We start from the raw sequence: 576716 nt of genomic DNA, 5'->3' as shown, positions 1-576716 counted from the left end.
TATAAATAAAATAGCAGTAACTTGTGTGTTATAATTTTTTTTAATTTGGTTTAAACGTCGTATATTTTATCTAGTACTTGATATAGATGTCACTATTTCAGCACTGTACATTACTGGTTAAAACATTACTGCTTGTTGGTGAATTTTGGCAAGAAAATGTTTAATTGAATGCAACAAAATGTGGACAACCATAGTATGTGTTGTAATGTTGTGCAGCTGTCCTGTAAATTGCGACGGTAAGTAGCAAGGTTTTTTTGTTTTCCTCATAGCAATATTTTTAAAGGTGCAAATGTGTTGCCAATGGCTTATTGTATACTTTATTAATGAAAGATGCAAAGGAAAAGGAATGGTAGAAGAAGGTAAAATGAAGCAAAACGTCAACTTAGTAGAAGTAGCTATAGACGAATCTAAATTCACGCATTCCTACACCTGACTAGCAGCCTTTAGTTGGGTAGCCGTCGGCTACAATGCACTCAAAATGTGAAATGATTCGGCCTTGGCGGAAATTTTAAACTGCATTCCATCACCCGTTTTACACCTTTCATAATAATCGGATTAACTACACGCGGTATCTATGCTTTGATGTACTTCTCGTCCTTGCATCTTCTCTAGGTGTTAGGCGACTTTTATTTGCACAATTGGACGCTCAAAACACTAGGTTGGTGCTAGCGGCTACCCAAAGATGTCCGACCAAATCCTGACCATGACTTGGCTCGTTGGATTCGTCTATAGTATAACGTATAACAAAATAGCAGGAAGTTGTGCGTTATAAATTATTATCAAATTTTGTTTAATCGTCGTATATTTTATCTAGTACTTGATATAGATGTCACACTCTTCGATAATAATCCTCTGGTGGATACATCATCATCCACTGTGCGATATGAATACCGCGCCTATGTGCCATGGAATCAGAATGATGCAACCTACGTAGTTGGAAGAGCAGCGTACACGGGTACTGGGGAAGTTGGTAGTAGCCATGACGCTATTGAAAGGACAGGGACGGCTTACAATGTTCCAGAAGGTCGTGGATTTCCTAAATGGACACAGACAAGATTTTATGAAATACCCCCAGAGTCAACACCCTGGTGGAAATACAATCGACTTGATGTTAAATTCCCTGCAACAGCTACAGTTGAAAGAGTTGGTGTGTTTTATATAGACACGTACCGCAATAACAAAGTTATTCATTTGTCTACTATAAAAATTGCTGATACAGGTAGGTAAAAATAATTATTTATTCCTAACTCTAATATAGATTAGCTCACAATACTGTTAAGAGCATATTATACCCGAGTCCACCATATCCTAGTCCCGAGTCCTAGGGCTGAGTCCATTGGTACCCCAAGTCGGAGCCAGGTTTGAACTATTTTATGTCCAAGTCCCGGGTGCCGATTCCCAGTCAAATAAAACTATGATCCGAGTCTGGGCTCGGGTACAGACTCGGCCATACCAAGGGGGTGACACTAAATTCACGGTTGTTCTATTAGCAACGCAAAACCTATGAAAAATTCCGCTGGTTTACTAGCTAGAAAGTGAGGCCAGTTATCGATCCGTTATGAATAATTCATGTTCGACCCCTTGGATCATGTTAATTGATATTGGCAAATAACAACGTTGTTAGTTTTGCGAACTTTGCCTGTTCAATGAGAGTCTAGCGCGCCCCCAATACATCTGGGCACAAACCAGGCGAAAACGATCCAGTTTAATGAAATGGCGGACGGATATTCCCATCAGGCACCAGTGATATGTTTTTTTCAAAGAAAGTCTACTAATTTGATATGAAATGACATTTTGCAATAGCAAAGTCAAAATTAGGACTTGAGGTCAATAATATGAAGGAAATACGTGACAGAGGCAAGGTGTGAAACACAAGTAGTATTTGAAGTTAAAATAACCTTTGATACCCGACCTGACCTTGCATACCTTTCCATCATGGCGCCTTATTCGTCTTTATGTATTTCTATATGCTCTCAAGTAAAATAAAATACCAAACTGCACTAAGGAGACAGAATGTTACTTGGCTCCCAGCATGAATTATTGATTTTATACGGAGGTAAAGAAATACACAGTTGCCTGCAAGCCGTGCACCATACTCTAAATACTTCGGTAAATCTGAATAATGGTCACATGTAGACATATCACGTGTTCGGGAAATCACGTGGCAACATTTTAAGATTTTAGACTTGTTTACTAGTTAAATTGTCATTTGTACTATTGATTATTTATCTTTGTTAATTAATATATATTTTAAATGCTGATAAATCGTGGTTGGCTGCCCATATTATATGTTAAATTCAATGTTTTATGAATATAATTCTACCACGCAGAGGGGCTCACACAGCATAATTTCACACTACACGATTTAGCTAGATTTGGAGCTCTGCATTTCAAATTCATGTCAATTTCAAAGTTTATACACTTAATATATTTAATATAATACTTATTTTTTTGTTATAACAAACTGGAACACGAAATATACTAGCTTATTACCTATACAGAAAGGGGATTTATACACATTCACTCAGCAATTTGACATGCCTGGCGCATCAAGACATTTTCTGTCTGGATAACATGACTGTCGCCCTCAATACGTCTGGGCGCAAATTTAAATAACAATACGCTATTTACATATGAATGCGGCTTCATGCTAATTTCTAGCGCCGCTTCCAGGCCTATTCCGTGGCCATACTCCTTGTTTAAAATGGCAAGTTATGCATTTTATATCAACGGTTAGAGAGAATTTTAAACCAATCCCATTATACTTGTACATATACATGTACACTGCCACAATGTATAGTTTCAAGAATAATAGCGCCTCTTTTTTTTTGACTTTTTGTATTTGTTGTTGAAGTGTTTAAAAACAAATAATAGAGAATGGTAAGAGGAAACAGAGCTGCAACTTTATTGCAAACACCCTCCCACACCTCCTAGTTTACACTTCAAAGACACACACCTAACAACAAAGAAAATAACAAAACAACCTAAATATTGACACAGTGGTCAGAGAGGTATGTTGAGACTTGTGGGTTTATGCCCGCGTTGTATTATAAAATCCACGTTTCTGGGACATCCTGTATAATACTGTGACGGGACCGAGCGGCTAGGTACGTAGCAAGTGGTTTAATTGGTGGGTTTGCCGGAGCTGGAATCCAGCTAAGCACTGGAGGAGACTGTGATGGACCACAAAGAAATCTACGGTGATACCTTGTTTTTACTTTCAACTGGTACTTATTTATTCTTAGCACTACTATATCTATAACATTCTACTGGTTCTCAATCTACCACTATCTTCGAAACCCATAGTCATCACACGTACTAATCAAAACAGGCTGTCAAGATCTGTCAAGGAAGGCAGCAGTACAAGTAAACACGAGCTACTGCGCCAGCAATAGTACACGGGAGTGAAACAGGCTAACAGACCCCCAGAACAGCAGGCGAGCAATAACAACAGCAGAACAGGACATGTTCCAACTTACATCTACGAGCAAACATTAACAGGCTGTTGATATAAAGAGAAAATAAAGACTATTTAATATAATAAACTACTTAATATCTACACACATTATGATATAACATTGCAACACGAGTGACTGAATGACTTGCTGAACAATCTAGTGTGAAACTCCTTGCTGAACTTTTTGTTAACTCCCCATCGAAAACTCATTGAATCCTACACAGAGTGCAACCGGCTTCACCTCTCTGAAGCGTGTATTCTCTCCGAACTCCATATCGTGAAACTCCCATGCATAACTCTCCTTTTGGTAACTCTCCATATATAACTCTCCTTAGTAATGACTGTCCAGCACAAGCGCACCCATGGTCACTATTGAGCATTACACATTATGTTGCAATATTACAAATACATTTATTACTGAGAACATAGATAATTAATTACTTTGAGTACCTACTAATTGTGCACCATGTTAAAAGCACTATGATATACCTCGGCTATCATTAGTCACTTCACAAAGAAATAATAAAATGAGTTAATTTGGGTTCATGTGTGTATTTCCCCACAACATGATAGTCTAAACCAACTCGCTCAACAACTCTACAAAGAAAATCAAAACTCGCCAACACACGACTCGTGGCATGTGAGAACTTTTGAAATAGAGCAATTGACAAAATAGTGCACATTAATAGCAAGGATTCATTTTTATAACACACAATTTCAACAAACCATGTAAAAGTATTTTGTGCTACCTGTATAATATATCAAAACATGGTTAATGAGTTACCTTTCTTTTGGAATGTACTACTAACTAGTGAAGGCCTACTGGGCTCACAAAATAAATAATGCTTTAATAACTTCCAAATAGAGGACCTACATATTTGGTTGAAATAAAAGGAATAAAGGATAACTCGCATGAACTCGACTGATACCTCGACTTCAAAAACTCACATTTTGGAGTAATGTTTTGGTACATGAGTTAAAATCACAACAATGGGCGAGCAATCACTTAATTAGGAGCATCTGACATAATATAACAAAGTACAAACATTCAATCTATTTTATACATCATACACAATAGCCCAATGCTTTGTATTGCAAACCGTACTTGTACATGTACCGCGGCGGCATGTACCTTGCCCTATGACCTATTGCCTACGTGCGAATTGTAAAATATTAATTTCCAAAATGTAAACGATCTAGAAAATGACGAAGTTTACGGCCAATCACTCATGTCCTACTCTAACGAAGTTAACATCATGATAGATACACATTAGTGATGACCCTTGCACGCAATTTAGCACCTGATATTATGTCAACAAAGAGGATTTTGAGCCCAAACTCAAGATGGTCATGTCAAAATACGCAAAATCTTGGCGACCATGTTTTGTTTACATGTAATTTTCGAATGCAAATCTGAATACACAGCGCACCAGAAAACGTTAATTTCTATCATTTGAGAGCACTTAAACACACGCCAGCGGGCTCATCATGTGCTATCGATGTTTGTTTACTCAAATCTTAAAGGATTTTATAAATACCTGAATCCCCAGCACTGTTTTAGTGATAAATATCACTCGTTCCGGGTTGTTTACCCCAAATTCAACAAACCGCTGGTCACTGCTTTTTCCGGATTGCGTCACTTCTCATGCCATTAGGGAGCGCGCCAATCAGGGCGGCCCATTACCAGTTAATTGATTGATTGATAATGACGTAATGCAATTCGTTTAAATTCGCCTTTAAAAAGGCGCACTACGTGATTTGGATAATAAAATTAAAGGATACTAAATAATAATATTTAATATTTCGAATCCCGTCACACAGCCCCCTCCCAACATTATTGACGCTCCGTCAAAATGTGATCTTTGAAACACTAACGGGGTTCGAAATTGTCTTACACTACACATGTATATACACATTTTACTCTACAACATTTTTAAATATATAGCGTCCTATGCTCCTTCCGACTCAGTCATGGCAATGGTAGATCAGCTTAATCATCTGGCATGCCTGAAGCCAACAAGTTCCTGGCAAAGGTAGTCAGCTTGATCATCTGGCATGCCCGAGGCCAAAGTTGTTCTTTCTGTTTCCTCCTGTTCATCTATTCTTCCTCTACTTGACGCTCAATTTCTCAATTTCCACTACCTTGTCACTATCTGTTGCACCTCCACTCTCTCCTAAGTGGGTCAATTCCAGTCACACTAAATCTCTTGTAACCCTTGTTACAATACTCTTAAGCTCGCCTTGAGCTTCTCTATAGTCGCCAATCACCCTATTGCCAACTGATTCTTCTGCAACTTTCCATGACAACATCTACTAATGTCTTGAAACCAGTATCTCCCATTCGTCCAACATGTGCTACGATCGATTGGTTCTCCGACACAACCTGACATCGTATGCTATTGCAAGACCATTACTACCACTTACACAGGCACTGTAAACACCATGCTCTGATGGCATAGTAACTCTCGCAAAAACTGTCCCCTCGACTTCTGGGAAGAATGGTTAAATTATCTAATTCATCTTCTTCTGCAGGGCACCACTGAAACACATAATCAGCCTAAGTCCTGCATATTCAGCGTCACATTCACTTGCTGTAACTTCCTGACCATTTGTCCAACTTTAACATCTACTTCAGGTCTCAAATTTCTGGAAATCCATTCCTTCCCGAACAAAGACTACATACAACACCATAGTCAACACATGAGGACTCTGCTCAACCTCATCCTTAGCATAAGATCATCAACTCAACTTTGGTAACACAACTATTAACTCATAACGTATTTACAACTGCAACTGATGCATCTCACTACTCTGGGCTTAATAGATCTACATGCACTCTGCACTGCACACTTGTGTCTGTGCCTCCGCAGCCTGCATTACTCTCTTACATACAGCTGACCCTACTTCTCTTGTTACACTTGGTTTCACTCTTGCCCTACGAACTATACTACTTCCTTTTTCTGTCTCAATACAGACGGCACCATTAGGCAACTGAACTATCACCTGATATGGCCCTTGCCAGCATAATTCTTGCCCTGTACCACTCTTTTGGCTAGCATCACCACAAATATATACCAGATCACCAGTCCTATAGACGGTATCTGCTACACGAGTGTCAGAATTCTTCCTCTTTTCCCCTACTCGCTTGTTTCCTACATTACTGTCACTCTTCTGACCCTTGTCAGTGTCCTCTTTACTTGCTCCTTCCTGGCATGCTTTCCTATCCACTTCCTGTACTCGCATATCCACCACACTATCACTATCCGCCTCCATCTCTGGTACCTCTCTTTCATATTGAATCTTTAATCCTCTCATAAACTCCTGTGCTCCATCACTCTCCACTTGAGGTGATCTCCTGGCAACTTGAGGATCACATTCATCGTCAATTCCTATCCTCTTTCTCTTCTTGACATTATCTCCTACTTCACCTATGCCTATAGTGTCCTTGTCTACTACACATTCACAATAGTCATCTTTCAACATCAACCTCTGTGTAAAGTCTGTGACACTAGCAGAATGCATATTACCCTCACAATCTTGGTAATAGTCTTCCATCTGCTGACTCTCATCCTCACTTTCACTGAGATGCCTCTGTCCTGACATTCCCCTCACTTCACATTGCTCAAACAATAGCCCACTTTGTGGAGTTTCCTTACCCCACCGACTCTCATTGGGTACCTCCACCTTCATCTCTTGTCTACTCTGTTCAACTCCCGGCATACATGTCTGTGAACTCGCCATAGTTAGACTCTCTTCTAACCTGATAGGCTCTGAGCTAGACCAATTGTCCGCTGCTACTGTCTCACTAATACTACCACAGGCACGCAACTCTTGAGCACGATTAAATGACTCTAGTGCCTCAACAATCTCAATTGCCTCTTGCAAGGTCTCTGGATTCACTCTAAACAGTTCTTCCCGAAGCTCTGAGTCTGCGACGGATCCGGCGAAATACTGGGTTGCAACAAGATCTCGCTCTTGCTTACTCATCTCTGGAAATGACAAGGCTACCAGATTCTTAATATCATGCCCCAGATCACGTAGGTCTTCTCCTACTACTTGTTCTCTTCTTACTAACTGTTCAAAGTAGTACTCCCTACACTCTTTCGGTCTGAACTCTCGACTCATCAAGCTAACAAGCTCATCATACGTCATCTCCTCCAGATCAATCTCATGAACACTCAATGCTGACAAAGCCTTTCCCGTACAGCTTCCTATCAACCGCAACATTGCTTCATGATCCTTCCATTCATTGAACTTCCTACATGCTTCGAAATGCATGTAAAAGTCCTTCCATGGCCCCACGCCATCAAACTGAATTGGACTTAACACTTCTCTTTTGTGCAACTCCATCTCCTCTTTGTTCAACTTAACCAGTCTCTCCCTCAAAGTATTCTCACATAGTTCACGCTCAGTTTTAAACTTCGCACGTCGGCGTGACAGTTTTGTTTCTCTACCCTCTAGCTTTATCTTCCCCATCCTTAATTCTTCACTTTGCCGCTCATTGTCCACTCTTTCACGGTCATTCTCCTCTTTCTGACGGGCATTATCTTCTCTTTGACGGTCTAGCATATTCATGTCTCTGCGTTTCATCTCTTCCCAATCTTTTATATCTCGAACAAGCTTTCCACAACAATCCTTCAACTTGATTGCTTCTTCCTCTTGTCTTTGCTTCTGCTCCTCCAATTGAGCAACTTCTTGTCTGTAAGACTCCCTTTGCAACTGTTCATTATGCTCCCATTTCTTTGACTCTAATTGTTCACTGTTACAGTTTGCCGGACTTGCCTTGATTCTGGGTCTTGCACTCTCATATTCTTTACTCCACTCAGTACAATTAAATATCTTCTCCTTGTGCATTGACTCACTCAATCTTGGAACATCATAAGTGTCGTCAAAGTCGCTGTCATCACCATCATAGGAACTTTCTGACACACTCTCGTTATCATCATCATCCTGACACACTAAACTGTTTGCATCATCAAACCCCGAGTCTAAACTAGGAGAGTCTAAGCCATGGCAATCATCTCTGCTGAGCTCAGAGTCAAATTTCGTAAATTTAGGGTATTGCCTAAATGCATAACTAGGTCTATCAACTGCTTCAGTTACATGTCCAACTATGACCTCTCCCATTCTTCTATCCTCTCTTGCATTGGGTGCCAATCTTTCATCTACATCACCTGTCTTGCCCCCTCCCAAGACTAGGTCCGTATTGGGTGTATTATGATTACTCTGAACTCGTGCTCTGTCAGACTTTAACAAAGTTTCTCTAATGTAATTGTTATGTTCATCCAATTCGCTCTTCTTTACTTTCAATTCTTCTATGCGTTCTTCGAGTTGCTCCCTCCTGTTGGTCATCTCTCGAAGTTCTCCCTCCTTTACCTTATTTCCCCTGGCCATCCCTTGAAGTACTTCGTCCATATCATGCAGCAATCTATCTTGTTCCTCACGTATTTTATTCATCTCTTGAATTTCCGCAGTCTTTATCTTAATCAAGTCTCGATGCCTTTCTTCCAAATCATGTAGAAATCTAACTTTTTCCTCAAATCTTTTGTCCTTTACTGATACGGAATGTTGCATTACAGAGTCACTATCTGTCTTGCAGGTTAACAACTTCTTTTTCTGAATCAGTTCCTTCCCTTTTATAATCTTAGCCTGTCTGTCTTCATTGGAAGCACTTTGCCTAAGTTTCTGAGCCATACACTTGAAATGTGCAGCCTTCCGCCCTCTATCAGCAGCTTGACCTGGAGTATCTGTGTCACTACCAGTGTCTGAACTACTTCCGGACTCACTCTCAAAATCACTTTCATCACTGTCTGCCTCTTCCCATTGCTCTGATTCAACCTTGCCTTCTGTTGGCTTTAACTCCAATGCACTACTATCACCAGGCCGAGCCCTTTTCCACTTCTCTTTCCATCCAAGGCTACCTCCATCTTTCCCTATATCACTCCCCGACATTGCTCAGTACTTCCACTGTTCCTGTATTGTTACTCCACCTTCTCCTTTCGACTCTCTTTAAATTCACGGCCTTCCACGGCTTCTGGTTTACTACTTGCTCAACTTCTTCGACTTGTTACTCTCCGTTCACACCACAGTTGTTTCCGGGTCCATCTAACTCACAACTCCTCCTAATCTCAAAACAAATCCCACCGCTGCCACCACTTGTGACGGGACCGAGCGGCTAGGTACGTAGCAAGTGGTTTAATTGGTGGGTTTGCCGGAGCTGGAATCCAGCTAAGCACTGGAGGAGACTGTGATGGACCACAAAGAAATCTACGGTGATACCTTGTTTTTACTTTCAACTGGTACTTATTTATTCTTAGCACTACTATATCTATAACATTCTACTGGTTCTCAATCTACCACTATCTTCGAAACCCATAGTCATCACACGTACTAATCAAAACAGGCTGTCAAGATCTGTCAAGGAAGGCAGCAGTACAAGTAAACACGAGCTACTGCGCCAGCAATAGTACACGGGAGTGAAACAGGCTAACAGACCCCCAGAACAGCAGGCGAGCAATAACAACAGCAGAACAGGACATGTTCCAACTTACATCTACGAGCAAACATTAACAGGCTGTTGATATAAAGAGAAAAATAAAGACTATTTAATATAATAAACTACTTAATATCTACACACATTATGATATAACATTGCAACACGAGTGACTGAATGACTTGCTGAACAATCTAGTGTGAAACTCCTTGCTGAACTTTTTGTTAACTCCCCATCGAAAACTCATTGAATCCTACACAGAGTGCAACCGGCTTCACCTCTCTGAAGCGTGTATTCTCTCCGAACTCCATATCGTGAAACTCCCCATGCATAACTCTCCTTTTTGGTAACTCTCCATATATAACTCTCCTTAGTAATGACTGTCCAGCACAAGCGCACCCATGGTCACTATTGAGCATTACACATTATGTTGCAATATTACAAATACATTTATTACTGAGAACATAGATAATTAATTACTTTGAGTACCTACTAATTGTGCACCATGTTAAAAGCACTATGATATACCTCGGCTATCATTAGTCACTTCACAAAGAAATAATAAAATGAGTTAATTTGGGTTCATGTGTGTATTTCCCCACAACATGATAGTCTAAACCAACTCGCTCAACAACTCTACAAAGAAAATCAAAACTCGCCAACACACGACTCGTGGCATGTGAGAACTTTTGAAATAGAGCAATTGACAAAATAGTGCACATTAATAGCAAGGATTCATTTTTATAACACACAATTTCAACAAACCATGTAAAAGTATTTTGTGCTACCTGTATAATATATCAAAACATGGTTAATGAGTTACCTTTCTTTTGGAATGTACTACTAACTAGTGAAGGCCTACTGGGCTCACAAAATAAATAATGCTTTAATAACTTCCAAATAGAGGACCTACATATTTGGTTGAAATAAAAGGAATAAAGGATAACTCGCATGAACTCGACTGATACCTCGACTTCAAAAACTCACATTTTGGAGTAATGTTTTGGTACATGAGTTAAAATCACAACAATGGGCGAGCAATCACTTAATTAGGAGCATCTGACATAATATAACAAAGTACAAACATTCAATCTATTTTATACATCATACACAATAGCCCAATGCTTTGTATTGCAAACCGTACTTGTACATGTACCGCGGCGGCATGTACCTTGCCCTATGACCTATTGCCTACGTGCGAATTGTAAAATATTAATTTCCAAAATGTAAACGATCTAGAAAATGACGAAGTTTACGGCCAATCACTCATGTCCTACTCTAACGAAGTTAACATCATGATAGATACACATTAGTGATGACCCTTGCACGCAATTTAGCACCTGATATTATGTCAACAAAGAGGATTTTGAGCCCAAACTCAAGATGGTCATGTCAAAAATACGCAAAATCTTGGCGACCATGTTTTGTTTACATGTAATTTTCGAATGCAAATCTGAATACACAGCGCACCAGAAAAACGTTAATTTCTATCATTTGAGAGCACTTAAACACACGCCAGCGGGCTCATCATGTGCTATCGATGTTTGTTTACTCAAATCTTAAAGGATTTTATAAATACCTGAATCCCCAGCACTGTTTTAGTGATAAATATCACTCGTTCCGGGTTGTTTACCCCAAATTCAACAAACCGCTGGTCACTGCTTTTTCCGGATTGCGTCACTTCTCATGCCATTAGGGAGCGCGCCAATCAGGGCGGCCCATTACCAGTTAATTGATTGATTGATAATGACGTAATGCAATTCGTTTAAATTCGCCTTTAAAAAGGCGCACTACGTGATTTGGATAATAAAATTAAAGGATACTAAATAATAATATTTAATATTTCGAATCCCGTCACAATACCAACTGTACTCCGCTGCCTTTATTCATTTACCATTATTTTGCTTATAATTTTATAATTAAATAGTTCTGATAAATGTGCCTATGTTTTATCGTGCATTTCACAACTTATATTTGACAAAACCATGACTACTTCGTACATTTAATCATTATGATGACATTTTATTTCTCCTATCAGCGAATGTCAAGCCTAAACAGTTCACTCAAACATCGAGTATCGGTGATTCCGTAACGTTGCATGTACATACAGCACTGCCTGATATAGGGAAATTGAGGTGGATTCACAACAATGGACCAATTTTGGAACATTGGAATGGTCAGACTGTTGTAACCATCAATAATGTGAAGCTTGCTGATGCTGGTATTTATGAATGCTTTGAAGAAGGAAAAAGACAATATGGGCAACACAGTATAATGATTCTTATTGTACGAGGTAAATCATAAGTTCGATTTTATTGGAGCAACAGCTTCAAATCAGATTATATTGTGCTTGTCAAATTTCGAATGATTTTGAATCTAGAAACAAACCTTGAAATCACATTAAGCAATAAATATGTTTGTTTAAAAAAGGTAGAGGATGATGAGCACAGACACAGTATTACAATTATGAAACCTGAACAATAGTTGCCATAATTATTATGTAACTGTAGATGGAAGCCAACAAATAAAATATGGAAAACAACACTCGGTTTTTTTGACGCATCATTTATTGCCGTTGGCGGCGTTGGGCTCTCTGCTAAATTAGGAGTTAGCGAAGAGGAAAACTGAAAGCGAGGCCAAAGATGCAATTTACGTACGCCCAAGTATACAATGTTAATTTGCCAAGTAATATAAGGACTATCTAGCTGAGACTTGGTACATAATGAAGTACAAGCACAATAGATTGTATTTAGCATTTTGGCCAATTTTATCTGCAAAATTAATAGGGTTAATTTTTTGAAAAAATAAATGAACTCTAATAGTCTCTAATTGATTATGAAGATTAAAATGAGCAAAGTGCTAAACGTAATATACTTTTAATGTACTTGTACTACATATGTACCAAGTTTAAGCTAGATAGTCTTTTTCGTTACTTTAAAATTAACTTTGCTTAATTGGGAGTACATAATTTAGGGCCTACATCTTTGGCTTCGCTTTCAGTTTTCCGCTTAGCTAACTCTGGCATAATTGGAGTTACCAGAGCCAAACGTCGCCAACTGCAGCGAAGTGGTCAATTACGAAAAAGGTAGATACTTCTTTGTTGCAAGTTATTAGTTGAACCTATGTTTAGGTATTTACTGTTGTTCCTTTATGTGTCAGGTAATAGTGGTAAGACATTTCCTAACTGCTTGACTATCAAGATTTGTATCATCAAAAATTTAACTTAAACTTGCAGCTTGTTCTGGTCGAAAATATGGTATAAATTGTAATCAGAATTGCCTTACATGTTGGAATGGCGGGAAGTGTGAAGAGGATACCGGCAAATGTGTCTGTCCTCCAGGATTTAAGGGAACGCAATGCCAACATTGTGAGTATATTTCGCAATCATATATGAGTAAGTCAGTCATTTTTAGTCAATATTATGTTCCATAATGTACTACGTACAGTGTGCGTCAAAATGAAGTAAACTCATGTCTGTGGCGCTTTTGTACGAAATCTAAAAGGAAGTGAAAAGATCATTGAAAAAAGCAGATTCTGAACGGCTAAATTAAATCAAGAATTGTTGTATTTGCTTTCTGCAACGCCCGAGTTATACTCATTTGAATAAAATCACACATTTTTGTAGCTATAATGTTTAAAATATTGTCTGATAGTTTCAGACCGGTATATAACTGGCATCTTGTATTTTTCAGACATTTTTAAAGGTCAAGTTTTTACTCTCAACATTGTCTATAATATATTTAAAGGCCGATATCTCAATTTTATAATACCGGAATTTACGAACTCAATTTCTTCGCTTAGGAATGTCCGATTTCATTGGGGAAAACGGTGTTGTGGAGCAAAATATCTCTTTATTTAAGATATGTAAAACACTCAAAATTGATAGCCCGCCAAAAAGTGTCCGATTTTGATATACCACGTCACATTTATAAAAAAATAAAGATAACAATGTTGCATAAATTTATTACAACTTAAAAATTACGGATAAGTGGTCAATGTTATTCAGGGGTATTTCCGGTATTTTTGCAAATATCTTGCACATACGCATTGACATTTAGCCGGCGTCTATTGGGGGAACGCATCAAGGTCATGCAGGGTCTAATGGGTTTGATTATTTACATATTTAGAATGACAAAGACTTGATAAATTCATCTGTGAGGTCAAATTTGGGCCAAAATGCTCATTTTGGCCCCCCCCCAAAAAAAAACAGGTTTTTGGTCCACTTCTGTTTCGTTAAACAAAAAATATTGGGCCAATTTTTTTTTATTCATTTTAAAACCAGATAAAATATCTAGGAACCGTTTTTAATTTTTTTTAAATTTCGACCAACTTTGAGAAATTTGCACCAAAAATGGTCAAAAAATGCTTAATTTCCGAATATTTTTGGTGAAGTTGGTCAAAATTCAAAATTGCATCATAATGAATTAACATATTTTCATAGCAGCAAATCAAAAACACGGTTAGAAAAATACGCGGAGGTTATTATAGTGTCTATCAATAATGCAACTATTGGCTATAGCCATGAGAGCTCGCCAGCTCATAGATATTAACCAATGTTTCGAATGCTTTCGCAGTATTTCGAACACTTCACGTCGCGCAGGGTTGATTGTTTTTCCTTGATGTATTAGTATTTGCGCGTATTTTCCACCATTTTTGTTATACGAATACAAGCACGGGCCCGAGCACGGGATTGTCTTCTTGTGTATGAAATATGTTAAAAACTGCATGTTACGGGGTTGTTCGAGAAAAATAATGTACTCCGCGAGACGCTGATGCGTTTAACGTGGCTGTGTACTCTAGGCATTGTTTCTTTCGCGAAATTGAGCTTTTTTGAAATGTATTTACTTTGTTATGTTTTTTATTTTTTACTCCAACTGCTCTATTTGATGGATTTTATTTCACTATTTCACTCGTTTCCGCAATTTAAAAGGAAAGAAAATCTTTGTTGTACCATCGGGGTACACCCGCGCAACAACGCATCGCGTTTTGTAGTCGTGCAATTTGTTAACGCACAGATACGCTACGCATACGCAACGCTTATCTGCATGCGCGGCGCATCTTATGGAAGCACCACGGAAGCACTGATTTCACAAAAACCTAGCGGTCAAATGGCTCCGTTTTAGCTGATAAAATGTGAATTTTTTCAAGTTCTTTCCCCGATTTAAACATCAAGATATGAATAGATTTCGCCCAAACTTTTCAAGGGGCTGTGGATTTCCCCGATGTTCACGTAATGCAAGGTAGAAAAACGAGAACTGCCGCATTCTCCTGTGAGCTTCGATGAAAGTGCAAAATGTGACCACTTTAAACTTCAACGGCCTTTATTTTAATGTTCATTTTCTCGGTAAAATGACAATTTAGGTACACGATAACTCAATAAATGCAGCATCTACAGGTAAGCAATTATGCTCATCATAAAAAGCATGATCGACTCAAGAAACGGTTTTCTCATTTTTTTATATTTTGGTCTATTTCCGATTTTATGCATCATTTTGTGCAAATAGGTGTTTGTGAATTTTAAAAAGTTCATTTTGATACCTTATATGGTCAATATCTCAAAAAATAAGGCCAATATCAAAAAAACCGTTTTTGGAATGGTGCCTCAAGATTACGAAAAAAACAAAAAAGTTTTGGAAAGAGTGTTTTTTTTTGTTATTATGTATCGAACAAAAATTGCCAAAAATTCACCTTTTTGTGATTTTCTTCATAATTGTTGTTTTTACACCAAATCTGTATTTATATTGAGATTCATTGATGTCTTGCCTTTATAAAAATGTATACTTTTATATGTCTTGCGTGAATAATTACAAAGTTATGGCACTTTTACTACATGCATGTCTGAGAGTACACAGCCTCCTTAATGCACTTCCCCTGCATTCGACCCTGGTATTCGACTTTCAACATATCTGCACGCGTGCATTCATTTGTACAATCGTTTTCACTCTCATCAAGTAATACGCAGTTATTAACCTCTACGTCATGTAATATGAATATATCATACCATATCAAACTCCACACTTTCTTTGTCTTTTCATTCTATGCCACAGCATGTGGAAACAACCGTTGGGGCGCTTTATGCACTCTTCAATGCCGTAGAGCAGGAACCTGCCAAGGAAACTTGATGCGTCCTCCAGACCCAATTGGTTTGACATGCATAGCAGGTTTCATGGGTCTCGATTGTGAAGACGGTATTCATTTAATATACATGTTATGAACGTACCATTCGATTCGATTTGGGGAGGACTATACTATGATCAGCTCTTAATAGGCGGGAATTATTCGGTTTTTGTTACTGCGCGAGTCAATAAAGTTCCAACTTACGCACGCGTAAATTCACAAAAGCACGCGTCATTCACGCAAAACGCAAAGCGCAGTTCGCGTAGGTGCTGCGCCTAGCTGTGTGTACGCCATTCTGTATCAATCCACGATGTTATGAGTCCCGCCTATTAAGAGCTGATCAGAGTATATGTAGGTTTCTTGAACAAAAAATGTTTTGTCACGTCATCTGAGGAAAACACTAATTTGATCCATAACATGAAAAAACATTGATAAATGTTATGGTAAGCAAAATGCCACGGTAGTAAAGAACCAAAAAAAAAACATTGTGCAAAAATTAAAATGTGAACGCATTTCCCGCGTATCTGTCCCAGTAAAACATCCAAAATGACACCCAGCAGGATGTTTTTTTTCTGTTTGTCATCAATAATAATGTGTATCAATAATAGCTAATAATAGTGCATGGCGCAATATGTTTGGGATTTTATTCTGCTACATTAGTGGAACCAATGGATTTGGCATCCTTACACCTGAAATGTATAATAACAATTTGATTGCTCCAAATTTTTGCTAAGGTCACAGCGGGACCAAAACTTAAAAACATGTTGTAAGGTATCTCAAATTGTTCCTCTCATCACAAGGAATAAAAAAAGTCTTTTTTAATTGTCATATTTGTCTACGATGCTTAGTTCAGATAATGTCAAATAGGTCAAATGTCAACAATTTCATAAACAGAGATCAAATTTTTTAAAAAAAGATTTGATTTCATCGAAACTGATCTCAAATTACCCCTTTAACATAAGCCCAGTTTCAAGATAGGTCTCAAAACCTTCATGTTCCCAAAATAGTCTGGTAGCTTTGTTTCCTACTGCAAACCAATTGTTGGTGTTTTTAAAACATACAAATTTATAGTTCAAACATTTTTGAAGCAAATAATATTTTGAATTAGGTGGAAGATGTACTGTTGGATGTGAAGACTTAATTCCAGGAATTTTTACCATGATTCTGAATAGAATAGATCATACTTTCTAACACCAACACTACTTTACCCTAATAGAAGAGCATTTGACCCTGTTTACTTTATTTGGACTGTTTTGAAAGAACTTATTTGTTAAGGAGTGCCTTTAACACAGCTGGTTTATTTCAGTTATATTATTTACTGGAATAGATAAGTTGACGATAATTACCTAGCTGGGGGGTTTACACCCCCAAGCTAGGTACTGTAATGATATCCGTTTCCGCTTCTTTCTTCTTTCTGGCGACAAAACTTCAAAATGCTTCTCCTCCTACATGTTACACTCTACAATTACGTAACTTGCACACAGCTATATCCAGTACCCATAGGATGTAAACATAATTGGAGTCAAAGGTCATTAAGGGGGCATTTCTTGTATATAACCAAATACCTTCAAAATGCCTCTTCTGCCACATATCATATATAGTACAATAATGTCGTTTGCACATATGCATCGGCTATACCACACGCCTATAACTTGTACACATAATTGGGTTCAAAGGTCATTAAGGGGGTGAAATCTTACAATTGCATTATCTGGACATATGTAAGGGGTATGGGGCTCAAACTCGTTGACAACAAATCTCATGACCAGCGAAACATTTTGCAGGGGTCAGGTCAAAGGTCATACAGAGGTCAAATTTTAGAACTGCATTTCCTTAACATCTGTAAGGGGTATGGAGCTCAAACTTGGTGACAACAAACTTAATGATCAGGGGAACATTTTGAAACACTTTGCAGGTGTCACATGTCTGGGGACCATGGGAACATTTTGCAGGGGTCAGGTCAAAGGTCATACAGAGGTCAAATTTTCAAAATGCATTTTCTGGACATCTGTAAGGGGTACTGGGCTCAAACTCCGTGACAACAAACTTAATGATCAGGGGAACATTGTGGAACATCATGCATGGGTCAGGTCAAAGGTCATCTGGGGTCAAATCTTAGAATTGTATTATCTGGACATCTGTAACTCGTATGGGTCTCAAGCTCGGTAACAACAAACCTCATGACCAGGGTAACACTTTTGGAACATTATGCAGGGATCAGATACCTCCAATACACCAACATGCCCCAGCTAGGTTTGTGGTCTATGACCACCATTTGCCACTAGTTTCAGTTGCTGTTTTGTTTTGCCTTCCAAATGTTTTGTTTTCTATCTTGGCGCCGTGGTCTAGTGCTGCCGAGAGCCATTACGGGCCTGGGGGTAAAATTAACGCCATGCTTTTTAGGGGCCATGAGGTCACTTTTATGGGCCATCAAGGCAGGTTTTCTTTGTTTTGTCAGGCCCCCTAGGACTATGGGCCCGGGTGTAACACATGATTGGAACCAACATCATTTGGAGACTGCGAAACAGGCTCGCCAAAGTCAATTAATTCTTCCTGTTCATTTTCATGTTGTTTTTAATTTATTCTTTATTATTGAATAAAAAAATTCGTATGTCTGGAGGTAGAGGTGTGTGGGTGGGGGCGTTTGTATGTATGTATGTATGTAACATCTGCGTGCAACCCGCGCGAAACATATTCAATTTCAGACTAGCTTAGCCCCGACTGAAGGTAAATGGGAGAATGCGCACGAAGTGGGCAAAATTTTGCAGGCTTCCACAATTTCCAGGATTTCGTAGACCGGGGGCGCAAATTAGGTTTGTTTTGTGAAATACAATATAGCCGCGAAGCAGGGGGTGCCCCCTTCCCTCAGAAGTGAGAAACTTTTGCAAAATAAAAACCTTATTGATTCCATTTGGTGGACCTTTTTGGCACTATTATTGTGTAAAATTTTAGTTTGAAAAAGGGTCCAATTGAAGCCATTCGTGAACACGGTTGTTTGATGTGATCATTTATTAATATTTCTTACAAAACATTATTATAATGTTAAATTATAGACCTGAATAATACCAACAGCTATCACATCTAATAAACTGTATTATACATATATTTTGTAGCAATTTGTAACATCGATTTTCGTTTCTATATCAAATTATTCATCTTTTTCTGCCTTTTTCTGGTAATTTTAATTCTATAAACTGTGCATTTCTGTGCAAATTGAGGGCGCTATTTACATATATTTTAAATTTAAATTTCCAAATAATATGAGTTTTACCTTACATTTCATGATAAAAACTTTTTGTAAAAATCCCCTCTCATTTGTTAGTCTGTTTGCTGATATTCTAATATCATTTTACAAGGGTCTACCCATTTTAAAGATGCAAGCAAGATTTTAGATAAATAGCGCCATCATTGGTCAAATTTTCTTGAAAATGATTCAGTTTTACATGCCATTAAACAACCGTTATTTTTGCAAATTCTTGCTTTAAATTCACAATTGAAGCCATTTGGTGGGCGATTTTGACACTATTATTGTGTACAATTTTAGTTATTGTTTAAAACATATGGGTGTCTAATACAGAAGCCAAAACGGACAGTTGTTTATCCATATCGCAGGGGGAGTATTTGAGGGGGATGATCAAGTCCCCATGAGAAGATGTGATAAGTTGCAAAATAAAGGTGCAATTGAAGTCATTTTGGTGCATCATTTTTACACTATTTATGTCATTGCTTTCAACAACAAAAAACTGGCTCGAACTCAATTTGCAAAATTGTTACACTGGTCCACTGATACATAATAAGACTTGAGTCTCGCAATTAGGACTAGTCCTACTATAAAATAAAGCAGGCAATGATTGATCATGTTGATGTTGAGCATTGAATCCGTCTAAATACTGACTTTGGTGACAAAATGTGACGGGCCCTGCATATCGGCGGACTTCACTTGCTTTTGGGCCGAGGACTCGCCTTCATGCCTAAAATAATCACAGGCCTATAATAGGCCTGTATTATACTTCTGATCGACCTTACTGTGCTTTGTCACCATTTACTCGGGGGGGGTGTCGAGACTAACATTTCCTGGTAGGGCCTATGCCTTTTTGCCGGATTTACCTTTTGATGACCCCTTGGCACGGCAACATGATTGCCACCTCTGGATCTTCAGATAGAAGACACCCCTTTACCCCACAACTATTATACTATACCCCAAGGTTTTTTCCAAGCTGTCCCCGGGATTCCTTTACCGGGAAAAGCGCACGAATATTTGATAAAGTGCGCGCGTAGCGAGCGAAAATTTGCTATTTCAATGCTAAATTCAAAAGGGGATGTACCGGAGTCATCGAGCCAGGAGGCAAAATATCCAAAATTGAGGACAATGTGCCCTAAAATCGTGCCAAAGGAAGATGCATAGGCCTTTTACAACTTTTGGTTAATTTCTTCCCGATATTTTGATCCAGTACACAAGTTGGGAGGGGGAAGCTGCACATAGGTAGTTGACCTCATAGGCTACACAAAGATGCCTGATAGCAATTGAAACAATTGAAGTAGCTTTTGGCGGGGAAAAGTCATCGAACATTACACAGGGTCCAATTTCAAATTTCTTTAAAATTATATTAAAAACCAGTACAGAATAAATTTCCTCTAGTTATGATAAGGAATCAGAAAATGTATAGAGTGACCTATCTTGGACGCACCCTTTTGAGTTATTGTCAAAAAGGTCAAAGTCACGTTTTTGGCTCTATGGGGGTCAAGCACGTCAAAGCGCTCCGACCATGACAAAAGAGGTGTCAAAATGTTTGTTTCGATACAACGATAAAATGAACATAAAATTGCAAACTAAGATGACCCCCATAGAGCAAAAAACATGACCTTTGACCTTTTCGGGAATAACTATAATTGACAAGAAGAATACATTGGTGTGGATTTTAAAACATTTTTGAGAAATTTTGACCCTGTGTAAAGTTCGATGACCTTTTTTCCGCCAAAATCTACCCCGGTTTGATTGCAATCATGCATTTTTGTGTACCCCATTAGAAATTATATGAAGTATCTCTGGCAGCAGTGCAGCATTGACACCCCCTCCAATCTGAGTGAGTCGTCGGGCTCATACACTTTACCCCAGGTAAGCCAATAATGAAAACTAGTGTATTGGTTTAATTGATATAATTGGCGCATGCGTAGAAGACACAAATTTATAATTAGTGTTTGGTCAACTTTAACAGTGTGTCCACCTGGGAAATACGGAGCCAATTGTGAACAAGATTGTCACTGTGACAATTGTGATGGAGCTCTTGGATGTACGAGTCAGTCTACATGTGAAGCAAGGTACAACAGTAATGGTGTGATGTGTCAAGGTACGAGTTATATACATAAAAATGAGGTTGCGATTCTCAAACTATTCAAAATTAACTTCCTGTGACGGAATGAGGGGTGGAATATAATGCAGGGGTGGAATTTCAAAGTTGGCCAAATCCTGTTAAAACCATCACTGTATTGCTCTCTTTACAAGGATTCAGCAAAAGTATAGTTTGACCTATCTCCGACATACAGTTCTTGAGTATTAGGCAAAAGGTCAAAGGTCAAAAATGGGGTCCACGGGTGTCCGCAATTGATAAATGCTTCAATTTTAATCTAATTGATATCGAATTGTTCCGTTGGTATAATAAATTAAAATGAAAACAGTTGCATTGTTTTGGATGTTTTGTTACATAGGTAACATCAAGAAATAGATCAAGGTTAGCAGGACTCAATGGATTTTGATCTTTTTAGCCACGTTACCAAAGCCAGACCACCTGAGATATGGCAAACTATTCTTTTTAAAAATTGTTTTCGCAAGTGGAACAATCTGACACTATTTTTCATAAACTAAATTCAGACAATTTGTTTACCTTGTGGATTTTGACATTTGACCTTTTCCCCTATAACTCAAGAACTGTACATTAGAGTTAGGTCAAACTGTACTTTTTTCTGAACCCATATGACGTGATGAATACATTGGTATAGTTTTTTTTAACAAGATTTGGCCAACTGGAATTTCATCCCCTGCATAAGCGGTCATCGAGTCAAGCAGATTAGGCACTGTTCCGCTACTTTTCGGGGACTATTGATATATTTCCTGCGAGATTTCGGAGATGGACGCATGTGAAATGGATTCTGTTGCAATTAGTTAAAAGCCAGGGCCATCGACAAGAAGTCAGTGGTACATGCATAGGGGTATTTCTAGGGGTCGGGTCATAGGCACAGCAGCTGATAGGTGTATCCCATCATGCTCTGCTGGACCATAATAAAACTGTTTGTGCCATAGAAAGTGTACACAAAATCCCTCAATTCAACTTCCTTTCACTCGCTTATATCATACATACATTATAAATATTTAGAACGTAGCGCTCAAGGGGAGCTTAGACTTTTGTTTGAAAAAATAGGATCTCTAAACTATTGTGAAACTATCCATAGCTCTCAATATCTAAGCGCCCCTTGTTTATATTTTTATATACATTTGCTATAATGGAGCAAGTAGATATACTGCAATGCATGAAGGGATACTCTGTTTAGCTGCTGTGGGTCATAGGCATGAAATTACACTACTAACGGATTAACCGTTAAAATCAATGAGCACATGCGTTGCAATTTGTCATCCCAAGAAGGTAGAGAGCGGGGTGTACACCTCAGGGGAACATACGCTCACCATGCGTTCCTCATTACTACGGACATTCACGGAGTGGTGATGTCGAAATTAGGTCACGAGGTCATTATAAACCGGAATCAAAACAAATACACCAAAACGCAAATGATGATGACACTGATTTATATTTCATTGACAGTACATGAAACATGTGATGTTGGTCTATTTGGTGAGCAGTGTGAGTTCACATGTCATTGTGACGGGAATGGAGGTTGTAATCAGACAACAGGGAATTGTAACAATGGACTGTGTGCAACAGGATGGGCAGGAGCAGACTGTCAGCAGGGTAAATAGAGTTGGATCCTAATATTCTTATTTGGAAAGATATACACTGCTGTAAAATATGTGTTAACAATCAGACATGGTGCATGTCTTCAACAATAGAAAACATATATACAAAATAGAATCGTATATTCGTATGTCATGCCTGAAAACACAATCGAAAGCACGTCAAATGAAATACGATTTTGAGACGCTTCCCCATTAAGACACGCGGTCATGTATGCAAGACACCCCCTCCCCCAAAAAAATAATAATAAAACTCCAAGTCATGTCCTTATGCAAGACAAGTGTCAATTTAAGCTACTTTAGATAAACATCTTGATTATGTGTCTTTTAGCTTCCTGGGCAATACCTCTCAATTAAGCATACTTTTATATTTTATGTCTTCAGCCAACAAATATGATGTTATTTCAAGTTTTCAATTCTTGAAGATAAACAGTTTCAAAAATGTAAGCCCCCCCCCCCTTATTTTAGAATAATCCAAAAACGGCTTGATCAATTCTCTTGTTTTAAAGTTTGGAACATAGACTGATTAGTTATGCATCAAGTGAACGAGTTTTTGTTGCTACTTTTTACCATCTTCATTGCAAAATGCAGCCATTTATGAAATTGTCGGCCAAAAAAGTTGCATTTTCTACATAGGCTTTTTAGGCTTCAATTTGTGTTTGACAATTTGTTCCCTTTAAGTGAGTAATTTAATTTAAAAGACGCATAATTTAATTTAATTAAATTTAAGCTTTTCCTGATTTAGGTGTCACACATTCAAAAACAGTTTTTATGGTTCAGTGAATAAATTAAAATGAATGCTGCAGCTTGTTAAAGTGCAGGTCTATTGCAAAAACAAGTTGATCTCTATTCGAAGAGAATAATTATTACATTACAAGTTGACACTTGTTGCAATTTTTTATGCGTATTTCTCCTGAAAAAGGAGACATTGTGTGGGCAAAGTTCAGCCTCGTACGTGTTCTTCCCCCGTTTGAAGCGTACGTGTTCTCCCCCGTTTGGCTGATGACGTAGGTAAATGAAGCGGACACTTTATCACGCCATGACGTCACCTTTTTTCTCGGCCGAATCTGTCTCGTTCGAAAGAACTCACCGCTTAAGTTGGTTTTTGCGGAATATCAATTTTAAACGTCTTATTTTCTCAAAAAGGAGTCATTTTCATATATCTCATAATATTAGCTTGCCAATGATATGATGTTGTTTTTGCAGTAGACGTGCCCTTTAATGTCTTTCAATAATGAATAGGTCTTCCTTCATGTGATATGGCTTCCAAGCATCGTTCTTCTCTACTGTTAGTCAAGCTGGTTCCCCGCATGCTGCAGGATTTGCTGCAAAGTCCTTTATTAAGGTGGTGCTGTCCGGCACTTGTTCGCTTGTAACAAGCTGAGTCTTGGTAACGGCCACCCATATAATTTTTTTTAACCATTCAAGGAATGACAATGACACAATTGTACAGGGATCCAGCATAAACGATCTAAACAGGAATCTGTTGGTACATTGGTTAAATTAATCAATGAACACATGATTTATCATTGAAGTTACAGTTGTTCCTTCCTAATAATTTTAATTAGAATGAAAAACTTGTTAAATTTACGCATTGTAATGCATACAAAAAGCCAATTTAGAAAAGTCCAACTTTTGTTGATGAATAAAATTTCATAAATGGCTATATGATTACTCACTGAACCATAAAACATGTATGAAATGTGTAAAAATTAATTCATGAACATCTTAACTTAAGGGATCTAAAATGAGCGTTTATTGCGTTTCGACAGTATTTTTTGTGGGACATGAGAGCACCTCAGACCTATCGAATTGCATTCTGATATGAAGCATGTCTTTCTGATATCAAATAATTTTCATTTTTTGAAAATCACAATATAATACAAATTTTATGACAAATTATAAAAATTTGATATTTTTCATATTTTGACGTACAACAGTCCTCGAAGTAAATTATATAAATCTAATGATATATTCTTAAAGTGTATGTAGCAGGGAGGAAAAGCCGACGGTCAATTGAAAATTATAGTAAACCTTTCCTCATCAAAATGGTTCTTTCATATCAAAAACAAACATCAGTCAACATGAAACATAGACTGGCCCCCAGTCTCGGTTCGGTTCCATCTCTGGATAATGTATATAACAATAAATAATTACGTAATGCATTATAAAAAAAAATGCCACTCCCCCCCCCCTTATTTTCTTCAATGCCAAAAACCCATTCCTCTTCATCCACAAATCGACGCCACTAATTACACCCACCACAGTCAACCATGCAGCAATATAGAAATATACTCGTATTATAAGTGAACGCGAAAGTCCATTGAGCGCTGATTTTTAATGCTATGTAATCTACATTACCAGTCGTTCTCCACGGACCCGAGGGAGGGTCTACATGAAACATCGTATATCGGTTACCCGTCATTTGCATATAAGCCATGCAAGTGAAAACAATGACCCAGTTTTGGAAAGAGAAGGAACTCGAGTACCGGTTGGTGGTGTGGACAATATCAAATACATAAGCCTTAGGCCTACTACATGTAGGCCTACTACACGACTGGGTTTCGAACCCTGGACCTCAGATGAGTTACGGAGATGAGTAAAGTAAAAAATATTCGACCGGGTGTCTCGCAAATGAGGACTACACAAATTGGGATCCAAAAAAGAAGTTGGAAAAGTTCAGACGAAGAAGGCCCGATTGAAGCCATTTGGTACACGCACTCTCATGAATATTATTGCTCGACAAAATGTGTACGGGTGTCCAAAAAGAGACCAATGAAAGAATGAATGAATAAATTAATTGGACGCAAGCATGAAAGAAAGGAAAACATAATATTAAATGTTCAATTGTAAAACGAAAGATATAAACGCAAATGTTTGGACACATTTTTAAGCCATACAAGACCAAATATCTTAGCAAACGAGAAACACGTCGCTTTTCCCGTTATTCCCTACCCTCATTTCTTTCTCAAAATATTCTTCACCACTTTCATCAGAAAAAACAAGAATTTTGAAGTAAAGGAAAAATTAAAAGGGTAGCAAAGTACAGAAGCAACGAAAACAAGTTCCGTAGAGAAGAGCAGGGAAACCCCAGCAAAACCAAGAATGAAAAAGAGAGAAAGAAAAGAGATAGCAGGAACGAACAAGACACAAACAAGTAAGAAAGATAAAAAATAATATAGTTCGAAGAAGAAGCAAAGAATACAGAATAAAGAACACCGAAAGTGCGAAAGAAATACATATGAGGAAGTGAAAGAAGGAAGAGTAAAGAAATTCTAAATTAACAATGAAAGACAAGGATTGAAAAATGAAAGAGATATGAGGAAAGGAAAAGTAATGAAATGAAGCGAAAGTTGCATCATGCAAATTATCGTATAATATCTTATTCAGATCCATTCATATCCATTCAAAGAAAGATGTACATCAAGGATGTCCACTTTCTGCACTATTGTTTATATTTTTATAAGTTTTGGTCTGCAAAATAAGATAAGAAATGATATAAAACATCCGGTGATTCTCTGGCAAGAACAGTGTTGTTGGGTTTTTTTACTATTAGTTATTTTGACAAAGTAATAGCATATGCGACTGGATTATGTTCAGGAATTCAAATAATTATACAATTTATTACGTTTTTCAAATACCGTTGCCATGGCAACGATGGCCACCCTGAATTTTTATAAAAAAATACACGAGAACCCACCTCGCTCTGTAACGGAATGGTGTATTTGTAAATAAAAGGTCCCGAATCGTTTGGAAAGAGTACCTTAGGGCTGTACAATACCCAGGGGAGGGGGCACATCATACATTTTTGGTGGGTAAGCTCCCCCGGAATTTTGAGGTTGTGGGTCTTTGAGCTGATGGCGTACCGGTAAAAGAGGGTCTTTTGGAGCTGCGAGCAAGTAAAAGGGGCGTCTTTTGGAGTTACGAACAGTAAAAAGGGTATTTCTTGGCTTTCTGGTTGAAAATCGCCTGAAATAACACCAGAAATGTGAGGAATGAGCAATTTATGGGTCTTTTAGAGCTGAAATGACCAAAATCTAGGGCCTTTCGGAGCTCTATTTTGGTCAAATCTAGGGGGTCTTTCGGAGCTGCGAAATTTAAAAAAAGCGGCGTCTTTCCGGGGGAGCATACCCTTATGGTTTATTTTAAGTGCCCCCCCCCCCCGTGCAATAATTATGAGCCCTTGGAGGGGAATATTTTTTGCAGGCCAAGAGGGGAGGGGCAAGCAACTTTTGGCAGGCCGAGGGGGGGGACAAGCAATTTTTGGCATACATATACGCCACGGTGCACCTTTTAAATAACACGCTCTAAAGAGGCTTAGAAAAACTCTACAGAAACGTTCATCATAATGCAAAATTTCCTGCTCCCTACGCTCGCATCATATATCTAGACCATTTACAGTTTGCAAACATTTGGCATGTGGGGGGGGTGGAATTTTTGGCAGGCCGAGAGGGGTGCAAGCAATTTTTGGCATTCCAAGAGGGGGGAGGGCAAGCAATTTTTGGCACGCCATTTGGGAATTATTTTACCTCCTTGGGGACTCATAATTATTGCAGAGCCCCTAAATGATGGCCAATCAAGAACTTCATAATTATAGTACAATAAGTATGGTATGTTTCGTGATGTTTATAATGCAGGTTATCACGTTTAAGAAAGTGTTAGGAAATCAGTATACCTGTGTAAAAAGTTGATATGCCGGCTTTATTTATCCATCCACAGCGATTAGATAGTACTGGTAGGGCAATCCTATATGCTATGTCCAGTTTAATATACCTCGTTTAGTATAATTATGCATATATACCTTTAAATACGACCCAAGATTGTCAACATTTCAGGATTACGTTTCTGGCAGGGAGGGAGGGGGTCAGCCGAGAAACGAAACTAGTTACGTTTATAGGACGTCATCTATCTTTTGGTTTGTTCCCTTATGATCATACATAATTCCTAAACATCGATTTGTCTGTTTGCATAAAAATTAAGTATAGGCATCATTTTTTCATGCATAACATCATTTAAATTAGGATAGGCAATCTGTTTCTTTGTTTCCTTCAAAATTGACACCATTGACGGGGGGAGACAATAACAAATGAAGAATAACTAATTGATAATGAAAACGTTCTAGCACTGACCGGGACACTGGCAATAATTGCAAAGAAAGTCGAGGGAATCACGATGCTACATTATTTAACCCGAATTTCCATTATTATAGGCATTGTCAATATTATATTTACCTTACCTTATCAGGTTGTAAATTAAGTAACTACAGGGTGTATCAAAATTAAGTATACAGTTTAAAAAATGCCGTATGAGGTCTGTGGCCAACATTCTTTAGTTGCTATGCTAACTTAATCAACATCTTGTCCTCCTATAGCTGACAAATCACTGGCCTGTGACCAATAATAAGGATTTGGTGGCTACTTTTGTGAACCGAGTACAAAAAGCAGTTGCGCGAAGTCAATTAAAATCAAAACAACATACAAATCACAAAAAACTCTCATCACTTTCTTTACTGTTTACAGTTATTGACAGTTTTAGTCTTAGTCTTCCACGTGCCCACAATTCTTCTGTAGGCAGATTTCGGCTCTTCTCAACATGGTGTTCACACCACGTCTAATGAGAGGTCTGTCCTGCCTGACAATGTAAACTTGTGCAATGTTGCGTCTCTGAAGTTCATCAAGGTCTGCAGATGGACTTGTGAAAACAGTTAATGCAAACTCTGCTTCATCGCCAATGATGAAATCTTCCAGGAAACGTAGAGGACGGGCAAGAAGCCACTGACAGAACACAGTGCAACGTTAGTGATCTGCTTGCTGAAGTTGATGTCTTCTTATCGTCTGATAGTGATGAAATCGCAAGTCATAAACGAGTTTTTCTGTTAAAGGTTGCAGATGGTATTCCAAGTACATTTCGACGGCAGCTAATTTGACCTCCTGGTTGCCCCGCTTGCAGAGTGTTACGGACTGCTAGGATATTAGCAGCAGATCTTCCAGTTCGGTGCGACCACAATGTTCTCTGTTCAGATTACGACTCGTTCCAGTTATTTGATACTTCGCAATATTTTTGAAAATAGCGCCACGTGAAGGGGGACGTGCATTTGGATACTGCTGACGGAATCTCCGAAGCACTTCTGCTGGACTCTGGGTGCGATGGTACACTGCAACAAGAAAGGCTCTTTGCTCTGGCGTGTACTGTGGATGTGGAGTATCCATTTTAATGTTGCTATTCTCCTTGTCAAGTAAAACCTAGCATTTGTAAGGAGATAGTTGCCCAGATTTACCAAAAGTCACGTGTTATGTAACTCACACATGCACATGATTGGAACCCTAACAATGAGGACAAATGATCTGTACACCTGCAGTTTCTCTTGGCTGCACGACAATAACAAGCACCGGTCATTTAAACCCAATTGACTTCGGGCAACTGCTTTTTGTACTCGGCTCACAAAAGTAGCCACCAACTCCAGTGATATTTCAGCTGTAGGAGGACAATATGTTGATTAAGTTATCAACTATTGAATTTTAACCAAAGACCTCATACTTTTTAATCTAGCGGCATTTTTTCATAATGTATACTTAATTGTGATAGACCCTGTAGTCCACATACAGATTATTATAATAATACGTCCATTGATTCACAAAAATATCATATTATATAGGCCTAACCATGATAACCACATTTTCAAAACCATTTAAGGGAAGTACCCGGGGGAAGTATAAGTTCTGTTTGTGTCTATACTGTAGATTTTTGAGACAAAAAGTTATGAAAGCGGAATTACCGGTTAATGTCACCTATAATGTTCTTCTTACACGCTATACTCCGAGATACGCTATACCCCGAGAACTGCTTAACCCACTGACCGCTTTTTCTCGGGGGCAGCGGTTAGTGGGTTGTGAGCTGCCATTTAGTTTTTAGCAGTTTTCAGGATATAACATGGCGTCTCGGAGTATAGTGTGTAAAAAAAGGCCCTGTGGTAGGGCTAAGAAACATTTATTAAATATACTGCCAATTAATATTAAGAGGGGCGTCGTATTATCGACATTTCTCCAGGATTCCAGCAGTCCAAGCTAATTTTTCGTTTAATCCAAAATTTGCTTGATATGTTGTTTGTTTTGTTACCATCAACAGCATTGCCAGTATTGGCTAAACCCACAGGAATTAATCACATTGATGGCTTGACATTCAAGCTGTCATGGGATCCATGGAATTGCACTGAAGACTATGGAATAGGACCAGCAGAGAAGTACCGAGTACAGTGTTGGGAAAAGAATGATCCGACCACTGTACTTTCAGGACACGCAACAGTTAATCCGAAATGGACCATAAAACTACCAAAACCGGAAACTACTTACAAATGTGGAGTTTCAGTATTGAAGACGGTTGAGAATGAAGTTATTACAGGTCCAATAGGACCAGCAATCGAGGAAAAAACCAAATGCGGTGGTATGCCTTTAATATTTTCTACATTTTTATACACTTTTTTATATAACGAGTTTAGAATAATTCAAGTTGTCTTTTAAAGCTAAATATCAGGAACAAAAATAATACATATAACACAACAACAAAATGGAAATATGATTTATTGAATAAGGAATATGGAAATTATATTTTCTTGTTGACTGTGAAATAAAGTACAGTAGGGTTGATTGTTGAACAATATTTTACTTATTTGTTGTTGATGACATAACTATTTGCATGATTTTCCCTCTCAGCTCCATTAATGACTCCCACTTTCAACAAAGAGTTACACATGAACAGTAATTCCATTCAGCTAACATGGAGTGTAAGTCAAATGTATTCGTGATTTCATACATAACTAACTCTTACAAAGAATTCAAACCAGACTATTGTCTTAAAATACCCGTAGGAGTTATTTTAGTACAGTGATAGCGCCATCTGTTGCGAGATATTGGAAATTTCGTTACAGGCAGCACGTCACCCTTTCATAGATTTCATTCATTTTGCTTTCATGCCCTGCGGGGCTCTTATTTATTGGAACTCCATTAGTTGCAAGACTTTAGTTTTGAAGTTGGTCTCAGTACTGTTTTTTGTTTTTAATTTCAAATTTATAAAGCCTTGCATAAACCTTAAATAAAGTTAAAAACAGCAGACAGCGCGTTTACTGCACTAAAATGATATATCATTTTAAGATATGTAGTTTTAAATTTATAAAACCTTGCATAACCTTAAATAAACTTAAGATTTTAAGATTATGTAGAATGATTCATATGTTCCTTTTGGTAAGGTAAATTTAAAACAATAATTTCAACAGTTTAATTAGCATAGCTTAAACTGCTCTTTACGAGTCATATAACATATTAGTTATAAACCACATGGGTTTAGAACAATTGAATTATCGACATGTAGCTATCAGACGAAATAAAGTTATATAGTATTAGACAAAATGACCAGTCAAATAATATCCAGGGGTTAAATGATATGTGGGGCTTCAGCACCAGACTATTATGGGTTACCTTGTTTACCGATATAATTGAAAGGGAGAAATTGTATTTATTTATTTATTTATTTATTTATTTATTTATTTATTTATTTATTTATTTATTTATTTATTTATTTATTTATTTATTTATTTATTTATTTATTTATTTATTTATTTATTTATTTGTTAAATTATCTATTAATTTAGATATTTATTTATTCACATTATGTAGGTTCCAGACAGCTCAGATTGGATACAGTGTTCTGAGGGGCTTACCGGTTTCATCGTACAATACTGGCAGAATGAGTTTGAAAGTGACAAAAATCAGAGTATCATCAATGACAGCAATCAAAGAAGCTATGTAATAAAAAATTTGAGTCCGTGTACATCATACACATTTGACATAAAGGCAACAAATATGCACTCAGCAGGACCGAGTTACCATATAAAAACTGAAACAAGTTCCATAGGTAAGATGAACCAGTGATCTGTTCATGTTTTAACGTTAGTTTATCGGATTCACCAACCAATTCGGAGTACAAGAGTACGATTAACCATCGTATTGAAATATTCACATAGTTATTTGGGTTATAGTACCTTTGGCAAACCCTGAATGCAATCAAGTTAGCTCAATCGATAAGGCGTTCGACAATGGTGTGAGAGGTTGCGGGTTTGAACCTTGGTGGTTGTAAAGTACGCTTTAGTGGAAATTTGAGTTAACTTGAAATTCCCCTGGACAAGGAACTTACTGCTAGTTGTCTCGTTGTAACCCGTACGAAACTCGGGGAGCTGATCCTGGTTGCGATGGTTATTTGAGGAATGTCTAGGGTATACACACTTGAAGCAGCAAAGTCCCTGTGTTGTTGTTTAATGGTTTATGGAATGATATGGTGCCGTAGTGATCAGTGAGAACCTGTAAAGTGTGCTGAGGCTTATGGATCAACGTCTAGTCGTTGTGCCTGTGCGTAGACTTTTTCATGGCCACTATCCAAATACCATTGTTATGTTCATAACAAATATTGTGTTTCCTTTTACAGCACCAGAGAGTCCAAAAGGCTTCAACGTCTCATCTACAGCATCCAGACAGCTCAAAGCATCATGGAAAGAACCAAGTCACCAGTGTGGTCTTACCCACTACCTTGTGTCCTATGAACTCATCAACTTAGACCAATGCAGTGACAAAGTTGACAATGAACATCACGACGTTTTGATTGAAACACGTAACCTGGATAATACATTTTACAACTTGGAGCCATTTTCAACATACGCGATATCAGTGACGGCGGCAAATGGTAATCTACCGAGTGATCCCGTTACGAGAACCATAATTTCTGATATTGACGGTAGGTTTACATATTGATATCAAAATAAACGACCCCCGGAGACGTCCATTTCAAAACATTGACCAACAGTAGGCCTACAGATGAAAAAAAGCTTCGAACATATTGATGTGATTCAGAGAGCTCGTATAGAAAACCAAAACTGTCTCAATATGTGACACATACGTGTGCGTAGTGAAGGGGCGTGGGGTGCAAACTGCCCCCCTACAGAAAAGTTTCAATGATAAAATTGGGACGGCACAGAGTAAACTGTCCTTAAAAATGGGACAAAAGCTTTACAAATGAGGACGAAAATTTGGCTTTGCCCCCTCACACTAAAATCCTGGCTACGCTACTGGACACACATGGCTTTTGTACTAAAATGTTGTGCATTCATTTATGGTAGTCAAAAGTTGATCTTTGTGTTGATGAGTTCAACAAAAATATTAAATTTGTTGCCTTTTAAAACTAATTTTGTTCAGTGCTTTCGTTTCCATGGGTTGTATTCCAGTTCCTACAGCGGCTCCAACCCATATCCAAGCATCTGCATTTTCCCCAGGAAAAGTCAAGATGCACTGGGAACCAGTCCCTTGTGGACATCGCAATGGTCCGATAATCGAGTACGAATATCAGTATGCTGAGAAGCTAAATACCAGTCAAACTAATGGACATACAACAGAAAGGCTGTCGGTGGTTGTTGACCAATTGAGCCAGTACGAGTTCCGCATTGCTGCTCTAACAGCCACAGGGAAGGGTCCATATAGCGAAGTATACCGACCGTTAAGGACTCAATCGGGTGATTATATTATACCGTAAAACCTCGTCTACAAGCATATACAGGTTAAATACCACTAATAGGCCTGGGCGATACATTTAAATACGACGAGTAACTATTTGTTTTCATGGCATCTGAATAGACTGCATTAAAATCGTTGAAATTGGTCAAGTTATATAGCCAAAAAAGTACTTTTTAGGGTTTGATGCTTCAAAATGGTACATTTTCTCTCATTATATGACATTTTTCTTGTAATAGTACCAAAATTCATACGCACGGCTTCGGTTTTAGTAAATATTCGCCCTACCATATTGTAACTTTCAGCTTCGAGGGCGCACTGTCATTTTAAGGTGTTTACGGTTCAGTGCGTTAAAACAAGAAAAGTCTCAGGTCAATCTATGTTGAATTTTTGATCATTTGGCATCTAAATCATATAGTTTCACCTGATATTAGTGGCATTTTACTGTGAGAGTTCTGAATATGAGAAAATTCCACCCAAAATTAGCCATTTTCCCATTGAAACCCGTGTAATACATAATTAGTGGTATTTAACCTACAGTGCTGCTGATAAAGCTAAATTAATCCAGGCGCCATTATGGAATTTGAGCAAATAAATTACAGTTCCAAGCATATACAAACAGGTATTATTGTAAGACCAATCTATTGTATTGCATATTTACGCATGTTTCGTATTAATTTAGCTTTCACCTAAACACTATATGTGCTTGCAGACGAGGTTTTACGGTATTACAGAAATAATGATCGATTTCCATTAAAAAACACAGACAATTTTAGTTTTTACTACAGTATTTGTCCGCCGTAAATTTTGAGCCGGCCAAATGAGCTGAAATGGCACATTATTGATGTTATGTTGGCACATGCTTACCTGAGGAGGCTGGGTTAAGAGGTGGGGGAAGAACAAGTTACTTTACAACGGAGCATTATGAAGTAACTTGTCTTGACTTGACGTGTGTGATGCGTACAATAGCTGTATCGGTTCAATTTACTAATGATGGAAGGACTCCCTCATTTCAAATCTTTAGTTTTGGTTTCTCTTTTGTTCAGAAACCAAAAATCAAGGGATTAAATAATAGAGCTGATCTGGTCTGCAATCATAACACTATTATGCTGGGAGGACACAGTATAGGGTATATAACCAGAAGTATACAATAGCCTATTGTGCTAACATAATTATTATCATGATTGATATCGGAAATCTATCCCGCGGACGACAGTTGATGCTCTCTGTCGAAGGTAGGTGGCATATTACACTCACGAGTTCTAGGCCTAGAAATCATATACATGCGCGTATATTGACGGATGGGGCGGATGGGGGATTTGTTTGTTTGTATGAAACATAAACGATGCATGGAGATGATTTGATTATGAATTAGTTTATTATCCCCGGGAAGCACAACCCATACCTCTTTAAGAGGGGGCCCCTCCCTATATAACCACCTCTTCCCTAAATTACCCCTTTCCCCTCCTCCTCCCCTACATTCGATATCTTCATCTCGAGCTCTCCTCCCCTTCTCTTTCACTTCCAATGCTCTCTCTCATCTGTTTCTCTCTCTCCCGGCCCATATCCCCCTTGCCCTCCAACCCCCCCCCCCCACACACACACACACCACACAATCTCTTCTCCCCTCTCATCTTTGAACAAGTTCATTAGGAATGTTGATATCAACTGTGAATTTTGTTCATTTTGAACAATTCCAAGTAAAACGAAGTTGGTTTACTCACGTTTTAGTGACGTTTCACCACTACACTAGTGGCTTCTTCAGACTGGCAACTCATCACATCTGACTGCTTGCTTTTATAGGCAACAGGACACACCGTAGAGGGCGTGATGAGTTGGTCAAAGATGTCTTTGCATGCTGGAAGCTTACCAAACCGGAAGCTGCACAATTGCGTGCTGAGATTGTTGGCACTTTAAAATCGGCAAAATTGCCCCCTTCTAATATCAGCAAAGATGAGCGCACCGCGATCAAACAACTCTAGAAAGAGGAGTCTATCATGGTCCTCGGGGCCGACAAAGGCAGGGCTACAGTTGTCATGGACAAGTCTGAATATCAAGAAAAAATGTGCTTCCTCCTTAGCGACTCCAAGACATATGAAAAATTAGACAAGGATCCGACTGCAAAACATAAAAGAGAGTTGTTTTCCATCTTGCAGAGACTTGAAAGAGAGGATAAAATCAAGAAAGCAGATAAGCAATTTTTGTATCCTACCTCTGAAAATGTTCCGAGAATTTATGGAAGTCCAAAAATTCATAAAGACGGAACACCGTTGCGACCCATCGTGGACTTTACAGGCTCTATCGGATATAACGTGGCCAAGTCCTTAGCTGATATTTTGAGCCCCATAGTTGGCCAATCTGAGCACCACGTTCTGAATTCGAAAAGTCTTGCGGAAGACCTAAAAGACATTGTGCTTACAGAAGATGAGATCCTCAATTCACATGATGTGGTGGCGCTGTTTACTAGTACCCCCATCGATCTCACTCTTCATGTCCTTCGTGAAAAACTAAACGAAGACAAAGACCTCAAAAACAGAACACTCCTCAACATCAATGACATCGTCGAACTTACCAAATTTTGTCTTGCCACGGTTGCCTACTTTAGCTACTCCGGTGATATTTACCGCCAACGGTTCGGTATGGCGATGGGTAGCCCTCTCAGCCCCTTTGCTTGTAATATATTCATGGAGTGGCTGGAACAGAAAGCTATTTCCACAGCCCCGGTAGCCTGCCGCCCGCGTCTCTGGAAAAGATACGTAGATGACGTGTTGGAAATAGTACGCAAAGGAGAAGTAGACAACCTCACAGAACGCTTAAATTCCATCGACCCTACCAACAGTATCAAGTTTACTTACGAGCAAGAACAAGAAGGTTCGATTCCTTTCCTCGACACCTTAATTACCAGAAAGCCGGATGGATCAGTGAAACTCTGTATCTATCGCAAGAAAACGCACACTGACCAATATCTTCAGTTCTCCTCCCACCACCCTTTACATCAAAAGCTGGGTGTTGTTAGAACTCTGTTAGACAGGAGTGACGCGTTGGTTACCGAGGAAACGGACAGACAAAAAGAGGAGGGTAACATCCGCGAAGCGTTGACCACGTGCGGTTACCCGGATTGGTCAATCAATAAAGTCAAAAAAGACAGATCCACTCCTAAGACAAAACTTTCCTCCAAACGAAAAGATGATAGTGAAAAACCAAAGGCATGGTTGTGGTTCCCTATATAGAGGGCGTATGCGAGCGTGTGTGCAGGGTGTTTAAAAGACACGGATTTTCCACAGCCATGAAGCCGCATCGTACCATCCGCAATATGCTCGTCCATCCAAAGGATAAACTTCTCCCTCAACAGAAAGCGGAAGCCATTTATGAAATACCCTGCGGTGACTGCCCAAGTTCCTACATTGGTGAAACTGGTCGCCCTTTTGGTATCCGACTCAAAGAGCATCAGAAAGAGGTGGAGAAATTTGAATCAAAACCATTTACTCGAGCAAAACGCCAATCATCTGTCACAGACATTCACAAATCCGCCATCACTGATCATGTAGCCTCTACAAATCACTCCATCAATTGGGAGGACTCAAAAGTGATTGATCGTGAAGCAGATAAGACCACCAGGTGGCTGAAAGAAGCCATCTGGATCCGCCGAAAAGGACAAGACACTCTAAACAAGGACGAGGGGGCCTACTCACTCAACAACATCTTTGACCAACTCATCACGCCCTCTACGGTGTGTCCTGTTGCCTATCAGATGTGATGAGTTGCCAGTCTGAAGAAGCCACTAGTGTAGTGGTGAAACGTCACTAAAACGTGAGTAAGCCAACTTCGTTTTACTTGGAATTGTTCAAAATAAACAAAATTCACAGTCTTCTCCCCTCTATCTTCTACTTTTTGCAGTAAAAATTGCTTCAGTAAAAGTCATTAGGTTATTAGAGGTCATATAATGGCCTTCCATCGATTCTGGTACATGGGATTAAGGACATGAATCGATTTTGTTTATAGCACCTATACAATTACAATAGTGGCCCTTTTGTAATGTCGAATGCAAATATTTCGATGGTCTATATTTTTTCACAGGTGAATTAGCCTAGGCTTATTCGCTTTTGTAAACCACGTCTTTCAATGTAGATTACCATGCTCGATTTCTCTCCTCGTGAATATTGCACTGCGAAATTTAAACATTTCTTTTGTATACTTAGAGTAGGTTACTTCAAATCAAATAATTTTACGATTCACACCACTTATAAGAAACTGAAACCAAAACCGAAACTGACTGACACAAATGTTCGGTTTTAAACAAAAGGTAGAAACAATGAGTTCGATATCTTATGATTCAAGTGGTTAGGCAGGACAATAGGAAACCACGTGACCAAAACCAACACCAAAACTAAAACTAAACATTTGAAATGAGGCACTGTATAACTCCTTGCTATCAAGTAATGTCGTTCCTTGTTAATTGATGCTCTACTACGTATAATAGTCAACGCACCCCGACCCCGGCGTATTAACTTCCAATAATAAAAGAACGCCATTTAAATTTGAAATAAAGTTCGCACAAAATTATATTTGTTTTGAAATCGTACATTATGACTTTAAATAAGATGAAGTACCCAACCGGGTCGGTGTGTATTGGTACAAAGAGCAGTGATAATTGTAAAGTATGTTTTAGCTTTCAACCTTAAAGCATTACTAAAAATAGTTATATCCAACATTTGTGTGTTGAACTTTTTCGCAGATACTATCATTACTTTAGCTATTGGTTTGCCATTTGGTGCTTTCGTCATGATTATCGTGATATTGGTCTGTGTATTTCTGTTTAGAAGGTATGATTTATGTAATATAGTTTGTAACTAGTAAATATAGGCATCATCTAACGTAAACGTGTAGAGTAAATCACCTCAAATGGCCTCAAATAAGGGACATGATTGAGCAACTCCAACGCAATTAAAGCCGTCGCATTCCAAATGGTTAGGTTTTTTCAAACCTGTTATTTTGCTATAACTATTTGTAATCTTTACATATGTTCTAACTTACACGTTTTGTTACACGTTGAATTTCAACATTTCGTAATACGACATTAAGCCCTCCAATATAGTCAGTGGGTTTCTTTCACTTTACCTTGTTATTTTGGTTCAAAATGGACATAAACCCTCCCTGACAGTATTATTTTAACAAAATTTAAACGGAAATCGTACACATGGCTTTAAATACTATATTTGATACTGAAGTCATACATCGGAAGTGGATGCCTTTGTTCATCATAGCCTTAGACAACAGTTATGAATGGAATGAAGGTGATATTGGGTGTGCAGTAGGCCAACTCTGTAACAAGAAAGTGAAATTTCTCTAGTTTACAAGTTCGCGTTGCTAGAAAAGCCCATTAACGGTATTACTCTGGGTGTTACACCCTATCGTTCGTTAAAACAAATATCAATATGTTTTGATGGTTAAGACATCCAAAACTATTACAAGCTCAAATTCAGATATTTGCATTTTGTCTGGTGCAAACAATGTATATCTTTATCTCTAAAGGATAGGTCTGCAGACATGTTTCAGTTATATTTCTGTAGGAACGGGTCCTTGTCCTGTGTTAACCATTATTATCATTACTTGATAGGTCTAAGAAACTAAAGGAAGGTCAAAAGGAAGCAAATAACACACCGTCTAATGCGGAGAACACCACGACATATATGGATCTCATCAAGATGGAAAATGGTGAGGAACAATACATGGAGCTTGAGAACGGTATGTGTCTGCGTTAGTAAAAATATAACACCTCACTAATTAATTATTTCATCTGAAAAAGACTGCATTTATTGATACGGCACTTTCTCTACCAAATAAAAAACAAATTAATAGATCCATCCTCAATGTAATCTATTATAGTTGTGCCATTAAAACTTCATGTCTTTGCTTTGCATTCTTTGTAGAAATTGCAACAAGAAACCAGGATGATGTTCTGCCGTCACCTCCCGCTGTTTATGAAAGTGTTCAATAAAAGTGATTTGCTAGACCAGAACACCCAGTAATAATTAATTTGGAAAAAGCACCGAATGTGTTAATATTGCCTTAACTAAAATGATGGTTGTGTCAAATTATGGGTTTTCGTTATCTCGCGAGTATCAAATTCGGAAACTATGGCTAACACTGTGGCTTGGATATCAGTTTACACCTATCTGCAATGTTATATGAGATTCATCGTCATATTTATGATTACTGATCGTTTGGAGGAGCAGTTATACAAAACATTACGAACAGAAAATTGCTGATAATTCCATTAAAGGGGCACTTCATGATCCACAGCATCATCACCCACTGTCAATATTGTATTTTCTGTTAACAGTCGGAAATTACAATACAGTAGCCTAAGGGGTCCCGTAATACAATAATATATGCAATTATGCGTAACTCAATTCAATGACTGAATCAACTGAAAGTTGTGAAATAAGCTTTTTAGTGGATATCTTTTGAACCATACCCTAAAATGAGAATGCTAGAATCATAAAATATCCCTTTCCCTAGAAGTTTTAAACTTTATCGTACAACTTTACTGTAAATAAATTGTAGATATATTATTGTCTAGATAGCGATACTTAAGCCTTGCAAATACTAACGATACTAAAACCTAATGCAAACTTATTCCATACGGAGATAGATATGTATCGCATAAATGTATATTTCATACAGAATAGCTCATAGCACTTATGTACTATTCTTTTCCAACCACTCTTCCGCTTACTTAACCCTTATTTCAAATTGAACATATTGTCCTTAGCTGCGTATAGTATCTCTGCGTTGCAAATATCTGAAATCCGATTTACTTTTTGGTGAGGCATGCATATTTCTCAGAACCCAGGTATAATGTTATAGGCATGAGATGCTGGACACTATTTCTGTTTACAACAGCCTGTGACCAAAAGCAAATGGAAAGGTTGTCTTATTTGTCCTATAAAGCAAGGGCGGGAGAACAATTTTGAAAGTGAAGATCATTCGAATGGAGCAGTTGGCGTGTGTTGGATATATCCCCGGAGAAAGCATTGGGTTATTGACACGGAGCACAAGACAGATTCAGATAAAGGATAAAGGCGGTTTAAAAAAATAAAGGAAGCGGGGGTGTACTATCATGAATGATGGATTCTATGAACTTTCTCAAGTTTTGACGAGTTTTCCGCTATTGTAGATCAGCCCTGATTCAGAAAACCAGTCAGTTTATTCCTTATCAAAAAAGTATTTGATATGGATGTAGCATTTTCATGTTTTCTTAACAATAAAGGCAGTTATTTGATCGGGAGATATTTTGTTCTCAATTGGCTTCAAAAACATTATTGTATCCAACAATCGTCATATAGAAACTACTATCATTACCTACATTTTTGCGATTAGAATCAAAATAATTGAATTCTAATTATTCTTTGGATTATGCAATAAGATGTTTGTATTTCTTTTGATTGCAATGTAAAAGAGGAACAGCGTTCGAATAATTCCCAGCACAGACTGAAGTAAATGATTAGCAATTAACCTAGTTCCTTAAAGTCCAATGCAGTGATCTCAGCGCAAGTGTAAAAAAAAAATTGCTTGAAAGTGAAGGATAAGTCGTTCAAATTATCATTTGGTATTTTTGAAATGAAACATTTGGCAAATAAAAATTCCTTTAAAAAGGAACAGGGCGAACAAATGAGGAAGTGTCAAGATAAAGGTGTAGTTATTGTATTGTTTGAACTGTTTCTATAATTCGCATCGATCATAATGAGTATGTTTTTACGTACCTCAAATGACAAGGACTACGGTACTTAGCCTATGATCTTGCAATGAGACTGTACTCAGTATATGGACAGTGTAGCATATTTGTCTAATCATTTTGGCTATTTAATTCTGACCATTGTGTGTACTGGCAAAAGGTGGGCCAAATAAATCTTAGTTGATTCTTGAACACAATTTAAGCAGGAACCTTGAGGCAGAATTTGAATACATATTATCCTGTAACGTTTACTTAGCCTAACAGTCAATGAACGTTCATTGTTAGCATAATAAGTAGCTTTGGGTATCCTATGTTTATGAAATAAAGTGTTTACAAACGAATAGCATCTGTTATACATACAGGGTGTATCAAAATGATTGGTACCGGGCTATGTGACATTTTCAAAAATATATCAAAAATATAAAATTGCTAATTAATATAGTTTTTGTACAATAAATAGAAAGGATCATATGTTAACTTATCGATCTAATAATATGAAGATGATAGGTTGATGCATCTGGGATCTATTGTCATTTAAACGAAGATCGACGTAATCATGGTTTTACATACACAAAATGAATAGGTTCACTGCTTGAACTATTTATTGCATACATGCTCTCAATCAATATCTCATTTCAGTCTACATAACATAAAATTGCTTTACACATGCTTTTAGAAAGATAGTTCTTGAAGTCCCTGCCTTACGACTCTGGCAGTGTGAGGTGAAGCCCTATCTTGAATGAACTTAACACCTGGGATGGATCCATTCTGTGACTGCCCATATCAAATTTTGAAACATTTCAAGTTATAGCATGTTTGCATGGTATACTCGTTGCTCTTCTAAATCTTCTCTGCACTCTTCCATAGCTTCGTGTCAACCAGTGATTCTTTACTATGAAAGTATGCTGAAATGTGGAATACTATGGAGCCATTCCAATAACTTTTACCAGGTCTAGCCTAAACCTACACTGTCTCCAGTCTATAGCCATTCTGCCACACCATCTACTTAGTAACCTCAATACTACAATAATTAAATTACCGCCCTGGAAGCCATTGATACACAAACTTCTTTTACCCCACCTAAATTATTCAAGTCAATAATATTACTCTCAACCAATGATTAGAACATTTATATATATTATGAATGAAGAAATAGGCAAGGGAAAAGTATTTCCATGATTTTCAACATATCATTCTCACAAGGTATCTGTAGTAAAATAGAGCTTTGAAAATGGTGCGCTACTGATCCAGCGTTGCGATGAAAAGTGTAAAACACTTACTTTCCTTTAGAATCACGTAACTTCTGAACAGAATGTGCTATCTTAATTATCTAAAATTCTTAGAGAAGATAAATCTATTATAATTACAAATATTTAAACAATTAACCCCAAACTGGTACACAAAATAGTAAAATAATTCGGTAAAAAATGAGAAGTCGTCGGTACCAATCATTTTGATACACCCTGTATATACATCTACTTGCTAATACACTGAAAGTCGAATAGAAATGAGGGATAAGGAACAATTACAGAACATTTATTGTTGATTAATGTAGCTATGGGTATACAATGTTTACAAAATAAGAGCGTTAATGTTTTGTACATGAAGTTAACGTCTTTGCTACATAGCTAGTTGTTAATAATACATCGAAAATGTGACTAGAGATTTACAATTTGATGACATTCAAAATAATTTAGTATTGAAGAATTTCAACAAATTACAGAACTTTCATTTGTTGACATACTAGCAATATTGTTAACAATGTTGAAAATCATGTTCATAAGCGTAACATCCTCTATACATCTATTTATTAATGTTCATACACGTCCTTGATACATCTATTTCTATTTCAATGCTATTTTATCTCCGTGTTCTGACAATGAATTTGACCCGAATAACATTTGTAAGAGCTAGGTAGAAACCTATCAGGCGGCGAGTGGCATGATAGAGCCGGGAACTTGTGACACCGCCCGGCCGTACGGCATTTTCCAATATACTCGGTTAATTTTGTGGGGTTCATTATCGAACCCCAACGGTTTTAGCTTGTATTTATATTATTTATTAACATAGGCCTATTTCTTTGTGATATTTCAAGCGTTTTAAAATTTCAAAATAATCCCATTCAATACACGGTTGACGGTGGAAATGTACTGAATTTAGAGAATGCACTGCGACCACCACCTGAAACCAAAATAATATTATTAACTAATCCCATAACTGTTCAAATAACAGCCCTCACTTAACAGACATTAAGTCTCAATTGACAGGATCCATAAGTGGTTAAGTAAATATATTTTCTCTTTATCGCCTGCCTAAGTTTCCCCATTTAAGGGATGGGGTATGAACGTTTGGACAGTATTTATTGTGGGACATTAGAGCACATCAGACATGTTGAATTGCATTCTGAATACGAAGTATGTCCTTTTGATATAAAATAATTTAGATTTTTTTTTGAAATTCGCAAATGATGATTTTTACTTAAAGTGTATGTAGGTGGGATGAAAAAGCCGACGATCAATTGAACATTTTGACCTTTCGTATTGCAGATATGGATCTTCATCCCAAAACACAAAAAAATTAGGTCATTTTGGAAAAAAAGTCCATATTTTCAATATGAAAGGTCAAAATTTTTCAATTGATCGGCTTTTCCTCCAGGCTACATACACTTTAAGAATATGTCATTAGATTTATAAAATTTACTTCGAGGACTGTTATACATGTATATCAAAAATATGAAAAACATCGAATTTTAATAATTTGTCATAAAATTTGTAGGCCTATTACATCGTGATTTTCAAAAAATGAAAATTATTTGATATCAGAAAGACTTCGTAAAGAATTCTTCGTATTAGGAATGCAATTCCATATGTCTGATGTGCTCTCATGTCCCACAAAAAATACTATCGAAACGCCCATTCCAGATCCCTTAAGTACTCTCTTTAATTTACTCAAGGTTGTGTTTGTATAAATGAATTCAGTTATATAAACACAGCCTCGTGAAAAGGTCATGTTGACATAAATTAATTGACTGTGAGGTTAAAGTATCATTAACAGATTATATACGCTATAGCTAAACAACAAGCACATACAGGCAAGTATTTTGCCAGTATCAATAAAACTATAATGAGGCTATTAATGTAGCCCAACTGTACGTACAATCTGGCAACACCGCTAAATCTTAAATAAATGAAAATATCTGTTGCAATTTTCGGATTTGCATAAAAGTAATTCTAGTTCATCCAAGTTGTAAAACAATTATTTCTTTTAATACAAACACGTTCCTTGGTAAGACAACTTTATAGCACTGTTTGAATATCAACATGAAGTAGTAATGACAAATTTAAATGTACACTATCGCCTCTGTATTTTCCTGATTACATAGACAGCACGATTATTTTATTTTTATTCTGCAACGCTGTGAGGAAATAAGTATGCCAAAACCCATCGCAATAAGGACGAAAAATGCTTCGCATTTTTCGCCCAAAAATGAAGAAAACATTAGTATAAACGAAGTTGAAGCCCCATTCAAATACATGTACATGTAGCTAATTTAAATACTGTCAATATATAAATTACAGATTCATGTAATAATGCCTTAGTTTGTCTTAAATACACGGCTTTCAGCTGCACCACAAGCAGGCTATAGTATAAGTTAGCACATCTATGGCAATGACAAACCTACCAAAATCTGAAATGATTTTTTTCGATCGTCCGGATGATCAAATCACTGAATCATCATCATCATCATAAACGCTTCTCTTCAACAATTTGACATACGCCATCAATAAAGTTGATGACATAGTCAACAGCTAGCTAAGCTCTTCAAAATTGTGAAAGGGGAGGGGTTCGGGTGTAGCAACCTATTTTCCGAGGATTGCAGTGTGAGCCCTTAACTGTAATTGCTTACTTTTGCTTATAAACGCATGCATTAATAACCACAAAAACAGACACACCAACCCACACATTCTAAATAGGGTTAGATTTTGTGTACTCGGCGTTGCGCTTGCACGCGTGACGTCAATTTTGTGTTATTTAATCGTGCCGATTTTTCAAACAAATGCAAGTAATAACAAAATGATGTCATGCGTACATGCGTTACGTACATGGACGAAAATCTAATCATATCTAGTGCAAGTATGACCAGTGGCGTAGCCAGGATTTTGGAACCTGTAAATGTACCGACGGAAATATTTTTTGCCGACGGAAGTTGTGATTTGTTGACCCCAATTTTTTTGCATGGTTTGAAAAAGTGAAGAGCAAAAAAAAAAAAAAAAAAAGAAGAAAAATAAGCGGTACCAACTTAAAAAAACCAAAAAATTTATGTCAAATTCAATTTCATTCACAATTTTTCATCATTTTTTTATAATTCTCCCCTTTTGTCTGTCACCATGGGTAAAAAATAGTCTATTGTTAACCCAATTATTTTGTCACCAACGCCTTCCGTCTACCGACAGCCTTACATGAACCGACGGCCATGACGAGCGGGGGGTCACCGGCCCCCCTGTCCCCCCCCTGGCTACGCCACTGAGTATGACTCATGTACATTTCAAAACCTTTTCTTGTTTCTATTGGTATTATTAAATGTGTTGTGTTTATTGGTGGGTCATTGAATGCGATCATTTCCTTGTGACAGTAAAAGGGACGTACAAAGATTACGTGTGGGCTGGTGAGAGTGTGACTACTACTAGTAATACTACTACTACTACTACTACTACTACTACTACTACTACTACTACTACTACTACTACTACTACTATAATAATAAATATAATAACTACTATAATAATAATATATTAAAAAAATTGCTGACGAATCTCAGGATGTCCCCTTAAATGTCGACTTTGAATAATTTGGTATTAAGAAAATTAAGCTCAACGTGGCAGCAATAATATTTACACTGTTCACACGTGAACGAAAGAATGAAGTTTCCTCTTTCTTAAGTATAAATACAGACTGAATAGTTGTGTTGGCAAGTTTTTTTCTAAATTAGTTCCTTCTAGTTTCAGTAAAGCATTGAATGGCATTATTTCAGCACTGTACATTACTGGTTAAAACATTACTGCTTGTTGGTGAATTTTGGCAAGAAAATGTTTAATTGAATGCAACAAAATGTGGACAACCATAGTATGTGTTGTAATATTGTGCAGCTGTCCTGTAAATTGTGACGGTAAGTAGCAAGGTTTTTATTGTATACTTTATTAATAGAAAGATGCAAAGGAAAAGGAATGGTAGAAGAAGGTAAAATGAAGCAAAACGTCAACTTAGTAGAAGTAGCTATAGTATAACGTATAACAAAATAGCAGGAAGTTGTGCGTTATACATTTTTATCAAATTTTGTTTACTCGTCGTATATTTTATCTAGTACTTGATATAGATGTCACACTCTTCGATAATAATCCTCTGGTGGATACATCATCATCCACTGTGCGATATGAATACCGCGCCTATGTGCCATGGAATCAGAATGATGCAACCTACGTAGTTGGAAGAGCAGCGTACACGGGAACTGGGGAAGTCGGTAGTAGCCATGACGCTATTCAAACGACAGGGACGGCTTACTATGTTCCAAAAGGTCGTGGATTTCCTAAATGGACAGAGACAGCATTTCATGAAGTGCCCTCAGAGACGACACCCTGGTGGAAACACAATCGTCTTGATGTTAAATTCCCTGCAAAATCTACAGTTGAAAGAGTTGGTGTGTTCTATATAAACACGTATTACCATAACAAAGTTATTAATTTGTCTACTATTAAAATTGCTGATACAGGTAGGTAATGATAATAATTCCTTGCTCTTCTTAAATCGATATTAGCTAACATTATGTATTACACATACTGTGAAGCGAAGACATGTTCCCGAGTTCATCCCATATGTGACCATCCATCTCAAACCGCTCGTAAAGTCGGCAAATTGTATTTCGAGTTACAGTCCAAAATGTGCATAAAGCTTGTATTCATAATGTACCTAATACTTGTCCTACAAGTGTCTTATTTCAGTCCAGTCAAATACCAATCTTTAATCCTATTGTTGAAGAGGATAATAAGCTTATACTTATAGTAAATAGCTTTAGTCTTTGTTTGCTTTGGCTAAATCCTGTTCAAGTGGTGAGTAAACCAACAATTAACAATGAGAGGACATTCCTGAACCTCGTTGACTTGGGGATGATTTGAAGTGACCGCCAATTATGACCATTTGATATTTAATACCAGCAATGTAGAAAAAGAGATATATTGTAGCATCAAAATAATGTACCTTTTTACTGAAGTAGCAAAGTTTAACAAGCCATAACCCCGCTTCTGGATATTGTTTGAAGTCAAATGATATATCATTGTAAAGCTTATGATATATATTTTCTAAATACGCAAAACAAAAAAAATTTACCAGGGGCCGACTTTACGAGCGTTTCGATGTGGATGGTTACATATAAAGTGTATGCCGTTTGTCTTTTTTGTCTTTTCATTCAAATGTTTAAGAACAAACAAGAAACAGCAGCATGAACAGGCAAGAATCAGCGGTGCTGTAGGCAGACTCGTCCATTACAATCATACATAGAGACAACAAAAACAAAACAACAATAAACAACTCCACGCAGCCATCACCCCCTCCCCCAACACACACCCACCCACTCACCACTCCCCATCCACTCAGTTTACGCTCCAAAGACTAAACTAAACTAAACTAAACAACAATGCAAATAACAAAACAGCCCGCAACTTACATCAACTTTACTAAGTGTGCTGTGGCTTGTTTATGCTTGTGCTATCAAGAGTGTCGTAGCCAGTGGGGGTGCCGGATGGTGGTGACGCCCGGTGGTGACGGTGGCCAGGGGATGTTGGCGGTCATCAATTCACAACTTCCGTCGGCAACTGTAACAAGTTTCCACTCCCGTTCCGTTTAAAAGAGGTCGGGACCCACGTTTCTGGAACACATTGTATAATACCATAATTGTACTCAGCTGCCTTTATCTTTACTCATTCATTGAACATTATTTAATATCAATTTATTTTGCTAATAATCATGAAGTTGGCCTCCTCATAATAGGTCTGATACATAAGACTATGTTCCTATTGGTATTTTATCGTGTTTCTGCACTTGACAACTTGTTTAAGAAATTCAATACTTCACACATTAATTTCATTATGATAACATTGTATTTCTCATGACAGCAAATATCACGCCCAAACAGTTTACTCAGACATCGAGTATTGGTGATTCTGTAACCTTGCGTGTAACTGCAGCAATGCCTAATTCAAGTAAATTGAGGTGGATTCACAATAATGGAAACATTTTGGAAAAATGGAATGGTCAGACGGCTGTAACCATCGATACTGTTAGGCTTGCTGATGCTGGTATTTATGAATGCTTTGAAGAAGGAAAAAGGCAATATGGGCAACACAGTATAATGATTCTTATTGTACGAGGTAGGCAAATATAGTTATGAAAATCCGATTTTGTAGGAACAACAGCTTTAAATCAGATTAAAATATTGTGTTTGAAAATTTTGAGAGATTTAAATCTATAAACAAACTGGGCGATAGATATGTTTGTTTTAAAGTAAGTAGATACTCATGATAAACTGAACGATAGTTATCATATGTGACTCTGGATGGAAGACAACAAAAATAAAATAGAACTAGAAAACAACATTTAGTTGAGTCTATACGTTGTCTCCAGGTGTTGAGTGTTGTTCCTATATGGGCAAGGTGATAGTGGTTTGACATTTCCCAACAGCTTGTTGACTTAATTTAAACTTGCAGCTTGTTCTGGTCCCAAATGTGGTATAAATTGTAGTCAGAATTGCCTTACATGTTGGAATGGCGGGAAGTGTGAAGTGGATACGGGCAGATGTGTCTGTCCTCCTGGATTTAATGGAACACAGTGCCAACATTGTGAGTATATTTTGCAATCATCTGTGGGAAAGCCAGTAATCTTATGTCAAATAATGTTTCCATAATATGCTGTGTATCTTACAATACATCTTGCAAATAATTTGCATGAATAAAATAGACAATTAGCTTATACAGGTTGTCTCAAAAGATCTTTTACACCCGAATGAAGAAAAATGTGAGAAAACGGTGAAATCTACAGGAAAATTTAAAACTGTTTTGTAAAGAGGCACATATCAAGCTTTAATTATATTTGTATTAAAACATTTAAAAATCAGGCCAATAAAAAATAATCAAAAACATTTTTGAAATGTGGAAAGTCTAGATAAAAAACCCGCACACAAGTCAAATTTAAAATTGTTTAAATATGTTTAAAAATAAGGTAATTTTGTGTGTGGGGGGGGGGGGAGGAGGGGTGATTTCTCTAATTGTGGTTATATTTAGGCTAACTTCCGTTCCAAAAATACTTAGCCTAAAATGTGTTCAAGTCAGAGCTACAAAGCTCAGAACGTTTGTTGTCTTTCATTTTATGCTACAGCATGCGGAAACAACAGTTGGGGCGCTTTATGTACTCTCCGCTGCAGTGAAAAAGGAAACTGCCAAGGAAACTTGATGCGTCCTCCAGACCCGATTGGTTTGACATGCATAGCAGGCTTCATGGGGCTCGATTGTCAAGAGGGTATTCATGTAATATAGGCCTACTTGTTATGGACGCAACATTTCATTCCAAGTGGGAAAGGCTATGTATTATTTATTTATTTTTGTTGTTGAAAGAAATCGTTTTGTCAAGTAAAACAAAAATTTGATCCGCCTCACATCATCTTATTATAATTTGTCTAATGTCATGCGGGGGTGGGTATGTATGTGTGTGTATGTAAAAGGCTCGGTCAGTTTTGATCCGAGCCAAATTCGCACGGGGGATGAGGAAAAATACGGGGAGTGTCGTAAGCTACCTTCGGTCGAAATCCGAAGTCGAAGGTCAAAATTCAAATTTTAAACTTGGTCCGATTGGGCTGTTACTCGGTGGATGGAATCTTTGATGCGAGGGGAATGCGGAGGTCACATTTGGTTGAGATCGGTAAAGAATTGGGCTCAAAATCGGCGAAAACTGTGAATTTTCAAAAACTCACAGTGCCCCAATTAAACAATTGCAATTGCTGTCTGTGTTCTATAAATAGCTCTGATGCATTCTGATAGCACTTACATGTATACTTGATGTGGCATTATTTTTTTCCTTATTGAGGGGGTTAAAAGAATTGCTCAAAAGAAAGTAAAAATGGCATAATATAACTACCTTGGTGTCTAATGCAGCGTCGTTTATGGGGGTGCGTGAGTGTGTGTTTACCTGTAAAATCACTGGCGTGTGACCATTAATATGGAATCAGTGGCTGTCTTTGTTAGCCGTTTAAAAATGCAGTTGCGCGAAGTCAATAAATAACATGCCAATCACAGTTTAATCACTTTCTTTAGAGTAATAATATTGATAGAACGTCTTGCAGAATTGTTTGGCAATCGTGTGATTGCTTTGAAGTACCAAGTGGAATGACCCCTAAGATTTCCTGATCTTACATCTCTATATTTCTTCTTGTGGGGTTATCTAAAATCAAATGTTTTGACAACACCTTGATGAACTCCAGAGACAACATTGCACAAGTTGACATCTGCAGGTAGGACGTCTTTCCCCGGGCGTCTCTCATAAGTAGGGGGGGGGGGGACATTAGCACCAACTTTTTTTTTATTACCCATCTTAAAATATGTAGATGACCTCCCTATCTAAACATGAAAACAACAATGAAATTTTTTTTAAAAGATCTAACCCCCATGTACATACACTCTGAAAGTTTGAAATTAAGGTTGCCGAATTCGGCGGACTTGTACTGCTTTTAACACAGGGAACTTCCCAGCAAACACAAAAACGTTTTTAAAACTTTTTAATTAAGTTATATTTTGGGTTTTGGTTTAGGTAAAAACGTTTTAATAACATTAAAATATATATAAAGGTCATGAAATCGTTTTAAAACTTTTTGTATGAAAACACATTACAACAATATTTTAAAAATGTTTTCGAAATGTCATTGTAAACTATTTTTGCAAACATTTTTGGCCAAATATATTGTCAACACTTAAATAACATTAAGTTAAAATATTTGCACCCAGCAACATACAGAAATGTTCTTAAAATGTTTTTTACAAAACGTTTTAATAACATTTAAATGTCGGGTTATATAAAGGTCGTCAAAACATTTTAAAAACGTTATTGTAAATATTTTGGGCAAACATTTTTTGTAAAATATTTTTTCAACCCCAAAATAACATTTTGTTTAGAATGATTTGTACCAAGTTTTCACAAATGTTTTTGGAATGTTATTAAAACGTTTTCATACCCTTTATATAACCCGACATTTAAATGTTTTCTGTAAAACATTTGTGTTTGCTGTGCAGTAAATTACCAACAAATGTTTTTTTAAATTTAAACGTTTTCTGACAACCTTTTATAACCTTTTGCGAATGATGTCGAAAACGTTTTGTGTTTGCTGGGTTATGACCTATAGACTTGTATTGTTATAACATAGGTTATCTCTGATGAAATGATAATTTTAGTGTCCACATATTTGAGCAGTTCATGGGTAATAAAATATGTACTTTTTAGTGGCATAGGGTGGTGTCAATCTTGGGGGGGGGGCAGTGGCCCGGGGCAGTGGCGCTTGAAACATGTCTGTCAACAAAATAATTTGTTTCAAATGTAGGCCTAAATTAACCTATTTGGCGAGTAGGATCTACATGTACAGCAGCATTGAAATCATCATGTTTACATCATCAGCCTTTGATGTGACATTGTTCAAATAAAGTTTCAAGGTGAATAAGTGATTGCTGACAGTTTTTTTTAATGCTTCATCAGTCCAGGGAAAATATCACTTCTTTTCAGTATTTAACTGCTCTCTATTCTCGTGATACATGTCTACACCACCTACACTTGTAAAGGGTCTATTCATAGTTTTGAGTGATTGTAAGTCCTTAATTCTCCTATATGCCTTGTCCGCCTAGCTGTTTCATGTTCCAAATCTTATAGGCCTATTACATTATGCAATTCGCTGTTCTCTTATGGATATGAGCAGTCATGCGGTTACTCTGGTATATCTGCCTATGCATGTAATGTTTCCATTTGTAAATTCATGTTTAATTGTGCTAGTGTGCGATGCGTAATTCTTCTTTCCCTTGTATATTGATTTATTAAGAATACGATTAAGCATCATTAATTTGATCTCGTGCGCTAGTTTGTAATGTTTGAATGTTTCCATGTTCCAGTGTATGATGCGTAGGCCTCTTCCCTTGTTTGCATGATTATATTAGGCCGGCGGGTAAGCATCATTAATTGATCTCGTACACTGGTATGTAATGTGTTGTTTGTACTGTTTACCCCGCATGACTGCTCATATCCATAAGTACCAGACTTGAGTCCTGTTTATCAGGGACAGTCTGTGTAGCTCAGTGGTAAGAGCGCTCGCCCGACAAGCGAGAGGTCTGGGGTTCGAGTCCCCGCACAGGCAGGTATGTCCGGAGTTTTTACTCTGGTATATCTGCCTATGCATGTAATGTTTCCATTTGTAAATTCATGTTAATTGTGCTAGTGTGCGATGCGTAATAATGTTTGAATGTTTCCATGTTCCAGTGTATGATGCGTAGGCCTCTTCCCTTGTTTGCATGATTATATTAGGCCGGCGGGTAAGCATCATTAATTGATCTCGTACACTGGTATGTAATGTGTTGTTTGTACTGTTTACCCCGCATAACTGCTCATATCCATAAGTACCAGACTTGAGTCCTGTTTATCAGGGACAGTCTGTGTAGCTCAGTGGTAAGAGCGCTCGCCCGACAAGCGAGAGGTCTGGGTTCGAGTCCCCGCACAGGCAGGTATGTCCGGAGTTTTTACTCTGGTATATCTGCCTATGTATGTAATGTTTCCATTTGTAAATTCATGTTTAATTGTGCTAGTGTGCGATGCGTAATTCTTCTTTCCCCTGTATACAAATGATACTTAGAAACATATATACAAAGTATTTGGTTTGGTTAATACTATTAATCCTGAAATAGTTGAAACATTGCCATCCCACCCACTACAAAAAAAATACACATTTTATTACCTAAAATGCTTAAAATGTGAACTAACATTATTGTGGACACTAAAATTATCATTTTATCAGTGATTACCTATGTTATAGCACTACAGTGTAAGTCAGGAATTCCCTGTGTAGCAGTGCAAGTCTGCCGAATTCGGCAACCTTAATTTGAAACTTTCAGAGGGTATGTACAGGGGGGTTAGCAATTTCAACTTTTTTTCTTTTTTCTTGACTAATTATCTATTAGGGTTGGTACATATTTTGAGGAGGGTAAAAAAATAAAAAGTGTAATTTTGTAAAATACTGTCCCCCTATCATAAGTGGTGTAAATACTATGTTGAGGAGAGCTGTATATAAAGGAATAGTGGCCATGCCCTGGAGACTATGTGGAAGACTAAGACTGTCAATCACTGTAAAGAGAGTGGTTAAAATGTGATTTTCATGTTGTTTTGATTTTAATTGACTTTGCGCAAATGTATTTTAAATCGGCTCGCAAGAAATAGCCTTTGATTCTTTGTTAACGGTCACACGCCAGTGATTTGACCGTTATGGGAGGACGAGATGTTGATTTGCCTGCCAACGAGAGCATTTTGTGACCTTTTGAATATTTTAATTATCGTCTGCAATCGCGATTGCCGTGATAGAGCCAAATATGGCATTTTTCAAACTGTATACTTTACTTTGATACACCCTATTTAGTGTCGTAACTGGTGTGTGGTTTTGTAGTCGGGCACATTGGACTTTTACGCGTGCCCCAGGTATAAAGTCAAGAACGAAAACCAGTATATTAATTTTTGAACTGATCTTTTTGTTGATTATTGTTGATCTTCAATAGTATGTCCTAGGGGGAAATACGGAGCCAATTGTGAACAAGATTGCCACTGTGATAATTGTGATACAGCTAGAGGATGTACAAATCGGTCTAGATGTGAAGCAAATTACAGCAGTAATAATGGTGTGAGGTGTCAAGGTACGAGTTACATAATTTTACATTCAGTCGGGGACTGCTCTATAATCCGACGCTTCTATAATCCGAAGGTTCTTTAGTCCGAAGGTTCGCTAGTCCGAACATGTGTTCATAGCATTCGCTAGTCCGAATTTTAAAAGAGGTTCTTTAGTCCGAAAAAAATTAAAAAGAGGTTCTTTATTCCGACGCTTCTTTATTTCGAAGGTTCTATAGTCCGAATTTTAAAAAGGTTCCCTAATCCGAATATTAAAAGAGGTCCTTTAATCCGAATTTTAAAAACGGTTCTCTATTCCGAATATGAAAATAGGCTCTATAGTCCGAATTTTAAAAAGGGTTCTATAGTCCGAATATGGAAATAGGCTCTATAGTCCGAATTTTAAAAAAGCTTCTATAGTCCGAAATTGCAAAACGGTTCTATAGTCCGAAACGGATACCGTGTTCTTTAGTCCGAATTGGTAAACGGGTTCTATAGTCCGAATTTTATTTTCATCATTTGTTTCAGTGTCAAATCATCAATTGTTAAAACAATTGATGATTTGACACTGTTAAATACAAATCCGCTGATGGTCAACATGGTTGCTTTTTCTGGATATTTTCCGTAGCATACATTGACGTTTATCTTTATTCTGATGGTATTTTCATAATTTTTTATCTGTTATTCATTCCGTTATAATATTATGTACTAGTAAAATAATTAAGAGATTCAACACTCTACGGTGTATTTGAGCTCTAGTTTTAATAGCGCTATCCTGCGTTTTTGCCTAAAACAAATTAGTTTACAGAATAGTATGATTTTATCTTGCGATTTGAAGGGGGTGTAAAATATCCTGGCTGGCTTTTATCAGGGATGCGAGCGGGTAACATGCATGCAATTGGCAGTGATGGCGGCTGGCCCTGGGATTGCTTGTCCCTTTTTTGTGTTCGTTTTCATTCTGTCTTTCATTGTTTTTTCTTTCTTTCGTATACCTTTTTCCGAATGTTCTTCTTTTGTTCGTCGTTAAGTTTGTTCTTTAATTCATTTGTTCATTGTTTCATTCTTGATTTCGTTCGATATTTTTTCATTCCCTTTCCCATTTTGTTTGTTTGTTCTGTATTTAAAATGTAGTATACGTTAATGTTATAAAAATTCGGACTATAGAACCTTTTTACCAATTCGGACTAAAGAACACGGTATCCGTTTCGGACTATAGAACCGTTTTGCAATTTCGGACTATAGAACCTTTTTTTTTAATTCGGACTATAGATCTTATTTTCATATTCGGACTATAGAACCCTTTTTAAAATTCCGACTATAGAGCCTATTTTCATATTCGGACTAGAGAACCGTTTTAAAATTCGGATTAAAGAACCTCTTTTAATATTCGGATTAGGGAACCTTTTTAAAATTCGGACTATAGAACCTTCGAAATAAAGAAGCGTCGGAATAAAGAACCTTCGTAATAAAGGACCGTCGGATTAAAGAACCTTCGGACTAAAGAACCGTCGGAATAAAGAACCTTCGGACTATAGAGCTTCCACCATTCAGTCAGCCACCTGGACAACCGATTTAGAAATGCTTAGTCGCGCTAAAAGTCGATCGATACATGTTAAAATCAGCACAATTCAGAGATACACCTTTTGCTATGAAATTAATTTTCTCGGTCAAATATAAAGCAATAATTTTGTTTTCTTCAGTAATGTCAGTTAAAAACTTGGTGCTTGGATATACATTTTTTTTTAAATCCTGGTGTTAAAATTAAGCATCAAATTTTGTCTTTTAGTGTGATATTTTTGATTTTTATAGGCCTTGAGTTCGCCCGCGAGCTTTTTACGGAATTCATGTTTTAGCGTCTCAAACTAATATAGTTTGCTAAAGAAAGATATTTCCCACCTCTGTAAGGCACATCGTGTGGGTCTATATGTTATAGTTTTGTCAGAATTTCCGTTTTATTTTACCCTTTTTCCCTTCATGCTCCGAAAATGTCAAACTCAGTACTTTTATCTCGAGAGCAACCAGCAGAAATAGTCGATATTTCCTTTGTTGTTATCCAGGTCAATTTTCCATTGAAAGCAAATTGCCCGACCAGCGATTTGGTAGCCCAAATCCCCAATTGGATGTTCTGGTTAAACATGATCAGTAGGAGCGCTATAGGCCTGGGAATTTCTTTGCTATATTGAAGTTCTGGCAACACTGTAGCCATGCCGGTATTCCTATTAAACCCAGGGATATTTTCAGCCGACAGTAAAATGGTGAAATCAAAACGGAAATTCTGACAAAACTATGATATATCGCTCACGGTGATGTGCGTTAGAAAGTTGGGAAAAATCCTTCATTAGCGAACTATCTTACTTTGAAAAGCTAAAAGGTTGATCCAAAAAAGGCTCGCGGGCAGAGTTTAAGCCTATCAAAATCGAAAATCTTACTTTAAATGACTAAATTTCACGCTTAAGTTTAACACTAGGATTTGAAAAAAATACAGTATCAAGCACTACAATTTTTCCTGACATTTACTGAAAAAATGAAAATGATTGCTTTTCATTTGGCCGAGAAAATTAATTTTACATTGAAAAGGTGTAACTCAAAATTTAGCTCATTTCAACACCAAATTCGATCGTTTGTATTGCCTCATTAAATGACTGAGTGACTGAGTAAGCCTTGCATAACAAAAGAATCGGTTGTCCAGGTTGCTGAGTGCATTGCTATACATCGACCTATGCTATTGTCATTTGTCATATATAATGAGCTATTGTTAAACATCTATAAAGAGATCTGTATTGAATAAATATTGGACCCAGCTAACGGTAGCATTTACTATATGGGAAATTTTCGTGTTCGTCGCGAACTCTTCATCACGATTAACACACTTCCTCTTAAGAAAAATTTTATCAGGGTTCGAACCCACAATTTTTTACTTCATATTCAAGAGACTATGTACACCCAATATGCAATACAGGTCATTTTCAGTGGCGTAGTCACGACGGGAGGGGCAAGGGGGCACGTGCTTGGGCGGCACCCTTTGGGAGCGCCGAATTGACAAATTCAGCATCGATTCTGCGCCCTCCCCCAAGTAATGAAAGTAACAATTTTCGCGCATTTCAGCACAAAATCATTTGAAAGATCAAGTTATGACCTATATTCAACTTCATTATAACCGAAATTAATTAGTGGTAGGCCTTATTTGTGCCAATATTTTTACATAAATTTAATTTACATTTAATTTACAAAAAGCTGCAAAAATCATCACTATTACGTAAAACGAGTGAGCGATATTAAACATAATTATAGCGTTGCTGTTTTGGCATAGTGTCGTATGACGATTTTTGGGCAAAATGAGTTATATAAACTTTCAAAATCTATGAATGAAACTCTATATTATTCACAAAATTTTGAGACCTAAATGTAATTAGTTAATGAGATATGGCACAAATTAGTATGATACGACATGTTTTTTATGTAACACCCCCCCCTAAATCTTCATTCTGTGTTTTGGCATACAGTCGTATCATAGTCGTATCATGATATGTCGCCATAGGCCACCGTGTAACTGCAGTTTCCTATTGTTTTGGCATACTGTCGTATCACATGGCGTATCATATATTTGTCAAATTGTGCATATTTTGGCATACTGCCGTATGAGTTTGCAGATTAATTACTTCTAATTAGTGAATGAATAAAACGTTTGTATTAAGTTGAGAACAAAGTTTGATTATATTCATTGATAATAATAAACATATTTTACTTTGGTGCTCTCCAGTGGGTCTTCAAAAATTGGAAAACCTTTAAATGCGATTTTCTCAAAACGTCATTTTTCGTCATACGACAGTATGCCAAAACAGCGACGATAGAGATAGCACCAAAATGTGTTTCTATTTTATCCGTAGTGCAAACCACATGTGATGAAGGTTTTTTCGGAGAGCAGTGTGAATTTCGATGTCACTGCGCTGAAAATGTACATTGTGATAAGTCAACAGGATCTTGCAGAAATAACAGATGTGCGTTGGGTTGGGCAGGTTCGGATTGCCAACAAGGTATAGTTATAATACGGTAACAATACCGTATTGCAAGAATAATCTTCATTTAAATTTATAAAAGTTTTTTTTTAGATCTTAAAATATCCACACAAACATTAACACTTTCAATAACCAACCGACTTGAGCGATAACAGTCATTTGCGATATTTGAGATGATGTGATTTCTTATGCTTTCGTACTTATGTTGAACAGAAGATCGTAAGCACCATGGCGTAAGAGTTCGCTATTCAAGTTTTTCGTTTGGTCACACATGAGTTATATAACAGTTTCCTTCAAAAATTAACACTTTTTGAGAAAATTTCATAATTTTATTTTACTTTACTGACTCGAGGAAAATCTACGGACTATATGCATCTTTGCTGTGTGGAACCTCAGAAATGAACATCTATGGGAAAATTACGACAGCATTATAGATTAACAGTGCATCCATTAATTGCATTGGGTATTATATATTTGTGTCGTCACTTTGGGAATGTCTGGGAATATATATTTGTTTAATAAAAAACGTTCGATATCTTTCAGCTTTGCCCATTCTTGCTGTACGACCCAGAATTGACAGTGTCGATGGATTGACATTCAGACTCTCCTGGGATGCATGGAATATCCCACGAGACTATGGAACAGGACCAGCGGAAAAGTATCGAGTTCATTGCTGGCAAAATGGCGAGCAAATTGAAAATATATCTAATTCAACCTCCGACTTAAATCTTACTCTCACACTTCCAAAACGAGAAACCGAATATAAATGCGGTGTGGCGATATTGAAGACAATTACTGGAACAGAGGTAATAGGCCCGAGTGGACAAAATATCACTGGAAGAACAAAATGTGCTGGTGAGTACTAGTACTTTCCTCGTATCAACGGTTTGAGTGTATTGGACTGTGTTGATCAGCTTATAATTTCAAATTACCATTTTGGGTGATTCCCCAAAACTTTTCAAAGAAACAACGTCAACGTTTAAAGAGAAAAGGCTTACGCACCGTACACTGGAACATAGAAACATTCCCAATTCATCAGGATCGTTCATAGTTCATTAAAGTAGGAAGGTTCTTTTTCAGATCCAAATAATCTGGTATACTCAATCAGAAACATTTCAATTCCTATCAGGAATCTTGATCACTCTGTCGTGGTGTTTCTAGACTAGATCTACGATCGACTCATCAACAAACGGCAACCAGGAAGTTAAGAAACATCATCAAGACCAAAGAGTTTTCCCGTTTCATCAAACATCTAGAAACACCACAACAGAGTGATCAAGATTCCTGATAGGAATTGAAATGAGTGAGTACCAGATTATTTGGATCTGAAAAAGAGCCTTTCCTACTTTAACATTCCCAACTAGCATTATCAACTAGCGCACGAGATCAAATTAATGATGCATACTCGTAATTCATTTATATCAATAAAGGGGAAAGAAGAACCACACATCGCACACTACCACAATTTAACATGAAATTACAATGGAACTATAACATACATACGCAGATAAAATCATAAAATAGAGAAAAAGCTTCAGATATACATGGTCGAATCCAACGAAAAGTGTACACGGCATGTTCAGGGCCATAACTTAAAAGTATTAACCAATTGGCATTCGTTTTTGAAATGTGTTTAATCACCTTGATCATACGCTTCGCGCCATATATAATAAGACCCCTTCTGTGAAAAACTTAGACACAGAGACCCCAAAACATGCTATTTTTACCCATTATTTCAAAATATTTCTTAAAGTATTTATAAAAACATCTAAATCAGTTATGAAAAGAAGTCATTGGATTGAGTCTAAATTGATTTCCTGAAAGGTGTGTATTCAAAGATTGCCTGTTCAATTTTTCACATATTTGTACATAATTATGAATTTTTGTGATAATTTTTTGAGTGGTATTTTTTACATTACCTACGAATACAATTTTCATAGCACTAGATATATCTTTAAAAATGGAAATCACTAATAAATGCGCAATTGATACAAGCTTTGATATGTCCAATACTGAAATGCATTGCATTCGGACATCTTTATTATTGTGTTTAGCTGCCAGAAATTCTAAATGGCACAAAGGTAGGTTTGGTAAAAATATGCATTACCTCCGAATACATGTTAAAAGCTGTGCCATTTCCACAAAGTGAGAGAATAGTAAACAATAGTTAAGCAATAGGTGCAGGGTAATACATTCTTTATTTCTACCAAGTTTCAATAACCTGCGTTTAAATATTTCTGAGATGTCAACAATAAAAGCAAGTATTCGTAGGTAAAATTCGGTAACCGAATGTTACCTACGAATACTACTTTATCATGACAGTATTGTGAAACACCGCCATTCATGCCAATGCCCATATTGGTACATAACGAAGGCCTGTATGTTTGCTATCAAATCATATGTCAATGAAAGTTGCGAATTCACATACATGCCCACCATGCAAATTTGAATACGGCTTAATTGGTGAAAAATATGTACTGAAATAGACGACGGTTTGCTCATTTGAAAGAAAAATCAGATTCAAAGAAGATTAGAAGGGATAAATACTTGGATTTGTCAACTGTCATGTGTGCTTCATTTTAAATGTTTACCGACCTTCTTGTTTCTGAGTAATTTGTGTCCAAATTGAATTATGCGAAGGTAACTTTTGACGTTTTCGCTAAGGTTACCTACGAATACCATGGAAAAACGACTGTTCTCATTGTCTCATGATCTAGACAACACATTGATGGACCCTGATATAAAGCTAATTGTAGTTGCCCTCAAACGAAAGGCCGCAAGACGTAACTGACTCCAAGATGGACTTCACAAGTCTGCAATAACGGTTTTAAGCGATTTGTGTGCAATTAAGCAAATTAAAGTCACTTTAGTGCCTTTGTTTCTTACTTCAATCCTCTTTCAACCGCTGTGAACCGGCATTATTAATACATGAAAGGGTCTAAAGTACCAATAAACGCGCATAAAGAAAATAATACATTCAAAGTGCTTTATAAAATGAAGTTTTGATTGCGATATCCACCAAAAGTCTAATTCTTACCTACAAAATACTGAAATGTTACTTACGAATACAGCATAATACATGACATGTGTAATAAAGTGTCCCTACCAATGGAAATTAATTGTCAAAAACTTTAAGCGGTACCCCAGGACACTATATACGGATTCATTCAACAATTATTTATTATGTAAAATTGCTGATTAACTACTTGTATATCAAAATGCAGTGGTTAAAATCTTGCTAAAAGCATCCAAAATTTTTGCTAAGGTAAAAGCATTTATTCATTTGGACGTACCATCTGAAAGAGATCTAAAACTACCATTTTATTAATTCATTACCATAATAGCAAAATTTAAACCTATAAACTCAATATAGATATTGTTAAATCGCTCATGTTACCTACGAATACCCGGGTTTCTTCACCTTTTCATTGTATAAAGCGTTAGGTGTATGCGTATAATTCATAATATTCTTGAAAACATATATCATACTCGTTCTTATACAATGTGTAAATTGATTCATACTCATTTGATAAATAAAATACAGAAACTGACCTAAACTTCATTTTCAAAAATAAACTAGTATAAATTGGCTAAGATCATAATGATCGCGTTATAAAAATTAAAATAAATATTTTCTGGTTGAGTTAGCATTTTCCTGACACCCTGTGGTCTACATTACACGAAAAAAGCGTTAATGGGAATATTCCATTTGTTTTAGGTTGATTAGTATTGCGATAGTGAAAGCATCCTAGTGGTATTCGTAGGTAACATTGGGTTTTGATATCACATTTACTATCACACGTCCTGGATTTATTTTTCAAGATTAGTAATGGCACTTTTGGTTCCTATAAGGCCAATATGTCATCAATCAATGGGCAAAAGGAAAAAATTGTGGAGACATTTTTATTTCGGACTTTTATTTTTGGCCCGTGGATACTTTTGGTTGGATTCGACCACATACATGTGTGGGGACTTGAACCCCAGACCATTCGCCAGACCAGCGAAATACGTCAACGTCGATACTCCTCACTAGTTGAGTGTACGCACTGACATTGACGTAGACAATTTGTCTTTCCAAAGGATTTTCGGGAATTACCGAAATAATCTGTTACAAGCCTTTTACTACAATCTTTAACACATTGGCAATACCAAGCAAAAGTGGACATGACTCAAAAAATTAAATTGCCTCTATTATTTCAAACAGATGTAAGGTTCAAGTTAAAACTTTTTTTCGGCATTTTTCTAACATTTCGTTTAAAAAAATAGTTTCTTCGGAGAGTGGAAAAATCCTGTTCAACTTAGATATTTTCCAACTGGGCCTATTTTATTAAACATGCGCACTTTTCTTTTAAATTTAATACATTTTATATCTATGAACTATGGTCTTCAAGAAATATCCATCACATTTTGAATAACCCCCGCTATTTTTTTCCTTTCATTGTGTTTTCATATCACTAAATAAAATTATGGTGTAGCACGAGTTACCGAGAGATGCATTTTTTTATAATATTTACAAAATGTTTAGCAATTATTGATGCCACTTATTATTTATCTTCTACTAGTAGTACTTTGAGTAAAAATAAGAAATTGAAATACATGGCAAACTAGAATTACGCGGTTCGTAATTAAGGTTCCCCATCCAAAAGTGTGTAAGTAACAAAGGTTTGTAAATACAAATAATATGCAATATGCAAATAAGCTCATTTATATTAATAAATATGCAAATAATATGACATAAAACTATACAGCACATCAGGACACCATATCCAATCACCAAACCAAGTTTGAAGTTGATCGGTTATTGCGTTAGAGCTGCACAGTGGCCTAATGAACTTGCTTATTATGACCTTCGATGTCAAGTATACGTTACTGCTTCAAGTGATTTTTTAACGAATGTTTCTTGACGACACATTGATAAAAAAATTGTCCAATAGAGTCCGGACTAGGACTCGGACGATAGCGTAAGCAATCCCGAACTATTATGTTGTAGAACACTGATTATTTTCAAGTTATCTCTTCCAGGCCCTACAAAGGCACCATCGTTCATAGGTAGCCCGCAGACAGGAAGCACCTTCGTTGTGTTGCAGTGGAAGGTAAATGGCGGGCTTTGGAATAATGAACTTTTAACAAATTTCAATGCAGATTGACTCCAACATTTCCCCCACTCTTGACAGAGTAGATATAAGGTTATAATTAGAGAATAAAGGTATTGGTTTTAGCCACTGTAGTGCATCTATTGTCTCATATAACACGGGCGACATCATTATTTTAAGTAAAACAACCAGGCGAAGCCGAGTTGTTTTGCGCCCGTGTGATATCGTGTCATATCACACGGGTAAGAACCAATAAGATTGCAGGAACGTTTTTAAATGTTTAAGAATGCTAACTACATTCTTTCAATGAAAACAACATGGATCACAGGTATCCATACGAGTAGAAATTCAGCGATTTTGTACCGGGTTTTTTAACGATGGGTGATCAGTTTGCATTTTTAATGACGTGAGAGTGTTGAAATGCAGGAGGATCGGCATCTCGTCGCCAACTGGCTAAATGTAAAATAAGTTGAGCTAACAATAATTGAGCTAACATACAATTTTGCAAATTTTTGTGAAAATCCGTTTTGCATATAAAAGTAAATGATATAAGTAGAGTAACTGTTCTATTAGTTTAATTCTTGGGACAACTTTCTGTGTGTGAGATTTGTTATTGTTATTGTGAGGTCGGTACACCACATATAACTTGATCTGACGAAAGTGAAAAAAAACTGTGTCGCATAGGTATATAGTCGGCAAGATTGAACTAAATTTAATTCGGTTTTCATTTTATCCAGATACCATCAGGTAGCCTCGAAACTTGGATCGAATGTTCAGGAAGACTCAGTGGCTTTACTTTGCATTACGGTTTTGCTAATTCCCAGAATTTAACGAAGCAAGAGGTTACGGATCCTGGAACAACGAAGTACAACATTACCAATCTGAGCCCGTGCACAACATATGTGTTTAACATCAGTGCAAAAAATAAATATTCAACTGGAATAAGTGAGCAAATTGCAGCAACCACAGGTGAGATCCGTAAGAATATGAATTTGAAAACATGAATAAACGCAGCCCTACCCCCAGCAAGCACAAACCTTTTTACATAAAATGTTTAAGTGTCGGGCTATATAAAGGGTATAAGAAGCTATATAAAACACTTTTTAAAATGATTTTATGACCTTTGTAGAAACCGACATTTAAAACGTTTTGACCAAAGGCAAAACGCGTTTTTTTTTTAATGTTGACTGGGCCTTTTGTTACCATTTTATTTCTTTTATGTGAAGCTCAATTAACTTAACTAGACTGTCACAGGGTACTAGAATCGCAGAGAATGATCAGAAGCATTATATTACATAATATAACGTCAGTAAAGAGAACCTTCTCGTTGCAGCACATTTCCGCCATGAAAATGGCCCACGCAACGAAAATATTAATGCAAAACATGAATACTATATGAAACAAGAAAAACATGATGTTTTTGGCAATAAAAATTATTATCAAGATTGTGTGCTGTAGTTTATTTGCTCAAAGATATTTCCGGCCATGTTGTCTTCCTTGTTTTCACATATTTTCTTCAAACATGAAGAATGTATTCTCTTCTTTGACTCTAAAGATAGCTACTTATTATGCAATCTTTAAAAAACGCAAACAAAGCACATTATTTCATCCCTTAAACAACTGTCTCATTGTAATACCGTATTTTTAGATATATTGCATCTCTCATATTAGAGCTTCATTTGGGTGAATAATTCATAAGACTTTGAAACTATTGTAACTTTGATTCAAACATATTTATGAGCATTTCCGTGACTGCTCCTGGGATATTTGACAACACATTACTGCAACAACATGTTGGCATGTAAATATTGCAAAAGCAATCTTAAATGATATCCCCCCATTTTCAATTTTACATATCATGGAGGTGAGAACCAAAAACTAACATACCTAAAAAGGTGATGATTTTTTAATTATTTTAGTTAATTCATTATTGTTTTGTGTTATTATATGTCTATGTATATGTTTTTAAATCAAAACCTCTGCAAAAGTTGGCAGTTATTTTATTTAACAGTTGTATTCATATCCATTTATTTCAATTCGTAGCACCAGAGAAACCAACGTGGCTAAATATTACAAAAACATCGTCAACGTCTATGGAGACTTCGTGGCATGAATCTGAACACACTTGCAGTATTACCCATTACATTGTTTCTTACGTACTTACTGATTTGAATCAATGTAACGTGGATATTGCATATCAACGCATGAAAAAAGAAAGTGTAACAACAAGCATGCATCTTACACATTTAAAACCACACTCTACCTATGTTTTATCAGTGGCTGCAGCAAACGGGAAACTTATTAGTGATCCAGCAAGTATAACCATAGTTTCTGGAGTTGATGGTAAGAATATAAAGAACTAAATCATATTTATATTCTATATACAATCATTTTTTGTATAAAATGGCTCACCTAATGATAACAGAGATCCCTTTGCAAAAGCGGAACTTCCGCTCCATCAAACTGATTACGTTAACATTACTTGACTTTGTGCAAGGAATTGGTGAACCAAATAGACGAGTAAAATGAATATATACGAGAAACATTTTAACCATAACCATGTCTTTCTCTTGTCACATATTAGCCCCATCAGGTCCACCAACTGACATTCAAGTTGACATGTCCACTAAGGGTCAGATCATATTTACTTGGAAACCACCGCTATGTGGCTACCGCAACGGTCCAATCATTGGATATAAATATCAATTTGTTGGAAAAGCAATCGAATATACGGATGCATTGACGAAATTCACCTCCATGACATCTGTTAATCTTGACGCGATGAATTATACTACCAACTTCAAGTTCCGTGTAGCTGCAAACACTTCAAAAGGTTTTGGACCATACAGTGACGAGTTCATACCAACAACTAATGCAAACTCAGGTAAAAGTTATGTTATCTTTGTATTTATGTTGAAGTTTCAAATTGATGTGAATAGTGAAAAAATGCTAGTGAGATTAACCCGTGGAGAATAGAGACACTATTCGAGTTTATCGGTAACTTTTGTTCAGATATTCTCATATTTAGTGGTGTTTGTGTTACTACTTTCATAAGGTGTTAATATTTGTCATGCCCAAATACAAGTGATTCGACAAACTCCATTAGATTGACGTATTGTCAGCACATTCAGAACAATATTTGTCAAAATCATTTTTGAGACAAAAAAAACCTGAACAAATCCACTGTTTGTACAAAAACAATTTAATACATAGGCCTACCTAATTTCAGTACGCATGGAATAAATTCACGGTAAAATCGGTGCTAAAATTGACCGATATTGGTCTGGCCTGCGTTTTGCCACACTGTTTGATTGGTGACGAATAAAAGCAGTCTGTTGAGACTGAAACTGACGATACGAGTTTTAAAAACTTGCGCCAAAACAGATACATGACAAGGCTGTTGAAAAGTGGAGTGTTCATAATTATATTGTCACGTTGTTTAGTTATGCATATTGATAGACAATATTCCAGGCTATTTATTTTATTTTCAGCATCTGCTCATATCGTAGTTGGTGTTCTCCTGCCGTTATTACTTCTCGTTACATTGGCTCTTTTGTTTTTTGTCATGTAAGTAACTTACTTCCTCAGCTCCATTCCTGCCCTCTTATTATATTAATAATTATATTAAACAGATAAAAAAGTAGAAAGCAAATTTATATTTCTACGCTACTCAAATATGGTGTACTCACCGGAGTGTTTTCACCGGGTCAACCGGCGTCTTCAGCGGCTCTGAAGATTTGTTGTTGCTAGTAACGTTGTTCGAGCCACCTCCAATGACATCACTAATGTAAATGACGTCAAACAAGGAGATGTTATGGCGCCCCCTTGGTTCAGGGTTTCTATTTACGTTTACCGCTACGTATGAATATACATCATTATGCATTAAGATTTAAGTATTTTAAAAACGTAAAATTATTGTGGATATTCATACCGAATATCAGTGCCAGGTTACATTTTAGCTAACTCATTGGAAAAAAATCGTCACTACATTGATATTAAACAAAAATGTGATGTTCCTATATATATTACCAAAATGTATGCAGGTGCAGATAACTCAGCAAACACAAAATTGTTTTTAAAACATTTTATCTTAACCATTTTGTGACAACGGTCTAATGACAATTAGTAGCAAATGTTAGTAGCAAACGCACGATATAGGCCTATGACAGCATTTGTAAATGTTTTGAAACATTTAATTTAAACCTCTATATAACCCAACATTATACGTTCACTGGCAACCTTTTTGTGCGGCCATTTACAAATGTTACAAAAACATTTTGTGTTGGCTTGACTTTGGAACATCCTCCTTCAAACTGCATTCCGCTCCTTATTATCTACTTGCTTTTTTAATTATTATTACAAGCATACGAAGAAAGCGCCGTGAGAAACGTACAAGTAGCACCAGACCTACAACGTCTCAAAACGTGACAAATATCGGTACCAATACAGGTACGTGTTCAAATAACTAATATTTTGCCATTACCATCTTTTGGAAGCAAAATAGCAGCCATGTTTGCTTACACCATTTAAAGACAGTATGGAGTCAAACATCTTTTATGTGAATATGTCCGTGTCTGTTTCTAAATACACATTGTTGTATCCACACCAAATGTTTACATGTCAACCAAATGTTGACATGTAAACATGATTATAGCAATATTTATTTTTGCATATCACGAACATGAGAACCAAGTGATACATTCCCACAAAGACAACGATATTTGCATTATTTTTAAATCCATTATTTATTGCTTTCTGTTGGTATTATCTCTTTCAAGTTTTTAAAACAAAACCACAGTGAAAAAGGGTTCCACCCATAATGGGACTAGAACCGAGTTTACAGGTCGCAACTAGCTAGAGTGTACTGTTTAAATTATCGTTCTGTTTTCATTATTGTTAGTCATAATTTTAGTACTAATTTGTCAAAATAAAAGTTATAATCGCAGCTATGTTTTAAATTGTGTGGAACTTTATATCTCAGAAATGTCTGGTTCTTCATCGCAAAATCCTGCAAATCGTGTACCGGAAGTATTCGTGAGGCCAACGATAGAGTTAGTGTTACCCGAACCATCATCTGACATGTCTGAGGGAGAACCCAAGCCTCAAGAACGAGTAGATCCAACCTACGCACATATTAGAAAACCATCAAATAGCCAAGTGGTAGATGACACTGTTAATGATTTCAATATAGCAAAGAATACAGAATACTACAGGTCTAACGCCAAAAGCTCCACAGAGTGTTACAGGCCTAACCCAAAAAGTTCAATATATGTGAAGAAGCTACTGGAGTACGTAAAACAGAAGAAGAGAAATGGACCTGAACATGAGCTAAATATGGAACACGAGGTTTGTAATCGTAATCAAAATCTTAACTATATATAACTTAAGCCTCCTTTAAGAATGCGACTTTAAAAAAAATTCTAACCCTAATGCTACCATTAGGCTTTACCAAAACTAAACATTTACCATAACTTTGGTTTAGTACCGCTGCTAAGCTGAAGCATTGTGCACTTTTTAATAGAAGCATGAGAATTTCCAAAGTGCAAGGGCCAATGTTGATTTTAAGATGTAGAGCCATTTTGAATTTGACCCCTGGTGACCGCTAGAAGTCACGAAAGGTCATACAAGGGTAAAATATTGAAAATGCTCCGATCTTGTTGAGAGACCAAATTACTCGTCTGATCACAAGGATTAAAACAATGTATAGTTTGTGCTATCTACGATATATCGTTACGGAGTTATTCCACAAAAACCTCATGTTTAGCTAAAATATCACATTTGTTGTTGTACAGGGGTAAAAATTTCAACTCAATCTCCGATTTTGAGCAAGAATAGTGTAACATTGTTCGCCTTGACATAAGAATCAAGAAATGGTATAGAACTTGCCTTTTAAACTGTTTACTTTACTTGTTATGTACAATGGAAGTCAAAGATCAACAGTGGCCTATGTCCATCCAATGGCCTATGACCTTATTTGCCCTCTATCTCAGTAGGTAAACACAGTACATAGGCAAAACAATTCTTTTTCTGATTCGTTTCAGCTACACGACCAATTTGCCACCGTTTTTTTTTTCAAATTTGGAGCAAGTTGAAATATTTTCACCCCTGTACAACCAAAAAAGTGAGCTTTTACCTAAAAGTGTGTTTTTGTACGATAACTCCATAACGATAGGTCGTCAAATGGTCGTAGATAGCACAAACTATATACACTGTTTTTATCATTGTGATCAGACAAGTAATTTGATATGTCTCTTGTTGTTCATATTCAAGGTTGTTTTTTCGTTTCTAATTACAGACTATATCTGATGTAGGAACCGAACTTCCAGCTGAAGTAGCAGCTAAAGAGATCAATGAAGAAAAGAACAGATACAAAAATATTGTCACCTGTAAGTTTCTAACAATGTTTAAAGATAATTAATGAGTTAAAAAGAAATTACAATTTAAATCATAAGCCCTCTCAAAAGTTATTTCTCTTTGCCGAGTTGGACAATTCGTGTCAGAGCAAATGGCAATGACCTAAATGGCGAGGCAGTTTAATTAAATGAGCATGTTTAATTCAAACCAGCTTTCCAGAAACTGACATTCACCTGAGGCAATTTGATGTCAAATGGTAACAGTATTTTAGCCATAATATTGTTGCCTGAGTTCTTACCCCTTTTTCAGCTAAAACGTTGCAAAAAAGGACTGATCTGATAAATTTTGGCTTATTTGAAGATATTATGCGTGAGTAGTATCTCAAACACTTGTGTATTATTTGTGTGACTTTTACAGACGATCATTCGCGAGTAATCCTTCTCCCTGTGAACGATGACCCTGATACAGATTACATCAACGCTTCTTACATAGATGTAAGTTTAACAATGGTAAATTTTCCATTCCAATAATTCAAATATTTTAGCTTCTCAAATCCATTAAATGAGTATTCACGACTTTATCTTTCGCCATCGGAGCTGATGGCTTGATCACAAGTGACTTGGTCCACTGCCTTTCCTGCGAAACAGCTTTTCCCGGAAGTGAAGATGTTTTTGTTTTGAGCAGTGGATCGTCGTATACGTGATCGAGAGAAACGAGACATTCGTCGCTGTTGATTGCTTTGGCCCCTTCTTACGGATGTAACCGAAAGCGAGACAGAAAGAGAAAGAAGCCACCCCAGGGGGGGGGCACTTCCATAACAGATATGCATCATGTGCCTCAGGATAGACCCCTTTTTCAAACCGGCTTGTACCCAATGACCCCCTTTTTGTGTTATGGTCCTACCTATTACCCAATGACCCCCTTTAAAAAAAATTCATGTACTCAATGACCCCCTTTTTTCTATTTCTTGCTACCCAATGACCCCCCTTTTTAATTCCCAAATTTAGGTGGTATTTGTGTTCTCCTTCAGAAATAATGAGATTTCTCAAATTTCCAAGGTGGCCAAGTTGTTTTTTCGCAGTTTGGCACTTATTTATGTGTACTTAATGATACTCTTTTGGCAATCCTGTACCCAATGACTCCCATTTTACTTTTTGTTACCCCAATGACCATCCTTTTTTCAAAGTTTCATACCGAATGACCCCATTTTTTCAGGTTGTGTACTGAATGACCCCATTTTTGTAATTGTACATTTGACCTGAATGCCCCCTACTTTTAACATGGCCGAGGCACATCCCTGCCATTTCAGACAGGGAGTGTCTCCCCCGGGGAAGCCACACCATCCGGTACGGTAGTTCTACCATATGTTAAAGGGTTGTCGGAGAAACGTCAAAGAATCTTCAGGAAACATAACATCTCTACAGCCATGAGGCTCACCAACATGTTTAAAAGTCTGCTGGTCCACTCTAAGGACAAGAGAAACATTGCGCAGACTAGTGACGTTATGTACAATATTCCTTGTAAAGGTTGTGACAAGTCTTATGTAGGTGTAAAGGGAGACTGGACGTCAGTTCGGTACATGACTAAAAGAACAGAAAGAGGTATCTGAATCAATCGCAGAAAGAAAGTTCACGAGAGCAAACAGAACAGAATCAACCTCAGAACAGCACGCACAAATAAGTCATTAAAGACCACATAGCTCAAGAAAATCATATCACAGAATGAGAAGGTGGAACAATCCTCGATAAGGCCAAAAACAAATCTGGGCAAACACAGATTTTTTTGGCCGACCGACCGACCCAGTTAATCAAAAAACATCAAACACTTTTTTTAACAATGATATAGAAATAAAGAAAATTATGTTTTTCCTATAAACATGTCTAATGACACTTGAAAGTTAATATTCCTGTCAATCACAGCTTTTTTTTTATTTTTTTATTTCCCCTCCCCAACAATATTTTGCCATCAATCAACATCAATATAGAAAAGAAAGCATGACAAGTATGGTCTGGGATTTTGTACTACAGGCTTCCAGCCCATCACCCTTGCAACAAGCATGCATTTATACTAAATTTTATATTGAATCTTTATCAAGATTTTGTTGCCAATAAGATTAAACTTTATATGGTAAGATTGAAATACATAAAAGTTTGACACAAGTACAAAATGTAAGGCTGAATGTCGTATAATTTCTCTTACCCCACACAGCGTCATCATCCGTATTATCTTCGTGTCAAAAATTGCCGTGATAGTACGACGAATCCTCTCGTTTTTCAAAAGCTACGCATGGCGATTTTGTTCGAGATAGGCCGAGCGACTCAGGCTAAGCATACCATATGCACACGATATGAGATACCACATAGCCTTCAACAGAGTTTCTATTATATGTTTTTACGATTTGCGCATGATCAACTACCCCATATGATATTGCCATTACAAGAAAATTCGATTTTTGTCAGGTAAAACCCAGGTTTTGTTTCCAATACACTAACTGGAAATGCAATACACTAATTATCGGGGATTGCTGTTTGCTGTGGATATATTTTACTGCATTTTATCCGTAACGATTTTGAAATCGTTCATCAAAATGGTGATATATTAAACTGTTTGAGAATTACAATTATATAAAGGAACACGTGTGCAGAATACTAAAGGACAAGTCTATACAATGTACATATCAACACATTATACCACTTTCTTTATCTGCGTCAATAATAGAATATTGATTTCAATCGAATTGAATACATCTCTCCATTTTGAGTTTGTACTCCACCACTGAGCGATCTAGCGAACGATTTCTAGCCAATCAGATGGGACCCCTTTTCTTGCGTTCGGTGAAATACCAATCGCCCGTCGCTCACCAACGGAGTATTAAGTTTATATTTATAATATAGGGTGTCGACACTGTGCCCCACTTGATGCAACACGTGTACAGATCTAAGAAACAATCAACCTACTCCTATCTACCCCATGTCTGGGCAAACAAAGACTTTCTTGGCCTAAGGACTCAAATGCAATCAGCAGAAAAAATCGTAGGAAGGGGGCCAAAGCAATCAACCGTGACAAAGGTTTCGATTCTCTCGATTACGTATACGATTCACTGTTCAAAACAAAAACATCACTTCCGGGAATATGTCAACAAGCCGTTTCGCGGGAAAAGCAGTGGACCAAGTCACTTATGATCAAGCCATCAGTCCCGATGGCGAAAGTTAAAGTCGTGAGTACCCATTTAATGGACTTTTAAAGCAAAAATGTTTGAATTTATTTATCTACAATACAAATGCATCTATTTACTGTTTTCTTTCCAATCATACACAAATACTAACAGATGCTTCGTAGTAAATGAAAGTAAACTGTCTGCTTTGAAATAAGATACTGGCATGTTTCATGTTAGTTTCAAAATAAGTTGAATGTCACTTCTATTTTTCTCTAGGGATACCGACAACCGAATGCATTCATAGCAACACAAGGTAAACATAATTATGACAATGTAATTAATTTTTTACTGTAATATGGGCATTATCCATTGCCTCACGGGAGCACGATGGCATAGCAGTTAAGTGATCAGACGCATGGTTGTGTATTTGAGACACCTCTCGGTCAATTTGTTGAGTCCACGGGTAAGGCACTAAAATTCCAATCGCTTTACTTCGCCCAGGTGTGAATTGGTAACGGCTTAGAAGCTGATTATGTAAAAGGATAAAGGAAATGCCTCACAGTTTAAATTCAATTTTTACGCATTATTCACTTTCAAGATAATTTTATTTCAAATCAGCAAAGTTTATAAACATTTTAAATACAACATATTTAAAAACTACGTATTCTTTGCTAGGCCCAAATAAAGAGACCCTGGTTGATATGTGGAGAATGGTATGGCAAGAAAACTCAAGAACCATCGTCATGGCAACAAACCTGAAAGAAGGAGTCAAGGTATGATTTAAAAAAGGCCCATATAAGAGTAGCCATGTATGCTTAGATACTATTCCTTGTTTCGAGTGTGGTAGTGAGCTGCGTATTTCACGGGTCGCAGTATCGAATCGCGCGTTAGGCTTATCATCGCAGAGCGTGTACAGAGCGGTTTGTCGGCACGGTTGCGGCGCACACGCGTAAAATTATTGGCATCGCTACCAAAAATTGAGGTGAAAAGAAGTGTAAGCACAAGCAGAAACATTAGTTTCGAAATAGTAAGCAATTACTATATCCTTTCTGAATGGCTCAACGTGAATTTCTCCAAAAATGATTTATCAGCAATTTCATTTATTGCCTTGCTGCGCCTTCAACTGCAATATACTGCATTGCGGTATCCCAATAAAGTTATATATATTTTAGGAAGTTGAGTTGCGGCAAACTGTAGGCTAATCAATGTTCTTCCTACATGTAGTTCAGGTATAATGAAATGTACTCCCGTAGTTCAGGACTGATAAAGATTGTTTTGTGGACACCAAAACTGTTTTTTCCGCGACAAGTATACTGTCGACAATGCCAATAAATACTCACTCACTTTAATACGTTTCAGCGTAAATGTCAACAGTATTGGCCACAGAGAGGGAAAATAATCCAGTATGGAGATATTTCCGTAGCAAACAAAGATGAGGAGAAAACTAAACACTTCACTGTGCGAACTTTTCTATTGGAAAAGGCAAGTTTAAATGATCTTTCAACTATATAAGTCATTTGGATTATGGTATGTCAAGCAAACTGCTTTTGCATGATTATAATTTTGTTGCCCCCCCCCCCCCTCCTCCCCAGTAATATTTAATAAGCATTTAAAACTCATTTCTGAGTTAATCGGCTCAGAAGGAATATCGCAGTAGCGCCCACTTGACTAGTGTGGAGTCGAACCTGTTGAAAGCTTTTTTTTTTTTTTGAGTTCAGCAGAGGTTTGACCACAGCCCTCTTCCAGTTGGAAAGGAAATCGATTAAAAGATTTGACACTTTGATTAACATGCGAATAAACTCACTTGTTTGGTTCGAAATTTTGGTAGTTTTACTCATTAAGTAACAAAGCTTCTCACAATTTATTTCTTTTTCAACAACAGGATTATCAAGCAAGTAAATCCTAGTCCACATAGAGAGCTAGCTGTCGATCAGAATGTATTGTGCCTAGGTTTAATGTAATCAGCATTAGCCTACATGTCCCCTTTGTCAAAGGAATTCTTTTCCTGTCCCCTGAAATGAACAGCTTGCCAGGTTGTCATACAGCCAATGACAATATGATCCAGATGATCAATTGGGGAGTGAATTACATTTATATGACCTTTTCAGTGAAGAGACAATTGATTGTCAAACGTTGACAGTTTGGTTTGTTATGCTTGAAACAATTTTAGCAATAGTATGATTGAATGAGTTATTGCCCTCTATTTCAGCGCAAAAATTTGGTGCAATAGAGAATATGTTATGTAATTATGAAAGATATGAACCGAGCGATTGTTTTATTGTTTTTTTGTTTATATAGAAAACTGATGCTGATGATGAGTTTCGTGAAGTCAAGCACTTCCATTACACTGGTTGGCCCGACATGGATGTGCCAGATTTCGCTGCACCCGTGCTTCGATTCTTGGACGAAGTCAACACACACAACCCTGATGATGCTGGACCTATTGTTATTCATTGCAGGTAATTTCCTATTTCGTTAGTCATTCACTCATATGTGTATTTAGTGAATAAAACATTTCATTTACTGTTGTTTATTGTCAGGTATGTATCAGGCTTCTGATTGAATCAATTCGCGAAGCTCCCACGTGATCATAATGTTTATGAAGAAAAAGTAGAGAATTAAATCTAATACTGGACCTTACATTTCGTTAACACGACGCGTCGTCCGATACCATCGGATATCGTCGGGTGATTGAATCAGGTCAATAAATTCCTTTCAGTGCCTGGAGAGTTGAAAGCGTAACACTCCTCTCCTAGTCAACTATGGGATTTAGGCTCTCTCACAGACGGCTTCACGTACACCTCTTTCAAATCAGCGGTCTTCCTTGTCAAGAGTGTTGCTCATGGGACTAGCTCTTAATCAGAGCCCTCATGATATTGCGTAAGTCCAGTCTAGTGACTACGGTAAAAGCCACATACAAACCCTCTGATCACCACAAGACTGCCCCCTCTCCTCTGATCGCGAAATATCTAGTGACTGAGTGACCAGCCGAGGCAAAGGCACATCTAGAACAGCTCAGAGAGGGCAGATCATGATTTTCACATTTTGTTTTTAACATGACATATTGAGGAATAATATTAAGGCTCAGAATCTCAGCTACATGGGACCAGTCACTGAAAGGAATTGTACGCCGTCTCTCATATGAGCAATCGACATGATTAGTCGAGTCAACGAAATGTTTGTTTCCAGCATTTGATTTAATTATGTACTTTTGTTTTACCAACTGGATGAATTATGTATAATAAGATTTAGAATAAAGTAACCTATAATGGTCTGAAACGTTAAGCTTATTGTTTTCTTTGGAAAGCAAAAGTGTTTCAAAACATCTGTATTGTTCTACTCATCGTGCCCAATTTTTATCTTCCAGTGCTGGGGTTGGACGTACTGGTACATTCCTTGCCATTGATGCCATGCGTAAAATGGCTGAGGCTGAAAACAAAGTAGACGTGCTTGGATATGCTACGTATATGAGGACGAGACGACCCAATATGATCCAAACGGAGGTAAAATGATATGAGCTAAACTCAACTGTCCCTAGCTGCCCTGTACCAGCGAAGTCCTGGATTTTGCTTTCGGACCTTCCCCGCGCTCTTCCCAGGCGACTTTAAGTGCATTTCCGGTCCATACTCGCTCTTGCCGGTTTCTCCAGGTACTCAGTTTCTTCCAACATCTAAAACTGAACTATCGTGTTGATTGTGGTTAATACAATAAAAGTTTTGGAAAATGGTGCAGATTGCCTAAATAACAGTAGGATAATCCCAAACACTAAACACTTGAATTGATATTGCTTTCGCATACCACTGTGTTTATTGAAAAAGAATGGTCTCTTTTTGGACTTCATGATGCTGTTTGAAGTAGGTATCTGTAATACTCTACATTATTGCATTTATTCAGCCGGCATCATCAGTTTAGAATTAATTAGCATCGTAACTATTGTCTCTATTTATTTGTATAGCACCAATATGTGTTTGTCTACGAAACATTATTAGAAGCTTTCTTCTGTGGCACAACGCAATTAAGTGTTGAAGATGTCGACTACCGGTGGAACGATCTTGTGAACGAAGAATCACTCAAAGGACAGTTACAGGTTTGATTCAGTTTATAACATTTTGTCCTAATACGTTAAAGCTAAAATAGTTTGTTTCCTGTAGGTCGCATTTCGTAGTTTTTTTGGCAATCAAGAAAAAAATTAACTTTCAAGCAAAAGATTGATACATACTCATGCATTTTGTTTACAAACAATATTGATTCACTAAATATCAATCTATAGTTTTCCTACATTTTCACATCAAACCTACTCTGCACTGATTTGATAATAAATATAAGAAATATTTTACCATAAATCTTAACTCTAAAACACACAAAAACCCAATCTACATTTAGGTTCTCATGTCAAAACTTACATTTTAACACTCACCAGCTAAACCTAAAAGGAAAAAATCCGATTGATATGAATATATCTGATGAAGATTATATTTTAATAGGAAAATTTATTACATGTTTTCAGTCTTTACAGGCAATGTTTCCCGAGGTATCACGTGACCGATGCAATGGAGGGAATCAACCTGAAAATGTTCCGAAGAATCGATTTCAAGATTATATTCCGAGTAAGTGTGTGACAATGTACAATCATTATATGGAATATGGACTACACAACATTTTAGTGTAGACCAGAATACTGACTACAACCTTTAATATCTATACTATCCGTTTAATAGACCATTTCGGTCGCAAAGGCTTACATATATGGTGAATTCGCCTCATGAATCCCGAAAGCTCCTTCCACTGATTTGTCACTGATGACGTATCATCAATGCGAATATATTTACTGTGCAATTCCTCAATATTCAACGTGCGCAATGAAAATGTTTGTATCACGATGAATTATGCAATGAGGATGTGCGATAGATTATACGTTATCTGGGATCCAATAATAGTTTTCGGTATTTTACCAGAAATGGCAATTAATGTGCTTGCTTTCTGCACTTATTGCACCCGACAATATTCCTTGCATTCAAGAATCCTAGAACTGTTACAACAGACTTATTGCCAAGATTATTGAAGGCTTCATTTTCTTCTTGCTTGTAAGGTTCATCTAAATACGTTGTACCTGATGTACCTTACACGAAAAAAAGAAGAAGAAGAAGCCTATCGCTATCCTGGCAATAAATATGTTGTAACAAATCAAGCACAATACCATCACATATATATTTATATAAAACGGAATGCAAGTAATGTTGTCCAGGTGCAACAGTCGCAGCGATCACGTAATCGATACCCACCGTATGGGTGACGTGACATCTAATGACAACAGTGTTATGACACACTGGCTATTGCGCACACATATTGCGGTGTCCTCGTTCACTTAGAGTATATTTTATATTTCATATTTCATATTTTATATTTCAGCTGACTCATCTCGGCCATATTTGATGACAACTGATGACCATACGGCGGGATACATCAACGCTACGTTTTGTGACGTATACAATTTTATTTGTTTCAAATAATCTGAATAAGTCTATACTATTCCACTATTTAAAAACTTGTGCGTTGGCCCAGTTTGTACATGTTCAGTGGTGTAGGGACCCGGTGTAGGGGCTGCTCCACTCCGGTGTAATACCCTCTAAGACACTGACACTGTGTTTGTTGTTTTTTCGATAATTTTTGTCCCACCCCTGTAAGTCACCTTGCACAATTTGCCGTTGCCCCTTGTTACATGTTGCTGTGTTTCACAATTTGCCCATGGACCATTTCAACTAGTCTGGATGTAAAATATCTTCAAAAATATAAACTTAAATATCTAACATTACCTGTCAGTTTTTTATAACTTGACCTTTATCCTTGAACATAATTGGCCATTTGATAATTTTGGGATCAAATTTACAATTTATGATTTTAATATTTACGAACTCGTTTATTTGAGATGGGGTTATGGCTTGTGGGTGGTTAAACATTAATTTTGAATACGTCAACTAAATCTACATTTGTATACACATTTGTTATTTCATCATAAAGGGTCACAAGAAGAAAGCGATGTTCGTGGCAACTCAAGTCCCGTTGCCAAATACAGTCGGTGATTTCTGGGCCATGGTGTTTGACTACAAGTGCAATACCGTTGTTGCACTCAATGATCCCTTGAAAACAGACAAGGTAAATTAAAATGAGTAATTTAGGTAAATAAAACAAGATGGCGTCTTCTGATCAATTAAAACACATCGAAAACATTAGAATTTTACAAATCATACAAACATAATATCATGAAATACTGGAGTTTAAATTGTTATAGACCTTATCAAATAAACCAACCGGAACGGTATAACGATTCGATAGGGTCTTTTTAGATAAAGTAATTACATGTATCTAATGCCAGGGTACAAAAGATAATAAGTTGGTGTAAAATGTTCGATCGTAATGAAAGTAGGAAAATTATGTACCGTACGACGGCTATGGATTGACCAATAACACATATAACTCATTTCCCACTCAACTTATACACCCCTTATCCTGGTGAATTCAGAAATCTTTTTGAAGCAGTATACATAGTATAGTTAGGAACCTTAAAGGTACGAGGATGTTTGTTTCTGTGTGGCAACAACGAGAACCTATTTTTGAACAGCGATTTTGAAGTTCATACAAATTAAAGACATAAAGAAAAATCTAGAGGGTTTCACTCACAAAAAAACAACATAATATAATATGTATGAAAATGAAAATTTATGTTATAATAACAAAAAATAGGTAAACTAAATATTATTGAACAATTCCGTTTAAACTGATATAGAAAACGTTGTTGCATTTTATTTTTTAGACGTGTGGTCAATATTTGCCGAATAAGGGTATCATCACATGTGGCCTGTTTACTATCGAGTTGTTGAATACTGATACGTCTGACAACACAACTGAAAGGAAAGTTCGACTAACAAAAACATACAGCAAGGTAACAAGATTAGTTAATTAATGTGTGTCTCAACCACAGAATTAGAGAAGGAGAACCGGGACTCCCTATACCGCCACGTATAATCGCGCCGTCAGTTATGGGGAGAAAATTGGGGGTATTCGGGTCCTTGCCGACAGTGCGCGGAGATGAACGAAAACAATTCTGCGTCTCATCTAATGCGTTTTCGTACTCGCGTGCTGGTCGCATCAAGTGCGTCTCTCAAATTCGCCCATCAACCACGTCGCGCTTGCCTCGAGCGCATTCCGAGGGAAACCGAATACCCCCAATTTTTGCTCCATGCCTGTATCAAGATGGCGGTCGAGTCCTGATTCTCTGGTTTTAATTCTGTGGTCTCAACTCCATTAGCTCAGTTGTTAAAGCGCCGGACTATGGTACAATTTCACGTTTTCAAAAGCGCTTGATAGTAAGCACATATGCTAACTATCGAGTTTTTACGGTGTATATGTAGAAGTATTGCACGGCAAAATATTGAAATATATAAAAATACAATTTTGTTTAAATATATTAAAAGACCAGCGAATAGGCTGGGATAAACATTTATTTTGATAGTTAAATAAACTTGTAGATAAAAGGGATATATCAAATTAATTTCTATACCCGGAAGACCAACTCAATATTTTGATAGAATATTGTAAGTTGAAATTACAAAGCACCTGAAACTGAATTAGACTCGAAACTGTTTTATTCTTCAATTTTTTCTTCTTGGACATTGTCTTACTTGCTTATGTCGAGTGGTGTCCTCGAACTGTGATTTACTTTAATGCAAGGATGTCAAAATTTAAATATATTTTGCGGTCAAAATGATTGTATATCCATGTCCGTAATAAATATACTTTCAACACAACTAGTCCGTCAAGAGGTCCCCGACCAACCGAGCACCCAAGGCATAATACATAATACGAGGTGCACTGTTGGGGCGCTGCCGTACATCTTGAAGGACTAAACCCATCCTGAATGGTCGCAACTTCCATTCAAATCTCTAAACACTCATTGTCCTTGAAAACGTTGTTTTAATCTTTAATTGTGCGGACTTTTACCTTATATGAATGTTAATCATAAGTTATACTTCTCATCCAACTTTCATCTGGACGTAAGCGTTACGATAACGAGAGACCATGATGATTTAATAGAAAAATATTTATACTTAAAATTAAAAATAATAATTTGGATCGTACATAACTTTTGTTTTTTAATATTTCTTGAAGACCGATGTCTTTGATGTCACCATCATCCAATACACCGACTGGCACGCTGATTCCGATTTGCCTGACTCTCCAGCTTCATTTGTGACGCTAATGAATCGTGCTGAATGGAGCCACCAAAACAAGAAGGACGAAAGAATGGCTGTAATGTGCATGTAAGATTTATTATCAAATTAAAATGTGTAATGAATATACGAAGTTATGAAGATCATAAAAACCGCTGCAAATAGAAGGACCTTACATTTGATAAAATTTTCTAAACTTTTGTAAACACAAATTACATGTAACATTCTTGTAAAAGAGAAATTAACAGATGTGATAAATGATGTTTCTTTTCTACAGGAATGGAGTAGACCGATGTGGCCTTTTCTCTGCTTTGATCTCTATAACGAATCAAATCAATGAAACACAACGAGTCGATGTCTTCCGTGCTGTCAAACGACTTAAGAAAACCCGACACAATATGGTCAATTCAATAGTAAGTCGATGATTACAAAATAATGTTCATGTTCAGCACCTACACTAACAACATCGTAGGATATTTTAGCTGTAAGAACCATGCATTGGCTCTGTGGATGTATTATGTGATACATGTGTGTGACATTAATGTGACCCATATGTATCTATTTTTATGCCTTGGGCGTATCTTTTCTATAAGGCAAATGTTGATTATTCATATTAAAACATTTCCATAAGAAATAGATTTGTATTGTTTGGTGTTAAATGTTGATTTTAACTGTCAGATATGACCTCTTTTAATTTGGGCCCAAACAGACGAGGCAATACAAAGACACTCGCTATTTAATACCAGAAAATGTGTAAAAACTAAGATAATTTTGGGTAAATTCGGCCGAAAATTTTGACTTTTGGTATATCAATGGGTCCAAATTTCTTGAAAAATTGGTATATTTATGGGTCTACTTCCAAAATCTCAGCGGCACGTCCCTACCAAAACCAAACTTGAGTACCCCCCCCCCCGGGTCGCCAATGCGAGCCATTCGTTCGAACGTGAGTCGTGTCGGTTCTTTTGGTATGTCACGACTGCCCGCACGCCATGTACATACTGTGTTATGCACATCACGTACGCGTTCGACTAGTATTTCCATCGTAATAAAATAAACCGTATTTCCATCGTAATAAAATAAACCGTCTTACTTTATTCAAAATCTCGGATTTTGACAAAACCACAGCACCTCAAGTCTTGATTTTTGCAGGGTATGTTAGTTTACTATTAATCAGAATTTTGAAATATATTGAGGGCGTTCTCCACAACAAATATTATAATATGGCTTTAACTATCGTGGCTCAAAAGTTGACCACAAGTCATGGAGTGTGGCCCTGTCTCCAATACATTCGAAAGTCATTGTGAATATCGAAACATATTGATGTTAAGACCCGTGTCATGACATAATGCCCATGTTAGAGATCTTAGTGATCATTCAATGACCCAACACCTGTTTTAACTGTCTGACATCTTTATTGTGGCTTGCAACTTTAGGCGCCACATCTAATTTGGTCCTACAGAACTATCGGTGCCCGGTCCCGGTACCGATGACTCTTAACATCACTCCCTGGAGATTGTATCAAGCAAAATAACTATTAAACCGTTGCATAGTGTTACTGTTTTTCATTTAAATAAAATAACGAATGCACTTAACAAATGTAGTGCCAAATAGTGTCATCGGTACCTCTTCGAGCACCGATAGCACTATAGGACCAAAAAAGATGGTGTGCTTTAGCTGTATTAGGTGTTACAAATGTTAAACCCAAATGTTTTTGACGCCCATGATACGAGATACTGTGATTATAACAAGTAACGAGTATCACTTTTGCGTTTCTTTCTTCTACTGCAGGATCAATACAGGTTCTGCTACCAGACAGCACGTGTGTATTTGGAGTCCTATGCCACATACGCAAACTTAATGTAGGAGTGATACATGGGGTATCGAGAAAATTTCTATGATATGATTCGCAAAATGGGCACTTCAAGTATAGAAGAAAATCACGTGATATCTTGAAGAATATTGCACAGATTACAACAAAGGGAAATGCAAATGTCTTGATTTAGTCGACAGGTTGACGTCCACTGTAATACTCAAGCAGCAAACTGCTTGTTCATACAAAAAAACACATCTTGGCATGTTGTGGCATAACGTGTATAGGGCGCTTACATGAGAGATTATTAGGTTACCTGCCTTCAGGAGAGCATGGAGATCAAAACAATCACCTATAAATGCTACATCATGTCTAGGTATAGCAGGGGAATGTATTGTACTCCAGCATTCTTGCAGGAAATTCCAGTAGGAGACCTGATGAGGACATCGTGAATGCACCATATACTGAAAGAGTACAAATGCCAGATGTGAAGCCAGTTCAATATAAAGACGTTATGTGACATTTAGCATTAATGTTGGATACAATTAGGACGTAGTTGATAATTCACACTCTAGAAGAGTGCCAAATACGAAACATGAGTATTTCAGAAAAATACCCTCCTACGACATTGGCTACACTGGGTTAAATTTAATCTCATTATATCCCATGTGGTCAGAACATGATATCCTAGCCAAGATCTACACAATGTTTGTGCCCTATCCTTTACTGTGGGAGCTAACTTTCTGGTTTAATTTCAAATGGATATGGGAGTCACAATTCTACAACTTTATCAAAACAGTTTCACATTTGTATGATCCTACTTGTATTTTTTCAATATGTTAGGGAAAATCAAATTCATCTATATAAAACTACCAACAGAAAAAATGTAACCTTCAGATAATCATAAGGAGAAGAAATATAATAATTATACAAAGCTGTTGTAATTTTGAACTAAAGTGACTATTTTGAGTCTTTAAATAATGTTAACAGAGTCATATTGCATGCACTGTATAATGTAAGGATAGCAGGGTAAACACATTCTCATATTTATAATGAGATAGATATACATCTAAGGTAATAATAAGTATACAATTAAGCAAGTGTGAATAGTTTTAACTATTCACACTTGCTTAATTTTATACTTAATTGTATATTTAAAAATATTATATTCAAAATGAAAATCATGCATTTTGTTTTGTTTTATAATGCCATATTAATTTTACTGTCACTGCATAGTGCGTATAATCATGATTATAATACTTCGAGCGCCAACAGTGGAACCAATCGATTCCTTCGAGATAATTTCCAGGAGTACAGTATACCAAATATTATTACTATTACAATCAAATTGATGAAGCGCATTTTACATTTCTTACAAACAATTTCTTATTCATAGGGCTCGCCTTGCATAATCATAAGGAGAAGAATATAATAATTAGCCTATACATAGCGTTTGTAACTTTGAGCTAAAGAGCCTACAATCTTGGAAATAATACTTGGAACACTTGGCACACTCTGCCGTAAATTCCGTGCAGAATTTCTAATAATCATGGAAATGACGTATATTGTGCTTGGGAACAAACATGACATCTACAACAATGATTTACCCTTCCCACTCCCCATCAATCAATGTTGGACACATTGGGAAACCGCTGAAAACATTGGCATTTCTCAACATTGCATGGGGGAAAGGCGGTGACAGTTTTCTGTTATTTACACGCAAGCGTTCCAAGACTTATTTCCAAGATTGTAGTTTGGGTCATTAAATAATGTTAACAGAGTTATTGCATGCATTCTATAATGTAAGGATATTATGGGAAACACATTCTCATATTTGTAATGAGATGGATAATCTAAGCTTGTAATAAGTAAACAATTATTGAATATATGAATACAAAACCCACCCAAGTCCATACTTTGGCCAAATTGAGTTCAGCATGGGAAATTGTTGCTATACGTAGGCCTGTTATATGTATGAAAGAACAACTCAAATTCATCCTCTGTGTCTATTGAGCATGTGCAAAAATAGCATGTATGAAAGAACCACCCAAGTCCAGGATTTGAGTCTTGTAACACATTGATTGAAATCCAGTATGTATAAAAGTCCAATTGTAAAACATACATTGCTGGAGAGTAAAAAAAAAAAAAAAAGGGATTAATCAAGGAAAGTGCGTGGTTTATATTACATGGCAGTATGTTTATCAACATTATACATACATGTGTGCTTTATTTTGTATTATCTTACTAGTGATAATCTCATTCCAACATTGTTGTCTTTGTATAAAACTTACCATATTGACCAGGTAAATCTAACTGAAGGAATTAAAATGATACACAGGTTTTTCTCAAAATCACTTCCCATGGACTTGGATGGGTTTTGAATCCATGTATTCAATTACTAAGCTAGTAATAAGTATAGAATGTAGTTGAATATATTATTCAGAATGAAAATCATATACTTTTTGTTATTTCATGCCATACGTATTTTACCGTCACTGCATAGTGTGTACAATCATGATCATAACACTCATAGCGCCCAACAGCAGAACTATCCGATTCCTTTTTATAATATTCATCCAATTATTACTCTTACATTAAAATGGATGAAGCTGGTATACCGAAATTATTGTAAAAGAATGGGGTTCCCGAGCGGTCGGCGCGTGGGCTGGTTATTTAAAACCATATTTAGGGGAAAATAATACACAATGCAGAGCATGAGAGAAAAATATATGAGCAGATAAACATTTTTTTATATATATATAAAGAACAACAATAAAAACGTGCGTCATAACCACCTTTAAGCTTCTTAAAATCTACAATGTTTGTCTTACTCTGCTGATTGCTGTCATTGATGTTTACCATTTGAATGCCAAGATTTGCATGTCTTTGTATGCGTGGATCTGCCTTGATTTGTTTACAAGAAAATCTTGAGTCCCAGTGCCGGAAGAATGAGTTCATATTTTATTCACTCACTGCTGTAATTCAGAACGAATGAGTCCAAATGTTGGAAGAATGTGAGTTCATTTATGTTGTACAATACCTGAGGTCATTATGATTTTTAAGTATGAATCTTTTCATTGCGAAACACACAACAAACGCCGCCAATCTCCGCAGAAATGAAATCGCTGAGTAATTTACCAACACAACAGCATCCGCCACAAACGGTATGGGTCAGTCTCATGATTTGTCAAGATCCAGGTATCAAGACGTGTACATGTCTTTAGGCCGACTCCCAATGCAGAGCGTCACTAGTGCTGATAAAACTGTCACAATCTACATTTCAGCTCCATACATTGTATACACAGCGCAATATTAATGATACACCTCACCATGTATCCTCTACTTTTTGCCGTTAAATCTATGAATGGTGGTGTCACCACGTCTCTCTCACGACGGCCCTGCTGTCAATCTGACTCAGCAATATACATAAATAGATACTGATACCAAATTGATACGGAGGGTGTTATCATATTATATAGCGAGGAGAGGTGGTTTGAGTCGAGTACGGGCAGACCGACATTATAACTGTATGAACCATTGTGACGTCAAACCAATGGTTCATATGACTTTCTTGCACTTACCAGGAGAATTGTCATTATATATATATATATATACGACATTTTGTTTTTCATTTTACAAGGCTATAATTTCAGTTTAAAATTCATTCCTGAAAAGTTATATATTTTATTGCTCATAATGATTGTTCATCCCTATAATTATCCAGGTTGGACACAGAAGATTCGTAATAACGAATTTTTAGTATACGACTTTCTTGCACCAACATAGCTTTATTGAATTTTCAAGTAGGTAGTACTATACATACCCCAAAGAGACGTGCACCTAGACAACTGAATTTGGTGCGCGTAGTGAAGTCGACACTGCATAGCAACAAATTTTCTAATGACGCAAACGAGTGCGTATTTCTTTCCAAACATGTACGAGATATTCTCCGCGCCTAGTAACTCCAGTCAATCCGTCATAATCACCATCGTTATGAATGGCCAAGTGGTCCAAAAACGCGTAAGATTAAAAACGCGTAAGGTTACACGTGTAAGATTGCTTCTTACACGTGTAAGATTGCATCTTATACGCGTAAGATTGCATCTTATACGTGTAAGAATGAAGCGGGATTTTTAAATTGACGAATCACAGAGTAAGAAATCACAAACAACCAACCATCTCAGGCGTAGCAAACTTCAACCAATAATATGTAAAGACGTTTTGTAATTTGTAATATTAACGACTTCTTATACCTGTAAGATTTGGATTTCAGTGATGGGCGATACGTGATACTATTGGTGACGTAACGAGGATAAGGAGAGCTCGTCACCAAAATCGTAAACGAGGCATTTTTTAAAGTTTTATGAGTGCTACAATGTCCTGTATTTTATGACGAATCTATGTCAGGAATTATTCCGACTGTTGGTCCGTCATGGCCACATCACGATTTATTTCACTTTTGGCTACGTTTTTCAGTTATCTGGAGTCAATTAATACTCATATCAATTAAATTTCAAGGTGATGGTAAAATAATCACGTTTGCGAAAACTACCGCGGTGCAGATCGATATCGAGGTTGAGATTATTCGACACTCGTCGTACTAGTCAAATCGGAATACCGTCCATCCCTAATAGGCAATTCTTACGCGTATAAGAAATGCTATGGCGAGATTTCATTGGTCGACGATGAATACGCGTAAGATGATAGGTTGTTTGTGGTTTAAATATGGGTTCTTCATATATGATTCGTCAATTTAAGCATCCCGCTAGATTCTAAGACGTATAAGATGCGATCTTACACGCATAAGATGCAATCTTACACGTGTAAGGTTACACGTATAATCTTACACGTTTTTTGGTCCACTTGGCCATTCATACATCGTTACGTGGCTTCACCTACCGCCATGGTTACGGATGTGCGCTCATAGGTCTAGGTGAATAGTGTATGGTACAAAAAATCTTCTTGCAAAACTGTAACAGTTATAGGAATCTTTCAAAAGATTGATACATATATGATTTTCTTTAGCAATTCAAAATTAATTAGATTTATGTAAATTTACTTCTTGCCAATTAAAATAGAACATATCTCACTTAGTCCTGTCTCTATTTGCTATTTTATTGGCCCTGTCCCATTTTGTCCTTTTATATATGAGAATGTCCTATTTAATTGTGGACCCCAAAACCCCATTCCTACTCGATTTTGGGGTCCGAAATAATACTTGGGCGAGGGGCGTGGACCCAAGACACATTATAGTTAATTTCAGTTAATTTGCTCTCTTTAGTTCTGAAGCTTCTACAGATGATGATAATTACATCTGTTTTAATACAAGAACCAAAATGTGGTGTGATCAAGCAAAATCAGTCGGAAGTCTTGTTGCCTATTGTTTTGGAAATACTTTTACTGTTCATATCTTTAGAAATAAATGTTCTATTTCAATTGAGTTTTCTGCAAAATGTAGTTTGGTAATTCTGGGTAAAAACCACATGTGCCTGCTAACGGTCAAAAAATTTTTATTGCATGAGGTGAAAGGGCTTTGGTAGTAGGCTACGAAAGGGCACATCAAGAATTCCTCCGGAGCTTGTTGCCATAGCAACGGCAGATTTTATGATTTTGGTGATTTTTGCTTATTTTTGGGTGAAAATAGGGGAAAATATGCACTTTTCTGAATTGCTCCTGACTTTAAATTTGAGGTCACATTAAAACAACAACCTTACCACCATAAAGTACCAGCTTTGTGCTTTCCCCAGATGCAAAAAATATTTCAATAATTTTTTCCTATGTGCAATTTTAGGGTTGGGCAACATTGCCAATTTAGCACTTTTGAAAAAATGCAATTTTTACCCTATCTTTGAAGTCTAAAAACTAATTTTGCTTGAGCACCGATAATTATTTCCTCTTTGTTGGTACTTGGGCAGACATTGCCGCTTCCAAATTTGGTGAAAAATGTCTGGGGCTATTTGATCTGTAAAGCCAGTGTTGCCAGAAAGTTTGATAATTTTCAAAAAATGCATTTTTCAAAATAATGCATTTTCTACATATTTACTCATGTAACCTTTAATACCACCAACTTAATTGAAATATTTGCACACTTTGCACACATAATTAGACACACACTGCAACGGAAGCAACACTTTGAGGCTGGGGACAAGTCCTGTCTTGCAAAAACCGGTATTGCCAGAAAATCTTACTATGTCAGGAACAACCTTCCACAAAGCTTTCAATTTTCTTGATATACGGACGTTTACGACCCTTAGTTGGAAACTCTTTCTTTTCACAAATATTACACGGAAAAACAGTGGCATGATCGACGGAATTATAAAGATAAACATTACTTTTCATCAGGTTCGCCGTCGCAAATAATAAAGTAGACAAGTAGAAAAAGTGATCCCGCCTGGGACCTCAGGTTTACGAGACCTACGTCTTAACCACTTGGCCATGGGCAGTGATGATGGGAGCTTCATGATTAGGCTGGTTAAAATTCGAACCCATAAGCGGTCACTTAAACTTATCTCCTCCCCGCAAATAGCCCATAGTAGCTAGGGCCGTAAATGCGAGAAATAAATTGCCATCCTCTCTGTGAGGAAATATTACACGGAAAACAGTGGCATGATCGACGGGAATTATATAAATAAGCATTATTTTTCATCAGGTTCGCCGTCGCAAATAATAAAGGAGACAAGTAGAAATAACTGAAAAGGTTACTAGCAACACTGGTGTTGAAATCACAACGAGCAAAGTATGGTATACTACACTTAATTTAAATAGTAAATTTAACCTCAATAATACAAAAGTGAGTTTTCTAGCAATACTGTTGTTGACATGTCAATAATAGCAGTCCAGGACCCACTATAGACGAATCCAACGAGCCAAGTCATGGTCAGGATTTGGTCGGCAATATTTTGTTCCCCGCATGCACCAAACAGGTGACATGAGTGCCCAATTGGGTGAATTAAACCCGCTTAAAATTCGATGTTAGATTCTTTTGTGTTGTAAACTGTTGTCATTCTTTTGTCTACGTGGATGCAAATGCAATACACATTTTATAGCAAAAGAATGATTAACGTTTACAACACAATAAGCCCTACAGTTCGGCAAAACACACAGCTTCTACATGGTCTATTCGCTGTTGAAGTGACATAATAATCGGATTAACTACACACGGTATCAAACGCTACAAATGGATGTACTTGCGAACAAAAGGACTATGTATGAATAGATGCGACGGGATTACCTGCGGACTTATCTCTATTGTATTATTCTATTAACCCTCCTCGTCCTTGCATCTTCTCTAGGTGTTAGGCGGCTTTTATTTGCTCAATTGGGGGCTCAAAACACCAGGTTGGTGCTAGCGGCTATACCCAAAGATGGCCGACCAAATCCTGACCATGACTTGGCTCGTTGGATTCGTCTATATAAAGGGAGAATGTAATGGTCGCATGTCACAAATAGGTCACTCAAAAATGGAGCAGCCGTAACATGAAAACGCTTTCTTCACACTTCAAATTAGATTTAATCTAAAAGTGTAATAGCTATTATAGAAAGTTTGGTGTCATTTTGTAGATAATTATGTTCGTTTTCAAATTGGACAACAACTTTGAGATTTATACCTCAATATGTAAGATGTGTCAATGGAGCAGCCGGTTCGGGGGAGCCCCATAGGGTTGAACACAAAATTGTGAAAATATGGCAAACTTCAAAGGAAAATTTGATGAAGAATTCAATTATTCTATTAGTTTTAGTGCTTTAGGAAAAAAGTTTTGATTGAAAGATGTCATAAAAATTGTGAAATTATTTTACAATTTTTGACCACCCTGTATGTTTAACGCAAGGGATACTAAGCTCTTTCTTCCTAATTTGTTTGAAGGACCCATGCAATGTCTTTCTGAATCCATATTTATTTTGAACTTCATAGCTTTCAGAAAAGGAAAAATATGGGGTTCACCATGACAAGAAATATGCTAATTTTGTTGTTGTTCCACCCTGTATATTTCTCACTCTGTATTATGATGTTATGCTTTGTTGATTTGGCATCCTTGTAATATAAGCTTTTCAGAAATATATACTTATAATGGTCTAAAATGTATTCATTAAAAGTTGTGTTGAATTGAATCAAAATTGGTGATATTTTTCTCATTTTACATCATAATACACAAAAGATGACCAATTCATGATATGCGACCAAGACCGACATTAACCGAACGCTGAGAATTGACATCGAGAATGAACATGGTCGAATTATACAATTCGGCTAGTTTACGGCAGGAATGACTTGCGATATATTTTCTTCAAAGCTACACAAATTGAATGCTGATCTACCATATAAGGAATATCGTAGTGTCATCTACATGATGTTATCTTAAGAATGCCAAAATGACTTGGTCAAGTCTACTTGACAAGTATACATTATAATGAATATGATGTCGACATGTTCAGATTATTTAACTCACCATAATTATTGCTCAGCCCCTAAACCAAGTGTTGGCAGGATCATCAAGTTCATCCTATTTTGCCATTTTTTTTTTTTGCTGTGGTAGAGGTGTTTCTCAGAGCCACATTTTCAGGATGCTGACCCCTTTATATGAGTGTATTGTGGAGGGAAATCAGGAATAGTGACACTCTGGCAAAGAATCAGATTGAGTGTACTGGTTGCCAGAAAGTAGGGGCAAGGTGAGAACTTTTAAGTTCTCACCTTAAAATATGACAATTTTGGGAAGAAGAGCAGAACTTGGCAACACTTGATCACCCACCCAGACTGGTCTGGAAACATGTCTGAAGGATGGAGGCTGGCTGGATTCAGATGTGGCGATTGATAAATGATTATTATTTTATTTTTGATAGACAAATCCAGAGAATAAAACTCACGTTTCTTAGCTTTCGATAGCAAGGTATGCCATCTTGATCAAAGGTGCTTTCCATGCTCACTGTATCTCCCGCGGGAACTGGTAGTCTCGTTCCTACGATGTGATGTATGCTTAATCAGTGAGTCATATGGTCAAGAGAATACATTCCAATGTCTCTGTTCATGGTTTTGTCGCCCCTCTGCGAATCCATATTGCTTCTCGGATCTTTCTGGTGTGTTGATTTGAGTCCTTGTCTATGATTTTCGCCCCTCCCAGTTGATAACATAGTTTTCTTGAGAAATGTGGTCAGTAATGGCGGACTTGTTTTGTTCTGTCAATGATTCCTTGCTTTTTGCTCTGGTGTAATTTCTGTTGCTTGTTATCTTCTCGGCGATCTTTTGATGTTCTTTAAGTCTTGTTGAAAACGCACTACCTGTTTCACCCACATACATTTTTGTCGCATCCTTTGCAATCAACTCTGTATACCACTTCACAAGTCTCGTTGGGATCCCGCTTATCTTTTGGATGCACTAGAAGGCTCTTTAACGTGTTGTGGGGTTTCATGGCAGTAGCGATCCGGTGTTTCCAGAAGATGCGTTGAAGCTTCTCTGAAAGTCCTTCAATGTATAGAATGACGACCATTCCTTTAGATGGATCGTTGTCTGATTTTTTGGTTTTTGTGTCTTTTGTTAGCTTTGTTTTTCATTTGTTGTTTGACCTTTTCAATTGTCCATTTTGGGTAGCCGCAGTTAGCAAGGGCTCTTCTTATTCTTTCCTCCTCTTCCTTTTTGTCTTCGTCTTCAGTCACTATGTTGAGCATTCTGTCTAAGAGTGTTCTTATTACGCCGAGTTTTTGGTGTAGAGGATGTTATGATGCTGTGAGCCTGGAAAGCACCTTTGATCAAGATGGCATACCCTGCTATCGAAAGCTAAGAAACGTGAGTTTTATTCTCTGGATTTGTCTATCAAAATAAAATAATTATTACGAACAATCCTACAGATGAAACTTTTCAGTGTTAGATTATTATTAGTAGTAGTAGTAGTAGTAGTAGTAGTAGTAGTAGTAGTAGTAGTAGTAGTAGTAGTAGTAGTAGTAGTAGTAGTATTAGTAGGAGTAGTAGTAGTAGTAGTAGTAGTGGTAGTAGTAGTAGTAGTAGTAGGAGTAGTAGGAGTAGTAGTAGTAGTAGGAGTAGTAGTAGGAGTAGTAGTAGTAGTAGTAGTAGTAGTAGTAGTAGTAGTAGTAGTAGTAGTAGTAGTAGTAGTAGTAGTAGTAGTAGTAGTAGTAGTAGTAGCATAACTTTAAGAAAAATTAAAGGTTTGGGTATAAAATCATAATTCAAACTGAAACCATTTTCTACGAACTTAGTTTTTCTATCATTCATGATATTTAAGAAAGAAGAAGCACTGCGTCGGCCGGGAATCGAACCCGGGACAATTGCTTGGAAGGCAACTATATATGTTAACCACTACACCACCGACGCTTGAATGCAAAACTTTTGTTTACAAGCCCAACGATTTCTGATTATGCAACATGATTGTGTTCATCAGCTGTTATCAGGTTTCCTGCATGCTGCTGGTGAGTGGTAACCATGACAACCCGACAAGCATTATTTCACAAAAATCTGCGAATGTCTCTGGCCTGCTGCTTTTGTCATGTGAATTTTGAAATTAATATAATCTCCTTAACAATTTTTTCAAGCATCTATCACAGATGATTTTTGACATAATTATTCATATCGTGTTGCATATCAATGGATAGCTATTTTATTCCTCTTTACAATGACACCACACTTGAAACAATCACCTTTTTCTCAGTGACTACGCGTCTTGTGAATGTAGTGGTCTCAAACAGAATGTGCCAAATTGGCGAGGGAGGCGCGATATTGGTCTTTAGCGCAATTTTGCTATCAGTGTTATTAGCGTTATGTTAATGTATAAAGCTATGGTAATTAGCGCTAATTACAGTGCTAATAGGAAAATGCGTTAATTGCGATAATAACCAGACTTTTTTTTCATTAGCAAAGCATTACCAAATCATGCTATTAGCGCTACTAGCGCTAATAACGAATAGTTAACAGTTATTTTGCTAGTGATGCTATACAAGGAAATATTAAAAGGACGCGCAATTAGCGCTAATAACGAAGAGTTAACAGTGTTTTTGCTAGTTATGCTAATAAGGAAATACTAAGGGATACGCAATTAGCGCTAATAGCGCTATAAGCGCTAATAGCATATGATAACACCAAGAACGTTGTTAGCGCTAATATCACCTGTAGGCTGTTAGCACGTTATTTGCAATTGTGCTAAAATTTAAAATACTCCAAGTCTAAAGAAGACGCGCTATACCAAGAACGCTATTAGCGCTAATATCACCTATTAGCACGTAATTTGCAATTGTGGTAAAATTTTAAATACTCCAAGTCTAGATTTTCCGAGAATATAAAATAATATGATATAATACAAATTATTAATGTTTTCACCCATGATTTGATCAGTGCTATTAATATTAGTCCAGTAGGCTATATACCGAGGTTTAATGTGCATCTCCCAGGACTCCACCAAACCAACCATTTTTGTTTCTTTTTATGGTCCTATTTTTGATACTTTCGCTATTAGTCTTGGATAATGGTTATTCATCATGTGGATGACCATGACCCTACGATGCTTCCTTGGACATGGTAAATCAGCATTCAATTCGTGTAGTATTCACGTATTAAGAAAAGACATTATTTTGAAGTTATTCCTGTCGTACAAACTAGCCGAATTGTCTAACAGACCACGTCCATTCTCATCATTCGGTAAATGGCGATCTGTATTATTCTTCGGTTATATACGCCTTTTGATTTTGTCTCATGAAGTCTTATAGGTTAACTCATTAACCAGGGTAAACGTGGGAACGTCATTGTACGTATTATCACTAATATGTGTACGTCAAACACGCTTACTGTCGTAGATATCAGCCAGGGTGTATCATTTTATTCGCATTCATTTGTATGCCAGCTTGGATACCGCGTATGAAAAAATTGCGTGTTATGTTCCAGACACATACGTCAAATATATTTTACACATCCCGATTGTGTTGGAGTCGTATAAATAACTCAACTAACACAATTGTTACTGGAAAACCAGTATACGCGCGTATAAACACCTATTATCAAAACTCGTGTTAAAGTTGAATATCATACGTCATTCGTCATTACGTCACGACGTTTTGGCGTACAGTCAAATTAAACTACCAGCGAATAATGTATTACCTCAAATGGGATTTTATATCGTTGTGTCACATGTGGTGATTTTATTGTATACGTTGAAATGGGAGGTAGGGAATGCTGACCTCCTAACAAATATATCAATTTAAATTTGTCCAGTTTTAACCATTATTTTGATTGAAAAACCTACGGTGTACTCCTTAATATTAATACAATGATAGGAAACTGGTCAAAATCGCATTGAGTATTTGCATAGGTTTTGCGGTTTTTGAATAATGTTTGGACCGTCCCCTCTTCCAAAAGAGAATCATGAACATTGGCGGAAATAACACCTCTTTTATCAATCCTTCGAGTCAATTGCACGAATTTTCAAACAACGGTTCCTATGCTCACGATGATTAAACTTTTGATATCAAATTTGGTATCAACCTTCGAAGGAAAGTGTATAAAACTTATTATATAAATTATTTTGCCATAAACTCATCAGACTCTGATTAAATGGGGATGGAACTAGTGGCGACTTTTTAATTTGGCTATGTTTATATAAAAATTGTGCAAGTGAAAAGCGCCCTCTTTGGCAGTTAGAAAATACCGTTGTGACATAATGCTTACATCTACGTCAAGAGCACAGTCTTAGCTCTCAAATACCGTTTGTTCTGTTCGATTTGCTTGTTTTAATCTCGAGATATGCTTACTTAACAACGAAAGGGTGAAATCACAATTGTGCCACTTTTACTATAGGGAAGAAGGCTGATAGCATCAATGATAGCATCAAGTTTATCGAGAATTCCTTCTTGAAATCAAAAGAATGCACCAACAATTACCCAACAATACAAGATTGTTTTTAATTTACTGTTTTATAATGATTCTCTTTTTCCACTTATGACAAAGTAAAAGATAAATAAATATTTCACATTCTGCTGTAAAATTAAATACATGTGCATGTCAATGATTTTATATCATGGTAAAGACAGTTTTCTTTGTCACTCAAGACACACAGATATTGCACACCTTTAGGTTATTGAACTTAGACAAGTTCATGAAATTTGACAAAATAATGCATCTAATGTACGAGCCCCGATGGGGGGTATTAGAGTTAGACGCATCAACATCAGCTATCATTGATTTACATGTCCTCTAACAGCCATATTCCCTAGTAGGCCTAAAAGTGGCACAATTGTGATTTTACCCTTTCGTTGTTAATTAAACATATCTCGAGATTTAAAAAAGAAAGTTTGAACAGAACAAACGGGATTTGAGAGCTAAGACTGTGCCCTTGACGCAGATGTAAGCATTATGTCACAACGGTATTTTCTAATTGCCAAAGAGGGCGCTTCTTACTTGCACATTATAGGAATGTATATTTTATTTGAAATTCATTTCTTGTATTGTATGGATTAGGTCGCGTTCATCAATCAGCAAAGTCCGTTTGTTTATTCAATAAAATAATCTAGTTTGGCGTTCAAAATATTGCATTTACACGTAACAGTGTTATTTGCTGCCAATAAACGTTTTAGAACAAAGTGTAACAATAATTATCATTTGTACGTTAATATGATATAAATGACGCATGCTGTTATATTTCAACACAAGTTTTAGTTTTACCTAGTATACGCGGTTAAAAAGGTAAACTGGTTATGTGTACAATAGCTGAGTTGTTTATACGACATGATCAAATGGACTCGATTTAGGTAACGTATAAGGCAGTGCTGGAATACAGTCTTCCGTCCACTCCTGAGTTGCGATGCTTCTAATGATTTCAAAAGTTTATAATGATTTCAAAAGTTTATACGACTCTATAATTCCTGAATAACGTACGGAGTATGACTGGAGTACACCGCACCAATGGGTGGCTCATGGCTCGTTGGGCATGTGGGGTAGCTAAAAAGAATTCTCCCAATCAAACTCAGTAACTAGAGTCAATGTTGAGAGCGTAATTTTTGGTATTAGAGCAAAAACAGTCCCACAGAAGACTCGAATATTGGTTCACAAATTGCTTGTTAATTCAAAATAAGTAACATGAGTGATAAATAAAAGTTGATGAATAAGGATATTTGAAAAATAAGGATATTTGGGTCATACATTTATAGATCAAATAGAAAAATAGTGGTCTTTGGGTTTCAGAGCATGTGTTTGAGATATATGGGGTCTTTGGCTGCTAAAAAGGGGTCTTAACACTTAACAGCCCTACATACGCGACACCTCCCAAAGTGGGAGTGCCCCACAGGTACGGTCGTGATCAAGTTACACTGAATTATTATTGAGGGAAATGTTACAAATAGATGATCCATCATTACACCACTCATAGTGCCCATGAGCTAAGCGTACTGTACACTCTGATAGAAAAACAAAAGGCAGGAGGATGAGTTTTTTATTATTCTTTTTTTTTTGTATTGAAAGATTGGTGTAAAGTAAATAGCCATGCCTGGCCTTGAATTTCGTATACAATAATGCGTGAAAAAGGAATGAGGCATTTTTTCATATTGAAAGCATCTCAACTTCCTAGACACTTTTTTCAAAAGTTATAATTAAATTTATAAAAATGAAATTGAAACAGCCTCTTAAAATACCAGTAATTTCTAGATGATGTGGCTACTAATTATTTTCAGTTGTTAATAAACACGTTCATGTGTTTAATAAGTGTTACAGAAGCCTAAACATTTCTATTTGCAGTGTAAAAGTTAACGGTGAGCTTATACATGTGATGATAAAGTCACTCTCAAGTTGTAAGGCGGCTCACTGTCAAAAGTTATTTCCATTCATTATCAGAGATTGTTAACCCCTTGCTATCACTCAGTACACCACTGCACAGTGAACATGGGCTACACCTATATTTAAAAGATGGTTATTGGCTGCCCTTTGTGTATAATCTCAAGTGAAAAGGGTTCTTGAAAATTGAAAGTTTCCCAAAATGAGTCTTCCTGATCTTTATAACACTCTTTCTGACTGAGTTAGCTGTAGGACAAAAGTTATAATTATTTATATAAATGAAATTGAAACGGCCTCTAAATACAAGTAATTTCTAGATGATGTGGCTACTAATTATTTTCAGTTGTTAATAAACACGTTCATGTGTTTAAAGAGTGTTACAGAAACCTAAAAATTTCTATTTGCAGTGTAAAAGTTAACGATGAGCTTATAAATGTAGTGATGAAGTCACTCTGAATTATTATAAGGCGACTCAGTGTCAAAAGTTATTTCCATTCATTATTAGAGATTGTTAACCCCTTGCTATCACTATACACCACTGCACATGGGCTACACCTATATTTGAAAATGGTTATTGGCTGCCCTGTATGTATAACTCAAGTGAAAAGGGTTCTTGAAAATTGAAAGTTGCCCAAAATGAGTCTTCCTGATCTTTATAGCACTCTTACGGACTGAGTTAGCTGTAGGGCATGACTGCACCGACTTGAAATGCCGTTAACACCCCCTCATACAAGACCACATATTGAGGTAATTAAGATGTGATACACAAGAGGAATGGTATGGGTTCTATAAAGAAGATCCGAAGGATTGATATAAAGAGGTGTCATTTCCACCCATGTTCATGTTCCTTTCTTGGGAGAGGGAAAGACTCAAAATTTATACTCAAGAACCGGAAGACCTATGAAAATACTAAATACGATTTGCACACATTTCCTATCAATGCTGTAGGTTCTTTAATCAAATGGTTTATAACTGGATAAATTAGAATTGATATTTTAGGAGGTCAGCAATCATTGATATACATTCCCTACCTCCCATTTCAACGTATACAATACAATCTCCACATGTGACACAACGATATACCCCATTTGAGGTAATACATTATTCGCTGATAGTTTAATTTGACTGTACGCCAAAACGTCTGAATGACGTATGATATTCAACTTTAACACGAGTTATGATTATACGTGTTTATACGCGCGTATATTGGTTTTTCAGTAACAATTGTGTTAGTTGAGTTATTTATACGACTCCAACACAATCAGGATGTGTAAAGTATATTTTGACGTATGTGTTGAATTGGAACATAACACGCAATTTCTTCATACGCGGTATCCATGCTGGCACCCAAGTGAATGCGCATAAAATGATACACCCTGGCTGATTTCTACGACAGTAAGCGTATTTGACATACACATCTATCTATCTATCTATACTACTAAAATAATAAGCGGTCTCTGTCTGTCCGGCTATGCGTTCCGCCGCGCTGCAACGCATCGATCCGATATTTGGAACATGGGTAGGTGCCGGGAAAAGCATGTTGACCGTGTGGTTTTGAAGGTCATCGGAGGTCAAGGTCAAAGGTCAAATTTTCAAACTTTGTCCGATCGGGCCCAAACTTGGCGGGTGGGATCCTTGATAGGAGGGGAATATAATGCACGAAATAAAATCGAGGTCAACCGAGGTCAAAGGTCATTACGGAGGGGTCAAATTTCAAAATTTGTCCGATCGGGCTCAAACTTGGTGGGTCGAAACCATCGTATGAGGGGAGCATGAAAAACATTATATGGAGGTCATCCGAGGTCAAAGGTCAAAGGTCATGGATTTCAAACTTTGTCCTATCGGGCTCAAACTTCGTGGGTGGGATCCTTGATACGAGGGGAATATATGCGCGAAACAAAATTGAGGTCAACCGAGGTCAAAGGTCATGTAGGGGCTAAATTTAAACTTTGCCCTATTGGGCTTAAACTTGATAGGTGGAATCCTTCGTATGAGGGGAGCATGAAAAAAATTACACCGAGGTCATCCGAGGTCAAAGGTCATCTGGGGTCAAACAGTATCGCTATCATGCCAGTGCTCTCACAGCATCAGGGCTCTCACAGCAGCAGGTGCACTAGTCTATACTAATAAAATAATAAGCGGGCTGTATCTGTCTGTCTATCTGTCTATCTGTCTATCTATCTGTCTGTCCGGCTATGCGTTTCGCCGTGCTTCGACGCATCGTGCTGAAATTTCGCATATAGGTAGGTATCGGGAAAAGCATGTTGGGCATGTGGTTTTGAAGGTCATCGGAGGTCGAGGTCAAAGGTCAAAATTTCAAACTTTGTCCGATCGGGCCCAAACTTGGTGGGTGGAATCCTTGATAGGAGGGGACTATAATGCGCGAAATAAAATCGAGGTCAACCGAGGTCAAAGGTCATTACGGAGGGGTCAAATTTCAAACTTTTTCCGATCGGGCTCAAACGTGGTGGGTCGAAACCTTCGTATGAGGGGAGCATGAAAAACATTATATGGAGGTCATCCGAGGTCAAAGGTCAAAGGTCATGGATTTCAAACTTTGTCCTATCGGGTTCAAACGTGGTGGGTGCAATCCTTGATAGGAGGGGAACATATGCGCAAAACAAAATTGAGGTCAACCGAGGTCAAAGGTCATGTAGGGGCTAAATTTAAACTTTCCCCTATTGGGCTTAAACTTGATAGGTCAAAGGTCATCTGGGGTCAAACAGTATCGCTATCATGCCTGTGCACTCACAGCATCTGGGCTCTCACAGCCGCAGGTGCACTAGTACTAATAAAATAATAAGCGGTCTCTGTCTGTCCGGCTATGCGTTCCGCCGCGCTTCGACGCATCGAGCCGAAATTTCGGATATGGTAGGTGACGGGAAAAGCATGTTGACCGGGTGGTTTTCGAAGGGCCCCCTTGAGGTCAAAGGTCATCTAGGGGCAAAATACCCCAACTGGATAGCAAAAGCAGCAGCAAGTGGATACAAAGATGTGTAATGGGCAACTATGGACAAGTTTCATTCAGCTTTTGGCTGTCTGCCCAATTTGAAATGCACTGTAATGTCTACCCAGAATGCATTGCTGCAAAGCTACAGGTGCACTAGTACTAATAAAATAATAAGCGGGCTGTATCTGTCTATCTGTCTGTCTATCTATCTGTCTGTCCGGCTATGCGTTTCGCCGTGCTTCGACGCATCGCGCTGAAATTTCGCATATAGGTAGGTATCGGGAAAAGCATGTTGGGCATGTGGTTTTGAAGGTCATCGGAGGTCGAGGTCAAAGGTCAAAATTTCAAACTTTGTCCGATCGGGCCCAAACTTGGTGGGTGGAATCCTTGATAGGAGGGGACTATAATGCGCGAAATAAAATCGAGGTCAACCGAGGTCAAAGGTCATTACGGAGGGGTCAAATTTCAAACTTTGTCCGATCGGGCTCAAACGTGGTGGGTCGAAACCTTCGTATGAGGGGAGCATGAAAAACATTATATGGAGGTCATCCGAGGTCAAAGGTCAAAGGTCATGGATTTCAAACTTTGTCCTATCGGGTTCAAACGTGGTGGGTGCAATCCTTGATAGGAGGGGAATATATGCGCAAAACAAAATTGAGGTCAACCGAGGTCAAAGGTCATGTAGGGGCTAAATTTAAACTTTGCCCTATTGGGCTTAAACTTGATAGGTCAAAGGTCATCTGGGGTCAAACAGTATCGCTATCATGCCTGTGCACTCACAGCATCTGGGCTCTCACAGCCGCAGGTGCACTAGTACTAATAAAATAATAAGCGGTCTCTATCTGTCTATCTGTCTATCTGTGTATCTATCTATCTGTCTGTCTGTCCGGCTATGCGTTTCGCCGCACTTCAACGCATCGTGCTGAAATTTTGGATATAGATAGGTCTTGGGAAAAGCATGTTGGCCATGTGGTTTTGAAGGTCATCGGAGGTCAAGGTCAAAGGTCAAAATTTTAAACTTTGTCCGATCGGGCCCAAACTTGGTGGGTGGAATCCTTGATAGGAGGGGAATGTAATACGCGAAATTAAATCGAGGTCAACCGAGGTCAACGGTCATTACGGAGGGGTCAAATTTCAAACTTTGTCCGATCGGGCTCAAACATGTTGGGTCGAAACCTTTGTATGAGGGGAGCATGAAAAACATTATATGGAGGTCATCCGAGGTCAAAGGTCAAAGGTCATAGATTTCAAACTTTGTCCTTTCGGGCTCAAACTTGGTGAGTGGAATCCTTGATACGAGGGGAATATATGCGCAAAACAAAATTGAGGTCAACCAAGGTCAAAGGTCATGTAGGGGCTAAATTTAAACTTTGCCCTATTGGGCTTAAACTTGATAGGTGGAATCCTTCGTATGAGGGGAGCATGAAAAAAATTACACCGAGGCCATCAGAGGTCAAAGGTCATCTGGGGTTAAACAGTATCGCTATCATGCCAGTGCTCTCACAGCATCAGGGCTCTCACAGCCGCAGGTGCACTAGTACTACTAAAATAATAGCTGTTGTCTGTCTGTGTGTGTGTCTGTCCGTGTGTGTGTCTGTCCGGCTATGCGTTCCGCCGCGCTTCAACGCATCGTTCCGATATTTCACACATAGATGGGTATCGGGCGTGCGCTGTTTACCGGGTAGTTTTGAAGGTCATCGGAGGTCAAGGTCAAAGGTCATAGGGGAAAAGTACCCCACGTGGATACAAAGCAGCAAGTGGATAAAAAGAATCCAATAGACAATCTACAACAAGTTTCAAGCTGCCCAAGCAGGTGAACAAGGTCATTCATTCATAGATTCCATTCAGCTTTTGTCTATCTGCCCAATTTGAAATGCACTGTAAATGTCTACCCAGAATGCATTGCTGCAAATATGCTATAGTGTCTTCCCAGCATTCATTGCTGAAAATGATTTCTATAAGCGCCCCTACCCCAATAAGCGCCCACATACCCCAATAAGTGCCCACATACCCCCTAATAGCTAAAGGGCTATTACAGCAACAGGCGCACTAGTATTTGTGATAATACGTACAATGACGTTCCCACGTTTACCCTGGTTTATGAGTTAACCTATAAGACTTCACGAGACAAAATCAAAAGGCGTATAAAGAAAGAATTGTCTAACAGATCGCAATTTACCGAATGCTGAGAATGGACATGGTCTATTACAATTCGGCTAGTTTGTACGACAGGAATTACTTCAAAATAATATCTTTTCATCAGTACCCATCTTCTTTTTTTTTTTCTTGCAAATTTATAAAGTACATAAATATGTTCATCACCTCATGTCATGAACTTATAAAATATATCTACATACAAAGTGCTTTTAAACCATTTTAGTAAGTCATTTTAGCCCTATTTATTTTTTGTTTGCTGTATCCTAGTAACGCAGATGTGTGTTTCATTACAAACCATAATTTATTCTATTCAACATTTTCAAGCAAGGTACATGAATAGAATACATTAAATCCTTTGTTATACACTCTATAGAAAATCTAGTGGTGCATGCAAAATGTAACACTGAATAAATTAAATAAACACTTACACAATGGATGCATAGTCATTAGTCAATTTAATACTATAATGTGTTGTTAGGAGAAGAAAAGGCTATTAGGTCACCGCATGTCAGGTTCAATTGGTTCAGGTCAAATTTAAGCATCAATTTTGAATACACATGTGAGAGTCTGTGATATCATAATGAGGCATATTTTGATATTCTGTCTTTAACTGGTTATATATCGAGAAGTGCAAGGTGGATATACTAATATACCTTGGGATGTAAATGGTGAGTATAATTTAGAATGCCTAGTTGAGATGGATTTCACAAATAAATATAAAATAGTTACCAAAATCACAAAAGTTAAGCTTACGGAAAACTACCCAATATGGTGGTATAGGTGACAAGAAATACAACTTTTTCAACATCGCTGCAGTATGGTTGTGGTAACATGTTACCTATGGCTTAATTAAGTATCAGTGAAATAATGTCGCAAGTTAAAAATACAAAATATAGCTCAACATTGAAAATAGAAGCATTTTAACCAGTTCCTTTTTGATAGTTGTGGAGCACCAAGTTCATGAAGTCATAAAAGAAATCAGGAACCACTTATTCCCATTTTACATATCAACTTTATTTCCCTAATCTGTTAGCAACATATATCGAAAATTTTAATGAAATCCGTTGATAGTAAGCTTTCCAAAATGAAGTGAATTTAAATCATCAGTGATGTACCACCTTTTGGCTTCTACATTTAAAAGCATGTAAGCTACGTTGATACCGATGCCACCAATAAAACGAGAAGATTTGCCCCTTCATTTTGCATACCACTTTGTCCAATTTTTTGTTGTTGTAATTTCTTCACAAAATGCAAAAAAATGCAAAAAAAAATCAATGGGTGTAGTACCCCTTAAAACTACACGAATTGAATGCTGATCTACCATGTCTAATGAAGCATCGTAGTGTCATCCACATAATGAATATCCTTGATCCAAGACTAATAGCGAAAGTATCAAAAATGGGGCCATTATAAGAAATTAAAAAGGTTGGTTTGGTAGACTGCTGGGGGATGCACATTAAACCCCGGAATATACTGGATATTATTCTGCTGTGGCTGTTATCGTTTGGATGCTATCTTCATCAGAGCTCTAAAAGTAACTTTGATGTATCTGTATTTGCCGTATTGCGAATAGAGGATGATGCCATGAGAGGTTCTGGTTAAGAGGAACAGGATATTCGGTGAGTAAAAACATTTGGTAAATGTTATCCCTGACAATATCTGTAGGGCGGTAAAAATATTTGACGCGTCTTGGAAAACTAATGCTCATTTTTCTTATTCGTGGTGAATACCCTATGCTATACTTAAGATTTCAATCCAAACGTGCTGTATTATTGTAGGATTACCGGCGCTCCACAAACATTCCACAATGACTTTCTGATGAAGTCCTGTGAGCCTGCAAGTGGTGATGAAGGGAAGTCTTATTTGTAATAATGAGATTAGCAGAGATTTTCTCAATATATCCCCTTGCCAACACTACTCCACTACCCATGGGCTAGGTGCATATTACACTTCCGGAAAAAGTTCTTTGCTGTCCTGTGTGCAGAACCTCAAGAGAAAAAATTCTTGAAATTGAAAGAACCCCAAAATGGGTCTTCCTGGCAATAACGGAATCCTTTTGAGTTATATGCGACACTACGTCACTATAATTATATAAAATGATTTATGCCCCCTCCTACAACTGACACTTGATTATTACCTCGGGGTTTTTGTGGCGCCCTCTGCGGAGGCGCCACAATATAGGCATTACTTTGTGAAACGCTTCTAATTTCACTCTTGCTAGATTGACTTCGCAATTGTTTTGCTAAAATTATGCCCAGCAGCCAGCTCATAAATAAAACCACAATTTGCTTGGATTTTATTTACCTAGCTGGGGGTTTACACCCCCCAGCTAGGTACTGTAATGCTCTCCGATTCTTCTTTCTTTCTTCTTCTTCTTCTTCTTCTGGCAACAAACTTCAAAATGCTTCTCCTCCTACATGTTACACCCTACAATTACGTAACTTGCACATATGTATCACCTATATCCAGTGCTTATATGATGCAAACAGAATTGGGATCAAAGGTCATTAAAGGGGCATTTTCGGTATATAACCAAATATCTTCAAAATGCTTCTTCTGCCACATATTACATAGCACAATGACGTCACTTACACATGTGCATCGGCTTTACCCAGTGCTCATACCTTTCACACAGAATTGGGGTCAAAGGTCATTAAGGGGTAAAGTCTTACAATTGCATTATCTGGACATCTGTAAGGAGTATGGGGCTCAAACTCGATACAATAAATCTCATGACCAAGGGAACATTTTGCGGGGGTCAGGTCAAAGGTCATGCAGAGGTCAAATTTTAGAAACGCATTTCCTGGACATCTGTAAGGGGTACGGGGCTCAAACTTGGTGACAACAAACTTACTGATCAGGGGAACATGTTGGAACACTTTGCAGGGGTCAGGTCAAAGGTTATCTGGGGTCAAATCTTTATAACTTCATTTTCTGGATATCTGCAAGGGGTATGGGGCTCAAACTCAGTGACAACAAATCTCATGACCAGGGGAACATTTTGCAGGGGTCAGGTCAAAGGTCATGTAGAGGTCAAATTTTCTAAATGCATTTTCTGGACATCTGTTAGGGGTACGGGGCTCAAACTCCACAACAACAAACTTACTGACCTGGGGAACATTTTGGAACACTGTGCAAGGGTCATGTCAAAGGTCATCTGGGGTCAAATCGTAGAATTTCATTTTCTGGATATCTGTAAGAGGTACGGGGCTCAAGAATGGTGACAACAAACCTCAAGACCAGGGGAACATTATGGAACATCATGCATAGGTCAGGTCAAAGGTCATCTGGGGTCAAATCTTAGAATTGAATTTTTTGGACATCTGTTAGGAGTACGGGACTCAAACTCGGTGAAAACAAACCCCATGACCAGGGGAGCATTTTTGGAACATTTTGTAGGGGTCAGATACCTCCACAACACCAACATGCCCCAGCTAGGTTTGTGGTCTATGACCACCATTTGCCACTAGTTTATTATTGTTTTCTGATATGCACGGGATAAAATGGTGAGCGTATATTCTTTGTTTAAAATACAAAATTAGGATTTATAAAAACACCTAATAAATCCTGACCTTTGTATGCGTTCAACCAGTTTACCGTGTGCCTTAGAACCCCATAGACGATGACATTTGACCATACACTAGGATCCACAACATGCTCATCTATCATGGGAACAGTCCTTGAAAATTTGGGTACACAAACTCATACTCTGCAACTTGAGGTCAAATGTTGCACTATAATTATGTAATTGAGGTTATTGGACTATGCCATTGGGATGAGACTCTTATGGTCCATAGTGATAAGACCAATTAACGAGGCCTCAATAAACTGATGGCTTTTGTTTGCTAATTACCATAGAATCTATATAGCGGTTATTGCCATGGAGGTAGTACTAGCTACTACCTCCATGATTGGGTTAAGTAAATAACTAAATCCTGTTATCTACCCAGCAATGTTTGCTTATCTATTGTAACAAACTGTAGTGTACAGACCGAAATTTAGAGTTTTAAATTAGAGAGTTGACAGGAAGTTGTAAGAGTTAAATTGTTATGGATAAGATTGGTGTAAGCGCGAAAATGTTGAATTTCAGATCAAAGTCATCCGAGGTGAATTAAGTAATGTCAATCACAAATTGTTACAGGTCATTTGAGGTGGACTAAGTTTATATTTGGATTGTCAGAACACCTTCCCCAATCAAACACATTTCTCTTGCATTTGATCATCTTCTACTCTTCCCTAGAAAAATCATTATAATACCAAATCTACACACCATGGAATTCACCATATCACGTCCAAGTTCACATTGGGCGCCACATTCCTTTTTTAAAGGAATTTTTATTTCGCCTTTAAAGCAGTCGGAGGGGAGCATGACCATGATGACCTGTGATGTTTGTACTCATATAATTATTGAGACAAACAAAGCTGACACACAAGATAAATCGTATGTGTTCTATAAAGGAGATCACAAAGCTTGATATAAGGGGTGTCATTTCCACCCTACTTGTATGATTGTTCTCGGAGGGAAACGCCCAAACACAGGACCACAAGAGCCTCATCCCAATGGCATAGTCCAATAACCTCAATTACATAATCATAGTGCAAAATTTGACCTCAAGTTGCAGAGTATGAGTTTTGTACCCAAATCTTCAAAGGTCATTCAATGAATGTACAAATGTATTGGGGTTAAAGAACTGTGCTCCTGATAGATTAGCATGTCGTGGCTCCTAGTGAAAACGTTCTTTTTGATATAGGCCCTAATTATTATTATTGTCAAGAACCGCAAGAATGCTGTGGAAATATAAATGCGCTGGATTCATTTCCTATTAATATTAAGAATTACACTGACGTTTTTCAGTTAAACTCACTGTTAAATGGCGAAAAATGGGAAAAAGTGTGGCTCCTGCTATCGACTCTCCTTACTCCTGATTTGATATAGGAAGTCAGAGAAAGCAGTGATAGGCATTTCCTATTTCGTGTTACAAGTTGCAACGTATACAATATAATCTTTACATGTGACACAATAGTATACCCATATTCGAGGTAATGGAACTATCGCTGGTAGTTTAATTCGACTGTACGCCAAAACGTCTGAATGGCGCATGATATTTAACTTCAACACGAATTTCGATTATACGTAGTTATACGCGCGTATAATGATTTCCAGTTACAATAGTGATGGTTGAGTTATTTATACGACTCCGACACAATTGAGCCGTATAAATAATAATTAAGCACATATGCTCCTCCTTTGGTTTTCGCGAGTTTACGTGTGGGGTAAGTGGGACCTTATAGAACACTGCTAGTGTATACGACAATATAAACGAATGTCGACATGTATTATGCGGATACAACGTATGCTTTTGCAGCATGGATTTTATTTAGCTCTAGTACTGCCACTGCCCAATAGCACAAGTAATTATGAGGTCTGTACTACTAACTGACCTCGATGTCGGCACTTCGCGCCCCTCGATATCGGCGCTATACGCCTTTACTGTTTGGACATCGCAATCCGAGGGGACTGACCAAGTTCTGCACGGGGTTATTTAATTGAAATCAAATGTAATAACTGAATTCAATTGAGTAGGATTAATAAACCATAATGTCAAAGAGAGCGAGAGACCCGGGGCGAGAGAGGTAGAGAAAGTGAAGGAGAAGCGAGAGAAAGAGGTAGCCTAATTGTTCAATAGAAAGAGAACTGATTTGCAACTTGTCAGACATGCACCATCATCATCTTTCGGCTGTGGACCAGGTGACCACATCAGTCATGTGCAAATGCTGATCAAATGAATATACATGTAGTATCTTATTAGTATAGTTGGAATGTTGTTTTTGTTTCTGACTCCCTCGCATAGTGTGATGAAGTTTCCACATTGGCCTATTTTGTCATCATTGAGCAATATGAAATATTACCAAATTGCTCAACTTTGACCCAAAGTTGGGAAAATGATAATAAACATCTTAAAAAAGTAACTATCCCCCCTTAAATAATGACCATTATTCAAAAACAAGCAATTGTATTACAAATCTGTAAAATGCGTTAGAAGCAGAATTTATTTCTGCACATTTTAACACCTCATTTGTAGCCATTGACTAAATATTGACGTCACAGCGTAAATTGCAGTAAATTGTATTGATTTGTATTCAGTATAATGGAAGAAAATCTGTGTAATGATATCTGAGTGTTTTTGTATTATATGTAAGTGCAACTTTCAAATCTGGACCTCACTACATTAAATTGACCGGTGTTTTATTGTTTTCTGGGCTATCGTATCAAATGAGGTGTCAAAATGCGCAGAAATAAGTTCTGCTTCTAACGCATTTTACAGATTTGTAATACAATAGCCCGTTTTTGACAAATGGCCATTATTTCATGTATTTAAAGGGGTAATTGCTTTTTTGAGATGTTTAGTATGTTTTCTAATATTTTTGTTTGACAATGAACATAACATTAAAAAAACAATTTAAAGTTCGGGTAAATCATAATTCTGCTTCCAACGCATTTTACAGATTTGTAATACAATAACCCCTTATTGAATAATGGTAATTATTTAAGGGGTTTAGTTAATATTTTTGAGATGTTTATAATCATATTGCATGCATCTTGTTCCGGGGTCGTAAATGGTTAAAAAATTCTCTTTCAGGATCCGTGATGATTTGATGTGAAAGCATCATAGTCGATCAATCAATCAATCAACAGTACTTAAAATATAAATTATTTCAAAAAGACTTATTCGGCCGGGAATCGGCATTTGCTTAGAAGGCAACAACGCTTCTGATAGAGAACATGCACATGCATAATAAACATCTAAAGTAATTCCCCCTTTAAATAATGGCCATTATTTAAAAAAACAAGCTATTGTATTACAAATCTGTAAAATGCGTTAGAAGCAGAATTAATTTCTGCACATTTTGACTAAATATTGACGTCACAGCGTACATTTAAATCAATGTCACCCAAGATTTGAAAGTTGCAGTACATTCTATTGATTTGTATTCAGTATAATGGAAGGAAATCTGTGTAATGATATCTGAGTGTTATTGTTGTAAGTGCAACTTGCAAATCTGGATCTCAAGATAAATTGACCGGTGTTTAATTGTTTTCTGGGCTATCGTATCAAATGAGGTTTCAAAATGCGCAGAAATAAATTCTGCTTCTAACGCATTTTACAGATTTGTAATACAAGAGCCCGTTTTTGACAAATGGCCATTATTTAAAGGGGTAACTACTTTTTTTGAGATGTTTAGTATGTTTTCTAATAATTTTGTTTGACAATGCACATAACATTAAAAAACAATTTAAAGTTCGGGTAAATCATAATTCAAACTGGAACCATTTTATACCAACTTTCATCATTCATGATATTTAAAGAAGCAAAAGCACTGCGTCGGTCGGGAATCGAACCCGGGACAATTGCTTGGAAGGCAACTATTTAACCACTACACCACCGACGCTTGAATACACAATGCGAAAACTTTTGCTAACAAACCCAAAGGTTGCTGAATATGCAACATGACTGTGTTCATCAGCTGTTTATCAGGCTTCATGTATGCTGCTGGTGAGTGCTAACCATGGGAACCACCCGACAAGTATTATTTCACGAGCGTGAACATTTTTAGTCGGCACTCCCCAAAAATCTGCGAATGTCTCTTTAATTGACGGGTTGGTCTGCTGCTATCGTCATGTGAATGTCGTGACATGTAAAGTAAAATCATTAAGTATATTAAAAGTATTCGAAAGTACTTTTGGGTCAGCTTCCAGTGAAAAAAAAAGTTTTATTTGAAATTCGTATATATGTGACGTGTCATATCAAAAGGAGACACTTTTGGGCAGGATCGTAAATGGAGAAATCGCCAAAAATCTGCCCGGGGTGATTTTTTCACAATTTGGGTTTGTTGCGTATTTGTGATGTTAATAATGTTAGAAATAATGTCTGATAGTTTCAGACCGGAATATAACTGGCATCTTGTATTTTTTGAGACATTTTACAAGGTAATTCCTACTCTTCAACATTGTCAATAATATTTTTAAATGCCGATATCTCAATTTCCAATTTTATAATACCATATCTTATGAACTCAATATCTTCGCTTAGGAATGTCCAATTTCATTGGGGAAAACGGCATTGTGGAGCAAAATATCTCTATATTTAAGATATGTAAAAACCTCAAAATTGATAACCTGCCCAAAAGTGTCTCCTTTTGACATGACACGTCACATATATGATTTCATTTGAAAGTCGCGGTTAAAGGATGGTGGAGCGGCGGGTGATTAACATCCAAAATTGACATTCATACAAGTTCACGTTGGTATATTCAGTCATCATAATGCTGTATTGCCTTAAAAATGTTGTACGATCTTTTTGTTTGTTTTGTTTGTTTTATTTCTTCTTTAACCTGGGACACTCAATCAGTTGAAAACACAATTAATCATCTGTTCTTCCTTGAGGCCCAGGGATCAATACAACATTTACATAACATAATTATTAAGGTTTTAAAAATACTAAATACATTCAAATACATGATAATATTGCAAATTTAGATAAATACAATGTTTACAAAATAAATCAAATTACAATGTAACTTTACAACATGTTTAAAATACTATTAATACTACATACATAGGCAAAGCATATAGAATAAAGGATCAAATAATATGGGGACCCAATAAGCATTAAAACTACTTAAAAGATAAAACACTACAAAAATCAACCTATGAACCAGCATAGCTATAAAACATTAATATTATTCAAAACTATCGATTGCACCAAATACAAACAAAATAATTCATTTAATGTCAAATACAAATAATTCAATATGGAAATTGATTGCACAAAATAGTAGTAAGGCATAGCATGATAGTATAAATATAACTCAAACAAATCTTGTTTTGCAAAATAAACGAATGAAGCCAAAATATGAAACAAATTTAAAGGCTACTATTTAAGAATCATAACATTGAGAGTTGTATATTGTTTTGAAAGTTGCTGTGCTAATTGGGAGAGGTGATTTCAGTTTAGGATCAAGTGAATTCCAGGCCTTAGCCCCTCTGAATAAGAATGAGCGTCTACCAGCTTCAATTCTGGGTTTGAAATTAAGTGCAATATTGCCATGAGCGCTACCACGTGTATTGTGACGATGACTGGTTTTCACAGAGGTAAAAATTGTTTGCATATACTTTGGAACAAAACCAGCAATACATTTATAAGTTAAAAGACACAGATGGTCTTGTCTAAGGTTGCTAAGAGGCTTCCATTTAAGTTTTTCCCTGATTAAAGAAGATGGTGTCCTGACTGGAACTTTAAGAATGGCCCTCCCAGCCCTGTTCTGGAGACGCTCAATCCTATTCAGAAGCGTGTTATTGCAATTTCCCCATACAGTATCACAGTAAGTCAATCTTGGAAGAATAAGAGCTTTATAAATTGTATTCATGTGGTTAGCAGATAGCCATTCCCTGATTCTGTACAACATACCAATGTATTTCGAAACTGTTAAACAAGTTTGATTAATTTGTGCTTCCCATTTTAGATTTTGGTCGAGAATGACTCCCAGGTATTTACATTGATTTACATTTTCAAGTTGTTCCCTATTCATGTAAAGACTTAGCTCATCAACCCTTGCATTAAAATAACTTGAACAAAAAAGCATGGCTTTTTTTTTTAGCATTTAAGGTCAATTTGTTCACTTCCATCCACGATGTAATTCGTTTAAGATCATCATTAAGATGCACATTGATCTCATTTATGTCTTTTGATGAGCGAAAAACGGCCGTGTCGTCAGCATAAAGTGTGATTTTGGTATCACTGGACACAGTTAGAGGCAGATCATTGATGTACATCGTGAATAGAAGTGGGCCCAAAATTGTACCTTGAGGCACACCAAAGCTGACACATTTGAATGCAGAAATAGTACTACCAATCTTAGTTGCCTGCTCTCTATCACTAAGATAAGATTTAAACCAATCCAGCTCCAGACCCAAAATTCCAAAAGATGTAAGCTTCTGAATAAGAATGGCATGATTGACCGTATCGAATGCCTTTTTTTGAGGTCAATAAAGACCCATCCAACAAAATGGCCAGCATCAATGTTCTGGAGGATGTATTCTGAAACATCGATCAAAGTGGTAAGTGTGGAATGTTTGGGTCTGAATCCGGATTGATGTGAAGAGAGCAAATTATGTTGACTTAAAAAGGCATACAACTGATTATGAATTAGGCGTTCAAAAGTTTTCATAACAACAGGAATAACAGAAATTGGACGGTAGTTGTTGACATCGTCTCTGGACCCCTCTTTGAATAAGGGAGTGACTCTACATAATTTCCATTTTGAGGGACCTGCCCACTGGATAAGCTGTTGTTGAATAACTTAGTCAAAGGAGTAGTAAGGGGACCAGCCCCTGCTTTGAGAAGCCGACTGTTAATACCATCTAAACCAGTTGCTTTCTTTGTATCTAGAGACTTGAGACACTTAAAACCTGCTCCTCAGTTATGGGGAAAATTTAAAATGATTACCCTTAAAAGTAGACATTTGATTAGAATATTTATCATCAACATTGTCAAACTTTTCTGCTAATTTTTCACCAACAGAAGAAAAGAAATTGTTCATAGCATCAGCTACTTGTTGTTTGTCATTAACAATTCCATCCTGCGTTTTAACAGCAGGGATATCACTTTTGGTTTTACCAGGTAATACGGTTTTAAGTGTTTTCCAAAGTCCACGTGGATCACTTTTTGTTTCATTAAGTTTTTGCTGAAGATCCTTGGATTTCAATTTATTGCGCAAATTATTAACTTTGTTTCTGAGAAGTTTTGCCTTCTCCCAATCTGCTGAGGATTTGGATTTCTCAGCAATTTCACGAGCTTTTTGACTCTGCCGTCTCAAATTTAGATAATCATTAGTGATCCATGTGGGCTGTTGGTCAGATACTTTGATCCTCTTTATAGGAGCATGCTTATCACATGCTGGAAGAAATAAATCAACAAACTTGTCCCAACCTTGGTCTGGGCTATCAGCCGTGCCAACAGGATCCCAGTTGATATCTTGAAGATCAGCTGCAAATTTGGTCTCATTAAAATGGCGGTAAGATCGAGCCTCAATAATTTTGGACTGACGTTTGATGGTAATATTTTTTCTTCCAGCATAAATAAGTGAATGGTCACTAAGTGTACAGGTATGTACATCTCTACTTGAGGACATGTGTGGCCTGTTAGTCCAGATATGGTCAATGCAACTTTTAGTGTTCTTAGTTATACGAGTTGCTTTTGTTATGATTTGTTGAAGTTTAAAAATACCCATTGTTTTTTCAAAATTTCTCCATTGAGAAGTATTTGTTTCAAATTGGTTGAAGTTAAAGTCTCCTATCTAGTGAGTTTGATTTACTCCGTACGTTATTCAGGAATTATAGAGTCGTATATACTTTTGAAATCATTAAAAGCATAGCGACTCACGAGCCAATACGCCAATACGCGGCGGGAATAGCTTTTTCTAAGCTATACGTCAAATATTCTTTCCGTCCTACGAGGAAACCGTATTGTATTAGATACCACTTACACCACTTTTTCTCGCGCATATCCCGCTCACGGAAGACTGTGTTCCAGTACTGCCTTATACGTTACCTAAGTCGAGTCCATTTGAATGATTTGATCATGTCGTATAAACAACTCAGCTATTGTACACATAACCAGTTTTCTTTTTTAACCGCGTATACCAGGTAAAACTAAAACATGTGTTGAAATATAATCGCATGCGTCATTTATATCATTTTGACGTACAAATGACAATTATTGCCTGCAAATAACGATGTAACGTGTAGCCTAAATGCAATATTTTGAACGCCATACATATTATATTGCATTGAATGACTTTGTAGAATGATGAACGTGACCTAACCATACAAAACAGGTACTGTAGTACGAATTTCAAACAAAACTTACATTTCTATAAAAAAAATGGTTTTTTTTCACTGAAAGCTGACCCAAAAGTACTTTCGAATATTTTTAATAATTTTACTTTACATGTCACGAAATTCACAAGACGATAGCAGCAGGCCAACCCGTCAATTAAAGAGACATTCGCAGATTTTTGGGGAGTGCCGACTACAAATGTTCACGCTCGTGAAATAATACTTGTCGGGTTCCTATGGTTAGCACTCACCAGCAGCATACATGAAACCAGATAAACAGCTGATGAACACAGTCATGTTGCATATTCAGCAACCTTTGGGTTTGTTAGCAAAAGTTTTCGCATTGTGTATTCAAGCGTCTTTAAATATCCTGAATGATGAAAGTTGTGATATAAAATGGTTCCAGTTTGAATTATGATTTACCCGAACTTTAAATTGTTTTTTAATGTTATGTGCATTGTCAAACAAAAATATTAGAAAATATAGTAAACATCCATTACCAATTTAAATAATGGCCATTTTTCAAAAACGGGCTATTGTATTACAAATCTGTAAAATGCGTTAGAAGCAGAATTTATTTCTGCGCATTTTGACACCTTATGTGATACGATAGCCCAGAAAACAATAAAACACCGGTCGATTTAATGTAGTGATGTCCAGATTTGAAAGTTGCACTTACTTTTTACATACAATACAAAAACACTCAGATATCATTACACAGATTTCCTTCCATTATACTGAATACAAATCAATGCAATTTACTGCAACTTTCAAATCTTGGGTTACATTGATTTAAATGTATGCTGTGACATCAATATTTAGTCAATTGTTACAAATGAGGTGTCAAAATGTGCAGAAATAAATTTTGCTTCTAACCCATTTTACAGATTTGTAATACAATTGCCTGTTTTTGAATAATGGTCATTATTTAAAGGGGGATAGTAACTTTTTTAAGATGTTTATTATCATTTTCCCAACTTTGGGTCAAAGTTGAGCAATATTTGGTAATATTTCATATTGCTCAATGATGACAAAATAGGCCAATGTGGAAACTTCATCGCACTATGCGAGGGAGTCAGAAACAAATACAACATTCCAACTATACATGTATATTCATTTGATCAGCATTTGCACATGACTGATGTGGTCAGCTGGTCCACAGCCGAAAGATGATGATGGTGCATGTCTGACAAGTTGCAAATCAGTTCTCTTTCTACTGAACAATTAAGGCTACCTCTTTCTCTCGCTTCTCCTTCACTTTCGCTACCTCTCTCGCTCTCTTTGACATTATGGTTTATTAATACTACTCAATTGAATTCAGTTATTACATTTGGTCAGTCCCCTCGGATTGCGATGTCCAAACAGTAGAGGCGTATAGCGCCGATATCGAGGGGCAAGAAGTGCCGACATCGAGGCGCGCAGTGCCGAGATGTGAAGAGGCGTGTCAAAACTCAGATTGCTTGTGCATGGTATGGTAGTAGTACAGACCTCATAATTACTTGTGCTATTGGGCAGTGGCAGAGGCTCGATCTATACTAGAGCTAAACCCCATGCTGCTAGAAATATATTCAAGCTTCAAAAAGCATACGTTGTATCCGCATAATTATACATCAAATCATGAGTAAGGAGAGTCGATGGCAGGAGCCACACTTTCTCCCATTTTTCGCCATTTAACAGTGAGTTTAACTGAAAAACGTCAGTGTATAAATTCTTAATATTAATAGGAAATGAATCCAGCGCATTTATATTTCCACAGCATTCTTGCGGTTCTTAAGTACGTTTTGGGCGTTTCCCCTCCGAGAGTTCCGTTATGGCCAGGAAGACCAATTTTGGGGTTCTTTCAATTTCAAAAACCCCTTTCTCTTGAGGTTCTGCATACAGGACAGCAAAGAACTTTTTCCAGAAGTGTAATGTGCACCTAGCCCATGTGTAGCCTATGTGTTGGCAAGGAGGATATATTGAGAAAATCTCTGCAAGACTTCCCTTGATCACCACTTGCAGGCTCACAGGACTTCATCAGAAAGTCATTGTGGAATGTTTGTGGAGCGCCGGTAAGTAATCCTACAATAATACAGCACTATATGTTTGGATATAAAGAAAAAAAATATCCCTATTTGTCAAATAAAACAGCTGAAATAATCCTACCATGCAATTCTGCAATTGTGCATGTATTCTTTTTTGCAGTCACAAATTTCGAAGACTTTACACAATTCAAAATCTTAAGTATAGCATAGGGTATTCACCACGAATAAGAAAAATGAGCATTAGTTTTCCAAGATGCGTCAAATATTTTTTACCGTCCTACAGCCTAATTGTAATGGATAACATTACCAAATGTTTTTACTCAACGAATATCCCGTTCCCCCTTAAAGGAAGTGTCCGGCAATCACAACATTAGGTCTTATATGTTAGAAATATAATTATCAAGCACGAATCACATGGTTTTATTTCAATAAAATTCATATAAAAACAGCCATCTCTCAACACGCGATATTCAAAATTCCCGCGCCGAAATGTTCTAGAGCAGTGACGTCATGGTTATTTGTGCTCATTTGTCGACATGCTTCATTGAACTATTGGGACGTCACTGCTCTAGACAATTTCGGCGCGGGAATTTTGAATATCGCGTGTTGAGAGAGATGGCTGTTTTTATTCGTTTTTATGGTTAATATGAGTTTGTTTGAAATAAAACCATGTGATTCGTGCTTGATAATTATGTTTCTAACATATAAGGCTTAATGTTGTGATTACCGGACACTTCCTTTAACCAGAACCTCTCATGGCATTAAATATCATCCTCTATTCGCAATACGGCAAAAAGACTATTACAGATACATCAAAGTTCCCAGCAAACATAAAACGTTTTCGACATCATTCGCAAAAGGTTATAAAAGGTTGTCAGAAAACGTTTAAATGTCGGGTTATATAAAGGGTATATTAAGAGTAACATTTTTGATAATCTACTGCTCAGCAAACAAAAATGTTTTACAGAAAACGTTTAAATGTCGGGTTATATAAAGGGTATAAAAACGTTTTAATAACATTCCAAAAACATTCTTGAAAACTTGATACAAAACATTCTAAACAGAATGTTATTTTGGAGTTGAAAAAATATTTTGTGAAAAACGTTTGCCCAAAATATTTTCATTAACGTTTTATAAACGTTTTCATGAGCTTTATATAACCCGACATTTAAATGTTTTTAAAATGTTTTTAAAAAAACATTTTTAAGAACATTTCTGTGTTTGCTGGGTTCAAACATTTTAACATAATGTTATTTAAGTATTGACACAATATTTGGCAAAAATGTTTGCAAAAATAGTTTACAATAACATTTTTGGAAAACATTAAAAAATATTGTTGTAGTGTGTTTTCATACAAAACGTTTTAAAACGTTATCATGACCTTTATATAACCCGACATTTTAATGTTATTAAAATGTTTTTACCTAAACCAAAACCCAAAATATAACTTATTTAAAACGTTTTTAAAACGTTTTTGTGTTTGCTGGGTTACTTATAAACTTAGTTGATATTTAGAGCTCTGATGAACATAGCTTCCAAACGATAACAGCCACCGGAGAATAATTTCCAGAGAATATAATATAATATGATATAATACAAATTATTAATGTTTTCAGCCATAATTTGATCAGTGCTATTAATATTAGTCCAGTTACAGTATATACCGGTGTTTAATGTGCATCCCCAGCAGTCTACCAAACCAACCTTTTAATTTCTTTTAATGGTCCTCTTTTGATACTTTCGCCATCAATCTTGGATCAAGGATATTCATCATGTGGATGGCACTACGATGCTTCCTTAGACATGGTAGATCAGCATTCAATTCGTGTAGTTTTAAGAAAAGACATTATTTTGAAGAATAGAATAGAAATAAAGGTGCAGCATTATCCTTTACACGCAAATAATGTGTCCTCGGCAGTAAAACGTTTAAATAATGGGTTCGGCTGCGCCTCACCCATTATTTACGTTTTACTGCCTCGGACACATTATTTTCGTGATAAAGGATAATGCATTACCCTTTATTTCTCAAGTAATTCCTGTCGTACAAACTAGCCGAATTGTATAATAGACCATGTCCATTCTCAGCATTCGGTAAATTGCGATCTGTTATACAATTCTTCCTTTAAACGCCTTTATTCTTCCTTTATACGCCTTTTGATTTTGTCTCGTGAAGTCTTATAGGTTAACGGGTTATGCCATTTTAAATCGACTTTCGAAAAGTTTTTTGATACATTCATTGATTTCTCAAAAAGTAAAAATCGCAGTTTAACAAATAACGGTTCAAATGAAAGCCATTATTGGGGGCTAATTGTTGAATCACTATGATAGGCCTGACACCAATATAAACACTTGTTTCGGTGACCCAAGTTCATGGTCATTTCTGCTCACGCACTTTTTTACAGATGGCCTGGAATTTCATATTTCGGTTTCAGCGATTGCCCGAAAAAGGTGGTATGTTTTTGAAAAGCGTTTCCGCTTGGAATGTAGATAGTTATTGTTGCTATTACTCTTCGCGATTTTAATTTATGCCCTCTTTAGCCGACAATTTTCAATGCATTTTACACAATAGATACGTCGCTTGCATAAACACCGCTATTTTTAACAGTATCGTTTTTGTTAACCAACATAACATCAAAAAGAGTTCTCAAGACTTTGATGAGACCATACCAAATCGGACTACGTGTGATGAACAGATTTTACACTAGAATCAAAAGAACCAGCGTAGGCCCTCTCAAAATGTACTTTTTTTAAATATCGCGTTGTGATAAAAATGACTGCCTTTTCCTTGTTTTTTATAACAAGGAAAAGCTTTACTTACCTCAAACTTCAAACGTAGTGCTGTCTCAGTGTCCGTTACTGGTTAGTATTATTCCGATTAAGCGATTTTCATGATTTAGGCCTACTTAGCCTACATTTGAGCAACTATTTGCCCACACCGTGTACGAATATATTCCAAATTGGCGCTGCATTCAGTATCACACTAACGACAAGGTTATACTAAGATGTGTAAGACTTTCTGACACTATATTCACGGTTGTTCTAATGGCTATTCAAACTTATGACAAATTTGGCTGGTTTGCGTTGTTCAATACCATTTCACCTAGTCTTGGTACCAGCTGGTTTGTGCTCCTCCGTCACTAACGGTGACGGAGGAGCACAAACCGGCTGGTACCGAGACTACATTTCACCCTGATGTGACAGTGACGTCACATCCGGGGTCACGTCAGTATAAAGCTGGTTTCCACAGAGGAGTAAGATATCTTACTCCTCTGTGCTGGTTTCATACTACCATGCCGGTTGCAATGAGCGGCGTGGCGCACGCGCATTGCAGACAAACGGACACAATCAAGACTTGTCATTGGTTGAAACGCTCTGCCGCTTTGCCGGGTGTTCGTGATCGCGCGCCATTATCGTGATGATCGGGGATTCCTTTTTTGTGATGAAGGCACCAGCCGAAATGTCCGTTTTCCAGAATGCAATGAACATAACTCTGTACTCCCCGGGGAGATGATGTATTTTGCGACACTCATGGCGGGAAAGAGATATGAAACGAATTTTATTAGGCGCAGCATCACTCGCTGGAGTTCGATGGCGCTGTTGTACATACGCACGCGCTTAAAGACACCGCATAGATGCGCGAGCGAAACAGCTGTTCACAACGCGTTGACATCACTGCCACATCGGGGTGAAAAATGGTATAGGTAATAGATGACTATGAAACCTCAAACTCGCCCCTCGATAAAGGTTGGCAATTGAAGCAGGCCTCAGTTTAGCGAACTTTGTCTAGTTTAATGCGATGCGAGTGCAAGCGCCGCTCAGACTGTGAAGGTTTCTGGATACCGAATATGGGTTTAGATTAGGCCTATATCATGTCCTCTAGGCCATATAATTTATTTTTGGAAAGGAAAGTCTAATCTCGGAGCCTATTCAATTGAGAAGGGACTGGATTTTGTCATAATAATATAAACATTAATACTTAATGCCTCGCGATTTTTTGATATCCAGCCATAGTATTTTAATTGATTAAACTGAACATAAAGCTATATCTTTACTAGCTTCATGCACTAATTTGCAGACCCGCCCGGCCTTCTACATGTAGTGAGTACCACATTAGATTGTGTTTACAAGAAATAATAAGCGCTGCCTCCTCGAAATTTCTTATGCCATCAGCTTTGATGATTAAATATTATCTACAACTCGGCACCTGTGTTCAAGGCCTTTCTTTTATCTATTGACCTCAAAAGAAAGGATTAGAATGATCAGAATGCCGTCCCTGACCCCTTTCCACACATTAATAATGAGTCGGTAAGGGAACGTGCTACCGTTATACTTCAATGAGTACGTATGGCTACTACGCAGTTCAATGGCCTTATTGTGATCTGGCGGGAGTTTTAAAAGCACGGTCCCTGACTGCGTGGGCATATTTCCGGACAAGGAACAATAGAGACCAATTGCCTGGCAATGACGTCAAATGTAATCCCAGTCTATAGTGTGATTAGAACATTATAGGCTGGTGGTCACTTATAGTACGATCAGTACGAAAAGTCCAATGCGATTATTAATGTATTTTCTAAAATTAAAAGAACCACTTTTTAGCGGGAATTTTTGTAAGTTACACAGCTGTAGTTGTGAAAGGGTTGAAAGACTGCAATATTACGGCTTAAACAAGAATTTCTTTGTTTGGTCGTTATTCATATAGACTCATCCCTTAACTCATAAACCAGGGTAAACGTGGGAACGTCATTGTACGTATTATCACTAATATGTGTACGTCAAATACGCTTACTATCGTAGAAATCAGCCAGGATGTATCGATTTGTGCGAATTCACTTGTGTGCCAGCATGGATACCGCGTATGAAGAAATTGCGTGTTATGTTCCAAACATATACGTCAAATATACTTTACACATCCCGATTGTGTTGGAGTCGTATAAATAACTCAACTAACACAATTGTTACTGAAAAACCAATATACGCGCGTATAAACACGTATAATCATAACTCGTTTTAAAGTAGAATATCATACGTCATTCAGACGTTTTGGCGTACAGTCAAATTAAACTATCAGGGAATAATGTATTACATCAAATGGGGTATATCGTTGTGTCACATGTGGAGATTGTATTGTATACGTTGAAATGGGAGGTAGGGAATGCATATCAATGATTGCTGACCTCCTAATATATCAATTCTAATTTATCCAGTTTTAACCATTTGATTAAAAAACCTACAGCATTGATAGGAAATGTGTACAAATCGTATTTAGTATTTTCATAGTAATAAGTTTTGGGTCTGTCCCTCTCAAGAAAGGAACATGAACATGGGTGGAAATGACACCTCTTTATATCAATCCTTCGGATCTTCTTTGACCCATACCATTCCTCTTGTGTGTCACCTCTATTTACCTCAATATGTGACCTTGTATGAGGGGTGTTAAGCATTTCAAGTCGGTGCAATCATGTCCTACAGCTAACTCAGTCAGAAAGAGTGCCATAAAGATCAGGGAGACTCATTTTGGGCAACTTTCAATTTTCAAGAACCCCTTTCACTTGAGATTATATACATACAGGGCAGCCAATAACAATTTCCCAAATATATATAGGTGTAGCCCATGTGCAGTGGTGTATAGTGATAGGTGTTAACAATCTCTAATAATGAATGGAAATAACTAATTCTGACAGTAAGCTGCCTTATAATAATTCAGAGTGACTTCATCACTACATTTATAAGCTCATCGTTAACTTTTACACTGCAAATAGAAATTTTTAGGTTTCTGTAACACTTTTTAAACACATGAACGTGTTTATTAACAACTGAAAATAATTAATATCCACATTATCTTGAAATTACTGGTATTTTCAGAGGCCGTTTCAATTTCATTTTTAAAAATAATTATAACTTTTGAAAAAAGTGTCTAGGAAGTTGAGATGCTTTCAATATCCTTGCTAATATAATATCTAAGAAACACTTATGGAAGGTTATGTGTTCATTAGAGGGGCCTACCTGTACAATAAATGAAAAAATGCCTCATTCCTCTTTCAGGCATTATTGTATACGAAATTCAAGTCCAGGCATGGCTATTTACATTACACCAATCTTTCAATACAAAAAAAAAGAATAATAAAAAAAAACACCCTCCTGCCTTTTGTTTTTCTATCAGAGTGTACAGTACGCTTAGCTCATGGGCACTATGAGTGGTGTAATGATGGATCATCTATTTGTAACATTTCCCTCAATAATAATTCAGTGTGACTTGATCACGACCGTACCTGTGGGGCACTCCCACTTTGGGAGGTGACGCATATGTAGGGCTGTTAAGACCCCCTTAAAAGCACTCACTGTCAGCCAAAGACCCCATATGTCTCAAACACATGCTCTGAAACCCAAAGACCCCTATTTTTCTATTTGATCTGTGACCCAAATATCCTTATTTTTCAATTTGAGCATCAACTTTTATTTATCACTGATGTTACTTATTTTGAAATAACAAGCAATTCGAAGTCATGTGAACTAATATTCGAGTCTTCTGTGGGACTGATTTTGCTCTCACCGAATACCAAAAATCATGCTCTCACACAGTGACTCTAGTGAGTTTGATTGGGAGAATTCTTTTTAGTTACCCCACATGCCCAACGAGCCGTGAGCCACCCATTGGTGCGGTGTACTCCAGTCATACTCCGTACGTTATTCAGGAATTATAGAGTCGTATAAACTTTTGAAATCATTAGAAGCATCGCAACTCAGGAGTCAATACGCCGATACGCGGCTGAAATAGCCTTTTCCAAGTTATACGTCAAATATTCTTGCCGTCCTACAAGGAAACCGTATTGTATTAGATACCACTAACACCACTTTTTCTCGCGCATATCCCGCTCACGGAAGACTGTATTCAAGCACTGCCTTATACGTTACCTAAATCGAGCCCATTTGATCATGTCGTATAAACAACTCAGCTATTGTACACATAACCAGTTTACCTTTTTAACCGCGTATACTAGGTAAAACTAAAACATGTGTTGAAATATAACAGCATGCGTCATTTATATCATTTTGACGCACAAATGACAATTATTGTTATACTTTGTTCTTGAACGTTTATTGGCAGAAAATTACGCTGTTACGTGTAAATGCAATATTTTGAACGCCAAACTATATATATTATTCGGACTTTGCTGATTAATGAACGTGACCTAATCCATACAATACAAGAAATATGAATTTCAAATAAAATTTCCTATATATATATATATAAAGACGAAAGAAATTTGAACAAATCGAAGCGTAGCATGAAAATCACAAAAATAAACTTTGCTGACAGGAGGACTCGAACCAACGACCTCGGTATTACTAGTCACCGCCCTCTACCACTGAGCTATGACAGCATCTAGTGGCGAGGATCGAGTTTTAGACCTATGCAGTGTTCGACTGTGAGAGTGAGAGAGAAAACAAACACGTAGAAGAATAATTATAATGTCGTAAAAGAATATTTATTACACTTTTACGACATTATAATTATTCTGCTACGTGTTTGTTTTCTTCATCAAATGTCGACGCAGTTAATTTTCTACATATATAAAATATCCGTCTGATGATCGGTATACCCAATGATCGTAAGTGAGGGTATTCCGTGAAACTACTAGTATTAGTAACGGTTGCCTTACCAGAGGTCTATACTTTGAATTTGTTTATATGTACCCATATATAATTTAAATGGCCTTCCTGACTAGATGGTGCTATATCTACTGTATACATGTATATAGATAGGGAGGGTATAATAGCCCTATCTATATGTATATAAGGGCCTCATTGTCCCCACAAATACGGAAATATATCAGGTCTTCATAAAACGGTATATATGCAATGTCAACATAGCGACAGTAAAATGTGTACATATATATAAACACAGCCAAATTAAAAGGTCGCCACTAGTTCCATCCCCATTTAATCAGAGTCTGGTGAGTTTATGGCAAAATAATTTATATAATAATTTTCTATACACTTTCCTTCGAAGGTTGATACCAAATTTGATATCAAAAGTTTAATCATCGTGAGCATAGGAACCGTTGTTTGAAAATTCGTGCAATTGACTCGAAGGATTGATATAAAGAGGTGTCATTTCCGCCAATGTTCATGATCCTCTTTTTGAAGAGGGACGGCCCAAAAATTATTCAAAAACCGCAAGGCCTATGGAAATACTCAATGCGATTTTTACCCATTTCCTATCAATGTATTAATATTAAGGAGTACACCGTAGGTTTTTCAATCAAATGGTTAAAACTGGAGAAATTATTTATTAGGAGGTCAGCAATCATCGATAGGCATTCCCTACCTCCCATTTCAACGTATACAATAAAATCTCCACATGAGACACAACGATATACCCCATTTGAGGTAATACATTATTCGCTGGTAGTTTAATTTGACTGTACGCCAAAACGTCTGAATGACGTATGATATTCAACTTTACCACGAGTTATGATTATACGTGTTTATACGCGCGTATACTGGTTTTCCAGTAACAATTATGTTAGTTGAGTTATTTATACGACTCCAACACAATCGGGATGTGTAAAATATATTTGACGTATGTGTTTCGAACATAACACGCAATTTTTTCATACGCGGTATCCATGCTGGCATACAAGTGAATGCGAATAAAATGATACACCCTGGCTGATTTCTACGACAGTAAGCGTGTTTGACGTACACATATTAGTGATAATACGTACAATGACGTTCCCACGTTTACCCTGGCGTGTTTGACGTACACATATTAGTGATAATACGTACAATGACGTTCCCACGTTTACCCTGGTTAATGAGTTAACCTATAAGACTTCACGAGATAAAATCAAAAGGCGTATATAAACGAAGAATTGTAATACAGATCGCCATTTACCGAATGCTGAGAATGGACGTGGTCTATTAGACAATTCGGCTAGTTTGTACGACAGGAATAACTTCAAAATAATGTCTTTTCTTAAAACTATACGAATTGAATGCTGATTTACCATGTCTAAGGAAGCATCGTAGTGTCATCCACATGATGAATAACAATGATCCAAGACTGATAGCGAAAATATCAAAAATAGGACCATAAAAAGAAACAAAAATGGTTGGTTTGGTAGAGTCCTGGGGGATGCACATTAAACATTAATAATTTGTAATATATCATATTATTTTATATTCTCAGAAAATCTAGACTTGGAGTATTTAAATTTTTAGCACAATTGCAAATTACGTGCTAATAGGTGATATTAACGCTAATAGCGTTCTTGGTGTTATCATATGCTATTACCGCTAATAGCGCGTCTTCTTTAACTTGGAGAATTTTAAATTTTAGCACAATTGCAAATTACGTGCTAACAGGTGATATTAACGCTAACAACGTTCTTGGTGTTATCATATGCTATTAGCGTTTATAGCGCTATTAGCGCTAATTGCGCACCCCTTAGTATTTCCTTATAAGCATAACTAGCAAAAACACTGTTAACTATTCGTTATTAGCACTACTAGAGCTAATTGCGCGTCCATTTAGTATTTTCGTGTAAGCATCACAGTCAAAAACGCTCTTTTGGAAAAAATTAAAAATTGGCAGGTGAGTTTTTCTCACCCATCCCCACATTCTGTATCATTTTCCAGCAAATCTGAGCATGACACCGTAGCCGTTCATACTACCTTAATTATTCGTTATTAGCGCTAGTAGCGCTAATAGCATGATTTGGTAATGCTTTGCTAATGAAAAAAAAAAAATTCTGGTTATTATCATAATTAACGCATTTTCCTATTAGCACTGCAATTAGCGCTAATTCCCATAGCTTTATACATTAACATAACGCTAATAACACTGATAGCAGAATTGCACTAAAGACCATGATATCGGCACATTCTGTTTGAGATCCCACTACATTCACAAGACGTGTAGTCAGCCGTGAAAAAGGTGATTGTTTCAAGTGTGGTGTCATTGTAAAGAGGAACAAAATAGCTATCCATTGATATGCAACACGATATGAATAATTATGTCAAAAATCATCTGAGATAGATGCTTGAAAAAATTGTCCAAACTTTTGTTAATGAGATTATATTAATTTCGAAATTCAGCAAGCCAGAAAGCAGCAGGCCAGAGACATTCGCAGATTTTAGTGAAATAATGCTTGTCGGGTTGTCATGGTTACCACTCACCAGCAACATGCAGGAAACCTGATAACAGCTGATGAACACAATCATGTTGCATAATCAGAAATCGTTGTGCTTATAAACAAAAGTTTCGCATTCAAGCGTCGGTGGTGTAGTGGTTAACATATACTGCGCCAATAAAGTATCCTTACACTTGGAAAAAGCATCACAAATTCAAATCTGAACAATGTTGGGGTAAATCTGTTTTTTTAGATAGATGCAGTAGCTAATCCTGCACATTATGACACCACATTGAATCCAATGTGACCTCAAGAAGTAAAGTTACATGCAATTGAATAGACGAAGGTCCAGTTTTAAAAGTGACAAACTGGCCTACACAAGGCGCAAAAAAATTCCAACAAGCGCAACAAAGAGACAATACAGTTTCTTCAATGAAGCGTTATTTAAAGCAGTCTTTATTTCAGTTTTTACTACTCTGTACTTTTCATAACTTTCATTTGATTTGTCAGTTCTTTTGTTTCAGTTTTCTTTTGTTTTAAATTAAAGCCAAACGCATAAATTAGCCATTTACCACTCTCAAACCAGATGTCTATTATAAAAGATTTCATTGAAACAAAACCAAAAGTACACTCACTATTTGACGGTTTCGCCTATCATGGTCGATAGGCATCATCAGAATGATGATCCTCTCCTGCTGATAAAACACCTCTTCAGTCCTTGGATACGTCCAACTGAAGTATGGATCTGCAATCATCATTCTGATGATGCCTATCGACCATGATAGGCGAAACTCGTCAACAGTGAGTTTACTTTTTGGTTTTGTTTCGATGAAATCTTTTTATAATGTTTATCAACAAACCTGATGAATTTGATCAGATGTCTATTGTTTTGAATAGGCCAAATGCTTGTAACTTTGCTTCTTGAACTCACATTGGTTTCAATGTGGTGTCATAATGTGCAGGATTAAATAGTGCATCTATTAGAAAAACAAATTTACCCCAATATTGTTCAGTTTGGAAATTGTGATTATTTTTCCAAGTGTAAGGATACTTTATTGGCGCAGTATAGTTGCTTCCAAGCAATTGTGCCGGGTTCGATTCCCGGCCGACGCAGTGCTTTTTCTTTCTTAAATATCATGAATGATAGAAAAACTAAGTTCGTAGCAAATGGTTTCAGTTTGATTTATGATTTTATTTCCAAACCTTTAATTTTTCTTAAATGTTATGCTGCTGCTGCTGCTGCTGCTGCTGCTGCTGCTGCTGCTGCTGCTGCTGCTACTGCTACTACTACTACTACTACTACTACTACTACTACTACTACTACTACTACTACTACTACTACTACTACTACTACTACTACTACTACTACTACTACTACTACTACTACTACTACTACTACTACTACTACTACTACTACTACTACTACTACTACTACTACTACTACTACTACTACTACTACTACTACTACTACTACTACTACTACTACTACTACTACTACTACTACTACACTACTACCACTACTACCACCACTACTACCACTACTACTACTACTACTACTACTACTACTACTACTACTACTACTACTACTACTACTACTACTACTACTACTACTACTACTACTACTACTACCACCACACACCACCGTGTGTTGCTATTCATCGAGTTTCGAGTTTCGAGTTCGAGTTTCGAGTTTCGAGTTTGGTTTTCGAGTTTCGAGTTACGATTTTCGAGTTTCGAGTTACGATTTTCGAGTTTCGAGTTACGATTTTCGAGTTTCGAGTTACGATTTTCGAGTTTCGAGTTACGATTTTCGAGTTAGGTTTTCAGAGTTTATAACATATGAATGTACTAAAATCACAAACTATTTGAACATTACAAACAATGTTAAACGAATACGAAAAGTAAAACGATGGTATTCAAATTCACAAACTATTTGAAAATTAAAAACACTGTTAAACGGATACTGAAAGTAGAACGGTAGCATTCAAAATAATAGGCCTACACGCTAGACTTGGCGAAATATTAGAGTCTTATTTGGTGTTACTTTTATGAGATAAAATTAACATTATATTAAAACATAACTTAGGGTCACGCAAACAGCGTAGCCGGGGGATAGGCAGAGTGCCGAGAGGGAGGGCGATGTTATATGCCTACTGGCGTCGCGAAGTAGATCGGTACAAGAAGGGGTGTTACTGGGTACAAACAAAATGAAAAAAGGGGGTCGTTGGGCATAATATTTGAAAATATGGGATCATTGGGTATAAAATTCCAAAAAGGGTCGCCGGATAAAAAATGTAGAAAATATGAAGCAAATTCTATTTCTTGTTCCAAATTTCAATGCAAATTTGCTGAAATAAGAGAATTTGAAAGTTTCCGCATTATTCTTTAGCATTTTGATGATACAATTCTAGAAAAAAAGGGGCTCATTAGGAGCCGTACCTAAAAAAGGGTATGACTTTTAAGAAAGGGGGTCATCGCGATCGTGTATATTTGACTTCAGAAGAGGGGTCTATTGACAGGCACATACCGACATTTCTAAAGCTGAGTGCCCCCCACGTAATGGATCGGATAGCTTCTAAAAGATTTGATTTGTTGAAATTCGCGATATAATGCAAATTTTATTATTAAAAATTGATATTGTGACATTTAGCAGTCCTCAAGTCATCATCATACAGCTGATGCGATTTACAGCTTTTTCGTCAGCTGACATCATAGTTTCATTTAGTTGTTTCAGTTCCTTTTGGATCAAAGACATGCAAGTAGTTTTTAAACTACTTGTATGTCTTTGATCTATAAATAGCTTTAATCTAATTACGCTATTATTATGGGTTATTATGTTCATTGAGATTGATAACGTTAATATTTCACCTTTAAATCTTAACTTTTAGCAGTTATGAAACTATTTTACACCCCTTACTACGAGTATACGTGTTTTAAATAATAATAATAATAATAATAATAATCATTTATCAATCGGCACATCTGAATCCAGCCAGCCTCCATCCTTCAGACATGCTTCCAGACCAGCCTGGGTGGGTGATCAAGTTCTGCTCTTCTTCCCCAAATTGTCATATAAGTTCTCACCTTGCCCCTACTTTCTGGCAACCAGTACACTCAATCTGATTCTTTGCCAGAGTGTCACTATTCCCTCCACAATACACTCATATAAAGGGGGTCAGCATCCTGAAAATGTGGCTGTGAGAAACACCTCTACCACAACAACAAAAATGGCAAAATATGATGAACTTGATGCTCCTGCCAACACTTAGTTTAGGGGCTGTGCAATATTTATGGTGAGTTAAATAATCTGAACATGTCGACATCATATTCATTCTAATGTATACTTGTCAAGATTACTCACCAAGTAGACTTGACCAAGTCATTCTTGTGGATGACACTACGATATGGTAGATCAGCATTCAATTTGTGTAGGTTTAAAGAAAATACATCGCAAGTCATTCCTGCCGTAAACTAGCCGAATTGTATAATTCGACCATGTCCATTCTCGATGTCCATTCTCAGCGTTCTGTATTACATTCTCCCTTTATATACGCCTTTCATTTTGTCTCGTGAAGTTGTGTCATATAACTCAATCACCATAAAGGCTAGCATTGCCTCGCGTAAACGTTGGAACATCATTATACGTAATATCACGAATATATGTACGGCAAACACGTTTACTGTCGTAGAAATCAGCGTGGTGTATCATTTACGCTCATTCACTTTGCGTATCAGGAAATTTCGTGTTATGTTCCAAATACATACGTCAAATATACTTTATACAATCCCGATTGTGTTGGAGTCGTGTAAAATAACTCAACTAGCACAATCATTACTGGAAAAGCAGTATACGCGCGTATAAACACGTATGATCAGAACTCGTGTTGAAGGTAAATATTATACGCCATTCAGACGTTTTGGCATACAGTTGAACTAATCTACCAACGAATAGTGTATTACCTCGAATGGGGGGTATATCGCTGTGTCACAAGTGGAGACTGTATTGTACGTTGAAATACGAAATAGGGAATGCCGCTGACTTCCTATTAATATCGATTCATGTTTGTCCAGATTAAAAAAAAAAAAAATGCAACGCTAAGTTATAAGTTGTGGGCATTTTCCATCTCCCAAGAAAGGATCACGAACATGGGGCGGAAATAACACCTAGCAGTAGTACCTCTTTGTATCAATTCTTCGGATCTCCCTTGTAGAACCCATGCCATTCCTTCTGTGTGTCCGCTCTATTTATCTCAATATTTGAGTGCAAACACCGCTAGTAATCGAGGGTCAGTTGGGGTCTTCAACGAGGGTGGGGGGGTTCAGAATTTCAACTCGGTGAAGTCATGCCCTACAACTAACTCAATCAGAAAAAAAAGTGCTATAAAGATCAGAAAGACTCATTTTGGGCATCTTTCAATTTTCAAGAACCTTTTTCACTTGAGATTATATACATACAGGGCAGCCAATAACCATTTTTCAAAAAAAAAATGTATGTAGCACATGTGGAGTGGTATGTTATTTTGGTAAGGGGTTAACAATATTAACAATTAGTCTCTGATAATGAATGGAAATAACTGTTTGACAGTAAGCTGCCTTATAATATTCAGAGTGACTTAATCACCACATTAATAAGCTCGTCATTAACTTCTACGCTGCAAATAGAAATATTTAGGTTTCTGTAACACTTTTTAAACACATGCATGTGTTTGTTAACAACTGACATGACTGAAAATATTACAGGGAAATATTAATATCCACATTATCTGGAAATTACTGGTATTTTCAGAACGCTATACTCCAATATTAACACTTTCATTCTCTTTTAAACTGCACTCTACGTAAACACACCAAAGTTCCAGTACTGCCTGTTTCATATCCCTGCTAATACGTAAATCGATTTTGATTATGTCGTATAAACAACTCAGCTATTTTACACATAAACCAGTTTACTTTTTAACCCCGTATACCAGGTAAAACTAAAATATGTGTTATAAAATAATAGCATGCGTCATTTATATTATTTGACGTACAAATTACAGTCATGGTGCATAATCAGCAACCTTTGGCTTTATAAGCAAAAGTCTTCAATTTGTGCATTCAAGCGTCGGTGGTGTAGTGGTTAACATAGTTGCCTTCCAAGCAATTGTCCCGGGTTCGATTCCCGGCCGACGCAGTGCTTTTGCTTCTTTTAAATATCATGAATGATTAAAAACTATTAGTTGGTATCAAATGGTTCCAGTTTGAATTATGATTCATCCAAACTTTTTTTCCATAAATGTTCTGTGCATAGTCAATTGAAAATATTAGAAAACTTGCATTCTCTGCTGTCAGAGGCGTCGCGTCGGTGGTGTAGTGATTAACATACACCAGGCACAAAAGAAACTCGTCAGTTATATTCATCCTTGCTGTTCAATAACTTGATAATTTTGGATTATTCTGAAATATACATTTTGTTAATTGGACTTTGCTTTCTCATTTGACACCCTATTTGTGAAAAACGAACAAGAATTGACCAAGATATTTGCCTTCAAAGCCTCAAACCCCAAAATCAAAAGTTGCATTTTCAACGATTTTCAATGGGAACGCATCGTGCCAATCAATAAAGCACACAGTGTAACAGGCACAATTGAATCGTTAAAATTACAACTTTTCATTTTGGGGTTTGAGAGTTTGGAGGCGCATATCTTGGTCAATTCTTGCTCAATGTTCCGAACGAACAGGATGTCAAATGAGAAAGAAAAGTCCAATTAACAAAATGTATATTTCAGAATAATTCAAAATTATCAAGTTATTGAACAGCAAGGGTGAATATAACTTACGAGTTTCTTTTTGTGCCTGGTGTAGTTGCCTTCCAAGCCATTGGCCCGGTTTCGATTCCCGGCCGACGCAGTCTTTTTTTAAGAAGCCGTACTTTGCGTATTGTTGGGTGATTGATCGATTGTATTGCTTTCACATCAAAACGTCGAGGATCCTGAAAGAGAATTTGTAATCATTTTACATGATGCGGTAGTGAATATGATTATATTATCACGTTATTAAGTTTGGGTTAAAGTTTGGTAATTTTTGGTAACATTTTATATTGCTCAATGATGTAACCAGTGGTTAAATTATCCTAAATAAAATAATAATAATAATAATAATAATAATAATAATAATAATAATAATAATAATAATAATAATAATAATAATAATAATAATAATAATAATAATAATAATAATAATAATAATAATAATAATAATAATAATAATAATAATAATAATAATAATAATAATAATAATAATAATAATAATAATAATAATAATAATAATAATCTATTCCAATCTGCACATCTGAATCCAGTCAGCCGCCATCCTTCAGACATGCTTCCAGACCAGCCTGGGTTGGGTGATAAAGTGGTGCCAAGTTCTGCTCTTCTTCCCCAAATTGTCATATAAGTTCTCACCTTGCCCCTACTTTCTGGCAACCAGTACACTCAATCTGATTCTTTGCCAGAGTGTCACTATTCCCTCCACAATACACTCATATAAAGGGGTCAGCGTCCTGAAAATGTGGCTGTGAGAAACACCTCTACCACAGCAACAAAAAATGGCAAAATAGGATGAACTTGATGCTCCTGCCAACACTTAGTTTAGGGGCTGTGCAATATTTATGGTGAGTTAAATAATCTGAGCATGTCGACATCATATTCAATGTAGTCTTGTCAAGATTACTCACCAAGTAGACTTGACCAAGTCATTTTGGCATTCTTAAGATAACATTTGCAAATGAATCTTTAAAGGTCCATCCGGACGATCATAAAAATCATCAAAATTTAGATTTTGGTACCTTTGTCATATGTGTTAACCATATAGCCTGCTAGTGGTTCAGCCGAAAGCCGTGTATTTAAGACAATAAGGCATTTACATGAATCTGTAATTTATATATATACTGACAGTTTATAAATTAGCTACATGTATTTGAAGTACCATCTCCTGGAGGGCCGTGAAACGGCCTTAGGACTGGCGGATAGACTAAATCCACTCTCCTAACCTTCTCTGTTTTAATTCATGTTTTCTGTAATCGAGAGTAGGTTTATTATAGTTTTCACATTCGCACTTCGAAAGAATGACATCAAATTGTATTAGTATGATTTACACCCAAATTGGCATTCAAATTATGTGTAAGTTCACATTTGCATCGAGTCATGCTGCTGTGTTGCCTTATTGTCGTACGATCTAATGAGAAAGATTGGGAGAATATCTATAAGCCGCACATTGGTGCTGTGTGTTTCAGGTCTATTTCATACGTTATTTACAAATTGTGGAGTCGTATGATCTTTGAATCTATTGTAGTCATCACGATCTAAGCGAGATTCGTTGGATAAAGAAAAATGTTTATTACTTTTTTGAAGTATACGTCAAATATTCCTATTGTATACCACTTCGCGTATCAGAGGATAGCATGATAGCATGAGATAGCATTCATTGCCTCGCGTAAACGTTGGAACGTCATATTCGTAATATCACGAATATGTGTACGTCAAACACGCTTACTGTCGTAGAAATCAGCGTGGTGTATCATTTACGCCCTCATTATCTTTGCATATCAGCATATCAGAGCATATCAGGAAATTGCATGTTTATGTTCCAAGTACATACGTCAAATATACTTTATACATCCCGATTGTGTTGGAGTCGTATAAAATAACTCAACTAGCACAATCGTTACAGGAAAAGCAGTATACGCGCGTATAAACACGTATGACCAGAGCTCGTGTTGAAGGTAAATATTATACGCCATTCAGACGTTTTGGCATACAGTTGAACTAATCTACCAGCGAATATTGTATTTATACCTCGAATGGGGTATATCGTTGTTTCACATGAGGAGACTGTATTGTATACGTTTAAATAGGAAATAGGGAATGCCGCTGACTTCCTAATATCGATTCATGTTTGTCCAGATGAAAAAAAACTGCAACGCTAAAATTGAGTACTATAAGTTGTGGGCATTTTCCGCCTCCCAATAAAGGATCATGAACATGGGGCGCAACTATTAAACACCTCTTTATATCAATTCTTCGGATCTCCTTTGTAGAACCCATACCATTCCTTTTGTATGTCCTCTCTATTTATCTCAATATTTGAGTGCAAACACCGCTAGTAATTAGTAATCGAGGGTCAGTTGGGGTCTTCAACGAGGGTGGGGGTGTTAAGAATTTCAACTCGGTGAAGTCATGCCCTACAACTAACTCAGTCAGAAAAAAGTGCTATAAAGATCAGAAAGACTCATTTTGGGCATCTTTCAATTTTCAAGAACCTTTTTCACTTGAGATTATATACATACAGGGCAGTCAATAACCATTTTTCAAAAGAAAAATGTATGTGTAGCCCATAGGGAGTGGTATGTTATTTTGGCATGGGGTTAACAATATTAACAATTAGTCTCTGATAATGAATGGAAATAACTGTTTGACAGTAAGCTGCCTTATAATAATTTAGAGTGACTTAATCACCACATTAATAAGCTCGTCATTAACTTCTACGCTGCAAATAGAAATATTTAGGTTTCTGTAACACTTTTTAAACACATGCATGTGTTTGTTAACAACTGACATGACTGAAAATATTAATATCCACATTATCTGGAAATTACTGGTATTTTCAGAACGCTATACTCCAATATTAACACTTTCATTCTCTTTTAAACTGCACTCTACGTAAACACACCAAAGTTCCAGTACTGCCTGTTTCATATCCCTGCTAATACGTAAATCGATTTTGATTATGTCGTATAAACAACTCAGCTATTTTACACATAAACCAGTTTACTTTTTAACCCCGTATACCAGGTAAAACTAAAATATGTGTTATAAAATAATAGCATGCGTCATTTATATTATTTGACGTACAAATTACAGTCATGGTGCATAATCAGCAACCTTTGGCTTTATAAGCAAAAGTCTTCAATTTGTGCATTCAAGCGTCGGTGGTGTAGTGGTTAACATAGTTGCCTTCCAAGCAATTGTCCCGGGTTCGATTCCCGGCCGACGCAGTGCTTTTTGCTTCTTTTAAATATCATGAATGATGAAAACTATTAGTTGGTATCAAATGGTTCCAGTTTGAATTATGATTCATCCAAACTTTTTTTCCATAAATGTTCTGTGCATAGTCAATCTACCAAAAACGTTTCAAAACGTAAAAGCGGCCAAAGTTTAAAAAATCTTTCCTGTGTGGCTTTTCACCCTTTTTTAAACTTGGTCCCATTTAGTAAAGTAGTATTAACATGAAGAATGAGTCCTAATTTTTACATGCAACAATGTACTCTTATAGGTTTAAGACTGTTCGAAAGCGGTGCAATATGACGTTGGCTACCGTATGTATTATCAAAAACATTTCAAGGTTTATGTTTTATTATATTGCGTGATCATAAAGAGTAGTAGAGTATTATATATACTTAGCAAATTGACTGTGTGTCAACCTGCTACATATAGGCCCTACATCTGTACATAAGGCGCAGAATCGCACATGACGATGAAGAATTTAACAAAGTGAGTATTTGCTACAAAATACATTATAACGTCTATACGGAAAAAACTTCAATTACGCACGAACATTAATTCATTTGCTCTACAAAATAAACATTGACAACTAAGAAAACCAACAAGTAGCCTATAAATGACTTCGTATGGGTCTTTAAAACTTTCATAAATGGGACCAAGTTTAAAAAAGGGTGAAAAGCCACACAGGAAAGATTTTTAAACTTTGGCCGCTTTTTACGTTTTGAAACGTTTTTTGGTAGATATTAATTCTTTTTTTGAGGTATAAAAATATTGCGCGCTAAGTGGTTCTTTGTAGCCATGCGAGGTGAACTAGTTGGATATCCATATTTCGCGGTTAATGGTGCTTTGTAGCCCTGCGGGGCAAACTAGTTGGATATCCATATTTCGGGGTGAGTGGTTTTTAGAAGCCGAGGGTCAAACTAGTAGAATATCCATATTTCGCGGTTAGCGGTTCTTTGTAGACCCTGCGGGGCAAACTAGTTGGATATCCATATTTCGCGGTTAGCGGTTCTTTGTAGCCCTGCGGGCAAACTAGTTGGATATCCATATTTCGCGGTTTGTGGTTCTAGTGGTTTTAACGACCCGTAACCACCCCAGTCAGCTGCATACCGCATCCAGCTATTTTAATTATCAAAATACTAGTTTTTTTTAATGCTATGGGGTAACAGAATTATTAAAAAAATTAATAGCTGAACCCAATAGTTCAGCCAAGGACTGGCAACGACATATTGATGACTTTATATAGAGTGTATTCAATAAACCCAAGGCGGAACGAGAGTTGCTAAGTAACCGCTATCCGAACCATAAACACACATGCATGATCAGACAACGAGTATTCAATTTCCTCATAGCATCCCACGTTGTACACACGTCAGTCGAATTTGGCGGTGTTGGTTTGTTAGCCCTCCAAGTTATAACATCGTTCACTTTGTGTTGAACATTGTATGTGGGCCTCGCTGTAATAACATAAAGATCAGTATGATCAGTGTGGTATCACAGAGCAGACCCTTGAGAGGGTCTGATCATTTGGCTCATTTGCATGGTAGTCGGACTCGCCATTGTATTTGACCATTTGTGTATGGAGAGCAATGGCGACCCGTCATTGTATTTGTTCATGTGTGTATGGAGAGCCACTCTTGGAGCCCATGGGACTTAGGCTAGGTCCTCAGGTAGAGTCAGACGCTGTATGTACTAGAAACGCCCATTCTTGATTCTGCGTTCATTCAATGTTAGCATTAAATTTGTATTGCCCGGCGGCCCCGCGTAATGGAAAAACCTGAATTTGTTACATAAAAAGAAATGAAAATTAAAAAAGCAAGGTTCCACCTGAGTACATATTAAATTGGTGTAGAAATTGTTTTCAAATATATATATGAATTTAGACAAACATACGGGATATAATGAACCTTTGACATGACGCCATGATGACATGATTTTATTAGTCGTTTTGTATATTATAATACCAGTATTTGTAATTTTATATTATATAGAACTAATATTTTGCATCATAAATGCGCAGTTCATATGCACAGACGATTACTAATCTTCACGACTTCAAAATAACATGTTACTAAGCAGGTAATAGGTGCTGGCCTTGTCCTATTGTACTTGTTCATTTGTGTATGGAGAGCTCAAATAGAGGTCAATGGGATAGCTTCTTTATGGGGCACTTCTCCATCGGTTTCAGGGCGCAGTTCATTGAACTCAGCGGGATTCTATTGCAAGTGCTTTTATATTATTACAAAACGGATCGTGGTTATTGCCTTGACAAATCTAATACATAATTCATACCAGGGATTAATACATCCAGGGGTGCGGACATTTCATTGGTCGCAAACCACCGGGATTCGATACAAGTTTGCGTTGTAAATGAATGCGTGAATAAGAGTGTCATCCCCTTGGCGCGATATTTGATTTCTGAAAATACTCAAGTTGCCGTTCAAAATGCCTAAAATCATCAAGATATTGCAATACTGTTTAAAGTGATGTAAAATTGTGGCAAATTTGTATGATTTATCGCACATAATTTCTGCGTAGCGTGGAGAATCATTTACATAGGATTTTGGAGAAAAAATGTGATAATTTTAGGGAAATATAGAATGGCGGAAGAAACAAATAAAACATTTGCCTGGAATGTGTAGACCATACTCTTTCTGTTCCTATTGATTTGGATACTGAAATAATTCTTAAAATGAAGCTGTTGGATGATTTATGTTGGCGTTTCTAGAGTGTGTCATTATTGGCAAACATCTAGGGATATTGTTGAGAGGGCACTCGATTCACGAGATTTCTTTTGCAAGAACGCCAAAATAGCACGAATTTTGTTGGTTTGCGACTGAAGAGTGTCCGCACTATAGATTTCTGCCATGCAAATTAGCTAGTGTCAGTGTGTAAGAAAGTGGCATCTTTTGAATCGTTAAGACAAGCCACATAATCTTATGTAAAACTCTGCTGGGTGTTTCGATCATGTATTATGCGTGTTTGGTCAAGTGAGGGTAATTTGTAAAGCATCAACTTGTGAACAAGTCATAGAGGGTTTGATCATGCTGATGATGTTGCCATTTTGGACGAGTGTTTAAAGCCCAAAATGAATGAATAAAATCGTGTATGAGATATTTGCGGGGATATTTGGGTGCATTAGGCACTTATGGGTTGGGTATAATAGATTTCTATGAATACAATTAAGTCTGATATATTTTCGATGGAATATATATTTTCACTTGAAAAGTTAGTAGTTTTCCGAATAGCAATTTCTGAATATTATATAAAAGGTGAGAATAAGACTATAAATGTAAGAGTATGGGATAATTTTGATTGTTAATAAATGCGAAACGCCGGCGGTAGACATCAGCAATATCAGGGATTGCCGCGATTCTTGCAGTAGCTTTTATGAATAGAATACAATAGTGGATACAATAGCGGATACAATAGCGGAACAATAGAGCTCTCTTACGGGCAAATAAACCTCGTCGCGTTTTGCTAAATTTCACTTCTTCTTTTTCATGAACTAACCGTTATTTTTTTAAACTTTTGGCAAAACTTCGACCGAAGTTTTTAATTGAAAATATTAGAAAACTTGCATTCTCTGCTGTCAGAGGCGTCGCGTCGGTGGTGTAGTGATTAACATACACCAGGCACAAAAAGAAACTCGTCAGTTATATTCATCCTTGCTGTTCAATAACTTGATAATTTTGGATTATTCTGAAATATACATTTTGTTAATTGGACTTTGCTTTCTCATTTGACACCCTATTTGTGAAAACGAACAAGAATTGACCAAGATATTTGCCTTCAAAGCCTCAAACCCCAAAATCAAAAGTTGCATTTTCAACGATTTTCAATGGGAACGCATCGTGCCAATCAATAAAGCACACAGTGTAACAGGCACAATTGAATCGTTAAAATTACAACTTTTCAGTTTGGCGTTTGAGAGTTTGGAGGCGCATATCTTGGTCAATTCTTGCTCAATGTTCACGAACAGGATGTCAAATGAGAAAGAAAAGTCCAATTAACAAAATGTATATTTCTGAATAATTCAAAATTATCAAGTTATTGAACAGCAAGGTGAATATAACTGACGAGTTTCTTTTTGTGCCTGGTGAAGTTGCCTTCCAAGCCATTGGCCCGGTTTCGATTCCCGGCCGACGCAGTCTTTTTTTAAGAAGCCGTACTTTGCGTATTGTTGGGTGATTGATCGATTGTATTGCTTTCACATCAAAACGTCGAGGATCCTGAAAGAGAATTTGTAATCATTTTACATGATGCGGTAGTGAATATGATTATATTATCACGTTATTAAGTTTGGGTTAAAGTTTGGTAATTTTGGTAACATTTTATATTGCTCAATGATGATGTAACCAGTGGTTAAATTTTACCTAAATAAAATAATAGTATTATTAATAATAACAATAATAATAATAATAATAATAATAATAATAATAATAATAATAATAATAATAATAATAATAATAATAATAATAATAATAATAATAATAATAATAATAATAATAATAATAATAATAATAATAATAATAATAATAATTTTATCAATCGCCACATCTGAATCCAGCCAGCCGCCATCCTTCAGACATGCTTCCAGACCAGCCTGGTTGGGTGATTAAGTGTTGCCAAGTTCTGCTCTTCTTCCCCCAAATTGTCATATAAGTTCTCACCTTGCCCCTACTTTCTGGCAACCAGTACACTCAATCTGATTCTTTGCCAGAGTGTCACTATTCCCTCCACAATACACTCATATAAACATGATAAAGGGGGTCAGTATGCTGAAAATGTGGCTGTGAGAAACACCTCTACCACAGCAAAAAAATGGCAAAATAGGATGAACTTGATCAGGCCCGTACGCAGGGGGGGTGCGGGGGGTGCGGAGCACCCCCCCAAATCTGGAAAAGTGTACAAAAAGTCCCAAAATTTCAGAAATTGCGAGCATAGCGAGCCAAAAAATGGGGTTTTTTACGCTTTTTTGGACAAAAAAGGTCCAAATTTGGTCCACTTTACACAAAATCGCCCCCCCCCCTTGGAAAAAGGTCCACTTTTTCAAAATCAGCACCCCCCCAAATGAAATCCTGCGTACGGGCCTGAACTTGATGATCCTGCCAACACTTAGTTTAGGGGCTGTGTAATATTTATGGTGAGTTAAATAATCTGAGCATGTCGACATCATATTCATTCTAATGTATACTTGGCAAGATTACTCACCAAGTAGACTTGACCAAGTCATTTTGGCATTCTTAAGATAACATTTGCAAATGAATCTTTAAAGATCCATACTTATCCGGACGATCATAAAAATCATCAAAATTTAGATTTTGGTACCTTTGTCATTATGTGTTAACCATATAGCCTGCTAGTGGTTCAGCCGAAAGCCGTGTATTTAAGACAAAATAAGGCATTTCCTTGAATCTGTAATTTATATATATACTGACAGTTTATAAATTAGCTACATGTATTTGAAGTACCATCTCATGGAGGGCCGTGAAACGGCCTTAGGACTGGCGGATAGACTAAATCCACTCTCCTAACCTTCTCTGTTTTAATTCATGTTTTCTGTAATCGAGAGTAGGTTTATTATAGTTTTCACATTCGCACTTCGAAAGAATGACATCAAATTGTATTAGTATGATTTACACCCAAATTGGCATTCAAATTATGTGTAAGTTTACATCGAGTCATGCTGCTGTGTTGCCTTATTGTCGTACGATCTAATGAGAAAGATTGGGAGAATATCTATAAGCCGCACATTGGTGCTGTGTGTTTCAGGTCTATTTCATACGTTATTTACAAATTGTGGAGTCGTATGATCTTTGAATCTATTGTAGTCATCCGCTGACTTCCTAATATCGATTCATGTTTGTCCAGATGAAAAAAAACTGCAACGCTAAAATTGAGTACAATAAGTTGTGGGCATTTTCCGCCTCCCAAGAAAGGATCATGAACATGGGGCGCAAATATTAAACACCTCTTTATATCAATTCTTCGGATCTCCTTTGTAGAACCCATACCATTTCTTCTGCGTGTCCGCTCTATTTATCTCAATATTTGAGTGCAAACACCGCTAGTAATAGTAATCAAGAGTCAGTTGGGGTCTTCAACGAGGGTGGGGTGTTAAGAATTTCAACTCGGTGAAGTCATGCCCTACAACTAACTCAATCAAAAAAAAAGTGCTATAAAGATCAGAAAGACTCATTTTGGGCATCTTTCAATTTTCAAGAACCTTTTTCACTTGAGATTATATACATACAGGGCAGCCAATAACCATTTTTCAAAAGAAAAATGTATGTGTAGCCCATGGGGAGTAGTCCTTCAAGGAGGACCACGCTCCATTTAGTACGATAGTCCACGCCGTCAGGCGTGGGTCCTTCTAGATTAGACATATCCTGACCTGGAAAGTCGAGGGAAATCTCAAACTGATTAACCACGCCTACTGACAGCTACTAATGATATTCAGCCAATCCGATTGACTAAATATCATCAATAGCTGTCAGTAGGTGTGGCTTGCCTACCTGCTACCAGAACACTAGCTTCCAGCTTGGAATTGACACCAGTATTGCGTAACAAAATTGATTATTAACCCTCTTCAGTTGCATGTGTTAATCCTGTTATAATACTCGGTTTTCTTCTTACCCTCAGTTCACTGACCTGTAGGTTGCACACAATCAATTCCTTTTGTCATCACTACATTTAATATTGTCCTGGTTAACCTCGATTCCTTACTATTTTTGTATAGAGGTTGTGCTTGAAATTATTGATTGCAGTGCAGTCCATTCAATCAAATGTTGTCATAAACCTATTTGATCGTAGTGCATTTGTTATGTGTGTGAGACGAACTGTCTCGGTAGATTGCAATCATGCTTTTGTTGAATGGATTTGAGTATACCGCCATATTTACGGTATGATACGTCATATGCGCAACCTCTATTAATTGGGATAGTTGACCTATTCGTTTAACATGTTTAAGAAAAATATAGAATTGGAGGACACACGCTTCATAAAAACTTTGGGTTTCACTCATTTATTTACTTTAATTCCTTTTCTTGAAAAAAAAAGAAGTTCAGCAAGTTCTTTCTTTCTTTCCTTCTTTCTTTCTTTCCTTCTCTCTTTCTTTCTTTCATTATTTAATACGGGCCTATAATTACATTTATTTCATGTATCATCATTTATGTTTTATTATTAATGTGTGTTCATTAATTATTCATTTATTTATTTTATTTTCGTTGATTGATTTATATATTGCCATTGATCAGGCTTCTATAGCTTATATCGTGAAATTATGATTTCTTTCATTTTTGCTTGCTTACTTTTTTGTTTAGAGATTTTTAGATCAAAGACTAATCATATCAGAACCAGAGTATTAATGATTATTGATGCTTAATCAGTCACTAATGAATGATTATCATGCATATGAATTATAAAGGAATGCAATTTGTAATTGAATTATAGAATGAATGATTGGTAGATTGGTTGATTGAGAGACTGATTAATTTGAGATTGATGAAGTTATGAGCGGTCAATAACTATTTGGCTGACTGATTGAGATTGCCAGATCTAACACTATGGACCACAATGGCCTCATCCTAATGACATAGTTCAATAACCTCAATTAAATACTCAATAGTGCAAATTTGACCTCAAGTTTCAGAGTATGAGTTTTGTAATCCAAATTTTCAAAGGTCATTCAATGACTATACAAATGCATTGGGGTTAAAGAATTGTGCCCTTATTAATTATAGATGAGCATGTTGTGGATCCTAGTGTAAGACCATGAAGAGACAATTGAGAGACTGATTATAAATTGAGTGGTTGCTTGACTACTCGATTACATAATTGATTGATATTTTAACACCAAGATACGGTACATTAATTGCGAGACTACAATGTAATTTGTTAATAATTGATCGATTGATCGAACGAATGATTATTGATTGATACTTGATGAGTAGTTCAATAATTGACTGACTATTATCGATATATCAATCTAATAAGTTATTGTGATTCTATTATATTATATTATTATATTGATTGATTGGATGACCATATCAATTAATTGATTAATCAATCAATTCAATAATGATTCTGATTGTTTTCTTGATTGTTTGTTGAATACTTATTGGACGGATCGTTGGTTGAATGAACCAACGATTGAGTGATTAATCAAAGAATCCCTTGAACTTGAAGAACAGTTTGCATCCATTTTTCGAAAATCGGAGCAACTTTTAATTTTTCACCCCTAGCGTGCAAATTGACCTTGGACCTGTCGTGCGCAATAATGTTGCACTTTTGTGATCTTTAGACCCAGACAAATAATTTGACACGTTTTTAGTGAATTTGGGGCATTTTTGCCCCCCCCCCCATATGACATGAGCATGTAGGGTGTTTGAGGGTCTTTTGGAGGGTCACGGAGTTCCAATATATATATAGCTTGGTAGACCAAAGTTTTGAATTCAGCATACCCGAATTAAACAAAACAATTTGGTTGCCAGCTTTTACGCGAACTTGCCGCTTGATGCTTAGATAAGCACATTTCCAAAATAGAGCCAGACTAAAATAACAACACTGATTTTACAAAATAAATCAATATGATATCACGATTTAGGCCTACACTGGTCGAAACCCAGCTACTTCAAAAGTGTGAAGTGTTTTGATCCATGCAATCTCATAATCAATCGATTGAGATGACTAGCGTACTCGTCCCAGTTACATAACAGATGCGGTTAAATAATGGGCGGGGTTACCAACCATATTTGGAGTTATTACGTTGTCATTAACTGGGTTGGTTCTGGTCACTGCTTATGGTAATTCGATTGCGCTGCTGGGGGTAGAGCACCAATCTATAAGGACCAACGCCTGACGGCGTTGATAATAGTGCTACATATTGCGTTGGTCCTGTATGGACTAATGGGGAGTGGTATGTTATTTTGGCATGGGGTTAACAATATTAACAATTAGTCTCTGATAATGAATGGAAATAACTGTTTGACAGTAAGCTGCCTTATAATAATTCAGAGTGACTTAATCACCACATTAATAAGCTCGTCATTAACTTCTACACTGCAAATAGAAATATTTAGGTTTCTGTAACACTTTTTAAACACATGCATGTGTTTATTAACAACTGACATGACTGAAAATATTAATATCTACATCATCGGGAAATTACTGGTATTTTCAGAACTCTATACCCCAATATTAACAGTACTGCCTACGTAAATCGATTTTGATTATGTCGTACAAACAACTCAGCTATTTTACACATAAACCAGTTTACTTTTTTAACCCCGTATACCAGGTAAAACTAAAACATGTGTTATAAAATAATAGCATGCGTCATTTATATTATTTGACGTACAAAGGATTAATTTTCGTTACACTTCGCCCTACAATGAGTGGCTGCAAATAACGCTGTTACGTGTGTAATATGCAATATTTTGAACGCCAAACATCACAGTGGCCAAACATATAGTTACGCTTGTAAACGGATTTTGCAGAATGATGAACGTGACCTAATCCATACAAAACAGAAGTACGAATTTCAAATAAAATACATATTTCTATTTAAAAAAAATCTAATTCTTCAAAATTATTTTCGAATACTTTTAATATCTTATAGATACAGGGTTCAAAAGAAATACCCCCCACAGTGTCTTCGACCCTATATCTTCATGGCAGGAATCGCCATGGTAGGTTAAATCCACAGCCACGATTAGCCATTTGGTTCAAACCTTTAAAGCTCTTTTAAACTAATAATTAGTCGAGGGACATAACTAAGGCTACTCACAATAGCCGGGTAATCGATCTTGGTTGTGCGTGATTAAGCTTGTATACCCCATTGAGGTCAATGGTCATCGACTTTATACTGCCTACAGTGAGTGCAGCTGTACTACACGCTGCACGCTGTAGTCCATAACAGGACCAACGCAATATAAAATGGTCAAATTTTGAGTTCAAAGCGCACGGCCAATTTTCAAAGCGCATTCTAGCGACTATCATATCTGTTCAACACGTATTTCCAAGTTTATGAGACCAAATCTGGTTTCTTGAGAAAAAAATCATGACGGGAGATATTCATCATTTTCTAACCCGGTATCAGAAGATTTTCGTCTGATATCAAAATCGTGCATAGCAATTCACGTGTATCGATCCCGTGTATTCATTTTAGTGTCCCTTCTGCACCAAATAATTATTAGCCAGGCGGTGTCGGTGTGCCCCCAAAAAAAAAATTACAAAACATTTCTTTGCATAACTTGACATGCATTTCGTTGATTTGAAAAATTTAAACACCTTTTTTTTTTCTTTTTTTTTTTTTTTTTTTTTATTCCCTGTGCTTGGAACTGATGGAGGGAGAAAAGACATACATAATGAGCCATCAGTTCCCAACGATCATGAACAATAATTACATAATCAATATTCTTTTTGAGCAAAGGTACAAAGAGAGACAGACGAGGCAAATACTATGGACGAAGACAACGAACACTCACACTCATACAAAACATACAAAAGGACAGAAGACAAACAAGAAAAAGGATTCATATTCTACTCACACACTTAAAAAAAAAAACTAGCCATGATATATACATAATATACAAAATATAAAAGTTACTTGAAAAAAAAAAAACACGATCAAATTTTATCGATGTCGAAAGAAAACTTTTTAAAGTGCTTGCCAAGATTGCCATTTTCTCAGCAAATTTAAACACCTGTGAATAAAGGAATCATTTTCCTACCCTCCCAAAATTCTTTATTTTCAAAATCTTTTTGTTTTGGCCAAAAATAATCACATTTTCCAAAATTGCTGCTTTAAAAAAATGATGGTTGCATGGGTGACAGAGACAGAAAGGTGAAAGAAAACAAAACAATTAATTCAATCATAACGTTGATATGAGAATGTTTTGGACATTACATGTATGGGATGTTGAAAAATGCAACTTTTTTTAATGCACCATTTTTGAAAAATGTGATTATATTTGACCAAAACAAAAGGATTTTGAGAAGGATAACTTTGATAGGGTAGCAGCATGATTCCTCTATTCACAAGTTTTTAAATTTTTCAAATCAACAAAATGAATGTTAAGTTATGCAAAGAAACCTTTTACAACGTCTAAATTGATTTTACCATTTTGGAAACACCGGCTCAATAAAACCTTCTAGAAAAAACCCGTACATATCAATGAATCATTGTTTTATACTGCAAGATGATTGCATGGGTGACTGGGTTATCGTATACCAAAAAATTTATAGAAAACAAAAACACCACTAAATCAATCAAAACATTGATATCGAGAATGTTTTTACAATACATGTATAGGTGAAAAGTGCAACTTTTTCCGTGAACATCATTTTTGAAAAATGTAATTATTTGCGGCCAAAACTAAAATATTTAGAGCAAAAAGAACTTTGAAAGGGTAGGAAAACAAATCATTTATTCACAGGTTTTTAAATTGTTCAAATCAACGAAATATATGTCAAGTTTTGAAAAGAAATGTTTTGTAATTTTAGGGTTTTTTAAAAACCTATAGATATAATAGATTTTACATTATATCTTTCGAGATTCACATGACAATAGCAGCAGCAGGCCAACCCGTCAATTAAAGAAACATTCGCAGATTTTTAGGGAGTGCCGACTTAAAATATCCGCGCTAATAAAATAATGCTTGTCGGTTTTCCATGGTTACCACTCACCAGAAGCATGTAGGAAACCGGATATTAACAGCTGATGAATATACAGTCATGGTGCATAATCAGCAACCTTTGGCTTTATAAGCAAAAGTCTTCAAATTGTGCATTCAAGCGTCGGTGGTGTAGTGGTTAACATAGTTGCCTTCCAAGCAATTGTCCCGGGTTCGATTCCCGGCCGACGCAGTGCTTTTGCTTCTTTGAAATATCATGAATGATGAAAGTCTATTAGTTGGTATCAAATGGTTCCAGTTTGAATTATGATTTATCCAAACTTTTTTTCCATAAATGTTCTGTGCATAGTCAATTGAAAATATTAGAAAACTTGCATTCTCTGCTATCAGAGGTGTCGCGTCGGTGGTGTAGTGGTAAAACCAGAGAAGATGTATTAGGCTTCTCTGGATTAGCATAGTTGCCTTCCAAGCAATTGTACCGGTTTCGATTCCCGGCCGACGCAGTCTTTATTTAAGAAGCTGTGCTTTGCGTATTCTTGAGTGATTGATCGATTATGTTGCTTTCACATCAAAACGTCGAGGATCCTGAAAGAGAATTTGTAATCATTTTACATGATGCGGTAGTGAATATGATTATATTATCACGTTATTAAGTTTGGGTTAAAGTTTGGTAATTTTTGGTAACATTTTATATTGCTCAATGATGATGTAACCAGTGGTTAAATTTTACCTAAATAAATTAATAGTATTTATAATAATAATAATAATAACAATAATAATGATAATAATAATAATAATAATAATAATAATAATAATAATAATAATAATAATAATAATAATAATAATAATAGGCCTAATAATAATGATAATAATAATAATCTAATAATAATAGGCCTAATAATAATGATAATAATAATAATCTTCTACCAATCTGCACATCTGAATCCAGTCAGCCGCCATCCAGACCAGCCTGGGTTGGGTGATAAAGTGGTGCCAAGTTCTGCTCTTCTTCCCCAAATTGTCATATAAGTTCTCACCTTGCCCCTACTTTCTGGCAACCAGTACACTCAATCTGATTCTGTGCCAGAGTGTCACTATTCCCTCCACAATACACTCATATAAAGGGGGTCAGCATCCTGAAAATGTGGCTGTGAAACACCTCTACCACAGCAAAAAAAATGGCAAAATAGGATGAACTTGATGATCCTGCCAACACTTAGTTTAGGGGCTGTGTAATATTTACGGTGAGTGTCCGGCAATCACAACATTATGTCTTATATGTTAGAAAAATAATTATCAAGCACGAATCACATGGTTTTATTTAAAACAAACGCATATTAACCATAAAAACGAATAAAAACAGCAATCTCTCAACACGCGATATTCAAAGTTCCCGCGCCAAAATTTTCTAGAGCAGTGACGTCATGGTTATTTGTGCTCAAATGTCGTCAGGCTTCATTGAATTATTAGGACGTCATTGCTCTAGACAATTTCGGCGCGGTAATTTTGAATATCGCGTGTTGAGAGATGGCTGTTTTTATTCGTTTTTATGGTTTTAATATGACTTTGTTTTAAATAAAACCATGTGATTCGTGCTTGATAATTAATTTTCTAACATATAAGACATAATGTTGTGATTGCTGGACACTTCCTTTAAATAATCTGATCATGTCGACATCATATTCAATGTATACTTGTCAAGATTACTCACCAAGTAGACTTGACCAAGTCATTTCGGCATAAAGCAAATGAATCTTTAAATGTCCATACTCATCCGGACGATCGTAAAAATCATCCAAATTCAGATTTTGGTAGGCCTACCTTTGTCATTGTCATATGTGTTAACATAGCCTGCTATAGTGGTTCAGCCGAAAGCCGTCTATTTAAGACAAAATAAGGCATTTACATGAATCTGTAATTTATATAGGCCTATATACTGACAGTTTATAAATTAGCTACATGTATTTGAAGTACCATCTCCTGGAGGGCCGTGAAACGGCCTTAGGACTGGCGGATAGACTAAATCCATCAGTCTCCTAACCTATCCGCACGATCGCTTCTCTGTTTTAATTTATGTTTTCCGGAATCGAGAGTAGGTTTATTATAGTTTTCACATTCACACTTCGAAAGAATGACATCAAATTGTATTTGTATGATTTACACCCAAATTGGCATTCAAATTATGTTTAAGTTCACATTTGCATCGAGTCATGCTGCTGTATTGTCTTATCGTGATCTAATCATGATATAGCCTATAAGCCGCACATCGGTGCTGTGTGTTTCAGGTCTATTTCATACGTTATTTACAAATTGTAGAGTCGTTTGATCTTTGAATCTATTGTAGTCATCACGATCTAAGCAAGATTTGTTGGATAAAGAAAAATGTTTATTACTTTTTTGAAGTATACGTCAAATACCACTTCGCGTATCAGAGGATAGCATTCATTGCCTCGCGTAAACGTTGGAACGTCATATTCGTAATATCACGAATATGTGTACGTCAAACACGCTTACTGTCGTAGAAATCAGCGTGGTGTATCATTTACGAATGAATAAAACGCCGGAACTATGGCAAGCCACATCATTCATAAATGCGAGTTTTGCCCGCTATACTGGTCGAGGAGCCCGCTATACTGGTCGAGGAGCACGCTATACTGGTCGAGGAGCACGCTATACTGGTCGAGCAGCACGCTATACTGGTCGAGTTTTCACCACGCCGAACGGCGAGTTTTCACCACGCCGAACGGCGAGTTTCACAACGCCGAACGGCGAGTTTTTCTGACGTCGATCTAAAATACTTATAGTTCACGAAAAATACTACATGTAGGATTATAATAATGTTTAATAACAATTTTGGAAAACTTGTCTGCAATATTGTAACAGCCCACTGTTTTTGGCGCCAAAGTTGGACTCCCTAGCTTACTGAAAATTGGTCGCTCTATACCGGTACGTAAACGGAAAAATGATAGACCCTAAGGGTGGCGCCCGGGGCACACGTATTATTTGTATTGCTACTTGAACAATGTTCAGAATGTTGTATGAACGGGGTTCATTCATAGGATTTCGGGCATGATCGTTGATTTATAGGCCTACGAGTGTTTAAGCGATCATGTCCGAAATCCTATGAATGAACCCCTAAATCAATGTTAGTTGCAAATTCAATCAGTCAGGTTATTTATTAATGTTAGGCCTATTTATTGAAGATCGGGTTAAGTGTCAACCGGTATGCTCTGAAATTTGTTCATTTTTCGTGCGCACTCTTTTGCCCTTTAAACACCCCCCCCCCCCTCGGGTACTCACATGTATACGGGGATGTGCCGCCCATGGTTTTAGTCTCAATGGGTTTTAGTCTCATATAGGCCTATCTTCCTACTTTGTTTCCCCGGATAGTACTGCAGCATTACAAGGAAAGCCGCATTCAAAGACCACAAAAAATGTTTGGTTGTAGGCTACTTGTAGGGCCTACTCCACCGACCGATCCTAATGTGCAGGGCCTACCCATAATAGGCCTATATGTAGGGAGCACGGTGGCCTAGCGGAACGGGCACTGACTCATAATCGAAAGGTTGCGGGTTCGAGCCCCGTCGACGCCATCGTGTTGTGCCCTTGAGTAAGGCACTTTATCTCGATTACTCCTCTCCACCCAGGTGTTTATATGGGTAGCGGCATTCTTAAATGCTGGGAAGGTAACAGACTCGCTGTAGAGGAGGTGTAGCGATCCCCCTATAGCAAGATTACATGGAGGAGTCTGGCCCAATCGCCAATGAAAGAGATATGGGCACTCCGATCGCTGTTTATACAGGATCAACTCCTTTACCTTTACCCTTTTTTTATGTAGGCCTATTACGCCTATTTCTTTTAATCCAAAAATTAAAAGAGTCTATTTTTCTTTTCAAAAAAGAAAAATCCAGTTTTCCCAAAAAATGTGTTTTCCTTCAATAATTCAAAGCACATTCCTGACAAGCACTTTTTATTGTGTAATAAACATTTAGACCACATCAGAGAGGATGCCCACAATTAAGAATTAAAAATAAAATAATGAAAAATCATAAAAAAGTGAAATGTATATGATGATATTATATGATGTTATATAGGCCTACACTTGAAACCAAAATAAAGAAATACTTAAAGGGCCACATAAATAAGAATCACGAGCTATCTGGTCAAGAATGATAAGAGGAATACCGGTAACTAGAAAAGAGCGGCAACATTTTTACGTTAACTTATAGGCCTAATACGAAAAAGAAAAGAAGAACCTTTAAATTAAAACACAGCACAATTTTCTTTTAATTTCATTTGTGATATTTCCAATTTATTTTCCATTTTTACACATTAAACAGAACTTCAGTCACATTTTCAAAGGGCAAAACCTGATATATAAATGTAGGGCCTGTAATTTTTCATAGAGCGACCAATTTTCAGTAAGCTAGTGAGTCCAACTTTGGAGCCAAAAACAGTGGGTTGTAAAACACGATATTGCCTTCATATTGCAAAATTGTTTTTAAACATTATTATACTACGTGTAGGCCTATTATTATTATACTACGTGAATATTTTAGATCGACGTCAAAGAAAACTCGCCGTTCGGCGTGGTGAAAACTCGCCGTTCGGCGTTGTGAAACTCGCCGTTCGGCGTGGTGAAACTCGACCAGTATAGCGTGCTGCTCGACCAGTATAGCGTGCTGCTCGACCAGTATAGCGTGCTCCTCGACCAGTATATCGTGCTCCTCGACCAGTATAGCGTGCTCCTCGACCAGTATAGCGTGCTCCTCGACCAGTATAGCGGGCTCCTCGACCAGTATAGCGGGCAAATCTCGCATTTATGAATGATGTGGCTTGCCATACGGAACTGTCGTTTTATTATTACGATTGAAATATTAGTCGAACACGTATGCACAGTACGTACACGGCGTGCGGGATACATACACACACACCCCAGAGGATCGTACCGTATTACAACTGCGGGAGTATGCATGCATTGGCGTTAGTAGTAAATACCAATTTTCTATGATTTACCTCGCTTGTTCGGCTCAAAATTAAAAGGGCACATATCTGACAGTAAAAGTTAACATCTTATGGAAAATAAATACTAATCTATTTTTTACAGAAATGTTATAATTGGAATCTGCCAAATTTGTAGGACAACACTTCCCACGCTTACACAGAGCAATCAGTTTTGAATGAATGTCGTAAGTATTACGATATTCGCACACTTGTTTTGATCGTCTGAATCAGAGATTGCACTTCCCTGTCTGAATAGAGGGTTTTGGAATTTTTCTCCTATTCATTTGTCGGATTTCAAGGATTTTTGCCACTAGTTGACAAAAGATCATGACTTTCAAAATTTTAATTGTGTATTTTAGACATCTCTATCAAATTGCAAACAGAATCCATACATTTTTTAATAGGGGGGTACTCAATTGAAACCTGAATTGCCTTTTTAAGGGTAGACGAGATATTGTTGGTCAAAGCAACCTAAAAATCGATTTTCAGTATCTAGATCAATATATTATTGAAAATTAACACCTTGATGTTTTGCAAAAATTCATTCTACAAATCGTATACTCTGCAAACTTGCTTAATTTATTGTTGTTAATTAGTTATGTACGTTTTACGAAAGTGTTGTTGTTTCAGCCCTCTTCACAACGTAACTCAAGAACCGCAGCACCTATAAAAGTATATCTGTGATATTTTAGTTCTTCTACACGCTCGCTATGAATTGAGCAATGCAATTTTTGGCAAAGCTCACTACCATTCGTAAGATGCTGTGAACTACCAAATCACAACAGTTTAAAATAATTAATAACCTTAATTAGGAGTCCGAGATGGTTCTGTGTCATAAACTGGGGTACCTTAGTTGTGTTACATAGTAAAAAATTGAAATGTTTCAAATGTTTTACCTACAGGTCTCATTTGAAGCGGTTCATCCTTCTGTGCATTTTTTTGACACTTTTATTTTTATTTTATGAAAATCTGTTCAAAAATGGGAGAGTGCGGGAAATAAACCCCGCAAAGTAGGGGGGTATTTGACCCCCTCCTATTTCCACATATACAATAATTCTAAGCAAGTAGTAGTCTTTTAAATGACCTTATGTAATTAGTTACTTGGTTCGGAGGTCTGGCAGTTCATTTAGACATTTTTTATTAGATTCAAATTTTTAATGGGGGTTTTAGATCAAATTTCAGATATGATTCCCTCCCCCTAATCCGCCTCCCCAAATCCAAAATCACCCTTATTTTAAAACAGCATCTTACATGATAGAACAAATTAGCTTCCTTTTAAGGTGGTACTACACCCCTGGACAATTTTTTGTACCTATTTTTGCATTTTTCTCAAACATTATAGCGCATTGGTGAAAAGTAAGATATGTTTATTATAGGGGCAAGGACTACAACTACTGCACTGAAAATTCAGCAACTCAAGGCAAGTAGTTATTGATTTATTGATCAAATATTGGTTTTCCCTCATTTTTGACTGTAACTCCACAACTGCGGTTTGTGCTGAAATAAAATTTCCAGTGCAGTAGTTGTAGTCCATGCCCCTATAATATACATATTTTACTTGTCACCAATGCGCTATAATTTTTGAGAAAAATGCAAAAATAGGTACAAAATTGGCCAGGGGTGTAGTACCACCTTAAGACCTAAATGAATCTTCTAAGTGAAGGCATACTCAAGAAACAGTGTTTTGAAATGCATGCTGCACATCAAAATGTAACAAAACCACCTTTTTGCGGGGCACACCAGTTTATGACGCAGGACCAGATATATTAGACCGTACCCTCCCTCCTCAGTTCTGGGATTTTTTTAGACTTTGGAATGATTTATGAAATGTTCATACATAAATAAGTTTATTAGAGAACAAGGATCACTTCCAAGTCTTTTTGTGGTACTCTAGGGGGTTTATCCCTCAGAATCTCACATTTGACAAAAAGGGGGCATCACCGTTTCTTCGAGCGCTGTTGGAAAAGACCAAAAACTACCGTGACAGTGCTCATTTTACATTGGATTGGGAAAAAAACCTCTCCCTCATCCATTCTTGAAAATCCTCTGGACGAGAACCAAAACATTAATTTTATGCCTTATAGTACGGTAAGTATATGTTATGTATGAGTTGGACTATGTACCATTATCTTGTTCCGTAGCAGTAAAACAACTAGTACTTGCTTTTAAGCTGTTGTTTTGAGAATTCCCTAATACACCTTCATTGGCATCATTGTCTAACAATTTTCATCATAAATGTCATGTTTTAATTCAAAGTGTACCAAACCCATTTTAGCATTAAAATTGCAATTTTCGCGTGCATTCATCCAGGTACTAGTACTATATGGTATAATTAATGTATATTGAAAATATATTGAAAATATATGACTTGAAAATTTTTATTTAAAATTCCATAAAATCCCTGTCATCAAGAATATCATATAAATTTAAAAACCAAACCATGCGATTTAAAGGCCTACTTTCCATGCTTTTGTATTATTTATTGAAACCTTGAATCTATATTAAATTCTCTCCTAAAAGTCTGGAAGAAATGTGTATTTTATGTGCATGCCTGTGTGAAATAATGCTTGTCGGGTTCCCATGGTTACTTACAAGTAACTTTCTTCCAGGGTGTCAGGTCAATTGAGGTCACCACTCACCAGCAGCAGGAAACACGATAAACAGCTGATAAACACATGCTGCATAATCAGCAAACTTTGAGATTATATACAAAAGTTTTCTCATAACGATTTCAAGCGTCGGTGGTGTAGTGGTTAACATAGTTGCCTTCCAAGCAATTGTCCCGGGTTCGATTCCCGGCCGACGCAGTAGTTTTGCTTTCCTAAATTTCATGAATGATGAGATAAAAAGTTGATTCAGAAAGAAATTCAGATGGAATTATGGTTTATCTTTTTTTTTTTCTTCTTCTTCTTCTTTTTTCCCTTTATTTAGCAAACACGCATTATAGTATTTGCTTGGTCTAGTCTGATCATAATAATAGAGTCGCATATAATTTCTGGACTATGGAAAGCAGCTTTATAATAGTGCATCATACATCTCATGGGGGGGGCATTAGGTCAAATAAAAACGTCCCCTCCAGCTTCCTTTTTTGATTCTTTGAGGTTTCTTCAATTATATTTTTAAGTTTTGAAATTCAGTTCAACTTTTCCAAAAATATGTCTAGAAAGTTGAAATGATTTTCATAGCCTTGCTATACATGACACACTTTTGGAAGGTTTGTGATCATTGTAGGGGGGCTATACCTCTCAGAACAACAAAATAAAAATACCTCTTTTTTCCAGGCATTATTGTTTACGCTAAAACAGCTCTAAGATTTTGCAATAAAAACTAGAAAATAAAAAGCCCCTTTTCGAAAACCCGGACGTGATGATATTTTTTATTGTGGCCTGAGGGACCGTTCACAAACACTTGTTGGGGAGGCTGATGAAAAACATTTCATCGCGAAAATGTTTCAGGCCCCTTTTCAGATCTCAAAATTTCAGCCCCCCCTTTTAACATGAAAAATTATGGGTCAACCCCATAGAAAAGCATATAAACTCAATTTCCCCGGGTGTGGTCAATTTTTTTTTCAGGGCCCCCCTTAGGAGGGTCAAAACTTTTAAGTCCCTCCCCCTTTTTTTGCATCAGGCTCCCCTTAACAAGTGTTTGTGAACGGTCCCTTATGTGCATATGAATTTAAGATATGGTGAAACGTAAACCTGCTTGTACATTTTGTCTGTCAGAAGCATTAGTGGTGTAGTAGTAATTATACTTGCTCAAGAAATTGTCCCGGGTTCGATTCCCGGCCGATGCCAATCTGTTTTTTCATAATTGTTAGTATGTTGTTTTCATAATTTTACATCGAAATGAAGAGGATACAAAGTAATAAAAGATTAAACGCTAAACCGTATTGGTAAATATTTTGTTTTCATTTTGAATAATACAAAATTATAGACGCTCTAAGTTTAATTATAGTTTTGTAACTTGAAATAATATTTAAAAATAAACCACACATAGTCCTACAATAATTTTCTTACTATATATAAGTTTACAACAATGTTTAACCATGAAATTTGTATATGGCCTATTGGCCTAATCCCAGAAATAACAATCATTCAGCTACATTCATTCAATATTTTCAAAGTGCAAATAAGATAACCCTACCCCATTATTTGCATATTGGGGATAATGGAAATGAAGCATCTGCCAAAATTTAGAAAAAATATATCCGCTTCAATATGAAAATGTCTCTTCGTGATTTTGTCGTTTTGTGTCTATTTTGCATGACAGGCCTACTGATGTAATTGCTATGAATAATGTTATTATTGGTAATATACTAATAACATTAACAAAATTGTTAATTAGTCAAATGGTGTAGAGTGATAAACAATCAGTGTACAAACGGTAGCAGGGCGGAGGTAATTTGTGCCGTCAACGATCAATCAAGTCACTGCCATTCACTACTAAATATCAAAACAATAATATACCTATTGTGTTTATATAGCCATTTCTGATTGGCTGGTTATAGTACAATAGGTCTCGGTCTGGCAACCACAAGGAAAACAAATTGAGTCAACCAAAGGTTATGGTGCATGTAACTTGTGCTCAACTTTTACGCCCAATTGGTCAAAAATCCACTGCAGATAAATGAACAATTAAGGGATCTGGAATGAGCGTTTGGACAGTATTTTTGTGGGACATGAGAGCACATCAGACATATCGAATTGCATGCTGAATATGAAGAATGTCTTTCTGATATCAAATAATTTTCATTTTTTTAAATTTACGAAATAATACAAATTTTATGACAAATTATTAAAATTTGATATTTTTCACATTTTGATATATAACAGTCCTCGAAGTAAATTTTATAAATCTAATGATATATTCTTAAAAGTGTATGTAGCTGGGAGGAAAAGCCGACGATCAATTGAAAATTTTGACCTTTCATATTGAAGATATGGATTTTTCCCCAAAAGACCTCATTTTTTTTTTGCTGTTTTGGGAAAAAATCCATATCTTCAATACAAAAGGTCAAAATTTTCAATTGATCATCGGCTTTTCATCCCACCTATACATACACTTTAAGAATAAATCATCAGATTTATAACGTTTACTTCGAGTACTGTTAAATATCAAAAATATCAATTTTTAATTGCGAATTTCAAAAAATCAAAATTATTTGATATCAGAAGGGCATTCTTCGTATTCAGAATGCAATTCGATATGTCTGATGTGCTCTAATGTCCCACAATAAATACTGTCCAAACGTTCATACCCCACCCGGTACCCCTTAAGGCAAATTCAAAATTGCTCAGAACAGAATCTCATTTGCATTCTTAAATATGAGACAAATTGGATGCTTCATTTTGCAGAAACTTGGAGTGTTGCAAAGTTTCTTTTTGCATCTTATCTTCTCTGATTTTAGGCCTACCAGAAAAATAAGTGAAAATGGCTAAAAAGAGCTCATTAATATGAATTTTCTCCAACACTATCAACTGGTAAAACTCAGCCTTTAAAGCAATTACCATTCGTTTGTATCAGTTGAGAGTCTAAAACTTTGTGTCTACCTGTCCCTGTTGTCAGTTTAGTAATTAAATTAGTACAGTTTTAGTCCCATTTGCATATAAATACCTGGCTCAAAATTCAAAAAGTATATTTCTCATCTTGTAAACTTCTGACCTAAGTTGTCTAGCCACCCGCTCTAAGTTCTAATTCGTTAGCAATTTAGCATAATAAAATCTGAGGCTAAATACATATTCAAAATGGGTATAATCAAATTGGGTAAATGTATTCAAATCAGGTAAATATATTCAAATTTGGTAAATATATTCAAATTTGGTGAATATAATATTCAAATTGGGAGAATATTCAAAGTACAAATCGAAATTTTGATTCCAAGATTTTGCCGTTGTTGTTTATTCCAGCGCCTCACCGCGCCCAATTTCGGCAACACTGCTAATTATATTGGTTCTGGCATACAACCATTTGAAAGAGCTCCATTCAGTCCATTGTTGAAGGAGTTCGTATGAATGATTGATCAATGACAGTAGTGTGTTGAAATACTGCATGGGAAAATACCTGAATTTTATATACAGACAATCATTTAATTTTATTGCATTATCGCATTAATATTTCTGCGGAACAAACATATTCAATGTAACCTACGAAAGGATTTTTTATAGGAGATTATAGTTTAATGCAGATGCGTCTGGAAGGAGTTTGAAGGAGATGTTGGACAGTTTGAATGTGTACAATCAAAGGAGGACGAAAACAACGGAATTAGTCATCCACACAACAACTTTATACATTTATCTATTTTCGATAAATCAATATTGATACTATCAATGGGTCAGTTATGTGGAATTTGCACCCATTTAAGAATGGATTATTGATAAGCCAGTTGGCGTGTTGCTCTTGTAATCACATTGTTGACACACGGATGTTTCGGCAGATAATTACATTATTGCAGAAGGACATCAAGCTAGTCAGTAGTCACATCATTCGGAAACCGGCATTGGACAGTATACGTGTGTTTGTATGAACTAAGGATGTGTTTATTCTGCTGTTACTGAGGTGTATAACTTATACAATAATAAATCGAATTTATTACCAGACTGCAGAGTAATTCTTTATCGTGGTAGGACCTCATACTGTGTATAATAAAGAAAGTAACTCGAGTATTAAAGGTTGACTGTTTACTGTTGGCCGCTGATGAAATGGCTCCTGAACACAACATGACAGACGTAATGAAGTCGGAACCAAGCGACGAGATTGAAGCTGAAAAGCCATCCTCACCACAAATGGCGGATAAATCACTTCATCAACAAGACGGTACTACAACACCAAAACAGACTTTACAGATTGATTCTGTAGAACAAGATGATGTTTTTAATGAAACAGACGGTTTGAATTCAAATAGGACAGAAAGTACTGCTACGGACGATAGTGGTATAGCTGCCGAATTCGACTACCAAAATTTATTAGACAATGATGACAATGAATGTGTATTGGGGAATTCTCAAAACAACAGCTTAAAAGCAAGTACTAGTTGTTTTACTGCTACGGAACAGGCCAATGGTACATCTACAGAAAGCAGCCCAACTCATACAGAACATAATAATATTAATGGTGGTCATGTATCTCGGACTCCTACCAAGACAAGGCTATCTACTGAAGACGAGAGTAATCTGTCACCACGTCAAAGATGGTGGAGTCCGCATAGGGCGTTGTGCTCGGAGAGTTTGGAGAGTATTGCTGAAGAAAAAAGAAAAAGTAAGTATAAAAATATTTAAATATATTGATTACGGTTATTTCTGCGTTATAAACACAAAACACGATTTTTTAAAGCCTGTTCTGCTTTCAAAATACATAAACAAAGCAAGTCAAACACGGAAGCAAACAAAAGAATGAAAATATAGCTAAAGTTTATAATCAATTTATGGTAGTGACAATCTTTTCTGTTCATATTATGCTTATCAAACTTTTTTTCAAAAAAAAAATCAATTGTGATGATTCTGAAATGTAATTTTAGTTTGTAAAAAAAACATGTAACATATTTACAAAAATTATATTTAAGGAATTGCAATTTCTCATGTTGAATGAATGATAAGCAGACCTGAAACTTTTCCTCTTTTCAGCTGATTTCCTCTTTTTTTATTCCTGAAATTTACGTGTTTCAAATGGCTCAATTAGCCCAATTTGAGCCATTTACGCTGTTTTTCAGCATTTTCAGCCACCCCCTTTTTTTTTTTTTTTTTTTTTTTAATATAAAGACCCTGTTTCAGGTCTGGATTAGGCAGATATATACCACGTGCATCACGTAGACCTATCATGCTTTATATTATATTGCCTTTTCAATTTAAAATATTCAAACAACCTTGTTTTATTCGTTAATTTTCATTCTGTAATTATCCGAGCATTTTTTTTTTAATGTTCACCATCTTGTCATAAAAATGGTATATGACCATCAAAATGGAATAGGACATTATTTTAATTAAAATGAAATTACTGCTTAACTACGATCATGTGTGGCAGCTTAAAACAAAAATATCACCGTTGTTCTACAAAAGATGAGATAATTTATCAACTGTGACATCTGAAATTTGTAATTTAAAATACTAGATTAATCAAATACAGCTGGTCGCAACAGATAAAACTCGCCCCATAGATAAATAATATTGATATGCATTTTATACTGTAGCCAGAGAAGATGGGAATAGAAAATGTCAGCAGCCAGTAATATGCCCATTTTAATACTTTAAGGGGGTACTACACCCCTCGATAAATTTGTGTCTATTTTTGCATTTTTCTCAAAAACTAATAACACAGTGGTAACATAAGTTATGTATATTATAGGGCAAGAAATCCAATTACTACACTGAATTTCAGTGACCCAAGACAAGCGGTTCGTTATTTATGATAAGAAATAAGGTACCGCTAGGATATACCTCGTTTCCTATCATATATATTGAACCGCTTGTCTTGAGTCACTGAAATTTCAGTGTAGTAATTGGATTTCTTGCCCCAATAATATACATAACTTTTGTTACCAGTGGGTTATTATTTTTTTGAGAAAAATGCAAAAATAGTCACGAATTTACCACAGGGGTGTAGTACCCCCTTAATCTGATTTATTTGCATGGATTCTTGCAACATTTATGATTAAATTGATTAACCCCCTCCTCGAGTGGTATAGATTTTGAGTTGTCTTGTCAAAATACAAAAATGTCATTTTCTTCCAAAATATAAATAAAGTTTAAGCTACATGGAAACCCATTCAAATTTATATAGGGTTTAAGTGGAGTCGGAAATACATGTCTTGAACATGAACAATAAGGCTCAAAATTATTGAAAGGGAATAATATTTTTATTGATAACTAGAGTACCAGCATATGTATAGAGTTCATTGATTTAATATTGGGTGGAGGCCGTTATAGCGTATTGATGACTCAGTGAGAGTAAGTGCATCTTCACTGGTAACCAGCTTTGAAGACATTGCTCATTGGTAATTTGATTGACAATTATGCATTATTATGGCAACGACAAGATGTTGTTTATACATATACCACCCACCCATTTATCATGTTTTATATGTAAAATTAATTAGTTGACGGTGTCATCTTGGCTTTGAAATATTAAAGCCAGTTTAATTTTTGTAGTTGAACGCATGGATCAAACGAGACCAAGAATGAGCTATTCAGAAAATGCGTGCAAACCTCATAGATGAGTACATTCTCAGTAAAAGAAATGTTTGGATTTCCAGTTGCCAATGTTACTTGAAAAGCAGACCCTGTTGAAAAGTTTTGAAATACAATAAAATATATATACAAATCACGGTATTGTCCAAAATTAGCCAATCAAATTTAGGATTTCGAACAGCTATATTTTACAAAATATAGGCCTACATAATATTAGCTTGCCAATGATATATATGATGTTGTTTTTGCAATAGACCTGCCCTTTAAGGATTTATTTTTAAATACTTGTAATTTAGAGTGTACCTACTACAGTTATCATTTGCCAGTGTATCGCCCATTTTAAAAAGTCAAAATAATTTGATATCAGAAGGATCCTGATGTGCTCTCATTTCCCATAAAAAATACTGTGCAAACCTTGCTATCCGATCCCTTAAACAAGTTCTATTTAGGTATGAATCACTTGCAAGTGTTTTTGTGGAACTCTAATCAGGGAGCCTAACCCCAGATAATTTTGAATAAAAAAGAACCTCATCGTTTTGCTGCCAGGTGCCGAAAACTGTTCCAGTGCCAAGAGTACATGAAAATGAAATCTTCTAAATTGTGTTACGGGATGGGGTATGAACGTTTGGACAGGATTTATTGTGGGACATTAGAGCACATCAGACATATCGAATTGCATTCTGAATACGAAGAATGTCCTTCTGGTATCAAATAATTTTGATTTTTTGAAATTCGCAATGTAATACCGTACACATTTTATGGCAAATGATTAAAAATTGACATTTTTTATATTTAACAGTACTCGAAGTAAACTTTATAAATCTGATGCTTTATACTTAAAGTGTATGTAGGTGAGATGAAAAGCCGACGATCAATTGAAAATTTTGACCTTTCGTATTAAAGATATGGATTTTTTTCCCAAAACACCAAAAAAATAGGTCTTTTGGGGAAACAAATCCATATCTTCATTATGAACGGTCAAAATTTTCAATTGATCGTCGGCTTTTTCTCCCAGCTACATACACTTTAAGAATATATCATTAGATTTATAAAATTTACTTCGAGGACTGATGTTATATATCAAAGATGTGAAAAATATCATATTTTAATAATTTGTCATAAAATTTGTATTATAGGCCTACATGATATGTTATGAAAATCGACTTTAATCTTTAGACATGTTTATAGTAGAAAATTGTCAGAATCAGCGTGCTTCACAATTCGCATTAACTGACTTGTAAATTGCTGTAGGACAGACGTGACTCAAATTTTGATTTTGTTAAAAGTCAAGAATTAAGAGACACGAACACCGCAAGCTATGCATGTAAAATGGGAGCAGAAGATTGAACAAAATATTTGCTTCGAACAAATGAACGGTTTTGTGGTATCATCTTTGACAATGCAAGATTCTTGGTCATTATATAGGCCTAATTAGATAAGGTTGATTTAATAAATAATCATAAATGGCTGTTATTTCCTGTTTCCATTTTATGTCTTTATTATGTTGAAGAGTTCAGTAACCGATCTTTTGAATAAAATGGACAAGTGGCATGTACATGCGATCAAAGAAATGGTTTTAATGAATATGGACCAATAAATGCAATTTTTATTTGGTATACATGATGATTGTGCACCACAGTGCATGTACACGTATTTCAGATTTTAGTAACTTCCAAAATAAGGCTAAAATAGTCCTATAAATCCACTTTTTTGCTTCAATATAATTTGTTCATTTCTTTCTTGATGATATATTTTAAATCAATTAATTAAATTTCATTTAATAATTATTTGATTCATGAATATGTATAATTATGTATTTGTTAATTTATTTGTATTTGTTTGTTGATTCGTGTTTTATTTTGTATATTTTTATGTTTTTTGTTTGTATACATGTATGTTTGTAAAGATTATCATATGATCAGGAAGTGCTGTAAAATTTATTTATTTATTTGTTTTCTACAATCAACTTTACGTCCAACTACCTCCTTTTGAAGATATACGTGTATTTTATAATAATAATAATCAAAGATAAGGATTGCCATACTTATTGAATTTGGTATTCCTCTTCGTTTCTCCCACCTCCTTACAGGGTCCAAAGGGGACATTGGAAAACGTACTGCCTGGCTGAAAGAAAGGACGGATTCCGCCTTGGAAAAAAGTGCTTTAGTCCGGAAACGATCAGCAGAACTGATACAGACTGGGAAACGTCTACGCAATGAACAAATGTAAACATGTTAATGATGTGTATAGACGTTAACCAAGACAGGATGCTTCTTGTTGTCAAGGATAATAAACAAGATTTACTCATTTGTTATGCAAATTGTATCCAAACAAATGGACCGAGTGCAATGTCATTGATATAAACAGAGAAGATGGGCGTTTTCTCCGAAAAGAAGACCTGCGAACTTTAATTCAAAGCACATATGCTGATTAAGGGCACGTTTCAAAAAGTAGACGCTTGAATTGAATTAAAGAGACAGTTTCTTGAAGAAGTTAATTTATAACATTCAATAAGACGGATATAAGTTTTTGACCTAGGCACAAAATAGTCTCGGACATAAAAGACAATTCAGCGATTTGCTGAAGCAGAACCTTAACAATAACCAAAATTCAGATTTTTGTATTTTTGGAATATATAGACAGTATATACCGTACCGAAGCGGATAGATGGTGAATATAAATTACCTTATCTTTCTCAAATCAAACCATAATAATCGACATGAAACACATGATATAATAGCTTAATTTAACATTTTGGAAATCTCACCATTTTTCGTGTAAATTGCCAAATCTTCCTCAAATCAAGAAATATGGAATTTAGTTAGGTATAGAAATGTTTAACGCTTTGAATGTAGTGCTATAGTTTCATCAAGAAATTGTCTTTTTTTTAAGTGAATTTAAATAACGATAGTTTTTGTGCGTATAGTTTTTATTACTGGCAAACACTATATGCTTTTAACACGTTTTCTTCTACATCGCTTTATTAAACTATCACGGAACACCTCGGGGAAGATCCCTTATGAAGATTCCTTTTCTCATATGAAGGCACCAGCCGAAATGACCGTATGAACAGAACTGTAAACTCCTGGTGGATGGACATGATGGATGATGCTACTCATCGCGTATTTCCTCTCGCTGAATATTTAGAAAAGTAGGCATTACAAGCATCATTAATTGAATTTTTGTAATTGAGTCAGGTGGGAAGCAGATGTTTAAGGTTAGCAACTATTTTAAACTATTGCGATTTGGTAGTTTACAGCATCTTGCGAATGAGCTTTGGCAAAAATTGCATTGATCATTTCATAGCGAGCGTGTAGAAGAATTCAAATATGACAGATATACTTTTGTAGGTCCTGTGACTCTTGAATTATGCTGTAAAGAGGACTGTAACAACAACACTTTTGTAAAACGTACAAAACTCATTAACAACAATAAATCAAGCAAGTTTTCAAAGTTTATAATCAAAAGTGTTATTTTTCAATAATACATTGATTTAGATAATGTCTACCCTTAAAAAAACCCAGATGAGCCTACATATAAATTTGTTTTGACCAGCATGCATTTTGTAGTGTATAAAATCCGTCTGTTTAAGATGTGTAACGTCTGTTTTGCCGGCCTCTTTTGATATTACGTCATTCGATCATTTCTAAAGTCTAATTATATATAATGTAATTCCATAAGCAGATTACTCTTTCTGATGAAAAAATATTTTTTTCATAAGCAGATTACTCTTTCTAATGAAAAAATATTTTTCAAAAAGAGTAGGCCTATAATAACGTTTAAATCAGAGAAGATGAGAATATGTCTGGTTAAAATCGATTTAACATGTTAACTGTCGAGAAAGACTTTTCAAACGTTCTATTCAAGAAGTCACAATGTATAAAATTAAAATATATATTAGCCTATGTTACAATGCTTTGTGCATGGCTTTTTTCCTTTTTTTTTTTTGAACACGGTTTTATTGGTACCCGTTTTGCGCCTCTTTGAAAATGTTTTATGATTGCTTAATGCTCTATCAACATGATCAAGACCAAAAAGGATTTGGAAAAAAGTTTGCTTATATCTGGTATAAATAATAACATTTTATTAAGCATACAATCTTCTGAAAAACCGACATGGGAGGAATGAGTCTTTGGTAACAGATTTTGATAAAATTCAGAGCTCAAGTGGGAGCTCCGTATCCTAAAACAGGGGTCTTTCCTGGACCGGGTAAGCCATCCACGTGTTACTTTTTATTAGAAATGTTGCGGAGATTTTTCTTGTCGACTACTTTGTATCCATGTGACCACCATCGGCCAAACCCATAAGGCATATTTATATTTTTATATAATATATAGTTAAACATGTTAAAGGTAAACTCAGTATCTGTCTCTGACAAATGATAAATATTGACACACGTTTTGGTTCTTAATAATTAAAACGATTGGATGTCAAAAGACTTAGCGTTGTGTATTGCTATTATTTAAGTTGTTGAATATTATGGTCATGCATTAGGGGCTGTTTAATAATTATGAATCCCCCGGGGGTAACATTTTCGAACGGCCCGCTTTTTCTCCTCTCGGCCTGCCACTGAAAATCGCTAACCCCCTCTCGTCCCGCCAAAAATCGTTGCTTCCCCGGCCCCCCCCCTTTGCACCGTATATGAAAAAGCCTTGGCCACAGTATGAGCATAAAAGTGGTAGCATGAAGAGCAACACTATTTTACTGCATGACCTAAGTTAGGCAAGCATGGAAAAAACCCATATTGATTTCCATTGTTAGGGACCGTTCATAAACACTTGTTAGGGGGCCTAAGGGGGCCCTAAAAAATGACCACAAATTTTCCTTGAAAAATTGAGTTTATATGCTTTTCTATGGGGTTGACCCATAATTTTCATGTCAAAAAAAGGGGGGGGGGGCCCTGAAATTTTTGAGTACTCGAAAGGGGGGCCCCGAAAAATTTTCGCGATGATTTTTTTGCATCAGGCCCCCAAGAAGTGTTTGTGAACGGTCCCTTAGGAATTCCCCTGCACATCGATAAAATGAGTTTTGGTGAGTTTATTATTATCTTGGATCAAAAAGTGCCACCTTTTGCTATCCACTAATAAACATCAATTTTATATCATTAAGATAAATTTCTCAAGTGTTTATTGCAATGCGAAGAAAAATGTTAGCATGTTCCAGTGAAATGTTATGAAATTATTTATCAAATAATTTGCAGCGTAGACCACTCGTGGAGGCAGTCTAAAGCAGATGACCTCATGGCGCATACCATGCTCACTCACACACAGTGAGAGGTCAGTCACCGGGCTATTGTCAGTAGCCTTAGTCGGATGTTCCTCGGCCCATTATGCATCTCAAAACTATTACAGGTCGGAACAAAATGGCCACACGGGGGGCGCATTCACCGACATAAATGTTCAGGGAATAAAAGGACGGTATCGAGTAAGTGTCATTCAAATTACACAAAATGTGACTAACAATTGACAAATGAGGACCGTGGAATTTAGACTTCGGCCCCTTGAAGCTGGTCAGTAGAAACAAGTCACTGCCCTCACTCACCCCCGATGAAAAACTGCAGAATCTATATAATAATACTGGTAGTCTTGTCTGTCCGCCTATTTTCTCGGAGACTGGAGGTCGCACGTTCCTCAAACTTGGTGGGTGGGTGCAGCTTGACCCCACACAGAACAAGTTTGTATTGGTTAGTGGGTCAAGGTCACCCAAGGTCATCTAGGGGTCATCTGAGGTCAAATTAGCAAAAACTGTCGTATGGGCATGAAACTTGGTGGGTACAGTAAACATTTAGAGCCAGAATTTTTGAAGGTCATTTTGGGGTCACCCAGGGGTCATTTTAGGTCAAATAACTTAAAACTATCGTATGATGGGCATGAAACTTGGTGGGTACAGTAAACATTTAGAACCAAATTTTTCGAAAGTCATTTTGGGGTCATCCGGGGTCACCTGAGGTCAAATAACTTAAAACTGTCGTATGGGCATGGAATTTGGTGGGTACAGTCAGCATTTAGAGTCAAATTTTTGGAAGGTCATTTTGGGTCATCAGGGGTCATCTGAGGTCATATTACTAAAAACTGTCGTATGGGCATGAAACTTGGTGGATACAGTCAACATTTAGAGCCAAATTTTGGAAGGTCATTTCGGGGTCACCAGGGGTCATCCGAGGTCAATTTAGTAAAACTGTCGAACGGGCATGAAACTTGGTGGGTACAGTCACCATTTCGAGCCAAATTTTGGGAAAGTCATTTAGGGGTCACCAGGGGTCACATGAGGTCAAATACTAATAAGTAAAAATTGTCGGATGGGTATGAAACTTGGCGGGTACAGTGACTACAGTCACAATCAGTCAGGTAATCCAGCCGAGAACCGCCAAATACGGGTAACCGCCTAGTAATTATTATTTCCTTGGACCGAGTAAGTGGGCATACACTCAAAAATGTTGGCGTAAGAACATTGAATTTACTGTATGAAGCGAATTTTTACCCTATTGCTAGGCACTCTAGGCCGCACCGATGTACAAAAAAGTATTATAAAGAACGATTCATACGATGGCGTCGTATAATGGTACCTCTTTGACGTGTATAGCAAGTTAGTTACAGCAGTAACTGGAACAATTTCACGAAAGGACAAAGCTTGTGTAACAAGGCCAATTTATACTACATCACATGACAATGTCGTATGCATTTATTTATTCTGTTACGACGGGGAGGCTTGACCGTATTTGCCGGGAGCGTAGATGAATTTATTTATTCTGTTACGACGTAGATTTTTATGTATTTTTTGTGTACTTTCAGCCAATTTTTGACATTATTATGTTTCGATGAGTCCAAGTGTGGGAAAATATTGGATCCAAAACATAATAATGATAAAATTGGATGCTTTACGCCCAATATTTATTGGTCTCGCTATGAGTTTTAAAATATTGGACTCGACTACGTCTCGTCCAATATTTTAAAACTCGTAGCTCGACCAATAAATATGGGCTCAATCGATCCAATTTTATATCAATATTTGTCAAATTTGGCCTCCCTTGAAAGTTGCCTTCACATGCTCAGTTCCCCCCCCCCCCCACCCCACCCCTCCCCCTATGATGCTGGCGGCCCAATTGGCAAGTTTCATCGGGCACGATCGCCAACCTAGTCAGTCTGCAAATGGTCGGATGGTGATAATATTTGCCATTTTATAAGAATTTTGATACCTGTTTTGAGAAATAGGCATCTCTTTTGCTTTATACAAATTTCGCTGCTCTTTTGTCCACAAAAAGTTAGAATAGAAAGAAGGTTCAGATTTCACACCACCAAAAAGTATTATATGGTTGTGCGCCCTTAATTTCAGTGACGGTTGTGCGCCCTAAAAATCATTTAGGCCTAAGTTTTATTAAGACAAGCATTAAAATGAGCAGAAATGTGCATAATTTTGGCTAAATTTGGATTGGTCATGATTAGTATAATGTTAAAACCTGAATTGATCGTATGCTTTTCATCCCAGTACATTTAAAGTAGGCCCTACATATCATTAAATTTATACAATTTACTTCGAGGACTATTAAATTTCAAAAATATTAATTTTTAAACATTTGCCATAAAATGTGTACTATATCGCGAATTTCAAAAAATCTAAAGTATTTGATATCATCAGGACATTCCTCGTTTTAAGAATGCAATTCGATATGTCTAATGTGCTCTCAGGTCCCACAAATTTAACACATCTCTACTTTAATTTGGCGGAGTGAGATCTGCAGAAAAATACATGCAACGCGAGTATCATATCAGAGTCGGAGCGGCTAATTATTAGGACCTAATTATGTTTAAATTTATTTAAAAGTGGCACTTCAAGGAATTCATCTGAGAACCCTTGGCCTAGTAAATATACTATGCTTTAATTATTTTGTAATCTTTGGTTTTGTTTTTGCAAAGTGAACTATTCGAAGGTGAGATAGTCGTGTGTTTCCGGTCTGATATGAACGGAAAAAATAAGGTCGAATATTCTTATCACACAACAAAGGACATGAAAATATTAATTAAAAGAGAAACATCCTCCTCATTCGAAAATACTGCACTAGTTTTTTGGATTAAAAAACATTATCCTGTTTTGCCAAGTGAAACATAGCTCCTTTTAGTTAATTTAATCAAATTTTAATATTTGGTCAAATTTTGGAAATCAGGGCTAAAAACACCCGTGTTTAGGGCGTTTTTTGTTTGCTGTGACAATTAAGCCTAAAGACTTGTGTACAAAGACTAATTTCAAATCATAACTTTTAAATTTTGGCAATAAAAGTCAAATTTTAATATTTGGTCATTTTTTTTAAATAGGGGTTAGGGAGGTTTTGTAGGCTGTGATAATCCGCAGCCAAAAGACTTGTATACAAAGACTAATTTCAAGTTATAACTTTTAAATTTTGGAAAACCTATTTTCTAATCTTTTCCATAATCAACTAAAATCATAGCCTGTACTCAAGATTTGAATACTTATTTTTTGTGTTATGCGAACTTGCGTGTATTTGGCTTATTTTCCCTCAAATTGCAAAAATATTAAAATTTGGTTTTCATTGCTCGAGTCGGTAAAGTCAAATCAAATTATGAGATTTTCTCCAAAACTGTTATTTTTTGCAGGAATCTGTTATGCTAGTTAGATTCCTTGCATCATTTCCTTTCTGCAAATGTATACTTTTATATACTTCTCATCATAACATTTAGAGATACAATAAAAAGCAATATCTAAATTACTGACTCGAGAACGGTATACAAAATAAAGGATCAGGATTTAGCTAACACACAGTTTCATTTGGCAAAAAAAGATAATAGGCCTATCTTTTTAATTCCAAAAAAAAAAAAAAAATAGTGCTGTATTTTTTGGAACTGAGGGAGCAGGCCAAGACAAACTTGTTTGTTTGTCCACGTCACGGCTAGACTATGCAATAATTAATTTTTGATAAATTAAAATGTGTTGTCAATCATGATGAAAGCATACAGTTTAACTCGAAATTATACAGATGTTTAGGTTATTTCTTATCACAAGTAGCTGCAACCATGGACTGTAGAATTTGCTGCAACCGTCACATATTCATTTTTGATAACATGCTTGATGTTTCTGTGCAAATTGTGTGCTGCATTTAATATATTTCCAAATTAATTCCATTTTAATTCACTGCTCCTCTTTAATGCCATGAACTTTTGACCTTCGAGTCAGTTTTGCTGAGAGACGCTCTATACTTTCACTTCCGCATTCAACTGTGAATTTACCATGATCATGCAATGCAAACATATAGGCCTAGTAATAATAAGGCATGAAATCAACATGGCTTCCAGTAGCAGAACTTCTCCACCAAAATTAAAGGAAGTTTCCACCCTTCGCGTGGACAATCTACCGTAATTTCTGATATAGTTCAGAAATGTAGCGAGACCAATACTCGTATTGTCGAGCTTTTGGGGCCGCCGGGTAGCGGAAAATCGTACGTTGCTGCGAAGATTGCGAACCACCTTGTGCACGGAGTATGTAATCACAGCGGGGATTTTGGTCGTATGTGTAGTGAAACGGTTGCACACTCAGTACAACTACGTGCTTATTCATCAGTAAAAGAAATAATGCAGCAACTCTCTAATTCACTACAATTACCAAATTCATCAGATGGAAAAGTTAGTACATTTTGTCGATACGCGCTGCAACATCTTAACTGCACCAAACGAAACTACCTGTTCATATTTGAAAATGTAGAGACATTCGTATCTCATCAATACAGTGATCAGCTGGATTTGTTCTTAGATATGTGTACCGAGCTAGCGACATCTAAATCGAACAATATGTTTGTGATTTTCACGACCCAAGTCAGAATAGATTTCGTTCGGAACCTGTCAATGATCGAAAGAAGAAATATACCTCCTTTATCGTTCGAGGAATCTATCGAATTGGTGAACATTGTGGCAGGGACAGACACCAATCTATCAGAAACCTGCTATATGGAGATTTTCAAACAGACAGGAGGACTTCCTCGCAAGCTTATAGAGGTCGGTTGTAAGTTACAACAAATGACAGACCTTCCACGATCTCCACAAGATCCACTTTCTCATTTAAATTTAAGCCCATTGTCAGCAGAGCTATGGATTTTGAACGACATAAGCAAGTATCTCCGAAATGACTTGCTGACATTGTCGTACTTTCCCGGTTCATTTAGCGCCGAGGCAGCAACGGCAATCTTGGGTTCTCAAAAAGCAAGTTTTGCCAAACATGACGTCTTGTCCCCTCTTCATTCTCATTGTCTCATCTCAACAGAAGACACACCAATGCATCGATTTGCCATCCAGCCATTCCTTCGCCATTTTCTTGAAGAACTCTATCTTTTGTATCGGAATTCAGACGCGAAAACCCGGAATCGCTTCTGCGTCTTCTTTGCACATCTCTTGAAACAGATGACGCATATGGAAGTCTATGAGCGCCATGGTGAACGCTTTTCATTGTTCACAATGGAGGTAGACAATATTCAGAAGCTTCTGTTAGAAGCTGTCCATTGTCTTGACGAGAACTATGATCTGTTCTTTGACGTTGCTTACAATGCAGAGTACTACATCACAAATCTTCTTCCGAAGAAAGAATCGGTTGATTTTTATGAGTCGATGTGCAACGCAGCTCGGAGACGATCTAAGCGTCATTATGGTATTATGTTGTCGTCGTTTGGACAAGTGTTAGCGTTTGCGCAGAATCGCAGGGCTGAAGCGTACCAGCAGTACATGAAGGCGTTGGATTGTTTGAGGCCTTCTGGAGAAAGCACAGATCTGGCATGGTTGTACAGCCATATTGGATATGTATGGCATGAGTCGGGGAAGTTCAAGAAAGCAGAAAGGTATGTGGACATGATGGCTGTTGGAGTAGACTTGTCAGATGTTGTCCCTAATGTGTGATCAAGTGGTCAGACTGGAGAGAAAGAGGGAACTCTTATGAGGCTATTGAACCATCCGGTTCATATGGGGACTGAGTGAAAGAGGAGAGTAGAGAGCTAGATAAAAGATGAAGGGAAGCTTGAAGGGAGGAGTATAACGAAGGAGAAGAGAGAGAGAGAGAGGTGGAAGGTGGAAGAGGATATGAGATGGAAGTGAAATGGAAGTGAGGAGGGGGGAGTCATGGGAGAAAGGAGTGGGGGAAGAAAGGGGCGAAGAAAAGAGAAATGAAGAAGAGAGAAGGGAAGGAAGTAGAGAGAAGAAAAGAGGAAGAAGGGAGAGGAAGAAAGAGGAGAAATGAGAGGAAAGAAGAGGAGAGGAAGGAAGGTTCAAGGGAAAGGAACTTGAGAGGAAGGAAGGGAGAAGAACAGTAGAAGACAGAAAGGGGAAGTGATAAGACAGGAAGCAAAAAAGCAGAATAGGAAGGAAGTAGGAAGAATAAAAGAGGACCGAAGTATGTGATGAAGGGAGTAGTAGAAAGAGGAAGGAAGAAGACAGAAGAGGAGAAGAATAATGGAATGTAGAAAAGGCAAAGGGAGAAAAAGACATACAGGATCGAAGATAAACCAAAGTGAATGATAATATTAATTACATTAGCGATTTATCTATTATTCTGAATGAAGTAATTTTCGTTGGGTATCTTATTATCTGTAACTTTGGGTTTGACAGTATGTAAGGGGGGTGGGGCTATTTTTATGTTGACATTGTGCGGCGTACCGGTATTTTATTGCTGTAGTTGTATTGAAACTGAATTTAGGCCAGGGTATTCGGTATACCGGTTATCTAGTCTTCTGAGTACCTCCTCATTGTGTGTCCCGGGGTTTGTGTTTGTTGTTGTATTTAATATTGAATGAAATAAAAGATGAATGTATGAATGAATGAACGAAGAGATGAAGGGAGGTAAGAGAGGAAGAAGAGAGTAGAAGAGAGATGAGAGTACATTTATACATTGAACGTAAGACTAAAACTGAATTCACGACACTTTTGTCTTTCAGGTACTTCACCATATCTCTACGAATGTTGAGACGCCAGAATAAGATGCTGAGTCGTCATGAGAGTCAACACAGTGGGCTATCTTTACCGATAGGATTGCGGCAGGATCGGATCATATTGAATAGGTCTATATCATCTGTGTTATCATCATTGGGATTGCTATACAATCACATAGGTACGATTAGATTGATTGATTGAGTGAGTGAGTGAGTGATTGGGTGCGTGGGGAGTCAGTGAGAGAGTGAGTGAGTGGATGTGTGATTGAGTGAGTGTTTGAATGAATGAGTGAGTGAGTGAGTGAGTGAGTGAGTGAGTGAGTGAGTGAGTGAGTGGGGTGTGTGAGTGAGTGAGTGAGTGAGTGAGTGAGTGAGTGAGTGAGTGAGTGAGTGAGGTGCATGAGTGAGTGAGGAGGTGTGTGGGGTGGTTGGGTGGGTAGATGGGTGGATGGAAGGGTGCATGATGGATTGGGGGATTTAGATACTCCACAGTAATTTTATTTCAAGAAATTGAAATTGGGGTGAAATGTACATGAGTCACAGAGTGATAGAATGATTCAATTATTGATTGACCTATTGATTGATTGATCGATCGATTGATCAAGTGAGTTAGTACGGATGTAATATCATTTCTTTTCACCAATTTAACCATTCAGATAACTACCAAAAGTCCATCGAGTGTCACGAGGAAGCGATGGAAGTACGGAAACAGCTGTTTGGTCTGCACCCTTCCATAGGAGCTGGCTACAACAACCTGTGTTTAGTTTATGACAGAGCAGGCCAGCGTGGAAAAGCTCTAGAGTATGCCAAGAAAGGATTGCAGATCAAGAGAATATTCGTTAAACAGCCATCCAACACTGTGTTAGTTTCACTACTAAACGTTGCCTTGTTCACACACCATTGAAGATGACTCAGATAAATCTCTGGGGTATCTTGACGAAGCTTACCAGATCAGGGAATCACTGGGACTTCAACATTCCCTGACAGGCGTCATCGAGGATTATAGAGGCGACATGTTGTCACATTCTAAACGTTGGCAAGAAGCTGCACACAGTTTCTCCGAAGCAGTGCATTGGTATCGCGTCACTGAGGTGAGTTCGCGGACTATCGCAGAAGCGCTACATAAGTGGGGCGTTGCATTGAAGCATCTGGAACGCTTTGATGAAGCTCATCAGCGACTCACGGAAAGCTATCAGATTTCGAGTGATTTGATGGCAGAAGGTCATAGCAAGCAGAAGGATGGTAAGAATCTTGACAATACTGTCAGAGAACTAGATGACTTGAAAAGGATTCGCATTGAGGAGAGTAGGCGGTAGTCAGATAAAGCGCTAGTGGTGACTACTCCAGTGACGTGACTACTCCTTATAATCGGCACAATGGGGACTGGAAGGGGTACTGAGTACCCCACTTCCGCATATGCCATAAACTGCGCCCGCAATTAGCAGAATTTCTGCCCCTGTACACCAATGCTCCCTCAATTCCCCCAGGAAAAGAAACATTCTAGTTCTACCATCAAAAGGAAATCTCAACAAATTTAGAGAACGACAAAAGTTAGTGACTATTTGTAGGAAATCAACCCAACATGGCCATGATGACTTTCATTATGGACCACAATGAATGGCCTCATCTCAATGGCATAATCCAATAACCTCAATTAAACAATCATAGTGCAAAAATTGACCTCAAGTTGCAGAGTATGAGTTTCTGTACCCAAATTTTCAAAGGCCATTTAATGAACGTACAAATGTATTTGGGTTAAAGAACTGTGCACTAATAGATGAGAATGTTTTGGATCCTAGTGTTTGGGGAAATCTTTAGAAGTAAATACATATGTTGTGCATATGACCACTGATGTTACAATCTTGTTACTGACTTCCTTTACACACAGAATCAGGAAACGATACACACAATTAATAAAACTGCAACCAAATCAATGTTATTTACTTGACAATGGTATATTATGTAGGTGTGCATGTATTTAGGTGTCATGATGCGTTTTAATTGGGATTTATTCAGATCTTTATTTGGAATGGATTGGTCATAATGCTTCAAAATGAAGCAAGCAATATCTAACAAAAGCCTAATTTGATTTAGAGCAACATCGATTGTATTTGAGCAACACAGATTGAACCAAATACAAGATCCCCATAATCCAAATTAAACTGGATCTATACGCATCATGTAGATAACCCACATAAATTACAATCTATTCATGCTATTGGGCTATCTTCCAGGGTCTATGATTCCAGTTGAAATATATACACCCACCATGGAATACACAACCTTAATCTTCCACACTGGGAGTGTGAATTTCAAATGGGGTTACCTGAATGGATGATTCCATTTGAAATCTACGCTCCTTCTGTGGGAGATTAAGGCCATGTCTTCCATAGGGGATATGGCTTTCACCTGGAATAGCCCTTTTGTAACTGATGTGCAATTTGAGGATCTAATCTTTGTATATTTTATTACCCCGTATGTTTTTAACCACAGAACTACGTGTAACTTTAAGTCATACCTAAGTATGGAATACAGTGAATCAGTAATTGAATTAATCACAGGACTAAGTTTAAACCATATACAAGTATTGAATACAGTGAATCGGTAACTTAGTTAATCTCAGGACTAAATAAGTCATACCTAAGTATGGAATACAGTGAATCAGTAACTTAGTCTTGTTTTCAAGGCATCTCTGCATTCAAGTGGTTGATCCCAGTGGCGTAGCCAGGATTTTGGAACCGAGGGGGCACAACTTGTAAATGTACCAACGGAAATATTTTTTGCCGACGGAAGTTGTGAATGGTTGCCCCAATTTTTTTTTCAAAAAAGTGAAGAGCAAAAAAAAAAAAAAAAAAAGATATCAGGCGCTAGCAACCGAAAAACAACTAATTTTATGTATAATTCAATTGTTAAACATTTTTTATACAATTTTCCATTCTTTCTTTCATCACCGTGTATACGCAAAGTAAAATATTAGTCCATTGATCACCCACATTATTTTTCACCAACACCTTCCGTCTATGGCCGGCCTATCATGAACCGACGGCCATCATGAGCGGGGGGGCACCACTGGTTACGCCACTGGTTGATCCCATATTTATATCGCAAGCACCCAGCAATCATTTTTCAAATGGGCATAAAAGTCGCCAGAAAGCAGTTTTGGGTTGATAAGAAGTTGTAAAAATAATGTTTTAATAACATTACCAAAACATTTTACATTTGAAAGTGGCCTATTCCACTGGCCTATTAAATTAACTACAAAATTTATATTGTTATTAAGTCTCTGGTTTTGTTTTTCTATTCGAAGGTGAGAGATTACTATAAATAATACTCCCAGCAAACACACAACTTTTTACAGAAAATCTAATGTCGGGTTAGATAAAGGGTATAGAAACGTTTTAATAACATAAAAAAAACATTTTGAAAACGTGATTAAAAAAATTCGAACAAAATGTTTTTTTACTGTTGACAAAATATTTAGCAAAAATATTTGCCCAAAATATTATTTTTACAATAACGTTTTGAAAACGTATTCATGATCTTTATGTAACCCAACATTTAATTATTATTAAAACGCTTTAAATATACGTTTTAAGAACATTTTTGCGTTTGTTTATTTATTTATTTATTTATTTATTATTTATTTATTTATTTATTTATTTATTTATTAATATATGCATTTACTTATTACACTGGACTTTGATCTGGATTTGATACGGTATTTGTTTTCTTTATGTCAATTGCCCTACCAGTGAACATTATACAATCTGAACTTCAATACATGTTAATTGGTTAAGGAAGTTATCAAGCAATGCAAACAATTATTTGAGCCATGAAATCAACACAACATGGCTTCCACAGGTTCCACTAGTAGCAAAACTTCTCCACCAAAATCAAAAGGATGTTTCCACCCTTCGCGTGGACAATCTACCGTAATTTCTGATATAGTTCAGAAATTTATCAAGACCAATATTCGTATTGTCCAGCTTTCGGGGCCGCCGGGTAGCGGAAAATCGTACGTTGCTGCGAAGATTGCGAACACCTTGTGCACGGAGTATGTAATCACAGCGGGAACTTTGGTCGTATGTGTAGTGAAACGGTTGCACACTCAGTACAACTACGTGCTTATTCATCGGTAAAAGAAATAATGCAGCAACTCTCTACTTCACTACAATTACCAAATTCATCAGATGGAAAAGTTAGTACATTTTGTCGATACGCGCAGCAACATCTTAACTGCACCAAAAAAAACTACCTGTTCATATTTGAAAATGTAGAGACATTCGTATCTCATCAATACAGTGATCAGCTGGATTTGTTCTTGGATATGTGTACCGAGCTAGTTACAACTAAATCAAACAATATGTTTGTGATTTTCACGACCCAAGTCAGAATAGATTTCGCTCGGAACCTGTCAATGATCGAAAGAAGAAATATACCTCCTTTATCGTTCGAGGAATCTATCGAATTGGTGAACATTGTTGCAGGGACAAACACCAATCTATCAGAAACCTGCTATATGGAGATTTTCAAACAGACAGGAGGACTTCCTCGCAAGCTGATAGAGGTCGGTTGTAAGTTACAACAAATGACAGACCTTCCACGATCTCCACAAGATCCACTTTCTCATTTAAATTTAAGCCCATTGTCAGCAGAGCTAAGGATTTTGAACGACTTAAGCAAGTATCTCCGAAATGACTTGCTGACATTATCATACTTTCCAGGTTCATTTAGCGCCGAGGCAGCAACGGCAATCTTGGGTTCTCAAAAAGCAAGTTTTGCCAAACATGACGTCTTGTCTCCTCTCCATTCTCATTGTCTCATCTCAACAGAAGAAACCCCAATGCATCGATTTGCCATCCAGCCATTCCTTCGTCATTTTCTTGAAGAACTATATCTTTTGTATCGGAATTCAGACGCGAAAGTCCGAAATCGCTTCTGCGTCTTCTTTGCACACCTCTTAAAACAGATGACGCATATGGAAGTCTATGAGCGCCATGGTGAACGGTTTTCATTGTTCACTATGGAAGTAGACAACATTCAGAAGCTTGTTTTAGAAGCTGTCCATTGTCTTGACGAGAACTATGATCTGTTCTTTGATGTTGCTTACAATGCGGAGTACTACATCACAAATCTCCTTCCGAAGAAAGAATCGGTTGATTTTTATGAGTCGATGTGCAACGCAGCTCAGAGACGCTCTAAGCGTCATTATGGTATTATGCTGTCGTCGTTTGGACAAGTGTTAGCGTTTGCGCAGAATCGCCTGGCTGAGGCGTACCAGCAGTACATGAAGGCGTTGGATTGTTTGAGGCCTTCTAGTGAAAGCCCAGATCTGGCATGGTTGTACTGTCATATTGGAATTGTATGGTATGAATCGGGGAAGTTCAAGAAAGCAGAACGGTAGGTGAACATGGTGGATGTTGGAGTGCATGCTTTCTCAAATGTGTGATGAGGTTTTCAGACCGGAGAGAAAAAGAGAACTCTTAAGGCTCTAGGAACATTTGATTCATGTGATGGACTGTGAGAAAGAGGAGAGTAGAGAGCTAGAGAAAAGGTGAAGGCAAGCCTGAAGAGAGGAGTAGAGCGAAGGAGATAAGAGAGGTGGAGAGGAGAGGAGATGGAGGTGAAATGTAGTGTGGAGAGGGGGGGGGGGAGAGGAAGATGGAAGATAAGAGAGAAAGGAGAGAAGAGAGAGGCATGGAAAAGAATAAGAGAGGAAGGGGGAGTGGAGAAGAGAAGAACGAACAATGGAGAAGAGAAGGAAGTAGTGAGGAGAAGAGAAGAAGAAAGGTGAGGAATCAATAAGTGCATGCGAATAAGAGAGGAAAGAAGAGGGGATGAAGGAGGAAAGAGAGGGAGGATGAAGGGAAGGAAGAATGAAGGGAAAAGAACTGGAAGGCAGAAATGGGGATGAGAGAAGACGGTGGAAAAGTGAGAAGAGTAGGAAAGTAGAAGGAATGAAGAAGACGGGGGAAGGAAGTAGAAGAGGCAAGGGAAAAGAGAGAGGTTGGGAGCAGGCAAGAAAAAGAGAATAATAGAGAAGAAAAGTGGAATGGTGAAAAAGGAGACGAAGACAGGCAGGATCCAAGAGAGGAAATGAGAAAAGAGTGGAAGGGGTGAGAGAAGAATGGAGATTAATTTAATAGATTAATGGAGAGTAATTTATATATTGAACGAAAGACTAAAACTGAATTCACGACACTTTTGTGTTTCAGGTACTTCACCATATCTCTACGAATGTTGAGGCGTCAGGATAAGATGCTGAGTCGTCAGGAGAATCAATACAGTGGGCTATCTTTACCGATAGGATTGCGGCAGGCTAGGATCTTATTGAATAGGATTCGACCAGCTGTGTTATCAGCACTGGGAATGCTATACAATGACATAGGTATAAATTGATTGATGGATGGATGGATTGATTGATTGAGTGAGTGATTGATTGAGTGAGTGACTGACTGAGTGGGGGATGATTGATTGACTGGCTTGGTGATTATTTATTGATCGGTCGATTGATTGATTGAACAAGTGTGGAATTGTGCATGATGGATGAATGTCATTAAAATGTGACCGTACAGCACGAATGAGCCGTAAATGTCCTCAATTGTATTCTGAGTTACAGTGTAAAATGGGCATGAAGGTCATATTCATAGGTATTTCAATTTGGTGCTACGTGTATCTCATTAAATGAGGTACACGTAGCACCAAATTGAGGTACCTATGAATACGACCTTCATGCCCATTTTACACTGTAACTCAGAATACAATTGAGGACATTTACGGCTCATTCGTGCTGTACGGTCACAAATAGAGGAGATAAAGTGAGAAAGATAGAATGATTGATTTACTGACTGACGGATTTATTGATTGATCGATCGATCGATTGATCAACTGATTGCTTGGGTGGATGGATGGTTGGATGGAAGGGTACATGATGGATTTGGTAATTTAGAGACTCCTTAGTAATTTTAAGTTAAGAAACTGATATTGGGGTGAAATGTGCATGAGTCAGAGAGTGGTGGAGTGATTGAGTTATTGATTGACCGATTGATGATTGATTGATCGAGTGAGTGAGTGAGTACATATGTTATCATTCCATTTCACCATTTTAATCATTCAGATAACTACCAGAAGTCCATCGAGTGTCATGAGGAAGCGATGGAAGTACGGAAACAGCTGTTTGGTCTGCACCCTACCATAGGAGCTGGATACAACAACCTGTGCTTAGTCTATGACAGAGCAGGCCAGCGTGGAAAAGCTCTTGAGTACGCCAAGAAAGGATTGCAGATCAAGAGAATATTCGTCAAACAGCCATCCAACACTGTGTTAGTTTCACTACTAAATGTTGCCTTGTTCACACACACCATTGATGGGGACTCAGATAAATCTCTGGGATATCTTGACGAAGCTTACCAGATCAGGGAATCTCTGGGCCTTCAACATTCCTTGACAGGCGTCATCGAGGATTATAGAGGTGACATGCTGTCGCATTCTGAACGTTGGCAAGAAGCTGTGAACAGTTTCTCCCAAGCAGTGCATTGGTATCGCGTCACAGAGGTGAGTTCACGGATTGTTGCAGAAGCGCTACATAAGTGGGGCGTTGCATTGAAGCATCTGGAACGCTTCGATGAAGCTCATCAGAGATTCACGGAAAGCTATCAGATTTCGAGTGATTTGATGGCAGAAGGTCATAGCAAACAGAAGGATGGTAAGAATCTTGACAATACTGTCAGAGAACTAGACGATTTGAAAAGGATTCGCATTGAAGAGAGTAGGAGGTAGCCTATGACCGGTAAAGCGTTTGTTGCGACTACTCCTTATAATCTGCACAATTGGGGACTGGAGGCAGTACTCTACTTTTGAAAGGGTGTGTAGATTAATTTCTTTAAACTAGGTCTTAGGGGTCGGTCATCCACCTCTGGGCAGTATTTTTTGTGGGCCTGAGAGCACATCAGACACACCAAATTGCATTCTGAATACAAATGGTTAGGTTACTCGTCTTTGGTTCATCAGGTCCCGGGTTCAATCCCATTAGTGGGACTTTCAAATGGAAATTTTGACTAGCACTATTATCAGGCTCTGTTGCTCAAAAAGGTTGTGTCAGCATGCTCGGTCCAGCCCTTCGGGCAAACCTCGCGGTATGTGCTTCGTGCTCACTAAGTGCTGGCATGAAACTTGCAGATTGGTCGTGTCAAGGTCAAGATCATTCAAAGGAGAGTAGCATCTGATGAAATCGAACTATCCACCTGTAACAAAATGTTGGGCTTAGAAAGTTTTCTATCACATGAGTAGAATAATTAAAGGGAGGCAGTGGTGGCGCCACAGGTCTGTCCCCACAAATTTAGGTTCCCCAGCTATTAAATTGTACTAGTTTAAGCAAAATTTGGGGATTTTCCCCTGAAAAAAACATACACCCTGAATAACCCAAGGAAAAAAACATGCTGGTACTACCACCAAATAGGAAATAGGAAATGTAAGGTCTCTAAAACTTTTTTTAGAGAATGCCAAAGCAGGCATGAAACTGGTCTTGAAAAAAAAACCCACCATATTTATAGGCTGAAAAACACTGAAAACAATACGAAAAAACACTGAAATCAGCTAAAATGCTGACAATTTTCATGCATGCAAAAGTTAAGGAGTCTTTGCTATTAAACTGATTCACTAAATTTGTGCATTACTTTGGGAAATCCATAGAAGTAATGCACCAAAGTGTCAGTAATGCATATGGCCAATGGTTTTGTTGTGAGACTGACTTCCTTTACACACAAAAACAGGAAAATATACACAATTGATAAGATTGCAGCCAAATTTATTAACTGATAGCATTTCAATTGACAATGGTATAATAAGGTGTACATGTGTCATGGTGTGCTGTCTACATGATGCGTTTTAATTCAGATTGATTCAGATCTTTATTTGGAATGGATTGTTCATAATGCTTCAAAACAAGCAATACCAAACAATAGCCTAACGTTTCATGTTGCAAATCTATACAACATGCATTCAGACTGAACTAGCACAGATCTATCCAAATTGAAGAGGATCAACTCTACAGGCCAATTCAGTTTGATCTGAGCAACCTTGATTAAATTTGAGCAACACAGATTGAGCCAAATACTAGATCCAAATCTAACTGGATCTATATGCACCATGTAGATAACCCACATATTACAATAAATGTGCAACTAGGTTTATTTTATTTATTGCACACTATGCTAACTGAAATGTTGTCTGCTCAGTGCCTGAAGTGGGTAAGTGATATAGCTGCCATGTGTAGCTGTCATGTGTTAGATGAGTACAATATACAGTGTGTAAATTGCCAAATGTTCACAGAGCAGCTATTACACTTACCACCTCTGTGACTGCTTAGTGCCAGAAGTAGGTAAGGTGAAATAGCTGCATGTGTTAGATGAGTACAATATACTGTGTGTAAATTGCCAACAAATGTTCACAGGGCAGCTATTTGCACTCACCCACTTCTGGCACTGAGCAGTCATGATGTGCAATTTGATAATTTTTGTATATTATATAGCCTCATAATGTTTTTTTAACCACAGAACTAACTTTAAGTCATGGAATACAGTGAATCAGTAACTTAGTTAATCACATATTTAAAGAATGCCTACATTTATCTCAAAATCCATCATCACTGCATTCAAGTGGTTGAACCCCATCTTTACAATGCAAGCACCCAGCAAACACAAAACATTTTCAAATGGGCACAAATGTTGCAAGGAAGCAGTTTTGGGGTGTATAATGTTTTAATAACATTCCCAAAACGTTTTCAACATGCTACCACACATTTGCTCATGGTGACAAAACATTTCCTTTCAAATTTTTCTGTAAAAATATTTTAACAGTAATTGTTTGATAAGCACATTTGTAACCTCACATTTATTTCCATTTGAAAACAAAAACTGTAAAGAATACTTTTTAAAATGTTTTATGAACACTGGGTTTGCCTGGATATCCACCATACACTGTGCATAGAGATGAACGATTTTGAGACAATATTTTTTTAGCAAAGAGCTTACAAGATAGCATTATTTACAGGGGTAACACCACCAGGGTGAAGAGTAGGTCAAAGGTCGTGACCTGCAAGACGCTTTTATTTGACTACTACATTTACCGCAATACACCTTGTACAGGAGCTACAAGCATTTTTTTAGCTGATCACATTAAATTATTTTTTGAAGTTTTTGATCTAGCTGAAATATTGGCTGCTGTTTAAGTGGACAAAAAATGGGCTATTCCAGTTGAAATCCACCCACCCCTATGGAAGACATGACCTTAATCTTTTACACAGGGAGTGTGATTTCAAATGGATTTACTAACTCAAGTAACCCCATATGAAATTCACACTCCCTGTGTGGGAAATTAACATCATGTCTTCTACAAGGGGTGGGTAGGTTTCAACTGGAATAGCCCAATATTATACCAGTAGTATGCAAGTGACATAACAAGTGCTAGTGATCAAACGTCATTAGCAATTGTAAAAACGCGGATTGTTGTGGCTAGCAATATCACTAAAATCTTGCCTTGAAGTAAACAGGTTGTGAGTTAATGCTAGTTCATGCTAACGACTTATGATCGATATATCAGCTTTTCCGATCAAGCGCCGAAAATATGTCATTTAAAAATGCTATGCTCTGTGCGATTGCTTAGTACGACATGGTCTGCTATGGTATAAACACTTAAGTTTAACATTCCCCCAAAAGACTGTTTAGGTGAGTTAAATATCACTATGATTGTATGCTCATCAATCAGGCAGTTCTTTAACCTATATAAATTGACCTTCCAATGTCTTGGGTATAAAAACTCATTCTCCTCAACTTGGGGTCAAATTTCAGCAATGGTTGTTAAATGAAGGTTAGTGGACTCTGTCACTGTAGATGAGATCATTGTGGCTCATACATGTAGCGTATACTGTAAAAGTAGACATTTTCGCTTGATTATTTTTTTGTGCGTTGCCAATTTTGAATGTTTTCCCTTGTTTTTAAATTTGCCACTCTTTGTTTCCATACATTGACCTATAAACAAAAGGAACATATTCACCCATTGTTATTTTCGCAAAAGCAGCTTGAAATGATAAAAGCGCAAAAATAAATGTATCGCAAAAATGACCACTTTTACTGTACTGGTACTTCAATAGTTGGCATAGTTTGGTACAAATTACATATAAAATTTACAGGTTTTGACTTTCATTTCTATTGGGCTACTTAAGTTGAAAATCATACACCCTCTATATAAGATATAACCTTAATCTTCCACACATGGAGTGTGAATTTCAAATGGAGTTACCTGAATGGATGATTCCATTTGGAATCTGCACCCCCTGCGTTGAAGATTAAGGTCATGTCTTCCATAGGGGATGTATGGATTTCAGCTGGAATCGGCCATTTTGATCATTGTTTCAGTAGAAAATAGACTATTGAAAAGTTTTTGTACATTATTTGTCATAAATTTCTTGAATTATTCGATTATTACATTATTTATTCTTTTGGCATTTGAATTTGAATACAATATCTTGATTTCAAAAATCTGAAAACAGTATTAAATTCTGAATAATTACAGAACAGGAATCATGTGAGCTATCATTTTTCATTAATTTTGTCGTTCAAATATTTCTTAGCAACTTGAAAACAAAATGGTTACTGTTAACAATTAATTTCTATCTGAAAATATTTTGAATATAAATCTTTCAATTTTTCGAGCTATAAAATAATACATTTCAACACATAACATTTCAACACAATCTGTGAGTGTAACATTATCTATATAAAAAAAATGTCAAAATAAAACAACCATCAAAATGTTTTAAGTTTGTGTAAACATCAAACAAAATCTGTATTGTACGTAAATTTGCTAACTTTTAATTTGGGGCATCCCACTGGCAAAGTTTTAGATATATAATAGCACCACAAAAGTTGGTTACAAAACAAACAAAAGCAATTTATTGTTTAACATAATTTAACAGCACAATACAGATTTTTCTTAACTTAAAGGCGTCGTTTGAAAATCCTTGTTTCCCATTGAAATGGTCTGCAGAGAGTAACATGAGGTGGTGTAAATTTCAACTTGAGCACATGGATAGTCTTATAATTAGGGTCTGGTTTCCCCTAGGCCCAGGGGTGCAAATTGTGATTTCTTCCTCAGGAGCAAGGTTTTTAGGCTCAAGATTTCCTCAATCATACATGTACCATGCATATAATATATAGCTTTTTTCTGCACTTCAAAAGATGAGAATGTAACATAGCGTGTATTTTAAGAGCGACTGTATATTGACTTCGAGCTTCAAAAAAGGCTTTATGACGACAATGTGCGCGCATAGCGAGCAAAATATGGTATTTTACACTAGTTTTGGGTTCATTTTGGTCAGACAGAGGCTCCTTTCCCCTTTTATTTTCCTTTACCCCATTCCTCTTATTTTTTGTCAGAGCACAACTTGTTTAGTGCTTTATGGTTCTTCTTTTTAAATTTCCTCAATATTTTCTTGTTTGTTCTCTTGTCAGTGGCATTAGTATTGATACACGGAATTCCTTCATGACTTTTGTTCCCATATTTCTAGAACAATAATGATGTGAATTCCTCCAAATTTTGCACAACCAGTGTCTTTAAAGATTTCCTCTCTTCCATTCAGTAGCTTCACTTCCTCACAGCCCTCCCCTATTATCTTGTACCTCACTCATCTTTTTCTTTCCTCTTTTCCCTCTTCCTTTTTCTTTTCTTTTCTCTCCCTCCTTTTCCCTCTTTTCTTTTTTCATCCCATGGCATTATTTCCTCAATTTTGACTCTCATTTCCTAGGAGCGGTGCTCCCCGCTCCCGCACAATTTGCATCCCTGCCTAAGCCACTCAGGGTGCCCTACAATAGTAGGACTACACCTGGTCAGTAAAACTCTCACTTTCACATCTGGTTTTTCAACCAAAGCCTTTAAGCTTAACTTGCATTTTTTGCAACAATATAGAAACACTCATGTACACAATTTGAACCTGTTAACTGTAACTTGCAATGATAATTAACATCAAAATGTTACATGAAGAGAAAAAAATAAATATATAGGCATCTCCTACTTATTAGATGCAGTAATCATGGTAATGCTTACAAACTAAACATTGTGTATGAGATGTGAACAGAATAACTGAGTGCAAGAAGTACACAAGTCCAAAATGAATTAAACCGACATATATTGACAAAACATTCCTAATGTGTATTTTGTCTATTGTTTGTCGTGTGATTTCTATTGACATCTATAAACTTATAGATGACCTATCAAAGAAGTTCCATTTTTTTTGTATTTTGATTTGAAAGTTTAAAAAGCTGATATTTTGAAATGCCAAATTTGGACTTTTGGACTTCTTACACTTCAAAACAATATTGACCATTGATACATATATTTCCTGAAATTTGCTTAAGAAACCAAAACTACATATTTTGGTTTCCTTGCAGATTAATTTTGGAATTGCCAACATGGTCAATTGTTGGGAGTTTTTTATACTTCTAATAGAGCCTAAGAGACTTAACATGATTAACTATGATTTAAACAATTCCTTATAGAACTGGCTCTAGAAAGATAAACATACATATAATAAATATGTACCAAATGATATACATTGTGATTAATAATTATATGGAATGGCAAAAATACCACAAAACATGAATACAAAAAACATAGAATGCATACAAATAAAAGAACGCACAATTAAGCTATACTTTATTTTACTGCTATTCCAGGTGAAATCCATACACCCCCTATGGAAGACATGACCTTGATCTTCCACACAAGGAGTGTGAATTTCAAATGGGGTGACTCCATTTGAAACCTACACCCCCTATGTGGGAGGTTAAGGTCATGTCTTCCATAGGGGGTGTATGGATTTCACCTGGAATAGCCCAATGATATTCAGAATGGTTTCAACTGTAAAATCAAATCTTTACTTCACTACTAATGCAATTATAGGGGAACATATTTTTCGTTTCATTTAACAGAAGTGAACTTAAAAGGAATACACCATGTTTGTCAATTATTCAACACATAAAAACAAAACAACAATAAACACTACTTTGTGTAACATTATAAACACATAACAACCACTCTTATCCTGTAGAATAATATAAACACTTTGTGGCGTTAATATAAACATTTTATGGCGTTATAATATAACACTCTCTCTTTCTGAAGTACTTGCAGTTCAATGAAATATACAGCATTTTTTCAACAAATTTGTACTCTATACTATAATACACACTATTTACAAATACACATGGCATTGTGCATCAACTGCTGACCTCTGACATTAGGTCAAATTTCAAGGGTTAAGGGGCTAAAATAATGAATATTCGTCTGTATAATAATGTTTAGAGTTTATGTGGTGATTGGGTGGAACAACAGGTTGCACTTTTTATAACATAAGAATAAATTTGTGCTACAAAAAAAATGATGCATATTTTTATTTGTCATGGAATTTAAGTATTCCTGAGTAAACTATACAATAAAATCCATGGAATGTTGGAATGGAATAAATTGGTTAAAGAAACAAATATTGGGAGTTTATTATGATTTCCATATGATTTTGTCAGGGCGGGGGGCTAATTTGTAACGTTCATGGTTTTTATCCCTTTACACACAAAATATTGGAAATCAACTTGAAACTGGAATGAAAATTCACACCAAAATATGCAGAGGGGAGTTTGCTGACATTGGTCGTTTTATTTACAACACTATTGTTGATTTCATCTTCAGGTCAGCCTAATCTAAATCACTTACTTTGTTTTGTGTTATATACTGTAGTGTTCCTAATAAATGCCCCAAGGGTGTGACGACATTTTTTGAAAAGAGTAAATTTGCAATGAAAGTTTGTTTCTGGGTTCAAATCCAAGATGGTGGCAGCCATGCAAATAGTGTATTTATCGGCAAATACCGCAAATTACACAACATTGTTATGTAAGAATGTGATTTACTTAGTGAAATTATACTTTAATTTGCCAATGAACTGATGGAAGTTTAATTTAGAAAAGGTTTTGTCCATGCAATTTCACTATATTCGACATGCAACAAATGCTAGTTTTAAGCTAACTCACACGATATAACATGGAGGGGCATTTTAGGACGGGGTATTTATTAGGAACAATACAGTACATACATTATACATAACAGATTACATTAAAAACTTTGGCACTTTTTTCTTCATTTTATTTTTCATTTTGTTATTTCTATTCTAGCTTTATGCAAAAGAGCTACATGTATAAACGACTTATTTTCAGGACTACTATAAAACAAACTTTTTGTGGGAACTTGTTCTGCGAATCGTCAAAGGTATTGCTTGAAAAATGTAACAATAAATGCTTTCTAATCACTAGAGTTTTTATGTTATATTTTTTTCATCAGAAGTATACAACCATCCAAGGACTATAAGGTCTGTATGCATAAAAGGAGTTCGATCAGGTTTAACTTTAGACCTGGTCTAAATATGGAGATTAGACTTAGGGAGGGGTCCTATGATCTTTTCTTTTCCTCCTTTACTCCTAGCAAAGTCCAAAAATTGTCCTTATATTAAGCTGCATGTATTTGCCCTTAACATGATTTACAATGATATAGAATGTGGTATGTAAATTCCAAAAAGTTCCTTCTCCAAAGGACTAATCTCCATAGTTAGACAAGGTCTTAAGTTAGACCTGGTCTAACTTGTTTTGTGCATACAGACCTAGTGCACCATAGTACAATACTGCAATCTGTAAGTCAAATTACCATTGGAATCATACATATCCTTAAATAATGCATGCTATAGTATGTTTAGCTATCTAAATTATAGATAATAACATACAGGGTCACCTGACCAGGAAAACATACATATAATCACCTGATCCCTGAAAATCATTCATGAAAACTTATTTCAGGATAATCTTATTCAGAAAATTTCTTACAGTAACTTGTGTGTGTGTGTTTTGGAATTTAATATTGATACTCAAAAAAAGGCATTACCTTCATGTAAGTATACAGGTCAGAGAAGACATCTCATCCTTCCCAGAATCCTTTGCAACATGATGCATCCCCTCATTTCAACAAATGACACTCCCATTACTTTCTACAGGTTCCCTTTGTTTCTATTTTGAGAATAGACTGACTAAACATGGGTCGATAGTCAAGAAATAAACATATTTTGCAAGATCTGGATGTGCTCTGTTCATTGTGGTACATTTCGTTACTATCAACCCATGTTGCACTAGAAAATCAGTACAGAAAATTAAAATGGAAGAAATGCATTTTGGGAAGTGAAATATATCTTCTCTAACAGGACCCAAATACAACCTTTGTTGGTTTCTGACCATCATGTCATATATATCAATTTACAAACAAACTACCTGGAATCATCACAATACTTTTGGCCCATAAATGTACACATAACATACCAAGGAGCAACTTCCCTAAATAGATGGACAATCAAAAGATGTCACCAGTAATGCAGTAAAATGGTAGACTATCATGGTTATCTTGTGGACAACTCTACACTGCATATTGTAATTAAATGGGCTATTCCAGTTGATATCCATACACCCCCTATTGAAGCCTTGACCACACAGGGAATGTGAATTCTAATTTACTTTTATAGAGGTCGAAACTCACAAATTCTACAACTAACAACCTTGGCCAAGTTTTATACACATGGATACTGCGTCAACTTATTAACGCCATAAAACACAGTTAAATAACGGTTTCTAGTTAAACACAGTTAAATAACGGTTTCTAGTTAAACACAGTTAAATAACGGTTTCTAGTTTCAATTTGCGGTATCCAATCATTTCAACTGGTCCATTATCAATAGCGATAGCCTCTTCTGGCTTAGGTGTCCTTGGCGCCCAAGGTGAGGTCAGAGTCTCACTATTTAAGCGTCTATACGTTGGGGGCGGTTCACGCCGCCTCTGCATCACTGGAGAGCGTGGTAAATTCGGCAAGCTTTGGTTCAAAGTATTGCTATTATCTCTTTGCGGAGGACTGTACGTTGGTGGCGCTGGATACGTTGGACTCGGTGGGTACTTGCGTATTTTCCATGGAGACGATGCAAAAACTAGATCTGGCATGCTAGCGCCCGTTTTATTTTTAATAGTGTCTCTTTTCACATCGGGCAGGAATTCCGGGTATCCATCGGGTTCCGATGGACTGTGCAATCTCAGCGGCGATTCGTTAAGCAATGGCTGCTTCTCAAATCTATTACCAAGCTTGACCTGTGCTGGGGTCACTACAGGGGGTGCCACTACCACTTCCGCTGAGCCATGAGAGCTACTGTTACTGCTAGGGTTGCTATCAAATACATCGGGGGCGGTGACATCATTGTCGTGGCTTCCTACGTCGGGGATCTGCGTCTGGATGTCGTCTATTTCTAGTCCTATGCCCTCGTCAGACATCCGTTGATTCTCCAGCTGCTCCTTTTCCGGTTTCACCACCAGTGAAGTAAACTTTACACCTTGGTATTCCCCTGTGTAAAGAAAAGTAAAGGGTCAAAGGTCAGAAATGGTGAACAGTCAGATTTCACAAAAGATTTGGATATGGTAGTAAATTATTGCTTCACAAAATGTAAGGTTGTGTATGGCAAAGTATTAACAACAAGATGACTCACAACATAACATGACAATAGCATTAGCAGGAATGAAGAATACAAAAAGGAAAATAAAGGAAGAAAAAGGGAGATCAGAGAGCAAGAAAAGAAAGAAAAAAAAACAATAAAGATATAAATATAGAAAGAGAAGATATAAAGGAAAGGAAGAAACAACATGACAGTTAACATTGGCAGGATGAAGGATAAAAAGAATGAAGGAAGAAAAAGAAGGGAAGATCAAAAAGAAAGGAAAGAAACAAGCAAAAGAAAGAAAGACATAAAGAAAGGTATTAAGGAAAGGAAGAAAGAGAAATAAAAAAGAAAGAAAGAAACAAAGAAGGATAGAAGGAAGGAAAGAAAATAAAGAAAAAGTAAGATAGAAAACATAAAAAAAAAAAATGAATACAGAAAGGAATGAAGGACAAACACATTTACAATGAATGCCATTCAGCAATTCACAGTGTTACAAAATTATCATTATCATATTTGACTTACAATTTCACACGATGACAACAAACTTCAAAATTCTCACAAGTATGATGAAAAGCACTAACATTAGGATATTCCAGTTGAAATCCATACACCCTCTATGGAAGACATGACCCTAATCTCCTGCGGTGTAGATTTCAAATGTAATCACTCATAATTAAGTAACCCCATTTGAAATTCACACTCGGTATGTGGGAGATTGAGGTCATGTCCATGATAGGGGGTGTATCAGTATGGATTTCAATTTGAATACCCCATATACAAAGGCAGTCATGTACTAATATTGTTGTTTGGCATGTCACAAATTAATACCTGTTAGACGTTTATGACATCAACACACAGAAAACTCTAGTTTGTGTCATCCTTTTTATTATGTTTCAAAATCAATGTAAGTATATGTCACTATGGGCCACAATGGCCTCACCCCAATGGCATAGTTCAATAACCTCAAGTATACAATCATAGTGCAAAATTTGACCTCAAGTTGCAGAGTATGAGTTTCTGTACTCAAACTTTCAAAGGTCATTCAATGAATGTACAAATGCATTTGGGGTTTAAGAACTGTGCCCTGATAGATGAGCATGTTGTGGATCCTAGTGATAGGTGGGTTACATAAGGGATGGCTTAAAAACCCAACCGATGGTTGACAGGCGAGACCCAAGCAGAACCAGGGTGCTGGCGATCTGCTGACAGTCTACCTTTAAATGGGTTTTGAAGCCTTCCCTAACTGTTTGAATTAGTACATGGTAGTGGAACAAAAGTTAATGAGTTGAATTTACAGCAACTTATTTCACTTCAAATTTGTAATAATGCGGTTAACATTTAATTTGGATGTGAGAAGGTGTGTACTGTAAGTGTGTAACTGCGGACACACAAGAACTGACGACCATGCAGTTCCTGGACAGTCGGCATAAGAATGTAATATGGCCATTGACTGCAGAGCTGTCTGCATTTTTTGGATAGTAAAAACTTCATTATGTCCACATTATGGCAAAAAACCCCTCAAAAATGTGTGTCTGTAATTGGATATTAAATTCAAAAGGGCCAGTTGATTTCCCCGGTTGGCTGGTTTACATGTAGGTAGCGGGGTGTGTGTATCTGCATGTGCAGGGGGTGGGGTGGGGGTGTGTGTGGGGTGTTTGCATGTGCATCACCACCATATCATCATAGAGAGTACAGGTATTTTTGTGTAAACTATATAGGGAAGTGCTGCCCAAATGGTCTCTTTTTCACATAAAGGTTGTGCATAGGTGGCAAACAATTTTATATATATTGGTACATATACTTTAAGGGGTGTGTGAAAGAATATGTGATTGGTAGATATATTTGCCTTAGTTGTGCACAGTGTATACTTTAGTTTAAATTACGGGTGTGAGAGGGAGATAGAGAGGGTGAGTGTTCATGTGATACAATTCTCTTCTGGGTAAGCTGAGGGTAGTTTTGTAAATCATTCAAGTACCCAGATAGAGATATAGTTGTTATATCAAGTTCAATTCAATTGTGTTCTTTTTCTCAAACATAATTTCGCATTGTGCGGTTGCAAATTTGTTACCAGTAAATAATCTGCAAATAACATTTTAATCTGTCGAGTTAAGGTACAATTAAATAGTTGTTAGTTAAATTAATAAAGCCTTCCCATATTAATATCAGTTTAGTATTAGTAGGTGATCGCGGTCCAAGGAAACTTGTAAATACTGCACTGGGTAAGTAATTACTGAAGAATTCAAATTTGTTTGGATATACACTGTATATTATACAGTGTAATTGAAGGTAGAATTAAAAAAAGACTAGTTGCGTCCAACATCATCTGTCAATCAAACTCGGACGCAATTTGTTTGTTGCTGAACGTGGCAGCAATACATAGTGCCTTATGGTTAATTTTGCCCCAGAATTTTGCACCTTCAAATATACAAACTGTCTCTAAAGTCTTTGTAGTGGGAAAGTTTCTTTTACATGCTTTTAACCAATCAATGGTCATAGTGAGTTTGATTGACAGTGACGTCAGACGCAAACTAGTCTTTTGAATTGTCTTTAATTATAGATCATAGCATAGACTGTGAAGACATGGACAGTCATCTGCAGCTATGATTGTCTCACCTGAACACAAATGCTTTCGGTAAATTAGCTATTGGTCTACTATTTTTATACCCAGTGCAACATTTGCCGTTAATTTTGTTAGCAAAAAGGAAGAAGATATCATGAATCTAAAAAGCCCACTGCAACCAACCTTGTATGCGAGCTGACAACAAGCATACGAACTGCAAGCAAAACATGACATTGGTTAATCATGCAAATGGTTCACAAACATCATGCAAATAAATACAGGCCTCAAAAAAAGAAAGTCCTTACTAGTTTGAGCAGTCATACCTTCGAGCATAATGAAATAAAAGTGATGCAATTGATATGAACGTGAGGAGAACTTTGTTAGCTGCAGTATGATACAAAGCTTGTGTAAAACCAAATCAGAATGATCAAGAAATTGATGATTGCATGACATTTGACGGAATTCCAAAATTTGCAGAGCTGTTTATTTTATAACAGGATATTATGCTACAATGGGTATCAACCATATGCACAATGCCCTCCAAATTGAAAAGACCTCGGTCCGGGCTTGACACACGCTGACCACCACTCCCTTCAGTTGTGTGGACATGTTAGACTGTGCAATTTGACACTGCAAATCTATTTGAATATCAACTTTTCAAATTGCACCAAATGTCATTCAATCTTGAATTTCTTGACCATTCCAATGTGTGTTTTTATAGAAGATACAAAATATCCTATTTTTTTAATCTTTGGTATCATACTACAGCTAACAAAATTCTTGTCGCTTTCATGTCAATCTTATTTTATCATATCAATTTATCATGCTAAAAGCTATGACTCCTAAAACATGTTGGGACTTTCTTTTTTTAGGTGTTTACATGCCAATATCTTAACTATGCCAAGCTGGTATTTATCCTGGAATAGCAATATGCTACAACCACATGGGTCCTGCATCGATACCCACCCATATCCTTGCAGTGCATACTGCCAACATAGGTAAAATATCTACAAACAAACTTGGCGTAGTTAAGATGATGGCGTACATCAAGTATACTATCATGGATTTGGTTCTTTTCCAATTGTATAAAAACTTATGTATCATTTTCATTCTGACATAATATTGGCAATTTGAATATAGCCAATAAAGTGTTGAACTTTGCAATATCCATGATAATATTTCCATTGCAGATGGCAAATAATATGTATTTCAAACCAATAAAGTACTAGTTTGCTGTCTCAGAAATTTGCCGATTAGTTTAGGTTTTAAAATCTTGATACATGTTTTGTTATCATATAAAAGTCAAAACCAATACTAGACATTTTACTACTCGACAACACTTGACTTGTTGATAATTCAAATCTAAGATAATATATTTTGATTGCTCAGTGCCAGAAGTAGGTAAGTGCAATAGCTGCCATGTGTTGCTGTCATGTGTAGATAAGCACAATATACTATGTGTAGATTGCCAAATGTTCACAAGGCAGCTATTGCACTTACCCACTTCTGGCACTGAGCAGTTGACTTTTGCATTATCTTGATTTTGAACATACTGGTTTTGCAAAATCATGCAAGCATGTACAAATAATGTAAATAACTTGTACTTTAAAATTATTTGCCATTTACAATGATGAATAAAACTACAACACAATGTAAACTACCAATACTACTAACAACATCAACATCGCATGCTAAATGATTGAATGCAGGAAAATGGGTTGAAACTGAAAAAAATATGAAACACAAGAAATGATTGGTTGATTTACTTGACCGTATGTCTCATGGGCCAATGACATGAAGGTTTAGACGGAGGAGTGGTACTGTACGTTGATGTAGCAAGCTGGTACTGGATAACCCGATTGGCATTGCCAACCCCCTGCAGCAAGTTTTTTATTAAAAAGTACTGGGTGAGGCACAAAGAATCTTGACAAAATGTTACATATAGCAGGGTGAAGAACAAAGTTGAAACGGTTGGGTTTAATTAACCACACTGCAAGCCCCTGCATTTTTTACTTAATAAAGTACTGGGTGAAGCACATTAAATCTGAATAACATAATCTAAATAGCAGGGTAAAATATATAGTTGAAAACTTGAGATCACAATAATTTAGCCCCTGCATTTTTAATGATTATTTTGATTTATTTTGATAAAATAATGCATTATTTCATCTACCGAAAAATTTTATTACAAGAAATCTTGACAAACATTTTCACTTTATATCAATTTAAATATTTGCTAAATTGTCATATGCTAGTTTATTTGCAAAATAATGGAAATGAAAATAAATAAAAATTTAATATGGAGCACATATAGGTGACGGTTGATTGATTGATTGATTGATATAATAATGGTTTGATCTGATGATTGATTGACTGATTGATTGATTTAATGAAATATCATCAATTATTAATATAGTCATTAGAAATATTTACGGTAATATAATTATGATGTAATTTGGAATACCTGTTACGGTAATACAGGTTTGTGGGATATAAAGTTCAGTTCATGATGGGGTTCATGATTGGTCTAGGATTGATTTCAAGTGGCAAAATTGGTTTATAGTAGCCTACTTCTTAGTCCCTTTTTGATCAACAATTCATCTCATAAAATGAGTTGTTATCAGAATATGGATTTCAAAAAGGGGCTACAAAGTATACTAGGTTTACAGGTATTCCAAACGATGTCTGCTTGCTATACAATGTTGAAGGTTTGTTAGGTCAAAATTAAGATATGCTATGTCTAATACGAAATAAGGTTCACTATGTCGAATATGAAATAAGGTCAGCTATATGTTAGGGTTAGGGCTAGCTGTAAAGCTAGGGTTAGGGCAAGTGTTAGATTCGACAATAGCAAACCTTACTTTATATTTGACATAACAAACCTATTTTCTGCAGAGCGAACCTTCGACATTGCATGCTGTAATATTCCCAAATCATCCCATCCACAACACACATTGATAAGCTCTCCCATTGTTAATGTTCCCAAATCATCCCATCCACAACATACATGATAAGCTCTCCCATAGTTAGTCCACTGACCCAAGCACATTCTTAAAATTGAATTTGACCTCATCAGATTATCACAACAATCACATTCCATATAAGGCTGTACGTTGATTATGTGAACTTGATCAACGTGTTATCAAAATTGGGCTATTCCGGTTGAAATCCATACACCCCCCTATGGAAGACATGACCTTAACCTTCCATACAGAGGTTGTGAATTTCAAATGGGGTTACCTGAATGGGTGACTCCATTTGAAATCTACACCCCCTGTGTGGGAGATTAAGGTCATGTTTTCCATAAGGGGTGTATGAAATTCAACTGGAATAGCCCATTCCATCACCATAAATAAGATGGTTTTAAAGTTTTCTTCCCCCCTTGCAGCCCAAATTTTAGCAAGCATGCAAATTAATTAAAACATTTACTAAACAGTGCATGATTTGTTCTTGTGCATCTAAATCTAATACTAATTAATAATTAAAATATTTAAATTCAGAAATCTGTTTTAGTACAATTATTTAAAACAAATCAGCATATCCTTTTACTAGCTACATCATATCACACATTGATTTACTTCAGGTATCTTGATCTCAGCCCTTCAACATAACGAAACTATCAGTACTTTTTGAACTTAAAATAATGCTCTGCATGCTAGCCATAGGCTTCAACATTTAAGTTTTGAGATCTTTTTTTTTCAAAATATCAAGAGCTTATTTAAGAACTACTGAACCAATACTTGTTTGTATAATGCATTTTTCATGTCGATTCCAAATATGGTCATAAAAATTTACAATTCTGAAATTTTTGAATTAAAAAAAAATGTGAAAGTTTATTTCCACTGCCAAGTTACCGATTTTACATTGGATTTTAACACCCTGAAACTACTTTCTTACAGCTTTTTTGATTGGTTAATCACATGACATATTCATTTCAGTGACCAATTAAAATACAGCTCAATTCTCATCAGTCCTACTGCCATGCATTCTTACCCTGGTGCTGATTGGCTCAATAAATCACAATAGCCTTCTTGTGGCCAATCAGCAGCTAGTACTAATAATCTAATCAAACATAATCTTTTACCAATGTTAGTGTTACAGCTACAAACTGAGGGTGCCAGAAAAAAAGCTAAAAACCAAATTGCCGGCAAAACAAAAATCAGAATGAAAATTAATGCAAAACACTACAGTGGAAGTTTAAAATCATTAATTTCAACACTAATCTAAGGTTGTCAAACCACAGGCAAGCATGGGTTTATCAAAATGCAAAGAAATTATTTAAGTGAGCTCTGGATGCATTTAGAAGTACACAACAAATTACCATGGTGTACCAAATTACTTGCTGGTTACCATAGCAACATGTTTGTCATGGTTACTAGTTAACCATCATGCCAAGCTGTCTTACCTGAATTTCTGTAAGAGGATGCAGAGAATTTACGATCTCTCTCAAAGCTTGTTGACCCTGTGGTGGCGCTCATTCGCTTCGCTTCGTCTTTTGCAGCTCGTTTCTAGATAGAAGGGGGATTGCAAGTGGGGGGTTAAATTAGCAACAAAGCTGGATATAATCTTTTAGTACACCCGAATTATAGATAGCATGTCTTACTTGCGGGGGGATAGAAATATATGCATATATCGTACGAAGCAAGAAATATTGCTTGAGAAGTTGTTGTTCATGTTTAAAAACATGAATGCACAATTGCTAATTATGTTTTTGTAATTGCAATTATAAGAAGCACAAACAAAGGAACGATAGTTAAATAGGCATGGAAAATTAAATTTTGGATAGCTCAGAAGAAAATAAGTAAATTCAGGAACTACAATAGACCTTTTTCCCAGATGTCACTGATTAATCGATATTGGGTCCAGCATTCATGTCCTCTGCGCTCAAACTAATACAGTGCCAACAAGCATGTTTAATGTGTGTGATGCACTGTGACCTGCACATAGTGGCAAGAGTGCACTCGTAGTGGCCAGAATGTGCACGGCACGCGATACATTCGTCATGCCATAAAAAGTATAAAATAATCACCAGAAAAAGGTCTATAGATTGCAGGGTTGTATTGTTATTTTGAATTCAAAATATTACCCCTGACATTACCGCTGAGCCTCGGTTGGCTGATTTCTGCTTCCTGATCTGAAAGCCAATTCATTGTACAAAACATGCATGTTTCATTGGTCTGTATGTTTTATAAGAACAATCGCAAATCACTGTTATTTAACTTGTTTATCAAAACAGTTTGCTTCCTCTCATATGGTGGGGGTAATCAGGCTCTAGGATAGCCGATGCCTATTCTATGAAATTCAATTCACTGAACACAACTTGATGAAAGCCTACAGGTGCTTATGACAACACACCCATAGAGAGACTATGTGATGAGGTTCTGTGGCTTAAAGGTTACATAATTGACTCATGATCAAAAGGTTACAGGTTCCAGTCCTATCGTGGCCAATGTGTTGGGCCCTTGGGTAAGGCACTTAATCATGTTTGCCTCACTTCACCTATGAGTAAATGGGTACTGGCTTAAGCTGGGAATGAGTAAATGGGTACTGGCTTAAGCTGGGAATGTAACAGACTCGTTGCACAAGTGTAGCAGCAAACCCTCCACACCAACATTATAGACAGTGGAGTTCCAGTCTGTGAACACAAGCAGAAATCTTTCCCTTTCCCAGGAATCTAGCAGTGAAAAATTTGAAGAAAATGTCAAAAAAAATATGTTAAAAAGTACCAAGAAGGCATAAAAATCCTAAATATCAGGATAGCCAGGATTCCAAGGGGAGGGGGGGGGGTGAGACTTCTCACAGGGCGGCAATCCAATGGGATCCGAATCAAAATCTAGTAATCACATTACCCTTTGACTTTCTTTACATCCTGGAGTGGTATACTTACCCCATTTGAGGAACTAGACCTGTATGACTGTGCTTGATTAGAGCCATATGAGCCGCCATATTTATTCTGTATACAGTCAGGGATCCAGTCATTGTTGCGTACATAGCGACGATATTCCTTACGCACCTGCAAGTTCAAATGTAGGGTTGAGATATTTAGTAAGAAAGTAAATTTATTTGAATTTAATGGTTTAATGGCCAAACATCACAATTTCAGCATTGAAATGTTACATCCTATCCTTATTAAATGAACAAGTTTGGCTTGGGTATGGATGTACCTCCTAGAGTCTGGTAGTGAGACCCATATGATATATTCATACCAGTTTTCACTAAAAAATAGAACCCATTTCTATATGAGACCCAGATTTTGGGTCTAATTTAACACAAGTTTGGGATTTTGGGTCTAATTTAACACAAGTTTGACAATTTTCCCAAATTTGTACGTTTTGGAATATAGTGGCTCAAGATTCACAAAATTGGGACAAACTTGAGAAGAAAAAAATGGTCATCTATATACCAATATTTACACATACAAAATTGCCCATCCTTAAACCAGAAGGCTAAAACTGAAAAATATTTCAGCAGGACATCCCCGTACAGCCATTTATAATGAGAAACCCCTGGGGTCTGTAAATTCCATTTATACCACTGGAAATAACATTTTTAGGGTTAATTTTTTTAGTCTATCTGTATTCTACAAAAGATTACGTAACTACTATTATAACAATCAAGTTCAGTTTGTATATATGCCTATTCCAGTTGAAATCCATACACCCCCTATGGAAGACACGACCTTGATCTTCCACACAGGGAGTGTGAATTTCAAACAGGTTACCTGGATGGGTGACTCCATTTGAAATCTACACTCCCTGTGTTAGAGAATAAGGTCATGTGTTCCATAGAGAGTATGGATTTCAACTGGAATAACCCATTATACTTTCAAATTCTGTTACCATGGTTACATACCTTATCATTCATAAAACAATGGAATATAAATATGAAGAGTCCCTGGAAGGCATTAGCGATGGTGAAGATATATGCAAATATTAGTGAGTTTTCGCTGACGTACATCAGACCAAATGCCCAGGTGATACCAAGCAGACATAGAAGTACTAGAGCACCACGTAACCAGGATCTGAAAAAGACAATGAAAAATGAAAATGTTTATTAGCTAGTATAAATAAGTCGTAACAACCTTTTAGCGACAGAATAAGGTACAAATGCGGACAAAGCATGCACAGTTTTTTGCCACATTGACGCTCAAATGGTGAAATATGGTGCAAAAGTGGAACAAATTCACACTAAAATGGCCAAATATGGGGTTAATTTGGTCAGAAACCCACATACAAGTGTCAGCATTGGGGAGATGATTGTGTGGATCATCCCCATTATCAAAATATTCCATTCCATCTAGAAAGCTTTGAAGAAATTTAAGTAAATAGTGAAACTATATATCTCCCCCACCCCCATGGATTTACGCCTAGGGCATTGATGAATGAGAATATATCAAAAAATTCACCCATCTGGATCTTTCTCTTCCGATTCAGGTTTACTTCATACAACACAGCATACCACAGTGCATGCAAAATGATTACATTATTTTCCACAACAATTCAAACCAATTTTAACGTTTGTGAAAAGCAAAGCAAATTTATCCAGAGAGATAAAAACTACCTGGTAGTGCAGGTAATAATTACACCCAAGAAAAAGGTATAGCCTTACAACACACCATACATGCAAGAGAAAGTCGTTATTGCTTATAACTAGCAACCCAGGGTTAATCATTTATATCCAGGTTAACTTCTGAGAGTAACTAGTAAACCAGAGTTAATCATTTATACCCAGGTTGACTTCTTGCTTATAACTAGCAAACCAGGGTTAATCATTTATACCCAGGTTAACTTCTCAGAGAACTGTACTTAGTTTCTTGAAAAAGAACCCCCCCCCCCAAAAAAAATAATAAAAAAGCCAATAGCAAAGATAAATTTTCAAAGATATATATAATTACATCTACATGCCAAAGATAAAGAAATTTGTTAAATTTATGACAATGATAATGAATTCACATTTAAGAAAATTGACATATTCGTAGTATATATTTGTAGTTTGTTTCTTTAAAAAAAAGACTTGTCCCCTAGCAAAGATAAATTATCAAAGATATATATAATTACATCTTCATGCCAAAGATAAAGAAACTTGTCAAATTAATGATAAAGAATTCACATATATAAGAAAATTGATTTGGTCTATACGCAAATCGCAACTGCAACAAAATTGAGAATAAACACACCATGCATTTACGAAAGTCTAACACAGACTTCACTTCAAAACAATGGCTGAAATGCATTAACCTCCCACACAGTCTTGCCATAATCATCACTATCACAAACTGTAACATGGTTGGTTTAACTTGGGAATTGGTTTTGTGTTACTAAATTGACTTCCTCAGGAAGCTGGTTTCCCATTTTTTCGTTTTTGATAAGTATCCCAAAGGAGGATATATCTCGGCAGCATTCCAAGATCTTTACATCTCGATAACTTTTCAAAATGTTAACATTTTGATAAATGAGTTGTAGTTTTATTTTTGAAACTAGAACAGTGAATCGGCACTGTTGGGTAACACTCATAACACATTCCTGTGCTACACAAGTACAGGCTATATCAAAATGATTGGCACTCAAATCAGTTTTGATGGTTATATTGAAAAGCCTGTTTCTTCCAAATACAACATCTAGGGTCTTCTTGAATGACCTTAATTGATTGTTATATGACTGTTTATGAAATTAATTAACAAATTATGTGGATCCTATGTTACATTTTGATGTGGCAGTCATGTCCATAATTACTGAAAACTAATGGGTACCGATCATTTTGATACACCCTGTATATGCTGCATTGATGTCCCCATGTTTCAGGGATGGTAATGTCGGGACCTAAAAATTGGGTTTGCTATGACAAATTAAAACGAAATAAGGTTCACTATGTTGAATATGAAATTTTGTTAGCTAGGGTTAACGCTACTGGTATCTTTAGGCTTCGGACTAAATTAAACATAGTGAACCTCATTTCATATACGATATATAGCGATCCTTGCTTCCGACATAGCAAACCTTTGGCAAAGTGGCAGGGTCTTAGCTAGAATTTGACAAGTGCCTGTCATTTTCACCAAAGTTACCTGTCAAAATGTGACCCTGAAAACATAAAACGGACCTCTGCCCCTTCTAGCTCCTGGGGGTTCTGTCAGTTTGATAGTTATTGCTATAGTCTTCATTTATTAGTCTGGTCTTGTGCTGAGTTCACAGAACTAATTCAAGAATTATTTTTAGAATTTAGCATATGGCACAGGAATTAATTTGCCTGTCCCAGGAGCAAACTGCCCATCCAAAATGATAGGTAATGGGATAGCTAACACCCTGCACATTAGGCTGTGTTCTAATGTTGATTGGTAGATTAAATAGAGTGTATTAAACTGATTTTTGACAAAAATAGTACATTTACACAAAATGCATGCAGTACATTACAACGTCCACCACTATTAATATCAATTGCACACCAAAACACAGGGTTGACATCCTTTCCACCTAACTTACATTATAACCTCCAGTTTTGATTCCCCCATTCTGCATGGGGTTGACATTGTTAATGCAGCGTGAGAAAAACAAAACAAAAACCAGCAAACGTGGGTAATTAGTAAACCGTATTATATGTGTGCGAATTTGAAAGAAGATGGCTGGGAATCAATACTTACAGACTGTGATTTAACATACCATGGAAAACAAAATAAAATAAATAAGAACAAAATGTCAAATTGCTGGGGTAACAAGAAGAAGTAGATAACTTCAGCTATGCATTAGCCTTTTTGATGTATGGGCTACACAACAGGAGGGCAGTATTCAAAGTGGGCAAATCCATAAATTATTTTGCCCATTCGTGCAGCGCTATCCTATAGAGTTCGCCGTGTCTCTACAGCAAATGTGCTATTCCAGTTGAAATCCATACACCCCCTATGGAAGACATGACCTTAATCTCCCACACAGGGGGTGTAGATTTCAAATAGAGTCACAGATTCGGTAAAACCCATATGAAATTCACACTCCCTGTGTGAGAGATTAAGGTCATGTCTACCACAGGGGGGGTATGAATTTCAACTGGTATTGCCCAACAAGGCCGTAGCAAGCGGAGCGGCCGGGGATGCCATGGCCGCCCCACTTTTTGAAAAATTTGTTATGTTTTTCTTTATATCTTTATTTCAATTTGGGCATACATTTGTAATTTGGCCGCCCCACATTTGTGATGGCCGCCCCACATTTTTTAACCTTGCTACGGCCCTGTTGCTCAATGTGACAGGGGACAGCAATAGGCATTTTGATTGGTGTAGGGGAATTTAGCAAGCTTCAAGCAAGAAGGGATATTTTATTGAATTTGAAAATTATAATTTTATACATAATAAAATTGTGAAACCATATGTACACTATAATATTAATACAGCAATTACTAGTGCACGCATTATTTTGTGTTGGTTGCAATATAAAGCAAGTTGTACTATCTCTCTTCTCTCCCTCTTTCTTGTCCTCCTCTTCTCCCTCTCACTATATCTCTCTCACTCTCTCCCACTCACTTGCAAATTATGCAAATTGTTTTAAATTACAATTATTTAATTACAGCCTCACAAGACACATGTGGTATAAATTTGACAACAATATTTACAAACTGAAAGCAAATAATTATATTAAATTACATGTTTTGCTAATTTATTCTAGCTATATAGACACAAACAACAGCTTTTAATGAACACATTTACTTGCATTTTCATTTAAAACAATAGGTGACATGGGTTGTTCACACTGATGGGGCCACATATAATTTGAAGTTTATGCTTGCAAGCTTGCTTGGATGCAAAGTGCTGTGGGTCAATTATGAGGATTGCAATTATCTTGGATTGATACCCCAATGCTTGCACCAGAGTTAATACAATATAATTTGGTTGACACAACCATGCATTCTCCAAACTGTTGTCTACACAGGACCACTGCTGACACATTGTTTCAATGTCAAGCACTCGAGCATGCACACTTTCATCTGCACTATCAACTCTGGCCCGGGACTCTGACGCAAACCATTTCCAAGAAAGGCGAAAATGAGCTCCTAGGTCGACATATTGGGATATGCATGCCAATAGAGGGCAGGCGTCCTGATGCATGTCATATAATAGGCCTATAATACTTTACGAAGCTTACAATTGGTTAAAGTACACTGAGAAAGTGCAATGGGTAGAGGGCAGGCTTAGGGTGCATGGTAACATGACATTATTTTTTTAGCTCACTGATTCAAAGTAAACAGTGCAGAATGCAGGCCAATGAAAGGCAAGCTTACACTATCTGGTTGCCAGGCAACTGAGGTGCCACATATTGTTGTGGTGGCACATACTCCTTACATCCATTACTTTGGATTGCGTAATGAACAGATAAACGCACACATATGAAAGGTTAGTATACAAGATTAGTAGTCGTACAAATCTAATATACTGACTTGGTAGTTAACTTAATGGCCCCAGTAGTTAATTCATCTCAAATAAATGTAAATTAAATTTAACTGTCAGTTTCTGAGAATTACTCATAAGTGATGCGATCAAGCGAAATCAGTCGGAACTCGGAAATATCGATTTGGAGATATAAATAAATAAAGGTAATATTTCCTTTTGTTTCCTGTTGTTTTGGAAACTCTTAAATTGCTCATATCTTTGGGACTGGTTGTTCAATTTCAATGAGGTTTTCTGCAAAATCCAGTTTTGTAAATGCTTGCTACTATCCTATTGAAAAAAATGAAAATTAAATTTTTCCGAGTTCCGACTGATCTTGCTTGATCACATCACATATGTCTTTGGGCACTGTGAGATGCAGGGATGTAAGTAACCCTGAAGAAAAAATATGGAAAATATGGGAAAAAAGCGTGTAAATTCGGGCTAAAAAGCCCAAAATGGGCTAAAAATCAAAGAAATCGCGTAAATCTGGACTACAAAAAAACCTGAATTCTGTAAAAATACAGGAAACTTACATCCCTGGAGATGATAAACTGATCAGTAAAATGGTGGTGCCATGGGGCATGAGGAGAATTTTTCTCAGACTTTGCTCTCTCCAGTTAAAATAAAAAATTAAAAAACATCCACTTTATGCAACATTTTAGGCAAATTTTTCTGAATCCCCCCTCTAAAATTGTTTTGTAAATAACAAAAATACATGTTCTGAAGCCAAACCAAATATATATATTTATTAGGACATTAGTACATTTATGTATCTACAAACCCAATGAATCTGTTTCTGTTAGTCATGTTGGGGGTATTATGTGATCACTGTTAAAACCAATATTTTACTGTATACTTACGTTATTTTTTCTTTCATGGTTTTCTCCTTAGGGTTGGTCTGCATGGTGCTGTGTCTACACATAATTACTATAGCCATTGTTAGGAATACAGTGTTCACCTAGGATGGGGGCAAGAAACAAAATAATACATTATCAGTCAGTTTCAGTTCTAGGCTTACTGCTTGGCCCAGAAACATCATCCATCTTTGGAACACACCCCACCCCGTGCACATACACAACCACCCCACCCACACCATCAAAGGTAGTATAAATTGGACATGTTTCTAGATTAAATAAAAGTTTATAGATCATAGTTTTAATAAACAGGTTCTGGATTGGATTTGGAATTACTCACTTCTGAACAAATGAGTCGAGTACTAATTGTATCAAACTGTAACTGAAGGCAACATTGTAGAGGTGCTTTTTGTCACTGTTGCTTTTATCATGCACTATAATGCTATAATATCCCAGTCAAGGATGATTTTGTTCTTCTAGATCAACTTCAGGGAAAGATTACTTGTAATCATACCACTGACCTCAAAAACAAAGAAACTTCTAATCATAAATAAAGACTTCTGCCAAGAAAGATTTCATTTTAATTTATTTCTATTCAATTTCCCTACAAACTTTGTTCATAGAGGGCTTTAGGGTTTAAAGATTACTTTAACTAAATGATAAACTTACCATAATAACCAGAATGACTGGTGCTACAAATGCCCAGATGAAATTATTGTCAACAGCTAACCAACAACTGTAAAAAGAAAACAATGTTATGCGATCAGTATAACATGTAATGTGTGGTTAACATATGCTACGTTACTAACAGTTACTTGTATTACAATAAATGTGGATCCAGTTTCAACAACAAAGTCCCCACTGAGCTGGTTTAGCATGATTATAGCATTCCCATTAGTACTACTGGCCAAATTATTAGCCTCTGAACTATTTTCATTGTAAGAAAAAAGGCGATACCACATATTCAGCCAATCAGAGATATGGTAAGAATAGTCAGTAGGGCTGAAAGGAATAATTGAAAGTTCAAAAGATTCATAATTTTAAACTTTCTTTACACTGGATATTTTTACCTTCTGAAATTGATTGTAACATTTTAGCATACAAATTAGAAGCAAATTTAACAAATATACTTACTATTCTTCCGTTCCATAGCTGTGGAAGTCTATGGCAGCAGAGATCCCAACAATGAACAATGGAACACCTAATAGAAAGATAATTATAGTAAATAGTGTCATGATTTTATGGTCTGCATGCTAGCCATATCTGAGATATTTTCCCAAATTTTCAAGAGCTACCTTAAGAATCACTGAGCCAATACCAGGCTTGTTTGTACTCATTCTTCATGCTGATTCCAAATATGGTCATGAAAATGTACAATTTTAATTTTTTTAAATTTTTATAGAAAATTTGAAACTTGTCATCTGCAGTCGACACCCTTGTGGGGAGGGTTAATCTACAGTACAAATGTAGGCACATGCCCTACGAATTTCTTGGATGACAAGTTTATTATAGGTACATGGAGTATTTAAAATAAGGTAGGCTCCCAAGCTAAAACCCTGTGAAAATCACTGTCGGCTTATTGATATCAATCCATGGCATTAGTGTCTTAAGGTCCGTTCATAGTTGCGCTGCGGTGCATTGTGTTCCCGACATATCGATTACTTTTTGCTGCAACTCAACGCAACTTGTTGCATTTCCAAGTTAAAATGTATGTAACTTTATTGCGATACCACAATGCAGTATGATGCAGTGCGGCAATACAACGTAAATCAATTGCGGCGTTGTACATGCATAAACGGACCTATAGTAAGTGTCACATAATATGGACCAATTTAACATTAAAATTTTACAATTTGGGTTTGGGTTCATAAGAGTTGATGAGGCCAGTCAATGAGGTAGAATCCAAGACCCAGAAATTGTTTGTGACTAGCTCATGGAAGCCACTTAATATACCTCTGGATTGTTTCACTATGTGCCAAACAAACATAAATTCAAATTGTGTGGTTGTTTGCGTTCTTGTGTAATGCGCTGTGTCAAAACCCGGGGGAGGGGGGGTACTCAAGTTTGGTTTTGGTAGGGACGTGCCGCTGAGATTTTGGAAGTAGACCCATAAATATACCAATTTTTCAAGAAATTTGGACCCATTGATATACCAAAAGTCAAAAATTTTCGGCCAAATTTACCCAAAATTGTCTTAGTTTTCACAAATTTTCCCAAATTTTGGCTAGATTAAGGAAAAATTGGGCTGTATTCCGAAAAAAATGGAGAAAATTTGAAAAAAGGACCCATTCATATACCAAAATAGGCTTTGAAAAAGGGGTCATTGATATACCAGAAGGCTGAAAATGCTACCCATGTTTGCCGCACGCCCCCGTATGGTCATTTGTACTGAGTACCCCGGTCAAAACCGAGCATGTGCATACCTTGTTCAATCTAAAAAATGCAAATTATTCATACAGTTCATATTGGTTGATTGCGATTATATGTTTTAATATAACCGCACATTTCAGACATGTTTGCTAAATGGGCTCTTCCATATGGAAGACATGACCTTAATCTTCCACACAGGGAGTGTAGATTTCAAATGAGAGTAACCCATTTAGGTAACCCCATTTGAAATTCACACTCCCTGTGTGGAAGATTAAGAACATGTTTTCCATAGGGGGTGTATGGATTTCAACTGGAATAGCCCAACACTTACCATATCCAAATGGATAATAGTATTTCCTTCTGGAGCTCTCTGCTTCAAATACCTCCACCAACATGACATATAGCTGAATGCCTTCCAAGCACATCCAGCAGAACGCTGCCAAGAAGAAGTAGTGTAGCATCAACGCTACTGCTGTACACACACCCTGTATAATGTAAATAGAGCGAGGAGAAATGTTATCATTTTTGAATAGTGTAGCATTAATGTTACTGCTGTAAGCACACCCTATATAATGTAAATAGAGCAAGGAGAAATGTTATCACTGTGGCCTACTTTTCTGAATTTAAAATCACAACCTCTCTAGCAGTGCCATGATTTAATCTATTCTGAATAAATTCGGCAATAATGAAATTGAGATAAGCTACATTAAGGAGGAAAAATACAATAAAAACATTAGTAACTTAATGTATAAAAAGTTGATAACTTTGCAACCATATCTGCCAGGATGTGGAGATTTCAGTATCAGTAAGAGTAGATACAGAGCAAGTTAGAAATGGCAGTAACTCAATTTAAAAATTTGTGACTTTGGTCTGAGCGGGTTGGAATATTTTAGTATGTAGTGTATCATCCTGGTGCAAAGTCATTTGTGATGCGATCAAGCAAAATGAGTCGGATGCCAGATATAGCCAATAATAGTATTTAACTTCCTTTGTATTTTATTGTTCAGAGCACTTCTTTAATGGCCATAATTCTAGAACTAATTATAGTTTAGTTTAGTAATTATGTTGGGTTTTCAGCAAATTTCTGAAAATGGCTCATGCACTGAAATTGAAAACCAAATTTGATTTTAACCGATATCAGACACAATATAACTTGAACGCATAACATTTTAGCAGTTGGACAGACGGGTCACCTTTTTCTTCCCCTCCACCCCATAATGCTGCCTATAGCATATCACTGCTGTTGTTGTAAGTGAAGGAGGTTAGTAGTTCTACGTTGAAATCATAAAGTTACATCATGTATAGCACTACATTTTTCCCCTAATGGGCCCTTCCATTTAAAATCCACACTACCCCTGTGGAAGATTTTTGAATTATCTTCCACAGGAGGAGTGTGAATTTAAAATAGAATGAACACATTACGCAGCTCCATCTGAATTTCATATACCCTCTGAGAAAAGTTCAACCTGAATCTTCCACTGAGTGAGGGCGAGTTACAAATGGAGCTGCTAATGTGTTCATTCCATTTAAAGTTCATACTCCCCCTGTGGAAGATATTTACAAAATCTTCCACCGGAGTAGTGTGGATTTTAAATGGAATAGCCCAATCTAAGTGATCTGTATTGGGAGTATATAGGAAGTTACTCATCTTTTATCTGTTATGAGCATCTTTCACATAAAAGTATTTTGTCTTTCATAATCCATTTTCACATTGTCATGTATTCTTTTATAAATCTCTATCCTAACTATCTGCCATGCTGACAACTTCACAAGTTATCTACCAAATTGGGCTTTTATGCTCTGCATGCTAGCCAATAGGCTTCAACATAATACTATAGTTTCAAGTTTTGAGATATTTCCTCAAATTTGAGCTTCTTTATTGCTCTGCATGCAAACTAATAGGCTTCAACATAAAAAGTCCCAAGTTTTGAGATATTTTCTGAAAATATCAAGAGCTATCTCAAAAACCACTGAACCAATACTGGGCTTATTTGTACTCATTATTATGCATTTTTCATACTGATACCAAACATGTTCATAAAAATGTACAATTCTGAAATTATTCAATTTTTAAAGAAAATTTGGAATCGTGTTGCCTAACATTGTGTTGAAAACCATGAGTTGCCTAACATTGAGCTACATTTGAAAGTGTCTGGATGCAGTGTGTTTGCAGTTTTCTTTTCTTTTCCAAATTTGAGGGCTTCTAAGTCGCTAAAGTTGTGAATTCAAAAAAACAATGAAATCTCACAACCATCACTTGTACCATGACCAGGCAGTAGTAGTTTATCAGTTCAAGTATTCTTTTGCCGCATTGTACAATTGGCCATTTCTTGGCTGGCTGGATTAAGCAAAACCACCAAAATAGTCATTTTTTGGGTGCACTTGATAAACTGATTGGACTGAGAGCTAAATTTTAGCTGGACTGAGAGCTAAATTTTAGCAGGCTAAGTTGCTGCACCTTGGTGCAAATACTGAAGAGTTTTGGCAACACTGATTTTGTGAGTACACATTAACATTATCTGTCATGCTTGTTGAGGTTCAAACAAAAGCCACAGATTATTTGTGATAATAGTCTGTTACAAAATCTCTTCTTGAACTTTTGTGACTACATTAATGTCATGTTATGTTGTTGTTCAGACAACTGCTATAAAAGTTCAGACCTATATTTGGGTTTTTATCACACAGGACACCTGTTTGTAGGTCAAGTCATGGATTTCTGTATTACTAGCACTATGGTTGCAAACATGCTCATCTGTAAGGACACAGTCCTTTAACCTCAATATGCTTCTACATGCATAGAATGACCTTTGAATATGTTGGGTACACAAACTCATACTCCACAACTTACGGCCAACTGTTGAGCTATGCTTATTGATAAAGGTTATTGAACTTTGCAATCGAAGATGAGATCATTTGGGCTTATAGAGTAGTGAAGCTCTGCCTTACCGAAGTGCAAATGTAATATCTATTTGGTTTTCTGCAAAGTGTGCTGAGGCTTGTGGATCAACGTTTAAGCATTATGCCTGTGCATAGTGCATTATAAATGCAATAAAATGCAATCTTACAAAGTGTATTGTGTTTTAATTTATTATACTGTATTATTTATTATTCATTTTCTATTATTGTTGTTGCTATGTAAGATGGAAAAGCATATGTGAATAAACTACTTTGAATTGAATTGAATAAATCACTGTGCTTTTTTAAAACTGTTTTTAGATACTGGCTTTTTTCTCAATTTCGTTCAAACCTGATTTTTTGGCATATTTATAATGTTTATACATGTCCCAACTTACACATTTTGGATTCTGCCAAACTCATTGTGTTTTTAGGACATATAAATCTCCCACAGAACACAACAGTTAAGCAGTTAAGAGAGTGAGTGAGTTTTGTTTCATCTTACCTAATTGTTTCGGCTTAAAATCACCAGATAATTTCTGACAGTTGTTACAAATAATAATTTACAATATTTGGCAAAGAATAACCAAATAAAAATTTGACAGAAATTGTATATTAAGGCTTTAATTCAACATGGTGGTTCATCAACCACTTGCCTTGTCTGCTTTTGAGTTTGATCCCACTCTGCCCCACCATAAGCTACCCCACCTACACTACCCCCAAACATGGGCATCATCAATCAGGGGGGCATGTCTCCCTACCTTTTGGAAAAATGACCCATTTTGTTGTTCTTTTCGGCTACTTTTTGACATTTCAAGCCGACTGTCCCCCCTCCACATTTCAAGCTGGATTGGCACTAATGCCCCCACCACCCTACCCCAATACCTAGTGTTGTATCAAATGGGGCTCATCTAAGCATGTACCCTCCTTGTTATTGTGCATGTGAATTTACATGATCCAAAATTTGAAATTGGATACTTTTAACATTCAGTTCAAGTTTACCCATCCCTAAAATGTACTGCAAGATCTCTGAAGATTATTCGACCCAAACCGCAAATGTACTATGTCAAATATGGGCAACAGTCCAATACCTGATCAAACGTGATATGGTTACTACGGACATTAACATACATGGTACATTTTCCCCATAGCATATGAAACATGGCCGATTATATGTTTAAAAGGTGCTGAAATATTGTATATTAGCATTTGGGTTGGGCCTATGGAATTATTGCCTGCATATCAGGGTTTATTTTGTTTGGATTGGTTTATGTGACCGTCATTTGACATTTTCATAATGGTCAATGCATCATTGGGCTAATCCACTTAAAGTTCACACTCCGCCTGTGGAAGATTTTGGAAATATCTTCCACAGGGAGAGTATGAATTTTAAATGGTATTAGGAAAATCTAAAAAATCAGAGAATTTGGGCTAAAAAGCCCCAAAATAGGAAAGTTTAGAAATTTGGAAAATCCTGAAAACACAATTCATGTTTCAACAAAATAAACAAAATAAACAACAAAAAACAAAACCATAAAAACACCTACCGTTTTTGCAGTTTGACTGATTCCAGCCAAGAACACAATCTCAGCTATCATGAGACACAGCACCAGGTTCTTGTGGATGGTGTTACGATCATTTTGAATGTTCTTGAAGAACGAGAATGTGACAAAGGCAATCATGAGGCAGACCACGGAGATGATAAATCCTGCATATGTGATGACTGACAGCGCAAAATGGTGGCCAAGAGATATCTGAATGAAATCAACATGAATATCAAATTGTTACTGGGGAAATGTTTATTGCGCAATGTGTAGTTCTTGATTCTTTAGTAAAAATGTGTATCACAATAGAATAGTTACAGGTGGTATACCATCATGGGGATGATACTTCCATGTTTTGGTTCATACCATCTCAAGGAAATGTTTCTCAGGCATATATTTTTACTTTCTTCAGTTGCCAACATCTCAACTTTGATGCGATGAAGTCAGAGCAGAGGATGAGGATGTGAATTAGGTCACACTGTAGTAAATCAATGTGTTTTTTATTGACAGACTGACTTGACTGACTGACTGACTGACTGACTGACTGACTGATTGATTGACTGACTGATTTCAACAGCGTACTCACCTCGACTCCTCTGACATTCATAATAATAGCAAAATTTGTCAGATGGTTACATTCACATGTTGTATGAGTCTTGTTTGTATCAACTAGCATGCATCCTTTGTCTGACCATTCACCACGGGTTCTGAAAGGAAAAGAGGAATACATTTTATCAAATTGTTAAAGAATACAATGGCAGATTTCCACTGCAAGATGAAAATACTGGATTAAATTTACTCTTGTCACGGTTCTTATGCAAGTCTAGCAGCAATTATTTCACAAATCAATGGTTGCTACAATATCGATCTCCTAATATAAGTTAACCCCCAACTCACTTCTAATAAAGTAGGCTTCAGTAAAATACACAAAATTACTTTGAACATGAAACACATCAATAACTCATCATACATGTTTTGATTCATCACATTTTACACTCAATAAGTAATACACAGTTCATAAAAACCTATAATCATCTCCTCCCTCCTTTCCTGACAAAAATCCGCCATTTCATTTCTTCCTAGCGATTCTAGCATGCCATTCCATGAGGATATTGGCCCATACTTCCCCTACATCTGATTCTAACTCTCGCAAACTGTCACACATCTAAATGATTTGCGAAATGAATAAGCACTTTAAGTGTTTCCTCCTTACATGCCCGTTTGGAAGTACATTTATTCATGTTACCTGCTCATGACAGATGTACTATTCTCAAAGCACTTCAACATGAGTTGAACATTTTGACTACTACAGGTTCATTTGTACAGTAAATGTGAGAAGCCAGTGGCAGCAACCAGAGGTACATGGGAGGCATTTCCCGGTTGATCCTTGGTGTAATTATTTCTTGTAAGCTAAACCTAAACATAAGTCTAATCTTAATCATAACTCTCATCCTAACCCTAAGTTGTTGTAAAATTACATGAAGGAATAACCCTTTCCTCTTCTTGACTCATCCATGATCAAAACAAATAATAAGGCCAAAAATACATTATTTGGTTGTCCTCCCAAGACAAAATTTTGGAGGGTGGGTTGATCCTTTACGGTAAAAAATTGGCCATTTTTGAACTGAATTTAAATGGAAATACTGCCTGTTTTTAATAAAATATGCATTTAATAAATAAAATGAGTGAGTAACAAATAAAATTTAATACTGTCCAAATTGAAGGTTTCTTCTAAAAAAGTGATTTGAAAAAAAAAAGTTTTATGCAAATTTTTTTATTTTTTCCCCACTCCCTCAATTTTACCCCTTCCCTGGAAAAACAGTCCTGTACTGCCACTGTGAGATGCTCTTGTAACTTGGCTGTAGACCCCCAAGGGTCTGGGATCAACTTGAAACACTGTGCTCCACCTCAAACTCAATATTAACTAATGTGTAAGCATGATCGTTGTTAATGTCAAAAAGAGATTATTTAAAAAAAGGCTATTTTCTTTGGCTCCATATAATTGAAATTTCTTGGCCCATTTTTCACAATTTTACCCTGCCTTTATTTCATTTCAGCAAATTTTCCTAATGTCAAAATGTCACAAAAGGGGTAATTTGATAAAAGTTCCTAAAAACATTGCAATTTGCTGAAACACGTCCTTAGACCAAAATAGGGATCATTTTGAATTTTTAGAGTGATATGATGTGTCATGTTAATTATGAGCAGAAGGCTGACAAGGTGTTTATCTAGCAAAGCTGCAAGACTTTCCATTCAGGATTTCAGTTGCATTTAACCTGGACATATAGTTATATATGATTTACCAACTATCAACATAAATCATCCATCATGACTTTTCATTTCTTATCACTCAAAAATCTTAGACTGTGACATGGGAATTAAATTTCGTGGAAAAAACCTGAAAATGTGTACCAAATTGATGAAAACACCCTGAAAACAAATAAAACACAAAATGAAAATAAACCTTTGCTGAAGAGACATACATACCTATTGATAAACTGCCAGTATGCGCAGACAGGATCAGTGACGTTTTCAATCTGAAAAAAAAAATGTATAAACATAAAAATCATTTAACATGACCACATATTTTAACTTAAACACACAAACAAAGAATTATGGCCTCATAATATATAAAAACACTGTGAAAATAAGCCCTCACAAACTTATTGTACCCAAGATATTTTTGATTCAAAAATTTTCATTGGTTGATGCTTACAGAAGATATCAATTTATCTCATATCATGATTAAGCAATTTTGCAACACATAAAAATTGTGAGAAAACGATTGAAATAATATTTAAGAATATTTATGGCATAAAGATTATAATCACTCACATTACTGTATGAAATATGGGGTGTTAATATCACGCAACTAATAATTATTAATTATTGTCATGATAAACACATTTTGCTGAAATAAGAATTGCAGTTTGTGAAATTATGTGTACAGACAAGCAGAGGGCTATTCCAGTTGAAGTCCATACGGAAAACATGGCCTTAATCTTTGAGGGGGTGTAGATTTCAAATGGAATCTACCATTTGAAATTCATACAAATAACACCTTCAAGCTAAAAATAAAAGGATGTTCACATGTAATGGGTTATTCTTTTTGAAATCCATACACCCCCATGTAAGACACAACCATAATCTGCCATACAGGGGGTGTAGACTTCAAATGAAGTCATCCAATCAAGTAACTCAATTTGAAATAATACTCCCAGTGTGCCTAATTAAGCACAAATCTTCCACAGGGGGTGTGGATTTCAAATAGAATCGCCCCAATGATAAGTGTAACATGCACATGTCCATTCATCATTGTAAGGTGATCTGAAATCTGACTCTTCATTTGAATTGGGTGGTTCCTTTGCCAGGTAAACCAATCTTCATCACATATGGTTTAGTTCTTACTGGTACCGCTATCTGTCTATGACTCTTTCTGCTCTAGAATGTGCCATCCGATAAAATAAATTGGAGTCCGATGTCAGAAAGCTTGATTTTAAAATTATTCTCTCTAAGTAAATGTGAGTCTGATGTTGCAAAACTTGATTTCAAAATGTGGTCATGTCAAGTATGCAATATTCCTTTTGTATGCTTTTGTTTAAAAAAAACTGCCAGTTGACATTCCAGTTAAAATCCATACACCCTCTATGGAAGACATGACCTTAATCTTCCACACAGAGGGTGTAGATTTCAAATGGAATCACCAATTCAGGTAACCCCATTTGAAATTCACACTCCCTATGTGGAAGATTAAGGTAATCCATAGGGTGTATAGATTTCAACTTCAATAGCCCATTTCTTTCATCACCTTGCCCATTGGGCTAGTTGTTAGGATGACAACTGGCCCATCGTAATTCAACTGGATGTTAAAACATTTTTTGTCACAGTATCATGTGCATACCTGTTTATGTTGGAATATCAATTTAGCCGGCTTGACCAGTCCTGCAGAGACCAGTGGGTCATTGATAGATGCAGAGAGTATTCTGGAGTTAACGATGCGCTGACCGCTGCTCACTTCATTGTTTGATTTTGTGTTGAATTTATACGTCCCAGCTGTCCCCAAAAGCTCCTCCAAATTGTTGTAGGCGAGGAAGACAACTTTGGCTGTGCCTAAAATGATGGTAGAAAAAAAAAAAGGCGAAATTAGTATCCTGTGTCCGAGTTGTGTTTTGTTTGGGCATGTGGGTGGGGGGGGGGGTGGTTAGTGGAGTATAGGATGTGAGGCAACAGATTCAGAGTATAATTTCAAGATTTTAGGTTTAGATTCGCATTGTAAATCAACAACTAGTTTAGTGAAAATATTGCTTTTTCAAAATTTTCTCAGGGGCATCATTTTTTTTAATGCTAATTTTGGCGGAGAATGGACCTTTTTTTTATGTTCAAAATTGGAACCCTTTGAACTTTTAAGTTCAAAAGATTCCAATGTTAAAAACATTATATGCATTTTCATCTCTGGGACATTACATACATGTACAGATGATTAAGTTATTTTGGAAGCTTAACAAATGGCTATGAATTAGCTGAATCATAATCCAATCATCAAAACTGTTAATACCATTGCCTCTTTAAATCACCCTTACCTAAGTCTAACAAGTACTTTTTCTAAACGATTAAGAAAGATTTTACGAAAAAGATTTCAATTTTTCATACCTTGAAACAGGACCTGGGATTAAACTTAATTCCGATATACTTGAGGAAAACCATGACTTTGCTATAAGCTTATTCACCTGAATCTATTTTAAACCCGCTAATGTGACTATAAACGTCTCAGCACTGAGAAGGAAATAATCAATCGTATTAGGTTCATTTCCCAGCTCTTTAAATCCATATCATACATCCCGATTCTAATTACCCACGATGCACTGATTACCCATAATGCACCAGAACAGGAAGATGTTTTTATGACCATGGAAACAGCCACTTTCCTTTGACTTTGCATGCACTGCTATGCAGTAATGAATTTCACCCACAAAAAATTATCTTGTTTGGAACTTCAAATATATTAATCAACTGATGGGAAACTCATCACAAATCACTAAAATTGATACGTGATAAGATCTGATCAGACCCAAGTAGGAAATTTTGAAAACTTAGTTATTACCATTACTAACTTTGCTCAATACCCACAGGCATAAATTCTGGGGGATTGGGGATAAATCCCCTGCATATTTGGGATGGTCGATACATACAATTATTCCCCCATGTTGATGCCTTATATTTGGCCATTTTAGCCTAAAAATTACCACATTTTGCATGTTAAGCACAAATTTATTCCACTTTTGCACCATATTTCACAATTTTAGTTCAATATGCCTAAATTTTTCTTGCGCATTTGTACCATAAACTTTATATTCTGTTGCCAAAAGGTGCTGCATTCACTATACTTCAAGAAATTTTCCCCAACCCCATCCCTCCAATGTCAAAAAGAAGCATTTTTGGCACAATGTTTGGAAATTTTACCCCCCCCCCCATCATTATTGCAGAGCCCCTAAGCAAATATCTGAGTGGCCAAATTTTTGTCAACAGTGCCTATCTTTCCAAATAATCATACTCATCCATACTTGCCCATATAGGGGTGGCTTATACCCGAGTGGTTTCAGTACTGGATTTTTACTTAAATAGGCAGCACGCTGAGCGACCACCCAAGTAAGAAGACAGTATCTGCTAAGTAACTTATCAACACACACAGCCTTTTGACTTGGGGCAGCCAATACACCCTGCACTTGTCATCATCCCCATTCACACATATACAATATTTCCTCCCAGTAAGTTTTGCTCCAATGTTACTTGTAAGGCATACTTCCTGCATCTAGTTGGTGTCATGAGTGATTGTACGAGGCACCATAGTGCCTTCACCGAGATAGTTAACTCTGCTGGGGTAAGATACACTTGGGTATGGCACAAGAAGGTTGTAAAGGACAGTAGCTGCCACATGTTGATTCTTGAGAAGTACAGAGACGAGAACATTGAGTTTTGAGATATTTTCTCAAAAGATCAAGAGCATCTCAAGAACCACTGAACCAATACAGGGCTTGTTTGTACTCATTTTAATGCATTTTTCATGCTGATTACTAATATGGTCATTCAAATCTACAATTTTGAAATTTTTGAATTTTCAAAGAATTTGGAACTTGTCGTCTGCAGTCGACACATCAATACTTTGACACAGTTATTTCGTACATGTACAGATGTACTAGCTTTGAACATGTGAGTTCTTTGGGACAAGGCATGAGATTTAATACTATGCGTACTAGAGCACGCACTGGCGTTACTCTATCAAGGAAGCCAAATGTACTTTAGTCCTGCAACATGTAGACTAGAATGCATGCCCTTGACTTTGTATCCACAAATTTCTTGACATAAGGAAGCTTTAACCCATACCATCATTCTGAACTCTCTTCAAGGAAACCCACATCTCATGGCTGCGTATGTGGTGCTACACATGGGTTCATGTTAGATCATAAACAATCGCACGCATAAAATACTACCAATTATCTGTTGGCTACAAATAGCCTATGCAGATGTGGAAATTAATGATGACTACTGTTGAGTTACCCACAACATGTAATTACTTCTACTTAACTAAATGTTCTGCGTTTGATAAGAAATAAATGAATGATATCTTTGGTCTGTCTTAAAAGGGCATTTCGTGATCCACAGCCTCATCCCCCACTTTTCTCAAAAAAAGTTGAGATTTTTATATCACTGGAAACCTCTGGCTACATAATGTTTATGTACAAAATATTTCTTGCAGATTAATTCGTTTAGCAAAGATATCGTGAAATTTGAATTTCGTTCTGGTGCACCAGAATGAAATTACAACGCATTGTCTATATGGAGCAGTGTAATACACATTATCATGCATAACTCATGAACGCAAATTCGAATCAACTGAAATTTTGGGAATAGGTTTTTTCGTGGATATCTAATGAAAATGACATAAATAGAGGATACTAGGATCACGAAATACTCCTTTAAGTTGGATGTTTTGAGACCTTCCAACTGTCAAATTGATGTTATTTTGTAACTTAAATCTAATACTTTTAACTATTGATGATGTTGTGAGGGCCAGACGGTGAGGAATGTCTCGTAATGCCGGGTCCCATGCATGTGACAACTGGAAACATGCATGTGACAGACATTCCTCGCCGTCTAATGTCACAACATCTGACTTCACAACATCATCAATCAGATGCCTGATGAAGTTCAAATTTTTGGATGCAACAGAGCAAAGTGAGTTGCAAATTTTAGTTCCAGTATTAGATTTAATTTACAAAATAATGTTTAGAACTACTGAATGAATAATCTACACTAAGATTCAAATTCATGTTCTTTGTTTAAAGACAAATGTATTGGCAGTGGTATATCCTTTGAGAATGGGGACACAATGAATACAGAGTACAGGATAGTGTGTCCCCATTTACTAATGACGTACCACTGCCAATACAGGTGTCTTCTCTTTATATTTAACATCAGTAGTTCATAGGAAACACACAGACAGACATAAAGACAAACAAACAAAGAAAACTTACCAGATGGACTTCTCTGCTTGATGCTTTCAGTTGGTATTGCAATAGAGTCTGAGATGTTCTCCCATGATTTGGACACCATTAAAGTGTCTGGCTTTGGAAACTGGATGACTGGAGTCTTTAATATGTTGGACACTGTCTGCACATCAACTTCCAAAACTGTGAAGAGATAAATAAGAAATATATTGACTTTTACATTGATCATGTAAAATAATTTACTTAAATTCAAATGTTTATTGACTCTTATGCGCTGGCATACACATTTCCATTGGGATCAGGGCTGTATAGCAAGCTTCAAACAAGAAATAATATTTATTAGGTTTGGCGAAATTGAGGGCCAATGTTGTTCTCCCATCCCTAAGGCCCTGTAGTACAGTAAAAAGAGCACAAGTACTCTACACCAGGAGTAGTTGGCCTTTTAGTGTGGGTGTGTGTGTAGGAAAGGGGCAAAGCTAACTTTTCATCCCCATTTGTCAACTTTTCATCCTGACTGTTCAAATTTCTGTCCCTATTTGCCAAGTTTTCGTCCCAATTTGTCAAACTTTTGTCCCATTTTTAGTCATTGTAAAGACACTTTTACTCTTTACCATCCCCATTTTACCCCTGAAAATTTCTGTGGGAGGTAACCTGCAACCATCTATTCAAAACAATGCTCTTTTCTAGTTCAGAAGGAGCCTTGGATAAGTCTTTACAAAATTTCCTTAAATATATAATACCCAGATCTAAATAAATGTTAAGATAATTATTACACCCCTGCCAACAATTATATCCAAATATGGTGGTCCATATATTGTTCTTGGTATTGCCTCTGCATGCAGCACAAAAACCATCTCATTTTTATATCTTAACTTGCAGCTGAATGCATAGTTTTATAGAGTGTATAATGTAATCCAATTTAAAATCCACTTTTCCACAAATTACCTCCCGGAACTACAGAAATGCACCAGGATTTGTCATAGTTCACTGACTTATTAAAGAATTCATGACTTTTCATTTTAAAACTTGAAAAAGAAAGATTTAGCTTCACATTTTAGAGCAGGAAAAATGAGTCTCTTCAGTTCATGCACCTGTAATTGATCTTCAAGTATAATTTCATTATCATTTCAATTTGTTCTAATTACGATACTATGAAGTGTCTTTGATGTCACATTACTACAAAAGTGCATGCAAAAGTACTTGTATGGCAAGTTGAATAAAACATATATTGAAATAATTTCTCTTGAAATATGACCAAATGTACTGTTCTGTGGATGTGGGTACTAACCCCAACACCTGTTCTGCTTTTTGCCTAAGTGGAAGGAAAGAAGAAAGAAAGAAGATAGAGAAAAGTTGTTTCTCCACTCCTGTTCTGACCTGAGTCAAGAATGCACTAAACAATCAGGTTTCAACCAGCAGATCAGGGATAGCAAGTCAGGAGTCTGACCGTTGCCCAAACAACAATTGACAAAAGTTACTACACATATAGTAAGGGAATGGGCCGTAATTAGGGCAAACATAGTATCATGTCTGACACTTCAAATCCATAAAAACTTTGCCCGCATGTATATATGCATCATACATACTGCATTTGTGTGGGCGTCAATCCAGAAGGAATAGGATTCCAGAGATCCCGACTTAATTTTATCCTCTGTATGCCCTTAATGGTGTCTGGTAGCCATTTCTGGAAATATTTAAGTAACTGGGTTCCTGTGTGAATATGGAGTTGTTTTGGAATACCCACACGTCTTAACGTTATTATACTTGTCGTATTTGACAAATCATCATATTGATCAAAAAACATAAAAAGTAAGATATAGAAGTATAAAAACAGGTTAATGCACTGCATGCTAGTCATATGCTTCAAGTTTTGAGATATTTTCTCAAAATATCAAGAGCTATCTGAAGAACAACTGAACCAATATATTACTAGGCTTGTTTGTACTCATTGTAATGCATTTTTCCAAATATGGTAATAAAATTTGTTTGTATTCAAAATAAAAATTGAAGCTTGTCGTCTGCAGTCGACACCCGCATGGAGAGGGTTAAAAGAATTGCAAGTTGCAAGTCATACCAACTTGATATGTATCAGTCCATCAAATTGTTACATCAAATTTTGTTTGAGCCTGGTCCCATCAGGACCTAAGTGTGTCTCCACATGGAGCAACCGCTTAAACAAGTAAACAAACAAACCAAAATACTACCTTGTTTTCCCTCAAAATAGTCTTGAAAGACAAACAATACAAAAGATTGGTCGAATAAATTGATCCTCAGCTCACCCCAATTTTCCGGCAAGCGCTTCAAGTCATTTTGGTCGATAACATACAATGCTAATGCCCTTAAGGGACTTTGATAGCAGTTTCTTTCAGAACATATTTAGCTTAAGTTCTGTAAAACAAAATGGGTAAATCACAAAAATGTGGCTTGCAGCTCCCTTTGCTTTTATTTTGAGAATAGACTGGTTGAACATGGATCAATAGTCAAGAAATAACATAATGCAAGATCTGGATGTGCTCTGTTCATTGAGGTACATTTTGTCACTATCGACCCATGTTGCACTAGATACCAAATCAGAACAGGAAATCAAAATGGAAGAAATGCATTATGGGAACACTACTCACCAACATTCTCATCCTGACTGCTGACAGCAGAGCCACTATTCAAATTTTCAGCCAATAAGAAAGCACTTTCTTCCAGAGAGTTGATGAGTTGAGACGCTGTATCTGATTGGTCAGATCTAGCCAGGTCGTCCCACGTTTCAAATTTGGTCTTTTGAAGCATGGAGCTGGTGATGGTCACATAATTCTAACATATCAAAACAACAAAAATAACACATGTTGTAAATATTGATGATAAGCATATAAAAGTATACATTTTCAGAAAGAAAATGATGCAAGGAATCCAGATTAAAAACTGGCAACATTCCTTTTACTTTCTCTACACATTTCTCTGTGATTCTCTACTCTCATAACACCCCTACATGAGTCCACCCCAATTTAGTGATCCACTCCCGATTCTAGAAATATACAACACAAATTTCTTGGGTTTCAAAAAATGTTATCATATTTTGCCAAATGAAACGTTTGGAACTAACAGGCAATAAAAGTTAAATTTAGTATTTGGCCAAACTTTGGAAATAAGGGCCAAAAACATGCATTTTTATATATTTTTATTTATAAATTTCATATTACTGTAAATGTGGAAATTTTTGCACCGCATTTATTTCACGCTTTTCGCGTTCCAAGCTTCTATCACAAAAATAAAATCACACAAATATATTCCTTTTATGTATTGGTCAATGTAAGGAAACTTAGGATCACAAATTTAAAAACAAGAGAAACACAGTTCATAATTGGCAAAGCACAAAAAAATAATCACATGAAAAATTACCTCAGTAACTTCTTTAGTCTTGGCTTCTCTCTCTGGTTGTGCCAACTCCTCTATATCTTTCTCCAATAGCTCTACAGAATTATCCAGTATCTCTGTGATTTCAATGATGTCTCCTCCATAGAGTTCCTCTGTGGTTGTCACACTCTCCTTGACTGCATTTGTAACTTCTGATGCAGGAGCACCTTCACCAGCCTGAAGTTGAAAAAAAAGAAAAAAAAAGAAATCGTCGGCTGTATTCCATAGTGGCGTATAGTGATTTTTGGTCATTTTTTGAAAATTGGCACATATATTTTTAATGATGTTCTCTTTCATTTTTCTAAGTCTCATCAGTCATAATTAGCTAATTAATTAGTAATTAATTAATTAAATGTGGCGTATAGTTACAAAGTGACATTTTTTGTATTCCATAGTGGCGTATCGACCATACGCCACTTTTTATACACATTTTATAATTATGAAATATCGGCAAAAATGAAAAACATCGTATGTCATAGTGGCGACGCTGGCGTATCGGACCTATACGCCACTATGGAATACTTAACGACAAAAAGTAACGCCATAGGGATTACACGGCGACCGAGGTGGCGACGGTTAACGTTAGGTTAGGGTATTGCGTTTTGTTCGTTTTCCATAGTGACGTATAGTTTTATTTTCAGTTTGCCAGCAATAGTATGTATTTATTTCTTTTGAAAAATATATAACAATAAAATCTATTTAGTTTACTACCGAAATTTCACATCATTAAAAATATAATGAATGTCTGATTTACACGACTCGATTTTAAATTGGCATTTCTTCAATCCCGATTTTCTCGAAAAGTTGTTTATTCATGGCGCCCCACTATACGCCACTATGGAATATGGACGACGAAATATTGATTATTTTGATTTTTTTTAATGGTATCTGTACCTTACTATTCCTCTGTGGTTGTGATACCAGGGAGGATTAGATTTTGCCATGTGGATGCGGTACATGATAGTGTGATGTCACTGTATAACTAAGCTGGAATCTTGAAAGACATCAAATATGCTGGCGAAGTTATGTAATAATCGGATTAACTACCATAACAATAGGTGAAAACAATTTTTGAATATACCGCGCTGCACTGGTACGTTCACACAGTACCTCTGCAAAGAACCATATCATGCTGATCACTTGCACCTGTATGATTAGTATCTTTGAAAAGACTGGTATTGTATTCAATTCATGATTGCAGATGTACACATGTGATGAGTGCAACTTACTTGTAGTGCAGCGCGATATATTCAAAATTGTTTTCACCTATAATTGCTATGGTAGTTAATCCGATTTATTACGTCACCTCGCCAGCATATAGACATTCACCTTTCTTTGATGCAGAATTAGTATTTATCTAACTGGATAGTAAAGGTAAAGGTTAAAGGTCATACTGTAACCATGCTCACATTGCCAAAGTGCTCATCTGTTGCCTTGCCCTTTGGGTTTAAGTTTGAGTGTCAATTAACTGTGAGGGGTTGCCACACCTCCCACAAAACTGTCTGCTTTGACTTCAAGGCAGTATATACTGGTACCCATTATACACCTGGGTGGAGGGATACAATAGAGGTTTAAGGGCCTTAAAGTGCACAATATGATGACACCACTGGGGTTGGAACCCACAACCTTCCTATCAGGAGTCAGAGCCTGTATCACTGTGCCACCATAAAAGATATCATTAATTGCACCTGACACTTGATTTGATGAAAATGAAGATAAGCTATGATGTTACTAATACAGATTTTGAAATGAACTTTGTCAACTGCACTTTTGTAACTCTGCAACCATGTGTTTCACATTAGATGTTTAAAACATTCTGGACAAAAATAAACTTGCACGATTCAAGGTCGTACTGTTGCACATGTTATACTATGCTTGTTAGCGCCAATGAGTTTATCCTGCTCACTCTACAGGTAAATGACTGTAGAGCTGGTAAAATAGTTGCACATAATCAATGTGCATGCTGTAGGCAGGCCACAAAATATGGCAAGTTCAAAGCTCAAACATCCCCAATTAGCCATAGGCTTCAACATAAAAAATATCAAGAGCTATCTTAAGAACCACTGAACCAATACTAGGCTTGTTTGTATTCATTTCAATGCATTTTTCAAGCTGATTCCAAATATGATCATTACAATTTACATTTCTGAAATTTTTGAAGAAAATTTGAAACTGCATGTCGTATGAAGTTGATACCTGCATTGGATACAGTTATGCCACAGACCAGTTATACAAAGGCCTATGAGATCATGAGGCCAGTGTTGCACTATGAGCCCTCCTAATGGGTTACTCTGGTCACTGCCTCCATCCTCACCCACTTTGCCACTGAAGATGCAAATAGCCTACCCTATTGAAGACATATCATAAGCATGTTAAGCCACGGTATGATTGAATGTTACAGGTAGACTAGCAATGATAACATTAGTGTATATAAATAACCCCATGCATTAGCACATGGCAGGAACACTGGCAAGCGATACAGGTAAAATTAGCACCAATAAACACGCTCCATATGTACTTGCATGGCCAACATTCTGCCATGTTAAGCTACTATTTCCTGTATTTGAACATTCTCAGTCCAACAGTAGTTATATGGGTTATATGATAGTAACTCGTAAGGCTGTATGGTTCAATTAGAAACAACATTTAGTCCCCATTCTAGAAAAATACAGCACTAATTTTTTGAGATTAAAACAATGTCATTAACTTCTGCCAAATTAAACACAGCTCAATCCTAATTATTCATTTAATACTGATCTGACGATAAAAAATATAAAAATGAGCCATTTTTTGGCCAAAATTTATTGATTTTTGACTGAAATTTTTTGAAAATATTCAGAACATTTTTGAAAATTATGTCTGCAAAAAATTCATCAAATTTTTGCCAGATTTTTCAAGTTTGTGGTTATATTTTAGGTTCATTTTAGCCTCCAGGAAAATTTTTTTCGTCCGACCGACCTTGAAGTCTGTCCACCAGTTAAACAGGTTTTTTTTTTCAATGCCTATTAAACGGTGAAAGAAATGCAGCCTTAATGCATATCACATTTTGTATCTGAACTGGTAAGTGTTCTAAAGAGTTGATCCCATTTTCACATAACATATGTTTCATATTTCCAGACCCACAGTGGACAGCTTTCATGGTCCTATCTACTAAGAACAAGTCTACCCTTAAGAATTGATCAAGGCTAAAAATAAAGAAACAGAAATCCCCTCACTGACATCTATACTCTTCAAAGGTCAATTTATAATAGTATTATCTGTCCCAACTGACTTTCCTAGTAAAATAATTTCATTAGAAAAGTCTGTGTGAAATTCTCAAACACCATCAACCTTCTTTGAACAAGTTTGCGCAAATGAATAACAGAATTTTAAAGATTGCAAAATGAAATTACAGAATTTATAATATTTCAGAATGAATCAATTTAATGGGCTATTCTATTTGAAATCCGTACACCCCTATGGAAGACATGACCTGAATCTCCTACACAGGGGTGTAGATTTCAAATGGAGTCATCCATTCAGGTAAAAATTTCAGTACTTCAGGTACACGCTGCAAATATGAAATGGATGCCAGTTTTCAACATCAGTACGTAGAAACATGCTGCTCACTGGTAAAACCGGTAAATTGGGCAAAAAATACCAGAAACAAGGGTGATGCACATTGCAGATCGCCCAGTATCAACACACTGGTTTTATAGACAACCTTGCAGCGACATTACGTTTTGAATTATACTGCAGACTCAAATGGTTCACAAAACCTGACAAGTTTAATTCTTCAGGATACTGGCCTCTCACCTTGACCTGTTGTTGATGACACCTATCTGTCTACCCCCAGACAAGATAGAAGTGTCTTCTATTTTCACGGCCTTCCTGGATCATGGGTCCTCTATAGGTTAGGAAACTTTTGAGGACCCATCAACAAGTTGACACTTTGGGGGAAATTCTATAAGCTTTCTTGGTTCACAACATTTCTGTGAATATTACCACTTAGGCAATGTAGCTCATTAGTATAGATGGTAGGAATCACGCTGAAGGAGGAAATAGTCCAAATGTGCCATTTTTGAAATGCTCTCTTTTCCATTCAATTTGGTATTACTTGGGGGAAAATAAAGTCATATTGTGCCAAATCAGGTAAAAAAATACGCAGAACAAATATTGCCCATCTATTACTTATTTGGTACTTAGGTTGAATGTCTTAAGATTTTGCTTTTGTTTTAAGTGTTCAGATACTTTAAGTACACAGAATAGTAACAGAATTGCTATATTTTGGTGAAACCTATCATCGAAATGAATAAGCAGGTCAAATGTTTGAAGTGGATGCCTATGCATACTCCTAACCCAACCAGACAGTATCAATCACTTTAGCCACCATATTTATAGGCCTATTATTAACTAAAGCAAGCAATCTTGAGACATAGCCTAACCTTTAATTGGCCAACTAATGAATGCCAGGCTGCTAAAGATGTCAACCCCAATAGCCTTATATGCCTAACTGCTCTTGCTGTCAAACCTTAACCGACAACAGGCAATCTAGATCTTGTCATTATGGACCATAATGGCCTCGTTCCAGTGGCATAGTCCAATAACCTCAATTACATAATCATAGTGCAAAATTTGACCTCAAGTTGCAGAGTATGAGTTTTTGTACCCAAATCTTCAAAGGACATTCAATGAATGTACAAATGTATTGGGGTATTGGGGTCCCGGGGGCACTTCAATATGAAATGGATATAGGTGTAGGGCTGGCACTTTCGCACTAAGGGGCATTCGGTGAGAGCAAAATGTAAAAATATGGGGTCATTGGGTGAGAGCATGATTTTTGGCATTCGGTGAGAGCAAATGTAACAAATATGGGGTCATTGGGTGAAAAAATGACAAAAAACAGCGTCAAAAAACCTCGAAAATCGAATTTTTAGTTCAAAAAGGCTTCAAATTTCTTAGTTTTTTCGAAAATAGGTAACAAAATCAGTGATAAATGAAAGTTGCTGTTCAAATTGAAAAGTAAGGGTCTTTGGGTGACAGATCAAATGGAAAAATAAGGGTCTTTGGGTGACATAACATGTGTTAAGTAAAAAATATGGGGTCTTTGGGTGAGAGCGGCGCTGAAAAAGGGGGTCTTAACAGCCCTACACGCGTCACCTCCAAAGTGGGAGTGCCCCCCCCCCCCGGGATTGGGGTTTAAGAACTGTGCCCCTGATAGATGAGCATGTTGTGGATCCTTGTGTCTAGATCTTGTGTTTGGTGACCATACAGATCCTCAGGACACAGTCGTCCAGACTCAACATTACATCCAACCTGTGTGTTTATACGGGTACTCTGTATCACTCCACAGTTGTTAACCAGGCATAGCACTGACTCTGTGCCCTCCGATATTCTATGAGATAGCCTAATAGAGTGGCCGAATAAGGCTCCCTAGCGGCCAACCTGGCCACTTGCATTGCATGGCTCATTTTGCTCGCAGGCTATTTGAGGGGTGTTGAGATCTTGCCAGCAATGCTCATTCTAACTAAGCATTACCGACCAAATCAAACCAAAATAGAAAGCACAGTGATTTATAGTGAATGCCTAGACGTTAACAAGCCTCAGCACACTTTACAGGTTGTCGCTGACCACTACAGCCCCACATCATTCCATATACCATTTAACTGCATCACAGGGACTAACAACCAGTACGTTTCTACTGATGCTCAAAGTAAGGGCTGCAGGTGCTAGAATCTTTGTACTAGGTAGAATCATCTCCATTTATTTTTAAAAGGTTTTCAATTACAAATTCTTCTCTTCGTCATAATCATGCAAATAACGAAATCTTTTGAAGATGGAAGGAAAATTGAGATTATTGTCTGCTATAGATACCCAAAGTATAATTCTCTCAGATTAAGTTGTCTGCTGCGAGTCCCGTCTTGTGATACAATTATAGAATTTTCATCTTGAAAACCCTAATCATAACAGAAAATGATGATAAGCCCTCAAAAGAGGGAAAAAGTATGTTTTTAACATTTAAAGCCGGAGAGATCAGTCTTTAATTCCCGTAAGGTTTCATGAAGTTTCATTTGTTATTTTCATATGAACTTTTCAGATTAAAGTGTCTGCTTCAAGTATTTCCTTACAATTTTGATTTTAGAATTCATGTCATCTGTTGTTTATTTAGTGCCCAACATGATATCGTCTGCTGATTACAACATTACCCAATCATAACCCAAGATCAGTCTGTGTGTACATAAATGTGAATTTATTAATTTAACCTTCTTTTGCGTGCATTAAAAAAAGTGGACATTTTCTTGTAGCAGACGACATTTGCAAAATGAGCAGACGACACTTTGACAAAAGTTATTAACATTTTTTCAAAAAGTATGAATTTTCTAATTTCCATGATCACATTTGTGATCTATCAGCAAACAGCATTAAATGAGTATAAACATGCCTGGTATTTCAAATCAATGGCTCTTCAGGTGTCAAATGTATAGAAGAAATTTTAATATTTTAAAAGGTTAAAATTTCTTCTACACTTTTGCGTATTAAAATACGCAAAGAATTAAATTCCCCATAGAGGAATTGCAATGCAGGCAGGACAGCACAATCCATTCATCGTCCAGCACTTCTGAAGCATGAAAGCTTGAGAAATATAAATAATCTCACTTCCTTTAATGGCAAAGTTCGCAGCTGTAATGATCATATTGCCCATGAGTACCTCCGAGGATGAGGTTTGATACCCAAAGTCCACACCTTGTATGGACGTTTACATAGAGAATGAAACCAAGTCTCAGAGGATGAAAATGGCAGGTTGGATATTTTTGCCATGGTATTATGTTTGTTTAAGATTACAAACTATTCGCAGACATTTCCTGAGTAACCAGGTACACGTCTGCTATATTTCTATAAATTACTGATTATAATACTCTCTTTCCTCCTCACAAAGTCCAGTATCCTGGTCCTATTTGTGTACAACAAAGCAAACTTTGCACATATGATTTCAAAATGATGGAATACTAAGGTTACAGGTTTACGCATCAGAGGTCAATGAATTCAGTCACCAGGGTTGAGAATAATGCAAGAATTAACGATTCTGACCATATATCCCCGATATAAAATAAGATCTGCTTGTGAAAGCACAGTTGATTCATGAAAATCACATTATTTGATGTTGCCATAGCAACAATATTGTAATATCCCACAATGCACTTTGTTATTGCTGGTAATTCCACAACCGCAATAGCAGTGTTTATCATAGACTGGAGGTCCTGTCAGCACATTCTCATTTCGGATTATTGCGGATTTTGGCGATTGCTGGTGGTTGCCGCGACAACAACAAGGCATCATCTCTTTAATATATGATGTCATCATCTCTAACTTCATTTCTGGGATCGTGATCCATTTTTCTTTTGATACTTTAGATGCATATTCCACCTGATATTGTAATAATATTGTTGTAATTTTGTTGTAAGCTACTTGGGACCAAAATTTAAATGGGGGAAAAGTTCACTTCTAAATTATCTCAATTTTCAAATGCTGCTTTGGGAACCTAAAAGGTATTCTTTCCCAACTACAGAATTGTGAATAAATTCATATTGTGCATCTACAACCATTACAAATTCATCTTCTTGTATGTTTCACATTTGGTACATAGTTTACAACTCAAAAAGTCTTGCCAACAGATTTTTTTCAAATATGCTTAGGGGCAGTGTAGACGGTTTGTTTTTGTGCCTGTTTTTCTATTGCAAAACAAATGTGCTATCATTTTTAATTCTCTGCTCTGATTTTCCATTCTCTACTGCGATTTTTTCCTCAGATGATTAATGTTGTTTGGCCTGTTTACTATTCTCATTGTTTTGTTGCTTTGACAATTTTTTGCAATGATGTAAGTAAATTGAAGAAAAATCGTCAAAACTGTCACAACCTGCAAAGCGATGAACTATGCACTAGAATTAAATTATTTGAGCGATTAATTTGACAAAAGATATGACCCTATATAAATTGCAAACCATTACATTCTCTATTCAAGATGTTAAAACTATAGGTATAGTACTTCCATAGATTTGAGGCTATTATAAGGCTAATGAAAGTTGATTCCAAGTTTCTCGTCACCTGCCCGAAATCACTTTTTCATTTTGGCCAAAACTTTCATTATTTTCATGAAGTCAATTATCTGAAACTTAAGATGAAAATAATCAAATATTTTAACTCTCAAAATGTCAGACATGCCCTGCTGATGATTTCAGCAGTTTGTCTTAGTTGTAGTGATAGAGGATGTAGTCAATGATGAAACTGGAAGGATTCACTCATCATGTTCTCAGTGATTACAAAAATTGCAAATTTATTTTTATTTTAGTCAAAACAAACTCAAATCTTTTCTCAATCTATTTTGAAATGTCTGTAAAGATAATCTAAGCATTAATCCCTGCTTTGACATCTGTGATCCATTTCACTAAACTTTTAACCCGTCGTAACTCAAGTAACTGTTCGTAAAGTTACGAATATCCAAATACTAGACATAACTTTATGAAGGGTAAATCCCTAATATTACTTATGAAGGGTACCGTTCGTAAGTTAGTAAAATGGAACTTCTGACTCGTTTTAAGTTAAGAGCAATTTCAAGACTTTGTAAAGTTTAGTGAAATGGGCTTATGGTCTTACATCAGCGATCGAGATATTAATGAAATGCAAAGAGTCACCTCATCACTCCATAACATCACCTTTACATTGACAAACTATTCGTATTTTCAAAACCGAAAAAGAAAATGTCAAATGTCCGATCTCTTGCTAAATATAAACTGTCTGATCTACCTGGAGTAGATTTTCATGAACTTTATTCCTAAGCATCCTGCAAAATACTAAAGCGTCAAGCCACTGCGCATTCATGCATCACACATGATGTGATGACAAAATCACCATAAGTTATATATACGCACAATTTCATTGGCGGGCCAGCGAAACACCTGTGTGTACTGGTCGCTGATGGTGTTCTAAGGCACCTGACGGGTCTTGGGTTCAAATCACGGAGGACACAAAGCAACTTCTTTGTCCATCTTCTCTCTTTATTCCTTCTTTCCCTTCCATTCGTCAAAAAACTTGAGACTTCAGGTTAATACACCTATTCACCTACTTATTGTAACCTATAGTGCTATAAACTAAAAACAGATCATGCAACTAGCCTTTTCTTAAAATCGACCATAAAATTGATCATCTTTCTAAATTTACTATCACCCTGATTTAAAAATATTGTCTCAACTCCCAAGATATATACTTCAGGAACTTACAAATCCTACATTTGGTGCTGCCCTGGCACTTCAAAACAGATCATCCAAATAACCGTTTCTTAATGCTTTGCATGCTAGCAATAGGCTTCAACATAAAAAGTCCCAAGTTTAATTGAGGCATTTTCTAAAACTATCAAGAGCTATCTCCAGAACCACTTAACCAAAACTAGGCTTGTTTGTACTCATTTTAATGCATTTTTCATGCTGATTCCAAATATGGTCATGAAAATATACATTTCTGAAATTTTTGAATTTTGAATTTTTTTTTAAATTTGTCGTCTGCAGTGGAGAGGGTTAAACTCGACCATAAAAACTGATCATCTTTCTAAATTTACTATCGCCAAGATTTATAAAATATTGCTTTAATTCCCCGAGATATATACTTCAGGAACTTATAAATCCTCCATTGTATGCTGCCCTGGCACTTCAAAACAGATCATCCAAATAGCCGCTTTTCAAGATCTGCCAAAATTTAAACCTCAAGAACTAAAGCAAACAAATCAAGTTAGAAATATGGACACTAACAAATTTACAGTCTTCTAACCTAGGGCCAACTCACATTGGGATATTTCAACTGAAATCCATACACCCCCTGGAAAAGACATTTTTAATCTTCAACACAGGGAGTGTGAATTTCAAATGGGGTTACCTGAATGAGTGACTCTGTTTGAAATCTACATTCCCTGTGTTGGAAATGTCTTCCATAGGGGGTGTATGGATTTGAACTGGAACAGCTCAAATTTTCTTAGGTCACTGACAGCACATATATGGTCAATTCCAGCGAAATCGGGACAAAATTCTCTCTATGTTAACTTTCCACTTTAAAATGTCATTAATAAAGGAAATCACGTTATTGATGGAGCATATCATGTCACGTCCAATGTGCTCTATTTGTGCATATAGGCCTTTACTAGCAAGTCATACCAGGGGACAAGTTATGATAGCTTAAATGAATTGGCGTTACCCACTTAATTCAAAGATAAAGCACCATATATGTCATTGAATGTCCTTCAATCAAAATGAAATTATTACCGTTAGAAAGACGTTTGCATGATCTCTCATCATATGTAAAAGGATTGAATTCCACCAAAGTTTGTGGACTCTAGAGGCCATTAAGTCAATTTGGCTAATAATTTTGTTACCCGTGTATCAAAAATAAAATGATCGTTCTGAAAAATGTTAAGTGAATATGCCATAAATGACTATATCATGAAACGAAGTTTCGTTCTATAATTCTGAGGTCCAAGTGATTATTTTATGCAAATACGTTTTACCCATAAAATTCCATAAAATCAAATTTGACGTTACCCACGTATCAACTGTTACCCACGAGTCCAGCAAATATAATTGCCATAACTTAAATTAACATTTAATGACTTTGGACACTGAATTTAGTTTGACAAGCGCTTAAAATTGTAAATCGTAAAAATCGTTCACCGCTTTAAAAAAGAATCTCAGACGGTTTAAACTTTTGTTACCCACGAATCCCGAATAGATGCTAACCTTGAAAAATAAGGAGATTGTTTATTTTAAGTTTAAAGCAGCACATATTCAAGCCATGGGTATGCTATAATTTTGACAGTACTTACAGTTTATACACCTAAGAAACGCAAACCCCAAACGGTACTATAGTACTTATAGCTTTACCCACAATTGGCGTTACCCACTTAATCCAAGGATTTACTCAGTAAATTATATGTTTCTTATGCATCTTAACATTTTGAAAAAACATGCGAAATAGGTTCCAAAACAGTCCTGTTTAATAGCGTCCTCTTGAAGGTATACTGAAGCTGCATCATGAAGTTTTGATTAATTATCCTAAATTACCATTTTTTGGGTAAATGCAATTGGTTAGAGAAACGGGAATCATTGAAACACAATGGAGGAATAACCGCATGGTGGTTTCCAACCTTCTGTAATATTTTCTATTTTGCCGCTTACCAATATATACCTTCAAATATGTGTTACCCACGAACATTTTGGTTACCCACAAATCCCTACTTAAATTATAGTTAACAATGTATTGATAGTGTTTTAGTTCATAGGAACTGTCAAACACGGGTTAATAGAATATTGCTGCATGAAAATATGGAATGATTTTACTAAAATAATAATATAAAACTGTTTGCTCTGTCTATTTGAATTTGGCAACTTCATTATTCTCAAAATTTTTATACCCAAAATGCCATAATGATCCATTCTAAATATTCCATGTAGTCTGTATTTTGATTAAAATTCATTTTAGTGCCATTGCAGCCTGAATTATTGACATACAGAAAAGTATTTTTTATTTTTGTTAAAAAAAATTAATAGGAATTGCTATTTTCTAGGCGCTGTTACCCACGAATCCATCCGAGATCCTCATCCTCATTTGACGAGATACAAAATCTAACTTTATATTTATATGAAGCATTTATTCTAATCTTTCGAAATAATATAGTAATGTTAAATGACAGCCACTTTGGAAAGAGTTAGAAGAATTGACACAATCTTAACTGTACACCTGGTTCTTTCTTAAAATTTGTAATAACCAAAATATTTCTTTGTAGATATATGTAATAAAATTCTATTTTACGTTCAAAGTCTTCACGGATTTCTAGTGTATATGAGTCACACATAAAATATTGAAAGATATTAAAGAAAGTGAAATTTTATGGCGTACAACAGGTGAAAAATGCTTGAATTAAGTGGGTAACATGCATATGCGCATTTAACACTTTATTTGGTCTAGCAAGAAAAGTTATTTTTCAATCCGATGGCACTTCCACCTGATGATTCACTAGACATGATCGTCTCATTTGATAAGTCTAGAATTGAAAAGGAAAACATTTTCAAAATGGCCCCCAGAGAGAATTTTGGCCCGCTTTGGCTGGAATTGACCATATACTAACAGGGCTGCCAAACATTTTCAGCGCAAATCATTGACAAAAAGTCACCCAATTTTTTCTTAACCATTGTTTTCTATGGAACAGGACAGAAAGTATAGCAAGAGCCATATATGTCAAAAAGTCTGTCAACCTCTTTCTTAGCCCTAATGGCCCTAACCCTAAAACTGATCCTGCTGCCCGTACCCTAACCTATTGAAAGCTTAAGTCTTTGTTGTTGTTGATTGGTTCAATAAAGAGGCGATTCCTGTGTTAAACAAGAGGAGGAATGCCTTATGCCATTGCCAATTGTCCAGTTTTGGCTCTTGGGTGTTGTCATAGTTGAGCTATTTATAATCAGTCCCTTCATTCAGAGATGCCAAAAGTCTAAATATATGCCTATTATAGGCCTATATATGGTGAACGTATCGTAGTCAAGTAAAGAGAACAAGAAATTATGGGTAATCCTTCAAGTTTCAAAGTTGATGTAAATGAATACGGTTCCGTAAAATGAAGAACATACATGATGCGCTGATGAGAACAGTTGTGAGACTCCGTTATGAATATAAACTAAAAGTAGTTTGTAGTTAGCATGCTGAAAATGGCATTGTGATAATGGAGCTCAACACTTAAAGTTTGGTAGCTTCTTGGATATAGATGTAGAGTGAGTATGTTAAATGGAACCATAGTTGTTCCATGCATTTTAAGAAAAATGCCTGACATTGGTCTTTTGATCCTCTTCACCATGTTGATAGGTGGGATCTCATCAGGAGCAGCCTAGATGATAGGATTATACTCCAGAAAATGTGGGAAAATGTATGTCAGTATGACATAAATTTATAAATCCCACACCTACATGAAAACTAAAGGACTAACATACCTAGTTGTAAAAGCAATATGGGCTTTGTAACATTCTTGACAGAAATTTTCTTTTGCCTGCAAGGTATTCAATCAAAGCTTTTTACAAATACAACATCTGAATGATGGGAAATCTTAACAACCACTTCCTTGATTTGAAGACATGAAATTGTCAGAGTTTCATCCTTTGACTGGAGGCCATTTTAGTCACTGACTGTCATCACCGTCCGTCCCCCGTCCGGATGCACAGGCATAAGCATCCTGGTTGTCAAATAAAGGTTATTAAAACAAACCATAGGACATGTCGTCTGCTCCGTTAAGCTAACCGGGGATATTTTTATTTTATATCTGCCCTATCCTATACGTATCATCATGCTTAAGACTCATCAGGAAGCTGGAAGTGGTCTGAGAACACATTATCATCTTGAGCATGGAGGATACTTCAGTAAGATTATAGCTTAAATTGAAAAGAATTGAACAAATAATCTGAAAAGTTACACATATCCTAAGCATCTATATATTATGCAAGTACATAAATTGCTAATGTTTCAGCTCTTGCTGTGTTACTTGTTGCAGTTTTGTAAAACTTTCTTCATTTTAGATGCCCCAATAAATCTGCAAAAGGTCTGCTTTGTTTAAACAAATAGCAAAATTGGGCCAAAAATGTCAAAAAAGTTGATAAATATACCCAAATCATGCAATGAGTTAAAAAAAATAGAATCTAAAATCAATTGCAGAGGGGATAAAGGTCTACTTTTGGCCAGAATGAAGATTTCTCTTGAAAAGGTCTGCATTTGGAAAATCCGCATCCCCACAAACAATTTGGGCTACCGGCCTGGCATTGACAGTGTCTATTTATACACTTGGCATACTTAACAAACTAACAAACAAGGATTCAAAATAACCTAACACCTATGGCACCTTGTCCGGACCATCTTCCATGTGCTTGAACTCAAATTGTATTTTAATGTTATACTGGTCCATATTTTGTGACACTTCAGACTTGCAAAATCCATTTCAAGTTCAACACACCCTACACATGTAAAGAATGTCAGGAACTTCTTGGCACCTGTTGTGTCATGTATTTCTCACAAATGATTGCCACGTTAAAAGCATGCTCTCATTTGTTACATTGACAGGTGAAAACTTGACACTTTTTTGTTTATTGTCCGTTATTTGATAATATTTGAAAAAGGAAGATTAACCCTTAGCATTAACTCTGCAAAATGCAACACAAACAAAATGTGGGATTTTTTGGTCAAATATTTATAAAATGTATGACATTTTTCATCCACATTTAAAAACTACACATAACTTATTCAAATCAGTACAAACAGGCTTAGTAGTAGTCATCCAGAGATTTTTCAGATAGATCTTGCTATTCAATAAAGAACATAGAAACTTTATGACTCGTCAAACGCAAATCATCAACCATGAAAAATGAGAAACACCAATGTCTTGGATTCGTCTTCGGGGAATACAATGCGTAAAATTAAATTTCCCGTTGAATTGTGCTTATAATTTCAATGTTTGTCTCCACCGTGGTACTTCAGGAAAAGCGACAAAGGATACAGGGAGCTGGGGAGAGATGGGGCTTGGATTTCATCACGAAATGGTCCTTCTTATATGGGTGCATTAACATTTGAATGTTGTTCACATAACCATAGCAATGTTTTTGTAAGGGATTTACATACAGTATATCCAGTGATATATGAATAATCAAACTGGCAACTTGGATACGGGTGAGCCGAATAGAGACAAGGTTTGGATTTCATTACGAAATGATCCTTTTTATATGCATGGGTGCATTAACATTTTAATGTTATTCTTGCATAGGTTTGTTTTAATTTTTTTTTTGTACAGGATTTCCTCATATTTTATCCAGTGATGTGATCTGGAACCACAAAATGAGCATGAAGTGTCTAGTTGGTATAGTTTCGAGATGCCCTGGCTACAGCACTGGTGTTCTGTGTTTCAGACGAACCTGATGAAGCCAGTAGTATGTCCTTTGTGAATGGGGCACAAATTGGGCCATTCACGAAGGGCATACTACTGGCTTGCACAGATGCGTGGCAAACAAAGAACACTGAGTACTACTTGGCTTACACCAGAAAACAACATCGGAACATTTCTTTGCTTAATACGAGCATTGAACCATGATTATTGAACTGAGATATCACAACAGATATATGAACAAGTTCAAATCTAGATCCTGACATTAAGACTATCAGTCACTCGGGAGCGCCGGACCGGGGCGCCGGACTGATCAAAGACATTGAATAACCAACTTTCAGGCTATACATTACCATAGCAACTGTTAGAGCTACCATGGCAACTCTTATCAAATTGATACGAAACAGGTTGATGACCATGTGGCTTAATCTGTTTCCAACAGGTTCCAAGTTCCCTGTAAATTTGACATGGGATAGAGGCTGTTGACAAAGAGGCAGCAAATTTTTCAGCCTAAATCATGGGTCAAATCCTTGAAAAGTCACCCTATTTCTCTCTTAACCATTGTTTCCACTGGGACAAGAAACTGCTGTAAGTTGCGGGAGACAGTGTTGAAAAGTCACCCAATATTTTTCTTAACTGTTGGTTTCTATGGATAGGAAATGGTCAAAAGTCATAGGGAAAATCTTTAAAAAGTAGCCCAATTAGGCTACCAACTGGTGGGTTTGGCAATCCTGATTTGGAAGGGGAAGCAAGGAACAGGATGCACTTGGATCTCAATCTGTCAGGATAAACTTCTTTAACCACATGGGTCCTACTGCCTTTCTTACATCACCCCTGATTAGTTAATTACATGATAATAATCAACTGAGTAACCAATCAAGATCGGATCTTTTAGCAAATTTTAAGCTTAGTGTATTTCAGTCCTATTGACTATTCATACCATGTCTCTGATTGGCTCAATACATGATATACCCCTCTAGGTAACCAATCAAAATAGTTCTTAGAGGCTGAATAATATCCTTTAGTGCCTGTGGGGTTAACCCAAGCTTGTACATAATGACATTTGAATGTTTTGGATTCAGATATGCCCAGGGCCGTAGCAAGGTTGAAAACTATGGGACAGTCATCACATATGTGAGGCAGCCAAAATACAAATATAGGCCTAAGCCCAAATTGAAATAAAGAAAAAGATAATAATATTTTCAAAAAGTGGGGCAGCCCTTGTCACCCCATAAGTTGGGATGAACTCTTGAGCTATTATTGCTGAATGGAGTTTATTGGGTTGGAAGTGAGATCATTCTAATACATAGGCCTATATTGCTGACATGATATAGGCTTGACACTCTGAAGATGACACAAATGGGTCATTCCAGTTGAACTCCTTACACCCCCTATGGAATACATGGCCTCAGTCTCCCACACAGGTTGTGGGAATTTCAAATTGGATTACCTGAATGGGTGACTCCCATTTGAAATCTATATGCTCTGTGAGGAAGATTAAGATCATGTCTCCCATATAGGGAGTATGTATTTCAACTGGAATAGCTCAAAATCAGGATTGCAGGATTGCAGGATATGTTCAGGTTCATGTCAACCTATTTCAACAGATATAATCAAGTTTATGTGACAATCAGCTGTGTCATGTCATAATTCCAGAAAATTGGGAATATTGAACACTCTGTTTGAATGATACAGAGTAAAATCATTTTCTATGTATAAATTTGAAACTACAAAAAAATACAAACTATGTGTTTGCGAACTTAGCTATACTATTGACACAGAAATTTTTCTCCATCCAACCATCAACCAATGTTAATTTTATCAGTGTCCCGATCTGATTCAACTACAGCAAGGTAAAAATAGGGTGCAAAAAAAATTGCACACAGTAAAATAATTGTTATTTTAAGAAAATATCATAATAAGCATGTAACTTTACAACCAAGTATGTAGGGCATGTGAGGATTCAGCAATAACACACTTGTGTCTATGTGTCTTTGGCTCCTGAGCATGTTAGAAGTAAAATCTCCCATGCAATGTCTTGGCAGTTTTGTTTTAAACATGTTCAAAGGTCACAAGTACATCTAGGAAGTTTTGTCTTGCTTATTGATGCCAAGTAACATCTCTTAATTCTCATCACCAACATATCCAAAGTTCATTCTATGAGTGTACACACACCAGGGTTAATGTACTGTGTCTGGAATATCCTAATGTCACAATTAATCCATTTACCCAATTCATATCTAGGCAAGTGGAGCACTATCCTAGTTATTTCCTTCCATATTCACACAAATCCAATGAGACTACCAACCACTGTCATATCACCTCAATACAGTGCACAAAATAAATAAGGTACCAGTTACTAGAGGGCAGGGTGATACAAACGGTACAGGCTTTGGGTTTATGATCGGAAGGTTATACATGTAGGTTTAAAAACCAGTAGTGCACCATGTTACGCATTTCGACAAGGTCCTGAACCAGGGGTTACATTCTTGCATGTCTACGCATCTTGGAACCTCTTACCTTTTGGTTTTGGACAGGTCTTAAAATTACAAGTTGAAATTGACCAACTGCATTCAAAACTGCATGGACCCCTTTAATTTTATGATGCATAAAAGCTAAAATTTTGTCATTGTCGATACAAAAAAGGAACCAATTTTGACACAGAAAACCGAAGATCTTAAGTTCAATTTTGCCAACAATCTTGTAAATTGACTGACACTTACTTATTTTGTGCACTGTATCAACCCAAACTGATGAACCTGTCTGCTCATAATTGGATGATCCATTTCCTCTATTAGGATTACCAACCTTTCCTATAACAAGCAAGAATGAGACATCTCAATTGACAATGACAGTGAGATGACAGGAAGCAGACCTCCACATTCCCTTGCCTCTCCAATCCTCAGGATTCAACTTGAAGCTTTTGACAGTATGGTTTCCTGAATACAATGACCATTATTCAAAACATTCATGTTCTGAATAATATCATTTATAGGTTGGGACAACATTAGAACCAGGAGCAGCAGGCTCGTGTATTGGTTCTGCCCTCGCTTTCCATCAGAGGTCCCGCGTTTGAGCCCCGGCCATTCCCAACAACTTTTTTTGCATATGGTTTCCAGTCCATATTTGCTGTTGTAGGTTTTCCATGGGTCCTCCTGCTTTTAAAACTGGAATTTCTTCCATGATTGTAAAGTTTCGGATCAATTTTCCTATTGAATGATTGAAAGGGGTGCAATGTACTGGTATAGATAATGGCATAAATAGCCTGAGTAACTGAAAGCGCCAAAATCCAAAAACACCAAACAACTTTAGAACCCTACCCCAGCATTGCAAATTAGCAATGCCCAACGTACATCTAATATCAACAGTAAAAATTAGTAGGAAAAATTTAACCTATTTAGGTTAAAAATTCAAACAACATTACACACATTTTTTCCCATTAATTTAAATGGCTGTCTTTGCAAGCTATGACCCAAGTGAAAAAATTTAATTTCCAGAGGAAAAGGTAACAAATTTGAGCAATATGGTGTAATGTGGGTCCCCGGGGCTGGACTGGTCACTTAAACTTCCTGGGCCGGTACGCTAAGCCACTGGCATATCCTGGCATACCAGGATGTGTCCTGTAACACATGGCTTGATCAAGCTTGAAGTTTCACTGTTCTGACTTTCCAGACAGATATTCAACTTCATTTAACTTTCTCCACACGGATGTCGACTGTAGACGACCAGTTACAATTGTTTTTTAAAAACTCCAAAAATTTCAGAATTGTAAATTTTCATGACCATTTGGAATCAGCATAAAATATGCATTAAAATGAGTACAAACAAGCCTGGTATAGAGGCCGTCAGCCTTTTCCGCGGGATCCGCCATCTTGTGGGTACTGCCATTCTGCATGTCATGCGTTAGACATTACGCCCCCGATTACGCGGAAGTCGCAGCGCGTGACGCACCTCTCCAGTCAAGCGTCAACACGGTGATCTTAGCAACAAGGCACTCCGTACCCACAAGATGGCGGCGTTGACGTCATAATGACTACTTCTATTGGTTCACTGGTTCTTAATATATCTCTTGATATTTTGAGACTTTTTATGTTGAAGCCTATGGCCAGCATGCAGCGCATTAAGATGATGCTGAAAAACATTGGGATTGAAGGGGCCAATAAACCAGTGCCATTGCACTTTGATGTCAGGTTGGTGGTTGTCACACTCTGTTTATAATAGGATGTCACATACTCTCTCGTGTGGCTCATGATTCAGTTTCAAAGTTTTTTAAATGATCTTGAGTTTCCTGAATAGGTATTTACTATCAGACCAAAGCAAAACAGTTTTCAGACATGGCAATTTCTTATATTGCTGCATGGGGTCATCTTTGGGTAAAATGTAATATACTTATTAGCCTTATATTGGCATCCACTCTGCAATTCTTTAAAAAATATTTGTCAGATGAGTTGGTTTAACCCAACTACCATCCAGTATATGCCCCTTACTCAAAGGGAGGCAGGAGCATCCAATGTCTGCCCCCCTGTTCAAAGGGAAGTAGGAGGGATACAGTTTTTGTCCATTTTTGTTAAATTTTAGCAAGTCACATCAAACACCTTTACCAGTATTTTGACATGATCTGGTCTACTCAGACTCAAGTCCAAAATTTTGACAATTGAGGTATTACCATTTCTAACTTCAGGCATCACTTTTGATTCACATGTCAAGCTTCCTACTAATGTTGTGATCTCTGGTGTACTTTTTTTATGTTAATTTTCTTATGTTTTTTACTGTTGTTTGCTCCAAATTTTATTATTGCCAACTTTGGTCTGATTGGGTCATATCATGTCACAAATATTGACATCACCATTTTTGTTAAATTTTTAGCAAGTTAATGGGCTATTCCAATTGAAATACACACACCCCCTATGGAAGACATGACCTTAATCTCCTACACAGGGGAGTGTAGATTTCAAATGAAATTACCCATTAAGGTAACCCCATTTGAAATTCACACTGCCTGTGTGGAAGATGTCGTCCATAGGTGTATAAATTATCAACAGGAATGGCCCAATATTGATATAAAATTGGATCGATTGAGCCCATATTTATTGGTCGAGCTATGAGTTTAAAATATTGGACGAGACGTAGTCGAGTCCAATATTTTAAAACTCATAGCGAGACCAATAAATATTGGGCGTAAAGCATCCAATTTTATCATTATTATGTGTTGGATCCAATATTATCACAACTTGGATCCATCAAAACATAATAATGCTTAGATCAGGTCACACATGTAAATTATTATTAAGGAAAGACCACCTGATTTCAAAGGGGGTGCAGATTTCAAATGGAATCACCCATTCAGATGACCATATTTGAAATTCACACTGCTTGTGTGGAAGATGTTGTCCACAGGGGTGTATGGATGTGAACTGGAATGGCCCATTATTGTTAAGATCAGGTCACACATGTAAAATATTATAAGGAAAGACCCCCTAATGTCATCACTACTAAATGGACAGCAGCATGATATCAATCGCCACACAATATGTACGGCTAATAAATCACGTCAAGATCCTGCTGATTACAGATGATTTTTGAAACTTGTCTGCTTTACTGCAACGCAGCCTGCTTGTCCGTCAGACCGGCCTGGGAACTCGATCTCTTGTCACAGACTATCCATTACATGGTGGGTTCAGGCTAGGTGATGTTTTCAGGTCTTCCCACAATGCCATTCAATATGGTAGATAAATTGATAGCTGTAAACTTGTGGATATCACTTAACTTAAATGCGATGCTTCTGGCACGCCGATTACAAGCTGATCAAACAGGTACTTTTTGCTGATACAATGTTGTGTAATGGCTACGCCCATGTACCCCATAGTGAATTTATAAATTCATATTTATAAATATGGAATAAAAAACTGAGCAAAGGATTATGGGATAGCATCAAATCTTCCCTGGTATCAGATTGAACAATCACAACCAATCATCTGACAGATATAGGCCAGCGGTATGAATGGATGGATGGATAGTAGGGTGACAGGAGGCAGTCAGTGTCAATAGAAAAATTGGGCTGTCTATTACAGACAACTTGTTGAAAAAAAAGTGTAAAATCTGCTTTTTTGATTATCCGGATAGCTGCTTTGTTAATGTGACAGTGTTTGGAAATTGTCTTGCTAAGTGAAAGGAAGGACAGTGTCAATAAAAAGTTGCTTGTTATTATGTTTCCAAAGTTAGCATACAATGGATGCCCCCATTGCTAATTTTAATTCCATAATTTGGTGAGGAAGCCCCTCCTACCATACATGTAGTATCACAATAACCATGCAAATAGGGCAGGGTATTTACAATGTCAACTTGGCCTGATTGATGGTATGAAAATGTGACAATGGGCTATTCCATTTAAAATCCACACTACCTCTGTGGAAGATTCAGCTAAAGTCTTCCACAGAGGGAGTATAAGTTTTAAATAGATTAGACAATTGGGTCACTCCAGTTGTGGCAGATATAGGTAAAGCCATAATACAGGGGTAGTATGGGTTTCAAAATGATTAACCGTGACCAGTTACATTTGAAAAACAAACTCCCTCTGTGGAAGATATTTCCAAAATCTTCCACAGGGGTAGTTTGAATTTCAAGTAGAATAGCCCAATAGCTGTGTTTACATGGTCGGATATATGTCCCGCAGAACTTGGTCGGTGCAAGTTGTTAGGAGTATCGGGTGCAACTCAAAATGTGAACACCACTAATACCGTCATTCAAATTTGATACAATTTCTTGTTCCTGGGTGTCATTCATTGACCTGATTACATATGGCAGCCATTTATGCTTACAACTTCTTTGGTCTTCAACCTCCACTTTAAAGCCACTTGACCGCATCAGTTAAGAATTAACCATCCGCCTGCATATGTTGAGAATTAAGGTAATGGTAAACAAATGCATCCATACACCGAAAGCTTGGCACTGTATCATTACTCACAATCATAGACACGATTTAGCAATGAAATGATAAGGTGTCTGTTTATGATTTTAACACAGTTGTTAAACATTGTGATATCATGGCTGAAAACTGATAGCGAGGTACACTTTGGCCTATATTAATCACACACGCAACATTTGAAGACTGCACGATAAACTTGCAAAGTATTAATACTTGACAAAGTGCCATCTTGATGTGAGTTATTGATCCACAATAAAATCACATACAGATATCGTTGGTTCAAGTTATGACAGATATGCATCTCTTTTGATTCACATATCAAAGGTCAAAAGGCAATCATGGTTGATGGTGTAATTAAGAACCGGTGATTTGTGTTATCCACTCTACCACACTTGCCCTCATCAACTTATTCAAGCAAAGATCAGATACACATAAAATTTTCATTTTAAAGGTCAAAGTGCAATTAAGAACCAGCGACCCAGCAACAAAGAGCCACTCAGCCACTGCTGCCACCTTGGTTACTGTCAGTGGCCACTTGTCCAGGCTGTTTAGAATACTTTAAGCGGAAGTGGCATGACAAGATCGATCAACAACCTTTCAACCATTGGACCAACTTACTGCAGTGTGGCAATCAATTTCTCCTTGAGTTATAACTTGTGAAAAGTATAAAGAACCCAAGCCTTCTTACTTACATGGTGTAAAGTTCAGGATTTAAGTTTTAAGTCAGTTCCTGGCAATATGACAGCTTTCGTTCTGGTCACTTAATAAGATCGGACAGAGGGCTTATATGGAGTGGTCAGATTCTTACTGGTCACTTCTGGTCATCACTTAAAGGGAGGAGGTTTGACCCAGACTTGTCTTTCAGATCTTGTTGTGGGCTGTTCTCAACTGGGATTATAGGAGAACTATTTCTAGTAATATTCCTTGTGGTCATTATAAAATTTCAGACTGTCCATAGGATGGTCAATTTAACAATTTCTTTGAATAGAAGTATATCCTTTGCAGTAATTATCAATCCAGTCATGTTCACATTTTGAGTTACACCCTGTGTAAACTTATGCTAACATTGATAAAATTCCACTACTCCTACCATGTGTCCACACCTAGCCTACTCGTAGCACTACGCCGACTAGTTCCACCAAGCATTAACATCTGGTGGGCGTAAACATCGGCTACCACAGTACTTCTGATGTTTCTGTGACCTTTTTCAACCAGGTGAAAGATAATTTCTGAGTTCTACCAAAAAAGGTGAAACTTTCACCGGGTGCCAGGCGTAGCAGTGTTCACATTGCAACATACGCCTGGTGGAGATTACACCTAGGTTGCTACTCCTGACTTTTATTTTATTTTACAAGACGGGAGTAAATTGTCAGACATACGCCTGGTGGAACTTACGCTGACCACTCCTAGCAACTTGCACTGACCAAGTTCCGTCGGGCGTATGTCTGACTATGTGAACACATGCTTCTGTAAGAGTATATGGGTGGAAAAGTTTGATTCCTGTAGGCTATACTCATTTCATTTGAGAGCAACTTTACAGTTACAAGAACATTTAACTGCATTGAGCCAATCAGAGATGTGGTAAGAAAGTCGATAGGGCTGATGGGGATTAATTAAGCTTAAAAGTGCTAAAAGATCAAAAAGCTTGATTTTGATTGGTTACTCACACAATTACATCACATAATTAACCAATCAGAGGAACTTTAAGAAAGCAAGTAGTACCCATGGGGTTAACACATTTCCCAACTGTTCATCCTTTTCCAGACTAGCAATAATTAGCACAGGCCTGTTGCGAGAGATAAAATCAATCACAGAAATACGCTTTTTATTTCCAAGAGAACCCTGGGATTTTCTACAGAGAATTAATGCCCTAATAAGATGACATTTTCATGTTATGAGTTTCATACATTGCCACTGCTTGGTACGATGGCCTGATTCCCATAACCTGTGAGGGTAACATTGCAACATGTTAGTTGGCTATTTCAGTGGAAATCCATACACCCCCTGTGGAAGGCAAGACCTAAATCTCACATGCAGGGAGTGAGAATTTCAAATGGGGTTACCTGACGGTGACTCCATTTGAAATCTACACCCCCTGTGTGGGAGATTCAGTCCATGTCTTCCATAGGGGGTGTATGGATTTGAACTGGAATAACCCATGTTCCTCATGATGCTCTCAATTCCCTACAGTGTCAGGTTTGAGAAACAGAAAACGACATTTCCAAAACTATCTTGCTGAAAATAAACGGTTTATACTTAAGATTGCACACCTTTTGCTGTTGCTAAGCAATATTTCTTGATTTTCGCGATGGCAGCCACAATGTCGTTACTTGAGGAAATTGTTATGTATGATGGCTATTACAAAGTCAAGGCACTTACTGGTACTCAAGTTCAGAAACTTATTGCAAACTTATGCCTTTCAAAAGTTACACATGACAAAATAAACTTGTGTTGGGCATGGGACGGTCTGGTGAGCATGGACAAGGATCTCCAACATCCTCATGCATCAGGACAAAGTTATTTGACCTCAATTTGATTGCACACTCAAAGAATGACCTTTTAATGTGTTGGGTACACAAACTCATACCCTCACAACACCGAGGACAATATTGGAGCTATGCTTATTAAATAGAGGTTATGACATATGTCATTTGAGATGAGACTATTCTGGCTAGTGACACTTGAGGAAATCATCACGCCTGCTGTCTACTGCTTGGTCAAGGCGCCAAGTGGTACGTCCAATTGAAGGATCAGATCATCAAAGAAGAGATTGAAGAAACGTTGAAACAAGATAGTTAAATTGCCACTGTTCTTTGTGTGTCTGTGATGGTTTCAATAAACTGAGTATCCAGATACACGGCAACACATGGTATTGACCATTTGCATCTGGTTCTAAAGACATATACTTAATTGAATAGGACATCTAGTTTAAGACCAAACAGGTGCTTACAATAAGATGCTCACACTTTAGGCCTATATCAAAATGCAGAAAACATATCTCTTTATATTACTGAGGGACAATAAAAACTAGATTACCACTGAATACCAGAGAGGCAATTTAACTCCAAAACTGGGGCTGTGCTTATAACCAGAGCGGGGCTAATACTTGTATTTTAAACAATCTTCCCAATTTGTATAACATTCATGTTACGCCAGTAATTTCTATCATCTATGTCAATATTTTATGTATAAAATTTGATCTTAAATGTGAGAGCACAGCAGCGATTTGATTTAAGAACTGTTTATGTTACCAAAGATAGCAAACATGTACAATGGATGCCTCCATTGCTAATTTTATTTCCATAATTTGGTGAGGAAGCCCCTCCTACCATAAAAAATTAGTACAGGGCTTATTATTACAGAGTGCACCCTTGTTTCCAGAATGCTTTGAAAAATAGGAGTTATGATAAGTATGGATCTTGATTGAGATTAGCTATTAAGAAAGTTTTCCTGAAGTTAAAATCATTCCTAATGTATGAAGTGACAATCTGCTCAAGCCAAAGAGTCCCGACTCAGAATTGCCATATGCGTAAAGCTATGGTTAACCCGCCATATTGGTTTGTCAAGCATGGATACCAAAATAGTGCACCACAAGTCTGATATCGAATCATAACTTGCATCTTTAAGCTTAAGCGTACAAAAATTTGTGCAGTATTTAGCTGCATTGTCGGCACAATATACTATTCAAGAACGTACTTCCAAACCAAACTTTACTGGGTGAATAGTAAATTAATCTGGAGGTACACTATTTTGCCCTCAATGAGCGGTTTTCTTTGGATCTAATCTCTTGACTCAAATCCAAAACTCTTTGTCAGATACTTCATTTCTTGGCAATAAATCACACTTAAACCAACAACTATCTTTCTTCCTTTGTTTGAACACGTGCACACATCTGCACAGAACCTTTTTTAGCTCAAGTCCACCAGGAAACCATGTTTAATGACCGTACCACGAGGTGACAAAAATAAACAAACCAACAAATTTCCTCCATGTCCATAACTGGGACAGATCGTGTACAAGAACTGTACATCCTGAAACCATACATCAACATCAGACACTGGAACAACAGCTTAAGTGTTAAATATTACAGGTTGATCGGTTAACAACTAAGTACGAATTTCCCAAAGATTGTAATCCGACCCGCATTGGAATAATCCATTCTGGGCGGACCTCCATGTAGTACAACGTTGCTTTCTTACGGGTCTGATAATTCCCTATATCCAGATGTTGTTCAGTGTTTCATATGAGGAACAAGCCTTCAAAACTAAGTTGCCTAAAACTGTACCTAAATTTGAGGGACTTAACACAGGATTTATCAATTTCCACAACAGGTGATAGCTCGGCATAGTATGGGTGGACCTTCATTTGCCCAACATTAGCCTATTGGATAATACTATCATCCCTGTAAAGACAGTGGATATAAATTAACAAGACTGGTTGTGTAACTAGTCTTTAAGTAAGCTTAAATGATTATCTAAGCTAGAGAGGGATAGTCTTAGACATCATTGTGATTCATCAAACCCATTTTACCGCATACCAAGTGAAGGTATTAATTTGTAGGGAGTGAGTTGTACACCATGTAATAGGGTTCATGCTGGATTTATTACTCTTGCTTTGTCAGCTTTCAACTATTGTACCCACCCAGTTTCAATTAGATTTAATCCATCATGGTGGATTTTGATATACATTTTTATAGAAACTTGACAATCCATCTGGCAACACTTTAACTTGACACATTACGACATGTAATGACTCGATGGTGGGCGTAATGGAAAACTTCCAATCGCTATTTTCATACAAGAAACATTGATTAAGTTTGCCTGTCAAACTTCGCATCTGTGAATGCATTGGGCTATTCCAGTTAAAATGCACACAACCACTACGGAAGACATGACCTTAATCTCCCACAGAGGGAGTGTAGATTTCAAATCAAACCGCATTTGAAATTCACACCCTGTGTGGAAGATACAGGTCACATCTTCCAAAGGGGTTATATGGATTTCAACTGGAATAGCAAACTGTAATTTACAATTAGGTCTACCAGAAATGGGTGATTCCATTTGAAATTCACACTCCCTGTGTGGAAGATTAAGGTCATGTCTTCCATAGGGGGTATATGTATTTCAACTGGAATATCCCATTTACTTAAACCCCTAAATGTATCAATACAGGTTTGAGTTTTGAGTTCAGACTTGGTGAGAATGCTTTACATTGTAGCAATGTTATATTATTTTACCATCATAAGACTTGTCTAAAACACAGTAGGCGATTTATTGTGAGCTATGCCACACACAAAGGCCTCAGCACACTTAACAGAAAAATCTAACCAGTATGGCTCAAGATACACCATATTAAACCATTTAGCATCATTCAGAAAACATAGCTCTATATAGGCACAGAACCCTAATCAGCCTACAGTTAGAATTAACTATCACAGCCAGGACTGGCTCTCTAACTTTCATATATGTAAATCAAGACAATAAGCAGTTAGTTCTTTGCCCAAACGCTACAATCCTGGGGAAAAATGTTGCCACACCAGAGCGTAAACTGGCCAACATCCTTCCCCATTGCAGTCTGCCAACATTGAAAAATGGGGGTGGGGAAGGGGTGACTGTAAGCTGAATGTGCATTTGCAACTATTAAACAAAGACAATGTAGTACTATCACACATTTATCTCTGACTGTGTGATTTTACCACCAGCACGTACTGGTGTGGCAATGAATTTCCGCCAGGATTGTAGCCCAATTCTTAATGAGAACAAATATGTGCCAGGGCACGAACTTACATTGCCACTAAAGCACCTTATCGATTGAGTTAATTTAACTAAAACTAATCTGTTATCGAAAAACAGAAATAGACATTATGCGTAATTTCCAGATCTGTAAATTGAGTAGATTAATTTGGTCATCAATTTTTTATTGTGCACAATGAAATCATTTAGTCCTAATCTCTCATTAAGATATGAAATTAGTTGCTTCCTTATGGTCATAGTAATCAGATTGCTATGGTCAGACAATTTAATGCTCTGCGTGCTAGGCTTCAACATAAAAAGTTTTGAGATATTTTCTCAAAATATCAAGAGCTATCTTAAGAACCACTGAACCAAAACTATGCTTGTTTGTACTCATTTTAATGTATTTTTCATGCTGATTCCACACATGGTCATCAACAATTACATATCTGAAATTTTTGAATTTTCAAAACTAAATTTGAAACTTGTCGTCTGCAGTCGACACCCCCATGGAGAGAGTTAAAAACGCGTTCAATGCAATAATTGTGAGCTGACAGCAGAATTTTAAAACGCGGATTTCTGCATTAAAGCGGAGATTTCACAGCCCGAGAAAAATAAAGAAATCAGATATCCGACTAAAATCAGAGATCTCACATACCTGCTATATAGCTGCATTACCAAACAATCAACAATAATTACTATATATAGGTCGATATGATCATAATATTTTATGTCTATTTCATAAAACATATAGCAAATAAGTCACTAAGTATGTGTAAATTGCTATCACCAGAGTTCGTAAGTTATGGTTTCCGAATTCAATAGCCTTACTCATGCGATAATTGAAATTCTGACGTTCTGTTTCATACTTTTTATGCTATCTTTATTTTGAAGTCAGATTTTGTCTTTCTCAGATTGCTTTTACATTTGCCATTTGTCCGCTTCTTTCAGAATTAAGAATTTTGATCAATTTTAGGGTGCTGTCTTTTGACAAAATCTCTGATAATCTATTTTTAGAAATAGTCAAGTAGGTCAATGACCTCTACCCTTCCCATCCATGCACTTTAAGCTTTGCAGATTTGTTCTAATCAAATATAAGTAACAAGCTATAACAGGTGAAAAAGCCTGATTCATATTGCATTTATATAGGCCCACTTCAAATCAAAGCCAATTTAATCTAGCAAAGCTTACTCACGTCAAATCAATTGATCATGATGGCTTGTGAGAGCGTCAACTTTTGTAAGGTTGTTCACTCAAAATTATTGAATGAATGCTTAAGAATCACCGTATTTTAGGCCATATGACCATTATGTTTTTGACACACTATCTAAACCATAAAGGTAGTTTTATCTAGCTATGGATTAGCACTGTCACACAAACAATTGGCTAATCATTGCTTGCGAGATTACCCACTTTGAAGCAAATGAATATGGTTGTTAGCTAAAAAGAACTGAACCTGTAGGAGGGGTAAATAGTCGATTTCTGCTGGGCCATATTATTATTTTGTCCATTTGGTAACATATTTTTTTCATTTCAAAAACATGTTAATGAATATACTTATCAACCAAGAATGTAACTATATCCTGTAAGCTTACATTTGGGAACTATCATCTAAAAACTAATCACATGACCATTCCTTACTTTAAATTTTAAGTATAAAGTACAAAAAGTATACTGCTTAATCATTGTAACTCTAGACAAACACCATCTTATCACAAAATCATATCTAACCCCTACATCAAGGGACAGCTGATCACCCTGCCCAATTCTGACGACATTATCTCATTCACCCTACCATGACCCATAATCTCAACCCTTACAAGACAAAAAGGTGCATATCTCACCAAATATGCTTTTGTCATGCTTTCTATTCCCCTGGGTTTCTGAGTTTATAGATGAAAAGGAGGTTTCTTTTAATAATGTAATCTCTTTCACCCCATGGTGACCCATCTCAACCATTACAAGACAAAAAGGTGCATATCTCACCAAATATGCTTTTGTCATGATTTCTATTACCCTGGGTTTCTGAGTTTATAGATGAAAAGGAGGTTTCTTTTAATAATGTAATCTCTTTCACCCCATGGTGACCCATCTCAACCCTTACAAGACAAAAAGGTGCATATCTCACCAAATATGCTTTTGTCATGATTTCTATTACCCTGGGTTTCTGAGTTTATAGATGAAAAGGAGGTTTCTTTTAATAATGTAATCTCTTTCACCCCATGGTGACCCATCTCAACCATTACAAGGCAAAAAGGTGCATATCTCACCAAATATCCTTTTCTCAAGCTTTCTTTTTCCCTAGGTTCATACATATTGATTGATGGAAAGTAAGAGGATTGGGCAGGAAAAATCTCCTTTGTGTCTTTGGCCCCTGAACATGTTTAAAGCAAAACTGCCAACAAGTTACATAAGAGGTTTTGCTTTAAACATGTTCAGGGGCTAAAGGCACATAATAAGTTTTTTTCTGCCCAACGAAGTAATGATGCTCTCTCTTTCATCCCATCATGACCCATTATAACCATTACAAACAAGGCAAAAGGGTGCAGATCTCACCAAGTATCCGATTCTCATGCATTAGTTGTTTTTTTTCAATCAAAACTTCTGAAATCTGACTTCCTACTTCACTCTCCTATCTTATCCTATAATGGTCTAGATACCATTTGCTAGCCTGTGTCATCACTAGATTCCATCCGCCAGACGTGACATGCATGAATCCTGTGATGTCCAGCAATAACCCATGCAAGGAAACCTCTCCCTGGAATTCCTCCCTTCCTTTGGAAGATTAGAAACCAGTTTCAAATACAGAAATTTACACTTTAAGAATGGAAATTTATATTTCTTCCCATTTTGTTGATTTTCTTTCTTCTCCTACACTGTTTTGCCATATGTCAGCTCAGTGCAAATACCCTCAATCAAATCATTCCAAACCTTAACCCCAACAGATTTTTTGCTATCGGTAGGGAAAGAAGAAATGAAAAAGGAGAGAAGATGAACAAAGAAGTCACTTGATGATCTGAGTTCAAGATTCACTTGCTTCAAGTGAATCAGGCTCGTTAAAAAACAGTAAATGTGTATACATCTTTTATGCATACATGATGCAGTGATGACTTGGTGTAATTCATTCATTCATTTCATTCAGCTGCGAAGCAGGCAACTACAACGTTTCTCCATGTACTACGATTAGAAGCCAAAGCGGTAATGGCATCTGGCAGTAAAAAGTTGTCAAACTCCCCCAACAGTTTTTGTACATAAGACAAGTAGGATGTTATTTGCCTTCCAGGTCTTCTCTTACTATGCATATTTAGTATGCACTTTTATCATATTATAAAGAATCAATTTTGCCCCAATATGGCAGAAAATTACAATCTGTTCATGAAAAATTAAAATAAAAAAAACCTATTTCAGTTTTGAATGCCCAAACAAACTGCACTGTAATAAGAAGACTCATTTATATTTGAGACCGGTTCCTCTGTGCTGTTCCTACACATAGCCTAGTTGCAATGACTTGAACATTTTTTGACTATCATGAATCTAATTGATTGTAACCGATTTAGACGCTCTAAATCTTGACAATTCAACATATTGCCTTGTGGCATAACACACACAGTTGGCACAACAAATAAAACAATTTCTGATGTCAATGGCCCTATTCTCATTTCCTTACCCCCTTACAGTATGAACAAAAATAGCCTCATGACCTGTTGCATAGTTCAATTGTATCTATTCAACAGTAATAGCTCAAGAGTGTACCTCGAGTTGTGGGGTATGAGTTTATGTACCCAATATTTTGCAAATTTGTGATGTGAGTGTACAAGTATATGGTGATCAAGAACTGTGCCATAATAGATGAGCATATTGAGATCCAATATAATAAGCATCCATGGGGAATCACCCTCCTTGTAGTTTTTTGCTGTGAGCCAATCGACTGCTCAGTGCCATTAGTGGGTAAGTGCAATAGCTGCCCTGTGAACATTTTGCAATTTACACAGAGTATATTGTACTCATCCACATGGCAGCTACACATGGCAGCTATTGCACTTACCCATTTCTGGCACTGAGCAGTCGATATTCTAAATATGTTACATCGGAACAAACATGGTCACACGGTGTTATCCATGTTATTACATCAACTTAACCCTTCTACATGAACAATGGCATGTGAGCAAGTTGAGACCACAGAATTAAAGAAATTACAATTTCTTGCAAAAATGTTACATTTTTCACTTCCAAGTTTAAAATATTCATTATTTAAATGAGTACACACTTAAAACTACGGGGTCAAAAAATGACCCAAACGGGGTCATTTTTGACCCCAGCATAGTTATCAACTAAACACCATACCACTAACGGGGTCATTTTGACCCCATTGGTCGGGGTCATTGCAATGACTACGTATTTGGGTCAAATAGTAACCCCATTGGGGTCAAAATATATTACCACATTTCGGGGTCAAATGAAATGACCCCTTCAAAAGGGTTGCCTTATTGGGTTACTTAATGACCTCATTTCGGGGTCAAATGAAATGACCCATTTGAAAGGGTTGTTTTATAGGGTTACTCAATAACCACATTTAGGGGTTGTTTGGATTTTTTAGTAGGCCTATGGTCATGCTGGTCCCACCAGGACATAAGTGTGTTTCTGCACAGAGAAAGCATTACATAAACAGCAAACTGCAAAATGCATCTGTGTATCACACTCACACACAGTCAGTCATCGCCTATGACAGTTCACGTATTATAAGCTTACATGATATAAGCTTATAACAACTGCAGCCAAGACACCAGCCACGACAGCATGAAATTGAATGAATCTGCGTGCATAGACAAGGGTCTATGCATCCTTGCAGTCTCACTTTTCAACTAACTTTTCATATTCCATCATGCAGACAAGCACACACGACAATCCGCTGAGCTGCACAATCAGAACAAATATGGCGCTGATGTGACCACGTGAGCCGATGCACACCGTGTGTGCAAATAGTTCAAATGCAAGTCATTATAAAGTTGACAAATTTGGTAACTTCGGTCAAAAAATTAGTTTTATTTATTAATCAACAAACATTAATTGCAGCTCATGTTTAAACTCATTTATGAATTGAGATTTTCAAAGCGGAAGATTGAAACTGATATCAATGCGCCGACGGTATCGGCAAAATGACCACTAAGTTTTTGACCACGTTCGTCGTGGCTAAAATGACCTCGTGAATGTGGTCAAATTAAAACAGTACAACCCCTTGAAGGGTCAAAACAACCCCAAACGTGGTCAATTCAAAATGACCACGGAAAATATAACCCCGTAGTTTTTAGTGTGTACTTACATGTCTACTATTGAGGCAACTGTTCATGAAATGGGATATTCCAGTTGTAATCCATACACCCCCTATGGAAGACATAGCCTGAATCTTCCACATAGGGAGTGTGAATTTCAAATGAGGTCTGATGAGTGACTGAAATCTACATCCACTGTGTGGGAGATAAATGTCACAGGGGTGTATGGATTTCAACTGGAATAGCCCAATAGTCCCAAGAACTAGAAGCAGAATCTAAGAATCCACATTGTCTGGTGAAATATGCAGCAGTTGTGCATATATTTCAAATTTTAGCGGAAATGTCAGGGGAAAAAAAGGATTTAATTTGGGAAAAGTGAGATGTCTGCCGCACTCATTATCACTATCACTGGATTTCTTTTTTTCGTTACAAATTTGCAGAAAATCTTTCTTCTTTTCCTTCAATTTTGACTTATAGCTTTGAACTAAACATTTGAATTATTTTGGTAGCTGCAATACTTCCATTTTAGAGGAGTTCAATCACTGGGATACACATCAGCTTATAGTGGTCGTAAGGCAAACATTTCCTTCAGCATGCAAGTCATGCATTGTATTTTATCAAACTTAAAGTATCCCAAATGCAGAGACCCTAGGCACAAATAGAGTTTTCATTGTTGGAGGAGGGCACAAATAGAGTTTTCATTGTTGGAGGAGGGCTCAAAATGAGTTTAATGATCAAGAACATTTTGAAGTTACAAGTTAGGTGCAATAAACCTAAAAAACACTCAAGAAGACATTGTGTGTCATAGGAGTATAGTAAACATGCATGCATGCATACTTGAATTTGAAAAAAAAAAATGTTAAGTAATCATAATTCTAAAGTCATCATTGTATGAATTCCATTGACTATATATGCTCTTTATGTCCAAAATTTGCATTAAGAATATTTGAAGGAGCATGTTTTATTTATTTACATGTGACATGTTGCAACTGAGGCTGTCCGACTGCCGTTCGTCCGCTTCTGTTTCACTTGAGCTTTGTCCGCATTCCGCAATTCATCGTCAGCAGATTTCAAATAGGTTGATCATGCATTGGCTGCGCCTCTCACACTGATACTAAATGCTGATGACATCCTACATACATTCAGAATGAATCTCATGGCTGTGTACATTTATGGATGGTCTGAGACTTTGCCTGAGAATTCTACAGGATTTTTGCTACATAGTCATGAGAGAGATGTAATTAACATTTGTATCTGTGAGAAGAGCAACCAGAGGCTGTGGAAACAAAACTACATAGACAGAAAAATATACAGACCATTAACCAACAGGCAAAGTTCCTTCTGTTTTGTATGCTGAGAATTCTTGCATATTCATGAGGGCTGATCGTTTGAACGCCTGTGTCTAACAAATCATGCACACATCGTTTGTGGCTATCATGGAGCTGTATTAGGGTTTATTATCAGCTCTACCATGCCTATGTATGTTTACCAGAAAGATGTCGAAACTGCTTTGAAAAAACAACTGTGTGACAAGCGCAGAATGGGTGTCACATTTTCGTATGTGTGCTACATGGAATAATTGGCCCTAATTAACAGATGATGCTGTACTTTGCCTGTTGGTGAATGGTCTGCATATATTTTTAGTCTATGTAAAACTAACTAAAATGAAAAGCATCATTCCTTTCACAAGGAGTACATCCTCGCCATTAACATTTGCCTTCTTTGTGACTTGTACTGTTGGCAACCGTAATCCCCAGATTGCAGCCAATCAGCAGCATGCCACAATGTAACTAAAGGCATTGCATGCTTAAAGTATACTTTTTTGTGTGTAAAAAGAATCATGCTTTATAATATACCATCAAACCCCATGGCATGGTTCACCAACCCTAACAAGTGCGTATTGTTGCAATGACCTTGTGGCAATCGGGTATCAAAACTCATTCTCTACATCACAAGGTCAAATTTGAAAACCATACTGGCAAATGTAGGTTACTGAACCATGCAAAGGGAATTGATGATATTTTGGGTCATTGTACTTACGAGTCTGGTGATGTTCTGCACCCACACAGACACACAGGCACTGAGATCTGGCCCTGCCTCCGGCCACCATCTTGCTGGCACCCCTTCACAATGCCATACTGCATAACCTGCAGAAAAATAAAAATGTCAAGAAGAATACATGAATAATTATGACGAGTGTGATGAAGAATGATAATATGAACATAATGCATAACATGCAAAGATAGAATTGGCAAGATAGGATAACAGGGTCATAGCAAGCGGCCACCCCACATTTTGAGAAATTTGTTATGTTTTCTTTATATCTTTATTTCAATTTGGGCATATATTTGTATTTTGGCTGCCCTACGTTTGTAATGACTGCCCCACATTTTTACAACCTTGTTATGGCCCTGTAATAGAATGAATTTGTATGTTGTTAAGTTTTGATGTGGCATCTAAACTTTAAAAACATAAACTTGAAACATAGACACTTGTAAGTCTTGTACACACCAAGTCACCAACACACACTACAAAGACCCCAGTTCCAAATCATGCATATTCAAGTTTGAACTTGAAACACAGAGACTTGTACATACCCACACACACTCCTTCTAAGAACCCGGTTTTGGGATCATGCCTCAGTTTATTAGCACCAATTGAGCAAAATAATCTACAACTTCAAATACACTACCAGATTCCTATTGAGGCTGCCAGCAAAGGTACACCACCGTCACCAAGTAACGTCACCAAGGTACTTGGCTGGTACAGTCCAGTACCATAGGACTACCAGTATAGTAATAGTGCAGTACCACTCCAGTGCAGTGCCACTGCTGGTGGGTCCTGCACTGCGCAGTAGCAGCATTACCCCTGTGTGTACCAGACCGGTACCTTGGCGATAGTGTTCCTGTGCAGGTGGCCGCAATATTGTAGTTTATAGCCCAATTTAAGTTCACTATCTGGGACCCAAAAGTATGACAATATTTCAGTTCAGAGAAATCAGTTCTCAGTTCCCAAAGTCTGACATTCTGCATTACACACCCCTACAAAGATTTAAGTTAAGTGCCCACACGGGAATCTGTGTCAGAAATGTATTTCACCATTCTATAGTAACATGAATAAGTTAAAAGCTAGTGCTCGGTCAAACTGACAGTTTTGTAGTAACATCGCCAATACATGCTATTGACATTGTAAGCCAAACTTCATACAACTTGACTTCGATGCTACATCAGCATGTAATGTCAATGTCACAAATTACAGGTGGTAACAATGGACTATTCCAGTTGAAATCCATACGCCCCCTAAGAAGACATGGCTAATCTCCCAAACGAGGGGGGGGATTTCAATTGGAGTCGCCAATTTAGGCAACGCTATTTGAAATTCACACTCCCTGTATGGAATATTTAAGGTCATGTCTTTCACAGGGGGTGTAGGGATTTCAACTGGAATAGCCCATTGTCATTACCTATGACATTGACATTACACACCTATGTGGCATCAATGTCAAGTTGTATAAAATTACATGACATGCTTTTTTCTACCTTAGCAGTCTTCTTAAAATTTGGCTTACAATGTCAATAACATGTTTTGGGATGGCTATGTTACTATAAACTGTCAGTTTGACCAACCGAGCACTTTCTCTATTGGATGATGAAATACATTTGTGACACAGATTCCCAGGAATCACCCAATCTCTTGCTCTATAACATTTACCTGGTTATGTGGCCTAAAAATACTAAATCCCCAAACAGTAGCCCCTTGTTATTAATTGGGAGTGATAAGACAACTGAAATTTCCCAGATGGAAGTGACCTAAACCATATCATATACCTTGGCATAAGAAATCATCAATGTTGCTATATCACTAGTAATAGACATGTAAAGTAGGTAATGGGGCTACCGTTCTTTCTTTCTTAGTAATAGACAGACAAATGTATTTTTTTCTGTTCCAATTCATGATTATGCGACTGAGTTGTAGAGATGCAGACACATTTGATTTCAAGTTGCAATGCCCTACGGCAATAACTATGTTGAAACATTCAAACAATATCTCTGCTGACATACAAGTCTATTGAAATCCAGAATCCATTTCTATTGGATGTACATCTTGGCCAGGAATCTGATGGAACCTGATTTTTTTCAAAGACTTCCTATTATAGTTATATTTCAAACCATATCATCTATGACATATGTTTAGTCTATTGAAATCTATACCACGCCTATACATTGGACATCATCAGGCCGATTCTGATAGAATTTGATAGAATCGGTATGATTTTAGATTTTAGTGGCTTTCTATCATACTTATATACCAAACAATTAACCATTATCATACAAGTCTATATTGAAATCTATACAATTAATTAATGATGAAACCAAGTCAAAGAGATGTAGATACATGAGTTGCAATACCTACAGCTACAACTACACTAGCTTCCAGAGAAGTAATTAGCGACATACGCCGAGCTTTGTTGAGCGCTGCTCTGCGCCGATCGCTTTTTTTGACAAACAATCGGCCAATTATATTACTTGTCTGTTGTTATGATAGTCGGGCGATTAAATTAGCCAATCAGAACCCCAGTTTCATGTTTACACTGTGTATGCTCTCAAAATGTAAACAAGTGCCGTTCTACTCTGCCAGCAAGTGTATGTTGAAATATCCAAACCATACATCTAATAACATACAAGTCTATTTAAATCTAACATTGGACAGGATCGAGAGGAATCTAATGAAACCTGTTTTTCTTTCAGTGACTTTCAATCATACCTGCATGACGACATACAAGTTTATTGAAGACAACCATAATGTTCTAACATTGGACATCATCGCCAGGAATCTGACAGAACCTGTTTTATTTCAGACTTTCTATCATACCTATGGGAAGGAAATGTCATACACAATAGATCGGAGCAGATCTTACTGTTCTATATTACTCATGCAAAGAAAACAGATTTGTGTCAGGTAGGCATTGTATTCAGCATTGTATTATTAGCCATCTCTATGAATACTGGTACTATGCAACTTTCGACTTCATTGTAACTTACGGGGGCACTCACTGAAAATGGGTCATGGGATGTGTTGCCACATTAACCCCACTACCGTCAGAGAAAATGTAAGATTTAGCAAGAGTATTCTACAGAGGGAGTATGGGTTTCAAATAGAATAGACAATTGGATAACTTTGAAATACTCACTCCAGATGTGGAAGATATAGTTAAAGCCACATACATTAAAGAATGTGCTTCAAAATAGTTAAACCTAGACAAATCCATTTGAAAAACATACTCCCTCAGTAGAAGACCTTTCTTCAATCTTCCACAAGCGTGGAATTCAAATGGAAATTTTTTTTATCCCATTGCACTACAGTCCCATATGATTCTTAGTGGCTGGTGGGTAACAACTGGACAGCATCTCATTCATATTACCATGTTATTGACCTAATATAGGGTCTGGATAGCTTGACAACATTTTGGTATCAGACCATGTAATGTTATTGACCTAAAATCACTTCTGGATAATATTTTGCAGTACAATACTACCTCATTCATACAAAGAAATCACCATAACGACTTCCAAACAAGTCAATTTCCTTATGTCATCAGTAAAGGGAACAGTGTCCGTGGTAACCAGGTAACCTAGTCAATATATAGGTAACACCTGAAGACCTGAAAAGGAAAATCTTTATGAAGTCAAATTATCAGCCTCTAAGAACGATTTTGATTGGTTACAAAGAGGTATGTACCATATATTGAGCCAATCGGTGATAGGGTATAAGAATGACTGAAGGATGTTCAGCTTAAAAGTGCCAAGAGATCTAAAAGCTATAGATTTGATCGGTTACTCGAATGAGTATAATGTAATTAACCAATCAGAGGTACTGTAAGAAAGACAGTATTGCCCATGAGATACCTAACATGTGAGCTATATGACACATATAATTTGGGGTTGTGAGTAGACATGTTCATCGCCACTTTTTCAATATTGTATATCGCCAGCAGAATTCATCACGATAATCGATAATGGCGATTTGACCAAGTTTCTGTTTTGAAAAAACATGAAAATATCGTTAAATATTGTTAGTCTGTATCTGCTGGCGCCATTGCTGGTATTGCCAATGGCATTGCCTATGATCCCGATAATGAAAATTTATCGCGATAGATGATAATAATATTATTGTGAACATGCCTAGTTGCAAGACTACCAGGAATAGGGTGCAGGCCACATTGACATGATTCAGAGAAACATGAATGCATTAAAACAAAGCTGGGAGTCCTGGTCTGTCTTCATACTTATGGAGATACTCAGTATTTAAAATAAATGAGACAGATTGCATGACCAAATGAATGCAGACATAGAATAATGTGTGGCCGTAGGCCATCTTGCAATGCAGGAAACTGAAACGTCCGTTCACTCACACTAAAGGTACGTTAGTATGTAATCTCACATGAGCCCATCAGTCAAAGGGACATTGTTCCACTTTAAACAAAAGGATATGGACAACTAGCAGAAGATGTACTAGTCATATGATAAACACAATTTTTCACCAGGTTGCAGGTTTGCTGTCACAAATAATAAAGTAGACAAGTATAAAAAGTGATTCCACCCGAAAATCAAACCCAGGACCTCAGGTTTATGAGACCTGTGCCTTAACCACTTTTACTAGCTACTAGCCATGTCTATAAATCTCATACACATTTGTATTTTGAGTATTGTGAATGTAGTTTGTTCCATAAACTTGTACCACCAATACTTCTGACACACTGGGCATTGCCAGTGTCCTGGTGGTGCACTGATCTGCACAACTCCAAATAGACATTTGAGAGGTGAGCAAGTCTCTGAATAGGTGCACCCTGGTGCAAAGAAACCCATTCTCTTAAAAAGGTAAGTTTTCTCCAAAATGAACACATACCCAACCTCATTGTAGTTGAGATGCCCATAACATGTTTTCTCTAACTCCTCCCTGCCTATCTGCATTCTGTACACATTAACTTGCCTCATATCCCAGTCAAAAGCTCTGGGCATCAAGAGTTCAACCGACACACTACAGCCTTGCCAGTGGTTGTTCCTGCAGTCTACCCATCTTTGCAACACTTGTTTTTAAACCTTTTTTGAGTATATTAATAGACATTAATAGACAACAGCAGACCTTTATTATAACAATGCTTAACATTTTAGAATTTTCAGGTTTTCATAATCAAATTTGAAGCTTCCACACAAGCTTTCACATCACCTAGCATTAATTCTATTGGTCTTGATATAGCCATTGATATTTGGGGGAAAATTACAAATCTGCCTGCATGCAGATTGGTAGACAATAAGAAGGTGGAATGATCATTGCCTACCAATCTTACAATCACAAGTATTTACACCCTTTCCATGCCAAAAGCAGAAACAGAGCTTAATTTTGTGAAAAAATTGTCAACATTTAAAATTTTAAACATAAATGACCAGATTTGAAATCCACATGAAAATATAAGTACAAGGATGCATAGTCTTCAGTCAGCAGTTCTTGAGACAAAATTATTTGGCCACAATTTTAAGTTTGATGATTTTTTTTCTTCAAATCCTCCGGCCATGTGCAGAGCATGAAATCTGATAAGTCCCTTAGTCTCCGGTTCCCCTCACATTGTCTCAAATGCTATCATTATTATTGCATTATATATCATTACTATATGAACCAAACCGGGGAACCAAATCGATTGTATCACTTCCAATGCAGAGTTCATTAATCCTCATTGAACAACCCTAGCTCCAAAGTTGAGGAGTATGAGTTTTTGTACCCAAATATTCAAAGGTCATTCCATAACTGTACAAACATAGGCCTACCGGAGTTAAGCATCTGTGTTCTGGCAGATGAGCATGTTTAAGTGTCATATTTTCATATATCCTTTAGTGACCTCTTCCTTGGTCATACCCAACCATGCATGGTTTATGATGACATCCAGTTGTCTATTCTGTGTGACCATTTAGGCTATTCCAGTTGAAATCCTCATACCCCCTAAGGAAGACATGACCTTAATCTTCCACACAGGTAGTGTAAATTTCAAATGGAATCACCAACATGTGTACTTAAAACTCACACACAGAAAAGGTCTTTTCTTCCACAGGGGGAGTATGGATTTCTATTGGAATAGCCCTTTGTCAAAGTATGTTTTGATAGGTATAGCATGAAAAACCTGTATTATGAATATAAGATCATTTTACGTTCCACTACATCAGCTATTGTAGATGAGGTGATTATGAGCAATGTTTATCGAAGGTAACAAACCGGTCTATTGATAGGCTTGAGGGAACAGAAGATGACCACATACTCCACTGTCCAATAGCAGTATTGCATTTTGTTAGAATTGGTGAAGTTTAAAGCATTACAAATCATCTACAAATCTGATGAGCAAGAACAATGACATCAGGCCTTGAAATTCAGGGAGACTTTGTTGGTGCATCTGCATACATGTATATACCTGGGATATATAAACATAAATCAATAAACATTGAAACCATACTGACAAAATATTGGCTCTGAAAAGAGCTGTACATACTATAACCAGACTATATAGGCCTACTAATTACTCTAACAGGCCACTGACTATAATAATTTGTTTGGCTTATTGGCAATAAATTATTTGGGTTTTCTATACTGTGCATGTCAATAAATTTCCAACTTACAATCATTTAAGTTCTTAGAAGCGTAAGCGCTAGTCACGCATTACTCAAAGTGCAACTAGAGGGCATGCCATTCTAATGATTTTACATCATTCCAAGATGCTCTGAGTCGTCACCAATTATAAAAGAATATACTAATGTTGTCCATAACATTAAGATTGACTAATATTGATAGCACTTGGAAGAAGGCTTCAAAGTGGCAGACACAACTGATGAATTGCCTTAGGACAAATTTTCTGCTCAACTTCTTATGAAGGAAAATAGTCATCGAATTGTACCAGTCACGTACACCACAACCATGCAAAACGACGATTCCATTTAGAACTTGTTATCAGTAACTGTGAAACGTGGAAAACTGAAATCATAATTGTCTTGTCAGATGGCGCAATATATATTCATCATGATTGCTGCCGCAGTACGGAATTGAAAAATTGAAATCGTTCCAGACTTGGGGAGCAGCCACTTGGCGACTTCTGTACATCAACACCATGTTCTGTCAGACAGGTGATGATGTATAGAAGATGCTAGCGATTGCTGGCTTAAAATAAGCTTATAGATTGTACCATAGGATCTGAATTGCTCCTTCATTAAGATGATTATTTTGAGTGATTTATATGGATTATTGTAACTTGATTCATTGTGAGGAGGGTTGGTATGGTAACACAAAAATAACATACTGAAAGATAATTTAATTTACAACAGCAAACCATAGAATATTTTCCAAAGTTCACGTTGTGGAAAAAACAAAATTATAAAATCTTTTTTTAGTTTTTCTATACAGCGATTGCTATTTTCAATGGAAACTTATTTAAATCCAGAACAAACCGTAGATTCGAAATAGATATCTTGCCTTTCCCATAATCCTTTGCAACAGGATGCATCACCTCACTACATTAAATGACATTATTATTACTTTGTACAAGTTCCTTTTGGGGGGGGGGCACTCAAGTTTCATCAGTGTATCCATGTGTGACCTGACATTTTCAAAATATACCCTAAAGAGCAAAAAACATCCATAAACCGGAACATAGTGTGGTTTTGCGACAAATTTGACCCCCTGATCAGGATTGTACCCGAAAGATACTCTAAGCAGGATTTTATCTGAAAGGTACCACACCCTTGCAGGGTTTTGATCGAAAACCCTGAGAGTGCATGTTTTTGTTTATAATTTTCTAATATTTATATTTGAGCGATGTTCCTATATCAAGCCGAGGAAACATGCCAGGGAAACACAGTTTGTGAAATAGCAGGATCATTAAAATGACCCCTAAATGCACCATCAGTTTAAAAACAACCCTTTTCTTGAAAACAGGCATTTATGACCCCCTAAACAGGATTCATGTTCAATCTTTGAAAAGGACACATAATGTTTTTCTGGTCACGCATGCGTACACTATGAAACTTGTGTGGCCACCCCAGGAGATCTTCTAGTATCTTTAAGTGGTTACATTTCAGCACATCACAAGCTCCCATTGGGCGCCCCATTCCTTTTTAAAGGAATTTTTATTAAGAGAGAAACCACACATTATATAAGTAGTCTGTCTCAATTCACAATCAAACCTATGATGTATGACTTTATCAAAAGTTTATATAACATTGTTGAATACAACTTTCAACAAAGATGTTAAAAATAGCTTGGCCAATATGAATTATGAGTTTTGACAAATCTGGAAAGGACTGACCAAGTTCTTGAAAGGAAACAGTCTTAAAAGACAGAGGCAGGTTCGGGTTATTTTTATTTTAAGCCATTAAACTCAAACCATTAGTCACTAGTAGATGTGGACCTATGCCAGCTACTGTGTTACACATCTTGATGAACAGAAGTAGATTGCCTTCCTAAAACAACTACCTGTATTGGATTTAGGGACCTATTAAAGCTGCTGTGTTACACTTAGGGATTCAATCGATGCATCCACATGGTTTACTTCGCGAGGGCAGCTATAGCGTTTGCCACCTGCCCTCGCGAAGTAAATCATGCAGACGACGCGGACGTATCATTGTTAATTGGCGATGAACAACGGTAAACATGATTGAATCCCTTTCAACAACAAAAACAACCTAAAGATCGTCTAATTGACATGATTCTTTCATTCGGAATGTGTTTTTGTCATTGCTCTCAAGGCATTCGTTATCATGCAAGCGCGACATCGCATACTAAGGGTAATTTGACACACTTCATACTGAAACACGTCAAATGCAAGATGTGATGCAGAATTGTTATTGTTCGTCTCCACGCACCGTCGACAAGGACCCGAATACCCCTAATTTTCTCCCCATAGCTAATGGCTTGATTGTACGTGGCGCTATAGGGAATCCCGGTTCTCCTTCTCTAATTCTGTGGCGCAGTCCCAGACATCCAGATTCTGTTGGTACTTCTAATTGGCGAGATAGAGTCGATGAAGTGAACATTAGGAATTGAGCTATAAGATTTCCCAGTGCATGCTCATGGTTTGAAATATTTCAAACAAACTTAAGACACACAATATTTGTTTCAGTCAACCTAAAACTGATACATCAAGTTTGTGAAAAGAAGTGTTCTTCAATGACGCAGGTACAAGTTATTTTTATTTCAAAGTTGTCAAATTAAACTGTTCACAGGTAGGTATCTGTGTATGTACCTGTGCTACCATGTTACACATATTAATTAGGGGAGACAGGTCAACTTCCTATAAGTTGACAAATTGGTTCATTTCTTTGGAAACATTTCAAATAGGTGCGTTGCTTCATCTGGGATGGGAACACCCATGACCCATATGCTATGACTTCTTCCCACACCCAGCTTGCTATGTTTCTTACCGACTGCTCAGTGCCAGAAGTGGGTAAGCACAATAGTTGTCATATATGAGTACAATATACTGTGTGTAAATTGTCAAATGTTCACAGGGCAGCTATTGCACTTACCCGATTCTGGCACTGAGCAGTTGTTATGTACTGAATATTAGTTCCAATTAATTCAATTAAAATTTATTTTCATACTTTTCAATTGAGAACTGTGAAATGGAAAGTGTAAACATTGCAGGGTTTAAAATTCTACTCTTTGAAATGGAATAAATTATATTTAAATAAACAAAAAATCTGTTTTGTAACAAATGGATAATTCTAAAGTGTCATACTTAACGCTCTGTGTGCTAGCAATTATTATTATTATTATTTATTCTTTCTTTATTGAGGGTTATACTGCTTCAGTGACAAGCACTGCTTTTCAAGCAGGCCCTCATTGATACATGTTATATAGCAACAAAATATATTACGATACACAATATTTACAAAGTATCATACAGTATTTACAACATATTTACAATATATTACAAATAAGTATAATGGTACCATCAATTACAAGATAATTATAAATACCATGATTCAAAATACAGAAATACAATAATTATATTTATATACAAAATCAAGCAAGTAAATGAATAAAATATAGAAAAAGACAGGCCTAAATTTCTTTAATTTTTGATTGAAATTGGCCTAAAGTCATATTTTGCATCTGAGCTCTTACTGTCGGTGGCAAAGAATTCCATGCATAGGCTGCCCTGACATGAAAAGTACGTTGACCTGAATTTGATTTAAATTTTGGTACAATCAATGTATTAGAAGTATGATTTCTAGTTATATGATTATGGTTATCATGAACAAAATCAAATTGAGAAGATAAGTACGATGGATATTCATTCTTTAAACATTTGAAAACAGTCATTAATAGAGTATTATGCCATCTTTGATCAAGTTTAACCCACTGCAATGTATTCATTAAATCATTAGTTGGTGTCCTTATATCTGCTGAGAGAATTATTCTAGCTAGATTATTATGAAGTACCTGAAGCCTATTATGGTACTCTACACTAAAATTTGACCAGACCATGCTTCCATAATCAAAGTGGGGAATAACAAGAGCATTGGATAACATTACAGTGGTTTTGTATGGAAGGAAATATTTTATACGTTTTATTATGCCAGTTCTTTTGGAAATAGTTTTACTAACATTATCGACATGAGCTGACCAAGACAGCTTGCTATCAAATTTCACACCTAGATATTTAAACTCATCTACTCTTTCAATATCATTGTTGTTATATATTAAATGTACATTGTTGAACTTTTCAAGCATTTTGTTTGTACCAAAGATCATAAACTTAGTCTTTTCAACATTTAAAGTGAGTTTGTTTACTTTGAACCATTCAGCTACCCTACTTAGACATGACTCCATTTGAATTTTAAGATCAGATTCATTTTAGCTTTACACATTAAAGAGGTATCATCTGCATACATTACAGTTTTACATTCAGACACAGCATTAGGTAAACAGTTAACAAAAATTATAAACAGTAAAGGACCTAAAATTGAGCCCTGAGGAATACCAATATCAATTGGCCTAAAGTCAGAAAAAGTGGAGTTAACATTAACAGTTTGTTCTCTGTTGTTTAAGTATGATGTAAACCATAATAATTCATCCCCACATACCCCATATTGTTTAAGTTTCCTAATCAGAATATCATGATTTACAGTATCAAATGCTTTCTTTAAGTCTATAAATAAAACGCCTGTAGCATAACCTGTATCCATATTCTTTAAAATGTAATCTTGAACATCTAGAAGGGTTGTTGTTGTGGAATGATTTGGACGAAATCCTGATTGAGCATTTGATAATAGTCCTACATTACTCATATATTCATATAATTGATCATGAACAGCTCTTTCAATGATCTTTGATACAAGTGGTAATACAGAGATAGGTCTATAGTTACTAACATTAGTTTTATCACCCGATTTAAATATTGGAGTTACTTTAGCCTTCTTCCATGCATCAGGAAAAGTAGACCCATTCAAAGACAGGTTGCAAATATGAACAAGGCATTTTGAGATGAAAGGCGCAGCCAACTTTAATAACCTTACATTGAATGGATCTAATCCTGATGATTTGCAATTTTGCATTTTACTTATTTGTTTAAGAACAAATTCATTAGATATTGCTCTAAAACTAAATTTGTTTACACTATCATTTTGATGAGAACATACAGTATTACAAGTGCATACATAATTATCATTGTTATTATTAAATTTGCTCCCAAGTTCATTACCTATAGAAGTGAAAAACTCATTGAACTCATTTGCCATATCCTTTTTATTACCTGAGTAATTACCATTCTTTTAACAACTGCTGTAGGTATACTTGATGTTTTGTTTGGTATAATTTTCTTAATTGCTTTCCAAAGATTTTTACTATTATTTATGTTGTTATTTATAGCCTCGTTACAATAACTCTTTTTCAGTGAATATTTCATATTGTTTACTTTATTTCTAAGAGACTTTGCTTTACTCCAATCTTCAGCATTATTTGTCTTATGTGCTTTTGAAAAATAGTAGTCCCTATCTTTACTTAGTCTCAAAAATTCACTGTTCACCCATTCAGGTAAACAACCTTTAACTTTCTTTTCCTTAAATGGTGCATGCTTGTCACAGGCAGCATTGAATGAAGACTGCCATTCATTAAGTGCTTCATTGACATCATTTATATTACATATTCTACCCCAATCAATATTTTTGATTGTATCAATATAATCTACTTCATTGAAGTTTTTGAAACACCTGGATCTTACAATTTTTGGTGGAAGTTTCAACTTATTACATTTTCTTACAGCATATATTAATGAATGATCACTAAGACCTAAACTATGAACACCAGATGAGATTATAAGTTCTGGTTTTGATACAAATATTAAGTCAATTTTTGTTTTACTAGTTTCGGTTATTCTTGTATAATCTGTTATAATTTGTTTCATATTAGAATTGTTTGCCAACCTTGTCACTTTTCTTAAATTACCAATTTTAACCTGATCGAAATTAAAGTCTCCTAAAATATATACATCATCATATAAATCGTTACATTTCTTAAATATATCATCAAGATTATCAAGAAAATCAACAGTACAGTCTGGTGGGCGATAAATACTGCCAACTAAAATAGGCTTTGTATTGGTTAAATTAAGTTCAATAAAAATACCTTCAATATCATTATCATATAAATCCTCATTTTGTTTTGACAAAATACTGTTTTTAATATAACATAAAACTCCACCCCGTATTTTACCATTTTGTCTATCAAGTCTATAAGTATTGTAACCACCTATTTCTACTTCTGAGTCATCAACATCCTTATCTAACAATAGGCTTCAACATAAACAAAGTCCTAGTTTTAAGATATTTTCCCAAAATATCAAGAGCTATCATATGAACCACTGAACCAATACTAGGCTTGCTTGTACTCATTTTAATGCATTTTTAATGCTAATTCCAAATATGGTCATGAAAAGTTACAATTCTGAAATTTTTTATTCTTAGAAAAATTTGAAACTTGCCGTCTGCAGTCGGCACCCGCATGTTAATATGTATGGTAGGAGAAACTGAACCATGAAGTGCACAATACACTGTTGCTATCAGCCTATGATGTAAATGATTCTTCTTCTTCCACAGAACCAGAAAAAATGAATGCATGATTAAATTAAAAAAGAAACAAAACCTGCAAGATGGAAGTTACAATTGCACGCTAAGCCAATTATCCCTGACCATAACAACCAACAAAATAAATGCGTCATTTCATTTCAATGCACTCAAGATGCATTAAATTCATCAACCAAAAACAACTCTCTACACTTTGACCGGTGAAAATTTGTTCGGCTCATTTTTTCACATCAAAGATTTCCATTAGTAAAAGCTTTCCCAAGTGAGGATAAGATGTTTAGTAAGGTTGAAGCCGACATCGTCATACACATGAGGAGCTATGGATGTGAAGTCTCTTCTAGTATTCTTTCAATTACTAAATTTAAGTCCATTACAAATGTCCAAACCAATTATATAGGAATGTTTCATAGGTTAAAACCACTTAGACCTTTCTCAGTAAAACGTAAGAGTTTCTGCATGTAGTTTGTTTTAAAGTCCCATTCAGAGATCCCAGCAAAAGTATTAACAAATTTAAAATTGTGTACAAATCCCTTAAAACTGAAGGATAAGTTAAGTTGTTAAAATTGTCATTAGGTATTTCTGAAATGGAAAAATTGGGCAGAAAAACAAGGAAACCACATTATTGACAAAGTTGAAGCCCTATTCAATTCCAATCAAGAAGCACATGCCATGTTAATTTCAAGCTCTAGTACAAATGTATCTCAAATGAACCGCTAAATGTCACCACACTTGAAAATACTTAATGCCTATTTCTTGATGTCATCCTACATATATCACATAATGATTGCACAATGATTTGGATCCATTTAATGTAGAAAATGCTTTATCCGTAATATGCCCACACCCCAGGCTCAAGCAGATGAGCAAAACCTTACAATTTTCAAGTTTTACGCACTAAAATGATTTCTGTTATGGTAAAACTGAGCACGAGTATCTGGTCAATTTTCCAAATTTGCAGATTTTCCAAATGCACACGGCTTCAAGAGAAATCTTCTGGCAACAGACAGTTTATGATTTGGGGTATATTTATCTAAAACAATTTTGCTACTTTTTATACACACAAAGTAGTAGACCTTTTGCCGATTTATGGGGGTACATTGTGGGGCATTGCACCCCCTGGGTATAGGGACCTGCAATTCATCAAATGGATGCTGTTTGTATGCTGACATTAAACCTCCTATACGCATGCATATTTAAATGTCAAACAGCTTGCGATAACCAAGAGTACCAGGTAAGTCTTGAAGGGTTGACCACAAGAAGATCGTACGTGTGTGATAATCACAAACCATATACAACCTTCTCGCATCCAACCACGGATAATTAATACGCATGATAAGACCCAGCTGTGTGCTATTAAAATCTAATTTGGAATCAATCGTTCGGACAGGTAGCTTAGACCAAGGAGCCACAGCCAATGGAGATGTAATTACATGTTCACCTAAATTGGCACAAATAACCAGGCGACGCCTTGTTGTGATATATACGCAACTTGGCCGTCTTCATTATATTGATATCTGTCACAATATTCAGACGTAGAAGTCTAATTCAATACATTGCACAAGGTGCTTGTTACATAGATTGGCACTAAATGACCACACCTTTTCACAACTGTGATAACTTCATACCTAAATTGATTGCGTCTTCAGATGTTTGGCACCTTATAATGACAGAAATACAAAGTTCAATCTAAAAAGTTGTCTATTAAATTTCAAGTGCAATGGGCTACATTCCATATGAAATCTGCAATGTCCTTGTTGAAGATTTGACAAGTCTTCCATGTTTTTAAATGGAATTGGCTAATGTTATAATTATTTTGAAACTCATTGTTTTTATAGAAAAATATCTTTACATATTTCAATAAAACTAAAGTACCAAAACTAAAAGGCATTGGAAGAGAGAAACTGATAAGTTTGGAAATTTCACAGTTCCTTTATTTACAGAAAACACCTGTTCAACCAATCCTGCAAGAACTTTTTAAAACCAATTAAAGAAGCATCGGTAAAAAAAATGTTAAATTGATTTTTGAGGTTCAAAGTTACTTTAGAACAGCACAAGTTCTGTTAAAAACAGGAATTATTGTTTTTGATTGTTGTAAAATACTAATTTACACAATTATTTCTGTGTTGTTCAGTCATGCCATCATTATTAAATTATTGATGAATAAAAAGACGATACAAAACTCGCGTTTCTTTGTCGTTCTAATTACCAAGGCGTTATATTGACAATAATTATCTGTATGCGTGGTTAAAACGATTACAAAAATTGATACCATCTTCCAATTCTGGGTCATTCAAATAAAGAGGTGATATTGATTGAGTTTTCAAGATTATCAATATTTGTATTGGCCTTGGAGTATGGAACAGAATCTCATTAGCAACATGAAATGAAATGTTGTTCTTGTCAAGCTCGGCACATTATTATATTATCATGACGACATTGGTTTGTTGACATTGTCTGAGCTGGTGTATTTGGAATTGGGAGATGGAAGGGAAGATGCACATGAGGAGAACTAATTATATTATAATTATTGATCGATAATGTGAGAATGTCAAATGAGCCTTGCTAGGACAAACGGCAAGCAGCAAGATATTTAGAAATGCTTATAATTATTTTATTTGCTCTGTTCTAAAATAAAATCTCTTTAGAGCATGGTTTTGATACAGTGATTATTATTTGTTTTATAAACATTTTGCACTTCTAGACTTGGACAATACCAACAAATTTAAGAAAAACAAGCACAAATATTTTTTGGCTATTTTTAACATTGATCCTTTCTTTATAAAATGATTCATATTTTCCAAATACTTTTGGGATTTTTTTTAGTCTTGTAATTATGTGACACAATATGGTCCATGAATGTCAAAGGCGGCAAATTTGAAATTGAGTTAAAGGCAAAAATATCTCTTTCCAGTCATGGTGTTGCCAAAAGTTTGGCATTTTGATTATTGTAGCATCCAAAATTGTTGTTGAAAAATGCCACATACGGCTGAATTCAAACGGTATATGATACGATGCGCTCAATTGCGCAAACGTTCTGAAACCAAATGTCAGGCGTATTACACGCACCAATGAAGCTCACATGAGCAAAGCTTCAGATTCCAGATGTGAAAGTGACAAAATTATGAGAAAAAAACAGGCTTGCCTTGTATGTATCCCGTATGGTATGGTTTATTTATTTATTTATTTATTTATTTATTTATTTCTTCTTTAACCTGGGACATGCAATCAGTGACCAGCACTGTTCTCCCTTGCTGCCCAGGATACAACACAGATAAACAACAAACATGAATTTAAAAGTATTTAAAAATATACATAAAAGTCATAAAATTAATACCATATAAATTATACACATACTAGGTACAAGAAATTTAAATAACATATGATAATTATATTTACAGTGTGCTACATAAAAGAGATATTATTGCAAGTTAGTATATATGTTCTTGAAAACATTTGCATTGACAGGAAGGGATTTTTGATGTTTCGGGAAAGATCATTCCAGGCCTTAGCCCCCTGAACAGGAAAGTTCTCTTGCCAGTCTCAGTGCGCATCTTATTTATAACCAGATTCCCAGCGGTCGATGTCTGGATGATCTGAGAGTATGATTGCTATAAGCATCAATACACTTGGTGAAAATATTGCACAGGTTGGGGGTACCAGCCCCCAAGACATTTAAAAACATTGAGACAGATATGATATTTACGACGATCAGAAAAAGTTTCCCAGTTTAGGGAATCAAAGACAAAATGAGTTGGAGTGCGCATGGGACACCAATGATTGCTCTACCGAGACGTTTTTGATGGCGATCCAACCTGTTCAGGAGAGTTAAGCCTGCATTTGACCAAATTAGATCACAATAATCAACTTTAGGTAAAACAACGGATGTATACAACAACTTCAGGGTGTCAACAGCTAAAAACTTTCTGATACGGTAAAAAAGACCAATATATTTATAAAGTGACATGCAGATTTTATCAACTTGGTGTTCCCAAGTTAACCGCTGATCAAAAATAATGCCAAGATACTTAAAATGTGGGACACATTCAAGGGGCTGATCTTTGATATGAACAGTAAGAGGACCAGAGGATGCAAGTTTACGAGCAGATCCAAACAGCATAGTTTTGGTTTTATTAACATTCAATGTGAGCCTATGTTGGTGAAGCCATTTAGCAACACTTTGCATACCAGAATTCAATGCATTATTTACTTCATCAATGTTTTTACTGGCAAAGAAAATGGCAGTATCATCAGCATAAAGGTTTATTTTGCAATTCTTGACAACTGTAGGGAGATTGTTGATATATATTGTAAATAAAAGAGGCCCCAGGATTGACCCTGGGGTACCCCTAAATGTCACAGGTGCGAGTTCAGAAAGTGAATTACCTACTTTGGTAGCCTGTTTTCTTTCACCCAAGTATGAGGAGAACCAGCGTAGTTCCAGTCCACAAACACCAACACTCTGAAGCCTCGAGAGCAAGATCGGGTGATTGACCGTGTCGAAGGCCTTTTTCAGGTCTAAAAAAATGGCCCCCACATAACTACCACGATCAATGTGATTTAAAATGTAGTCTGTTACATCAACAAGAGTGGTGAGTGTTGAGTGTTTTGGTCTGAAACCACCCTGTTCAGGACATAAAATGTTATTTTGTGACAAAAAACATAAAATTGATCGTGAGACAAGTCTTTCAAAGATCTTCATGATCACCGGAATAACAGAGATGGGCCTATAGTTGCTGGAGACATTACGGGCCCATCTTTATAGATAGGACTCACTCTACTTTGTTTCCAAACTGCAGGAACAACACCTGTCTGAAGGCTGAGATTAAAAATATGAGCAAGAGGTGTAACAAGAGCACTAGCACCAGCTTTCAGAAATTTAGTATTGACACCATCAAGACCAGTGGCCTTTTCAGTGGGAAGTGATCTAAGAATCTTTGAAATACTTTCTTCCGTAATAATATTAAAATGGTGGATGATATTTTATAGATGATAAAATAAGCGATAGTTTTGAATCTTGATAACATTGGAATAGTTCCGGAAACTAGACCAGATATGCATCTACATTGATTTATTTTGGATCTGAAATGAAATTTACTGCTTCATTTTATATTTAGATTTAAGATAACATATTTTCAGGAAAAATAGAGCCTCTTTAGAAAAGTTATCACCATCCCCTGCCATAATCCTTATTCTAACTCTTGCCAAAATTCTAACCCTTAACCCTAATCATAAAATCTAACCCTAATCCTGACCGAAAACATAACCCTAATTACTTAAGGGATTCAGTATCAATGGCCGTACTACGTACGGGATGTGCTACATACATATGGGTTGCATTGTTGATTTATAAGGCCTGCATATGGATGCATGGGTAATTTTTCAAACATTTCTCAAAATCTTCAGACAAATTGCTCCAATTTATTTGCCTCATTGTATCAAAAGGTTTTGAAACTTGCCAACAATTTCTGAAAATTTGATAAAAACTGCCAATTTATTTTAACACTTACAGAATATGTAAGCTTTAGGTATAGTTATAGTAATGAGTCCAATGCTAGATATGGGTTCACTTATTTTATTCTTGGAGCCACCAGTCCCTATCCAAACCAAGCTTGAATACCCTCTGACCGGGTCCTAATCCCAATGTTAATGCTCTGCGTGCTGGCCATAGTCTTCAGTTCCAAGTATTGAGATATTTTTTCAAAATATCAAGAGCCAATTCCCAAGAACCTCTGAACCAATTCGCCAGCGAAGTGTTACGTGTAATCCAATTTATCACTATGTCAACTGGATCACACTTCTGAGTTCTGCACCACGATCGAAATGATCGCAACACAAAGTCTATATGGCATGTACTACCAATTCCAAAAGGTGCATGATCCAGTGACCAGGGAGTTATGTAACCACTTCGCTGGCGAATACTGGACTTGTTTGTACTCATTTTAATGCATTTTTCATGCTGATTCCAAATATGTGACCCCTCGGCACAACTGAGCCCTGAAGTCGCCAATCATCATTTTTGAGATATTCAACCAAAATATTCTGCTTAAAATTAGCTTAAAAATGATGTATATCATGTCTATAGTACTTGACATTTAAGTAGTGAAAAATCAATAAAACAGTCAGCCGAGGGGTCACATATGGTAATGAAAATTTACAATTCTGAAATTTTTTAATTTAATTTTTTTTAAACTTGTTGTCTGCAGTCGAAACCCGCGTGGAGTTACTGCGTGGTAACCCAAATCCTAACCCTAACCATAATCCAATATAAGAACAATTCAAACAGGATTCTATTAATTAACCAAATATCTATTAGTATATAACATATACAAGACTATACAGACTATTGATTGGATTGACTGCAGGTTAAAGATGGTCTATGATGTGTAGCAACAAAGAAGAATCTTGGTCATCAGGGATTCAAAGTCTAGACTAAGCTAGATAGTTAGGGAGGAGATCAACCTTCTTGTTGCTAGGCCGTAGGGGTGGAGACGGAGTGAAGATCAGCATTGCCAACAAATTACGGCTTGAATCGTGGGTCAAATCACCCAAAAGTCACCCAATTTTTCTCTTAACCATTGGTTTCTATGAGACAAGAAACTACAGAAACCTGCAGGAGTCAATGTTGAAAAGTAGCCCAATATTTGTTTAGCCATTGGTTTCTATGGGACAGGATATGGGCATAACTTGCGGGGGAAATCGCTAAAAGTCGCCTAATTGGGCTGCCAAATCATGGGGTTTGGCAACCCTGGTGAAGATGTCTAGCTAGAAGTGGTCATAGGTCTGCACTACAAACCATAGACACAGTGATCTAATTAGATCAAACATTTTGCCAATTTTTGTAAAAAAAAATCAGTAGAATAAAATATTGTTTCTTCTTAATGTTTGTAATTGTTACAAAGATGTATACATATTAGTGGATCTATTCCGATCCTTCCTTGATATCTCAGTTGGTAAGAGCCCTGGTCCCGGGTTCAAATCCAAATAAAAAATTGTTTCTTCCGTGGCTTGGTCAAGGGAACATATAATCTGCAACCATTTTGAACTTGTTACATGAACATGGGGCTTACAAGTGCTGATTTCCTGAACTGTAGTTTACCAGTGCATTTCAAATTAATCCGAATTAACAATAGAAACATGTTCCAATGTTAACACAGAATCTAAACTCGTTCATCTGAATCAACATCTCAAAAAAGTATTTGGTCAAAATAGTTATATAGCTTTAATAACACAGTTGATAAGGCCATAAAAATGTTTGGTTGCCCTCAGAGACCGACCCAAAAAAGCAGAAATCTTGGGTGTTTTTTTAGGGTAACCAAACAATTTGTATTTTTTTGGCCTAAACAATGCTTTTAAGGGTGGGGTATGAACGTTTGGACAGTATTTATTGTGGGACATTAGAGCACATCAGACATATCGAATTGCACTCTGAATAATGAAGAATGTCCTTCTGATATCAAATAATTTTGATTTTTGAAATTTGCAATGTAATACACATTTTATGGCAAATGATTAAAAATTGATATTTTTGATATTTAACAGTACTCGAAGTAAACTTTATAAATCTGATGATTTGTACTTAAAGTGTATGTAGGTGGGATGAAAAGCCGACGATCAATTGAAAATTTTGACATTTCGTTTTGAAGATATGGAATTTTTTCCCAAAACACCAAAAAATATTAGGTCTTTTTGGGAAAAAAATCCATATCTTCAATATGAAAGGTCAAAATTTTCAATTGATCGTCGGCTTTTCCTCCCAGCTAAATACACTTTAAGAATATATCAATAGATTTATAAAATTTACTTCGAGGACTGTTATATATCAAAAATGTGAAAAATATCAAATTTTTATAATTGGTCATAAAATTTGTATTATATCGTGAATTTCAAAAAATGAAAATTATTTGATATCTGAAAGACATTCTTCGTATTCAGAATGTAATTCGATATGTCTGATGTGCTCTCATGTCCCACAAAAAATACTGTCAAACGCTTCAATACGCCATTCCAGATCCCTTAAGAGATAATACACATTCTTCATTAACTTGTGGAATACATCAAAAGAGATGTATTCCACAGGTTAATGAAGAATGCGGCTGGAAATTTGATTAATTATGAGTTTATTACTCAAATTGCAAATGAGAAACATGTAATAATGAGTTTTGTTATGAGGTTGACGATATTATATATTTTATTATTGTGGCACCCTGTATGGAGACAGATCTTTCTCATTATATAACAATGCCCAAGTTCACAAACCTTTTCCATATTACAAGCAAGTTTCAATTTCTGTCATGCTTTCCTACAAACATGGTCATTTTCCTGTGCCCACAGCAAATACTGGTGACCAATCGCCAACTCATCACATTCATATTAAATAACTTCATTGCATCCCTCCCGTGGGAACATGGGTACTGAAAAACATGTATTTCAAAGTAATTTTTCAAAAAGCGGGCATGGTGTTGATACTTGTTTATATTTTAACACATGAACGTGACATGCGATAAGTTAATTTACAACGTTTGAGCACATTTTCACTAGCTTTGTAGATGTATAGGGTTATAATGCTAATTTGAGAGGGTTCCTTGACATAAAATGTTTTTAAAAACTTGAAATGGTTCTTTGAAAGACCATAAAGGATATTTAGAGCTCAAACAACCTTTTTACAACCATTTTGATAGCAAAGCAGTTTAAAGCTGTACCTTTGGTTTAAGAATACAAGAGATAAATCAGAATGAAAGAAGAAAAGACAGAGGCACAAGGCCTACATTGAAGAAGGGATTCAGTGGTTTGGACATGAGAATGGATCCAATTCAGCCAGTCACCTGGGCGTAATACAGTAGGATATAAGTCACAAAACCAGGAGGGAGACCCACACTATGATGTGTAGATGATGTTACCAAGAGCATTACACAGCTTGGTATTACCATGTCTGAGGCATCCCACCTAGCCCTTCAAAGGAAGTTATACATCTCCACGAGGCACTCCCACTTAACATAACAGTGGAAGGAACAAGTAAAGAAAGCTTGGTATCACCATATCTGAGGTGTCCCACCTAGCCCTTCAAAGGAAGTTACATCTTTTGCGAGACACTCCCACTTAACAGTGGAAGGAAAAGATCAGGATAAAAGAAGACTACAGAGTCCACATGAGAAGCAAACAGTCGGAGGAATGTTCAGCCCAGGGTTTTTATTCGTGCAGACGCATTTAAATGTAACACTCCAAATGGAAACTTTGAGGTTTGACCTACCGTATTGTTTGTAATAAACGCTCCCCCTCTAATAAACGCCCCCCCTCCAATTTTTGTGTGAAAAATTAACAAAAATGCAAACATTTCCATGCCATATCGTGTAGGTAAGCTTAAAACTTGCATCAGTAATGGCAGTCACAATCGCTAAATTGCATGGAAAAAACCTATTTTGACTCAACTCCCATCCATTCATTGCCTAATTATGGTAAAATTTCACTAATTCCATGCACTTACAGGTGTAATTTTGTTGTATTTCCCACAAAATTGTAATTTTCAGTGGGCGCCGCCATCTTGTATGGTTGTAAATCCCTCCTTTTAACAGGAGCACCATCGGGAAACTGAACCCGATTTTTAAGCTTTTTTCACTGACAATTCACTTCCAATAAACGCCCCCCATTTGGAAAAATGCAACGCCCCCGGGGCGTTTATTACAAACAATACGGTATACCTCAAACCTCCCAAGTTCATATTTGTAGAACCTCGGGCACTTAGAGGAAACTTGGAGGTCTGTGCCATGCAGACACATTTTGGGGTTCACTGAAATGATTGTGCATAGTGATAGATCAATTGCTGTTTGTACACCCCATGTTAGAGACTTGGGTGTGTCTTAGTGTCTTCAACTGGTAAAACCACGGAGTGGACACAACTCAAGAGTGACCTAAAATTTCATCTCTTTTCTTAGAGGTTCAAACCTTTGAGCGTTTATACCTGTCTGAACATGGCTTACAAGTAACATTTGAATACACACATATCTCAGCAACAGAATCTGAAACATGCTCATCTGTAAATAATGACCCCTATAGGCTTCTACAGGCATACAGTGAACTTTCCATGTGTTGGGTATTGAAACTCATACCCAACAACTTGGGGGCAGCTTTTACACTATGGTGGTTGAATTCAGGTTAATGAACTTCACCATCATTGATGAGACCGTTTTGGCCCACTGAGTGTATTGGTTCCTAGAGTCTCAACATACTCATCTGTTACTTAAGTTCTTTAACCCCAATAGGCAAACAATAACCATTCCATGGGTTGGGTATTAAAACTCATCCCCAACAACTCGAGGTCAACTTTTCCACTATATCTGTTCAATGGAGTTCACCAAACTATGCAATTGAGAATGAGATCATTCTGGGTCATAAAGTGAGACATCCCAAAAACTGGTGAATCATGACAAGCAGTCAACTAGCCATCAACACAAAGTATTGCAATAAGTTGTGTCATCCACCCATATGAATACCTTGCTCTAACAAAACCATTAATTTGTTAATCAGAAAATGTGTCGTTCTGTATTTGCCGACAGGATAGTTGAAATATGCTATGTCACCATTTAAGATAGCATTTGTGGGCTCCCAGTAGGCGAGGATAAACTTGAAAAATATATCTTCACAGGTTGCATTTATTCATCTATGCTTATTGGATAAGCTGTTACAATGGGTATATTTGCTAGTGTATGTTAGTATCCATTGGTTACTGGTTCAAGCTTCATACACCTATTCCGAATTACGATGTGCCATAGGCTTTGTGTTGTGATCATTTCGATCAGTAGTTCATAACAAAGAAAGAAAGTGTGAGCCAGTTGACCTAGTAGCGGTCATATTCTAGCGTGCACTACGCCAGCGAAGTATTAATCCCATTAAAACCAAAGAACTACAAAAAAACACCTGTATTAGCTCAATCTTCTTCAGAATGCTGCATATTGATAAAATAATAATATAATATTTATTTGAATTACTTGCAAAAGTAACAAAATAACAGTAATTAGACTGCCTCAATTTAAAGTAGACTGACCTATATATACAGTGGCTCTGAAAAGAGTTGTGCATGACAGGCTCTAAAAAGAGCAAACGTAAACTGGCTGTAAGGCGCCTTTAAAACTAAACTGACCCTTGGCTACTGCAGCTCTGAAAAGAGATATGCATAGTAGGTTGCCTCTTACCTGTCAATGGCTCTGGAAAGAGCTGTGTACATGAATGCACATTACCTACCGATAGCCAGGTTTGCTGGACTTCCAGAGCTAAATAAATTTACTCATTGAGTGCCAAATCTACAAGAAAATGTATTATCAATAAATTTCCATACTTGGCCATTCAGTGGCGATTGTTATTGCCTCGGCTATGCAATATCATGAATAAAATGTTACACATTGGACAAGGTGTAAAGCCAATTTTGAGGCCAGTGTTGGCTATCAAGGAAAATAGCATTTCCTCCATACAACAACTTCATGACAACTGGCAACCGTTAACACATCATGTGTAAGTAGGTCAGTCCATTCTCATTTTATAACAAGATTTTGACCCCTGTTGGCTCTATAGGTTGGGCTTGCCTTTAGGGAGGAAAAAACAAGCATATAAACACACATAAGGAACTTGGAAACAAAAATGATGATAATGCGTACTTCTGCGATGCACATCAGCAATGTGGACTATTGTAGTGTGTCACCTCGCAAGTTGAGAAAAACACCATGTTGGATTTTACACTGACAGATTTGAAACAATGCGTTCAAAAAATTCAAAAATTGTACATTTTCATGACCATATGTTGAAGCCTATGGGCAGTACGCAAAGCATTTTAACAATGATATGAAGCACCTGAATTATTTACGGATGCCTTCAATATGCTGGTGCAATGGCATAACTGTCGCTTTAACCACATTCTATTGTTCTGAACAATAGAAAAATGATGCCTAATAGCTGCATGCTTCTGCCAGAGTGCCTGCAGTCAGGTTTTGAAATCATCCCTTATTTGTTATCTTCAACAGAAGTTTTAAATCAATTTAAAAGGGGTCTTTCAGACACATCAAGAATAAAATCTGAGAATCTTTATCACTTAGCCTACATGAACATTCTCCCCTCTCTCAATCTATTTTCCCTTTACATAAACATTAGGCCTAAATCCAAATGGGAATAGAAACCACTCAAAATGCTCTTTGCAGACAAAATCAAGAATGAATCTGTGAATCTTGATACGACATCTACAGCAATCCTGCCTTTATCAATGAAGCATATCTCCCTCCCCGAACCTGGTTTTCCGCTCCTCAGAACATCTGACAAAGATCTATAAATGTTTGCTCTAAATATAGACACAATCAGACCACTGATCTCTCTATGCTCCATACTAAAGCGAAATTGTATTCTATGTAAGAATTGTTTACCTATACAACCCTGAGAAATAGGTGAATTGATATTTTTTACCAAGGAATTAAAGATGGGGAATAAGGATTTTACACTACTGGTGATCTGCCATTCCATAACTTAATGGACTCCATGGGAACCCTGAATAAATGGTTGTAATCATAAATATCAATTTGTATAGCTGTGTCTCTGAATGATGCTAAATGGGTTATACACTAGGATCCACAACATGCTCATCTACCAGGGTACATTAATTTAACCTCAATATAGTTGCACATTCATTGAATGACTTTGAAGATTTGGGTATACAAACTCATACCCCACAATCTAAGGTCAAATTTTGCTCTATGACTGTTTAATTGAGGTTATTGAACTATGGCATTGGGATGAGGCCATTGTGGTCCAAAGAGGTAAAAGCACGGTACGGGGGCATGATGGCGCAGCCTTATGGGCTCTGCTTAGCAATTGGAGGATTGTGAGTTCTAGCCACAGCGGTGCCATCATGTTGTCACTTTGACGAGGCACTTTACCTCCCTTGCCTTTCTCTACCCAGGAGTGAAATGGGGAGCTGTTATGAATATTGTCCATTGAGCGCCACTCAAAGGTATGAGCATGCCTTGTCATTGTATGGCAGCTGACACATTCTAACGCCATGGAATAAATATAAAGAGCTTTGATATACATAAAAGGCGCTGTATAGATGCCAACTTTTTTTAAATGCACAATGATATGAAGTAATTATCTTATATAAATCTATAGCTATTTTTTATCCAAAATTAAATTTACCCACAAATTACCTTTATTATAAAATGATATTTAATCTTTCCATGACTTCGAAAAAAATCAGGAAAAACTCAAGACTATGACTGATTCCCATGGAGAATTTTCTTCAAACTTTAATCCAATACCCCTGATAATTTGTAAATCCTTAAACTTCAAAACAATTAACATATTACTAAACACCTATGTAACGTTTCCTATGTGCTGACATTCTAGAATCACTGGCACTACGATCTTCAATATGTGCATCCAGAAGGGCATCGTTCTTTGACCGTAATATGCTTGTACATCTCATATGTGACCTTTGAATGTGTTGGGTACAAAACTCATCCTCCAAAAATTGAGGTCAATTTTTTGGTCTGTAACTATCAAATGGAGGCTAGTGAACTTCTTCATTATGGATGAGACTATTTTGGTTCATGGTGTGGTGTGGTTTGCCTCAATGTAGCCTGACATGGAAAGATCAATCCCTTTTGGGCTGGAGTCAAGTTAGTTCAATAGACCTTCCCCTCCTTCAGAAGTTACTGATCTATCCACATTGGGTCCCATGTACAAGTTCACCTTGTGCGATCACAAAATACCACGCTACAGTAGAGCGGTCAACACTCATATATTCATCAGCGTGAGACTCACACATTCTGGCACTTCTCATGCGATGGTAAAGAAGGTAATGGGGCCTCGCATCCTGCACAAGAACAAATAGACACAATGGGTAACGTTTGCTCGCTACAAGAGGAAACTGAATAAAATTAATAAGAAAGAAAGAACAGTTTACCAATCCAAAGTGTTACAATTAAACAAGACAATATATAAACATAAATCCCGACCGGCACACAACCCAACTTGAAAAATAGTTGCTATGGCTCACGCCAAAGGTAGCAAATGTTACAAAATCTCACACATTGTTAAAATAAATTGTTGTCCATGTATACCCCCTTTTTTATATTTTCTGTAGCATCCTAACTCAAATAATCATGTGTTAAAAATGACCAAATGTAGACAGCAAACAATAATTTTGAATTTTGTCCTGGTACACAACTGGTCGACAGTATCTAACGTCAAGCAATTCCAAGAACTTGACAGTCCTGGTACACATACTGTTGTGTCAGTACATGCCTTGTGGCTCTGCAAGTAGTGGTTGTCGTAAAGTAAAGAAAGCCTTAAAAATGGCAAGCTCTCACATTATCGTCTGCTAAATACAGGCGGAAATCTGGTTTTCCCTTGGTTGGACTACCTTCAGCAGGGTATTAATTTCCAAATACAGCACCTTAAAATAATGCTTCATTAGTTTATGTGGTGTGTGGAAACAAACTTGAGTGGATCCACATTAATTTGACCAAACAGGAATGATTACTAAACAATACAATGTACTATGTGATGAAGAAAGGAAACAGGCTATAGATCTAGTCATTGTGACGTCAATGCCACCATCTTGTGGGTACGGACCCAGCAAACACAAAAACGTTTTAAAAACGTTTTAAATAAGTTATATTTTGGCTTTTGGTTTAGGTTAAAACGCTTTAATAACATTAAAATGTCGGGTTATATAAAGGTCATGATAACATTTTAAAACGTTTTGTATGAAAACACACTACAACAACATTTTTAAATGTTTTCAAAAAATGTTATTATAAACTATTTTTGCAAACATTTTTGCCAAATATTGTGTCAATACTTAAATAACATTATGTTAAAATATTTGAACCCAGCAAACACAGAAATGTTCTTAAAATGTTTTTTTCAAAACCTTTTAATAACATTTAAATGCCGGGTTATATAAAGGTCATGAAAACGTTTTTAAAACATTATTGAAAATATTTTGGGCAAACATTTTTCGCAAAATATTTTTTCAACCACAAAATAACATTCTGTTTAGAATGTTTTGTATCAAGTTTTCAAGAATGTTTTTGGAATGTTATTAGAAAGTTTTTATACCCTTTATATAACCCAACATTTAAACGCGTTTTCTGTAAAACATTTTTGTTTGCTGAGCAGTAGATTATCAAAAATGTTTTTTAAGGTTATGAAAACGTCTTATACTCTTAATATACCCTTTATATAACCCGTCATTTAAACGTTTTCTGACAACCTTTTATAACCTTTTGCGAATGATGTCGAAAACGTTTTGCGTTTGCTGGGGAGTGCCTTGTTGCCAAGATCGCCGCAATCATGCTTGACTGAAGAGGTGCGTAATGTCTAATGCATGACATGCAAAACGGCAGTACTCACAAGATGGTGGATCCCGAGGAAAAGGCTGACGGCCTCTATTATATGCTTCACCCTGCATGGCATGGCGAAAAGACATTGTGGTAAGAAAATCTGGTAATCATATGGCAATCCAGTAATCGTGAGGGTTCAAGATTTGTTCTGTTCTCTCAAATGTTATTATTATACTTCAGTTTGCCCATGCTTCCATGCTTCACAAAGTCATTATTTTTTGTAAATACAAATATTCAGACTCTATTCGCTGCCGTAGTGCATGTTAGTAACCATTGGTTACTGCTCCAAGCCTGGGCTCATTAACCTGTTCAGAATTTTGATATGCTATAGGCTTTAAGTTGTGTTATGATCATATTGATCAGTGGTTCGTAACAAAGAAAGCGTGATCCAGTTGACCCAGCAACGGTCATATTCTAACGTGCACTACGACAGCGAATGGAAACCATACTAATTGACCTGATTTTAATTAAAATAACTGTTTTTGTGTGGAATTGACAAAAGTGTAAATATTCATGTTGCAAAAATCACATTTTCAAGTTTTGTTTGCGTTAAAAGCCTGACACTGCCCAGCAATTTAACATTTGACCATAATCTGATCATACCATATCAAAGACCTATATCAAGCTCACATCCTTTCCATACTTTCTACCTAATTATAATCTAAGCTTTCCTGCCTTCAACAATTTCCAATTTTCATTCAAATTTACGCAAATATATATGCGAAAAGTATTTACTTGATTACAGGTTTAGTCCCACAGGAGTACAGTTTGAATCAAATATAGAACGCTGATTATCAGTAATATCGGTGTGCTTAGTCTAATTTAGCTGTTAAGTCTTTAACAGGTTCCATACCTTTAATTTGTTCCGTAGTGACGTCATTGCTTTAATGCTCTGCATGCTAGCCATAGACTTCAACATAAAAAGTCCAAAGTTTTGAGATGTTTACTCAAAATATCAAGATCTATCTAAGAACCACTGAACCAATACAGCGCTTGTTTGTACTCATTTTGTTGCAATTTTAATGCTGATTCCATATATGCTCATTCAAATGTACAAATATGAAACTTTTGACTTTTTATACAAAATTTGAAACTTGTCGTCTGCAGTCGATACCCGTGTGGAGAGTGTTAACCGGATTGCGCCGCAAGAGTGCAGATCGATCAACCACCCTTGTACATGTGTGTGTATGCACCGGGGGATAACAAAAGGCTAGCACGCATGCACATTTTGATCCTACAACCAGCAAAATACACACCTTCATTACTGCCAAGCAGAATGCCACAAACACAGGTAAACAAACTTAACCTTAAAGAGGAAGTCCCGCTAGAGCGGCTCTTCTGGGGTGAACCAAACCAGCCTGGTTATCAAATTAATCAGTGACAAGGTTATACCTGAATTTTACAGGTGCTTATTGATACAATAACATTAATTCATCAATTAGCCCCTATGAAATTCAGAGATAACCTGTCACTTGATTAATATGATAACCAGGCAGGTTTGGTTCACCCCAGGGAGGGTCCACCTCTTAAAACTTAACAATTGAGAAATTCCTCACCTCCTGCGATGCCATCCAACATTAGGTCAGAATGAATGCTCTGTATCACAGGATATGTCAACATAAACTTTGTCTGCATAACGTGAGAAGTTTTACAAGTACATGTACTTTTTACATGTCATATCATGTAATAATGTAACTCGCATTTGACATTTTCCACACTTCTTGTCTCATCAGCAGTGATAGAAAATGTTCATTCAAATCAAACAGAAATATCAGAAAAAAGTTCTATAACCCACAAAATTGTCACTGTAATACTTTTACATGCCATGACATGTAGTAATGTACTCACAGCCGACATTTTCCATACTTCTTGCCTCGTCAATGATAGGAAATATTAATTTAAATCAAATAAAAATAGTAGAAGAAAAGCTTAGACACCAACACATTTTTTTTTCAGTATTATTGCGGTAAATTTACAATATCATCAGAAATATATTTTAAGTGACTGCCACCACAATGGGCTATAATGTCGGCAGTTTCACTTTTTGAAATATTGAATAGGGAACTTTTCCTCAAAATAAGCTTGACATTGATACATGTCCCTGTTGTTTGTTTTTAAGGTGGTAAAAATCAGTAAGAGTTGAGAAATCCTTTTATTTATTTTTTTTTCTTTTAGAAGTTCAATGGACCATATATCAAAACAAGTTCTTCCACCAGTGGTTATGCATTGAAGCCATCCCAATTCATGCAGCATATAGATATTATCAAATGAAAGACATAATTATCCCAAGTCAATACCCAAAAATTGCCATCACTTGGAATTGAACCAGGGACCTCATGAACAAGAGGACTGCACCCTAAAAACTTAAGTGAAAAAATGTGAAAAAAACCCTAAAAAACAGATAAGCTTATGAAAATAGGGGGAAATGGAGAAAAAAATGGCTGGCTAAAATTACTAGATCAAACTGCAATTTGTACAATAAAACACCTGAATGGACTGGTTCAGACCTGACATTCTAATATGCATGGACGATGGCTAGACACTCAACACTCACTACACTTGTCAAACCTGCCAGCCAAAAGAAAAGTTCAGCCTGCATGTTACTCCTCACAAACTTCAGAGTCAACAACTGCTTGTCATTTCCAATGCATCTCCACAAAAGTCACTCTCACTATGGACCACTATGGCCTCATCCCTATGACATAGTCCAATAACCTCAATAAAACAATCATAGTGCAAAATTTGACCTCAAGTTGCAGAGTATGAGTTTTTGTATACAAATTTTCAAAGGTCATTCAATGAATGTGCAAATGTATTGGGGTTAAAGAACTGTGCCCCTGATAGATGAGCATGTTGTGGATCCTAGTGCCTATCCTGAGTGGTAATATCCATTTCAATTTTCCATCTTTCTCAAGTTTCAATCTAAAGTAACCTATTAAAACAAATAACAGCCAGTGGTGTCAAGTGATTCCTACCAGGCTGACATGATCATGTCATAGAACCCCTAAGGGCTGACATCACTGTCACATTCAACTTTTGATAACCTCGGTCATTGGTCTAATTTTACAAGTATTGGTCATTGATGTTTTCTACAATGTAGTTACAAGGAAGATTACCTATTTACCAATACTTCACAGAGTGACAAGAAAAGCTGCACTGATAATAGGATAGTTGTGTACCATGATTACTGTTGGGGATTGCCACACTTCCTCCACAATGAGTCGGTTATCTTCCCAGCATTTAAGAATGCCGGTACCCATACATGCAAATGGGTGGAGAGGAGTAATCGAGATGAAGTGCTTCTCTCAAGAGCACAATATGATGGTGTTACCAGGGCTCGAACCTGTAACCTCCTGATTATGAGTCAGAGCCCATTCCGTTCGGCCACCTATACACATGTAAAACCTTCCCCATGCTTGATTCCTTCATACCTGTTCTGGAATTTGGATACTTTCAACAAGACTCCCAACAATTGTGGTACAATTTTAGGACTGAACTGTGAAAAGTTGCAATGTTGCTTCTCTATTACTTAGCCTAGTAAGAGCCTGGCTATACTATACCATGTATACTATATTGTGTCTCTTCTCAAGTTGAGAGTAACGCCATGTTGGATTTTGCAGTGCCAGATTCTAATATGTACGATTAGGCGGTTGCTTTGCTGTGTGCGAACAAATCGCCTTTCCACTCCTTAGTATATCCCCCCGCGGGATTAGGTTAGCATGCTTGACTTGAATCTACAACAGTGAAATCAAACATTGCGCTACTTTTAACGTCAGACGAAATAGACTATACCCTATCCAGTAACCTCTGCTCGCTGTTCAAACTGAGAAACATATGAAACCAACCAAAATCAAAAATACCCTCATATGTTGTATCATAACATGACATATTAATGCATGCACAGGTCCAAAATAATCAGTACATGAAGCTAGTCGACCAACTTCATGATCAGTGACAGTGATCTCACTAAGCTACCATCACTATAATTGATCTTGAAAAATGTCAGTTTCCATGACAATCTAGTTCAAAAGGTGTCCTTTTAAAACTTATCAGCAGATGTCCACACATCCATAATGATCTTGAAAGATCCCTAGAGTTAGTTACATTGAAATTGTCTGCTGTTTCTATATCCACTGTAATTTTAACTTTAAATTAATTATATGTCTGCCCAAACACGTTTAAAGGAAACACAGGGCTGGCAACATCACTCAAGAGTGATCCATCCCGTTGTTTTATATCGATCCCTGCTGAATTATCTTCCTATTTATCCAACAACTCATCCTTTAATACTATGATAATAACTATCTATGACATGAAGGCATTTCATGTGCTAGCAGGTTTTAATGTGTCAATCATTGTGGTAATCATGATGCAGGGATAGGATAGTGACGCTTTCAACCTTTTGGCGTCATGTGGTTTCTCGCAACGCAGGGAGTTGATAGATGTTATAAGATTCACAGCGATTGTCAAGTGTTGGAATTTATAACTGAATATGATGACAAAGGAATTTATGACCATTAACATTTTTTTCTTTTTTTGTCAGTTGCATAGTTTTCTAAATATTCGGCTATTACAGTTGAAATCCATACACCTCAAATACAGGGAGTGTAGAATACAAATACATTCCCGATTCAGGTATCCCCATTTGAAATCTACACTCCCCTTTGTGGAAGATTAAGGTCATTCATGTCTTTCATATGGGGTTAATGGATTTCAACTGGAACAGCCCATTAGAAATGTAGAAAACTTTCTGAAGAAATATCAACCCTAGCATCCCCATTGTTTTTTTTGCTAAAAGAAGGTAAAGAAGAAACAAAAAAGGTGAGAAGATGAACAAGGGAGTCACTTGGTACCCCTGGGATTTGAACCTAATAAGACCCCTTGCATACCAACCACAGCATCACCGATCGGTTGCCATTGGGGATTCCGTGCATATATATGACTTATGGCGATTGCTTCATGGAATCGCGTCACATACATGCATGTGCAGTGGTTTTTCTTGTTCGATTTTGTCAGTATTTAGGTTAAACTGTCGCCTCATTAACAGAGATTCATATCAAACTGTATATATAGTTTGTAGTTAGTTTCATAAAGAGTAGGGTGCTAAAACTAGACATGCCCAATCTACCTCAGTGCTGCTTGAATATTTGTAATCTTAATATTGGCTTGGGGGAAATAAGTGACGAGAGTGATATCCGTATAGACAGCATCACTGTGATCTTCATGAAAAGGCACGATAAGCACACATAAAGATATCCTAATTCCAAGTACAAAGATCTATTATTGAAAATAACTCATCAGGATTTCCTTCCACATGTCTATACATTGGGCTGTTCCAGTTGAAATCCATACACCCCCTATGGAAGACATGACCTTAATATCCCACACAAGGGGTGTAGATTTCAAATGATTGGGTTACCTGAATGGATAGCTCCACCCCCTGTCCCCATGTTGAGGCCATTGCACAAGCAGATTTGGTATTATTAAGAAGAAGCAATACACATTAAAAAAAATCTACATCCGCTGTGGGAGATTCATGTCTTCAATATTATGGGGTATATGGATTTCAACTGGAATAGCCCATTAGTCCAGTTATGTCCAGCCGTTTGGGCAGGAATGAAGTAGGCCTCCTTAGAATTGTACATAGTGCAGCTCATTCCAATAATATACCCAAGTTACCAAAGTCCGGCCAATTATAACCGAGGAAGTACACATGTGAACTGTCTAAACTATAAGGAATCCTTGAAAGAACATTACTGAAGATGTGCAGTAAATTCCAAAGCATAACAATCATAAAGGCATGTAGACCCTTTAGGCAGGTTAGTTTAGCCAAGTCCGTCCAATTAGCCGGAGGAAGTAGACCTGCAAATCATCTAAAATTAACAGTCCCGCGCAAGAATAAATCACGATGTGCATGGAATTCCTAACCATGACAATTACACAAACCCGCACATCCCATAGGTAAGTTAGTTTAGCCAAGGAGCCAGGGGGGAAATAGGAAGGAACTGATTAGACAAGGTAGTTACGGAGCTGACCCCCCTCCCCGTTAACTTTCATGGGACTGCTCATAACCAGGAAAAGTGGTCACTGCGCTAATTAAAATGGCTTAAGATAGTGTGAAGAGCAAGCGGACCAAGGGAGATGTTTTCCTTTAATCATTAGAGTTGTCTCTATCCTATAGCACAGGTTCCCAACACATAGGTCATGACCCCATTTGGGGTCACCAGCTCATAACGTGGGGTCATAAGACTATCAGAGAAGTGACAGGACCCAAGCAGATAGTAAAGTTTGTTGGGAGTGCATGTGATCTTTTTTTTTCGTTTGTTCTATCTTTTAATTCAGTTTCTTTTCATTTTTTCTCATTGCGCCACCAAGAATACGCTATAGACTGGCATTTTGCTGGAACCTGGTCCCACCAGTACCCAAGTGTGTCTCTGCACTGAATGACAGTTTAAAAACGAACAAACAAACAAACAAACAGAGTTGGGTATCCCTGTTAAATAAACATTTGCCCTTAGGAAAGTAAATCATCATAAAGTTTAATACAAATTTGGAATAAAATATGTCCTTCTCTTTTAATGAACATATTAATGAAATTGTGCACATATTACTCCAGAACTTTGATCATCAGTTCCTTCGGATGGCTCATAGCGTAACACGCTGACAGCAAGTTAGGCCTGCTTGTGGATATATAGGGTAAATAGTGGCTCTAACTAGAGCTAATAATTGCTCTTAAAATCCAGTGCCATGGAAAATTACTCCACTTGATGGTTGCTGCACAGCCTATGACTCTGCATGTCTCCAACAATTTTATGACCCATATCATTATTTGTATCAAATAATTCATAAAAATTTATGCATTCCCATCTCCGCCCATTGAGTAATATATCAGGCCTTATTGACAAACACCCAATCATTGGCACAACAATATCATGTAAACCAAACCTCAGATCCAGCCCTGCGGCAAAGTTTCACATGTAACAATTGGCATGCTCAGATAGGCATGAATCTTCAAAGGTTTTAACCTCCAAATGTATAAATGAAACTAAGTTACTTTGAGTAGTGTTCATACGGAGGTTACGCCAACAGAAATAATGAGCTATCCCCTATAACTAACTAACATGTACTTGGGATGTAGATATTGACAAATCACTAATCACAATCATGCAGTGTAAATTATGTGTCCGCACAACACAAACCACCGCACCCAGTTTGTTCTATGTCTGCTAGGAGTTTCAACAAAACCACTTAACAGGGATGCAAGCCGACCTGAAGGAAAAAGCCTGAAAAGTGTGTGAATCTGGGTCAAAAGCCTCCAAAACGGGCTGAAAATAAGATAAGTGCGGGAATTTGGACTTCATGAAAGCAGGAATTCCTTGCATCCCTGAATCTTGGGGGTTTGAGGCAGGTAAAACTTCAAAGTTTCCCTCTACGTGTCAAACCCAAAGACTGCTACGGACTAACCTCAAACAGTCAAAGTCTCAGCCGTCCTCATCACCAGATAAATGAGGGCAGATCATTACATGAAATGCGATAGACAAAACAGCTATTGTTACAGTCTTTCGTGTAATGCTGGCATGATTGTTAGACACGCATGATCGAACACAATTGGCCCTCATGAATATGCAAGAATTCACAGCATACAAAGCACAGGGACTTTGACTGTTGATAGTATAGTTTGTGGTCAAACCTTTAGGTGCATCTGCACAACAGGGTCTGTAGTCTGCATGGGAGAAATCCTTGACAACCTTACTCTGAGTGTTTACTTCTCATGTGGACACATAATGTCCTCCCTACAAGAGGCCTATATAATTGAATTAGGAACATGATATTGATGATAGTACATTTGATTCAACAAGCATAACATTGTCAATAAATGATCTCATTCCAAATGATGCATCTTTCCCTTAATCCCAACGGAGTGAGAATGTATCCCTACGGGTTGGGTCGAACCTCCGGGTCGAACTTGATAATGGGGCAGTACCAAGATGTACACAACAGACTTGCTAACAAGCATGAACACTTTTGTCTTCCCAACTCCACACAGGTGTCGACTGCAGACTGCAGACGACAAGTTCCATTTTCTTTTTCAAAATTTCAAAAAATTCATAACCAACAATCCAGTATTGGTTCAGTGTTCCTTGAGATCTTGCGGTGGGTAAAACCTGTAAGTTTCCCTGTAATTGGAAAACTTTAAAATGTGTCTGCACAAGCATAACATTGTCAATAACGATTCCCCTCTCCCTTAATCCCTATGGAGTGAGAATATATCCCTGCGGATTGGGTCGAACTTGAGAGTGGGGCAGTACCAAGAAGTACACAACAGACTTGCTAACAAGCATGAACACTTTTGTCTTTCCAAATAAAAATGCAGCAAATCTGCCCAAGTTGGATATTTCAATGTGCGTATGTGTGTCTAGCTACTGGCTGGATGTAAGAAGGACCTACAAGCAATTTATGTTGCATGACTTCAAGAAATCTTCACCACTTATGTGGGAGATTAATGTCTTGATTTCAACTGAAATAGCCCAATCGGCTGTTAATTCGTCTAATTTCTAGAGCAACAAGTAATTCATTTTTTCCTCAATACACAGAATCATCAACCCGAAAAGAAAATTAATTAATCCTATGCAACACACGCATATTTTTTTCTAACATCCTTTCCGATTGGCTGCTCCATTCTACTTGAAGTGCATCAAACTTTTATCTTAAAATTCTAGTTTTAAAACTAGATACACACAATTTTCACGCTTGATAGAAAAGATTATTTATATAGTTTCTAGACGCTTCGCTCTATTTCTAATCGACACAAAATACCATCCATCATTGCCCCCCTCCCCAAGGATGACCCCCTTGTCAACCCCTCTAATACACAAACACCCGCCATCGGCTATTTGTTGAATTCTGACCATCAAACTTAAACATCGTATCAAATTATAACCATCACATAATCGGCTCTTCCATTTAAAATCCACACTACCCATGTGGAAGCTTTTGGAAATGTCTTCCACAGGGGGAGTATGTTTTTCAAATGTAATTGGTCAGGGTTGAAACTCATACTCCCCCTGTATTATGGCTTTACCTATATCTTCCACAGCAGTAGTGAGCATTTAAAAAGTTACCCAACTGCATGCCTATTGTATTCAAAACTCATACTCCCTTTGTGGAACACTTTAGCCAAATCATCCACAGGGGTAGTGTGGATTTCAACTGGAATAGCTCAATATCCTTCCCATAATACATACCCCCAGGCCGTCAAATCACGAAACATATCGCTACCAAAATGGCGGAAAACTCGCGGAACAGCTGGGCACTTTGGATAAGTTTAGGGACAAGTATTATGGGATGGGGATTCCCTTGGGCATGTGTTGACTCTTCTTCCTTTTCCTGTTGAGGAATGAATTTTTGATAGTTGTCTATATTTCATTTGCTTCTTGATTTTAAAATAGTGATAAATAATCTTAAATAAACCAGCAAGGTGAATGACCTGAACAGTATTATGCAAAGTTTAAAGCGCTTTTCATCGATTTGCAGTTGGAAAATCCTAAAAATCATCCAAATTCAATTTTGTGCACCTTTGTTAGTAGCATAGATGTGCTAACATAGTCTGCCAGTGATAAGCCGATAGCTATGTTGGAGGTAAAATAGGACATTTTACACAAAATTAAAACATCTCTACATTTTTTATTCTTTCTTTTAGAGGGACAAGCCCCCAGCTTTGTGCACCTTCCTATATCATTTTCCACACTGATTAATTTTGTACGCATTCACAATGCCAATATAGATGTCTTCAAACAAAGAACATCAACTAAACAGTTGGAACGTCTCGAAACTCCCAACATGCGACTTTACGCTCATTTTGTTTAGCGCATTTCTACGACCCAAAGGACTCTTTTTATACTTAATTTAAGTCTTCCTTATTTATGTGGTGTTAGCGAAAAGTTATTAAAACTTCTTGGAAATTCATGTGAGGAGCACATAGCATAACCCTAACTCTAATCTGATCTTTAGTAGGATAAACATGGTTAACATCTAAACAGACAGAAAATTGAATACTTTGACCCTTGTTCCTATAGTCTTCTTTATTATTCGTACAGTATTGCCAAGAAGTTTTATGCCAACAACTTTTGAGTACCACTAAGCATGACCTGAACTCTAATCTGATCTTAAGAAGGATAAACATGTCTAATATAACTCAACAGACAGAAAATGGAATACATTTTACTCAAGCCCATACACAGCAGGATGGGGTGCGGGTTAAAGTATAACAAAGTTTTAAAAAATCCCAATTTGTGAGCATAAGCAAGCAAAAAAAATATGCTTTTTTGGTCAAAAACAATCCAAATTTTGGGAAGGTCTACTTTTCACAAAATTGATCCTTCCCCTGGAAAAGGGGTTCACCTTTTTCAAATCTGCACCCCCAAAAAAATCCTGCATACGAGCCTTTTACTCTTTTTCATAACTGTACCCTTCTTTCCCTATTTTTGAGAGTAATTTCCCTCATCTTGGTATACAGCTATCGGAGATGCACTAAGCATGACTCTAACTCTAATCAGCATCTTCACAAGGATCATCATGGCCAATATCCCACAACGGATTGAAAATTGAATATCTCGATTGACTGCATGCATGTAACTCTAATCTGATCTATACAAGGATCAACATGGCTAATATCCCTCAACGTATTGAAAGTTGAATATCCCGATTGACTGCATCCATTTAATATGGAAGATATTAATTATGTATGCACCGATGACTGTCACAATGACTGACATAGATTACTATAATTCAGTGTGTTATGATAACTAATTAAATTTGCAAAACTCTTTCAAGTCTGCCAGGGCTTCGCTACTGTCTTTTTTCCTTCTTAAAAACTTTTTAAGAATTCAGTGTCACTAGGGTAATGGTAATGTGAACTTATTCAATATTGTGCAAACTAATGCTGCATTTTTGTTCACAATGAAATAAACTGTATTTGTCAACTTGTCCAGTGGAAGCAGTGATATTCAAGGACTGCCTTTTGAGGATAGCGAGAACAATCGCTCTCCTACTGCTCTCCTTTATAGGAGAGTGATTTTTAGCTCTCCTTAGTTGACCATTCTCTTACTACACTCTAAAGCCTGATCCTGACTCCACATCGCAGCGCGATGCGATGTTGCGATGCTATAAAAACTGTAATCTGAGCCAGGTTTTTACGAGCTCAGTGGTGAAAATTTTCATCGCACGGTGGAAATTTTGGTCTGCGAAAAAGTTGAACAATGTTCAACTTTTTCGCATCGCGCTGCAATATCGCAGCCGTGCACGCTTCTGATTGGCTGCTGGAAAATCAAGGTCGGTAGAATGACCTTAAAAGGAGATGCAGACCCCACATGCTTTTAAAACATCGCAACATCGTGCGATGAAATTAAAATATACAGCGATGCTGCGATGTTTTAAAAGCATCGCAGCACGATCGCATCGCGCTGCGAAGTGGAGTCAGGATCGGGCTTATTGTAAATGCTCTAAACAGCTCTCCTAGAAGGCTCCAGTTCAGTTTAGTTATGAGATTGTATAAAGACAATTTTCTTATGAAACATTTTGTCATATTGAAGCTTATAAATGGTACAAAAGTGGAATTAAATTTGTGCAAAGAGTGCAAAAATGTGATCTTTTTAGGCTAAAAAGGCCAAATACAATGTTAATGTGGTCAGAAACCCACATACATGTGTCAACATTTCGATTTGGAGTGTATCGACCATACCCCTTATCAAAATATTGGCCCCCTCTGGGATGTTGGTGCGCCCTGCAGTCAAAATGGTAAATTTAAAAAGCTTTAGGCAAGCCATTTCATATTAGATTAAAGGCATGAATTGAAATCTTCATTCTAAGAAAATTGCATGATATTATGCCAGATTATTGCATTATACCATAGACAGTAGAGAGTTATTTCTCTTGTACAGTCAGTGACTTCGGTTCACACTTCACTGGATGCAGCTTAAAAATGCAAGGGTTCAATCAAAATACTGGTGTATACTCAATGCACTGACTTTAAAGACTGCACCAGAGAAAAGGAAAGCCATAGAGAGCTGTTATCTTTACTCCCGAGTATTTATTATTGTAAATCATATCTATCTGTGATTCCAATAATTTGTTATGCAACTCGCCAACATTTAATAAGAGACACTAAAGCCTGTGCATGCAAAACATTACAGCATACTGGTACTAAAAGCTGATACTAAAGCTGATTATTAAGCTTTTTTACAAATTAGTTTCCCAAATAAAATAATATTAATTTATTTATTATCATATGATAATTAATACTATTAAAGCATACATGTCATCACTTATTAAAACATGCCATATGCATCGTTACATGATCAATCAGTTTTGACACTCTATAAAAATAGAAACTATAAAATTATTTCATGCTATTTGACTGATTTGTGGTATTCTATGCTGGACAGGTGTTAATAAAGGAGACAATGAACTAATTAAGGATGTAATTAACACATCTATAATTAGTTATTGCCCTATTATAGGTCATTATTATGTGGTATTATACCTTCAGCATGTATGCATGATATTATTAATCCAGGGCTTCAATTATAATTGCTCAAGGGTCACAAGGACCAAACACATTTAAAAATCTGTTTAATGGCCAAATACACCTTGTTTTGCTATGTTTACTGTACATCTCAGAGTTGGGATATCCACCATCGGTCCGTGGGCCAAATCTGGCCTGTGGGATGCTTTTTGATAACGTGTCTTGATCTGAGTGAATTATGGACAGAAAATGTTAAAATAGTGTAAATATTACTGATAAAATGCACATAATTCACATCTACCCAAGCTACAGAATATGATGAAATAGCCTAAAACATCCAAGTATACAAATTCACCAACTTTGCAAAGAACACCACTACAGACTACAGTATTGTGATTTAACACACTCACAAATTCAAAAGTTTTGCATTCAGACAAGTTTGGAAATAACATTAAATTCTGAGTTCTGATTTAATCCCCACAAAAAATGCTGACGAATAGCGTATTAAAGCAAAATAAAGTATGGGCAAAATTATTAAGTTGTTTTAAAATATGATCAATAAATTCCACAGAATTTTCTGTCTGGTTTTCAAAATCAGCAAGTAGTAACACTATCTGCCCTCCTATGTCATAGCATGATTCCATATATAGACTGTTTTATAACAACTCGCCACATGATGCCTTAAGAATCAAAATAATGCTCATATACCAACCGCAAAGTTCAAGACCCATCATTAACTACTGCTATTATCATATGGAACCTTTTGATGCGAGGGGATGAGTTTTGATACCTAATCTATATCAGGCTGACGACCACATTTATTGGCTTACAGTAGAGTTATGAACTGTGAACCCTGGGAATTGTGATGCGAAAGATCCTACTGATATATGACCTTATACAATATCTGATATGTTTGATTCCCACAGTCAGAACCAACTAGAATGTACACCTTTTACTGTGCGATTATATCATTGTTTGGTTTTGGGAAGAAATCCGCAAATGTTTTTGAAATAGTTTGTCCCACAGACCTATTTAGGCTATGATTTTAAACTTCATAAACTGTTTGAATAAGTCAATAAAATGTATTTCGCTCATAATTCTCTCCATCTAAAATAAATTTCATAATTCAGAGTTCCAGATACGGTGCGCTTTGATGACTATCGAAGAGGATAAGTATTTGCCCCCTTCTACATGCTCAACGACCAATGGTTAACCCATCTTATTGTCATGATTAATAGTAGGCCAAATCCAGCCCACAAAACCCACTGATACTGGCCCTTGACAAACTCCAAAATGTAATGCAAAACTGGATGTATTTGGCCCTCAAGCATGAATGTTTGAAATTGATGTGTTTAGCCCTGTCTTGGCCCACTAGCAAATTAAAGTGAAAACCCTTGCACTAAACCTTACAGAGTAAGGATAAACAAATATGATCTGCAAATTATAACTCTGAATTTACTTTTTTTTTAAAGATAAGTTCATACCACGGAAAAACAGTGGCATGATCGACGGGAATTATTTGCGGGGAGGAGATAAGTTTAAGTGACCGCTTATGGGTTCGAATTTCAACCAGCCTGATCATGAAGCTCCCGTGGCCAAGTGGTTAAGGCATAGGTCTCATAAACCTGAGGTCCTGGGTTCGATTCCCAGGCGGGATCACTTTTTCTCCTTGTCTCCTTTATTATTTGCGACGGCGAACCTGGTGAAAATTAATGTTTATAAGTTCATACAATAATTTACAATACCCAGTGTGACATCAAACACATCAAGACATCTAGAAGGGCTCTATAGACCTTGTAGGAGAATGAACAACCTGACTCAAGCACAATGCCCCCACCCTAAAACCAGCCTAGTTCTTAACTCAACCGACCAAACCTTTTCTTTTATATTCACATCTCGATCTAGGATCCACCAATACCTACCCTAATCCTTTTAAATGAAGTCCAATTGAAATCAATTTCTTTATCTGATGAACACTTTGTGAGTTTCCTTGATAGTCTCCGCACACAAATGACTTGTCATACAGGTGAGCCAATATCCTTAACTGTGTCAAAGTCTAGACTGTTAAAATTGTACGAAGAATTTAGTTTGGGTGTTATGGAAGAAAATAGCTGCCAGAAGTGCTTAGTTTGATTAACGTATGCCTCATACTTAAAACCTCACATCAAAATTGTGTTGTGTGTGACAAGCAGTCACGGTGTATGTTGAGTTAAACAGTCAAAGTTGAAACTGTGTTGAAGTTGATGTAAAAGAAAATATTTATATTTTCATTGCATTCAAACTTTCTTTTTTCCCCGATTCAACCTTTTTGCACACACTCACTACATGCACACCCCATTATTATTCACAACTATTCAGGATAAGTCATCATAGTTACTAGTATTATTGGGCTATTGCAATTGAAATCCATACACCCCTTATGGAGGACATGACCTTAATCTTCCACATAGGGAGTATGAATTTCAAATAGGGTCACCTAAATGAGAGACTCCATTTGAAATATAAACCCCATATGTAAGAGATTAGGGTCATATCTTCAACAGGGGGTATATGGATTTCGACTGGATCAGCCCGATGTGAAGAGATATGGATCTGAATAGGATGTGCAATTTGACAGTGTCAATTGCAATTTGAACAAACTTATCAATATGTCGCAGCCAGAGGGTAAAACTTCTCAATGGTACTTACATACCTTATAGTGTGTCTTGTCTCAAGTTGAGACTAACGCCTTGTAGGATTTCGCAGTGGCAGTTTTGAATCATGCGCATTAACCTAATCATGCAGAGCATGTACACACAACAGCGATTTTGTCCATATGCTGGCAACGCAACATCGTAAACGCACTGATGGCACCAGAGATAATGAAGAATGAAATGAGACACTCCGCACAATTAATGTACAAACGGCATATACTGATTGAGGACAGCAATAAGCGATGGATAATTTATGAATTATTAACAATCACATTTTTGAACCAATCACAGAGCAGAGTTTTGCCTAGTCTCAGGTCAGACTGTATGCCAGGACCGGCTCAAACTGGCTGTGTCAGAGACTAGCATGAGTTTGCACGATAATTTATTAATTTATTAAGAATAACTGTCCTCAAACAGACTATAATAGTCCCACAGTTTCTGTGAGGATCTTCAAATCCATTCCTGCAAACAACATTTATACTGATCACCAAGACTAAATCCTTCATTGTCTTCACTGCGCATGTATTTGTGTTGTACCTGTAGTGACCACTGAAAAACTTACTGTCCGTATCGTGTCGGACACATGCAAAAATTTCTAGAATTTACATAATGTTTAGTCTCATAGTACCATGCATTGACAACATCCATGCAACACACTCATTAAGAACTGTTATCTGTGTGCCCTATCCATCCTACGGATTTACGTGTGGATTAATCAATTGGCTATTCCAGTTGAAATACATACACCCTCAACAGAAGACATGACCTTAATCTCCCACAAACGGGGTATGGAGTCACCCATTCAAGTAACTCCATTTGAAATTCACACTCCCTGTGTGCAAGATTAAGGTCATGTCTTCTACAGAGGGTGCAAGTGGAGATATCCATTCAGGTAACCCCATTTGAAATTCACACTCCATGTGCGGAAGATTAAGGTCATGTGTATGGATTTCAACTCAAATAGCGCAATGATTCAGAAGGGATTTTAGACGTAACTCCTTCAGATGCAATGATGATAACATTTACTGGCATGGTCCATGGTTGTAAGTTTGATGTGTATTAGTATACGTAATGAGTCTCTTTTCATCATGCAGTATAATCAGTGATGTACTATGTGGTGCAAAAGAAACTTGTGTAACTTTCAATGGCATGCACCAAGAAAATTTGTCTGGGGGAAATGCACAAATTAGAGCTATAGGTACTTTAGTTTGCCTAAAATTTGACAGTTTAGGCCTAAGAAGTGGAAATTTCCCCATTTCTTATTTGACTGGGGGAAGTTGGGAGGGAAACCCAAGATTGGGGGGATTAAGAAAATAACAGAACTCCCAATAATTAATTAGTCTGAATAAAATGAGCGTGGAATGATATAATATTATAAATCATTTTTAATAATTGTTAAAAGTAAGTTTAAAGATGCTGGATGACTGATAACATTCACTAATTGTTATAATGTAATATTAAATTTCTAGTTTTGTTAAACCAAGTTACATGCATGATAGTCAACTAATCTTCATTCACATTAATTACTTAATGGATTAAACATACAATGCCGTCATCCACGATGGGTCACAATTACAACACACTGGTCAACAGTCAACACATCATTATATAGTTACTAACCAGTCCAGCCCAAAATGATAAAGTTGTCTTACATTGACAAACGCAACAAGAGGGGAGGACCTTTGACCTTTCTGACCTTGTGTCATAAAAATTATTTATTACGATTTATAAAATGTATTAAAAGTTCTTCTGTTCTACTGCTTTAACTGCTAATTGCAAGGTGGTGCAAGGTTGTGCAGTTCCTTCACTGTCTTGTGCACTAGGGTTCTTTATCTCACCCGCCTCACCCCACTGGGGTGTAACAGGGAGCTGTGAAGCTGATCCAAATCTTTTGAGTTCTGAAGATACCTGTTGTATAATTTGGCCACACAATCAAACAAATTGATCCCAATGAAATGGTATAAACTGTTGAAAGGGTCATACCGAATGATGAAGTACACACACAAAAGGTCAGAAGTCAGGGAGGAAATGGTCAAAGTTCAAGTCAAATGATAGTCCTCTATTATTGTCAGTATCACAACAAATCTGATCAATATGTTATTTTATGTATTTAGAACCAATCTATGATGTGGGGTTATAATGATGACCACAATGCACTTGGGGTTACCATGGTTACAGGACATGTCACACCTGCAGACATAACAAACTAATGGCATTCTGTGGATGATCTTCTCTATCTTGATTTTGTTCTGCCCTCCTGGGTAAAAATGCAGTATCCCCTGCTCTGTTAATAAATGGCAGAGAAGATATCTTACCCTTCCCAAAATCCTTTGCAACATGATACATCACCTCATTATAGCAAAGGACACTCCTATTACTTTGTACAGGTTCCCTTTGTTTTCATTTTGAGAATAGACTGCTAAACATTGGTCGATCATCATGAAATAAACATATTTTGCAAGATCTGGATGTGCTCTGTTCATTGAGGTCTATTTCGTCACTATCGACCCATGTTGCACTAGATAGCAAATAAGTACAGAAAACAGAAATGGAAGAAATGCATTGTGGGAAGTGTAAGATACCTCCTCTGATACTGCATGTTTACTATGAGATCATACTGATTAAAAACATTCCCTTAAAAAGACAGTATCTGTCATGTTAGTTCTTAACACATACTGTCTTTGTACTTGGTTGGAAGGGCAATTTTGGGAATCCCAAGATTTAAGAAAGATGAATCCACATTAACACTTACCCTGCTGCATAACACCTTGAAAGTAAGGAAAAGATGATAGCATGTAAGAAACAGATTTAAAGATAGGAAAACACAAAACTCTTAAGCTTACTGCCCTCCCATGTGTAAGCTTACCTCCCTCCCATGTTTAATTAAGCTTACCTCCCTTCCATTTTTCAACATATAGATGTACAAAGAATCCCGTGACCATTTCAGATGTGACAGGTTCATTACGCTCTGTAGAATTGCTGCTGTACGTAACTACCAAACAGGTTTTTTTGTCACAAACATGCAAAATCTCCACTCCTACATGCACCACTTAAGATGGGTTCTCTCCCCAGTTACCACCGCACAATTTCTTCCCTGACATAAACATGCAAAATCTCTTGGGTTTGAAATATTCACGGGGCCCAAGCGCAGTTGTAAAATGTTAATGTTAAACTGGTCCACATTTTGTGACACTTTGCAAGACTTCAAATTTGCAAATCAACAACATGCAACATATAATGCCACTGATTGATTTTGAAGTAAGTTGCAGACTTGGGGGACAAACGGGCAGTGATTTTCATGGACCTTTCAGCTCAAGGGCCAAGCTTTATAATTGCAAACATGGCTAACATGCAACACCAACTAGTATTCAGTAATACAGCACCAAAAATCTAGGCACAGTACCCTAATGAGACTACATCATGATTAACCATCACAACCCATCCCAAGATTAACCTGTTATTACTCAATTACATTCAAGTCTTTCAAAAATGAACTTTAAAGATGGGTAAAATCTGCTTAACCATGTCAAAAATGAACTTTAGAGAAAGACAAAGGCTTGTCTAATCCTGTTCCTCTCTGCCCCCAGAATGCACCCCACAATAGTGATATCTGAACTACCCCATCTCAGTACCACAATCATACCCCTTGTCTTCAAACTCATGATACACCCTAACAGCTGCACCTCTGTATCCAATCATATATACCATGTACCTGGCCATGTTTTGTATTAGTAGGTGGAAATCCACCCAGCTTAATGGTTCAGTTAGCTACACAGTGACACAGCTTTTACATTTGTTTCAAGATAAGACATTGAGACCTTCTCACATGGGACTGTACACCATGTGGTGGCGGGTACTACCCTGGGAGGGACAGGCCGAGGGAGAGCTTGCTCGCCAGCTATTGAAGATCATTGACAAATTGCTGGGATTTGATGTACAATTTAGATAAGGGGACATTTTAAAGAATATGTCATATTGGTTCTGTTGATAGGGTGGCATTTCGAGTTTGGGAAATATAACCAGTCATGATGGATATGGCTGATATTTAAATTGCAAGTTGAAATTAGGTGGAATAAAACTCATGTTACAAAGAAATATCTGTCTGAATCTTATTCAATTTATAATAGACGAGACTCATAATCTTGTGGATTAATATAGCATGCTGTACACACAGTTGGGCAGAGCACCAATAAACCAGTGCTCTTTGTGTATTGCATGGCTGGTGTATAAAATGGTATTGCGGACATTTTTAAGTTGTTTCTTTCGAGAACTATTGCTTTGATAAATCTTCTCTCCTTCCATGCAGCAAGCATCATTAGCTGCTGTTAGTTAGGTTGAAAATGTACACAAAGACATGGAGAGAACTTCAAGTTAACAGGTTCATATGTTAACAATAGTTGTACCTCCTCATCTAGTGTTGAAAAGGCAATAAGTGTAGCTAAAACGTTCACTTGACCCCTTAAAAAATCATTTGACCCCTAAGTTTTTTATTTTATGTCAGTTAAGGGGTCATTTACCTGCCAGCGCTACCCCTGATTATACACAACCAAGAAAAGAGCTTTGTGACTATTGAACCGCTTTTTGGACTACTGAACCTTAAGACTTGCAGTCAGTCCCAAAATTTTGAATGAATGAATGAATGAATATTCATGCATGTTATCATGCATATTCATGAATGAATATTCATGCATGCTATCTTACCTGTGGATCCTTCTGGACACGGCCTGGTGACCTGTGTATGGACCCTGGTCTCCGGCCAACTTATTCCACGTTCCATTACAGCAGAACACGTCTGTGGCTGCGGTGTTGTTGTAGGAACTGTGAGTAAATAAAATATTCAGGAACATTTAACTAATTTTATCCTCAGTAACCCAAAATATGTAAACTTACACTAACTCTAACCTCACACACTTAGAAAAAAGGTTCAACCTAGAACCTATTTTGTCCTGTATATGGTTCTAAAAATGGTTCTAAAAGGAACCAAAAATGTTTTATAGGTTTAATGACTTTTTGGTCATATACAGAGCCTTTAAAATTGGTTCTTTGCACATGGACTCTTTTAAAGGGTTCTCAAATCCATAAAAATATTTCTTTACACAACCCAAAAAGCTGACCAAACCTTTTTTTGCTCCTTTAGAACCATTTTCTGGCAAAGGTTCTTTCTAGAACCATTTTGGGAGAGGGTTCCGTATGCATGACAAAAAAGGTTCCAAGTCAAATATTTTTTCTGAGAATGTTACTACCGGTAAACTTGGACAGAGGTAAATCATTTGGAGGAAGTTTTCACTATTCGGACGTCCGCAGTTACTCGCATTATGTCTCATTGCCTGTGTTTATAAACACACACAAAATGTGCACACACTATATCTTTCTCACCCCCACATAATTTTATATTATCAATCAACTCATCATCTTTATCACAAGGTAGTTTGCAATCATTACAGAAAACCAATAAACAGATTTAATTGCATTTTTGTCTCAATTAATTTTCAGTTGTATCTTGCCTTAGGCTTAATGAATTTCAGTTATCAGGTGCTCTGTATCATGTAATTTTTAAACTTAAGCATGATACCAGGCCCGTAATCAGGGGACCAGGACCACCCCCATCCAAAATGTCCTCTTTTTGACTAAAAAAAACCCCATTTGCGAGCGTAGTGAGTGAAAAAATTGAGGGGTTTTTTTTAGCCCTTTTTGGTCATAAGAGTTCAAAATTTTGAAGAAAAGCCCAGTTTTTCAAAATCTACCCCAAAGTCCACTTTTTCAAAGTCCACACCCAAGTCCACTTTTTCAAATCTGCCCCCCCCCCATGAAATCTTGGTTATGGGCCTACATAATATCTTGCTGAGGGTTAGTGTTAGATCTGAGTTTAATTAGAATCTGATTCTGAGTTAGATCTAGAGATGGAGTTCAATTGGTTAGAATTAGAGTTAGCATAGATGTAGAATTTAAAATTAAGTAGTCAGAATTAGCCCTATTTTTTCAGACAAATAAATAAATTTGATCATACAATAACTGCTTTTATGTAATGTTGCACTAACCTTGTGGTGTTGTATTCTTAATTGTAGTTCTAACACTTTCAGTCGTTGCTTTCCTGGTAGGTTGCACTGTCGAATCTACCGGCGGAGGAGGCTGCTGTGTCTTTCCCTTAGTGGTAGGCACTTCCGGTGTTGTACTCTCCGCATTCGTAGGTTTTGGCTTTTTCGTTGTGATGTGTTGCATAACCGTTGTCATCATCACAGGCATAGGTGTTGTGGTGGGCAATAGTGTTGCTAATGGGGGAAATGTAGGGTAACAAAGGTTAAGTTTCTTACTTAAAATATTATGATAAAATTGTTTCACTTAATTTAATATGATTGAATCTTATTTCAGACTTAATTAAAAATTATTTTAATTCAACTTGACTTCACAAAACCATTCTTATCCTTCTTTGAAGTCCAATTCTCTTATAAAGAAGCAATTTGCTCTTGACTTAAACAATTTCATAAACGCAAGACGAAATTATCTTTGTTTTACACAATATCAGAAAAGAAATTTCCAATCAATCAATAACTTAAATGTTTCCTCTGACAGCATTAGTAGCAAAACAATACATTTATCCAATATATTTCCAGTCATCAATGTTTAATTCAACTAAATTTACTCTCATATATTCAATTTCTACAGCTTTACCTTAGATTTGGTACAAAATTAAAGCCTTTGTGTCAAAGCTATGGAACAATTATTATAGTCCAAACAATTGAAGCTACAAAATTTACATACATTACCATGCAGCGTGGACAGAGAAATAGAACATCCTTGCAATTTGCAATCTTTCAGAGATGGAGTTAGGTCAAATTACGAATATTATTTCAACTAGATGATTAACACGAGAAAAAAAATGCTGATAAAAATGACAGATAAATAAATGTCAGCACCTTTGTTCTTTTTTGACACACATCATTCAAAGTTTTCATGTCATTATTATGAGTGAATTCTCTACTTTCATGCCTAGACCCATTACGCTTTAACGTTTTGGCATCATTTATCAGAGGACACTAAACTTCAAAGAAATATCTCACAATCTGATCTAACTCCACCTCCATAGAAAACACACATTTATTTAAAACAACAAAGAAGATTCTTGTAAACACATTTTATAAATTTTGTGAAAGATTATTTGGTTATTTTTGTTTCAACTACGATTATGTTATGTTACTATGGTTATGTCCAAACTAATGTATGTGCAACTAACAATGAGATGAAATGTTTTCATGCATAACAGCCCGGACTAGCTAGAACTCTAAAACTATCCTATGGAAGAATGTCCATAACTAGTTGGTGAAATCACCAGTATTGGATCACATATTAATCCAGAAGTCCCAGGTTCAAATCCTGGTCAAGGGTGATTTTCCCTTGGTTGTTACGCATTATGAGGGGCTATATTGCAATATTACATGATCACCATTAAGAATTGGTTGTATGTGGCCAAAAAAGTTAAACAAAATAGAAATTAACATTGCTTCACAAACCTGAACACATTCTTTACAAAAAATTTGAAAACATTGTAAAAACCTTTTTTTTTTTTGGGGGGGGGGGGAAGCAGTCAAAATATTACTATGAATATCCTAGACTTTGTCTAAACTTGTGTAAATATAAAATCAAATAGAGCAATGAAATCACCAAACATTAGTATTAAAATATGTTATTATTTGTCTCAATAGTTTATCAATATTAGAAGGCAATTTTCACTGCAAATTGCGTGTATGTCAGACATTTGTTATTTGTTTATTTTCAGCAAGTACATAAGTAACAATGTATAGAAATTGAAGAAATATGGATTGCTTTTCAAAAATGCCCCATTTAGCAGCATTAATTGGATTAATTTTGTTTTCAAACAGCTCATTTTTTAAATGTCAGTACAAAAGTCAGTATTTTGTTTTTCATTCTGCACTCCAACATGCATCCTTGTAAGAAGGAATCAATTAATTATTAATTAATTAACTCGTTAAAGTTGTTACGTTAAGTTTGTCGGGTTAATCGCATTAAAATTAGAAATTCACGATTTGTGGGTTATAATTAAGAGAATACGGCCCGTAAGTTACGTCGTCTCAGGCATTCGCAGCTTTTGAGAAAACATGTGCTGTCATGCACTGTATGGCTCTAATATGTTAAAAGAGTGGTATTTCCTATTTAAATCACTAGTATTTTACTTTCTTTTGCCATGCTAAGGTTAACTTTTCTATACTGGGCACAAAAAGTATCCAAACACTTAAAACAAAAGCAATGTCTTAAAGACAGTAAAACTAAATTGTAAAATAAAGTGGTCAGTAGATGGAGAATTTTATTCTGGAAATTTTTATATCTAATTCGGTATAACAATTTGAATAAAAAAAAGAGAGCTTTTCATAAGGCCTAAAAAAAAATTGTTTGATTGGTGTAACCCGACTGACCCTAAAAATAGGCCCGACCCTAGACTTTTTGTCTTATTTTTTGCAAAAAATTAATTAAAAAAACCAAAAAAACCCCTAAAATTAAAAAAAAAGGAAGAAAAAAGCACTTTAGAGCATAATGTGTAAAAAAAAATGCCGACCACACCGACCCTAATTTTTTTTATGTTACGCCAATCAAACAATTTTTTTCAGGCCAAGTGACAACAAAAATTAACATTTACTTGTCCCTCAAAGCACCAAATATTAAATACAGTGGAGTGAGCATTCATCCGTCAGGCTGCACCAAGCCATAACTAAAGGCAGCAGTAATTGCCTTGAAGGAGGAAATATCTAAATTTTTCAGTTTTGAAACTCTACCTTTTGCCATTCAAATGTGTATAGCTTAGTGAATAAAGTTGGAACATGCCGAATGAAGTATCAAAGTACGCAGACCAAAAAATCCCTAGATCTATTGACAACTGCAATTTAGTGTAAAATTGCTTTTGCTTAAAGTATCCGGATACTTTTTGTGCGCAGTATATTTGACTCACATGGGAAAAGGTTGTAACATATGAAAAAATTAAAACAATGTACTGTCTTTTGCCATAGATTAGTTAACTGTATGACACATACTTGGGTAATTTAGTATCTTCCTTTTTTATCTTTGCAAGTTGATGTACATTCTTTTACCATGTGAGGGTCTTGGAAAAAAAGTTCATTCAAAGCTGCAGCAAAAGGGAGTAACATGTTAGTGAAGTAAACAAAAGATACACCCTTTTACCAACCATATTAGAGCTGTGTAAGTGGTGGTGTTATGATTAATGTTAATTATGTTAATTAATTTTGTGTTTTTTTCTATGATGAAGATGGTAATGATGATGATGATGAATACCTCGAGTGTCGGTGCAAATTCAGCCCATGATGTGGATCAATGTGTAACAGCTGTGTGCAGTACATTCTAAGAACATTTTCAAGTCATCATTATTTCAGGATATTTGAGTAAAAAATTTAGTTAAAAAAAACTGTTGAAATATCTTGTACAGATTTCGGTTACAAAATTAACTCATTTTGGTAGTTCAAGCTTACAAGAAATAGTAGACAAGGTGCATGATTAAAGAGCCATTTCAGGCTATTCCAGTTGAAATCTATATATCCCCATAGGAGGACATGAGTTCAGTCTTCCACACAGGGGTGTGAATTTCAAATTTGGTTCCCTAAATGGGCGACTCCATTTGAAATCTACACCTCCTGTTTGGATGATTATGGTCATGTTTTTCATTGGGGGTGTATGGATTTTGACTGGAATATCTTATTTTGTATATCTGTCATTTTCCACATCAGTGTTCACTCTTACTATATAATATAGAACCCTTGTGCAAATTAGGTAAAAAATATTTATACGGAATGGGAATTCTCTGCCACAAAACTCACTTCCAATGCACCACAATCGCGACATACTTCATAATGCCCATCTCATACTTGCAAACTTACAACAGTCAGTCGTATGTCATGCATGAATTGACAATTAATCTTATTTTAATATGTACATTGTGTGATATGTCCATTGTTTATGAATACGACCAGTCATTAATTTACAACCGAGTTTCACAAATCAGGCCCTGGTTGTGATTTTATGCTAGGCCATGCTTGCGACTTCTGATCAATTATATCCACAATAAGTATGATACAGGCATCAGAGTGAACACTGGTTCAGATAAACAATTTTCACCTCCAGTGAAAGGTTGAATATCCTGATTACCAAACAGATCGAGCATATCAAAGAAATGGCTCTTTAAAAATCTATAAAAGATCACATAAAGTCACAATCACTTAAAAAAACATGAAAAAGTTCCCATGACATTGAAGAAAATAGAAACACCAGAATTACACTAGAAACACCAGAATAGACTCTAGAAATACCAGAAGAAGCGGAAGAAACACCTATACAGGGTGACTGAAAAATAATGCGCTCTGGTGTTAAAATACTTACTAGTGGGTGCTGTTATGCACTCAAATTGAACTTCCAAGTATTTAACGGTTCCTGGGCAGTTATCGTCGAATATACTGGACGAAACCCGAATGGAACAGGACGCTTTGTTGTTACACCTAAAATGGAGTTAGATAGATGCAAAACATGCAAATGATGTAAAAAACTCTATTGTACTAATTAACATAGAGGGCGCTCTACATTTGAGCATGGGTAGTTGTGATCTTTCCACTGCTACGGTTGTCGATGCATGACCGCTGTTCAGCTGGACCTGCTTGAGTTTCAGAAGATATAGATGATGGCTAGCAGTTTGGGTAGACATGCAAAGGTTGGTTGTCATGGTGATATTTTGAGGGATTGTGGGTAGGTTAAAGGTTAAGTGTGATGTTACCTGGTTTAAAAAGTTACACTATATTATTATCATATCTTGCACTAAAGTGATAAACTTGCACTACTTGTAACATAACTCAATCCCCAAATCTTCAATTAATCATCACTTAATGGTTTTATTAAACCCGTTAAAATCACTTTAAAAGGTGATACCTGATTGATTGAATTAGTGACCTTTGACATTGAATCTCAATTGGAAATGTTGAAGACTCCCAATATATCAAACTCTACTAAAAAAACTCAAGAAATCATATAGCCTACACAAACCGTAATTTGCATTCAACACAAAATGTACCCTGATTGGTTACTGTGTGCATTTACTTGTGGAAGTGATATACTGACCAATCACAGCACATAATACTATGTAAAATGCAAATTGCTGCTTCTGCTGCTCAAAAGTAAAAAACAAACAAGAACTGTCTTTAAAAAGAACAGCACTAGTCCTATTAACCCTAACCTTACTACTGGTGAGTGATGTTAATGTTAGTCTGTGACGACTTTGCTATCAGCCATGCAGCTATAGGTTTGAGAAGTTAACAATTCAATATTTTTGGTCTAGCAATTTAAACAGTACTAGTACTATTATGTTAACCAAGTTGTGAGTCAGCGCATGGAAGATGGTTGGTGAGATCATTTCAATCACAAGTCAATTCCATGCAAGTAAGGCGATGTAAGTCAGTCAGTGATTGGTGGAAATTTCCAGGCAGGGTTGTCATAGCGATGACCTCTGCCACCATTACTTACATGTACTTGGTGTTTCACACCTGAGGTCAACTTCAAGGAATTTAAACGTATCTGGACAGGGGTCAACCCCGAAGACGGCTATGTTCACAGGGACGGAACATGAGAATCTGTTGTTGCAACTAGGGTGAGTAAAGTAAAGGTATTGAGTTAAAATTCTCTAATCTCAGAGCATGTGTATAATTTGACTTCAATTAATTATCACTCTTGTTATCCAGAATCCTCTCCACAATATAACCTACAAACATAACATACTGTGTAACTTTACAAGTTGCTTCAAATCTTTTGGACATAATTCACAAGAACAGTTTGAACAATCGGTCTGTACACTACGCACACAAGGAGACCAAATTCAGGGATGTACGATGTAAGATGGCACATTGGTGTACTAAAACATAACATTGCATGTTAATCAAGTTGGGAACAAGACAAAGCAGGGCAAAATTGTTATTTCAACTGCTTTAGGAATTAACAGGGATGGTTTTGCAAAAGGTAAGGTTCACTACGGAATGCAAATCTGAGGGCCTTATACTTGAAACTTGGTTGTTCTGAAATTGAGGTTGAGGATTCCTAGTATCTGCAGTCAGCATCAACTTTTATATTTTGGGGCAAAATAATATATTAGAATCTAAAAAGCACACAAACATTCATTCTAAACCAAAACATAACACTTGCTTGGTAGTTGTGCTTCTTAAACTTTTTTGCCTATCAGTATGATAATATTCTTGCAAAATTTGCCAATCAATTGGGGGGAAAAATAGTGTTAAGCACCAGTTGACACTTTCATCTATACATGAAACAACCAATGCAACTACTGCAGTAGCAAAACAACTATTGGAATTAAGTGGTGCACATTTTTGTTGGTTAATTTGGGGTCTGTTAAAAATATTTGAGTCTACAACTGTCTATATTTCTACAAATATGCACATGTATACCTGTGAATGAAAATGGTAACAGCGAACTTAAAACATTGATTGAAACAGTTATCATACAGATTATTATTATACAGTTGTGATAATTCTGAATAGACTATTTTGAGAAATGTGCAGAAAAAAATTGAATTGTGGGATGAAAAATATATTTTAAAAGTCAAACTGAAGTTTGAAGGCAAAATAGAGGTGAAATTATGGAAACATTATTCAATGCATTTTATACCACTGGATACGTCTGGCTACATAATGTTTATGTACCAAAAATTTCTTGCAGAAAAATTTGTTTAGCAAAAATATCGCCAAATTTGAATTTCGTTCTGGTATACCAGAACGAAATTACAACAGTGGCCTATGGAGCAGTGTAACACACAATCATGCATAACTCGCAAACGCAAATTCGGAATCAACTGAAATTTTGAGAATAAGCTTTTTTCATGAATATCTACTGAAAAATGTCATAAAAAGAGTATGCTAGGATCACGAAATCCTCCTTTAATAGGCACAGAGGAAAGCTGGCAAAGGAGAGTACTTTAAAAGGGTGCTACAAAACAATGATCTTTGCCAGCACCTTTTTTTACAAAACTTAAGCCATAATCAGTTTTATTTGAGAGGAAAATGATTACAGTACATTGTATGTGTGCATAATTTCACTCTATTGCCAAATGGAAATTAAGTGTTTAAATTTCAGCAGTTTTCTACTTGAATGCAATCACTATCACAATTTGATTCAAAACGAACTGCTAATATGCTTATCAATAGGTACATGATGCATTATCACTTCTGAATTGTGACTATATTCATCTAACTGGTTGAAAAGTAAAAGTGAAAGCAAACCAATGGATGAGGAAAATAATGTAAATATGCAATCAAAAATCCTATTTCATACAGATGTTTGACATGCTGGTGGTATAAACGGATGGGAAACCAAAACTTATACCATAAACCGGTCAACAAATGCTTTTTATCTCTTGCACTATGGATGAATTACAAATTTGATGTTTGAAATCATAGCAATAAATGTACTTTCATTCTAGAATCTTCAATGAGAATGGAAAGAAATTTACTGATTAACGAGAAATGTTTGAATAAAGCAACTAAATGTTTGTTGAAAAAAGATGAGAGAGTGAGAGTGAATGACATACTAACTTTTTTATCTTCCTGACTAAAGTTTAAATACTGAATGTAAACTAGAATGAGAAAAGACAGGAACTTGACAAGTTTACATATAGGAACTAGTTTTGTAACTAAATAGTTTAATAATTTTTCTTTCATTTTAAGTAGAAAAAGCACCTAAGCTGCACAATCTCACTTCTAACATGTTTTAAGAGAACATTATGACATTAGCTCAGGAAAGGGCTATCATGAACCAAATTTGTTGCAGAAATGTTTTTATATAATGCACAGAAAATTGATCGATCTTTTATAGCAAAACCACTACCAATCTACACATACATTCCTCTAAATTACTAAATAGATTAATAATTATTGGGGAGGGGTAAAGCCAATCTGCTTTAAGCTGAAGAGGTTCTATGGTGTCAGGTAGACCAAACCAATAAGAGCGATTGAGGTGGGGGCATACCCATGCACAAAATTACTTCATGCATACCTCCTATGTGGCTAGGAAACCAAGAGTTGGTTATTACAGATGAAATCCATACATCCCCTATGGAAAACATGAAATCTTCACCCCTGTGTGGGAGATTATCGTCATGTCTTCCATAGTGGGCATATGAATTTCAACTGGAATAACCCATTTTAGGCCAGATGAGGAATGGAACCACTTGGGTGGAAGAAAGCCTGGGCCTATTCAGACCACATGAGTGTACACGTATGAGTCTGAAGTCCACTTAGTAGAATACATTGTACTTTGTGACATCATCCATATAGTGCATCCACTCCAGCATCTTAGCTAAATGTCTTTAATAATTAGCCATGTGGAAGGGATAAGCCACTTTGCTACAGCCATTTTTTTCAAAGGTTGGGGTTTTGTAGGATTTAAGGATGAACCAGTCTAAACCTTGCAGGGGAAGCAATAATTTAAGAATGACAGATTAGTTATCACATAAAAATGTGGGGAAATTTGCATGTCTATGGCAGAAAAAGAGGTAGAAACAACATGATCAGCATCTAAACATAAAAAACAAAAACATTTTTCAAATAATAACAATCAATCATAAACATAAGACATAACAAAGTCTACGCAAACAAGTCGACTGCTCAGTGTGCCATAAGTGGGTAAGTGCAATAGCTGCCATGTGTAGCTGCCGTGAGATGAGTACAATATACTGTGTGTAAATTGCCAGATGTTCACAGGGCAGCTATTGCGTTTACCCACTTCTGGCACCAAGCAGTCAAGTAATCATACACTCTACTAAGTCCAGATCAAACTGATCTGTTTGGAACCAAATTTGAACATTTCTAATTTCAGATCATTTTTTAAATCTGTGGATGTGGAGTCTTACTGAAATTTGATCCTGACTGGGTCATGATCTGAAATGGATCAAATTGATCTGGAAACAAAGAGATTATACCCAAAGAGTACGGACTCCGTCGTGATTGTGTGTCGCTCATGGAGGGCAAAATAGCATACCTTTTGATTGTTTTACCATGCACCTGGTATACTTTGATTGAAAGTGGCGTGCTTGTTTATTATGTCTAGGGCAATATACAAATAACACAGGCTAAGAAGTGCTATGCACACATATCTTTGTAACACACAAGATTAAGATACAAATTATCCTTCAGTATCAGGCTGAGCCAATAAATGCAGTAGGTACACTATTTTGGCCCCCATGTGAGACAAACCAATAGGGAATTCACCATATAGTGTTACGCACTGGGAAATTCAGAGTTGGTACTCTTTGGGTTTAATCTCTTTGTCTGGAATGGGATCCACTCAAATTAGGATATACAGTTGAAACCCATACATCCCCTATGGAAGAAATGACCTTAATCTTCCACACAGGGAGTGCAAATTTCAAAAGCGATTCCCTGAATGGATGACTCCATTTCAAATCTACACCACCTGTGGGAGATAACATGTAAGGTCATGTCTTCCAGGGGGTGTATGGATTTCAAGTGGAATAGCCCATTGATCCTGAACAAGATTTGATCTGGGAATCAAGTGTAGATTTCAAATGCTAAAAAAGAAACATGGGTCAGGTATGAGAAATAGCAATTCATGGACATACCAGGTTTGAAAGATTCAACGATTGTAAAAAACAGGAGCAAGGAAGAAACTACACTTTCTTTATAAAATTTGTTCAAGTTATTGATTAACTATAACGTACCCGTAAGTCGAGCCGGTACAACCGCAGCTTGCAAATGCAAGAAATAGTGTCATAGTGGTTTAACTTAGTCATTCAAACTACATAAGAATTCTATTAGTGTGTGAAAAAAAATGAAAAAATGCAAGCTCTGTAGCAAATAACCAATTCACCTACCCTCCTTTGCTTTAAGCGTAACAGCAGCGGCGTATAAAAGAGATTACACAATATTTAGTAAAACCGGTATTTTTCAAACTTTTAGGTACAAAATGATGTTAAGGCATATGGTCGTTTTAGGGTTACCAATTGTGTAATCTATGACCTATTCTACATTTATTGTGGATGCATATATATAAACTGGAGATACATCATGACTTTGAAAAATGTAGTTTGTGATATTTATGTAGGACATAATCAAACTACTATAGATTATGAAAACTACTTTTTGCCTATGAGTAGAATAGGTCCTACAATTGCCCAGTTTGATCTTATGCCAACAATGGTAAGCTTTCAGTATTGAGACACACACAAACAGTGTACAAACAAACACACAAAACCAAAATACACATACTATCGTATTAGGCACCATACTGCAAACCCTTAACTCGTTCAAATTATGCTTGTTCTCTTACCATTCACGCTTATCCCATATCATTGAGCATTAGATTCATTGAACAAATAACCATCTCAGTCAAAATTACTTGGTTTCTCTAACCATTTTCTCTCATGTTAAAGCCCCATCTAAGGCTCTTGAAACAAGTTTCTTAGCAGCCGACACAAAACATCATGATTCAGCAATCAACATTGATCAAGAGGATGGGGGACTATAAGATGGCTGAGAAAAAATGTATTTTTGACCAAGATTGTATGTAGATCACATTGCGAACTAAATATTGGCAGTTTTTGTTCATGAACACAGAAAGTCATATGTTTTGTAAATTTGAGAACTTGAATCTGACCAATCTGAGTAAATGCATATTGCATAGATCCAATGAAATGAGAACTGATAAGTGTCCAAAGATGGCTATTCCAGTTGAAATCCATATACCCCCTATGGAAGACATGACCTTAATCTCCCACACAGGGAGTGTAGTTTACAAATGGAATCACCCATTCAGGTAACCCATTTGAAAGTCACACTCCCTGTGTGAAAGATTAAGATCATGTCTTCCGGGGTGTATAGATTTAAACTGGAACAGCCCATTTGTGCTTCTGATTCAGATTATTTTATGCACCAATGATACGAATCTACATCTACTATTAAACTTAATGTGTTCCTCTTTCAACAAATCATAAACATGTGACTTTCTTTGGCTGGTCTCGCAAGAGAAAATTTTAGTCATTGTGTTAATTGTTTCCTGATATTAATTAACATAAGATTGCAAAGTAATAAATTAATGGTTATAGTGGTCATTTGGTATGTACGATTGTATCATTGTTATGCAAAGATTGGCTACTTGCTAGTCAACAAAATCGCTGATACATTATCACGAATGCAACGGATGTATCAACACTGTACAAAATCGTTAGGGTTTGATCGAAACATAGTCATTCTGGGCACAATTTTATCATCCTGGGACAACACTTGCTTACTGTTCATATCTATAAATATGGTCGCATTATGATCATGACACAATGACAAAAAAGCTTCTTTGTGACCTGGCCGTTGTCCATCTAATTTTGCGTATGTTTCCAATAATATTTTCATAATGATTATTTTGTTACCCTTGTCGCAACATGTTCAACACTCTTTCCCGCGGAACACGACCTTTGGTTTTTAATATGAGTCTCTCCGATTTTCCATTGCTACATGATCAAAATATTTCAAATTATACAATTGTTACAATTGCCATACTACAATGTCTTATAAGAAAATACATTTAAATTCTTGGATCTTTTTCTTCAGAATATTCATTCAAACTGTGTTAGATACTTACAATGTAGATTGAATTTTCTTTTGTTCCTACTACTTGGGAGCTGTTTCCTCCAATATTCTCTACCACTACAAAAACAGGTATTTCACACAAAGATACTAACATTTCTTGTGACTGTATGTATTTCTTTATCTGAAGAAGTAAATTTCCTACCAAATGCCAAAATTTCTTTTTCAAACTTTGGGATTAGATGGCATCTAGCCCATTTCTAAAATGGTTCCTTGGAGTATACCTGAAGATCTTTTTAAGTTTAAGGTTCCTAATGATCATTAAGGGATTCACTCTGGAGAACAAGTAACAGGACTCTTTTGGAACCTTTCTGTTTTCGGTAATGATACCTAAGATATTTGTTCGCTGCTCGCTTTGTTTGCTATTCGAGAGAGCGTTGCAGCTTGTGAACGGCTTGTGTCGTAAACCTGCACACCACACCAGTTCTCCCCTTTTCTACAATGAGTATGTGGATGTTTCATTAGCCTAGCAACCTGGAAATCCTGGAAGGATAAGGGGTGGGACATGGTTCAAATTATCTAAGAAAAAATTGGGTGCAGACTTTGCATAGCTCAGCTTCTGATTCTTGATGAGTCCTTGATCAAGTTGTTATCTGAAAACCATGACCTACCCTCTCTGAGCTGTATTAAATATGCCAGTCTGGCAGTGGTCACTAAATATATCATGATCAGAATTGGCAAAGCGCAAAAAAATATTTGCATGAAAAATTCAACTTTTACAGTACTTTGTCTGGCCACAACTTAAGAGGAAGGGGAAAGGAGGTGCACTGGGGGTACCGTTCAAGTTAAAGGTGTAAGTACAGGGTGTAAAGGAGACGATTATAGGTTTATAGGTTATAGGTTTTAAATAAGGGATTTTAAAGGAAAATTACAGGTTCTTAATTCACAGGGAAAGGGAGGTGATCAATGATAAAAGGAAAGCTAAGATTACGTTATTAAGGGCTATTGACATGGCGTGCAGTGGTATTCTGTAAAACATTGGATATCTTGATCAAGATATGTGCGCTCAGTTGGTCCATAGATTTTGCCATCAGATAGCATGGATGGCTTCCAAGGGTTGATACTAAACAGCGATGAAAAATTATGCAGCCAAAGTTTGCTTCTGAGAAATTTCAGACAATAGTTGAGAGGGTCCAGTTGTTTCCTAGCTCTCAAATCAGAGACAGCTTGCACCATATCACTAGGAGCCACATCATGCTCATCTAAGTCTGACCTGGTCAAGAACCTTTTAACCCCTAAAATGTGGATCTTGAATTTTGTAAAACAAATCTGTTCTAATGCAGCTCAGGTTGGCTTTGGAGAAATATTTGAATAGGTCCATTAGTCCAGTAACAGTCCCCTTTTAAATTCCAAAGGAAGTTTTACTGAGCCCAAGACATATGATGGATGCATTTCCAGTGGCAAAGCCAGGACTTTTTTTAGAGATGGGGCAAGGCAAATTTCCTTTGACGAATGGACTAGAAATTACAAAAAAGGCCTCCCACAGGCATGACAGGGGGCAAGAGGGGGGCTAAAACTTCTCACAGGGGGCAGCTGCCCACCTGCCCATGCCACTGTGCACTTCTGACCTGGTCAAGAACCTTTTGACCCCTCAAATTTGGATCTTGAAATTGTAAATATGTGAGTAAAACTTGAGATTTAGATCTGTATGTCCACTGCAGCTCAATCTTGCACTGGAGAACTTCTGATGGTTCAGTTTCCCTTTCAAATGTCACAGGAAACTCAGTTGAGCCCTGGGTACACACTCCAGACTTGGTCAAGAACCTTTTGACCTAAATAAAATGAACTTTTAATTATTGATAATGCATTACTGTGCGAGACCGATTCAGGGCTAATTTTTAGTGGGCTTATCTACATCTACCTTGTCTGGGATAACTGAAAATGTGTGCCAAATCACGCTTCAAGATTAAAAGCCTACATCCAAAAGTTAAGTCAGAAATGAAGCTTGGGTGAACTGACAAATTCGTTATTTGAAAGTGAAAATAATTTAACACTGTATACTAATAATGGCACAGTTTCATATACATTAAACCATCTGTGGCTTTATAACTACCAGCACAGTGTAATACGCTATTAACAGAACTTTATTAAAATAATTTAAACCTTCAATTTACTACAATGTCCACCACAAACAGAATATCGCAGGTATTTCAAAAATTCAGAAATGTTGCAATTGTATTATTAGTTGTCATAGCAATCAATCAAATCAAGTGTAAAATTGGCTATTACATTTGAAATCCATCACCCCTATGGCAGACATAGCCTTGATACAATCATCCACACAGGGAGTATGAATGCCAAATGGAGTCACCCATTCAGGTAACCCTGTTTGAAATTCACACTCCCTGTGTGACATCGTCCATAGGGGGCGTGTGGATTTCAAATGGAATAGCACAAATGCTTTCACCTGGATCTAGTATTGGTTCAACAGTTCTTATGATAGGCTTCTTGGCATATTATAGGGTTGAACTGGTAGAACAGAAGTGCTTAACACTAGTTACCAATTAACAAATTCTTTCAATCGTCGTTAAATTGACTGTTGGTGAAACAAATTAGTATTACAGTGCAAGTGGAAATTTCCACACAATTAACTTTTTGCGCTTTGCCAATATTGACAGTGGCAATGTCAGGGACGTTTTTTCATGACCAGTTCAGGCTGCAAAAAGTTGTGAAACCAGACATTTGGCATTTGGAGACATATTTTGCTTTCCATAATAAAGAAATGCATAAGAAATGGTGTGAAATGTTGCCATCTTTGGCAGAAGATATTCCCAGAGTTTATATACAATGAATATTGGTAGAAAAGATCGGAAGGAAACGGCATCATTTTAGATCCGGTTTTACACTTATATGCAGTTCCCATACATTTGCACTTAGTTCTCAAAGTTGGTATTCCATAAGGACAAAATATTTAGAGTTATCTTTAGACTGGGTCTAAGCTGGGTCTAAGCTACATAGGCTTCGTCAAGTTCAACAACTTTTATACATATGGGCCTTGGATTCCAGGATTTTGCTACAAATATCCTTCCAAGCTCATACCCTATAGAATTACCACACTTTTGAAAAGTTGCTTTAACCACACTTTTGAAAAGTTGCTTTAAAAAATCATGAAACATAAAATGGGAAAGAACTTCTCAGCTTCAGCAGCTCCTGGTGCACTCTTCATTAATTTTATGCAACAAAAACATGTAACAATAACAAACATCACACCTATAGTATAACATGTTCACCTTAAAAAACATAATTATATAAAAACTTTCCACATGCATGCTTTGATACTTACATAGTTGAAACAATATCATATGATGTTCCTTCAGACCGGCAATTAGTATCATCGACCGGCCCGTACCCCGGACAAGTCTCCGTGTCCGTTCTGCCAAAGTTAGCCCACTCAATCATGATGACTTTACCAGTGGGACACCTGAGGTCCATGGTTCGACCCTCACATTGGCTTGTGTAGAATAGGTCCACACCCATGCCATCTGTTGCTGGGCCTTGTCGCTTTGGTCTCATTGCCTCTTCTCCATGTTCGCTTTGTGCATTGTTTTTGTTTGGTGCTATTCCTCCTATAAAATTCAAGCCATAATAGGTCAGTGTATGGGGTGTACAGAGATCCGAAGTCAAAGGTCATTACCTCTTCTCCATTTGCACATGCATTGGCACTAGCCAGTGTCTATTGGGTGTAAAGGGAATTTTTAAACAGTTCTCTCAACAAAATGGTGACTTACTTTCATAGATTTCATCACCACATCTGTCGGACTTCATTAGATTGTGACTGTTGGTCATGCAACTTAGGGCATGAACCAAAGTCTCAAGACTTGATGATGAGGTTTTTAAGTCATTAGTAATATGCCCAAAAAGGAGACAATTATCCACAGAATTTTAGTGATAACAATTACAATTAATGAGGAGATTGTTAAGAGAGTCCTGGGCTCTAAGTTCACTTTGCCATCATAGTGTGATGTCAAATCAATCATTGCCAGTTCAACTGGTATATGCTTTTGTGTTCAGAACCACAATCAAAATGATCACAACACAAAGTCAATGGGTTGCTAACATGTCTGCAAACCAAGTATGAACCAGTAACTAAGGTAAATGTGTATAGCATATTCACTACGATGGCTAAGTGGTTATCCACCACCTAGTTATATTTACCTAATATACAGGCAGCAAATAATGATAGTACTATAAATGTCTCTAATATAACGAATGATAAATTCCACTGGAGGGGCGTTCTTCTGTCGTCCCCCATCTTGGAAGTGAACCGCAATGTGTTGATGCTCCAATACACAGGAATATCAGGTAGGTCTACCTTTATAGGTTAATCTGAAATGAGAAAAAAACAGGTATTTTGTTTTAATAAAATGTTTTTGTGGTAAAACATTAATAGGAATGTTCTTAATCAAATGAACTCAACCAAACGTAAAATTGATAAAGATTTTTTTACATAATTGCACACAAACAAAAAAATTAAGAGGTATTTAAATGCTGTTTTCTGTTTCAAATGTGATTTGACATTGTCTTTCTGGTGCACCTTATTTTAAAATAAAGATTTTCAAGGAAAGTAGTTTTCTGAAAACTGGTCAAATCTGATTAATTCTAAATGGGATTAGGCTATAAAATCCACTTGTGTCCAAAAATAGAAGAGAAATACAAAATGGATTTAATCCCTTTTGTGCAATCGTATAAGAGCATTACAATTTCATAATACAGATGAATGATATTTCTCTATGGCAGCTTCCAGATTTAATCCAGAATGGTGTGGATTGGTCATTTCAATCAGGGATATACATTCAAGAATATATGAACCCCTATGTAACTATTGTAAAGCTGACCCATGAGCCAATTTCCCCCAGAGCCTATCACAACCCACTTGATTTGCTCTCACCATCATTCAAATAACACTTTACATGGGTCGATCTGACCCTATCAGGATCCAAGCATGTTTCCACACAGTACAACTTTTTAGAATGTGGCATAGATTTCTTTTTGACATGGAGGGGGGACGCATGGGATGGAAAAATTTCTTGAAGTATAATGAATCCAGCATCCTTTGGCAACAGAATAAACTTGTGGTACAAAATGTGTATAAAAAAGTTTGCCATATTTTAGCTAAAATGGTGAAATACTGAAATATGATGCAAAAGTGGAACAAATTCATGCAAAGAGTACTGAAATTGACACTTTTAAGGCTAAAGTAAAATGGCCAAATATGAGGTTAATTTGGTCAGAAATTACATTCAGGTGTCAGTTTGGGACGATGATTGTATGCTCCCAATCTCCCACAGAATTTATGCCTATGAATCCAGACTGATCTGTGTCATACGTCTCATCAAAACACATCCCTATATTTATCGCTAACCTTCAGGTTTTCAAATGTGTTCATATGGCACTGCAATATTGTACAATTAGTTCCGCTATTAATAATGCGGGATTCACAGAGATTAATTAGCCTTGGAAATAATAATGTTATTTCAGAAATTCATATGTAAAAAACATCTGAAGCAAAATTTAATTTGTTGGATTTACGTATTTTGATAATTGAGTTTTAAAATGATCAGATGCTTCAAAGCTTCACTCCAAGGAGATTGATCAAACCAGAAAAAGATGTATACCTATAATTATGCTTAAATAAATGTTTAGGCCAATGAAAGTCGATAATGAGTTTTCCCGTCACCCACCCTCACTTCATTTTCTGACCCTCACTTGAATTCATTATTGTGATTTTCTAAATATACATGTAACAATAAAAACTGGTAATATTTGCCCAAAAAAACCCGATGAATATCTGTGCATTTTTAATGGAAAAATCAAAATCAAAACATCCATTTTGCTACCAAACTTGCAGCCTCTTTTTAGTACACTTTTAAATCTCACTTGGGATAAACATCCATCTTTGAGTGCAGTAGCGGTAAATAACAATGCATTTTACACTTGCATGTGGTCATATAATGAAAGTCACAAAAATAATGAATAATGAAAAAGTTACCTCACTTGTTTTTAGAAATTATGTGATGGGAAACTCAAGATTAATTGCAAGGGGCCTTATAATAACAATTAGTCCAATTAATAGTAGCACACCCCCTATGCTCAAGCCACAAACTTCCTGCATTTTTATTTAAAAAAATTAAAAGTAACATCCAGTTTACACATTTTTCCAATCATATAGAGTATTTATGTCTGTTTGCTTGCCCATGTGTTTGCCAGTCAAGTTTTGGTTTATTTTCATTTCCAACGTCTGAACCCATGATCAGCCTAAATCTGAATGGCTCAAATACCACAATATCTTGATTAAAATCTTTTTCTTTTCAATTTCAATATATTCAAAAAATGTATTTAAAGTCTGTGGAAAATTTGATTTGACATTCCTTCTATTTTTATTTGTAATTTTGGCTAAATATGAAATGTCAGTGAATTAAATTTGTCTGAACACTTTACTGTATTCAGAGAAAGTATGCACAGGATTGTACACATGCTTGTGTGCATGCTGTTCATTGGCCTCAATATATACAAAGAAAGTTTTAAGATATTTTCTCAAAATATCAAGGACTATCTCAAGAACCACTGAACTAATACTGGGCTTGTTTGTACTCATTTTAATGCATTTTTGATGCCGATTCCAAATATGGTAATGAAAATGTACAATTCTGAAAATATTTGAACTTTTAATGAAAATTTGAAACTTGTCATCTACAGTCGACACCTGTAGGGATTACAGCCATACACCTATCAAGCCTTTGCATTCTGAGGGGGCAAGAGCCCAGCCACTTCAAATGGAAGTCTCTCTCAATTTTAATAAGCATAGGATTCATTCTTCATAAATTTGTTTATTCCATCTGCATCATAATCTATCTGTGTACTCATATGTAATTTTTAAGTTGTATCGTAAAATAATTTATATAATCTACATGTACATGTATTTATATGTAATTTTAAATTTGTTTTAACTGTATAAGAATGTTGTACTTTTTGATGCAGGGCCTCCTTGGAAATCAGTGTTTTAGCATTGAAGGGGCTACCCTGCCTAAAGAAAGAATAAATAAATAATAAATCCAGTTGAAATCCATACATAATACACTCCCTACAGTGTATGCATTTCAACTGAAATAGCCCTATATGGTCACAATTGGAAGGGAAAGAAAGAGCAATCGTAAAAATGCTTATCTATTTTTTTATTCATATTTCCTGTCCCAATTTGACCAACATTACCCAATTTTAGGCATTCTACCCCCTTCCCCTGCCCTTGCCAACAACAAGTACACATGAATAACTTTAAACATGTCTAGCATGCTTACAAAATGACTACAAGAGAAGTCTCTGTTTTTGCCATGTACATTCAGGTGCAAGTAAGACCTCTTTTCTGTACCATAGCAGAACTCATGCATGAACTGAAATATGAAAAAACATAACAAATATAATACAGTGTGGGTGTGAGAACAGATTCTGTCAAAACATAACCCATGAAGTGTCAAAACTTTATATAAACCTATTCATAAACTTATCAGCAGAATATGTGAATACCAGTTTCCAACAAAAGTTGTTTTCACTGACAGAGCATGATTTCTATCTGGTACTATACTGAGGACTTTAAATATTACATAGATAAACTTTTAAAATATTGCTGAAATTAAAACGGTTTCTATAGGTAGTACTTTTGCAAACCATACAGCTGAATCAGAGAAGGTATCTTACCCTTCCCAGAATCCTTTGCAACATGATACCTCATTTCATCAAATGACACATGACAAATAAACACATTTTTGCAAGATCTGGATGTGTCTGTTCACTGAGGTAGATTTTGTCGGCCCATGTTGCACTAGATAGCAAATCAGTACAGAAAATTGAAATGGGAGAAATGCATTATGGTAAGCATAAGATAATCTTCTCTGCAGCTGGATTGAATAGCATTAAACCATTATAAACATGTGAAATTACAACTACTGAAATGAAACACAGATTGCACCAGTTAAGATGATCAGATATTATAAACGGAGTCAGATGTGGGCCATATTGAATTCGGATTTTTCTCAATTATTAAAGTTAATAGACAGACTGTACCAAAAAGACCTTTGCATGTATCGCGCATGTACTACGTTTTGAAATTTTATTTCCTGAAATAAAAAATACAAATAATAGTTCTAAGTTTTTGCTCACAAATTATGTTGCTTAGGCAAAAAGCCCTTTTAGCATTGTAGGCCAAACTAGTTGAAAAATATTTTTCAAAATGACCGGCAGCAACCATTTTGGATTTTGTGCTCTCACAGATTCAGCCCACACTTTCGCGAGGGGCACCCCTGCTAAATTTATTAATTAGCCTTCATAGAAGACAAATCGACTGAGAAACGAACCTTCGCTCTACACGGTCACGGAATTGCTGTAGATCACCCTACTATCTGTGTGGACTCTTATAACATCCCCAAACCATAACAATAACATGATATGGCATTTGAAGATAGGAATTTGCATGTAATTCACTAATGAGAACTAATTAATACTGAACTAACACACACCTGCCTCATGGACAAAGTGATCATCATATTTCCACTTCAATTTAGTACTTGGCGTCAGTTACCCCTCTAGGCTATGTCAAGGCGTCAGGACCCCTCTGGTCTGGACATACATGTTAGGGGGCTAATTAATGGGTACACACGTACCCTGTCACATGAGAGAAGTGATCTGCATTATTTCTAGGTCAATTTAACATTGGCCATCATAGGTGCCATCTTTTCAAGGTATCAGTATTAAACAAGGAGTTCATCAGGCTATTCCACTTGAGATTCATACAGTCCCCTAACGGAAGTCATGACATTAATCTCCCACAGTGTAGATTTCAAATGGAGTCACACATTCTGGTAGCACAATTTGAAATTCACATTCCCCCTGTAGGAAGTGTATGGATTTCAACTGGAACAGCACATCATAATACATTGATGAGAATGGTAACAAATTGGTAATATGCAGTGATCGAATTTAGGAAAAATAAATGGTTGTCCCACGGACAACCAGATTACAATTTCTTGTTGTCCGTCTAAGTTTTTGGTTGTCCGTAGACTTTTGGCTAGATTTATGGTTGTCCGGCGGACAACCGAATCAGTATTTTTGGTTATCCGGCGACTTTTTTAGTTGTCTCGGGCAACCGGACAACCAAAATTTCGAACGCTGGTAATATGCTTAAAATCTAAAAACCATGGTCAGGCCAGCATCTCATTGGGTGCAGGAACAGAGGAGTATTTGACAGGGGGCACCTATATGCCCCCATCACTGCTACCCTATACATACAACATGTATGTAACAATACAGAAAGTTCTGTATCTATAATTTGAGACTAAACCACAGACCCTTCTTAGGGTCTATGCTCTACTATTAGTTTGAGAGCCTCCTGGGCAACCGTTCAGGCGTCTATCCCCCTCTGGGTCTGGGCATTTAGAACTAAGCCATTCATGCATGTTGACATGTTATGATATGTTTATCCTTCCTGGTACAAATAGGCAAACACCCTCCTTATCCTTATGTTATCTAGACTGCGGTCTACACGCCCGAGGGGATAGGGATAATCGGTTAGGTTTGGCTTGGTTTCGGAAATGTCTCCATAAATTTGATTTAAAATTTGACCAGCCTAAAATAAGTACACTTCACAATCTGGCTATAGAGGAACAAGAAGTTTGAAAGTACATGAAATATTTTCAGTTTTGATTCAATGGACCATTTTAACAGAATATGGAGCTTCATTATCAATTCGGTTATCTACATGTACTTGAAACGTTGGTTGTTTTTGGCTGTTGGGCTGTTAAACTTGTAGTTTGTCTGCTTAGGCCCCCCAAAAAATGTTTGTGTTTCCCCCAGGTTTATTTGTTTCCTCACCTATAAAGTTGATCTCGTACCTTGCTTTTTCTTTTCAGTTGATTTGTTCCTTTAATATGAAAATAAATAAATAATATGTTGAATTTGTGATTAGGCCTACTTCTTTTCAATTGGCAACATCTCTTTTATTTCCAGTCCTCTAATAAAATGTCTCCACCCAACCGAGTTCACGTTTAATCACTTCCTAAATTACCAAAACTCTTTCTGGTCTCAATTTCAAGAAAAAAGGGAGACCTCTTTACAAGCCGACGACAAAGTCGGCTTGTTCTGTCTTACGTCAATTCTTTCTTTCTTTCTTTCTTTCTGGCAATCAGCCTCTTCTTCTACAAACAAAATGTGCTGAAGCTCTTCTTAATACATGTTAGTCAGTACTGGCATGGGTATTCAGGGTGTTCACAGCTTGGCCATTGCTTGACCTTTGACCCTGTATGCAATACAAAACTAAATTTGAACAACAAGATATGTCAAGTCATAGTGCTGCATATGATAGACCTTAGTGAGACAAAACAAAAAGTCAATGGTGACCTCCTTGTACAATGTTTACTTTGGGGTCAAAAGGTCAAAATGTGTACAATTTCAAACAACGAGGTATAGCAAATCTGAGTGCTGTATATGATAGACCTTAGTGAGACAAAATAAAAAGTCAATGGTGACATCTTTGTACAGTGTTTACTTTGGGGTCAAAAGGTCAAAATGTGTAAAATTTCAAACAACGAGGTATAGCAAATCTGAGTGCTGTATATGATAGACCTTAGTGAGACAAAATAAAAAGTCAATGGTGACATCTTTGTACAGTGTTTACTTTGGGGTCAAAAGGTCAAAATGTGTATAATTTGAAACAACAAGGTATGGCAAATCTGAGTGCTGCATATGATAGACCTTAGTGAGACAAAACAAAAACTCAATGGTGACCTCTTTGTACAATGCTTACTTTGGGGTCAAAGGTCAAAATGTGTAAAATTTGAAACAGCGAGGTATGGCAAATCTGAGTGCTGCATATGATAGACCTTAGTGAGACAAAACAAAGTCAATGGTGACCTCTTTGTACTTGGGGTCAAAAGGTCAAAATGTGTAAAATTTCAAACAGCGAGGTATGGCAAATCTGAATGCTGCATATGATAGACCTTAGTGAGACAAAACAAAAAGTCAATGGTGACGGTCAACGTTTAGGGGTCGAAGGTCAAATTTTGAAATTGGTCAAAATTGACCCATTAATGTTATATTTACTGCCGGCGGCTTGTACTCAGAATCTATTGACTCTAGTTTTGGTCTGAAATTGACTTGAATGTGTTATAAATACATTTTATGATCTGTGCGTGCAGACTGCTCTGGGAATGTTGCTAGTAAATGATATGATTTTGGTTATTTTAAGTGAAGTTAGGGGAATATGATAGGGGTTGATGACATTTTGTATTTTTAGAGGAGGAAAACAAAATAACAATGGACCTCATTCGAGCAACTGGAAAATAGCTTCATCTTCCTACTACCAGAGAAGTGTAATTACCTTTTGAAGGGAGATTTTTTGGGGGGAGGGGAACTTTTAAGGACTAAAATGATGTGAGATTCCTCAGTAAGCATATGCTGCGATGGTTCCTCCAGGCTTTGAACCTGTGACCTTGTTGTACATCTGTGCCACCTTCACTAGAATCCACAACAGCTCATCTATCAGGGAACATTTCTTTAAGTTCACCAATACATTTGTACATTCATTGAATAATCTTTGAAAATTTGGGTACAAAAACTCATACTCTGCAACTTGAGGTCAATTTTTGCACTATGATTGTTTAATTGAGGTAATTGGACTATGCCATTTGGATGAGGCCATTGTTGTTCATAGTGTTACTTGACTTTATTATGTTCATGAAAAGTACAAATAATGCAAGAAGAACATGATTTGGTCATTCTCATCGAACTGAAGGTACCATCATGATTAATACTTCATAATGGCAATAGCACAGGACAAAACTTGCTTTACATGAAAATTATTCAAGATCAGAATTAGAGGAGAGCTTTGAACTACCAAGCCAAAGAAAAGTACAAACAGCCAATTTTGCTGTATATCACAGTACATGTAGGCAGACCATGTCCGTGTTGGGCAACCCCAGGTATAACACCCGGTGCACAGCAACCCCATCCCCGGTCACAGCCAGCCTGCCACACCTGACGAGGAAGTTTACACCCAGAGACGTGTCCATGGGAAGTCACCTTACGCCTCAATGGTGGCTATGTGGAGCCAATTTTTCATGCGTTCATAGTTGGTTGCATCTCTGGGCACCTTTAAAAGTGGGTGAGATCAGTGGCGGCTCCAGCAATTTTTTCGGTGGGAGGGCATGGGGCAAAATCAATATATTTTGTCCCAAATTGCTGCAAGTGGAAATTTGTGTAATTTTGGGTTTTTACTGGGGGGGGGGCCAACAGAGGGCAAGAGTTCTTTGAGGGTGAGATATTATAAGGGCTCTAACTGCATGTATGTAAATAAGGACCTAGTTGACGTATTTGTTTGTTTGTTTGTTTGAGAGCTACTTCACTAGAAGAGTGCAGATGAAGTACACACACAGTGATGTGGTTTTCAGGAGCAAACAAAAACATGTTTTATTTATTAGCTTTCATAACATGGGGGACTGTAGCAGTGGAATAACAACTTTCTCGCAACCAATTTGAGGGGCAGGAGGGGAAAATATGGTACTGGGGTGGGGTGAGGTGGGCCTGGAGGGAAACTGATCCTCCATTTAAACATGCACAATTGCTCTCATTTGGGAGCATGGCTGTTTAGAGTTTGTCTGTTATCTCTTCCGTCCATGTTTATAACATTTATATGCATTGCTCCCACCCCACCCCAGTAATGTATTACCATATAATTACTGGTTGAAATAGTTGTAATCACCACCTTCTAAGTTTTAACAGGAAATAATGTCTGGATTAACTCACTTGGTGTGTTAAGGTTGAAGTGGGCATCAATATAATATGTTCCAAGCCATGTTTTTCAATCTGATAGCTCCTGGTGGCCTGTGCCCTATATACTCTCTTTCAAATGTAAAAAGTTAACCAAAAGAGTGAGTATTTATTTGCACTCCAAAAAGAGTGAAAATCACTCCAAAAGAGTGAAATTTTCCCTCCCAAAGAATGAATTTCACTTCAAAATAGAGAAATGAAGGAATCCAAAAAGAGTTGTCCCTTAAATATCATTAGGGCCTATACAGTCCTTTTACCACAATTTTGTGATGCAAAATCTCAACACTCATGTTATGATGGTCAAAGCCAAAAGGCCCAAAATCTATAAAATGCAATGGTTTAGCTTGTAAGATTCCATATTTACACATGGTCAGTTTAGGTTTGTAAACAATTGGGCCAATTAAATCAACTCAACCTGTTCAATGAAGCTTGTAGTGAGACTGACCTTGTGTCCTGTGTCCTCAGATGAGGTCACAGCAAGGCGATTGTTTATGCCTAATTAGCAAATCATAATACAACCCTCAGAACACAGACATTCAGGCATATTGGGTTAGTGCATGTCCAGGTCTACCATTATAATACCTGGTACATACAGAATTCTACATGTACATGTAGGAAAAAGCTGAACAAAATCAAAATTGGCAGAAATAAAGCTAAGGCTTACATACATGTAGGCCTAATATGAACAAATTGGCGAAGAGGAAGAAAATGGCAGTTTTGATAAGGCCTGGCAAAGTCGATTTTGAGTTTCCCGTCGCCCGCCCGCACTTCATTTTTGGGCCCGCACTTGAATTCATTATTGCGATTTTCGAAAAATAAAAATAAATCTTATCATTTTTGCCAAAAAACAATGAAATCCGTGCATTTTTAGTGGCAAAATCAAATTCAAAACATCGATTTCGCTACCGGCAGTAAACTCATTGCGGCCGGTTGATTGGCGTCTGATAGTGATAGCCTAGATCCTGTAGGCCCGGTTCGCAACGCTTTGTAAATATGTTGACGTCGCTGTCCTTTTCCACGTGCGTATCATATACTGGACTGACAGATTAATGCTGTCATGCAGATCAATGATTCTACAGTCATGACAGTGCTGTTCGCGAAATCGCACAATGAATAGTGATGTTTGTGCGAATTTAAAAAAATATATTGATTCTGTTATTTTTGGATTTCTTTTCATAAATATCAATCATATATTTTAAAATAGTACTTGGTATCGTTTTACATTAATTTGATTGTACAAAAATGGCAAAATGTATATATTTCAACTCTGCTCTATTGTGACACTGTTGCACGAAATATGCGGTCGAACAAAAATATTTTTCAATGTCTGATTTTTTATTCTACAGTGCTGTTTGTGACTTTGCACAATATCGTTGTTTGTGGTAATTAAAGAAATATATTAATACTGTTAATTTTATATTTGTTGTCCCGATTGATCAATTATTTATTTTTAAATAGTATTCGACATAGTTTTAAATTAAATTTAATATATAAAAAGAGCAAAAAATTATATATTTCAACTCCGTTGTGTTTATGACATTGCTGCAAGAACCATGCGGTATTCAACATCAACAAAACACGTACGCATGGGGTTTTCCCTTTAATTTTGTTGGCGCAAGATTCGATAGTGGAGCTGTAAAACTTACCAATTCATGAATTGCAATTGTTTCAGTATTTTGATTTCAATTTGATGGGACTTTGCTGACGTTTGTATTAAAGATTTGTCATGTACATATCAATTAAGATATGCGACAGTGGTCGTACTGTCATGCAGTGGACGATATCGCATGTCAACGTCAACTGGATAATTTGTACTTAAATCACACAAAATTATAAATAAATAAGAAAAATAATAGTAAAAAGAAAGGAATTGGTATCAAATTTGACCTTGCAGCCTCTTTGCAAGTTTATATCTTTGGTTAAACATCCTTTGAGTGAGTGAGCGGTAAATAACAACGTGTTTTACACTCGCATTTTGTCATATAATGAAAGTCACGAAAATAATGAATAATGAATAATGAAAAAGTTACCTCACTTGTTTTCAAAAATTATGTGACGGGAAACTCAAAATCGATTGTTCGGGGCCTAATCAATTACAAATAACTACCACTATACTACATGCATGTAGCTACAATGTTATGATCTATCCATACAAACTCTCCCAACATACCAAAATGTCACATTTTACCCAAGGTTATTAGTTTTTTTTTTCATATGCACTTACGCATATGTTATTTAGCACCCGTTCTCTTTTAAAAATCCGATTTTTGAGAATTTCTGAGATTTTCTGATAGTGCCGTACACTGCGCAGAAATTATGTCAACTTATAAGGATTTAAAACTTGTCCTGAATTAAATGCTTCAGAACTACATGTATACCTCCACTTTACTGGTTTCAATTGGACTTGCATATGGCTGAAACCAGTGAAATACAATACAAATTGCTATTGTTCTTGGTCAAATATCAAAGTAAATTTTCTTAACACCATTTCAGTTGAGCACTTTGCAAAGCCCGAAACTATCCACAACAATTCAAATAATTCTATGTAGATTAATATCACAAAACTGGGTTTTCATTTTATCAAAAGCATATATTTGCAGATCATTGGATAACACAACACTCCCAGTCTGGGTATAAAAATAACTTTTATTTTTCCTGCAAAATTCTAGAAATCAAAACTTCACATCATCTTGTGTGTATTGAGTTTCCATTTAGGGCCAACTTTAGAAGTTAGGCTATGGCCACAAACCTTTAAAATGAAAAATAAGATACATAATACATATTTGTGTGCCTATATCATAATAAAAGGTCAATGAAATATAGTATTGTATTTGTAAAGTACAATGTTTGGGGATTTATTTTATCAGTTTCTAGCTCTCTTGAGAGTGAGCAAATAGGTACATGTATGTACAATGACAAAAAGGATAAAGGATTCCGAGGGCATGTCATTTAAAATCATAATTGGTAATTTTGTTCATGCATGAATTTGATGGGCTCTTTAGGGATAAAAGATATTAAATTTTGATGTTCTTATGTTGGATTACATTGAAAACATATGGTTTCACATTCCTGGTAAGATCTACACAAAATCAAAGTGGAGGACATGTGGTGGGACAAACTAATAATGTCACAAAAAAACAAAAAACAAAACAAAACAAAAACAAACAAAAAATGATTCCCCACTGTAAATATTAATAATGGATCATATCACTTCAATAGAGCAGTTGAAACCTCTTAAAATTATGCAAAATGCTTACTTTAAGTTCTACATGTAGGCTATGTGTAGGCCTAAATATATGCCAGTTAATTAAGCAACTCAATTTCAATTTTTTGTCACAGGTTTTCAAACGATCATTTCACTGGCATGGCGTATCCACAGAATCACAGATTTTCTTGGAAGCTATGTGTATGACCACTTGACAATTAACACTTGCACTCCTCCAACCATCCCACAGGTCTAGGCCTGCTAAGAATACTGCGATTTTGGAGGCCAAAAACGCACCCGATTTTCCAAAAAGCGCAAAAATCCGCGATTTCCGCCAAAAACGCATAAAATCTAAAAAAAAAAACAAAAACAGTACATGTAGGCGAAATCTTCACCATAGTCGTGTTCAGATGGTCATAAAAATTCTTGGGAATTAAAGGAGGATTTCGTGAGCATCCTCTTTTTATGACATTTCCAGTACACATCCACGAAAAAAGCTTATTCCCAAAATTTCAGTTGATTCCGATTTTGTGTTTGCGAGTTATGCATGATTATGTGTATTACACTACTCCATAGACAATGTGTTGTAATTTCGTTCTGGTAAATACCAGAACAAAATTAAAATTTCACAATATCTTTACTAAACAAATTAATCTGCAAGAAATATTGTATACAATGTACATTATGTAGCCAGAGGTTTCCAGTGGTATAAAAATCTCAACTTTTTGGAGAAAAGTGGGGGATGATGCTGTGGATCACGAAATGCCCTTTTAACATGCTCAAGAATTGCCATTCCAAAGTCAATCCCTGAGTGTGTGTCCACATTGAAACCTGGAATCCTGGAGTTTTGCAATGATAACAACCAGAAGGCTACCACTGTGACCTACTTAATAGTGGGGCACCAAAATGAGCCATAATAGGCCTACACCATGGTCATAGGTTAAGCTAAAAGCACTAGAGAATCCCAACATGCATAATTGGTAGCATTTTGTTGTAAAATCCTCTAAATTTCATGGGGATAAATTTGGGGGAAAACTTAGGGATTGGAATCACATGGCAGATTTCCCAAAGGTTTTGCTTGAGAACTGCATTGCTTCTCCCTGAGCCGATCTAACATTGCCCTAATTGGTCAATTACATGATATTTTCATTTTAATCACCAATCAGAATGGAGCTTTGCAAATAATTCACCCTAATTTTTTTGCGTGCTGAAATTATTCTAACAATGTTGCTCATTGGTTCAATTGATAATGAAGACTTCTTTTTGACCAATATGCAAGTAGTTCTCATGGGGTTAAGCTGAAAAACCTGTGTGTGGATGTGTGGCATGTCTTCTCCTATCCACCAAAATAGTCACCTCTTCAATCATCATACGTCAGGATCTTGTCTTTTCCTGACCATAAACTATAGTGACAATTCAATCCCAATTACCTAATTCAATTAAGACTGTTTCCTTTACCCCCACACCTGAAGACGTAGCGGTCCCCCTCCCACACACAACAATGGTGGGTCAGTCGGTTATCATGTGGACATTTCACTGTTGTCTGCCCTATCTAAACTTCATTTCAACTTGACCCATTTCAAGATTGCATAGATCTGATAATAAATAAATAAATAAATAATAAATTTCGGATTTTTAGCTAGCTTCTCTTTTTGATTGTATACTTAAATGCCCTACATTTTAGACCTAGGATTGTACATAATGCTCTCATCTGACTTACGTGCTCATTTTCAAACAGTTTCAATGATTTGGAGAACAAACTTTTCATATGACCCAAGATATGCTGTTATTGGTTTGGTACTACTTTGTAAAATATCATCCCTAGGCAGAGATGATATATCTTACCCTTCCCAGAATCCTTTGCAACATGATGCATCGCCTCATTATATCAAATGACACATCTATTACTGTGTACAGTACTACAATGTACACGTTCCCTTTGTTTTCATGTTGAGAATAAACTGGCTAAACATTGGTATACAATGTAGAACGTCAACAAAAATATCATATTTTGCAAGATCTGCATGATGTGCTCTGTTCATTGAGAAGCCTTCCCATGTTGCACTAGATAGCAAATCAGTACAGAATTAAATGGAAGAAATGCATTGTGGGAAGTGTAAGCTATCTTCTCTGAACCCTGGGTTACAAACCACTTGAGTTAAGAAATATATCACTTTTACTTGAACTTTGGTTTTCAAGCTTCCATTATTTTCCCCTGTAGTAAGGTCAGTTTATCCTGTCACAGCACTCTTTCCCTTTTCTTTAAAAATCTTTTCCCTGCCTTGTTATTGACCTGAACAAGTTGCTGACTACCCTAAATCCTGCTTGCTACTGTTATGTTAAAGATCTGTTGCCTGAACAACTCAAGATTTTATACACAATGTATAACCATGGTATAACATATCACCGACTGTGTAATCTGACAAGTCTTGTAAATTTCTGGAGGGGGATTCTTCGTGAGAAAAGCGTACTTTCAGGAAAAAAATATGGAATCTTCATCGGTTCTGTAGCAAATCAAAATGGCCACTGATGGTTCTGCAAATGATAATACTTTCACTTTTCAGTTTAAAGAACTTTTTTCTTGTGGGTTCCAATAATCTTCCAGAGGACAAAAAAAAGGTGCCTTTCAGAGAATATATTGCTGCAAATACAAAACACATACAAAGAAAAATGAGAATCATGGAAACATAGTCATGATCATCATTTGCCAACGTTTGGGTTTCAAAACGCTCAAAAATATCTTAGAAAAGTATTTTTGATGTTATAAAATGAAAAAAAAAATTCTTAATGATACACAAAGTCATGGTGACACCTACAGAATATGTTGTTGTTGTTTATTAATGTCATCATCATTGTCAGAGCCTGTCATTCTGGCAGCTGGGGTTACTATTACTATCATCATCACTAAAGTTTCCCTTGTAAATGGCAAAAAACCATTTGATGTATTACTTTTGTTTGAACCATTCTATGTTTGAACTTAGTAATTTACAAAATCAAAAATATAGTGCTGCAGCTTTGTCAATTACACGTAATGCCGGTCCCTACCTAAACTACTGTATTTGTCACAATACCACCACATTTTCATTACTCTTTGTCTAATTATCCTTTCATTTTATGTACAATTGGCAATTTGTATCCCACAGAATAGACTGTGAGACCCGCCTAAGGCGCTGTAGGGTTTACCTTTTACTCTGTACTTGATAATGCGATGTTGGTATGAAATACGAATGCTATTGGACCATGAAGCTACAATGTACATGTAGTAGAGATTGGACAAACTATGGCCCAACTATATGTATTCACTGTGTGGAATTAAGCCAACTTTATTTTCCAATTCAAAACCCTCCAAGTATGTAATGATATTTTCACTGGCTTTAGAGCCTGAACAAATTTTGGGAATTTAAATGTCAAAATGCCGTCTAATAGTTTTCAGTAGTTGGTCATAACAAAATAAAGTGCATGTACATATAAAAACATATGGGCATGGCAGGAAAAAGTGGGCAATACGAGAAGCTCATTGCTGGGAAATCTTTGGTTTTTGACCCAAAAAATAAAGAAATACATTTATAAGGGAAATAGGCCTATGTCATACTGGAGGGAAATTTGGTAAAACTGGAGGGAAATTCTGGATAGCTTGCAGGGAAATTTTTTTTTTTCTACATGACAGATACAATGTACATGTATGTTAATATTTCAAAATTTATACCTCCAAATTTTGCAATATGGACATTTCATTGGTTTCTCTGGGACAGGAAACCAACTTACCCAAGAATTGCAGGGGGCCATTATATCCGAGAATTGCCCTACTTTTGTCTTCACCATTGGTGACTGTGGGACATGTAACCATGGTAACATGGGTAACTGTGAAAGATTGTGGGGGAAGGGAAATCCCCCCCAATTGGGCTATGAAACCATTGGTTGGAACCCTGCTATGTACAGTGTACATGTATGTATTTATTAAGTGGCAAATTTCGCGAAGGTTTTAATTTCGCACAAAGAAAAAAGTATCCTTCGTTCCTCCTTTGGAATGTTTATGCAATTGCGCTTCAACAGCAAAAACGAACAGCTCCACTTGAAAAACAAGCACCGGACTTGAAAATTAATTGACAGAAATACCAACATGCAAGTTGCAGCAAAGGTCCTTTTGGTTGAAAATCATGAACAAATCTGCATGTGAAAATACCCCATTTAAACAGTAGCCCGCAGGCTAAACCTGCAGCAACATGTAGGTGAAAAATCATGAGACATTGCCTACGGGAGATACGCCTTTTTTCTTCCTTATAATTGTCTCTTCCTCTCTTCCACGTTTACTCTGCAGGTAGACTATATTCACATGTGTACGTACATGCAACGCTCTGACCACAGTCTAGTCCTATCAGGAGGAGAGCATATTTACCCCTCCTCACATAGTAAATTGCCAGGGACGTAGCAAGCGGGGCAGCTGGGGATGCCATGGCTGCCCCACTTTTTGAGAAAATTGTTTTGTTTTTCTTTATATCTTTATTTCAATTTGGGCATTTGTTTGTAATTTGGCCACCCCACATTTGTGATGCCCCCCCCCCCCACATTTGTCAACCTACCTTGCTACGGCCCTGCAAATTGCTACATGTTTAAACAAAATTTGAAGTATTGAAGTTTTTGCGATATAGATAGGATAAAAGATATTCTGTTTATTTGTGTACAAGTCTATCAGAATCCTACAAATATGGAGGAGAGGTGCTGAGGCCTAAAAAGTTGTGTAAATTTTTCATTCAAAAATGACTGACTTTCAATATTTTTTAAGGAAAAAAGTGATTCTGGGAAGGGGATATAATAGATATCCTCTCTGAAAGGGGTATCAGACAGCACAAAACCTGTAGGTTCTAAACTGTACAATTTGCAGCTATATTATAACATTTGCTGAGACGAACGCCCCAAACATTTTTCAAAATTCTGAGTTTTACAAGATTGTAGTGTACAACATACCCTGCAAAAAGCAAGACTTTAGTGTGCTGTAGTTTTGTCAAAATCCGAGATTTGAATAAACCGTTTGAACAAGACGGTTTATAAAATGAATTGCAATGGAAATATTAGTCAATGTGTACATGATGTTCATAACACAGTATGTACACCATGTGCAGGACGGGCATACAATACACACATCAAAGGACCGTACCATACAATGTAGCACTACCGACTGTGTGACATGAATTGGGGTCCTCAGCACTGGTAGTAAATTCCAATATTCTTTGGTTTACCTTAGTTGTTTGAATCAAAATTAAAAGGGGACATATTGCATATCTGACAGTAATTTTGCTAACATTTTATGGAAAAGAAATACATGTACTAATCTATTTTTTATGGAAATGTTACAATATGGACTTAACTTTCATCAGGGATTTGAGGTTTATTCACTTTCATGTCATTTGGTCTAAGAAAAAGAAAGTTGGACTATAACTGCACATCCTTAGTTGAGTGGTGCAATGTGTCTCCAAGTTCCATTATTTCTTAAATTTCTCCATTCTGTAGCACATACAATGTACATGTATACACAATGTATGTAAAAGATGACTTCTAAGAAATGACCATGTCTTTACCAGTCAGACTAAATCGGCCGAGACATCGACTGTGTTCTTGGATACCTAACGCTGTGTAACTACCAAATGGTATCCAAGGAAAACAACAGTATCTGGTGAGTCTGTGCAGCGTGGCTGGGAACTCATCTAGCATCCTAAGTTCCTAACATCGAAGTAACATGGCCCTATACATATGTATAGAGTATTAGTAAGTTTTAATTTGATTTAAAAACCACAGATCTATTTTCAGGATCTGTGGTTTACACCAGGTGAAATTTGTCTAACTTTGCTAAATTTCAACTGTCATAGGATGATAAACTATAAACTGGTAGAAACACAATTTTTTATCATCATCATCACTGCCATCATCCAACGTCATCATCATCATCTAGTTCCAGTAACTGTAACTCGTCATACCTAGGTCAGTAGATGGCATTATCTACATCATCATCTTGTTGTATTTTGAATGAAATAAATATTTTGATTGACTAATTGATTATCTGTGAATATATTTAACTGTGGGGAGTTATAATAAATTGATCAAATTATTAATTGATTGATTGATCAATTGGTTGGTTAATTGAAGATTGTTATATGTATATTATAGGCCAAATTAAAAAGACCAGTTTGTGTCTGACATCCTGTCAACCAGACCGAAAATGTTACATTTTTGTATACTGCCAGAAAGGCAGCAACTATTAAATCACACTGGGCCTTTTTTGTCCTGGCATTTAGATGCAAACTAGTCTTTTTAAATCGGTCTCAGATCTATGTTTTTGAGTTTACATGGTTTAGGTGCTCTCAAACTCAAACATTGTACTGTTTGTTCACTGAACTAGTTTACAATCAATTAATTCTATATACAAAATGGGCATGGTAAGTGTTAAGATTAAACAAATAGAGGCCTAAATGAAAATGTCTTCAATGAGCTAGGATACTCGGTAAAATGTTCACCTCCATTCAAGTGGTTTCATTTTGTTTGCAGTTGTTTTTAAGTATTTGATATGAAAATATACAATCCAAATATTTCCTTTTAAGTTGTAATTTTGAGCTGGTGTCTGCCATCTGAGCCCGAAAGTACAATTTGGATCTGTCTTTGTCTAACCATTTAAGTATTCTAGCCTACCAAATAGACAAAAAAGCTATAGGCCTATGCACACAGACATTTAAAGTCCTCGATTTCTGATAATGATATTATTTATAATAATAATAAAATATCTCAACTTTTTGGAGTAAATCTGGGGAATGGGGTACAAATGCCCCTTTATAAATATTCCAATTCTAAATATTATATTGTACAAAATCGGCAATGTTCAAGTCTCTCTTATTTCCAATTTGAACAATGTTCACTATTTCACAAATATGAGGAAGGGAATATGTGACGTATCATGTCAAAAGGAGACACTTTTGGGCAGGATCGTAAATGGAGAAATAGCCAATAATCTGCCGGGATGAATTTTTCACAATTTGGGTTTCTTGCGAATTTGTGATGTTATTAATGTTTAAAATACTCTCAACATTGTCAATAATATCTTTAAAGGCCGATATCTCAATTTCCAATTTTATAATACCATAACTTACGAACTCAATATCTTCGCTTAGGAATGTCGGATTTCATTGGGCAAAACAGCGTTGTGGAGCAAAATATCTCTATATTTAAGATATGTAAAACCCTCCAAATTGATAACCTGCCCAAAAGTGTCTCCTTTTGACATGACACGTCATATATAATGATTCCAACACTTTCTTCGACTGCTTGCTTCACAGTGTACTTCAGCTTTTTCAGGAAGCTTTTCAGCATACAATTCAAAATTTTCCCTCAATGTTGATGTTCTGCCTCTATTTTTTTCAGTTTGAATAACTTCTTCAATTTCAAATCCAAATTTTTCTGTTCCATACATTTCCACCAGAAGTCAGTTGATGCAAAAGATTGTTTTTGTTCCCTGGAAAATTTAAATGTACCCAAGAGTCAAACCATGGGCAAAATTCTAACAAACTTACTGCAATTTCACTGTCAAGTGCAACAAGTGCAACATGTCCCTCAGTAGCCAGGGAGGAGCCAGGGCAGAATTCCCTTACATGATTGTTTCAGGGATAATGTGGACAGCTTTTTCAGGAACAAAATGAGGAAGGCTTAAGAGTAAAATATCATTAAAATGTCTAAACGGGACAAAAAATTCCCGGAAAAAATTGACAAATGGTGACAAAAAATTGGTTTTAGCTCCTCACATTAACATGCTGGCTGTACCTGCTGCACGGAGTGTGGCCCAACTTCAAAAATTGTACACATGTAAAAAGTCCTAATTGCAATCTGGCACTATCTCACTGGCAGTTAATCATTCCCACATGCATGCATGTTTATCCCATCCCAGATATCAAGATAGTTTCGATTTCATCTCCGACACCCACACATCATAATATTTACAGATAGCTATTCACTATGTTCACTCAGCGTAGGCAAACATACCGATAAGTTTCAACACATTAGAAGCTCCCTCCCTCCAAACTGATATCAGTTACAATTGTAGTTTTTCAGTGAAGTTGGTCGACATGCATTGGCAATTTTAATTGACAGATCAATAGTGCTTTTAAAAGCACCATTGATCTGTCAATCCCTTACTTTTGCCCAAACTTAAGTTTGTTCAGCTTATAGGCCTATTTGGCAAAAATTATTCAGTTATTGATTATTGCATTGAAAGTCCCAAACACTGGCTAAATTCACATAAGGCCATTTTTTTACACACATTTAAGTGGTAAATTGCATATGATAAAGGCCTTGGAACTTTTTTGTTTCTTTCTTTAATTTCTTTTTTTCTTTTTTAATTTTTTTTGCAAAAGAAACAAGAAAAAGGCTAGGGTCTGGCCTATTTTTAGAGTCGGCCGGGTTACTAGCAATAGCATTAGTGCTGCACTCATATAGCTCATGTGAGTGCATGCCATTCTATATCACTTATCCCGTACGCAAATCATTTTTGCGGACTATTTACTGACGCAGAGTAACGTAATGTACAACTGCCCCATAAAATGTAAGCAACGATGTAAACATTACAATTTTTCATATGAAGAGAGACAACATGGGCATAAAGAATTACATGGAAATCCAATAGAGGACATCATGAGGCCATGATCTCAAAGATCATGGATGTTACTTTTTATCTTATAACCCCAGTAAAATTGAAGGACTGGTATTGTTTCCTTTAATAAAATAACATCATTGGTATGACCATGATGACTATGAGCGAAACAGTGGCATCGTCATAATGCAGTGCTGGTACAATTCATGACATACCTCTTCTAGTTGTGTTTTCAAATGTATCCAGGCCAGGGGGCCAAATATGTTGTGATACATGTTTTTGCTTTAAACTACCTGATGTCCAAACTGCTGCACAGCACAATTCACTGGAAACTTGGGACCTGATTCTTTTGTGATATGCATCCAAATAAAATAAGATAAGAAACACCACATGAAACAAAATCACAACCACCTTTAATTTCAATACTTCAAAGCATAAATCAAGAAACAAGGGAGAAATGTGCTGGACGATGCAAATCTTCTTTTTGCTTCAAATTGGATTTTCACAAATGTTCAAAGAAAACCATGAAAACCGGGATGACCATGGTACCACCCTGTACCACATGATGCTGTCTTGCCGAGTTCTCCAATGTGGTAAAATTGTGTGCAATCAAGATGTTGTGTCAAGGTTATCTATCTTGCGTGGGACCAGGAAAATCCAAAGCAAACAACATAAAACCAGGGACGATTACACTGATACAAATGTCCATATATCATTCCATAAAATACAGCTAGCTTACTTACCACAGAAATTATTATCTAGAAAATGACAACAGTCATCAAAGCTTACTGATCCAGTGTGTTATATCCATATTACATTGCACACATCTGTCTGTGTGTTACACTACAGTGAATTGGCTCCAAAGAAAAACAAAACACTGCACTGGTATGGGCAGATCAATCAATGTACACTGCACTGTAGTAACTCAATGTACAAAAGAGATGTATGTTTGTATACAATATACCAATATGTTGGTGGTATCATACACTGGACTAGGTAAATCCTCTATATATTTCCATGGTATATAATCCAATTTCAGCTTACAAAATCAAGTTTCACTGCTAAATATCCACAGTACCACTGATTCTCCACTACATGTCAAGCAGTCAGCTTGTAGCCAATTGTGTGTACTGAGAAAAACTGCTATTCAGAGTGAGTCTGCCTCGATTCTCTATTGAATGTCTCAGCGATGATTCATCATTGATCAAAGTCCACTGCACACGCTGGCAAACAAGTAACTGCCCATGTGTAGTCTATAGTGAGCCCTCAATAGCTAGACATGCTCTAAGACTTGGCCTGATTCTAACTACCTGCATAATCAGGGTTCTCCAGTCTGTGAATGGCTGAATGGGACTAGACTTGACACAAGTTTGGTAAAAACTTTTATGGTTGTAATTTGAGATGTGTACGTGTGTGGAGTAACTTGCATTGCTTGGAAATATTTCATCACTTCCTTGATGTAATTCCTTAGCACAAAGTTGGGTGATTACCTGTAAATTGATCCTTATAATATTAGATAATTGAATTACGGTTAAATTGGTTATAAAGTTTGGTGTGTGGGTTGCTGAATATTGTAGTAAAGTGTCAAATGGAGATAAATAGTTTTATAGTAAATGATAGTATGCTTGCTGTGCTACAATATAATACACTTTGAATTATTCCCACAAAAAAATAAATAAAAATTATTATACATACCTTGACCACAAAGATAATACAAGACTGCCCTACCCCAAGGAAGATTAAATTTTGATAACAATGTATGCCTTCACAGTTACAACATGATCATTTTATTTAAACAATTTATTGTGCATGCTCATATATATTTTCATGCAAGTTTAATATTAATTAATTTCAAGTTTCTATGTACTGTAAAAATCTATGTAAAATTCTATGTTCTGTAAAAATAAAACCTGGCAAACATTTCTCACTATAGAGTAGCCATTTAAAATTATGTGTGGAGAGCTACCTGATTGAATTGACAAGAGCAGTAAATTAGTTTAATTAATTACTGTATCTCAATGAGTGTCTGAAGGACAGACCACTAGTATACCAAGCAAGGCCACAATAATTGGAATTCAATTGCTATGCCAGGTGTGAATATTCTCAGTGTATTTATGCACAGACCCTAGAAAAAAGATAATGCCTTTCAAAAAGGTACTGATTTTGGATTTTTGTCCACTTAGGATGACTACTTCCAATTTAATATTCAAATAATAATAATAAAGATTACCAGACAGCTGATAATCACATATCATTTCTTCATGTCCTAGAAAACATGTGTCCTTTATAGGTCTACGCATAGACCCTGTTCCTAGGTCTATGGTCTCACTAAGTCACTTTTTGAGTTTCCGGTCGATTACCTGCACTTCATTATCAGGCCCGTTCTTAAATTCATTTTTTGTGATTTTCCAAAAATAAAAATAAAAACTGGTCATTAAAAAAAAAAAAGAAGAAACGATAAACATCCGTGCATTTTAGTGGAAAAATCAAAATCAAAACATCCATTTCACTACCGGTGATTCAGTCAACTCATTGCCGGGCATAGGTTGGCATCTGATGTTAGTGATGTTAGTGAAATTATGTGACATGAAACTCAAGATCGACTTTCTGAGGCCTTATCTCTCTACTCTATTCAGAATGTTTCAGATTCCCCCTGTCATTTTCTTTCATACTCCCTTTTTTTCCCCTTCAAATATCTGTTGCAGTCATATCAGTTTTTGTGCTAAATATGTTATGTTAAATGTTTGTCTTCCTTTGTTCCAAGTTTCAGTGTTAAAATTAAATCAATCCGTTCAGTCTGTCCCAAACTGTCACCAATCTATCTGTCTCATGAAGAAGGGTCAAAGAAAGGGTGAAATATTTCAGGTCATCAAACCATGAATCAAAACACCCAAACAACCTCATCCCTTTGCCACAATTCATGACCCGCTATTCAAAGACTGTAGTCACTAATAATTGACCTATGTGTTCTTGGTTGTATTTTAACAACCTTAACCTCACAAGGTCAATATTTACATAAGGGATCTCAACACAGGTTAGTGAACTCTGTCCTTGAGACTGAGTCTATATTGATTTTGTATATGAAGTATAAGATCCATGAACAAAATCAATCAGCGTGTTTATACTGAGCGTACGGCTTTTTGACCCGCTATTTTCCGGGCACAAAATACCGATCATAATCCGGCCACCGTTACCCAGCTTGTTTCTACTGAGACCAGAAAGCCGTGTCTCGCATTACGATGAACGGCATTTTTTCCTGTAAACCGAAGTACGGAAAACAGATTTGACGGTTAATTATATCCTAAATTTAAATGTCTCACGGATGGCAGCTCATGGCATATGACCTACAATCACAATTTAGTATTTTCAGTAAAATCCAAATTGCATTAATTTACCAGTGGATCTAGTAATTGGCTATTATGATAATTAATTTACAGCTCATATATAACCAACTCATTAATTATAAAGATATAACTAACTCATTAACTAGGGGGCCTATAAAGAAGTAGGCCTAGACTAAGTAAAGTCATATCCATTTTACTTCATCAAGTTCATGCGAGTCACACATGTGTCCAGTGTATATAATATCGGAAAGAAGGAACCTACTACATCATAGGCCTAAGCTAGACTATACAAGTAGAATATAAATCGCGTTATTTTTGCAACACGCATGACCTCGACCCGGCAACCGATGACACGGCTCGTTTCTACCGCGCAGATTACACGCTTTGATTCGGCATGATCCACCTCAAGAGGTGGATCACGAAAAAGGCGCAGCACATGACCCGCATGACACGGCAACCGATTACCCCAAGTCGCTTCTACTGGGCTCGTTATTCGCACGGCACGGCACGGTAACGGCATGGCCCGGAATTTTACCCTCAGTAGAAACACGCAGAATGTTTGCAATATCATTATAAATGTCAATAATGGTAATTTCATTTATTATGAATGAAGTAAGTTGTAAGGAATAAAAGATTTAATGCTCATAATGGAGCCAAATGAGGATTATGTGGGTGGGTCATGGTGTGGTGCTTCTTCACTTCTTTTCATTTATTGTCTCAGCTTTTTATAAACAATATAATGATTTTGTAGACTGATCTTTGAAATCATCAAGGAGAAAATTAGAAAACGTTTTCCAAGAAGACACCACTCACTGCAGCTCAGGCAGATAAGGTCAACAGCTAGGCTTAAATTGTCAAATCAATGCCATAGATTTGTTAAATACGCCAAAAGTGTAGACATCTTTGAAATTTTCAAGAGGAAAATATCAACAAAAAATTCCCCTCCTACAGTAAACACATAGACACAGACCAACGGATCCCAAACAAAATGTAAAACAAATACTTATTAATCATATTTTGTTGTCTTTTAGCTGATTTTTTAAATTAATGTCAATTTATACAAAATGTGTCTTTGAGAGTGAAAATATTCATGTAATTCCCCGGGTGTAATTCAAACCATCTAAAAGTAACGATCAGCCTAAAATTTTTCACTCAGTTCAAAAATGTTTCTTTCCTTTTTCTAGTGACCATACACATTCTAATTTTACTTAAATAACACCATCTTGCCACTGGTAAGTGACCAATTGCCGACAGACCAACAGACGGCCTGAAGACGCACCTAGGATATAAAGGTGTGAAACCGTTGCCTCTCAAAACCGTGAGTCCAGTTGAATAGATTTAACGAGTCTAATTTTACAACATAGTAAATTATCGTAAAATTTCTAACAAACTAATGGGCTGTCCGTTTACCATATTTGATTACCAATATTTGTTTCAACAAAGGGATTTTTTTTACAGATTTTAAATCCTGCAACCATGACAATAATTACCATATTTTTATTCCATTTCCTGTTTACAAACTCTTTCATCCTCATCACCATAATCTCTTCATTACCAAATATTTATCTGCCATTAAAAATATTTACATAGAAACATTTAAAAACTTTTGTTAATGAACAAAATTAATGTGCTTATCATCAACGACCTCAAATAAAACTGTATTGCATCACCATTTACATTCCAAAATTTGCTAATCAAAATGCAACTTTTTAAAAGCTAGGCATCCCAACAAAAAACATTACAGTAAACATTTTATTGTCAGGTTACATATAGGTATAAAATGTTTTCATAACATGCTATTTTAAAATCTTATTCATTTTTTTTGCCGAAGTCAAAACTCTGATGGTTAATTGACATATCACTCCCTTTTCATCACAAGCACTGGTATTTTGAACAAGTTGGAATAAAATTGTAAATGGGTGTGAATGACCAGACAAGGCTGTAGGGATTAAAAATGTTTTCACATAATATTTACATTTTAGCCTCCAAATTCTATTAGCATCCTCCTCATCATCTACGTCATTCACTCATAATCCATTTTTATGATACTTGCTGACTAATTGAATGTCTCTTGAAGCATGAGGAATTCAACAAAACAAAATCAAAATAATATTGTACATCATTTGACAACCATGTTTTTGTCACCCAAATGGACAACTTTTGAAGATTTTCACTGCAACTTTTTTTGATCATGGAAATTGATGTACCATGCATATAAGGTACATCAAGTCGAAGCGGTGCCTGAGCTACCAGTGTTTGTACACAAACATTCAGAAAAATAAAGCCCATGCTCATATGGAAAGGTGTGGTAAAATAAAGAAAATCACTACTTTCATCATGTTCACCCAGCACCTATAATTATTGTCAATGTGTGTGTTAGTTTGCCAATCATTATTAAGCAGAGCTTCACACAGTGTCATAAGACTATAACTAAAGACAATTATATTGATATGCACATTTCAATTTGTGAACGTGTTGAATAAAACTGGTATCCCGGGTTTATTATAGATCATATTTTACACCATTGGTGTAAAAGGCATAGAACTAGCCCCGTTCCCAAACCGCGACGCCTCTCGAACAGCGAGCGGAGCAAGCAGCGAGTGGCTATATACAGTTGGAAAATCATCATACAGGTATCAGAGTACAGCTCAGCAGCCAGTGCTATAAGGGACGCACTATTTGATATCAAGGGGGGGGCTGGGTAGTTGGGGTCGTGACAAATTTTTTTTTTTAGCACCTCGGTGAAGCAAAATTTTTTTTAGCCCCTGGATGAAGCAAAATTTTTTTTTCAACACCTCGGAGAGGCAAATTTTTTTTTTTTTGCAATCGTAAAGTCCTATTTAATTTTCAACAATTTGTTTGTCGAGTTGTAAAAATTTGTCCATATTTTTAATCATTTTTACGTTTTGTAGCAACTAAATTTCGGGTGCCACAAAATATTTTTTTATGTGTAAAATTTTCTTGAAGTATAATGAACCTCTTCTGGCGCGAAATATTTTGGCATATTAAAGCTTAACTGGTGAAATATGGAATAAATTGGTTGTTTTAGGTTAATTTTGTCAGAAACCCACATACAGGCGCCAACTTTGGGGATGATTGTATGATGGACCACCCTAGCAAATATTGGGGATTTATCCCCGGGATCTACGCCTATGCTCTCAAGCAGTCATGTGGCACAGATTTCTATAATAATTTTGACAATGGGGTGGAATTTGGTGAATCAAGTGTTTTCACTCATGCAGACCCGGCTCACATAATAACTTTTCATAAACAAATGCGCACAAAATACGTACTCAGTTTGAAGCTAAAATATATTCTTGATGAAAAAGGGTAAAATTAAGCCAAGCGCTTAAAAAAATTGGCAATATAAAAGCTATATGAGGTTAATTTTTCTTCACTATTCTGTGACAAATTTTTTTCACCCTTGACATCAAATCTTTTTTTTTCTGGTCCGAGGTGGAGCAAATTTTTTTTTTTTTAGTCTGAAGTGGAGCAAATTTTTTTTTTTTGCTCAGATGGCGCGCAAATTTTTTTTTTTTTCAAAAACTACCCAGCCCCCCCTTGGTATCTAAAAGGCCCCTAAAAGGCAAAGATTCAAGAAAAATTGAGGGCATCGCTGTGGATCAAGTCCCATATTATGGCTTTAATATTTTATTATTATTATAAAAAAGAGCTGTGCCAATAAAAAATTCATTAGTTATTCATCTAGCTCGAATTCAAAATTCATAAGGTTGGAATTGTATCATAATTTTATGGATGTGATTACGATTAGGTGTAAAATTAGCATAGCAGGCCTGTGAATGCTTTGTCAATTAAAAATATATCCCAGGATTTCTGGTGGACAGCTTAAGGTGGGTTGGAAGGGAACATATCCAGACCATACAGTGTTTGCACTCACATAATTGAGACAAATAAAGCTGACACACAAGAGGAATAGTATGAGATCTCTAAGGAAGATTTCAAGGCTTGATATGAGAAGTGTCATTTCTGTTTCATGCACATGGTTTTTTTCAAGGGGGGCACCCAACTCTTTGTTTGATAATATTATCAGCTTTAACTCAAGAACTGCAAGACCTGTGGAAATGCATTATATAATTTTCCATAAGACCAATGTGTTAATATTAAGAAATGCATTGGATTTTGTTTACCTAATTGATTAAAACTGAAAAAAAGACAGCTCCTGCCTTCCCACTCTCCTTAAAATGCAAAATACACGAGGGAATAAAGACTGATTATATATTCAGGCATCGTGCCAGAATATCACAAAGCCTGGAATATATGATTACCAACATTAATCATTTTCATTCATTATAATGCCTATGAAACCTTATATAAACACAAACCTATTTTACAGAATAGAACACAAATCACTAGCATACACTCTTTTGTTTACACACATGCTCATCTGTCATGTTTCTATGGCAACCAAAATGAAGCCAAATCAAAATAAAGGATGATCTCATGTAATAAATCAAAACATTAAAAAATTATGAAATATTAAATTTGCTTTGCTGTTATGGTTACAATTGTTAATGGCATTCTTTCTCTTATTGTCATCATTGTTGTCATCATCAGCAGTAGCACTAGCGCCTAATCAGCACCAGCCTGATCATCATCAACACCAGCAGCATCATCATCATCATCTTCATCACTATCATCATAAACATTCATCCAAACTAATCATCATCTAAATCATCATCATCATCATCATCATCACCATCTCATCATCATCAGCACTAGCACCCAACATCAGCCTCATCATCATATCATCATCAACATCATCATCATTACCACCACCATCATCAATAACATCATCATCACCATCATCATATTCACTGCTATCATTATCTCATTATTATCATCAACATCTACCGTATTAATTATCATCACCATCATCATCATCAATACCACCAACATCATCACAACCATCATCACCATCATCGATCATCATCATCATCATCATCATCACCATCATCATCACTACCATCACCACCACCACCATCATTTCTCATTATGCATGGTTAATTTAGTAATTTTTACGAAATTTGACTATTTTTCACACTTTTATTCAAAAAGTTGTCAGCCGATATGATCTTGGTATAGCGAGAGCTGGTCCCATATGTTATAATAATTACCAAGGAGGACACATCTCATTTCAATACTAAATATTGCCATAATAAACCATCTGCTTTGACGATTTGTATCACACATTTTAATAAAACACTGAAATGGATAGGCTCAACAATCACTTATGCTAGGGATGGTCAGAACATAATAATCCTTCGCTATCTATGGTCAGAAATATGTACATACCCAGCAAACACAAAAATGTTTGTAAAATATGTTAAAAACATGTTTTAATTTGGCTCAAAACGTTTTAATAACGTTTAAATGTCGGGTGAGATAAGAAAAAGTCATGAAAACATTTTAAACATATTTTAGATGAAAAAACATTACAACATAATTTAAAAAACGTTGTCAAAATTTTATTGTTAATGGCATTCCACAGCATTTTTTGTCAATAAGGGCAAAGAAAAAAAAATTACACAGTGAGAATTAGTTTGGCCCAATTTACCTGGCCATGCAGCGCACAAAAATTATCAGTTTCATACTCTCTATAAATGTAAAAGAGCAAAAACCCCACTTTGAATTCAGAGGGAATGTGTTTTGGCTCTATATTTGACCTGGAATTCACTCTCAAAGAGCCAAAACATTTCAATTTTTCAATACACACAACCTAATTCGCATGCAAGCCAGTGATTGTAAAGTTCTCGTCTTTGCTATGATGAAGCCTCACACCATTCAGGGGCATTAGCGGCATGACAGCACAGCCCCTAGTCCCTTACAGGATATATATGATAGTATGAAATCTGCTAAAAAAACAGCATTCTACTACCTGTAAGTTCCATTGGCTTGGGAAGATTTTCAACATGGAGGGGGGGGGCTGAAATTTGGTGGGCCACCCTGGGGGGGGAGTCAGAAAATGTTGCAAAATATACTCGTGAGGTCAAAACACCCATTTTCCCTATTGTTATCATAATTTTTTAACTTCACCTAGGAGCAGCCCCACACCAAAATTATTGAGGGGCTGAGCCCCCCAGTTCCTAAGCCTATGCAGTTCTTCCTACAAATATTCAATATTTTTACATTTTCACAGGGATCGCTGATGTGACAGTGAAAACGATTATGGAATCCTATGGTTCTTGAGCAGTGGAGTATTGCAATATTTAAAAAGGAATTGTTCAAATTCCCTGCAGTAGTATATCACCACATTATCATTCTGTTTCGCTCCAATTAATACCCTCGTTACCATGGCAACAATCAGACATGAAACACCCGTCAATGGGCATTCAAAAGCCACATTATTCACATCCATCCAAAGTCCTTATTTCAACATACTGTTGATTCTCTATGAACCAAATGATCTCACTCCCAGTGACATAATTCAGTAACCCTCATTGAACAATCTAAGCTCAACATTTGACCTCAAGTGGTGGAGTATAAGTTTTTGTACCCAACACATTCAAAGGTCTTTCTATTAATGTACAAACATATTGGGATTGGAGAACTGTGTCCTTACAGATGAGGATGTTTGAGATCCTAGTACAGGTAGCAAATCATGACACAGCACAACCTGTGCCCCTTATGTATTAACCTTACATTTCCTATACAAATTAAGGCTAATGACAGAAATGCATTTAGGACATACTATAGAAGTAGAAAACATTTTGGCACATTAACAGCATAAGTCACAAATTTTACACAAAGGGCCATTTGTGCACTCATTTGAATGCATTTTTGGGGGTGATTTTTGTGTAGATGTCATCAGGGAAGTCTTCCCTGATGTAATCTAGGGTGAATGGCAATTGAAATTTCAGAAAATTTATTAAAGTTTTCAAAGATCCTCCTAGCAGGCTCTGTGCTGTACTCTGATATGATGATCCAAGATCCCTACGCTCGCTTCGCTCGCTGTTCGAGAGGCTTCACATTTTGTGAACGGGGCTTAAGTTCAAGGATCTTCCATATCCCACATCTCACAGGGCATAGTTCACTGAACTCAATAATGTCTGTATCATGAACTTGTAGGGATTGGATAACAAAACTCTTTGTCTATAAGGCCAAAAAAAAAAGGTTTGTCTCAAACTTCGCGCGCGCATTTGTAAAAACGTGAGATTTGGAAAAAAAGAAATGAGGATTTTTTTATTTATTTCAAATTTTTTTTTTTTGTTTCCAGAAAAATGTTGCGAAAATCAAATTTTTTTTCTCCAAATACCATGAAAAAGTCGGGAATAAAAAAAAAAAATCGCATTTCGCATTTGTTTTCAAACCACTCGTGAGCTTTGAGACAAACCATTATTTTTTTTGGGCCTAACATACTGACTAATTGAAAGATTTCATTTGCAAGAGTAGGCCATTGAACTGTGACAATGGAGTTGATGTTATCTACTTTGATCATAGAAAATTTAAAGATGAAGGAGTGGATAGCAGTGGCATAGCATCATAGGGGCACAGGGGGCAAGTGCCCCCCCCCCCATCAATTGCAAAATTGAGAAATTCCCATAGGAAAATTGCTGAAAAACGGCTTGTGCCCCCCACTCATGGTTGGTACCCCGCAAATATGATAACCCACACTACGCCACTGGCATTAAGTTCAATAAGTTGTATCGTATCGAATAAGGTATCAAAACAGAAGAAAATTCTCCATCTATTTTAGTGTAAAGAAATGGCTTTTATTTTAAGTGTTCAGATACTTTTTGGGCACAGTAAAGTTCTTTTCACACTTGCCTGTACCTCACACAAACACACAACTTACCACAAGAAATACTTTTGAACTTCAACTTCCACCACAATTGAAGCAAATTTGACAACATGTTGGCACAAAAGAAAATGTCTTCTCTCAACCCCTTGTTGGCATATTGCTCCCTGTCGGATTCTAAAGGCACGATCAACTGCAGGATAAATATGCATGTATGACCTATGGCATAGCGCTGCTGCACATCTGTCAACCAGATTATTTTCATCTCAATAAACAGCTGGGTACACTTGTCTCGAACATACTATAGTATAGCCTACATGTTGTACAAGCTCTGATATGGAGGAAAAGGTTGGGTAACCATGGTAACTTGAGTATTGTGACACGATATTTGTAGATTTTGTCAAAATTCACAATATTCTAGAATACTCATTTTAGAAAGAAAATACTTTTGAAACTTGCCTTTTTTTGCCAGTTCAGAATTTCTGGACATTCAGCGATGCAGGGCCTATATGTAACAAGTAATAATCTAGTAGTCAATTTATTATATTTGTAGCATAAATTACTTTATAATTAATAGTTAAAACTATTATTTTGTATAAGTTATTTTAAGGTGTTTCATGTTTGTATTTATGTATAGAGTGTTTCTAGTTTGTTTTTTGATTATACCTTTTGTGAGGTGAATGTCAATAAAGAATCTGAATCTGAATCTGAATCTATAACAGACTTTAAATTGGTAAATTACCTAAAAATTGATTGGCATTAAACATTTACAGGAGCTTTAGGGCCGGTGGCTGAGGGTAACGCAACAATTTTTTTGGCCTAAGCCTGGAAAATATGAACCAATTCCCTCCCCTTGCACAAAAAGCAATGTTTTTCACAATTGCATATGTACCTGACCCTCTCTATTTTGAAAAATAATGTTTGTGTCCAAATTCCCTAAATTTCCCAGGAAGCAGCTTCAAGGATTCCTGTTTTAAATTCAACATCAAAAGAAAGTTGTGGATTGCTCAAAAGATTTGCATTGAGCCTAATTTCCCTGGCTCAAAAAGCAACATTTTTCACAAGGATTCCTGTTTTAAATTTTCCTTTTTGAAATTCATTATATATAAGGTGCTCACCACCTGATTTTGAGTTTCCTGTCATCTGCCCTCACTTCATTTTCTGCCCGCACTTGAATTCATTATTGTGATTTTCCAAAAAATAATGATAAAAACTGGTTATATTTGCATAATAAATCAATGAATATCTGTTCATTTTTAGTGGAAAAATCAAAATCAAAACATCCATTTTCTACCAAAATCATTTGGGCTAAACATCCATCTTTAAGTGAGTGAGCGGTAAATAATAACACATTTTACATGTGTGTTTGTTTATTATAATAAAAGACAGAAAATAATGAATAATGATTTGAAAAAGTTACCTCACTTGTTTTCAGAAATTATGTGACTGGAAACTCAAGCTCGACTGTCAGTAGCCTAGAAAGAAAGATGTAGATTGCTCAAAAGGCATGCATCCATAAGGTACTTTTCAGCACCTGTTGGTGTCTGCAATAATAACTTGCGATTTATTCAGAGAATTTATGAAGCATTCCATCATGTGCATAAGTTTACTTGTTGAATGCTCTATGCACCCAAACTTGACACTGAATACACAAAATACCTAGATGCTGAGTAATGGGTATGCCTTGATCAACTACTGTACAAAAGGGAATCCCAAAAAGGAGACAAATGTTTTTATTGGAGCTTTACTGGTAGCAAAGTTCCTTCCACAATGCTTGCTAACAAACAGTTTAGGCCCTAATTGTGTAGGCCTTACATGTTTGTACAGCCCTCAGGCATGAGTCCATTCAATCATAGACAGTAGAGATTCAATGCATCTAGACCCTGATCTAGACTCTAGACCAAAGGAATGGGACACATTAGTCACTTAAAAATGTGATGTATATTTTTTGTTCAGCATTAACTGCAGCAGCTTCAAAGTCCCGGATGTGGAGGGGATGCACCACAACAAATGCCAATCCGAATAAAAAGGTCCACTGTTTTCTGTAAAATTATCAAAAATCTGCCTTTTCGCCAGCCCATAGGGCTGGTACCTAATTCTGAGATGGGGTTTGTGTACACTAAAGATTAGCTAAGATTATAGCCTTCTTCTATTGGTATGAATTATTTACTCGTGGTGGAAATGTTTTTGATGTCTGCTAATTCGATTTGCCAGGAAAAGACAGTATGTTTTGCCGTTTCAACGAACGAAAACGATTGAGTATTGCCAAAGTTATGTTTGAATTAATTATGACTTAAAAAGTTATCATAGGTTAGGCCTACACATATAAACATAAACTTGTTCAGCAATCAGCATATCAAAAAAATGACATGGTCAAAGCGGGGAATGATCACGAGGTCATATCAGTGGACTACTGAGCATAGCATGATGTTTGGTTGCCTGTGAGTGCATAATTGATATGTTGATAACAGATCTAATAATGTTGTAGAATCAAAATCTTCATTATATGGACCACATTGAAGTCAAAGTAATTATCTATCCTATCCTGTATCGCTTTTATGGATAAAATTGACTCAAAATGTTATTGATGATATTATTGCTATCTTTAACATCAGTTTTGTCTTTTCAACGGAAAAATCCGATTGAAAATAAAGTTTTAGGGCTAGCTATAATATTGAACAATATATCCCATATTTTGACATGCACTTATAGAAAATAAATAAATTATTGTCTTACTTTATAAATTATAAATACTGTAAAATGACACATAACTAAAGTGAGGCCAATTTCTATCTTTTTTATTTGATTCATAAAATTACATTCAACAAAATGATTGAAGACTGAGAAAACACACAATGCAGACTATTACAGAATGGAGTAGGTAAGATGCCATGTCCATAGCTTTGCAGCAGTTTCGGACTAACAATCAACACATTCAAAAAATACAGTTTAAAAGTGAAGATTGTAGTGAATGATCAGTCCTTTATCATGTGCTTGCCACTATCTACTTTATAGTAAACTATACATCGCGAAATAATATAAAATTATTTTAAAATAAAATGTGCATGTAAGTTGAGTTAACATAGCGAATTAACTAACAACTGCAGTGTATTTCTTGATTTTAATAATAAGCATGGGTAAAAAGCAGTAAAGACAAAAATACAGAACAATTTGGAGTAATGAATTAAAGAGTTGACAGGAGTTATAGGAGTGGATGTTTTTTGCTGTTTCAGTGTGCATGTTCTCACCATTGATAGTTTGGTGAACTGTCATGTAACATGGATGTAAGCGTGATCCTAAAAAATGCCTTTCACGGTGACCCAAACAAGATTTACAAGACCTCTTCTGCATTGAGGCTGGCCTTCCCTTTTAAAGGGAATTTTTATTTGGCTTTACTGATTTGAAGGTTTAATAGTTTAGGCCCTAATTGTGTAGGCCTTAAGGTGGTTATGGAGGCATTATAAAAGTGCTCTAAACATGCTATAAACAGATTAATTGAGTAGAGCAAAGTACACTGATCAACATGCCTTTTGTTTGGAGTCAATCGGACATACGGTTGTCAAAATATATCAATTTATATTTTCTTTGTATCTTATTGTTTTTTTCAATAATCAATCAAGTTAATGAGCTAAAATGACTGGAGAAGCTCATTTACATATAATTTTTGCCAATATTTTGCTAAAAATCCATGCATAAATGTTCAGGGTACTTTTATTTTGCATAATTTTGCCCTGAAACTTGGTCAAAGTGTTTCTAATATGTTCTAATGTATTATATAGTGAAGCCGCCCCCTAATTTGCATATTTGCATAATTAATTAGCATTTATGCATATTAGCTCATTTTCTAATTTCTAGAAAATGCATCCAATACCACCTTAAATATTTGTTTAAATGCTCAGGCATGAGTCATTTAATGCATGATACACTCCATATATGGCACCATTGATAATAAAAAATAATGCTTTCAAGCCAATGAACTATTTTCACAACTTATTAAACTCAGTGGCAATCTGGGGGTGGCCCTTTGGTAAATACTGGGACAAAACAGTCCAAAATTTGGGATGTGCACTTTCATTTTGAGTATGTTGGCACGTTTTAGATCAAAATTAACCATGCATTTTTCTGTATGCTTTATGTGCATTCTATCTGATTTAGAATTCTGGGAGCGAGTCAGTAGGATGACTTTTCAATTCTGACCCCCTTGGAAATTTTGCCCTGTATGTGGTATGCCACTGACTGAGCTACTAGAAACTTGCACAACAGTAGTACATTGGTAGTTCTGATCAGTATTGCAAATATCAGCCTTAAACAGTGGCAGCCCAATGGGGGGGATGCCCCTGGGGGGATGCCCTCAGTCAGAACTCTTGCCCCTCCCCCCAGTAAAACCCAAAATTACGAAAATTTCCACTTTTTGCAGCAATTTTAAGAAAAATTTGTTGATTTTACCACACCCCTTTGAAATTCACTTCCCCCACCCATCCCCCAAATAAAAATTCTTAGGACCGCCACTGCTAGCTGAAAAGACAGCTTTTCCCTCACACAATAAGGAAATACTGTACAATTATTTCTTCTCAAAATGTTTGCCTTGTAATGCATTTTTACCTAGCTGGGGGGTTTACAACCCCCCGAGCTAGGTCCTGTTTTTCTGTCCGTTCTTTCTTCTTCTTTCTTCTTTCTGGCAATAAATTTCAAAATGCTTCTCCTCCTACATGTTACACCCTACAGTTCCGTGAACTTGCACATATGTATCGGCTATATCCAGTGCCCATACGGCCTAAACAGAATGTAGGTCAAAGGTCATTAAGGGGCATTTCTAGTATTTAACCAAATACCTTCAAAATGCTTCTTCTGCCACATATTATATAGTACAATGACGTCATTTGCATATATGCATCGGCTATACCACACGCCTATAACTTGCATACAGAATTGGGGTCAAAGGTCATTAAAGGGGTAATATCTTACAACTGCATTATCTGGCCATCTGTAAGGGGTATGGGGCTCAAACTCGGTGACAACAAATCTCGTGACCAGGGGAATATTTTGCATGGGTCAGGTCAAAGGTCATGCAGAGGTCAAATTTTAGAAATGCATTTCCTGGATATCTGTAAGGGGTGCGGGGCTCAAACCCGGTGACAACAAACTTGATGACCAGGGGAACATTTTTGGAACATTTTGCAGGGGTCAGATACCTCCACAAAACCAACACGCCCCAGCTAGGTTTGTGGTCTATGACCACCATTTGCCACTAGTTATATTTCTATCCATTCCATAGCCCATTTCCTGGACAGCAATATAAAGTTACCCCAACAACTTCAATACTTCGGCACCGCCCCAGTCTATATGTGTGATCATTCCGTGAGAAAGCGGTTAAAGCCTAGATACTGCACATGTCATAATCCATATTTTCAAGTTAAAAATGACTAACCAAATCTTGGCCGTGATGTGAACTTATGGCTACCAAAGGAATAGAACATGAGACAAGATAAATAAAGTACATGACAAACACATGAATGTGACAAGTCACACAATCTTGCCAACATTTTTTTTCTTCAATTTTAACCTTAGTTTACCCTCGCTAGAACTTCTGGCTAGAACTAACAAAACATCATCTTACAGGCCAAAGTTCATATGCGTACACACCACAAAATGATATAGATATTAAACTCCATCGGATCAAATTGCACTTCAATATTAAAGGTGCCAATTTATATTGAACTATGTCCTCCATAATATTCAGTTGAAAAAGTCAGAAAAAGATTTTTTTCTTCAAAGAAAACTTTTCAACATTAACACAAGAAAATATACTTGCAAAATGCATTAAAATGGGTATAGTAATAATGCCTATAGGTATAACCCCAGGTGGGGTAATACCACCAGTATTAATGGCAACACCACTAGGGCATGGAGGAGGGGGCATTGCATTACTTCGATATTTGGACAGGGGTGTGAGGCTCCAGACTTGAAACTCTTATCCATTTTCAAGGGCCATCTGACCATGGACAGGTACCCATTTCTAAGGATTTTCTCAAAAATATAGACCCATGCCTAGTTCTTTTGAAATATAGACCCATACATTTTCCCCGAAAAGATCGAGATTTACTCTTCATGCTTGTGGATACTTTGGAAAGAGGTTTATGTCAAAAACGGACCCATGTTTAAGGATTTTCCATCAAAAAATAGGAACCATGCCTAAGGACTTGTTGCAAGAGAGTATCCCAGTATGCCTTTTGTATGGGGGTACCCCCCGTCATTAATTGGCCCCATAACTTGCACCCCCAGTTTCTCTCAGCCATACATTTATACATTTTAATTTAATAGCAAAAACTGTTTACACCTTGTGTTTTGTGTTGTTGAAACGGGTAGCATCTTGTAGGCCCTAATATAAATGCGATATGATCTGTGAAAACTCTTTATATTGTATTATCATTTTTTCAATCCTTTTTAATGACTTCTGATCAGCGTTCGAAATTTTGTTGTCCGGTTGCCGGGACAACTAAAAAAAGTCGCCGGACAACCAAAAATATTGATTCGGTTGTCCGCCGGACAACCATAAATCTAGCCAAAAGTCACATTTGTAGGCCTACGGACAACCAAGAACTGAGACGGACAACCAGAAATTGTAATCTGGTTGTCCGTGGGACAACCATTTATTTTTCCTAAATTCGATCACTGCTTCTGATGATGAAGTCACACTAAGTACAAAATGAATTCTAAATGTGAAATCAGCTTACCACTAGTTTTTTACAGTATCCACTCAATCGCCATGTTTCACATTTGTGGGTATGATCACGATGATGCAGGACTACAGACGGCTGCTACAAACCAGTTTAGGATTTCATCATTGCGTGTATCTGTGGTCTGAATGTTGGCACTTCTAAGTAAGTTCTAAGTAACATGTCATCAAAATTTTTAAGGGTGGCTATATGTCATTGTGTCGGAATTATTATTACAAATTTATAGCAAAATCCCAAACCATCATCATCGTACAAAGAGGGGTGGTGGGTGGCCCTGGGTGGGTGGAGGAATTTCTCCAGGACCTGACTAGGAGAGTACTCAAAGGTCCGAAGGAAACCAATTTCTAAGAAGCTGTCTTATATAAAAACACAAATATTCCTTGCACACGACTTGGAACTATCCTTGATGTCACTATGCCCCTATCCTACCCCAGTCCTGATCTAGAACCAAATATCATCGAAAAATCCCACTTTTGGGGGCTCAAAATTACCAAATTCCAGATTTTTGCACCACCAGATTTCACTTTCCTCCCACACCACATTGACTCCCCTCTGGGGGCAAAAATGTACTGATTGGAGACTGTATTGAAAGAAGTGCCCAAGCATGTCCAGTAGCAGTTCCGATAATGAATAAATTAGTCCAATCTATATTCTTTTTGTCTTTTGTCATAATAATTCACATTTTCAAACATTATGACTTGCAGGGAAAATGAAAATATCACAACTTTCAAAACTAAAACAATAGATTGATGTTTTTGATCTACAAATTATATTTTTAAAACAATTATTATGGCCAAAATTTTTTCGTTGAACTATATACCTTCTTCCATTAGTCTTCAATAAAGGTGACAATATATATGTATTGTAGGCATGTCCACACAGAGTTTTAAAAGCATTTTGAGGATTCCAATCTCCAAGTTTGTCCCGAAATTGATCCCCAAGAAATTTAGGGATTTTGCGATTTCCCCCCACATGATCCTCAAGTACCCCTTGAGTGCTACTGCCTGGTGTGAACAAGCCATTCTGGTGCTGAGCTTAACCTATGACTTTGGTTTAATTATCAATATGGTTCAATTTGGCACGCAAGTAGATAGGTCACAGTATAATTAAAATTTCCGGTTGTAACAGCTATCAGGAATCTTAAAACTTGAGCTTTCCAATCTTCACCTGACTCGTGTGGACACACAGTCCGCGATTGACTAAGGAATCACATTCCTGGAGTATGCTTATCCCCGGGGCTTATCCTCGAGAATTCTCTGACTGTCTGAACACCAGCCTTATGGAGGGGCAAAGTCAAATTTTCGCCCTTATTTGTCTATATTGCGTCCTATTGTGGGGAGAAAAGCAACAAAATGTTTGTCCTCATTTGTCAATTTTTTGTCCCATTTTTCAGTCATTTGACTCTTTGCTGTCCCCATTTTATCTACGCCACTGAACACGCCCTGTGTATGTCTACATTATAACATATAGGTTACCATGACAAAGCATCAGGCCTGTTGCCCTAAATTGGCTGTGGTCTGATGTTGGCACAACTCAGAGGGGAAAAAGTCAACATGCCAAAAATGTTGTTTCTGATGTCAATTACCTGCAAATCCTGACCAACCCAAACAAGCCTGAGACACAGGAGGGGGAACAAGGGAGGAGGAGGGAAAAAGTCAAAACTGCTTTTGGATGCAAAATCTCTCAAAGACCCTAGTTTTGACCTGCCGGTGCAGAACATTCCCAACACTTCAGTTGAACACCCTTCCCTCAAAGAAGCCTTCTTGAGATGCACTTCTTCTTGATGATCTTATAGATGTAAGCATGCATGTGTCATTAATTATCTGAGTGTACTAAAACTAGGAAACACATTTTTGTTTCTTATTTTTGCCTTCATCTCAATTTCACTATTGCTGAATTTGACCTGTTTCGATCAGACCATGAAAATCATTTCAAGATAATGAGATAAAGAAATGGATTATGAATTGGACACCCACCAAATAACACCCTTTTTTCCCCTAAATGACCTTTAATAAACCTTTTACCTGTAGATGAATGCAGTTAGCCTTTGAAGAGATAGTTCTCAACTCTTCCAAGTAATATGTCATAATGTTGTAACACATTGATGAACCCAATTATCTCTCTGTGTCATATTTTACTCAAATCTCAAAACATGCTCATCTATCATGACACAGTTCTTTAACCCCAATATTCTTGTACATTCATGGAATGACCTATGAATGCATTGGGTACAACAATCTCACCCTCTGCAACTTGAGGTCAAGTTTTAAGTTATAACTGTTAAATGCAGGTTTAACTTTGCCACTGGAAATGAGATGCCTTGGCTCATAATGAATCTTATCCAAGAAAAGAATCTTCAGGAAGTTGGCAAATGCTATGAATCAAATGGATGATGGAGTGTGCCAATAATGCAGTGTTACCAAACCCATGGTTTAGTGGCCCAATTGGGCAACTTTTAAAAATTGTCCATGCGATCTTTGATATTCTCGTCCAACAGTCAGACACCATAAGTATGAATCCGGGGTGGTTCTTGCACCATAGCTAGACTTTGCAGCTTTGGCAGTATTATGATAACAGGCCAAGAATTGGGTCAGGGTGCCAGAACTGTGCTTATTAACTACTGGGCCACTATAAAATGTGCTCCGGAACTGTGTGTGTGTTGGGGGGGGGTTGAGTAAAGGGACTCTGGTACTCTTCAGCCCCTCGCCAGTAAGAAAATGTGATCAGATATTGGTTTTTGTCAGCCCCCATGTTGAAATATTATTCTTCTGAAGCCATAACTACTGGGCCAAAAGCAATGTTGCACAAGATCAACCAAGCTATTGCGCAATTGAACAAAAAGTTGACTCAGTAAAGAATATTATAGCCATAGCCTGCCTAAAAATTTGGCAACTTTTTGAAACTGGCACCAACATTTTCCGGTTTCATGTCCCATAGAAACAAATGGTTAGGAGTAAAATTGGGTGACTTTATATTGGTTTGCCCCTGTGATTCAGTCTGAAATTAATTGGCAACTAGAACTAGGCCTATAGTTAACTCACAGCCCTAATTGGCAAAGACACACAAAGTTTGGTAACCTGGATGAAACATAAGCCACAGATGACAAAAGCTTAGAATGACTGACTGCATGAGATGTTCGCATTCATTTGGGAAGATGTGAAAGTATGTGGGTCAGTGCATAGACTGTAAGTGCCTGATATAGATGATCCTTTAAAGTCTGTATTTTGTTTGTATAGAAAGTGTCTGGGGTTCTTCTTGGTTGAAGGAATACGGGGATGTGCCACTGTTTTGGTGTACGTTTTCAGCAATTTCGGTATATTGATGAGTGGGTTTTCAGTGGCGCATGTGGTCAAAAGTCACTGTCCCTAAAAGCACCCAATTAGGGCAAATTTTGGTACTTTTTGTGAAAAATTGGTATACTGATGGGTGGCAACAACCAAGCCCCTAAAGATTTGCAAAAGGTTAGAAAAGTTTGCCAGAAAAAGTTTTTATGTCAAGTTATCATGGTTATGTCATGTACCCAAATGTTTTAATAACTTCTGAAAACATTTGAAAATTTGTGCAAAACATTCTAATAAGCAGAGGCCCTTCCCTTAATGTTTTGTCTTATATTTGCATAAAATAACATTTTGACAACATTTTAACAATATTGTTGTATTTTTGTACATGCATTAACAATTAGCTAGTGTATATGAGACATTTATGGGTCGTTCAGAGATTTGGGGTCAAATGTCATTTAGAGAGTCATTTCCAGTCTAAGACCATACCTTCAATAATGCTTCTCAAGTCTCTCTCAAATAAGATATTATATCTCAATTTGCACATTATACACATGCATTGACATTAACCAGGGTCTATATGGGGTGTTCAATTCATGTTCATGGCCAAAGGTCAAATAGCTGTGATCGTGATCTGTGATCACAGCATTTCTAGTTATCATTAATTTTCTGTGGTTAAGATTGATGACACTCGGCATAACTATATATAATACAAATTATGACAAGATATATAATTTACAGCTCTATCATATTGGTACCACCAGGGAATAACTCATCCTATTGAAGTAAAAAATGTTCAAACTGTCCTCTCCTGACATGAGCAAGTTTCAGGTGCAGGTGTAGGCCTATACACTACCTTACTACTATATACTAGTAAATAAAAATACTAGGCCTACCCAGCAAAAGAACACATTAACATTTTACGGACATATGGTTTGCATAACATATCAATTTCTATTTTCTTTGTATCTTATTGTTTTTATCAATAATCAATATTTTTAAATGAGCTAAAATGACTGGAAAGGCCGATTAATATGTCATTTTTGCCGATATGTTGCCAAAATTGATCAAGCTCCAGGATCTATCTTTATGGTTCAACAACCCTCTTTGTTTTTTTGAAGCAAAGCTTTAAAATCTGCCTCAGTTGAATTCACTATAGCAACCTACCAGCTCTCTGTCAACCAACCATATGAACAGGTTTTAGCCCGAACTGCGGGTCAAATAATCGAAAAGTCACCCAATTTGTCTCTTTACCATTGGTTTCTATGGGGCAGGAAACTATCGGAAGTCACGGGAGCCAATGTTGAAAAGTCTCTCAAATTTTTTCTTAACCATTGGTTTTTGTGGGACAGGAAATTGTCAAAAGTCACAGGGAAAATCTTCAAAAGTCACCCAATTGCAGACTTGTAGTATTGGGACCCGTCATGAGTACGTGGTACGGGTAATGCAGTCCGAGCCATGAGTACGGGTACGGCAGCACGGGTCCCAGACCATGGGTACGGGTGCGGTGCGGGTCCCAGGCCATGGGTACGGGTGCGGGTACGGGACCGAAACGATGAGTACGGGTACGGGGACGGGTCCGAACCCAAAATAGGGTGCGGTGCGGGTACGGGTCCGGAGCCATGAGTGCGGGTACGGGTATGCGGGTACGGAAATTGGGACTCGAGTATGCGGGTACGGGTCCCAGTATGGGTACGGGTACGGGCCATGGGTACGGGTACAGATATTGGGACTAGAATACTTGTATGAATCCCATTATGGGTACATGGGTATAAACAAATCTATTGTTATTGATTATTGACATTAATTTATTGGCTATTATACCTTGCTGTAAATACACACTTTGATATCATTTATACCACAACAAATGAATTAAACTACATTTCGCACCAACAGAATTAGAGAAATTAATTTTGTCATAACCATAATACAACATTTTAATTTGTTGTGTGTGCTATGAGTTGCTGAGACATTTCTATTTGCTAAGAAGTACTTCCATTTACAGAAAATTGTAGAACTGATTTTGTGGAAGTACAAAAAGAGATTGGTGATGGTCTTAGTGAATCTAGCTTAAATATTTTGGGATGCAAAAATCATGTAAACTATGTCTGTGTATTGACACACAGACTGTACAATACTAATTTCAACATACATTTAGCAGTGATATAGCATTCACCTCAAAACATCAACTGGATTTCAAATTTAGTGAAGCCTTTCATGCACATCCACACATCCCAGCACACATCCACCAGATTATCCATTGGCTTAATATAATTATTATCATTAATTATGCACATCTGGATAATTATTAATATTTTGCCTATAAGCTCCAATAAATCATAGATATCTGTAAACATGGTATGGCAAAGGAACTCTGTATCATTTGACTCAAATGCACACACTGCCCAAGTACATGTGGTGGGAAAATGTAGTTTTTTATGTGTGCAGTGTGCACTTGTGCTAGGGGAGTGTAATTGGATGGGGAATATCAAAATGATGAATAAAATAATGCTATAATAATGAAATCAAAACATGATAACTTGAAATTCACCACAATCAACAATTTCTTGAAATGTTTTAGTTCCAGTTTGCTATTTTTTCTGTATCAGTCAGAGTGTGAATGCTTCATGTATATAGTATACATGATACATGTATGGAGTAGCATGGCATGAGTGTGCATAGGCTGGAGGCTGTCACAACAGGGATATGAGACATGACAATGTAGGTATCTACCCTATGTGTAGCATACATGTACATTTTGTGTAGCCAGGACTTGATTTACCTCTTTCAGGGCCCTGGGCCAGACTACAATTTTAAATTAGGGCATTTGCTATCTGGATCCATGCATGTGTTACTCCCCACCCAACCTCATCCATGTAACCTATTATTTTGATTATGTCTATGATCAGAGGACTCAGTGCATCAGTGGAGTTAACAGGCTTGTGAGAAGTGAGAGTAGATCTACTCTCACTTTCTTACATGCATGTAGGCAGGCACTGTATGGTATGGTACCCGTACCCATGGTACCCGTGTCCACGAGTGCAGGTGCGGGTCCCAGGCCATGAGTACTGGTGCGGGTAACGGGTCCCAGGCCATGAGTACGGGTGCGGGTGCGGGTCCCAGGCCATGAGTACGGGCACGAATGGTACGGGTCCCAGGCCATGAGTAATGCAGTGCGGCACGGGTCCCAGTCCATGAGTACGGTATGCAATGGGTCCGAAGCCAAAATAGGGCATGAGTAATGGGTACGGGTGCGGGTGCGGAGCCATGGGTGCGGGTGCGGGTGCGGGTGCGGATATTGGGACTCGGTGCGGGTGCGGGTACGTGTATACGGGCACGGGTACTACAAGTCTGCCCAATTGGGTTACCAAATCGCGGGTTTGGCAACCCTGCATATAAACTCCTAAATGCAAAGTTGATTAGAGTTTGATGATGTGATCAATTACTTCCAATAGCCAATAATGTTGCAAATTCCCACATGGTCTATTATGCCATGATTGCTTTTCCCCATTCTCCTCCTGCCCATATTGGTAGCAATGTTTTGTTTTCGATGAAGAAGTCAATCACAATACGGTAACCCCATCACGCCATCGCTTATTTCATTATAACTTTTGCTGCATGCCTGCCCATGCGGAGTATTACCCTAAACATTGTCATAATAGTCTGATTTGTGTGGTTGAATTGGGACAGGTTTCTGACTTTCTCCTTGTCATGCATTAAAAGATGGGTCAATGCCACAGTTTACTTGCTTTCTTCTTGCCATACATGATAAAGCTATTTTCCAGAGGTAGAAACGAAATCTACCAACATATGACAATAGATTACATGAATAGGTGTATTATAAATAAACCAATATAGTAGGGCTATATATTTAGGCCTATTGGAGGAGGGGATGTGGTGTTGCTTAGTTGGCCAGGAGCCTGTTTCTCCCCCTGGCCATATATCGTGACATGTTGCTAATTAAGCCACATTTATATAAGAATCTTCCGATCAACTGATTGCGAGTCCAAGTCATGACCGGGCTGTTGTTATTCTCAAATATTAAGATAAATAAAGCTGACACACAAGAGAAATGATTTGGAGATCCCAAGGGCTTGATATCTACTCCACAACTGCAAGACCTATGGAAATATAAATGCAATAATTGACTTTAACTCATTTGCAATCATAATACATAATACTATTTTCTTTGTATCTTATTGTTTTTATCAATAATCAATATTTTTAAATGAGCTAAAATGACTGGAAAGGCCGATTAATATGTCATTTTTTTTTTTTTTTTGCTAAAATTGATCAAGCTCCAGGATCTATCTTTATGGTTCAACAACCCTCTTTGTTTTTTTGAAGCAAAGCTTTAAAATCTGCCTCAGTTGAATTCACTATAGCAACCTACCAGCTCTCTGTCAACCAACCATATGAACAGGGTTGCCAAAAGATTTTAGCCCGAACTGCGGGTCAAATAATCGAAAAGTCACCCAATTTGTCTCTTTACCATTGGTTTCTATGGGGCAGGAAACTATCGGAAGTCACGGTAGCCAATGTTGAAAAGTCTCTCAATTTTTTTCTTAACCATTGGTTTCTGTGGGACAGGAAACTGTCAAAAGTCACAGGGAAAATATTCAAAAGTCACCCAATTGGGTTACCAAATCGCGGGTTTGGCAACCCTGCATATAAACTCCTAAATGCAAACTTGATTAGAGTTTGATGATGTGATCAATTACTTCCAATAGCCAATAATGTTGCATATTCCCACATGGTCTATTATGCCATGATTGCTTTTCCCCATTCTCCTCCTGCCCATATTGGTAGCAATGTTTTGTTTTCGATACATACATACATACAAAAGTACATTTAATATAGCGCTGTTACATCAAGATCAAAGCGCAGTATGAACCAGTGAAAAACGGCAATAAGAGAAAATGGCAAATATATAATATATACAATACAAGCAAAAACATTATTCATCATTTGGATACAAGTGTGTTTTCAGACATTTTTTGAACTTGGAGAGTGTGTCACAGTTTCTGATTTCAGCTGGTAAGTTGTTCCAGATGTGCGGAGCGATATATGTAAAAGTCCGGTTATGAGCAGATATGAGTGTTTTAGTAGGAGTGCGTTCGGATAGCCGGGTGATGTCAGAAGCTGAACGAAGACTAGCTCGTAGCGGCTGGTACAGTGTCAGGCAAGATGCTAAATAGTCGGGCGCAGCTCCATGGAGGCACTTATAGACGAGTACAATGATCTTAAATGTTATACGGTCTTTGACAGGTAGCCAGTGCAGTTGTTGTAAGCACGGCGTGGCATGGTCAAATTTCAGCGCACCACAAATTAACTTCGCAGACCAGTTTTGTATGCGTTGGAGCCGTTTGATGTCAGTTTTGTTGGAGCCAAGTAATAAAGCATTACCGTAATCGAGTCTTGATAGAACTAGAGCCCGGATGACAGAGTGACAAGAATCAAAGTCAAGATATTTGCGAATCGCGCGATATATTTCTCAGTTGATAGTTGAGACTGGTGCAGAGACTTGTGATATGAGAAGACATTGTCATTGAAGTGTCAAAGACAACTCCCAGATTACGGACATTCTCAGAAGGTGTTATTGTCCTACCGCAAACTTGCAAGGATACAGGAGGCATCTTGCACTTGAGATGTTCAGGAACAGCAACAAAAAACTCTGTCTTCTCTTCATTGAGCTTGAGCATGTTCTTCGTCATCCATGACTTGATGTCAAAATGCACGAAGAGAGCTGCGAGAGCGAAGTTGTGATTGATTGTGGGTCACATGGATTGAATGGCAAATACAGTTGTATGTCATCAGCATACGTATGGAATTGCAGTCTGTGCTGCCGCACTATGCGACCAATGGGAACAGAGTAGATGGTGAATGACTGTGGGCCCATGATCGACCCCCTGAGGTAGGCCATACTTCAAAACATGAGAGTTGGAGAACACCCCATCAATACAAACACATGATGTTCTCTCCGACAGGTAAGATTTATACCATTCCAGCGCAGTCCCTGTTACACCGATGTCATGATGAAGGCGATCAAGCAAGATTGAGTGGCTCACAGTGTCAACGCTGCGCTTAAGTCCAAAAAGGACTAGGAATACACCTCTGCGCTGAGAAACATGCTGCATGATGTCGTCTTTAACTTTCAGCAGGGCCGACTCCGTACTGTGTGAAGTCCTGTAAGCCGACTGTAAGGGTTCACATAGATTTTCTCTGGTCATGTAATCATTGATGTTATTGACAGCATGTTTTTCGATGACTTTCGACACAAATGGTATGTTTGATACTGGGCGATAGTTTCTTAACTCGTTGGGGTCCAGCGATTGTTTTTTGATGATTGGAGCAACGACAGCGTGCTTCAATGAGGATGGGAACACTCCAGAGCTGAGAGATGTATTGACAACCTCGGTGATCATTGGAACAAACATTGATGGGTTTTGTTTTATGAACCATGTTGGCAACAGGTCCAGAAGACAAGTTTTTGATGGTGCTTTGTTGATATGAGCTAAGATTTCTTCTTCACTCACTGGGTTGAATTCATGAAAACTACAATCAACAGGTGAGGATGGAGCTACATCACTAGCAACATTGGCATTCTCAAGTTCTTTTTCAATGCCTTCAGAGATTATGTTGACTTTATCAGTAAAGAAGGTGGCAAAGTCAGTACTTAGATCTTGTGGAGATTCATGTGCAGGTAGTGTTTTTGTGCCTTTTCCGAGGAGGGAATTTACTTTCTTGAACATTGTCTTAGAGTCAGCTTGTTCAAATTCGATCTGTAATGCTCCTTTTGGCTTTGTCTATCATTTCATTAACCAGCTTTCTTTGGTCAATGTAGATCTGACGGTGAATTTCAAGGCCGGTTGTCCTCCATTTACGCTCGTATTTGCGGCGGAGGCGACGGGCAACATGGATATCAGTATTGTACCAAGGCTGATGTGGTCTATTGGTACGAGATCGGACAGTGGTAGGAGCATGCTTATCAAGAGTGTTCTTTATGGTGTTATTGTAGAGTTCAACAAGATTATTGACAGTGTCACTTTGAGAATCAAAGTCAGAGATAAGATCATCATGGAAGGATTTGAGATCAATATCTTTGAAATTGCGTGTGACAAACTCGGTTTTCTGATATTTTGGCTTTGACATTGCGATTAAGCAATAAACAACATGATGGTCAGAAAGCATTGATTCTTGGATGCAGTCCTTGATGAGATTGTCTTCAGGACGTGAGATAACAAGATCTAATGTATTCCCAGATCGATGTGTTGGGAATGTAACGTGTTGCTCAAAACCTGAATTGCCGAGTGTAGTCATAAAATTGGACACATCTGATTTTGTCGGGTTATTAACATGTATGTTGAAGTCACCCACCAATACAACTTTACGGTTGAGAGTATTCACAAAGCCTCCTATGAAAGTATCAAATTCATCCAAGAAAGTGGATGTTTTGAAGCCATTGACTGGGGATGGATAGGGCCTGTACACAGCAATGAAATACACGCTTTTACTTATGTTGGTAAAGCATGCGTGCTCAAAGGTGGTGAAGTGATGACCCGTAGGAATGAGCTGTAATTTCAGGTCATCTTTAAATAAAGCCCCAATACCTCCACCATAGTTTTCTGAATTGCGTGGTACACTTATGAAGGAGTAACCTGCAGGCGTTAGATCTGCTATGACGACGGATCGGACTCATTTAGCCATGTTTCCGTGAGAATCGTGAAGTCGATGTCGTGCTCGAGCATAAAGTCCAAATACATTGTGACTTTGTTACGGATGGACCGTGCATTCCAAACGCAGAAGGATAGATCATGATTTGTGTCAATGGAAGCAGAATGTGATGAGTTTGATTGTAACACAGAATGTACAGTAGCTGGTAATTTCTTCTTTTTTCCCCTTCTGGTTGGCTTGTGTGAATTAATACCAAGTGACTTGATATTATTCCAAACGGCTTGATCAAGTCTAGTAGAGTTACCACTATTACATGATAAGATATCACTCCTACTATAACACATTGTGATTGTCCTGTAGCTAATTAGTCCATCAATAGGATGAGTACTCTGAAGTGGATTAATCTGATCAATACATGGGTTCAGTGTACAGTCAAGAGGATTAGACTGATCAATCCATAGGTATCCAATTGAAATAGATGACACCACAAGCAATGATATCCAAACACTGTGTATAAATATGGTGGCCATGGGCTTCAGTAGGGAGGATGATGTAGAAAAACAAGTCAATGTTATTGAAGAAGTCGATGAAGAAGTCAATCACAATACGGTAACCCCATCACGCCATCGCTTATTTCATTATAACTTTTGCTGCATGCCTGCCCATGCGGAGTATTACCCTAAACATTGTCATAATAGTCTGATTTGTGTGGTTGAATTGGGACAGGTTTCTGACTTTCTCCTTGTCATGCATTAAAAGATAGGTCAATGCCACAGTTTACTTGCTTTCTTCTTGCCATACATGATAAAGCTATTTTCCAGAGGTAGAACGAAATCTACCAACATATGACAATAGATTACATGAATAGGTGTATTATAAATAAACCAATATAGTAGGGCTATATATTTAGGCCTATTGGAGGAGGGGATGTGGTGTTGCTTAGTTGGCCAGGAGCCTGTTTCTCCCCCTGGCCATATATCGTGACATGTTGCTAATTAAGCCACATTTATATAAGAATCTTCCGATCAACTGATTGCGAGTCCAAGTCATGACCGGGCTGTTGTTATTCTCAAATATTAAGATAAATAAAGCTGACACACAAGAGAAATGATTTGGAGATCCCAAGGGCTTGATATCTACTCCACAACTGCAAGACCTATGGAAATATAAATGCAATAATTGACTTTAACTCATTTGCAATCATAATACATAATACTATTTTCTTTGTATCTTATTGTTTTTATCAATAATCAATATTTTTAAATGAGCTAAAATGACTGGAAAGGCCGATTAATATGTCATTTTTGCCAATATGTTGCCAAAATCTATCAAGCTCCAGGATCTATCTTTATGGTTCAACAACCCTCTTTGTTTTTTTGAAGCAAAGCTTTAAAATCTGCCTCAGTTGAATTCACTATAGCAACCTACCAGCTCTCTGTCAACCAACCATATGAACAGGGTTGCCAAAAGATTTTAGCCCGAACTGCGGGTCAAATAATCGAAAAGTCACCCAATTTGTCTCTTTACCATTGGTTTCTATGGGGCAGGAAACTATCGGAAGTCACGGTAGCCAATGTTGAAAAGTCTCTCAATTTTTTTCTTAACCATTGGTTTCTGTGGGACAGGAAACTGTCAAAAGTCACAGGGAAAATATTCAAAAGTCACCCAATTGGGTTACCAAATCGCGGGTTTGGCAACCCTGCATATGAACTCCTAAATGCAAACTTGATTAGAGTTTGATGATGTGATCAATTACTTCCAATAGCCAATAATGTTGCAAATTCCCACATGGTCTATTATGCCATGATTGCTTTTCCCCATTCTCCTCCTGCCCATATTGGTACCAATATGTTTTGTTTTCGATGAAGAAGTCAATCACAATACGGTAACCCCATCACGCTATCGCTTATTTCATTATAACTTTTGCTGCATGCCTGCCCATGCGGAGTATTACCCTAAACATTGTCATAATAGTCTGATTTGTGTGGTTGAGTTGGGACAGGTTTCTGACTTTCTCCTTGCCATGCATTAAAAGATGGGTCAATATGAGACAGTTTACTTGCTTTCTTCTTGCCATACATGATAAAGCTATTTTCCAGAGGTAGAATGAAATCTACCAACATATGACAATAGATTACATGAATAGGTGTAATAAACCAATATAGTAGGGCTATAGTTTAGGCCTATTGGAGGAGGGGATGTGGCGTTGCTTAACCCTTAAGCGGGCTTCAGACTCGAGTATTGTACGTACAATATTGTATGTACAATATATACGTTATTTAATCTATTGCCATTCTATTTCAGTAATGTTTAAGTTCTAACGAATGTTTGATGACGAAAAATCGATAATATGTTACATACAATATCTAGAAGAAATATATTATCGATTTTACGTCATCAAACATTCGTTAGAACTTAAACATTACTGGAAATAGAATGGCAATAGATTAAATAACGTATATATTGTACATATAATATTGTACGTATAATAAAAAGTCTGTATACTGCTTAACGCTCCTGAATACTACAAAATACTACTTGATATATGCGCTGTTCGTGCATGCATCCCACGTGGTGTGATGACGCAATCGCCCTAAGTGATATATAGGCACGGTTTCACATCAAGACCCGTGGCAAAGTGTCGCCGACCGAGTGCTTGGCATGCGAGGGGTCTCGGGTTCGAATCCCACCCAGAGCAAACAACTTCTTTCCTTCTTTTCTCTCTTTATTCTTTCCTTCTTTCCCTTCCCGTCGTAAAAAAGCCCCTAGGCGGTTAGGGTTAAGGGTGGCCTGGGGGTGGCCAGGAGCGGTTCCTCCCTGTTTCTCCCCCTGGCCATATATCGTAACATGTTGCTAATTTAGCCACACATAAGAATTTTCTGATCAACTGATTGCGAGTCCAAGTCATGACCGGGTTGTTGTTATTCTCAAATATTAAGACAAATAAAGCTGACACACAAGAGAAATGATTTGGAGATCCCAAGGGCTTGATATCTACTCCACAACTGCAAGACCTATGGAAATATAAATGCGATACTTGGCTTCAACTCATTTGCTATAAGTGCCAATACAATCACAATTTGTTTAACCAGTTGGTCCAGCTGGACACACACTTGGGTCCTGATGAGACCAGACTCAAGCAAAATCCTCAAGCCAAGCTTAAAAGCTTATAAAGCATGCTGGCCAATGGTCCTCAAATCGAATAATCAATTGAGAGGTTGACCCACTGTTCACAAGGCAAGCATTTCACAGAAAATACCCACATTTCGGAAGTCACAAAACACTCCGATGTAGTTTGGGCCACAGGATTTTCTGCCAGCAACCCAAATATTATCCTTTCATGACATTATTAAACTAATTATCCCTTGTAGTTGGCCCACTTTCATGTATAAAAACCACAAGTTGATGCGATTTTGCACATAAATTTAGACATAATGAAATCAGAACACAGTGCATGCAACATTTCTACAGCAACCACTAATTTAACTACAAGTGTGTGCGCCCACAGTCTGCATGGCTATTGTTAGGGCTGCCAGTTCCTTCAGACAGAAACTTATGATGACTATATTCTTTGCTCAACTAGTAACAGACGAAAATGTTCGGCTTTTACTAATGCATCAACTTTAGATTGTGTAAATTTTCGAAAGCGTGTGCCATGCACACAATATGCCTTAATGGTTTCATGTTGGCCCTATACCTATGTTGCAGCCTTTTTCAAAGTGCATATCCCCAGGCCCATAGCCAGAACTTATTTTGAGTAGGGGCAGAATTCTGGTCTTTGATGCATCAGCACCACATAAATTATGCGCTTGTGCACGATGCAGGGTATGTCTGAGTGGGATGTGACCCCTCATAAGTTGAATTTTTTTAAAATTAGGTGTGCACTATTTTAAATGAGGGTTTCATTATTTTATTGGCAATTCGAGCAAGGTGGATGGTGGACCTCTTGTGGGCATCTGAGATGAAAATGCAGAGTTTAAAGTAAAAAAAGTTCTCAAAAACAAGGGTTTGGCTCCTTTAAAACTAGTGAAGTATAATTGAACTACTTTTTTGTGGTTGAATTTGGTACCAGTTCAGGACCCACGCTTTCTTTTCACACACTATTGTGTAAAATGCCAGTTCCTTTTAGATCAGAAGCTGACCACAAAATGCAACAAATGGAGATTTTAGTATAATACAGATTTGTGAAAGAAGAATATATTTCACATGCACACTCTGCAGGTATTATAGGTGTAAACTGCACTGCGTGACTGTTTTGAGGTGAGCGCTGAGAATCATACACTAAGTGACCCAAGCCTATAAAGTGGATTCTTTGGCTTCACCTGATCTAAAAATTGGATTTTTTAAAACTTTTTTATTTATTTAAAGAAGAAGATTTTATTACATGGGAAATATAAATACACATAATTTTTGCATTAACCCTAACCCTACCCGTGGTTTTTTGGCTATCGGAAGGGAAAGAAGGAACGAAAAGGAGAGAAGATGAAGAAGAAAGTCACTTGGCACCCCGGATTGAACCTCGGACCCCTCGCATGCCACGCAGAAGATCCCCAGCATGTAGCTACACAGGTGACGTTGGCCCGCCAGCGATTCCCTGGGTATATATGACTTGGTCTGATTGCGTCATCAAGTCCCGTGGAATGCATGCACGCAGAGTGGTTTTAATAGTGAGCTTTAGTAGCCGTGTTCAGACGGACTTAGGGGTAAGTTCGTGTTAAGCTAACACGAAGCTACCTCTGAGGTAGCTTCGTGTTCAGCGACCGTCTGAACAAGTATCGTGTTAACTACCTCGAAGCTTAACACGGAAGATTTACCACAGAGAAATCTCTGTGGTAGCGCGCTAACACGAAGCGATCGTTCCGTGTTAGCGCCCGTATGAACAAGATTCCGGGGTAAGCTTGACCTTATGGATACAACACTTACAATTTCGCAGTATTTTAAATTTCTTTAGCAACAAATTCACAATAATTTATCTCCGTTTCTCACCGAGAATGAACATGATGAAAGAAGCACCACAAAAAGGGAAAACAAAACAAAACATTAAACTGGTCAAAAGAAGAAACGGAAGAGCTTATAAGAAATTGAGTGGAGAAGAAAATAACAGCTAAAAACATGTATAGGACATAATTGCCTTGTAACTAAGAGACATCGGCTTCCGCAGTGTACTTGCAGTATAGCAAACGGCCCTATAACTTCCAGGAAATTCTTATATTTACCACGAAGCAAAGACCGAGCTCTGCAGCTAACACGGAGTGCTTAGAGTTAAAGACCACGAGGAAGGACCGTGTGGACAAGTATCCGTGTTAAGTCATGACCTTGCACTACCTCCGTATTACGGTAACACGGAGGTAAGCTCCCGTGTGATCATGCCTAGTGAGTCCTAGTTGGGTTAGAGTTAAGGAATCGGATAGCACAGTATTTTTATGGGACCTGAGAGCACATCTGTTAATTATCATAATTATAACACTCCTTTTAATCATTTGCCATAAAATATATGTACCGGTATTTCAAAAAATCAAAATTATTGGATATCAAGGACTTTCCTCATATTCAAAATGCAATTCGATGTCTGATGAGCTCTCGGGTCCCACAAAAAATATGTGAAAACTTCTCTATCCGAGTCCTTAAATCACCATCATCATATACCGTAGAATTACATCTACAAGCATATTATAATGCCTCTAAACGAGGGTGTTTTTTTGACGAAAGAGACAAAAGGCTGACCCACAAAAACATTATTTGGAGTTTGAGCAGCAACTATATTAATGATACAGGCCACTGTACAAATATGTATTATTAGAAGACCAACCTACTAATGTAATGTTTTGTGGAGGGTGCACCGTGCAGGTGCCTGCCTTTCATCTCTTTCATCAAAAAGAACTTGTTTAGAGAGTAGAGACATTATACAATGTACTTTTAGATGGATTCTATGGTATATTCAGAACGGAAAAACAGGCCTGTCCTTTAAAATGCAGTTCGTTACTTTCTACCAGGTGTTTACACTGAAAACCACAAGATTAAAATGTGCACTTTTATGGGTGAAAAAAGTAATACGGAATTGTTTGGACAAATTTCCAATCCAAATGTTTTCTCCAGTTGCCGTGGATACCATAGGAGCTTACCATAATGGGTAGTAATCTGATTATATAGCTTTTGGATGTGAAAACCATAGTAGAATATTATTCAAGGCACTCACTGCCTGGAGTGAAAAAAATATTAAAGCAATAATGTGCAATTTTGTGAAGAATAATCTAGATTCTTATTTGTTTTCCACATAATGTCAGTTTTCACTGAAAGAAAATTGCTATTTCATTCCAGCACCTATCGTCAATGCGTGATGTATCAGCTTGCCGAATGTTATTGAGCTTCACTTAGCTGGGATGTATAAATAAGACGCAAAACAAATGGTGATATATACAATTTATGTGACACTGATTAAATGATATACATGCACCAGATGTGTCAGCCATCACTCGATCGGCAAACTCAGGAAAAAACGGAGATCTCCGGATTTATCATGAGAACTTACATTTTACTGTAATTAAAAGCAATTCAGGCTTACTCTTTCGCATGGTATTTTAGTACACCATTGGGCATTACAATCATGCAAAAAGTAGACATGGGGAAGATCATTTGGCTTTGCTCCCTAACACTAAAATATTGGCAATGCTACAGTGTTCTTCTGAAAAAGTCTCATTATACCAAATATTATGTGACTTAGCAAAAAGAAGTTGAACATATTATTGAGTGATAATACAAGCAGATTAAACTGTATTTGTTTGCCAGTATTTATATCGGATATCAAGCATAAAATCTATTGCATTCCATATTACAATTGAAACTCAATGAGCCATAAAGCATAACAAACTTATGATCGCAAACAAAGATTGCCAAAATGACTAACCTTGAGGACAAAAACTGCAAAATATTGACAAACATTTTTTTAAAGTAGATTAAAAATTAAAACTTTTGATCCAAACACAAGAAAGTTATTCCTACCTCCGAATTTTCACATGGTTACTTCCAAGGCCTGTATGCGGGGCTTTTTTGGGGTGCAGGTTTTGTAAAAGTTGACCTGGTTTTTTTTTTCAATGAAGGGAGGGGTGAGTGGACCTTCTTCCCAAAATCTGGACCTTTTTTGATCCAAAAAACAGAAAAACTAGATTTTTTGGGAGCATGTGGTTACTCCATCTTTCATCGGCAGAAATTGATGTTGAGTATTAGGTTGTGACCTTTTAGGGCTAAAGAATCTTGAAATTTCCCATCAAATTCGAGAAACTTTTGAAAAAAACAAACATCTTGTTTAATAACCTTAGAAATGGGATAGGATTGTGCAGCTTGGTCAGCACACTGCTGCCAAAAATTAATTCAAGTAATATAAAAACAAAACTTAACACACATGCACAAAAACACTTGAATTGCCCAAATTTTGGCATGACTGTAAAACTTTGCAGAACAAAACCTTACAGTTTTTACCCAGTAGTGTCGAAAATTGATAATAATAAACGCTTCAGTTTTATTGTTGACACAAGCAGGTGAAGAGTAGGAGTGTTATTGTGACACTCCAGTGATTCACTGGGTATACTCAGACACACACAAACTATCAAGGGTTCAAACCTCTGAATGAAAACTCCAAGTTGTGTCCAGCTAGAAACTCTGACTCGCCCCTCAGCCCAGAACCACCATAACTAACATCTGCTTGGGGTGTATACAGGGAGAGGGGGAAGTACCCTATAAAAATCCATGAAGGCCCAGTTTTCCCCATTTTTTTGTGGGAGAAAACCCGGTGGGGTCACTCCCTGGCAGGGGGGACACGTAGGACCGTTACCACAAGTACAAATTACCCCCTTTTGCAGTCGATTTCAAGGACAAATCATGAAAATTTACCCCCTTTTTTACTCCAAAACAAGGACAAAATGGTACTCTGAAACACCCCTATTTTTTAGATTCCGAGGACACATTTGCTATTTGGACCCTATTTCAACATTTCAAGGACGAGGCTTTTATGAATGTTTTTTTTCAGTAATTAACAGGGCATCACAGAATTTAAGTACATGTAGTACCCCTTGAATATAAATTGGCTATTGCAAAATGTGCGCGAATTTATGCTAAGGCTACGCACGAAATAGAACCGAGAACAATATTGATCATGGGATGAGTACGAAGTAGGAAACTAAATTTAGCCTATTCCTTATCTGGTCAGCTATCCACGGGATCGGGAGAAAATAATAAGAACCCCTTTTTTCGATTTCTTGGACATTTGTGCGATATTAACACCCCTATTTTTCCAATTTCACAGGCAATTTTGTCCGCGGACAAGCCCTAAAAATTACCCCTTTTTCTGCGATTTTGGTAACGATCGTGCGGTCAGTATTGCAAGTTGAGTGACCCCACCGGGGGAGAAAATTGACAAAATTAACCTGAGTTTCATGCCAAATCAGATCTAGCCACATGTCTGCCCCCGTGTCTGCCCGTCATTTTGCATTTGGCATTTAAAAAAATAGTGCTTGAATACATTCTGTGAACTCAAAACAAGATCAGACTAATAAATCAAGGCTATCACAGTAGCATTTAAAGGTGCAGAGGTCTGGTTTATGTTTGCAAGGTCATATTTTGACAGGCACTTGCCAAATCCTAGCTAAGACCCTGGCATCGCACGACCGAAAAACTCTTGGCTGAACCTTAAAGGGTTCTGATCCTCTTGAGTTTCCGTATCCCATGTGGACGTACCTATTTACAGTAAAAAGTTTATTTGTGAGCGGAAATATGCCCTGATCTTTAGTGTGGTTTGGGGCTGTTTGTATGGGATTTGATTCATTCATATGTAGTTATTAATATCACTATGAACATGATGAATAGAAGAGTCAATGTGCAGTCAAAGTTTTATATTCCAGTGATCAATTTATTCTTTCATTGTATGGGAGTCACTCAAGTTCGGTTGGTAGGGATGTGCTCCTGAGAATTTGACTGTAGACCCATCCATACTGTAGTCTGTAGGCCTACCAATTTTCCATTTTGGACCCATCGCTATAGGGTCACTCCATATCAAATCAAGGAGGCGCCCCACCTGACCCCCTCAGATTTGATTTATATTTTAGTCATATGTTGTACCTGTAAAAATATTAAAAACCTGCAAATTTGAGGTCTGTAGCTCTTACGGATTTTCTGTGGCAGCCATTTAAAGTTGGAGTAAGGGAGTCTAAATTTGGACCCAAAAGTTGCCCTTTAATCTTTTTTCATCTTTGGGCGTTTGTGCCTTCTTTATAAAAAGAAAGAGAGGTCTGAAACTTTGCATACACACTAACTGCATGCCCAATTTGTCAAAAATAAAAAATAAAAAATTCTGTAATTGCTTGGCGTTGTGTCACGGGCTCATTAAATATGCAAGAAAAAAATGTAATGTTTTGTAAACTGGCAAGTTTAGCCCCCTAAATTCACATTTTTTGTCAGATTAATTATTTTTGTTGTCACCGATGCTATATATAGGATAAATACAATGCATACCCAAAAATTGGGGTCACAACTCATTTACATTTCGAACAGCGCCCTCACGAAGATGGAATTTATTGCACATTCAACATTTTCAGGGAGCCCAAAGTCGATGTGGTCCACCTTCAAAGTTTATAAAACATCACTTTTATATAACTACAAGTCTTAAATTACAACTTTGCTAAGTCCCAGTAATTGTATAGGTTGACTTCATATAAAATGACAAGCCCAAAGTTAACCATTTTCTTATGATTGCATGTAGTGCAAATGTGCGAATTCGGAAGGCTTGAAAGTCAAATTGGCCCCAATATTGAAAATAAAATGGAAATAAAAGTAAATAGGGCCAATAACTATGAATTTAGTCATTTATTTTTAATATAGTGGCCATTTTGACTTTTAAACCTTCCGAATTCGGCACATTTGCAGTACATGCAATCATAAGAAAACGGTCAACTTTAGGCTTGTCGCTTTATATGAAGTCAATCTATAAAATTAATGGGATTGAGCAAAGTTGCAATTTAAGACTAGTAGTCATATAAAAGTGATGTTTTATAAATTTTGAAGGTTGACCACATCGACTTTGGGCCCCTGAAAATGTTGAATTTGCAATAAATTTCATCTTTGTGAGGGCGCTGTTCAAATGTAAATGAGTTGTGACCCCAATTTTTGGGTATGCATTGTATTTATCCTATATATAGCATCGGTGACAAAAAAAAAAATTAATCTGACAAAAATGTGAATTTAGGGGGCTAAACTTGCCAGTTTACAAAACATCTTCGTGAGGGCGCTGCACTCCAACTTTAAATGGCTACCATAGAAAATCTGTATATATTGAAAACGAAATGGAAATACAAGTAAATGGGGCCAATAACTACTCATCTAATCATTTATTTTTAATATTGTGGCCAATTTGACTTTCAAGCCTTCCGAATTCGGCACATTTGCACTACATGCAATCATAAGAAAATGGTAAACTTTGGGCTTGTCATTTTATATGAAGTCAACCTATACAATTACTGGGACTTAGCAAAGTTGTAATTTAAGACTAGTAGTTATATAAAAGTGTTGTTTTATAAATTTTGAAGGTGAACCACATCGACTTTGGGCCACCTGAAAATGTTGAATTAGCAATAAATTTCATCTTCGTGCGGGTGCTGTTCGAAATGTAAATGAGTTGTGACCCCAATTTTTTGGGTATGCATTGTATTTATCCTATATATAGCATCGGTGACAACAAAAAATAATTAATCTGACAAAAAATGTGAATTTAGGGGGGCTAAACTTGCCACTTTACAAAACATTACATTTTTTCTTGCATATTTAATGAGCCCGTGACACAACGCGCAATTACAGATTTTTTTTATTTTTTATTTTTTGACAAATTGGGCATGCAGTTAGTGTGTATGCAAAGTTTCAGACCTCTCTTTCCTTTTATAAAGAAGGCACAGACTCCCAAAGATGAAATTTATTTAAGGTTGGTCTGAACCCTGGAATTATGGAAACGTTCGGGCCTCATAACTTCTAAATTGTTTGTCTAAAGTATATAAAAGTATACATATTTAGAATGGCAAAGACTGGATAAGTTCATCTGTGAGGTCAAATTTGGGCCAAAATGGCACTTTTGGCCCAAAATCCCAAAAATAACGGTTTTTTGGCCCACTTCTTTTTTGTGCACCATAACAAAAAAAAAAATTCTTGGGCCAAAATTGTTTTTTTATTAATTTTTAAAAACTAGATCAAAATATCTAGGACCCTTTTTTTCATTTTTTTGAATTTTGACCAATTTCACCAAAAATATTTGAAATTTGTGCCAAAATCGGGCTTTTTTATGATTTTTTTGAAAAATCAACATTTTTGACCATTTTTGGGGCAAATTTCTCAAAGTTAGTCGAAATTCAAAAAAATGAAAAAACGGGTCCTAGATATTTTGATCTAGTTTTTAAAAATTAATAAAAAAAAAATTTTGGCCCAAGAATTTTTTTGTTATGGTGCACAAAAAAGAAGTGGGCCAAAAACCGTTATTTTTGGGATTTTGGGCCAAAAGTGCCATTTTGGCCCAAATTTGACCTCACAGCTGAACTTATCAAGTCTTTGCCATTCTAAATATGTATACTTTTATATACTTTAGACCAACAATTTAGAAGTTATGAGGCCCGGAAGTTTCCATAATTCCAGGGTTCAGACCAACCTTAAGGGGTAACTTTTAGGTCCAAATTTAGACCTCCCTACTCCAACTTTAAATGCCTGCCACAGAAAATCCGTAAGAGCTACAGACCTCAAATTTGCAGGTTTTTAATATTTTTACAGGTACAACATATGACTAAAATATAAAGCAAATCTGAGGGGGTCAGGTGGGGCGCCTCCTTGATTTGATATGGAGTGACCCTATACCAAAATTCAAAATGTTTCAAATTTAATGCAAATTGATAAAGTTTTACAATTTTTCCCAAAATGTTTGACTACAAAGTAAATTACGGTAATTGTAATTCATAATGTACATGAACTGTGTTCGAGTGACACATCAAGAGCAGTAGGGAGGGGGTGGGGGCAATATGAGAAAAATAAAGAAAATGTGAAAACGTACGAAAACTGCACGACACACAGGGTTGTCTGAGGGGGCGTGTGCCCCATGAGAAGTGTTGCAAATGAAGACCTAATTCAAGCCCTTTAGTGGACCATTTTGACACTAGTATTATTGTGTATTAAAATTTTAGTTTGAAAAAGCCCAAAAAATGAAGGCCAAATGGAAGTCATTTGTGGACAAGTTTTCACTACTGTATTATTGTATAAATTATTGCTTAACAAACATAAAGAGTCTAGTGTCCCAAGCATATATAGGGGGTGTCTGAAGAAGTTGGAAGATCATTGCAAAATAATGGCCCTAGGTCCAATTGAATCCCCGCAGGCCCGTACGCAGGGGTGCGACCGCACCTCCCCAAATTTAACAAGGCGGTTCTCGAACCACGAGTCTCGCCTGCTTTTGTGACCGCCTGCTTTTGCGATAACTGTTGGTAGAGAGGTAAATGAATTTGGCGGTTATCGGCTGGGCACGATTATCTGGCTGATGGCAACTATACTGTACCCACCAAGTTTCATGCCCATGCAACAGTTTTTACAAATATGACCTCAGATGACCCCTGGTGGCCCTGAAATGACCTTCTAAAATTTTGGCTCTAAATGTTAACTGTACCCTTCATGCTAAGTTTCATGCCCATACGACAGTTTTTACTAATTTGACCTCAGATGACCCCTGGTGGCCTCGAAATGACCTTCCAAATATTTGGTTTTAAATGTTGACTGTACCCACCAAGTTTCATGCCCATACAACAGTTTTTGCTAATTTGACCTCAGATGACCTCTGGTGACCCCAAAATGACCTTCCAAAAATTTGGCTTTAAATGTTGACTGTACCCACTAAGTTTCATGCCCATCCGACAGTTTTTACTAATTTGACCTCAGATGACCCCTGGTAACCTCAAAATGACCTTCCAAAAATTTGGCTTTAAATGTTGACTGTACCCACCAAGTTTCATGCCCATACGACAGTTTTTACTAATTTGACCTCAGATGACCCCTGGTGACCCCCAAATGACCTTCCAAAAATTTGGCTTTAAATGTTGACTGTACCCACCAAGTTTCATGCCCATACGACAGTTTTTACTAATTTGACCTCAGATGACCCCTGGTGACCCCAAAATGAACTTCCAAAAATTTGGCTTGAAATGTTGACTGTACCCATCAAGTTTCATGCCCATACGACAGTTTTTAATAACTTGACCTCAGATGACCCCTGAGTGACCTCGGATGACCCCGTAATGACTTTCCAAAAATTTGGCAAAACCAAAGAACTATTTCATCAAAGTAATAAATCAAAACAGAAAGATGCTTCCTTTACGAGTTGAAAGTGCTACTTTGCTATACTTTACATGAAAGCGACTATCTTAAAGTCGTCATATTTCATTAATTACATGACCGATCAAGCTGTTATTTGGATATGTGATGCACAGTTGAAAATTAATTATTAAAAGATTTGGTGACCTCAGTTGACCTTTGACCTTGTATGTGACCTTTGACCTCACGAAATTGGATAAAGTATGTTGCGCTGAAAAATCAAATTTGGCAATACCAAAGAACTATTTCATCAAATAAATCAAAACAGGAAAGATGCTTCCTTTACGAGTTATCACTCATTGAAAGTGCTACTTTGCTATACTTTACATGGAAAGCGACTATCTTAAAGTCGTCATATTTCCTTAATTACATGACCAATCAAGCTGTTATTTGGATATGTGATGCACAGTTGAAAATTAATTATTAAAAGATTTGGTGACCTCAGTTGACATTTGACCTTGTATGTGACCTTTGACCTCACGAAATTGGATAAAGTATGTTGCGCTGAAAATCTAATCAGGTCGAGTACCTCTGGCCACGCAACTCCCCACCAAGTTACGTCACTGTACCCAATACGGATCTCCAGATAATCTGTTCACAAGGTATTTTGCTTATTACGCATATATTATGCAAATTAGGTACTTAATTACCATATTTTACTCTCAAAATCTAATCAGGTCGAGAACCTCTGGCCCCACTACTCCTCACCAAGTTACGTCACTGTACCCCATACGGATATCCAGATAAGCTGTTGAGATCCTCTGGTCATACTACCCCCTACCACGTTATGTTGACCGTACCCACCAAGTTTCGTGCCCATACGACAGTTTTTAGTCATTTGACCTCAGATGACCCCTGGATGACCTCGGGTGACCTTGACGCACTAACCAATACAAACTTGTTCTGTCTGGGGTGAAGATGCACCCACCCACCAAGTTTGAAGAACGTGCGACCCCAAGTCTCAGAGAAAATAGGTTTTTGCATTTTATGCATAAATTATGCAAATTAGGTACTTAAGAGGAACTATCTGTTATTTTTGAGAATATAATTGCCACGGTCAAAAATAGATTTTCTTTATACTTTCATATTTGATGGACCTTGACCTCAAACTAACACACATGGGATAAATTTCGGAAAAATATCCCCGTTGCCATGGTAACAGGCAAATTTCAATTTTAGGCCTATTTTCACAATTTTTGCATTATTCAGCAGTCAAATTGTCAAGTTTTGAAGCCAGTGTTACTAATATACGCAATATAAATATGATTTTTTCTTTATAACGTATGAATAGGTCAAACCTTAGATGCTGCAATGAAAGTATAAAAATAATCACCAGATGTCAGGGTGGGTTATACCATTTATTTGAAATAGGAGTGTTTTTCAATTTTTTCAAAGTATGAAAATATACCAACTTTGTATAGCTCATAAACCATATGGTAGTGTTCCGATTTCAACATCGACCACAGCATGTTGAGATGATACATTGGTCTTATGAAAAAGTTACATTTGAGCTTGGGGAAAACACATCTGTATATACAGTGTTGCCAGACATTTTCCTATTTTTGTTTTTTTACACAAATCTCACCTTAAGTTAAATGATGTGAAAATGAAACATCATCCTTTCAAGGAACATTTATTACAAAGAGAGTTTTTATTCATATCAAATTTGATCAGTTATAATGGTCAGTGTTGTTCTAAACCACATGGGTGTTGCCATAATTGGGGTTTAATTGTGATTTGTGGATATTTTCAACTTTTTACAAGTCATAAAAATACCAAAATGCATTTCTATAATAAAGAAAGAAACATCGACCTCGTCATGTTGAGATGATACATTGGCCTTATGAAAAAGTAATTTTGATCTGGGGGTAAAACATCAGTTTATACAGTGTTGCCAGATATTTTCCTATTTTTTCAAAATTCAACACAAGTCTCGCCCTAAGTTAAAAGATATGAAAATGAAACTTCGCCTTCATACGGAACATATCTTTTTAGAAAGAAAGTTAATTTCATATTCAATTTGATCATCTGGGATGGTCAGTGTTATTTCTAAGCCATATGGGTGTTGCCATAGCTGGCGTTTAATATGACAATTTAGTTATTTCCAGCTTTTTACAAGTCTTAAAAATAGTACACATCCTTAAAATTATTGTGGAATGAACGCAATATTAAGGTTAAAAATTACCCTAAGAACACTTAGTATGTGAATTTAAATTTTAAATTTGAGTTCGGAAAATATTTCCTTCTATACAGTATTGCCAGTTATATTCAAAATTCAACGTATGTCTCACTTTAGGATTTATATTGTTTAAATCGCTGCCATGAATAAACCACATGGATGATGCCACTATAAATGGAGTTAATAGTGAAATGTGGATACATTTTCAATTTTAAAATGACACCTTATTAAAGTTACAGCTATAGTATTCCAATTTTTCACAAAAACACCCAAAAAGCACACAAATTTGTCCTAATTTGGCGCTTTTATGGGCACTTTTATTTAATGCACCCAATTTGGTGTATTGTCTCCACTGCAAACCCACCAATCGACATACCAAAATTGCTAAGGTACCCCAAAACCGTGGCACATCCCCGTATACCTTTAACTAGGGAGAACCCCTCCGGGTCATGTCATAGGTATACTGTGCCCAGTAGTCCTCTTTTTCTACTTGAAACGGATATTTCCTCAGACAACTTTTATCAACATTTGATGATTTTTTATTTTGCTTTAACCCTGCAAGTATCTGGAAAAGTGTTCATATAAATCTCCTTCAGTCTTGAAAGCTTGATTTTAGTTGCTTCCTTTTTACAAGCTCATACAAATTCATGTCATCAATGAGCAGGGGATGCTTGAATGACAGAGAATTAGCAATAATATCACGCCAGATTTCAATGGTCATTTCTTCTTAATACTTTCGACTCTCCTGCGAGCTCCTCTCGGGAAAGGTAACTGGACATTAATTTGTCTGGCTGTGAAAAGGTTCTGTGCGTTATTGTCTTTGACTATTCTCATATCTTTCGAGACATTTGCTGGATCTATATAGTTTTTTGCCCATTTCTTCCCCATAGCTTTTTTGCAAGTATAGTTGGGATGTGTGCTTTAATAATATGGGGTATGATCTTACTCTTATATGCATCTTTTTGCAATGTAACAATCTTATGTTATTTTAATTTATTTTAGCCTAGCTAGTATGTGTATATTGGTAAAAAACATTATGGCTTTTATGTATATTTTAAAGTATACATGTTTGATGTTTTCTGTGTTGTATTTTAAGGGATTGGTCACCCACCTTTGCACAGTATTTTTGTCGGACCTGAGAGCACATCAGACATACCAAATTGCATTTTGAATACGAGGAATGTATTTCGATACAATAAACATTTTAGGGTAAATTATGCATATTGATTTTTTTTATTTTTTGACATATTACAGTTAATTTAATAAATCTAATGATGTGTATTTAAAGTGTATGTAGCTGGGATGAAAAGCCGACCACTAATCAATTAATTAATGTTAATTGAAAAATTTGACCTTTCATAGTGAAGATATAGATTTTCAGTCCCCAAAAGGAATTTTGGTGAAAAAATCTATATCTTCAATACGAAAGGTCAAATTTTCATATGGACGGCTTTTCATTCCAGCTACATACACTTTAAGTACATATCACTAGATTTATACAATTTACTTTTGAGATCTGTTAAATTTCAAAAATATCAATTTTTAATCATTTGCCATAAAATTTGTATTATATCGCAAATTTCAATGTCTGATGTGCTCTCAGGTCCACAAAAAATATGTGAAAACGTCGCTATTTGAACCCTTATGACTTATAAAAATATCTCACTATTAAACCCTAATTATGGCAACACCCATGTGGTTTGGAACAACACTGACCATTTATACAACTGATCAAATTTAATATGAAAGTAAATTTCTTTCTAATAAACTTTCATTTTCAACCTAAGGTGAAACTAGTGCTGAATTTTGAAAAAATAGGAAAATATCTGGCAACACTGTATAAACAGATGTTTTTCCCCAAGCTCAAATGTAAATTTTTCATAAGACCGATGTATCATCTCAACATGATAAGGTCGATGTTTCATTTTCACATCTTTATTTTAGGAATGCATGCCATTGTATTTTGGCATTTTTAAGACTGAAAAATAGCTGAAAAAGCTGAAAAAAGCTGAAAAAAGCTCAACATACGTTGAATTTTGAATTATGAGATACTATCTGGCAATACTGTATAGAAGGAAATATTTTCCGAACTCAAATTTAAAATTCAAATTCACATACTAAGTGTTCTCATATGGCTTAGAATAACACTGACCATCCCAGATGATCAAATTAATTATGGAATTAAGTGTCTTTCTAAAAAGATATGTTCCATATGAAGGTGAAGTTTCATTTTCATATCTTTTAACTTACGGCAGACTTGTGTTGAATTTTGAAAAAATAAGAAAATATCTGGCAACACTGTATAAACTGATGTTTTACTCCCCCCCCCCGATCAAAATAATTTTTTCATAAGGCCAATGTATCATCTCAACATGACGAGGTCGATGTTTCTTTCTTTATTATAGAAATGCATTTTAGTATTTTTATAACTTTTAAAAAGTTGAAAATATCCACAAATCTCAATAAAACCCCAATTCTGGCAACACCCATGTGGTTTAGAACAACACTGACCATTATAACTGATTAAATTTGATATGAATAAAAGCTCTCTTTCTAATAAATGTTCCTTGAAATGATGATGTTTCATTTTCACATCATTTAACTTAAGGTGAGATTTGTGTTGAATTTCAAAAATAGGAAAATATCTGGCAACACTGTATATACAGATGTGTTTTCCCCAAGCTCAAATGTAACTTTTTCATAAGACCAATGTATCATCTCAACATGCTGTGGTCGATGTTGAAATCGGAGCACTACCATATGGTTTATGAGCTATACAAAGTTGGTATATTTTCATACTTTGAAAAAATTGAAAAACACCCTATTTCAAATAAATGGTATAACCCACCCTGACATCTGGTGATTATTTTTATACTTTCAATGCGGCATCTAAGGTGTGACCTGTTCATACCTTATAAAGAAAACAGTATACATATATTGTGTATATTTGTAACACTGGCTTCAAAACTTGACAAAATGACTGCTGAAAAATGCAAAAATTGTGAAAATAGGCCTAAAATGAAAATTTGGCTGTTACCATGGCAACGGGATATTTTTCCCAAATTTATTTCATGTGTGTTTGTTTCAGGTCAAGGTGCATCAAATATGAAAGTTTAAAGGAAATCCATTTTTTTTCCGTGGCAAACATTTTTAAAAAATTCTCCAAAATAACAGATAATGCCTCTTAATTACCATATTTTGCGCTGAAAAGCGAATCGGGTTGAGATCCTCTGGTCATACTACCCCCTACCACGTTTCATCATCATAGGGCTTAGGGATCTTACGGATCCCCCAGATACAGCTCCACAAGGCGGATTTCTTCAGATTTCCAACCATATTTGTAGAATCGTTCGCATAAATTATGCAAATTAACAACTAAATGCGCATACTTTTCGCCGAAAAACTAATCAGGTGATCAGCAGATATGTATCATAGCTGCCACCAGGTTTCGTTACCATGCGCCCGACGGATCTTGAGATAGTCTGTCCACAAACTCCGCTATCAATTTGCGCTGATTTTCAAGATAAATTATGCAAATTAGCTATGTTAATTTGCATATTTTTCACCGAAAACATACGGTTACGGAGCAAACTTGGATACCCTTCCTCCCACCAAGTAGCGTCGCCGTAGGTCTTACGGTTCCCCAGATACAGCTCCGGACGAACACACATACATCCACACATCCACACACACACCCCCACACACGGACAGACAGAAATAGTGATTACTAAGTCCCATCCTGAACAAAGTTCAGGCGAGACAAAAAGTATACAAAAAGTCCCAAAATTTCAGAATTTGCGAGCGTAAAGCGCAAAAAATCAGGTTTTTTACAAAAAAAAAAAAAAAAAAGGTCCAAATTTGGGGAAGAAAGTCCACTTTTCACAAAATCGCCCCCCTGGAAAAAAAGTCCACTTTTTCAAAATCAGCACCCCAAAAAAAAAATCCTGCATAATGGATTTATCCCCGGTTGAAGCCATTAGGTGCACTTGCTCTTCACTTGTTTCTCTTCCGTTTTTCTCCCTTTGCTCTTCACTTTTTCTCCTTTTCTCTTTCTCTTCTTAACGCCTCCTCCCTCCCCCTTCATCTGCACGTGATGTGTTCTGGTGCCTAAATTATGTCCCTCGTCACTCAAAAAAATCTTGGCATAAAACAAGCTTGATATAGGAAATGAATAGGGAATATCAATTTGTCCATTCCAGGAAAACAAAACACTCATCTACACCTGCCCTGAGTACCAGGTGCTGCATCTGCTGTATGCTAGCTGGACAACTTGAGAATTGGCCAGCCTAATTGATAGTCTGAGGCATTCTCCACTTGGCAACATCACACCAATGCTGCGATGCCTTTTTTTTACATCGCGCCATAACGTGATGAAATTTAAATGTACTGCATCGATATATCGCAGTCGCTATGCAGAGTTTACATTGGCCTTTAAGGTCATTCTGCCAACCTTGATTTTTCAGCAGCCAATCAAATGGGTGCATGGCCGCATCATCGCAAGAGAAAGTGAAGAAGTTGAACAAAATTACCAGTGAAAATTCCACAACGCAATGAGAATTTTAACATTAGGTAAAAACCTATCAGGGGTCAAGGGGGTCCACTCACATATATTGGCACAATTTTTGCAAAATTCAATTTGCAAATTTTTGCCTAGATATTTCACGGTCAATGTCAAATTTTTAGTGGTCCAACATTGAATGACCACCATTTTCTTGGAGCCCGCAATAAATGACCCCTTTTTGTTGAAAAATCCTACAATTTTAGACCGCTAGTATCCGACTCTGGTAGGCACATGTACCGTATGTACGCACTTTCATATAAGAGTGTAAACTGTCTTTTTAACTTGAGTTTCTTCTCTCTAGCTTCATCTTCAAGGAAAATAAACTTTACAAATGACAAGTTATCACGTTATAGCGTTTATAACCACCTACATCTGAGCAGGTGTGTGCCAGTTGTTCAAGATTTCTGCACAAATTAACCACAATATTTTAATTTTAGAACACCATTTGGTGAGAAATTTGAAGAAAAATGGAAGTGTGTGCTTGAAGTAATTACCATCCATGTTGTAGGTGACTAATATATGCCAACTGTGGCTACATTTAAGATGAATGAGTAAGCTTCAACAGTTCATGAAGAAAACTTAAAAAGTGCAGTAATGATTATACACAGATTCATATTTATATTTCGGGAGTAGCATTGTAAAATAAGTGATTCATAGCCGCAAGTTCCACATAGCTGTCTTGCGCTGTACATTAAGGTTAAAAATAAAATTGAACAAAAGCTTGACAAAACAAAAATTTTGGAAAAAAAAAATGAAAAAATGAAAAAAAAAATATAAATAAATAATTTATGCAAATCAGCTGTTTGTTTTTATAGTATATTTTGCACTGAAAATAGTTATAATCAGGTTGTTACAGAGTGGCCCTGCTACCTCCGACTAAGTTACGCCACTGTACCCAACAATGTGAATCTCCAGACCGGTAGGTATTATTGGATGAAAGAAATTATTCATGGAAATAAGCTACAAAATGAGCATCAATTACTTGAGTTGCCAACTAACACAGACATGCGAGTACAGCAGGGGGCATCAAGTCTGATTGAGGGGTTCTGTAATATTTTTTTTGAAATTTTGACCCCCTCCCATTTTATATCTTCATGCTCCTTACATAACAACTTGACCACTCTTTAATTATGGAGGTTCATTTACTGGAGGATTGGGGCACGTTTTACCCCTGGCTGCTAGTACCAGGAAAAAAGTGATAAAAATTGTGGAGGACATTTTCCTTTTGGTCTATGCAATTACGGTATGCAATTACGGTATGCCACAGTTGTCATTATTTTGGTTCATTTTATTGCAAATTTCCTCACTCTTCACACACATTTAATTTGTTTCGGTACATAATAATTTTGGTAAAGAGTCTGCACTGCAATTTTGCACATTTGCACTCATGTAAATTGTGCCAAGTATGCCACTGGTTCACAAGCTTCTTTACCAGCTTATTTTTAATAATAGATATCTTTGAATCTAACACAAATCTTCATTTCATCACCTATCATGCTGAGACCCAACGAAGCGAAGAAGTCGGACAAATCACCATTGTCGGCTTGATCCCCCTCCAGCTGATACTGATGGTAGAGTTGACTCACAACAAAGTCTTCAGCTGTGGGGAATTGTTGATGCTTTTGTCTGGGGTTTGACTGGGGGATAGCTGGCTGTGTGTTGTCACTGATGCATGCATGAACTATTTTGCCCCAAGTAATGCTTGACCAGGTTATGGTGACTTTGAGCGGGACTTTGAGAATCCGTGTCCGCTCATGGTTTGAATGCTTGGGTATAGCCCTACTATAGGGTTGATCTCCACGATATACCCAGAGAACAACTAAAACCCATGTGACATGCGCAGATTTTCAGAAGGGGGGCCAGTCACATTCCCGACTGCTCAAATATTTTTGGCTCGCTTCACCCGCCCTAATCAGACGACTACCAAGGACTCTCTCTACTGTACCCAGAACATTTTATTTAAATAAAAAATGATAGCACTAATATACAAATGTCAATATAAGGCTAATGAAATAAGGAAATTTTAGGGAGCGATCAGTGAAACATCCCATAACCTAACCTACACAAATTTCATGATTAGTTCTCTAAGCTGTCACGCGCAAAGTTAGTTTTTGATATCTTAAAAACGGGAAATCGTATCAAACTGTTGTTACTCACATGTTTTTGGTAGTTACTCTCCTTTTGAAATATGTTACAAAAATTTTGAGGGCAAAGAAATTTGTTTATTTAGGGAGTGGTCATTGAAAACATCCACAATGCTGAGTTTTATATAGGCCAAATAAACATGTTTTCTAACAATAGGCGTATATTAACACGCTGTTGCATATTTCTTCTTAATTATCATAATTATTTTAGCACGAATTGCTGTATACGAATATTGGGTTGTCCTAATTCAACGCCTAATTATTGTTGAAAACAAATAATATAACAAAGTCAGAAATTGGTCATGTGTTAGTTATCTTCAGTAGACAGCATGGTTCAATGCGTACACGTAACCGTGTGATAAGAACTTGAACTGTTAAATGTGCACATTATACGTTGGCCTCGTCTTGTTTTGTTCCTTCTTCATTTTCTTATTTTCCATAAATGATTGTTAATATCATTCACCATTTTATCTTTAAAAAAATATATATTATAACTGTATTGATGAAAGAATAAAAGGTACAGTTTCCATCCATTTCAAACATGATGAACAGTAAAGCTTTTGACTGTGTTAGCCACCCTCAGATGTGGGAAACTATGAAAAAGATGGGTTTCCCAAGTCATCTTGTGGATCTGATCAGCTGCTTTATGAAGACCAAGAATCGGCAGTCAGAACAAGTTGTGGAGACACAGATTGGTTCAAGATTGGAAGAGGCTTACGACAGGGCTGTGTGCTATCACCAAACCTATTTAACATCTACTCTGAAGACATAATGAGAACAGCTTTGGAGGGGTTTGAAGGTGGAGTGAAGTTTGGCGGTACAAGAATTACTAACCTGAGGTACGCCGATGATACCACTCTTATTTGTAGCAGCAGAGTAGAGCTGATTGATCTTTTGAAGCGCATCAAAGAGGCCAGCGAAGAAAAACACCTTCTCCTGAACACAAAGAAGACAAAATAATGGTTGTAGACAGAGAGCGGAAAAGTGATGAGTTTGTGATAGATGGACAGCAGATTGAGGAGGTGAAGCAATTTGAATATCTGGGTTCAATGATTAACAACAGTGGTGACAGCACAACTGAAATTAAGAGAAGACTGGCTATTGCAAGGACAACTGTGCAGGGCATGTCAAGCATATGGAAAAGCAGAGGCCTATCCATTGACCTCAAGGTACGCCTACTTCATGCAACTGTGTTTTCCATTGCCACTTATGGATGCGAGTCTTGGGCTATGACCAAGAATGATAGGAAAAGAGTAGATGCTTTTGAGATGTGGTGTTACAGGAGGCTTCTACGAGTGACATGGAAAGACAGGAGAACAAATTCCTGGATCCTCGACAAGATTGGTACAAGTCTAACCATCAGAAGCGGCATAATGGAGAGAAAGCTGAAGAAACATGGAGGTGTAGAAAAACAGATTTTGCAAGGGGCTATGGAAGGCAACGAGGAAGAGGACGCCCACCAACATCTTGGACTAATGACGTGAAGCTGGTTTCTAACCAGGGAATGCAAGGTGCAACGCACTTGGCATCAGATCGAGTGAGATGGTGTACTCTTGTGAAGACCACATCAGCGCTACACAGCGCCACCTGACACAGAGAGAGAGAGAGAGAACCGGTAATTTAAGTTATCAATAAGGAAACACCGAAATGTAAATCAATCAAAAAGACAAATATATTAAATCAAAGAAAAAAAAATAACAACATTGTCATTCAGATAAGTTTGGCCAAATTAAAAATTAACAATTCCAATACAAGTAACCTTTTGAGTGGGAAACAAACAAAAAATTGCGCCAAGTTGAACCATGTACCTCTCGATTGGTTAAAATGGGGGCCTGCCTCAATCCACTTTTTTACTCCTTTTTTTTAATTTTTACTTTCTTACTTTGACTTCATTGGGAGCATCGTGGCTTAGCGCTTTAGATCCGTATCGAGTGGCGGGATTAGTCACATCACAGCTAATGTGTTAAGCCTTTGGCAAGGCACTTTATATGATCCTGGTTGTTTCAGCCTGGTGTAAAATTGATCCCAGCTTGGGAAGGTTGTTGTGCGTGAGAAGCGGTGGTCCCCTCACAGCAACATTATACACAGAGGAGTCTGGGCCCTAAGTCACTACGCAAGAGAGACAGGCACTCACAGGCATGAACCTTTACCTATTCTGACAGGAAGGATACACAGACCACAATACCCAAACCTAGCTCATCTGATGGCTCTGATATCTCATCACCGGCTCCACTCATTCTAACATGGGACATCCTTCACCGCCTGATTTCATGGTCAAATGAACTACCCTGCAAACTGCTGCAGGGACATCCTGAATGACCAACAAGCTGGACAGTATGGCTACTTATTGCTTCTCATTTTTTTCAAAGATGATACTTTTATTATAATTGACCAAGACATTGCAGTGAATGATAAAAAATAAAAATATTTTTTGGGATTTATAGTGCATGATGCCACCTAGTACTTGAATTTAAATTTTTTGGGGCACCCATTTTCAAGGCCAAAGACAAAGAAGGGCACAAAGACCAACAAGTGATGAAGAATACTCTGTCAAACATTTGGGTGCACCAAGGCCAAAACTGAAAAGGGGCAGGCAATGGCCCAGCTTGGTAGCCACCCTAAAATTCGAGCCCTGACGATGCTAACCCACAGGCCTTTGCACACTTTACATTTTTGCTAACCACTGTGTTCCAAGACATATGCAAACCATTTAAACATTCAGGGATGTAAAGCTCAATATATAGGGTGTATCAAAATGATTGGTACCCACCAGTTTCGGTGTTTATCGACAAGCTTGCTTCTTAAAAATGTCACATTGGATCCTCTTGATATGCCCAGGATTTACGGTTGTATGAGCTTTCCTAATATTCATCTATATAAATAAGGTAGCTCCTGGGTTGCATTTTGTTGTGGTAGTTTTGTCCATAGTCACTGGAAACTGATGGGTACCAAATCATTTTGATACACCCTGTATAGGCACAATCTCCTATTCTACTATATATCATTACTATCGCTACCAGAATCAGCTCCCTGAGTAATGTACAAGACAATTGGGCAGCTAGTTCCTTGTTCAGGGGAATTTCAAGCTAGTGCAATTATTTTAATGAAAACAATTTCCAATCTCACTGGAACTCGAACGCATTGGACTTGGAGTCCGATATCCTATCAACTGCCCAAGTCAAGTTTAGCGCAGATAACTTGGGCAGTGAATGCTTTACCCGCTGTTTCACCTAAAACAGTGGCTCAAAACTATTTTGAATAATGTGCACTCATTTTTTGAAAGACCACTCAATTCAGCTGAACAGCCTTCAAAACTGCTTCATGCCCATCCTGACTGGCCAAAAAGCTGGACAAGACAATCACTTGCTATTAAAATGCTACTTCTCATTTTTTCTAAAGATGATACATCCTCAACAGAGGGAGTATCTTATTTAAATGCGAATAGCAATTTCCTTTTGTTTGGCTCAAAATTAAAAGGGGCAATGTGATCAGTGAAAACTAACATTTAAATAGGGATCTATAAATACAAATCACATATTATTGCTTTAAGGGGGTACTACACCCCTGCCCAATTTTGTGCCTATTTTTGCATTTTTCTCAAAAATTATAGCGCATTGGTGACAAGAACAGTATGTATATTATAGGGGCAAGGACTACAACTACTGCACTGGAAATTTTATTTCAGCACAGACAACAATTGTGGAGTTACAGTCAAAAATGAGGGAAAACCAATATTTGATCAATAAATCAATAACTACCTGCCTTGAGTTGCTGAATTTTCAGTGCAGTAGTTGAAGTCTTTGCCCCTATAATATACATATCTTACCTGTCACCAATGCGCTATATTTTTTGAGAAAAATGCAAAAATAGGCACAAAATTGACCAGGGGTGTAGTACCCTTAATGCATCAAAAGGCTATTTTTGTACCCAGAAAAGCTTAACATATCCAAAATAAATAATGTTAAACAAACTGTTTTAACCCACAGAGAAGTTCTGATATTTATTTGCTTAAATCATCAGTTCCCAGAAAAGGAAAATGATTTCTATGGCCTGCCTGCAAAATCAGAACTCTTGTGCTAGCTTGTTGCTCACTACACTGCACAGCTTTTCTCACCTGGAGGAACCAGCCAGCAAAACATCCAAACAGATGGCTTTATAGATCTAATAATAACATGGTAACCATGGTGATGCTAGTAAACATAGTATTTATTTAGCATGGCAGGAGACATACAACCACCCCGAGACCGCAGATGGTCCGTTTTAATTAGACTGCATACAGAGATATATTGGTATACCAAGTTCACGGTTGACTTGTATGTCACTGACCAGTAGAGCATGTTATACCAAAATCTGTAACCAATTTGTCCTTGTGCATAATTGTTGTAATATTGTTTTGTGTAACTTTTCTCGTTGTTTGGGTATCCTCACTCCTGGGAGGGTAAATTTCAAACATGTGCCAATCCCAACCCCAGGCTCCCCCAAACACTCACATAAGTTGTGTGCCAAAACAGAGCAGCATGGGGGGAAATTCCCCCAGTCGCAACTCTTGCCATCCCATCTGTGGAAACCCCAAATGACTAAACTTTTGACTTACCATGAAAATTTCCTGGTACCGCCACTGCCCTCTCCCCTTAACATGCCATACATAATTTCTTTCACCCTGCATGCCACAACTCTTTGCACATGTTAAATCTTGTAGGCTGTATACCAATAGGATAGTGGTATGATCAATAAGTTTAAAATTGAATATATTTTATACAATTTTGATATTGTGTATTAAAAAAAAATTGTGTGCCAAAAACTGAATAAAAGTTTCTGAAATTCTGGCAGGTACAAACTTCTATATTTTATACAGACACTGCCCAATATTTGTTGCCCATGATATCAACCTCCCCCTATAAAATCCCCCACCCCACTCTCTTGGTGAATACACTTAAAATGTGTCATACTCATTTGCCATTTCTTGACACTCCAGATGATCTATTTTCTTAGCACTGATCACTTTAATAAAACACAGAAGTCGTGTTCACATTGTCGGACGTACGCCCGGCGGAACTTGGTCGGCGCAAGTTGCTAGGAGTAGCGGTATGCGCTGCCAGGAGTAGGTGCAGTGTGAACGATGGTCAGCGTAAGTTCCGCCAGGCGTCGTCCGTCTGACGATTTACTCCTGACAAAAGTCAGGAGTAGCGAGCTGGTGTAACCTCCGCCAGGCGAAGTTGCAATGTAAACGCAAATTACGCCTAGCACCGAGTAAGTTAGACCTTTAGTTGGTCAGAACTAAGAAATTACATATCGCGTGGTTGATAAAGGTCACAGAAACACCGGAAGTGGTAGCCAATGTTTATACCGACCAGAAGTGAATGCTTGGTGAAACTAGTCGGCGTAGTGCCAGGAGTAGGCTAGGTGTGGACACGCGGTAGGAGTAGGGAAAATATTTGTGGAATTTTGATCAATGTTAGCGTAAGTTTACGCCGGGTGTAACTCAAAATGTGAACACGACTAGAGAAGTGTGACAAGCTTGTTAATCATTTTTCAATCCAATGTCAATGACCGTCAGGACACAGCCCTAGGTAAATATATTTTTTAATATGGGACAAAGTCCAAATCTACAAGCAGTAATTATACCAATGTTTAATTAATAATAATAATAATAATATTTATTAATAATTTACTTTTAACACTAAATGATAGTCAAAATATTCCTCACATTTTCATTTCAGAATATTTTCAAAGCCAACTATTGTAAATGGTTTATGTGCAGAAGAGTGTATAATACTATATCGACTTTTTTATTCTCATATTTTTATTTTATTCCATTCTGATGTTGATTTTTCTTTTTGACCAATTTCTATTGAAATAATATACTATCTACTATTCCCTACCAATTCTGCATCATTCCGTTTAGTAAATAGTAGCCACTTGCAAGAAGATTCAGTGCGCATCAATTGGCTCAATTTTCCAGCAACAACCCAAAATCATCATATTATCATAGCATATGAAACAAGGCGGTTCTCGAACCACGAGTCACGCCTGCTTTTGTGACCGCCTGCTTTTGTGATAACTGTTGGTAGAGAGGTAAACAAATTTGACGGTTATCGGCTGGGCACGATTATCTGGCCGATGGTAACTGTACCCACCAAGTTTCATGCCCATGCAACAGTTTTTACTAATATGACCTCAGATGACCCCTGGTGGCCCTGAAATGACCTTCTACAATTTTGGCTCTAAATGTTGACTGTACCCCTTGTGCTAAGTTTCATGCCCATACGACAGTTTTTACTAATTTGACCTCAGATGACCCCCTGGTGGCCTCGAAATGACCTTCCAAAATTTGGCTTTAAATGTTGACTGTACCCATCAAGTTTCATGCCCATACGAAGTTTTTACTAATTTGTCCTCAGATGACCCCTGGTGACTCGAAATTACCTTCCAAATATTTGGCTTTAAATGTTGACTGTACCCACCAAGTTCCATGTCCATCCAACAGTTTTTACTAATTTGACCTCAGATGGCCCCGAAATGACCTTCCAAAAATTTGGCTTGAAATGTTGACTGTACCCACCAAGTTTCATGTCCATACGACAGTTTTTACTAATTTGACCTCAGATGACCCCTGGTGACCCCAAAATGGCCTTCCAAAATTTGGCTTTAAATGTTGACTGTACCCACCAAGTTTCATGTCCATACGACAGTTTTACTAATTTGACCTCAGATGACCCCTGGTGACCCCAAAATGACCTTCCAAAAATTTGGCTTTAAATGATGACTGTACCCACCAAGTTTCATGCCCATACGAAGTTTTTAATAACTTGACCTCAGATGACCCCTGAGTGACCTCGGATGACCCCCTAATGACCTTCCAAAAATTTGGCAAAACCAAAGAACTATTTCATCAAAGTAATAAATCAAAACAGAAAGATGCTTCCTTTACGAGTTATCACTCATGGAAAGTGCTACTTTGCTATACTTTACATTTCCTTAATTACATGACCGATCAAGCTGTTATTGGGATATGTGATGCACAGTTGAAAATTAATTGTTAAAAGATTTGGTGACCTCAGTTGACCTTTGACCTTGTATGTGACCTTTGACCTCACGAAATTGGAAAAAGTATGTTGCGCTGAAAAATCAAATGTGGCAATACCAAAGAACTATTTCATCAAATAAATCAAAACAGAAAGATGCTTCCTTTACGAAGTTATCACTCATTGAAAGTGCTACTTTGCTATACTTTACAAAGAAAGCGACTATCTTAAAGTCGTCATATTTCCTTAATTACATGACCGATCAAGCTGTTATTGGGATATGTGATGCACAGTTGAAAATTAATTATTAACAGATTTGGTGACCTCAGTTGACCTTTGACCTTGTATGTGACCTTTGACCTCATGAAAATCTAATCAGGTCGAAAGTACCTCTGGCCACGCATAACTCCCCACCAAGTTACGCCACTGTACCCCATACGGATCTCCAGATAATCTGTTCACAAGGTATTTTGCTTATTACGCATATATTATGCAAATTAGGTACTTAATTACCATATTTTACGCTCAAAATCTAATTAGGTCGAGAACCTCTGGCCCCGCTTACTCCTCACCAAGTTACGCCACTGTACCCCATACGGATCTCCAGATAAGCTGTTCACAAGGGTTTTTTGCTTGATACGCATCAAATACGCATAAATTATGCAAATTAGGTACTTAATTAGCATATTTTGCGCTGAAAATCTAATCAGGTCGAGAACATCTGGCCACGCTTACTCCCCACCAAGTTACGCCACTGTACCCCATACGGATCTCCAGATAAGCTGTTCACAAGGTTATTTTTTGCTTGATACGCATCAAATACGCATAAATTATGCAAATTAGGTACTTAATTAGCATATTTTGCGCTGAAAATCTAATCAGGTCGAGAACATCTGGCCACGCTACTCCCCACCAAGTTACTTCACTGTACCCCATACGGATCTCCATATAATCTGTTCACAAGGTATTTTGCTTATTACGCATAAATTATGCAAATTAGGTACTTAATTACCATATGTTGCGCTCAAAATCTAATCAGGTCGACACCCTCTGGTCATGCTACCCCCTATAAAGTTTCATCATCATAGCACTTACGGTTCTCAAGATAACGCGTTCACAAGCTTTTTCCGAACACACGCACACACGCACCCACCCCCCCACACACACACACGGACACACACACACCATAGTGATTACTAAGTCTCTCCCTGAACATTCAGGCGAGACAACAAACAAGGCATGAAACCAGCCAAAACCTCTGCATGAGTCACACTGCTCCTCCTTCTCCTCCACATCATCAATCTCATCATCATCTATTTTCTTGAGTGACGCTCCATACTATTTAAAGATGTTGACATCATCACTACCTGAAGAATCTTATTTATTGTTATTGTACATTATGTCTAATATACCCGATGGCTTATTTATTTATTTGTTGCGCAATGAATGCGCATTTATCCATGTTTTTAAAATTTGAAAGCAAAGAAGCAATTTGCAAAGGATTCTGTCCTGGAATTAAAATACCATTTGCCATTTGCAACTCTATAGGTATAGCAGTTCTTGAGTTAATGTCCAAACATATTTTTCTTATATTTTGGCACATACCATACAGTCATGTGCCACCATCTGAATTCCCTATTTTCAATATAAGGCTGGCTTTGTTGCTTTTCATCACAAATCTGCAAAATTTCTCTTGATTTAGAACAACCTCATCTGGGAACAGCCCTCGAGGCCTCAAGCCCAAGAGCATGAAGAGTCAAAGTAATTCTGAGCATTTTAGGTTAGGACTAGGGTAATAGGGATAAGGTTAGGGTTAGAGTTAGTATTGGAGTTAGAATTACTTTAGGGTTAGGGATAGGAGTATCGGTAGGGTGGTTTTAGATTATGGTTATGTTTTGGGTTAGGGTTTACGGGTTAGGATTATGTTTAGGGTTAGGATTAAGGGTTAAGTTTTGTTAAATATGTTTGATATATGCCCGGGAAGTTATGTTATATGCTCAGTGGCGGCACCAGGAATTTTTTCGGGGATTAGGGGCAAAGTGAATTTCTGGGGGCCTAAATCGACAAATTTTGTGCAAAATTGCTGCAAAAAGCGGAAATTTACGTAAATTTTGGGTTTTTTGCCTCAAAACTGGGGGCAAAAAAAATATTGGGGGGGGGGGGCAAATGCCCCCCTTGCCCCCGTAGCGCTGCCACTGTATATGCTCCCCATCAACCACTTCTTCAGCTTATTCCCCAAGATTTCTACGGTCAAATGATATCAATGTCTGGAAGGTATTGACGATAACCTGTGACATCATCTCTACCTGGGGAGCATCGGCGGTATGTCATACCCACCCAACCAAATGATTATGATATCCATGATTAATACCATGTGTTGAGTGACGAATACAACGAGAATCTGTAAAGGTGCGAAAGGATATCCGCTTAAGATCGTATTTCACTTTTATTATTTTTCCAATTTGTAATGAGCTTAAGGTGCATGCTTATTGGCTTGTCAGGTGTCGCCCTTATAAGCTAAAATTACATTTTTGTGATCTCTAACGAAAACAATACTGTGATATACCTGTGACCATGTAGGCTATATGGAACGATTAAAATGGCAATTTTAAGCTGTTTGCTTTTGCATGAAATTTGGTGCTCAAAAATGTTTTTTTCACCAACTGGTAATGGGATATCATTAAATACTTTTACAGAAACATAGGAAACCACTTGAGATATGGTGAAAATGGTAGAATGAAAAAATATGGGGACCATGCGTTAAATTTACCTGCAAGTAAACTTTGCTTTAGGTTAAAAGATGAGTCGGGAGCAGTGCATGAACTAGTGGTGTTTGTGCTCAAATATTGAGAAAAATAATGCACACACCCATAGGTAATGTTATGGCCTTACGTTAGATCCCAAGTCTCATTGTAATGAGTTTTATTTTCTGCAACTGCATGATTTTCACTGGACAGATGCAAAACGTTTGTTTTCACCTATTATTTGCCATAACTGCAGTACACAAGGAAATATAAAAGTGACCATTGGCTTCTTTGAATCATTTCCTAAGATTAATGAATTACTCTGCAGAAATAACTTTTATTTAAGCAAAATAGCCAAAACGGAAAAATATGACCTGAAGGCCTGACTCGCTTAAGACACTTGGTATTCTTTCCATGTCCCAATGATTCTTAAAGGATGATTCTAGAGTACCGTACTTAAACTCGACTTACTACCAATCAGCTCAGGATTAAACTGGTAACCCTAGTAAGGCACAACCACCCAGTGACATTTCACCTGTTTAATTTTGTCTGTTCGAATGCAGGAAGTTTTTAACATACTGGTGGTGCTGAGATTCAAACAGGAAATTCCAAACAAATCGGTATCTAATGGTGCTTGCATTTCACATAGTTATCATTCCTATGTCTGACCAGGGAAGTGATCTGACTGTGCTGCTAACAACACTTGGCCTAATTAACAGCAATTGTCATCTATAATTATAGGATTTATTATTTGTGGATTTTCCCGGTTACATATTACCCATACACATATGTATATTCGTCTCAGATTTTGAGGCTATGAATAGGCCTTCTTTTGTAAGATCGTGTCTAACCTACTTCACAATAACCTTTCTTGGGATGGGGTTTGGGGAGGGGGTAGACCCTCAAATGAACTTGAGCCATAACTCCCTCAAGTACAAGATAGATATTCGATTAGGCCCACATTTTAAAATGGCTCAAAATACCAACAAGTACTGGGAAAAGGTTAGGACCAGTGGTATAGCCAGGGGGCAAAGGGGAGCAGCTCCCCCCCTTGTGAGATGTCTTCCCCCCCCCCCTTTTTGCCCTCCTGTTGGATGCAGGCTGCCCTGATATTTAATATATATATAATATTTCTATGCATTTTTTGTACCTTTTAGCCCATCTTTTGGTGGCAAATTTTTGCTAAATTTTTACCCCATTGAAAGTTGCCTTGCCCTCCCCCCTCTGAAAAATCTTACGCCTACCTCAAAATGACATTTAACTAGTTTCAAAACTTGACAAGACTACCAGAAATAATTGAGTGCTACCTGAATTGTGACACAACAAATGCTGATATTTGACTTACCAAAATATATTCATTTCCACTTTATATCCAACTATCCCTTGCTGAGATAGAGATGGTGTGCCATCCAACAAACATTTCCAAGCTATCTGAAAGATATAAAATAACATTTGAGGTAAAATTATAGCTTAAACAGAGAATCAATTTGCACTTGCAAGGTCTTCAGACTATAAATTTTTAAGTCATATACCGTATTCTCAATAATGAACTCCCCCTGGGCATTTCTTTTTCCAGATGGGGGTGCGGTGGGGTGGGGCCTGATTAAAAGTCTTTTTTGTAATGATAATTCCCATTAAAACTGACATATCTAGTACCATCTGGCTGTAAATACAGTTAATAATAATGGACACATCCCGGGAACACACATATTTTCAGATCAGTTTGGTATAAAAATAAAAATGGTGGGGTGTTTATTAGGGGGGCTTTAATAAGAGAGAATACAGTATTATAATGCCAGTATGTCATAACGCTTCAATGCTATTGGCTCCCTCAGTTGGTTGGATCGCTGGTCTAGACAGGAGTCCCAGGTTCAATCCTGGCCAAGGATGGACATTTTTTTCCTCGGCCTACAGGAGGGAAAGAATAAGGAAAGAATAAATTACGAGCATTAGGCAATAGAACCAAATTAGTTTGGTCTTTCGATCAACCATCGATGCTTGGTCGATCCTTCTTATTTATAAAATCAATTAATTAACTATTGTTAATTGTGATTACATATAAATCTGTGCATGTAATAATATTGTCCAATACAAATTTACCAGAAATTCTGATTCATTAGTTGAAGCAGCATTGATGGTTGATCCAAAGATCAAACAAATTTAGTTCTGGCGCCTTACACCATTATTATGTTTTGATGGATCCAAGTTGTGATAATATTGGATCCAAAACATAATAATGATAAAATTGATGCTTTTTTACGCCCAATATTTATTGTTCGCTATGAGTTTTAAATATTGGACTCGACTCACGCCTCGCCCAATATTTTAAAACTCATAGCTCACTCAATAAATATGGGCTCAACCTATCAATTTTATATCACAGTCGGCCATGCACTGTGATATTGAACCTCAATTTTTGAAGAAACCATAAATAAAGTTTGGTATCAGTTTCTCCAGAGTCGTTTTGCCTGCAAGACCTAACCCCAGCCCTACCATAGGGTCTTTTGACCATGGCACCCCATGTGTTATGTCCAGAGAATTGCTAAACCTAGTGACCACCCCTGGCAAAAAACCTTTTTTGGGGTGGGGTGGTCACTGGGTTTTAGGAGTTCTTGGTGTATAGTGCATGTCTCGAAGTATTGCGTGTTTGAAAAGGCCCTGTGGTGGGGCTAGACCTAACTCTGGCAATATTTTCTCTGATGGGTGATAGTTGGTGTATCATGTAACAGAAGTAGATGCAATCGGTGAACCTTGTTAATGACTTTCCAAAGTTCAAAGAAAGTGACACAAAACTGGAGCTGTGCGATCTAATTTAATTTCCTAAGATATTATTTACTCGTACAACTCGTATAACACATATTATAATAATCATCATATATGAAAGCGCTGGTCACGCTACTAAACAAAATGGAATTTTTCCGGTCAACTTTTGATCAAATTTACTGATAATTTCCGCATAATCTCGCCGCAAGACCTGAATGCGGTGGCCTTTGCTCCTCATACCCTGATAACGGGTGGTAGTACAAGGATCACATGACAAATAACCAAGGGGCATCGGCATCAAGTTGATGGTTTTTATCATATTCAATCATTCAAAAGTGACACAAAACTTTATAATTTAATTTACTAAGATAATAATGATATGGTCAGTCATGCAACTTGAGGAAACTTGTTGCGGCTAAGTTGTTTGCCTCCATGTCAGGTTGCACAGTTCAAAGGAAGATGGAAGTCTTCACATAAATGGACTATTCCATTTAAAATCCACACTCCCCCTGTGGAGGATTTTGGAAATATCTTCCACAGAGGGAGTTTGAATTTTAAATAGAATGAACACCTCATGCTCGTTTCATAGTCCACTTCGCGTACACGAATGTTTCGACGCGATAAACCTTGAGGCGGAATTTTACGATCTCCGCGGTAAAAAAACCCTTCGCTCGAGTTGGATTTTGTTCAACTCAAGTGAAATTTCGCGCGCGATAAAAGTTGCTGATTGGCTCCTTTGCCGGAAAGGTCACGGCATTGACCCCTTCACAGAAAGCTGTATTCTACTGAATAAAATCGCTAAAACCTTTCTCACTATAGCATATCAAAACAGGTTGGACTCATCCTGTACGACGTCTTAAAAGATAGGTCCTGGTCATATGCTCTTTGCCGCGGAACCATATGGAATTCTCCATCCTCTTGGCGATGTCTGATGAAAGGCCTCACACAGTAACTTCTTCTTTGTCTTCGACGTTGTCGAACTTCGAAGTCTTATAATAATCAAAAGTATTGCTATGGTTATGTTTTGGGATGCTAGAGCAAAAAGCCTACTCCTCATTGCAGGAGCCATTTTCTTCTTGTGCACAGAGGCTAGAAGAGAAAAATTTTAACATAAACAACTTTTCCCGCATAAAAAAACAACTTGTTGCTTAAATAAAAGCTACGCATGCATGCCAATTATGACCTTCCAATACCAGCCCCATACACATGCACGAACGAAGGTTAGGCCTACGCACAATCACACCCACCCCAACAAACAACCCCTCCCTCATATAGACACAAACATCCTACGATTTAGGCCTTTACACACAGACATCATTAATTTGAGGCCTACAAAACCTTATGACTTATGTCATGATGAAACATCAGATACATAAAATCTCTTTAATACTCAAACATGATTTTTATTTAGATTGTTTGCATTCATGACATGACTTGCCCGCCTCTTCAATTATTTTTCAAACACTTTTGAAGCATACTGAAAACCCCCAAAATACAACAATACCTGATGTATAATGTAGCTGGCAATCACTAAAATCATCATCAAACACAACGATCGGCAACACCAACAACGAAACAGCAACACTAACCTTGCGATAAATGTTTTATCGCGAGAAGTACATTTGAGTATGAATCAATTTTATCGCGCTAAGACCTTGGTGAATTTTTTCGCAAAAAATTCGTGCAGACGTGAAGTGGACTATGAACAATCTTCAGGCAGGTCCATTTGAATTTCATACACCCTCTGAGAAAGATTCAATCTGAATCTTCCACTGAAAGAGGTGGAGTTTCAAATGGAACTGCCTAATGTGTCCAAAATCTTCCACAAGGGTAGTGTGGATTTTATATAGCCCAACAGGACTTAGACAATTCTCGCTATTAGCAATACAGAATCGCCCAATGTTATGGATGTAATCGTTAAAGCATAAGGTCGACAGCGCAATGTTTATTTGCGATGTGACAATCGTGATTTTTAGTTTGTCAAAATAAAGGTGTTACGTTACACACGAATCAATACTCAATAATACTTAATAATGTGATTTGAAATGTGCACAATTAATTTTTTTTCTATCGACGGCGGTAATACCGTTATATTGACAAACTAAAAATATTGTCACGTGTTCCTATGTAATAGCATGGTAATATTCAGATTATGTAGACTTGATGTCGACCTTTTCCCATGATACATCATTTATTTTCCCATGATACATCACGATTACATCGCAACTGTTGGCGGCGCCTTTATTGCTAATAGCGAGAATTTGAAGAACCACTGACCCGATACCAAATTTACTACAAAGCACCGTATTTTGGCATTTGGGGAGAACCCTACATCTTGTGGAATGAAAAGTTTTGTGAAATTGATTGTAAAATCTTAATCCTATCAATAATTGGTACCTAACCATTTTAAATACTTATTGAAATTCAGGCTCACATTTTTTTGGTTCTTTGCACAGCAGAAAAATCACATATTTCAGTGCGTATTAGTAGCGTAGCCAGGATTTTCAGCCCCATATGTCAATTTTTTGTCCCATTTTTAGTCATTTTAAGTATACTTTACTCTTTGCCGTCCCCATTATTCCCTGATAAATATCTGGGGGGGGGGGGCAACCTGTCCCCTGGCTCCCCATTTATATAATTAGCTATGCCCCTGCTACCCATACACCAAAAAAGTCCATACTGAGAGGGAGTATTTTGCACATCATGGTTTCAGAAGCAAGAAATGGTTGCAAACATTTCAACATCAAAATTATCTTTCTCTCCTTTTGTCTATATTTCCAGGAATGCTTATTTTAATTTGAAATATGGCTTCTGAACATCTAAGATAGTGTGTGCATTTCTAGTTAAAAAAAACATTCAACAAAATTGGCAAAGTGCGAAAAATTTATTGTGCAAAAATTTCCACTTTTATAGTTTGTCTCATTACTCTCATAGCCTCGCATATTATGTTTAGGTATTAGAAATAGCACTTGTGTACTGGACATAACAGACACACCCCAGCAGTGTGACATTCTGGTCACCAATTAACCTGTCCAATAATTATTTGGATATATGATTCTTGTCAAGACCGACCGACTAGCGAGAAAATCAGTGGGGCGCTCTTGTGGGGAATGCCTACAGAGTGAGTCGCCGGTCATCTCTTGCTACTGAAACCAATACATGAAGGTCAATGATAGCAAACTGAGCGTGATCAACATCATTGTATAAGAGGGCGCTTTAACAAAATATGTCACAGGGAATAGGCCTAGCATGAGTTTTGGCTTATTTGTTATTTCATATAAAAGGTCAACTGTAACAAAACTGAACACTCTATAACCGTACTTAAACACAATGTCAGGGAATACAAAAAATGTACTTACAGAGCTTAATCTTGTGTCATTTGTCATTTCTTGTTACTGAAGCCAATGAGAAGCTCACCGGGGAGGCCATGGCCATTGCCATTATGACAAGGACGTAAATCAGATAAGGGACAGGGGGCTATGTCCCCCCACTTTTCAAAGTGGGAGGTACAGGTCCGTATCTAGGGGGGTTGGGGCGGATGTCCCCCCCCAACCCCAAAATACCCAAAAAGTCCCCTTTTTTACCCCAAAAGTCCCATTTGAGAATGTAGCGAGCACAAAAATTGGGGTTATGCCTTTTTGGTCAAAAAAGGTCCACTAAAATTTTGGGGAAAAAATCCACTTTTTCAAAATCCACCCCTAGTCTAGACTGCGCTGCATTCCTTTTTTTTTTTGATAAACAATTCATACGCTTCCATGCATGAAACCATTTAAAATCTATGACGAAACACATCACATCTCCAGTGACTGCCCTGCCCAGAGAAAAAAGGACTGCGGTAGTTGGATATGACCTGTGTGACCCACCATATCTTAACACATAGACTCAACCTCTTTCATCTCGAATCTGAGATGAATGTTAATGAAGTAAAAATCAATGTGGGTGGTAAATCTTAACCAATAACAGATAGGCAAGCATACATGTTTATGCATTAGCCCAACCCACTGTGTTCACTGAACCCAAACCACGTGGGGTATCTCTATTCAGATTTCATTTGACAGCTTAACCATCGCAGATATGCGTCGCCGACGTCAAGCGTATTTATACATTGTATTGGACCTTGTGCAAATAATACGCGCTGGACGGCTATTCAAACGGCTTAATTGGTAAAAACCACAGGATATGTGCATAAACAGCCAAGACTGCATTTTTAATGTAACATCATACCCACTATAGAGTGCATAGTTCATTGTATATTCGAACTACAGTAGACCAGTTTTCTCATGGATATCTGAGCTGTTGAATCAGAACAGGAATGATGACTTTTCCATGGTCAGGTCAGAGAGATTAATTTAGGGAATGATAAATTAAACTGGTCTACTACAGTAGACTACCCCTAGTCCAAAAGGTCAATTTTTTTTTAAAAAGTCCACTTTTTCAAAATCAGCCCCCAAAAATAAATCCTGGTTACGGGTCTGGGGAGGGACATAGTAGGTCTGATATTAAACTTACATTTTGGAATATTACACTAACCAACAATTGGGTAATAATGTGCACCAACTGGCTTCATTTTGACAAATTTTGAAATCTACATGTTCACATGCACATAAATCCATGTTCATGGATCACAGAAATACACAGGAAATGAGGATAACAGTTTCACATGGAAAGCTATCTTGAACTTGGAACATTCTGAACTTGGCACATTCTGAACTTGGAACATCTGCACCCATGAGACATTTCAACTGCCAATTTTTTCTATAAAACATGTCATCCATTATATCACCATTAAACCTCAGAACAGATGACTTTATATGTGACATGATCTGGTCCATGGGTGCCAAAGGCGGCAAATTTGAAACTGAGATAAAGGTAATAATATGGAGTAGAAAAACAATAAAATACATAAGAAAATAGACATCAAAAAACTTCATAACTTTGAAGCCAAGTATGCTACACCTTTGGTGTTTTCAGTAAATGATAGCCAATTGTATGTGTAATGTAATAATTACAGTAACTCAATTTTCAAAAATGCCTCCTTTGGCCCCCATGGACCAGATCGTGTCACATATTATTTTGATGGAACTGTCTCTCATATTTCAATGCATGGTGTAGGCATATTGACACAAATCACTTTTACCCTTCACCTTTAATAGTCCTATAATAGGCCAAAAGAAAAATTTGTTTGCTTGCCCTCCAGTGGGATTTTTGGGGTGGGTGGGTTGGTGGGAAATTTTTTTATTTATTTGATGTTTGTTTAATGACTCACTATTTTGAAATGAAATTTAGACAGAGCAAAAGTAATGAAAAAACCATTAAAATTATCAACTAAAAAGGCCGACCCTAATTTTGGCAAAAAAAAAATTGTTTGATTGTCCCAGATACCCACTTCATTGTGAAGTGTGAAGAAAGTGTTTAAAAAACTTTTCAGGATGTCAAAAACTTTGAAAGGAAAAAAAAAAATTCGAATTTCCAAAATTGGGGTCGGTATTCTTTTGTACAGTAACCCCCCCCCCAAAAAAAAAAACCAGATCAGGGTTGGTCGGATGAGGACAATCAAACAATTTTTTTTCAATGGGTGTAGGGCTTACTTTGAAAAACCCTCAACAGTGGCATGGCAGCCCCCTCCCTTTTGGCCTGCCTCGCCTAAAATCCCCCCTGACTATAATTCACCACCCGTCTTGAGGTACACATAAATTATTATACCAACCCTTATGAAGTTTGTGTTACATCAGGCAATTGAGTTCCAACTTGTAGGACTACATCCACTTAGAGTCTGACCCCATACACCTACCAAATCACCCTGCACCTCCCCCAGTATTGACCATAAACTTGGCTTTGACTCTTGATTTGACCTAAACCCATCACAGTTGCTTGCTTACCCATGTCTCTGGCCTTGCAGTAACTTCATGCTGTAGGATTTTGTTGGTTTGGATGGAGTTCTGGAGTAAAAGGCCCTGATGAAAGCAAAGTTAGGTTTATGGAGTAATGAAGGAATGAAGAAATATGGTTAAACAGATGATAAATGCCTACAACAAGTTTTTTCAACACCAAAGGATTGATCAGACTGCTTTATTGTTTTGTCCTATTTGCTGTAGTGTACCAATATCAAAATCGATCATTGCCAGGTCACATCAGTAGCGTGTCCAGGGGGGGAGCTTTGGTGCTGAAGCCCCCCGCACTTTGTTAAAAATCATGTAAAATCAGCCGTTTTTTGGCGATTTTAGCCATAAAGCCCCCCGCATAAATCTGAAAAAGGGGCTTAGCCCCCCGCAGGAAAAGATCCTGGACACGCCGGTGCACATGGTTCACGCTCTCTGTGCTTGGAACCATGATCGAAATGACCCACAACACAAAGTCAATGGGTGACTGGCTATTAGGCCTACATGTGTCATGAACCAGTATTAGGTACGAGGTATTACTACAATAGCAAATTTGCTCTCTTCACATCATTTCAACATGTACTGTAAAAGTTTTGTGCTACATTTATTTTCACGCTTTTCACATTCCAATCTCAAAGCTATCGTGAAAATAACAATGTGCGAATATATTCTTCTAGTGTATAGTTTAATGTAAGGTAACTAAGAATCGCAAATTGAAAGCAAGGGAAATCATTCAAAATTGACAAAGTGCAAAAAATTTATCACACAAAAATTTCTACTTTTCCAGGTCACACAATCAGTGAAAGTTGTATAAACCCACATGTCAAAATAGTCCATTTATAAGCAAACCACACATAAATAAATACTTATTTTGACAGTATTCCAACCAAAATCACTCTCTCTGGGCATGCTCTGTGGAAATTTGCCAAACAGTAAAATTGCCCAGAAAAATAATTCTTTGTTCCTTTGAGTCACCCAAAGTTGGTCTACAATATTATTTTACCCATGTCAGTCAGGACATTGATAGGCCAAATTAAAATTGCAATTCTACTTTGATGGGGTACGAGGATAAAGGCTGTCGATCTAGTCACCCACAGCCATTTTTCAAGCCAAACCCCAGCATGAACCAAGGACCACATGCCCAAATAGATTCCTATTGCTGCAGTGGCATAGCTATAAAGGGGTAGTGGCAGCTTCCCCCTTGTGAGAAGTCTCCCCACCCCCTTCTTGAATCTTGCCTCCCCTGTGGGATGCTGGCCACCCTGATTGAAATCAAAATTGTGCTTTTTTTGTACTTTTTAGCCCATTTTGTCAAATTTTGACAAGTTGCCCTGCTCTTCTAGCCATCCTTTGCCCCCCCCCCCCCAAAAAAAAGTCCTGGCTTTGCCACTGTATTGCTGTCACCCAGATGGTATACTGCTGTCCAGGTACTTCATTGGTAATGTGTGGCCAGTGTGAGTACTGACAACTGGCAGTGGCGGATCTAGAGCAGTCAGCGGGGCCGAATTTGAGAAAATAATAAAATGTACAAAATGGCAGCCGAGCGGAGCATGCTCCCCCCCCCCTAAATCTGTGCCTGAACACTGGTACTATACTGGATTGGTACTGCACTGGTACTCTAGAGAACCTGAAAAGTAGCTGGGTAGCACCCAGGGCAGCAGTGTAGGCCTACCTCTGTGGTCTGCAGCAATAGTAATCTGGTAGTGTATAATGTAGGCTCAAATTTAAAACTACAAACTGGTTTGAGATTCTAATTAATAAAAAAAAATGTAAATTTTCATCAACAAGTTCACTTTCCTACAAACACAATTTTAGGTTTAAATGGCCAAAGTGCAGAAGTCCAGGAACAACAGAGCAGACTGAGAGCATACCTGTAGTGTTACTCATGTCCAGATCAAAGGTTAAATATACAATTCTTGCAATAATGGATCAAATTCTGAAATAAAGATGAATGTAAATATAACATGGTGGAATAGGAACAATATGCCACCCATGCTGTATGTTTGCATTGGACTATGGCATATTAAATTAAAGGGGCATTCATTGAAATCATGGTGAAACTGATCTTAAACACGCATTTGCGTAGACCTAATAGCATCCTTTCACATAAGGCCCGGCCCTTCACAATTGATTTTGAGTTCACTGCCCCCCCATCCAAAATTGAGTTGCAAAATATTTGCAAATTATTTGATTTTTAATTGACATTTTAATTACACTAAATTGCTACTTTCTTACTATGCTGAACAAAAGAAGAACACCCCTGCATTATTATCATTGTATAGAATAACCTGCAGTGCCAAAATTTACTGTTGATAATGGCTGTGACCATTTGTTTCAAAATAAAGAAAATAATAAGTGATTAATTATTAAAAGGTACCTCGTCCTTCTCGAATTTTGAAGGGCCTAACGGTCCTGAATATCTTACCAACTTGCATGCGCAGGAAAAGTTTTGTCATAATCTGATTGGGCATTTGAGAAAACCTGTAAAACAATGAAGAGCAACTTTACTGTGAGTATTGCAGCCTCCTGGATAGGACCATCTTTTAATCATAGACTATATACTTTCTAGAGTCTATGTTTTAATCAAGGCCTATGGTTTAATTAATCACTGAGTGATGAGTATTTAAGTTTTCATCACCTGCCCATATCATCAGTGGTTATTGGTCAATATCCGCATATTAAAGATTGTACCAGTGCCAGTACATCCATGGTGGAAGTGACTTTCATACATGACAGGTTGGTCAAGAATGAAAGAGGGACAAGTTTAAATTAAAGCCATATTATATTACATTTCTGTAAAAATAGATTAGTATTTATTTTCCATAAATTGTTAGCTTTTACTGTCAGATATGTCCCCGTTTAATTTTGTGCCAAACAAGTGAGGTAAAGCAAAGAAAATTGGAATTTACTACTAATGTCAATGCATGTTACTCCAGCGGTTGTAAATTATACGATACGACCCTCTGATGTGTAGGGGTGTGTGTGTGTATGTATGTCCCGCACGCCGTGTACCATACGTACTCTATTATCGCATACGTGTTTCAACTAATATTTCCATCGTAATAATAAATTGATGGTTCCTGCATTGTATTCAAAATCTCGGATTTTGACAAAACTACAGCACCTAAAGTCTTGATTTTTGCAGAGTATCTTTGTTTACTAAAGTACATTACAATCGTGTCAAAACCAGAATTTACAATTTTGTTGAGGGCGTTCTGAGTTCTCCTCAGCAAATGTTATAATATGGCTTTAACATATTATTATTGGCGTAACATTAAAAAAAAGTTAGGGTACGTCGGTCAGCATTTTTTTTACTCACACATTTTAAGCTGTAAATTGCGTATGATAAATGCCTTGGGAATTTATTTTTTTGATTTTTTTTATTTCAATTTTTTTTTAATTTCCAAAAAAAAAGTAGGGCCTATTTTTAGGGTCGGTCGGGTTATGCCAATCAAACAGTTTTTTTAGGCCTTACAGTCCAACTCAGTCCAACTAATCAGCTAAAAAGTACAAAAAAGGCCTAAAAACTTGAGCATCAATGCAGCCAGCACCCCACAGGGTGACAAGACTTCATACAGGGGAACTGCCCCCTCCACTTTCTCCCCCCTCTTGAGATACAGGAAATGATGATACAGCAGTTCCATGATCCAAAGACTTGCAGGTATAACTGTGGATGTTCTGACAAGTATAGCAGGATGCTCCAAGCAAACTGATCATGATGATACATGCATCAGGATGTAAAATCTTTTCACATGGGATTCTGAAACTCTTGAGGTAAATAATCCTTAAGAGCATTTTCTATCAGTGCGCAAGTTCAAGCTACATTTTTATCAGGCTTTTTGCCCATATCTGACACTCGATCTCTGTGCTCATTGGAAATTTTGTTAAGATTTTTAAAAGATGGATGAACTCTCCTGGTGACAGTGTAGAGAGGTTGAGAGGTACCACTTGTTGAGGCATGGGGGAGCAATGTTGCACTGCTACCAGAGGTAGTTGACATTGAATTGAATTGAATTGTAGTAATTAACAAACTTAATACAGGGTCAAATTTCAAACATGCTAAAATTGTGTTAAAATCATATCAATGTATTCCTCTTCTCATAAGGATTCAAAAAATGTATAGTTTGACCTATCTAAGATATACAGTTCTTGAGTTATTATGGCTCTATGAAGGTGAAAAATGGAAATGCTCAAATTGAAAGGTGTCAAAATATTCATTTTGATATAAACATTCAAAATAAGCATAGCTTGCACTATCTACTCTATTTCGTTACCTGGGTAATGAAGCAAAATCAAGTCCCATTGAAGAATATTGGGTGAATGGAATTACAATTCTCATATATTTGATCACTTCTGGATTCCAGACTCATCTGAACATTCCTAGATGCAAAATAATTATATACTGATTGCACAAAACTTAAGAGGCAACAAACATGTCTGAATGTAGCTATTTGTCAGCAAATCAAGATCAAATGCCCCCTTCCCCCTCTAGTTATCTTTTGCAATTAGTGACCCATATCCAATATCATATTTTAACCGCAGGTTATATAACAGTTTCAGTCCATATATGGTGTTGAACGGGATGTATCACTGACATCCATGATGCAGCAAAAACATGATGGTTTACTCAGGTAGAAGAGTTCTCTTCTACTGTCTTCTGTGGTCTTAGACCCTGGTCAAACATATACAATTGCATCATCCGACCATCGTCTTCTTTACCATGGTCCGACTATAGTTGACACGCACGATCAGATGACGCATCAATGTGTGGGTCACGCATTGGGTTGTTTGTACTAACTATAGTCCGACCATAGTAACTTCCCGGAGTAACTTGAGCGCTACCCATGCTAATTAGCATAGTTGGGGAAAGATGGTACAATTTTTGTCTGACCATGGTCGCTTGCGGTCACATGCTAACTGTACCATGGTCCAACCATCTTTACTTGCATGGTAATAACATGCACGTCTGACCGGAGTCTTAGCACTAGCCCTTTGCTCAGTCTGATACCATAACATTTATGACACCTAGCCACCATTTTGCAGCGCGAGCACTCCCCACGTGCAATCAGGGCATGGCGATCAGAGGGAACTAAGTCAGTTCTTCATTTATCACAAGTACGGTATAAATTAGGCACAGGCCCATAGCCAGGATTTGTTTGTGGTTGAGTGAGGTAATTCAAGAAAATTAGACCTATTTCCAAAATGAATTTGCTTGTAACATGCATTTTCAGGGCTAATTTGAATGAATTAACCCCGGGGTTTAACATGAAAAAATGGTCCATTTGTTAATATTTTTCTTATAATTTGGACCTCCTTGGATACGTTTTTCCCTGAAAAGTGAACCTTTTTGTAAATTTTTTGTCATTTTTTCATTTCTTGAAAATTTCGAATAAATTTATGCTTCTGCCACAATCACTAACAGTTCCTGTAAAAGCCTATGGCATTAGCAGTACAGTGAGCAGTCATTCTAAAAACCACCAGATATGGTCACCTCTAGGATTTGTGGCCCAGTTCAATATCGATTTAATCTCTAATTAGTAGGTCAATCAGCATTTTTAAACCAATTTGTAAATACAGCACTATGCTCCTACCAGTACAAGAGCATTATAAGCCTGCGGCAAACCACGATCACATTCCACAGCAGCAAATATTGCCTTCCCATCATGCTTTATGCTAGTAGCTTCATAGACAAGAGTATACTCCCAGGGGGGCACTGACAGGGCTTGAAAAAATGTTAATTTCCTGGGAAGTAAGCCAAATTTCCCACAATTTATAGCATGTTTTTATATACAAAAAAAGACACAATTTCCCTCCAAATACCAGAATTTCCCTTCAAACAACAACATTTCCTGGGAAGGAGCTTCCCAAATTCCCCACTTTTTTGACCCATGCATGCATGGGCACTGAGTCAAGTTGTATGTCACAGGGCCGTAGCAAGGTTGAAAAATGTGGGACGGCCATCACAAATGTGGGACGGCCAAATTACAAATATATGTCCAAATTGAAATAAAGATATAAAGAAAAACATAACAAATTTCTCAAAAAGTGGGGCGGCCATGGCATCCCCGGCCGCCCTGCTGGCTACGGCCCTGGTATGTCACCCACATATACAAGCACTTTCATAATAGTGTAAAACAATGATGTAGCCAGTGGGTGGGGGGCCAGGCCCGATTCACCTAAGGCAGTTGGTACACAAAGGGTGTTGGTGAAGAAAAATTGGGGTCAACAAAAGACAATTTTTTGTGCACCGCTTATGCAGGATGAAGAAATAAAGAGTACATTTAGCCCAAATCGTTGCCACATTGAATGATATTGATATATATACGTAAAAGTGTGTTGCAGCTTTTTTGGAAAATTAGCTCTGCCCTGCACCCTCCCCTTTTTAAATTCTTCAGCGCGCTTGGTAAATAAAATTGGGTCAATGATTCTCAACTTCCGTCCACTAAAAATATTTCTGTCTGTACATTTACAAGTTGTGCCCCCCCAGTTCCAAAAACACGGCATGCCACTGGTGTAAAATGGTCCATCCCAAAGCACTTGTTTTCCTACCCTTAGTATTTCAATATTACGAGTCAAGTCACACCTAAAACCACTGGTAGCGATCAGTCAAGAGGCCTGATAAAGAAAAAGTAACAAAAAAGCACATGCACGTTTTGAGTATTTTTGAGTACAATTTTCATAGAACTTTTAATACCATCAGTCCCGTTTTCAAGTAACATTGGTGCAATTATGGGGGAGGTGTTTATTGGAGTGGGCCATATATTAGGAGCAATATGGTATGTGACTTTGTTGATGTTCCATACCATTCTATTTAACAAATATGTAAAGTACATAAAGGATTCATGCAGATTTAGCGCAATTTCAACCAAACCTTATGGGAAGGCATGATTTTGAAGCTATTACCATTCAACACAAGCATTCATTGCAACTTTGCAAAAAACACTTAGACCATCATGCATCACCAACTGTGGTACTACCTCAAAAGTTCTATGTGTGAGTTAGCTCATTTTCACCAATGCATTATGGGATAGCATGATTTTCTGCTACGGCCAAGCTTTAAATGGTTCAATCAAATAACTGTACAGCCATTATTACCCAGGTATTTGGTCTGATTGTCAGGGTGGTTAGTTGCTTTATTCTATTCACTTTTTCATGCAATTGTTTTCCCTACATTTTCTAAAGGGGGTCCAGAGTAAATGTAATTGCACTTGTAAAACTGGATTTTTCTTCAAATCTGGTTTCCCTTTTGACTTTCACTATTTCTGTAATCACTTTGACAGTTTGAGTCCGCTATTCCAGTTGAAATCCATACCAGGGTTTTCTTTAAGCATTTTGCTGAAGGGGTATATTCCATTTTTTGTACCCTTTCAATTGTGAATTTTTCCTCTGAAGGGGTGTAAAACATTGCCCAGAGGGTGTTTTTAAAATTTTTAACAATGTGTGTCTCAATTTCTCTAAATTGTTCAATTGCCCCAAATTTGTTTTCGTCAGGATGCTCAAGAATTTGATTTTTCTATACCAAATAATTAAATGTACGTTTTCAAATTTTTATACACATTAGACTTTTCAAAAAAAGGGTACGGAAAGTGTGCAAATGAGTAAACATGCATGATTTGTGGGTTAAATTAAACCCTGATTCATACATACCCTATGACCTTATACCCATAAATACCACGATGAAAACCACTGCACATGTGTGAATCCCAGGGTCTGCGATGACGCAATCACCCTAAGTGCTATATGCTCACGGAATTGCTGCCCGGGGCAGCGTTACACATGTGGCTACCGGTCAGTGATCATGTGCTTGGCATGCAGGGGGTCTCAGGTTCGAATCCCGGGGGTGCCAAGTGACTTCTTTCTTCATCTTCTCTCCTTTTTTGTTTCTTCTTTAACTTCCAAATAGCAAAAAGCAGGGTTGGGTGTTAGGATTAGATAACATGAATTTTCCTAGATTGAAGCCTATGTTAACCCTAACACTCATAAATACCACAAAATACCACAATGAAAACCACTGCGCATGCGTGAATCCCAGGGTCTGCGATGACGCGATCACCCTAAGTGCTATATGCTCACGGAATTGCTGCCCGGGGCAGTGTTACCCGTGTGGCTACCGGTCGAGGATCGTGTGCTTGGCATGCGGGGGGTCAAAGGTTTGACTTCTTTCTTCATCTTCTCTCCTTTTTCGTTTCTTCTTTAACCTCCGGTAGCAAAAAGCAGGGTTGGGTGTTAGGGTTAATCTTCCACACAGGGAGTGTGAATTTCAAATTCAAATGGGGTTACCTGAATGGGCGACTCCATTTTGAAATTTACACCCCCTGTACTGTGTGGGAGATATAATGTTATGTCTATAGGTGTAGAATAGGTTAAATATTGTTATTTCCTCCCCAGATTGAAACAACTGTTAAAATGTTATAACCATGTTACTAGCCATGCCATATAGTAGCCCAAGTATAGCACTAAGTAAGAACTCTTCTCCCACCCATAAAAACCCAAAATTAAGAAAATGTCCAATTTTTGAAGGAATTTTGAAATTCACTTTTCCCCCCTGGTGCCACCACTGTATGGCAATCACCGCTTTAAGGGGGTACTACACCTTTAGCCAATTTTGTGGCTATTTTTGCATTTTTCTCAAAAATTATAGCACATTGGTGACAAGTAAGATGTTTATATTATTCAGCAACTCAAAGCAAGTATTGATTTATTGATCAAATATTGGTTTTCCCTCATTTTGGACTGTAACTCCACAACTGTTTTCTGTGCTGAAATGAAATTTCCAGTGCAGTAGTTGTAGTCCTGGCCCCTATAATATACATATCTTACTTTTCCCCAATGTGCTATAATTTGTGAGAAAAATGCAAAAATAGGCACAAAATTGGGCAGTGATGTAGTACCCCCCTTAAGGTACCATAACATAGCCTATTTACCTTTACCCTATAAATCCTAATCCTGTGTAGCCCTAGTAATGCATATAACAAGCTTAGATAACAGACACCAGATTGCTGGACTATTTTAACTCCACCATATTAAATCATAAAAATATTAAAATGCAGGAACCCTCAAAATTAGTGGAAATCCCAGTAAATCCTGCAGACATCAAAATCCACCAGTTCTGCATCTGCAGACCTGGTGGACACGCAGAGCTAGTAATAAGTGTGTGATATATTTTTGTGAAGGAAATTTTCTCTCAAATGAAGCATTCATTTTTCTGATAGTATGTATTTCAAACTGGCCTTTAGACTTTTTAAAAATGTTTGCAAAGGGGAAGGAGGTGCGTACAGGCCCGATTCCCCTGGCTACCCCACTGAAACAAAACTAGATACAAATTATGGAGGAAACCTACAAACCAAAAATCACCTCCGTCATTAAAAGTGGGCAAAACTCCCCCCTTAACACAATGTCATTATATCAGTTTTGAAATAGCAGGCACCAAAAATGTCAAGCCAATACATTCATTGGGGGGGCAAAGTGAATTGTTGTTTTTTTGGCAAAAATCAAAATCATGACATTTTCCCCAAAATTGGGTCATTTTATGGCCTAAAATTGATTGAATTTTCATTTTTTGTCCTGACTGGGGACAAACTGGTGGTGGGGGGGGGGGCAGCAAAAAGAAATTGGGGAGGGAGGGGGCACCCCCACGATACCGCCACTTAATGCATTCCATTTGTCTATGTAAGTCTCTGAAGTATGAAAGTGTTCCTTGTTTACAAAGTTGAACACTATCTACAACTACAAGTCAAAATTTATTTTTATATTATCCAACGTTAATAATTATTTTGAAATCCAACCTTTATCATAATATATAATATTTGCTAAAAATCACTTTAAAAAAATTGAAACAAAAAATAAAACAGATTTACAGAAATCTCCCAGTCTCTCAGATATACTATTGATGGATTATTGATAACCTGTGGTGTTCCAGATATAAGCTTACCTATGGAGCCATGCAATAATTTGAGTGTTGAGGCCTTACAAGCTTGATAATTGCTAGCACATGCAGAAATTTTCTGCCAAAAATGTCAGAATATTTATAATGTATCTACAGGAATTGTCTAGGTAAAGCCAAGTAAAATAAATAACATGTATATCGTCCGGACTTTCTCAAAATTTGGTGAGGGAGGCCCTTATTATTTGTTAATTTGTTACAAATTTACTATTCATTTCTATGTAAAATTGCAATTGTAATGGCTTTGTCAACACATCATAAAAACGGAGACTCCCTTAATATTTTTGTTTTATCCCCAAAGCCCTGCTCCTAGTTTGAAGTGTTTGCAACATATGTTTATAAATGATAACAATGAACTGCTTAACATGTCTTTTCATTACAACAATTTTTAGAAACAAAGTAAGGGAGCAAATAAGAAAAATATTTGAAAATCGGTGAAGGCGGGACAATATACATGTTATTTATTTTACTTGGCCTAATAGAAAAAAAGACAATTTTCATCATTAGGATGCCTGCCGATAAGAAGACAGACTGACACCCTCACACCATCAACATTCTGGTTGATGACTGAGAAAATTAGGAATTTGGTGTGGGTTTTACCCCCACAATCTGATTGGGCAGATTCTGAGCAGTTGTGTTCAAGATAACCTTTTGATCACATGTGACTGTTGACTAGGCCCATAGCCAAGATTTATTTTGGGGCAGGTGTCAATTTTTCCTTTCAAATATTTCAATATTTTTGCCGAAAAAAGTGGATCTTTTGTGAATTTTTCCTTTTTATGGGATTGGCATTTGGGTCGATCATTCATGTAATTATTTTGTGTAAGCTAATCCTAAACCTAATCATAACCCTAATCCTAATCATAACCCTAATCATAACCCTAATCATAACCCTAATCATAACCATAAGCCTAACCCTAACCTTAATCATAACCCTAACCCTACTCGAATCATAACCCTAAGCCAATCCCTAATCAAAACCATAATCCTAATCCTGACCATAATCCTAACCCTAATCTTAACCCTAATCTTAATCCTATTACCCTAAACTAACCCTAATTTTGTATATATACATGCAGCAATAAACAGCATTTGGATGGGGTCCACAGTGGCCTAGATGGAGCAATCATCAGCAATCTAAGGGAACAACCCAAAAGTTCGATGAAGCCCTATAAACGAAAGTCCTTTCGTTAGAAGGCTAACCCCCTCCCCCTCCCCTCTAACGTAAGTGACAAATATCGAAAATTCCAACCCGTATTCATATAGGATACAGGGGTCGTCGCTATGGTGCATGGGGTTGTGGAGGGTGTGTGACAATGCTAGGATATTGATCACGTTTATGGAAGAAACGAATATTGCATTCTATTTTAAAATATTTTTCTTCATTATCTTTTTTGGCACGGAAAAAAATAGGACTTGCTGGATTTTCAAATAAAAAAGAATGTAGTATCAAACACAAAACGTTTTCGACATCATTCGCCAAAGGTTAGAAAAAGTTGCCAGAAAACGTTAAATATCGAGTTATATAAAGGGTAAAAAACGTTTTCATTTTAAACATTTAAAAACATTTTTGATAACCTGCAAATATTCTAACATAAATAATAAATAAAATAAATTTCGGATTTATATAGCGCCTTTTTCCAGCTAGATCTTGAAGGATTCAAAGCGCTGTAATTTACGCTGCCATGGTGAATCATCACAATCAGATCGCATCATCTAGGCCAGTTGCAGCCGAACCTCAGGCGCAGACCTATCCGCACTTAGATTGTAACATCCACCAATTATCTGTGCAGCTCCCCAAATTCCATTGGGTGAAGGAAGTTTTGATAACCAAACAACTAATCACCGATTTTTTGAAAGCAGGAGGAAACCGGAGATCCCGGAGAAAACCTGCAAGTAGAGCGAGCATGGAATCGGGATAAACCAAGTGCACATGAGTCCTTGGGCCGCGCCGGGCTTGAACCCGGGACCTCAGTGGTGCAAAGCGAGGGAACTATCGCTGCGCTTAACTCGCCTCCCATAAGAACATAATGTTCTTTAAAAAATATTTTACAATAACATTTTGAAAACATTTTAGAAATAGTTTTGTAGTGTGTTTTCATACGTAACGTTTTAAAACATTTTCATGACCTTTATATAACCAGGGGGATGAGACTGCTCGAGTCAGGTTAAATGTTGGGACCTCACAATTTGAAAAGAGATGATACGGCCATTTGCGGAAGTAAAAAGCCACGCCTTGTGATACCAAGATGAATAATATCCAGTATCCTGTATATTATGCCTCATCAGTTACTTGGTATAACTGATTAATATAGAATGTTCTTATACCATAAAATATATTAAAACTGTTTTATCATATTGATTAAATGTGACCAAATGCCTGGAAATAAACTGACCCGTGTCAATTCAGTTCGTAGAGATGATACACCCATGAATCGTGACCTTTTTCAATCGAAATTCCCAGATATCGAAGTTCCCTGATATAACCCGACATTTTAATGTTAAAAACGTTTTTACCAAAACCAAAACCCCAAAATATAACATTTTTTTTGTTTGCTGGGACAGCTGCTTTAAAAATGAACTTACATGACGTTGTAGGTTGCGAGTACTGCACTCCATTGATTTGAAATCATTTTGAAGAAACCACTTTAAAATGTCAATATCGTACTTCGGAAAATACTCAAATTTGAAAATGATATATTCAATCATTAAAAAAAGATCAACTTTGACCGATGTTTTAACTACTTTTTTACAAACGTAATCGGACTTTCTGACCCCTGGCCTCCCCCACTAACGAAAGGACTTTTGTTTATAGGGCTTCATCGAACTTTTGGGTTGTTCCCTAATATAATCATTCATAACTCTCAAAGCAAAGTCGGAATCAAATGAAATGTTGGAAATAAACTTTTTTCATGGTTGTCCTCTCAAAAAGAGGATACTAGAATCACAAAATATTGTTCCATAAGATGTTACACCTGGATTTTTGTAGTGAAATATGATCGAAACATTAAATTGTTCACTGCAATTCCTTGCTAAATGATACCCTTCACATTGCCAGAATAATTTGTGACCATTTTTTGTTGTTGTTCAGTTGTTGTCTTTCTTCCTTGAGTCATCTGCTGCGGCAAAATGGCTTCCTTCACACTGCATTTGGCTGTCAGAGCAGAGAGAAGAAGCCTGGGAGAGGAAGCTAGAGGACGTACTGGATACCATGATGGATTGTTTCCACTGTTTAAATTAACCATCACTAAAAAAGATTTTTCTTTTAAGACAGGTCTTACTGGCACTTACTGAGACAAATAAAGCTGATTTCCAGACAATTTTTGGCCGTACAGATTTTATACGCCTAAGTATCGTACATCTGCTCCTTATACTTGTACCACTAAACATTCGAGAAAACTGGCCAAGAAGATTGCTATGTCCAGAATTGATTACAGGATGTCAACAAACCACTGGCAAAAGAGAGCCAGGACTATTTGACACTGATCTCACTGTCATATTCATAACTGTGAACAGTTATCCTAAATAAATCCTGATTGTGTCCAATATTAAAACCTGATTATTTTCAATAAACCTGATTATCTATGCACAAGAAGTATAATCCTTCACACCTGATTTGAGTCCATTACTTACTTCCTGGACCAGTTGAGTGTTTCCTGTATTTTGCCAATACAATTACAAGCCAACTGAAGATACAGAGTTTCACTTCAGATTTTCAAGTCTGAATGCATCAAGCCAGGTGGGGGCAGGGGGGTCTAAATTGTCTAAGTGCAATGACGTTATGGTTATTTGTGCTCGTCAGCCTTCATTGTATTACTGGGACGTCATTGCACTTGACAATTTTGGCACCCAGGAATTTTGAATATATCACGTGTTGAGAGATGGATGTTTTTATTTGTTTTTATGTTCAGTATGAATTTGTTAAAACCACATGATTCGTGCTTGATAAAAGGGCAAAGATTTTTTGGGAGGCGAGAGAAGGCAAGCAATTTTTGGCAGGCCGAGGTGGGGGGGAACCATTTTTTGCGGCACACCGTTTGGAAATTTTACCCCCCCCCCACCAGGCTAATAACTATTGCACAGCTCGTAAGAAATGGGTGGCATATGTCAAACAGTTGGGGGACGGGCAAGTTTTGGCACACATCTACTGGGCTCCTTTTCAATAACACATTCTAACAAGGCTTAGATAATGAGATCAATATTTTGCTTACCTGTGTAATTTCACATTACATTTGTTTCCTCAACTTGACAACTTGTATCATCTGAAATTAATAAAATATAAAAGTCATGTTTAGATGGCAACCTTATGATTGATAAGTAAGGCTAATGAAAGTCGATTCCTTGTTTCCTGTTACCCTACTCCGCACAAAACCAATTGCTGGCCAAATATTTCATTATTTTGAATAAAACGTTGATTTCTTACAAACTTTAACATACCAATTAAATAATTGTGGTTTTAAATTTATCATAAATCTTTCTGTTGATTTTCAGGGATTTTCTTTGCAGTAGGAGCATGGTATATGGTTAATAATGAATTAATAATGAATACCTACTCACTTCTCTGTCCCGCACTTTTTGATCTGCTCTGATCTCATCCCGTAAAAAAATTGTGAAACTTTTGATAATAGTTGTACAATCACCTTCATGTGGTTGTAAACTACATATGTACACTACAAACTATCACTTGTATACATAGGTAGTTATTGTTTTACACCTGTAACAGATGCAATAATGAAATGGTATGAAATAATGAATAATGAAAAATGAAATGGTCACCTACACAGTCATGAAATATTGTGTAACAGGAAACAAGGAATTGACTTTCATTGGCCTAATCAACTTATCAACTTTAAACAGCTTATCAATGACTATCTGAAGGTAACTATTTATTATTTATTTATTTATTTATTTATTTATTTATTTATTAAATCATTTTGGAAAGAAAATGTCACAAAATTTTCACCAGTGTGGTCTTTTAATATCACATGGGGTTTCACCTCCATAAATAAGTGAAACATTATCTCTGAAACTCTCAAATGAAGCTCCAACCCTTACAATTGAATTGAGATGATACAAAAAACTTGAACTTGAACTACACGGAAATTTGCCAAATGTGTTGTGTTCCTTTCTTTTCAAATTTTCAACTCTCCAAATTGACAATTTTAAACCTGTGTAACCTCTACAATGGGCTATTCCAGTTGAAATCCACACTACTCCTGCGGAAGATTTAGCTAAAATTTTGTACGGGGAGTATGAGCTTTGAATAGAATAGACAATTGGGTGGTGTGGAAGATATAGATTAAGCCATAATACAGGGGTTTCAAAATGATTAACCATGACTAAGGGGCTGTGCAATAATTATGAGCCCTGGCTGGGGGAGGGTAAAATTGGGGGGGAAGAAATTTTTGGCAGACGACGAGGGGGGGGCAAGCAATTTTGGCAAGCCGAGAGGGGGGGGCAAGCAATTTTGGCAAGCCGAGAGGGGGGGGGCAAGCGATTTTGGCACGATTCACAGGGCACCTTTTTAATAAAATGCTTTAAAAGGCTTAGGAAAACAGTACGGAAACGCTTAAATATGCAAATTTTCCCTGCTACATGCTTTCATAACATACATCTAGACCATTTAAAGTTTGGAATTTGGGATCCCAAAAATTTGGCATGTTCAAGGGGGGGCAAAGAATTTTTGGCAGGCCGAGAGGGGGGGGCAAGCGATTTTTGGCGGGCCGAGAGGGGGGGGGCAAGCGATTTTTGGCGAGCCGCTCGGAAAAACTGATAATTATTGCACAGCCCCTAATTACATTTGAAAATCATACTCCCCCTGTGGAAGATATTTCTAAAATCTTCCACAGGGGTAGTGTGGATTTCAACTGGAATACCCTATATGTCACTGCATCAAACAAAATTTTGGGTAGGAAAACAGAAAGCATCATCAAAAGTATCCCAGGTATGTTGAAGATGGCAGGCGGAGGGCTTTCAAATAGCTTGACCCCATGACCCCCGAAACATTGAGGAAGCAAAACAAGACAGGGGTGTGTAAACTGGTAGGATAGCCTTTCAACCTGCAAATTGCCATCGAATACATTGAGTACATCGACTGCTCAGTACCAGAAGTGGGTAATTGCTGCCCTGTGAACATTTTGCAATTTACACACAGTATATTGTACCCGGATATTGTACTCATCTACACATGGCAGCTATTGCACTTACACACTTCTGGCACTGTGCAGTCCACATGTTCTGGTTTGTATAGTATGCTGATGATGTTGTTTACAAGATCAGCCTATAAACTTTTTTTTGGGAGATTTATTTATTTGTTCTTATTCAGTGGCGGCACTAGTAACATGTAAAGGTAGTACAGGTATGTGCGGTTGTCAAGGGTACCTTTCTCAGGCTCTCAGGGAGTTCCCACATTTGCGTCATGCTTTAGTTCATTGAGCCTCAAACTCAATGTTGCTCTTTGGCTCAAAAATTTTAGTTCACAGAGCCCCACAAAAATGTTGAAATTTCAGTTCATCAAGCCCCTATTTTGCCTAAAAATCAGTTCTTAGTTCGCAAAGTTCAGCTGCCGCACACACCCCTACCAAAATTTAAGTTGAGTGCCCCCCCCTGGATATTGCCTGCAACACATGATGTTAAATCAGCATAGATGTTCACTCAAACGATGACATTTATTAAGAAATCATAAAATCAAGGCAAAACATCTGGAAATCAATCAAAATTGAAATATATAATATGAATAAGTGAACTTTATCTAATAACCTGTGCAGGGATATCCCACAATTGAGGGTCATCTATAACCCCATCATGCATTAGTTCATAGTCTTTAATAATAACCACTACATAATCTGTTGTTTTGCCAAATTAAGTCAAGTGCACCGCACCCCCTCTGGGATTCAATAACACCTTAAAGCCATACTAAAGTTTAATTCCTCTCTTCTCAACGATTCAAGAAAAAGTATAGTTTGACCTACCTGTGACGTATCGTTCTTGAGTTATAAGCAAAAAGGTCAAAGCTGGGGCTGGGACGTGTTAGGCATTACTCGACTGGTGAACTCTGAATAAGCTGAGATCAACGGATTTAACATAAAAACTAAACTTTTACTGTAATTCAGGCTCAAGTCTTTCACATGGTATAGTACACCATTGGGCATTATCATGATTATAATCATGCAAAAAGTGGAAATTCAAGAAAAATTGAGGGCGTCACTATGAAGCATATCACATGGACCATTTCAAATCAAGATCGGAAAAGTTTGGAGAACAACATTATTTATTCAGTAAGCTAGGGGGTCAAATTGTACCCATATTGACCAAGAAGAAATGTCATGAATCACAGTACTCTTTTGTACGAAAATACAGCTTACAGGGTGTCCCAGAAAAAATTACCGGGCGAATGAATTTGGACGTAAGTCGAGAAATAGACATCAGATTCCAAAAATCTAAACATTACCATGTAGCCTATTTTATTCTGCATCCTATATGTCAATTTTACTGGAATCGGTTGACTAATTGCGAAGAAATGAGCGATTACATAACGCATGTGTAAATTCACTTCATTCCAAGTTTGAAAGAAAGATTATTCAACACAATAAGCACTATAGTGGTTAACTGTCAATGGGCTTCATATTTTTTTTCTGTGAAATCCTTTTCGTTCTTTTTAATCTGTTTCTTGCAAAACATTTAACTTTTTTCGTTAATGTTGATATAAATGTTGCATAAAGAATTATTGCATAAAAGAATTCCAGTGAAAAATTTCTCACACACATTAAAGTTTTTGGAATATTTCGTAGAAGTTGTAATGCAAAGTTTAAATCTTTTAAAACTTCAACATTAATGTTGCATGGTATTAAAAATCACACGTAAACTGTAAGCACTTGATCATTGTCATTCTTGGCTCAAATGTTATTTGGTAAGTAAAAATATAACGTATTTGCACAACCAAAAGAAGTAAAGTTGGAAAGCTTCCAATTGCAGAAATCAAAGTTTCTCGGACAAACTGTTATTCATCTTCAGTGAAAGCATAAATAACATAACACCGTCGGATTACAAAATAGATAATGTGGACTAAATTGAATGAGATACACAAACTTTAGGAAGGGGTAAGCGAGTATGAAAAAAGTGCATGTGATCAAACTTGGAATGAACTGCATTGATGTGCGCATTATGTAATCGTTAATTTCTTCGCAACCAGTCAACCGAATCAAATAACATTTTCGTACGTAATGCACAATAACATAAGCTATGCGCTACATTTCAAATTTTTTGATTCTGATGTCTACATCTCTACTTACGTTCAATTTTATTCACTCATCAATTTTTTCTGGGACACCCTGTATTAAGCCAATGTGAACATTGGCGGTTTAAATATTTCCCTAGCACATTGAGCTAACACCCTACACAGTGACATCGCCCCGATATCTTCATAGTAGAAATCGCCATGGTAGGGTGAATCTACAGCCACACATGGCTATTTTATTCGGACCTTATGAGATGCATATTATTAGCGAAGTGACCTGACTAAGGCTATGACAATTAGACGGGGTAATTGATTTCTCCCTGTGTGAGCAAGCTTGTATACGACATTGCGGTCAATGATTAATATACTGTCTCCACTTGAGTGAGTGCCGCTATAGCCTGCTGCACGCTGTAGTCCATAGGCCTACAGGACCAACGCAATATAAAATTGAGAGTTTTGGTCAAATTTTGACTTCAAAGCGCACGGCCAATTTTCAAAGCGCACGCTAACGACTATAATATCTGTTCAACACATATTTTCAAGTGTATGAGACCACATCTGGTTTCTTGAGAAAAATTCATTTACGGGAGATATTCATCATTTTCTAACCCACTATCCGAAGATTTTCGTCTGATATCAAAATCGTGCATAGCAATTCACGTGTATCGATCCCGTGTATTCATTTTAATGTCTCTGCTGCACCAAATAATTATTAGCCAGGCGATGTCGGTGTGCCCCAGCTACTTGGTTTTAAGCAATAAGATACTAATGGAAAGAAATGATCAATTGTTAATCATTATTCATCAGTTCAATTTTTTTACAGAACGACAACATCATATGCATCACCTCTTCCACAAATCAGTCTCTTACACAAGACATACCACCACACACTTGATTGCACATTGAGTATCCTTGGAAAAAGTACCCCTCTCAGGCTCTCATCCATAATTAGCCGTTGAAAGTTCATCGTAGTTTATGATGCCTGAATACACATTGGAACTTCGCACTGTTTACATGATGCTGTAAAGGTACTTTTATGCGTGCATGATCGTGGAAATTATTTCATGCTTCTGGTTTTATCGGAATGAATCAGTTTGAAAAGGTTAATGGTTGTGTAACCTTGGTGTGAACAAGCTCAATTTCCTGCACTGCACCATGGGAAGATGTGCTTTATTGCTATGGGGATATCCTGGTCTGATAGTTTCCCAATTGGTTCATATTTGAATTGACCATGGGATGTCCTGGATTTTGACACTATACCACAATTCTGTCATTCATTTGATTTCCTCGCTGACCAAGAAATTATCAATTAGAGCAAAGTCTATATTTATGATGATGAATGTACAGGGTGTAAATAGTGCATCATGTTAATTGCAGATTATATGAGTGGTTCCTGGGGTGGGGGTAAATGCAGGTCATTTGAGAGGCTGCATGGGGAGGGGTATCCCATCTTGGGTTTCCCCCATAATGCCCCTCGGTCAAATGTAAAATCCCTTTTAGGCACATGTTTGGTCCCCCATTGCTCTGTACCATATGAGTTCATAACAGTTTATGCATCTGTGTGCACAACTTCATACAACTCACCAAAGTTTCATACAACTTTACAAAACCTTTAAATTCATGCTAAAGAATAGATTAAGATTATGAAGGATTAAATGCAATTGGAGATGAGGCTATTATTTGGGGACTGGGGACGGGGGCAAAATCAACACATGTTGCACAAAAAGCGGTTAGCCCGAGCTAGCCTCCCATCTGCGACGGGAAGTTTGCTCCTGGGACAGGTAAAATTAATGGCTTTGACATATGTTACATTATAATTGCAGGTGTTGAGAAAATATGCCAAAAAATCGGGTTTGAAAAAAAAAGATCGTACATTAAGGCTTTAAAAGAGTTGGCAATTCCAATTATGCAACAATTAAAATGCAAAATAGTATTTAATGATGTAAAATCTTGGAACAAATTATGTGAAAATTAGAGGTAAATCATTCATGGTGATTTCAAATGACTCAATCCCAACAGGTTCATATATAAGGGACTGTCACTTTCCTCAGAACGGGAGTCATGAATATGTCGGAGTGAAGTTTTTTATGACCCCCCCCCCCCACATACCTGAAACAAATGTTTCCAAAAGGTCAAAGTGGTGTAAAGTGTTAAGAACTATGGGCACTTAAAGTTATTTTTAAATATAGGGCGATTCGTAATCACAAGATCTAGATCCCTGGCCGACACGCTCTCCCCATACTGATCAATGCTGCCATAAATATTTTCATCATGTTGAGAATGTTGTAAAAAGGATTGTTCCTGTTGAATTTGAGCTTGGATGGACCAATTTTGAAATTTAACCTTGACCTTTGACCCTGGAAATTTGACCCTTTACCCCTAAACTTTGACCTTCGGGGTCATAAATATTTTAAACATGTTAAGAATGTTGTAATTCCTGCATCTGTTGAATTTGAGCTTGATTGGACCAATTTCAATATTTGATCTTTGACCCCTTAACTTTGACCTTTGGGGTCATTAATGTTTGTAACATGTTTAGAAAGTTGTAAGGATCATTCCTGTTGAATTTGAGCTCGATTGGACCAATTTTTAAGTTTGACCTTTGACCCCTTAACTTTGACTTTTGAGTCATCCCGGACTTTCCCCATCCCTGAGTAGCTCAACGACTTGCCCCTATCAACGCTCAAAATGACAATGCAATAGGACAAATGTGTGAGAAAAAAGCAAAACCTTACCAAAATGGAACATACACATACACCCCCTACAGATACATACATACAGAAGGAATACACTATCGCAATATCCCCCTCCATGGCTAAAGCCAGGGGGATAAAAATCATAAAAACCTCAAATATATGCAATTTTAATGACTTATCCTTCACCTTTAGTCACACAAATTTTTAATTTTTGTACACTTTTGCTTGGATCACTGAATAGGCCTTCAACTTTGTTATGAATCCTTCATGTTTAGACTTATTACTTGATGAGAATGTCTTCACACGGTATTTACATTGGTAAGGTTTCTCTTTGGTATGAATCCTCCTTTCATGTTCATCTTGGTACTTGCACGGGAGAAACTCTTCTTGCAATATTTACATTGTTAAGGTTTCTCTTTTGTGTGAGTCCTTTCATGTGTAGACTTTCCACTTGACGATGAGAATGTCTTTACACAGTATTTAAATTGGCAAGGTTTCTCTTTGGTATGAATCCTTTCATGTCTAGTCTGGTGACTTGAACGTGAGAAAGTTTTTTCACAGTATTTACATTGGTAAGGTTTCTCTTTGGTGTGAATCCTCTCATGTCTCGTCTTGTTACCTGCCTGTGAGAAACTCATATTGCAATATCTACATTGGTATGGTTTCTCTTTGGTATGACTTATTTCATGTGCAGTTTTGAAACTTTCCTGTGAGAAACTTTTCTTGCAATATTTACATTGGTATGGTTTCTCTTTGGTATGAATACTCTCATGTTTAGCCTTGCCATTAGATGATTTGAATGTTTTCACACAGTATTTACATTGGTAAGGTTTCTCTTTGGAATGAGTCCTTTCATGTGAAGACTTATCACTTGATGATACAAATGTCTTCACACAGTATTTACATTGGTAAGGTTTCTCTTCAGTATGCATTCTTCTTTCATGTACAGTCTTGGAACCTCCCTGTGAGAAACTCTTCTTGCAATATTTACATTGGTAAGGTTTCTCTTTGGTATGAATCCTTTCATGTGAAGTCTTGTCAGTTGATGTTGGAAATTTCTTCACACAGTATCTACATTGGTGAAGATTCTCCTTGGTATGAATCCTCCTTTCATGTACGGTCTTGTTACATGCCTGTGAGAAACACATATTGCAATATTGACATTTGTAAGGTTTTTCTTTTGTGTGAATTATTTCATGTATATTTTTGTTACTTTTGTCTGAGAAACTTTTGTTGCAATATTTACATGGGTAAAGGCTTTCTTTGGTATGAAATCCCCTTTCATGTCTAGTCCTGTGACCTGATGTAGAGAAACTCTTCACACAATATCTACACTGGAAAGGTTTCTCTTTGGTGTGAATCCTTTCATGTCTAGTCTTGTGACATGTCTGCGAGAAACTCTTTTCACAGTATTTACATTGGTAAGGTGTTTCATTGGTATGAATCTTTTCATGTCTAGACTTGTTACCTCCCTGTGAAAAACTTTTCTTGCAATATTTACATTGGTACGGTTTCTCTTTGGTATGAATCTTCTCATGGCTAGCCTTTTTACTAGATGATGAGAAACTCTTCACACAGTATTTACATTGGTAAGGTTTTTCCTCTTTGGAATGAATTCTTTCATGTGCAGACTTAACACTAGATGATGAGAATGACTTCACACAGTATCTACACAGGAAATATTTCTCTTTGGTATGAATACTTTCATGTGTATTCCTGTTACCCGATGATACAAAACTCTTTGCACAATATCTACATTGGTACGGTTTCTCTTTGGTGTGAATCCTCTCGTGCCTAGTCTTGGCACTTCCATGTGAGAAACTCTTCTTGCAATATTTACATTGGTAAGGTCTCTCTTTTGTGTGAATCCTTTCATGTGAGGTCTTCTCACCTGATGATGAGAAACTCTTATCACAGTATTTACATTGGTAAGATTTCTCCTTGGTATGAATACTTTCATGTTCAATCTTGTGACCTAATATCACAGAATATCTACACTGGGAAGGTTTCTCTTTGGTGTGAAACCTTTCATGTCTAGTCTTGTGACATGTCTGTGAGAAACTCTTTTCACAATATTTACATTGGTACGGTTTCTCTTTGGTATGAATCCTTTCATGCACAGTCTTGGCACTTCCATGTGAGAAATATTTACATTGGTAAGGTTTCTCCTTGGTGTGACTCCTTTCATGTGAAGTCTTCTCACCTGATGATGAGAAACTCTTATCACAGTATCTACATTGGTAAGGTTTCTCCTTGTTGTGAATCCTTTCATCACTAGTCTTAATGCTACCTGCTGTTGAGAAACCTTGGCTGCAGTGTTTGTATTTGTAAGGTTTCTCTCGTGTGTGATGAGTTCTTTCATGTGTAGTCTTGTGACTTGAGTATAAAAAGCTCTTTGGGTAATAACGGCATTCATAACTAATCTTGGTATTCCTTCTTTTCTTCAAATATTTGCAATGTGCATTTTGAGAACAGGAAAACGATAATGCTTGCTGCTTGTTGAAAAGACCCATTTCTGTACAGATATATCAAATTTTCATGTCGCCTTAAATGAAGCAAATATCTACTAGTATCGTAATAGAATCTCTGTCTGCAATACTTGCATGTATGACATGGTAGGTGGTCCACCCAATGTGCTGATAAATTCTTCATCTGCAAGAAGAACAAAATAAAATAATACTAGTTATTGAAGTACATACATGTACCGTACAATATAAAGGGTTTGTAAAAAATACCCCCCCTAAAAAAAAAGATTACATATTTTTGCATAACTTGACATACACTTTGTTGATATAAAAGATTAAAAACCTGTGAATAGAGGAATCAATTATTTTTGTTCTTTTCAAAAATCATCAAAATCATTTTTCTTTGGTCAAAAAATCATATTTTCCAAAATTACAAATAAAATATGCAACATGCAAATCAGCTCATTAATATTCACAAATATGCAAATAACATGACACAAAACAATACAGCACATCAGGCTACCATATCCAATCCCCATACCAAGTTTGAAGTTTAATTGGTTATTGCATTTAAGCTGCAGATGAAAATGAAAATGTAGGCAAAATATGCAAATCAGCTTGTTAATATTCAGAATATGGAAATAACATGACAGTTGACACAAAACTATACAGCACATCAGGCTACCATATCCAATCACCAAACCAAGTCTGAAATTGATCGGTCATTGCGTTTAAGTTGCAGGGTGGATTGATGAAAATGTAGGCAAAATATGCAAATCAGCTCATTAATATTCATAAATACACAAATATCATGACACAAAAGTATACATGTACAGCGCATCGGTCTACCATATCCAATCACTACACCAACTTTGATATAATATTGGATGGCTGAGCATGATACCATAACATATCGGATGAGTCATAAAAATATATCGGACGAGTCAACGGCGAGTTCGATATTTGTATGACGAATCCGATATGTTATGGTATCATGCGAAATAAGCCATCCAATATTATCATTATTAGGTTTTCTTAACTCCTAATAACCCTGAAAACATAATAATGAAGTTGATCGGTTTTTGCGTTTAAGTTGGAGAGTGGATTAATGAAAATGTAGGTAAAATATGCAAATCAGCTCATTAATATTCATAAATATACAAATAACATGACACAAAACTATACAGTACATCAGGACACCATATCCTATCACCATACCAAGTTTGAAGTTGATCGGTTATTGCATTAGAGCTGCACAGTGGATTAATGAATTTGCATCCACTCGGACAGCCAGCCAAACAAAGAAACAAACAACCAGGCAACAATTTGAATGATAACATTAAGCCCCCATATGTGTAAGGCCAAAAATACGGACATCAGTCCCAGATGATATGAGACATTTTTTTAAATTGCAGCCCATTTTACAAGTTGACCTAAAGTGACCTTTGACCTTTTCCATGCGGTATTGTATCCAATCCATGTTTCTACCTTCCATCATTTGAATGTTTTGAGTTGAACACTGTACCTACTAGTACTCGCCATATGATCAAAATAGTATTTGATCAACTTCAAATATATATCTTTTATCACTTTTCTCAGTTTTAAAATGGTATCAAATGCCAAGTTTCTGTACAACAATTCTAATAAAGAATAGTTTGAACCATTTGACTTGTTTCCTAGGTGTATCAAAGTAGGTCATTGCCAATTGAGTCTTAACTGATGTTGACCTACTGGTACCTTCCCTGAACGATTACCTTGGTAATTATTCATTATAGTTGGTTATATTTATTCTTTATTAGATTGAGATAACAGTGTCAACAATTTGAGACCATTTTCATCAAAATTCGGAGGCGTCAAACTGTACATTCTTGATTAAGTTCATCAGGACTGTAATATTCCATTAATTCAGCATTTTCTTCTATACCCAGCTAACCAAATAACGTTCTCAAAACGTTCTGAGAAAATACCGTTGACGTTTTCTAGACGTTTCGATAAAACATTTTAAACACGTAATTTTGTTGAAGGTTTTACGTTCTAAAAGCGTTATTAAAAGGCGTTCTAAAAACGTTTTCACAACGTAAACAACGTTTAAAACATTTCTTTCTGTCACCCAGGACGTACGTATCCAGGTCCTACAGAAAACGTATCGGACGTTGGAGCACGCAACTTACGTGATTACTTAACGTTGTAGAAACGCCCAAAACGTCCTGAAAACGTTATAGGAACGTAAAAAACGTATTGTATATTTTGTTTTTTATTGCAGGACGCACTTATGTTACGTTTCTACTACATATTTAGAATGTTATAATGACGTATTGAAAACTTTTATTAGTACACTTTACAAAGTACCAAAAATATCATACATAATAATTATACAAAACTATAGGTCCGGCTTCTAGAAGAAAAAACGCGGTCCATGGAAATTTTACAGTGACCAAGTGAAGAAAACTCCGGACGAAAACTGTAGTATAAACACGAGAACCGTTTGTAGTGATACGTCTACCATGATGATAGTATTCACACCAAAGGTAATACGTATGACCTCAACAGTTACGTGTTCGACAGCAGCAGCAGGTTCTTTATTTTACCGGCAGGAATATCCGCATGATCCCGGAAAAATATACACGATAAGCAGAAACACATCCCTGTATGCCAATACCTGTTTGGGATAATTATTATGTTTGCACCTTAATAATTCCGCCAATACATGTACCGCTTTCACAGCGAAGTGGTTAGTCGGTAACACAAATCAAGGAAAAAAACATAGGCCTACCTGAAAATGTCACTTCTTGGAAAACGTTGATGCTTTGATAATATATATAGAGGAATTTATAATTCCCGGAGCCATGTGTCACCGTACCGCGAGATTCCGGCATACATAATAATACATTTGATACATACACGTTGTACACAGTACTGTACTTGCTTTGGTGAGTGACCGTTAAGGTCAAGTTCAACCTGTTGCATTCTCTCCATATTCTGCGTGGGTGCTATTATAGTCTTGCTCTTGAGGTCAAGACACAAAGTGAAAGTGTATGTGTATAGGCACATATACACCGTTTTCATGGGACCATTTGAAATCTTTGATAGAGGCTAACTTCCCTTTCACTTTTTGAAATGTTTGCATTCTACGTGTACATATAGGCCTATAGATCGAACTATTTATGCATGAGTATATAAATACAAAATCGCAATAATTATTTATATTGACTCCATATAGGCCTATGCAAAATGCAAATAAACGCGTCATCTTCATGTACACGTTTATGAATAAATTAAAATCAAATTTCTACTTGTAGAATTTAAATTCTTCTTTTAGGCCTACATTCTATTGTACATTTCAATATTCTATTGATAAAAAACGTTTAACAGACGTCAGCACAATATGTTTTGAGAAAGTTGCAGGCGAATGTTTTATAAACGTCGCGAAATAACGTTCATTTTATAACGTTCACAAGACGTCCTGTGAACTTCCTAATAAAACGAAATTAAAGCTTCAACATTATAACCAAATCGCAACGTTTTAAACACGTTTTGGAAGACGAAGACGTAAAAGACCTAACCAGAACCTAACAAAAGCGTTTTGTAAACGTTTTGTGTTTGCTGGTACAAGTCCAATCAGTGAAACACTTACTGTATGGGACGTTTCAAGAGCTAGGTCTGCTCTTTTCATCAGCCAGATGATGCACTGATCTGCTTGGGTTGCCAGTTGACTTCTTGTTGGTATTGATTTTGAAGTAACACTGTCATCACCAGAAATCAATACATCATAAAGGTGGCTTAATTTGAATGTGCCATCAACTCTGTTCATAGATTGGGTGCCCCGCCTCCGGATCCAAATGGATTCCTTGACCCATCTTGTATACTTGTCATTTTCAGTTGTTAGAATTGCCATTTCTACCACGGACTAAAAATTAACTTTGAATTGTATCATCATGTGATCAATGATCATGATGAGCCGGGCATAAACAATGTTAATGTCTGGCTGCTTTAGCGTGACAATTTCGGTATACATAGAAACTAGAATTACACGTTTACAAATTTAAAAAATCCCATAGGAAAATTGCTGAAAAACGGCTTTTGCCCCCCCCCCCACCCCTAATCAGACCCGGTGCCCCGCAATGTGATGACCCAAGCTACGCCACTGGGTAGCTCTTGTTGTCAGCACTAATGTCAATTTTTTGTAGGGTGTGTTATATTTAACAGCATTACAAAATTTATAACAACATTATAAAATGGCATTTTGATTTCTATACTAATAAAATAATAAGCGGTCTCTATCTGTCTATCTCTCTATCTATCTGTCTGTCTGTCTGTCCGGCTATGCGTTTCGCCGCACTTCGCCGCATCGTGCTGAAATTTTGGATATAGATAGGTATTGGGAAAAGCATGTTGGCCATGTGGTTTTGAAGGTCATCGGAGGTCAAGGTCAAAGGTCAAAATTTTAAACTTTGTCCGATCGGGCCCAAACTTGGTGGGTGGAATCCTTGATAGGAGGGGAATATAATGTGCAAAATAAAATCGAGGTCAACCGAGGTCAAAGGTCATTACGGAGGGGTCAAATTTCAAACTTTGTCCGATCAGGCTCAAACTTGGTGGGTCGAAACATTCAAATGAGGGGAGCATGAAAAACATATGGAGGTCATTCGAGGTCAAAGGTCAAAGGTCATGGATTTCAAACTTTGTCCTATCGGGCTCAAACTTGGTGGGTGGAATCCTTGATGCGAGGGGAATATATGCGCAAAACAAAATTGAGGTCAACCAAGGTCAAAGGTCATGTAGGGGCTAAATTTAAACTTTGCCCTATTGGGCTTAAACTTGATAGGTGGTATCCTTTGTATGAGGGGGCATGGAAAAAATTACACCGCGGTCATCCGAGGTCAAAGGTCATCTGGGGTCAAACAGTATCTATCATGCCAGTGCTCTCACAGCATCAGGGCTCTCACAGCTGCAGGTGCACTAGTGTTTGAAATATAAGATACGATGGTAGGCCCTAATCGCACACTCGGAAAAATACCTCAGCCCAAAACAAAACCCTCCATTATTCCCCACCGACAATGACCTCAAAATAGATGGTTCGCAGTTATTATTGTCTGCTATTCATGCTAGATACAATGATGTAAACGAGATTCAATCCCATCATTGACACAGAATTATGAAATTACAGGGCCTTGATTTCGACCAGAATCGCAGACTCGATTCTCGTATTAATTTTCGTAAGATTCGGTTGCAAGAATCAACTTCTTTCATTGTATCATACAGTATATAAGTGAAGCTACTATGCATGGATTTTGATTCCGGGGAAACCAAGAATACGAAGGCCGTGAATCAGGCCTTATATTAAGTATGCCTGGACCAGGAGCTAAAATGAGCTCCTGGTCCCAAAGATGGCTCCTGGTCCTATAGTTTGTAGTGTAAAATATTGGATACACCAGGAGCCAAAACTGGGTAACCATGGGGTAAAAAGAGCCTGGGTGCCTGGTTAATATAAGCCTTGCCGTGAATTAATAAAACAATCACAATAAAATTTTTAATAACTTTTTCATCGAATACTCTTAAAAAGATGTTCTTCAAAAAATATGCAACAATTTGAAACGTCATTTGTGGTATGTGAGGCACACTGTTGCGTCTATAGCTGACTCTGTGGTATTAAGTCCGATCCTGACTCCACTTCGCAGCGCGATACAATGCTTTTCAAACATCGCAGCATCGTGTGATGAAATTAAAATTTGTACATTTTAATTTAATCACGCGATGTTGTGATGTTTGAAAAGCATGTGGGTCTGCATCTCCTTTAAGGTCATTCAACCGTCCTTGATTTTCCAGCAGCCAATCACAAGCGTGCACGGCTGCGATATCGCAGCGCGATACAAAAAATTGGAACATTTTCTAACTCCATCGCCAGTGTTGTAGTCAAGTCCTCAATGTCCGAGTCCGAGTCCTTGTTGTTCGAGTCCGAGTCCAGGACTCCAAAACTGTCCATCGCGAATCAAAATTTTCACCGCTGAGCTCGTAAAAACCAGGCTCAGATTACAATTTTTATAGCATCGCATCGCATCATGCTGTGATGTGCAGTGGCGTAGCCAGGAATTTGGAACCAAGGAGGCACAACTTGTAAATGTACTGACGGAAATATTTTTTGCCGACGGAAGTTGTGATTTGTTGACCCAAATATTTTTTGCATGGTTTGAAAAAGTGAAGAGCAAAAAAAAAAAAAAAAAAAAAAAAAGGAAAGGCACAAAATATGTCTAATTCACAATTTTTCATCATTTTTTTTTACAATTCTCCCCTTTTTTCTGTCACCCTGAGTAAAAAATAGTCTATTGTTAACCCAATTTTTTTTCACCGACGGCCTTACATGAACCGACGGCCAGGACCCCCCCCCCCGGTAATGTGGAGTCAGGATCGGGCTTTAGGCATGCCTTTGGCCATTCCTATAATGCCTGCTCCGTCCTTTAAAGGAGTATTTCGTGATCCTAGCATCCTCTTTTTATGACATTTTTCAGTACATATCCATGACAAAAGCATATTCCCAAAATTTCAGTTGATTCCGATTTTGCGCTTATGAGTTATGCATGATTATGTGTATTACACTGCTCCATAGACAATACGTTGTAATTTCGTTCTGGTGCACCAGAACGAAATTCAAATTTCGCGATATCTTTGCTAAACGAATTAATCTGCAAGAAATATTTTGTATATAAACATTATGTAGCCAGAGTATTCCAGTGATATAAAAATATCAACTTTTTTTGAGAAAAGTGGGGGGATGAGGCTGTGGATCATGAAATGCCCCTTTAAATCTATTCAACATTACATATAATAGGCCTACAACAGGTCCGAGTGCAAATTTGATGTCAAACTGGTCCATATTATTTGTGACAAAAAAAGCTCCTCTCACTTTCTTCTTTCTGTCTCCTCTTCCACTCAGTTCACTGGTTTCGTTTTGTCTTTATGTTTTTTTGTCATTATCAACAGAATTATGAGGCTATCTCCCCTATCACTGTTATGTTTTGTTTGTTTCTTTGCTTTTTAATTTGTTTTTTGATGTTGTTTGGGGTGGTGTTTTTTTTTTTTTTTTTTTGGGAGGGGGGCTTTTTTAATTTATTCCTTGTGCATGTGGTATTTTACCCTGCTCGCAATTTGCAAACTATAGCAGTAGGCCTACTGTGTCATGATAAACATGAAAAACTTAACAGTTTACACAAACTGAAAAGATTAAAATGTCTTTCAACCTATTATTTAAAGCCATAATAAGTGATTTGCTCCACAGCAACACCCTCAATTTGTCTTGAATTTCTACTTTTTGCATGATTGTAATGCTCAATGGTGTACTAAATAATACCACATGAAAGACTAAGCCTAAAGTGCTTTAATTACAGTAAAATTTAAGTTTTTATATTAAATCCAGAGATCTCTGGTTTTATTCTGAGTTCACTGAGTGAGTGATGGCTAAACACATTTTTGGCGGGATATAAAATATCTAAAAATTATTGTTCAGGCTAAAAATTTGGGCACGAGCATATGAAAAGCAGTTCAGGTGGTTTTGAATATTTTGAGCCCCCCCTAAAAATCTGACTCTATAACTCTGTACAAGGTATACTTGTAAGTAAGATTCTTAAGACATAATAATGGTTGCAATAAGATTTGAATATTATTCACCTGAGAGCATTTAATCAAAACTTGAACCAAATTTGTCCCATACACCATCCACCCATACACCCCCCCCACATACAGCCGGAAAAATGATCATTGTCTCCTCCTTTCAAGCTCTTTCAGGTGATCGTGAGACAACAATTTTAAAATCATTAGTAGTGTGAAGAAGAAAGTTAAACAAGCATAATTTTGCTTACCTGAGATCGAGAGCTTTCGAAATATATCACATTATTCCTTGTTCACTCTGCCCAGTCACTCGGTTCATGGAATGGTGAACGATGCTTGTTTAAATATTACTAGTCAAAGCATGAAGCAAGTCACATATCTGGTACTGATGCAGCAGTTGTATGCTTCAGACAGTTTATGGCGGCCGGCCCTGGTCCCAATTTAAGTTTCTCTATCAGGGATTTTAGCCCCCTTCCAGTCAATGTATACATGGCATGTCCTGTTTTCCGATGGTCTCCCACACAGGAGAGGGTGGTGATACTGGGTCTGCGGTGTTCAGCAATCCGGGTCACTGGTCAGGATGACTCACCGACATAAGCCAGAGGGGAGCCGGGGGGAGGGGATTAGCTCCACCCCACCATATTTCAGTAATAAAATGGTGACGGCAAAGAGAGAGACTGAAAATGGGACAAAAATTCAGCTTTGTCCCCCACAATTACATAATTTAGCCACCCAAAAAGACAATGCCAGGAATAAAGATCAAGTTTCATTATTTTGCATTGATATAGTGCCTGAAATCCTGGTAATACTCAAGAACCTTATTTTGAAAGTTGCATTTACTTTGAAAATGTGTTCTAAATAATTCAGAATTGTAACAAGAAGCCAAAAACTAACAGGAGCGGAAATACACAATGAACATTACAATGTTTGGTATGTCGCACACCTTTCTTTGTTGTCAATTATGTCATGGTTTACGTATACACTTGTTGAACATGATATTATTATCCTTCCTGTTATTATACCACAATTATTATTTATTACAGTACACTTGATTGACCAGGCTTAACATGTAAAGAGTTCAGACCAGTGCAAAATGTGACATATGCAATGTGCTGTATTGGGTTATTTTGATTAAAGGATGACTTCGACAATCACAATTATGCCTTATAAGTTATATGATAGAAAATTAATTATCAAGCACGAATCACATGGCTTTATTTGAAACAAAACTCATATTGACCATAAAAACAGCCAGATCTGACGGGCTCTCGACACGTGATATTCAAAATTCCTGTGCTGAAATTGTCTAGTGCAAAGACGTCCTGGTTACTAATTGTTGTCATCAGCCTTCATTGTATAACTAGGACGTCATTGCACTGGACAATTTCGGCGCCCAGGAATTTTGAATATCGTGTGTTGAGAGAAGGCTGTATTAATTTGCATGCCACGCAGAAGATCACCGACCTGTAGCCACAGGCCCGGCCAGCGACTTGGGCTGATTGCATCATCGCATCAAGTGCGATGCATGCACGAGCAGTGGTTTTAATAGTGAGATTTGTGAGACCTGGTCCCGGGACCTGGTTCAGTTTATTAGGGTTGTTTAAAGTGTTTTATCATACTGCAGCTAACAAAATTCTTGACACATTCATATCAATTTATTATGATTATCTGTGCTAACTTCTGCTAATAGTTATGGCCATTCATACAAATTACAAACTAGCGACTTTCTTGGAGCCCTATAGCTTTTTTACGGCCCCACAGGGGGGCGTGGGGGAAAATGTCACAAGTCAGAATTCTCACTCCCATCCCACCATATGCCCACACGGTAAAAACCCAAAATGACAATAACGTACACTTTTTGTGGTTATTTTGCACAAATTAGTTGATTTTTGCCCCTCTGAAATTTACTTTGCCCCAATCCCCCCATTTTTTTTTTTTTCTGGTGCCACCACTAAGTATTTTGAATGGTATTTCGTTTTTGAATGGCATCAGCTTTGAATACAGTGTTTATAATTAAAGCCCTCCCTATAATTATGAGAACAAAGGTACCTCTTTACATAAAATAATAATAATTCATCGTTGGGCAGGAAAAACCTCTAATGTGTAACATGTTTAAAGCAAAACCTGTTGAAGGGCTACTGAGGTTTTTCCTGCCAACGACAATATTAACAAAAATATAACACAAAGCAGCCATTGCATATATCATGTTATTGTTGTTATGTTTGTTTATCGTAAGTCATTACTTCTTGAACTTTTTTGTCTGCCTTTCTAGTGAAGCTTCAGGCCCGGCGCAAGGGATTTATAAGTGGTGCGGCGCTAGAAATATACTATCCCATTCGAGCGTAGTGAGCGATGCGAGCGGAGCGTCTAACGGCGTGGGGTGCAGGGGCCCGCTGTAGGGCGCCTGGAAAATTTTTGTTTCTGGATGCGCTTAGAGGCCATTTCCTGTTGCCTTTTTTAAATTTTCAAATTATAAACCCGGGAAAGGGGGGGGGGTGCCGCTGAGAATTTGAAAGTAGACCCATCAATATATACAAGGTGAAGGGCGGATCCAGGACTGCTCCCCCCGGAGTGCGTTAAAATAAAATATCGTAAATGTAAAAAAATCACGTCGCGATTGCGCGACGCAGGGGGTGTCTGAGGGGGGATGTGCCCCCCTCCGAACTTGAGTAAGAAACTTTTGCAAAATGAAGACCTAATTGAAGCGATTTGGTGGACCATTTTGTCTTAAATGTTCGTTTGAAAAACCCGAAATGTCATGTCGTGAAGCCTTCGTGGACAAGTTTTCCCTATTGTTGTAGGCCTATGTTTAAACATAAATGGGCAAATGTTGAAAGCAGAAGCGAAAATGGCCACTTGTTTATGCACTACGCAGGGGGTGTCTGAGGAAATTTTGCAAAATGAAGACCTACTTGAAGCGATTTGATGGACCATTTTGGCACTATAATTGTGTACAATTTTAGTTTGAAAAAGCTGAAAATTTGTGAAATGACGGGCCATGAAGCCTTTCGTTTCCCTATTGTTGTAGGCCTATAAATTGTTTTAAATATAAATTGGCAAATGTTGAAAGCAGAAGCGAAAATGGACACTTGTTTATCCACTGCGCAAGGGGTGTCGGAAGGGGATATTCGGGGATATTCCCCTGAGAAGTTGGAAAATTTTGCAAAATGAAGACCTAACTGAAGCGATTTGGTGGACCATTTTGGAACTATTAGTGTGTAAAATTTTAGTTAGAACATGTTGAAAAAGCCGAAAATATTTGTGAATGACGGCCCGTCCATGAAGCCTTTCGTGAACAGGTTTTCCTTATTATTGTCATCTAGTGACTTTGGTGACAAAATGGGCCTATTTCGGGCATATCGGCGGGCCCGCAGTAATTTGCACATGCTTTTGGTATATACGAGGACCCGCCTTAAAGCAATGCCTAAAATAATTGCAGGCCTAGCCTACTTCGATCGATCGACCGACTGTGCGTTTTTTAGGCATGGACCTACTCAATTACGTGCAATTTAACTTTTCTCAACACCTTTTCTCTTTTTCCTTTTTTTTTTAGCTTTTTCCTTTCTCTTCTCTCATTTCCTCTTTTTTTTGTGGGAGGAGGGCCCGCACCCTAAACCGCGCCTCATGTAAAGTTATGACCAATACTGGGGTCCAGTGTGTTGGAAGGGCAGCGCCCCTTGCCTAGGGAAATTTTGCATTTCTGAACTCAATCCGCCTGATTTGTTGCATACTTTTTCCTTTCTTTCTCTCTTTCTTTCTTTCTTTCTTCCTTTTTCTCTCTCTCTCTCTTTTTTTTTTTTTGCTTTGCTCAAAACTGGTGCGGCGATCGCCTGACCTGTCGCATAGGTTGCGCCGGCCCTGAGCTTAGTGAGCAGTCAAGCTTTGAGCCACAACAATGAAGTGTAACTTACCCAAACCATGTTTAGTTGTTTACTCAGTTTGTCAATTTGTTTTTCCAAAATTGTTTGCAAGAATTTATTGCTATACATTCATTTTACCAATAACAAGAACATTCATGAAAGTCATCATTATAAAAATAATCTTCTTTTAGAGCAAAGTTGGCATAGTGGTCAAGAGTGGCAGCACTACGGGGAGGCAAATTTTTCCAAAAAATATTTTTCTTGCCCACCCCCTCCCCAAAATTACAAAAATTTCCACTTTTTTTCCCCTGAAATTCACTTCCCCCCCCCACATAAAAAAAAAAAAAAAATCTGTGTGGCAGTCACTGGTCAACATAATCCAAATCCTAACCCTAATCTCTTACTCCTAATATAAACCCACCTAACCCTAACCCTACACTAAACATTTGCATAAATATAAAATCTGACCCTAATTTACTGATTTACATGTCATTAATCATTAAATTTTTTCACAATAATAGCGCCAAAATGATCCACTGGGCCTAAAAATAAAAGGGGCACATCCCCCTGTAGAAAATCCTAGAACTAGAAGGCACCCTAAAATAGTGGCCTTTGTGCCCTTTGCTCACAGGCTTAAGCGCTATTTACATGGGGACTTTACCCTTGCCTACATAATAACCATAAATTTTATTTTGATGGATGACTTGCACTGGCGATGCAATTTACATGGGGACATTTGTTTCCAGCAATATGATCTGAATCAACTATATCTGGGGCCCCCTATGTGACCTATAAAACCATAACCAGGTAAATACAAAACAAAAGTGTGCAAAAAGCCATCAACATTCCAGAGAAACTCTCGGGAGAGTGTAGTAGTGTCTTGAAAAAAATAGCCCGGTTCTATTTGGGGGAAACTATGAAAGGTCAGAGGTCCAGGAGCATTGCCTGGCAAAATTACCAATATACACGGGGACTTTCCCTTGCTGGAAATAAATTTCCAGCAATAGAGTCTCCATGTAAACTGTGCATTAGAAAATGAATGCCCTTGAAAAATGAATTTCAAAGCTTGATGAGTTCAGGGCCGCCACTAGAGAGGGGTGAGACATCCCCCCCCCCCCAATTCTTAATTTTGTCGGCAAAAAGTGATTGTTGTCAGCAAAAACCATAGGATTGTCGGCAAATTACAAGATTCACATGCAAATTAAATGTGTTGTTACCACCCCCTTTTAGATTCTTGAGTGCCCTGACTAAAATAAAATTGGGATCTACAATTCACAATTTTTTTAGGGAAAAGAATTTCCTTCGGTAAAATATGCTGTACACCCACCCCACCCCCAATTTGATTGATGTAGCGAGGCCCCTGCTTGAGTTTTACATTAAAACTTTGATGTCAGAACTCAGAAGTTAATCTGACAAAGTGGTTAAAAATTAAGAGCAATGGTTATCACACTTTTCGCTGTAATACATTCAGTTATTCACCCTTGTCAAACCTAAGAGATAAAAATCAACTATAATTTTGAAGAGAAAATGCATTTAATGTCCAGTTTATAAATGACACATCTGAGAAAAGCAATATCCCGAGGAAGCCTTTTGATATGCAGAGATAGTGATGCAGGAAAACTTGATTTTATCTGAGTTTGTGTAAGCCCAGAGAAGATATCTTACCCTTCCCAGAATCCTTTGTAACATGACATATCATTTCATCAAATGACATGACACTCCATTGCTTTGTACAGGTTCCTTTTGTTTTCAATTTGAGAATAAACTTGTTTATAAATATGGGTCAATAGTCAAGAAATAATATTTTGCAAGTTCTGGATGTGCTCTACTCATTGAGGTACATTTCTTCACTATCGACCCACATTGCACTAGATAGCAAATCACAGATATTAAAATGATACAAATGCATTGTGGGAAGTGCAAGATCTTCTCTGGTCCGACATGTTTAGTGGCAAATTGTCCCAAGATTAAAATGTTTTACATTTAAAACATTTAATGTCAGGTTATATAAAAGGTATAAGGGTATATGTTTTAATAACACTCAAAAACATTTTCGATAACTTGTTGCAAAATATTTTGGCATAATGTTATTGATGCGTTGACAAAATATTTGGCAAAAATGTTTGCCATAAAATATTTTACAATAACATGTTTAAAACATTTTAAAAATGTTTTAAAACTGAATGAAAATTTTGACATGTTTGCAGTGAAGATGGAAAGCAAAACCACAGCCATTTGCAAATAGCATGCTTAACGCACCGCTTACTGGAGTAGTGATGATGTCATAAACTCACAAACATGATACGACTGTCTTGCAAAATAAACAAAAGTGACCGCTTAATTATGGGTTCAAATTTCAACCAGCCTTATCGTGAAGCTTCTGTGGCCGAGTGGTTAAGGCACATGTCTCGTAAACCTGAGGTCCTGGGTTCGATTCCTAGACAGGATCACGTTTTCTACGTGTCTCCTTTATTATTTGTGACAGCAAACCTGGTGAAAAATGATGTTTATTTATAAACAAACAAGTTGACGACATCAAACAAGATGCAAAATAAATTTTGCAGTTTTATGTCAATTTCTGAGCAAATTTCTGAGCAAATTGTCAGTAGAAAGGAAGCTTTCTATTATACAAAGGTTGACTGGTAAATACCAGGGTAGCAAAGATGTCAAGGGTGGGGTGGAGGAGGAGGAAACATCCTCCTCCTCACCCCCACACACACATTTCAAAAAGGGGGGCCACAATATTAAATCCCAGGGTTGAAAATATCAAAGACAATTACATGATCAGGTGTTTGTAAAATACAGGAAACTAGACAATGTCTTTAAAAGCTGCGTTCCGATCCACAGCTTCTCAACCCCCGGATGTTGCCCGTGATTTGCCTAAAAAACTCACTTTTTTACAGATTTTGAGGCCAATTCTCAGTTTACTGTTTTCAACCAAATATAGTTTATTGACAGACCCTTTCAATGTACATACACCCCTATGCCCTTGAAAGTTGCTTTGCCCCCGGCACGCCCACTTTGGAGGTGATGCGTATTTAGGGCTGTTAAAACCCCCTTTTTCAGCGTCGCTGTCACCCAAAGACCCCTTATTTTTTACTTAACACATGCTCTGTCACCCGAATACCCCTATTTTTCCATTTGATCTGTCACCCAAAGACCCTTACAAGTTCAATTTGAACAGCAACTTTCATTTATCACTGATTTTGTTACTTATTTTGAAAAAACAAAGAAATTTGAAGCCATTTAGAACTAGAAATTCGATTTTTCGAGGTTTCTTTGGCGCTGTTTCGGCTCTCACCCAAAGATTCCATTTTAAAAAAAGGTCATGTTCTCACCCAATGACCCCATATTTTTTACATTTTGCTCTATGCCAAAATTCATGTTCTCACCCAATGACCCCATATTTTTTACATTTTGCTCTATGCCAAAATTCATGTTCTCACCCAATGACCCCATGTTTTTTACATTTTGCTCTATGCCAAAATTCATGTTCTCACCCAATGACCCCATATTTTTTACATTTTGCTCTCACCGAATGCCCCTTAGTGCGAAAGTGCCAGCCCTACACCTATATCCATTTCATATTGAAGTACCCCCCCCTCCCCGATCTGGAAAATCCTGGCTATGCTACTGATACTATCAATATTATATTAGGTATAAAATTAATTTGTAGCTCATCTGATAACAAGTCTTATTTTTGTAGCGGTTCATATCCATGCTGATACCATGCACACGTTTCAGCTCTCAGCATAATAACCTACTTCATAATAACAATTGGATTGCCCAATGCAATATTACACTCAGATAAATATTTGATCTAGTTCTAGTAATTTACTTCAGTGTTTGTCATACAATTATGCATTGCTCTTTCTGTCTTGCCAAATGCAGCATGCCACCAGTGTTGCCCAAACTTTTCGGTGACAAGGCGTGGCGAATTGGCTCCCCTGTCTGCGGTGAATGCTTCTCAAGTAGCCCAATAACCAAATTTGGAACGTAAGTCATCTAATTGCGCGGAAAAGCACATGACTTTAAAACTACTGGAACTTGATGGCAGTGGCGGCGGAAGCATTAAAAGCACATTTGCTCCAGTTTTACTGGGTCTTTTTTTTTTTTGCAGGCTTCAATTTCAGACCATTTTAGCCCAAAATGAGGTGTGTTTTGCTAGTTTGTAATTTTGCAATTATACCCTGTTTGAGCCCAAAACACAGTGTTCTTCGTACTAAACAGACCAATGTAGAGGGCAATTATTGCTTTATTTTTTCTATTGCTCTTTTTAGGGGATGTCCCCCCTTACAAAAATTTAAGGGGGATGTACGCCCCTGCTTCTGCTGCCTATGCTTAATGGGAAGTCAATGACCGATCAATAAATGGTCACAAAACCCGGACTGTTATTGAAATTTGGAGCTTTAGAGACTTAAAACTTTTATAATTCGGCTAAATCAAATCCATAAAATTACTGTCGCAGCCTGACACTTGCAAAAGTAGCCTAATTTTAGGCAAGTAGCGGCATGGATTTTTGAGTAAAGGCAAGTGATTGCCAAGTAGCCCAATTGTGCGCCTAAGACGTAGCGTTGGCATCCCTGTATGCCGCCAGGTTTAGACAATTTATTCAATACTCACAATCAATTGGGCTACCTCAAATCAGCCAATTATGATGCTCATACTTTCTCCTCTTAAATGTTCTAGCACTCTACATGTCTTGGCAATAGCTTATAATGGGCTATTCCATCTATATAAAATCCACAATCCCCCAGTGGAAGATTTTGGAAATATCTTCTTCAGGGGGAGTATGAATTTCAAATGGAATGGGCACAATAAAGGCAGTTCCATTTGAATTTCATACACCCACTGAGAAAGATTCAACCTGAATCTTCAACAGAGGGAGGATAAGTTTCAAATGGAGCTGCCTAAAGTGTATATTCCAGATGAAATTCATACTCCCCCTATGAAAGATATTTCCAAAATCTTCCACAGGGGGAGTGTGGATTTTAGATGGAATAGCCCAATGCTCCTCAGACCTGGGGTAATTTTGCAGAGTCCAACTTAATAATTATACAGAGCAGAGAATGCAGTTTACTGTCAGATTCTTCTTTTAGGCCCTCGGTGGGACAATAAATCCCCCATCATAAAAATGTAGTATGCCAGTGATGCACACTGGAAAAGGCTTACCTTTGCCACTCCTTACAATGCTTACAACTGGGCCCTGAATATGCCAGTAGTGCTTTCGTGAGCATCTTGGATGAGAGAGAGACATGCAGCAGGCAACCCTTTTTAAAATTTAATTTAATAAAGCGTGCCTTTTAATAGCACAGGGATGGAGAGTCTTGTATGTTTTAAAGTTCATTCAAATATAAATTTGATCGAGTTTCATCAATGGCTGCCAAGTTATTTCTTTTCTTAATTTTGACTTAATTAGCTAATAGATCTCTCACTGTCATAATGATAAGGTAGTTCAGACTTACGACTGGTTCATGCTTGTGTGCAGGCCATCCACTGGAATAGTGTTGTGATCAGTTTGATCATGCATAAAGTTAGGCGAAGTTAGCATGAATCAGGTTTCGAAAAATTTGCAAGCAAATAGGTTAATTATCAATTTACCTTTTCAAAGCAAAAAAGAGCCTGTTTTGGGATGAAATCAGCCTCTCAGTCCCCTCTTTTCGCCAGCCCATCGGGCTGGTACCTGTTTCTGGGATGGGGCAATAAAAAAGATAGAAAGTGGCCTCACTTTAGTTATGTGTCATTTTACAGTATTTATAATTTATAAAGTAAGACAATAATTTATTTATTTTCTATAAGTGCATGTCAAAATATGGGATATATTGTTCAATATTATAGCTAGCCCCTAAAAACTTTATTTTCCATCGGATTTTTTTCCGTTGAAAAGACAAAACTGATGTTAAAGATAGCAATAATATCATCAATAACATTTTGAGTCAATTTTATCCATAAAACGATACAGGATAGGATAGATAATTACTTTGACTTCAATGTGGTCCATATAATGAAGATTTTGATTCTACAACATTATTAGATCTGTTATCAACATATCAATTATGCACTCACAGGCAACCAAACATCATGCTATGCTCAGTAGTCCACTGATATGACCTCCTCCAGTGATCATTCCCCGCTAATTACTAATTGTTGACCATGTCATTTTTTGATATGCTGATAGCTGAACAAGTTTATGTTTATATGTGTAGGCCTAACCTATGATAACTTTTTAAGTCATAATTAATTCAAACATAACTTTGGCAATACTCAATCGTTTTCGTTCGTTGAAATGGCAAAACATACTTTCTTTTCCTTGAAAATCGAATTAGCAGACATCAAAAAAATTTCCACCACAAGAAGTAAAAAAAATAATTCATACCAATAGAAGAAGGCTATAATCTTAGCTAATCTTTAGTGTACACAAATCCCATCTCAGAATTAGATACCAGCCCTATGGGCTGGCGAAAATGACTCAAAATGCTATTGATGAAATAGTTGCTATCATGAACATCAGTTTTGCCTTTTCAACGGGAAAAATCCGATGCAAAATAAAGTTTTTAGGGCCTAGCTATAATATGGGCATAATTTATGCATGTAGGCCTATAGTATTGAACAATGTACCCATTTGACATGCACTTATATATAAATAAATTGTCTTACTTTATTAATTTAATAACTTCTATGTTATAAATAAAATGACACATAACGTAAGTGAAGCTACTTTCTATCTTTTTATTTGATTCATAAACTTACAGTCAAGACACACAAGAGTGAAGATTGCAGTGAGTAATCAGTCCTTTATAAATGTTCTTGCCACCATCTATCATATAGTAAACTATACATTGCGAATTAATATCAAATTATTTTAAAATAAAAAATGTACATGTAAGGTGAGTTTATATTATGTTATATGGCGAATTTAAGGAGTATTTCGTGATCCTAGCATCCTCTTTTTATGACATTTTTCAGTTGATTCCGATTTTGCCTTTACGAGTTATGCATGGTTATGTGTACACAATGTGTTGCAATTTTGTTCTGGTATACCAGAACGAAATTCAAATTTCACGATTACTTTGCTAACAAATTAATCTGCAAGAAATATTTTGTACATAAACATTATGTAGCCAGAGGTTTCCAGTGATATAAAAATGTCAACTTTTTTTGAGAAAAGTTAGGGGATGATGCTGTGGATCACGAAATGCCCTTTTAACTAAAACCTGCAGTCAGTGCAGTGTAGTATTTGTGACGTGGTATATCGAAAAGCAGACACTTTTGGGCAGGATCGTAAATGGAGAAATAGCCAAAAATCTACCCGGGTGATTTTTTCACGATTTGGGTTTATGATGTTATTAATGTTTAAAATATTGTCTGATCGTTTCAGACCGGAATATAACTGGCATGTTGTATTTTTGAGACATTTTTCAAGGTAATTCCTACTCTCAACATTGTCAATAATATTTTTAAAGGCAGCTTATCTATTATTAATATTAAAGGCCCATTCAGTGATTTGCTCATCCGGACGATCGTAAAAATCATCAAAATTTTGGTACCGTACCTTTGTTATTACATAGATGTGCTAAGTCTGCGAATGGTTCAGCCAAAAGCCGTGTAGGCCTATTTAAGACAAAATAAGACATTTTACACAAATCTGTATTTTTTAGATACTGACAGTATCTAAAATTAGCTACAAGTATTTGAATGGCGGGGCTTGAACTTCGTCAGTACTGCTGTTTTCTTCATTTTTTGCCAAATTTGGCATTTCAAAAATACCAAATGACAATTTGAATGACTTAGGCCTATCCTTCTCTTTTAAGCAATTTATAACAATTTATACAATTTTAATTTTTTTACTCTTGCACTGGGATCACTGAATGGGTCTTTAAGAAATATGGTGTATCATGTCAAAAACAGACATCTTTTGGACAGCTTATAAATTTGGAGGCTTTCACATAAAGAGCTATTTTGCTCCACAACGCCGTTTTCCCCAATAAAATCGGACATTCCTAAGCGAAGAAATTGAGTTCGTAAGTTATGGTATTAAGGGGGTACTACACCTCTGCCCAAATTTGTATCTATTTTTGCATTTTTCTTTAAAAATATAGCGCATTGGGGACAAGTAAGATATGTATATTATAGGGGCAAGGACTACAAATAGTGCACTGTAAATTTTATTTCAGCACACACAACAGTTGTGGGGTTACAGTCAAAAATGAGGAAAACCAATATTTGATCAATAAATCAATAACTACTTGCTTTGAGTTGCTGAATTTTCAGTACCGGTACAGTAGTTGTAGTCCTTGCCCCTATAATATACATATCTTACTTGTCACCAATGTGCTATAATTTTTGAGAAAAATGCAAAAATAGGCATAAAATTTGCCAGGGGTGTAGTACCCCCTTAAAAAATTGGAAATTGAAATATCGTGGGTAAAAAGCTGAAAAGACAAATAAAACCAGAACAGAACAATTTAGAGAACAATAATGAATTAATAATAATGAACAATAATGAATTAAAGAGTTGACAGGAGATTAGGAGTTAATGTTTTCTGCAGTTTCAGTGTACATCTTCTCACCGTTGATGGTTTGGTGGACTGTCATGTAACATGGATGTAGTAAGTCGTGATCCTAAAAATGCCTTTCACATTGACCAAAACTAATTACAAGACCTCTTCTACATTGAGGCTGGCTTTCCCTTTAGAGGGAATTTTTATTACCAATATAGACACTCGGCCCCTTCTTTTTAGAAATCCTGGACCCGCCCCTGAATACCAACACAGTAGATACCTCTTGTACTTTCTGCTCCATATATTCACTTTACTAACAACATTATTGCAGGTTCGTGTTCATCAACTCATGAAGACAAACAGTCAAACACCAGCATATTACATGGTTCATGTCTTATTCAATGAAATCAAATTGCCTTTCACTATTGAATGCTTTGTGTACCTACAATCTACGAAAAAAGTCCTTGGAACGCTTGGTACACTCTGTCGAAATCCCGTGCAGAATTTCATATGATCATGGAAATGACGTATATTTTGCCTGGAAACAAGCATGACATCTACAACAATGATTTACCCTTCCCCTCTCCCCATCAATCAATGTTGGAACACATTGAGAAACCGCTGAAGACATTGGCATTTCTCAACATTGAACGGGGATGAGGGGGTGAGACATATTTCGTTGATTGTCTCTACCGAATGCAAAATATTTCATCTAAATTTCGTTTTTGTGTCATAACTCAAAAACGGAATGTCGTATGAGCTTCATATTGCACACGATTTGAGAGTGGATATTGGGCTTTGGAATCATAATAAAATTGTTGAATAAGAAATTGGTTTATTTAGGGAGTGGTCACTGAAACCATCCCCTATGCTAAACTACACACGTTTCGTAATTATGGCTCTAAACTGCTCTAAAATGTAATTTTTGTCCCATAACTTAAAAACAAAATGTTGTATGAGCTTCATATTGCACACGGTTTGGAAGTATATAATATTCCTTTGAATCATAATAAAATTGTTGATAAAGAACTTGGAATATTTAGGGAATGGTCTCTGAAAACACCTCCTTTGCTAAATTACACACATTTCGTAATTATGACTCTCTACTGTATTATACTGAGTCAAATCTCGCTTTTTGTCTCCTAAGTCAAAAACACTACAAATGTAATTTTTAAAGAAATATTACAATGTTTGCAGCATGTTTTCTGAAATGTTTTTGAATTTTATTAAAACGTTCTGTACCCTTTATAATATAACCTAACATGTAAATGTTTTCTGTAAAACTTGCGTTTCCTGAGTAGAGGCCTATCCGAACAAATCAGAAAGATTATGATGTAACAATTTGAAACAACTCATTTCTAAATATTATTTATAATAAAATACGCTTTTGTGATAAAAAAAAAAAAAGAAAACAACAATTAAATACACTTAAAGAAAAAATCTACCACCACGGGGACTCGAACCATTCACATCAATCAATAGTCAAAAGATTATGAGTCGAAGGTCTAAGCCGTTGCGCCACACTGTCATTACGCAATCGAAAGTAACCAGTTTGGTCTTTTATAGTAGTCAAGTATCGGGAAAGTGTAAACCTGTATAGTGGAAATGGCAAAGTGCATCAGTTTACCATTATGACAAAATGGTCCAAAATCGACATTTTATGGTTTTTAGGCCGCATCTCATGAAGCGTGGCGTTCGTTTACCTTGGCTATACCAATTGAGAATGTTTGAATACAAAAGGAATGACAAATTGATCGCATTTATGACATTTGTTAACAGTTTGCCATTTTGAATTGAAATAAATATCTATACGCATATATATTAATATCGATGCAGGGCAAACTGCTCAGTATGCACGTTATTCAATGTAGCAGTTTACCATTACAGATAACCATTATGGGTTTACACTTTACACCCTTTGACTATTCGTGTTTTAATTGCATGAATCATTGCTAAATTATGCATTCATTATTTTCTATGCTTCTTTTTTTCTTTCTTTGTATTAAAAATAACTAAAGAAAGAATTAAAGAAAGAAAGAAAGAAAGAAAGAAAGAAAGAAAGAAAAAAGGGAAAAAAAAGAAAGAAAGAAAGAAAGAAGGAAAGAAAGAAAATGAATGAATGAATGAATGAATGAACGAAAGACATTTGAAATAAATAAAAACATGAACGTGGAAAAGGGTTGAAATTACCGCTTATAGGTTCAAATTGCAAGCAGCTTAATCACGAAGCTCCAGTGGCCAATTGGTTAAGGCATAGGTCTTGTAAACATGAGGTCCTGGGTTCGATTCCCAGGCGGTATTACTTTTTCTGTTTCATTTATTATTTGCTACGGTGAACCCGGTGAAAATATTTGTTTATCATAAATACATGAAGTATACATTTTTGATTAATTTTTTCTGTCTTTCTTTCTTCCTTTCTTTCTCTATGTTTGATTAATTAATTTAATTATTTCTTTCTTTCTTTCCCAAAAGCCCCCAAATGAAATACTTTCCGATTTAAATGTGATCTTATAATAGTCCTACAAACCTCCTCCACCCTACCCCACATACATCCCACGCCCAACACCTCGCACGCACACACCCCACATTATACACACACCCCTACACAAAAATGTGAAGCACAAATCTGCTGAAGATAGTTGTTACATCATGTCAAAAACAAGTTAATGCTATCTACTGAAGATAGTCGTAGTTTATTATTTGCTTCCTTACAATCTTAACGTATATGCGGTTTTAGTATTGAATTAAAACTCATTTTCTGTTTTATAACGCTCGTTCACCTATCTGACAAGTGCTATGAAGGTGAACTTTAAATATCAATTTGACAACCAAATTAAACAACTCGGAATCATGCAGCTTAGAGCCGTGGATACGATTTCTCGGTTTTGAGATATAGCATAAAAATTTCCTTAAATGCGTGTATGTTAGGGTATGGGGTGTTTCAGTGTCCATTCCTGAACCAACCAATTTCTTTATCAACAATTGTATCATGATTCCTAAGTACATGGTCTGCTTCCAAATCCTGTGCAATATGAAGCTCATACAACATTCTGTTTTGGAGTTATGGGACAAAGACGGCATTTTAGGGCATTTTAGAGCTATAATTGCGAAATGTGTGTATTTTAGCATAGGGGGTGATTACAGTGACCACTTCCTAAATAAACCAATTTCTTTATCAACAATTTTGTTATGATTCCAAAGCATATAATCCACTCTCAAATCGTGTGTAATGTGAAGCTCATACGACATCTCGCTTTTTGAGTTATGAGACCAAAACGAAATTTAGATGAAATATTTTGCATTCGCAGAGACAATCTACTGAAAAAAGTCCTTGGAACGCTTGGTACACTCTGTCGAAATCCGTGCAGAATTTCATATGATCATGGAAATGACGATATTTTGCCTGGAAACAAGCATGACATCTACAACAATGATTTACGCTTCCCCTCTCCCCATCAATAGCTGTTGGGACACATTGAGAAACCGCTGAAGACATTGGCATTTCTCAACATTGAACGGGATGAGGGGTGAGACATATTTCGTTGATTGTCTCTACCGAATGCAAAATATTTCATCTAAATTTCGCTTTTTGTGTCATAACTCAAAACGGAATGTCGTATGAGCTTCATATTGCACACGATTTGAGAGTGGATATTGGGCTTTGGAATCATAATAAAATTGTTGAATAAGAAATTGGTTTATTTAGGAGTGGTCACTGAAACCATCCCCTATGCTAAACTACACACGCTTCGTAATTATGGCTCTAAACTGCTCTAAAATGTAATTTTGTCCCATAACTTAAAAACAAAATGTTGTATGAGCTTCATATTGCACACGGTTTGGAAGTATATATATTCCTTTGAATCATAATAAAATTGTTGATAAAGAACTTGGAATATTTAGGAATGGTCTCTGAAAACACCTCCTTTGCTAAATTACACACATTTCGTAAATATGACTCTCTACTGTATTATACTGAGTCAAATCTCGTTTTTGTCTCCTAAGTCAAAAACACTACAAATGTAATTTTAAAGAAATATTACAATGTTTGCAGCATGTTTTCTGAAATGTTTTTGAATTTTATTAAAACGTTCTGTACCCTTTATAATATAACCTAACATGTAAATGTTTTCTGTAAAACTTATGTTTCCTGAGTAGAGGCCTATCCGAGCTAATCAGAAAGATTATGATGTAACAATTTGAAACAACTCATTTCTGAATATTATTTATAATAAAATACGCTTTTGCGGTGAGAAAAAAAAAAAGAAAACAACAATTAAATACACTTAAAGAAAAAAATCTACCACCACGGGACTCGAACCATTCACATCAATCAATAGTCAAAAGATTATGAGTCGAAGGTCTAAGCCGTTGCGCCACGCTGTCATTACGCAATCAAAGTAACCAGTTTTGGTCTTTTATAGTAGTCAAGTATCGGGGAAAGTGTAAACCTGTATAGTGGCCAATTGGTTAAGGCATAGGTCTTGTAAACATGAGGTCCTGGGTTCGATTCCCAGGCGGTATTACTTTTTCTGTTTTATTTATTATTTGCTACGGTGAACCCGGTGAAAATATTTGTTTATCATAAAAACATGAAGTATACATTTTTGATTAATTTTTTCTGTCTTTCTTTCTTCCTTTCTTTCTCTATGTTTGATTAATTAATTTAATTATTTCTTTCTTTCTTTCCCAAAAGCCCCCAAATGAAATACTTTCCGATTTAAATGTGATCTTATAATAGTCCTACAAACCTCCTCCACCCTACCCCACATACATCCCACGCCCAACACCTCGCACGCACACACCCCACATTATACACACACCCCTACACAAAAATGTGAAGCACAAATCTGCTGAAGATAGTTGTTACATCATGTCAAAAACAAGTTAATGCTATCTACTGAAGATAGTCGTAGTTTATTATTTGCTTCCTTACAATCTTAACGTATATGCGGTTTTAGTATTGAATTAAAACTCATTTTTCTGTTTTATAACGCTCGTTCACCTATCTGACAAGTGCTATGAAGGTGAACTTTAAATATCAATTTGAAAAATAAATTAAACAACTCGAATCATGCAGCTTAGAGCCGTGATACGATTTCTCGGTTTTGAGATATAGCATAAAAATTTCCTTAAATGCGTGTATGTTAGGGTATGGGGTGTTTCAGTGTCCATTCCCTGAACCAACCAATTTCTTTATCAACAATTGTATCATGATTCCTAAGTACATGGTCTGCTTCCAAATCCTGTGCAATATGAAGCTCATACAACATTCTGTTTTGGAGTTATGGGACAAAGACGGCATTTTAGGGCATTTTAGAGCTATAATTGCGAAATGTGTGTATTTTAGCATAGGGGTGATTACAGTGACCACTTCCTAAATAAACCAATTTCTTTATCAACAATTTTGTTATGATTCCAAAGCATATAATCCACTCTCAAATCGTGTGTAATGTGAAGCTCATACGACATCTCGTTTTTGAGTTATGAGACCAAAACGAAATTTAGATGAAATATTTTGCATTCGGCAGAGACAATCTACTGAAAAAAGTCCTTGGGAACGCTTGGTACACTCTGTCGAAATCCCGTGCAGAATTTCATATGATCATGGAAATGACGATATTTTGCCTGGAAACAAGCATGACATCTACAACAATGATTTATCTTCCCTCTCCCCATCAATCAATGTTGGAACACATTGAGAAACCGCTGAAGACATTGGCATTTCTCAACATTGAACGGGGGAGAGGGGGTGAGAGTTTTCCGTTATTTACACGCAAGCGTTCTAAGACATATTTCGTTGATTGTAGCTTTCATGATGTCCTCACAGTGATGTCCTAGAGCAAAGTTTAATTATTACATTATTTGTCTGCACTTCTGCTGATATTGTGTGGGGGTGTGTTTGTTTGTATACCGGTACTATGAACTGTGGCGGGGCCAGGATTTTTTTTGGGGGGGGGGGCCTTGAGGGGGTAAAGTAAATTTCAGGGGGAGCAAAATCAACAAATTTTATGCAAAATTATCATAACAAGGTAAATTTTTGTAATATTGGGTTTTTACTGGGGGCAACAAGGGGGAAAGACTTCTGACTGGGGGGAATTTGCTCCCTCATGCCCCCCCACCCTCACTATGAATTTGCTCATTCATTTACCTCTGTTGAATCAAACCAATGATTATGAGTTTTTGCTATAATTTGCTTTTTAATTTACGACTATTTAAAGGGTCCAGAGTACTATTTACCTATACAAGGGGAAATTCCCTCCCCAGCCCCAGTCTTCCACTTCTGGAACAAAAACTTGCAATGATCTAGCTCAAGGCATGCTTGAAATTGACAACATTTTGGAGTTTGGAATACTCTTCTCTTCAGTCTTCACACCATGTGTTCTAGGGTTAGAGTTATGGTTGGTGCTGGGGCTGGGGCTCGGAGTCAGAGGGCTTGGGTCTCATATTCCATATTTTTAAATATTGAAAAAAATCTATCATGAGAAATCCAGCATATATACTAAAGTATTCAAATTCATACATTTTAACATAGATCATACCTGGTTACAATAATATCTGATATAATAAACAATAAAAAATTAATAATGCAAATAATAATTTGCTGAAGTAAACAAATGATCTGCTACTGCCATAATTATATAATTCACAGTAACAAAGTACATACTATTGGTATGTAGCGGTGTCTAGTCATTCTAATTAAGGGAATCACACAGCGTGCACAAATACAAAAGATTTTAACCATTTAATTGTAACGTTATTGAGATGATGAACTTTTGGCCTTTGATTCAGTGCCGTTGGACCTATTCAGTAAACAATACTAAGTCTGATTCATATCGTGTTGGGAAAGACGGTACGTGTTACCCTTTTTAGTACAAAGTACAATCATGCAATAGTACATGTAAATGATTTCACAGTTCTTTAGCTGCAACATTTGTTTCTCACTTTTCTTTCCATATGCAGGCCAGCATGCTTAAAATCAGGGGTGTGAGAGGCCACAGACCAAAAACGAGGAAAATCACTAAAAACAGCGTAAAATCAGGGTAAAAACGCCAAATATGGGCTGAAAATAAAAGAAAAACGCATATGAATTTTGGCAACAAAAAAAGAGGAAATCAGCTGAAAAAGAGGAACTCTCACATCATTATATTGGCTTTTTAGCCTGGCTTGAGCATTTTGTTTGAGCCTGTCCCACCTGGACCCAAGTTTGTCCCCCACCCCTACGATGGAGCGACCATAAAACCACAAGTGGCACCCATCTGCTCACTAGAAAAGCATGTCTAAAAAATAAAAATGAGCTGAAAAATAATTTTAGCTTAAATTGTTGATAAAAGCTAAAACCATATCGTCCATCACAGATATTCAAGTGTTCCCACTGATGCCATGGTATGTGACTATGTGTACACAAGCTTGATTAGTGGAAGCAGCAGCTTTATGCTTGTTGAAAGCTTACCTCACATGACCTGGCAAACTCAGGATCCATGGATTCTAAACATAGATTTAAAATTCCCTCATAGAAAATGTCTGATTCAAACAAACGATAGGCCTACCATACTGTAGGAATTCCTGATAGATTCGTTAAGATTAATAATTGTAACCTAAACTTTCCAAGGGAGAGCTGAAACTTTTGCATGCATATAGCACACAATCATGAAGTGTATGTCATTTAAAATAAAATTAACTGGTAGGCCTATACAATGATCACTGATCAGCGCAACTCTAATGTTAAATCTTACTGACTTTATCTTAAAACGTATCTATAGGGTCTACCCTAATGCTGGGGGTGGGGAATAAGTTAGCACCCCACAGCCTGACCTGCATGCCGGGCCACACATGCTGGCCTATGAACCCTTTTCTTAGTGACATAGCGCGAGTTATGGGGGGAGCACCGATGATGATTGGGGGCAGTAGCCCTGATGGGGAGGGCAGAAGCGATTTTTTGGCAATTTTCATATGGGATTTTGTAAATTATCAAATGGATTGGGGGCTGTGGCACATTCCAAACAACATCAAATATTTAAAAAATGTTTTTTTAAATGTATTTATGACCTATATAACCCCACATTTGAATGCTATTTAAAGAGTTTTAGCCAAAACCATTACAGCATTTACAACAAGTTTACAACAGTTCAAACCATTTTTGTGTTTGCTAGGTATTGATTTCATCATTGATGCCATGGATACCCAAAGTCAGTGAGAACTGAAAGTGGCCTTCTTGAATGCACTGATTACTGGAAGCAGCAGCTTTACACATGATGATAGATTTCCAGATACAACCTGGGGTAGGAACCTAAATGGGAGATCCCCATGTCGCCTGGGAGCTTGCTTTCAAGGTGGACTTTACTGGTTCAAGTACAGAGTCAAAATCATGTGAAAGAAAACAGTGTTGACTCTCAATATTTTTGAGGAAATGTATATTTTGAAGCATAGACTTTCTGTATGAAGGCACCTGTATGCTTATCTTGGTGTCATCCATGTCCATATTTATGGACAATTTTAGATCAAACTGATCTCAGATCTTGCTTGGGTATACCTAGACTGACGGGCTTGTGCATGACTTAATGTTAACATTAATTCCTGGTTGCTTAGCGCGACATTCGTATAATAAAAATTCCCTTTAAAAGGGAAAGCCAGCCTCAATGTAGAAGAGGTCTTGTAATTAGTTTTGGTCAATGTGAAAGGCATTTTTAGGATCACGCTTACATCTACATGACAGTCCACCAAACCATCAACGATGAGAACATGCACACTGAAACAGCAGAAAACATTAATTCCTAATCTCATGTCAACTCTTTTAATTCATTACATGTACTCCAAATTGTTCTGGTCTGTTTGTTTTGTTGTTGTTGTTGTTGTTGTTGTCGTTGGGTTTTTTTTTTGTCTTTTCAGCTTTTTACCCACTATATCTCAATTTCCAATTTTGTAATACCAGAACTTACGAACTCAATATCTTCGCTTAGGAATGTCCGATTTCACTGCTTTCGATATATACACTGCCGGTTTGAGTTAACTTACATGTACATTTTATTTTAAAATAACTTAATTAATTCGCAATGTATAGTTTAAGCCTACTATATTATAATAACTTAATTAATTCGCAATGTATAGTTTAAGCCTACTATATTATAATAGATAGTGGCCAGCACATTTATAAAGGACTGGTTACTCACTACAATCTTCACTCTTAAACTGTGTTTTTCTGGATGTGCTGATCATGTTGATTGCTAGTCGGAAACTCCCTGCGAAGCTATGGACATGGCATCTTACATACTCCATTCTATAACAGTCTGCCTAGTGCCTTGTGTGTTTTCTCTTCAATCATTTTGTTGAATGTAATTTTATGAATCAAATAGTTATGTGTCATTTTATTTATAATAAAGAAGTTATTAAATTAATAAAGTAAGACAATTTATTTATCTATAAGTGCATGTCAAATGGGGTACATTGTTCAATACTATATGCATAAATTATGCCCATATTATAGCTAGGCCCTAAAAACTTTATTTTGCATCGGATTTTTCCTGTTGAAAAGACAAAACTGATGTTTATGATAGCAACCATTTCATCAATAACATTTTGAGTCATTTTTATCCATAAAACGACACAGGATATGATAGATAACTACTTTCACATCAATATGGTCCATATGATCACAGATTGTTGAGAATCTGTGATATGATCCGGGATATGATGAAGATTTTGATTCTATAGATCTGTTATCAACATGATATCACGCTGTTCAGTGGTCAAGGAGTAAGGACCCCGGTCAAGGACACTGATATGACATCATAGGTGATGTCAGATTTTCTTCTGCTGACCATATGATGCTATATATATTAACTATTATTGTTACATTTAGGCCTTTAAACTTTTAAAGTCATAATTAATTAGTTCAAACATAACTTTGGTAATACTCACTCGTTTTGTTCGTTGAAACTGCAAAACATACTTACTTTTCCTTACAAATCGAATTAAAATATTTTTAAAAAAATTCAACCACAAAAAGTTTTAAACAAAAGTCATTCCAATACCAATGAAAAATAATCTCTTGAGCAAACTGACCCCATCCCAGAAATAGGTACCAGCCCGATGGGCTGGCGAAAAGTAGGACAATTATTCACATGTTGCATGTAAAATTATTATTATTGTTATATTATTGCTGATATGGGGATAAAAGAGCTCATTAATAAACATGTTTTTCCTAAATTTAGGCCTCCTTAAGGCCAAGTAAAAATAAAAACATGTTTCTCGTCCGGGTTTTTAAAAATTAGGAGAATGAGGGGCTTTTTATTTTTTATTTTTTATTGGAAAACGACGCTAAATACCTGTATTTGGCACCATTTTTTGGGTATTCGACATACAGATTGATCATCTGAGAAAAAGGAGGAGGCCCTTTTTATTTTATTGTTTTGAGAGGTAGACCCCTCTAGTGATCACAAAACTCTTCTTAAATGATGTATTATGCATTTACAAAACCGTAAAATAAGTTTCAACTTCTGAAACATCTTTTTCTACCAGTTATAACTGAAAGTTTACAAAATAAAAAGAAATTTGAAAAATCTTCAAAAAATGAGGAGGGCGCGGACGAGAAACATGTTTGTTTTTTTACTCGGCCTAACCCTAACCAAACCAAGTCTCACTAAAGCTCACTATTAAAACCACTGTTTGTACATGCATTGCACGTGATGCGATGACGCAATCAGCGAAAGTCATATATACCCAGGGAATCGCTGCCTGGGGCAGCGTAACCTCCGTGGCTACTGGTCAGTGATCATGTGCTTGGCATGCAGGGGTCGCAGGTTCGAATCCCGCTGGTGGCAAGTGACTTCTTTGTTCATCTTCTCTCCTTTTTTGTTTCTTCTTTAACTTCCGATAGCAAAAAGCAGGGTTGAGTGTTAGGGTTAACATGGTTAATAGAATTCACATAGTTGGCAGTGGTGATACAAACCCACCCGTTTTATTTCAAACCCACCCTTTTTATTATACCCTTTATACCAAAACTCCAAAACCCACCCTTTCTAAGTGTGGTTACTAATCCTAGATATGTAGTTATGGTGGTCCAGGAGGTGCAGATTTGCATCTGAAGAGAATTAAATATTGAAGTTTTCGATGACCAAACACTACAGAATGGGATTTTAATGTTTTTTTGTGTTTCATTTAGCCTCATTCAATCGGAAATTAAAGTAAGCTTTGAGATTGCAATTGTTGACTTCTAAACCCACCCTTTTTATCAGTGACCACCCTTTATATTTGGACATACATTTTAATCAGAAATTTTTCAAACCCACCCTTTTAAGCATTGTGTGGACCTCTCAAACCCACCCTTTCTAAAGCGTGAGTTACCAACAGTGATTCAGTGATGGCATCACAGATATTGGAACGTGTGTTCCAATATCTGTGATGGCATTCTCTTGGTCAGGCTTTAAAAAACCCTGTGTGCATGTGCAATTCCTCTTTGAAGCTTCTTCAAGTTGGTTACGGTACTATGTGCGCATTTGTGCCAAGGGTGCAATGTTCCTGGATGTGCGACAGAGTCACATTTTGGACACCCCAGCCAAATTTGTTTTGATCTTGGATTGACCATCAGTGCTGCTTATATGTCAACATTTGAAAAATTTGCCAATAATGAGCAACTATCATGATAATATTTTAAAATAAATATGTCCAAAATAATTAATTGCTCTCATATTGTATATTTTCCGAAATAAAATCAAGTTATAACTTATTTTAGGCAGGTTTTTTGGCGTCAACAATGAGCAATCCATTTTATATCATCACACGAGGTAATAAAACAATAAAATCTGTTCTCATGATTATTACAAATCAGGAATCATTCCCATCTACATCTGGTCACCATAGCAACAACATAATACAAACAAAAGAATACAAGGATTTCATTTCAACAATTGATACTGAATAACCCGAAATGTATTAGTATTAGCAGCCTGCCTAACAGGTTAATTTTATCTTGATTTTTCTATTATTGTTTTAGATAATTATTAATAATTGTATGAAAGGTTCAAGACTCTTTGAAGTGTGAAAATGTGGGTCTTTGGAACTGCCGAAACCTACATGTACCCGTACCACTTTTACAGGCCCCCCACACTTTTACTGACCGGCATGTAAAAAACAATGAAAGTTCTGCTGACCAAATACATGTTTACTATGATATCTCATGTCATCTCATGTATTGGCTTACATTTTTCATATTACTGAAGCCATGTTCTTAGAACTTATAAATATGCAAGAATGAATTGTCAATGTACATTAAATGCATATTCTTAGAATTTGTTAAATATACATGAACAAAAATGAAATCAGCTCATGAATACAGGAGTCATTGAACCTCACTATAACAATGGAAATCAAATCAAACAAACCATCTAATGGGCTATTCCAGTTGAAATCCATACAACCCCTGTGGAAGACATGACCTTAATCTTCCACACAGGGAGGGTGAATGTCAAATGGGGTTACCTGAATTGATGGCACCATTTAAAATTCACACTCCCTGTATGGGAGATTAAGGTCATGTTTTCCATATGGGGTGTATGTATTGTAACTGGAATAGCCCAATTTATCTATTTCCTCCTCCTTACTTTCGCATCAAAGCTGCATCTTCATACAATGCCAATTGAACATCTCGTTTTGACTCATTTCTTGGAATAACCACTTTACGCTAGGGATGATTTCACGCCTAAGATACACAGTGATGGGAAAACGATCCAATAAATAGCACACCACCAGGGCAAATTATATGTAGAGCTGGTGTAATTGACATTTTCCTAATCCCATCACAGAACCAGCAAATGTTATATAAATTATAATTATACTTCCATTTTAATTTAAAGACAGTTTTAGAAGAAATGTGTGTGGATGGAAAGAGATCCAAATAGTAATTACTATCAAATTAGCAATTAAATGTATTGTATAGTCAAGTATTATTTTGAACTGAGGAAGAAGAGTTTTATATTCATTTTATTAGACATTATGCATGTGATAGCCCAATAGATCCCAATTTGTCAATAATGGATGTTATACATCACATATTTTGGAGAAATATGCAAGATTTAATGGGCTTCCAATGTTAATTGCAATATTTTTTTTTCAAATCTTTGTATCATTACAAAATTCTAAAACATCAAGCTAGAAACACATTATTAGCTTAGTATTAGTGGTGATGGCTTAAAAGTACCATCCTATAGAAGAAAAAAGGAAACTATATGCCAAATTTTGAATAATAAAAATATTGGACAAAGCAAAATGGATAAATATATAATAGAAAATTTTCATCTAGAAACACTACTTAAATGCCATCAGTGGTGTGACACATTCTGCATCTGTGCTTACATGGCAAACACAATGCACAGTGTGCTGAGTCACACACTTCGCTGAATTGTACTAGTATAGGCAAATGACCGGGGTAGTTAAATGTTGCATAACTGAACTTAACGTTTTGTGAACTTCTGTCAAAGAAAAGACAACACAAGTGACAAAAGAGTGTGAATGTCTATTTTTATTTTATGATAAAATGGATGTTTCATTATTAATTTATTGTTTTTCCTCATGAATCATGAAGCAATAAATAAATTCATTCATAGGTGTTCTGGGAGTTGGCTCGTTTAGATATTGGATGCATCACCTTCCCCTTAAAGTCTATAGAACAATCATCTTGATTCATCCGGCAATGAAAGTAAATTATTTATGGAATGATGGCAGTAAATATTTACAGAATCAGCAATTGAATTATGAACAACAACAAAAATTTTATTTTTTTAATATATAATTTCATCTTGTTACATTATTACACTGCCAGGCCAAGCACAATCAAAATCACAATTGATAATATTGCTAAAAGGTTTTGTTTTGTTTTGGACAAGAATATTTGAAACAATGTTGAGCAATATCATGTGCTAATTTATTTCAATTGGGAGGATAAGGGACAGCTTGCTACCTGCTAATGTGCTAAATACTTATGCTATTGGATTTATTTCCAATAATTGATTCACTTTATTTGGCTCCTTTTTTTTTATGGCTCAATCTTTTTTTCAATTTACTTAACATTGAAAGGGAAAATTTAAAATTTATGATATTAGAAGTTATGCACAAATTTGTTTCAACTTTTTTTCCTTTACCCATGAAAGAAAGGCTTTGCATACAATATAATTTTCTTTGATGATTCATGAATTGATAATGAAATTCGACATCTTTGTTCATTCTTAGGAGTTTAACTATTTTAAGAAAAGGGCTGCTGCAGTCCATGTAATTTCTGTAGTTGATGTAATTTCTCAGAATTGACTTGCATCCTTCACCTTCACATAATTATTGAGCAATATCTGGAATGATTCAACATTATTTATAATCTGAGCAATTAGGCATTAATTTCTAAGTTCCACCTTTGCACAGTATTTTTATGGGGCCTGAGAGCACATCAGACACACCAAATTGCATTCTGAATACGAGGAATGGCCTACTGATCAGTTCTGATATCAAGTAATTTAGATATTTGAAATTCGCAATATAAGACAATTATCATTTGACAGGTTTTTGATGATGATATCTTCAGAAATAGACCCGTTTGGAATGCCTAATTTCAATATGTTAATGAGAAAAATATGAGCTTTCACCTGATACCAAAATCTGCATTTTGATGGGGTAAAGCGGGGGATGAAGCTGTCGATCAGGTCAACCTTTAAGTTGCAAAACTCAATGTAGCTGTCTGTAAGAAATGAGGAGCTTTGAAGGCAAGAAAACAATGTTTTTGTAACACTATTTTTGTGCACAAATGGACTCTAGTCTGTATGGTGGCATGATCCCTACAATCAAATGACAATTGACACGTGGTGGATGATGCCATGGGAGTATGCCTTCTTTTAAATGATCTTTATAATAAGTAAAGAGTAAAAATCACTTTTCAGTTTTCACTATTCATATATTTTATCACTCTTTCATCCATGAAATTGACCTGCTATACTTACTATATGGTACATACAAATTTAATCAGTAAAATACCTGAAAAGTGAAACACAACCAATTTATTAATATGATGTTATCTACACAAATCTTACTGTCTGACCTAATTAATAATACTGGTAATCAATCAAGGTAAAAATGAATGCTCACTTTAGGTTAGCAACTTATTTTAAACTGTTGTGATTTGGTAGTTCACGTTATCTTGCGAATGGTAGTGAGCTTTGGCAAAAATTGCCTTGATCATTACATAGTGAGTGTAGCCTTTCTGAAAGGCCCGTTGGTTATTTTCCCACATAAATATTGTATCAGTAAAAATACCCAGTAATAAAATAGCGCCGCCCGACACGGAGCCGGCCGCTTCAGCGGCGACCGGCTCGTTTTCGTCGTCGCGACTCGCTGCTTTCGTCGCTCCGCGACTTCGCTGAAGCGAAGCCGCCGCTCCTTCCCACTTGACAAGGATCGTCGGGAGGGAGATAGCGAGTCGTCTTCGCCGGTCGCCGCGAAGCGTCGTCTTCGGCGGTCGGGAGGGAGATAGCGAGTCGTCTTCGCCGGTCGCCGCGACAGCCGCGACAGCTTCGCAACTCGCTGTCGCGGCTTCGCCGCTCCCTTCCCACTTGACAAGGATCGTCGGGAGGGATAGCGAGTCGTCTTTGACAAAGACTATAGTGAGTGTGTAGAACCCAAACTGATATACCAAATGGTGAAAATGCATCACATGTTTGCAGCACATCCCTGTATGGTCATTTGTACTACTGAAACAAAAACTTGCCACCTGAATCACCAATTATTGACCTGAAAAATGGTCAAAGATTGCAGGTGATCAATCAGAGTTCAAGTGCAAGACTAATTTATATTAACTATTCTTTTGTTAGATCCTAATGGTACAGTGGGACTGAAATAAATTGGGATTGCTTGTAAATTAAGAAAATAAAGGAAAGTTGTCACAGCAGATCAAAAAGTCTTTGAACATACTGTGCATGTGTTTAAGAGGATCAAGTGGAGAAAAAAGTGATGATTTTTGACAACCAGGTGCAGGTACAAACTGCATGAACAAAGAACATTCAAGAAGGTTTTGAATGGAGTTCATCAGGTCCCCCCTCCCAGCTTTAATACCTGGACATTTCCTACAATTAATTAATTTCCAGCATTAGTATACTTAGTATTTGCATAGAAAAACTGCCTGTAGTAGTGTTGGGCGATATCGCTATATTAAATCCTTATTGCGATGACGATAATTCATGTAGAAATGGTGACAGGCGAATTGGTCTCCCATCGAGCATCACGACCGAGTTGGACCAACTTAATGTTCATTACCCTTCATGCAATGCAATAATAACAGAAACCATGCACAATGGTCATATAAAAAATGGAGTATGAGTCAGATTTTGACTCTTGAGAGTACAGCAGCGTCAAAGTTTAGGGTGTAGCATTTGCCACTTTTATAGTGTATAGGAGTACCCCCAGCCCCAGCAAAATGGTCGCAATGAATGATTATTGTTGAATCGATTGTTGGATGTTGAGTGGCTTAGCCAGAACTTTTTCAGAGGATGGGCAAAGGCGGGACCAGGCTACTTTCAAGCGGGTGCAAGGGGGACGCACGGCAGGGGGTGCAAACTTTGAAGAACATGGTCAAAAATGGACCAAAGTACATAAAAAGACTTAAAATATCAGGGCAGCCATCATCCCAAGGGAGGGAGGGACCAAGACTACTCACAAGGGGTAAAGCTGCCCACTGGCTATGCCACTGGCCCACTACATACAGTATGTGCATTGGGGATCATCAGAGTTGAACTCTACATGTAGAGGGAAATTCCCACATGTCATGCAATACATGAACCAAAACAGTGACTGCACCACAAAACTTTCCCATTCAGGTGTACAATGAAATATCCAGTATTTCCAGAATTTCAAGATTTTCCACTCAAAACACTCAAGGTTTCTCACAATAAGTCTTGTTCTATAAGCTTCTATAGGTAAGACAATGTATACTCCACAAAAAGGTTGAAGGTCTTGGGTTCTCAGATCCCCGCTCAGATCCTATACAACTGGCTGGCTAAATACCATATGTTCCTATCCTGTCAATTCAAACCTGTAGTATAAACAAAAATTGTCACTATCTAGATGTAGAATCATGTTAATTCCACTGTATGCATAAAATTACTTACAAGATGAGAAAACATGACATCTTTGATTTATTTATAGCTATTGCAACATGTATCAATGTGATGGGGATTGCCTGTAGTCCTGACACTGTTTTGACTTGACCTAAATCAACAAAGTGGAACACTACATGAACTGGACTTCAACCCAGATTTGGATCACTCCATATTTGATGCAGGGGTGTTTGAAAGCTAGATACCACATAGCCGGCCACATAAAGGCCATCAATCAACAATGATAATCTAAATAATACTTTTGAGTTAAACTTTGCGCCCAAATTAAAAAAACTCAAAGAGATTCTTAGAATTTGGTCTATGAGAGATCTCACTCCAATTGGCAAAATTACCATTCTTAAATCTCTTGCTCTCTCACAGCTTATTTTCCTTTTTTCGGTTCTCCCAAATCCGCCTGATGCATTTGTTAAGGAATTGAATTCTATTATTTTCAAATTTGTTTGGTCAAACAAACCTGATAAAATTAGAAGAAGTACTATTATTGGGAACTACGAGCAAGGCGGTCTTAAGATGATTCATGTTCCATCCATTATTAACGGTCTCAAAATTGCTTGGGTGAAACGTCTTCTGGATACTGAATGATAGTAGTTGGAAGTATTTTTATAGACACCATTTACAGAATTTAGGTGGTAATCTCATTTGGGAGTGTAATGTAAAACCTTCTGCTAGATGTATTAATCGTATTAAAAGTAATTTTATTAAAGATGTTGTAAATGCATGGTGTTTTACGACTTATGATCCTCCTGCATATAATTTTAGACATCAAATTCTCTGGAATAATTCTTCTATTATTATCAATGGTAGCACTATTTATAGGCATGTATGGTGCAGTAAAGGGATTAAGTTTTTGGAAGATATTTTAGATGATGATGGGGAATTTTCAGCCTTGTCACGTTTAAAAGATAAGTTTAATTTGAAGTGTAACTTTTTGGACTACTATTCACTTATTTATGCCATTCCAAATAAATGGAAAAGAAGTGTCAAGAGGGGGGAGGACAATGATAATATTAATTCATCTCAGGAGGAGATGCTAGCCAGAATTACGAATACTGTTAAAGTGTGTAAAACCATTAGTGATATCTGTATTAGTAAGCTCTTCAAACCACCAATCGCTGAGGAGAAATGGTCGATATCTTTGATAATATTGATTTGAATTGGTGTGATATTTATCAAATTCCATTGTCCTCCCGATCGACCTAACTTAGATATTTTCAATTTAAAATTCTTCATAGGTACCTTGGTACCAATAATAATATGTTTAAATTTGGTTATGTTGATTCCAATTTGTGTTATTTTTGTAAACATGAAGTTGAGACTATACAGCATCTCTTTTGGGAATGTAATGTTGTAAGAAATTTCTGGAATGATGTTCAAAATCAAATCATAAAAAAACAGGTTTACCTGGACATGAAGAGTGTTTTGTTAGGTATTCTTGACCCAGATGTGTCCAAATTCAACTTCCTTGTTCTTCATGGGAAAAAATTTATTTATGATATGAAGTATAAACTAGAGGCAAATGGTGGTCATAGACCACAAACCTAGCTGGGGCATGTTGGTGTTGTGGAGGTATCTGACCCCTGCAAAATGTTCCAAAAATGTTCCCCTGTCATGAGGTTTGTTGTCACCGAGTTTTGAGTACTGTACTCCTCACAGATGTCCAGAAAATGCAATTCTAAGATTTGACCCAGATGACCTTTGACCAGACCCCTGCAAGATGTTCCATAATTCACCCCTGGTCATGAGTTGTCACCGAAGTTTGAGCCCTGTACCTCTTACAGATGTCCAGATAACGCAATTCTAAGATTTGGCCCCAGAACTTAGTGATGTCTTTTGAGCTGACCGTGCAAAATGTTCCAATATGTTCCCCAGGTCAATTGCAAATCCACAGTAGGGTTGCAAATATACCATATGTCACTTTCGAGTGCGACAATTTGTACAGATAAATTTATCACAGGTATTTTTTTAATTAATTTGACCATTCGTCTGCATATTACCAAATATAACCCATTTTGGGCTACCGTTTCTCCGGGAAGGTCATTTATGTCGACAAATTGTTCACAAATCCACAGTAGGGTTGCAAATATACCATATGTCACTCAAAAGTGCGACAATTTGTACAGATAAATTTATCACAGGTATTTTTCTATTAATTTGGCCATTCGTCTGCATATTACCAAAAATAACACATTTTGGGCCACCGTTTGCCCGCGAAGATCATTATGTCGACAAATTGTTCGCAAATCCACCACAGGGTTGCAAATATACCATACGTCACTGCGACAATGTGTACAGATAAATTTATCACAGGTATTTTTCTATTAATTTGACCATTCGTCTGCATATTACCAAATATAACCCATTTTGGGCTACCGTTTCTCCGGGAAGGTCATTTATGTCGACAAATTGTTCGCAAATCCACCGGTTACTTTTAAGGATATTAATACATGGCATAAAATGTGACAATTTATCAAAATAATTTTATAATGAACGCTTTTATGGATATTTGCCAATACAATATACCGTACATCTGACATGTACATGGTATATTAGGTATGCTAGGTGAATTCAAATTTGCCATCAAACTGCATCATTTTATATATCAAATTAAAGCTCTTGAGCAGGGGTAGCGTTTAAGGGGTCTTGGGGTCCAGGACTCCTTGATTTGGCAGGTCCCCGTGATTTGGACCCCTTAATTTTGTATGCGTCTGTGTAGAATTAGATGCCTGGACCCCTTTATTTGCCAATTTGGACCCCTGGACTCAGCAGGTCACCGCTAACCCTGCTCTTGAGTAAACAAAGCCAAAACTGAAAACCTTTTTTTCATAGCACTTTCCGTAGCAAAGTTACATCTTGGGTCAAGTGAAGTATAGAAAACATATTTATGTAGGTTTCCTTCTTCGCCAGTTGTTTTAAATTTCTATGTAAATATGCACATAGATGAACTCCTGGATGGGGCAGCTTTAATTAGCATGAGGCCACATTGATATGTAAATAGCGTATTGTTATTTAAATTTGTGCCCAGACGTATTGAGGGCGACAGTCATGTTACCCAGACGGAGAATGGCTGCATATGCCAGGCATGTCAATTTGCTGAGTGAAGGCTGATAATCACCTTTCTGTATAGGTAATAAGCTAGTATATTTCGTGTACCAGTTGGTTATAACAAAAAATTAGTATCATATTAAATATATTAAATGTATAAACTTTGAAATTTACATGAATTTGAAAAGCAGAGCTCAAATCTAGCTAAGTCAGGTGATGTGAAATTATGCTGCGTGACCCCCTCTGCGTGGTAGAATTATATTCATAAAACATTGAATTTAACAGATATCATGGGCAGCCAACCACGATTTATCAGCATTTAAAATATATGTTAATTAACAAAGATAAATAATAAAGAGTACAAATGGCAATTAACTAGTAAACAAGCCTGAAATCTTAAAATGTTGCCACGTGATTTCCTAACACATGATATTTCAACATGTGACCACTATTCAGATTTACCGTAAATATTTGGAGTATGCTTGCACATCATGCACATACACTGTGCATTTCTTTACCTCCTTATAAAATCAATAATTCATGCTGGGAGCCAAGTAACATTGTCTACTCAGTGCAGATTGGTATTTTATTTTACTTGAGAGCATAATAGAAATACATAAGACGAATAAGGCGCCACATACTGCAGTTACTGTCCGTTTTCCTGTACACAATACACAGTGCTCTTTCCCATTGACGCGTGACCTTTACAAATAGCCCCACGTTAACAGTATGGGGATATGACTAGTTAACGTCGCTGTGTGAAAAATAACCGCCAATATTAAAAGTACTCTTCTAAAGTTCTAGAAAATATAGTTTTTAACATGTCCTAAATTTTTAGCTAATTTAGATGTTTGGAAATATTCGTACTTTGGTGTTTTAGTTAATGTTATAGGTAATAGTACATTGCCTAGTTAACGTCGCTGTGTGAAAAATAACCGGCCAATATTAAAAGTACTCTTCTAAAATTCTAGACAATATAGTTTTGTAACATGTCCTAAATTTTTAGCTAATTTAGGTGTTTGGAGAGGGTCGTACTTTTGTGTTTTAGGAAGGACATGTAAACGACAGATAACACCAAAAATATGAAGAAATTATTTAAACCGTGTTAAGTTAAAAATCATTATGTTGCTCATTTTCAAGAATGCTGGTTTACAAAAAGCACGCCATTGTCTGATTTCGTGAACAAAGCCACACATAATAACATTGTTTCCTTTCGTTTCCTTTATAATCGGTTACCCAACTGAAGCTATGAATACCAGCTTTATTGCGATATCGCACATGAAAACAGTCACTTGTGCACAACCAGAGAAGATCCGATTTAATCAGTTGAGCTGTTTCAATGAGTGTTATCTTGGTTTAATAGCTTTTAATGGGGTTAAGTCCTGCAAAGGTCGAGATGAATTCTACTGTAGACATGACTGCATCATGATGATGGAAGGTCAGGTCGGGTATCAAAGGTTATTATAACTTAAATACTACTTGTATTTCCCACATTGCCTCTGTCACATATTTCCTTCATATTATTGCCAGCAAGTCCTAATTTTGACTTTGCAAATTGCAAAATGTCATTTCATATCAAATTAGTAGACTTTCTTTGAAAAAACATATCACTGGTGCCTACTGGGAATACCCGTCCGCCATTTCATTAAACTGCATCGTTTTAGCCTGGTTTGTGCCCAGATGTATTGGGGCGCGCTATACTCTCATTGAACAGGCAAAGTTCGCAAAACTAACAACGTTGTTATTTGCGAAACTCAATTAACATGATCCAAGGGTCGAACATGAATTATTCATAACGAGCTATAACGGATCGATAACTGGCCTCACTTTCTAGCTAGTAAACCAGCTGATTTTTTCATAGATTTTGTGTTGCTAATAGAACAACCGTGAATTTAGTGTCACCCCTTGATTTGCCATTTGTCGGTAATTTGGCTGCCTACCAAATGTGTTAACTAAGGTTTGCCTGGGATGAGTACATCATCAGGTTGTAGTAAGCTACAAATTTCAAATGTTTGATTTGAGGACTTGTTCTCATTGCTTACCTGTGTTTTCACATCATATTTTGTGGTCAAAATGATTACAAATGTGTAATTTGCAATCATTTCCGACGGCTAAGTAAGATGGCCTTGAACAGGGATCTCTGATTTGAATGCACACTAACCAGGGCTGTGACACTCGTATTCAATCCCTGTATATCAGTAAGCTTAAAGACGAAATACCTAGGGGAAACTGGGGAAAAGTGGAAAAAAATTTTTTGTCCAGCCCAAACAGGATTACGAAGCAAGGCAAGGCAAAACTTATTAAGGTTTACAAGATACATATTTGGTGCATACGCACCGATATGAACCTCAGCGCCAATCAGGCCGTCTTCACGCATTTACTAGAGATAAAGTTTGACATATCAGATATCGCACGACTCTGTGGTATATTTAGTTAACAAGATAGAGGGTTAAATGCACAAAGTGCTATATCTCATTAACCAATGATCCTACAGAGATGTGAGCACTGACTGTTTTGTTCTTTATGACCAGAGGAAAAGTTTGACATATCGCATGCGACTCTGTGGGATATTTGGTTAAAAAGATAGATTGTTAAGTACACAAAGTACCAAAAAGTGACTATATCTAATTTACCAATGATCCTACAGAGATGTGACCACTAACTTTTTTGTTCTTTATGACCAGAGGAAAAGTTTGACATATCGCATACGACTCTGTGGGATATTTGGTTAAAAAGATAGAGGGTTTGGTGCATAAAGTACAACTCATTAACCAATGATCCTACAGAGATGTGACAACTGACTTTTTGGTTCCTTATGACCACAGGAAAGGTTTGACATATCGCACAACTCTGTGGGATATTTGGATAAAAAGATAGAGGGTTTGGTGCATAAAGTACAAAAAAGTGACTATATCTCATTAACCAATGATCCTACAGAGATGTGACCACTGACTTTTTGTTCCTTATGACCAGAGGAAAAGTTTGACATATCGCACAACTCTGTGGGATATTTGGTTAAAAAGATAGTGGGTTAAGTACACAAAGTACAAAAAGTCACTATATCTCATTAACCAATGATCCTACAGAGATGTGACCACTGACTTTTTCGTTCTTTATGACCAGAGGAAAAGTTTGACATATCGCACGACTCTGTGGGATATTTGGTTAAAAAGATAGTGGGTTAAGTACACAAAGTACAAAAAGTCACTATATCTCATTAACCAATGATCCTACAGAGATGTGACCACTGATATGACCAGAGGAAAAGTTTGACATATCGCACAACTCTGTGGGATATTTGGTTAAAAAGATAGTGGGTTAAGTACACAAAGTACAAAAAGTCACTATATCTCATTAACCAATGATCCTACAGAGATGTGACCACTGACTTTTTCGTTCTTTATGACCAGAGGAAAAGTTTGACATATCGCACAACTCTGCGGAATATTAAGTTAAAAAGATAGAGGTTTGTTACACAAAGAACAAAAAGTGACTATATCTCATTAACCAATGATCCTACAGAGATGTGACCACTGACTTTTTTGTTCCTTATGACCAGAGGAAAAGTTTGACATATCGCACAACTCTGTGGGATATTTGGTTAAAAAGATAGAGGGTTAAGTACACAAAGTACAAAAAGTGACTATATCTCATTAACCAATGATCCTACAGCGATGTGACCACTGACTTTTTCGTTCTTTATGACCAGAGGAAAAGTTTGACATATCGCACGCGACTCTGTGGGATATTTGGTTAAAAAGATAGAGGGTTTGGTGCATAAAGTACCAAAAGTGACTATATCTCATTAACCAATGATCCTACAGAGATGTGACCACTGACTTTTTTGTTCCTTATGACCAGAGGAAAAGTTTGACATATCGCATACGACTCTGTGGGATATTTGGTTAAAAGATAGTGGGTTAAGTACACAAAGTACAAAAAGTCACTATATCTCATTAACCAATGATCCTACAGAGATGTGACCACTGACTTTTTGTTCCTTATGACCAGAGGAAAAGTTTGACATATCGCACAACTCTGTGGGATATTTGGTTAAAAAGATAGTGGGTTAAGTACACAAAGTACAAAAGTCACTATATCTCATTAACCAATGATCCTACAGAGATGTGACCACTGACTTTTTCGTTCTTTATGACCAGAGGAAAAGTTTGACATATCGCACGACTCTGTGGGATATTTGGTTAAAAAGATAGAGGGGTAAGTACACAAAGTACAAAAAAGTGACTATATCTCATTAACCAATGATCCTACAGAGATGTGACCACTGACTTTTTTTGTTCCTTATGACCAGAGGAAAAGTTTGACATATCGCACAACTCTGTGGGATATTTGGTTAAAAAGATAGAGGGTTAAGTACACAAAGTACAAAAAAGTGACTATATCTCATTAACCAATGATCCTACAGCGATGTGACCACTGACTTTTTCGTTCTTTATGACCAGAGGAAAAGTTTGACATATCGCACGACTCTGTGGGATATTTGGTTAAAAAGATAGAGGGTTTGGTGCATAAAGTACCAAAAGTGACTATATCTCATTAACCAATGATCCTACAGAGATGTGACCACTGACTTTTTGTTCCTTATGACCAGAGGAAAAGTTTGACATATCGCACAACTCTGTGGGATATTTGGTTAAAAAGATAGAGGGTTTGGTGCATAAAGTACAAAAACATGTGCAATTTCACTTAGTTGCCAGCGGAAGAAAACGGGAAGATTACAGTGGTTTGTTGCCAGCGGAAGAACCCGAACGATTACAATACCTAGCTGGGGGGTGTAAACCCCCCAGCTAGGTAACAAGGTTCTCTAAATATTTCTTATTTTATTAGGAGGCTTAAGAAGACTGCTAAGGTAGAAAAAAGCATGTCATGTACTGGCAAAAGGTTAAATGAATGGCATAAACGTTGGAACTCCATTTTGTAAAATAATTATAATTGTATACCGTATCATGTTTATTGAGTACAAATGCATTGTTGTTTATACATATCACATATCATAATGTTTTCTATGATTATATTATTCATGCTTCGTTGTATGTAACCTGTTGATAAAATAAAAGCACGGTGTACCTGGTGTATACTGTGGAAAGATAAAAAAAAACCAATGACACAACCAATGACAACTAAGCAAATCTGCATCCACACTTTTGGGGGATCAGATAGTGATTTAGGGCAAGTCCTACATCCTAAAACGGTTCCAAAAAAGGATTATGCCATGCATGATTTTTATTTCAGATACAGTATACTGAATGTTTATGCCTGTGTTAAAATAAATTCCCTTTTGTAACTTTCATTTCATAATTTTAATCATGCAGCACCCTCTGAACAGATGACTAACTGGCAGAGAACTAGAGGGGGAACTAGATGGACGGCGGTTCTCGGATGTCGCGGTTTTCGATGCACCGCATCGACTGTGATGCCTCCACCTGAGAGCGATTTGGCACACAAAGGTTGATACAAAGTTTCAAGCCTCTAGGGCAGACTGAATTTGACATCAGATGACCTCTGGATGACCCAAGAATGACTTTTAAAGAATTTGGCTTTAAATGGTGGGATGACCCTGAAATGATCTTCCTAATATTTGACTCTAAAATGTTGACTGTACCCACCAAGTTTCATGCCCATACAATAGTTTTTTGCCAATTTGACCTCAGATTGACCTTTGACCTAAACTCAGATGACCCCTGGGTGACCCCAAAAATTTGGCTCCTAATGTTGACTGTAGCCACCAAGGTTTATGCCCATACGACAGTTTTTACTAATTTGACTTCAGCTGACCCCTGGATGACCCTGAAATGACCTTCCAAAAATTTGGCTCTAAATGTTGACTATACCCACCAAGTTTCATGCCCATACAACAGTTTTTAGTCATTTGACCTCAGATAACCCCTGGGTGACCTTGGATGACCCTGAAATGACCTTCCAAAAATTTGGCTCTAAATGTTGACTGTACCCACCAAGTTTCATGCCCATAACGACCAATTTTATTGATATGACCTTAGATGACCTCTGGGTGATCCCGGATGACCCCGAAATGACCTTCCAAAGATTTGGCTCTAAACATTGGCTATACCCACCAAGCCCATACAACAGTTTTTATTCATTTGACCTCAGATGACCCCTGGGTGACCCTGAAATGACCTTCCTGAAAATTAGGCTCTAAATGTTGACTGTAGACTACCCACCAAGTTTCATGCCCATACAACAGTTTTTGCTAATTTGACCTCAGATTGACCTTTGACCTCAGTATATGACCTTGAATCCCACCCAAAAAAAAGTAGCCAGCATTTTTGACCATGACCCACCTATCCTCAAAATCTGAAGTCAATCTGCCCATCCATGCCCGAGATACAGCATCCGGATGGACGGGCGGAAGCTCGGAAGGACAGACATTGCAAAAACAGTATGCCTCATGGTGGAGGCATAAAAGAGACAGCTGACCCCCTGTGAGAAGTCCTACCCATCCCCTTGTCCTGGGATGCTGGCTGTGCTGATATTAAATTTTTTTTGTTTTAATGCTCCCCTTGAAGTTGCCTGCCCCCTCCCCCCCTCTTTTCCCCTGCAAAAGTCAGTGGCTACACCACTGGAATGCATAAATAGGTCAATTGTAGTATTACTTCCAGTTGTAAAGTCAGCAACATGTGAAAGATCAAAGATTAGATATTAAAATTTGAAATAAAGGACAATAAAAGTACAGTAGACCTGAAGAAATCTTCCTATGACCTGACACACAAAACTGACATGCTGTTATTGATGCCTATTTCCTGACAGTGTCTTCATCCTATTAGAAGGGAGATACTGATCACTGAAATCATCAAGCTATAACATCTACATGATCACACAATCTAATCTAGTCAAATGCATCATAGAATATCTTGGAAAGAACTATACGGTCTGTACCAACAAAAATTTCCAAAATTCAAAAGTTTTTCTATCACCTTATAGTACTGGGAAATTTTGCAATTTTAAACTATTTTAGCCCAAAATCAAGATCTTCTATTAAGTCAGTCCCGACTGCAGTGGCGGTGCCAGGAATTTTTGTTGGTGGAGGCATCGGAGGCAAGTGAATTTCATGTTGTCGCCACTGTCCATCTGTTGAGTATTCTGCACCTCACTGATACCAGTAGGCCTATAGTATAAGGTTTATGCATGGCACTCTTACTTCCATGGGTTATGCCAACTAAAATCCATACTTTTAGCATGGAAGAGACTTAAGCCCGATCCTGACTCCACATCACAGCGCGATGCGATATTGCGATGCTATAAAAACTGTAATCTGAGCCAGGTTTTTACGAGCTCAGCGGTGAAAATTCTCATCGCGGTGGCAATTTGTGTCCGCGAAAAATTTGAACTATGTTCAACGTTTTCGCATCGCCGTGCGCGCTTCTGATTGGCTGCTGGAAAATCAAAGTCGGTAGAATGACCTTAAAGGAGATGCAGACCCACATGCTTTTAAAACATCGCAACATCGCGCGATGAAATTAAATTAGAATTTCATTGCGCGATGCTGTGATGTTTTAAAAGCATCACGCCATGTAAGTGGAGTGGAGTCAGGCTTTACTTCCATGCTTTTAGATAGGTACTTGTAACAACTTGCATTTCACTTTTCTTTGGATTATTCAAGCTCTGCATGCTGGCCATAAGCTTCAAAGTTTTGAGATATTTTCTCAAAATATCACTATCTCAAGAACCACTGAACCAGTACTCAGCTTGTTTGTACTAATCTCAATGTACTTTTCATGCTGATTCTAAACATGGTCATGAAAATGTACAATTCTCAATTTTATAAAACTGTTATAATGAACATTTGAAACTTGTCGTCTGCAGTCAACAGCCATTTTGAGTAGGTTATATGCTTGGTCATTGGTCAATCCATGTTAGTGATTTTGTGCAAATCCAACAAAGTTCATTGAGAGATTCCTACACAGATAGGCCTATGATTCATACAAGTAGTTAATGGAAGTGAGAAATAGTTAATGTTATTGACAAGCGCTACTTTTTGCACTTTTTTAAGTGTCATTTACTGTAAATAATATCTGAATGAATCTACAACTGGTATATTCAAACAATAATATTTATAGCTTATTTTAACTGAAAATAATTGTAAAATTAGCCATGCATGTATCAAACTTTACGGAGTGTATTTCATGTTTTGTTTTAAAGGTACATTTCGTGATCCACAGCCTGGGGTGACCCCCAGCGGGGTTTGAAGGGTCCGTGAATAAATAGAACTAAACTGCAATACTACGGCATTAAAAACTGAATGATCAACCATCAAAATCAGGGTTCGGTTTTTGCCGGCAAAAACCTGTTTTTGCCGAGAAAGTGGTAAAACCTGTTTTGCCAGTTTTTGCCTGGTTTAAACCGCAAAACTGGCAAAACTCACATACATCACTCAAATATTAAAAAGTAACACAGAAAGCTCATAAACAGTAACACAAAACATTTAATGAATCATTAAACATATTTTTTGTCTCATCAAGTCCTTAAAATGGAAAAGTTTTGAATTTGAAATATGATACATTTTGGTTAAATGCACTTGCGCTTATGAAAACGCATGCCTTTAATTTCTTAATATGTTACTTACAATTACAAAGTCTGACCTTGTTACACTCAGGAAATTATTTTTTTAACTTAATAATTTGTTTTGAGATGAAAAAACTGAACTATAACACAACACAGTGGCTCTGGAACCGGGAGGGGGGCACACCCGATCATTTTGGTAGGGACCCAACGTAGTCCCTAGGCCCCCAATAAATTCATAATTTTAGGGTAAAATTTGTAATTTTAGGGTAAAATTAGAGTAAAATTCATACTTTTAAAGTATAATTTATAATTTAAAGTACAATTCATGCAAAATGCATGCATTTCAAAATCTTCCATGCTTTGCGTGGCAGCGGGATACCCCCTCCCGTACCCACCCCTCAGCGTAAACCCAACACTAGCCAAGATATTGGACATTAAAAAAATTATTTCTAGCCAACATATTGCACATACAAAACCTTTTTTTTTTTTTTTTTGTGACACAATCTGGTCCATGGGGGCCAAAGGTGGCAAATTCAAAATTGAGATAAAGACAAAAGTATGGAGTAAAAAAAAATAAAATACATAAGAAAATATACATCACGAAACTTCGTAACTTTAGAACCAAGTATGCTAGATGTTTGGTGTTTTCAGTATATGATAGCCTAATGTTTATATTTGGTGATAATTATAGTAACTCAATTTTCAAAAATGCCTCCTTTGGCCCCCATGGAGCAGATCATGTCACATTTTATATTGGACATAGTAGCGGACCGTATATTCGACATAGCGAATCTTCGACATCAGATAAAAGGCTGAGTGAATGTGGTGATCATGATGATTGCAATGACAACACTGACCATGGTATTCAAAGAATATGAAGAAGGTAGATGACAGAGCAGAGGCAACAAGACAACACAGGAGGAAAACAACAAAAGCAGCAATGAGGAGGGGAAAAACTAAGGGAGAATACAGCAATGAAACACTGAGAAGTTGTAGAAGCAACTTTGACACTGAAAATGAATAATTGTTGTCCAAATCAAACCTATTTTTAGCTCATCAAAGATGTTCTTCATTTATCATTCCAAAAGTGACCACTGTTTGTGATATTTCTTAAGGGCAAATCTTTTAATTTAGGGAAATGCCATGTCTGATCTCTGCGACTGACCCACTTAAGAAATTAGGCAACCTCAGGGCTGCCAAAATATTTTACCCCGAATTGCGGGTCAAATAATCAAAAAGTCACCAAATTTTTACTCTTAACCATTGGTTTCTACAGGACAGGAAACTATTGGAAGTGGTGGAAGCCAGTGTTGAAAAGTCACCCAATATTGTTCTTAACCATTGGTTTCTATGGGCCAGGAAATTGTTAAAAGTCACAGGTCACCCAATTGGGCCACCAAATCATAGATTTGGCAACCTTGGTACCAGTACAAGAAGACTGCACTGTGACCTCATCAAGATGACCATCAGTAAGAACGTAAAATACACAAGGCACTACCAGGCTCCACATACTGGGACAAAATTGTCCTACTCCACCCCAAATTTATAGGACCCCCCCCAATTTGCGAAAGTGTATAAAAAGTTCCAAAATTGCAGAATTTTTGTACAGGTTTTTTGTCAAAAAAGGTCCAAATTTAGGAAAGAAAGTCCATTTTTCACAAAATTGCCCCCCCTTGGGAAAAGTCCACTTTTTTCAAAATCAGCACCCCCCAAAAAAACCTGCCTACATCATAGAGGGAACAGGGGCTGCAATGTTGAGTATACAAATGTATATCACTTCACTGGCTCATATCTCCAATGACCAATACTAAAAAGTTAAGCAAATGACAGAATTTCCATGTTGTATTGTATCTGATTCAACTTTTGAGAATATTTTTGATTGCAGAAACGACATCCCGCACAATAGGACGTAACTCCAGGTTTTTAGACATCCCATTGCAATCATCCCAACATTTTACTGCATCCTTCTTCCCCTTCTTCCAAGAACGAGCCCCACAGGACCAGGATTTGAACTTGCTGAGGAAAGATCCTGATCTCTTGACGCCTTCATGACAGGTTGTCATTAAGAGGGGATTTCAAGTACCCAGAAGTCAACAAATATTAGATTTTTAAAACCATACCTCATCACTTTAGATATATTTTGGTACAGAAAAGAGCAACTTTGGATGTATTAAGCGCACACACATAATGTATACTTGCTGTGCATTTATCTTCCTGTTGAGATCTGCCCTTACTTGAGAAGAAGACTCTGGTTAGCCTGTCTGTTCTGTAGTGATTGTTGTTCTTGAATCTTGAACCCATTATGAAGTTTTGTTTTTTACAGGGCTCTAAGAAGCAGGGTGACCAGGGAGGCCTTGGCTGTTATCTTTATTTCAATTTGGGCATATATTTGCATTTTGGCCGCCCACATTTGTGATGGCTGCCCCACATTTATCAACAATGCTACGGTCCTGTTATTTTTAGCCCAGTCTACAATGTATATATAACAAACACAGGCCTCCCTGGTTGAAGGTGTATAGAGCAATAGGTGTGCTACAGTTTTGGGGTCCCTTTTCAGCAATTATAGTATATCATCGATGGGCGAGTTTTCTATTCCAAATGAAATCCATACACCGCCTATGGAAGAAAAAAGGTCTTTGAAAAATAACAGGTCATCGGGTATTATTCACTTGGCCTACATTGACAGGCATATACCCACCACTTCAAAGGTTGAGTAGCCCCCATGTATATAATCATGACTTAATCAATTAAATGCATACGCAACAATCTTTCTCAATAATCTCTCTATCTTGGCGACAACATTAAGAGAAAAGGAAATTGATAAAAATCTGTCTTTCCTACACTCACTAAATGATACTCATGATAATTGTACACCTTTCCTTATTCTTTCAGACTTTCACAGATTTTGATTTTTAAAGGTGGGTGGTTCAAAAACTTGGTGTGTTCTACACAAACGTACACAGCATTGGGCCTGTGGTTTTAATTGTGATGTTTCCTAGCAAATCTCTTTAAAAGCATTACAGGGCTGTGTAATATTTATTTGCCCCACCCTTCTCGTAGAGAAAATGTCAAAATGGCCTGCAAAAAAATACTTGCACCCCCCTTCCCTTCGCCTGCCAAAAAAAACCTTGCCCTCCCCCTTTCTCAGCCTGCCAACAATTGCTTGCCCCCTCCCTCTCGGCCTGCCAACAAATCAATTCTTGCTTCTTCTACCCTTTGACCATGCTAAATATCAATTTTCCCCCTTTCGACCTGCCAAAAATTGCCCCAACCCCCATTTTACCCTGCCAAAAATTGCTTGTACCCTCTTTCTGCCCCCCCGACAGATAATTATTGCATAAATCCTAGCCACTGGGCTATCCCAGTTAAAATCCACACACCTCAGAAAGACATTACCTTAATCTCCAGACTCCCACACAGGGGTGTAGATTTCAAATGGAGTCTCCCATTCAGGTAACCCCATTTGAAATTCACACTCCCTGTGTGGGAGATTAAGGTTATGTCTTCCTTAGGGGGTATGGATTTCAACAAGAAGAGCCCATTTGCAGTGAAGATCAAGAGGAAGTGTATCTATCTTCAAGGGAACAAGTGACTAACACATCCAGGAAAACCTGAAGAAACCCTGAAAAACTGGAAATGATCTCCAATCAATGTGCAATGGCTTTTGAATTAGTATTAATGGTGGTCATTTGTCATCAGCAGCAGATGTGATGGCTAAATTAGGGTTCACCTCTCATCATAGTTTATCTTTAACTCTAATGCTGAAAGTGTTTTTTCGCTATTGAAAAGAAAGGAACAAAAAAGGACAGAAGATGAACAAAGAAGTTACTTGGCACTCCGGGACTCGAACCTTAGACCCCCATGTGCAAAGCACTAGATCACCGACCGGTAGCCACACAGGCCTTTGGCTGGCGCAGCATATGATGACTTAGGGTTATTGTGTTGATGCTATCACATGGGATACATATATTGCTTCATAAGATTTTGTAAGATTTAATATAGTTAAGGTCAATAATTGGTTATACTACTAAGGGGGTAGATCCCTTTTCTGTTCTTAGACCCACTCTTTAAAAAAAAGTTGGTTATCGGGTGCCAGGAAAAGGACACCCAATGCCATTATAATGTATTGAAGCTAAACACAATGAACCCCCTTTTATTTTTCAATGCCTGTTATTACTTCATTATTAGAAATTGTTACTTCATTAGAGCTTCATGCTGATTGATATCAAAGACGATCCGCCACCCCAAATAGCCCTTAAAAATTACATTACGGCAAATTTTTTAATCAAAAGTAGCCCCTGAAACAAAATTATTATGGGGCTTGTGGCTCAAAGTAAATGGGCATTTAGGGCATTTAGCCCCCAAAATCCTTAAAATAGCCCCACAAGTTATAAGACCTATTCAGTGGTTTGCTCATCTGGAGTATCAGAAAAATGGCACAAAATCAACTGACATTTTTGAAATAGCTTTTTTTCATAGATATCTATTGCACCACACATTTAAAGGGTATAGACCTGTATTGTTGGTCGAAGCAGCCAACAAAATTGATTTTCATTTAAAAATCAATATATTTACACTTTGATTTTTTGCAAAAGTTAATTCTACAAATCTTATACTTTGAAAACTTGCTTGATTTATTGTTGTTAATGAGTTATGTACATTTTACAAAAGTGTTGTTGTTTCAGCCCTCTTTGCAAAATAACTCAAAAACCACAGGACCTACAAAAGTATAATATTTGAATCCTGCTACACACTCGCTATGAAATGATCCATGCAATTTTTGCCAAAGCTCACTACTATTTGCAAGTTGCAGTGAATTACCATATCGCAACAGGCTAACTCCACAGAAATGGTACATTTTCATAAATTTTAAAAGTTCATTCAATGCTTCCAAGTTATTGTTTCCTGGAAAGTAGACTAACAAAGCTTTCAGAAACCACTTTTGTTTTTTGCCTTGCACAATTTAATATATTTTTATGACAATTTGAAGTAGTGGGAACTGGAACAGGTTTGTGTATCCCTAATTTTGCAGGAAATTGCTGATCTTATGAGTATTGCTGATCCCAGTGTACATGCACAAAAGATATGTATTAGTGGTTTAATATTAGCTTTGATATCTCTACTGCAATTCCAGAACAAAATTTAAACCCATCAGTAACATCATAAATGTATACTACGGCCTTCAAATGTGGGTATTGAAATGTCCCGTCTGTCACAGAAAAACATCAAAAAGTTGTTTATTTTCCATATTTTAATATATTTTTTGTTCAAAACTTAATTCCTATCTCATATCAAGTAGGCCTCATATAAAAAACAAAGTAAAATTGTTCACTGACATTTAGCATAGAAGATATTCCATCTCAAAATGTGTCCGTCTGTCACATTTTAGCATTCTTACCATGTACAATCAAATGGGGGGAAATTTTCAAGTCAGAAAATTTTGGTTTTTTACTTCAGATTCATATTCTGCACTAAATTTTGGCAAATAAAGAATGATCTAATGCTCATTTTGACAATCAAAATTCCATCTGGCAGTCAAACCATTGTAAACACTAAAATTTGATCATTTTTATGGGTACTGGCTGTTTGAGGTTGACTCCCTTTGCATGAGAGGCCTCAAATGATGTTTTAGGTAATATTTTATCATGATTAGATGTTGTTTGTAATTTCTGAATGAAAATAAATCCCACAAAGTATATTTGAGCAACTCACCATTGCTCTAAAGATCACTGTAAAAAATGTTCAAAAATGGTCCCGTCTGTCACGTCCCGTCTGTCACGACTTTGGCAAGCCCAGGTATAAAAATCTCAGCTTTGTATTTTTTGAGTATGATGTTTACTGAGAATTTATGTACCAATGTTTAATTTTGACAGCATTTTTCAATAAATCTCACTTGAGAACAGATAGAGTTTTGCAAGAATGTACTTTTTTTTTTTTTTTTTAATGGGTGCTTTTTCCCGTCCGTCTGTCACGCTGTATTTCAATTTGCAACCATACAGCCATTGAATCACTTGGTTTCATCTTGTGTGTTTTAAATTAAATTATGACATGTTCTCTTTGACTTGGAGTATAAAAATTTGGGATATGTCTTGTAGATTTTTTTGTTGAGGCATTTGAAAAACAAAGAGCCTATCTAAATGTCCCGTCTGTCACGCTGGAGTTAGCCAACAGTATAACTACTGTCTGTTCAATAAGCTTAGATTCTTGAATTTTTTAAATATTTGAAAAAATACAAAATTGTGGTCAAAGTCATCAAAGAAAAGTGTTAGCACAGCCTTAGACCTAACGTGATTTATACTTGTCAAATTCTAAAGTTCAATTTAAAACCCCATTTCTTTTCAATTTTGGTCTTTTCCCGCGATATTTTTATAACAAGCCGTAGAACGTCGGATACCATAAACTTTTTTTGAATCAATCCATTTAGAGCAATGGGGACGAATGTCATAATGCGCTGAGATAATAGCTATATTTGCCAGTAGGCCTAATTTGTTTTGAAACCCTACTGTTGAAACATTACGTTATTATTTATGAACTAAGTTTTCTAAAATAGGCCCAGCTTATATAAATACATTCCTTGCGTAGTTATTTATTTGTTTGTTTGTTTGTTTGTTTGTTTGTTTGTTTGTTTGTTTGTTTGTTTATTTATTTATTTATTTATTTATTTATTTTGCGAATGGGTCTGAGAAGGTGTAGGCCTATAGACCTATTATAAAACTACACATTTATTTTCAATTTGTTATTTCGTTTTGTTTGTTGAATATATACAAACTATGAGAAGGACATTTGGAAACAAAAGAACTTTTGTACAAGAAAATATTAATTAAAACAATCAGGTTACAGAAAACCATTCTTGTAAAGTCACTGTATCTGAAAATGTCAAGCGAATGCTGATATTCTTGGGAAGGAATGGTGGTGTTTAAAAACAAAATTACAAAACTCACGTTACATTGTAAACCAGTTGAAATAAGAACGAAATCCATAATTTTAATGTCATTGTTTAGGAAAAAAATAATGCTCAGAATAATGTTATGCATAAAACTTAATCGCCATATAATTTTGTGTAACAAAAAACCGGTGGCCCATCATCACCTATATAGAAACTATCCAATAAACGGAACGGTATAACAATTGAAATGGCAGGACAGATCATGTGGACAGATTGTTTTGCTAATTTGGATAGGGTCTATGCCCTAAGTTGAGAATGGACCGTCCCACTCAATTTGTGAAAAGGTCGCGAACCCTTTTGATGGACCCAAGTAACTGCCTAAAATGAGGCAAAATTGAAAAGAAATAGGGTTTTAAATTGAACTTGGGAATTTGAAAAGTATAAATCACGTTAGGTCTAAGGCTGTGTTAACACTTTTCTTTGATGACTTTGGCCACAATATTTTATTTTTTGAAATATCTTTAAAATTCAAGAATCTAAGCTAATTGAACAGACAGTAGTTGCTAACCTTAAAATGATAAAGAATGCTCCTTTAAAAACATGAAATCATGTCTCATTAATCATGTTGATAATCCCTAAAAAGTACAATCTGATCATATTTAATTGGCCACCTGTGGATCTCTGTTTTTAACCCCACTGATAACATGACAGTATTTGCCAACAAATTAACCACAAAATGCCAAATCATTTGGGTTCCCCCAGAGACCCATACACTCACAGGGGGGATTTGACTGCAGTTTCTACATATGGGACAACATTACACATATTATACAATGTCATGGTTATCATGGTTATGAGACAAAAACGAGTAGTCTCATTATGGGATGAAAACCCAATGCTCAATTCTCAATGCAGGTTTATTCCATAGTCAAACGCATGCTAACAAAATAAGTTCGAGATACAGTGCCGCCCCAGCCCCCCAAATCAACACAAACGTTGGCAATGAACCATGAAAGTTACCAAATCTTTCAAAGACCCCCTTTGTAATGATTTTTCATCAAATTTACCCCCATTTTTCATGCAAAATCGAGGCCAAAGTTTTGGCCAAAAACATCCCCTTTTATGTGGTTTTCAATGACTAGAATTCCAAACACCCCTTTTCAATGACACTAAATGACCCCCTTTTTTCGAGAAAAAAACCCCACATACTCCAGTAGTAGACCTATGCACAGGTATACATCACTTTCATAATCGAGTGCCCCTCACCTGGGTTCCTTCTCATTCCTAGGAATGGGCAGCAATGCAGCAATGCCACAGTATAGCCTCCAAATCTTAGGTTTAGTTTAGCCAGGCAAAATTGGTATAGTGATTTTAGGGTTTTGGAGCAATCACAAGAAATCACAAGAAAAGTTTTGCATGTTTTTCCCCTCCTGAGAAAAATCATCACATGTGGTGCAAATGACAAATATCAAGACATGCGATCTCAGTACCGGTATAAAACTAATACCATTCCTCTGTGTGTCAGCTTTATTTGTCTCAATATTGGAGTGTAAACACAGTTGGGCGGGGGGGCATGTAATGCTGAATGCTGCTCTCCAACCTGCCTTCAGAATAGAGTCCCTCACAAAATGTATCATGATGCATCATTTTAACAAAAAAAGAGGGTGCTATTTCACCCAGTATCATGGGCTCATAGACTTGCCCATGCCCAGCTGCCTGGGATGACCCAAATATTGTTTTCTGTGATTTCTGCTTTTTGACCCAAATGTTGTTTTCTGTGATTTCTGATTTTTGTTATGTTTCTAGGCGAAAAACAAAAAGTCCGTCTCAGACACATTTGCTAACAAAAATAAATGCTAAGCTTTTTTTTAGCTATGAGCTATGCGATTTTTTTTTACAGTAAAGGCACAATGTTTATGTACTTTTTGATATTCAAAAACAGAAACATCGTAGTAATTTATACATACACAATGAATACATTGTAGTTTTGTTTGTCTCTTTTACAATCATGGCAAAATGTGTACCAAAAAACAACAGCTAAACTGCAAAAAAAAGACAAAATTGGATCACGATACGATACTAAAAACATTGTTTAAAAAATTGAACAGAAAAAAAGAATTGTACAGCTAAAGCACTAATTGGAATTCACATAGCACTGCACACATGTTTGAGACAGACTTTCTTTTTGGGGGAGCTGTGTTGGCCAAGATAAAATTTTCAGTTTATTTTTCAATTTTATAAATGTTGTAGCATGATTTAGTACTTTTGAAGCAGTACACTGTATTTTAAAAACAATGTAATTGGATTTTTTTTTCAATATAAAATTGCCACTGATAGCAGTTGTAATCCCTTTTCTACGCATTCTTGGAAAACGATGCAGGTACTTTTTATTTGACCGAGGGTGAGGTATTTCCTTAAATGTCTTTATAATGAATTGCTGGAGCTCTAAAATTAATAGTCATACTTAAAAATTGAAAAGCAAAAAGTATGGACCCACTCTAGAAAATGATGTAGGCGAGGACAAGAACCAAAAAATTATGACCACGTCAAAATGAACCATTTCCATGGGACAATGATTGTATTTCAGTATGAAGCCTGTTTAAATAAAGCATGATGTCCTGTAACTTCATCCATCCTTATACCACCCTCTGCCTATTTGTATCTCATTCTTTCATTACAGACTAACGTCACGGCTGTGTCTTTTTTCTTACAGGTTCTTTCTTACCTAGCTGGGGGGGTTTACACCCCGCCGCTAGGTATTCTTATGCTATCCGATTCTTCTTTCTGGCAACAAAATGCACATTTTTTGCTCTAGCTCAGACATACTTGGCCGATTTTCCTAACTTGGTCACAAGCATCATTGACCACAACCATACATGTCACCTGACTTTTAATGGGTTAAATGTCACTGAGGGGTCAAATAAGTCGAAAATGTGAATTGAGCTAAAATTGTTTTTCTTCCTACATACAACATCCTACAATGACGTCACTTGCACATAAGAATCGGCGGTATCCAGTGTTTATAGGGTGCACACAGAATTGAGGTCAAAGGTCATTAAGAGGGCATTACTGGTATAAAACCAAATACCTGTAAAATGCTTCTTGTGCCACAAATTACATAGCACAATGACGTCACCTGCATATATGTATCGGCTATACCCAGTGTCTAAAGGGTGCACACAGAATTGGGGTTAAAGTTCGTTAAGGGGTCATTTCCGGTCAGAGTTTAAAAAGCTTTAAAATTTATATCTGCTACATGCAACATAGTATGTTGATAACAACTTGCACTGATGCATGGTCACTGGCCAGTGTTTGTGGTCAAAGGCTAAATTTTTCAATAGCCACTTGTTAAAGACAGTATTTGAAGCATTTATCCATTTTTGCTTACTGCAATTTTTTTTGTGATACCTCAGGACACCTTGTAGATAGGAATCATAGCTTTCCACATGCAAGGGACAAACTTGGGTAATCTAAACTTTCATATCGAGGGTTCAGAACCAGAAAGTTGTAACTCACTATGACCAGCTCTCACAAAATGAGCATAAAGTTGGCTCCTTGCTTTGGTCTTCAAAATATATTTCCTCCACAATGTGTTTTGTAATTAATAATGGACTCTATCTTCTATAGTGCCCTGGCGAGTTTGTGCTCATTTTGTGGGAGCATTTCTGGCTATCAACCCCAGAATTATGCTTTTGTGTACTACATCACATGTCATAGTAAATCTCTTATCACCTGTTAGATGGCTAACCCTTGACACTTCAGAGAAGTGGTTTCATTAAAGGCACAGTTATAACTTGCTGAAGTTTTAACATATCATTGCTAAAACTTGTGTATTATATTAAAGCCCAGGTATAAAGGATGATAAGGATGATATTAAAGTGTATTTACATTATTATACTTGAGTCATGTACAATTGTCCATAAAAAGAATGTTGGTAAAAAACAATTTGATAAATATGATAAATTAAATACTTGGAGAGGGTGGAAAATGTGGTACAAAATGCTGAGACAAAATGGTTGTGGTAAATTCTTCTTCCTTATATAGTGCTGGCCTCATATGTTTGAGTATTATCGTACTGCGTACAGACAAGCTGTACTTATTTCATGTTGGCGGGTCATGCTAATTTAAGCTTGGTATGGACAGTGCAGTTATTAAATAGCTTAAAATTAATTCTTGAATGTGCCTTTAGTAGTAAAACACCTGTTATCATGTATCCAAAGTGCCAGTTGGTCTTTAGTTATTATAGTATTGGCCAAATGGATATTTAGTTATGTTTCCATCTGAAAGTTCATTGATTATAACTTAGTCTACTTTAGTAGACCTTTTTAATTTATCATCCCTGTATTCTCTTCTGATCCAACAGCTATAAATCTTGGTAGCCCACTCCGAAAACCGCTGTCCCTGAGAGCCACGCCACCGAGAAAAAACGCCTTTTTTTCTCTGGGCAGAGCAATCACTCAGTGGGGGATGTGTTTATGCATGGAATGGCATAGGAGTGTGAACTTTTATTTAAAAGGGAATGCAAAGCAGTCTAACTATAACTTTGCTAATGTTGTATGTATGAGTAGGGCAAATTACACTTGCTCTATGAATCCAATGGCTTGAGGGAGGGTTATATTAACCCATTAAATGAAGGAAGAAAGAAAGAGTAGTCAGTAAAATAAATAAATATATAAATAAATAAATTAAATTAATTACCGTAATTAATTAATGTCAAAGGTCATCCAACAGGTCAACTGGGGTCGAAGGTCATATGGGGTCAGCGGGTGAAACAGTATCCTATCAGCTGGGGCTTTATAAACTTTTGTGCTGGTGATTGCATAATATTAACCCTTTAAATGAAGAAAGAAAAAGATATAGCTGATATAATTGCATTATCTGGACATCTGTAAGTGGTATGGGGCTCAAACTAATTGACAACAAACTTAATGATCAGGGGAATATGTTGGAACACTTTGCAGGGGTCAGGTCAAAGGTCATGCAGAGGTCAAATCTTATAATTTTATTTTCTGGATATCTGTAAGGTGTATGGTGCTCAAACTCAGTGACAATAAATCTCATAACCAGGGGAATATTTGCAAGGGTCAGGTCAAAGGTCATGCAGAGGTCAAATCTTTGAAATGTATTTTCTGGACATCTGTAAGGGGTACGAGGCTCAAACTCGGTGACAACAGATTTGATGACCAGTGGAACATTTTTGGAACATATTGCAGGGGTCAGGTCAAAGGTCATCTGGGGTCAAATCTTAAAATTGCATTTTCTGGACATCTGTAAGGAGTACGGAACTCAAACTCGGTGACAACAAACCTCATGACCAGGGGAACATTTTTGGGACATTTTGCAGAGGTCAGATACCTCCACAACACCAACATGCCCAGCTAGGTTTGTGGTCTATGACCACCATTTGCCACTAGTTACACAGCCGTGACGTTAGTCACGGCTGTGTCTTTTTTCTTACAGGTTCTTCTTCTTCTTTCTTCTTTCTTTCTGTCAACCATTACATTTGCTCTAGCACTCAAGCGCTTACATCGATTTTGACCTAACTTGGTCACAATGATCATTGACCGTGCCCCTACATGTCACATGAAACTTGTGGGGTCAAAGGTCATGCAGAGGTCAAAGGGGTCAACAACGCGATTTCAACTAAAAATGCATCTTCTCCCACGACTTACGTATGACAGCGACGCCACTTGCACACATGAATTGTTATTACCCAGTGTCTATGTGGTGTACACAGATTTGGGGTCAAAGATCATTAAGGGGTCACTTCCGGTATAAAACAAAAAACCTTTAAAAAATTTTATTAGCTAAGTAAAACATGGGACAGTAACGGTATGTTCGCATATGATCTTCAGTCACCCAATGTATATGTGGTATTTTTTTATTTGAGGTCAAATCTCATTAAGGGGTCACTTCGGTATGAAACGAAATACCTTTAAAATGCATCTTCTTCCACAGACTATGTAGGACAGTGACGCCACTTGCACACATGCATTGTTATTATCTAGTGTCTATGGGGTGTACACAGATTTGGGGTCAAAGGTCATTAAGGGGTCACTTCCGGTATAAATCGAAATATCTTCAAAACTTTTTATTAGCTAAGAAAAACTTAGGAGAGGGATGGTATGTTCACACATGAATTGTGTTTACTCAATGTATATATGGTATTTTTTTATTTGGGGTCAACGGTCATTAAGGGGTAATTTCGGTAAAAGCGAAATACCTTTAAAATGCATCTTCTCCCACAAATCACGTGAGGACAGTGATGCCACTTACACACATGCATTGTTATTACCCAGTGTCTATGGGGTGTACACAGATTTGGGGTCAAAGGTTATTAAGGGTCGCTTCCGGTATAAAAGCGAAATAACTTCAAAAGTTTTATCAGCCAAGAAAAATATAGCACAGAGACGGTACATTCACACATAAATTGATGTTCCTCAGTGTATACGTGGTATTTTTTATTTGGGGTAAAAGGTCATTAAGGGTCACTTCCGGTCTGAGACATAAAACCTTCAAAATGCCCTTCTGCCACAAATTACATGGCAAAGTGATGCCACGTGCACACATACATTGACATTAGCCAATGTCTATGAGGTTTTCATATATTTTGGGGTCAAAGGTCATTAAGGGGTCACAACACGGCTGTGTTCGTGGTCTTAGACCACAGCTAAGTCTAGTTCTTCTTTCTTTCTTCTTTCTGTCAACCATTACATTTGCTCTAGCACTCACATGCTTACATCGATTTTAACCTAACTCGGTCATAATGATCATTGACCATGCCCCTACATGTCACATGAAACTCACGGGGTCAAAGGTCACGCAGGGGTCACAGGGGTCAAAAATGTGATTTCAACTAAAAATGCATCTTCTCCCACAACTTACGTAGGACAGCAACCCCACTTGCACACATGTATTGCTATTACCCAGTGTCTATGTGGTATACACAGATTTGGGGTCAAAGGTCATTAAGGCGTCACTTCCGGTATAAAACGAAATACCTTCAAAAAATTTTATTAGCTAAGAAAAACATAGGAGAGTAATGGTATGTTCACACATAAATTGTGTTTACCCAATGTATATATGGTATTTTTTTTAATTGGTGTCAAAGATCATTCAGGCGCCATTACCGGCACAAATCCCAATACCTTCACAATGCCTCTCCACCCACAAAATACGTAGGACAGTGATGCCACTTGCACACATGCATTGTTATTACTCAGTGTCTATGGGGTGTACACAGATTTGGGGTCAAAGGTCATTAAGGGGTCACTTCCGGTATAAATCGAAATATCTTCAAAAAATTTTATTAGCTAAGAAAAACATAGGAGAGTGATGGTATGTTCACACATGAATTGTGCTTACCCAATGTATATATGGTATTTTTTTATTTAGGGTCAAAGGTCATTAAGGGGTCATTTCCGGTATAAAACTGAAATACCTTTAAAATGCATCTTCTCCCACAAATTACGTAGAACAGTGATGCCACTTGCACACATGCATTGTTATTACTCAGTGTCTATGGGGTGTACACAGATTTGGGGTCAAAGGTCATTAAGGGGTCACTTCCGGTATAAATCGAAATATCTTCAAAAAAATTTATTAGCTAAGAAAAACATAGGAGAGTGATGGTATGTTCACACATGAATTGTGTTTACCCAATGTATATATGGTATTTTTTTATTTGGGGTCAAAGGTCATTAAGGGGTCACTTCCGGTCTGAGACAAAAAACCTTCAAAATGCCCCTTCTGCCAAAAAAAACATGGCAAAGTGATGCCACGTGCACACATGCATTAACATTAGCCAATGTCTATGGGGTTTTCATATGTTTTGGGGTCAAAGGTCATTAAGGGGTCACAACACGGCTGTGTACGTGGTCTTAGACCACAGCTAAGTCTAGTTCTCTCTCTCTCTCCCTTTTTGTGTCCATCCCATGATCTAGGGCCTACATCTGGGATAGGTGGTAGACGTAGACATGGCTTATAGGAAACTAACATTTAAAAACTCATGTAACCACAGCATGAAGTTACTTCTGGGAATTTTTTTAAAAGAACTGCAAAATGTGAGGCAAAGTGGCAATCCTCAGTTTTAGGGGTTTATAATCATGATAATAATATAAATATTATTTTGAAGGAATAAATCAAATACTCTCCACAAATCACAACTTACTCAGGCATGGTATGGCCAGGCAGGGGAGCAGCCCCTGTGAAAGTTCCCCACTGGCCCTGTGGGATGCTGGCCACCCTCATTTTTCAAATTTTAGGCCTTTGTTTTGGGACTTTTTAGCCCATTTTCATCTCAGTTTGTCCCTCTTGCCAATTGCATACCCGAACTGTGTACCCTAATGCCCTTGATGCCAGAGGGAGGCAGCACCACCAGGGTACATTTAAATCAGGGGGCAGGGGAAATTGTAATTTCAAATGTTTGAAAGGTTGTTATGTGGCACAAGTGCCGCCCATTGTGCTTGTATGAAGCAGGGGGTGTCTGAGGATTAAGGATGTGCCCCCCCCCCCACCCCTCCCCCCAAACATTTGGGAAAAATGAAAGCCCAAATGAGGCCATTTGATGTACCATTTTCACCCTTTTATTGGTTATTTCTTTATTATTTTGAAAGAAATACTTAGTCTATGGTTATGCCGTTATGGTAGGCCTACTTTAAAAAGTTCAATGTGGATCTACACCTCAAATATTATGAGTTTACCATGCCAATATCGTGATGATGGTATGTTTTTATTGTATTACAAAGTGATTTGATCATAGTTGTGTTGTGCTATATTATAACGTTTTCTTTACCCAGTGTTTCATTACATTTAAATTTAAGTTAAAAATAAACATATAGCAAGTATTCTTTTCTCACTACCAGTATTTCTTTATTTTTATGGATCATATCATTTATGGGCCAGACTTCCAGGTAGCAAGAAGGTTAGGGCCTACCGGTAGCCATGCATGGACAGGGAGGGGGATGGCTAGGCCAGGCTCCTTTTCCTCTTCTTTCACTTCTCTTTAGACTTCCCTCCCCTTTTCTCTCTCTAGCTCCCTCTTTTCTTTCTCTCTCTCTTCCTCCCTGGGCTCATTTTGCAAACTTCATTGGGGTATACAACCCCTCCCCCCACCCCCTGACACCATGCTACTCCTGCCGCCGTCCTGCGTAAGGTACACAGCACAACAAGCCACCCATATCTCCCTGTTGCAATTTGTTGTACAAATTACAATGCAATGCTGTCACCATGTACCACGCAATATCCACTCGCACTGCACACAACACTTGACCCCACCTCCTCCCTAGTTGAAACATGTAGGGGGGAAGAGTCCCCGAAACAAATAGGGGTAAGAATGTCAGAAATATAAGAGTCCCTTTTGGTAAAAACCCGGCCTGCATAAATATAAGAGCTTATTTATAAGCTTACCTGAACAATCATGACAATGGAAGACCGTAGGCCTATTGGCTAGCCCGACACATCATGGCCCTACGTTGTTCCTCACAGTAAAGACGGAGGTGTGTGTACCTTATTTCGCTGAATTCCGGGCGTAATCACCTTGGGCAGAGTCCTCTATGATGACAACGCCGCTGAGGCACAATTTTAGGGTCCGGGCTTCAGAGAAGGAGAAGGAGCCCGTGGAAGGAGTGACTTAGCTTGGAGAGGGTCTTTTAAAATGTCTTAAACTTCTGACTCTTCAGCAGTTCAGGGTATATTAAATCCTCGGAGTCTTCGATCAAATAGCCCTGCCAAACTGCTGCTGCATGCTGCCAATTTCAGACCTAGCCAATTTAGGGACCGTTCACAAACACTTGTAAGGGGGGGCTGATGCAAAAAAATTCATCGCGACAAATTTTCAGGGCCCCCCTTTACAGACCTCAAAAATTTCAGGGCCCCCTTTTTGACATGAAAATTATGAGTGAAACCCATAGAAAAGAATAGGCCTAGGCTATAAACTTAATTTTTCCAGGAAAATTTGTGGTCATTTTTTCAGGCAGGGGCGTAACCAGACCTGACCTTCCGGGGGGGGGGGGGCAAGATTGAAAAATTTCCCAATTTCTGATCAAAAGTTGTAGCATAGCGAGCGGCTTGCTGCGAAGCGTTAAACGGGTGGGGTCCAGGGGCCCGCCTTAGGGCCCCTGGTGGGGGTCAAGAGGGCGGAGCCCCCTGTAGCTCCTGGTTTTTGGCATATTAGAAGCTAAAAAATCAGTGTTTTAGAGTACAAATTTCACAATGAAAGTAGTATAGATCTTCTTTCCCTTTTCTCTTCCCCCTTCCACTTTTCTCTTCTCCCTTCCCTTTTTTCTTCCCTCTTTTCTTTTCTTCTCTCCCCTTTTTCTTTCTTCCCTCTTTTTTCTCTTCTTTCCCCTTTCTCTTCCCTCTTTTTCTCTCCTTCTCCCCTTTTCCCCTTCCCAATTTTTAGCTCTTCTTCCCAGTTTTTTGTGACCGGCCCCCCACTGGTTACGCCACTGTTTTCAGGCCCCCCCTTAGGAGGGTCAACAATTTTCAGGGTCCCTTTTTGCATCAGGCCCCCCCTAACAAGTGTTTGTGAACGGTCCCTTAGGCATTAGGGCCAATGCATAGCGCCCTCTTACTTTCAATAACGAATTATTATGTCGAGGAATGTGTGAGGGCACTATGGCTGTTGTGGACCAGTCTGCTTAACCGTAAAAGTGTGTCGTTAGGCCGATCATTCACGTGGACTCCTAGATTGCTTAATCTAAAAGCTTTGATTAGAATATTAAAACAACAAATCGGCCTTGATTTATAAATAGTTCTAGGCCCGGGGGGGCACTCAACTTTGGAAGTGACGGTATGTGCCTGTCAATAGGCCCCCTCTTTTGAAGTCGACTATACCCGATGACCCCCTTTTTAAAAGTCATACCCAATGACCCCCCTTTTTTTAGTTGCGGCTACCCAATGACCCCCTTTTTTTGGTTGCGGCTACCCAATGACCCCCTTTTTTCTAGATTTTCTAGAAGAGCATCATCAAAATGCATCAAACAAATGCCGAAACTTTCAAAATTTTGCTCCATTTTTTTCAAAATTTTGTACCCGATGACCCTTTTTTTGAAATCTTATACTCAATGACCCCCTTTTTTTCAAAATATTATACCCAATGACCCCCCTTTTTTATTTTGTTTGTACCCAATGAATGACCCCCTTTTTTAAAATAACGCTTTGTTACCGATAGGCCCCTACTTCGCGACACCGGTAGGCACATACCCGTCAGTTCTAAAGTTGAGTGCCCCCCCCCGGGGTTCTAGGCCCTATAGGTCTATTGCATTGCCTTGAAAATGATACCGGTATGAATTATAAAATGAACCATTGATTACAAACAAAAGCAAAAACACCTCTATTTAGGCCTACTAAACACACAATAAGCAAAGGTGTAGTCTAACTGCGATTCTCCGAAGTATTTTTGCTCAGAAAAGTTTTTAGTTCAAAACATGTCGACTAATATAATGGTAATTGTTCCGAAAGATTATTCCTCTAAAAGTTTGTTACCCCGGAAGAAGAGGCAATGGTCCGAAAATGGCATCGTTACTCCGAAAGGATCGCAATTTCGAAAGCAAAAACCCTTCTGAATTATATTTTTGGAGCAACTCGTCACTTTTGGTGCAATGAACCATCGGAATAATAACTTTTCGAGGTAAAATGACCGTTCTGATCAAAGACCGTTCTAAATAAAGAACAACAACCTTTCAGAACAAAACCACTTTGGGAATATACTTTTTCCGGCCGACCCGACCAACCCATACTTCGACACCACACTTTTCAAATATTAAAACAGCTAGCCTTTACCGTCCTGGATCCGCCCCTGGTATAATAAGAAAATAATACTTTAAAAAGATCGATTTTCATTGTCTAAATCATATCAATAGGCGCCGGCCTATTATTGAAAAATAATACCTTGACGTTTTGCAGAGGTTCAGGCTACAAATCATAATATAATACTTTGAAACTTGCTTGATTTATTGTTGTTAATGAGTATACATTTTTACAAAGGTGATGTGGGTTCAGTCCTCTTTACAACACAACTCAAGAACCACAAGACCTACAAAAGTATATATGTGACGTGTCATGTCAAAAGGAGACACTTTTGGGCAGGATCATAAATGGAGAAAGAGCCAAAAATCTGCCGGTGGGTGATTTTTTCACAATTTGGGTTTGTTGCGAATTTGTGATGTTATTAATGCTAAGAATATTGTCTGATAGTTTCAGACCGGAATATAACTGGCATCTTGTAGTTTTTGAGACACTTTTCAAGTTAATTCCTACTCTCAACATTGTCAATAATATTTTTAAAGGCCGATATCTCAATTTCCAATTTTATAATACCATAACTTTTGAACTCAATATCTTCGATTAGGAATGTCCGATTTCATTGGGGAAAACGGTGTTGTAGAGCAAAATATCTCTATATTTAATATATGTAAAAAACTCAATTTTCATAACCTGCCCAAAAGTGTCTCCTTTTGACATGACACGTCACATATCTGTGATATCTGAACCATTCTACACGCTCGCTATAAAATGATCAATGCAATTTTTGCCAAAGCTAACTATCATTTCCAGGATGTTTTCAGCGACCAAATCGCAACAACTGAAAATAGTTTAAATAGAAAGTGTAGTTCAATAATATTCGAGTCAAATTTCACATTTAGATTTGCAAGGTAGGACAAGTCTTTACGATGATGCACTTGTTAATGCTAACTTGTTTTGAAGGGTGAAATGTGCAGAAAGATAAGCGATTACAATACACTGCTTCACAGCCTCGATCCTCAGCTACAACACTAACCCAGCAAACACAAAACGTTTTCGACATCATTCGCAAAAGATTATAAAAGGTTGTCAGAAAACGTTTAAATGTCGGGTTGTATAAAGGGTATATTAAGAGTATAAAACGTTTTCATAACCTCATAAAACATTTTATGATAATTTACTGCTCAGCAAACACAAATGTTTTACAGAAAACGTTTAAATGTCGGGTTACATAAAGGCTATAAAAACGTTTTAATAACATTCCAAAAATATTCTTGAAAACTTGATACAAAACATTCTAAACAGAATGTTATTTTGGGGTTGAAAAAATATTTTGCGAAAAATGTTTGCCCAAAATATTTTCAATAACGTTTTAAAAACGTTTTCATGGCCTTTATATAACCCGACATTTAAATGTTATTAAAATGTTTTGAAAGAAACATTTTAAGAACATTTCTGTGTTTGCCGGGTTCTAATATTTTAACATAATGTTAATTAAGTATTGACAAAATATTTGGCAAAAATGTTTGCAACAATAGTTTAAAATAACATTTTTTGAAAACATTTAAAAAATAGTGTTGTAGTGTGTTTTCATACAAAACGTTTTAAAACGTTATCATGACCTTTATATAACCCGACATTTTAATGTTATTAAAACGTTTTTACCTAAACCAAAATCCAAAATATAAGTTATTTAAAACGTTTTTAAAACGTTTTTGTGTTTGCTGGGAAGTGATTACAATACACTCCTTCAATCACAGCCTCCATCCTCAGCTATAACACTAAGTGATTATAATACACTCCTTCACAGCCTTGATCTTCAGCTACATCACTAAGTGATTACAATACACTCCTTAACAGCCTCGATCCTCAGCTATAATACTAAGTGATACACTCGATCCTTCACAGCCTTGATCCTCAGCTATAACACTAAGTGATTACAATACACTCCTTCACAGCCTTGATCTTCAGCTACAACACTAAGTGATTGCAATACACCCCATTCACATCCTCGATCCTCAGCTATAACACTAAGTGATTACAATACACTCGATCCTTCACAGCCTCGATCCTCAGCTATAACACTAAGTGATTACAATACGCTCCTTCACAGCCTTAATCTTCAGCTACAACACAAAGTGATTACAATACACTCCTTCACAGCCTCGATCCTCAGCTACAACACTAAGTGATTACAATACACTCCTTCACAGCCTTAATCTTCAGCTACAACACTAAGTGACTACGATACACTCCACAGCCTCCATCCTCAGCTACAACACTAAGTGATTACAATACACTCCTTCACAGGCTTAATCTTCAGCTACAACACTACGTGATTACAATACACTCCTTCATATAGCATTGATCTTCAGCTACAACACTAAGTGATTACAATACACTCCTTCACAGCCTTGATCTTCAGCTACAACACTAAGTGATTACAATGCACTCTATCACAGCCTTAATCCTCAGCTACAACACTAAGTGATTACAATACACTCCTTCACAGCCTCCATCCTCAGCTACAACACTAAGTGATTACAATACACTCCTTCACAGCCTTGATCCTCAGCTACAACACTAAGTGATTACAATACACTCCTTCATAGCCTCCATCCTCAGCTACAACACTAAGTGATTATAATGTACTCCTTTACAGCCTTGATCTTCAGCTACATCACTAAGTGATTACAATACACTCCTTAACAGCCTCGATCCTCAGCTATACTCCCGCAATACTAAGTGATTACAATACACTCGATCCTTCACAGCCTCGATCCTCAGCTATAACACTAAGTGATTACAATACACTTCTTCACAGCCTTGATCTTCAGCTACAACACTAAGTGATTACAATACACCCCCTTCACATCATTGATCCTCAGCTATAACACTAAGTGATTACAATACACTCGATCCTTCACAGCCTCGATCCTCAGCTATAACACTAAGTGATTACAATACACTCCTTCACAGCCTTGATCTTCAGCTACTACACTAAGTGATTACAATACACTCCTTCACATCACAGCCTTGATGTACAGCTAAAACACTAAGTGATTACAATACCCTCCTTCACAGCCTTGATCTACAGCTTCAACACAAAGTGACTACGATACACTCCTTCACATCCTCGATCCTCAGCTACAACACAAAGTGATTACAATACACTCCTTCACAGCCTTGATCATCAGCTACAACACTAAGTGATTACAATACACTCCTTAACAGCCTCGATCCTCAGCTATAACACTAAGTGATTACAATACACTCCTTCACAGCCTTGATCTTCAGCTATAACACTAAGTGATTACAATACACCCCCTTCACATCCTCGATCCTCAGCTATAACACTAAGTGATTACAATACACTCGATCCTTCTCAGCCTCGATCCTCAGCTATAACACTACGTGATTACAATACACTCGATCCTTCACAGCCTTGATCTTCAGCTACAACACTAAGTGATTACAATACACTCCTTCACAGCCTTGATCTTCAGTTACAACACTAAGTGATTACAATACACTCCATCACAGCCTTAATCCTCAGCTACAACACTAAGTGATTATAATACACTCCTTCACAGCCTCGATCCTCAGCTACATCACTAAGTGATTACAATACACTCCTTAACAGCCTCGATCCTCCGCTATAATACTAAGTGATTACAATACACTCGATCCTTCACAGCCTCGATCCTCAGCTATAACACTAAGTGATTACAATACACTCCTTCACAGCCTTGATCTTCAGCTACAACACTAAGTGATTACAATACACCCCCTTCACATCATTGATCCTCAGCTATAACACTAAGTGATTACAATACACTCGATCCTTCACAGCCTCGATCCTCAGCTATAACACTAAGTGATTACAATACACTCCTTCACAGCCTTGATCTTCAGCTACTACACTAAGTGATTACAATACACTCCTTCACAGCCTTGATGTACAGCTAAAACAGTAAGTGATTACAATACCCTCCTTCACAGCCGTGATCTACAGCTTCAACACTAAGTGACTACGATACACTCCTTCACATCCTCGATCCTCAGCTACAACACAAAGTGATTACAATACACTTCTTCACAGCCTTGATCTTCAGCTACAACACTAAGTGATTACAATACACTCCTTAACAGCTTCGATCCTCAGCTATAACACTAAGTGATTACAATACACTCCTTCACAGCCTTGATCTTCAGCTACAACACTGATTACAATACACTCGATCCTTCTCAGCCTCGATCCTCAGCTATAACACTACGTGATTACAATACACTCGATCCTTCACAGCCTTGATCTTCAGCTACAACACTAAGTGATTACAATACACTCCTTCACAGCCTTGATCTTCAGTTACAACACTAAGTGATTACAATACGCTCCTTCACAGCCTCCATCCTCAGCTACAACACTAAGTGATTACAATACACTTCATCACAGCATTAATCTTCAGCTACAACACTAAGTGATTATAATTCACTCCTTCACAGCCTCGATCCTCAGCTACAACACTAAGTGATTACAATACCCTCCTTCACAGCCTTAATCCTCAGCTACAACACTAAGTGATTACAATACACTCCATCACAGCCTTAATCTTCAGCTACAACACTAAGTGATTACAATACACTCCTTTACAGCCTTGATCTACAGCTAAAACACTAAGTGATTACAATCCACTCCTTCACAGCCTTGATCTACAGCTATAACACTAAGTGACTACGATACACTCCTTCACATCCTCGATCCTCAGCTACAACACAAAGTGATTACAATACACTCCTTCACATCCTCGATCCTCAGCTACAACACTAAGTGTTTACAATACACTCCTTCAGAACATTGATAAACACCTACAACACTAAGTGATTACAATACACTCCTTCACAGCCTTCATCTTCAGCTACAACACTAAGGGATTACAATACACTCCTTCACATCCTTGATCATCAGCTATAACACTCTGTGATTACAATACATTCCTTCACAGCCTTGATCATCAGCTGTAACACTAAGTGTAAGATTCTTAGTGATTACAATACACTCCTTTGCATCCTTGATCATCAGCTAAAAATTTTAAGTGATTGCAATACACTTATTCACAGCTTTGATCATTAGCTACAATATTAAGCGATTGTAATACAAACATGCACAGCACTTGATCTTCAGCTACAATTCTAAGTGATTACAAAACTGTGACTTCAGCTACAACACTAAGTAATTATAATACACCCCTTCACAGCCTTGATAATCAGCTGCAGCACTTTGTGATTATAATACACTCCATCACAGCCTTGATCATCAGCTGCAGCACTCTGTGATTACAATACACTCCTTCACAATATTGATCAACAGTTAAACTACTAAGTGATTACAATACACTCCTACATATAGCATTGATCTTCAGCTAAAACACTAAGTGATTACAATACACTCCTTCATATAGCATTGATCTTCAGCTACAGCACGAAGTGATTACAATACACTCCTTCATATAGCATTGATCTTCAGCTACAACACGAAGTGATTACAATACACTCCTTCATATAGCATTGATCGTCAGCTACAACACGAAGAGATTACAATACACTCCTTCATATAGCATTGATCTTCAGCTACAACACGAAGTGATTACAATACACTCCTTCATATAGCATTGATCTTCAGCTACAACACGAAGTGATTACAATGCACTCCTTCATATAGCATTGATCTTCAGCTACGACACGAAGTGATTACAATACACTCCTTCATATAGCATTGATCGTCAGCTACAACACGAAGTGATTACAATACACTCCTTCATATAGCATTGATCTTCAGCTACAACACGAAGTGATTACAATACACTCCTTACATCCTTGATCATCAGCTAAAATAACCAGTAATTACAATACACTCCTTCTCAGCCCTATCATCAGCTACAACACTAAGTGATTACAATACACACCTTCTCAGCCCTGATCATCTGAAACAACACTAAGTTATTACAATACACTCATTCACAGCCTTGATCTTAGCTAAAACACTAAGTGATTACAATACACTCCTTCACAACCTTGATTTTTAGCAGGGAGGTAAATTAGGATAATATACAGGGTGGGCAATTTAATTTATTTTTGCCCTCAAATTAGGGTGGGCAGCGGTATAATGAATGGCATCCAGGCGTTTGTATTTTGGCTTTGATGTAAAAAGTGGACTTCCCCTTAATGCATCTTATGCCGATATTAGCATATAGATATAGCAACGTCCAATAAAAATTGTATACCATATTATATTTCCCTTTAGACGTTGAAATATCTTATACTGTATCACTCACCATTATATTACTCCTGGGTAGAAAACCAGCAGTAAAATTATATGGGAAGGGTAATATTTTTTATTTGGTATTAGAGTGAAATAATGTTTTGACTTTTACCAAAGATCCTGCTTTTACTGTGTAACTTCTTGTCACAGACACACATCACTCACAGATTAAAGAAATATTAATTTGATTATACCTGTTTTGGATTAGTGGCATTTTCTAAAATGTATTGAAATTATTTGATAAGAAATGATAAAAATCTGTTAAAAACACATACAAAACTATATTTCTAAAATATAAAGTATTGCCAAAGCAGTATTACCAGGTATTTACACGTAATTTCAATGCTTATAAGTGTATCCTAGTAACCAGATATGCCACTTTTCCTTCTCTCATTCCTTCAATTCCTTCTTAATCCAAACTTTTTATCCAAATTTACACATTATTTCAGGCGTTTTTTCACGGAGCCAGGGTTTTTGAATGACATATCTGTGGTATATATTGGTATTCCCCGTTATTTTCCATCCAATCCGGTAAATGAATTTACTAGAATTTGGCAATATACATGAATGGCCAGCCCTGAATTATATTGACCTATTTCCCAACTATAATCAAAATGTTTATTTTGCCAATTCATATATAAAATTATATAATATAGACCCCCAATGTTGAACAAATAAAGACCCATGTAGTCAAAAGGTGTAAAATGTAATGAACAAAGAAGTATTCTTTCAACATTTAAAGGCTTAATGTACGATTTCCTTCAAATTTTAAATTTGTCATTATATACTCAAAATGCTGAAATAATACTAGTACAGTAATAATTATCGGGAATGGTTTCTGTTAATTTTGAGCTGAAATAACGAGGTAACGTGAAAGAAACACTGCTTGTTATTTTGACCGTTTAACACGCAGTTCTATGGGAGGACATAAAGTCATAATTCTTTGAATTATGACTTTATGTCGAACTTTGCTCTGTTTACCTACAAACACAACAAATTTGGCTGATTCCATTTAGGTGCAAGTTGTGACATGTGTAAACATTACAAATATGCCAAAAAATCAGGTTTGAAAAAAATTAACCAAATTTATATTATAAGATCGTACATTATGACTTTAAAGTATAGATTGATTGCAGGACATTATTATACTTTCCTTGTTTGCATGCTCAAACACTTGAAATGAGCCATGTAGGCCCCTATATCTGGATTAACTTTCAAATAATGTTTCGAGTCTATTAAAACGCGCCTCATTCAGGAATCCAAATTTACAAATGTTTGTGTGGATATTGCTCAAAAAATAGTATTTTTGGCTTCCTATACCATTGTGTACGGTGTGATATTTATTCCTACTCTGAAGTCGTAAACATGGTAAATAAATTGGCAGATGTTAAGAAAAGATACGTCACTTTTATTACTCAACATCACTTTTAAATTGATTTCAAGAGATGCACCATGCTAGTTTTATGATAATTATTTTATGGTGCCCAATATTTCGTGGGTAAAATAATTTACTGGGTGGGCACGTTTGGGCAATGGGCAAGTGGAATTTACTGGGTGGGCAAATAATTTACTGGGAGGGTATTTGCCCATCCAGTTAACATGTTATTTACTTCTCTGATCTTCAGCTACAACACTAAGTGATTACAATACACTCCATCACAGCCTTGATCTTCAGCTACAACACTAAGTGATTACAATACACTCCATCACAGCTTTAATCTTCAGCTACAACACTAAGTGATTACAATACACTCCTTCACAGCCTTGATCTACAGCTACAACACTAAGTGATTACAATACATTCCTTCACATCCTCGATCTACAGCTACAACACTAAGTGATTACAATACACTCCTTCACAGCCTTGATCTTCAGCTACAACACTAAGACAGTGATCACAATACACTCCTTCACAGCCTTGATCTTCAGCTACAACACTAAGTGATTACAATACACTCCTTCACAGCCTTGATCTTCAGCTACAACACTAAGTGATTACAATACACTCCATCACAGCCTTAATCTTCAGCTACAACACTAAGTGATTACAATACACTCCATCACAGCCTTAATCTTCAGCTACAACACTAAGTGATTACAATACACTCCATCACAGCCTTAATCTTCAGCTACAACACTAAGTAATTACAATACACTCCATCACAGCCTTAATCTTCAGCTGCAACACTAAGTGATTACAATACACTCCATCACAGCCTTAATCTTCAGCTACAACACTAAGTGATTACAATACACTCCTTCACAGCCTCGATCCTCAGCTACAACACTAAGTGATTACAATACACTCCTTCATAGCCTTAATCTTCAGCTACAACACTAATACAGTGATTACAATACACTCCTTCACAGCCTTGATCTTCAGCTACAACACTAAGTGATTACAATACACTCCTTCACAGCCTTGATCTTCAGCTACAACACTAAGTGATTACAATACACTCCATCACAGCCTTAATCTTCAGCTACAACACTAAGTGATTACAATACACTCCATCACAGCCTTAATCTTCAGCTACAACACTAAGTGATTACAATACACTCCATCACAGCCTTAATCTTCAGCTACAACACTAAGTAATTACAATACACTCCATCACAGCCTTAATCTTCAGCTGCAACACTAAGTGATTACAATACACTCCATCACAGCCTTAATCTTCAGCTACAACACTAAGTGATTACAATACACTCCTTCACAGCCTCGATCCTCAGCTACAACACTAAGTGATTACAATACACTCCTTCATAGCCTTAATCTTCAGCTACAACACTAAAGTGGCTGCAATACACTCATAACTCTAATTGGTTAAAATACCCTCCTACACAGCCTTAACTTATGTTGTAGCTTATGATCAAGGCTGTGAAGGAGTGTATTATGATCACTTATTGTAGCTGAAGATCAAGACTGTGTAGGAGTGTATTGTAATCACTTAGTGTTACAGCTGATGATCAAGGCTGTAAAGGAGGGTATTGTAATCATTTATTGTTGTAGCTGAGGACCCAGGCTATGAAGGAGTACACTGTAATCCCGTAGATTTATAGCTTAAGATAAAGGCAGTGAAGGAGTGTACTGTAATCATTTAATGTTGTAGCTGAAGATTAAGGCTGTGAAGGAGTGTAATGTAATCACTTAGTGTTGTAGCTGATGATCAAGGCTGTGATCGTGAAGGAGTGTATTGCATAACCACTTTTAACTTTAAGTTGCAGCTTAAAATATAAAAGGCTGTGAATGAGGGTATTATAATCACTTATTATTGTAGCAAATGATCAAGGCTGTGAAGGAGTGTACTGTAATCCCATAGAGTTGTAGCTTAAAGGGCAGGTCTATTGCAAAAACAAGTTTATCTCTATTCGAAGAGAATAATTATTACATTACAAGTTGACACTCGTTGCAATTTTTTATGCGTATTTTTCCTGAAAAAGGAGAAATTGTGTGGGTAAAGTTCGGGCTCGTACGTGTTCGTTCTTCCCCCTTTTGACGCGTTTGGCTGATGACGTAAGTAAATGAAGCGGACACTATATCATGCTCTCGTCATACAATCACAATCACTTTGACAAGTTTGACATTAGCAACAATTAGCAACTATTTTACCATAACAATGCTGCACAACAATATGCCGACTATAGTTCTCATTTGAGGAACAAAGCGTCACACAGTATTGTTTAATACTATGCATTTGCTTTGTAATATTTCATCCAACTGAAACTATAATTTGTAGTCACTTAGTGTTGTAGCTGAAGATCAAGACTGTGAAGGAGCGTATTGTGATCACTGTCTTAGTGTTGTAGCTGAAGATCAAGGATGCGAAGGAGAGTATTGTAATCACTTAGTGTTGTAGCTGAAGATCAAGGCTCTGAAGGAGTGCATTGTAATCACTGTCTTATTGTTGTAGCTGAAGATCACGGAGGCGAAGGAGAGTATTGTGTTAATCACTTAGTGTTGTAGCTGAAGATCAAGGCTGTGAGGGAGTGCATTGTAATCACTGTATTAGTGTTGTAGCTGAAGATCACGGAGGCGAAGTAATCACTTAGTGTTGTAGCTGAAGATCAAGGATGCGAAGGAGAGTATTGCAATCAGTTAGTGTTGTAGCTGAAGATCAAGGCTGTGACTGAGTGTATTGTAATGCCTTAGTGTAGTATCTAATAATCAAGGCTGGGAAGGGGTGTATTGTTATCACTTAGTGTTTTAACTGAAGATCAGGGTTGTAAAAACGGCATTGTTTTTGTTTACCCACTCTCCCTGAATGGCCCCCTTTATTTGGTCAGATATTCCCAATTTTCACTGATAAACCTTCCCTTTTCGGTCTAGGCTCTCACCGAAAGGATGTTAAGGAGTGTATTGTAATCCCTTAGTGTTGTAGCTGAAGATCAAGGCTGTGACGGAGTGTATTCGGGAGTGTATTGTAATGACTTAGTGTTGTATCTAATAATCAGGCCTGGGAAGGGGTGTATTGCAATCACTTAGTGTTTTACCTGAAGATCAGGGTTGTAAAAAACGGTATTGTGACCCAAATGTTTTGCCCACTCTCACTGAATGACCCCCTTTATTTGGTCAGATTTTCCCCCATTTTCACGGAAATACCCCGTTTTAAGGACCTTCTCACTGAAAGACTTTCCTTTTTCGGCGTCTAGGCTCTCACCGAAAGACCCCTAGTTTCAAACTGCTGTCCGCACATACCCGTCACTTTCAAGTCGAGTACCCCACCCCCGCAGGAGCTATTCGTTACAATTAACAAAATGGCTGTTGGTGGTACCTCGTGTTCTGACATACTGTGACCCCGAGGTTCCCGACATTGCCCTTGAACTCTCACCCTCTTGAAAGTAGCCACTGGCGACTATTATAGAACCAGCTTCCAACATTCCAATTATGACCACCAGTGGTCCACCTACCAAAGGACTCGCAGAAACTACAGTTTCCTACGTAGTACATAGTATGTACATAGAATGTACATAATTATAATTATTTGTTGGTGTCATATGATATATTGGAGCATGTGGAAAATTTCTACCAAAGTCTAAAAAATTCCATGCATATATTCATTTGTACAAAATTGAACAGACTAAGGTCATGGATATAACGAACGTCAGGATAATATCATGGTCTTTTCGCATGTTTCATGCCATTGTTCCTAAAACCAATGACCGAGAAACAAGGAGAGGGCAGGGATCGAGGTGATTACGGACCAAAGTTTGAAGCATTCTGGCGGTCAATTTTGAAAACTTAACAAAAGATGATAAGGTAAACCATCGATGACACCGACTGTGTTTGGAAGATGATTTAGTAGATATTAATAAAAAAAATTTAGATTAATAGCACTGACAAAATCTGTATGTGGCTATAAAGACTTTTCTCTGATATTCACTAATAAAAGTTTATTATTAATTCTAATTAATTAATTGATAGTCCTTCAATACCAAGAAGTAATATCGATGGTCGATCCAAAAATCTAATAAATTTGGTTCTGGTGCCTAATGCAATGGTCTACATGTAGGTTTCGATTCCCATAGTAAGCCGCGTAGTAATATGCCCGTCTATTTCACGCGGTAGGTGATGGTGATGGCGTTGTTTGAACGCACGCACATACCCAGCAAACATAAAAATGTTCTTAAAACGTTATAAACATGTTTTGGTTCTATTCAAACGTTTTAATAATATTTAAATGACGGGTAATATAAATGTCATGAAAACGTTTCATATGAAAAAAAATACAATGTTTCAAAAATGTCAAATTTTATTGTAAAATATTTTATGGCAAATACTTTAATGACATGTTAAGGGTAGACTCGGTATTGTTGACCGATTAAGCACCCAAAAACTCGATGTTCATTATCTAAATCGATATATTATAAAAAAATAACATTTTGATGTTTTGTAAAAGTTCATTCTACAAATAAAATCATATACTTTGAAAACCTGCTTAGCTTTTATTAACCAACAGTTATGTGTATTGTCCGCATGTGATGGCTATAAGCCAATTGCAAACATGTTTTTAAAATGCTCAAATATCCTACAGTGAACAGTCTCACAAGTGGGGCAGGATTAGATAAAGGCATACAAACGAGGGTATGAGATATTAGGAATTATATTCTAGCCTCTTAACCACAGGGTTGGTGGGCTACAATAACTTCAAGACACGGGTTATGTAAATGATAAACTGTGCATATTAGATGTGGGTGAAAGTGGCATTAATGTTCACTGCTGTGAACAACAACAACAACAACAACAAAACAAAACAAAACAAACAAACAAAAAACAAACTATCCCATGTATACAAAGGGTATAGCACCACTTCCTCCAACAGGTCACTATGGTATGACACTTCATGAAGTTGGTGGCAACTTAAAGGCCGCTATAAATATCTGGAAAACACATTAAGTTGGGAGCTGTACAAAGTTTGGTGGTATAGAGTAGCACTACTTTCTTGCTCTGTTGCTAGCGCTGACGCGCTCGATTGAACGTCTCGCGCTACGCGCTCGCTAAGTCCGTGAGGGCCACAGACTGCGGCTAGTATAGAGCATCCCTGTATAGAGGTGAACATTGACTTGATTATATTTTAAGCCTACTTAATTGGGTTGTCCTTGAAAGTTTGCCTGGTCAACTGGATCCCCCTTTAAGCGGAGCAATTTACTCCAGTTATTTATTGGCTTTTGAATAGCAACCGGATGCTTGTAGGCCTACACCCGGCAGTGTCATTTTGATAAACTGATAAAGATTCCGCTACCAATGCCACTCTGTTTTTCACACATTAAAGTTACTGGCGTTGCATCGAGTGGACCATTGTTGGAGTTTCTGGAATAAATGAAAATTTAGAGTGCTTAGTATTTCTTTCTCCTCGGAACAATGTCGTGTTACCATGGTTACAGAGGAATACTGAGCTCGTTTTGTGTCTTTTTCTGGATCAGTGTCTTCAGTTTACGAATTGGTAAGTTTTTACAAAGTTATTATTAAATACATTTACAAATGCAATGTATGTAATGAGTTGACCATGTTGACTGCAAGTAAAAGAGGTATAGGATTTAAATAAAATTTAAATAAAATTTAAATAAAAAGTTAACACGTTACAGAATCATGTAATTCGAAGGTTGCGAGCCAGAAAGCCTTAACTCACGAAGAATTCCTTTGTGAGTTAAAGCTTACTGGTTGACCCAGTAAAATAAAAATAAAAAAAAGTTTGGTTTTTTGGACTATATGACAGAATTTACCTAGAAAAGATCCATGCTTGTAAACGATTTAGTTCCTAGTATTAATATCATTTTCAAACATTCAAACATGACAACTTGCTTTACAGCTGTCCTCTACGATGAAGATATGCATGTGACATCTTCTTTTTATTGGGAATCAGCTGACCGGTCAGAATTCTCAATACTCGGTCTCTTCCACACCTTTCTAATCACAATTTTGCCTTCACTCTGTAAACACTTTTAGAAGCTAAACATCATGTGTCAAATTTCTGAAAAATTGGTCAATAATGGTGTTCAATTATTTTCTAAACATCTGACATCAGGCCACATTCTAAACATAACCTTTCTAAACACATTCTTGCCGTCACTTGCCACATCATTTAATTTCGCTGAAAGAAATCATGTCTTTAAGGCAAAAGAAGAAGAAATTATTAAAATTCTCAAACAAATCCAATAAAATATGATGTTACATACCTCAATAAAAGTTTCGTGCTGTATCACAGCACTTTCTCAAATTGAATGATCATCTTGAGGTATGTCACATGACATCAACTTGTAATAGCACCTTTAATTGGATTTGTTTGAGAACTTTTATGGATAATCCTGATGAAACTATTTGCGGAAATGATTACCCAAACGTTTATGTGACAGAAAGCGAAAATGGTATAAAACGTTTAAATAACATTTTTGAAAATTTGCTGCCAAACATTCTAAAATAATATTATTTATTTTTTTGCAAAAATATTTGGACGAATATGTTACAATAATGTTGCTATAGTGGTTTTTATTTAAAACGTTTTCATGAACTTTACATTTAAATCGACTGTTGAGAACCAGAAAGCCTTAACAACATCAAATGTTGTTAAAACATTTTGACCGAAACAAAAACACGTTTAAAACACATTTATAACGTGTTAAAAAAAAAAAACTTTAATGTTTGCTGGATAGCATCTAGGTAATAGTCAAAATCATCACCAAAGTCCTTGTTTTTTTCCAAGAAAAAGCAACAACCCGGAAATCACACCGATCATAACAAACAATTTCTGCTGCATGCACCCTTTACACCCGTACACTGATAATGTCATATTGAGGTGATATTTACGACAAGCGCAGCGTTGTGTAAGAGATGGCATTGCTCCCACTTTCCCAGATTGTTTCCAAGGATTGCTCAAAGGCACAGGGAATTGAAACAACTGGGTCTTGCTGATAACCTCTGACCCCTTGATGACAATCCGACATGTGGCACGCGTAAGGCATAAGCTACTGTTTTTATTTCCGGAAATTTGTAACATCTCTCAAAATGAAAAAGCAAAACAAACAAAAAAGCAAAAACGGAGATAGACAGACCACAATTTCACAAATTAATTAATAAATAATAAATAGGGCCTATATATGGGCAATTCCAAGAACAGGGACATGACCCAAAACATGAAAAATACTCAGAACTTTAAAACTACAAGTCAGTAACAGTGCAGGCAAATTTGCCGGTATCAAATGAAAGAAGTTAACATGCTGGTGCTTTTATGTTCTCATGCATGTTTTTGTAAAAGCCTGCTTTTTGGCCAAATAATGTTACTTTTTTTTTTGAGTGAAAAAAGACCTGCATTTTTGGATCTCTTTTGCACATCTTCATTAAGGTTTTCTTTCATGTTTTTTGTTTTAAATTGCTCAAGGAATATTGAAATCTACATTATTCTTTGATGTTTTTCATGCTTATTAGGCCTACTTAACTCGTTTCCATCTTTTAAGGCGAACAACGAGTTTACCATGGAATTGGCCATGTTAAATTTTATGTTATTTTTTAAAAGCATTTTAAGCGTGATGAAAACTTCTAAATAGTGGAAATAAATTATTATGTGCAGCGGCGTACCGTGGCCGCCCCAACCCCCGGGGGGGGGGGGGCTGAAGAAAATTCAATTTTGCCGCCCCTTCCTAAACAAAAAGAAAAGGTTGACCCAATTTTTTTTCTCGGTCGTTTGGAAAAGAGCAAAAAAAAAAAAAGGGTTTCAGGCGCTAGCGCCCTAAAAGCAGCAAATTTTGATGCATAGTACCATTTTTACAAAATCATCAAATTTTTCCTCCCTTTTTTATTTACTAATTCTTTTTGCCGCCCCTTCGTTTTAGCCGCCCCTTCTTCCGCCGCCCTTCATTTTGGCCGCCCCCTGCTTTTACCCGGGGGGCTGGCGCCCCAAAGCCCCCACCCCTCCCAAAAAAATACGCGCATGATGTGAAGACCTTGTACCCGGAGAGGGCATGAAAACGATAGCAGTCATATTCGGTGATAGAAAATGCGAAAATATAGGGTCTTTGTGCGAAGGATCGCACCTAAATTATAGGGGGACATTGGGTTAGAATATGACTTGAAGTTTTTGGGTGATGACTAAAACAGTGTCAAAAGGGCCGAGAACGTTGAATTTCTAGTTCTAAATGGTTTTGTTAAGCAACATGTTTTTTAGTGTTAAATTGGTGATAATGGCGGTTGTCGCACGTTGGAATATAGGGCCTAAGGGTCTTTGAGTGACAGTGCATGTGTTGGTACACAGAATTTGAAAACAAAATATAGACCTACAACAGGAAAACAAACAAATAATTATTCTATGAAAACACTATTTAGGCCTACTTTGATCAGTAAAGGTAGTATCAATAAAGTATAGGCCTACTATCACTGGCTTCTCAGTTATGCTCATCGGAGAAGACACAGTTCCTTAACCCCAATAATGCTCGTACTCATAAAATGACCTCTGAATAACCTGGCTACAAAAACTCATAACCCAAAACTTGAGGTCAAATATTGAGCAGTGATTGTTAAATGAGGATTATCGAACTTCGCTATTGGATATTAGAGTATGGGTGCATTGTTATACTAAAAGATGTAAATGAAATGGAGGAAGTGGCGGCTTTTCCGATGTGTGACATCCGTGCCATTAACCATCACACACGGGTCATTTTTCTGTCCAAACAAAGATAAGTTTCCGCTTCTTCATCATGATCATTTGTTGTAAAGGTATACAGCAATATTTCCTGTTTCATGTTGGAGCAAGAAGAAACTACAAAACTTCAAAATAAGAGACGTAGGCCTAAGTCAATTAACAATTAGATTTCAAGGGGCAGAGCTGGAATTATTCCGGGGCTAGAATTAACCTTTAGAGCCTCATCTTTCTGTTTAACCCGGCTGGCATTTCTGAAAAGTGACTTGAGCTGAGCTCTTTGGGCTAAAAAAATGCAGTGTTTTTTTACCAAATATGCCAATATTAAAACAGCTATAACTTTGAAAATTAAATAAAGTATGAACTTCATATTTGCTGAATTTCAATATTCGTTTACAAAAAAAAATTGCATCTCTCGATGCAATTTTTTTGGGAAATGCATTATTTTGATGATTTTGCTCAATTTTGATTAAGGTTGCAGTAAATTTTATTTTGAAGTTATGGCTACTTTAATATTTGACATTTTTGGGTAAAAATTGGGGGAAAAAACCCCACATTTTCAACCAAAATATCTCAGTTCACGTCACTTTTCAGAAATGCCAGCAGGGATAACAGATAGTGGAGACTCGAACGATTAATTCTGACCCGTCTGGCACCTTTGTCCAAAACTGTTGCACAGTGCCCTATGTAAAGTGGACTCTCTACTAAATTTAAAATTATTTTGTTGGGTTTACTCGGGGGTTTACTATCTGAGTTTTGACGTGACATGCTTCCTCGACTTTTCTGTTTATTATAACGGTTTTGTAGGTCTAATCGATTAGATTTACTTTAATTGAATGGTATAATTACAAAATGTTAAGTTAGACCGCCCTTGTTTTGGCAGATTTTCTTTTTCGTTCAAAATAGTAAAACCCATCCGATTTGCGAACATGACAATACGAAACGCTAAAAACAAAAATAAAAGCAACACCACATAAACAATGTATTTATTCCAAGATCCTTGTTTCTTCATTAACCCTAACCGCCTAGGGGCTTTTTGGCGACGGGAATGGAAAGAAGGAAAGAATAAATGGAGAAAAGAAGGAAAGAAGTTGTTTGCTCTGGGTGGGATTCGAACCCGAGACCCCTCGCATGCCAAGCACTCGGTCGGCGACACATTGCCACGGGTCTTGGGCTTCGCTGGCCAGCGAAACAGTGCCTGTATATCACTTAGGGCGATTGCGTCATCACACCACGTGGGATGCATGCACGAACAGCGCATATTTAGAGTAGGCCTAGTATTTTGTAGTATTCAGGAGCGTTAGGGTTAAGGAAGCCTATACTGAGTTTCGATCGGGTCTTGGGCTTCGCTGGCCAGCGAAACCGTGCCTGTATATCACTTAGGGCGATTGCGTCATCACACCACGTGGGATGCATGCACGAACAGCGCATATTTAGAGTAGTATTTTGTAGTATTCAGGAGCGTTAGGGTTAAGGTAATATTCCGCAAACATGAAAGGTTGAAAGGTGATATCTTACAACAACAACAACAATAGTCCTGGTATTTATATGGAAAACTTTGGGCCTCATAACTGCTAAATTGTTGGTCTAAAGTATAAAAGTATACAAATTTAGAATGGCAAAGACTTGACAAATTCATCCATGGGGTCAAATTTGGGCAAAAAAAAAGGGAAAAGAAATTTGAATAAAAAATGTTTTTTTATTAATTTTTAAAAACTAGATATAAATATCTAGGACAGTTTTTAAATTTTGATCAACTTTAAGAAAATAAAAAAAAAACCGGTTGAAAAATGCCAAAAAATGCCAAAAAAGGTGATCAAAATTTAAAAAAATAAAAGTCGGGTCCTAGATATCTAGTTTTTAAAAATGTATACTTTTTCATAAAATGTGGGTCCAAAAAACCGTAGCAGGCTATTTTCACAATAGGCCATTGTAGGCCTAATGACAAATTCTGTTGTAAGGAAGATCATAATATTACATGAATGGGTCATCACCAGGTGAATCCTTGGGTGAACTTCATATATTATTGCAAAATCATGGTTAACACACCTATTCGCCACTTGCACGGTTCCGCCATTATGCACTATATGCGGGAGAGCCTCGAACTGGCAGCATACATGAAAGGAAGAATTACGTAACCTTACACAGAATGTTATATGACTGGTTCAATTCCCATTCATGTATGCTGCCAGTTCGAGGCTCGCCCCGCACATAGTGCATAATGGCGGAACCGTGCAAGTGGCGAATAGTAGCCTACCTCAATACACATTTTCTTAAAAGTTTAAGAGTCATGGTGGAAAATAAATTAATTTAAATTTTGCTTAAAATGTTGGTCCATTATGAGCTATTAATTATGGAATAATAAAGACAAACATTAAAATTACAGAATTCCGAAAAGAAGGCCATGTCCAGTAATCGTATGCTAACATTATTTACACATTATAAACGTGTTATAAACTTGTTCTTGTTTTGGTCAGAACGCTAAATAATAATATTTAGACCAAAATGTCAGGTTATAATAGGACATGAAAACGTTTTGATAAAAATACTACAACAACATTTTAAAATGTTATCAACATGTTAGTGTAAAATATATTTTGGCAAACATTTACAAATCTGGTATAACAATTTTTTGGTCTCTATTCGTAGATAGGCCCTAGCACATAATAGTAGGCGTACAATTGCTATGGCTCATAAACTCATTCAGGAAACCCATGCGGATGTCACCTAAAATAAAGGAAATGAGACTCTCTACTAACCAAGGTAATAACGCCATCATATTACACTATTTCACTATAATTATGACATAAAACAAATAATTAACACGTATAATCACTGAAATGGCTACGATTAGGCCGCGGCGCTGCACGTTAGAACCATGCCTTCCCAGCATACACTCTCAATCCCCTGTTCATATATTAACCACCCCCGTGGGTCTTCAAAACATTTGCACGGGGATGAGCAACGCAGACTTCAACAGCACCCAAAAAATCACCAAAATTTGCCCTAATTTGGTTGGGCGATTTAAGGGCACTTTTGCCAAAACGCGCCCGATTGGGCACATTGGTCTTCACTGAAAACCCACCCATCGATACCAAAATCGCTGAAAAGGTAGGCTACCCCAAACCCGGGCACATCCCCGTTTATCTTCAACCAGGGAGAAATGCCCGGAATATTAACCAGAACATAATCTCCATTTTGCCAATGATTAAAACAATTATTATTTTGAATGTGATGCTTGATTTATTTCAAGATGAATGTACAACGGATCTTGTTGGTGATGTTGAACAATGGCTACGTGACCCCTTAAGCAAATAAAGATAACAATCGCGCAGACCGAGTAGTATGAATATTCTAGTTCACTTTCATGAACTGCACCATGGGAAGAACTGATTTTCTGATGTGGCCGGCGTTTAGGCGAAGTGTCAGCGCATAGACATAGACTATAGAAGGGTCTATGGTCAGCGTGTCATTCGCGTGGCCAACGATAAAATCAACCTGAATGACAATCATAATAACGTGATCTTGACCATCACTGGTCATCACGCGTGGGAGGGCAGTGATGAATAATGCTCGTCATCCATAGTGGGTAACATGCATGAGGAAGCTGGTTATTCTGTCCTCTGGAGTACGGAATGAGAATTAATTCGAGAATTCGTAGTGGATACCGGTCTACTTAATGGACCTGCCTATCTTCGAATACACGATAGGATATCAAGTAAAAACAGGCGTTCCTATTGTTTGTTCTCATCCTTAGTCAGTTAATTTGCATATATATAAAATTATAAACTATTCTATTTAATAAAAATTAAGTAACCGCCATGAAAACTACCCTTATTCTTAAATGAACGCGACTGTAGTTTACAACTTCACTTCTTTAGTTGTGCGTACTACGATCGCGTGCAAGTATAGGCCGAACGTACTATGCGCAATCTCACATGTGGTTTTTAGAAAAAATATATTCGTAACATTATTGGACTAACACAACCAGCGATATAGAATAAATACTAGATAACTAATGGACCAATCACAGGACGAGCTAGCTGGAGGAATGGCGACCATTATGCTAATTAGGAGATTGTTGTTTATGTCCGTGACGTCATTTTTTGCCAAAAATGTTTGTGCCGAAAAATGACGAACAATTTCAGTTTTCTTTCCATTACTGTTATATTGTGAAAAACCATAGAGCTGTGGAGTTAGTCCAATATGTTAGGAAAATATTCAAACCGATGACCCCAGCTAAATAAGCTGTATTTTCACTCGTAAGGGTGACAGTCACTGTTGCAATTTCGTCATTTTATGAAGAAGATTGACCTTTTGAGGTCATTTAGTAGACCTGTTTACCAGTCGTTTTGATTTTCGTAACAACAGTTCGCCCTTTGAAAAGGGAACTTCGACGTACGTGGTGCGAAACTTTCTTGCCACCACTTGCCAAGTTTTCTTACGGTGCTTCCCGGATCTTTTTATCGTGTGGTTGATCAGTGCATGAGCGGTAATGACACACGGCACCAGGGCATTCGCTTAACTGCCTTGAAAAGTGCAAATGTTCGTCATTTTTCGGCACTAATAATTTGGACAAAGAATTACGTCACGGACATAAAATCAGTCTCCTATTTTGCATAAAGTCGCCATTCCTCCAGGTATATATAATATAAATTTTATGTCTATATGATACATAACATAATTAGTGATGGGCAATATGATACAGCAAATATGAAATAGAAATATTATAACCTCTTCATGTTTCTAAGCATTAGGGTTAAAGCTTGTAGGGTTTCTGGTTTATTTGGTGGCGGTGTGGGTGTGTGATGTGTCAGTGTGATTGATCTCTGACAATGGCGTGGTGTATGCCGGGGTGGGGGCTAGGGGGCACTGCCACATAATTAATCATACGATATAGGCCTACAGGTATGCTCCCAGAAAGACCCCGTGTGTTTGGACCACCGTCGCAGCTCCGATAGACCCCAGAACTTTACCAACACACCGTTGATTGTAATTATTTCAGCTCTAAAAGACCACTAAATTGCTCATTCCTAACACTTCTGCTTTTTGCCAGGCGATTTTCAACCAGAAAGCCAAGAAAGAAAGACCCTTTTTTTACCGATACGCTGTCAGCTCCCAAAGACCCACCACCTCAAAATTCCGGGGGGGCAAACCCAACAACAAACATATGGTGTGCCCCTGGGGTGTAGGGGTGTGTCTGACAGGTCTAATTTGTACTCTATTTCTTCATTCTTTGACAGATGCTGACCAAGTTACCGTTATCAACTCCACACCTCTCGTAACTAATGGAGCCACCCGTCTTTCTTGCCAAGATGCCACGGGTGAAGCTACCCCATCAATGCTACACCTCTCTCGCACCTTCTACACGGGCACCATCTCTGGCCTTCCCCAGCCTCCCGTGATAGATGAGAACCAGCTTGTAGCGGTATGGGATGCGTCATTCGGAGAAGACAGGTATGGAGTCTTTCATTGTACGTCAGATCGGACGGAAGGGCAGCGTGTGGTTGCACTAAAAATGTCTCGAGATGGTAAGAAATATTGTTTTTTGAACCAGAATTCACCATCCCAAACCTTCTGCATCGAAATTCCTGAATGGAGGATGTACATCATCCCAACCTTTTCTTCATCAAACTGGAGATATTAGTATCAGTGAACATAGTGAAAAGCCCATATTTTCTCATTGACTCTACTGGTAAATGTTTTGTGATGAACACAAAGAATCATACCCCACAACCTGAGACTAATATTCTCAGCCACAACGTCAAATTTTGAGCTATGAAATAATTGATTCAGTTGCATCAATTCCAAGGGCACAGTTCATTATAAATAAACCTTCATTAAAGCCATATTATAACATTTCTTTAAAAATAGATTAGTATTTATTTTCCATAAAATGGTAGCTTTTACTGTCAGATATGTTCCCTTTTAATTTTAAGCCGAACAAGTGAGGTAAAGCAAAGAAAATTGGAATTTACTACTAGCGCCAATGCATGTTACTCCGGCGGTTGTAATATGGTACGATCCTCTGGCATGTGTGTGTGTGTGTGTGTCACGCACGCCGTGTACGTAGGGGTGTGTTGACATTGAATACGCGTTCGACTTATATTTCCATCGTAATAATAAAACGCTGATTCAGGCGGTTTATTCAAAATCTCGGATTTTGACAAAACTATAGCACCTGAAGTCTTGATTTTTGCAGACAATCTTTGTTTACTAAAGTACATTACAATCGTGCAAAAACCTGAATTAAAATTTTTTTGGAGGGCGTTCTCCTCCGCAAATGTTATAATATGGCTTTAATTAATTAACTCAAAAGTCATGGAGTAGGAGTTTACGTACCCAACACATTTAAAGGTCACAGAACTGTGTCCTGATAGATGAGCATGATCAGCAAATGAATGTTATTGAATTGTGGCTAAAATTGCACTACAAATTAATCGAAACCTTCAACTGACCATGACTTTGCTTATATCATGGCCACTGCTTGTCCTTATGAGGGGAAATAGTGGTAGCTTTATCGCGCGTAAACAAGAAATACAATCATAGTCGACGCATTCATGTGGCAATATCTGTGGTGACACGATTATCATGGGTGTAGTGAATTATGTCACCAAGATGACACGTGAGAAAACCGTCATTGTACCTGTGACACTGACCGGAAATTGGTACTAATTTCTTTTCTCTGTAAGCCTAGTGCGTTCTAACCATTCGTAGAAATAACTGACATGGTATTATGGGTGCTTTTGTTTTGCGCACCATCTATACTCCCTATTCCCAATTATAATTTCAACTTCCCTCTCCCAATGATTATATTGGTAAAGATGATGAGAGTGTCCTGTCATTCGGATTGGACGTTAATCCATCGATTCCATAATTATGATGTACAGAGAACATACCCTTACTTACAGTGGGAGAGCGTGTCCTTAACGTTATATATAGTTCTAAATGGTATCCCGGGTTCAAGGTGACAACTTCCTTAGATATTGAACTTATAGGAAAAGAAGTCTGAAATGAATTGTCGACATCTGTAAATTGAAATTTTACTTTTACTCTCCTCATGGTTCATTAAAATTGGGTAAACGAACTTGGAGGGGACGTTAAACCGTCGGTTCCGTGTATATACAAAGAACAATACTTGCCCATAGTTCACACGCAGTCAGTTTCGAAAAGAGTATGATCTTAACTCCTGACGGACTGTGACACACAACGTATAGGGTCAAGTGATAAAATGGAGTACTCCGTCCTTTGGAGGGGATGTTAAGCCGTCGGTTCCGTGTATATACAAAGAACAATACTTGGCCATAGTTCACACAGTCAGTTTCGAAAAGAGTAGGATCTTAACTCCTGACGGACTGTGACACACAACGTATAGGGTCAAGTGATAAAATGGAGTACTCCGTCCTTTGGAGGGGATGTTAAGCCGTCGGTTCCGTGTAGTCAGAGAGCAATACTTGCGCATAGTTCACACAGTTAGTTTCAAAAAGAGCAGGATCTTAACTCCTAACGGACTGTGACACACAATAGAATAGTGTTACGTGATAATAATAAACCTGGTATCGAGGGTGTTGTGCGAGAAAGGCCTACTTGCAATAGCTGCCAGGTGTCATATGTATACAATATAGAATACAGAAATGGTCAACTGTCAATAGGGCAGCTATCGCAGATTGGTCCTTCTCGCGTTAACCCCTTAATATAATATTATAATATATATAAATATCACAGAAATAATCGAACTATATTTTGCCCCCAAATCCCTCAAAAAATTCTGGCTCCACCACTGATGAAAGGATAGGTGGGGAAGATTATGATTGTAGTTAAAGATTAGAATTAATGTAATAGGATATGCTGCTTATGTAAGATATGGTTCACAATTAATAATACAGGGTGTCCCATAAAAATTACTGGGTGAAAGAATTTGGACATAAGTCAAGAAATAGGCATTAGAATCCAAAAAACCTAATAAAATGAGCTACGCGCTACATTTTAAATTTTGATTCTGATTTGATTTTGATTCTGATGTCTATTTCACGACTTATGTTCAAATTCATTCACCCAGTTATTTTTTCAGGGACACCCTGTATACTGTAAATTTATTGATACAATGATTCTTCTGATTTCTTACAGCACTTTTGAAACCAACTAAACTATCAATTACAGTTAGTATAGGAGATAGCGTTGACATAGAGATGACCCATGGAATGAGAAGGGCTTCAGATATGGCAGAATGGCGTCACAATGGAGTACGACTTAATGGTACCGATATATCAGCAGGTGTTCAGAGTGAGGTAAGAAAATTACCAAATTATTATATTTTATGCATATAATATCTGCATGTCACCCATGTGTCTGGGAATAAAATAGATACTGCCTTTTGAAAGGAGAAAACTCGAGCGTTGGTCTTTTACATAGCCTTTTTTTACATACGATTTATCCTAATGAAAGCATGACGGTGGTTAGCGTTACATTGTAGGCACAGCATCTAATTTGGTCCCATCGCACTATCGATGCCCCGAACATTTGCATAGTGCTACTGCTTTCGTCTTTGATTTAAATAAATAACACTATGCAAATGTTATTATATACAAATTATTACATCACCAGGGTATGACAAGAAAGAGCCACCGGTACCTAACCGGACACCGATAGAGTTTATAGGGCCAAATAAGACGTGTATTTAGGGTGCGGGAGGTGTCCTTTGGCTCCTTTTTCGACAGCGAACATGCGAACTTCTTGTAACCCCCAATCTCAAGTTCTATTTCATGCCACATGTTAACTCTACAGACGTACCATATTGCCAATGTAACTCATGCTCATGAAGGCGTCTACGAAGCTTACATTGGAGGACAACGAGATATGGGTGGCTTCTCAAGACTTATAGTACGAGGTAAGTTGGTGTCATATTTTGACAAATATTTTTGCTCTATGACTACATCTCATTATGCTGATAAACGAGTATAAGAAACTGTAATTATTTGTTTTTGCCAGGGACCAGGGATATGTTTCATATCCCTGGCTGGACGTCGTGTTTTCTGTTTTCTGACTTCAAAGCTCTGTGGTATCAGATAGTAGTAGCACTAGCGTCTGCATCGATTTGAAAAACCAGAACTCTAAGTTCATCAAAAATTAAGAGTTTTGCATTTCAAAATGAAGATAGATTAAACAAAAGTACTTTCATTACTTCCGGTTTTTTTCCTTATCGCACGACGCGACAAGGCTGTCGAATTCGGCTTGGTACGTTGCTAACAGTGCAATTTGCATTACAATTTCCTGAATTTTTTTATGTTTTATGCAATTAACAGATATCTTGTGATTAATTCTGGCGATTCACAATATATTGCGCCGCCAACGGTTGCTCTTGCGAGTCCAATATTTGACCTTGAAGGTCGACAAAACAGCTGCACGAAGGATTCAGTGTGATAAATAGATAGTAAATGGATCTACTTTGATATAATAATTGTAAATTACTGTTTTACTGCACATTCATTCATGTGTAACATCGCTATATTGACATTTAAACACACAATGACATACAAAAGTTCCTGTCTTGTATTCGTTTTACGCGGGCTTTGGATGTCGACATTTCCCCATTATGCACTGAGCTGCGTATTTTGACCTCTCCCCCAGTAAACGCTGGAGGCGCATCGTATTATGAAGCAACCGAATCAGGTGGACCGAATTGTTGATGCGTTTGGTGATGCAGTTAGACAAAACATTTTGTACAAAAAAAAATCTATGAAGATCCCTTTAGGGATCGGATAGCAACGTTTGAACTGTATTTTTATGGGACATGAGAGCATATCAGACACATATCGATCCTGAATACGAAGAATGTCCTTCTGATATCAAATAATTTTGATTTTTTTAAATTCGCGATATAATTCAAATTTTATGGCATATTGATATTTTTAACATTTATCAGTCCTCGAAGTAAACTTTATACACGTATCTAATGATATGTACTTTAAGTGTATGTAGCTATAACTTTTAGCGAGCTAATGCACGCATTGTAGGCGCTGGAATGAAAATAGCAATTTAAATCGTTTTACATCATTTGTTTGGGTTAAGATTAACAGGGTACAATGTGATCAGTAAAAACTAACATTTAAATAGGAATCTATTCTTTATGCAAATCGCATATTATTGCTTTAAAATGTTAAATGATTGTGTCTTTTATACATAAACAGGCAAATGATTTTCAGGAGATAAATTGTGGGGTTTTCCTGTGTTTATTATGAAAGCGCGACTCAGTTATGAAAGTTGAATGATGGGAAGGATGTTTCACAGATTCTGGATATCATAAAATCTTTTTTGACAGACCTGTACATTAAACATACGCCTATTTTGTCAAAGTAAAGCAATTGTTATTTGTTTGACGTATCTGTTTATATCATATCAATGATCTATATACATTCTGCAAAAATGTGAACTGCTACTACGAAATGAGCGTAAAGTCGCAAGTTGGTAGTTTCAAAACATCCTGGCTGACTGAGGTGATGTTCTTTGTATGCCGCGCAGCTGTACATGCTGTACACACCAGTCAACGGCCCATTGTACCCCCATTCACAAAGGACATACATACTTCTGGCTTGAACAGGTGCGTGCGAAACAAAGAACACTAAAGTATATAGTAGCCAGGGCGTCTCGAAACTACCAACTTGCGACTTCACGCTAATTTCGTGGTAGCAGGTCACAAATTATAAATTTTCAACATTTCATACTGGTCGTTGTTATATTAGGGCAGATTATTCAAATTCCGATATCGAACATTTACCCATTTGCCCTCGACATGTACCCATCCTAGAAGATATCGTACCCTTTCCAGAATCCTTTGCAACATACTATATCACCTCTTGTCATCAAATGACACTCCTCATCACTTTGTATACAGGTTCCCTTTGTTTTCATTTTGGAGAGTAGACTGGCGCATGGCTCAATATGTGTCAAAAATCAAGAAATAGACGTATTTTGCAAGATATGGATGTGCTCTGTTCATTGAGGTACTTTTTGTCACTATCGATCCATGTTGCACTAGATAGCAAATCAGCACAGGGAATTCAAATGGGAGAAATGCACTTCGGGAAGTGTAAATTATTTTCTCTGTTTACCCATGTTCTAGTGTTGATTAACTGTTGATACCTGAAACTACATCTACATGTTCCGCTTCAGTGTCAAACCGTTTTTCCTGCTAGTTGACCATGATGCCCCGTATCTGAATGTGTCCATGTTATTCCGTTTTTGACGCCCTTTGTTTCTTTGTCCAGGTTGTCTAGCAGCTAAATTTGGACCCGGGTGCGAATCTGACTGTCCAGCGTGCACAAATGGTGGTATCTGTGACGACACGACTGGAGTGTGTATATGTCCGCCTGGATTCAAAGGAACTTTGTGTGAAACTGGTAAGATACATTTGTTTATATAAATAACGCATTATTCACTTGCTTCCCGTCGCCATCCCGGGGAATGTGTGGAAATGATCATGATAAGCCAATAATATATGGATGCTCGTTCGTTGTTTATAATCATTAATCTGAGACCGAGACTGAATTAAAAAGACTACATGATATAGTTTGCGTCTGACATTCTGTCAACCAGACCTAAAATGCCGTACTGCGCAGCTACCCAATCATGCCGCGTCTTTCCTCTAATGTCAGACGTAAACTAGTATTTTTAGTTCGGTTTCAGATTATAGTAGTATCAAACCCCAAGTTCAAAATTGTACATTGTCATTACCATATTTGGAATCAGCATGAAAAATACATTAAAATGAGTACAAACAAGGCTACTATTGATTCAGTGATTCTTGAGATCACGCTTGATATTTAGAGTAAAAAATCTCCAAATGCAGAGCATTGTTGCACATGTTGCCTTTAAACATGTTCAAGTCGATATAACTCCTATAAAACCTAATTAGAATATACAATTTTAATGAAATATTTTATATCCTATTTAGCATGTGGAAGCAACAAATATGGACCACAATGTGAGCATATGTGTGACGCCGACGGATGTAGCTATATGCAGTTTTGTCTCCCTGATCCGTTTGGGTGCTCGTGTGCAGCAGGCTGGCATGGAACATCATGTGATGTCGGTAAGTTGAATAGCAAAGCACTAGCTTCGTTAAAATGCTTATAAATAAACTACATACTGACGAATTCCAGCGTATTATAAACCGTCCCTATATTATAACCAGTGGAGTGTATTGAGTGATTCGCTGAGCACGGGTAACGATCAACCAACTAGGCAAAAACGGCTTGAATCATTGAAATCACAAATGCTTCTTTGACTCGATGGCACTTTGGACCATTTTGTGGAGATATGTATCACGACGCGGAGTAGTGCGCCTGGCTTTGTTCGAATCTGCGTGTTCCCGCTCTACGCTACGCTTAAAAATGTCTGTTTTCAAAATTGTTTACGTCGCCCTCTATAGTCAATACAAAATGGGTGCGGACGGTTTATAGCTGCCAGGTATTCGTCATTTTGTGATTTTGAGAGAAGAAACTACTTAGATAATGTTTGCAATGAATTTTTGTACCCACGTTAAGGCTATACCTAGCGGACTAATTTGATGCTGACTTTCCTTTATGTAAATGCCCGAATTCAACGATCAGGTCGTGATCGGTGAGAATTGTTAGGCTTTTACCACTACGCCGAAAAGTAGACCCACGTTAAGAGTGATATAGTTGACCTATCTTGTCTATATTAATGAAAAAAGACAATGTATAGGATTTGAATGAATAATTCGTGATGATTCTGGCAAATGTCACAAGCCAATTCTTGAAATCCGCGATGTTATAGGCTCGCCGATTTCGAGCCGATCAACGTGTAGGTATATGTAGTCATTGTTATCTTACAAAACGCATCAACGTGACCACCCGACACAAATATCTTCTTCACTTGAACGCATATAATAAGACTGTGCAATCACTGGAATTTCAATTTTAGTCCCTGCCTCCATATAAATTAAATTAAAACAACAAGGACAATATCACGTTTAACTTCCGGCAATGACAGCTAATTCAGAGACCATTGCTTTTAACATGTTTTGTTTTTAATAATAGGTAAACTTTTATTTTTTAAACACACGTGTTATGATAAAAGTATTATGAAGCAGGTTAAACGTGTTGTGTGTGTCAAAAATCTGTTTTTCTAAACATGGAAAGGAAAAAACATCAACATTAACCTTTTATCAATGCCATACGCCCGGGCCAACTTCCGGCAATTTTTCACTAAGGATGGGCATACAACAGAGATAGAGAGAAAGAGAGAGTAGGTTTCTGACATAACAAAAAGGACTTGCACTAGGTTTTGCGAATAACAGACAAAACCACTGAGTTACACAGATGGGTGGGGAGGGTGTATAAAGTCCAGCGACCCCCAAGCGAAAATGAAATAGGGCTGATAAAGGAGATGGTACTGTTAGAAGAGCCCGCACTGCTCCTTGTCCATTGGCCCTCTTGCTTACTGACTTTGCTTAAGATGAGTGGTGTCCTCGAACTTGGCCCTCGGGGCTCATGAACGCCTTTGGTCTTAGGGACATGATGAGCTAGCGCTCACGCAACCTCAGTTCGGAGGCACTTGAGGTCGTAAGGTTGGAGCTTACGAAGTGCTGACTTGGTAAGGAGACTGAAGGGGCTTTAACTCGCCTGAATCTCCCTCACTCTCTCTCTCTCTCTCTTGCTCTCTCTGTCGAAAAAAAGAAGTTCGCAGGAGGTTAGCGCCGCTATAGACGTTATTGACGTGATTATACCCGGGGTACAATAATTCTTTCTGATCGATGTATCTCAATAGCTGCGTAGCAAATTGTTGAAATAATTATGATACAACAAAAGTATCAACATTTGATTGATTAGTCTGCATATACAGTGCTCATCGCCGAGGTTCCTAACTTCTTAGCAGCTTTATTGTGTTGGAGTGCAGCATGTTTTTGTATTAAAAAATAGACATTGTTATAGTGGACACGTCTATACGATGTTAAAATCAGATTTGAAATAAACGTAAACATTTGGTGTTACTCCGGGGTTGAACCTCTCAGACAATGATACACAACCAGGGACGTACATTTCCTGATTTCAATCAGTACTTATTGTCTTAAACCACACACAAGGGTCAAAGCCACACCACATTTCGCCAAAATACATTCTAGAAACGCTTGCTGTTAGAATAAGAAAAATTTTAATGCTAATTTATTGCACATTCTAGGGAAGCGTGGTTACCTTTTTAAAATAACCGAGTGAGAGGGTTTTCAAGAAAATATTTTTCCTGTCAAAACTGAAGCATCCTCTGCATAAAAGAAAATATGAATATTAACTGCACATCATATATAACGATTCGTGATACCCAATTGTGGCACATTTGATGTCGTTTAAGAAGCAGAGAATTTTATTTCAATTTTATATACGCCAAAATATTTTTTAAATTGAGCAAAAATAAGGATAGAAAAAACGTTGAAAATCCTATGTGAATATTACATTAGACCCGGCAAAAGATTACTGTTTCGTTTTTATGGTAATCTAATCTTTTATTTCCTGAAAAAACATTTGGGGTCTAAAATGGAATTTTTATGTAATTGATAAAAACATCGAACGTGATACAAGAAAATGGTAGGTTTTCCTCTATAGTATTTTACTGACCATGGAAATGTACTGAGACACAAGCACGTGTCAAAATCGATATAATGTATTGTCCATACAGACGCCCAGTTATCACTGTTTATTATTGGATTTTTTTGTATAAAACACGCAGTTAACTTAATTGAGCGCTAATAATACACATAAATGTTTTTAGGCAAATAAAATTCCAAAATATGGTACGTTTTCTGCCTTTGCTTGTCACGTGGTAGGCCTATGTTGAAGTTGCGATTATACCTTCAAATAAGTTTCAAATGAATTCCAAGAAGACAAATGGCCGAGTGGTCTAAGGCGCTGGGTTCATAGTGTATCCAAAGCAGTCCGCCGCCGCCGTGAGTTCGAACCCCGCCTCCGCCAAACTTTAATGAAGTAAAATTAAAATTGAAATTTTACTTTAAAAAAATTTCATATTGGGGAAATGTGACTGGCAGAATTTATGTATGGCGTGGAGTGGTGTGGGTCAAAGCCGTCCTGATCAAAACATGTTGAGACCGACTACCCTGGACGTACCGGGTATTTATATTTATTAGTACCTTTACCATCGTAGCAGGGTGTAAAAGTATTGATTTCCGCCGTTGCTACCTTTTGTTCAATGATTTTCTAAGAGCCAGCGCTGGGCACTTGGCACACTATAATCGGTTTCCAGGGCGGGAAGCTTCGAATCGATGGAGCGACAACATCTTCAAAACAACAAAACTCAGAATTCAGCTCTTTCAGGAATGGTCACATAGGAATATAGAATATCTTCATAATCTTACTACATCGCTTGAAAATATCTCTGCTGTATCTGCGTCAATAACCACTATACAAGCTATAGGTCATACAAGTTTTCCTACTTTCATATTTGCCGATCGATTTGCCTCATTAGTCAACCAATCTATTATCTCTCACAATAATTATCAAGGTGTTAGTTATTGGGCACAGGTTAGGATTTCGGCATTGTATCAACGTTGATTCAACGTCAGGTGTGCCCACTGGGTTAGCTTCGCTGCCAAACAAACACCTAAATTAGTCGGTGTCCGTTATTGAGGCATATGATAAGGAACGAGGTGAACGCTAACTTGCTATAAAGGCCGTTGGCTCTCAAAAAGTTGTGCATTGTCATGTAAATCAGACAGTATCACGCCCGATAGCTTTTTACGCAGGATTTCGGTGATTGACCCTTGATCGGAAAGGGTGTATCACATTCTGTAATAGGTATATCGTGCGGACTAAATATCACATTAGTGTATACTCAAAAAATGTAATGCGATGTTTTTCGTTATCCTGCTACAAGAAATTGGGCTATTGGAAATCTACCATACCCTGTGGAAGAATTAAGAGACGTCCTCCATAGACGAATTGTGTTTTTCAAATGGAATTGGCTAAAGTAATTTTTTTTAAACCCAGAGTCCCTATGCCTTTACCCTCATGTATATCCTCTTCAACTGGAGTATTTCAAATGGAAGGTACCAAATATTTCTATTTGATCATGTTGAAACCCATACTCTATCAGTGGAAGATTTTAGTTAAATTTTCCACATGGGCAGTGTGGATTTTAAATCGAATAGCCATTGACAAGTTTCTAGTTAATTTGATATAAATTAGTACCAAGCATTATACGTTGGGTTAGGTATAATTCCAATTTGAGCTTTCCAAGTCTGACTAGACTGCAATGTTCAGTCGCGATTTTCTATACACATGATACTGGATTGACTGATTGGTCGGAGTGGGTGGGGATGTGGCTCTCTTATTTGAGACATTAGGATTCCCTCGCTTGGTATTACGCCACTATAATTATTTAAAAACCACTCTCCTTTGCTCGTTTCCAACTTGGGCGGGCATATGCTCCAAGGCGAAAGGAATCTCAATTGGACCTATTCATTTGCTCACCTAAAACAATGAGCTTCTTAGATTTTAAAAATGGTAGAAAAGGACAAGACAGTCGAGAGTTGAGAGACAGTAAAGCTTAAATCACAATCACCTGTTCCTACAAAATGAGCATAAAGTTGGCATAGTACTTTAGAAGATACAAACCATTAATCATGAATAAGTCAATAGAAAACAACGAAATTCTGAAGGAAATTCTGACTTATGAAAACTAAATGAAGGAAGGTGCTATCCTAACATGTTTGGTGTGATGTTAGGCATGTTAAGGGTATAAAATAAGGATTTCAAATCTGTTATATCAAAGAAAGCTATTTTTTGCCAACTTGAAGCTCATTTTGTGAGAGCTGGTCATACTGAGTTAATGCTTTCTGGTTCTGAACCCTCGAAGTGCACATTATGTTTTGATAACTTAAGCATGTATTATGCCACTTATAACCCCATTATTGATATCTCAGCCAGCCATCTAGCGGTTGCTATTTAGTGATTCATGTAATGAAACAAATCGGTACTTAGCCCTTGTAGGACTTCCTTTGTCACCCTAACATTAATTATACCATGTATACGGGGTGTCCCAGAAAGAACTGTATCGACGGACGCTTTCATTTTTATGTATCTTAATTCCCGAACCAATCAGAGATAAATGGTTGATGTTGTTGATAAAAAAGTAGCTATCACATTCTTCTTGAATTGGCTTCTTCTTGTGCAAATCATACCTCATTTTAAACCCATTCCACGAGAATCATATATAAACTACATAACTCGCACCTTAATTCTTTGGCTCGCTGTATATTGAACATCGTGACAACTGCATACGTCTCGTGCTCACATACAGACCATCGATTAATATTTGAATCCGTGGAACGGATTGAAAAATGAGATCTTTTAGTAAAAGTCTTACATTTCAAATACGGAACGGTCAATTTTCCAAATTTAAAATTACATTAAGTATTCGGCCATTTTTAATTTGGGCATTAAAATGGCCACAAAATTAATAATTTTCGGCGATACAGTTTTTTTCAGTGACACCCTGTACAAGGTCAATAGTACATTATACTTAAGATTTTGTTGTTTTTATTACAATAGGTCAATAATAGTTCCATTCTGATAAACATTTACTTGGCGTAGTAGGTTACTGGTCTGCGTCCGAAAGTTCGATAGTACACTAATACTTCTGAACTAAGGTTCAGGATCAAAGAGGAAGCCCCGTCAGAGCAGTTCATGGGGTGAACCAAACCTGCCCGGTTATCAAATTAATCCGTGACAAGCTTATCTCTGAATTTGTCAGGTGCGTACTAATGCAATAACATCAAAACATCAATTAACCAGGCAGGGTTGGTTCACCCCAGAAGAAATACTCTGGCGGGGCTTCCTCTTTAAGTTTAAGTTTAAGTTAAGTTTAATAATAAGTCAACCCTAAAGATGATTTAATACTACATCTATTGGTTTTTAGTCAATGAGATAAAGCGTTTTTTGTTGCGTTTGGAAAAGCGCGCTACCTCATTGGTCAAATACCAATCACTCGTCGCTCAGCGATCGAGTATAAATTCAGCTTATCTTTCGGACTAGCAAACCCTTTTAATTTTTTTGATCGAACCTCATTTGTGGACTGGCGAAGCCTAATATAGGATTATAAAGAACAGTTCGCGGTTTAATAGGAAATTCGCACCTAACAAATCAGCCCGGGTTAAATTTGGCTAGACAACCTGCACTGGAGAAAAAGTCTGAGAAATTTTTTAACGCACATAGGAAAATTGATGATTTTTAAATTTCCGACTTCGCTCTTCTTGCTCCGTCCATCGGAGGGGACGTTAAGTCGTCTGTATGTACAGAGATCTATTTCGTACATCTAAGTAGCAGAGTCACTCTAACAGTTCCAATCAGTCCAGCATATATGCAGAGAAACAGCCTACAGGAACAAACAACCCTATTTTTACGCCTAAGTGAAAAACATGTTGTAGCGATGACCCTGAGTAGTCGACTAGTCGGAAACCATAACGGGTCCATCATGTAGACAAGTTCATTGCGAGGCATGAGCTGGTTTTTTTAAGGCAACTGATGGAGCAGAACAACTAATTGTTTCCTGAAGCCCAGGGTATATTTATCTGAAAAACATGCACTTTACTCGGCCTTAATAATAGTTTTCAGGAACTTTTGAAATCAGTCACTGTATTTATATAAAGCTGTATCTTGTTGGATGGTATGACTAGAATACCGTAAAGATTCGACTAATGGCGTATGTGGGCTCCCCTGACATAATTGGAATTCAGGCGGCGAGCGGCATGATAAGCAGAGACGGCAAAGCCGCTCGCTCTTATGCCACGTATTATGTGCAATAAACGAGAAGACGGGTTTACTTGGTGAATAGCCTCGTGTCTTGATTCTAAAAAAACAGATTTCTTGATCCAAAAAGCCATTTTGTCTATAGTAATATGTATGCATATTTATTTAAAACATCCTTTTTACATTATTTCGCGAATGTGTTTTTAAAGATTACCCAGTTTTTGTGTGTTTCGCGAATCGCGTTTCTTCAGCAGCGCGATACTGCCGATGAGCATGAGTACCAGCGGATACACGAAGTGCAGGGACCGGGAGAATTCTCGACAATAGAGTCAATTGCGAGTTTCAGACTTTTGTTTGAGCAGAGAAGATCTTCTCTGGTCTGAGAAACCTGCCTGAACATGTTAGATTTGAATGACCCGTCAATGCACACGTGCATTGACATTCGATGATGTATCTCAAGTTCACGTGGGCAAGGTGGGGGGGTCAGGGGAGTGTCAGGGGAACAGCTGCCTCTGGAACACCTTCCACATTTTTTTGCATCTCCCCGGGAGAACGTCGTGATATTAACGATTTGTTCACACCATGTTTCACCATTTTGACTATTTTCACAAAATCCCTCTGCATGAAAGTCACTCCCTTCTGGAAAAATCATACAGGCTACGTCCCGGAGTGCCAGTGCAATAGAGGTCTCACAATGGCCCTACTGCTAAAGGGTTAATACTGGCTGGGTTTGTACCCTCTACAGCGTTCGTCCTTTATTCAATCAACTTAAATTATTGTTTTTTGTTTTGTTTCCAGCGTGTCCGAATGGTTTGTACGGTGCAGGGTGTTCTGAAGGGTGCTACTGTGAAAATGGCGGCACTTGCGACCCCTTTGAAGGCTGTATTTGCCCACAAGGTTATACTGGACCAACGTGTGCTGATGTATGCAGTTGCATGAATGGTGGAACCTGCGATGCTTCGGGAGGCTGCGATTGCCCGATAGAATTTACTGGATCATTATGCGAAAATCAAAGTACGTTCCCAAGAGGTTGCCATTTATTAGTCCTACGCCTTTGTGCAGTTTACGCCCATCTGAACTATTCAAAATCACTCCACTGTGACGTGCCCAAAGCTTACGAAATACAGCCTCTCAATTCGCCGTAGAAGTAGTCATGTAACACGATTAATTACCATAGGAATAGACGAATACCATTTTTTAATGCATTGCCTACACTACCTACAAGTAGACTGCACTCATCACCTGTCATGTCTGTGTATGTGCAATCATATATTAAATACAAAACCGCTCTTTTCAAAGACACTATTCGTACAGGTCTGAGTGATGTCAGCATAATTTGAAATTGCTATAGAATCACGATCTAGGTCTTTATGCCTATTTGATAATCACTGGTTGACGCAGAGTTACAGCGTACGTCTAGTGCGGGGCGGCAATACATTCAAAAAACTGTATTCACCTATCGTATCACTACTACTTCTACAGCGAATTGGTTCCATTTTCTCGTTCTCTAGTTTTTGCTACGGCAAACAATACCGAAATTGTATACAAAATTGTGGTATTGTAAATTTGTACGCCTTTATTTAGAAGGGACCCTCGACTGGATCCTAATAATTAGAGGTTAGGAAATCTAACCCAAGATTGACATGCACCGGACGGAATGAGCGTTCATGCATTTTAAGATCGTTAAATCTTTGGGACGCAAATGCTCCCTGTTGCATAAGAGATGCACAGAATTTAGAGAATGACTTGCTTTTCTTTCTACTGCATTGACCATGTTGAAATCCCACCAAACTAAATAAGTTTGCAACTCTGCTATGCACTTAGAATGCTTATGGTATTTACCTTTATGACATTTACAACTCTTTCGTCCTTTTGAAATAATGACGACTGATGATCTGTATTTTTCAACAGAAATCACATTTACCGCCAACGTTACCCAAGTCAACCTGAATGACAAAGCGAGGGTGGCATTACAATGCAAATGTGATCAAAGTATCAATCCATGTCCTCTTCTGTCGATCGAGGTATGTTTAACAAGTTATCATCATCATCATCATCATCATCATCATCATCATCATCATCATCATCATCATTATCGTCGTCATGACTATCATCATCATCATCATCATCATCATCATCATCATCATATCATCATCATCGTGATAGTCATCATTGTTGTTGCCATCATTCGGCTTCTTCATCATCACAATCATCATCACCATCCCCATCCCCAATTTGTCTTTATCATCATCGTTTGTGTTATTTACAGGAAGTGGACCCGCCCAGTATACCCCCTCAATCCAACAAAGACTTCGACTATCAACGGAATGGACTAACGTTCTATTTTACACCGTATGGACACAATGGCGACTGGAAGTTTAAGTGTGATGCCAATGTGGATGGTCATATGTTCAGCTACACTGTCTCAATCACAGCAATTGGTAAGACTCGGTCCCAGTCGGTTGGCTATGGAACCACATGACTGCGGAATTAGGACGTGACATGTGTAGAAGTCACACTAATATTATATCACCCGGATCTGTAGCTCACCATAAGCTTAATGTACGATAGCAGAGGATGTTTAAAGACATTCCCATAACCCAATGGGATTTCTGACCTTGTATGTCTGGCTTTTGTACACATGTAGCACAGTTGACCATAGCTTGCATTGGGATTGTGTGCAAATATCTGGTGTTTTCCTTCCTTTTATTTAACATCCAAAACATTGAGACTTATGAATAAAATTAATGCAGTGGGAACATTCGGAAGCAGTGGGAGCTCGTTGGCTGCAGTTTTAAAATTACAATTTTGTGTGTGTGTGGCAATGGGAACTTTGCCTTTAAAATTAGATTATATTGATCAAATTTCCCAATCATAGTGCATTGTAGGAATGCCTTTAAGCCTCCTCTGGTACGATAGTTACAATGGGACTAGACTAGGAGCGGCAACCACCGAGGCACCAATCGTCGGATATCCATTTCATGCCAGAGAAGTCGCAGCGCGTACTCACGTGCATGGTGGATTTTGTATTGCCGCGTGACTATCCATCAACCACTGAAGCCAAGTGCTTCATTGACAGCCAATTAATTGCCGCGTTTGTTTGATAACATTTAAAACTGGATTCATTTTAAGTAAAGTTGAACAATGATGGCGCTATTTATCTGAAATCGTATACACTTGTATAATGGAATTAGAACATCAAAACAAGACAACATAATGGCAAGGAAATTTTCCAAAAACATTTTATTATGAAATGTAAGGAATAATTCATATTATTTGGCTATTTTAAATTTACAATGTATGTAAATAGCGCCCTCAATTTGCACACAAACGTACAGTTTATATAATAAAAACGACCACAAAAAAGCAGAAAAATTATTTCACCAATAGGTATTTATTTTATGACATAATATGTTGGCTCAAAGATATAAGGTGCTGGAAACTAAAACAAAATATTCAGTAATTAATCATCAAGCTGAAAATTTTCACACCACCGTAGTAATTGATTCTTTCTTCATTCTCCTAACACACAGGTGAGCCCCCTGTAATATCCGACTTTCAGGATGAAGTGGTTAACGCTGGACAATCCACTAGATTACAGTGTTCTGTACGGGACGTGAGTGCAGCAGACGTCACCATCACTCTACTCCCACCGCAAGGGCTGCCACTGCGAACACATGAATTGAGACAGCTAGGTAATGCAGTTACGGCTAAATTCATTATAACGGAAACGGTTACGACGGATGAACAGGGACGGTATACGTGTCGTGCAGTCACCAGAACTGGAACAAGTGAGAGTCGAGCTATGCTGACGGTGAAAAGTAAGTGTGCTTGTTTGTTTTGTATTCAATTAGCCTTTTCGAAGTATGGCGTACACAAAAGGAGGGCAGTCTTCAATCTGGGTAAATACCGGCAAATTCAAAAGACTTTTAAGATGGTGCTGCACGAAGTGGGTTAAAACCCACTTCGTGCAGCACCATCCTATTGTGCCCGCCATATCTTGAACAGGCTAATGATCGTCCCGTATGAACTCACAATTAACCATAATAGGACACTGTTACTGCTAGCTGCTTGCACTTCCACACTCCCGGCCCTACACCAAGCTGGCACAAATTTCTACAAACATTTACTCCTTTCAGGAAATGCCATTTCGCAAGACCTCACTTTTGACAATCCTTTTTTTATGGCACAATATTTGTTATAACCTTTGGAGCTCTTTGGGTAACGAGAATGGATTAACTGATTTCAGTCTCTAACACCACTCACTTTTGGTTATCTACATAATTATAGACTCTATGACAAACCGTAAAGATTCGCCTAATTGCGCATAATGGGCTCTCTTGATGTAACTGGAATTTGAGGCACAACCTGAACGTGCCCTCCCGTAAAATTCCCACCAGCAAATAAGGGCACGGACCTTTAATTTTCAGAGGAGGAAGCTCTCTTCTGTACGTGAAATTTAAGGCAGAGGAGCCCATGCGCGCTATTAGGCGAATCTTTACGGTATTTTCTTTACCCAGATTGCACAATATTTGTAAACATCCAAACAGCATCTGAACAGTCTTGGTTTGGTACATTGCTTGGCTTAAAAAAACTTGACTTGCAGAAAGATGATTTACATTATAATACTATACCGAAACACCATAGTAGCTAATGCTCCCACGAAAAACTCTCATGAGTATGGGGATCCTGTGGATCTCTAGCGGAAGTCAATCTAACAGAAATTACCCTGTCATTGCGTATCCAGGAACAATACGTATAAGCGTACGCCGTACGGGAACGCATACTGTACGCTCTGCTGATCGTGTATGGTGGGGTGCTAACGTACGCTGTTAGCACCCCACCTATTGTGGGAATGAATTTCGGTCAAACTGACTTCTGTAGAGAATTCCAGCACGTTTGACCAACTTATGTATGTTCTTAATTTTTCGCAGTTCCTCCAGTCCCACGTTTTCAGCCTTATCTCGTGGGAATTCCAACTGGTCGTCAAACGATAATTAACTTAAACGCGAGTGTCTACCACGGCGATGGACCAATTATTGCGCGCCACGTGCAGTATCACTTAACGTCCGTTGATAACTATGATCCGTTACCAGTTCCCGATCCTTCAAGTGATACCTTTACTTTAAGCGGACTTCTTGGTAATCGGCAATATGGAGTACGCGTTGTACTGAGCAGACCTGGCACTCCGAGCGAATCTGGAATTGGAGATCCAGGACCAGAATTAGTCTTTGAAACACGGTGTGAAGGTAAGGTGATGCATTTTTGTAAATCAGACCACTCACGAGCCCGTGTCAAAATTGTATCATGCTTCGTGTGGCTACTTATTCCTGGTAATTGAAGGGCCATATTGGCTAAATTGTACACCCCCATTGTTCCAAGCGTACAAACTAAGTACACCTCATTAAATCGCTGGCTTATTGCATCTGACACAATAGTTTCTTGTAACCCGTTAACCTTGGTATATATCAAATGTAGAGAGATTAATTATCTTTTCCATGATACCAGTCGCGTCATGATCACGAATTGATATTGAAAGTAATATAATGATCAAAATATTGTAATACAATATGAGAAGTGGAGATCATTTTGGACGCCATCTTGGATTGAGAGGTGACAGAAGTAAACGCGCAAGACTATGTCATATACAACAAGCAAGAGAATAAATGAGGTGTATTTAGTTTGTACGCAGGGTGCAATGGGACTAAAAAACTAAGCACGTTTTTGAGGTATGGCCCTTCGATTATGGGTTGTTTTGCGACACTAAGTTTGGGTGGTTAGCCAGTCAGGACCCACATCGTCGGCCAAATGCAAGACTATCGTACGTGCAGTTTTCATTTTTTTTCCATGAGAAGCAATAATCATGATAATTTGTGGAAACTATATTTGTATCTGATATTTGAGTAGTAATGAAAATCGAATACATTGAAAGTACTAAAACTTAAATTTAAATTGGATTTAATTGTGGGCGATTCGTAGCTGAGACGAATATAACTAATCTCAGATTCGCAGCGAGCCATAATGTCTATGGCGAGTGGAAAATCGTTCACTAGAATAGAGTTTGGGCGAGTGGGCGAGTGGTGGCGAGCGAGAGCGAGAGCAAGGTCTGAACCCCAATGATTATGATATGCCCCAGGGCCGGATGTACTTTTTGCTGCACGGAAAACATTATTGGACTCAAAAATACTGTAATATTGAAGCTTAAATGGTAAATATAGTTGAAATTGGAACAGATTTGCGCGAAGCGCGCAAAAATTATTATGTCAAAATAATATGATATTATTGGTCACAATTACACACACATGGGTCAATTTGGCCCCTCTCTAATTGGGCCCCTCTCCCCCTGGGCCCGGACCTGCTTACCCCTGTAGAAAATCTGACCCTGCAGGTATGTCCCCAAGGGATAACGTAGTAACTTGCCCAGATGTGCTGTTTGTAAATATGTAAACTTGATTTCGTTGACGTTTCCTTGCAGCTCCGACAACTACCGTTACAGGTTTAGTACTCAGGAGTGAGACGTCTACAACAATAAGAGTGACTTGGCAGGTAAGAAATACGACGATGATGATGATCAAGATGATGATGATGTAGTACTACACCCTTGATAAATTTTGTGACTAATTTTGCATTTTTTCAAAAATTAACTGCACACTGGTAACCAAAGGTTATGTATATTATAGGGCAAGGAATCCAATTACTTCACTGAAATTTCAGTGATTCAAGACAAGTGGTTCATTATATATGTTAAGAAATGAGGTACATTCTATACATTCTAGTGGTTCCTCTTTTCTTATCATTTTTTGATGTTATTATTTTGACAATGTTCCTGTCTTGACAGCCTTTGCGAGACCAAGACATTCAGAGCTACAGAGTGCAATATCGGCCATCTATTCCACGTGCTGTGATACAAGAGGTTATGGTAGATAGCTCTCAAACATCAGTCCTACTCAGTGATTTGGTACCGTACACATATTATGGGGTCACAGTAGTAGCCAAAAATTGCGGAGGTTTTGGTTCGTCACCGGCGATCGGAAGACAGAAAACGTTAGAAGGAGGTAGGGTTCTCTAACGCAGTCTTTAACTTTTTGACATTTGTACATCTTTTACACACAAAACCTTAAATTCGTTGAATTATTTTATCATTACATTTCTATGGAAATACATAAAGCAGTTGGTACAATGACTATAAGAATTGTGTATTTGAGCTTGAAATGTGCTTTGAGTGTGCCACAGTTCTTTGCCCAGTTTTGTATGTTAGGATATACCTGCACCACAATCCATGCTGACTTTTCAGCAATAAAGTACCGTATTTCCTCGAATAGTCGCCCCCTTTAATTAAACGCCTCACCACTTTTCAACCAAGATGTTTCAAAAATGCATATATTTCCATGTAATATTGTGTAGTAAGCTTACCAATGTGCATATATAACATAGTCGCTAATGGCGTCGGTAATTGGCGAATTGCTGGTCGTCAACCCGGAAGTTCATAGTTCGTCATTTCAGTGTCAGATTTAAGCTTATGTAATGACAATTCTAAAAATGACCTCTAATAAACGGCCCTTTTGAAAAATGCAACACCTCCGGGGCGACTATTCGAGGAAATACGGTAATAACCTAAACTGATGCTAATCAAATCGGTATTGTCTAATAGTGCAATATATGCAAAGACTGTTATAAGTCAAAAAGTATCCTGATCAGAGGCAAAGCCATAGAAGCTGTGCAGACTACAGAGTATCTGGAGTGCTAAGGACATCCAAACCAACACCAAGATTGAGCTATACAAGGTCCTTGTTTTGTCAAAATTACTCTACGGAACAGAAACCTGGACATTGAAAAGAGAGGATGAGAATCGACTTCTCACTTTTGAGATGATGTGCCTTAGGAAGATAATGGGAGTAACACGGAGAGACAGGATCCGAAACTCCGCCATCCGCAAAACCCTGGGTGTTGAGTTTTCCATCTTGGACAGAATTACCTGGAAGAGACTGCATTATTTTGGCCACGTCAAGAGAATTCCTCCTCACGCCTTCCAAAGATGGCCTTCGAATGTCTCATCCAGGGAGTCAGACCTAGAAGGAGACCACCAAAGAGGTGGAGAGACTGCCTGCTAGCTGACTGCAAAAGAACCAACCTAAACTCCATTGTAAATGCCAGTCGTACAGCAGATGACAGAACAGTTTGGCGGGACATTAAGATGTGGATGCCACCACTCAACTCCCAATTGGAGTGAACGGCATAGGTCAAGGTCAAGGTTATAAGTCTTATTCTTATTCTGTCCAAGAATAGTTCAGGACTGGAACAAACTACTATATATCACATCGTCACATTACAAGACTCCAATAAATTCAAGAAAGAAGCAACCAACCACCAAAAGCAACTCCTATAAAAAGCAATCTGCATGTACACAACCATTCTTGTCCGTCTGGTTTCACCTGAAGCGTAGGATACATTCAAACACATAAGTTGACCTAATTTATTGTAGCCTAATGACTTTATGTCCTCCCATAGAAATAACCAGTGAGATTTCTTTCACTTTACCTTGTTATATCAGCTTAAAATGGACAGCAACCCTTCCCGGCAGTTATTACTAATATTATTTCACTATTTTGAATACAATTTGACCGAAAACTCTTAATTTTTTCTCTGTAGTTCCTGGTCCTGTGACAAATTTGCAAGTACGATCAACCACAGTTGCAGGTACTCTGCGAGTTGTTTGGCACGATCCTATTCAAAAGAATGGGCGAATCACTTACTTCGATATTAGATTTTTTGAAATTCTGCCAGATGGTTCAGAAGGTACAGGATTGGATCCATTCCTTTACAGCGTTACAGGTGACAGTCAGTATATATATCTCCAGACGAACCTGAAGAATTTTACGACCTATAAAGTTTATGTAAAAGCGGTTAACAAACAGGCAGGTGCAGTCGCCGTAGAAAATGCTACAACAATTGAAACAGGTAATAAATCAATCGATCAACATACCGATCAATCAATCGATCAACAACATATCAATCAATCAATCAATTTAACAATCAAACAGGCAGGTGCAGTCGACGTACAAAATGCTACAATTGAAACAGGTAATAAATCAATCGATCAACATATCGATCAATCAATCAATCAATATTCCAATCAAAGCGCTATTATATTTAGCTATATTTGTAAAGATGTCATTTTCCACTTCGTGACAATTTCTATCGTTTTCCCTTTTGAAGCACCAAGTGGTCCACCGATTGGTAGCGAGATATCCCACCGAACCGACACCACACTCGGTATCCGATTCCAGTCGCCGAACAAACCTTTACGTAACGGTATCATTATCCTTTTCGAATGTGAATTGATCGATTCTGCCGATGCGAGTAAGGTCCAGTATGTCAACACCACTTCACTACTGTGTGGGTTTGAAAATTTGAAACCCGCGGAAGGCTATCAGATGCAAGTCCGAGCATACACTAAAGCAGGGCCAGGCCCGTATAGTGATCGTCTACCTACAACTACTCTTAATCCAGGTAAGGTTATGTATGTAGGCTATGTGTGGGTAGAGTGGGACGTATTGGGGATGTGCAGGTGGATGTTTGGGTGAGTGTTACATCATCAGATGCTGGTCCGAGCATACACTAAAGCTTACCTATAACCAGTGTTAATACAGATAAGCCGGTTATTATTCCTTGCGAACGAGTAAGAGAGTGAATTGTGAAATGAGCTGATAGAGCATTCGCGGGCGTGGAGAGTGGGTGTTGATGAGTAGTGGGGCAGAGTGTCATCGCCCCGATATATTTATGGCAGAAATCGCCATGGTAGGTTGAATCCACAGCCACGCAGGGCCATTTTGTTCCGACCTTTGAGACGCATAATGAGCCGAGGGACATCCGACTAAGGCTACTGACAATAGCCTGGTAATTGACCTCTCTGTGTGTGAGTGAGCATGTATACGCCATTGATGAGGTCAATGGTCATATGCTTTTAGACGAGTGTACGAGTGAGTGCAGCTACGCTATAATAGTTCGGCACATAAAATCAGAATATTTTTGTCAGTTTTTGAGTTCAAGACGCAATGATCTCAAGAAGCAAGCTAACGACTATCATATCCGTTGAACACGTATATTCAAGTGCATGGAACAAAAGCTGGCTTCTTTAGACTAAATCAATTCCGGGAGATATTCATTATTTTCTACCCCGGTATCCAGAGATTTATCGTCTGAATATCAAATCGTGCATAGCACATTCACGTGTATCGATCCCGGGTATTCATTTCAGTGTCACTGCTGCATAATGTAATTATTAACCGGGCGATGTCGGTGTGTGGGGTGGATGTGGGACGGCGGAGTGTTATGGATGTGTTCGGGTATAACAAGAATTGATTAACTCTTTTATTTCACTGTTTATCACCAAATTTTCACCACACAAAAAGAGTTTTAAAAAGGTTAAAATGTCGTATAAAAAGAGATGAAATTGGAAAAATCCTCAAAATTACCAACATTGGAATTAGCAATAATTGATTATTACGTTTAGGATCAAAGGTTGCGCTACAGCTAGACTAACATCACCAGCCGTCTACTGTGTTATGCATCGTATAGGTTGACGAATGAGGGCAGCAATCTAGACTACAGCTAGGGTTAGCGTCACTCTTATCTTGGGAACCATATCAGCAGTCGAAGAGTTAAAAAAGAAAAATCAACGAAATGACCATTCTACATTTTCATCCGTTTTCCTTTCTACAGGGCAAACAGCGCCACCAGAAACCAAAGAAACAACCACAATGTATCGCACAAATCCAGGTCCAAAACCAACCTCAGTGCCAGTCGTCAAAAGTAAGTGGATCCTTTCTCTGGTTTAAATTAAACCTAAAAAACTAAGACTTCCAAATGACAGTTGTTGTAAGTTGAAAAGCAACTCTCTGATTTCACAAGGTCTAAAAAAGTAGCAAACCTAGCAGTCACAGAATAGAGGTTCTAAATAGAACCTCTTCTTGTCCTCTAAGGAGAACCCTCCTGAACCTCTCACAAAGGGCCATTTTGGACGGTTTTGGAACCATTTTTGGTTCTTTAGAGAACCTTTAAGGGTTCTCCTGAGAGGACATGACAACTTTAGAACCTTCTTAGAACCTTTATTTCTTAGCGTGCTTATCATCTGGCATTTACTATTGTTTTTCATACTGAGTCTTAGAGCATAAAGATTAAAGATTAATATTTTCAAAATAATTATTGCCAAAGGCGAACTACCCAGCAATGTTTGGTTTTTATCTAGGCCTACACCATGTATCAGTTTTCATAATAGAGGTTATCCGTGTTCTATAAGCTGCATATCCTATCAACGACTGCTATATTCCTTGTTTAGGACTTTCAAAAGAAGTACCTGCATCTGCAGCCATGACTGTTTCAAAATTGCCCGCCAAAATCATGCAGGTAACTCCGAGGTCGTTGCGTTGAAATTAGTTTGAATGAGGAATACTACGGGAACCAGCACCTTTTGTTAGAATTCACATATGAGTAATGTGGATAACCTCTATTCTATGTTTATATAAAACATATGAATACATGTAAAATAAAGAACTTCATTTTTGATATTTTAGACATTCCCCGTTCTGCAAATAAGGACAGCACTGATTCGACAGCTACTGCTATTATTGCAATCGGCACTCTCTGCGCAATCGTCCTGTTTGTGGCACTAGCCGTAGCGGGCGCTATGTATTGGAAATCAAAACGAACAAGTCCAGAAGAACTTTCAGATGCAGCCGTTGTAATGAGATACACTGATGTAAGTAATGAAGGTGGTCTCTTCTGCATTTTCAAGCAAATAAGGGGGATGGGATGGCAGGCGCCATATTTGTCCTGTTTTAGCCATTTAACCTAAAAACGGCAATGTACTTCTTAATCTTACCGCACAATGCGTCAGGTGAAGCTATTAGGTATAGCTGTTCCTGAGTTCATAATATATCAAAACAGAGTTTTGACATTTTCATTTTCCGAGAAAAATCATGCACATGTGACAGAAATGACACCTATTTTTTACGATCATCTTTATAGAAGGACGATATGTCAACTAGTTTTTTTTAACAAACGTAGTCGGACTTTTTGACCCAACGAACTAAAGGACTTTTGTTTATGGAAAGTAAGCGAACTTTTGGTTTGGTCCCTTATAAAACAAAGTACGCAAAGGAACCAGTTATTTGAAATATTTTATGAAGTATGATAAACTTGGTCTATAATGAGATTTTTGATCTGTAAGTGGACGTGTGGTTGTGATTTGATGACGAAGAATTAAAATACGAGAGAGACATGTGCGCCATACAATGTGCATTGATTGTATCCTTATTCTTATGTCAATCCCTCGTTTCAAATTATAAGTTTTGGTTTCAGCGGATTAAAAAGAGGACCAGAACTTATCTGCAATCATAACATCTAAAGCATCTTCTGTATACTTAGATCAGATAACTTCGTTTTTCACACGATTACAAACTGCAATGCAAACCGAAACTCCTTGATTCTAAAGGGTACAAACAAAAGTATCGATAATGACGCGAGTCAAGAGCTTAGGCGGGATAATAGGAAACCACGTGACCAAAACCAAAACCCAATATTTGAAACGACCGAATTTTGGCCTGCTATCAAATTTTTACTCTGGCCTTACTTGTTACAGCTAGACAATAATCCCGGACAATAATCACTCTTTCTGATTCCCTGCAGCTTCTCCGACAGCGTTCTATATCAAACGAATACGACGAAGGTAACGGAATAAGCCAGCGAGATAGACTCCTCAGCGCTCTAAGTTCTAATTATGCACCGCCGTTGTCCCCAATACCACAATTTTGGCGAATTCCTTGGGAGAATATGATAATGGAGAATATAATCATCGCAGAAGGCAACTTTGGACAAGTTATGAAAGCGGTTGTGAAAAAAGAGGGCGTTGCGATTGAGGCTGCCGTCAAGGTGTTGAAAGGTAAATGTGTAATTAATGACTATTCCTAATGTAAAATTGTAAAATGTGAAATTCCAATTAACATAGCGATGGTCACAAGAATGGACCAGCTTAGTCTGTGCTACAGACCGTATACATATATATTACCCATGGGAAGAGAAACTAATGGGAACCACAAACTCATGTTACTGTCTGGCCATGGTCTGATCTGCTTTCTATCAAATTTGGACCTTCTTAAATATGCTATTAGATATGCTTAATGAATGCAAAAGTTGTCTCTATAATTATAAGGTATATATACTTTAATCTGTAATTTCTAACAAATGGTTACTTTTCTTTGCAGAAGGTGCAAGTGATTCGGACCAGCGTGATTTCATGGGAGAACTAGACATCATGGCAAAAGTTGGAAACCATCCAAATATTGTGAACCTGATCGGTGCCAGTGAAAATATGGGTAAGAATATCATTATATTCTTTATTACGAGTGTTGCAATGTGGGTTTCTAGTGTCTGGAGTGCATAGCATCCCTAGGATAACATCATGTATATTTCTTTAATATACTACAATAATACTAGTTTAAAACAGGAATTAAAATGGGTTTTTTTTATCAACAACAAGCCTAGACTATGCCATAGTCGATTTTTGATAAATAAAAAATGTTATTAATCATGATGAACGCATTCAGTTGAACTCGAAATTATACTGATATTTAGTAGGCCTACATCAAAATACTAGTATAAAATGGTTATGAAAAAGTTTAGGCTATATAATTATATTTGTGACAGTAAAAGTAAAGTATAGGCCCTACGTAGGCTTATATTATTGAATGCAACATATCATAATGGCATAATTATAATGACACTTCAATACTGAACAATTCTAATTTTAGAATCTGCCAGTTTATTATCCGAAAAACCGACTATGGACTTTCACTTTTAAGCAGAACTTTACCCCGGGACTCACACACTGTCAATCATACTTGTTTATCAATAAAATCTAACCACAAGACTAAGCATGGTGGTACAATACGCGCTAGATGCATACGTTCATCCACCAGTACAAAAGCGCCGCATTCCCTAGATAGTTGTGTACCATGTATAGTTATAATGGTACCAGTACGCGTCGGGAGGATTTAAACAATAACGAGGTCTGGGCGACCAATCACAAGCCAGATTCATTTTTAAAGATGCATTACATCATCACCAATTTTAGTTAGGCCAGAAATTGGCCTAACTCTCAGGGCAGAGTCAGTAGTCCACATGGGAAGCTAACAAACAGAGGGCGTACGGTGACTGAAAAGATCAGTCAGATCAGTTGTGAAAACCTATCAATTGTGCACTCATTAATTAAATCAGAGTTTTAAGCTTAAATGTAATAGCCAGAGTAGTGCACAATTGGCAAAGTGGACTACGGAGAAGTCTACAACAAGCCTGGCTTTATTGCTAGCAAACTGGTTTCGTCAATCACTGAAAATAGCATACCGTGGTTTGTCAATAGCAAACCAAGTTATATGAATAGAAAACTTTGCTTTATCAATAGTAAACCTAGTTTTATTAATAGCAAACTTTTTTTTATCAATAGCAAATCTGGTTTAATCGATACTAAAAGCAAATCGCGTTTGTCATGATATCATGGATAGGAAATCTGCATGGTGTCTTCAGTAGCAGTCCAGTAGCTAAGGAGAGAGGAGGGGAGAAGAGGGGCCAGATGATTTTCAGGGCGGGGGATTTGACGAAAAGTTTCATGGTAAAAAAGGCGTAAACATTTTTAAATATTCGATTGCCAGCATCCCACAGGGGGTGCCAAGAGGCTCCATCGGGAGGCGGGAGGGGAGCAGCTTCCCCTTGGTCCCCGGCTGGGCCACTTAATCATTTGAATTGTTGGTACACATGGCAGAAGGTACGGTTCTTAATCATCCATTAATAGAATCTTATTCGCCCTTGATGGGCCCTTTTCTTTGTGTTTCAAAATCTTTGAACGGATAAATTGTTAAGTATGGTTAAGTATATTTTCTTTTTATTTTTACATTTTAGGCGTCTTGTACGTCGCGACCGAATACGCCGTACACGGTAATCTTTTGAATCTGTTGCGTCAAAGTCGCTGTCTCGAGACCGATCCTACATATGCCAACAGAGCCAATACAGTATCTACATTATCTCAGGAACAACTACTCAGGTTTGCGGCAGATGTGTCTCTAGGAATGCAGCATCTTGCGGAAAAAGGGTAAGTTTCCTAACACAGCTTTATTAATCGGTTAAACAAACGTTAGCAAAATATGTTTGTTAATGAATACATACAATGTTTCATGCCTGAAATCAGTGATTCAACATTTTAAATTATTCGGTCTTGAAAACGTACATTATTCTTTCACTTTATCCAAACCTGGATGCATCATGGGCATTTTATTGAATATGTTAATAGCATTTGGTTTTTAGCAATAAAACACGTGGTTTGTTGACAGCAAACCTGGTTTTATCAGTAGCATATCTGGTTTTATCAATAGCGAACCTGGTTTTATCAGTAGCAGACCTGGTTTTATCAATAGCAAACCTGGTTTTATGAATAGCAAACCTGGTTTTATGAATAGCATACCTGGTTTTATCAATAGCAAACCTGGTTTTATCAATAGCATACCTGGTTTTATCAATAATAAACCTGGTTTTCGCTAGTGATGCACTTGAAACCAAAGTTTTATTTAACAAAAAATATTTATTATTTTTACAGTGTGTGCATCGTGACTTGGCAGCAAGGAATGTATTGGTGTGTGAGGGATACGTCTGCAAGGTAGCCGACTTTGGGTTGTCTCGAAGTGACGAAGTTTATGTTAAAACTACTGCTGTAAGTGCAATACAGGATGTCCAAAAAAGATTTTAACATTCGAATGATTAATAAGTAAAGCAGTTCTTTTTGTAAGTTTAACTTAAGTATTTTATTATCAGTCAGATATTGCCTTTTGGCAACTTTATTGGCCTGAAAGATAGATGACGAACTCTAAAGTTTATGATTATTCCTCTTTGCGGTACAGTTTTCAAATATCCCACAGGTTTCACCATTTTCCTAACATATTCGCCATCGGAGTGTTAAAATCTTTTTAGGACAACTTGTACGTTAATGTTAAACGTTCTAAGGACATCATACAAGGTGTGTTATAAGGGTCCAATATTGCGCATTATTATGTTTTGATGGATCCAAGTTGTGATAATATTGGATCCAAAACATATTAATGATAAAATTGATGCTTTACGCCCAATATTTATTGGTCTCGCTATGAGTTTTAAAATATTGGACTCGACTACGTCTCGTCCAATATTTTAAAACTCATAGCTCGACCAATAAATATGGGCTCAACCGATCCAATTTTATATCATAATGTTGGCTAATATTTTCATCCGATATGTATCACATGGTAGGCCTAATGAAATATTCTGCACTCAGGAGTACAGCACCCCCACGTTACAGGGTCGTTTATTTGATAAAGAATATGGGAGCATATTATAGTATGTCTTGCTCTTGTTTGGGTGTTATTTCTGGAAAATATGTTCAATAAAATAACATTGGTGGTAATATACACAAAACCGAGTCGCTGAAGATTTCCCTTTAAACCTGTAATTTATTTTGTTTCGTTTTTTTTTCCTTTTAGTTTTCTTTACTTTTTGTTCTTTTGATTTTGCATTTGTCTTGTTTCATTCTGATTTGTTGAGATATTTGTTTGTTTCGTTTACATGTGACTCGTTCACTTTGCTAACCGAAAGAGGAAATGTTCTCTGTATAACTTATAGAAACTGCTTACTAAATCCAAATATGATTGATTTTGCAGGGGCGACTTCCAGTTCGGTGGATGGCTGTAGAATCTTTGAACTACAGTGTATACACTGTAAAAAGCGACGTGTAAGTATATATCTTTCACTTCTTCACTTCAGTAACTTCTATTTTTGTAAAGTAACTTTTTGCTATTAAGGCAACAAGTACTAGGTTGGTCCTATAGGGCTATCGGTGACTATATAGGTACCGATGACTATTTCTATGGTATCCAATAATGCTCTGGGTGTCGTCTGGGTGTTAGCCATAGGCTTCAATGATATACAGTCCAAGTTTTTAGATATTTTCTCAAAATATCAAGAGCTATCTGACGAACCACTAAACCAATGCTAGGCTGGCTTGTTTGTTCTTATGTTAATGCATTAATTTTTTGTGCTGATTCCAAATATGGTAATGAAAATTTACAATTATTAAATTGTTGAATAAAAAAAAATGAAACTTGCCGTCTGCAGTCAACATCCGCGTAGCGAGAGTTATGCTTGATACGATTTGTCATATCATCAGGGTATACGATAGCAGTTCGAGGCATCAGCACATACCGAGGCACCGATAGTGCTACAGTACCAAACTCAGTGTGATGCCTTACATAACTTTATGCGTGATGCCTTACATAACTTTTGCACTTAAAACAAATTCTCCTTAAAAAGTAACGCTAGATAAGTGTAGACAGGGACCTGTTTACATAATATTTCCCGTGTCCTGGGTAACATCCCGGCCTATGTTGCAAATTAAGGGTAAAAACAGAAAACAGCGTCCAAAATATAAACGTTCACTTTCATGTCTTACATACCACTGTTAGGTCGTGCAACTTAAACCACACTTTTCTTGCTATTTCAACAATGATATTGAAATGTGGTTATAACTAATTTCTGCTTTCAATTCACAGTTGGTCGTTCGGAATTTTGCTCTGGGAAATAGTTACACTCGGTAAGTAGGAAAGTAATGTGCTAATTTGTGTTAAAAATTTGAAAGTCATTGTTCTGAAGAAAAGTTAACCCCAAGAGAGCTACCTGCCGATTGGCTAAAGTGAATATTGTGTCCAATTTTGAACCAATCAAGGAGGGTATTAATAAAATCATCTGCAAATGCAAGTTTGGCCATAATTAGTTTAAAGCCTAGTCATAATTGGCAATTGAAATGAGCATGTCAAGATATCAACCAATCAGAAATGTTGTTAGATGACCAGTAGTGTCAAGAGGGTTAACACAATGGCTATGATGATCCAACCGCCTTATGTGGAAGCTTTAGCTAATGTAATCCACAAAGAGATTCTGGGTTTCAAATAGAATAGTCAATTTGGTTACTTCAATTTGAAATACTTAAATTGTGGAAGTATGGGTTTCAAAATAATTTTAATTCCATTTGAAAAAGATACTTCCTCTGAGGAAGACTTGTCCTTAACTTTTCTACAGGGGTATGGCAGATTGCACTTACAAATAGAATAGCATAATATAAAGTATTATCTGTCCTTGAATTATGTAACCATGGCCAGCACATCTGTGGCATCTGTCAGTGTTTTTCCTCGTTTTTCGTTCAAGAAAAAAATATGCCTGGCACTTCTGACTTCAAATTTAAATAAAATACACATCTGAAAATCATCTTTAAAGATATCATAGAGTCACCTGTCGCCCACCACTTTTTATTACAATCATTAAATAACACCAATCTTATTCTCTTATTTTATTCCCATTGCATTGCAGGAGGAACTCCTTACCCGGGACTTAGCTGTGCAGAGTTATATGAAAAGTTGCCCCTTGGATACCGTATGGCTAAGCCATTGAACTGCGAAGAAGAAGTGTAAGTGTCAAATAAAAATATCACCCCCTTCCCAGTCCCAAACCCCGGGCCCAACCCGCACCACAAACAACTTGCACGTGCGTATAAAGCAAATCACAGAAGAAACAACAAACTCATACACAATACCTTAAATACCTTTTCAACAGTTGATAACAAACCTGGTTTTATCAGTAGCATACCTGGTTTTATCAATAGCGAACCTTGTTTTATCAATAACAAACCTGGTTTTATCAGTAACATACCTGGTTTTTTTTATCAATAGCGAACCTTGTTTTATCAATAACAAAACTGCGTGGTCGAATACGCGCTGAGGTTCAAATTTTCAGAAATCGAATGTTTTGATGGGGTAATGATCGGTCCTCCTGTGAGTTTCTATGCCTTTTTGGATAAATATATTTGCGCTTTTAATGTATTCTACTATGTATTTTAATATTATTCGACTGATTTTTATAATGTTCATTGTGTTGTTCTAGGTATGACATTATGTGCCATTGTTGGAGAGATCGACCACACGACAGACCATCATTTGATCAACTTTACATTGCCTTATCACGACTAATTGAAGCCAACAAGGTAAAATATTATTCAAAATCAACTTGAAGTAAGGGTCAAATCAACACTCGACCGGTGGTTGAGTTTTGATTTGATCCCTAATTTATAATTAATCAAGAAACCACAATTACATAGGCTAAGAGATGGCAAACCTAAATTTGTCGAATTAATTTTCATTTCCGTACGAAAATTTTAATTTTTTCCAAAATGGCCAAAAGAAACTTGACATTGTAGTGCTGTTTTGCGTTTAAAACTGTTTGGTAATTCTACAGTATTAATTATGTTTTAGTTGTCTTTACTGTGAGTTAAATAAAAGCCTCTGCAAATTGTCAAATTAAACAAAATATAGCTAATTCCCCATAAGGGGTGCACTATAGATTGCCAAGGGGGAAGGGGGAGGGGGCATAAAAGTTTAGGTCTTATCTATAGAATTCTACTTTTCATTCTATGGTCCAATCACAGAACATGTTCTTTTTGTTCATTCAGAAGTATGCATTTTTGTTTGCTTTGCAAGTTTTTTTAATTCCGAAACTTCCATTCCCCCTAGAAATCTAATGGTGCGTCCCTAACTTCAGTCTCAGTTGAAAGTGTCATATCTAACACTGGTTTACATTTGATGGCAATGGGGTGATTTAAATTTACGATTCTGGTACCTCTTGACAAACCAATACTAACATTATTTTGTGTACATTGGAAACGGGTGTGTGATCATTTTGACATGTTTGTCAAAAAGCATTATAATAATTATGTTATCCTTTGAAACTAATTATAATTCTACATTTCAAAATCATTTCAGACCTACGTGAACACGGAATTGCTACAGCGACAAGAATCATTCAAATACGCTGATATCAAATCCGACGAGGATCTCTTACCAGGTGTACTAACACGTTGGTCACGTATTGACGACACTCTTGCAGACCAAGCATGCGCAATGCCGCCCAACGATGTCTGTAGTGGAGGTTCTGGCTCCAGGCATCCTAGCGTCATGCGCCAAAGCAGCGTGACATCACAGTCTTCTCACCGAGGAAGTAACGAGTTGTTACGTCACGCTAGCGTCACGTCACGTCACAGCGTAAATTCTCGTGGTTTTGAGAGTTCTGGATCTGGTGGCGATGTTTTCCTTCCTATGACGACCTCGTCAACATCGCCGATTTTTGAAAACCCTGATATGGAATTAGGTGCAAATAGAGGACCTGTGGCAGTTTAAAATCGATGACAGCGATAGCGATGAACGATTGTATATTGACTAATCACCGGGGTCGATCAGAGTGAGAGGATCCATGTTATTGGGTGTGAGTTTAGTTTACTGACCAATCGTTGATCGCTCAATGAAACTATAAAACTGCTGTACAGGTAAAATATTGACTACACCAGGGTCGATCAGAATGAGAGGATCCATTTGATTGGTGATGAGTCAACGTTTAGTTTACTGACCAATGGTTGATCGCTCAATGAAACTATAAAACTGCGGTACAGGCTATCATTCTACGATTTCAGACATAGAAGATAAACCCGGACGAAGCCAAGCACATGTAACTATTAAACCAATAATTGGTTCAAGTATGAAAAATAGTCTGCAAACGTATGAGAGTCGTGAAATTTATGACTAAGATACTTTGGGTAACCTGGCGATGTGAATGACAATTGATCTTTTCAAGTCAATGCGAAAGTTTTTCAAATTTTTCATTTTTTTTCAGATTTTAATTTGAAAACACTTCCAAAAAAGTCCATGTGTTAAAAATAATGTAACATAATATATGTATAACGTTTCTGATGTTGTCAAATATGCATCATCTTCTTTGCAAACATTTATCCAGACATCTATATTACAGTATTTTCTTGTACAAATAGAATGTCAAGCACACAAAGACTTGCACAAAATAAACCAATTTGATTGCTGCACCATTAGATAATTTTCCTCTTGAATACTTCAGACATTCCAAAATGCGTCCGAGGTGTTCTGATAAATCTGCAGTGCAGATACAGTCACCTGTATTTCGTCCTTCTATTTGGAGGTGTTGGTCGCAGGGAGCGAATATTTGGTCGTAAAGGAAATGTATAAATTATGTGCAACAAGTACAGTCTTGTGGTAGGTGTACAAATCTCTATTGTTTTTGTTCAGTAATTGTATGTATATAATAATTATATCTGCAAATTTCTTGCGTTACTGTATATAATAGCATCGATCCAATGAAGCTCAATAATGCTGTGTAGCAAATAAAAGATGTTGAAATAAAATGTATTATAGAATTGAAAATAACTTTGAAGCGTGAAGCTAATCTGAAGTTCGTCAATGGGTTATCCTTTGTGCAAGTTCTAGTGCAGAATAAATTGTGCAACGTTTAATATGGCCAAGGCTTTGTTCAATTATATTGTTTAAAATTGCAATACAATATGATTTGCCAACAGCCACTTTGTAATGTTAGAAGTGGCCAAATAATGGGGTACTATGTACGAATAATCAAACGTTTACGTGGCAAAATAATTACAACTGTCTTAGCATAACATCAAATGGACTATTAGCATTTTGATGGCTTGCAAGACGCACCGTAAGAGTTTCTTGATAAAGTGCAGTGGTATATACAAAGGCTAGGCGCATTTTGCAAAAGGAAAGGGTCGGGTTTGCGCTGGCAAACAAATTATATTTTTTTATGCCGAGTACTACTATAGTTTTGTATATATTTTTAAACGTTTGTCATTCTTACAAATACCGGTTCTTCTCTGTCCTGTATGTAGAGAATAGGATTCTTGGAAAAGTAAGAGAACCCTAAAATTGTTCTTTCTGGCCTTCGAAGAAAAGTAGAGAAGGCTACATAGGGTCTCGTGCATCAATTTTGGACAAAGGTGCCAGCCGGGTTAGAACTTCGTTATAGTACCCTGACTGGCAATTCTGAAAAGTGACGTGGACTGAGATATTTTGGTTGGAAAATGTGGATTTTTTTTGTGACTTTTTTTTTTTACAATTTTACCCCAAAATGTTAAAATATTATATTAAAGTAGTCAAAACTTCAAAAGAAAATTGACTGCAACCTTAATTTTTGCTCTGAATAATAGAGGGCATATGAATAATTTAATCTGTGAATATTGCATCATAACACATTGAGGCAAAATTTGGGGTAAAACATGTTTTTTTCCAGGTCTAAAATGCCCATTCTTGCCTTTGTAGAACCATTAGCGGTTCTTCATTGAACCATTAAGGTTATACTAGTACATATACAGGACAGCACAAGAACCTTTTAATTGTAGGTCTTTATTCGAGGGTATGTGAATAATTTAATCTGTGAATATTCGAGGGTATATGAATAATTTAATCTGTGAACAAAAATATTGCATCATACCACATTGAGGCACAATTTGGGGTAAAACATGTTTTTTTTCAGGTCTAAAATGCCCATTCTTGCCTTTGTAGAACCATTAGCGGTTCTTCATTGAACCATATAAGGTTATACATATACAGGACAGCACATTGCAGTATTATTTGTATAATATTAAGAAAGGGTTATAAACGTTAAGAAAACGTTATAAACATGTTATTAACGCGTTTTGGTCAAAACTTTTTTAATTACATTTCAATGTCAGGTTATTTAAAGGGGCATTTCGTGATCCACAGCCTCATCCCCCACTTTTACCAAAAAGTTGAGATTTTTACACCACTGGATACCTCTGGCTACATAATGTTTATGTAGCAAATATTTCTTGCAGATTAATTCGTTTAGCAAAAATATCGCCAAATTTGAATTTCGTTCTGGTGCACCAGACCGAAATTACAACACATTGTCTATGGAGCAGTGTAATACACATAACCCTGCATAACTCGCAAACGCAAAATCGGAACCAACTGAAATTTTGGAAATAAGCTTTTTTCGTGGATATCTACTGAAAAATGTCATAAAAAGAGGATGCTAGGATCACGAAATCCTCCTTTAAAGGACATTTTGTTTCTTAAACCCAACTACAACAACATTTTAAAATGTCGTTTTTTTGGTAAACTTATTTGGTAAACTAATTTTTTTTAAATATTTTGTCAACACTTAATAAAATTATGTTAAAATGTTTTACATTAAGTTTTCTAAAATGTTTTCTGAATGTTATTAAAACGTTTTATACCCTTTTATATAACCTGACATAAAAGTTTTTATAATAGCTGTATAAACATTTCATTTTGCAGAACAAAACATGGACGGAAAACGCATACATGATTCCAGTATTTGACAATGGTTTATTTTCTGCAATAATGTAGATTGTTATGCCAAATTTGTGGAGAAATATATTATTTTTTAATTATTTGGTTTTTAAATAAAAGTGCGATTTTGTGCAAAATGTGATTTCGTAGTCTTTGTCGCTTTAAAAAAAAATGCGTGCTGTCACAAAAGAGCGGGAATGTGAGAATTAATTATAACGGTCCTAATACAGAGAAGATATCTTACACTTCCCAGAATGCATTTTTTTTCCATTTCAATTTTCTGTACTGATTTGCTCTGCAGTGCAACATGGGTCGATAGTGACGAACAGAGCACATCCAGATCTTGCAACATAATATTATGTTTATTTATTGACTAGCGACCCATGTTCTGATGCTCAGCCAGTCTATTCTTAAGATGAAAACAAAAGGGAGCGTCATTTGATGAAATGATTGGATGCATCATGTTGCAAAGGATTCTGGGAAGGATAAGATATTTTCTCTAGGCCTAAAATATCCCTATGAATCAAATCACGGTGCCGCCAATGGGAAAACAGTTACACAAGTTTTACCATGTCGAGTTAGTGACGTCAGTGCGTATTTCATTGGGAGCAAATCGAGAGCGAACGCCCAAAGCTCGCACAGTCGTTTAAAAACGCCGCATAGATGCTCACGAAAAAGGTGCCTCAACGCGTTGTCGTCACTGACTCGCCAAGACGAAACATTATACAAACATTGAATGTTTATGAGGACAATGGTAATAACTACATGACGTGCGTGAAATAGGGACTGTTCCATTCAATAAGATTTGCCGAATTGGTCGGAACAGTTCATAGTTCACTTATGAAATGTTCTTTTCATTGAACAAATAAAAACATTCAATATTTGTTTTATGCAACTTATATAAATATCCTTTTCTTTCACTTAATTTTATAAATCACCAGAAAAACAAAATATAAATTGTTTGTTGCGAGTTATGAGTCCATCCAATGATGCTCCATGGAAGTCAAATATGGACGTAATGTCCTTGTATTGGGCCGTGCTGTTATGATGCTCAACGCCTTGTTGCGTATAAATCTCTCCCACGTTATTAATCTGAATCAAATGAATGAAGAAATTAATAATATTAAGCACCACACGTAGTTGGTTAAAGGAACACTCCGGCAATCACAACATTATGCCTATGTTAGATAAATAATTATCAAACACGAATCACGTAAATAAACTCAATAATTAATTTACTGTTGTTAATTATGCTAACATTTATTAGATTAAATTTACTTCGAGGACTGTTGCTGTAAAATATCAATCTTTAATAATTTGCCATAAAATTTGTATTATTGCGGATTAGAAAAAAACCAGTATTATTTGATATCACAAGGACATTCTCCGTATTCAGAATGCGATTTGGTGTGCATGTTTAATGTGTTCTCATGTCCTACAAATATACTGTGCAAACGTCGCTATCCGATCCCTTAAAAGATAAGTGTTTTACTTCGCTAGCAGCGTTAAAATATTGTACACAGAATGCTTACCTATTGTGATTCGGTCCTGAAGCACGTTGTTCAGATTTAATCATCTCGCCTTGTACAGGAATACTGAAAAGAAAAAGTGTGGTGGATGTGGTAAATTGAGGCCTATGCCGTTCTCAAAGAATATTTCTTTGGAGTTTTCAACATACCAAGGCAAAGTTCTAAGCAAATCGCCGCACGGGAAATTTATGAAATCGTGGCTGCATAAAAGAGTGCGTGAGCTGAAATGCAACATCAAACACCCCATACCCTAACTTACACGCATTTAATGACATTTTTATGCTATATCTCAAAACCGAGAAATCGTATCAAACACATATCTCGTAATTACGGCTCTAAGCTGCATGATTCCGAGTTGTCTAATTTATTTTCACGATTACGCAACATCAGATTGATGACATTCAAATCAATGTAGAATGCTGGAAATAGACATGTTTATTTCATACTGATGGTTTATTTAGAGAATAAAGGTAATTGTTTTTAGCTGCTGTCTTGCATCTATCATCTCATATTTGTTATACCTCAAAAATAATGATGTCGCCCGTGTTATATGAGACGATAGATGCTCGACAGCGGCTAAAAACACTTACCTTTATTCTCATTCTTAAACACATCAATTCAAATAAAGATATATCGCAAGTATTACAAATTTTAATCAAATTAAATTCTACATTTAACAAGGATTCGTCCTTAATAATGGTTCTTTCCTTACTCTAAGCTTGTAAGCCACGTCCTGTAAGCCTTCTCAGATTCTGGCACGGTTAGCACGCCCGTATTTGCTGCATCCAGGTGGCGGAAGAGTCTCCTCAATCGGTCTACCTCAAGAGGTTTTAGAAACCGTAATATTTCGTGCTAAGTGTTGAAAAATTCGATAAGTGTTTGTTTAACAAAACAACAACAACAACAACAACAACAACAACAACAACAACAATAAGACAATCAAACCAAGCAAAAACATAAAATTTATGACTTAAGGGACCGTTCAATATTTAGCTAGGGGTGATAGGAGTTTGAGGGGCCTTGTTGGGTCTTAAAGGGGGTAGTCTGAATATTGTTTACTTGAACCTTGAGCATGTTGAGTGGGAATATTAAGTTTTAAATGGAGAACAGGCGAGGGGGAAACAAATTGGGAATCCGAAAATTTTGAGTGGAGGCGGAACGGGGGGGGTATTGATTTTTTCGCCACAACTCCAATAATCGCCCTGAAAATATTGAGCAGTCGCTAAACACAGCTATATTTCTGTGGACCTGAGATTATAACATAAATTTCAAAATTTGATATGTAGTCATCAACTCGAAGCTAAACACTAAATAAATGCAAAAAATATTAACGCTCCCATTTTAAAGAGATATGTGAGCGTGAATTTACTGGATGGGTTAAAAATGTCTCACAGTCTGAGTGAGCATTTCATTATCATGATATTTGGGCCTCAAGGAAGAACAGGTGATTAATATTGTGTTTTCAACTGATTGAGTGTCCCAGGTTAAAGAAGAAATAATACAAATAAACAAAATTGTTTCAACAAGAAATTAGAAAAACAAAGTTTGAAAAAGTCGCCAGCTTGAATATCAGGTTTATAATAATTAGGCTATAGGCCTAGGCCCAGTGCTTAAAAATATCACTAGTTTAGCGGTGAGATAACTGAGGTAGGATCAGGAGCCAATACCTCCGCCTGCAGAATAGCCGTGGCTTATACATTTAACATTACGGTAAGACATTTTTCGGCCGGGACAGAGGATTTTAGAAAAAATAGATACAATGTAAATAAATATGTACTAGGCCTACTTTTTTCTGTAATTTATCTATAATATTCAATTTATGTCATTTTTATCATTAATTAAAAGGACATTTCATGATCCACAGCCTCATACCCCCACTATTCTAAAAAAAGCTGAGAATTTTATACCGCTGAAACCTCTGGCTACATAATGTTTATGTACCAAAACCAGATTAATTCGTTTAGCAAAACCAGAACGAAATTACAACTTACAGTGGCCTCAATCATGCCTAACTCGCAAACACAAAATCGTGGATATCTACTGACAAATGTCATAAAAGAGGATGTTAGGATCACGAAAGACTCCTTTAACATTGCATTTTATGTTAGCTTACATTGGGTAGTTTCTTTAAGTAGTTGACAGCTTCTACCATAATAAAATCATGCCAAGTCACTCTCCCATTGTGATCGCGATCGTATTCAAGAAACTGTAGAAGAAACAAAGGGTATTAATAAATCGTTTAATTTTATTTAGAAAAGATTTGTACTTTAATAACTTAAAAGGGCATTTCGTGATCCCCCACTTTTCTCAAAAAAAAAGTTGAGATTTTTATATCACTGGAAACCTCTGGTTAATGTTTATGTACAAAAAATATCTTGCAGATTAGTTCGTTTAGCAAAGATATCGTGACATTTAAATTTCGATCTGGTGCACCAGAACGAAATTACCACACATTGTCTATGGAGCAGTGTAATGCACATTTTAAATGTATAAAAGTATATTAAAATCGGAATCAACTGAAATTTTGGGAATAAGCTTTTTTCGTGGATATCTACTTAAAAATGTCATAAAAAGAGGATGCTAGGATCACGAAAAGGCGCAGGATTGAAAACCAATTCCTTCTGACTGATCATATACCGTATTCAATTGGAGTTTTAACTGTAATTGGCGAAAGTTCGAAAAATCAATATTTTTGATTGGATAGGGCCTACAATCGGAAAATTTAAGTGACCACTCCTACCTTCTTTCGAAGTTCAAGTTCGTGGCACGGGATGCCTTCGCGTCGTTCAAGACGTCTCGCACTCCTTATGTAATCACCAAACGTTATCGAAGAGGCTGAAATATTTCAGAAGCATAAATAATTGTTGACTAAAAATGTACACCAACTTGATGCGGGCAAACAAGTAAAAAGCATAGGGCCTACACTACGGTATGCAGAGACGACAACAAACGACAAGTTAATGTAGGCATCAGGGATAGCGCGAGCTCCAAAAAATTAAAGGGTCCAATTGATGTATGGGGAAGTTGACAGTGTGTGTTAGGGACTGTTACGAGCCATAATGACTCAAGGCCAAAATCGCCAAAATGCACAAGAATAATACACTGTTTGATTAAGTTAACAATATCAGGTCTTTAATTAAAAGTAAAATATGATTGATAAACTGATGCACATACAATATAATCACATAATCACAAACAGTCTTCTTGATGATTATAATGTTCTGGATCAATATTCTGGCGGGCTGATGTACACTCTAAATTACAAGGATTTAAAAATAAATCCTTAAGACTGTAGTTAGGGACCAATCAATTTTAGATTTAAATTTAATCTTATAGATTTGAATTTTAAATCTTAAAGATTTAATTTTAAATCTTAAAGATTTAATTTTAAATCTAGCACTTGATTGGTCCCTAATCACAGTCCCTTGGGATTTATTTTAAATCCTTGAAATTTAGAGTGAGTATAATTCTTGTTCGCTTATCCTGCGAAAATCACTGTTCAGCGAAGTCCATTGTAAACTTGCATTTATATCCTTTGTGTAAAATCCTCGCACAGAAATTATAAATGCTGCTTTCATCAAACGCTCAAATCCTTGCACAGTTGACACTTTCTCCAGCTAAGATGATTCTTTCGCCAATCACTCTCTTTCTACAGGAAACATGCTTCTTTCTGCACTGATCCACTTTATTGACAGAGATGTGTTGTTTTTACTCCACGCAAGTCGACAGAAGAATTTTGCACCTTCATGTACTCATAATGAGTCATAATCCGACTCAATCTCAAAGTCTGGAATCTCAAGGCAATCAATGTGAAGAATAGGCCTATTGCCTAATTTGGGCTCCAACTTGTAGGCCTATCTTTGCACGGGTTTTGAATAGAAAATTAGCTATCCTTCTCTCCTGTTTTGTCTCATTTCGATTGTTTTAATTATCTAATCATGTGTTCATAGCATTTTAGTGTAACAAATCCTCACTTTTTTTTAGAACAAGAAAATTTAGGCCAAAAAAAAAGACAACATGTTTTTTGCTGTAGGCCTATAGCAGGTCAAAAAAGTCAAATGCGAAATGCGTTTATTTGAATCCATGTCTAAAAATGACAAAAATAGGGGGCCTACCTTATTTGCTGCAAAGTGGAATGTGAATTTACAGCGGGTCTCTCCGACACACACATTACTCTAGTAGTGTTTACATTATTTTTTTGCGATTTTTTCTGTGTTTTTTTGTTTTTGTTTTTTTGTAGAGTGAAAGATAGTTATTTTCCTTCAGCATTTTTCCCTGGCATTTTCCTGACCCAAAAGAAAAGTTCTGACTTTTGAGCGCGTCAGAGTGCACTACTAGACTAATTCCAATCAGCCGTCTACACTTCGCATGTACTGTGTATGCTTCGTAGTGACGACTGATTATCTTACAGCCAATATCATGACGGACTTCTGAAAACTATTCAATGCGTCTTTGGTTGTGCGCCGTAGCGCGACTGACTAGCGGCGCCCGTGTACCGCGTCGCTGTACCGCGCCGCTGTGACAAGATCGCGCTCTGAACTTCTAAAAACAACAAACTCGGTCAAAAGGTCAATTTGGACACAACTGCGCATGCTCTATGCCACAGGAATCCTGTTGCAAAATCCGTCACTTTTTTTCCACGTAGTTTTCTCAGTCGTCAATCCAGACGGTTGACGACTGAGGGCAGCAGTCTAGTGCACTACCATTGAAATCGGAACGCTCCTTCGCCTCCGAAGGAGGCTAGAAAGGACGCATATAGCGCGTAGGCCGGTGCATAGTGAAGTCGAACCTTTTTGTTTTGATCTTCGCGTGCTGATATAAACCATCGCGAACTCCGCACTGAGTACGCCGTGAGTGCGCGACGATGCTGTCGTGAGAGCGTAAAATTAGTCAGCACGCAATATTGGGAGATAAATTTACGTGTTGCCACCACAGTTGGTCAACATTGATGAGTCTTGAATGGATTGTAGGCCTACCCCGTAAATTGTACAAGAAACCGTTAATAATAATCGCTTTCCTGTTGTTTTTTAGTGGTTATAGGTTCAATTCATTATTCATGTTATTCAGAACGGTGTTATTTTGGCTGATTTTCATGAAAATAACTGCGCTATAATCATAAAGAGCAAGTCTGAGCCAAAATTAGTATACTTGCCGGTAGCCTATGATTACCGTAAAATGGGGTAACTTTGGGCACTTTTCAGAGTTTTTAAATCACTGCTTCCAAACAAAACCAATTATATTTCTAATGATTCTTTTTATGACATTAGAGTTCCCTTCTACACCTTGAAGTTGAAAAAGATTTTTTAGTAATTTCGTAAGGGTGACCTAGTTCAAAATAGCCTGACCAAAGTTACCCCGCATTTGGGGCAACTTTGGTCAGAGTATTACATTCCATGAAGAAAAAAAAATCAAAAAAATTGATCCTCGCTGTATATGGGCAAGTTGTTGTTTTTTGTGACATTTGACCCCTTGCAAAATTAATCAAGCACACATCCTTGCTCACAAATATCGATTTCTAAAAAAAAATGTAAAAAATGCTAATTTTTGGTAAAAAATCCCGATATTTATCGTAAATTTCGAGGAAACTGGACATGAGCGACTATTATTTTTTTCAAACATATTTCTTAACAAATTGACATCAAATATGACTAAAAACAATATTGCTGTACGAAAATAGGCTGACCATTAAAAAAAATATGACCGACAATAATTCACAATGGGTACGGTATAGTTCATTTTTAGACCGGGATCTTTATTAAGTAAACACTACACCATCTACGTAGGCCTTTTTACAAAAATCAGCGAACCTTGCATAACCTGGCAAGGTATGTGACTTAACAGTCAAATATGCCTTTGCACGAACACTATTTTGTACATTCAAATATTCGATATACTTATATTCATATTATTTTTTCATTTACATATTTCACATAAGTAGTCATTAGTAAAACGCTACGTCAGCAGTGTGAATAGTATAATATAAAGTAAAAAGTGTGAAACTACCGTAAAATATATTAAGTTAAAAGTATTTTATTATGACTAAAGACCAATGACTGAAAGCTCACCAAACTTGATATATTTTACGGTAGTTTCACACTTTTTTCCTTTAAAATTATATTACTTTATACTACTTACATTAGGTCTATACGTCATAAGATTTAGATTGTCATTTAACATTATTATAAGAATTTTTTTAAAACATATTTAGGTCTACATACAGTCATCGGCATGTACATATCAATTCATTACTCTATGTACTTCAAATACCGACAGATTACATTTAGGCCTACACATACATATTTACACATTTTGCATAGGCCTATATACAATTTAGATATTAGAGCAAGAAGTGCAATATATGCACTTGGCAACAATACTTATCTAAATTAATAGAACAAAATCATTACATCAATCAAATCTTAAAAATAATGATATTCATTTATTCATATTCATTCGGACCAGTAGTAGGCCTACTTTCATGTTATGACGTAACAAATCTAAAATTTTACATTTGTATTTGCCATGTTTACATATATACATAAATCTACATAACTTTACATCATACAATTTAGATAATAAAAATCCATATTTGATAATGACTAATGAAAACATTTGTACATATTTACATAATACTCAATTACTAGTATTCATATTCATTTAGTTCTACCTTTACGCCTATTTACAATTTACATATTGGCACATTAACAATCCAGTTGTAAGACAATATTTTTACAAAATGTAGCCTATATTCATATCAATCATTCGTATTCATTACTATATACATTATCTACAGATTTACACTTATTTACATACATTTTTTTATATTATTTTTTATTTGTACATAAATATATATATATATTGAGATATCATAATTAACCGTGTATAGAAAAATATTCATCACTGTATGAGAAAGGTGGTGATGTATTATCTATAGGTGTCAAAAATATACCCTCGTTTAAAGGCATGCCTGTAGATGGACTTCAACGGTATTTAGTAGGCCTATATATTTACATAATTATTTACATATAGTTTACATCTTAAAGGGACATTTCGTGATCCACCATCTCATCCCCCACTTTTCTCCAAGAATGTTCAGATTATTTGTACTACTAGAAACATCTGGCTGCATTATATTTATCACTAGTACAAAACACTTTTTGCAATTCGTAGCTCGCAATAGTGGCGTATCACGGAAATGACCATTTTGAGATAATTGCAACTTTTAACCATTTGTCATACATTGCATCGATTAAAATGTCCCCTTTTCTTGAATGGATATGAAAATATAAATATTTTTAAATATTAACTTAAAAGTTACATTTAATGTATAAAATACATTAATTAATTGTAATTAGGCCTAGTCATTAAACTTATACGTCAGTATGTCTAATTTTTGAAAAATTATTCTCCATTCAAAATTGACATAAAAGTGATACGTCGAATAATAGTTGAATTCATATCCATATTGGCCACCAAAATATATAATGGTGTACATGTACTATAAATGGTGTATGACTGTATGTCACTGATACGCCACTATGTCGTCCAAAACAAGGGGAATGTTGTACACAATTCCATTGAGTGAGATACTCCAAACCTAATTAGTGATAATACTTAATTAATTAATGACATGCATGTCTTGAAGGTTTGTGAGAATGTAGATTATGAAACTGATCTTATCTCATTTTGTCAAAAAATGGCTGATACTCCACTATGTCTTGCAAGCGACGAATTATTTTAGTAAAAATAATTTTGTTTAATTTTGTATTGATTGAAGTTTTGTTAAGAGGGTACTATACCCCTGGCCAATTTTGGGCCTATTTTTGCATTTTTCTAAAAAATGATAGCGCATTGGTAACAGGTAAGATATGTATATTATAGGGGCAAGCACTACAACTACTGTACTGGAAATTTTATTTCTGCACACACAACAGTTGTGGAGTTGCAAAAATGAGGGAAAACCAATATTTGATCAATAAATCGATAACTACTTGCCTTGAGTTGCTGAATTTTCAGTGCAGTAGTTGTAGTCCTTGCCCCTATAATATACACATCTTACTTGTCACCAATGTGCTATCATTTTTGAGAAAAATGCAAAAATAGGCACAAAATTGACCAGGGGTGTATAGTACCCCCTTAACTAAACGAATTAGTTACAATACAGTGGATTATGCAGCAGTGTAATACACATAAAATGTGATGCGATCAAGCAAAATCACTCGGAACTCGGAAATAATGATTATTTGATTTTGAGATAAAGCCAAACAAAGGCAATATTTTGTTTCTTGTTGTTTTGAAAACTCTTTAATTGCTCATATAAAAATATCTTTGGAACTGGTTGTTCAATTTCATGGTTTGCTGCAAAATGCAGCTTTGCAAATGACTTTTACTATCTAATATAAGAAACTGAAAATTTAATATTTCCGAGTTCCAACTGATTTTGCTTGATCGCATTAATTATAATCATGCATAACCAGCAAACACAAAATCGAAATAAACTGAAATTTGGAGAATAAGCTTTTTTGTGGATATCTACTGAAAAATGTCACAAAATAGGATGATATAATCTCAAAATAATCCTTTAAGGGTATACGATGTATTGTTGGTCGAAGCAGCAAATATAGTTCACCAGCATCTTGCGAATGGTAGCATGAGCTTAAGCAAAAACTGCATTGCTCAATTCATAGCGAGTGTGTAGAAGAATACAAATATCACAGATATACTTTTGTAGGTCCTGTGGTTCTTGAGTTATGTTGTAAAGAGGGCTGAAACAACAACACTTTTGTAAAACGTACATAACTCATTAACAACAATAAATTAAGCAAGGTTTCAAAGTATATGATTTGTAGAATGAACTTTTGCAAAACACCAAAGTGTTATTTTTCAATAATATATTGATTCAGATAATGAAAATCGGATTTTTGGCTGCTTCGACCAACAATACCTCGTATACCTTAATATTGGCGATTTCCCCTTCCCCCTTTGCCTTGCTTTAAATCGTCTCCCACTGACCGTCTTTCATTCCCTCTCTCCCTCTCTTCAACAGTCTGATCAGGAGATTGATAATTATTTCACCAACTACTGATGGTTAAATAAGACTAACTTAGTGAGCTTCTTCCTCAGGTTGCTTTTTTTTAGAGTCTCTGAATATACTTTACCATACTCGTGCAGCCTGATGGTCAAGTACCTGCTTATCAACCTCCTGATGAGTCTGTTGAAGTGATTGGAGATTGACAATTCAGAGTCAAATTCATGACCCTGAAGATCTGGAAAAAGATGTTGAGTGTCCAGATCTCGCAGAGCCAAAATCTCCATTCGCTTTAACAGATTGTTCTGGCACATCACGTTCCCTTTCTGTTTGAGGTCGTCGTCTTCGGCTCCAACTCCTACCTCCATCCGGAAAACACGTTCACATTGTTTTCCTTTCATAAAAAGAAAAAAAAAGTTTCACGTTTTATCTTATTTACTGATAAACACATAAAAATCACAAATTTTAAATACTATAGGACCTATACGCGTGCTCATCAGGTAGGCCTATCCAGCCGCATATAATTCGGTATGATATATCTTAGTTAGCAAGTTAGCGTGGAAAGAGCCGGGGGAAAGAGCTTACAAAACAGCCGGGCTAATTTAACAGTACTTTTTTTCAGTAATTTTTTTATTTGACCTGGATATGATTTGAATTGTAAATAAAGGGCAATGGCGTCGCCAGGCGGAGTTGGGATGGGGGAAGTGCTGAATATATTATTGAAGAAAAAACAGAGTAACATCAAAATGCGAAGCTACATTTTGCCTTGACGGATTTAGTCATACCTATGACGAAGACACTGTGGGATGGCATGACCAATCCACCATTATCCTTCAGCTGCAGGAAGCACCTGTGGTCCTCTGATGTTACTGCGTGCGCTGGCTTTGGATCTACAAGCGCTGCCTTGCAATCGGCGCAACTGGTTCTTCTCAGCTCTTGCCGGACGACATAGCCGCTGATGTAGCAGCTGATATTCTCAGCTAATAGCGTCAGGTCCGGCAGTTCAATATCATGATCTATGACAGTTTCATCTGCAAATAAAATAAAAATATAGTATTACCACATGTTAACCGTTTTATCACAATTCAATGAGTTCAAAAGTCACATGATTAACTAGCGGAAGACGAAATCACTATACTGATAAACCTGAAATTTCCATTTTAAACCTATCATTACCAGTCTCAGGCATAAATGAGGGTCCTCGGCCTAAAAGCATGTGAAAACTGAAAATTACTGCAGGCCCGCGATATGCAAGGCCCGTCACATCCCCTGCGTATCTGGACAAACTTCTGAGGGCACATACTCAACTCCCCCCCCCCCACCACCACCAACCCGTATCTGCTCTAGATCTGCCACTGGAACATCACCGGTGGAACATCCCTGAAGAAGGCCTTCCAGTGGTGCTGACAAAGTGATGAGGATTGCAGGACCCGTTGCCAGAATGCTTGCCACAAAATAAATCGCTCATCCCAAACATTGGCTTAAAGCCGTAATATGTTGTTAATTCATTATTACCGGTATTCTCAGAGGTAGGACTATTTGCTTTCCTTCGTGAAGATATGTCAACCACGTCTAACAGATGTGTAGTGTCCTGAGATACGCAATTACCGGTTGCTTTCGTCTTAATTCTGTTATTCAGCAAGAGGGTACGCCACGCTCCTCTGAAGTGGGCGACTGAGGGGTTATTGTTCCAACCCCCTCTCCCTCTCACTGAACAAAAGAAAAGCTCGAGGTGGTCTTGGCTCAGTTTGTATGTCAGTAGATACCTGAATTAAAATGTAAAATACGATATATATAATGAAAACCCGCCGATAAGATGTTTCTTTGTTTTATACAGTCACTTGTATAATCTTTCTTTTTTTTTTTGTTGTTGATGCATCATGATCACTGAAAAAATAACATTCTTTATACTGGTCATGATCCACCTTCCCTACCGTTCAGCTCCTCCTCTTCTCTCCCTCCCCCCTCCCCTCTCTTCTCTTCTCGTCTCTTCTTCGAACCTGGATTTGAACTCTCTGGGCGTTGGCCATCAACAAATGTCTTAAAAGAATATCTTACTTCATCTTGTTGGTGGATAGTAAGGTATCAACCAAGTGGAAGACGGCATCAATGGCCAGACACATCCCAATGATAGCAGTCTTCTTTGCTCCCGTAGCCAGTCGTCTTCCCTTGCTGTCTTTCAGGTTCAAGAGCATCTTTCGCACTTCAGTGAGGAAAGGTCTCCACTTTGATTCATTGGATAGTTTGATTGGTGCTTTGTAATTCCACGCAAATGGATTCCTCGAGTTCAAGATGTCAAACAACCTGCATGCAATAGGCAATAAGCAGTAAGTATTTATGCAAACTAAGCATCTATTAGAGGTTATCTGTAATAGAGGTTATCCGTGTTCTATAAGCTGCATATATCCTATCGGCTCATACTGCAGTTACTGTCCGTTTTCCTATACACAATACACAGTGCTCTTTCCCATTGACGCGTGACCTCTACAAATAGCCCTACGTTAAAAGTATGGGGATATGACTAGTTAAGGTCGCTGTGTGAAAATAACCGGCCAATATTAAAAGTACTCTTCTAAAGTTCTAGAAAATAATTATAGTTTTTAACATGTCCTAAATTTTTAGCTAATTTAGATGTTTGGAAATATTCGTACTTTGGTGTTTTAGTTAATGTTATAGGTAATAGTAGGCCTACATTGCCTAGTTAACGTCGCTGTGTGAAAAATAACCGGCCAATATTAAAAGTACTCTTCTAAAATTCTAGACAATATAGTTTTGTAACATGTCCTAAATTTTTAGCTAATTTAGGTGTTTGGAGAGGGTCGTACTTTTGTGTTTTAGGAAGGACATAAACGACAGATAACACCAAAAATATGAAGAAATTATTTCCAAACCGTGTTAAGTCAACAATCAT

The 576716-nt window shown here is 37.0% G+C and overlaps 11 protein-coding genes and 8 non-coding genes across 30 annotated transcripts; 14 read left to right on the top strand and 5 right to left on the bottom strand.

The window, feature by feature from the left end:
• Positions 1-26136: 26136 nt before the first annotated feature.
• Positions 26137-39626, top strand: LOC140138281 (neogenin-like). Its single transcript, XM_072160196.1, has 10 exons — positions 26137-26188; positions 28779-28931; positions 30157-30471; positions 30741-30811; positions 31701-31938; positions 32506-32811; positions 33299-33583; positions 38317-38404; positions 39199-39326; positions 39512-39626. The coding sequence occupies exons 1-10, from the start codon at positions 26137-26139 to the stop codon at positions 39577-39579; spliced, it is 1704 nt and encodes a 567-aa protein (XP_072016297.1). The 3' UTR covers positions 39580-39626.
• Positions 39627-52680: 13054 nt separating this feature from the next.
• On the top strand, positions 52681-52753 carry Trnav-gac (transfer RNA valine (anticodon GAC)). Its single transcript has one exon. It is a non-coding gene; the product is annotated as a tRNA-Val (tRNA).
• Positions 52754-65604: 12851 nt separating this feature from the next.
• On the top strand, positions 65605-74396 carry LOC140138271 (uncharacterized). The gene is made up of 10 exons (XM_072160186.1): positions 65605-65716; positions 65958-66257; positions 66865-66940; positions 67737-67822; positions 68355-68719; positions 69669-69759; positions 70145-70221; positions 73161-73197; positions 73560-73657; positions 74244-74396. Exons 1-10 carry the CDS (start codon positions 65605-65607, stop codon positions 74394-74396), a joined length of 1395 nt encoding a protein of 464 aa, XP_072016287.1.
• Positions 74397-75190: 794 nt separating this feature from the next.
• Positions 75191-78517, top strand: LOC140145897 (receptor-type tyrosine-protein phosphatase epsilon-like). The gene is made up of 5 exons (XM_072167614.1): positions 75191-75343; positions 76252-76387; positions 76840-76971; positions 77392-77491; positions 78294-78517. Exons 1-5 carry the CDS (start codon positions 75246-75248, stop codon positions 78392-78394), a joined length of 567 nt encoding a protein of 188 aa, XP_072023715.1. The 5' UTR covers positions 75191-75245; the 3' UTR covers positions 78395-78517.
• Positions 78518-78532: 15 nt separating this feature from the next.
• On the top strand, positions 78533-83991 carry LOC140145896 (receptor-type tyrosine-protein phosphatase T-like). Its single transcript, XM_072167613.1, has 5 exons — positions 78533-79037; positions 79696-79824; positions 81051-81202; positions 81390-81525; positions 82901-83991. Exons 1-5 carry the CDS (start codon positions 78921-78923, stop codon positions 82973-82975), a joined length of 609 nt encoding a protein of 202 aa, XP_072023714.1. The 5' UTR covers positions 78533-78920; the 3' UTR covers positions 82976-83991.
• Positions 83992-93167: 9176 nt separating this feature from the next.
• On the bottom strand, positions 93168-93243 carry Trnag-ucc (transfer RNA glycine (anticodon UCC)). Its single transcript has one exon. It is a non-coding gene; the product is annotated as a tRNA-Gly (tRNA).
• Positions 93244-110168: 16925 nt separating this feature from the next.
• On the bottom strand, positions 110169-110239 carry Trnag-ucc (transfer RNA glycine (anticodon UCC)). Its single transcript has one exon. It is a non-coding gene; the product is annotated as a tRNA-Gly (tRNA).
• A 21708-nt stretch (positions 110240-131947) lies between these two features.
• On the top strand, positions 131948-132019 carry Trnag-ucc (transfer RNA glycine (anticodon UCC)). Its single transcript has one exon. It is a non-coding gene; the product is annotated as a tRNA-Gly (tRNA).
• A 3789-nt stretch (positions 132020-135808) lies between these two features.
• Positions 135809-135880, top strand: Trnag-ucc (transfer RNA glycine (anticodon UCC)). Its single transcript has one exon. It is a non-coding gene; the product is annotated as a tRNA-Gly (tRNA).
• Positions 135881-147686: 11806 nt separating this feature from the next.
• On the top strand, positions 147687-147758 carry Trnag-ucc (transfer RNA glycine (anticodon UCC)). Its single transcript has one exon. It is a non-coding gene; the product is annotated as a tRNA-Gly (tRNA).
• A 7507-nt stretch (positions 147759-155265) lies between these two features.
• On the top strand, positions 155266-155337 carry Trnag-ucc (transfer RNA glycine (anticodon UCC)). Its single transcript has one exon. It is a non-coding gene; the product is annotated as a tRNA-Gly (tRNA).
• A 3670-nt stretch (positions 155338-159007) lies between these two features.
• On the top strand, positions 159008-166147 carry LOC140145895 (uncharacterized). Its single transcript, XM_072167612.1, has 2 exons — positions 159008-159784; positions 163799-166147. The coding sequence occupies exons 1-2, from the start codon at positions 159229-159231 to the stop codon at positions 163936-163938; spliced, it is 696 nt and encodes a 231-aa protein (XP_072023713.1). The 5' UTR covers positions 159008-159228; the 3' UTR covers positions 163939-166147.
• Positions 166148-170924: 4777 nt separating this feature from the next.
• LOC140145894 (uncharacterized) lies at positions 170925-174938 on the top strand. The gene is made up of 3 exons (XM_072167611.1): positions 170925-172543; positions 173633-173805; positions 174283-174938. The coding sequence occupies exons 1-3, from the start codon at positions 171228-171230 to the stop codon at positions 174528-174530; spliced, it is 1737 nt and encodes a 578-aa protein (XP_072023712.1). The 5' UTR covers positions 170925-171227; the 3' UTR covers positions 174531-174938.
• Positions 174939-177313: 2375 nt separating this feature from the next.
• LOC140145893 (uncharacterized) lies at positions 177314-182576 on the top strand. Its single transcript, XM_072167610.1, has 3 exons — positions 177314-179026; positions 179842-180014; positions 180744-182576. Exons 1-3 carry the CDS (start codon positions 177711-177713, stop codon positions 181403-181405), a joined length of 2151 nt encoding a protein of 716 aa, XP_072023711.1. The 5' UTR covers positions 177314-177710; the 3' UTR covers positions 181406-182576.
• Positions 182577-189357: 6781 nt separating this feature from the next.
• LOC140145892 (adhesion G protein-coupled receptor L2-like) lies at positions 189358-406805 on the bottom strand. Of its 11 annotated transcripts, XM_072167605.1 has the most exons (28): positions 345360-345813; positions 324125-324295; positions 323253-323535; positions 318052-318078; positions 312702-312817; positions 308342-308572; positions 307005-307121; positions 305056-305070; positions 258626-258732; positions 223715-223906; positions 222946-223129; positions 220352-220507; positions 216721-216929; positions 215307-215356; positions 213406-213526; positions 212823-213029; positions 208712-208865; positions 207145-207211; positions 206680-206746; positions 206017-206114; positions 205009-205077; positions 203226-203255; positions 200602-200770; positions 199637-199762; positions 198836-198883; positions 198155-198257; positions 195516-195625; positions 190981-191096 (listed from the first exon to the last, which is right to left on the bottom strand). In XM_072167605.1, exons 2-27 carry the CDS (start codon positions 324219-324221, stop codon positions 195552-195554), a joined length of 3117 nt encoding a protein of 1038 aa, XP_072023706.1. In that variant the 5' UTR covers positions 324222-324295; positions 345360-345813; the 3' UTR covers positions 190981-191096; positions 195516-195551. The 11 variants fall into 11 exon arrangements, with proteins under 11 accessions (XP_072023700.1, XP_072023699.1, XP_072023702.1 ...); XM_072167599.1 differs by lacking the exons at positions 195516-195625; positions 345360-345813 and adding an exon at positions 406784-406805 and having other exon boundaries at positions 189358-191096; XM_072167598.1 differs by lacking the exon at positions 195516-195625 and having other exon boundaries at positions 189358-191096; positions 345360-345811.
• Trnam-cau (transfer RNA methionine (anticodon CAU)) lies at positions 301196-301269 on the top strand. Its single transcript has one exon. It is a non-coding gene; the product is annotated as a tRNA-Met (tRNA).
• A 28204-nt stretch (positions 406806-435009) lies between the features above and the next one.
• On the bottom strand, positions 435010-502478 carry LOC140135412 (uncharacterized). 2 transcript variants are annotated; one of them, XM_072156905.1, is made up of 2 exons: positions 502411-502478; positions 435010-437607 (listed from the first exon to the last, which is right to left on the bottom strand). In XM_072156905.1, the coding sequence occupies exon 2, from the start codon at positions 437466-437468 to the stop codon at positions 435360-435362; it is 2109 nt and encodes a 702-aa protein (XP_072013006.1). In that variant the 5' UTR covers positions 437469-437607; positions 502411-502478; the 3' UTR covers positions 435010-435359. The 2 variants fall into 2 exon arrangements, with proteins under 2 accessions (XP_072013006.1, XP_072013015.1); XM_072156914.1 differs by lacking the exon at positions 502411-502478 and adding an exon at positions 441055-441122.
• Positions 502479-517743: 15265 nt separating this feature from the next.
• Positions 517744-560753, top strand: LOC140138250 (angiopoietin-1 receptor-like). Its single transcript, XM_072160167.1, has 26 exons — positions 517744-518013; positions 526443-526730; positions 529327-529487; positions 529984-530086; positions 532464-532595; positions 533150-533287; positions 540774-540989; positions 541887-541999; positions 542245-542416; positions 543509-543796; positions 544910-545224; positions 546451-546521; positions 546814-547030; positions 548625-548933; positions 549192-549485; positions 550629-550787; positions 551549-551733; positions 552663-552915; positions 553238-553348; positions 554928-555119; positions 555620-555732; positions 556712-556782; positions 557600-557640; positions 558414-558510; positions 558984-559083; positions 559859-560753. The coding sequence occupies exons 1-26, from the start codon at positions 517932-517934 to the stop codon at positions 560270-560272; spliced, it is 4635 nt and encodes a 1544-aa protein (XP_072016268.1). The 5' UTR covers positions 517744-517931; the 3' UTR covers positions 560273-560753.
• A 3437-nt stretch (positions 560754-564190) lies between these two features.
• Positions 564191-566979, bottom strand: LOC140145890 (uncharacterized). Its single transcript, XM_072167596.1, has 4 exons — positions 566891-566979; positions 565490-565629; positions 564781-564843; positions 564191-564340 (listed from the first exon to the last, which is right to left on the bottom strand). The coding sequence occupies exons 1-4, from the start codon at positions 566927-566929 to the stop codon at positions 564220-564222; spliced, it is 363 nt and encodes a 120-aa protein (XP_072023697.1). The 5' UTR covers positions 566930-566979; the 3' UTR covers positions 564191-564219.
• Between the last annotated feature and the right edge of the window lie 9737 nt (positions 566980-576716).

Source organism: Amphiura filiformis, chromosome 2 (assembly GCF_039555335.1).
Source record: "Amphiura filiformis chromosome 2, Afil_fr2py, whole genome shotgun sequence".
NCBI classification, from domain to species: Eukaryota; Metazoa; Echinodermata; class Ophiuroidea; order Amphilepidida; family Amphiuridae; genus Amphiura; species Amphiura filiformis.
Note: the sequence above shows the minus strand (reverse complement) of the source record. Positions and strands in the feature narration are given on the sequence as shown.

Bases quoted from the DNA above. Each gene is read 5' to 3' on its own strand.
- LOC140138271 (XM_072160186.1), top strand. From the start codon at position 65,605: ATGCATCTTACACATTTAAAACCACACTCTACCTATGTTTTATCAGTG. The intron at 70,222-73,160 runs GTAAGTTTAACA...ATTTTTCTCTAG, and splicing joins TCAACGCTTCTTACATAGAT to GGATACCGACAACCGAATGC. The intron at 73,198-73,559 runs GTAAACATAATT...ATTCTTTGCTAG, and splicing joins TGCATTCATAGCAACACAAG to GCCCAAATAAAGAGACCCTG.
- LOC140145892 (XM_072167599.1), bottom strand. From the start codon at position 324,221: ATGGGGGACGACAGAAGAACGCCCCTCCAGTGGAATTTATCATTCGTT. The intron at 323,536-324,124 runs GTAAATATAACT...TGAATTTTATAG, and splicing joins ATTTGCTGCCTGTATATTAG to GAGGAATAGCACCAAACAAA. The intron at 312,818-318,051 runs GTACGTTATAGT...ACTCCATTTTAG, and splicing joins TGTACCGGCTCGACTTACGG to GTGTAACAACAAAGCGTCCT.
- LOC140138281 (XM_072160196.1), top strand. From the start codon at position 26,137: ATGAAAAAGAGAGAAAGAAAAGAGATAGCAGGAACGAACAAGACACAA. The intron at 30,812-31,700 runs GTAAGTCAAATG...CACATTATGTAG, and splicing joins CCATTCAGCTAACATGGAGT to GTTCCAGACAGCTCAGATTG. The intron at 33,584-38,316 runs GTGATTATATTA...ACTTTTTCGCAG, and splicing joins ACCGTTAAGGACTCAATCGG to ATACTATCATTACTTTAGCT.
- LOC140145895 (XM_072167612.1), top strand. From the start codon at position 159,229: ATGGCTCCTGAACACAACATGACAGACGTAATGAAGTCGGAACCAAGC. The intron at 159,785-163,798 runs GTAAGTATAAAA...ACCTCCTTACAG, and splicing joins TGCTGAAGAAAAAAGAAAAA to GGTCCAAAGGGGACATTGGA.
- LOC140138250 (XM_072160167.1), top strand. From the start codon at position 517,932: ATGTCGTGTTACCATGGTTACAGAGGAATACTGAGCTCGTTTTGTGTC. The intron at 542,000-542,244 runs GTATGTTTAACA...TGTTATTTACAG, and splicing joins GTCCTCTTCTGTCGATCGAG to GAAGTGGACCCGCCCAGTAT. The intron at 557,641-558,413 runs GTAAGTAGGAAA...ATTGCATTGCAG, and splicing joins CTGGGAAATAGTTACACTCG to GAGGAACTCCTTACCCGGGA.
- LOC140145896 (XM_072167613.1), top strand. From the start codon at position 78,921: ATGTTCGTGGCAACTCAAGTCCCGTTGCCAAATACAGTCGGTGATTTC. The intron at 79,825-81,050 runs GTAACAAGATTA...TATTTCTTGAAG, and splicing joins TAACAAAAACATACAGCAAG to ACCGATGTCTTTGATGTCAC. The intron at 81,203-81,389 runs GTAAGATTTATT...TCTTTTCTACAG, and splicing joins AGAATGGCTGTAATGTGCAT to GAATGGAGTAGACCGATGTG.
- LOC140145893 (XM_072167610.1), top strand. From the start codon at position 177,711: ATGTGTAGTGAAACGGTTGCACACTCAGTACAACTACGTGCTTATTCA. The intron at 179,027-179,841 runs GTAGGTGAACAT...TTTGTGTTTCAG, and splicing joins AAGTTCAAGAAAGCAGAACG to GTACTTCACCATATCTCTAC. The intron at 180,015-180,743 runs GTATAAATTGAT...TTAATCATTCAG, and splicing joins AATGCTATACAATGACATAG to ATAACTACCAGAAGTCCATC.
- LOC140145894 (XM_072167611.1), top strand. From the start codon at position 171,228: ATGTGTAGTGAAACGGTTGCACACTCAGTACAACTACGTGCTTATTCA. The intron at 172,544-173,632 runs GTATGTGGACAT...TTTGTCTTTCAG, and splicing joins AAGTTCAAGAAAGCAGAAAG to GTACTTCACCATATCTCTAC. The intron at 173,806-174,282 runs GTACGATTAGAT...TTAACCATTCAG, and splicing joins ATTGCTATACAATCACATAG to ATAACTACCAAAAGTCCATC.
- LOC140145897 (XM_072167614.1), top strand. From the start codon at position 75,246: ATGGATGTGCCAGATTTCGCTGCACCCGTGCTTCGATTCTTGGACGAA. The intron at 75,344-76,251 runs GTAATTTCCTAT...TTTATCTTCCAG, and splicing joins CCTATTGTTATTCATTGCAG to TGCTGGGGTTGGACGTACTG. The intron at 77,492-78,293 runs GTAAGTGTGTGA...TTTATATTTCAG, and splicing joins ATTTCAAGATTATATTCCGA to CTGACTCATCTCGGCCATAT.
- LOC140135412 (XM_072156905.1), bottom strand. From the start codon at position 437,468: ATGGGTCTTTTCAACAAGCAGCAAGCATTATCGTTTTCCTGTTCTCAA.
- LOC140145890 (XM_072167596.1), bottom strand. From the start codon at position 566,929: ATGGTAGAAGCTGTCAACTACTTAAAGAAACTACCCAAT. The intron at 564,844-565,489 runs GTAAGGAAAGAA...TTTTCTTTTCAG, and splicing joins ACGTGGCTTACAAGCTTAGA to TATTCCTGTACAAGGCGAGA. The intron at 564,341-564,780 runs GTAAGCATTCTG...CATTTGATTCAG, and splicing joins TCAGGACCGAATCACAATAG to ATTAATAACGTGGGAGAGAT.